This window comes from Elgaria multicarinata, chromosome 4 (assembly GCF_023053635.1).
Source record: "Elgaria multicarinata webbii isolate HBS135686 ecotype San Diego chromosome 4, rElgMul1.1.pri, whole genome shotgun sequence".
In the NCBI taxonomy this organism is placed as follows: domain Eukaryota; kingdom Metazoa; phylum Chordata; class Lepidosauria; order Squamata; family Anguidae; genus Elgaria; species Elgaria multicarinata.
In genome coordinates, this window is record NC_086174.1 from 69,487,799 (window position 1) to 70,064,514 (window position 576,716).

The 576,716-nt window shown below is 40.0% G+C and overlaps 2 protein-coding genes and 1 long non-coding RNA gene across 7 annotated transcripts; all 3 read right to left on the bottom strand.

Annotated features, from left to right (window-relative positions):
• Positions 1-14,008: 14,008 nt before the first annotated feature.
• On the bottom strand, positions 14,009-447,861 carry ARID1B (AT-rich interaction domain 1B). Of its 5 annotated transcripts, none has more exons than XM_063124510.1 (22): positions 447,146-447,861; positions 409,324-409,518; positions 358,362-358,499; positions 326,093-326,203; positions 222,922-222,963; positions 159,734-159,977; positions 137,683-137,772; positions 120,183-120,362; positions 106,994-107,321; positions 78,051-78,202; positions 58,458-58,564; positions 57,533-57,691; positions 47,074-47,283; positions 43,975-44,179; positions 37,135-37,273; positions 35,268-35,440; positions 32,117-32,267; positions 30,072-30,188; positions 24,765-24,861; positions 22,308-23,097; positions 19,375-19,505; positions 14,009-17,109 (listed from the first exon to the last, which is right to left on the bottom strand). In XM_063124510.1, exons 1-22 carry the CDS (start codon positions 447,782-447,784, stop codon positions 15,373-15,375), a joined length of 6,135 nt encoding a protein of 2,044 aa, XP_062980580.1. In that variant the 5' UTR covers positions 447,785-447,861; the 3' UTR covers positions 14,009-15,372. The 5 variants fall into 5 exon arrangements, with proteins under 5 accessions (XP_062980580.1, XP_062980581.1, XP_062980579.1 ...); XM_063124511.1 differs by lacking the exon at positions 57,533-57,691 and adding an exon at positions 105,106-105,234; XM_063124509.1 differs by lacking the exon at positions 30,072-30,188 and adding an exon at positions 105,106-105,234.
• On the bottom strand, positions 447,813-449,393 carry LOC134398186 (AT-rich interactive domain-containing protein 1B-like). Its single transcript, XM_063125435.1, has 2 exons — positions 447,971-449,393; positions 447,813-447,857 (listed from the first exon to the last, which is right to left on the bottom strand). Exons 1-2 carry the CDS (start codon positions 448,883-448,885, stop codon positions 447,813-447,815), a joined length of 960 nt encoding a protein of 319 aa, XP_062981505.1. The 5' UTR covers positions 448,886-449,393.
• Positions 449,394-489,263: 39,870 nt separating this feature from the next.
• LOC134398389 (uncharacterized) lies at positions 489,264-502,468 on the bottom strand. Its single transcript, XR_010025412.1, has 3 exons — positions 502,383-502,468; positions 498,199-498,241; positions 489,264-489,810 (listed from the first exon to the last, which is right to left on the bottom strand). It is a non-coding gene; the product is annotated as an uncharacterized LOC134398389 (long non-coding RNA).
• Positions 502,469-576,716: the final 74,248 nt, after the last annotated feature.

Consider the following 576,716-nt stretch of genomic DNA (forward strand, 5'->3'; position numbering starts at 1 on the left):
ATTCAGTGGGACTTCTGAGTAAGCATGCACATGGCTATAGGGAGGGGAGACCTAAGTAAGTATAAATCTCTCAAATACATAGCCAGATTTATTTATTTATAGGAATATTTATAAATCAATAGGCTTAGGTTTACCTAACTCAGCATGGAGTCAGGTTGTAAGTCTCATAATACAGCATCATCTGGTCCCAGGGGATTCTTATTTGCCAGATTCTTTTTTTTAAAAAGTCCTATTAATTGCTGGTGGGTTGGTGATTGCACTTGTGGAACATAGCCAACCTGCTTCTCAGGAAGCAAACTAGGGTCTGGACGAACCGTAGCTTTTTCCTGGTCAGAGAGGATAAAAGTAACCTCATCCATCATAGGAAGCCTCATCCACACTTGATCACAGGTATTCCCTCACACTACCATCTCTGTGTTGTCTGAATTCTTCTTCACTTGGCTCTCCCTCATGCACTTGATCACAGCTTCCAGACACAGCTTGAGTACAGAGATGGCTGCTACTGAATGCATTGTTTAAGATGTATAGAGCTGGGTGATGACACCCAACTCAGAAGCTATGGATGTTCTCACTCAGCAATTTAATATCGTTAGCAGAAGTGGCTGAATAAGGCCGAATGAATCCAGAAAGTGAAGGGCTTAGCGAACTTTATTGAGTCATAAACTGAGCAGCCAGAAGTATAAAAAGAGAAGAACAAATCAGGCCAGCCTTCTAACAGAATGAAACTGCCGCTGCTGCAGCCTTTTTGTATGGCAGAAACCCAAGCTAAAAGGAAACTGATTTGGCTCCATCTAGTTGCTAGGCAATATTCTCCTATTTGTGACTCTTGTATGTACCTGAGGCTCTCTGATGCACCCAGAGCTATTAGCTCTGCACTCAAAGTGACTCTGACATTGCACCTACTCACTGTTCTAAAAACTCCATAAATTAATCCTTACCCTGTGCCTTTGTTGGAATAGCAATGGCAGAAGGAACACACTAAATAAATATAAATGATAAACCATACTGCTGAGAACCCTGAGCCTTGCAGAGCCCCACATAAGTCCCAGGAGATTTTTTATAGTATCTCCAGTGGTCACACTCACATTCCTATTGGGAAGAAAACAGTGAAGTCACAAACATATTCCCTGAGGTATGTACAAAATGTTCAAAGTGACGTCAAAGTAAAGAGTAGTCTTCTCTATTACAAGCCACTAGGAAGACCAATAAGGTCAGCAATGTATTCCCCTTGCCAATCTCTAGACAAAGATCATCCACTAAGGCTACTAATATTCTAGATATTGGATTGCTCTAGATTTAAACTCCCTTTGTGAAATTGTTGACAATTGTGCCTACTGGGCCCAAATTTCAAATGTAGTGCTATCTAGTCCTAAGATATAGCTTAGGGACCAGGACCAGAGAACTTGGCCCCTGGGTTTTTTAACAACTTCTTGTACACAGACTTGACATCAGAGGCCAGTCCAGTGCTCAGGTTGTTGACTAATGAAGTGGCTCAACTGGAGCCAGATCTACACCATGTGTCAAATCATTACAAAAGCAGGATATAACACGGTATATGGAATGTGGATTGTGCCCCAACAGTTATCAGTGCACTTCCATAGCAGTTGTGTAGATTTAGGTCTCTTAATGATATCCTGAACAGCGTCTGTCACTTCTGTTACATCAGAACTGACAATGGAAAGTATGAGCTGCTTTGGGTAGTATACAGTGAATTGGAAGGGTAGATAGAGGAGAAGAGGAAGCAGGATGCTTCTGCATGTCTTTAAAAGCCAGAACAACACAGCATAGCCATTTGAAGTTTGTTCATTTATTCAAATAATTATATAGTCATTATATGTAACTCTCAGGGGTCAGGGTGAGGGACATTCTGCAGGACTTCTCTTGCCTCAAACCAAAAATAATGGAGGCTGAAATAAACCCTCTACCAGCCAGGATATGTATGTATTTAAAATATTTATATCCCTTCCTTTCTATATAAAACTGTCCAAGGCAACTAACAGTAATAAAACTAAGAACAAAGGATCAAAAACATTAACTTAAAAATAACAGACTTAACAAGAGAACCCCTAATAAAACACAATGGCAGTAAAAGCAGCAGTAGCATTAAATATGAATAACACCAAAGTCAACAGCAGTGAGCATGAAAAGCCCAGTGAAAGGGTATGTGCATGTGCACTTCCCTAGAGACCCAGCATCAATGGCCATGTGCAGTGCTACCTCCAAGAATGCCAAGGGGAGAAAAGTGCATGCCAAGTGCTTGTCAGCTAAAACAGCCCCCCCCCCCTTCACTGTTCACTTTGGGTTCAGAAGATGTGCTGACGGATACTAGTTTAGATGGCTTTCAAAGAGTATTAGACAAATCATGCATGATACAGAGGAAGCTGCTTCATACTGAGTCAGACACTTGGTCCATCTAGCCCAGAGTTTTAAGCAGGGGTCTTTCCAAGGCCTACCTGGAAATGCCAGGCATTAAACTTGGGACCTTTGGCTTGCAAACCGTGTTCTCTACCACTGAGCTGTGGCACTCCCTCATCAACAGGTCTGTCAGTGGAAACTAGTCATGAATCCTATTTGCTGGCAACCAAAGGCAGGGGAAGGATGTTCACTTCATGTCCTTCATGTGGACTTCTGGTCACCATGGACAACCAGGTGATGGACCTTTCATCTGAACAGCAAGGAAGGAATACAGTAGTGCTCAGGCTGGTATATCATGCTGTAGGCTGAAGTGTCCATCTTAAGGCGGCACCATGAGGAGGAATAGTTGAAGGCAGGGTTTGAATGGTTCAGCAAGACTTTTTCAGCTCTGAGAGGGGATAGCATTTGGGCTACATATCAGGCAGTAAAATATCTTGGGCTGGTACTGCCAAACAGTGCTTCGCTCATTTGATCAACTCTGTTCAGCTTATTGCTGAGGCTTGTCAGAGCCCTCTTCTGTGATTCAGCTCTGAATTGAACAATGAAGAACCAAAGGGTAGTATCCAATCGTGGCATTCTGATAGCTCTAATGATGTTGTGCTCAAAGGAACCAATGCTGGCGCAAGTCCTCCTGCTGCCTCCTCCTCCGCTGCCATCTTCCTCCTCTTTTCCTCCCTTAGGTGGTAGCTGCTGCTGCCTGCCTAGTTCTGAGGGGTCCTTCTTCAGAGTGAGGCATTGGCAGGGGAGGTGTCCTCAGAGACTGCCTGTGTTGTGGTCACCCATGGCTACCTCACCCAGAATACGGCACTTTGAAGAAAGACCCTTAGAGCAAGGCATTTGGTCCTGTTGCCTTTGATTTCCACTAGCACCATGCTATTAGAACAGGTGGAATTCCAGTGTTAAATACTACCCAAAGGCTTGGCTGCTAGAAAAGGAGTACTGAGGTACCCTTTTTCTTCTGCTCAGGCCAGCACCACTGTTGCACAAAAGAAAAGAGGGGGAGGATCAGACAAACAAATATCCTCCCTCATGACAATTATTTGCCAGTCCTCACTTGATAATCTTATTTATTCCGTCAAAAGGCTTTTCAGGTTCTGGAAACAGTATAAACAGAAACAAGATCGCAATTTACATTAATCAGAAAAATATATCTCATAGCTGTATGACACTGCTAGCCTTTTAGTTACTTTGGTTTAAAAGTTTTATTGTAAAAAGGAAAAGATTACTAAAATTGCCTATCCCACCCCCACCCACCCCAGAACAGAAAAGTGCTCATAGATAGGACCACATATGTACCTTGACATATTTCAGGTGATGAAGCCTGCATTCCTCAGAAAGGGCCTCCTTGCCTGGCAGTCCAGAGGGGAGGGGGATGATAGGAGCAGAGAAGGCCAGCAGGGTGAATCTACTGGGAGAAAAAGACATACACCCCTGCCATAGAATTCAAAAGCAATCTAAAAAGGAAGTATTGGTCATTCAGAACTGAAGCAGGAGGTGCCAACAGGTTCAAATGGTAAGCAAGGGAATTTCAACTAAACATTAGGAAGAATGTCCTGAAGGTATGAGCTGTTCGACAGTGGTAGAGACTTCCGTCTGAGGGTGAGGGACTCTCCTTCATTAGAGGTTTTAAAGGAGAGCCTGAATGGCCACCTCTCAGGGATGCTGTAGCAGTGGATTTTGGCAGGGGATTGGACACAATGACCATCTCCTTAATCCTATGAGGGAAAGGCAAGAGTGCTATTGCAGTACCTAGGAAAAGAGGTGGGGAAGCAAGCAATGAAGAGAAGAGCCAACAGAACTGCAGAGTGGTGGTACTTGGAAGCAGCAGGGACTGGCACTAGTTGTAAGGAGGGTGCATGAGATCGTACTTGAGGGACTGACAAGCACAGTGGCATGGCAGGAGAGGGGAAAGCAGAGGTAGAACACAAAATGCAACAGGGAAGAGATCTCAGCAAAATGTAATGAGGATGCATGTAAGAAGGCACATATGGGTGGCACAGAGAGAGAGAGAGAGAGAGAGAGAGAGAGAGAGAGAGAGAGATGTCTGTCAGAAACTTTGATAGACTGATGTATGTCCCTACTTGAAAAATGGAAGCGGTTCCCTATGGGCCATTAATTCCACACCTTTTTCGTGAAGAGGAGATATAATTTTCTGTGGCCAGCAAGAAAGTCGCTTTTCCCCACACTCCTGAAGGAGAAGGAGCAGGGTTGTTATGACTGCAAAGTAGAATGTTCTTTTAATAGGGTAGTCCAGCATCTAGAGCAATGCTTCCTGAATTATGTTTTTTTTCTCTAAAAGAAGGAAATTTTAGTAACAGGAGAAACTCCACAAAAATGAGTTTGGAGGAGTAAAGTGATGGTAAAGACCATTATTAAAGGAGCAAGAATGTCATCTATACTATATTATGTTATAGAATCTTAATATGAGCAAATGGATAGTAGGAAATATTTGGGGGAACTGCCTGCTACCCCTCAGATCTATCACTGTTCAGTAACCAACCACCCTAATTCAGCAAGAACAATGCATATGCTGGAGGAGGCTGCTGTATATGCATCCTTTCCTGAACAGGGAAGTATATACAAAAGGTGATGAAGTTCTGTCTGGCTCTCTGTTCAGAGAGCAGGTGGGGGCTTCTCCAAAGAAATAGACAGATAAATAAATAAATATGTAAGTCCCCAATTTTCTGTACCTAAATTTAGATTTACCAATAAGAACTAGGTCACTGTTCCTAGTGTGAAATCTTTGCATCCAGTATGCAGACTTAAATGTACATTAATTTTTTGCATACTGGTTTAGGAACTGTGACATAACACAAAGCAGACTGTCAGCACCATTCATTTTGACAACACTAAATATCTGTTTGGGGGAGGTTACTGAATTTAGCCCCAGGTAATGGGGGTTGGCTTCAGACCTCCATCTCTCCCAAATCAGATGATTGGCAGCACTGCATACCTGAAGTTTCCAGATATGTAGAAGGGCAGCTTACGGCTGTGTCTACATATATCTGGGGGTGTTATTCTTAAAAATTAAATGCCAATTAATTTAAAAGATTACATGTGAATTTAAATAAGAAATATTAGTAATTTGTACTAGCAAAGTTTTTTAGAAAAATAAGAGCCGGTGAAAATGTGCCAAAAACAATACCCTCTTGAAGGAAAGTATCCAACTAAGAGTTAAGTTCAACATTGCACCAGCAAACTTCTGCTCACGAAATTAGATTTCCCGTTCTCTCCCCCCTCCCACAGCTCCCAGTATGACCCCCAAATCTTCTCCAGAGGAACCCCCAACCTTTTGGAGAAGATTTGGGGGGTATACAAGGGGCTATGCTGCTGGTGGGAAATCAGTTCCATCAATACTGTCTATTGCACTGGCAGATGGGTAGCTTTGGACACAATCTTGGCTATTTCAAATCACAATAGTTATGCTCTCTCTCTCTCTACAGAACAAAAATATTACTACTAACTTTTCATAAGAGTTCTAATATTAAGAAATTACAGATATCTGGCATAGCTTCTGACCAGCAAGGACACCATTTCTACTATTAGGGGGGAAAGAAAAAGTTGAAGCAATACATGGAGCTTGGAGTAGAAAATATGGCAAGAAGTTAGAGCCTTGCCTTGGAAAGCTTATGCTACAATATATTTTAGTATATATATTTCTGCAGGACCTTGTTTGTTTTGTTTTTTTGGCTGCAAGAACATGAACATAGTTACCGTTTTGGAGTCTGTACACTTCACAATGCTAGTATGGCTTTTCTCCTCAAAATTCTCAAAATAGCTTTATTATTAGCAGCCTGGCTGGATATAAATTGCTATAATATTGATTACCTTCTTCAAAGTAAGATGTCAATTGATTTAATTCCATTTTGTTTTTCCAATTTTATGTGTTGTGGTTATTTTTTTTAAAAAAAAGTAAATAAAATGTTAAAAACCATATATCATTCATGATTTTTGAGAATATTACCCTGACCCGGAGAAGCCAACTTGTGCATGGAAATGGTTTTCTGCCTATGGATCAGACCTGCAACCAGTTCAATATGCTGTTCTGCAGGGGGAAATGCTAAGGCCAGCAAGTCGGGACATATTCTGCACAGTGTGTGCCTAGTACCTTATCAGTGTTGTCAATGTTAACAGCTTTAATTTTCTTTTAGCAGGCAAAGGAGAAACAGGAAATGGCCTTAGCCCAATGCTCAGCCATTGCCGCCTCCTAGTTTACGGTCATCCTCCTAGTTTATGGTCATTGAATAATGCTGAGCACTTCTTAAATGGGAGGGTTCTGTGAGGCCATCACTGGATTCAACATCTTGAATTTTGCTTAGGATTACCTGGTAAAAAGCATACTTTATTCTTCTAATACCAAACTTGGGTGGTCCTGCAACAATCAGTGTGGAAGCAAAATGGGGCCACTCAAAAATAAGCTGGTGGTTTCTGCATAATAAGGGGATCTCCCCAGGTATGCACAAATACAGCAGTCTCTCCATTGAGAGACAATTTTTTTAAAAAAACATTCCCCACCAATATGCTTCCAGGACCTGTGGAATGTTGAGAGCCGTTAAGCCACATAATGTTGAGAGTGCTGACAGCATGTGTTGAGAGGAAAAATTTATGGCTTGGGTAGTGGCTTGATTTAGGCCTCAGAACTGTCTGGAATGGGGGACTCAGAGTCGGACAGTTGCAGACTGAGATTGAAACCTTAACTCCCTATGTTACATGGGGAGATGAAAGGGAAAAGGATACCTTCCACCTTCTCCATGTTCCAGAACCCTGTGCCCCCTAATAACAATGCCCCAAACAGAACTAGAACATTCATTTTCCAGGATGGCTAGAGAACAGGACTACTGTTAGAGGCTGGGAATACACACTGTAGTGGTTATACTTGTTCCCTTCAATACTAAATTTAGGTGATCCTGCGACTATCAGGTTCGAGGAAAAAGAGTAGGTAGTGGATGCTGCATATTGTTCAGAACACTCTTTCGGTACACAGAAATATATTAGTCTGAAAAGAGAAAGAAAACAACTATAACAAATGACCTGACAGGGATCTGTGAGAATCTTAAGACCCATATAATGTTGAGGGATGGGTGTCAGTTGGGGAGAAAAAAGAGGGAAATGGAGGTGTGGAGAAATGCAGGCCCCTACCAGTTTATAGCAAATAATCTGGATTAGGGTCAGGCAAGATGTGCGTCATGAAACTAAACGCCCCTCCCTGCATTATATGGGTAGGTTTCAGGAGGAATACAAGGAGAAAATGTGACCCCACCCCCCACCCCATATGATCCATTACAATAAAATGAAAGTTCATGGCACTTTATAGCATAATTGGAGAACCTTTTCAGCCCAAGGGCTGCATTCCCTCATGGTCAACCTCCAGGGGTCCACCTGACACACACATACTATTTTCCATGCGCACACCCATCCATGTCAATTAGGCTGGAAAAAACCTTCCACTGGAGCCAGTGGGAGGTCCGTCCCCCTACTGGAGCTAATGGGAGGTTTTCTCCCCTCCCCAGCCTAATTGTTAGGGATGGGGTGATCATTAAGATCCCAGTGCAAGGGGAGAGTTACGCCCTCCCACCCCAGCTGCTATTACCATGGAGAACATGCTCCTTGTGCAGTAATTAAGTTTCAGAAAAAGCTCCCAGTGGCATCAACAAAGGGATGGTGGTGAGGAAGGGAGTCTATAGGCTGAAACTGAAGGCTTTGTGAGCCAGAGCTGGCCTGTAGTTCCCCACTCATATTAAATAGCTGGACAGAGGAAGGTTTGAGGAGCAGCCAACTTGTCTTAGGAGACTCCTGAAGAATGAAACACTACAGGCTATTGAAGAGAATATGGCCACCACAAAGAGGCTGACTTAAATTGCTCCCCAGGATGGCTTGCAAATTATTTGTGTGCGCCATGTTGCCTCATGAAAATGGGGCAATATTCTCCAAGACCCTGCAAATGTTTTAAAAAGTTATCTACTGTTCTCTACTGTTAAAAAAATTATCTACTGACATGGAGAAAATAGCAGCTGTCACTATCATTTTATAGGACTTTCTCATCTGTTCCAGCTGCAGTTAATTTTGCCAAGTCAGGAATTAAGCTGTTGTTGAAGCAAATAAGGAATTGGGTGTGTGTGCTGTGTTTAAAAGACACATAGCTGTAGCTCTGAGGGCAATGGGTGGGCATAGGGCAGCAGCAGCAGTAGCTCCTCCTGCTCCTTTCTGAGAGTGCAAGGGGACGCTGACTATTCATTTGTTAATTCATTCAGTTTATGAGACACCCTATAGCCAAAGCTCTCAGGGCAGCATAAATAATAAAAGAAAATACAATAAAGTTAAGTCAGCCCCTGCAGCCTTCCTGTATTTGTTTGTAATACAGTTACCAATCAATGCCCTCCCTTACTCTGTTTCACCTTTTGTCTTAAGAGACAGTCATTCTTTGGGGCTAGGACATGGGTAGTACAAGCTGCTGGTGTTAGAATTAAGTGGGTTAGAATTAAGCCTACCTTTCTCTTTGCCTCTCTTTTCTGTGCTCCTGCCTTCTCTCTAGATCGTTAGACTTTTTGGCAAAATGACATACAAGGAATGGGGGAATGGTGGGTACTCTGTGTGTGCTGCAGGTTACATATACAGTAGTTGCATTTTCTCTTATTTTAGGTTTAACTTGTTGCACACTTTAAGGTTGAGAATTTTAATGTTTCAGCCCATTGTGGGTAGAATTAAGAATGAGATGGTATGCAGCGTTCATATCACTTAAGATGGCTGCTGTCTGGCTCTGTCACTGCTGTCGGTGGCATTATAGCAGCTACAGGGATGTATCCAGTGTCCTGGAAGCAGTTATCTTGGCCAAAGGCAACCAGGCAAGTGCTAAATTACAAAGATGCCTTGGTAATTATCCATGGATTAATAAATGAACATATTTAGGTAGTTGTATTTGAAATGTCAGGATATTGTGTTTTGCCACAAGATGACTCAGAGGGAACCAAAGCTTTCTGTAACAGGTGTTAGGAAAAACAAAAAGAGACACAAAACTTCCCTTTTAATTTTGGGTTAAGAGGCATGCTAATATGCCAGGACAATGTGCTTAATTATATGTAAAGTGGAGGTGGAACATGAGGTAAGGACACTGATTTTAAAAGTGAGACATCTGGATCATGACTAGGGAGATGCAGACTTTTCTTCCATAATGGGTTATATTAAAAATATCTGCCATGCATTTCAGAGCTAATTTCCAGTAATTATCCAGATTGTATGCAACTATGGAACAAAATGATTTAACTGTATAATGTAGGGTCACAAAAGGGAGTCTCTAACCAGAAAAAATCTTGCTGAAATTAGACTTTTGTTTCCCTCCCCTCACCCCTTTGGCTTTCCTGGTTATTAACTTGTTTTAAGAACATTATTTGGTAGATAATATTTTTTGAGGCTGGTAGATCTGTGGGCCACAACATTACTAAACCTTTATCTTAAAGACAGAAGTACGAAAATGGGTTTTAAATAACCTGCCAGAGCTGCAAGTTCGCTTGCTGGAAAATCAAATGTGAGGCTGATGCACATTTGATTCAGCAGCACTATGGGAACAGCAAGTTGTGTGTTTGTGAGACTCATGTCTGATTTACCAAACATGGCGAAGGCCTGTGTTTGTTGGTCATGTTGTGAGCTCCTATGTTGTGTCAACTGTGGCTCCTCTGATGCAATGGAAAGTGTGTAGGAAATCTGGATTCAAATCCTAACTCAGTAAGGAATTCAGTGGATGTCCTAAGGCTACAACGTCAGATCAGATATAAAATATATTTAGAAATCCAGACTTATATGATTGGCTTTGTAGGTAGATTAATAACTGCAAATCTATACAAGTAAGCATATTGAGTTCAATGGATCTTACTTTTTGGTAAGTGTGTATAAAATGGCAACCCAAATATTGTAAATCTTCCTGTTGCCATTGCTAAACAGGATCCATTGAGAAGCCCAGCTCAGGATGGAAATTGGGGGCAAAATTTTCACTTTTGGTTTTAAAAATTGTCAACTAGTCTAACGGAGCTAGCTCACATAGGGGCTTGTAGGAATTGATTTTTCGGCATTTAGGAACTCTTATATAGAATTCATTGCTTCTTAAGCTAATGGGACCCACAGATGAAAGTCTGTCACTTTTAGGAAGCTAACCAATAGGCCCAGTCTTATTGAAAAATGAAGCTATATGGAAAATGGAGAAACATTATGACAGCAGCTTAGGCAGGTATAATGGCACAAATGGTTAGAGAGCAGGTTAATCTGTAGACACACAGGAAGAGAGGCACCTCGAGTTTAGCTGTTACAGACTAAAAGTTGTTTCTATGATTAACAGACTAATTATGCCCAAAACGATGAGGAAGATTACTAAGTACTTCAACAGAAACCAGAAAACTCTCTACTACAAAACAGCAACACAATGAATGATAGGATAGACGTTCCATAACAGTATGACTTTCATCCCATAAACATTCTGGAGTTCATCTGTAGGTCCTTCTACAAAGCAACATGTAAACGTATCTCTCAGTTCAATAAAATTTGAAGCAGCAGCTAATGCAATGTCTTGGAAAAAAAGAGAATTCAATGGGAGGCTGATGTGCTAATTTTTTACAAGTTGCACTTGCTGCATGGAAGTGCCAACATCAGATTTTTTATTTTTTTTTGGCAGCTGGCTGATATAACTGGTCCAAACATAACTGGTCCAAAAAACTTTTCCTTATCCTGCCTCCTGTTCTACTCCCTCAGCTACTATTCCCCCCTTCCATACAATATGTCTTGATTAGTGTCACTGATACTCCATTTTTTAAATAAAGAAGGAAGTCAGTATATAATAAGAGGTGCATGTTTGCTATTGAAAAACTGTCAAAGTGGCAAAAATGGCCCTCAGGGTACACCCGAAGAAGACTTGTTGTTTGTTGGTATTGCATTATTCCAGAGGCATCTTTCTTTGTTGTCTTCCTCCCTTTTCTCTCTGGGTTCTTAAATAAAAGGACACACGCACAGAGAGATGGATTTCTTTGCTCTTAAGATATGAAAGCCATTGAAAGAGTGTAGGCAGGTTACAATAGCAGTGAATGAGAATCCTTTGCACTGCCTTACTTCCTAGGAAGCTGGTCAGTGATATCTTGGTGTGCAAAAGTATTTATTTATTACATTTTTATACCGCCCAATAGCCGAAGCTCTCTGGGCAGTTCTCTCTCTCTCTCTCACACACACACACACACATATCTTCTTTTCTGTGAATAGGTAGGAAACCAGATCCGGTTCAAAAATAACACAGAAATAATTATTGTAGTTAAAAACTAAACCTGATTTTTCTCTTCTGTTGATTTGTTTACCACATTGTTTGTTTTCCTCTTTTACGATAAATATGAAAGATGCCCCCAATATCAGAAGAATTCCTGACACTCTGTAAGAGAAACTTACCTTAGTTTTTAATTATCCAGCTGGCAGTCCTATACAACATCTTAGGTCCTATATAATAATTTGCTGAATTCAGCTGAAAGAGCAAGTAATAAGGAGAAGCCATCCTACCATTATTTCCAAGGCACTGATGGTAAAATATCAACCAACCAACATATTTTGTTGACTGTAGCATTCCAAAACATAAACCCCTTTATTTAGAGCATACTTTGTACAGCATTTTCTTAACATTTTAAAATAGGTTTACTCATTCATCACTAACTTATAAATGCTGAAAGGTTTACTAGCAAGAGATCATCTGGGACAAACAGTAGCTATACCACTCTACTGATTCTTCCAGATTCACTATTACTATTCAAGGTTATTTTGTTCAATTACTCTCAGATCAGATCCAAACAAGTTAATGGCTGAATGTACTAGTCAATGATAATGTTCCAAATAATTTTGCTTCTCTCTTCATTAACAATATCATACTAATATTTTTTAGCCATGCTGGAGTTAGACATATGTGCTCAAGCTGAGCTGCAAGATTTTTTTTTTTTAATAGTAAGAAGTGCTTAATCATATTATTGCACTAAAAAAAAAAGATCTTAAGGAACTCAGAAACGCGGTCAAGCTAGGGTTCTGAAAACACATTAAAATTACTTTGTATAACATTGCTAAGAAGTTATAAGTGCCTTAGATATGGCTTCTGTTTATTTTCCCAATGTGAAGTTACAAGTGGGCTGTAATTTAACATATGTTTCTGAATGTATTGGTATGAGAGAAACAAAAAGATAGACAAGATGTTTACCATGGGTGATATAAGAGTGAGTAGATTAAAACAGAAGGAAAATTGACTTTTTGTGACACAAGGGAGTCACATATCACTTGGATGATAATAGTATGTACTTTCCCTGTCCATGAAATTATCCAGTATATTAATTTGTTAAAACAAGATATATGAACAAGATTATCATGATACCTATTGGGATAAGGTATTTTCCAGGAGTCCCATAGCGACTAAAAAGGAAGAAAAATGTCAAAATATGCAGCAGCTCCTAACCTTAAAAACCTCAGATTGAAACAGTAAGAATGAGTGCTTGAATACTATTACCGTAATAATACAATACCATCAAATGAAAAGGAAAAATCAGAGTGTCTTTAAAAGAAAGAAATGGAGTAATTCTGAGTTGCGATGCAGTTGCCCCTGTTCTGTTAGGCTCAATAGCTTCAGTGAGAGCTCCAAGTGCCAATTCACATTTTGCTGCACCAGTGTAAGAGCCTCTTCCCTGTGGCTTTTTTCCATGCTGCTCTGTCAACAGTTGAATAAAGGAAACCACTTTGCCAGAACCAATGCCTTGTGTCACTCCAAGAAGAATGTTACTAGCAAGCAGGCCAATACTGGTGTGGGAAGAAACCAGGTCATTGGCTCTAACCCCATGTTTTCTTTCTGGAGCAGTATGAGAATAATGCTTGAAAATCGATTCTTTCACTGTTGTGGTAACATATGGATTCGCCCCAACTTTCAGCAACCATTAGGTTAACAAGTGTGTTACTGCTGCAGTAATTTCTATAGAAATAGGTGCCCCCAATCCACAGCCCTGCAGGTACTCTGACGTACACATGGAGCTCTTGTGTGCATGAGCTGCCCCATTCATTTTCATGAGGGGACCAGATTTGCATTTGTAAAGGAATATGCTTTTGAATCTGCTCCCTCCATTAAGATGGACAGGGGAGCTGTTGTAAGGTATATGACTTATTTTTGAGCATCAGAACTACTGTGACAAAAATAAATAATTGGATCAAGTCTCTGAAAGGCTATAATGGGTACCAAATACAACTCAGGCATTCATCAAAGTGCAAGCTTTGCAGCTATTACTGCCAGATTTTCATTTTACATAGGTTATTGTATTCAAACGCTTATGTCCATCCTTGAATGCAGCAACCGGTGGAAACGATCAATAGCCAATCCTCTTCATCTTCTTCTATGGCCTGCTTTTTTAAAGTAATGATTAGTAGCTATTATTTCTGAGTTTGTTGTATCATTTGACCACTAGATTAAAATAATCCATTATCAACCATCATTGGTAGGAGGAAGAGAATAACCTTCACTATTACTGATTGAATTGGTTTGATTCCATGTTGAAATGAGAACATTATTCAAGAACACCCATCACAGTGCTTAACAAGATTTAATGTACATTTATTCTTAACATGTGGAACATATAAAGTTTTTATACTGAATAAATGATATTCATTAAGCCAGAGGAAAAGGAGGAATTTACATCAAGTTTTTTTGTCTTTTTTTTTAAACTACATTATTTTGAAATACAAATGTGGATTCTTCTCACTGAAAAATCTTTGAAGTTGTGTTTCTTCCTTTTTTCCTGTATATGTATTTTTTTTTTCTGTAGACTGGTAACCATTTTCTTAAATCAATCCATATGTAACCATTTCCACATCTTGATTTGTAAAGCAAGTTGTGAGCAATTGCTCTCCCGAAATAGAGCATGACTTTATACATACAGAAACTTGTACATTACCCTCGTGGTGGTGGTGTTTAGTTTTGTTGTTGCTGTTTTTGGAGACATGGCCAAAACAAAATAATAATAATAATAATAATAATAATAATAATAATAATAATAAAATTAAGTCTACCATCACTTTGTAGTTACCACATCATGAAAGAAAGAAATCCTTGTACTGATTTTATTTTTTTTTAAAAAGATGAGGGTATGTTTAATGTACAACTTCTATATACATCACTGCCCTTAGGCAATAAAAATATTTAAAAAATGATTAAAAGGAATTGTGAAGAACTGTCATTGTGGAAGGTCAAACAATACATACTGATGTGACAGTTCTGGTGAGGAAGCAATTTATGTTGATCATCTTCAGGTTTGTGTTTCAACTTTCCTAAAGAATTTGTTTTGCTCCTAGCCTAATGTATTCATTCTCTTGCAGAGAAACCAAGGTAATTTCAGACGGTGACTATGGACCGACCCCCTTTCTTGATCCGCTACACCTACATCACTAACATTCTTCTATTGCACAGAGCGCTTTGGGCAACGGCATAAAGGGTGGTTGAGTTTTCTTTCGTTCTTGAAAAATAAAACACAGAGTAACTCAGGATATTGTTTCCCATTTTTGCACTTCAGAGTGGTGGGCCTTCTCCCTGTTATCAAATCATGTTTTGCAACATTTTAACCCCCAATATCTCTATTTTGCTTTCTCTCCCAAAATATGTGATACAAACATAGAAAGAAACATTAAAAATAATATCTATGGAAAAGAAGTGTGACCTTTGAATGTACTAGACAGAGACTTTGGTTAAAAAAATAAAATAAAAAGATGTACTTATACACATAGACAGCAAATATTAAATCCATAACTGTTCAAATTAATTTTTTTAAAAAATTCCCAATTGGTAAATAGTGAATGGGGCAGAGGAGCAAAGATTCTTTTTTCCTTCTTCCTACACTGGATAAACAGGTACAGAAAATAGCCAGTTATATGTGACCCTCTAATCTCCACTCACACATGCTTGGCTTCTCACTTATGTCATAACTGCCCAATCTGAAAAAGTACATCACAGATGACCGATGCAACCAGAGAGTTCAGGACAGCAGATATTGAGATATCCAGCAAACGCCCCTCATGTAAAAGGAACTCTGAGCGGTTCTCCTCCACCCGAGCCATGGCTAGCAAAGCCTTGGCTGCCCTGCACATCATGTCTACGCTAGGCGGCTCCAGAGGTGGAGGTTGCATGTGCATGAGGTTATGCTGGCTCTGCTGGTACTGGGCCATAGTGACCCCATCCTCAAGGAAGCTTATCAAGTTTCCGATGCTTCCCTTCTGCACAGCTATTGCCCTTGCTGCTAACGTGTCCCCCTGTGCAAGGTTCGATAAGAGTGCCATGGACATTTCTCGGCAGACTGGATTTTTGCGGTCCCCAACGTACCTAACTAAAGTAGCATAGAGTTTTTCCTGACGACTGAATGGGGGAGTGGCCAAGATAAGGTCCACATTATTGTCTTGGATACTGAGTTTACACAGGGTTTCCAGTACAAGTCTCTGAGGTGAAAGGACTGAGTTGGGCCCCACGGTTGGAAAAGGATCCTGTGCCTCGGCAGATGGGCACACCATCCAGTGCAGTAAGCCATCCAAAATTGGCAAACAGATGCTTTCTGTGTAAGCAGATAAGTCTAGCTGCCCAGAAATGTTGGCTAATGTGACCAATGTGTTATCCCTCAAGATCTCAAGGCAGTCCCACCACCACTCATCCTTGCTGCAGGCCACCCCTTTGTCCGCTTCTTCCTCTTTTTCATATGTTTGTGGTGCACGCTTTCTTTCTGGGTGCTCATGATGGAGAAGGATCAACTTTCCCAAGATCAGCACCAAGCCTGGATGTTTTGACATTTCAGTATCATTGCCAGGCACAAAAGACAAGCTGCGGATGATATTTGACACACAGATGCAACGCTTGGCCAAAGAGTCCTGCCAGTGAGTTATGGTGCATAGAGGAGTCTCATCTCGACTCCGTGGCTCATCTTCTAGCAGCTTGATATTCCGATGACTTTTGGCTTGATGGATCCCAAATGGAAATTTACTGCTATCTGTTTGAGAACTAGAGTCTGAGTCTTCAGACAATGCTCCTGGACGAGCTGACAAGACATCATCAATGGTGGCTGATATGCTTTTGTCTTGGTGTTCCTCAGATTCTCCTTTCCCTTCCACATTCTTCTTTTTACTTGAAGAGTTCAATGGAGGAGGTGGCCTCCTGCGAGGAGGAATCTCCATCTTACTCTCAAAGTGGGTCTGGATGTGTTCAGTTGTATCACCCCCACCAAGCTGCCAGTGGAGAAGTCCACTGTTGAATTCCTGAACATGCCCCAACCTGTCAGATCGGTCGACAACAAATAGGTTATTTTTCTTTACAATTTTAATTGGCAGCTTGTCAAACTTACTGGCTTGTTTTGGCCTCTCACTTGGATCAGCAATGGCACCAGGAGGAGCAAGAACACTGCTCTTCTCTTCTCCTCCTTCAGTGTTCTCATTTTCATCTTCCTCCTCTTCTTCCTCATCCTCAAATTCATCAAAATAATGAATACATTCATCATTGTTTTCTTCCTCTTTTCTGGGATCTTGTGTTGCAAATTGGCCATCCTCTTTCCGAGTTGAATTATGATCTTGTAATTTTGGTCCTGGATGTCCCACTTCATATTCCATAAGGATCCCAAAAATATCAATAAGACATTTTCTAAAATATTCCACCAAAAGCTCAAGAAAACCAGATAACTGAGGAAACAAAGGAGGCAAAACAGAATAAAATGTTTAGAAGAACATTTCAGACCAGTTTAGTAGTAGTAGGCATACTTTTATGCATTCTTTTTATTTAAAATGATTTTTAAGTCTGACTTTAAGGATAGACATTTTTCAGTTTCTTTTCTAGTCTTCCAGGCTCCAAAATGTTCAGCGATAGTCTCTTCTTCCTATCTAAGCTTCTTCCTATCTGCCTATGTGTGTTGGGCAAGCCATCTTTTGCTAGAGCCAACCTTTTGCTGGCTGGTTGAGGGGGTTAGGATGACAGAATAGCATCATTCTGCTGGAGAAGAACTCTGCTCAAGGAGTGCCATGTCCCCCCTGGAGGCACCTGGGATGCTTGCCAAAATTTTCACGGGGGGAGATTTACTATTGGCAGTGTTCCCACCACTGAAAGATGCCAAAACAGGATGTTTTGGGTGGGATGGTTTTGAATCCATTGGATCCAAAGCTCCCATTGCTCCTGTAACATGGCCCCAGATCGAGTATATCACCTATGCCAGTCAGAGGCCCGTAATTTCCCCCTCCATTTATGTCAATGGCAAGGAAAACAAATAGAAAAGAAAAAAAAACCCTTCCTATTCCCAGACTGACTTCAGTGAGCTGGCATAGCTTTGGAAGTGGTAGATTCCACCCACCACCATTTAGGATTGCTCTGTATCCAGCAGTTTCTGAGGAGAACTGCTTCTGGAATACAGGTGTGGAAAGAACGTGTGTTTGACATCTGGGTAACTGGGCGAGGCCACTGAAGTCATGACAACTCAAAGCTTTTCCTCAGGCCCTCTTTGCATTCGGAATCTTCATCAGATTCTATCTTCCTGAAATTGTGAAAAAGTCAAATTCTGCTCCAACTATATTCATTTAAATCAGATTTCTTTCCATGTTACCTCCAAGGTTTCTGGGCAGATCACAATATGTCCTCATTCTAACACACAGAAACCTTGTGAAGAAGCTTAGTCTGAGAGATAGTTACTGAACAGGTATATCAACCTGTAAATAAGTATACAAAAGCTTCTAGCTCGTAAACATTGATAGTAGCCCTTCTATCCATACATATTTATGCTGTTATTTGTAGAACTTCAACAGTCTGAGAGAAAGAAAGCAAAAACAACTCTCTTCTAATTTACAAACATTTTCCTGCCTGGTTGCACGGAAGTGATTATTACTCATTACAGGGGTTCGGGCAAGTGGCTCTTTACAAGTCTGGACTTCTCTATCCAAAATCAATACTCTGTTCACTGCTCCATCTTCCATGCTGTCCAACTCACATGGATTAATGGATAGCACTGGTTGTGAAAAAGGAAGCAAGCTAGGATAACAGTTGGCCTCAGAAACAATTAGAATCTTCACTCTGGAAGCCAGGAATCTAGTAACGCTGGCAGAGTGCAGAGGGGTGTTTGTACTGCTTCTTATTCCCTGTGGTACACATGTCTTCTGCATCAAAGATGTCAATCTTCTGAAGTGACAACTTGTCAGGTTTTGTAAAAAACTAAATTCACCTATAGTTAGTTGAATGTTGAATGTTGAAAAGACAACATTAATTTTGCAAAATAAATAAATAAATAGGGATTTGTTACTGGAGGGGGTGAAGTATTTTGATATGGTGACCACAGACAAGTGATCTTTTGCATCATATGCAAATAGCTATTTAATGTTCTTTAATCCACCACCACCCTTTCCTAATTCTCTGACTCATGTTAGCCTTCCAGCTAAGAAAGAGCTTGGTGGCCATGATGATTTTCATGCCAGTGATAAGCTCTCAAAGGCGTTTATTACTTACTGCCTGATGTACTGAATGCTTTTCATGCTGAGATTTACTCTACCCAAGGCATTCTTGAGTTCCTTCTGTTATTAGTCAAAGCTACATCCACCATGAATGTTGCATCAGGAAATTTTTGGCTTGGATCTAAAGATGCTCTTGCATGAGTGGAACACCCTTCCACTTGTGCAAATTGGCCTCCTTGATTTCTACAACCTACTGCAATCTCCTCATTTCATGCAACTCTAGAGGGTCCTTCCCAATTCTTGAGAGAATCTTTCAGTAGGGGAAGGAGCCCATAAATTCCTGTTGGATGAGAGGAATTCTGTTCCCATGTCTTAAGATCCAAGCTGCTCTAAAAGAACTCTGGCAGAATTACTGATTTAATTTTTAAAAGTCAGTCCTTGGCATGCCCCTTGACCAGGACATTTCTCATTATGAGGTTTGAGAAAAATAGCACTCCTGAAAAATATCACACCTACCTGAGAGAGATTGAAAGTAGCAACAGTACTGTCATCATACAGAAGGATATTAATAGTGTCTAATGCCCAAGTACTTTCAGCAAGAAGGCCCGATTTAAGAGACATCATCACTCGCCAAGCCTCGGGAGTCACTGGAAAATAATAATAATAATAATAATAATAATAATAATAATAATAATAATAATTCTTACCCGCCTCTCCATTTTGATCGAGGTGGGGAACAACAATAAACGGTAAAATACATAAAACTGAATTAAAACATAATATATATTGTTAAAACATACTAAAAATATTCTAAAAACATTCTAAAAACATCTTAAAAGAACATAAAGAATTTTATATAAATGCTGTCTAGAAGAGATTTACAGGCCAAATTTCAAATGGCACATGAAATTTGGATCAATGATATAAATAGATGTTTGTATTCCAGTTTATGGCATGAATTGTCATAATTTCTTCAATGGCCCAATTTGGACATTCAAATCCTGGTATAATAAACTAGGATGTGTACAAGCTTTGAGCACCCATTTGCGTCAACTGTGTGGGGAAACAAACAGGGAGCCACAGTCAGCCATTGCTTCCCATTATGTCTGAACCAGGAAACTATGGATAATGACTTTCAAACTGGCCAGGATGTGAAGCCATGGTTTAATGCTGGCTTCCAAATGCTGGTTTGTTTTTAAGTCCTTGGTTTGGATATAACAGGAGGCTACAGTTACCTATGGCTTCCTGGGTTTTTCGTTTGCTCACATATAGAGAGAAGTATAGCAAGGGAGTTGCATGCCAGTGCATATTCTGGGTTACTAAGCCAGGATGTTACCGTCCAAAAGTGGATATTGTGCTTAGGAATGCCGTTTCCACACCCATTCATGACAGTACCTTCAACTGAGAACTAATTGCATTACGAAAGGTAAAATTGCACATATTTAGATGAAAACTGTTTTGAAAACTAGCTGTGCAGAATGGCAAGAAACTTGCTGTGAATCCTCATACTCTGTTACGCAATGCAATGCAATGTTTTTCTCTCAAGCAGAAGGCATTGAGGGGACAATAGACATTTGGTTTATAACGGTATGGGGTGTCCTTTGTCTCAAAATCAGGAATGGGCTCAAGGGTGTGTATGTGTTTATTACATATTTTATGGTGCAGGTCCCAGGATGTTAGGAATTGAGAAAAATCAATTTTAATATTGCTGTGCTCAGACCTGGGCTGAATGTTTTGTGCTGCCAGAGACATTACTTTTTTCCCTGCCTAGTTTCTTCTCAACCTTCATAATGCCTATTCAATGTGTATATTTGTAAATATGCAAAGTAAGATGAAGACATCATTAACACCTAGTGCCCTTTCCATCGAAGGAAATAAATTCTCCAATGCTGCCTTCAATTTCCATAAAAGAACGAGCTGCCAATTTTACCCCAAATGGCGGCTCGCTGAGGGAACAGGCGACTGAAAATTGGGCTCAGTGACCGGCAGGGATCCAGCAAGTGGAGCATGAGTTGGACTGGGGTGAGTCTGTCCATCCTTCTCTGAAAACTGTGTAATGAGAGCACTTTTCTAGAAAGACTAGAGATTTCAAATGCCTGAAAATAATGAAGCCATGGAGGAAAATGTTTTTTTTATCTTCTCTGTAAGATTCCCAGCATAGTTATTTCTTTCATTCCTTATTAAAATTGTTTATCTAAAGTATATTTTTACTGATAGATATTTATGCACAGTTTCCCAATATGCAAGTAAAGTCACCATTGTACATTCTTGACTGTAAATGTGCATTCTTGACATTTTGGATTTTTTCCCTATAGAGTCCTGTGTTTCTGATGCTGTAGCAGTCATTTAATGCAGTTCTAATCTATTCAGACAATAATTACAAATTTATTAACTGACTTTATTTTTTAAAGTTTTCAAATATAATTATAATTTTATGAACAAACTATGTTATACATAAATAACTTTAGAAAGCTGCTTTATATTCCTAAATCAGCCCTCCCCAACCTGGTGCTCTCTGAATGTTTTCGACTACAGTGCCCAGCATTCCTGACTATTGATCATGCTGATGGGTGTTGAAAGTGAATTTTCATCTCTATGCCTGAGTGATGTTCAGGAATATTTGTGTATTTTTACAAATATCAATTAGATGCTACTCAAAACAGCAAGAACACTCTAGTCAAATGGTGGGGAGCATATATCCATTCAGTAAGATCACCATACCTGCCTCTCCGAAAAGAAGAGGACTGATTAGCACTTCCAGTGTTTACCTATTGGATATTTCATAGATACATCTTCATTTCCTTCCAAATAAGAGTTGTACCGTATTGCCTCTTTGCCCAAAACACCCCCCCTGACATTACATATAACTTATTTGCTTCTTTTGTTATCAAATAATACATGAAATGCTCTTTCCATTCAAATAAGAACTCCGTGCCCAGCTTTTTGATAGAGAGCTATTAAATGTTTTATTTTTGCCATGTAAAATGTTCTAATCCTATGAGCCATTGGACCTAGGAAACAGCTTACAAGGATTCAGTCCCTTGATCTGAGGCTCAACACCAGCAGAGACGTAACTTTCAGCTCTAAAAATACAAGGTAATATTAATTATACTGTAACAATAATGCCACTTTAAAATAATATAATGTATACGCTACTGTGCTTCCTACAGTGAAATCACAATTTTTGTGTGTGTTTCGTGGAGGAACAAAACAACAGAAGCACCTGGAGGACAAGACCTAACATGAGAGCTCCTACTTTGCTGAAATAAAAGACACAGTTATAGAAACTAGTTGCTTAAATATGCAGTATTCATCTTTGTATTAGATTATCTGATGGTGCAAATATGGCCACTCCTGTTAAGAAGCAACTTTGGGCAGCAATTTTAGCAAGTTTATATTAAAGGAACCTTTACAAAATTGTAATTAAAAGCAGACTGTATGATCCTTACCGATATCTTTTGAGGTAATCTTTCGTCTTGGTTTCAAGACTGGTTGGGATGCTTCTACAGAGCCTGGAGGAAAGGTTATTTCCCTCCTAACTGGTGGTGGCTGGGTTGGAGGACCTGTGACCTGTGAGACTGGGACAGTGGGCATAACTTTCGGCATCTTCATAGAGGGCAGGAAAGGGGATTTACTTGGAGACATCCGATTTTCATGGGAGCGAGAGAAAGATGCAGGGCTTGGAGCCCGAGAGATATGGTTTGGCATGGCTGGTGGCGTCTGGTACGATGACTGAGGAGGTCGAGTGATAGGCTGCATAGAGGCGGAAGATGACATGTAAGAAGGCTGACGTTGGTTGACATGAGAAGGCCACTGGCTTTCATGGTTTATCCTCTGGTCTGGTACCATCATATCTTCAGTACGGTTCATCCCTGGATAAGGTGGAGCCTGTGCAGGACCTCCAGGGCCTTGCCTGTTCTGATACGGGTAAGACATATCATTTCTAGTGGGCCACATGTTCTGTTGAGAGCCTTCACTGGAGGCTGAAGACTGCATAGGGCCACCAAGCATCTGAGGAGGTATTCCATGTTGTTGTATTTGTCCTGGACCCTGCATCCTCTCTCTGTTATACGGATATGGATACTGTCCCTGCATGGGCCTCCTGTCTGGTCCAGAGTAAGCGCTGCTATATTGGTTAAACATATCCTGCTGTTGGTTGCCGTACTGCATGTTAAACATATCTCCATCAGGGCGTTTTGCTGGAGGCCCGTACATGCCATCCATATGGCGTTTATAGTTCTGAAAAGGAATACTGCCATGAATAAGGTTTAAAAATACAATGAAAATATTTTTTTTTATTGCCATGCACTGATATGACAGATGAATTTAAGTTCACACACTGCATAGATTGTATTTCCGTTAGTATTTTGATAGGCACATGGTGATTTTTAAATTATTCCAATAAATCTACATGAATTGGCAGAAATTTCATCTTCCACATTTAGTGTACAATAGATAGAAAGAATTATGACCTAAGTGGCAGGCTAGAAATGCTTGTCATTATTGTTGAGGCAGTCCTTTCATTTCTGAAGGTTGTTTTGATGTGCTTATAACTTTACATTTAAAAGAAAATTAGCCTTAGGCTAATATTTCTCATGATAGTTCTCAATCCAAGGATTAAATGTTTAGGGGGAAGTGGGGAGAAGAAGCTTGAATAAAATTTTATTGATTATTTTTGACATTTCCAAGCTTGAAAAAAAAATCTTTATTAGTTAAGTCATTTTTTAGATTGTTCTTTAATATGCAGAAACCCGGAAAGGTCACTCTGTAACTTTAAAGCTCATTTTAACTTGCTACTCAGAAAATGTAAATTTGTGACATAATTTAAAATATTTTAAGCATATGCAATAATATCTATATGAATGTGAAACACAAAAGCATCTGTTTATCTAGGATGCATTATATCTTGAACAAGCATTAAATTAAAATCTGAGAGAACAACTTCTTTATAATGTGTAACACAAATAATTTCTGCTCTTAATTTTTCAGAGGAAGCTCTTTTGAGGGTTCCACCACCATCTTAACTTCAGGGGATGGTGGCCAGTTCCAGGGATTTGATATCCTAATTTATTGAGCATTTTTAGAGGCTTCTACGTCTGGGTGGAGTAAGTGGATTGTTTTGTGTGACATTGATTGCTGCTTTGTATTGAGATGTATTAAAGTAGGAGTGGGAACTTAAATTGGGTGAAATAATAGATGACTCCTCACCCAGGCCTATGCAGGCCGGATGATGTCAGGAGGCAGGGCCATACCTCCTGACATCATCCAGTTTCTGGCCGAAGCTCTTCCAATCAGTGCTTTGGAGAGGATCTGGCTTTGCCTGCCCCATGCCGTACACCATTGTGGAGATTGCAGGACAGGTGAAGCTGCCCCGACTGAGGTGATGAGTAGAGTACTAGTCTACTCACAATCTCATGGGGGCGCCCGCTTTGATGCACATGGGCTTTCCCTGGCTGGGGAAAACCCATGCAGAAAAGCCACCTAAGCTGGGGTGACTTTGCCTGCACCACATAGACAAAAGGGAGGATGTGAGACAGGCGAAGCTCTTAGTTTACCACTGACTGAATTTAGCTGATTGAAGTATAAAGACATTTCAATGCAACATGCATTCCACTAATTGCATTCATTAGGGGATTTATTGTGTAAATTGTTTATGCACTTGCATCAACTCTTTACTAAATAAACTACCTTGTTCTGTATCCTGTATTCAACTTCTATGAAACGTTCCATACAAAAGGATCCAAATGCATGAACTTGCACACATGGTAATGTCCTTGCTGTCCAGCAATGGATTTTATCCTGATTTCTATACAGCCTGATACGTTTTGCTATTTGTCAATGCACAAATGCATAGATTTCTAGAATAAATTTTGAAAAAGGGAATATTAATAACCATAAATGTTTACCTGCTGTTGTGGAAACATTCCAGGTTGGTGACCTCCATAGGGTGGCTGTCCTGAAGGAGGTGCTTGTGCTGGATATTGCTGTCCATATGGTTCATGCCTGCAATGAAAAATATGAGCTACCAATTACTAATGAGGATTTTCCAAGTCAATAGCAATTGTTCATACATATACACACACATCCTTGAAGTTCTACACAAAGTCTCCCTTCTGTTTTATTATATTACATGTTCTCATGGAAGTTGTGTTAATTTTGACAGGTTATGCTCTGCTGTAGTTCAGTTTGGTTCAGTGTCACTACATCAGAGTAAATCAGTGATCACAACCACACCTTAGAATCCACTTTGACCTTTGCTATAGGCCAGTGAAGATCAAATATAATAACTTGGTAGAAGTAGTTCGTGGAGGCTCGTGGTCTCAGGACTGGAAGTAAGGCATGACCTGGATGTATGGATGATTCACATCTTTTCTGCTTTCCTTCCATCTCTTAGGGGAAGTGGAAAGATCATGGCAACTGAGTGAACTGTACATGCATTAGTATGCTGGTACTCCTGGATCACATGTAATTTCCTGCTCAGGGTGATAGGGACTTCACTCATCAAAGCGTGAATGAACCAAAAGCCATGAAGTCAAAATTATGTGTCCAACCTACAGTAAGCGGGAACAAATCCAACTGAGTAGCTGAAGCTGATTCTGTGCTTAAGTCCACTGTACTGATAAATATATGGTTTGCTAGCATTGCCAGAATATTATACTTTCACAATGATTTAGGTAAAGAGGAGAAATGTTTTATCCAGAAGACATTGTAATTTAAAATAGGCAGAGGTTTTAATGGAAATTTATTACTGTAAGGGAACACGAAGTAATAATGAAACATAAGGCAATAGTGACAATTCTGGACCACAAATATAAACAAAAATGTATTTTGAGAGCCACAAATGTAAATAGTTTTGACTACGCCAATTACATATTATGCTGCAAACTGAAGAACTTTAGGTGCAGTTTGAAACTTACCTGTGTAACTTTGTAATAGTATAAAACACTGTACCTAATATTGATAGTAAACCCCAACCGGATAGAACCTTGGAATCTGCTATGATAGCATAACATATCCAAGTCATCCAGTCGCAGATTAAACACATGATCTTAAAATTCATTTATTCAGTAAGTAAACATTTAGGATTGGCTGTAAACAATAACATTGTAAGAAGGCTTATAGCAGCATAATGGCAGTGCAGCAACATTGCTACCAACACCAGATGTGTCATATGGAATTATCATATAGCACAAAAACAGGAGAGAATAGGGCAGAAGAAGATGGAGGGCTTTGATGACACATGGTTATAATGCTCTAGTAACCTCTAGATTAGACTGGGGCTACCTTCAAAGATTTCTCAGACACTGTAGTGAATCTGAAATTGAGCTGCTAGAGCTGGTACTGGCTAATGGATCACATCTCATCACCAGTCCTTATAAAGGCTGTTTGTCCATTTAGGTGCACAATCCAATATACATATGCTTACCTTTAAGCCATAAACAGCTTTGGACCCTGATAGCTGAAGGATTATCATCTCCTGCACAAACCTTCCCAAACACTAAGATGAGCATTAGAAGTCCTTCTCCAAGTCCCCCACCCCTCTCAATTAGGGGAGTTATGACTGGAAAGGAACTTTTCATGTATAGTGCCCTGCCTATTCAATAACCTCTCTGGTACACAGCACAATTTGGTGTTCATTTGGTGTCAGGTCTTCCAGCACATCACCTGAGCTTTATTCTTATAGATGATGATTGTATTGGTCTACTTGTTTAATTATTTTAAACGTTGTTGTCGTTCTTATTTTATTATTTTTACTTCTGTATATTTTGCTATTGTCAATTTGTAAAACAGTTTGGACATTTATTAACTGAGGGATGGGATGGATGGATGACATTCTTTAAGGTATTTCATTTGCCATGGAGCCTCTTACACAGACACACTCAATACTGACATAAATCTAAGAGCTTAATATGAAAAAGTTAGCAACTACAGAGGTATTAATATTCCAGACAAAACAAATTGAACCTTCTTGACTTGATTTGTCCATGATGACATAGTGGTGAAGCTGGAGTATGCCACTCAGTGCGCTGTGACTATGACATATTTATTTATGTTTAAAGTATAAGCTATAACTATGGGAGAAGCAGAGTGGAGTGTGTAGTTCTGTGATAGAACACATATTCTGCATACATGAGGCCCCAGGTTCACTCTCAGCATTTCTAATTAACTTGATCTCAAGCTATGAAAGGCCTTCTCCTGAGAGCCACTGTCAGTCAAGGTTGATGGTACTGTCCTACCTCTCCCCCTTTCTTCAGCTCCCTCAAAACTCACCTATTCTGTATGGCCAACAGCCAAGCTTTAATGTATTTGCCTGCATTCCTCTCTCCCCACCCTTGTCTTTCTTGCTCTCCTTACTTCTATTTTCTCTCCCCACCATCATCTGTCTTAAACTGTAAGCTCCTTAAGGGCAGGGTTCTGTCTATTTTCTCTATGTAACTCTGTAAGGTACCATTTACATTGACAATACAGAATGTATGTATGTATAAAACCATTATCATCACAGAAGGCCCACTGGGTAGACACATATAAGGTGGTTCCATATATCTCTGCAGGGGCTCTTATAGGACCTTAGTAACATACCCTGTGCCTGCTTACCCTACCCTGTGCCTGTTTGCATTCTCTTCCCCTCCTTATTGTTTTACTATGATTTTATTAGATTGTAAGCCTATGCGGCAGAGTCTTGCTATTTACTGTTTTACTCTGTACAGCACCATGTACATTGATGGTGCTATATAAATAAATAAATAATAATAAATAATAATAATAATAACCTGGTAAAAATTAAAGAGTTTAAGAATGAGTTTGGGGGGAAAAGTTAAAGAACTCCAAAAGCCTGCTTTGACCCTAGAGACCAGACATGGTTTAAGTTGACATCTGTAGGTGCATAAATATGGTGAATTATGACTGCATAGCAGTATAAGGAATGCTATTTGCTATAAAGTTCCAGGGAAAACGTCATGCTGTATTTCAGTTCATCTCTACCTATAAAGCAGAAAGTATGTGTGTCTTACATATGTCCTGAAATGTTTACCCACTTCCACATATGGTACTGCATTAATGCTGTTCACCCAGACATGTCATTGTGTACATGGATCACAAAAAAATCTAATAACATGAATTTTGGGGTTTTAAGTATTTTTATAGAATTTAATAAAAAAACCTAGGTTTGCGCCTACAATTCCCAGCATGCCTTGGGCGGAAGGCCAGACCTACTGGCCTTTGGTGGCCGTTATGATTCCTAAGCTCAGTCTCAAGCAGTCAACCCAATTCCACATAAAAGGAAACAACCCACATAAATGGCTGCATCCATTTGCGGTGCCTCCTCCCACCTGCCATGTGTGGTTTTGATTTGATTTGTTTTGATTTATTACATTTATTTACCGCCCCATAGCCGAAGCTCTTTTAAAATCATAACTAGATACAACAGCATGTCTTTGAGAGGCCAAACTCTGGACATAAAGGCACCCTGTCCTGATATTGGTTTTCTCTGAAATTGAGAGAAGCACATGTGCAGCCTTCACCAGAGGGAGAAAAGAAAGGGAAGCACTCTACGCATGCCCAGAAACAGGCTTGATGAAGGGGGCAAGTGCCTGGTCCAGTCTTGACCCTTCAGTACAGGCTCCTGATGGAGCACTTCATGGGTGAGAAGTGTGGGCTGAGGCAGTCCAAGCAGGACTTCGTCGGAGTTGTGCATGTCCACTGACAGCTGCTTACCTCCCCTTCTTGGCGATGCTACTCTTCGATGCTCTGTCAAGGAGCAGCATCAGCCACAAGAGGAGGAAAGTGCCTTTAAGAGGATATGGGCACCTGAGGGCTGCCAAAGGCATGCTGGGAGGCGTAGTACTGGCATCACTATCTCTCAGTACTAACTCGGCCCCCACTGACTTTTCCCAACTGCCACTAACTCCGCCCACCATTCCATTCTAGCCTTAGCTGTCAGTCATTCCTCCATTCACTCTTCTGTTTCAATAGCCTTGGGTGGGAGGGAATATTTATCAGGCTGTGGCAGCCATCATCTGGAAGTGGCTTGCCATCCTGGGCCTGAAGGGAGAACACCTGGGTGGCTGCCTCAGTTACTAGGCCCCATCATGAGCAGAAGGGAAGGAGGTCGCAGCTCTGGGCAAAAGGCATGCTGGGAGTTGTACTTTTTGTATTCTGTGGGGACAAGGGAAATTGTGATGACAACTTCAAGATGGCCCTGGCCAGACGTTGAGAGAGAGAAAGAAAAGAAACTAATTTAATTTGTTTTAAAGTTACCTCACAGGCCTACCTTGCAGGGTCGTTATGACGGTAAGAGAGGTGGGGAAATGAATTTAATTTGTTTAAAGGTTAACTCACAGGCCTAGCACTGGCCTGCTACTTTAAGATGGTGGATCCGCTTTCCTACTATATGTTATTCAGATATCTGGGCAATGCTGGGTATATTTTGAAAATATATTTTTAGGTTTGCATAATTTTTAGCTGGTAGAAAGGGTGTTGTGTGTTCTGATTGCTTTTGAAGTTTAGACAGCTGCTCCGGCCAAGGCATGATGGGAGGTGTAGGCTTTTCAGGTAAAACAAAAAATGTGGTTTATCACGAAGCTCTAATTTAAAATACAGTTCTTATTAACACAATTTCCTATTTATTCTAACAAAACAATTTACTAACTCAACCAAACTAAAAAAACCCAACTAACCTAAAGATGAATAAATTGCATAGAAATTTATTATATATCAAATAAATGTTATAAACATTATTCACGGATCCGAGCAACACCGGGCATATCATCTAGTTTGTCTATAAAAGGTCTACAAAAGAAAGCCATAGGAGCCTCAACGCTTTAATATCTAAATTTACTGTAATCTGCCTTGATATAGGAGTAAAATGGTGGTTTTATAGTGTTGTATCATTCTATGGACGTATACGATTAAAGGCCTATTCCAAACTTAAGTTCTCTACAAGTTGACAATTATTATAACTGAAAAATTAAACAAGCAAAAGTATAACATCAAGATCTCATAAATTCTGAAAGCACTCCACCAAGCACTGCTGCTGTGCAGCTACTACTATTCTCAAAGGAACTCATGCCAGAGACCTGCAGCAGCCCCAATGAAATGAAAAGAGGTTGCACATAGCAGCCATGGTTGATAAACTGCACCTTCTATCCAGTAGGCCTCAAGTTGTAAAATTATCTGGTTAACACATATTTCAAACGGATTAAAGTGTAGTTCACCTTTGCTGCCCAGGGTAACGGTTAGGAGAGTACATGCTTGGGTCACTGTTTGAAGGCACCATGTTGCTTTGACCAGGTGCTCCCATACTGCCTTCAGGACCCAGCCCATGATCCGACCTAAAAATGACAAAGGAAACCTCATGCTGTAAAAAGCACTTATTCTCCAAATTTGCTGAAGAACAAAAAAAGATTTATGGCACAGCCACGTTTGGTTCAAGGCCTTTCTCCGGGACCCAAATGTCATTGTAGTCTGTCTTTTTGAGGAATAACATAGCAGCTTTTTTATGCTGTTCTTTGCTAAATTCAGCCTATGAGATTTCAAGAAACCTTGACACAAGGAAACAACTATACATGACAAAGCTGCACAACTACGTTACTTATATTCTGTGATTGTTTTCCCAACAATCCAGACAGCATTAACCATAGTTTGGCCCTTAAGAGGCACGTATGCATAATACATTTACGTTGTTTTGAAAACTGGCTTAATTTTAGTGGCTTTTGACAAAGAGCACTGGGATTTATAATATTCTGAGAATCATTTGGTAGAGATACTTTCCCAAAGCTTCAATAACTAGTTTTTCCCCCCAGGATCAATAATGGGTTGGTGCAAACTGATTTGAATGAGTTGTTTAGTTATTTAGTAGACATGGGACATAATACTTTTTCCATTGTTCTAGCTGGTAAAACATATTTTAGTGTTCAGTATTCCTCTACATTGCTCCTTTTGCTCCTGTCCAATTCTCAGACTCCATTTTATGATAGCTGTTTTCAAAGTCTTTATTACAATAATTAAGAAAGGAAGCATTCTAGCTATTGAACTAAAATGACAATGGGTTATATTCCTGGTCAAACTGCAGGCACAGTGGTCTTTTAGCATATAAATAATATTGAGCCAAGGAACTCACACTACCAGCTTCGCTGTTATTGAAATATAGAAAGAGAGCTGAGATGTTATGTTTACTAGTGCTGTGCCAGATGTTTTGTGAGGTTTGATATTTATTGCAAAAATTGCTATTTTGAAGAAAGCAAAAGGGTTTGTGAAAAAAAACCAACCTCCCTCTTTTTAATGCATTTTATCATGCTCATATGCAGCCATTGTTCCCCTTCTCATGTGTTTGGGTGCAATTTATTCATTTATTAACTTGAAAGGTGTTGTGATGGCCATTGGCTACAAACAATAAAGAAATGAAATGAAACTTGAAAAGGGTTCTTCCCTGCTTGATCCCAGCCAATCAGCACCATATGATCTGGCTATGCAATGATGTCATTGTGGGCAAATAAAGTTCTCCCACTGCCCTGACACTGAATTGTGGGGCAGGGGGGAAAATAAATCCCTGGTACCCAGGCAAACAGGCTGACATTCTCTGTTTTGCTGTGCTGGTGTTTTATTGCCTGCCAGCACTATAGGACAAGACTTCTACCCTAGTCACATGTAGTCATGCTTGAAGGGCCAGAATGTGGATTCAACTGAAAGTTACGCTGTGTGGATAGATGATATCTATCCACACAGATGCATATCTATGTGCGTATCCACACACACATTTTGTCCCAACTAGTCAACCATGCATGACTTCATTGGGGAAAAGGTATATTACATAGATTATCTAAGCAAAGGGGTTATAACTTCTGATACCACACCCCTGCAAACAGTTTCACACTCTTTTGCAAAGGAGTGTACAAAATCACCAAAAGGAAAGGGGTGAATTTTGCCAGAGGTTAAAATGTTCATAAAAATGTGTGCATGCATGTACCTACACACACACACACACACACACACACTCACACACACACACACACTCTTCAGCTCAGTAATAATGCCAAATCCTGAAAAAGCAGACATCAGATATACCCAACTACAGACCAGCTCTCTACTTTTATCTTTCTTCTTCAATCAGCCCCCTCCTCACCAAGACCTGCAAAAAACAGACTCAATCTTCACTAGTGGTTTCCTAGGTGGCCATGGGGTGGTCGTTAGAAGGAGGAAGAAAAGGAAAGAATTTTGTTCACCAAATCTCTTGCCTTTTCAAGACGATGGAATCACTCACCTCCGGTCATAACCACTTCCATAGGGGAACTGCTGACGCTGGCCTATGCCCATGTTGGACATTGCTCCAGAAGGAGTCTGGTTGTACAGGTCCTGCATTCCACTGTTAGGCATTTGTCCAGGGGTCATGAAGGATTCACTGTTTCCAGGCACTACAAAAAGGTAAAGAAAACAAACACACAACTTAAAGACATCATTTTGCATTTTCTAGACATATTTCAAGACATATTAAATGATATCATTTGACTGATATCCAGAGACATAAACATGTCAAGCAGAATGATCAATTATCAGAAACACTATGGGAGCTAAGGAGGTTATCAACAATGTGATTGGATTCAAACCTACTTGATGTCTGTTCATTTTTAACCTCCAGTTTAATGCTGAAAACGCTGTTCTTTTCATAGCATATAATATTATTGTATCTATAATTACCTTCTGCTTTGTTAATATAAAGATTGACAAATTTCTCTCTATGAACCATTGACAAAAGAAGCCCATGTGCTTTGACCAGAATAGGTCAAAGAATAGCTAAACTATTCTATTCTCAGAATAGCTGGACTTTACATTTCCAAAATGGAGTATCCAACACCTCCCCGCCCCCCATACCCCCCCCCAACCTTCTTCCCAGGATAATCAAGAGCAGCAGAACCTTCCTGAAACTATCATCTGACCTGGAGACCCTTCCTCTTATACTACACCTTGGGACTAGCCTGAACTTGCAGACAATATGACTTCACTATCTAGTCACCCACCTTTTCCCCTTCTTCCCCATTCTGCCCCCATAATCTGGCTTTTTTAGTATCTTGTCTGCAGAGCCCTGGGGATCTCTAAAACTTGCATATATATATTTTTAATAATCTTTTTGTTAGCCTAATAAAGACATTACAGCAATATGGATTTTGGAAAAATGGATGATTTTGGTTTTAGAAACCTTTTTTTTTTGTTCAGCTTCTCATAATTAGTTGGGCCCTATTGAGGAGTCATTTGAATTGGCTTTAGAGTGAAAGAACATTTCAGAGTGCACAATGTTTAGAATAAGATATTTGTGAAGCCTGAATGTTCTAAGGGATTTTTCAGTAGCTAGAGCTAGTGATTCTGTGATTCTTTGCTACCTTCACTGCATCCTCGAGTAGCTGTCCAGCTGAGCTTTTCCAAGAGGTTTGGAGGTTACTTTCATCTAACCCAATACTGGAAACCTCAGAGGCCTGCCGTGCTGAGTTTGCAAGACACTTTGAGGATAAAACTGCTCACCTTCATGCTCATTTGAACACCGCTATTGATGCAGTGTCTTTTGAAGTGCCCAGCGTATTATCTTATCTTGCTTTGTGGGATCAATTTCAGGTTTTGGAACCTGAGGATGTGGACAAGACACTTGCATCTGTACAACACACCACATGCTCTCTTGACCTTTGCCCTTCCTGGCTTATTTGAGCTAGTTGCGGTGAACACATGCCTTGAAGGAGGCAGTGGTGCAACAACTCCTGAAAAACTTCTCCCTGGATGCAGAGATCTAATCTGCTCACAAACACCCCATCCCTGAGCAATGTGCTCCAGAGAGTAGTGGTGATGTCTCAGCTGCAAGCATGGATGAATGAAACTGATTATTTGGATCCATTCCAGTCTGGATTCAGGCCCTGGTTTGGGACGGAATCGACCTTGGTCAACATGATGGATGGCTTTCTTTGGGAGAGGGATGGGAGATATTTAATAGATCACCTTCCTTTATATATACACAGCTGACAGAATATCACCACATAAGACCACGATGGTGGGCCTTCTCAGTAGAGGCATTCTCCCTCTAGAAAACCTTCTCCCATGTAGTTCAGGAGGTAGAAAGTGTGGCATGTTTCAAACACCTTCAGAAAATGCACTCGTTCATCCAAGCTTTCTCTGGCTTGTAACTGATTGTAGTTAATCATGCTGTTCCATCTTTCTGCTCCTCGAATTGCTCTGAACTATTATTGTACTTGGAGTTGTTTTAATAATGTATTTTAAATGTGATTTTAATATTTGTATGTGACCCGTTTATGGATTTCATTATATTAAGCAGTAATAAAAGTATTACAAATCAATAAATAAAGTCTCCACAGCTAGAATAATCTCCAGTTCTATACACTGCACTAAAAGGTGATTAGAAGCTTGAAGAGAATGTATACACAGGTTCTTCTAGGTAAAGAAAAAGCTTAAAAAAAACCAATGCATGACTTCTGCAGGAAATTGAATCCCATTAGAAGTCAGGGGGCATATGATCTAGCCTATTGAGCTCAATCTTTAATTTTTGTGAACCGCCCAGAGAGCTCTGGCTATTGGGCGGTATAGAAATGTAATTAGTAATAAATAAATAAATAAATAAATAAATAATATCTATCCACTTTATTTGAGACGCTTGCCCACATCCATAGATGCCAGGATATGGAACATGAAATTTGCGGTTCTAGTTAAGTTTTCTAACAGTGTGAAACTTTACCTACATTGTAATAGAGGCTGTTTCCAAGAGTGCTCTACAGGGCGTAAGAAAGATCTTAAATAATTGATGACTAAAATGAATAAATAAATTCCTTTGGAGCAAGTCTGTTTACTTTAATGGACTTCCCTGTGACCTATAGCTGTCCTATCTTGTATTACTTAAATAGTTTTAGAAGATCCCATTAAGACTGAAAGACTAAGGGCATAATCCTATGGATGTTTAGACAGAAAAAAGTCACAACTCCCAGCTACAATTCTCTATATACTCCCCTACTTTTTTCTGTCTAAACATGAATAGGATTGCACCCTAAGGAACTACATATCCTTTTCTACATGCAATTTTGCTTACAATGATGTGTGCAATGATCCCTATCAAATAGGGATGCCATTTAAGGAGGCATAAAAAAGCATCCATAACAAATGTTCTCAAAACAAGTTACTGTTTCTTGAAAATTTTTATGGGTTTTTAAACTTTGGTGACAGTCATTCTCCCTGCTATAGAAATCTTTTGGCCTCCCAAAAACTGCTGAAATAGCAACCCTGGTTACCAAAAAAAGAGAGGTGAATATAATAAAGTGGGGATTTGGGGTGGGTTTTTTTTTACATCTCTAGGTAAAGAATTGCCCCCAAACGCATGCACATGCTGGAATAAAGTAACGATGTAAGAAACGCTCAGCAGATACCTTTTCTCATCCCACCGAAAGGGTCCTTATTCGGTTCATAGGGCATCCTCCCCATCATATCTGGCATATTCATAGTCTGCTGATAGGGTGCATTTGGGGTCATGGAGTTGCGCTTTGGGAACGCAGAATCACTTACATCCGAAAAGGGATCGTGCACACTAATGGAACTATTTCTAAAGAGATGGAAGGAAAGAAGGCATTAATGCCACAAAACGTAATTGCACATACTGCAATATCAGATTAGATGGTGATCCATGCAGTGCAGTATGTTAGGCAGCTCTGAAAATCAGTTTTACCTTGGCAGCAAAGGAAAATATTTCCACAGGATATACAGGACATTTGTCAAACTGGAGACAATTAATATGAGTGGTGTCTACTACCTCTTTCCTTTCCTGAGCTCAGAGTGGCATGCCAGCCTCACAAGAGAGAAGAGTTATTTGTCCAAAGCCAACAAGTGAAGTTTAGAACGGACCAGGGATTTGAGCCTTGGTTTCCCAGCTGTTACACCACACTGGTTTTCATTTACATGGATCTTAGGCCAATTATTGGCTTCAGAGCTTCTTAATAAATTATAGCAAGGAGTATAATGCCTGACAAAAACTCACGAATATTTGAGTTTTATTCATTACTACCAACCTAGGAAGTATTATGGAAAAGTAGTAACTTTTCAATGTTTAGTTGCCAAATCACTGTTCTAAAACTGATTGAGATACTCCTTAATTTTATCTCCAAAAAAACTCCCCTTATGTATACTTTTTTGTGTGTGAAAAAATAACAATGGCCACTTTTTGTAACAAGAATTTTTTTTTTGTTACTTCAGAGTAGAGTAAAGTAGAGTAGAATTGTCTGTGTAGAGACAATTACTTCAGGGGAACATCTCAAATAACTTCAGCCTTATTACTACTGTATTATTAACTCTGATCCAGCAATAGTAACCGGATAATGTTATAGATGTAATGGATGAGGAGAAAGGTAGCAAGCCTCACTTTAGGGGAAAAGCACTGTTTGCTTCATTTGCCTCTTTCCTAATTAGAGCCAGTTCCCTTAGTCCCATATAACACAATGGAACAGTGAAATCGACTTGACTGGAATTGATTGCTCCTTCTTCCCTTCCCAGTTCTTTCACATGTGCATGCTTGCATGCATGCACTCTCTCTCTCTCTCTCTCTCTCTCTCTCTCTCTCTCTCTCTCTCTCTCACACACACACACACACACACACACACACACACACACACACACAAATACAGTTCCAGGGCACAAGAGTAGAAAACTCAACCAGAAAAACCCATGTGTGAGCCAAAACTAGCCTTAAGGCAAATCCTGGGGAAATTCTTTGCACTTTTACCTCAGCAGTGAGTGTAACTCTCAAGCCAAAGACTGAATGTTAGAACATAAGAACATTAGAAGAGCAGTGCTGGATCAGATCAAGGGTCCATCTTGGCCAGTATTCTGTTCACACAGTACCCAGCCAGCTGTCTGTGGGGATCCCATAAGCAGGAAATGAGAGATGAACATTATATGCCGCTTCCTCACACTTTTCATTGAGTCTGCAGTTTCAGTTCTGATGAGACTACCTTCATTCGTGGCTGAGCACTAAGGCCAGGATCCAACATGGTGGCAAGGGCAGATGGAGGTAACTGCTTCCCATTACCAAAAATGTCACCAAGAAATGGCAGCAAGAAATGCCTATGACATTCATATTCAAGATACCAATAACATTTTTTCAACAATACCATTTTGAATCACAGGAAAAGCCAACAGAAAAGGAAGGATCTGGATTTGGAGCAGTAGATGTATTTGCAACAGCACAAACCCAAAGGCCATAAAGGCTGTAAGAAAGAGGAAGGAAAAGATACTATATTGTACCTGCTGCCCTGCATAGGTGTCATTTGCCCATGAGGTGTAGATGCTGGTGTTGGAGGCTTGAGGTCGCCTGGCACTTCTGTCATGGAGTTGCTACCAGTAGACTGAGGGGTCTGTGGACCTTGAAGGGAACCCGAGTTAGCTGTCAGATTAAAAATAAATAAAAAGCAGGGGTTGAGCGTGGGGGGGGGGAGAGAGAAAATATTAGTCCTGTATTGTTTTTGATGCTAACACATCATTATTTTGTCTTCTTTATATAAACTGCGTGTTTGAGATACACTTTATGTTATTAATTCCTGTCTTTCCTGTATCTAAGAAATGAGTCCATTGCTTAGACCATAAGAAGAGCCATGCGGGATCAGACCATGTGTCCATCTAGTCTAGCATTCTGTTCACACAGTGGCCAACCAGCTGTTGACCAGGAACCCGCAAGCAGGACCCAAGTGCAACAACACCCTCCCACCCATGTTCCCCAGCAACTGGTGTACATAGGCTTACTACCCTCTGTTGCTGGAGGTAGCTGATACTGCTTAGTTGAAGGTGGTCAAGATTCAGGGTGGTGGTTGAAACAGTAGCTAGCTTGCATCCACATACTCTGAACCTTTAACACCTATGAAACTGACAAAGTCCCTATGTTTAACACACTCACTGGTTCATCAAGAATTACTCATGAAAAATGTTTAAACTCTAAGGAAACTGGTTCTTCCCCAAGCTAATGGTTTGTAGAATGTACCTGTAACATTTACAGGAAACATGAATATACGCTGTATTCAGGGCAAAATAATGATCTCTCCCAGAGTGTCTATTCATATAATATGTCTGACATAAAAAGCAAACAAGATACCCAACTGTGAATTTGTAGACTATGTTTCTACCTGCTGGTTGTTGTTTTTGAAACTACTAGCTAAAAACACCTGCAAAATGTGGTATAGAGTGGAAAGGGACAATTGGCTTTTCTATGTGCCTCAACCATGAAACAGAAAGGTAATTCTAAGGGCCTGAATGTATTCCAACAATCACTGAATTTCAGTCTTTTATTTTAGCCTGATAAAGTGCCTTATCGGTAGTTTTACTGCAAAAGGTAATAAACCTTGGTATGAAGAAATAGCTGTACTCCATTTGCTATTTTAAAAAAATCTCAAAATGAGAAGCCAGAACAGATGTATGCTCCATTGCTGAAGAGGGGACATGGCAAAACTACAAAGAATAAAATTAAACAGTGAGGCATTGTTTGGGGTATGTGTGGCTGGAATAGCTTGGCTAATGTTCACAGGTGGTTTTTTTAAAGACGTTGGCTGTGTTCAGATGTAATGCCATGCCAGTCTTGTGCCTGCTTGTGTCTGAAGGCATTCTAGATGTGTAGGAGTGCTCATGTTCTAGGGTAACTGTAACAAAAATACAGTTTACACATTTCACGAAATCACATGGACACAGGGGGGAAATGTGATAAGCAATAGTGATGTCACAAGCAATATTCAACAAATGATTCTCCCTCTTTTACTGTGTATGCATACCTTTCCATTACTATAAAGCAGTACTATAAAAAATTGTTTTACTATACATATTACTGCTGGTTATTCATAGATTTCTGAAATAAAGATGGGTGAATATGTCATATTCAGATTTATTCTTTCTATCCCCAGTATGAAGAATTTTTGTGAATTTTGGTATCTTATAAAAAACTGAAATGAAATTCTCACTGATTTACACCAAATTCAAATTTACACCAAATTTCACCAAATTCTCATGTGGTGCAGAGTGGTAAGCAGCACTTATTGCAGCCGAAACTCTCCCCACGGCCTGAGTTCGATCCCAGCGGAAGCTGGTTCTCAGGCAGCCGGCTCAGGTCGACTCAGCCTTCCATCCTTTTGAGGTCGGTAAAATGAGTACCCAGCTGGCTGGGGGAAAGGTAACCATGACTGGGAAAGGCAATGGCAAACCACCCTGCTACAAAGTCTGCCAAGAAAACGTCAGCGAAAGCAGGCATCCCTCTAGGAGTCAGTAATGACTCAAGTGCTTTGCACGAGAGGTTCCTTTCCATTTTTCCAATAGGTACAGTTATTCCCAGCATGTGGAGGACCTGTCTCCCATATAGCTGTTAAAGATGAGGAGACTTTCAGAAAAAAAGAGGCAGCAATGCTCATTCAGCTCTGACATGGCGGAATACATAGGGATTCCAAACTTAAGAGCAAAGCACTCAAAGACCTGGGCTTGGATGGACGGATCTCTCAATTTTGGTTTCTTCAACATTCAAATGTTTAAACCTCCAGCTCTTTCTTTTTTTGAATATGAAGAACTTTGTGAGTTTGGGTAAATTCTGAACTGAACTGAAACAAAATTCTCACCCATCCTTAATCTGAAAGTAGGCATCCTGTATATTTATGGATGGATACCCATAATTTTGCACAGGTGGTGAAAAGATGAGGCAAAAAAGACAAAGGTCTATCTGTCCTACATATGTCAAAGATTTTGCTCTGTCTGTCTGTCTGTCTACACACACATATAATGAGAGGGAACACAGCCTGAAATGAAAGTGGCGACTTCATCGAAGTAGTAGGAACAGGCCCCCAAACAAATACAATGAATTCTGTCGGAAGCGCAGAATTGCTCCTTTATGGCTATGGATACAATCCAGAAAGCACTCCCTACTGTGCAATCTCCATTCATTCCAACGAGGCTTGCCCGAAGGGTCCACTGAAATAAATAACGGATGCACAGAAGCATGGCTTGGTGAGTTACTAGATTACATTAGCCTGCAAGTGTGGATATTTTCAAGAGTCCTTTTATTTATCCAGTCCTCAAATATCCAGTTAATAATAAAAAGGAGGGAGGGAGGGAATGAAATCTCTTCTACTTGCCAGCAATTTCCCCCATCAGGCTAAAATAAATAAATAACCTCTTGAAACTCTATTAATAAGAGGCCTAACATGCTCTCTAGGATATCCCTACCTTTTGCCAGAAGCTACAAATGTATACTCTAAAGTAAACAATGGAAAGGTTACTGAAGGTTAAGTACATTCACATACTTCAGTCTTAACAGCCAGACACCACGCTGGGAAGATAATTTACACAGCATGAACTCAGTGCCCTAATTCTGACAAGGGTGGGGGAAGCGGTGGGAGGTTTCGCAGGATGCGTCACATGTCCACAGTGAATGGAGGTCAATCAAAGGGCACCTTTGTTTATAACCCAGACCCGTTTCTCATTTATCTTCCGCTGGGGATTCCCTGGTTGGCTGCATGACAGATTTTGTGACATCACCTGTCAGCTAATAATAGAAATTCAGCCAGCCACCTGCCAGCAAAGATAGATGGGTTTTTGGTTACAGACTTACTAATTAAATGACTAGCTTACACCCTCCTCCCTTCCCCTCTCTCCCCCTCCCCTCCTGTTGTTTCTCAGCTGCCAAGGAAACCCAGGGAGCAAGCGCCTCAGTGTTCTCTGTTACAGCAGAGTCTCCCAAGTTTTGCAGGGTTGCTATAATGAGCCCTCTGCTAACGTGATCGAGACTGAAGACTTTGGAACATTTGGCTCCTTTCTCTCTGACTATCTGCTGAAGTAGAAAAACAACGACTTAATAGGCAGGTTAATTACAGGCATGAGACCATGTGGACCTTACAGAACACAGGGGAAGTTTGCAAAAGCCCACCCCTCATGGCATCGCCTCAGGGTTGTTTTCTCATATGATTTCTGGATGGCATTCTAAGGACCAAACGTTATCATGTTTACACAACAGTACACTCCCAAAATAAGTTAACGTTGTTGAGATAAGATCCTTAAAAATATAATCACTTGGCTGATATATAAGGATGTCTTCCCTCCAATGAATCACTGTCTTGCCCCCTACATTTAACAGGCCAATCCCTCCTTGAACAATAGGAGGCCATGGTCAAAACACACATTATTGGTGCGGTGTGTGTGTCCTTGTACATGCAGTGGAGAAACCTATGTAGCACAGACAAATATACATCTTGCCTGCAAGCACTATGTATACAAGGCAGCATATGTTTTGGGTGGTATTCACATCCACTTTTTTGAGGGGAAGCTTCACATGTATATATGTTCTGGTTGCAACACACCACCTACACAGGGTCATTGATAGTGCAAAACAGCTCAGTGTCACCTTCTTTTGAAACTGGCACAGCAAAGTGAGGCCTTTGGCTTAAACTACCCTGCTTGGCACCCTACTTGTTTGCTTTTAACATGATGACTTTCTCTAACACTGAGATATCTGAATGAAAACAGAGCACAAGGCCACATCAGCGTAGTTCCCCCTACCCTACACACACCTTTTGTAAGTACTTGCCTGATGAAGAGACCTGGAGATCTTGAAAGCTTACACATTTTGAAACTTATCTTTTCATTAGCCAATAAAGGTATTACAATATGGATGTTGGCATTTTTCTTGTAGTTAGCATGGCTACATTTGTTTTTTGTATCAGCTTACATTGAAGATATCAAAATAAAATTTAGGCTGTATGTTTAAGACATAATTATCTGGCTGAAGTTAGAACACCTGCTTGACCCCACAGCCATTTTCAGTAGGAGAAATAAGTTGCAAAATACATTGTAATGGGATATCTAAAGCAAGGCCTCTCAAATACTACCCATTACCACCATGTAAAGAGAAATTCAATTATATATCAAATACAGCCAATGAGTTTGCTAGGAGGAAAATGGAGAGAATAATTTAACCCAACATATAAATCCTTCCCCCCCTTCAGCATATGCTGATGAGAATTCTATTTTATAATTGACTTTACAAGATTAAATCATGGTTCAAAAGACTGAAAGCAGAAACACTGCTTCCTGTCTTTAGTAGCACTGCTTTCTTTTCCAAAACCAAAGCAGCATTATCTAACCTAAGTTGCAATGAGTCCTTTTGCGCAGTTTATGATGTCAATGGGTCCATAAACTGTTCAAATGCTGAAAATTAGGAGACCTGTCCTTGTGTATTGTGCAGAACCTATGTGCCTCAGCAGGTTTCATGTACTCCAGCTCTTACATCCTGGGAGAGTTTTCTTGAGGCAGCCCTCCCATGTTCCCCACAATTCCCAGCAAACTAAACAAACCTTCCTCTTCTGCTCCCTAAACTTTATTATGTTTTTATTTTTTAAAAAAGGAGTGTATATTTGGCCCAAAGACATCTTCTTTGAACTACATACAATGTTGTTGATGGTACATTCTAAACTAGGATGTTCATTTACAACTGCAAGCTCTAACATTTCTCTGCTTCACTAGTTATTTAGAAGTAAAGCTAGATTTTCCACTTGAAATCTGTCTGCGTCAGGCCTCCACGACAGTAGAAAAGTGTAAACAGTGGCAATGAGAAGTAAATATTTGCTCAGTTGCATGGGAAAAAAAATCCTAACACTGATTCTACTTGTTTATGGAATAGTCACCAAACCTAAGCAGTCTAGCACCATTAGTTGAGATATGCGGGGCTTTACAGATATGGGAATTGAGTTGGTTGCTACAACTGAGCAGTTTGTCCACTGCTTCTCTGTATTTCTAGCAGCTTATATACTGCAATAAAAGGTAGCTAAACCACAACAATTACTTTTTTAACATTTCCATGTTTCTGATGGAAAAATAACACCTCATCTTTTGAAAACAATTTTCCTATCAAAGTGTGGACTAAATAAAAACGGATTCAAAGAAAGCTTTCTGACATTTCTGGATAGAAATATGACCTACACTTAGAAAAAAAAAGAGGCAGAATAGTTCTGCTTACTTAGATTATGACAATTTGTTGTCTGAGATTTCATTAATTTTGGGGGGAAATGAACAGCATTAAAAAGAAAAGGTCTTGGGACACCTTAAAGACTACTAGGTTTATTAAGATATAAGTTTTCTTGGACTCAAGCTCACTTCATCAACTGCATAAGGGTAACTGCTTACCCTAAGTTGGCACGCACACACACAGATGGGTAAAGAGAAGAACCAATTTTTAAAGCACTGGCCATGAAATGCAAGGGATAGCAAGCAGTAGTTAAGTGACATTTCTATACAGAGCCCAAAGATATATAAGAACAGTGTGACCCATTCATAAAAGCAATCATTGTGATAATACTGTCTTTTATTGTAACTTAACAACTGTAGAGGGAAAGAAAACCAGGGTACTGATTTAAGTCCAAATTGATTAGATTCTAATTTACGGATAAAATTCTAGTCGAACAATTTTAAACTACAGCCTTATAATTGAAGTCTTTCTGTGTTGAAGTCTTTCTCTGACCTGGGAGATGGAAATGTTCTTCCACTGGTTTTGTTGTCAGATTTGTGTCCATTTACTCTCTTTTGTAGAAACTGAGTTTGCTCCTATGTTGACCACAGAAGGACATTGTGGGCAGGTGCTGGCATATATATCATGTGGAGAATGAGCTGGTGAATGGGCCACCTGATGAAGGTTTTAACTGTAATGGGCCCTATTTGGGCTGAAAAGCGACTCATAAATTTACAAATAAATAAAATAAAAATGGCATGAGCTGCTGTTATTAAAACTATCATCTGAATAGGCATGGGGATAGGTACGGGGACATTTTTGAGAGAGCTAGTCCCTAGCTTTGTATACTTGTTGTAACTGTAAATACTATAATATATATTTAGATATTAGCTCCAGCAGCTCCAACAGAAGCTAGCACTAGTTCTCTCAAACCTTGGACAGAAGGGCTGGTGCTTTTGTGGCCTCTGTTGTGCCCTTCATGTGCTTTCTCCACCCATTTCTTACCTTCTTCTGTATCCTTGTGCAACAGAGGCCGAGACGGTCTAGGTGCACTCAATAACTCCCATTTCCTTTGAACTTTTAGAAAACACTGCCTATGTTCCTGTAGTTCTTCTACTTACCAGGAGATGGCGGCTGAATCTTAGGTTGTTTTTTGGTATCTCCAGTGCTGAAGACTTCAGGAGGGGGCTCCTCCCCTCGCTCAATCTTGCATTCAAAGGCAAACAGGTACTGAATATATTGTTTTTTCAGGGAGCTGGCTGCGCTGCTTGACGTGCCAACATTCAGGTTGGTTGCCAGCTCACGCCACTTCTTATTTTTATTAACCTGGCAAATAAATAAATAAATAAATAAATACAAACAGAAGAATTGCAGCAAAGCGGATTGATTAAAGCCAGGAGACACCAAAAAAAAAAAAAAGCACTTACGGTCCTATTTTTTTTTTTATTTCCCTCTTTTAACTAATGCTCATTACTCCCATACTCAGTAATGCAAAACAGCATTTACACTTATAAAACCATTAAAGAACCTGCTGTTAGCCATGTAAAATGCTTTGCTTGTAGAGAGCCATATTCTGTCTGGCACCACTTCTCATTCTTTACACTTTTGGGGAGCTTGTGATGTGCAGCTAGCTAATTTATCTTCCACCTAATGTGTATTTACTCGCACTGACACACAAACATACATTCAGACTCCAATTTTTCTTTAAAAAACACATTCAGCATCTAGAAACTAATTTAAAATGGCAATAATAAGGCTGTTATTTCACTGTTTAAGTGCTTTGACACTGGTATGAAAGGCAGTTTCTCTTCCAAAACAGCCACTAGCTGAAGGATCATTTACTCAGTAATTCCTGATTCAAGTGCAAGAACTCCGGGGCTTCTTGCGAGAGAGATCAGTGATTTCTTTACAAAACAAGAGCTCCAGTAGGAATTACAACAAATTTTGAACATACTGGGACAACTCAGTGGCATTTTCTTATTGCAGGCTGCTTTGCTGGAATTAATCTTGCTTTGCACTATATGACACTAAAAACTCAGAGCTGTATAAATTACATTTTTGTTGCTCATATGTAGAAAAAAGTATATAATATGTGCCTTTTCACATATATGAAAACTGCAGCATGTAACAGCTTCCAGACATATGCACACATGACAAAATAAGACCCTTCTGCGTTATCACCCATGATGGCCTACCTAGCTGTATGCTTTCCTTTCTACATCTATGCTGGAAAAGAACTGTCTGAAGCAGTCTTTATTTACAAGGACTTGTCATGTTGGCCTACAGTTGGCTTACATCTGGGCATGAATACTGAATGTTTCTGTTCACAGTATAAAGGGCCCCATTTGAAGTATTCAGTCAATGGGCTGAAACTGGCTCAAATCCAAGTATTCTGACTTATCAATAGCAGTAAATTGAATGCAAGTACTTTAACTTATTTGTAAACTGTGCTGTATGTGATACAGAACATATTCCATGCTGTGCTGCTCTGAATAAAATATTGGCTGTCAAATGGAAAGACTGTTCCTAAACATATTTACTTGAAAGTAATTTCCATTGATTTCAGTGGAATTTACATAGAAACAAACTAACTTCAGGATTACCAGCTTCAAGCTAAACTGTCCAAAGTGTTGCATCCCACTATGGGTGTCAAACTGACTTTTTGAGTCATGTACTAATCAACTTTCACTTCAAATAATTAGGTTTTCTTGTTCCATGTAAGTTGTACAAGCAGCAGATAGTCGTTGGTAATGTCTATACGCTGACCAAGAAAATAGCTAAGTGTATGCTTAATAAGCCAGAAGAGCCCTGGCCCTTAGATAAAGGCCTAATCTACATCAAGCAGGATATTGCACTATGAAAGCGGTATGAAAGCAGTATATGAAAGGCAGGAGCCACACTACTGTTTCATAGCAGTATTGAAGTGCACTGACAACTGTTGGGGCCCATTGACACATATCATACACTGCTTTCATACCACTATATCCTGCTTGGTGTGGCTCCTGCCTTTTATATACCGCTTTCATAGTGCAATATACTGCTTGGTGTAGATTAGGCCTAAATGGCAAAAGTGTCAAGAGACACTTGTATCAATCTTCCCTAACCTGGCGCCCTCCAGATGTGTTAAACTGCAACATTAGTCCAACACATCTGGAGGGCAGGAGGTTTAGGGAGGCAGCCCTAGATATACTTGGCATATCCCATGTTTTAGGGGCAAAAAGTGAAAATGTTTTCATAAATTTCCACTTTTGTGGATTATGCCACTTTATTTGCCTGCTCAGAATGTGTACGTGGAGCCCTTAGAGGGGGCACAATGAAGCTGAAGGTGGCGTTGGAGAAGACGGCTGAATTTTTACAATTCCCCCCACCACCCCCAATAACCAGACAAGTCTACAGAGAAGGGAAGCAGGGAAAGCAAATACTTTCATGGACTGGGCTGCTCTGAGCAAGGTCACTCCATGGGATGTGAGAGACCGCGGTGGTTGTTGGCAACCAAAACAACCCAAAAGTTTGTTGCACCTCCTCCTCCTCCCTCTGAGGCATCAGCTCTACCATTCACAAGAAGGCAAGGACTGACTCAGCCACAGACCACATCATGTTTTCCTTTCATTTGGCAGATAATACAGATGGCCTGCAATGGCGGCTCTAGTCATATAGATGAAATCTGACTCGGTATGCAAAATTCTCTGTGATTATACAACTGTCTTTCCATTTAATACACTTTTCTCTTGATCATTTTCACTTGACTTGGTATGGTTAAAACTGAAATTCATTCCCATGTTTACTTTCATGTTTGTGACTAAATGACTCCTTTTTCCTTGTTACAGATTACTGTAATAATTAAAACTGCCAGTTTTTTTTTACAAAACAAACAACAGACTCCGTACTGTCAGAAATCATTTCTACATTTGCTTTCTATAACCATGACAGTGTGTCTTGTGAAATGTTCCTAACCATGGTGGCTAAGTAACCATGGTTTAAACACACTGGTTTTGCGAGTCATCTGAACAAGTCCAATTTTGGGTTGAGCAAGATTGGTAATATGGCAACTTCAACATATTTATTTGGCTTCCAAAGAAAAAGCAAGCATAGTTGGGTTTTTTGCTTTTTGGTAAAAAAGAAAAAAAAAGGAAGGAGTCCTACTATGACACACACACACCTCAATTAAGAGAGTAAAGATAGTGAAATTTAGAGTTTGTTCTTCAGACAAAATCTCTCACCTGGGCTAAACCCCCAATCTCCTTAACACAGACATAAAGCCTGAAAAGATCCAATGGCTTCTTGCCTACAGCAGGTAGACTGGCCACAGGTGTTCCCCTCTCTTCCATGAAGTTGAGATACCGATCCACCCAAATTTTGCGCTCCGGTTCATTTCCCAGCTCATACATTTTTGTGATCTTCTCTCCGGTTGTGGTGGATGAACTTGATTTCTAAAGCAAAGACATTTCAAAAAGAGAGTTGGGGTAGGGACAAGAAGGGAAAAGATAGTAAGAAACTCACAACCGTGACAAAGAGAGGATGTTCAACTAAAGCTATCACACAACATTCAGGAATGAAGGCTACTAGTTCAGGCACAAACAACACATTCTGTCCACATGCTGCAGGTTTATCTAATTTATACAACAAAGGGCCCAAACTCCCCATTTTATTATTGGCAAGTTTTGTCCATTTAGATGAACTTTGGATCTCAGAAGGCAAATATCTGATGATACCGGAGGTCACTCTTAATTTAGCTGCCTTTTACATGTAACATACAAGGAACCACTAAATCAAAACTCCACCTTAAAATGAATGCTACAAGAGAGAGAGCAGCTACAAAACAACCTACACTTAAAGAAATATTCTTAAAATGGAGCAGAATGAAACATTTTTTAAATCTTTTTTTGCCATTGTTGGATAAAAAAAAGGTAAAAGTCAGTTATCACTGGCATTTAAAAATATGTTCTCACTGTATTCAATTGCAGAGCATGAGCTGTCAAAAGTGTACCAAATGACACGATTACCTAATGGAAGTGAGTTGCCAGGAGTAGATTAAACAGTTTCCCTATAGTCCTTGAGTTCAATTCATATATTTATTTATTTTATTTACAATATTTATATACCGCTCCCCATTGAAAATTCTGGAGCAGTGTACAAGATAAAATAAAATAAAAACAGAACACTTTAAAAGATGCATATTTTTGTTTATGAAGCAGCTGCTGATATGAGTCATTCATAGGATGGGTTCAGATTATCAAATCCTAGCTTAATAAAACAGCATATGCATGAGCTCTGCATGTACCCCTAAGTGGTGAAGCAAATCAGGAAGCCGCAGATAACGATAGCTTCCCATTACCATTAACCATAGTTTTTGGTTATTATTATTATTATTATTATTATTTATTTATATAGCACCATCAATGTACATGGTGCTGTACAGATAACACAGTAAATAGCAAGACCCTGCCGCATAGGCTTACAATCTAATAAGTTGTAGTAAACAATAAAGAGGGAAGGAGAATGCAAACAGGCACAGGGAAGTGTAAACAGGCACCGGGTAGGGTGAAGCTAACAGTATAGAGTCAGAACAAACTCAATATTTGAAGGCTATAGGGAAAAGAAAAGTTTTTAGCTGAGTTTTAAAAGCAGTGATTGAGTTTGTAGTTCTCAAGTGTTCTGGAAGAGCGTTCCAGGCGTGAGGGGCAGCAGAAGAAAAAGGACGAAGCCGAGTAAGGGAAGTGGAGGTCCTTGGGCAGGCGAGAAGCATGGCATCAGAGGAGCGGAGAGCCCGAGCGGGGCGATAGTGTGAGATGAGAGAGGAGAGATAGGCAGGAGCTAGACCGTGAAGAGCATTGAAGGTTAGCAGGAGAAGTTTATATTGGATTCTGGAGTGAATTGGAAGCCAATGAAGAGATTTCAGAAGTGGAGTGACATGGTCAGAGCGGCGGGCCAGGAAGATGATCTTAGCGGCAGAGTGGTGGACAGAGACCAGCGGACTGATGTGAGACGAAGGAAGGCCAGAGAGAAGAAGGTTGCAGTAGTCCAGCCGAGAGATAACCAGTGCGTGAACGAGAGTCTTGGCAGAAGAGACAGACAAAAATGGTCGAATCCTGGCAATATTATATAGGAAGAAACGACAGGATTTAGCTACTGCCTCGATGTGAGAAGTAAAGGAGAGCGAGGAGTCAAATATAAAGCCAAGACTACGAGCTTCCTTGACCGGAGTAAGCGTGACATCGTTGACAGTAAGAGAGAATGAGAGGTGAGGAGAAGGTTTAGGAGGAAAAACAAGCAATTCAGTCTTTGCCATGTTAAGTTTCAAACGACGATGAAGCAGCCAGGCTGAGATATCTGAAAGACATGCTGAGATACGATCGTGAACATCTGGAGAAAGTTCTGGAGATGAAAGATATAATTGTGTATCATCGGCATACAGGTGATATTGGAGGCCGTGAGATTGAATAAGCTTGCCCAAGGGCAGCATGTATAGAGAGAACAACAACGGGCCAAGCACCGAGCCTTGAGGAACCCCAACTAAAAGGGGAAAAGAGGAGGACGAGCTGCCGTTAGCAGACACGCTGAAAGAGCGACCCTCTAGATAGGAGGCAAACCAGTTATAGACAGAGCCACAGAGTCCAAGGTCATGGAGGGAATCTAAGAGAAGATCGTGATCGACCGTGTCAAAGGCTGCGGTTAGATCAAGGAGAATAAGAACAGAATAATGGCCTTTAGACTTGGCAGTAAGAAGATCATTGGTGATCTTGGTAAGGGCTGTTTCAGTGGAATGCAAAGGACGGAAGCCAGATTGAAAGGGATCCAGAGCAGAGTTATTAGAGAGAAAGTCAAGACAACGAGAGTAGACCAGACGTTCCAGGATCTTTGAGACAAAGGGCAGGAGGGAGACAGGTCGGTAGTTAGACAGGGATAGTCGATCAAGAGTGGGTTTTTTGAGAATGGGAGAGACTGTAGCATGTTTAAAAGCAGAAGGAAATGAACCAGAGGACAGAGAAGAATTAATGATGTGAAGCAAGGACGGGAGGATAGCGGGGATAAGATTAATAAAGACGCGAGAGGGAATCGGATCACGGGAACAAGTGGAAGGCTTCGATGAGCGCAGTGTTTTAGACAGTTCATCAGCTGAGACCGAAGGGAACGCCGAGAGAGTTGAAGGAGGAACTGACAGGTGAGGGGCAGGAGCTGGAAGCGGAGCAGAGTTGGCATGTAATGGGATGCGACGGTTAACTGCAGCTTCCATGCTCACTTGTGCACAGGGAGAAGCAAAGCAGCAGCAAAGGGAGTGCATGAAGGTGCATGGAACTCGTATATATTCTGGCTTATTAAAACAGGATTTGATAGTCTGAATTGGACATGCAGGACACACTAGCTCTTCTCCGATGTCTCTTTGGACCACCTATGTGTCAAGTCCACATGATGAAGTTGGCAATAGCTGCTTGCCAGTTAGAGGCAGTTGCCACAGTCCAATGCTCTTTCATTGTATGACTTCCCTACTTATGACTAGCCTTTAGCAGCTGGGGTAAACTGTGACTGAGTGATAAGATGGCAGAGAAGGGTTTAGATTTTAGCTTGGTATGAATTTTGTTAGCTATATGAAATCATATATATATATATATATATATATATATATACATATATATATATATATACACATACACACACAGAACTTGTTGATAGCATTTGATTTTAGGTATGTGGCAACCTGCCATGAACAGAACTCTACAAATATAAAATGGACTGTCACAATCATTCTGTATCTTGGAAACCTGACAACTCAATGACTGGGTTCGGCTGACACGATAGTCAACAGTTGAGTAAATAGTCAACCGTTGACTATTGTGTCGTCTGCCGAGCCTTTTCTACACCATGGTTGGTTACTCCCCCAAAATAACTAACGCAAATAATCAATGGAGTTGACCATTTGCACAATCGTTGATTATTGTGTCACGTGGCAGTCTCTGTTGACTATTTCACATACCTACAAAGTCGCAAGGCAAGAGCGGCTGTCGCTCCTGCCCAGCGGGGCTCCCTAGACATGTGTCAGCGCAAGGCAGTCAGTACCTGGTGACATGCCTCCCCAGGCAAGCTGGAGTCCCGCTCTTTCTGCTGCATTGCACGGCTCTGCTTCCCAAGATGTGCATGTCCCATCCCTGGGTGGGGTGCCGCAATCAGCAGCTCCCCACGTGCTTCCTGGGACGTCCACGTCAGGAGTGGGAAGGATTTCTCCCGCGGCTTGACTTTTAAAAATCAAGCTTCGGGAGAAATCCTTTTCCCTTTCTGTTCCAAAGCCCATTTGTGGAAATCAGGGATGGCGGTACAAGGATTTCTCCCACGGCTTGACTTAAATGTCAAGCTGCAGGAGAAATCCTTCCATCCGCCCCAATTTCTCCTACAGCTTGACAATTAAAACTGAAGCCATGGAAGAAATCCTTTCACCGATTGCGGTGCCCCACCCCACTCAGGGCCAGGAGGTGCACGTCCCAGGAAGCACATGGGGAGCTGCTGATCGCCAATATATGAGAGGATCTTTAAATTGCAACCTGTCTTCACCTTATGGAACTGAATATGATTTTGCATCAAGAAAGGTCTCTGTAGCCAGTGATTTAAAAAACTTGGAAAATAGTGTATTTAGCATGGGAAATAGTAAGCGTATGGCATTATACTTATGGAGGAACTGATATCAGTTATGTCAGTTGCAGCCTGATAATCTAATACTGTGTTACAGCATACAAATATACCATATGAGCAATATGTGCAATATCTCTGCAAAGGGAACTAGTGGACAAACACTGGCACTCAATAGATTGTTGTGGCAGTAGTGAGTTTGGGATTGAATACTGGCAATATCACAATATAGGTAGTGGCAGGGTTCCTAGCTCCTAGGTGTTCCAGAAGAATAGGACTGAACCATTCTGTTGTAATATAGGCTGCCATCTATATCTCAAGGTACCACCCTGAGAGGGTTTTATGTGTAAAGTTGTAATAAAAATAATTTAATTTTAAAAAAATATATCCTCAAAGTGGATTTTTCAATTTGTCCTGCACTGAGCAGGGGGTTGGGCTTGATAGCCTTATAGGCCCCTTCCAATTCTACTATTCTATGATTCAACTACTCCATAAGCGTTTATTATAAAACATAGCGTGGATCCAGACTTGTGCTGGGAGGGGTTCTGCTGGAACTAGAGGAAAGAAATGGGGAAGCTCTTTTCTCCAATCCCTCCTTCCACCTGCAGGCCCCAAGGGAAGGGGGAGTCAGAGGAGAACTTTGCGCACTCTCTTCCTCCAGTGGAAAGCCTCTGCTTACATACATTCCATAAATCCTCAAACATCTGTGTATCATCTGGCTGATGGGAGGTTCATTAGATATTACGAGCCAGATTTATTTCCACAGTTATTTTTTTCAATGAACATATTATTAGGTATGATCTAGGCGGAGTTAAAATTTCTTCATCCCATTGAGTCCATAGGAGATTTAATGATCTTTAAATTCTCCCATTGAAATCAACTGGACTTTAAAATGTTTAAGTCTGTCTGGATTGAGTTCATTGATTTTAATTAACTAAATCACCCTGCCACTGATTTTTTTTGCCTTATAATCGAAATTCTAATTTATTCACTACTTGTACGTAATGCAGTCTATCACATTTTGAAGTACTTTTAGCATATTAATTACGAGGGTTGATTAGGGTTTACTAGATGAAAACAGAGGGTTGCAATGGGAGAGTGTATCCTGACACAAGGCATGCCGTGTTGCCTCTTCCATGTCTGTATTTACTAAATTTAGGAGGATGTTATTTCTTTAACAAGTATATGCTGTAAAGAATTATGTAACTGTTTCAGAAAATGATTTTTTAAAAATGCAAAAGGGTCTAGATATTTCACAGATGTTAAAGAATATGTCAATATCAAGTTAGAATCTAGAATTGGCTTTGAATAGCAACTGAGGAGGAAGCAAACAAATTATTTATTGTCCCTGAACAATGTGTTATAGCACCTAATGCCAGTATTGTTAATTAATTTTGTATTTTCTCACTTGTGATGTCACATTCTGCATAATAGCAGCAAATATTATCTATGTTTAATACAGCCCTTAATAATTTTTCACTCTGCTGCCATACCAATTGCCTATTACAAGTAACATTCAGACTTAATGGTCAAACAAAGCTTTTCAATTTTATACAGTGAAACACTTCTTAAAACGCTGTATCATCAAAGAAGGGAAAGTCGTTTACAGTCTTTCCTTAGCTGGGCACTCGTACTGTCTACATAAAGAAAGTCACTTTTCAATGAGATGGCAACAAGCCACAAAGTGACAACATAATCTGAAAACATTGCAATTTACAGAAGGTAAAGAAGGACTTCTCACTGCAGGAGCTTTCAGGCTGTCAAGCTTAGCAAAGTGGGTGCAATTTTCTTCTAAACTGAAATATTAACTTTCAGAAGAAAAAGGAAAAAATCTTCCCATAAAGGGCTTGATTTTCTACTGTCTGCACCCCACAGCTAAAGGCATTCAAAATTTCACATTTTGCACATGCTGCTGCTCAGCCAAGCACAAATTACAGCAGCTATGTGTGGCCAGATTCACACACACGTCCTTTAAAGGGAAGTTTTACACTCTACATATCTAGGATTTATTATACCATAAAATGGATAAATTATGAACTAAAGTTGGTTCAGCAATCAACGCTGGACTAAAAAGTAAAAAATAATAAATGCAACCACAGATTGTTTTGTTGATATACAGTGAGTCCTTTTAAGTAATTTAACTACTTGTGCTGGCATAGAATAACCAAAAGTATTGATAACAAGAGACTTCTGACAGAAGATGAACAACTCATAAAATTTCCATATCTGATTTGTTTATCCAATATTTCGGAAAGCATGTAAAACTGAAAAAGTATGCTGGTAGAGAATACAGCATTTCTATATTTGCATATGTAACACAACTTGTACAACAATTTTGCATTTATTATCCTAATTTTGCCTGCTCATTCAATATGCAATTAATATCTTGCCATTAGATAGTTGCACTGTAATAAACTATTTTTGCATGTGTACATGCAACACATCTCTGCAAGTGAATGCATGTAGAGACAAATACAAACATACCCCCTTCGGAAACAGTGCACCTTTACTGATATAAATATGTTGGATGCCAAAGTGGTCGTCCCTGCCTGTTCCCGGGATCCCCTGTGTGTCATTTGGATGCACAGGGATGATCCCGGGACAATCCCGGGTATAGGCCTGGTCTAGCCATGGCTGTAGTAGGGAAAGTTGCTGGTAACCATTATATGATTTCCCACATTTACTACTCTATCTCTGTACATTTGGACATTTACCAGATACATGAGGAACTGTTAATAATCCTTTGTGATTGTTGAATACCTCAACATCTTTAGACATTGACTGTAACTTATATATTAATAGAAAAATGACCCTCATAGTCACAAGCAGGATGAGCATAGAGGGGAAACCTGTATATAGTAGGGGTAGAATATGATGTAAACTTGGAAGGTGGTTTTTGTATATATTGATTTGATCTATTCATACAGATACAGCGTAAATATAAACTGATTGTAATAACAATATAACTGCATACCCAGTTGGAAAAACTCTCAATAAATAATTATGGAATTCAAGATCTATGGAAGCAATCCTAACCTGCAGTTAAGATGGCTGGAGGGGAGTAGGATGAGACAGATGTGCCCCTGTGGTGGCATATCTGCCCCAGAGGCCTCAGTTAATCTACTGTGGGGGGTAGGCACTCTGGGGGGGGGGAGGTTGGAGGCTGCTTTGGATACAAAGACCCTTCATTCCCCTATGAGGCCCCAGGATTGGCACACTCAACCATGCCAACATGGAGCTGGTATAGTTAATACCACCCCAATAGAAACCAATGGGGACAGAGAGGGAAAAAATAAGAACCACCAGGAGAAAAGAAAGACAAATTGCATGATCCAACAAGGTTTTAGAAGTGGTGGATTTCCTGCCTGCCACAATTAGGATTGATGTACCCATCTTTTTCCTCTCCAAATTGCAACAAAAATCCAAATTAAAAGTCTTAATAATATAGAGATATAATGATGCATCACTGTAACCATGCTAACTACAGAATTTATTTTCTGCTAGAAATTATTTCAGTATTTAAATCTGGCCAGACACTGGATATGATTATTGATATTTGTACGGCGAGTTGATGTAAAAAATAATATGCTGTTATCCTGGTCATCCAAGATCTGAGAATTGCTGTGATCAATAAAACCTGACAATAATTTCATTTGGTAGTCCAAGGATATCTATAGTAGGATAGAGATTATCACTCCAGTCTGAAATTTGTTTCATTTAAATAATTTTCATTGAAAACAAAGGGCAGGGATGAAAGGTAGCCTGGATACCTCACCATTCTGTGAAAGTTTTAGATTAATTTCCAAGAATTATATCTGATCTGAAGAACGTTTGTTCTAAATTGAAAAGAAAAAGTTAATTCTTCCACCTCTTCTATCAATGATGATGATGATGATGATGATAATAATAATAATAATAATAATAGAAGTGGTTCTCTTCAATTTACATGGAAACAAAACATGCATTTCTAACAGGCCCCCTGGGAATGAATAACAGCTTAAAGAATCCATGAATACATATTTTCTACTCAAAAGAAGTGCATTTCCAGAAATCTTTGAAAGAATTGACAGTCTATGCACTTAATGTCTCCCTGGCCCCATTTAAGAAAAAACAAGTAAAATATTAAGAAAAATGCAAAACAAGTTCAGTTTGCAGAATTGTCCATGTAGGCAGGCATTCAGATACATCCAGTTCTGAGCTTAGAGAGCACACCACCAGATGCCTTCTGAGACTCAAAGTCATTGCCCTTTGGGCCTCAAATCTAGGTTAAGAGTTGTAAGTCATTTTCTGCATGTCTATCTTTTTCCAGCTCCTTTCTACACCAAACACAAAGGGATTTGAGTAAGGATCTCAGAAAATCACCTACAACATAATGTGTTTATTTAAAATATTACTTATGGTCGTGTACATTAGCTTTTTGTACTGGTATTAAGTTTGCCCACTGAGCTTCAAAATCTATTCTTAGTGAAACAATTGGACTTAATACTAAATATTTTCAGGACAACTAATTCTGGGATAAACTTGTAATCATGGTAAACATGTGACTGTCAACAAAAACAGCAGCTAGGTGTGGACCACAGTTATGTCCCCTCCCTAATAATATCTAGTGCACGTGCCCTCAAGTCATTAGGTTCCATGTTTCTCTGTCAATGGCAACCAATGATATAGAGTGTGGTGGGTTCACAGTAATCAGGATATGGGTAAGTCATTGTATTGCATAGCATATTAGGTGGGGACTAGACACGAGGCTGCTGTTTTTGGAGCAACCATATGTTTTTCATAATATATAATTTGATTCAAGTGAAATCAGATTTTTCAAAAAAAATCTTACTAGTGGTCATGCTTTATTCCCCTTGTACATTGGTTTCCCTTCCTACCCTTTGAAATATTAAATCTGCAATCCTCTACAGACTTATCTGACGGTAAGCCTCATTGACCCCAGTAGGGCTTACTTCTGAGTAGACATGTTTAGGATTACACTGTAGTGTCCTTGTGAAAATCAGTTTGTCAATACACTGTAGTATATTTCATTTCCATTTTTCATGCTGTTAGCACCATTTCCTTAAAAAGATGGCTATTTCATTTTCTTATGTAACAGTGTAATAGAAGTGGTTAAGTAAACCATTCTTAGATTCTGCATTTAAAATCTAGCTATACTGCTGTCTGAAGACTACATTGGGGTTTTTCAAGAGTGATGAACACTGTCCATTTGAAAAGTACATTTCTGTAGAAATATGCTTTATCCTTCACAATTATTTTTTTTTTACGAAAATCAATGACATTGGCTATTTGGAAAATACAATTGAACTGACCTATGCAATGAACATACACTGAAGGTCCAAACAGAAATTGCTTTAAATCTGTATCTATACAGAAGGCCTTCTTCATTTTTAATCTAGAGCAGGAGCAGGAATCCCAATCTGCCCCATACTAGGGCCCCAATCTGGATCAGGGGCCCTATACCTCTTCTAGGTAAAAATGAAAAAAGAAAGATGTAGCTGCTAGATATGGATTTAAAATAATGTCTGTTTTGGCCCTATAGGATCTCATAATTCTTGAAGTAAGAGAGATTAATTTATCTTTTGGATTGTAATGCTAATTAACACCCAAGTGGGGAAAAAATCAGTTTTGCAAAGAGTTTGGACCCAGTGACTGAAGCAGAATGTCTTTATCAACACAGTTAGCATGCTCTGTAAGCTGATGCATTATGAGAAATATGTTTTCTTCACAACATCTGCTGTATTACAAGAAAAGCAAACGTCTGTGATACACACAAATTTATTCTCTCTTTGAAAATAAATAAAAAGGGTTCAACTAAATTTTGCCCTCAGCCAAGCAAGCTCAGTTCCCAGCTAAAGCTGAGTCAAAAGAATGATGAGCTGGACATGTATATATAACTAAGGGCAGAATTTAGCCTCTTCTGTCATTACAAAGAAAGAAAATCCTTTAGTGGATAAATAATGAGGAAAAGATTCTATAAAACAAACAAGCAAGCATTAAAATATAGTAAGTACAAAAAAACAGAACAAAAAAACAAACACAAAAGCCAGAGCCACTTACAGGGCTTGATGGAGTCTTTGGCCAGCCTGGGCTGCCAATGCTATCACTTTCATCTCCATGAAAGGAGGAGATGCTAGCAGAGCTTGGGGACATTGGGGAAGGGGCTGGCAGGTAGCCTGGGGTTGGGGGCTGAGAAATACCCTGAGAGCTGTAGCTATCCTGTGGTAGAGGAATAAAAAAAAAGGACAAAGGCAGGGCAAACTTCATTAAAAATGAAAAAAAAATACATCCAGTTTAACAGACTGACGAATTTTTTCTTTTAACTATATAAAATATATAAAATGAGAAAGAGAGAGGGAGAGAGAAAGAGAAAGAGAACACACACACAGAAAAACATACACATACAAATATATAATACGTAGAAGTATTAAAACAACATTAAATAGAATTTGGAAAGTTTGCTGGATGCTTGGCTGAAGTCACTATGCCACCATGCTTCCTTCAAGCTAGATGGAGCGTCAAGCATGGGTTTCCCCTTATGAGAGAAAGAGAAAAAAAGATAAACAAAAAGAAAGCTGTTCACCTTATTTTTATCAAATAAGGCAGGAAAGCAAAGTATGCTGCTGCTGCTGCTGAAACGGCCAAAAAAAGGAAGCTATAACTGAAGACAGAGAAAAATGGCTGCAAGTATCACGATCTGTTTCTCCCCACCCAGCAGCTAAGCTGAATTCCCACGTAAGACTTTGCTGAGGTTTCTTCGCCCCACCCCCCACCCCCATGAGTTAAATGCCATAAGAACTAGTAACTTTCAGATCCACACAATGAAGGGAAGGGGGAAAAAATAACATAAAAAAGAGATTGCACATGAATGGAAAAGAGCATGCAGGATAGAACAGAAAAGGGCAAGCTCAAATCAAAGGACAAAGGACAACATAGCAGAGTTCTGCTGCGCCAAACCGACACCACATGCGCCCAAGGGAAGTACCTTTTTGCTCTCAGGCTGAGGAGGCCCTTCTTCTTTTCCATCTGGTTTGAGATGAATGGGCAGCTTGGACTCGCCTGGAGTCATCATATCTGCAAGACCCATAGGTGCTAATCGAAAACAGGAGATGTGGTTTAGCATTAAGGTTGATGTCCTGCTGTCAAAAACTGTTGACACAAGAAACACAGCCTATACCAGTAACCTCCTTTTATGGAGGCCTACAAGTCCTTTATATTCAGCACCTACATTTCAAAAATGTGTTCGATGTGTAATGGGGGAAGCCTTTCTAAAGTAGTGCATTAGTGTAGCCATTTACAAACCTGAAACACATTTCCTTTTGCAAATTATCACATGATTAACTACTTAGAGCAACGTAAGTCCAAACCATGTATGTTTGCCAAGCTAATGCTGAAAAATTATTACCCAATTCATTCATTACCTCTTTTATTTGTGGGCTGGAAAACGTTTACTTCGTAGAACCTTGATCTCAAGTATGAATATTTAAATCGTTACTAGAATTTTCATCATTCATACCGCTTTCAGATGAGGGATTGAGACACATACCATGGAGCACTGATACAATTGAAAAGCTACTGTGATTACTAGCATTTAACAGTTACTATACTGTGTAGGGTGACCATATGAAAAGGAGGACAGAGCTCCTGTATCTTTAACAGTTGGCTAGAGCAGGGAATTTCATCAGGTATCATTTGTATATATGGAGAACCTGGTGAAATTCCCTCTTCATCACAGCAGGAGCTATTCTAGAGTGACCAGATTTAAAAGAGGGCAGGGCACCTGCAGCTTTAACTGCTATGATGAAGAGGGAAAATCCCCAGATTCCCTATATATACAAATGACACCTGCTGAAATTTCCTTTTCAATACAACTGTTAAAGATACAGGAGCCCTGTCCTCCTTTTCATATGGTCACCCTAATACTGTGTATAGGTATAAAATGGCATTCTGTAGTGCCCAGTCAAGGGAGACTTTCTAGCCATCTAGAGCAGCGATATAAGAAAAATGGATTATTTGGTTCTCATGAGGGTGTTTTCCATGAACCCACTAGTGGTGAACAATCAATGGCTAAAATGATTGGGAATGACAAGCACAAGACATAATCCTTCCTCTTCTTAATGCCCCCATCTCTGACATACAGATCTGTCTTACAGCAAATTTGTGTTCTGAATTAAATTATTGCACATATGGATCCCCTTACAGGTCAGATCCATGCGTCAGTAATTCAGATACGACTTTATTACTGGACAAACAGAGGTGTGAATGATTCTCACATCAGCTATTCCAACTAATAAATTAAGGTCTGAAGTGGCCCTTGTGATATGTTATCTGAAGCACAATAAAATCCTTATGATTACAGTATAAAATATCACATAATATTTCTCTGAGCCGCTTAGTTACCAAATCCCAGACCTGCAACATACTCAACTGCAGCTACACTCTTCAACTTGTAAATTATTCTGTAGATCTCCTCTGTGGCTGACATGGGCATTCAGCTCTTTTCCTTCTTAAAGAAGTCTCCTGGGAACACAGCTGAATACTGGTAATTCTTGTTCAGATAACACTTATGCAGACACTTTACAGAGGTGTGCTAAAGAAATGCTCATTTTCCCCAGTGTTTTGAAAGTGTAAGAAGTACAGTAGAGGGTTATTGCTGCACTTCTCCAGGGCAAAAAGAAGCATTCAAATCACAGATGCACACTACATTTCCTCTGTCCAGTGTAGAGTTATATGTGCACATATTCAAATAGTGGAAGCTTTGTGCTCTCTATTCTAAAATTAACTTGTAAAAAACATGCTCATGTTAATTTCTTTCCCAAAGATATGGGTTAGGGCAGCAATACTGCCCTAACCAATATTTGGTTCAAGCAACCTTCCATCACACCTCAGTCCTCTCACCTCTGTTCAAAGCTCCACTGTCAAAAACATTCACCTTTTATATGTTGGTTAGCCTATGTAAGGGGCTCCTCCTCAAATCTCTACAATTGGCTTCCCATCCCCTCTAGTATAGACTTCCGGCCCTGATTTTTAAAACATCCCACAACTTTGCCTCACTGTATTTTGGTCCTTGTCACCTGTTATATTCCTGCCCATGACGTTTGTTCCTCCAGCTCTGCCATCCTCAGCCTCCATCTCTTGCTCTCTAATGTGAGTCCACACATTCTGCTGTGCTCTCTAATGTGAGTCCACCACATCCTGTAGGTGCAACTCCCCCTCTGAACATGTATGTGGTGCACCACTTCTCTTACATTATTAATCTCTTCTCAAAACTTTTTTTTAAAAAAAGGTGATTTGGACTAACCAGTGCAATGCAACCCTGAACAGGTTTACGAAGATGTAAATTTCATTGAGCTCCATGGGATTTAATCCCTAAAGTGGCTTTAGCATTACATCCTAAAGCTGCAGGCGTAAGCCCCATTGAACTCAATGGGACTTACTTCTGAGTAGACATGTATAGGGATTGCACAGTTAGTCCTTGTTCTCAACTGTAACCAAGTTGAAGTTAACTGTTAATATGCCTTCCTTCCTTCCTATCCTTGTTTCTGCTTTTCTATCCTCAGTTATCATTCTTATTGTCTCAGTTTACAAGTTCCTTGGGGACAGGTGCTTTTTGCGTATGCAATACTTTAAAGTGCTATGAACACACTGACCACTGCATGAGTAAAAATTAGTAAGAAATAGTAACTACTTTTATAAATATTTACAGTCTTTTTCAAGGAACAATGACGGAACAAAATGTGAAGTATCATGTTTGGCTTTTGAGATAATAGCAAATATTCAAATTAGTTAAACTTACATTTCTGTGATTCAGCCTTAAAAGCAAAAACACCCTAGACCACAGGCCTCAAGAGTTACAAAAGCATATGGGCAAAAGCGAGTTATACATTCTTTATGGAATAAAACGAACTAAAACAGCATATTTTAGTAACTCTGCAAAATGTGTAAAAAAGAAAGAGTGGAGGGAGAAAGAAAGGCTAAATAAAATCTGACAGCAAAATATGATGGCTATTACAGAATAGTAAAATTCCGGCCGGATTGTTATTGCATGGCTTTGCCCACCCCCCACCCCCCTTGCAAAATGGTAATGCAGCTTTCTACTCAGCAGCCAACATGTGGGAGAACAAGCCAAAGGGGAAGGGGGAGCTTTAAAAACACTTCACAGATTGCCCACTACAAAATGATTATTGCACATATTCATGTATTACTATGTTTTAGAAAATAATTAGTTTTAATTACAGCAGTGAGAGAGCGAGCAAGACTCTGGCGAATAAGCTGGCAAGCTTCATGGTGCTAATTTGCTAATATCTTTAGCATCACTTCACTGCAGGTTGGGAGAATGGCTCTGCCAAAAAACCTACCCAGCCATGTGCCCATGTGAGTTTACAGCTAACTATACATGCGATACTGCCAGAGGTTTTCATGGGCCTATTTTCATGTTACTGTGGTGCATTTCCAGGTTGAACAAGCCTTAAAAGGTATCAGAATGCAGAAATTACTGCATTTTTAAAACATAAAAATAAAAAGTATTTTCGGTTTTAAATACATTAAGAATGGAAGTAAGACGTCCCTTCCCAGAAAAAAAGAAAGGCTACGGGGATCAGATAAACATTCCGGTGTTTTTATGAATGGATGTGAAATCATAAATAAGCAAACTGAGACGGAATACAAAGAGGCCGAAATGCGTGAGACCATCTAAGTAGCAATCCTGAACTCACTTGTTCCATGAACATTTGTGGGACTTAGGGCCAAATCAGATGGCCACTCTACTTGTGGCTGGCACTTTTTTCCTGAATGAGACTGCACTGGTGGCAGACTGAATTGTTTGCCTATTCACCAGCTACAAGTCTGCATGATGATAGACTTTCCCAATGTGGCTTCAGTGGTGATGTGCAGAACATCAGTTTGTGCTAATGATGAATTAATTCAGGCAGACCATTCAACTGCTCACAGGAGAAACAAAATTTGGATGGAAATTTGTAATTACAAACTTGAATTATCAATAATGACCTGAAGAATTATGTGGGATACAGATTGTTTGACTTGCACTTCTTACTACATGCCTTGATCCAGCAGATTCAGAGGCACATCTGGATGCATATCATCACCTGCATCGCAATTCTCAGGACTACAACTGCAGTTGGATCAAGGACATTGTGTCATCTGGAGAAGGAAGTACTAGTGTAGTTTCTAAATGGATAATAACAAAGTCTAGCTTTCTTGTAGCCTCTATAGGTATTTCTCTATTCTTTGCTGAAAAATTGCTTTGTAAGTTCTTTCTTACAAGAATACTCCTGAGTGATTTTCAGCTGCTATTGCTTTGCTTTTTAGTCCAATGACAAACCGAGGGCATCCTTTTGACCCTTTTTCAAACAATGAAAGAACACCATTGTCACAATTCTGGCAAATTACGCGTACATACTCCTGCAATGACACTAACAATCCTACATTCACAATACAGACAAAAGGACGTAAAACATTAAAAAAAAGAACAGTGAAATCTGTAACTGAAAAAGTGTTGCAATGTAGAGTGAATAAGTTCCAACAATTAGCCCCAGGCTTTATTATAAGAAGTTGAAAGTTAGCATAATTAAAAAAAAGAGGGAAATATGGGTCAAGGTCCTAAATTAGCTCTAACATACCAAACTTAGCACACTCAAAGGCAAACCCAATGTGAGTTAAACTGCATCTTTTTATTGTTGTTGTTTTTGTTGCTGCTGCTGCTTCTGCTGCTGCTAATAGCATAGCTGTCAGTATCAGAAGATAGTAAAATACTGTAACAAAGTTCAAACATTGCCTTTCTCTTTACTGCTAGGAAAAACAACATCTCGAACTGCCCTACAGGCAGGGATTTGTATTGCTGTACTATATGCTCAGCCTCTTAAAGTCAGAGTGAGGGGAGTGATCCATTTTAGGAATGATGATGCAGCCTGAGCACAATCCACTATGAACTGTAACAATAGCCAAGTATTATTTCATTCATATCTCCTTTTTTCTCCATATGACGCTGCTTTTTTCTGAGTCAGACCACCAGTCCATCCAGCCCAGCACTGTTCACTCTGATGGAGGCAAGGATCCTCCTAATCTCTCCTACCTGAATCTTAGGGATGTTGGAGAGATTTGGAATGGATTCAAATGAGCTCAGGTTTCTATGAAGCTGATCTGCAGATTCGGCAGCAGACCAGACTTTTCTGACTCACGCAGATTCTGCAGACTTGTGGACTGTTTCTTTTTTTAACTGGGGGGGGGATTTGTGCAAGTGCACATTTACAGTAATACACATTAGTGAAAGTGTGCATTTGCAAACAGGAATGAAATTCTCATACATCCCCAAAAAAAGTTTCATTCTGTGAATGCACAAATAATAGAATGAAAGGCACCTGCCAATATGCGAAACACAGACAGAATAGATTTAACAAGACCCCTACCCAAGATCATTCTACCTGGAGATGCTGGGGGTTTAACCTAGGACATGCAGCATTCAAAGCACATGGGCACCATCCATTAAAGGATCTTACATCACAACAACAACAACCTTTTGAGGTAGGCTTGTCTGAGAGAAACTTCCCCAAAACTACATGGGCTTTGTATAAAGCTGCCTTATAATGAATCAGACTATTGGTTCATATAGCCCAGTATTACAACTAGCAGTGACTCAACTTAAGTCCTGGTCAGAGGTTTTTCTGAGCACTTGCTATCTCCAGTTAACTGGAGTTGCTGGGAGCTCTCACAAACCTCCTAATACATTTTAACTGGGCTTTCTCAGGAAAAGTGTCTTGTGCCCTTCATGATGTTTTGACAAGGTAGTCCAAAGTGTAGGAAGTTTGATAGGGAAAGAAAAGCCCTATCTGGAATAAGAAGAAGACTCCAGATGGCTTTTGCTTTGAGGCAAGGTAAGACTTGCAAAGATATTGAGACCATACTCTGCTCATTGCTTTATTCATCCTTGGAAATGGGGGCTATTTATGTCAGTTTTCTGCTGGACAAACATATGAAAAACAATATTTCTGCACAGTGGTGGCAGACAGTAAAATATATTTGCAACAGAATTTAACAGCAAATGGCATTTGAGCGTCGACTGGGATACAATTGCTGAAGTGAGCAGTAGCAAAACTCCAAAGCCAAATTTAATATTCATGATAAATTTAATTTTAAAAGTAAAAGTAAAAGGCATCCTTTTTTGTGGCTATAACATAAATGATAAAATCCTTATTGCATTAAGGACATAGTCACATAGACCAGGGATGGATAACCCTTTTTGGCCAAAGGATTAGATTCTATTTTGGAGAAGCCCTTAGAGGCATCGCCCTACTCCAGTGGTGGGTGGGGTGAAACACAAAAGCAGATAGGGCCAAAGGCTGAAAAATCCACTCATTCCATTGTTGCCAATTTACAGTAGGAAGCCTTTTTTCCTCAGAGGTAAGCATGAGCAGCATGTCTGCTCACAAACAAACAGAATAAGCCTATCTACTCAGAAGTAAGCAGGAAACACTCACTCAGCCGCATTTTCAGGTAGCATTCCATCCACCAAGGCCCTGCATGTCTACTCAGAAGCAAGCATGAGCTTCATGTCTACTCACAAATAAGCAGAGCAAGCCTCTGCAGGAGGTTTATGTCATAGTCTTACCAATATTATAATATATTGCCATTTTCACTAAAATAAAAATATATAAAAATAGTGTGAGCAACAAAACAAGCCTTCTGTTCATGGAGTAAAATCTCAATATGTGCTTGCTGCCTTTGAAAAAAAAATTCCCATAGTGCCTACCATATTTTTTTCCCTTGGCATTTTAACCAAAGAAACAGTTGTCATATTCATACTCACAGTGACTCTATTAAAATAATTATTTGCTCACTGAAGCATGTAATAATTTGTTCCAACACGAGAGAGATTTTTTTTGAGGGGGGGGCAGTAGATTATCTAAGGGACATTTTCTGTAACTGCCATGTTGGTTAACAGAACTGAGAGTGCTAGTCATCTAAATTGGTGCCTGTAGTACAGTTTAAATTCCATTGGCAGACATTCAACTGTCGTCTTTTGTTTGCCCGTTCCCTGGCCCAGAGCTACAATTGGGGGCAAGGGTGATCTTTCTGAAAACTCTGATATTTTTGCCTGTGCTCACAATCATAATAAGTATGGCCATGGGTGATGATAAATCAGATGCCTATTACAGATTTGGTCATGAATCGAAATATTGCATTGGTACATGTCTATAATGATCTATAGGGAAGGTAGGACTCAGTTAGAATCCAACAAGGTCCAGTGTGATGTAGCAATTAAAGTGTCAGACTAGGACTTGGGGAGTCACAGGTTTAAGTCCCCAGTCAACCATAAAGCTCTCTGGGTTATCTTAGGCCACTCTCCATCTCTAAGGCCTCAGCTAGACCTACCGGTCTAGCACGACGGAGGGGTGAAGATCTTGGGATATTTTTATCATGAGATCTCCCCCTCTGTTTACACGAGGCGTGTGATGACTTCAGAGGGAGAGGACATTGCGCCCGCCATTTTCTTTTTAAAAAGAAAACCGAAGATGCGCACGAGCGCTTGTGCGCTCAAAGGTAGTTTTTTTAAAAAAGTTCCCCACTCCCCCCCACCCCCGATGGGCGTAGAGCTCCTGAGGAGCTCTGCAGCTCGTGTGCGGGTCCTGGCTCCTCGTGAGTAATCACGAGGAGCCAGGACAAACTGCAATGCACGGCCACACGTTCAGCGGTCTCGGGATCAGCCCAGGACCGCAGAAAAACTGGACTCAAAGGGTAAGGCAAGATCCTGGATCGCCCCAGGATAAAGCCCCGTCTAGCTATGGCCTCAGCCTCAAAAGTTTGTTGTGAAGACAAAAGGAGGGGGAGAACACTGAGTTTCTTAAAGGAAAAAAATGGCTAGGGTTCAGGGAGATACAATATCAATTTTTCTTTCAGTGAATGTTGGGAAGCACGGCTGAGGATCTGCTAGGGAATTTGGGATTGTAACCCTTATATCGAAATGTAGCTTCTGAGGATGGAATCAAACAATCAGAAGCCATAACAGTAGCTGCTTTAAAGCAGAGCCAGATCTCATCAGGGGTGCATGCTAGAACCTGCTTTTAATGCTGGAATTCAATCATAGTACCTAAGTAATAATAAAGCTTTCAGTTGGTACAGAGTACTCTTCCTCCAATTAATAAGCACAAAGGTGGCTCACTCAAGATCTGAGATCAGGGAATGAAGTTTCCTGAGGGAAGGACATGGCATCCTAGAAAGTTTGAGAGTTGCCCATTCTGCTTTGTCCAAATCCAGCCTTGCCTAAAAGCTTATCACAAGGTTGAAATATGGAAAGTGGTCAAAGCCAACAGACAGCTGCGACCCCATGTATTTAAAAGATCTACATCTGATATGGTTGTCATGAGGCTCCTGCCTGCCTGAATCCATACTAATTTCTCCTGGGTATATGGTGTTTGCAAAATACTTGTTGAGGTAGTATGGCTGAACATTCTACCTCAAGAAATATTCGTTGTTGTACCAGCATAAGTATTGAGGATGCAATGTGTTATTAACCACTCTAGCACAAGTTCACAACATGATAGCATGACAGTGGTGCATCACAGGGAAATATGCCAATAAAAATATTTAGGTTTGAGGGCAGGATAGCTTTTTTCAGACAGCTAGTGCTATAAGGCATAGTTAGAGAAAACAATAAATCAGATAGTTTTTTGCAACCATGCTGATAGTGACCTGGCTCCTTTTTGAACAGAGAGATGTAAAGTCAGGTTGCTTACCTGTAACTGTAGTTCTTCGAGTGGTCATCTGTGCATTCACACTAATGGGCTCTGCGCCTGCGCGGAGACCAATCGGGAAACTTCCATAGCCTAGAGTTTTGGCGGGAACCCCTCCCCCCCTATATATATATCAGGGGTCCCCGCCCTAATCCCTCAGTTTCTAGGAGACCGTCATTGTGGCCCCCTAACCAAGAGATATGAGATGGTGGCATAATGGTTAATGCCAATAATCTGTCAAGAGAATGAATTTATACATTATGCAGTTGACACAGACTATATCAAATAAAGGGTTACCGAAGTGATATTAGTATGGATAATATAGTAAATGGCCTCCCCTTAGGGGACATACATATGCATATAAACGACACAAGAGGGGTAGGAGGGTGGGTTGTGTGAATGCACAGATGACCACTCGAAGAACTACAGTTACAGGTAAGCAACCTGACTTTCTTCTTCGTGGTCTCTGTGCATCACACTAATGGGCGATTAGCCAGCTATCCTACCTTGGAGGAGGGTTGGTGTCGTCAGTGAAGAATCTCAGACAGGACGGCTCTACCGAAAGCGCAGTCCTCTCTGGCACGAACGTCAAGACGATAGTGTCGTATGAACGTGGATGGCTTGGCCCATGTGGCTGCTTTGCAAAGAGAGGGTAATGAAACGCCTCTTCCAAAAGCAACCGAAGTTGCGACAGCTCTGGTCGAGTGGGCTTTGACCTGTGTCGGTATTGGTAACTGGGCAATCTCATAAGCCAGTTTGATGGTTTGAACAACCCAGGCTGCAATTCTTTGAGATGAAATGGGTGATCCTTTAGACCTTCCAGCATAGGAAATGAAGAGTCTTGGTGATTTTCGAAATACTTCTGTTCTGGATTTGTAGAAGGCTAAAGCCCGGCGAGCATCTAGGGTGTGCATTGTACGTTCTAGAGGTGATGTCGGTGATTGAAAAAATGAAGGTAGAATGATATCCTGTCCTAGGTGGAAATTGGACACTACCTTGGGTAGGAATGTCACATCGGGTCGTAGGGTTGCTTTGTCTTTGTGGAAAGCTAGGTAAGGTGGGTCTATTCTCAGGGCGGCTAGTTCTCCTGCCCTTCGTGCGGAGGTTATCGCGATTAGGAATGCTACTTTGAGAGAAAGAAGTCTTAAGTTAGTCGTTGCCAGGGGTTCAAACGGGGGCTTTGTGAGAGCGTGAAGAACCACTGACAAGCTCCATGTTGGGACTATCGATCGTGATGTACCCACTGTGTTTTTTAGCCCTCTTAGGAAACCTTTGACTAGCGGATGCGTGGTCAAAGGTGGGTTGTTGTGTCGATTGGTGTGAGCTGCGATAGCTGCTAAATAGACTCTTAGGGAGCTAGGTTTTAGTCCATTTTGATATAAGGTAAAGAGGAATTGTAAAATGTCCGTAACAGAGGGATATAGTGCATTGAAATTATTCTCAGCCGCAAATTTTGAGAATCGTTTCCATTTTGCTGCGTATGATTTTCTGGTGTTGGGTTTTCTAGATTGTAGTATGATATTTTGGATGGAAACAGGAAGCGTCTCTGAAGTTACTGCTCGATTTTCCATGCTGTGAGTCTCAAGGTGTTGAGGTTGGGATGTCTGACCTTGCCCTGGTGAATCGTCAACAGGTCTGGTCTTTGGTGGAGTCTGTAGTATTTGTTCCTTGAAAGGAGAAGTAGCCTGGTGAACCATGGTTGGCGTGGCCACCAGGGAGCGATGAAGATGCAGCTCGTGTTGTCGCGTTCTATCTTTACTAAGGCTTTGACTATGAGGGGAAACGGTGGAAAGAGGTAGAATAGTGTTCCGTCCCATTTCATGTTGAAAGCATCTCCGAGGGATCCTGGGCTGGTGCCCGCTCGGCTGCAAAAACTTTCGCAAACAGCATTGTGGTGTGAGGCGAAGAGGTCTATTGTCGGTGTTCCCCATTTTTTGAATATGTCTGACAGAGCGTTGGGGTGAAGTGTCCATTCGTGTGTCGTGGATGGTGAGCGACTTAGTTGATCTGCTAAGGTGTTGTCTCGACCCGCTATGTATACAGACGTGAGGTAGATGCGGTTGTCGATGCACCAATGCCATATATCCATCGTAAGGTGTAAGAGGCGGGAGGAATGAGTTCCTCCTTGTTTGTTTAAATAGAACACTACGGTTGTGTTGTCTGATGCGACTGTAATATATCGGTCTCGAAGTACGGTAACGAAGGCTTTCAATGCTTTTTGTACGGCAAGTAATTCTAGGACATTGATGTGATTGAGCGATTCGGTCCTTGACCATTGTGCTTGAACGCTTAGAGGACCGCAGTGTGCTCCCCAGCCTGATAGAGAGGCATCTGTCACCACTGTTCTGGTGGGTGCTGGTATTTGGAATGGAAGTCCTTGGGTGAGGTTCCGTAGATCTTCCCACCAAGCTAGGGATTGTTTTGTTTTCGTAGGTATGTAAAGGATGAAATGTTGATCGTCTCGTTGATTGTTGTATGCCCTTATCAGCCAATTTTGTAATCGTCTCATGTGGAGTCTTGCAAATTGTACGACAGAAGTCGTCGCTGACATGTGTCCTAATAGTTTTTGGACGGTGTGGACAGTGGTTGACCGACGATGCCGAAGTCTGTTTGCTAAAGTTGCGAGGGTTCGAGCTCTTTGTTCTGGGAGGTATGCCCTGCATGAGATGGAGTCGATGTCTATACCGATGAAGCGGATAGTATGAGCGGGTTGAAGGATGGATTTTTCTGTATTTACACATAATCCGAGCTTGTGCAGAAGTTGTAAGGTTATGCTGAGATGTTGTTGGAGTTGGTGGTAAGTCTTTGCAACCAACAACCAATCGTCTATGTAAGGGTATACTTGTATTCCCTGTAGCCTTAGGTGGGCGCATACCACGGTCATACATTTGGTGAAGACGCGTGGTGCTGTTGCCAATCCAAAGGGAAGGACTAGGAATTGGAAGCACTGATCTCCTATGGCGAATCGTAGATATTGTTGGCTGTGGTGTCTTATGGAGATATGAAAATATGCGTCTTTGAGGTCTATGGTGGCGAACCAGTCTCCTTTGGCCAGGAGGGGAGTTATCTGTGCTAGGGTAACCATTCTGAACTTTTGAGGTGTTATAAATTTGTTGACATTTCGAAGGTCCAAGATCGGTCTGAGGCCTCCATCCTTTTTTGGGACTGTGAAGTATCTTGAATAGAATCCGGTATGTATCTCGTGAGGATGTAGTGGGCGGATGGCGCCCTTTTGCAGTAGGGTTAGTACTTCTTGTGTGAGTGTTGGTGATGGTTTGGTCACCTTTATTCCGGAAAAAGGAGGGAGGTCGTTGAACTCGATCATGTATCCTGATTCTACGATGGTTAGGACCCATTTGTCGGTGGTGATGGATTCCCACGCGTGTAGGTAATTTGATAGGTGGCCATCGAAAGTAATGGAGTGACTGGTTAAGACCTCGATGCATGAGTCAAAGTCGCTGCTTTTTAGAGGGTTCCTGGCGTTTGCGGTAGGACTGATATTTTCCTGCATTATATTGTCTCTTTCCCTGTTGTGGTTGTTGTTGTTGTTGTTGTTGGCGAAAAACGCGGTCGGATCGAAATCGCGTATTTGGGTGGTACTGTTGTCGGTACCAGGGACGTTGTTTGAATGGTTGCGTTGCCTGTGTCAGACCCATTTTTCTGGCAGTGGTACGTGCCTTGTGTACTGAGTCCATGGTGTCATCCGTGGTGGCATGGAATAGTCCTAGACCATCGAATGGGAGGTCTTCTATTCTTGTTCGGGCCTCTTGATTTAGTGAGGTAGATCGGAGCCAGGCATGTCTGCGTAGTGCGATGGCAGCCATCATGGTCCTGGTACCACAGTCTGTCTGGTGCATAGCGGAGTGAATTTGCATTTTGGCAAGTTCAGACGCTTCGTTTTGAAAGACTCTAGCCAGGTCCCTACGATTTTCTGGGAGGTCATCACAAAGAGCTCCTATTTTTTCCCACAAGAACAGCTGATAACGGGCCATGGTGGCCTGGTAATTAGCTACTCTCATGCCCAGTGATGCTGATGTATAAATGCGACGTCCCATAAAGTCTAGTCTCCTGCCCTCCTTATCGACAGGAGAGGAATGGGTTCTATGAGATTTTCCCTGTGCGGACTCTACTATCACAGAGTTTGGTGGTGGGTGTTTTAGTAAGAATGAAGCATCTGTTTCTTGTACTTTGTACATGTTTTCTAATTTCTTTGATGCTGGAGTCAGGGAGGAAGGATTCTTCCACGATTGTTGAGCAGTCTGTAACAAAGTGGGGAGATACGGTATTGTTACCGATGTCGCACTTTCTGTGGTAATTGCATCGAAAACAGGGTCTTTAGGTCTCTCTATTTGTTTTTGTACTTCTAGCCCAAGCGTTTGGGCCATTCGAAGAATGTGGTCGGAGAAGTTTACAACATCTTGTGGAGGAGAAACAGGTTCCTGTAAAGTTACTGCTGCATCGGGAGACGGTGTCGATGGAGCAATGGATACTTCTGAAGGAGAGTCAGATTCATATCCATCAGAGGGAGAGTCAAGAGAGGTAATGTATGGTTGTCGACGCTGGAGGGCGGTATCGGCAACAGCAGGTGAGTTTGTATGTCTTAATCGAGGCGTCGGTATGGGCACATGGTCATCATGTGATCTATGTCTCGACTCCGAGCGAGGTGGTAATTGTGGAGGAGGCATAAACTGTTCGTCTTGTCCCTGTCTAGGTGGCGATCTATCGTGTCGGCGTGGTGGGGAGCGTCGAGGAGGATATTCCCTGGTGTCGTATTCGTAGCGAGGAGGTCGGTAATATTCCCACGGAGGGTAATCCCTTCTGTAATTGTAGGAGGAGTACACCGATGATCTGTCCCACTCTGTATGAGGGGATCTAGATCTGTCGGTACGGTATCGAGGCTGTTGAGATCCTCGTTCTGAGCCTCTCCCCGGCGACTCGGAGATTAGAGGCTGTTGTCTCTGAGGAGACGCAATTGCCATGGCCTGTGTAGTAAGGCTTGCTGGCGCAGATTCAATAAGTTCTCCTTCAGAGATCGAAGCAGTCGGCATAGGGTCCGGTACCGATGTTATCGGTTGTACTGCTGTCGGTGTCGAAGGCATCGGTAGCGTGGTGATTGGTGTCGATGGGTGTATGGGCGTTCTAGGGGCAGATTCGAGAGGCTGCTCCCTTCGCTTTTTCTTTTTCCGTGGGTCCAAATGTTTCGGCTTTTTGGGCTTTTTAGAAAGTTGTTCCAAGGAGAGTGTTGCTTTAGGAGTTGCTGGCTCGTGCGTTAGCATTGGGCCAGAGGTTGATTTTGATGGGGAAACCTGTATAATTCTCAGGCTGTGTTGAGCCGCTGAGGGGTTATCGGGCTTTGTAGCCGTTGAGGTTGAAGCAGGTTTCATTTTAGATGTTGTTTTCGCCTTTTGGGGTTGGGCGTCTACGGCCTGAAGGGCCTTGTCCCAAAGGAGAGAGCGTAGTCGGTCCGCACGGTGTTTTCTCATTTGTCTGGTGAAGGCCATACAGTGGTGGCAGGAATCTACAATGTGGCCTTCACCAAGACATAAAACACATAAAGAGTGTCCGTCCGAGGGTGGAAGTTTGCTTCCACAACGAACACACTTACGGAAAGGCGCCTTGACGGCCATGCGCCAAGGCCGAGCGATCAGAGATCGCAAATAAGTCCGAGAGTAAAGAAAAACGCAAACTGAAAGGGTGAAATATAAGAAGATAGAAGCAGAATAGAAGAAAAATATATAAACTTTTATAATGAACTCTAAGCGCTGCTAAAGCAGAGAAGCCCTAAGTTGGTCTACCACAATGGCGGTCAACGAAGAACTGAGGGATTAGGGCGGGGACCCCTGATATATATATAGGGGGGGAGGGGTTCCCGCCAAAACTCTAGGCTATGGAAGTTTCCCGATTGGTCTCCGCGCAGGCGCAGAGCCCATTAGTGTGATGCACAGAGACCACGAAGAAGAATGTGAATTCACTTGCAAATAGTTAGGCCTGGCACAGGGAAATAGCAGTGATTGTAAGGGTTGCATGAAAGATATCGTTTAATGTTTAGGGTCACTTTGCATGTGGGAGCACACGGATGCACAAGTAGTCTTGTGCTTAAGCTTGCTACCACAAGTTGTAATGTCCACAGATTTAACTCATGCATCATGCAGTGAAATGCCTAGCCTCCAGATGTAGGGAGAGCTCAAGCATCTTCTCACAGAGAACAGGCACAAGTTCCCTTTCTGCACAATTCAACTTGCAGTGCAAAGTGGAATCTCAAGTCCTCTTATATATCAGCTTGCTCCTGCAGGCTGGAACTAGTGAAGCCACCTTTACTGAATGCTATCAACATGATAAATGTTCTAAGATTAAGATAACAGACCCAGTAACAGTGGCAACGCATCAACTTGGAGTACCAAAACAACGGCACGTGATATGCTGTCTGTGATATGCCGTCACAGCTGGCATATGTCCCAGTGCAGTGCAGTGTGTTGGGTTTGGGCCATGATGTATGTCTTTAATCTACTTGTTTGGTGAAGAACAATGTGCAAAACTCACATGTGTTCAGCTACAGCAGCACCATAAGCTCCTTTAGTTCACCTCATATAACGTATCAGTCTTTTAAAACTTATTTAACTTCTGGTTTAAGGTAAACCATATACCAGCAGTTAAACATCCCAAGCTTTGTTTATGTGAACACACACAATTAATTCTGCCACATTAAATATTTGGTATCACAAAATTGCTATATTCATATATCGTCTCTCCTCAAATAAAATGATGCAAGCTACAAAAACATAACCCAGGCCATAGCTAGACCTAAGGTTTATCCCTGGATCGTCCAGGGGTCAAACCTGTTCATCTAGGTGACACACAGGGGATCCAGTGCTCAGGCAGGGGCGAACCCTGGATGATCCCAGGATAAACCTCAGGTCTAGCTATGGCCCCAATTTCTATGAAGTGATCTCTCTTCAATTCAGCACCCTAGGATGTGATTATCAAATTTTACTATGGCCAATTTTTTTTTTAAAAAAATGATCTAAATTAATTAACTGAGTTAAGTTTGAGAAGAACCTTAACCATATTGAGATTCCAACAAATGTCCTCCACAATTCTGGATGAGCACAATTGCAATGTACCTTTTTGCTTATGCCACTGAATATGTGGGGAGGGGACAGATGAAAATATACCCTATTACATGTTTCATAGTGGACAAGGCTTTGCACATAACACTAAACCATGGTGGATGAGTCTGAATGAGCACAAATGAAATTTCAGGCTTGCCAGCTCCCTCTTCCCATCTTCTGCATGGCTGGGATAAGGATTTTTGGCAGAGATTAGTTTTACGTTTTGTTAAATAACCAAAACAACCAAATCTTGTACTAAACCATTATGGGATCATTTCAGTTCATACAAGTAGAGCTAAACCATAGTTTAGAGTTAATATGTGAACAAGCTCATTGTGTCATCTCTGAACACACACACACACACACACACACACACACCAGATTTCTTCAACAGTTACCGAAAGTTCATGAATATTTATGTATTTATTACTTTTCTCTACTGCCCAATAGTTGAAGTTCTCTGTTGAGAGTAAAATGTATTTAGGCAAATGAAAACAGAGAGGCTACTAGAACTGCGGCAACCTTTGCCCTGGTTACTGAAAAACAACATCAAAATAGCTTTGAATCTCTTGTGGTAGGTTGTAGTTTGCAGTTGACTTTGATTTAAAATGAGTCAATTAGTGTACTTTGGGGATTGTTTGCATGTTCTTGATTATGACTGCTGACTGTTTTATTGCTTAAAGCCATTATTTTAATCTTTCAATGCTTGCTTAGAGCCAATGGCCAAACAAATAATCTACCACAGGTGTTACCATTAGCGCACATCATATTAGATTTGTATAGGGCAAACTCTTAATTAATAAATATGTAGGTGAAAACCTCATAAATGCACAAACCAAAAAAGAAAAAACGAAAGAAAGAAAAGAAAAGCTCTGGCACATGGTTACATTATTTTAAAAATCCAATATTTCAGAATGCACAACACAATAAAGAATACTAGGACTACCCCATACAAAAGACTGCTAGGATAAATGGCTTTGCACTGAACAGATTTCCACTGTATGAAATAACGAATGGCTGAATTATCTGAACAAAAAAACCCTCTGTGAATCTTCCTTTAAACTGGTTATTCCTTTGCAATACATAAATCTTCTTAGGCAGGGCACTCTGCCATCTGTTTGTTGTTGGTTATTTTTACAGCTCTGGGGGCCAGAAGAAAAGGGGCAAAAAATTACTGCTGCTAAACAGCAAGCTAGAATTTATAGTGCAGTTTCAATGCTCAAAAGTAATTTTATTTCAGCCAGGCAGACAAAATACATAACTACGTAACCCAAATACAGTATTACCTGGGATAGCTCTGATGGGGATTGGGGTGGCGGTGGAAGGAAAGCAAGCTATTATCTAATGGCCTGTTCAATAGATTTTTCCTTTTCAACTGGAGTAAAAGTGTGCTGCATGGGGCAAACAAATGACCTCCTGCCTAACACTAGAAGAAGCAATTTTATTTTAAGTTTAAAAAAATCTCTTTGATTATTTATTCTTTCCCTTCCCGTTGCTGAAAATACAACGTAAAACCATTATAAATAAGACAAGTTGGAATACTTCTATTAAATTGTTGCCTAGAGGGTAAAAAAGCAGTCTTAATGAGGCTCTAGGACAACAATGTGTATTTTCAACTTCCAGAAAATGAAAGTACACAGGACCAATGTTAAGCACTCAAATACTTTAAAAGGCTGAAGAGAACCAGGAAGGGTGGTAGCGGTGGTGGTGGTGAGAGAGAAGTACAGAGCCTGTTTACATGTGTCCAAAAACCATAGAGTTTGGCTATTATGTAGGTAGTTTTAGTCTACACACACATGCTGCTTGCTTAAGTAAAAGCTAAATCATGGAGAATATGAGGAGCGGAATATCGTATCTAACGACCTGTAGCACATTCATAAAAGTTAAGAGGATCAGTATAAACAGCAAAGAAAGAACCAGCCAGTTCCCACGTTATCCTTTTAAAGAGGGAATGCTTTGCATTCAAGTCCCCCTTTGCCTTGCCGAAAGGCAGCAGACTCCCTTCTTCGAGCAGCCAAGCTCAGTCCAGTGCAGCAGCAATAGGAAAGGCTGGGATGAACAGTTTACCTTTTAGCCTCACCCTGGGCCCCTGGAAATGAGCGCAGGAGCGGGGAGAACTTGTTGCCAGAAACTTACTTGTCTCTGGAAGTCGCGCAGCAGCAGCAACCAGCTTTTTAAAAGGAACAGCACTAAACCCATGCTAGCAGTGGGCTTCTGTCCCAAGCAGGCAATCGACAATTTATTTATTTATTTATTTAAAACATTTATATCCCGCCCTATATCAATAAGTTCTCAGGGCGGCGGACAGATAAAAGCATACAGTATAAAAACAGTAAATATACACAGCTAAAAACAAATTAAACCATAAGCCAAGTTAAAACAATATATAATTTAAAAGCAGTAAAACCTTTGCTAAGATGAAAGAGGCATTGTTACTTTAAAACACACAACAACCACAAAACAAAAGGTGCTGCTGCAGAGAACAGGTCAGTGTCTGTCAACAGTGGTTCCTCTCCTTTCCCGGAGCATGGGGGCAAGGCGAGGGGGTAAGCCATTCCTGCCAGTCGCCTGTGCACTCTGCTCTTCTCAACAGGCAGAATGGAGCACGGGACTTGAATATATTTTTTTTCTTCAGTACAAACGTAATGTGTGAGTTAATCCAAATCCACAAAGTTACTCTTCCATCCCAGGCATTTTGAAGTTTGGCTTTAGGATTATTAGGGCTCAAATCCCACTCTCCATATTCTTCGATAATTTGGACATTATTTCAAAGAACTGCATCAGATCTATTTTTATATATCAGAAATAGAAAGGAGTACTGATATGCTTTTCTGGTTTACATTGTATTTTATTACGTTCTTGACAAGCAGGTACACACATGGTTGATAGATAGGACTAGCAATTTACTACAGATTTATTGTTTCTAGCAGAAATTCTCTTTGGTGACTGGAGGAATATCCTGAATTTGTTCCCAGCATGCCAATTAAAACCAATGGTTTTAGGATGGGATTTTACTACCCCTGCCCTCCCTCACAGAAATACATGGCTGAATAGTCTTTTTGCAATAACTCAAAATATCTAGTTATTTTTGAACTCTGCATTATGATGTATTAACGAATGAAAATTGTTCAGGACAGGGAAGAGAGTAAATCTGTTGATAGGGAAAAATAATTTGAGTATCTACATCAGATGAAAATGTGCATTTGAATAATCCCACAGAGAAATAGATACCCTGCCAAGGTACTTCTGCAAAAGAAAAATAAGTGCAAAATATCTTTTGATTAATTTAATCTGACATGATCATTTTTTGTCTGATCCAATGGACAAATATAATAATTTGAAATAACAAATATAATGCACTTTGTCCTGAATTTCCAAATGCTGTTAAGTGATCTTTGGTAACTTGATCTATGGATTCCCAATCTGAAGCATTGTCAATTATTTTGATATTGTTTAATTGCAGGTACACCAGCCTCAAAAACGTTGCCATGTTTTTAGCAAAAGTTTGTCTCCTTTCAGGCCATCCATCCATCAAAAATGTCACATTCACAATTTCATAAAATGGCAGAAGAGGACGTAAAGATGTAACTGGAAACTCTTGACTTTTTACAGCACTATTTTAAGGCATTCAGAACCAGTTGTACAACTGCTGAGGAGAAACTCTTTGCACCGTTTACGGACTTCTACCTTTGAAAAAGCAGCCACTCCTGAAATATTACCGACCTTTACCTGTGGAACTGTTCACCATGTTAGGTGCCATGCTGTAAGGAGGACCTTGAGGGTTCATCAGGCTTGAGTTGTTGTTCATTGGCTGGGTGTAGGGAGAGCTGGATCCCATAATGCCACTCTGATTGATGACAGGAAAACTGCCTTGCCTAAGTGAAGAGAAAGCACACACACGTGCACAAGCTCTTATTATCTTTCTTACTGCACAGGCACTTTGGTTAGTCACAGAATTCATACTTTAGCATTCATAAACATCTAAGGAAGAGGCATCTGGTTAGTCTTTGCTTGCATGGAAGGGGAGCTATTTGTTGGAGATTATTATTGAATTAGTAATTAACTAATTTTAAGGATCTTTCTACAATCCAAGCCACAATCAAATATCATGCAGATCTTCAAATGGAATATATGTTAATTTAAAATGGACACAATCTAATATTATATAGAGATTGAAGTTGCTGCATGGCCAACATGTACAAAGTGATGGAAGCATAGAAGAAAGAAAGGAGTGCTTGCCCTGGGAATAGTAAGAGAAGCCTGGGTAAACTAGCTCTTTAAAAAAGTTCTTTTGATTCTATTTTGCCTACCGTTATACAAAAGCAAGCCATGAAGACAAAAAATAGAACCGAAAAGAAAAGATACAGATACAAAAATGGAGTAGAGCTACTTTAGGTAAGCAATTAAAAATGTGTGCTTATCAAGTACCCTAGTTAGAGAATACTATAGTCATTAGACATAGATATACCATGAGGATTCTTGGTTGCTCAATAATGGGTTAGTCTGAAATGTCTTCATTGAAGTTTTTGAGTAAAATAAAAGAAATACTGCTCCTTGTCCTTGCCCCTAAAGCTTGCACAGTACATCATAACAGGGCTAATGTAGTGTGTGTGTGTGTGTGTGTGTGCATGTGATTTTCCGTTGTACTCTGAATGTTTTGGTTATGGTAATGGATGTAGCTTCTGGCATCAAGAAACTATGGTAAAATATCAATCCCTCGACAGAAATGTTCACAAAATACAGTATCAATCACAGATGTACCAATTTTCTCTTTCTCTATATATCTATCTATCCTCAGCTTCTCTCAAATGTTTTAAGCAAGCAAATGCTTGGATAGGATATTACTCTTCCACTGTATTTTTTATTTATTATTAACATTTAGATACCACCTTAACTGCTAAAAAGCCATCAGTGCAGTGTTCCAACGATAAAAACATAAAACACTAAAAAAAATTAAAAATATTAAAACTACACATTTTGAAAGGCCAAATTAAGAAGATGAGTCTTTACACACTTTCTAAAGGCCAGTCATAGTTTATGGGGAAGTGTATTTCATAGTTCAGAGGCAATGCAGGAAATGCGGGCCTTTCATATGTGCCTGACAATTGGCCTCTTGCAAGTAAAGGTGCCTTCAAAGGAGCATCTCCTGCAGATCTTAATACTCTGACTGGTTTACAGCAACACCTTGAACTGTGAGCCCAGAAAGCTGTTGGCAATCAGGCAGGTCTTTCAGGATAGGTGTAATGTGGTCCTGATTCAGTGTACCACTTAGCAGTTGAGCTGCAACATTTTGCACTAATTTAAGCTTCTGGGCACTCTTCAGGGGTACTCCCATCTAGAGTGCATTGCAATAGTCTAAATATGATCTAACTACTGTGCCCAGAAAGCAATTGGCAACCATTGCAGGTCTTTCAGGATAGGGGTAATGTGGTCCCGATATTGTGAACCATTTAGCATAACTGTTACCAAGTCAAACCAATTCAGGAAGGGTCACAGCTGACACACCAAGCGTTATTTTGCACATGCACTCCTTGCCTTCACCATATCAAGGGGCAGCGCAGGGTCAAGGAATACTCCCTAGCTATAGACCTGATCCTTCAACACAACCCCTTCTAGAACAGGTTGAATCCTGATCCCTTAATAACCCCCCCTATATGTTTATATTCTAGTAATGCATAACATAGTAAGGGAAAACTATGCAAAACTATGTAAGATGCAAAATACACCTATGAAAAAATCCACATTATCTTTAAATGCTAGTTATCTACATCTGTTGTGTGATTTGATTGTAAATTCTTGTCAAGTAACTCAATGGGACTCTTCAGATGTAATGCCAAACAAGTTTGCTCTCTTGGTCTGTGCGCAAAAGCAAACCATAGCATAGGCATTTGAACAAAATGGCAACATGTGGTTTGCAGAAAGTCAGGACTCGAAGTTACTTATGATTGCATCTGAGTTTGGTGGTTGGTGCTGTATTTGAACAGCCCCTTTGTAAATACCCTTTTGAAGTATATAGTGATTTGCATGCATTTATGCACTTGCATACCTTAACAAGCATTTCTTTTAAGGCTCCAAGTTAATAGAAAGATCTTCTAAACATAATTTAGATTGGCATCATACAAGCAAATTTAAGAGGGTCTTATTAAAATACTAATGTATTTCTACCACTGTTCTTTCTTTGACATCTCTTGCCCTAGATAGCTTCTCTATGTGGGTTCCATGTAGGTACAAAGGTATATCCACCTGGTGTCCTTAATTTGTTATATTATCTATCTGTCAAAGAAACAGGGCAATGCATACCCATAATCTAATTATCTATACATAACAACGTTACAGTTACTTGGAAAAAGAAAGTGAAAAACTAAAGCTTTACACAATATTTCAACAACTATGAAATTGCAGTTTTGGAAGAGACCTTAAAAGATTTTTCTCTCTTGAATACTGTAATAGGCCTGAGAGGCCACCAGTTCAAACTATACCTTAATCCGTTTTAAAATATTTGAAAAATGCAACCTAAATTAAGTTTGTCACAAGCAGAAAACAGGAGAGAGGCTATAGACGCCAATACTACTGGTTCTTTCGAAGTTCAGTTATATCCACATATGCTATGATAGGATTACTGTAGGATTACTATAAAGTGTTATAAGTGGGGCTCTTCCAAGTTGGCTGAGCAGCTCCAGATGGTACAGAATTTTGATTTGTACAGCTTATTTGGATCATCTTGTTAGTTTTAGAATAACTCCATTGGCTACCTGTTTGTTTCTGAGCCCAATTCAAAAATGTTATATTGGCTTTTAAAGCCCTGAAAGGCTCAGGACCAAGGAACTTGATGAAGTGCTTTCTCCCATATCATTGGGAGGGTTGTCATACAGAGGAGGACCAGGATCTCTTCTCCATCACCCCATAGTGCAGGACACAGAATAATGGGCTCAAGTTACAGGAAGCCAGATTCCGTTTGGACTGTTAGAGCAGTATGACAATGGAACAAATTACCTAGGGAGGTAGTGGGCTCTCCCAAACTAGAGGCATTTAAGAAGTAGCTGGACAGCCACTGATCAGGTATGATTTAAGGTGGATTCCTGTATTGAGCACAGGGTTGGATTCAATGGCCTTATAGGCCCCTTCAAACTACTATTCTATGATTCTGTGATCCTGCCTGCACTCTGAGATATCTGTTACCACTCTTCTCTGTTGATGGTCAGATAGATGACAACTTGAGAAGGGGTCTTTTCGGTTGAGTGGCCCCATCTATAGAATACCCTTCCCAGGGAGGCTTGTCTGATACCAGTATTACTTTCTTTAGGTGGAAGGAAACCCATTTTTATTTTACCAAGATTTTAGAATATTTTAGGCATTGTTATTAAGTGCTTTATTGTATTTTTATATTTTTATCTTTGTAAATCACTTTGAAAGCAAATTCAGTGAAATACATATATTTTACATAAATAACAAGAATGTAAATTGCCCAGGGAACCACCATTTTCCAAAAAGCTATTGCAGGAAATTCCATCTGAGAAAACATCTTTGGACTCGACTTCTGCAAGAATAACACAGTGTACAGAAACAGCCTACCTATACATATGTACTTTTGAAACTGCCCTATATGGAGTCAGTGAGAAAAAGAGGTGACTAGCTCTGGTGCTATGAAATGTCAAAAGAGGTTTCTTTATTTTTCTTATCTGAAATATATATATAAAAAATGCAATTTTTTTTTCAACCAAACTTGTACAATGCTCAGAACGTTGTACAAGTTTGGTTAAAAGTTTGGTTTTTTTGAAATATATTTTGGATAAGAAAAATAAAGAAACCTCTTTTGACATTTCATAGCACCAGAGCTAGTCGCCTCTTTTTCTCATAGCCTTTTCGTGGTGCTTTTTCCCTCTTTTTCCACATCTATAGAGCCTCGTGTGGCGCAGAGCTGTAAAGCAGCAGTTTCTGCAGCTGAAACTCTCCCCACGGCCTAAGTTCGATCCCAGCAGAAGCTGGTTTCAGACAGCTGGCTAGGGTCGACTCAGCCTTTCATTCTCCCGAGGTCGGTAAAATGAGTACCCAGTTAGCTGGGGGAAAGGTAATCACGGCCGGGGAAGGCAATGGCAAATCACCCCGCTATAAGGCCTGCCAAGAAAACGTCAGCGAAAGCTGGAGGGGATCTACAAGTCATACTGAAGGCGCTTGCGTGCGCCTCCAGTGCGCCCCGGAAACGATTGTGTAGATCCTGCCTGGTAAGAGATGGAGGAAGAGGCGGAGGAGGAGGAGGCTGGGGAATCCGGCCGCGTCCTTGCTGCTGCCGCCTCCCACCTCCCCGCTGGCCTCCTGCTGCCGGGGAAAGAGCCACCCGGGTCGGAGAGCTCGGCGGAAGAAGCCACCCCGCCTTCTTCCGCCGAGCTCTCCGACCCGGGTGGCTCTTTCGCCGGCAGCAGGAGGCCGGCGGGGAGGTGGGCGGCGGCAAGGACGTGGCTGGATTCCCCAGCCTCCTCCTCCTCCTCCTCCGCCACTTACCAGGCAGGAGCTACACAATCGTTTCCGGGGCGCACTGGAGGCGCAAGCAAGCGCCTTCAGTACGACATGTAGATCTCCCCCTGGTGTCCCTGTAAGAGTCAGTAATGACTCAGTGCTTGCAGGAGAGGTTCCTTTCCTTTTCTTTCCACATCTATACGGAGTCAGACCATTGGTCCATCCACTTCAGTATTGTCTATGACTGGCAGGAGCTCTAAAAACATAAGAACATAAGAAGAGCCATGCTGGATCCAGCACTCTATTCACAATGGCCAACTACTTGTTGACTAGGGACTCCCAAGAAGGAAAAGGTGCAACAGTACTCTCCCCCCCATCTCCATCAGCAACCTACATAGGCTTACTGCCTTGAAGTAAAGACCCCCATCTAAAACCTCTCTGGAGTTTCAGATGGGAATCTTTACAGGTTTTTCCTGGAGTGCCAGGGGTTGACCCTGGGACCTTCTGAATGTAAAGCAGGTGGTTTTCCACTGACTTAAAGCCCCTCTTATATCAGTTATGCCCTCCCTTTGGAGATTAGACTAGTGCAAACATCGGTTAGTTTTCTGTGCCAAGAGAAAACAATGATTTATGCCAGGTGGTTTGATTACCAGCTGGGCCTAAATATTAGAGCAACATAGTCGAAGAGCAGAGTATATTGGATTTGGCATTGATTGACTTCTGTGTATTTTATATCATGATAATGGAATAATGGCTATAAAAATGTTAAATAAATAAAAACATAAATAAGTAGTATGCTTCTTGCCTAACTCATAGGAAAATATCTAGGCAGGGGGCACTATAGAGCAGGCATTAACAATTCCATTCTCCTAACTACTCTCAGCACCCACAATCTTGCCCTCATCATATCTATTTCAACAGACAACATAAAATTCTCAGCCTCACCTGACCAGTATGTATTTTATCTTTTAAATAAACTATAGAAGCTACTCTTTGTATTATATAATATAGTTGAAGGATCCTTTCAAGTGAAATTATGGAGTTCTACAATGTGTTTTATTTAAATATCTGGTGTAGGACGCAACCTAGAGCACTAGATGACTAAACAGCCCTAAACTAGCCTGTGACAGGCAGTTCGTAGGACTGAGGGCGTGGAGGAGTTTTATCTTTTCATTCTGACTCCATGGTGCTCTTGCTTTGAGTAGAATGATAACTGAATGTGACAAACTGCTACATCCATTCTACAGTATGAAGGAGAGTCCATTAAGAACTGAGCTGAGATCACCACACTCATTTTGATTAACCTTCAGGCCACTAAACACCAATAAATATGTTACACAGCAACTGCTAAATATATTTATATATGCTTAAGGTCATAGCATCATTTGCTGGATACTGGAGTTAAGTAAAAATGAAAAAGAAGGGAAGAAAATATGCTTCTGTCAGTGCTGTTTTCACTGAAGAGCTATTTGACCCACTCTTTCTGAAGGGCTTAGCTGGAAAACACACTTTCCTTTTCTCCCCTGCAACCTAAACTCCATTAGTGTGTGAAACTAAATTAAGATTAGTTGTTGAGGTGTTTAAAACCAGTTTCTAAACCTGTTGTGGCATTTACAGATGAACGCCTAAATGCAGGTTGCTTACCTGTAACTGTAGTTCTTCGAGTGGTCATCTATGCATTCACACATATGGGCTTTGCGCCTGCGCAGAGACCAGACCGGAACCTTCTATAGCTAAGTGGAACGTTTTTGGCGGGAACCCCTCCCCCACGCTACTGCGCATGTCCATGGGGTTCCCGCCCTACCCTCAGTTTACAGGAGTCCGACATCGTGCCCCCATAAACCTGAGTGTAATTTTAATAAAGTACATTTCACATATAACTGTGTCATTTGTAAGTCTCACACCACCAAGTGGGGATGGTGGGTGGGTTGTGTGAATGCATAGATGACCACTCGAAGAACTACAGTTACAGGTAAGCAACCTGCATTTCTTCTTCGTGGTCTCTATGCATCACACATATGGGCGAGTAGCAAGCTGACATACCTTTGGAGGTGGGTTGGTGCATCATCTGAAGATCTCTGAAAGCACTGTCCTCCCAAACGAGCAGTCCTGCCTCGCACGGGTGTCCAAACTGTAGTGCTTGACAAACGTGGAGGGAGTGGACCACGTTGCGGCTCTACAGACTTCAGCCAGTGGAACACCTCTGGTGAAGGCCACCGAAGTTGAAACAGCTCTGGTGGAATGAGCTGTCACAGGTTTCACTAACTCTATTTTAGAAATAGAGTAGGCCAATTCAATTGCCTCCACTATCCAACGAGACAGTCGTTGGCAGGAGACAGGGAGTCCCTTAAAAGGCTCCCCATAACAAATAAACAATTGCTTTGTTTTTCTAAAATTGTCTGTTCTGTCTTTGTAAAAAGCAAGAGCCCTTCTTACATCGAGAGTATGCAAAGAAGACTCAAGAGGTGTAGATGGATTAGGAAAGAAAGCAGGCAAAGTAATATGCTGGGACAGATGAAACGATGACACTACCTTAGGCAGGAAGGCTGGATCAGTGCGTAGCACAACTTTATCCTTATGAAAGATAGTGTAAGGGACATCTATCCTAAGAGCTTTAAGCTCACTTGCACGTCTTGCCGATGTAATGGCTACTAAAAAGACAGTCTTTAAAGTTAGAAGCCTAAGGTCTGTCGAAGCCATGGGCTCGAATGGCTTGCGTGTCAGTGCTTGCAGCACAACCGATAGGCTCCATGGCGGCACGATACTTTTCACAGTTGGTATCGTATTCTTCAGACCTTTCAAAAATTTCTTGGTTGTTGGATGGGTAAAAGGTGTAAAACCATCTATGCCCCGATGAAAAGATGTAATCGCAGCTAGGTGAACCCTGATGGATGTAAGTTTAAGTCCTTGCTGGAAAAGTGTCAATAAATAATTGAGGATCAAGGATAAGTGACAAGATTCTGGTGTTTGGTTCTTTTCCAATGCGAAGTTCTGGAATCTCCGCCACTTTGCTGCATAAGATTTCCTTGTTGAAGGCTTTAGAGCTGCCAATATAATGTGGTCCACAGTCAAGACTCTGGCTCTAGAGGAGGAGTGGTTGCTATCCTCCATGCAGTCATCTTGAGGGTCGACAGATCTGCGTGTCGAACCCTGCCCTGGTGTCGAGACAGTAGCTTCGGTGTCGACGGGAGCCTGATGTAATCCCCTCTCGATAGCCGAAGGGCGTGAGAGAACCACGTCTGTCGAGGCCACCACGGAGTGATGAGGATGCAATTGGAGTTGTCTATCTGGATCTTGGCTATCACCCTTGTCAATAGTGGGAAGGGAGGAAACATGTACAGGAGATTTCCTCTCCAAGTCCTGGTGAAGGCGTCTCCTAAAGATTGCTCTCCTCTTCCTGCCCTGCTGCAATACTTGGCGCAGATTGCGTTGTCCTCGGTAGCGAAGACATCGACAACAGGGCGGCCCCAGTACCGAAAAAGGCTTTCCCGCACTTCGACATCGAGCTCCCACTCGTGGTCGACATGGAAGGATCTGCTGAGAGAGTCCGCAACGACGTTTTCCTTGCCGGCTACATGGATCGCAGTCAGGTAAGTCCTTCTCTTTATGCACCAGTTCCATATTCTGAGTGCAGAACGATTCAGGGGGTGTGATCTTGTTCCACCCTGTCTGTTGATGTATGCCACCACGGTAGTATTGTCCGTTGCGATCAAGACATTTCGGCCCTCGATCATCTGTGCAAATGCTTTTACTGCATTTTCTACTGCCAGGAGTTCGAGATGGTTGATGTGATGCTCCCTCTGTGATCGAGGCCAACGACCCTGAGAAGTTAAAGAGCTGCAATGGGCTCCCCATCCTTCTAAGGATGCATCCGTCGTGATCGTTACCGAAGGCGCGTCTTGTTGGAATGGAACGCCTTCGAAAAGAGTCGACATCGAGAACCACCAACTCAGAGATGCCCTCACCTGCCTCGGTATCGAAAGGTAAGTTCGTCGAGCATTGAGCCTGAGATCGAAAGTCCTCAAAAACCAAGCTTGCAATATCCTCATTCTGAGTCTCGCAAATCTGATGACTGCCGTAGTAGCTGCCATCAGACCTAACAGTCTCTGAACTGTCCATGCCGAAACTTTTCGGCGGCTCTCGGTATCGATGGCTAACTGTTGAAGGGTTTTTGCCCTGGTAGAAGGTAAGTATGCCCTCCCGTCTCGAGAGGATAGGGTTACCCCTATGAAGTCCAATCTCTGCTGCGGAGTCAAAATGGACTTTTCGAGGTTGATCCACAGCCCCAACGAGTCCAACAGGTTGAGGGTGGTTAGTATGTCTGACTGGAGCGCCTCGCTGCTGTCCGCTACGAGGAGCCAATCGTCCAGGTATGGATAAATATAAATGCCTTTCTGCCTTAGGTGGGCGCATACCACCGCCATGACCTTCGTGAAAACCCTCGGTGCCGTGGCCAACCCGAACGGAAGAACGGTGAACTGGTACTGGGATGCACCGATCGAAAACCGCAGGTAAGCTTGATGCGACTTCCTGATGGAGATATGGAAGTACGCATCCTTCAGATCCACCACTGCGAACCAAACTCCTTTTTGTAGAAGCTGCAAAATTGAAGTAACCGTTGTCATACGGAACTTCTTCGGGGTGATGAACTTGTTCAGTTGTCTTAAGTCCATAATCGGTCGAAGACCTCCATCTTTCTTCGGGACCGTGAAGTAACGGGAGAAAAAACCTTGGTTGATTTCCTCTGTAGGTACGGGAGAAATGGCTCCTTTCGCCAGCAAGGTCTGTACCTCGAGCAGCAGAGGAGGGGATGGAGTCGTTACTTTCACGCCGGAAAAAGGAGGAAGGGCATCGAGCTCGATGGCATAGCCCGAATTGATGATAGTGAGCACCCAGGAGTCCGATGTTATTGACTCCCATTGATGGTAATGGGGTGCTAGGCGGTTCGCAAAAGGGAGTGGATCTGGGGCCGAAGAGTCAAACCCGCTGCTTCTTAGAGAAGTCGGGTTGCCTCTTGTCCTGCTGGTATCTGCCCTGGTAAGGCCTCTTCCTCTGCAGCTGTTGTTGTTGCTGTCTCTGTTGGCCTTGGTAATGAGGCCGCTGCTGATATTGTTGTTGCATAAGTGGCCTTGACCATCTTTTAGGTCTGTACTGCGCTGGAGGAGCAGAAAAACCCATCTTCTTCGCAGTCGACCGAGCCTTATAGATGTTATCTAGGGTCTCGTCGGTCTTGCTATTAAACAAGCCTTCGCCATCGAAAGGCATGTTTTCGATCCTAGATTTAGTTTCGGTAGCGAGATTGGCAGATCTTAGCCATGCGTGTCTCCTCAAAGATATGGCCCCCATCATGCTCTTTGAGTGACAATCAACTTGATGTCTTGCAGTCGATAGTTGTTGTCTTGCAATCGCTGATGCCTCCGATTGAAAAACTCTCGCCAAGTCTCTTTTATCCTCTGGGAGGTAGTCACATAGTGACCCCACTTTCTCCCAGAGGAAGAGCTGGTATCGCGCCATCGTTGCTTCGTAAGTTGAGGCCTTGATACCGAGAGATGCCGCGGAGTAGATCTTTCTACCTGCCAAATCCAACTTTCTGCCCTCCTTATCTACGGGAGCGGAATGGGCTCTTTGTGACTGACCCTGAGCTGACTCCACCACGATCGAATTTGGTTTTGGGTGCTTGATTAAAAATCCAGCATCCCGCTCTTGAATCCGATAAAGAGTCTCTAATCTTTTCGAGGTGGGTTGTGTCACAGACGGTGTCTCCCATGAGAGTTGCGCTGCTTGTTTGAGAGCCGGCGGAAACGGGATAGCAATTGTTGAGGTCGTTTTTGTTTGAAACACATCGTAGATGGGATCGATTACAGGTTCGTCTGCTTGCTCAAGGTCTAAACCGAGTGCACGGGCCATTCTTAACATGTGATCTGAGAACCTCACCATATCATCCGATGGCGATGAGGGATCCTCTCCATGTACAGCATCATTTGGTGATGGTACCGATGCTACTACGGAATGAACTGAATCGGAATCAGATGGGTAGTTACCCTCTGGAGACGAAACAGTAACCAGCTGCATCTGATGTTGTGCTGGATCAACTAATACCTGCTGCGTCGGTAACGTAGCCGCTGCAGTGATTGGTGTCGACGAACGGCTATGGCGTCGAGCAGGAGATTGGTGGATAGAAGAAGGAGGCAGTGGCAATTGGCAAATTCTGGATGTGGGTGGAGGCTGGGCGAAATATTCCTCCGGTGGATATTGATCATAATATCTCTGAGGTCGGTAGCGATCCCAGTCATAATAACCTTGTCTGGTTTGGGGCTCAGAATATTGAGAGATTCTGTCCCAATCACGCCTCGGTGTTCGTCTAGGCGAAGGTTGTAGTGGAATTATATCTTGAGGTACTTGAGGTCTAATAGGCTCTCTCAATGAGGCTGCTGATGCCGAATCACGTAATTCACCCTCCGATAAACTGGGAGGGTGCGTCGGTACCGTCTTCTTCGGTATCGACTGGGGTCTCGGCGTCGAGACATGCCTCGATACCGAAACAGCCGTTACGGTAGGAGGGGTTGTTTGTCTCCGAGAAGACTCGGATAGTCGAGGAGAACCATGAGAGGTTTTCTCAGTATCCTTTTTCTTCTTTTTCTTTTTCTTCTCCATTTCGGAGGAAGATTTTGGCGTTCTGGCCTTTTTTGAAATTTTCTTGGCTGCAGAACTTGCCAATGACCGGCCAGGCGTCAGGGGTATCTGTGCCCTATCAATTGCTCTGGCTTGCACACTCGTCCCTGTGCCTCGGTCAGAAACGGGCTTATCAGTTGCCGTTTTATCCATTGGAGCCTCCGTAGCTCTGAGGGCTTTCTCCCAAAGTATTGAGCGAAGACGGTCTGCCCTGTTCTTTCTGGTCTGTTTTGTAAAGGACATGCAATGGTGGCACGCCTCTACAATATGACCTTCGCCTAAACAAAGGACACAAAGGGAGTGTCCGTCCGTAGGAGGTAGTTTGGCTCCGCACTTGACACACTTGCGGAACGGGGCCTTTATTGCCATGCGGCAGTCGCGACCGTAGTCGCTAAGATAAACTATGTACAAGAATATAATACTTTTTTTTTTTTTTTTTTTTTTTTATAGATAACAAGAGAAAAAGGACGAAAAAGGACGAAAAAGAAGAAAGCTGAAGAAAAAGGTAGCTAGAAAATATTTTAAACAGATTTAACAGAGAAACGCTAGAGGTTTGGTCTTTCGGTCTAGGCACGATGGCGGACGACGAAGAACTGAGGGTAGGGCGGGAACCCCATGGACATGCGCAGTAGCGTGGGGGAGGGGTTCCCGCCAAAAACGTTCCACTTAGCTATAGAAGGTTCCGGTCTGGTCTCTGCGCAGGCGCAAAGCCCATATGTGTGATGCATAGAGACCACGAAGAAGAACTGTTCAACTGTGGAACAAATTCAATGAGCCACACGCAATACTTGAAAGGTGTAAACATTGAAGATAATATCCTGGTTAAATTTAAGCCACTGGGATTTATTTTTTAATTTTTTTTTGAGAAGGGAAATCAAGTTATTGACCTTCGGTTAGGTAGTGCCAGCTATTAGACTAAATAATGTGGTGGGGGAGGGTATAAAACTTTAGATTAAATAGGATGCACAAACTGCTAGCCCTTCAAAGGAATTAATGAGTTCTTGCTGCTTCAAATATTCAGACATTTGAAATAACTGTGTCAGGCACACTACTGGAGTTACAGGGGGCTACACATTTCTGTCAATTTTTAAACTATTTTGTTTCCACTACTGCTAATTTAAACAAATTCTTTTGCATTGGAAAATGTTCCCTAAATGTCAACCAATAAGAAATCATTGTTGCATTATTAGTATATTGTTATGTGGATTTCTCCAAAAGTAATGGAGCTGAAACAGGAAATAAATTATTCTGTTTTTCCACTTCTTTATTTTGTGTCTTTAAGAGGATTTCATATAACATCACTTAAAATTTGTTTCAACATTATATCCCATCTCAGTTCCTAATCACTTTTGCTGGGGGCTCATTATGATATAAAGTTTGCCTTCATGAACATGCTTTTGGAATTATTCCTTTGGAGAAACAAACCCCAAAAATGTTATTTCAGAACTGCAAATCCATATGGATTTTCCTGACATATTTAGTGTGAAAGGAAGCAGGAGAGGGGCAGAAATGATAAGAGTCTGATATTTTCTCCTACTCTCACTTCCAAGGTGAGAGGAAGTGGCAGCAGGGGGGAGCAGGCCCTTCTTTAAGCAAACTGTACATTCCACATGTATTTGTTAGAACATCGATCTAACAACAGTAGCCCCATTCAGAAGACACCTTAAACCACGGCTTTAACCACCATGGATAAAGCAAAAAGCCTTAGTCACCATGGTTAAAGCCATGGTTTAAGGTGTCTTCTGAACATGGCCTGACTTTCTGGCTTAACCATCCTGGTTAAAGCCATGGTTAATAGGGCTCACTAGCCCTATTAAAACAGGAAAACATACTTCTAATAGGGCTGACTGGCACTGAAAAGACCATGGAAGGAGTTTTTCCACTCTTTCTCCACTTGTCATTTCCCCATCCTGAATGGCTTTGTTTTATCTTTTTTCTTGTGATTGCCTCAACTGGAACCACCAGCTTTTCTTATTTCAAAATAATTGTTGGGTTATCTTTAAATGAATTAGCTCATAATCTTCCCCTTTTCATAGGAGAAACATCTACTCAACGTATCTTCACATCTCTAGTAGGCTACTAAGCCGGTTCTCGTGACTGCCTATGGTATGGCTGCTGCTGTTCACGCAGTTTTCCAGTCTGCAGTGCTGCTCTAGAGCTCTTGGCAAGCACTGCCTCCACGGGGAATGCTGAAAGTCAACGATTCTCTGCTTCACATTACACTGGTAATATTGGCACACCTAGGCCACAGGTGAAGTGGATGTGCTGTGGCTCTTTTCCAGGCCAGTGTTGTCCTCTCCTGAGAACTGGGGGTAATGCTAGAAAGCCAAGTGCTGCCCAGGTTTGCTTGCATTATTCTGGTGGTGTGTGCAGGAGCTGTGTTGCAGTGGCTCCTACACTGCTAGCATGCTAATGGGCACAGAGTTTTGCAGATGCTATTAGTTTGCACATGGCCTTCTTCACATGCTGTCAGAAAATCAGCATGATTAGCAGTTACTATGCTGGAATGGTTTTGAGAATTGAATCCCAGTAAGGTCACTTCACCTCTTGGAGCTAAATTTTTCAGAAGGTAAAAAATTAAAAACTTTACATGGAAGTATGTTCCCTGAATTCGTGCCTTAATTTCCTTCATTTTCTGCAGCCCTTCAGGCTCCATATCTCCACTGTCCTACTCTTCTCATTCTTTAGTTTATGCCAGCTTCACCAAAGAATGGACTGCAGCATCTCAAGAGGGTAATTTGTGTTAACTTTTTAAGCAGGGGTGTTTTTGAAGAACACCGACACACTGCCAGGGTGGCTACTTGATTACAAATCATGAAAATGGCTGCTGGGATACACTCACAAATCAGTGCAATGACCAAATTGCCCTGTGCTTTATCTGCACCAGGTCTGCCACATGACAATGTTTCCTTTCTCTTTTAAATGTCAAAGTATGATTTGAAGGGTTGTTATTTAAACACACTGACCTGTACAATAACCAGAAGTACTTTATTTAAATCTGTCTTGAGCTGGGTCTAGCCATAAAAAGCTTATAATCTGTCATACCCTGACATCAAATGGGTTATTATAATGAGAGTAATTCAGGGGTGAGATCTGCAAACATATTTTCCTGCTGGGATTTTCTTACAGTCTCTCACACATATAATTTCCTCCTTGCCACAATACAAGCTTTCTAGAAACAGATTGCTATCAAGGATAGTAGAGTGGAAGGGTTTATGATTAACGTGTGCGCGCGTGCACACACACACCCAGATAGAACTCTTCCTTTGCTAACTGTAATTAACTAGTTTGTCATAATTCAGATTTCTAAAATTAAAATGATAGTTAGAATAATATCAGAACAGACTTGTATGCAAGCACTGGGATCTTGATCCACAGCTACATGTGCTTTGCAAGGCAGATATGAAGCTCCTGCATGTGCGTACATGTTTCTTCATGATATACTGTGCATATCAAACTGCCTTATAGTCAGATCATTGCTCTATTACATTAATACTGTCTATTTTGACAGCAGCTCTTTGCATGCAGAGTTGTTTTTTCGGCTATGCTACCTGAGATCCTTTAACCGAAGGTGCTGCGGACTGAGTGTGACGCATGCACTCTTCCACTGAGCTGAAGAAGAGACACCCGCAAGTGCACACCTCTTTGCACGCACAGAGCCGTCCACTATATTGAACTGAAATCTCAGAAGGTAGAAGAACTGTGTATGCCCTCTGGAAACTCCTCCCATCTGCAAGGGGTCATGATATTTAGGGCATTCATTTACTTGTTTGCCTGGCAGTGGGTGTAAAGTGTAGATAACGCTACTATGTTATGAAATACTAATGGCTAAAACATTCAAGTCAGAGCTACTCTTGATATCATGTAAACAGAATTAACCTGAAGCAGGTTGCTTAGTGACCGTGCATGAAAGACCACAGTAAAATGTGCACTAATTTGCTGTTATCATAATGAAAAAACAGTGCACAGCAGCTTCTCTCAACCTACTGCTGAGAAGCCAAATACACTAGCTATTAGCTTGTACAGCAGGAAGTGAGCTGTGTGTGTGTGTGTGTGTGTGTGTGTGCGTGCGCGCGCCCTTCAAAACAGACAGCAATCATATATATAATTCCTATTCCTGAAGTGGTCAATGCAGGATGGGTTGGGTGGGCTTCCATAAAAACTCTAGTCCAAGCCATTTAAACTCCAAATAACCTTGAAGGAGCCTTTCCAATCTGGTGCTCTCCAAATGTTTTTGACTACAACTCCTAGGATTTCTGACCAGTGGGCATGCTGACTGAGGATGAAGGGGGCCGATGTCCAAAACATCTGGAGGGCACCAGGTTGGGAAGCCTGACTTAAAGGTTCAAGCAAGAAAAGCCACAGGAGTTATGGATGGTAAAATCACTTCTTTAATGAATAGCCATTTAAGCACCCTTAATTTAAATGAAATTGTCTCCAGTTCAATCATTTTTGCTTGGAAATATTTGGTCAGTCCAGGAATCCCAGTTTAGGCCCAGTTAGTGATGACAAAGTCCCACTGAATGCTATGGGACTTGTTAGTTGCATTGAGATGTGACGTACAAGCCTATGCATGTTTAATCATAAGTCCTACTGTGTTCAGTGGAGCTTACTCCCTAGTAAGTGTGTCTGGAATTGCAGCCTTAACTAGATTGAGGCCAGTAAACTGCAGTGGAATTTTCTCAAACTCTATGAAATAAAATTACCACTCTAATTCTGGGGACATTTATTAATAGACCACAATCACTCAGCATATACATTTTTTTTAAAATAAGAACTAGTTTACGTTAACGGCACAGCGTTTGGTCCATCTGAACTGTTGAGAAAAAAAGGATCCTAATATGTAGCTGATAGCAGAGCAGACTGAAGCAAAAGTATTAACCAGCGTTCTTCACTGCAAGGCCTGAAGGACACTGGTAGCTCTCAGTCACCTCAATGAGTCTCTCGTCTCTCTCTTTCACACAAACTCTTTTTGCAGTAGCTGCTCTCTTTCAGCAGGGGCTCTCTCTAGCTTTGTTTCGTTTGCTTTAGCAGTAGGCCGGCTGCCATGATCTGCACTACTGGGGGAGGCTTTGGGGTGGGGCATCAGGAGACCTGTTGCTTGTCAGCTATAAGGGAGCAGCAAGGGTGGGGAGAGGACAAGGTAGGAGCAAACAGAGATTGTACGGGGGGGGGGGGGAGTCTCCTGCATACAATCTAGCCCTACCCCTCAACTCCTACAACTACAAGAATATTATATAACTAGATAGCAGAGTTATTTTTTTTAATGGAAATTACAAAGCATATATGTAAATGTACATGCAGTGTTCCTTTAGACATTATGCAAATACAACTGAAGCTTAAATATGCCAAAGTAAGAAAAGGTTAATATTTTATGTGAAATTACCATCAATATTGAACTCATTTCATCACTGCAAGGAAGAAAATAAACAAAATGCCTTATATTTGCACTAGCAATCTTTTGTATTTACATTACTACACTGAGAAAACAAACAAAATCTCTTGTGTAATGTGTGACATGTGTATGTGATATGCACACACATCTGATCTGACACAATGATTGCCCTGGTAGCCTTAATTTAGTTTACACCCACAATTTCTACTTATTTTTGCACTTCATGCTATCAGATTCAATATATATCTAAGTGGGAAACTGCCCAGGAAGTCCTACACAGTCACATTTGACTTCAAAAGATGAAAGTTGCCTAAAATGATGGAACTGGAGAAAAGAAGTTAAAAGGGGGAGCCAAGAGAGTTAGAGCCCTTCAAAATGTGTGACGGTTACTCAAAACCACAATAACAGAAGCTTATTGTTACTGGTTAACAAGCAGTATCAAGAAAGCTATTATAGAAAAGAGGGCTTCCTTCAGAAAATGGAAATCTTGCCCAAGTGAAGAAAATAAAAGGGAGCACAAGCTTGCTTAAAGGCAATGCAAGCAGACAATAAGAAATGCAAAAAAGCATTTTGAAGAGCACATCGCTAATAATGTCAAGGCCAACAATAAAGAATTCTTTAAATATATCAGAAGAAGGAAACCAACTAGGGAAGCAGTTGGATCGTTCTGTAATGGAGTTAAAAGAGTACTAAAGGAGGACAGAGAGATTGCAGAGAAGCTGAATGAATTCTTTGCATCAGTGTTCACGGCAGAAGATATATGACAGATGCCTGTGTCTGAACTTATGTTTTTAGGAAAGGAATCTAAGGAACTGAGGCAAATACTAGTGACAAAAGATGAAGTTCTCAACCTTACTGACAAATTGAAAGCAAACAAATCACCTGGCCCAGATTGCATCCATCCTTTCAGTTCTCAAAAAAAATCAAATATGAAATTGCTGATCTTCTAACCAAAATATGCAACATGTCCCTAAGCTCAGCCTCTGTACCAGAGTACTGGAAGATGGCCAATGAAACACCAATGTTTAAAAAGGAATCCATGGGGGATCAGGGAAATTACAGGCCAGTTAGCTTAACGGATCTTTCGGGTAAATTGGTTGAAAGTATTATTAAAGACAAAATTAGTAAGCATATAGAAGGGCAAGTCCTGCTGAAAAATGTGCTGAAAGAGAAACAATGTAGTTTCCATGAAGATAAGTCCTGTCTTACTAATCTTTTAGAGTTCTTTGAGAATGTCAATAAACATGTAGACAAGGGTGATCCGGTGAACGTTGTTTACTTGGACTTCCAAAAGGCTTTTGGACATTGTTTACTTGGACTTCCAAATGTCTCTCAACAAAGATTCCTGAGCAAACTTAGCAGTCATGGAATAAGAGGAGAGGTACTCTTACGGATCACTAACTGGTTAAAGATCAGAAAACAGAGAGTAGCAATAAATAGTAATTTCTCCTAATGGATGGAAGTAAATAGTGGGGTCCCACAGGGATCTGTATTGGGACCAAATCTTTTCAACTTGTTCATAAATGATCTAGAATTAGGAGTGAGCAATGAAGTGCCCAAGTTTACCAATGGCACGAAATTATTTAAGGTGGTTAAAACAAAATGGGATTGTGAGGAGCTCCAAAAAGATCTCTCCAAGTTGGGAGAGTGGGCATCCAAATGGCAGATGCAGTTTAGCGTAAGCAAGTGTAAAGTGATACACACTGGGACAAAAATACCAACTTCAAATATAACCTGATGGGATTTGAGTAGGCGGTGACCAACCAAGAAAGTGATATTAGGGTTATGGTGGACAATTCGCTGAAAATGTCAACCCAATGTGTGGCCACTGTAAAGAAGGCAAACTCATGTTAAGCATTATTAGAAAAGGAATTGAGAATAGAACTGCCAGTATCATACTGCCCTTATACAAATCTATGGTGCGACCATACTTACTGTGTACAGTTCTGGTCACCACAGATATTGTAGAGCTGGAAAAAGTGTAGAAAAGGGCAACTAATGGTCAAGGGGCTAGAGTATTTCCCCTATGAGGGAAGATTACAACTGCTGGGGATTGTTTAGCTTTGAAAAAAGGAGAGTAAGGGGAGACATAATAGAGGTGTACAAAATTATGAATGGTACAGAGAATATGGATAGGGACATTTTTCTCCCCTCTCTCATAATACTAGAACCCAGGGTCATCCCATGAAGCTGATTGATGGGAGATTCAGGACAGATAGAAGGAAGTACTTCTTCACACAGCACATAGTTAAACTATGGAATTCACTACCACAAGATGTAATGACGCCACCAATTTGAATTGCTTTAAAAGGGAGTTGGATAAGTTCCCGGAGGAGAAGGCTATCAATGGCTACTAGTCCTAATGGCTATGTGCTACCTCCAGTATCAGAGGCAGTAAGCCTAAGCACACCAGTTGCTGGGGAACAAGGATGGAAGGGTGCTGTTGCACCATGTTTTGCTTGTAATAATAATGTCTTATTACTTTGTAAAATGTCCTATTGAAATTAGAGGGACATCTGAGTAAACATGTTTAATATCAGACTTCACCATACTCTCCATAAATCGAATTGCACTGAGGCCAAAAAGAATCACTAGTTTTCTATATCTATCATAACTCATGAAGAATTGCACTTCTGTTGAAATAACACATATCTGGTTATGCTTGAATTCATTAACCTCATATCCTCTAATTTAGAAACATATGCCTATATGAAATCTACAAGCTTGGTAGCACACCAGGTCTCCAATAATGCTAGGTTGGTTTTCTTGTCAACAAAAACTCCACAAATACTAGTTTCCATAAAGGCACTTCTACTACTCAATCAACTTTTCTGTGCAAAACCTTTATTACTTTTACATGACCTTCAAGATATTTAATAAAGAGTTTGCATAGTACTTTGAACAAAATGGGGTTCCTTTTTCAATACATGAATATGGAAATAAATATAAAAATGTTGTGATGGTAGGAAAGAAATGGAAATAAATAGAATTAAGCTATCATGTTCCTATCTCTAAATTTCCATTTTTTTAGCTGCCAAAACTGCCTTAAATGGTGTGGTCATGAAATCCTCAATGCATTCTGTAAAAAAAAATCACCAAAGAAAATATTCCTGTTAAAACAGAAAGAAAAAATCCAGCTGGAAGGAAATGACTGAGTATTTTTGGTAAGGGAAATGCGTGGGTCTTAAAAAAATACCCATCAGTCCTGCTTACAGTTCAGCTAAAAAAAAAATAGCAAATATTGCATGGATGCCCAAGCTCTCTCTCTCTCTCTCCCTTGCTCTCTCTCTAATATCTTTAATCTGAAAGCCACTTACCACTACAGAAATCAATTCACCCATTAATGAATTGAAGCCAGCTTCAAGGCAGAGAGCAGCAGCTGTTTAACAGTTCATAGTAACACTATACAATCATTTAGGCCAAGAATCAAACTCCATTTCATCCAACTGAGACTACGAGGGGATTAATTTTGGAAGCAAAAATATAGCTGCCTTGATTGAAAGTTATTGCATGGGCATCCATGCAATACTAATGGGACATATTCAACTTTTATTTAGGTCCCCCAGAACCCCAAATTTGGGAATTACAGGATGGAGGGTTCAGTGCATGGGAAGAACTATAATAATATTACAGAAATTAGGATGCCATGACATCTAAGATGAACTCCCTGTGTTACTTTTTTCATTACCAGCAAAAAAAGTTTCACACTGATGCTGTGAAGGATACTAAATGGTAAATTGAGCACAATTACTGTGTTTTGTTCAAGCTAACAGTAAATAAATAAGTCACCATCTTGTGAGGAATTCACAACAGGCAGCCTTACATTTTCAAATGCATACATATAAAAATGGGAATTTTAACCTTCTTGTTATGCACAGCAGTTGCAAATAGAGAAAACATCATATCTCAGTTCAGAGGGAAGGCTAAAAAGAAAGAGAAACCCCAGATTTCAAACACAGGAGGAGATAAAATTAAAACAAGAATTTATTGTGCTGCTTCAGTTCCTTCTGCTCTATAAAAGTTGTGCATGCCATTGTAATTTCAACCAAGCTTTCAAGATCAAATGGGTTAAACATACAGATAATGCAGCTAAAGTTCAGCATGCTCTGTGTGAATATTTAAATTCTCTATGGGAAAATCTAACCCTACCAAGAATTAAAAAAATAAATACTTAAGCATTTCAACTTTGAAATCCCTTGCCCCATTTTCTTCTCTTTGACACGTTAATGTATTATGCCCGTTAACTATATTTCCTTGCTAGTGGCTCCTAGTCCATCAGCAGTCTTGCATGCTGAAGGCTCTAGAGGAAATATGGGAAAAGTGCTTTGCTGGCACCAGCAATATGAAATATGAATTACAAATACAGAGATAGCCCTGGAAAATGCTGATGGAGGGCTCAGCTGTGTGTAAAAGATTATATATATTCAGACCTGTTGTACAGTTTACAACACTAAAAGAATCTATATTTTGAACTAAGAACAACGCAGTTATTCTGGATTTAAAGTAGTGTAAATCATAAAAGAATGTGGAGCATGGTTTTTTTATCCCTTGAATTGAATTTCACCAATGCGGAAGCTACCACATACTTCACTGCCTGTGCCATCATGCTACCATTTTGGTTACTAGGTTGTATGACAGAGGGAGCAAAATGGGTTCCTTCTGAGGTTCTCTCACGTAGATAAAATATATACCATATACTGGATTCACATGATAAAACAAACGGGTACTTCATCAGATCAATTATATAGACTGAAAGCCTGACATGACAGTCATGCTTATTCAAACATAAATCCCACTAATTTCCATGGCATGGGCCTCAATCCCATGTAAGTATGTACAGATCTGAACCCTGAGAATGCAAATATATTACAGAAACTGAGATACTGTGAAGGATAAAGTACCATGGAAATGACTCTTACCTATCTCAGGTCAAGTTGCAACGAAATACTAAGGCTTGGATCCAGAGAAGTGCAAGATGTTCACCTTCTCCATTCCAGTAGCAGGCCCTACTCTTTTTCAAGGTCAACTCAACCCTTCTGCCCCCAAAGCAGAATTCCATATGATGTGAGGAACTACAGCCAGACAGAAAGATCATCCAAGCCCTTAAGGGTTACCAGTTGAAGATGACAACGCTGGGACCCCCTGTAAAATTCTGTGGGTGAGGCAGGGCAAGGACACCATAAAGGCCTTGTTTGAAAGCACTGTTAATGTTTAAGTGCTACAGCACTCTGTTGTCTAACAGTACCAAGGAACCTGAAATCCACATCAGTTCTCCATCAGAATTACATTTTTAGCAGACATACAGATGGCTCTAAAACAGGGCATGAAAACATAAGAGCCCTGTTGGATCAGACCAATGCCCTATCTAGTTCAGCATACTGTCCCCACAAGCAGGATAAAGTGCAATTGCACCCTCACATTCATTCTCCCCATAATGCACAACCACTTGCTCAAACGTAACTTTAGTTAGATTCTTCTCTTGCACATAGTTCAGAACCTAGTTTCTGTTAGTACAACGTCATTCGTGCTAATGGAACGACACAGTTGGATACTGCCCATTGTATTATTTTACATATTGGTATTGCATTTTATATTTTTAACTGTTTGTATGGCTCTTAACTGTAATCCCCCGAGAGAATGCTCATTATTGGGTGGATTAAAATATAATAAATATGTGAAAATATTTTCTTATGTCCCCATAAATTCTTTGAACTAGATCCAGGGGTAGTATGGCATGTCACTGGTAAGTGTTAAAGGTATGTCATTTCAGTTAATACACTTAGCGATAACATAATATTCAATATAGCCTATGGCTTCTTTTTGGCGGAATGAAATCATTAAGTGTGTTACCAGAAATTACCGAAAAATGACAACTTTGAGATGTACCTTTATGCATGATGGCAGTAAATCACCACATATATGGTGGGTGTACTTCTGGATTCAGCCCTGAGCCTGGATGCTCAGGTTTCGGTGGTGGCCAGGAGTTCATTTGCACAGTTAAAGCTAGTGCGCCAGCTGCGCCCGTTCCTAGAGATGTCGGACCTGGCCACGGTGACACATGCCTTAGTTACATCCCGATTGGATTACTGCAACACGCTCTATGTGGGGCTGCCTTTGAAGAGTGTTCGGAAACTCCAGCTGGTTCAAAGAGCTGCAGCCAGATTGTTGACCGGGGCTGGTTACAGGGAGCACACAACTCCCCTGTTAAAACAGCTCCACTGGCTTCCAGTCTGTTTCCGGGCACAATTCAAAGTGCTGGTTATGACCTATAAAGCTCTATATGGTTCGGGTCCAGGTTATTTGAAAGAACGTATTCTCCCTTATGAGCCTGCCCGTGCTTTGAGATCTTCTGGAGAAGCCCTTCTTTCAGTCCCACCTTCTTCACAGGCACGCTTGGTGGGAACATGGGAGAGGGCCTTCTCGGTGGCTGCTCCGGTGCTCTGGAACTCTCTTCCCAGGGAAGCTAGGCTGGCTCCCTTCTTGATGGGCTTTCGGAAGCAGGCTAAAACTTTTTTTCCCAGCAGGCCTTTGGAGAATAATCTGGCCGTCCATCTATGTCAATGTCTTATAATTTTGCTGTGTATTTTAAATGTTTATGGTTTTGTTCCCCCCCTCCATGTATATTTTAAACTTTGTAAGGCCGCCTTGAGGCATGGGATGATAATAATAATAATAATAATAATAATAATAATAATAATAATAATAGAACAATTCATGATGGCAGTAAGAGTCACCACATATATATGAACAATTCAGATCTTGGCATGGTATCTGAATATGTGAATCTATCCTTAGGTCTCCTGGTAGATCGATACACAAAAGGAAACAAGAACTGCTTTAAGTCTCCTCTTCTCTTTCCTCTCCAGCTGTTTTTTTTAAAGAAAAACTTCCAAAATCCCAAAATAAACATACACAAAGAACTGAGGCTGTTTGTGTGCCTTTGTGCTCACTTATTTGCCATGGAGAAGGCTGTGCCAATCTATGCTAGCAGATTATATCCCCTTTCCTTTTCAGCAAACAGTCCCTCGAAGAAAGGAGTATGTCCCCCCCCCCATTGCTTATAGGCCCTTATTAAATCCATATCACCAAATACAATTCATTTAGGAATGTTAGAAGCTGAGCAATGTGTGTGCTCAGCAGTGTCTATCAGAGCCCGTGTGTCTCAACTTGAGCACCCATCAAGAGACTTTCAAAATTGGAAACCCTTTAAAAATTTAATCCCAAGTTTATTTGTTGCCTTTATTACTTTTTCATATCCAACTAGTTGAGGAAGTCTAAAGCTCACTTGTTGTAGCCATCCTTCATTTTTATAGTGCACTCACTGTATCCTTCCATGGTAATTGCAGAGATTTGTCACATGTGAGCATACTCTCTTTATCCATAATATACAGCTTCTGAAAGTCTTGGCCACGGGGGGAAAAAAAGTAAAGTGATTTTACACTTTACAGCACCCTGCTTTTTCAAGGTTATTTGTAGCTCCCCAAGAATTGAATTATTCTTTCACATTATGTCCAAAGACTTTAAAGAAAAGCAAACTCTTAACTGCTTTACCTGTATAGTAGTTAATATAGAATGTTATTGTAATCTATCTATCTATCTATCTATCTATCTATCTATCTATCTATCTCACCAGATATTAAAACCAAAAAGTAGCTATCATACAAAACATCCCCCCTCCCAATGGAATAATATTAAATGCATAACTATAGTAAGGGAGGCAGTGGTGGTGAAAATGTGAACAAAAGGAACCCAAAAGGCGACCACTTAGAAACAAAATAAACCCAATGAATTAAATCGTCATTCAAAAATTATACACACTTATTTATACTGGAATAACTATTTACAATCCAATACTAATACAAGTCTACAACAATCAACTATCACATCAGTGTAACATATCAATAGCATTCAATTGTACTTAACAAACATTTCAAACCAGATTTAAACAGTCATTTTATCCTGGTTGTGCTTTTTATACTGTATTTTGTATTTGTGCTTTTAACCTGTTGGTTGTTTTATTATGGTTTTAATTTTTGTGAACCGCCCAGAGAGCTTCGGCTATTGGGCGGTATAAAAATGTAATAAATAAATAAAATTGCATGAAAATCCGACCCATAGACATCAAACACTTAAATCTAATCACATCAACAGTATATTAAGACCAAATTTAGTCACCAAGGTTCATGTTATTCCTTGTTTCGAAGTATCTTCTTCAGAAACGTCGGTCTTAGTACTCTGTAAAAAATAACAATTCCAAAGTAAACACATTTGATTAGAGTTACTCCACAAACAATTCGCGGTGTTCTTATCTTGTGAACCAGCCAAAAGAATAAGAAGTAAATGAGAGTTGTTACTGTGGAGTAACTCAAATCAAATGTGTTTACTTTGGAATTGTTATTTTTTACAGAGTACTAAGACCGACGTTTTTGAAGAAGATACTTCGAAACAAGGAATAACATGAACTTTGTTGACTAAATTTGGTCTTAGTATACTGTTGATGTGATTACATGAAATTGTTTGATGTCTATGGGTCGGATTTTCATGCAATGACTGTTTAAATCTGGTTTGAAATGTTTGTTAAGTACAATTGAATACTATTGATATGTAATGAAATGCTACACTGGTGTGATAGTTGATTGTTGTAGACTTGTATTAGTATTGGATTGTAAATAGTTATTCTAGTATAAATAAGTGTGTATAATTTTTGAATGACGATTTAATTCATTGGGTTTATTTTGTTTCTATGGTGGTCGCCTTTTGGGTTCCTTTTGTTCATAATATTAAATGCAAACTGCTAATTTGCATAGTTTGCCTTGATCTAACATATAAATAAAGCTGAAAGATGATAGAAAACATTCATTGCAAACTATAATCCTGAAATTCAGACTGGTGCTTGCCACTCAAAGTGATTTGTAAAGTTGATATGATCATGATGGTTGAAACAACAAATAAACAATAAACACTCAAAGTGTTACAGCGATCTTGGGGGGGGGGCATTGGATTTTCATTTGAAAAACACAGTGCTATGTGTACAAAATAGGAATCAGTAAATCAGAAGCCTCAGTTTTTCAGAAAAATAAGCATTTTATCCAGAAATTTTAATGGTACGCGGCTGAATCAAACATTAGCACATCTTCTGTAGATATGTCTGAATTATGATTTTTTAAAATATGTTAGGGCACAACTCTATGCTTGTTTAGACAGGAAAAAAGTCCCACAACTCCCAGCATGCCCCAGCCAGCATGTTACTTGGATATGGGAGTTGTAGGACTCTTTTCTGTCTAAACATGCACAAGATTGTGGCCTTAATTTCTCTTTTTAATTAGAAGGGTGGCATGCTGCACCAGGAGATAGGATAATATAACTGACTAAATCTCAGATCTTGATGTCCAAGTTCTGGTTAGCTAGCATTGATTTTCTGCCTCAGTAGAAGTGAGTTTGCTCTGACGCATGCCATTTAAATTTATTTTACACAGTTGCTTAATGTGACTTGGCAAGGCAAAGCCAAAGAAGCTTTTTGTGTTAAATACAACTCCTGACTTTCTAAGAGCAGCTTTTATGGATTAGCAAAAGGCAAATCTGGGCTTTCCACACTGATATCTTGTTATATTTGGCTATTTGTCTTTAAAGACATCAAAACCAACTTGTAAAACAAAAGACCTACCCCAACCAAACAACTTGCTTATGCAAATTCACAACTCATTCATTCCAATGCAACTTGTGTAATTATGTCTATTTTGCAACTTGTGCAATTATGTCTATGTCTATTTGAAATCCCACTATTAACTCTTGTCATGGCTTCTGTAATCATTCTCTTGTCAAAAATGTAGTGTTTTACTCCTTGGGAGAGATTTAATGTGATGATTAAAAACAGCACAGTCATGGAAACATCAGTGTCTCATGGTACTGCTCCTAGACATCGATGACAAAATAAAAATAAAAATATTAAAATGGAGGAAGGGGCAAGTGGTGATGCAGAAAAACACAAGATTTAATTCATTTTCAGCCAATTGAGATCTTCATTTCCCTCTCAGGCATGAAGGAAACAGAGCCATGCCACAAGCCATGCAGTACGGGTGACATGCAGATTTTTGAAATCATATTTGACACAGTTAGTTAAAAACAAAAAGAACATTGCTTTTCAGATTCAAGTGTTACACTTGATCTGGAGCACCTTCAGTAGCCAAATGACATGTAACATTTAGAAAAAAACCCTGTCAAGATCCCACAGCAAGTCCAGTTTACTTGGCTACCTACCCGTACTGGTCAGGCTGATGAATCATGGGAGCCTGAGCGTTGCCATAGTTGGGATGCTGTGAAGAAAACATGGGGCGTCCGCCAGCCCCAGACTGGCTGGGATAAGCAGGCGACCTAATGTATGGTGGCCTAAAGCAGAACAAAAGAACAGCTTCTTTGGATTTGTATTGGACCACAAGCATGAACCACCTTGACAGCTACAATCCTTCCATACAGAAAGAAGCATGTAGGATTCTCACTGTTGGGCAAACAGCCATAAAGATTTCTGTTATACTCAGGAACCAAGGAGAAAAATGCTGTGTTTCCAAACCTCTGGGATAAACAGGGAAGCATCCCATATGCTGCTTGTAAATGTTCCTTTTGTAATAAATCTCTAACTATTACACAGTTATCCTACAGGTGCTAAGATTACCAAAGGGGCCTATGTGATGAAAAGGATTTGAAAGGTCGTACTTTGATTATGGAGAGCTAGAAATTGAAAAGTAAGTCTACAATGTGGATTTGAAAGGTAGGTTTCAAGTGGGAAAGCAATCAATTTGTCTTTTCCAATGAAATAGGAAGTATTTTGTCCAAATCCATAATGTGAATCGTAACCATGCACTCTATTTTACTGACAATTATTAACTTTCTAAATTAAAAAAAACCTCTTTACCTTTCCACACCCAATTTCATTTTGTGAAATACTGACTGCTCAAAACAAGAAAATACACAAGCCTGCTGATTTACTTTCAAAGTTGCCTAGTTTATTTTTCTGAAAGATAGTGTATGGTTTTATCCTATTAAGAAGACACATTAAAAATAAATATTTTGTATCTTTCTCTAACAATTTACAGTACAAAGTGTGTATTCCTAGTGTAATAAAATCAAGTTTAAATATTCTAATATCCTTTTCCTTTCTGGTAGGCATGGAATTATCTGTATTTCTAACATCGAAATATCTACCTTAATATGTATATAATCAATGTTATTTTACAAATAACCAATAATACACAACGTGTGTGCTTACCGAAATATATATAAATATGCAAGTTATTGCATATGTATCCACTTAATATACACATGCATATAAGTAGCATCATTTTGCAACATAATCGTCCAGTTTCTTTTTCTCCTAGTGAAATACCCATTTATTTCAACATAGCGAGTTTACAAATAGACCATGACCCCAAAGAAAAGGGCAGCACACGGAAGAAGATAGTTGCATTTCCAAAGCTTCTCAGACTGGTCGCCACAGACTGCAATCCACCAACCACATATTCTGTCTTAAGGTTTTAGAGATATTACTCCAAAGTAAGTAGCTTGTGGATATAAGCCCTGGTGGGTAGATTTATGGTGTTATCGCAAGACTTGAGGAAGAGGATTTCTCTACTGCAGTGGCCACAGGGCTAGAAATTAATAATCCACACTTCAAGCCCTGCCTCGCTGCTCAGGATGGCAGATATAAATTAGATATTCTGGTTAACTTGGAAAAGTTGGTTTATACCACCATGGCTCTCATCCATTAGCTAGTAGATTCTGATAAATGTTCTGAAAACATCAAATGACCAAGAGACAACTATGACTCCAGTAACAGTAATGATGCTTCTTCCCGACCGCCTTTCCTTAAAAATGTATGCGACCACCTGTACCTTTTTAAATTTATCCTTTCAAAATGGCAGGGGTTAATTGCAGTTAATTTCCTTTTCTATGTCTTCTTAAAACAGTGGGATTTTGTGTTCTAAATATTTATATTTATAGAGAGAAAACATGCCTTAAAATGGTCAACACCTGCCGCTGTCATTTTGGTTTCTTTTAAACCCTTATACCATTCTCTCCTTTGCACAAACCGCTTCACTTTATAAGCATGTACATTTTAAATGGTTTCCAATCCTTTCCCTTGGATGCATACCTGCTCTGGGCGGAGTTTGCAGCAGCCTGCATCACTGCTGCAGCCGCCTCCTGTGCCTTACGGTTCACAGTTGGCATGGGTGGTCCCATCCCTGGGCCTCCCTGCTGAGACATGCCTGGAGAACTGGGGGTCATACTGCTCATATTTCCAGGAAACGGTCTGCTCTGCATCCCAGCTGATGGCATTCGTCCCAAGGGTATGGTACCACAAGGCTGGCCCGGCCCCTGTCCATGCATTTGGTTGCTGGCATTTATACCCATACCAGGTCCTGGGCCACTGTAACTTGTGTTGGTCACTCCAGAGTACGTTGGCTGTCTGGAGTAGTTTCCTAAATAAAACAATATAACAGAGGAAAATAATGTTACAACTTTTGATTCAGTGAAACAGCTTGTTGGAAAATCTTGTGCAATGAAATATTTCAAGTAGTGCAAGATACAAAGTGGGGGAATCCTATTATCCAATATCCACTGGATATTGATATTCTCCAGATCTGGACTTCTGAAAGTGGTGTGTTTGCCTCACTAGGGGGATGTGGGAAGGTTGATGGTGCAGCACAAAGACAGGATGTGGTGGTGGTGGGTGGGAGACTGCAGCTGCCTAGTCCTCCTGGCTGAAAGAATGGAAAAAACAGAAGCAGTTTATGGATGAAAGGAGAAAATAATTTATGAAGATCTAGCTGGGGTAGTTACAGTACGTTAGAGGCTGTGGTCGTAAGTCTTCCTTGTTTATATTCTTTGAAAAAAGGGTTCCACTAAGGAAACCTCCCACTTAAATACGACATTTATATCGTTTCACCCTTATCTGACTTGTCTCATGGTAAGCAATTGAGAATAGAACAGTTAGATTGTGTCCCCCATGCCCTTTGTATATTACAGAGAGATCTAATTTGGCATTGTCGGAATGCCTGCAAATAATATTATATTGTGGCTGGATTTCTACTTGCCCCATACACTTTTAACCTAGTCATGCATTACAAACTCCTGTACTTTTAAAGGAAATTAAATAACACTTCTCTTAGGCACCAAGGACATATGGATTTGCACAATGTGGTTAAACCAGTCTAAAGATTCAGCTGGGTGAATTAAGAAGATGTAACATCTTAATCCACACTACCAACCCCACTGATGCTCCAGCACATCAACAAGTACCCAACTATTCCAATGTAAAGGATAAATAATTCCCTAACAGTCTTGCTTGCTTTTATTTTACTCCCACCCAATACTCTTCAACAGAAAACTCTATGGCCACAATAAATAAAATATTGTAATATTCTATTGCATTACTGTTTGCTCTATACATACAAATATCTACAGTTATTAGGACTTATTCTTATGCAACATTGCTTCCTGGAAACAAAAACAAGAATTCCCATTCATATTCTATATATATCAGGAAGTCCTTCAGTGACGTCTGTGCCTGCTGGACCTGACCTGATTTTTTTCCCCTGGAAAAGCTTTCCCAACCATTCCAAGTCACCACATAGCAACAGTAAGGGGGTCTGTGGATTGGAAGAAAAGCTTTGCAGGCTGAATACAATTTACAAGCTTTACACGATCTATTCCTGTTTTACATAATGTTGTTTTCAACAAATATTGCATCCAGAATGATGTAATAAATATAATTTTAGATCTTTGTCATAGGTTTGAATAATATATTCTATATTTGGGATCTTTGATCAAAACTCAGGGAAATTCGCAATAGAAATTTCATCAGGTATTACTACAATTCTTGAAATTGTAAGAATGCCTTTGAAACGTAGTATGAGAAGGTGCTCCTGGTTTCACTATATAAAAAGGGTGATTTCTCTTAGCTGTTAAACGTGATATTACTATTCAAAGTGAAAATGAATCATATAAGATACCAAAAATATTTTCTTTTTTGATCTCTCAAATGTTTTGAAGCTTTGGGGAAGACCGTTTGTCTCAATGGGAGGACACTGGTATCCCATCTTGAACAATGGTATTGCAAGTTATGCATATGTATATACAGATGTCGCAGAGACAGATCACCCTTTGTCTAAAGAAGCTCAGACCCTACTGTACTATTAATCTGCAACAGACAAGCACTAGCAGAACAAAGTATTAAGTTGCTCTCATTTTTTCCTTGTTGGGGCCAAGCACAGGACAACAATTGAACAGATACTACCCACAAGTACTGGAGAATCCTCTTTTTAAAAGTATTTCTGTTAAGTGTAGGCTAGGATGACAGGAACATGATAACCTTTCAGAAGGAAAAAAATGTAGATTTTTCCTCAACACCTGAATAAATAAATACCAGCAACAAATGAGACAGAAAACCAGGAATGAGAAGTACAAACTTATTTCCATGTTTCTCTAATAGATTAGTAATTTTCTGGCAATGGCTTTGACAGCAAACAGATGGATGCACCATTAGATACAATGAATGCAGCAGATGCTGAGCCAGTCCCCATCAGCTGGACATGTCAGGCAGCCAAGTGCAAGAGCCCACACTTTTCAAGTGGGTACCGGTTGGCGCAGGAGTCTTGGAACATTAACAAGCAACCCATTCTCTCTTCAGCCAATGGATTTCAGATTCCAGCTCATTTCAGCAAACTAGAATTGAATCCAGGAGCTTTGAACCTCACGGAGAGGAAAAAGCAAAGTTGCGAATAGACTGGAATTAAAACAGAGAAATGAAGACATGGAAGATAACAGACGTATTAACACCCACCACCAAAGACTTGAGTACTTAAGTCTGAAAGAAAAATCTTTTGAGTCGCCTCAGGTGCTTGTGCCCAGCTGACTCAGCTTCATAAGCTTAGCAGATTTGTGTGCCAAGGGCCAAATCCAAAAAAGCACTTGAACTCATTTAAGCTGTCCTAGTGTCATAATTGGAAACTATTCCAATCTTACAGTTGATTTTTGCATAAATATATTTGACAAGAGATCAAATACACGTGAGATGGAAAATAATATAGATTGACTATATTAGAATGTAAGCCTATTTTCCTATGTGTTTTGTACAACGCTTAGCTTTTTAGGTCCACAAATAATAATTATTAATAAAAACATGAAAAAAGAATTTTAATTCTACAAAGGGCTTCTGTAGGGTTTCTAGCTAATATATCTGTTGCGAAACAACTTTAAGATGGCTAGCTGTGAACACTGTTTGCTAATAAAGAGAATCTTCGTAGAACAGAGGTGGTAACGTTCAGGAAGCCTGAGGGCCAATTTCCAGCCTCCAGACCCTCTGGGGGGGGCCAAACTCCTGCTGTGTGCCACCAAAATTCACCAGCACAGTGGTGGCAAAAAACAAAAACAAACCAGCCATTTGCTGCTTAAAATCAGAGACAAACCACTACCGAAACTGAAGAGGGCCATATTTAACTTGATAACAAGCAAAAGTTGTCATTTTCGAATCTCTGTAATAGTTTGTCTCCAAATTTTGGCAGAAAACTGCTGATTTATTGTTATTGCTGCTCGATCACTACTGCCCCATTTTGGCAGCTTGGTCAGGGGATGGGGTGGGGGTGGCCATGCTCAAAAAATGAGGCCAGAAATGCATGTGGTCTAACCCTACCCTTGGAAGTTACAAATATTCACAAATATTCAGCTATTTTATGTTTAAAATGGATCTGTGCTGAATTCATGAATATAAAAATCTAATTTGTACATGCACCTACTACTGAGATCCATGTCAATTTTTAGGTAAAATTTAGCACTACAAAAAAATGAAAATAAACCTCCACTCTGTCATTTATTTAGTATAAACTTTAGGGTTTTAATCTCTAAAGCATGGGATCAACAGCTCTCTGTATGATCTGGCAGAAGGGTACACTTCAAATGCATTACAATGTTTATCATGTGAGATTAAAAGTTAAAATGATAGTGGTGTTTCAATCATGAACTCACCCTCCAAGTTAACAACTTAATGCTTTCATAGTTTCCATTCTTGACTCAGACCAGAAACTCATTCCACAGACACGGAGTATAAAGAAAGCAGGAGAATCAGGAATTTGAGAACTCATCAGGATAAGGTACGTAACATTTGACATGTTACCTAGAGATGTGATTTGCTTTGGCATTAAAATAAACTCCATACAGTCAGCTAGAATAACTAATACTGAATAAAACTGTAAGTTTTAAGACCAGGAATCTCAAAAATTTCAACTAACAGTCCTCATACTATTGAGGCCATTAGCTGTATAATATTTTCCTACGCAAAGGTTTCCACCATCTGGAAAACTAATCCCTACAACCACTGCCATTCAGCAGTGTACCCAATTCACAGTTCAGAAAACTGAAGTAGATTGCTGGATGGCTCTGTGCAAAGAGGATTCCACAGCAGGATTTTAATTAGAATCCAGCTGTTATTGGTTCCAAGTCTTATGCTTACATCCAGGCACCAAGCAACCATAGAAAATAAATTCACTGTGGATTTTCAGTGAGATAACAGAGTTTCTAAAACAAGGAGAAGAAATAATTTGCATTGGGTATCCTGGTTAGGTCAAAATTCCACAATGGAACAGAACTGTTGTAAAGGTTTGTGTACTAAAATCTGTCCAAAGCAGCAACAGAATTTGCTGAAACGATCATCAAGTTCAAACAATTAAAATATAACTTTTAAATCTAACCCACTGAACACAAAACAATTAAAGTAGATAGTTAAAATATACAAATTCAATAGGAACCAGCAATGTTTTTAAGCTGCTTGAAATGTTTCAAAATGTTTTCTGGACACAAAATCAGAGGATTCCCAGAATCTGAAGATTATTTCAGTGTTCACAAACTCTGTGGATTGGATCCAGATTTCGAATTCCATGAACACAGGGGCTCTTTCCATCCATGGAAAGTGTTTGATCCAGTGGCTGGACCCCTCTGTAATAGAGTGTGGAAGCAACACCTGCCAGTTCCTTCGTCCCCTTTGCTAATTCCTTTCTCACCTCCGAAAATTTGCTCTGGAGTTTCCCCCTGTAACCTCTGGAGCAAACTTTTGGAGGGAGTAAGCAGCTACAGGGGGACAAAAGCTACCTTCACCCCCTTCTATCAAAGAGGAGCAAATTCTGATTTCAGCCCTATATAATTAAAATTATGCTATCTTCTCACAGTGAATATTACAATACAAATTAAAAGTTGTTGAATTCTCAAAGACCCTTCCACATTCTCTACCAATAAAGGTAAGTCTTTGTTTGAGGGTCAGGGATGGACACAAAATCCTTATCTCGTAGAACCCAAACATGCGTTAGGATTTTCAACAGGTGCATGTGTGTATTTTGCGATGTTTGAATGGGGGCCCAAGTATGTTTTCTGCCATGTATATACACAGATCAAGGACTTGATAGGCAAGATATATGTGTTACAATTGAAACAGTGTACTTCATTTTTTTTAAAAAAAGCTCTTATAATGGATGAGGAGCAGTAGGACAACAGATGGGAAAAGGGGCACTGAGGAACTCTTCCCAAAAGAGCAAAAGGTATAAAGTGCAACCGTTGGTATGTGCTCAATAAGGTAAAAACCTGAAAGTAGATCTGAGTAGAATGGGTGATAGAATGAAGTGCCAACTACAAGTGGTATTTATATTCATGTTCAAATTACACACACACACTAGTTTGTACAGACCATATTGTTTTATTCAGTCTGCATCTTAGGTAACTTGTGTGAAGCGCATTTCATGCCTCCTTCTCTAGATTTAAGTACAGAACCTGAGCTTTTTGGATGGCAAACAATACCAACAGCACAGATGTCACAATGTGGTTTGTCTGTCAGGACTGAGCCTTGGGCTAATCTGCTCCCTTCTCCACATCCTTCTTCCCCTCATTTGTAGTTATGTCGAAATTGAGCAAATGATAGTTTCCAATTCTGTTTTGGATGTAAGCTATAGTTTATGGCACTGGTTCCCAACCTTGGGTTATCAGATGTTGTTGACTACAACCTCCACGATCCCTAGTCAGTATGCCAAATGGGCAAACATCTGAGGACCCAAGTAGCAACAACAGTTGTAACAACCAACTATGACTATTACAAACAAAAGGTGAGAAGGAAATAGGAGTGTGTGAAAGCCTGAGGTCATGATGTTGGAACTGTGTTGGAAAGTAGAACGGCAATTGTTTTACCCTAACATTTTTTATTATTATTAAATTTATATACTGCTTTTTTCTCAAAGGAGCCCAACAAAGCTTTTTTTCCTACCAATATAATTAATTTATCAAGAACAGGGTTTATAGTTATATAACTGTGTTCACTCTAGGATTTCCACAGAAGGAATGCCAGTTTTAAATGAGATATACTATAAGAAAATAATGTTGATCTATGCCACCTGGCATGTAAGATACAGACGAATGTTACGAAAAAATAGGATATTTTGAATGAGAATAGATCCACAGCTACATTATGTTCAGAAATACATGAGAGAAGAAAATGGTCTCTTATCCAAATAAATACAATTGTTAGCTTAATTTTTTTATACTAAGGTGTTAGAGAAGAAAACAAATCAAAAAGAGGCCACATGAAAAAGCAATTAAGAAGGAATTCAGACTTTGTCAATGTATCCAATGACAAAAAGCAATTAATAAACTGTTGGAAAAAATACAGAGAGTCTCAATATATGCCAGAGAGATAAGGGATATGGCCAATAAGAACTTACAGGAACTGGAAAGTTTACAGTGCACCTAGGTGAGATTTGGCAAATGTCATGCACTTCTATTGAAAACTGTGTTCATTCAGATATAACATTTCGGACAAACTTGAAAGACACAGAAATCTACAGAGGGTGTGCCAATAAAATTGGAGTATTAAACACTACAAAAATGAAGGTTTCATATCACTGGCTATAGTTCTTCCAGTTTGCCTCCAAGAGCCAATTTAAACATTACAGCCCCCATTACTGCTAAAAAAAGGGGGGGTTCCTTTGGATCACTTAACGTGGCAGACTCAACATTTATTTATTTGTTTTTATCCTACCTATACTCCAGGGTGGTCCGGGGCACTGCTGCTCCTTGACAGCCTCCTACCCCACGTGTTGGCCCAAATAAGTGTATCATTTCTATGCCAGAGCCACACATTCGTGGTGACTGCCAATGCTAATGTGGACATAGTACATGCATTTATTATTTATTTATTTATTTATTTATATAGCACCATCAATGTACATGGTGCTGTACAGAGTAAAACAATAAAATAGCCAATATATGGGGCAAGAAGCTTTTAAATTTTAGAAGTGGAATGCGACCAGTTACATATTTTTGGCAACTTCGCCATATGGCTGTACATTGGACCTGAGCAGTTACATATATTTCTACTGACCATTTGGAGCGTGTTCATCTTTTCCTGCTTAGCACTGAGGACTAGGTTATAAATCAAAACTCTAACACAGGGTGGACAACATGTGGCCTTCCAGATATTATTATTATAGGATGGAACTCCAATTAGTCCTAGCAGCTATTCCATCAGCCTTTCCATCAGGAAGGTAACAAGATGCCCACCTCTGCTCAAATATGAAGTCTGGTCCTTATTCTGCTACAACTCATTTTTATTCCTGCCACCCATCTTCTATAAACAAGTTCTCCATACCATGAGGTAAAGAAATTTGCCTTGCTGTTGAAACTAGATATGTTTGTTCAGTGGCATTATCTCCAAGACATACAGTCGTGTGAAAAAGAAAGTACACCCTCTTGGAATTGTATGATTTTACATATCAGGACATAATAACAATCATCTCTGTTCCTTAGCAGGTCTAAAAATTAGGTAAATACAACCTCAGATGAACAACAACACGTGACATATTACACCGTGTCATGATTTATTTAACAGAAATAAAGCCAAAATGGAGAAGCCATGTGTGAAAAAGTAAGTACACCTTATGATTCAATAGCTTGTAGAACCACCTTTAGCAGCAATAACTTGAAGTAATCGTTTACTGTGTGACTTTATCAGTCTCTCACATCGTTGTGGAGGAATTTTGGCCCACTCTTCTTTACAAAGTTGCTTCAGTTCATTGAGGTTTGAGGGCATTTGTTTATGCACAGCTCTCTTAAGGTCCCGCCACAGCATTTCAATCGGCTTGAGGTCTGGACTTTGACAGGGCCATTGCAACACCTTGATTATTTCTTTTTCAGCCATTCTGTTGTAGATTTGCTGGTGTGCTTGGGATCATTGTCCTGTTGCATGACCCAATTTCGGCCAAGCTTTAGCTGTCAGACAGATGGCCTCACATTTGACTCTAGAATACTTTGGTATACAGAGGAGTTCATGGTCGACTCAATGACTGCAAGGTTCCCAGGTCCTGTGGCTGCAAAACAAGCCCAAATCATCATCCCTCCACCACCGTGCTTGACAGTTGGTATGAGGTGTTTGTGCTGATATGCTGTGTTTGGTTTTCGCCAAACGTGGCACTGTGCATTATGGCCAAACATCTCCACTTTGGTCTCGTCTGTCCAAAGGACATTGTTCCAGAAGTCTTGTGGTTTGTTCAGATGCAACTTTGCAAACCTAAGCTGTGCTGCCACGTTCTTTTTAGAGAGAAGAGGCTTTCTCCTGGCAACCTTTCCAAACAAACCAGTCTTTTTCTAATTGTACTGTCATGAACTTTAACATTTAACATACTCACTGAGGCCTGTAGAGTCTGAGATGTAACTCTTGGGTTTTTTGCAATTTCTCAGCTTAGGTTTGCACGGTCTGACCTTGGGATGATTTTGCTGGGACGTCCTCTCCTGGGAAGATTGGCAAAAGTCTTGAATGTTTTCCACTTTTGAATAATCTTTCTCACTGTAGAATGATGGACTTTAAATTGTTTGGAAATGGCCTTATAACCCTTCCCAGATTCATGGGCAGCAGCAATTGCTTCTCTAAGATCATTGCTGATGTCTTTCCTCCTTGGCATTGTGTTAACACACACCTGGATGCTCCAGACCAGCAAACGGAAAAAACTTTGGCTTTTATAGAGGTGGTCATACTTGCCGATGATCAATTAATCACGGGCATTTGATTAGCAGCACCTGTCTGCTACTTAGCATCTTAATTCCTATGGAAGCAGTAAGGGTGTACTTACTTTTTCACACATGGCTTCTCCATTTTGGCTTTATTTCTGTTAAATAAATCATGACACGGTGTAATATGTCATGTGTTGTTGTTCATCTGAGGTTGTATTTACCTAATTTTTAGACCTGCTAAGGAACAGATGATTGTTATTATGTCCTGATATGTAAAATCATACAATTTATTTTATTTTATTTTATTTAAGGATTTTTATGCCGCCATTCAGCCAAAAAAGGCTCTCACGGCGGCTTACAAAAGTATTTCTTGACAGTCCCTGCCCACAGGCTTACAATCTAAAAGACATGACACAAAAAGGAAAGGGGATTGGGAGGGAGGAGGAGGAGGGGGAAAAGGAAAGCAAATTCAGGCACTACAATCTTAGTTGTATTGTATTCCAAGAGGATGTACTTTATTTTTCACACAACTGTATATATTTATAAAGAAAACCACAATGTGTTATAGCACAGGCCACACCTGTCTAAGAAGCTGTATTACTTTTATGGCCCATGAAGGGAGACATGATAGCACTCTTCAAATACTTGAAAGACTGTCACACAGAGAAGGGCCAGGATTTCTACTTGATCATCCCACAATGCAGGAAACGGAATAATGGGTTCAAGTTACAGGAAGCCAGATTCCGGCTGGACATCAGGAAAAACTTCCTGACTGTTAGAGCAGTGCAACAATGGAACCAATGACTTAGGGAGGTCATGGGCTCTCCCCACACTAGAGGCATTCAAGAGGCAGCTGGACAACCATCTGTCAGGGATGCTTTAAGGTGGATTTATTTATTTATTCCTTTTCTATACCACCCAATAGCTTAAGCTCTCTGGGCAGTTCACAAAAATTAAAAACCATTCAAAGTATAAAACAACAGTATAAAACCATAATATAAAATACTATATAAAAGCACAACCAGGATAAAATCAGCAGCAGTGCAGAAATACAAATTTAAAATACAAATTTAAAATAGCAAAGTTAAAATTAATTTATAGACTGTTAAAATACTGAGAGAATAAAAAGGTCTTCTCCTGTCATCTAAAAGAATATAGTGTAGGTGCCAAGCGAACCTCTTTAGGGAGCTCATTCCACAGCTGGGGTGCCACAGCAGAGAAGGCCATCCTCCTGGTAGCCACCTGCCTCACTTCCTTTGGCAGGGGCTCACGGGGAAGGACCCCCTGAGGATGACCTTAGGGTCTGGGCAGGTACATATGGGAGGAGGCGTTCCTTCAGATAGCCTGGCCCCAAGCCGTTTAGGGCTTTAAATGTTAAGACCAGCACTTGGATTCCTTATAGGCCCCTTCCAACTCTACTATTCTTTGATTCTATGGGTATATGGCTGCTTCACTGTGTAGAAGACTGCTTATGAATTAATTCAATCTGAACTCCTAACATGCTGATTTGGTTGTGTGAGTTGTCGTTATAGTGACTATATACTATTTCCACATTATGCTGGACAAAATGAATTGACATCACCATGACTCATACAAAAAGTAAGAACTAACATATGATATAGAAGTAGCCGAATTACTGCAGAAGCAGTATACTTTTTCAGAATGAAAAGGGTTAATGTCAATGAACAAACAGTGAGCTGAACCATCTGTGCTAGTAATAAAGATGCAACCTTCTTCAAAAGACACTTCCTCTTTCAATTTGCTATTGTTTTATAGTCACATGGATCTAAGCCAGGCATATATCCTAAGTGCATTAGCTGTGCCTATTGCTCTGTAAATTTTTTTTTTATAAAAAATGACACATTTTAGAAAGGTCAGCAGTACCATTACTAATTTCAATTACGAGCGAAGCTAACACTTCTCATCCAGTAGCTCTTGAATCCATGCAGGCTTCTTATTACCTAAGGGTGCAATCCTATACATGTTCAGACAGAAACAGTCCTACAACTCCCATGGCTGGCTGGAGAACGCTGGGAGTTGTAGGATGATTTTTTCTGTCTAAACGTGCATAGGATTTCATCCTTAATTATTAATAATCCCTACCCCAAGGACTGCCAACAAGATGCCCCCCACATATGAATTGAGCATACTTTATGATCAAAGATACTTAAGCAATGGTTTTCTGAATTGAGAAGTGCTGACCAATGGCTACCACAACTGCAAAAGTTGAATGACAGAAAGGCTAGAGTGTTGGACTGGAAATCGGGAGATCTGGGTTCTCACTTGGCCATGGAAGCTCACTGGGTGACTTTGGGCCAGTCACAGACTCTCAGCCCAACCTACCTCACAGGGTTGTCACTGTGAGGAAAAATGGAGAGGAGGGGGATTATGTTTGCTGCCTTGGGTTCCTTGGAGGAAAAAAGGTGGGATATAAATATATATATAAATAAATAAATATGTGCCAAAAGGAAAAAATAAAAGAATACTTGCACCATTTGAATGCTGTTCCTGTTTGTGAAGAACTATAAGAACTGACAAGAAACATACCTGGCATCTTCTATATACAGAGCCAACTACAATGTAACATTTTCTTCCACAATGATACCTTTAGAATAATTTTCTAGGAGGAAGAACTGTATTGGATCTGAAAATCCTCATGAATGTTCGATTCTCATGTTTTTCCATAACCCTCTGTGAAAGTAACACTTATGCTAGAAACAAGGGCTAGTTCCAGGTCTGAGGGCCTCCCTGCAAAGTGTCATCTGGTGGAACCCCACACCCACACCATTGGTTAGCACCCCACTGGGCTTAGCTGCTGGTGCCAGCAGGCAATGGCAGCAGCAGCACTGAAATCTGTTGTGAGCAGCTGCAAGTCAACTGCCATTTTAATTACCCATAACACTTCCAGTGTGGTATCACTCCAGGACATTATGGGTAATTAAAATGTCAAGCAGCATGCAGATCCAGCTTCCCAGTGTGGGGACAAGGCAGGGTGAACATCAGAGTAGTCCTGCTGGGATCTTGGCAGCTGCACAACAATGCTGACATTGATGCCATCCTGCCAGTAACCACACCTTCATCTTAGTTCATAAAAATGAATGCTAAGAATTGTGAAAGTACTTGCTCTTTTACCCCTTGAGTTTGCATGTAGGGGAAAGTTACTTCCAGGGGAATATGAATTCTGCAGGCAATCAGAACTGTGCTCACTTTTCCAGGGGCATGTCTACACAAAGGGTTTGCCCCGGGGTGGCTTCGCAGTAGTGGCACATCATCTACATCATGCAGCTGCCACTGTGAAGCCATCCAAGGGGAAACTCTGGAAACTCTGCTCCAAAAAAGTTGGGCACTTACCCCGACCTTTTTGGCAGCAGAGGCTTGTCACAGCCCATGGCACCCCGATTGGTCGCCATGGGCTGGACAGGGAAGGGGGTGGCCCTGCACCTCTGTAAAAGTAGGGGGGGAACCACGCGGGGGAAGGGGAGGAGAGGAACAGGGCCATTCCTCCCCCCGTTTTAATTTTTTTTTAATTATCTGTATCTGTGGAGATACAAATAATACAAATAAAAATAAATCAAGGGGGGGGGAGGAACAGGCAGCCAGAGGGAGGAGAAGTGGTTCGCACAGAGTCCCTCTCCTCGAGTCCTCCTCTAGCTGCCTCGTTCCTTCCCCCGTGTTTTTTTTAAATTATCTGTATCTGCACAGATACAGACAATAAAATAAAAAAGGGGGAGGAACAGCCCTGTTCCTCTTCTCCTCCTCCCCAAGTTTTTTTTTTTTTTTTTTACTTTTACAGAGCGGGAAAGTTCACACTTGTGTTCCTTCCCGTGCAGATGCTGGGAAGGAACGCAAGTGCAGGAGTGCCGCTGTCAAGATGGGGGCCAGGAAAGAAGAAACGCCCCCTGCCCAAATCCCAGGAAGGCCTAATCAAGATTACACCGTGTGTTATTCCCAAGCAACTTCTAGCAAACAAGGGCTGCATTTTGGACAAGAGGTACATATCAGTACTGGCTTGTGCTAACAGTTATGAATTCTTGTGCTTTGTTCTGAAAAACAACAACAACAACCCATGGAAAGTATATTTCTAGAAGTTTTATCTTAGCAATATTCAAAAAAATAATTGAAATGTTTCAAATAACTACTTCTCGAGACATCCACAAAAGAAGAGATAGACATATTAAAAAGAAATAAAAAGACGTACATGCAGTCTTTTTTGGTTAATACAATTTTCTGCAGCATAAGCAATTGCTTGCGACACAGCTTAAAGACTAAGATTGGGTTATTTTATGTGTTGATTATTTTACCTTGTGGCCCATACTGGCTCATCTGAGTTCCATAAGTACTCGTTGAGTTATTCTGTGGAAAGCTCCCAATTCCAGAATGCATTTGGCCTCCAGGTGAAGGGTGTGGTGACATGGGAGGTCCAGTTTGCTGAGGTGCATACTGAGACAATTGAGGGTTTCTCTGAATGCCTGACATGAAACCTAGTAGGAAACAAATACAATAGAGAGACACATTAACGACTTTCTTATTAATGAGACGATTTATTCACAATACTATATTTAAAATTTGTTTCAAGTTGTTTTTATCATGTGTTGTTATATAAGGAGAGCTGAAACATGAAAGTTACAAAGGTATTCCAACTTTGCAATTCCAAGTGACAGATAAGTGTAACACATTGTGAATACAATAGTAATGATGCGGTTTGCATTTTAACCCACATGTAAAAACCATAAAATTTAATACTAGATTGATTAATTAAATTAAATTGAGTTGAGAAAACAAGGAATTTGCAATTACTCTGCAGACAGATTTCTCAAGGCTGCTTCCTGCGAACTTTGTGCAAATGGCAAAAGAAGCATTCAAACGTTTTTGACTATTGTTAACAGACATGGGCATTTGTACAAATATTCACTCAAATATTGATATCTGGTAATTTCACAAAGAATATTTTTGCCATCTAATTGAATGCTAGGGAGTCAAACCAATTGCTTGTGTTGTAGCAGCTGGCAACAAAGAGAATATTTAAGACAACAACCAGCCTGCATAGCTCAGTTCATTTTAGTGATGGCAATTTATTATCTCATTTTGTGGAGGAGAATCAAGGCAGGTATCATATGATCTCTATTAAATCTAATAAATTTTTAAATGAAGTTGTTTGGATGCTTGTGTTTAATGATTTGACCTTGATGCTGAGGGAGGGTTTTAAAGTGCCAGGAGTGGAGATCCTAGTTGAATTCGTAGGATGACTGTGCCAAGTTGTTCTTTACTACTACAAGCAATAGACAAGGACAGGAAGAATGGCACAGTAAAAAAATGCTTCCCCAAAATAACACACTAGTTAGTACAAGGTACTTTTCATCTACTCTGTTTCTTGCCCTTTCTTAGTATTACAATACTAAGCCTGCCATAAGGAAAACTGTTGTTTAAAAGGCAACTAGCACTGAAAGTATTATACAAAGGTGTACAGCAACTTTTAACAGGGAAGACAATGGAACCATATGTTTAAAAGCAGGATTGTCCTAATAAGGTGGATCCAGACAAGCACTCTTGTTACATTTAATTTTGTTTGATTTTTGTCTTTCACTGGCCCAGAACACATCTCCATGTTGTTTGCACATTCATGTTTGCTTCTCCTAGAGTTGTGCCAAAAATGCTGAATTTGTACAATTGTCCCAGTGGCCAGATGCAATTTTCCCATCATTAATCTTTCTGGGGACTGAAACTTACAGATGCGAGAAAGGATTGTAGAAGGAAACAAAGAGCAAAGAAGACAGAGTAGGAAATCGGGAAAGAAATGGAAAACAGAATCAAGAAAAAGAGAAGGAGGAGGCAATAATGTCTGCAACACAGTACTTGGACATACAAAAGGTGGTTTGTATTCTCAAGAACAGTCACAGTCTTTAACAAATAATGCAAAGTTTAACACTTTTCAGTGACAACTTTAATTTTCTTACTGAACCTGTCAGCATATTATGACTGTCTTTCCTGGACTAGAGTATCAAACATAAGGTTGATGCAGATATTCTAGTTCCTATAATATTAGTTGGTGTGTAGATACATGAATTAAAATTAAAAGTAAACTGTTCAGATCAAAACAACCTGGAGAATGAAATGATGTTGGTAATAGACACTGTTGCTGAAACAGGAATGAAATGGAATATCATGCAAAGGATCCATTAGACTTGCATGTTGAAGGACATTTTTATTATTTAACTTGCAGTTAAAGAACAAAAGGTAATTTTAAATGTAAGAGGAGATGGATAGGCAACTTGTGGAAGGGATTCAAACTTTAAAAGGAGTTTATCTCCTCAGGATACAAGGGGCACGGAATGATATTTATAGTAGATGGAATGGACCATTAACAAAACACTATCTTTAAACATTTGCATTAGCAGAGCACTCGTCTCAGCGGAAGGGTAGAAGCATTACAAAATCAATTGGAACGGAATCAAAGAAGCAGTGGAAAGTGAAGGCAGGGTGCTCTCTTAACTAGCCCCTAATAACACATCATCTTCCACTTCACAAAATGTCAAATACTGCATTTTAAAAGCAAGGGGTGGGTGGGTATGAATGTCTATGAGAAGAAAACCAGGTTAATGCATGTCCTGACTCATCACATTTAATTTTACAAACAATCTCTCTGCTTTCCAGTTGTTCTCCTTTGCTGCCACTATAAAGGAAGTGTGTGTGTGTTGTTGTTGTTGTTGTTGTTGTTGTTGTTGTTGTTGTTGTTGTTGGTTTTGATAAGCAGTTTCATTAGGTAATATAGACTTCAGGCTTTTCTAGCAGGCATTTCTGGGTGATACTAAAGCACTGAATGTTCACTGGGCAACAATACCATGCAAGATACTTTTTGTTTGGCATTGCAACCATTTATTTTCATGTTTGCGTCTGCTGTTATGCGTAGAATGATTGACATGTTTCTTTACACCAGTTCAACAAAAGACGTTTCTCCACTGCTTGGGTGAAATAACACTCATGCAACCCACCACCTTAGCAAATTTGTCTCCCACTGTAAAGGCTGCTAATGCCAATTTACTTCCTCTCAAAGGTGCCAAGTTTTTAGTGACTGGAGAGCTATGTTCCATTTCTTATAGATTTTAAAATCCTCTCTGTTTAAATATTAGATACCATCTTTAGTGTTTATTTGTTTGCGCATTTCTCTTCACAAACTGAATTGCTATGGTGAAGGCAGAAAATAATGACCTAGCTAAAGCTTTAACCCAGACCCCCTAGTGTTTTACCAGCTGTGCTATTAAGTGGCTGAATCTCTCTCCCAATTTTCTCTCTGATACAACAAAAAAGCTCATCTACGTATGGCAGGGAATGATGTTTAAATATATACCCTCCCCTTCTTTTCCCTCTCCCTGTCTAGCCTTGAAATTAATATCATCTATCATTGATAAATTGGAATCGGGGGAAGGATTAGACAGATCACCCAGATGGTAGGCTGGGAAGAAAAACCCAACCTTTCCTTATGCAAATCTTGCCTAATACTGTCTGATCTAGACTCTAAAGTGATGCACAAAGAACCTAGATGCAAAGACATGAGTGGCATTTGTCAATACAATGAAAGAAGCAAAGAAATGGCAGATCATGAAACCTTCGCTCTACTATCTCAGGTGCAATGCAATGCCATGCCGTGCAAACGGAGCCAATAGTAAAATGCTTACTGTATCTTCTTTATCCAACTATCTACTGGGAAGTTACACTTTGGGGAGTATATATATATATATATATATATATATATATATATATACACACACACACATACACAAATATAAGTGTCCAGGCAGGGAGGTTCTAGAGCCCTAACAAGCCACGGTATACCAGCCCCCAGTCTCTTGGGTAATAGTATATGTGAATTGTGAGTAATGCTTAGCTGTTGACTGGTTAGTTGCCACGTTTCAGCTTGCATCAGGCTCATCATCTGCTTTGACTCCTCAGGGAACCTACGTATACTGCCATTTTCCATAGGAAGAATTGGGACGTATTCATAGAGATACAATAATTCAGTAGCCACAGGCGCAAGGACTCTGTGCCGAATGCCTTCTAACTCAGATGCCAACTTTCTGTCATCTATGTCAAAATGAGCTGTGTGGACGCTCTATTTGCCTTCATCTCTTGGCAGAAAATAGCACAAAGGGAGGCTACTGTCCAGTGCTGGTGAGGATGATTCCCGTGGAAGTCCAGAGGAAACATGCCTGGTATGAAGCAGATAGCTGGGGCAAGGTCCTCTTCGGTATTCAAAGGTAAAAATCAGAATCGGAAAGCAAGAGTGGTCAGATACAGGTCCCAGAGAACCAGCAATTTGTTCTGACAAATGCTTTGGACTCATTGAGCCTTTACATAGTGTTTCAGCCTTCAGCCCTGGAGCGTGACACTCTATAGCCTCCCCATTCTCTCTACAGTAGTGAACAGGCTGGTGGCATTTGACGCCTTTTGGGGCAATGATACTGTCTCTCAGCAAGGCCAAGCTTGGTGGCTGTAATTTCTGGGATCTTGGCTCAGGTGGTCCTGGTGGTGCTGGATACATGCTCAGTGTCATGGTCCAGATACAGTGCCTCTGTATGTTGTGCCACCAGCCCTCCTGACTCCTCTGTCCCTTCTCCCTTGGAGTTGGAGTCCAAGTCACTGCTGGTGCTCTATGTCACAGCAGCTATTTCCAAGGAAAGATTTTGCCATTGTATTTATGAAATCCTATAGCACTAGCAACAATCAGCCAGGAAGGGGTGGAGGTCTCTCTAACCCACAGAGAAAATGATGAGGGGGTGGAAGGAGACAGGCTAACAAAAATAAAATACATGGGAAATTGGCCCTTTTAATATGTAGCTTACTGAAGAATGCACACAAACCAAAAAGGAAGGGCTTCTTGTGAAGCAGCCTTCAATGAAAATTGTCTCAGGTCAAAGAACCACCTGTTGCCTTTGTAGCAGTCAGAAAGTAGAAAGATGCTTCTCCCACTTCCCATCACTTGTGCAACATACACCTACCAACTGAGGCGGCAGGGATGATGGCCACCAACTTGAATTGCTTTAAAAGGGGGTTAGACAAATTTCTGGAGGAGAAGACTATCAATGGCTACTAGTTCTAATGCCTCTATGCTACCTCCAGTATCAGAGGCAGTAAGCTTAAGAACACAAGCTGCTGAGAAACATGGGCAGGAGGCTGCTATTGCACTTATGACCTGTTTGTGGACATCTGGATGGCCATGGTATGAATAGAATGCTGGTCTAGATGGACCCTTGGTCTGATCCAGCATGACTCTTCTTATGTTCTTATCGGTGACAAAACCTACAGTGGTTCATGAATTATGGTTGAAATGAACACACAAAAACAGGGAAATCAATTTTACAACTAGAACACCAGCCCCCTTTCAAACACAACACGCTTTGGGAAAAGGGACCAGCACATGGGTGGCAAGTGATGAAAGGCCGAAGAGAGCTTCGGCTATTGGGCGGTATAAAAATGTAATAAATAAATAAATAAATAAATAAATGTAGTGGCTGAAGTGTTGGACTGGGAGTTGGGAGATCTGGGTTCTAGTCCCCACTCAGTCATGGAAACCCACTGGGTGACTTTGGGTCAGTCACAGACTCTCAGCCCAACCTACCTCACAGGGTTATTGTTATGAGGATAAAATGGAGAGGAGGATTATATATTATTATTATTTATTTATATAGCACCATCAATGTACATGTGCCGCCTCGGGTTCCTTGGAGGAAAAAGGCAGGGCATAAATACTACTACTACTACTACTACTACTACTAATAATAATAATAATAATAATAAAGGCAGGAGCCCTTTGGGATGCACATGTAAACCACAAGGCTCTGGGACCTCTCAGTCAACAGCCTGAGTGCTCAGACCTCTGAGATATTATTCATGTCAAGTCAGAGATCCTCCTCATTTAATTTTGATTAAGCATCTCTGAATGTCTACCTCTGTAGCCCTCTCTGTATATGAAGATCAAGTTGCCTATAGTCCTGTAGCAATGAAGGGGTTTGTCAGCCTGAGTGCTGGCTAGCAGAGGAAGTTGGGATATAGAGAGAAATCCAGTGACTAGCAGTACAAATGTTAACCATTTGGCCCCCATTGGGCTGCACCACCACTGCGGGGGTTAACAGCCCCTATAGCCTATACCTCTTGTTGCTCTCCCTGTTTTTCCCAGCTCTCCTAATCTTGTGCCATCAGCAGAAGCTAGCTTGCTGGGGGAACTGCACATTTTGCAGAGGCCCAGGAAAGTGTGATTTGCCTTCCCCTCTCCCTCCAATTGTGGCCTTAATTTAAGACCCTCTTAATCCAAGACGGCCTTTAAGGCCACGATTGGCATGGGGGGAAAAGAATGCCATTTCCCCAAGGCTGGGGAAACTGCATAATTTCTCCTCCCACCAGCTTGGGGAAATTGCATATTTTCCCGCACTGATTTAATGGCGGCTGCCATGAATGCAGTGGGGGAAAGGGACAAAGAGTGTGCAGTGGGGTCAGGGAGGAACTGAGTTCCACCTGGACCTGTGCCTTCTTTGTCCTTTGACAGCAGTGGGGCAAAAATCTGCTTGGTGTGTCCGTAAGTAGAAATGGGGTGGAGGCTATGGGGAGAGGATTTGTCCTTGCCATGCCACTGCAACCCAATGGGGGTCAAACTGTTAACTTTTTGTTGTGCTGGGTGCTGGCTTTCTCTTTCTATCTGGTATGACATCCCAACTTCCACTCTGCTAGCCAGCACTTAAACTGTTATCCCCTTCACTGCTGACAGTGGCACAGGGCAGGGTGTGGTGAAACAAATGGGAAGTGGGATATGGGGTAGAGGCTATGGGTGCCAAACTGTCAATCCCTGTACCGCTAGCTTTTTCCCATTTGGCATGCTTAATACCTCAGACGCCTGAGCACATACACTGCCGATTTATAGGTCCCAGAGCCCTGTGGTTCAACAGTCATGTGTACATCCTAATGTGTACATGTTGCTATTTGTCACTTGTCACACATATGCTGGTCCATTTGCTCCCAGCACATTGTGGTTTGAATGGGTGCTGGCATTATGGTTGAAAAAATGATTCCCCAGTTTTTGTGTGTTTATAGTTCAACCATAACTCATGAACCACTGTAGGTTTTGCCACTGATATCACAGGTTTTGTTAGGAAAGTTTTTAAAACATGTCCCTGGTGCCCCCATCCAGCTTCACTCCTGACTACTACTCCCACGTTCCTGACCATTTGCCATACTAACTAGGGCTGATGGGAGTTTGATGTCCAAAACATCTGGAAGACTGAACTACACTAACTGGTAGTGGCTGTCTGAGGTTCCAGAATTTGTCCCAACCCTACTTGGAGATGGTGGGGATTGATCCTGAGACCCTTTGCATGCAAAGCATCTGCTCTATCATGGATCTTCCCTGGTATGCTAGGTGATGGACATTATGTCCAAAGCTAGTAGCATCTGCTCTAACAAGAAAGGCCCAAGGAAGCTTGATTCTTTCAAGCCTGCTTGTTGAACATCAGGCAAAAGGAACAGCAACAGGAAGACACAGGAGATACTTACCACTCCCATAAAATGGGGATTTCCTCCTCCAACTGTGACATTTTTGGAATGAGATACATTGTGTCATAGAAGGCTGAACTAGGCTGAAAGTCCAATACATTGACAAAAGGCAAAAAGAAACAAAAACGGAATGGGGGATTCCTAGGCTATATGAAACAAAACTAAACTGGAAATACTATTAAAACTCCAAAAAGCTCACATCAGAAAGGTGTTCTCAATTATGCTGCTCAGGTGGCAGTCAGAAAAGACCTGAGCAGAAAAGCATTTGCTTGCCCCTAGAGCTCATGCACATACAACACCGATTTTCCTATTTTTTTTGGAAAACAAAAAAACGCACACACAAGATCCTTTCTTCTTCTTCTAAGTTCTAGAATTTTCCAAGATGTTGTTCTCTACATCCTCAGACCTCCCACATATGTGACTGCACATAAACTACAAAGAGCAAAATATATCTGAAATATCTCATAACACTTTTGTAAATAGATCACCTTTCTCTTTTTCAAAATGTATGTTCTTTCTCATACAATTGTGCTTTAGGCAACTTGTGCCTTTCTCAGCATTAGCACCCCCCCCCCCCAAATGATATGTATTAAAGCTTATAATCATTTGGTATTCTTTTACAATACAGATTGTTTTAAACTGACATCCTGTATGTCAACTTAAAACCAAATCAATGGTTGTAGATCTTAGATAAGCAGCTCACTAGTTTTAAGAAGGCTTTTCTACGTTAAAATGTTCACCAACAATGAGCCTAAAGGAAGCATGGATTTCACAGTTCATCAGGGAAAACTGTCCCAGGGAAAGTGACCACTTTCAGTAAACTTTATTGCAAGCTTGATGGCAGGAACATCTACTGTCGCTTTGTCAAGTCCTTCAGCGATGAATGGCTCTGACCTATTTCTGTATGCAAGGCTAGGGGCTGAAGTTTCAGATGTCTAAAAAAATGTGTAGAAATGTTTCTACTGAGGTATCTTATTGTTAGCAATTGTATAAAGGCAAAAATATAATCCAATCCCTTTTCCCCAGCCTCAGCAACAGTAAAAAAAATCCTGTTTAGCTAAAGTAAATAAAAATTCATTTTCAAGAATATAACTACATTTACCAAAGGAAAAACTCAGTAACCAGCTGCTAGACGACAATATTTGTCTAGAGACGTGATTTTAGGTTTTGATTTCACTGACATGATTATTTAGTCAAAGACTGTCTTCTACCACTGAGCAGCTTATGAGGGTGGCTCCTTCTCTCCTGCCCATTTCATTTCTTTTCGCAAAAAGGCAATGCTGCTGTATATTTAGCACATGCCAAAACTAATCAGCTCAGTCTAAAGATGAAGCTAGCTGGGAAGGATAATATGCCTGATATTCAAATTCAATCTGAAGCTGACATCCATCAGGTGCTGAAACTGGCAGTGAGATTCTCCAAGAATAGAGCTGGTTTGGCACTCTGACATTACTTTTAGAGGCTCCAGATTAGGAAAAGTAGCGCAATGTCCCAAACTCCTTGTTATTCTCAACAGGAAGCTAAATACTTCTTCGCAACACGTCACAGATTAAGAGTTAAATGAGTTTAAATTAGTTCAAAAGATATAGCCAAAATACAACTGCTTTAAGCCCAACCTCCAAACTTTTTCCAGCCAGAGATCAGTAAATATAATTTTGTGAAGAGCTGCATCATTTATTTCTATGATTGCATGGCCCACTTATAAAGATCTAAATAAAATACACCAAATATATTCTCCCCTCCATAAAAATAAGAACTTGCCACTGAGAGATCCTGAAACACTTTTGTCTACATCACGTAAACGTATCGTCCAGCTGTTTTAACTTTAACTGACACCACTGTTAAGACTACCCTTTATAGCCTGGGTCCAGCATATCAAAAACAGCACTATTCCCTTATGAACTCCATTCCTGACAAGACAATCCTGATTAAAGCATCTTCTTTGGAAGAGATGAATAGCTGGAGGACACAGCAAGGCTTTCTTCAATGTTGTTCTAATGCTGCAGAACTAATTACCCCTAAAAGCCTGCCTTAAATTATCCCTGCAGACCTTAAAAAGGCTACAAACACACACACACACACACACATACACCCCCCCTCTATTTAGGTAGACAAACCAGAGATTCATATATTACTGTAGCAGCATGACAGTGACTTCCCAGTGGGTCCTATCCCACACACTTCTGGAAAAAATTGTTTCCATCCCAAACCACTGTTACTGGTCTCCAAGAGAGGGGCAATACTGTTATGGAAGGCTGAAATCAACCTGTCAGCCCTTACAACCTGTCAGCTCTACAAACATTCCTGGAGTAGAATGGGATTGGATCAGGGGAAGTGGCTTCCATGGTCCTCTGATAATGAAAAAATAGGACAGTATCCAACATTCCCCAAGCATCAGTGGAACCAACTGCTTGTCCAATAGGTATTTAGCACATTGGATAAGAATCTGAAATGAGCAAAAATGCTCATTTTTGGAATGAGAGAAATAATAATAGTAATAATAATAATAATTTATTTATTACCCGCCTCTCCCTCCAGATCGATGTAGAGAACATAAAATATAAAACATTATAAAATACATAAAACTGATCAAAACATATAGAAACTAATACATTACTAAAATAACAGCCAGACATCTTAAAATTCAGCTCAGTAGGCCTGCTGGAAGATATCAGTCTTTATTGCTTTTTTATATTCAGAAAGACTATTGAGTTGGGGGATCTCTCCCAGCAGGCCATTCCACAGTCTAGAAGCAGCATCAGAGAAGGTCCTCTCGGTAACAGTTGCTAATCTAGTATTTGCTGGCTGAAGTAAATTGTTCCCAGAGGACCTGAGTGTGCGGGGCAGATTGTATGGGAGAAGGCGATCCCTGGACTCAAACCATGTAGGGCTTTAAAGGTAATAACCAACATTTTATGCTTCGCCTGGAAACTAATTGGCAGCCAGTGAAGAGATTTTAAAACTGGTGTAATGTGGTCACCCCTAGGTGTACTGGAGACCAGCCTCGCTGCCATATTTTGAACTAGTTGAAGTTTCCGGACTAGGCACAAAAAGTAGCCCTATGTAGAGCGCATTGCAGAAGTTGAGCCTCGAAGTTACCACGCGTGCACTACCATCTTTAGGTCTTCTAACTCTAGGAAGGGGTGCAGCTGGCATATCAGCCAAAGCTGATAGTAGGCACTCCTGGCCGTAGCATCTATCTGAGCTGTCAATTGGAGCGACAGATCCAGGATCCCCCAAGCTGTGAACGCAGTCTTTTCAGGGGGAGTGTAACCCCACCCAGAACTGGTTGACACACCTCTAAACTAGGGTGACCATATGAAAAAGAGGACAGGGCTCCTGTATCTTTAACAGTTGCATAGAAAAGGGAATTTCAGCAGGTGTCATTTGTATATATGGAGAACCTGGTGAAATTCCCTGTTCATTACAACAGCTAAAGTGCAGGAGCTATACTAGAGTGACCAGATTTAAAAGAGGGCAGGGCACCTGCAACTTTAACTGTTGTGATGAAGAGGAAATTTCACCAGGTTCTCCATATAAACAAATGACACCTGCTGAAATTTCCTTTTCAATACAACTGTTAAAGATACAGGAGCCCTGTCCTCCTTTTCATATGCTCACCCTAGCTTATTAAAACAGGTTATGGCCATCTGAACGTGGGCATTGTCTCATGGATGAATATAAGAACCAACACCACTGGAAAGAACTATGTTTGTGGTTACACGAAAAGTCTCCTTGAGATGTGTGTGGAAGGTATGTGGGAACCAGACTGAACCATATTTTCTCTACCTGCTATGTGCTTTAAAAAACTGATTCTGTATTTATTAGGTTCAACTTGTGTTTTTAAAGTGAATTTGATATTAAACTGTATTTTTGCTATCTGTTTAGTTTGCATGAAAAAAGGATATATAAAAATACAAAATAATTGCATAAGAAAATAAAAAATGAAAATAATAGCAAGAATATTATTATTCTCTAATGCTGTGGATCAGATTTTAAATCCCGAAGTGTTACAAAAGAAAAAGGACATCTTTTTAAGATCTAGAAACAATCCATGGTGCCTTTTTAGCTGCAATTTGATTAGAATTTTTCTTTTTTTTTACTCTCACTTAAAGATAGAAAATAGATGGCAGGGAAAAGAGACTCTTTATCAAATGTCAATATTAAGCCATAATGGTATCTGAGTAGGAAGTATGAAGGAAAATTCCCTAAGAGGTACATATGACATCTGAAGAGATAAACGTGTTTGTGTTTCATTAAATGAAAATAAATGGATGATGAAGTGACATGATATAGATGATGGAAGTAAAGAACGTTAAAAGGAATAAGTAAATCAAGGGCTTGTAGTTACAGAAATTCAGTTTGCTGTTTAGTATGTATGTGCAGGAAAGCACAAAGAGAACATCAAAATGCCTGATCACATCCCATCTGTTTCTGCTTCTTGCTGGATAACAATCTCCACTGCCAAAAAGCCATTTAAATTTACTACATTGCAGCTACTGATAAACATCACTTCTGTGAAGATCTAATACTAAATAAGAACTTGATTTTGAGATAATGCTTACATGCAGCTGTGTCAAACAGATCAAGGTTTTGCTCAGCTCAACACCTGGATTCTATAAGGCTGCAATTTGTTACCCACTGTGATTCTTTGCAATACATTTTTTCCCCAGAACACACTACTATACCCCCCTCCTTCACACCCACCCCATATAAAAACCAAGAAACAAAGCAAGATGAAACACTATCACAAGATGCAGCACGTAAATGATGGGAAGAAAAAAAAAGACCCTAGAGGAAGAAGGATGAAAAGCAGGATATTGGCAAAGGGTGGCAAAGACAAGGGGTTTTCGGAAGCTCTCATGATGGGTACCTTCCATGCAGATCTGACAAGCACAGAATGGTGCCATGAAACTGCCTCCAGCAACGGAATACATTTTCTAGCACATCACAGCAACTGCAATGGCATCAATTCTACTTGCAATCCATGTCCAAACAGAAAAAAAAAAGTTCTCAATGGTCCTATTTCAGCACATCTCAAGGACTAATTAAATCCTCATTACTTTTTTCTAATTATTCCAGAGCTCTGGGATTTTACCGAGCAAGTCTCTGATGATGCATCAGATGAAAAGGGTTAAATAACCTGTGTTGATTTGAAACTCCAGACCTATTCCAGACCTTTAGCATATCATCAGCATTATCATGAATATTTAACTACATACTGCTGTGAAAATTATAATGGGAGAACAATTAAAAGTTTTTTTAATTAATCCTGACCCATATACATTTGCCTTAATAAATAAAGGCTTTTAAAGCATCCCCTTTGTGATAGTGTGTGCCAGAGTAACAGCACGAGACCATTTAATGTTTCCATTAGATTCTGTGTTTTTAGCTGTTCCCTATCTACTATTTTAATCTGAATATGATAAGCCAGGGCATATTTATTTCAAACCAAGAAAAACACTAAGGATGCCAAACAAGAAGGATTTGAGGGACTTCTCTTGGAATATTGGAAAAATGTCTAAACACTTTTCATTAATCTCTAATAAAGGCATCAGTTTTATATTTTATTCTTAATGAAAGATCGTCTTTTTAACCTGTAAAAATATTGAAAAAAATAATTATTATATTATGATAGTGATGTTTGTGGTGATTTCCTTGAACACATCTGGGCTCCTGCACAGCTTTGATTTATTCCATTGGGACTGAATTTCAAGTGTCCTTGAGCTTTTATTGTTTTGTCTTGGTGTCAAAGTTTCCTGCACTGCTGAAAAGAGCATTTCAACTATAGCTGCCTCCCCCACTGTGCCCAGTTTAAGTCTCAGTTATCTGTGAATAAAAAGAATTGTTTGAACAAAATAGTCCTTCTAAATATATGTTGTGTAATTCCACTGAAATGGTGTGATTGAATTAAGGCAGTGTACATCATGGATCCAAACTAGTGTATATCATAAAAAATATGCTGCTGATTCCTTTATGTATCTTGAGCTGGATTAGAGGCAATACCTCTCCTTGATCCAGCTCATATGCACAGAGCGCAGTGAGAGAACTTCTGCTCTTCCCCGACACCCAACTTGCCTGCCATATCTCCGATATCTATGGATGTCCATGTCCTGGATGGAACCATTGATGTGATCCGGTCAATATGCTGGACTATGTGCACAGGCCTTATTTGAATATTATGTCCTCATGTGAACACCTGGGTGTGTGCAAGGCAGACAGGAACTCCAAGTGGAGCAAGGAGAACAGATTGCATTGGAGACAAGTATCACTAAACCAGGCTATAATAATAAAGCACTAACAAGATAAAAAAATTCTAAAAGATCCCATTGGGTTAACCACTCAGTATAGATATTATAGTAACTATTAGAACTAAGAGTGAAAACAAGTTAAATCAAAATAGAAGATCAGGCAGCTCACAGGGGCTTCAGATTAGTCTACTAAACTAGTTGCCTCAATGACTACTGAGAACCTTGTGGCGTACGTTATAAATAGATAGGTTAAACAAGAAGTTATTAACTTTACAGATGTTCTCAATAAGCAAATTAGAAAACTAAGCCCTCAGCAGGCATTAGCCTTAGTAGAGTTATTCTTAATACTTTGTGATGTATGTTGAATTATCTAGGTTGAGAGTCCGCAAGAGATTTCTTTACTTAGGGCCTTCAGGTGGTGTGTTTTGTTGCTACTGTTTGCTGGTGTGTTTTTATGGCTGCTGTTTTATTGTATTTCAATTTATTTTGTCATTGAATCTTTTAATCTTCATATGTTGCCTTGAATACAGCTAAGGACAGAAAAGCATGATATAAGTATCAAAATAAAATAATAAATAAGAGTGTTGTGTTGACTTGACATGAATGCTTTCTCTATAAAAAGCCCACACCCCGAATCTTGTCTAAATTCTCCAGTCCATGGTATATAGGTTTCGGGAAAGGATAAGATAGCAATAGGATAATTAAACAGATGTCAGAGATTACCTTGAGCAGGAAGAACTTTTGGGATTTGAGGGCTACCTCTTCCTTGAAGGGCATGTCTCGTCTTCCTTGTTTGACAAGACTACCAAATAAGAAGTCATTTTGAGTTAAATGGAAGATATGGATCAGGCACATACAACCTTAAAATGGGGATGTATCAGGCAGATAAACACAAAGTTAAGTTTCTACGTATGGCGAGTACAAGGACTACAGCAGAGGTGGGGAACTGTTTTGGGGTGGGAGGATGGATGGTCCCCCACCTAGCCCTCCATGGCCCTGAAGACATCAGGGTGTGTGGCCCTGCCCTTTACATCAGCGTGGAGAGGGATTGGAAAGATGGATATCCCACCTATAGTTTACTCCCTGAAGATGAATTTTTGTAAAAACTGTACTAGTGTCTTCTTTATCTGGTTGCCAACAATGAAAAACATGAAGGGAGCAGCTTGTCCAAATCTCGAAAAAATTGTATCAAGCATATGCATACATTTCCACCATAGACATGAAAACTACACAATATGAAAATCAGTATCTTTGAAGTCTATTTTATTATGGGAGTTATGTACCCTTAGGCTTGAAAACATGAAAAATCCTAAATGGCTGCTGAGCAACCATTGAAAAGAAGATAAATAAAAACAAACGCTTTCAGAATTAAATAAAAGTAAACTGTGGTTTGCATTCAAGAATGGTGAAGTTTAGATCTTACACAGTCAAGCAAATTCCAGAGAGAATCTGACTAACAATATATTGCCGAGCTTTGAGAGTATTGAGGTCTTTTCAATAAATGCATTAGTGGTCTTTTGTTCATGCATTCATTCATTTCTCTGAACAAGGAGAGAAATGTTACACAAAGTGCTAGAAGGAACAAAAACACTGTCTGAAATTGGGGGGTCACTCGGCGTTTTTAGTTGGAAACATTTAGATCGGTAAGTCAAGTGTTTAAATTACTGTAACAGATGCCTGCGGATCGGGTGTCTTCAGGAGGAACGATTTTCTGCTTGGGTTTTTATCAGTAAATGACAAGCACCTTCCCTTTGAGCCCTTGTGCTCTTGCTTCCCCTTTCTAAGTTCAGTGGAAAACAGTTCAGGCAAGCAAAAGAATCAACTAATGTAACAGCCTTTTAAAAAGGTGAAGTTTTCCATTTCAAAGAAGTCTCTAATCAATGACAGGGCACAAAAGGGAATGCATGCATGTTTATATGCGCAATGCTCAGACCTTACAGAAGCTTTGGGGAAACATGTTCTGCAAAATCAATATGACCTCACTGGTTACAAATTTTGTATCTGCTGCATGAAACAAATGGACATTTTTTTAAAACAAGCTAGGTCACAAAGATTAGCCATAATATGACAAGGGCTTCAATAAATATTCTGAATAAAAAGCCAGGTCTGTTGAAGACAAACATCAGAAGAATTTTTTAGAAATAAAACGGCAGCCAGGCCTGTGCCAGAAGAGCAATTTGAAGATTAGAACCTAAATTCTCAAACTGCAGGTTACAATAAATTATTCATCAAAAATAAACCATTTTTATTTGGCCTTGTGATTCAGAGTTGGATGCCTCTCTCTACTGCACTTCATCAGATTCTTCATCAGGCAATGAAGACACTGATGTTCGGCTCCAATCAATGACCTCAGCTGGAAGCATTCCCAAGGGCGGAGAAATGCATAGTGTGAAGAAATGTAAGTCCTGGAACTTGGAGCTGATCAGCAGCAAAGGATCTACTGCTTAATGTAACATGCCACCACCCCTGCACTAAGCCCTGCAGCTCTGCTATGATTTAGGTAGCCAAAACTCCAGCTGAATCCAACGCCACGATTAACTGGCAGTGGGCATTTGGACTTTCTGCACAGGTATTTGGCTTTTGCAAGATGTGAACTCTAGTTGATGGACATTGTCAAATGTGTCAACTCCGGGTGTAATTTGAAAACTAAACCCACTTTTCAGAATACGTTTGCACCCAGTTCTCTGCCACAGTCTTTAGTACATATCAGTAAAGGTAGATTCCAAGGAGGGACAGATTGTCCACATATTATGAACCACCACAGTACAATGGCTAGTATAAGAAACTCTAAGCCACTATGCTTTCCAATTAAAGAGAAGCCTTAATATGTCTCCAAGACACAGCACAAAACAAGTCTGGAACCAGAAGCCTTACAGCTAACAACTATGTGAAAACAAATATGATCATTGAGAACATGGTATCAATGCACATTGAATGCCTCCCTAAATACCTACTTGTGGAAGTTGCCCCAGATAATAGCAGAGGGCATATGACATCTAGTGCCATATATGGTCAAACTGCTGATAAATGACTTTTAAATATATTGTGGAAAATAGAAATTCACAGAATTCACAGCAACAAAGGAAAATGTGTACTATTTTGTGATGACGACTACTCACTCCACTAATACCTTGGTTAACAGACACACTGATGCCTGTAGCTCACTAGCACTTGCCCTGTTAGATGCACACTAAAATTTCCCTCTCCCTAACATTACACTGCTTCCTGGAAACCATGAGATGTGATGCAGATCTAATTTGAAGGTGCATTTTATTCCGTCGTCCACTTTACACCCCCAAGTTCAGCCCACAGCAACACATGTCCACATTAGTGGCCTGCTCTGACGTATATAGGGAAGAGTTCTCATAGCCTCTCTCCTCTTTCACCCTTTAATAGCTGCTAATGTTGATTAGCAATGCACATTTATATGTCAAGGCATGAAACCTTAGTTCTCACTGTGGGATTAAAAGCTCTATTCAAATAAGTTCATTGCTAGCACATTTGAATCTCAGTATGATAGGACCTTGACATGTCTTGAGAAGAGAAGAGCAGGAAACTTGTCATTTCCAGCCTGTTAACCCCACTCTCATTTCTATAAGAAAAGAGATTTTATGGCCTATACTCCAAAGCATAGAAATTCATCAGTGTTTTGAAAACTGTGGGAAAATTGTTGTTTGCAAAGCAGCTAACATTTCTATTCTACAGAGACCAAATTATAAGTCAGATATTTATAAATAATGTTTCCTGTATCCAGATTTTTTTAAAGACCATTAAGAATCCAGCAAGATCTTCTGATAAAGAATGTTTTTAGAACATTAAAGCTTTCTTTTAAACAAAGTTCTTGTAGATACTCCTTTTTATATACTCCTCCCTCAGGAAATAGTTTCATACAGTATTTTGCTGAGAGATTAAATCAAGTGGAATTTCCTTGCTGTAAAAAGCAGATGAACAAATTTTGCCCCTCTCTTCTCAGCCTTTTATACTCAGTGGCTATTCACCCCCCAACACAAACCTCGATCCTGTGGCATCGGGGACTGGCTCAAGGCAGGATGGGAGCTGGATTCCGATTGGCTACCAGGAGTTTGGGATGGCATCTGGCTACCTGGAACACACACAAGAAAGAAAATAAATAACCTACTCTCAATGAAACAAAATATGCAAAAAATATTCTTATAGCCCAATCCTATGCATGTTTACTTGGATAGAAGTGTCCCCCAAATTGTACTGAAAATTACTAAAATATGGTATGTATTTGAAGAGATAATGCAACAGGTTTACCCTTTTAACTTCATTTATTTTTTATTTTTTGCAACCCAAGGAGAAAGCATGCATAAACATATATAACAACAGGCATGCTGAAATGTTCAATTTTGTACTGAGCCTGTTCTCAACCTCACTGACATGATCCAATTTATAGCTGCAAATCTCCTGACACATATTTTTGAGAGGGAGTTTAACAAAATCTAAGCCTGATGAACAGTGGGACTCATCCTGTTGAGCCTGAACTGGCCTCTAGCCAGGAACACATGGACAGGTGCCAACAATAGTACCAAAGATAAATTCCATCTATTCTGTTTGGGGGGAAAAACAGCAACCATCCATTGAATCAGTGGATTTAATGTTTTCTTGGTGTCAAAGTGTAGCACAGCAATAAGACCAATATGTGTATAAAGCCTGTGGAGTGCACTTTGTTATCCAAATAAGAGCTTAATTCATAATTTACATCTGGTAAAAATACAAAACTAGCAAGTAAATTGGCATGGGAAAGAATCCAAGTGAGTGTTTAATCAAAGGAAAATGTGACTTCATAAATGGCATCACAAACAGTATTTCAGATTTACATCTTGACCCGAATACCTGCATAGCTGTGGGCAATGATGCAGACAGGATTGCTTGTATCAACTTAACTATATCGCTACTTCTGTAAGGTGAAACCTCAAACAATGCTAAATGTGTCTTTGAATCCTGTGATTAGGAATGCTGTGATTAGGATCTCTTTTCTCCCACTAACAGGCACTCAATAAATAAAACTTGCTTACAATAATAATAAAACAATACAAACAGCACCCCACCCAAGAGATATGCTTGCATACAAAAGGGCTTCTTGAATGAAGTGGTCTTTGCTTGCCAGTGGAATGACAGCAGAGAGTGATTGAACTTGGCGTCCCTTACCAAGGAGTTCCACAACCAGGGAGCAGCCATTAATAAGGCTCCCTTTTGTGCCAAACATGCCTCTGGAGGCTGAGGTGTCGAAACAAAGGCTTCTCTTGAAGATCTTAAGGCCTGGGCAAGCTCACAAGGGAGAAACTAGTCTTTCAGGTAGACTGACCCCGGGCAATATAGGGCAATATAGTTCATAACCAGCACTTTGAATTCTGCCTGGAGAAACATTGGAAGCCAGTGAAGCTTTTGTACCAAGGGAGTCACTTGCTTCTTTTAGATGAGATGGAATCACACTTTCCATAAAAGGGTGTTCATCACTATCCTTACCCTCTAAAATAAATATATACCATAAACATAAATCTATAGCAAAGATTCAAGCAGTGCTACAGTGCAGAGGGAGAGAAGAGAAGAGAAGCAGGGCTATTCCAGTTACCTAGGGAGGTTGTGGGCTCTCCCACACTAGAGGCATTCAAGAGGCAGCTGGACAACCATCTGTCAGGGATGCTTTAGGGTGGATTCCTGCATTGAGCAGGGGGTTGGACTCGATGGCCTTGTAGGCCCCTTACAACTCTGCTATTCTATGGTTCTATGATTCTATCACCTCCATCAACTGCTACCTAGTGGCAGCCATTCTAACAAGCTAGCTGAATTGTTTCTACCCCAGCTAGTCATTATAAGAACTGTAACCTGAATTTGGCTTTCCTCTTCTTCTCACTCCCCACCCCCAATAATTTATTCCTTGTGTGTCATGACTTAAATGTAGATTGCAAGCTTGAGGGCAGGGACTGTCATGTTACTTATCTTTGTAAACTGCTCTAGGAGCCTTTTTAGCTTAAAGACAGGATATAACTGCTTTGAATAAATAAATAAATAAATAAGCAAGCACAAAACAATCAAAAGGGGAAAATGCATAACTGAAATGAGTATAATTAAAGTAAGTGTGTAACAAAATGAGGCTGCCTACATATTACAGTTACTCCTCCGTTCTTGAATTTATATCAAACTGGTCAACCTGCCCATTTCAGCTATCTTCAAGGCCCCTTTCTACCATTTTGATCAAAAGTGGTTTAGTTAGATTTCCAGTATTCAGCAATTATAATTTTGTCAATAAGCATGTTAATACACGGTCATTTAAATTCAACTTATGCCTCGCTATCTGGTTAGTATTTTATTTTATTATGAAAATGTATATTGTGCCTTTCTCTGCAAAGAAGACCAAGGTGGTTTACAACAGTTGGAAAAATAAATGCAGCAATAATTAATTTAAAATCAAATACAGAAGTAGTGTAACAAAATAAAACCACAGGGATGGAAAGAAAGCATCTCCAGGGATTTAATGGCCCCTTAAAAGCTAGCAATGAGGTGGCCGAATGCACATGCCTGAGAAGGTCATTCCACAGTCTGCTCACCATAATGGGAAACGACTTCTCCCTCATCCTCACCAGCAGAACATCCATCAGCAGTGGGATAACAATAAGAGCCTCAGAAGATGAGCGAAGTTCCCAAACGGTTTTCTATGTAGCTCTATCTTCCAAAGTTCAAATACTGAGGGCATTCCCACCGCAAATGCATTTTTAATATTTCTAATATTGTTGAGATAAAACTGGTATTACGTAATTAAATATAATTATAATTTTTAAAAAAACCAAAAGAGGAAAAACACCTTTGATCTAAATAGTAATCATAGAGGAAATGAATTGCCAGCAATAATATAGCATTTGTCATGTACACAGCATGACAAATTTAAGATGCTTCCAAAGTGTGATGTTAACAGCAGCCCCACAAGTAGGATAGATGCTTTTACAAGCATAACAGAAACTCACAGTAGCCCAGCTTTACTAGTAGTTTCAGATGGCATGAAATACCCAATAAATGTACATTTCTACCAGGACAGTTCCTGGCAGCTAGAAACATTGGTGAACATATATTGTGCTACACAGTGTGTTGTCAACTGTCTTTTTGCAACTGAGTTTGGAAACTCATGTTTAAAAAATAAGCTTTAAAATCCAAGGTTCTCATGAATGTATCAAATGCTTCAACAAAATATATTTTGACGGTGACCAGACAGCTAGGTTTTCGCAGGCTTATTTTAACATGAAAATGTATTCAACTCAAGAGTGGAAGACCGCTAGCAACTGAAATACACTGAAAAACGCTGAGAGGGACTTGAATCCAAGCACCACCAGCAGCATAAATATCTACTCTTAAAACCTGGAGGTCCTCTGGAAATCTTTTAATGGCTTCATGTTTGGGCTGGTGTTTTGAGGGCTAAAAGTAAAATGGTATTCGCAGATAGTTTCAGTTTTCATTTATGTGGGGTTAAGGATAAATTACTCTGTGTTTATGAATAATGCCTCTATTTCACAAAGACTATGTACTTCATCACAACCATTCATTTAAATGGTGTATATGTGGGGAGTGGGGGCTAGGTTTAGCTTCATTTTAATCCACACTGAGCCTACAAAACTGAGCAGGTTATAAATCCAAATAAGTAATTAAAAGATAGTCTTTAAAAAACAAACAAAATATCCATGCAATCTTTCAGGAATACAAAATACGGACAAGCATTCCAAAGAACTTTATATATTCCAAAAACATTTATACAATCAAACAGTACATATGCATATCTACTCCCAGGAAAGTGAGTATACGAAGTAGCCTAAGAAGTAGCCTATTTATTACAGAAGAATTAACACACGTATCTTACATGTGTACCTTTCCCCCCCTGTGACTAATAATAGCCCATTTTCAAACTCATTAGACTTGAGGCAAAGAAGTTAAAAATAAAACCTACAAAGCCTACTTCTCTATGGCAAACAACTGAACCCTCAACTATAATACAGTTTGGAAACTATGTTAGTGACAATGATATAAATGGCAGATAAACCAAATGAATGCCATGTATTTCCAAAGGCAAACGCAAGATTTCAATGTTTCCCTTTAAAAAACAATAAGATAAAACATTTAATTTGTTTTAGCATATTAAAAATGTTCCCTTTCGCAGAGTTGAGGGGACAATCTCACGTTAAGTTCTATGCAAGAGTACTTTTGTCTGTGGAAGTCAGAGCATGATGATGAGTCTTCTCTCAAAGCTATTCTAAACTGTCACTATGAGTCTGGGGCCAAGTATAAATAGCTGCAAAGGCCTATATCTTTCTTTTGCTCCATCCGTTGCATCATTTTAAAGTAATTAGCCAACTGTTTTTGCAGCTGACTTTCAGGGAAAGATGCTAGAATGATATGCAATATAAGGAAACATAAGCTATAACTGTAAAATTGCTTGAAGTAACTGGCAATTTGCTTGAAGTAACTGGCAATTTGGAGATAAATTATGTGATCCGAAACTCCTGGTGGACAAAATCTATTGGAAAGTATTCAATGGATCATTTAGTCCAAACCCATGCGCTAGGGCAGGATATCCTAGGACCTCTACCTTGGATATCTAAACTTTTATTGAAAACATCCAAGCTAGAGTAATACATTCTCTCTCAAAAACAGCACAATCCTGTGCATGTTTACTCAGAAGTAAGTTCTACTGTGCTCAATGGAGCTCCTGCATAAGATTGCACTCCGTTGCCTGTTCCACTGCAGAACCACAGTCAGATTTTCCTTATTTTTTATCCTACATCTATCTTGCTTATCAGAAGTCAACAACATTCAATACTGTAATATTATGAGAGGTTCCAACAAAATTCTTCACTTCCACAGTTTGGAAACCTTTGACTAGAGGCAATGACTGACTATAAGACAATGACCTAGTTTGCACATAATGCTAACCCACGGTTTATTCAATCCATGGTTAACCCATGGTTTGTTGCCCTCTGGGCAATTGTCTACCAGGGTTTCTCTGGTAGATGATTGAACAATCCATGATTTATTTTCTCAATCCCTGGGTTGTTTACTTCCCACCTCCTTTGCCTGTTCTCTCCCTGTATTCCAAATGCCACTGCGACACTATAGGCATGTAGAGTGGCTTTTTTTTTTAACCCCTCTTGTCTGCTGCCCCTGTAGTCTGACAAAACAACCAATGTACAATCAATAGTTCTGGGTTCACATGTTACAACCCAGAGTTTAAAGAACTCAAAGTCTATGTTTCTGATGGTTTTTTAAATTTTGTATACTTTTTTAATGTTTACTGTTTTTAACTGTTGTAAACTGCCCAGAGGGCTTCGGCTGTGGGGCGGTATATAAATGTAATAAATAAAGTACACAACCCAACAACAAACCCTGGGTTTTACTTTTTGGGTTGTTCATGGTTAACAAAACATGGTTTGTTAGCACAACTGTGTTTGCACAGCACAGCAACCCAGAATTCAATAACCCATACCATGGATTAGCATTATGTGCAACCCCAGCCATATGTTTTGCTGCTATGAAATCTTTCATACCCATGGGCATTTCTCCAAAGCAACTTAAGAACGAGCAAGACACATCAAAACAAAATACTAACTTTATTTTTCAATGAGATGTAGCAATACATTATAATTCTACATCATAATGAATACAGGACAGATTCAGTGATTCCAGACTATAAACAAACAGTAATTTCTGGTTAACAGATGGCACAAAGTTTCATCCTGTGTATGCCTGAAGCACTGCCATCAGACAGTATATTTCAAGGAAACCTGAGAAATGCTTCCCAAAAAGATATCACATACTGTACTAAGATGGGAAAGTACAAATAGCTAGATGAGGGTACCCAGATTCATGATAATTTAGTCCCTTTGACTTTCATTGGACTATGTTGGCTTAAATCCAATTTTTGTGGCTCACGCTACAAAAGAGGCAGGCAGAGAGGCATTGCTGGAAAGACCTTGAATTGAAATTCTCTGACAGGATTCAATAGCACTCTTCCGCAGCACTGAATAACTTCAAAACAAATTTATGTAGCTCCATTTTTACACCACAGATTGCAGATTATAATGTGTACAAATTTACATTGTATTGAGCTTTTTTATCTCCAAAATGTATATAATTTCCTTATAAATTGTCAGCAAAACTTAATCCAATTTCTCCAGACATTAAGAAAATGATAGGTTTTGACTAAAGAACACTTTTATCTGTGTGCAAGGGCTTGCACATGCATACTGGACTTTAAAAAGCATGTTTTGGGGCTTTCTAGTCCCCTAAAAAAAAAAAGCCGACAGAAAGCTCTGGTGTGGGCTGGTCCATGAAGTCACGAAGAGTCGGAAGCGACTGAACGAATAAACAACAAGTCCCCTAAAAACAAATAATGGTTTTGAAAGCTTCACAGACTTTTAAAGTGGTTTTGGGGCAGTGCAGGTGGAAGGTGGAGTTACTTGAAGAAAATGGAGTGATCAAAGCATATAACAACAAATTGGACAACATATAATTTACATTTTTGACTTAGGTAAAAGGAGTCAAATAAGTGAGTACTGGCCATGCACCCAAATTGTACACATATATCTGAGATCTGGGAACTTCCTCTATGGTGCAGAAACCATAACCTATCATACTACACAGAATAATTTGTGATTAACAATAAAGTATTATGTTTACTTTCAAAGAATAGGGACAAAGATAATTTGCTTTGTGTGTGTCTGTGGCATCATAGCACTTCCACAGCGTAAATGTGTGAACAAGTGCCTAGGTAACAAACTGCAATGGAAGGCAGTTGCAATCAGCAAGCACATATTCATCATTATTATTACCATTGTTACATACAATGGAGAAAGCTACTGGCAATCTTTACAGCCCAATGCAACAAAATAGAGCTTTTCACAATACTGATCTTGCTCTGCCATTTTTGTATAGCCATGGTTGTACCATAGTAAGTTATCTACTAAATGAGGTAATCACTACTGTACGTTTTTATGAGTTAAAAATATACCACAAGGAATAAAATATTAGGCAATGATCACAAATATTATACAATAGTTAACATGTAGATCTTGGTAATATGGATGTCAGTCAAATCAACTGCACTGTGTGCAAGCCATAATGTCCTCTATATGTTATGTGAAATGGAAGCCTCATAACATTTTTTTATGAAAAACAGGTTCGTTCTGCTGCTTGTACAATAGAAGGTCCTTAAATTTAACTATCTGTTCATATTTGTTGGGATAATGCCTAAAAGATAAGCTCAACATTAACCATGATTGCATCACAAGTAATATTTTATTACTTTTTTAAAAAAGTTGGTAGCCTTCCAACAGCTATGCCCTCCATCACCATTGTCTGAATTCTCTGCTTACTAGCAAAGACCCTAAAAAATGCTTCTTGCAAGTACCAAATGGTTTTTCTTTTCTCCCAAGAAGCGCCACTAAAATCAATTTTTGCCATTTCACCTTATGGGAGAAAACATCTTTTATCTAGAAGTTGAGATAAATGTTGTAACTAAACTAGAGCTAACAGCCAGTGAAATATTTTGCTTTGTTCATTAAATGGTACTGGTTTTAGTCATTCTAAGTCCAGTAGGCTTTCTGATACAAACTCTTAATATTTGTCCAAACAGTCATCCCCTTTACATGTTCTTCTACTGATAACTGTTGAGGAGGCAGCAAAGGATAGTATCCAATTCAACACTACAGCTAACATAAACTACATTGCACTGAGGTAAGCAATCTCTAGCACAACACCAATGGCACTTGCTCCCATGACAGGTTTTTACAGTAGTGATAGTATCACATTGGATACTGCCCACAGTCTACTGCCCACTGTTGTTTAGTATGCCACTTCTGTTATCTTAGTCAAGAATGCCTCAATTAAGAGATAGATCTCCATGACTGGACATAAAATATCTCTGTGTTCCTCTTCTCAGTCTTTGTAATTAATTACTAAAAAATACTTGATTTTTTTTTTAAAAAATACTTAAATTCCACTGCAGGCCCTTTGTTTTTACAAAATCTGCTCTGGAGGTTTGAGGAATGCTCTGAAACAGCATGGAAGTCAGTGCAGAGGATTGCACAGGGAAGGAGGAATTGGTTTTCCCTCCTTCTGCCTCCCCTTCTCCCCTACTGAATTAAAAGCACTTCAAAGTGAAAGAGGGAAATGCAGGATCCAAGCCTTTGCTAATTTATTTAATAAAAACTTACATTCCAAATTCTACCATAACTGTCCTGCCCTCTCCCAAACAGAGCATCAAAGTTCATTATGTCAACACACCTACGCTTGCATTTGTGTGTGAAAGCATGAAAATAGATGTTATTTTAGGAAATTCAACTCTGTGATTCTGAGAGAATGAATATCATGAGAATGCTGGCCTGGATGTATCCAAATCTGCACAATGAACTGTGTTGCAAGCATTCATTCATGAAGCCACATCTTTTGCCCTTCCTTTAATTCCACTGAAGAGCCAAATGGATAGATTTTCCCTTGACAGTGTTTTACTGCTCACCTGGAACTAAGCCTGGGACCTTGATAATTACAATGCATTACACACAGACTAAACAGCCTTCTAAGGGCCAGATTACACCTTGGCTGATTGGTGTCATAGAGACAATACAATGCGGTCATAAACCCTGTGAAATTGGCCATTTAAGCTGTGTTTATGGTTGCTTTGTGTGCTGATAGATCTGGAATAGAAATGCCACTTGCTGTGTAAAAACAATTGCTATATATCAAAAATATAAGCCTTGAGCAAGTTTTTCCATTGTTTGTCTATCTAGCACAATGTGACCTCAATCTCATTTGGGCTTCTAGATATTTTTAAAATACACCAAATTAAAGCCCATTCCCAAGAGTTTAAAGTATTAATCTATTCCACATTCAACCTACACTTTATTTTAGAGTAGGAGTTGGAGTGGGAAGTAGATGCCTGCATTTTCTTAAGCAGTACGATGTGCATTGTCTGCAATAGCAGCTTGTGCTCTGGCCACAATTACTCAACTGGAGGGAAAAGCAAAGAAAAGTGTAATTTTCTTTTTCCTTCAAGATGCTAGAAGAGATGCAGCTTTTTAATTTCATTCTAGAAATGGTGACAGGGCAGAAATGCTAAGTCTTGCTCTATATTGGGCTGCCTTTGCAAAGTGTTCAGAAATGTCAGCTTGTTCAGAATTGCTAGACCATTGTTTGGGACTGGTTATAGGCAATGTGTGACTCCCGCGTTATAACAGCTTCACTGACTACCACTTTAAAGGCCTGGTTATGACCTACAAAACTCTACACCACTTGGGACCAACCAGGTTATTTGAAAGGCCGTGTTCTCACACACGAGCTTTTCCAGAGGTTTAGGCGCTTTGAAAGAGGCCCTTCTTCCTGTCCTGCCAACACCTACAGTGCCTTGCATAAGTATTTACTCCCCCCCTCCTTTGACTTGTCTACATTTGGTTGTGTTACAGCCTGAAATTAAAATGGAGTTAATTGGCATGTTTATCATTTGTTTTATACAATATAGTTAACACTTTGAAGGTGCAAAATATTTTTATTGTGTCACAAAAGTTAAGTACACAAAAACAAACTGAAATTTGGTGGTTGTGTTAGTATTCACCCAGAGTCAATTTTTGGCAGAAGCACTTTTAGCAGCAATTACAGCAGTGAGTCTTTTGGGGTAAGTCTCTACCAGCTTTGTGCATCTGGAGCCTGCCCATTTTTCTTGGCAAAATTTCTCAAGCTCTGTCAGGTTGGATGGGGACCACTGGTGAACAGAAACTTTTAGGTCTTGCCACGGATTCTCAACTGGATTGAGGTCTAGGCTTCGGCTGGGCCATTCTAAGACATTCAGGTTCTTGTTTTTAAACCACTCCAGTGTAACTTTGGCTGTGTGTTTAGGGTCATTGCCCTGCTGGAAGGTGAACCTCCGTAGCAGTCCAGGTCCCTTGCAGACTGAAACAGGTTTTCCTCTAGAATTGCTCTGTACTTGGCTCCATCCATCTTGCCTTCAATCCTGACCAGCTTCCAAGTCCCTGCCAATGAAAAACATCCCCATACCATGATGCTGCCACTACCACCATGCTTCACCATGGGGATGGTGTTCTCAGGGCAATGAGCAGTATTGGCTTTGTGCCATACATAGCATTTTGTGCTAAGGCCAAAAAGTTCTATTTAGGTCTCCTCAGACCAGAGAACCTTTTCCACATGTTTGCTGTTTCTCCTACATGCCTTTTGGCAAAATCCAAACAGGATTTAATATGAGTTTTATTCAGCAATGGCTTTCTTTTTGCTACTCTTCCAAAAAGTCCAGCTTTGTGGAGCATCTGGATGAGAGTTGTCCAATGGACAATTTCTCCCATCTAAGCTGTGGATCTCTGCAGCTCCTTCAGAATTACCCTTGGCGTCTTTCTTGGTTGCTTCTCTGACTAATGCCCCGTGATTGTGCCATATTCTTTCCATCTTGTAATAATGAATTTAATGGTGCTCCGGGGGATAGTCATAGTTTGGGATATTTATTTTTATATTCCAACCGTGATTGGTGAATCTCCAGAACTTTATTCCAGACCTGTATTGATAGCTCCTTGGTCTTCATGATGCTATTTGTTTAGATATGCTCTATAACAAATTCTGGGGCCTTCCAGAAACAGATGTATTTTATCTGAGATCATGTGACACTTGAATTGCACACAGGTGGACTCCACTCAACTAATTACATGACTTCTGAAAGCAGATGGTTGCACCAGAACTTATTTAGGGGTGTCACAGAACTGGGGTGAATACTTATGTGGCAGAAATGGTTGCATAGGTAAAAGACTTATGGTAGCTAAAACAAAAGCATTCTGATGGTAGTTATGCTAGCTATCTGCCTTTATAGTACTTAAAGTTCATGACCTGTATGTCTTCTGCTATAACTCAATCAATAGGTGTTGCCCTCATGTGAGCAGAAAAACAATGGGAAAACTGGATAAATGAAAAAGCTTTTCTGACTTCCATGTCACCAACCTCTTCCAAGTCACCAACCATGAGGTAATTTATAAATTGGCCAATTTAAAGGCTTGGTGGGAAATACCCTTCATGAAGTGTCCTCAGCTCACGGTAAATCAGTAGGTTAAATATCTGGAGTATCCCTTGTAGTCCCTTTTGTTCTGGAAACCTCTACTGTTTTTTCCCCTAGAAGTCTGGCTTTTGTCATGCTTTATTAACTGTCCCAAACTCAATCAAGAAGCCAGGTAGCTAGAACCAAGAGGAAGAACAATTATTTCCTGGATTAACTGAGGATTGAACTAGAAGCAACGTGTTTACATTCTTAAAAGGTAGATTTAAGGCTACGGATTTGCTAACGTTGCATGCTACTAAGGAGAACTGGGAGTTGCCTTACAATAAGTAGAGTAGTCTGGACAGGAATGCTTTTGGTATCGATGTGTGCTACCTCAGAGCAGGAGTTCCTTCGTATTCTCAAATTCTATGATTCTATAGTTCTATTTCTAAGACATATTAATAAAAACAAGCCTGGCTTTCCTGTAACTGCTGGCCTATTATTCTCCTCCCCACTATTTATTCCTTTAGCAATTTTTTTTTGTTTGAAAAGCTTAATATTTGGCTGCCTTTTGAAGGAAATGGGCATAGTGACAGATGAAAGACTTTATTCATCATATAATTCAGAATAGGGGGGGAAATCAACTGCTGTGCATTTAAGATTCTAACAACCCTGCAATTTTGTATAGTCATTTCCCCCCAACCCCAACCCGTTCTTTCGAAGAAATCTGCTTTTATTCTGCTAATAACTAACCACAGTTAGAGCAGCATGGATCCGATTAGTACTTCTTATGGTACAAAGAGGAGGGGAAAAAAGGCTGTGAACAGGGTTGCCAATTTGTCCACCTGGGTCTCTAGGAGAAAGATTAGATGAAAGCTTGCTCTTTTATTACCCACTTCATCTCTGCTCTATACTTAGGCATTTTCAGAGCTGAGGTACTGCATTTTTAAAGGTCTAATTTGACCACCTCAAAAAAGCTTTCCTTCAATTTCCTTCCATGTCCCTGAGAGCAACTCACAGAACCATGCAGCATTTAAAATGGGGAAAACTAGAGGCAAAAAATAATAATCATATAATGTTCAATATATTCCATCATATATCTACAGTGATTTTAAATTAATGCCATCCTTTAGTACATGAAATACACAACGGCTGTGATTAAGAGACTCAGATGTGCACCTGGTGTTTTTGTTGTCTTTCCGATCCAAGTAGATTCTCTGCCCTCCAGAGTTTTAAGCTCCTCGTGGTTTAAAAAGCAATGTATTGTTCGCTGAGGGGCCACCAAGTTAGAAAGTGAGCAACCCTGGATGCAAGTATGTTTCTTCCTCCCTCCTGCCCCACGTTAAGGGCTTGCTGATATATTGTTTAACATCTATATGAAGCCTGGGAGCAGTCATTAGAAAATTTGGAGCAAAGTGCCATAAGTATGCTGATAACACACAGCTCTGTCTCCCTGTGACATCTGAATCAGGTGAGGCTGTGCAAGTCCTGGAGCAGTGCCTAAATTCAGTGATGGGCTGGATGAGGGCCAATAAACTAAGCTAAATCCTGGCAAGACGGAAGGCCTATGGGTCAGTGGGTCCCAAGTGCAGGAGATAGGCTTATTGGCTGTTCTGGATGGGGTTGCATTTCCTCTGAAAGATCACCTTCGTAGTCTGCGGGTATTCCTTCATTCATCTTTGTTGCTGGAAGCCCAAGTGGACACAGCAACTTGGATTGCCTTCTACCAGCTTCGACAATCACACCAGCTACACCCTCTTCTGCATCAGGTAGCCTGGCCACAGTGGTACAGGTGCTAGTAACTTCAAGACTAGATTATTGTAATGTGATCTATGTGGGGCTCCCCTTAAGGCTAGTCCAAAAGTCAGTGCAGAATGCAACAGCTTGACTATATTCAGGATCTTCACATTTTCATCATGTAACATCTCTACTGAGGGAACTGCACTAGTTGCCTATTTGCTATTGGGCCAGTTTTAAGGTTTTGTTATTGGCATATAAAGCCTTAAAAAACTTGGGACCGGGATATCTGAGAGAATGCCTTCTCCCTTAGCAGCTTGCCGGTCACTGAGATCATCACTAGAAATGTAAAATTTTTGGAAATTTTGAAGCCATGGAAAAGAACTGTTTTCCCCCCTTTTTCCAGAAACCCCCCGCCCCAGAAAATTTCAAAAGCAGCAGCAGCAGCAGCAATATTAGCACTTTTTACAGATTGAAACTCACTTTGTTACTTTAGGAACATAAAATGTAATTATGTACAATTTGGTTTGGCATAAAATTATCAAATTTGGTATATTAAAAGTAGTGTATTCAAGAAATTATTACAAATTGAATTTTATTTTTTCGCTTTTTCTGTAACAAATGGAGCTACAAGCTCCTGAACTGTAAGGAACACCTGAATGGTAAGGAACCTCTTTGGTTTTGCCAGTTTATGAGGAACAGGCAAAAAACAATTTAAAAACAAACCAAAACAGAAGAAACCATCAACATTAGTAACAAAGAAAATTATTTCTGTCTCTGCTAGTCCTCCATGGTTTAAAGCAGACATAAAGCACCCATTCCCCAAAAAAACCTGAGAAAAAGGGAGGGACCAAGACTCAATGAATATGCATGAAATGGAATCAGACTCATTTCCTGAGCTATAGCTATCACTATCAGTTTCAGATTTTGCTTCAATGGCAGTGCCCCCTAGAGGCAGAAATACATCTTGCTCTTGCATTTGAAAGTTGTAGTCTCAGTTTGCAACCTAGGACTTGCTTGTCCTCAGTGCACAGAAATTGTTATAATATGATACTGTACATAGCTTTTAGAAATCATTCGGAGAAGTAAATATCTGAACACCTTGTCTTAAACACTGTATTCATCATGATAAAATAAAACATTCCATAATACATTGTTTCATTTTTTTTCAATTTTTCTGAAACCCCACCAAAAAAAGGCTTCAGGGAAAAAGGGAAAAAATGGTTTCCCCCCAATTTTTTTTTGAGGCCTTCACATCTCTAATCATCACATGAGGCACTATTGGTAGTTCTGCATAGACCTGAAGTCCATCTGTAGTCCACTCGGAGTAAAGCCTTTAGTGTATCAACTCTGTTTCTATGGAACTCCTTGCCTATTGATGTCAGGCAAGCACCAAGATTTTCTATTTGTGGAACCAGCTGAAGATATTTTTTATTTAACAAGCCGTCCCTGACTGACTAACCATGGTTTTATTGGTACAATCTGATTTTAAAGTTTTTAATTCTGCATATACTGCTAGTACTACAAGTATTGCCTCTTCTGGGACTAAATCCAGACTAAAGAGATACTGTTAGTGGGTTGTTTGTCTGCCTGGCTACATGGCGTTCAACCTGTTTCAGAGGGGTTTCACTCCCAAAAAGGAGTATGGAAGTGGTATTGGATTCAGCATTGTTACTAGAGGCACAGGTGGACGGTGGCATGAAGCAACTTTTATCAACTTAGGCTGATATAGCTTTATCTGCACAGACATAGCCTAGCTACAGTTATCCATCTCTGCTAACCTTTCATCTGGATTACTGCAATGCATTATATGTGAGTCTGCTTTTGAAAACAGTCCAGGAACTTCAGCTGATTCAAAATAGGGCAGCGAGTTTTTTAACAAGGACTTGCCAATGTGATCATATAAAGCCAGCAATTTTCCATCTACACTGGTTGCCAGTTCATTTCTGGGGCAGATTTAAAGTGCTAATATTAATATTCAAAGCCCTTGGGGCCAGGTTACCTGAAGAACGTCTCCTCCCATATATAACTACCTGGAGCCTAAGATCATCTTTAGTGGTTGTTCTCCAGAAGCCCCCTCCAAATGAAGAGAGGTGGCTACGAAGAAGAGGGCCTTTTCTGTTGTGGAATGAGGACCCCAGAGAGGCTTGTCTGGCGCCTATGTTGTGGTCTTTTTGATGCCAGGTAAAGACCTTGTTATTTTCAGTTTCTGTTGTGTTAAATCTATTACTGTATTTAAAATATTTGCACTGCTGCTAGGTTTTATTTTGTTTTTTGTTTTTATTTTATACTGTCGTTTTAAACTTTGATATTATATTTTGTCATGTTGTATTTTATGGTTTTAATTGTGAACCACCCAGAGAGCTTCAGCTATTGGGTAATATAGAAATGTAATAAATAAATAAATATTATTTTCTCTCCTTTTTTTAATGTTCACCACTTGGATATTTATTGGATGTAAAGCAGTCTGTCTATCTATCTATCTATCTATCTATCTATCTATCTATCTATCTATCTTGTAAATAAATAAATAATACATCAAAAATGAACTACAACAGCATCAAAACGTGTTAACTAGAAAACAATTACTTGTATACTATGTGATGGTAATGACTGAAAGGGAAGAGGCATTTTATCTCCTTTCTTTAAATTCACCTCTTCCTTTCTACCATGCCGTCCACATAACCTACTCGAGGGGCATCAGCTGCAAGGTGGGGCAAATTCTAAGGAAAGGCACCCCTGCCCATGCAATTGCCTCTTCAAGCTCTACCTTGCAATGCTTGATTCTCAGCTAAATAATGGGCAGAAGTGGTGGGTAAGGGAAGGAGGTACTTTATCCTCGTCCTATTCTAGTCTATGAATAAATTCAAATAGCATACTGCTTCCCACCATGTAAACTTGTTGAAGAGAATATAACTGGAAAATATGGTCATTGTTCTAAAATCAGAAGAGATTCCTTATGACAGGGAAAGGGGAGAACTATAGAAGGTTAAGTAACATAGGAAAAAAGTTTTTTTGAAAGCCCTGAACAAGCATAAGACACACTAGGTCTGGTATTTGAGCACTGCAATTCTTTATGTATCTTTGATCAGCATAAACCCTTCATCAGTTTAGAATCCTCTGCAAGGTCAAACACAACACTTAGCCACATGCCTTTAATGTGGTTTGGAATTACCAACTTGTTATGTCAGTTTCTGTTTGCAAGGGGGAGTAACAGCATTTAACAATTCCTGGTTATATCATTTATAAACATGCAGATGTGGATTATTAAAGATTAATGCATTTCAGGATTGGTGTCGGCATTCCGTTTGTCTCATGCCGAAACCAATTCTGTTCTTCATTAGTCAACGACAACCTACATCACCCTGTTGTGGAAGAGAAATCAAAGGTACAAGTGTGAATTGAGAATAAGCGATGAAACTGATTACTAAGAAACTTCACGGCTGTAATCAATCAACACATCACAATAATTTGAGTCCACCGCTATCTGAAGATAAGAAAGGAACAAATCACAAGGGGTTTTGTCTGTTATTATTTGAATATACTCTTATAAACATGACTATCAATGACCTCTAAAAATGTTTTTAAACCCACTTCTCATCTATACAAATAGAACTAATAAAAGGAAGTTGTATTTCTGGTTTTGAATTTATTTCCAAAAACACCATATAAAATGATGGAGGTTGGGATAGAAGTGAATAGAAGAAACATCCTCTGCATACAAAGATTTTTACAGTGATTTTGTCAAGGTTCCACGATTGACAAATACATTTTCCTTAGCTATGGTACTGTACAATACCATAGTTCTTAAACATTTTCATAGAAAAGGCAGTAACAACATATCAGGAGCCCAGTCTAGTTACATCATGGTCCAACGTCTGCATTTAGGAGTGCCACAGAGCACAAGAGAGCCCTGCTTTCCCCATCTCCTGCCCATGGAAATGCAAAAGCACACTCGTGGCAAGGGAGGGAATGGAAGGTTTGTGTCTACCTCCCATATCCAGACCGTCTGTCTGCACTGTGAAAGTTACCTGTGACCCATGTGCTTGTGTTGGAGGGGAAAGGGTGTACTATTGGGCCATGGGCGGCTCATCCACCTCAACAAATTGGGCCCCTAATCTGTAAAAAAAGCAGTGACAGTCCACTCCAGTTCAGAAAATAAACATTAGTCAGAGCTCAAAGTATAAGAAGTTTTTACCAAGGGACAAAGCCTTACAGCTAACAGCAACAAGACTTAGTTGACAAAGTAGGAGCAGACTAACTGAATTGCCCTGTAAATGCATCCATCATTTCTTAATATTGCCATATATGATGGGGGGGGGGGAGACACCTTTCCATTTATGATACAATCACATCAATATTTTATTATGAAAGCACATGAAATGGAAAGGGGAGAGTTTGAATTGTTTCATCTATAAGACCATAAAACAGACATGTATAAAACTCATATTTTCATAATGCAATAATCAAAAATACAATATTTTTCATGAATGTGACAGTTGTGGATGAGTAATGGGATAAAAAGTATTACAACAATAAAGGAACATATTCTAAGCATTTACAAATTAAAATAAAATTCTAACTGGCAATGCGAATTAAGCAACAAAGATTGCAAGAGAATAACACTTCAGTAACATTTTTTTTGTTATTTACATGCGAATAAGTCCTACTAAACTCAATGGTACTTATATCTTGAGTAGATGGGACTGTTGTATGAATAATATGGGCCAGAATAATCTAATCACATTTCACAGCCACCTCTAATACAAGGAAATATTCACTAGTTTTAGGCATATATTATTCATATAGTTTTGATATGGTATGGTTTGAATAACCTGATTACCTTTGGAAGTTTAAAGGGACTTTAAATGGGTTAAACATATTGCTTACCAACATTTCATGGTAGCCTATGTCTTCTTAGTAAATTAAGGAACTAGAAACTTTAGCACAAGAACATTCATGCTGGATCAGACCAAGAGTCGATCTAGTCCAGCACTCTGTTCACACAGTGACCAACCAGCTGTTGACCAGGAACCCACAAGCAGGACATGGTGCAACAGCACCCTCCCACCCATGTTCCCCAGCCACTGTTGCACACAGGCTTACTGCCTTGGATTCTGGAGGTAGCATATAACCATCAAGGCTAGTAGCCATTGATAGCCTTCACCTCCAGCAATTTATACAACCCCCTTTTAAAGCCATCCAAATTGGTGGCCATCACTACATCTCATGGTAATGAATTCCATAGTTTAACTGCACTGTGTGAAGTACTTCCATCTGTTCTGAATCTCCTGTCAATCAGCTTCATGGGATGACCCCATATTCTAGAATTATGAGAGAGGGAGAAAAATGTCCCTATCCACATTCTCCATACCATTCATAATTTTGAACACATCTATCATGTCTCCCCTTACTCTCCTTTTTTCAAAGCTAAACAATTCCCAGCTGTTGTAACCTTCGCTCATAGGGGAGATACTCTAGCCCATTGAACACTTTAGTTGCCCCTTTCTGCACTTTTTCCAGCTCTACAATATCTTTTTTTTAGGTGTGGTGACCAGAACTGTATGCAGTATTCTAAGTGTGGTCACACCATAGGTTTGTATAAGGGCAGTATGATACTGGCAGTTTTATTCTGAATTCCTTTTCTAATAATGCTTAACATGAGTTTGCCTACTTTACAGTTGCCACACATTAGGTTGTCATTTTCACTGAGCTGTCCACCATAACCACAAGATCTCTTTCTTGGTTGGCCACTGCTAGCTCAGATCCCATCAGCTTATATTTGAAATTGGGATCTTTTACATTTGCTTTCATTGAACCACATTTGCCATTTGGATGCACATTCTTCCAGTTTGGAGAGAACTTTTTCGGCTCCTTACAATAAAATAGAGTAAACCAAAACTATTCTCATTCCCTGATTCTCACATTGTATCTCAAAGTTGAATTCTACTCTGCATGCAGTTTAGTTTGCTACTCATTTAAATCAATTATATTTAAGGAGTTTATCATTGTACAGGATTGAAACTACTGAAATCAACTGGTATTATAATTAATGTTCTTACAAAGGGATCCAAATGGCTAACATAGTACAATGCAGTCTTTCCTCATGGTTCAGCTTGGTGTATACCTGCTATATTTGATCTGTGTGAGGAAAGCTATTATAACTGTTCCTATACTTCAGGAACACAGACTGATAATCCTGCAAACTAAATTTTCTCCCTATCTCCATCAGAACACAATGTGAACTCTAAATCTAGAGACTCATCTTAGTTAACCATCTCACAGGTCTACTCATTCTATAGAATATTCCAATCTATGATATCTGTCGGGTTTGCAATTCTGAACAAGTCAACACTAGAGATGAGAGTTTCCTGAATCTTCAGCTGGGCAGTATGAATATAATTTCAACAGAGGTTAATTAGTCACCACCCATATATAAGCAACATGACCACTAGGGGGATGCCAACATTTGTTCGTTTGTTTTCCTAACAGGGAGTCTGTATCTTTAAATGTTACATCGCAGGCAGAAACTTAGAAAGTGTAGCTTTTCTCCTTATTTTACTTTGGTGCCAGGAAAAAAAGCTCACCTGCTAAATTTCTGCCTCTCATGCAGTTTGTAAAGGCACAAGAGTCTTTTAAAAAAAAACACCACCCTGTCAACAAGATCAACTGACCACATTGTCTTTGCTTTCCCCCTTATTTTAGGAGGAAATTATGCATGGTGTGGAGAATGTGGATAGGGAGACATTTTCCTCCCTCTCTCAAAATACTAGAATCCAGAGTCATCCCATAAAGCTAATTGGTGGGAGATTCAGGACAAATAAAAGGAAGTATTTCTTCACACTGTACATAGTTAAATTATGGAACTCACTACAAGATGTAGTGATGACCACCAATTTGGATGGCTTTAAAAGGGAGTTGCCTAAATTCCTGGAGGAGAAGATGGCTGCTAGCCCTGATGGTTCTGTGCTACCTCCAATATCCGAGGCAGTAAGCCTGTGTGCACCACTTGCTGGGGAACATGGGTGAGAGGGTGCTGTCGCACCATGTCCTGCTTTGTTGGTCCCTCATCGACAGCTGGTTGGCCACTGTGTGAACAGAGTGCTGGACTAGATGGACCCATGGCCTGATCCAGCATAGCACTTCTTATGTTCTTAGGAATAACTTGTTCATTGTTGTTGTTTGTTTGTTGATTTTCAGTTACATATAAATGATTGGAATCTGAAGTAAAAAGATCTCAGATAGGACAGCTGAGAAAAACATGTATCTGAGACCCTGGAGAACAACTTCCAAGAAGACAAGACAGTAGTATACTACAAATCTCTGCTTTCTTTTGCTTCCCTCAAAGAAGTAGTTTGTAACCCTTACAGTTTCTGACTAGACCTTGGTAATTCATGTGCTGTGTCTATTGAAGTATCATGCAGCAAATAAGTTTCACAGACCAACAGCTGGATTTCAGTGCCTTGCAAAATAATGTCCCCCAGTCACATGTTTCATGCCTCTTGCTCTTCAGCTGTATCAAGCCCCAATATCCATGTTCTTGTCTCCCTATCAATAAACTGTCATCAGTTTCTCTGCCTAGAACGCAACTTCTTAGAGTTACCAAGTGTTTGTCCACAATAAGCATTTACAATGTTGTCAGAGTGCATTACATCGTGAAAAGGTCCCCATTAGGGACTGAGAGTTGGCCATACAATCATGTACACCTAATTTCTTGCTTTTGAGCATTTTTTTTTTTTGCTTTATTAGTAAACTAAGATTTTTGGCCCAGCAGGCAAGCCAAGCCAATATTCACTAAATTTTCTAGCAATGAATTTTGGTATTATGCTGTGACAGTTTCAACCCATCAACTATTGTATTATTAGAGAGAGACCAAGCTAACTATACAACAAAGCATCTCCTTGTACTAGTGTTAACATACTGAAAATATAGCATTAGCATAATATAATAGTAAAACTTGAGTCATGAATGAAACAAAACCTATACAATGGAGAAAAAATGTATGTTTGATCTCTGATCCTCTTCTCCCATGTGTTTCTTTACAAAGATTTTTTAAAAACACACACACACACACACATCTTAGATGCAGATTTCTTATTTTCGAAAACACAAATTATGAACTGTAGCACTGTTATAAGAAATATGACGTACATCTGATAAAAGTATTCATTCATGAAGTTCTGGAAGTATTTTTTTTTTATCCTTAATAGTAAATTCTCATAGTATATTTAGTTCCCAAAGTAGAGATGCTACTGGTGGTATTGGAAGGGAATTACAGAGATAGCATGTTATCTACCATCAGAACTGCTGCCCAGTTTTTCACTGTGCATAGAAAAGAAATGCTTGCTGATTTAGGGGATATTCTAATATGAAGGCTGTGCCAATGTAGTCTCATACTCACAATGGGTGGTGATGAACAATATGGGAGAGAACACTTGTAGTGAGGAAGGGAAACATTTAAACATAACATGGGACAGAATCAGCCATTTGGAAGCTGGGTTAGTAGGTTAGTTATGAGTGTCCTTTTGACGTTGCTTTCACTGCCAATTTCATCTCAGCTGAGGAAGGGAAGAGGTAAAGAACGTTTTTATGCCAGCAAACTCTGGGAACACAACACCTTTATTTTAAGAGCCTTCCCAGAAAGGAACCCCCTGCTACATTTTGGCATTGGCATGTCATAGCTATCAGCAACACAACAGCTGCTTGTTTTACAATGACTTGCTAGAGAGAAAATTATTGAGGGAGCCAATCTATGTCACATGGAGAATATAGCAGGAGGTAATACAAGAGGATTGAGGTCAGAACAAACAAGGTACAGTGGGCAGGAAGAGACAATTCACCAAAGATATGAAAATAATATATGACAAGAACATTAATGAAAGTTAAAACCCTTTGTTCAAGGCTATTGGGATATAGTGTGATCCTACGCATGTTTACTCGGAAGCAAGACCCACTACTGTATACAGTGAAGCGTACTCCCAAGAAAGTGTGTATAGGATTGCTGCCTTATTTATTTATGTCATTGTGACAGGAAGTGCCAAGCACAAAGAACAGGTCTATGATCAATGGTGTAGGGGAGTCTGTCTGAACATCTCTTCTTCGTAATAGTACAAAGTGGTAAGTGTTCCAACCTATCCCATGTCTGAATTATTTAGTACGAATGACTGAAAATGTAAAACTTGCCTAAGATGGGAAGTACAAAGCATACACACATGCTGAAGGAAACAATTAAAATACAAAACAGAACACTAGAGGTCAGCTTGAAAGAATTTTTCAAAAGCAGTCCACCATTTACCTGGAATACTCGCAGGAGAAATGGGACCAGATCTTGACTGGTTGCTTCCAACAGGAGAGCCCACAGGGGAAGGGGAGGGCCCCCCAGGGATGCTGGAGAGGTGTGGGGAGGCATGAGGGGAGAAAGGTGACTGTGCTGGGTTGCTCTGCTCCCCTTGACTGCTGGTAGAACCTGATGCACTAACTGCTGAACTCAGAGTTGCTTCAGTTCCTGTAGGCAGGTCATCAATGGAGCCCGATAAATCCTGAGAAGAAAGATGGGGGGAAATTGATAAAGGACCAGTTGGAACCAACATCCAGGTAAAGTACATATGATATTAGAAGGCGGTAGAACAACTTTCAATTTGTGACAGGTATCATGAAAACACAGTTCTGGGCGAATAAATGATTACTATTACAAATGGGTGCGTGTTTTCCTATACATGCATGACAACTGCATAAAGCACTCCTAGATCTACCACATTTTCCAAAAAGTCAGGACAGTTAGAGGGACAATATATGCAGATTTAAATTCAACTCACATTTTTTCTAATTGCAATGTGACTGCAAAGCAGACCATTGCTAAATTCTCTCCCAGTGAATCATTCATGGAGCTCTCCACTTACCCATCCAGATTACTATGACATTTCACATGTCTCCACTTGTGCATATTATTTATGTTCTCAGTATTTAATTTTGCAGGTTTATTAGATGAATATCCTCTGCCATTATTTATCCTATTAAGCCACTGACATAAGGTGAGAGTTTTAAAATATGCTGCTGCAGTACAGTATTTTCATTCACTTTTAAATCAGATAGAAAAAGCAATACCCTAATCCCTTGTCGTATTGGAGGTGGAAATACATCAATGCAGGGTTTTTACACTGAGACCATTTAAAATACCCTCAGGCATCAAGAGTTACAGTTTTATTTAATTATTTTCCATAACTTCAAGTTATAACATTGAAACGCATTGCTAAACAGAACCAAACCTGTACTAAATTCTGCAGTGTCAGCAGAACACAAAGTTATGTAGTGGATTTAGGCTGTTGCAAGTAGCATTACCGTTTCATCAGTAGCACACAAGCACAATGCCAGTGAGACACCATTGGTGCAAGGGGGAAATGGGTAGAGCTGTGGACACAGTGGAAAATCTAATCAGAATCCTATGCTAGCTCAGAGGTTGATCCTACCCACAACAATGTATAAAGTTACACCAACATAACAGGTGGCATAAAACAACAACACTACAATTCAATGGAGAGTTCAAGACAAATGCTATCTGTCTCCCCCTCTGCCCCCAGTCAGATCAAAAGATAGAATTCCAACTAATTCAGGAGCCAATTGCGGAACAGCAACCAAAGTACATAAGCCTTAAAAAGAGAACATGGATTCCATATACTAAATTGTGTGACATGGGGATGTATCACTCTTCTTCCATATCTGGGTACACAAACGAAAATTATAGTGAAAGGAAACTTGGTGAAAGGGAGCGTGCTGCACAAACAAGAAACAGCCAAGGTTAACAAAGTAAAAAAGACAGAAGAATAACACTTGTCTTTCCTCAGTACCTTTTAAGATTCTTTGTTGCTAGACTCTGGATTCAAACCTTTCCCCATTAGGAACCTCTACTCAAGAATAAAGCAGGTAACCGAAGGTGTGTGTGTGTCTTGTTAGGGGTTGAAATCCTGGCCTCAAAGTGTGATGTTTGAATATTCTCTATTCCCTCCCCTCTATGTATCCCATGATATGCAGAGCACTCAAACACCCATAATCACTGACTGTATCAATCTAGGCAAACTCCCATCATGTACAGGGGATGACTATGGGGAATATAGCTTGGAGAACACTGAGCATTTCATTTGTACTGCTGGCTACTCATGACTCATTATTCCCTTCAGATGCAGAAAAAAGAGTAATACAGGAGTTTCAATGAGTAGAGTTTCAATGAAACTCCCTAGGGTTAGTATTGGGTGGGTTAGTATTGTGCAAATTATTACATTATTTCTCCCAATAAATGAAGCCCTAAATGATCTTTCCCCAACTTGATGTCCTTTAGATGCTTTGGACTCCAACTCCTGACCACTGGCCATTTTGGCTGAGGCCTATGGGAGTTACAGTCCAAAACATCTGTTAAGTGGCAGGCTGGGGAAGGCTGCTCTAAACACTGGAATCAGGGGACTACCAATGGAGAGTGGGAAGTGGGGTACCTGTAATGTCACAACATCTAGATGGCAGCATCTTTTCTAAAACAATGCATTTGCAAATGAACACCCACTTACATGGGTTGCCTGCCACAGCTGTTTACCATTTATTTATTTATTACATTTTTATACCACCCAATAACTGAAGCTCTCTGGGCGGTTCACAAAAATTAAAACCATAATAAAACAACCCACAGGTTAAAAGCACAAATACAAAATACAGTATAAAAAGCACAACCAGGATAAAACCACGCAGCAAAATTGATATAAGATTAAAATACAGAGTTAGGACAGTAAAATTTAAGTTAAAATTAAGTGTTACTGAGAGAATAAAAAGGTCTTTAGCTGGTGATGAAAGGAGTACAGTGTAGGTGCCAGGCGGACCTCTCTGGGAAGCTCATTCCACAACTGGGGTGCCACAGTGGAGAAAGCCCTCCTCCTAGTAGCCACCTGCCTCACTTCCTTTGGCAGGGGCTCACGGAGAAGGCCCCCTGTAGATGATCTTAAGGTCCGGGCAGGTACATATGGGAGGAGGCGTTCCTTCAAATAACCTGGCCTCAAATTTTATACACGACTATCCCCATGTCTCTAGGCAACCAGGCAGCCATTCTAACCTCACTGAGCCAAGAATGCTTTCTTCAGTGCCAAACAAATGAGTCTTATAGAAGTAGGAGAAGCCATGATGCTAGAAAAACAGATGCCCCTAAGTGTAGTTACCACATTTTCCCTCTCTGGACTCCTTTGTCTTTTTGAAGAGTGATGTAAGACAGGAATGTAGAAGATGCAGCAGTACCCAGCATGGAGAAGCAATGATGGGGAAAACTGCACCTGTTATTCTGCTCTTTGTCACAAGACTTTCAAAGGTGCATGTATAAAAATACTGGCAATGCCATGTTTCTGAGAAGCTGTCAGAACTCACTCAACCACTGATACTGTTCAATAAAAGCTTGGACTATTTCAACTATGCCTCTGTTCTCCTGGTGGTTGACATCCTGCAATATTGGGATATCACCTTATAATGCACCTATATAACAGTTTATTTTTTATTTAAAACAGAAGTTTTGAGGGGCATCACAATCCTCAACTTCTGATATAACTCAACAGGGGCCCCTTAGCGCATCTAGTAAGTTGGCACCATGCCAGCAGACATAGTCCTGCCTATATCACCTGCTCTCTGCCTATGTTGAAACAGCACACATAACTCTCCATGAGTATGTGGCACAGTAAGCTAAGGTGCCAAGGTTGAGAATAGTTTAACCATTTATAATCTATTGACACAGCTTTTATCAGTTAACTGCTCCTAGACCAAAATAAGTTGAATAAGGCAACAGCACCTGGGTTATAACAGTTCTCTCTCTGCCATAGATGACAGGTGCTGTGAGAAGTTTCATCACATTTTGTTAGGACAAGGATTTACCTGGGGCTTGTAACAGAAAATAATGGTTGTTGAGGAGAAATTGTGGCCACTGGAGGATAAGTGAAAAGCTCTACTCTATATTACGTAATGGGTTTCATGCCCTTGGTTTCAGCTGTGATGTTATTTCATGTCAATGAATTAAGTGGCAATGATGAATACAACTACACATGGAAAGTTTCCTGAATGAGCTTTTATATACCTGTTCTATGACATTTTAAGTTCACAAACACCTAATAGTCACATTTTCATAGGGTTGGATTCAGACTTAGTTAGAAAATAATTTTGCTATATTTATGAAACATAAAGTCCAAGTAATATTCTTCAGGTAACACTTTTGTTTAACAATGCCCCCTGCTCGATTTGCGTGACCATCCCAAAACGTATTTAAAAATTAACAAGCAAGTTTCATTTATAATGAGGAATACAGATTTTTACCTCACACCTACTGAGGACCTTCTGTTCTAATAAAAAAATATATTTTCTAAATAGGAATAATTAATTATCCATAATTAATTAATATTTTTCAATAATTTCACAGTCTATTATATAGAGCTGTAGATTATGTCAGGAGCAATAAAATTCAGTTAAGAAAATAAGATTTTGTGTGTTATTTGAGCCTGGTAATCAAGTACTATGAAGCTAGTAAGTCATGAAAAAATGTTTTCAGTGTATAAGATATGTATTTTGTTTCTATTTTAAAAGTGATTATTATTATGTACAAATCAGGAAGGAAGAGCCTGATAATGCATAAATTCAAAAGCCCTATGAAGAGAGACTGAAAGAACTGGGCATGTTTAGCCTGGAGAAGAGAAGGTTGAGGGGAGACATGATAGCACTCTTCAAATACTTAAAAGGTTGTCACACAGAGGAGGGCCAGGATCTCTTCTCGATCCTCCCAGAGTGCAGGACATGGAATAACGGGCTCAAGTTAAAGGAAGCCAGATTCCAGCTGGACATCAGGAAAAACTTCCTGACTGTTAGAGCAGTACGACAATGGAATCAGTTACCTAGGGAGGTTGTGGGCTCTCCCACACTAGAGGCATTCAAGAGACAGCTGGACAACCATCTGTCAGGGATGCTTTAGGGTGGATTCCTGCATTGAGCAGGGGGTTGGACTCAATGGCCTTGTAGGCCCCTTCCAACTCTGCTATTCTATGATTCTATGATTACAGAAGTAGTTTTAAACAACAACGTATTTGTCATACAAATATACAATTACAGTTATGTGTTCATATAATAAAGTGCATTCTTGTACAAAGTCAAATGTGCAACAATTGAAATGCAGCAGAAATAGCTGATAAAACAAACATTGGCTGCAAGGAATACAATAAAATATGAAAAGAAAACCCCTCAAGATAGGTTCAGTTGTTTAAAATGAATGCCAGTCTTGTGCATTGTAAAAAAGAAAAGATAAAAGAACAGAAAGAAATCATGTGCCCTCAAGGGAAACATGTTACAATAATGCACAATACTGCATTTAGGGTAGCCATTCCATTCAGACAGCAACCAAGAAATTGATAACATTTTTTGAACTGCAGGTAACCTGTTTTATAAGGCCAAGTAATGTTTGAAAATGTTATTAAGTATGTAACATAGTGAAGGATAAAATGATTTGCAGTTCAGGGATCAAGGCAATACCCAAGAGTCCACTGTAATGCAACAATTTATCTTTGGCTCTCTCAGAGAACGTCTATGCGGAGGAAAGCTGAGGGGAGGGGGAAGGTTTTTAGAGTGGTTTATTTTTCCCCCCATCAGGTCAAATTACGACTTTTCATTTTACTAATCCCCCATGGGGGCAGAGTGAGTGACAAGTCCCAGGCATTCCCTCAAGTGCTTGCTTTCAAGGGATTTCCTCACAAATCTTACGCAGCTCATTCATAAAATCAAAAGGGACACACGTGATGCTATTCTGATTAAAGAGCTACACTGTGTCCAAAAAAGAAGGGGGGGGGGAGAAATGCAAGCACAGCTTTCAAATGCCTTGTGCTTTTTCAAATTAACCCTCCTGCCCCTTCCCCCAGTATGTCATTCTCCATTCCTAAAAAATAAACTAAATAATAGAAAACACGCAGTAGGATCTCCTTCTCACAATGAAAAAAAGATAAAAGGGTATCTTGCAACTCATTTAGCTTCTCAAGTTGTAATCCTACACGGACTTACCTAAGAGGAAATCCTATTGAACTCAATGGTGCTTACTTCTAAGTAGTCATGTATAGGTTTACACTATAGTCAGTCAAGCATATTAGTATAGCAACAAAACAGGTGTTGCCAAGGAAGAAAACAGACGATTATGTTGGATTTCTTTACAAGGGTGAATAGATATAACTCTTCTGATCAAATGTACAACAGGCATACATTTAAGTCTACCTTAGACAAGATAAAATGTCCTAGACAGAAGTAATTTTTGAGTGAAGCTCTATGTGGAGTCTGTTGCATATGACAAACATGCAACTCTATCTTGCTGCATGTATATGTGGCAAGAAACCAGTAACAGTCATATTTTCTTGTCTGGGCACATACAGTTACTAGGCAGACATGCATTTGTCACACATGAAGTCCTACACAGCGGACTTACACAATTTCCAACATCGACAGATACTTCTGTATAGGAAATTTCCTCTTGTGTAAAACAATACTAAAAAGTTAAGCAGCATACAGTAACATTGATTACACACTTACACACACACACACACACACACACACACACACACAGAGAGGTTAAAAAAAAGGGGAGAGCGAGCAAGAACGCAAACCAGCCAAACTTGTTTCCTTTTTCTTATTATTCAATCTTCCATAGTCTGCATTTTTACCTTTAATTTTCCCCTACAAGGTTTTAAAACCAAAATTTCTTTTCTTGTTCCTCACAATATCTATGCAGGTAAGATTTAGAAATATGTTCGTATATTTGTATCATTGTATGTATTACTCCTTCGATGTGCACATACATTTCTAAGTCAATAGTATATTTATTTGCCATAAACATATTTAAACATATCTCTGTGCAAAGTTACTACTTAGAAAGATGCTAATAAAATGAGAGAAGTTCCACAGTAGTTTAAACAGGGAGCCTTGTTAAGGAAGAAGCTCTGTAACTAATACTTCTCTAGAGGACAATTTAGTCAGCAGGCACCAACTCTATTCTTTTTTTATAAGTACAATCAGATCTACAATGCCTGTAAAGAACAGAGACCTTACTACATCTCATTCAAACTAAGACACCTTCAAGCTACAATGCTTACATTTATCTTTGTTTTCTTTTCTTTTTTTCTTTGGAAAGTTGACAGATTGGGTAATTGCAGGGATCTGTTTAAGGAAAGGAAGTTCCCATACATACTGAAAGACATGCTTAAAGACTCTGCTTCTTTCTCTGAGGATGAGGCATTGATATTTTGGAAGTAAGTTTGGCTGCATCTACCATTAAGAAATATTGTCTTCTGTATAGGTTTGTTTCATGTACACACTTTATGTCTTTTTGCTCTTTTAATGTCTCATTTAAACTTAGGAATCTGGAGTACAGGAGGGAAGAAAGATACCCCCCATACACATACACACACACACACACACACACACACACACACACACTCATTAGATTTGCTCCAACTTTATGTCAACTTATGCTTTTTGTTAGTCATTATATTTTGACCAGTTCACAAAACCAGTTTCCAGATAAAAGATTGACTGTAACTAAGCCACCCCTGCTCAGGATTTATACTTCTTACTAAGGGTGTTATCTCTGGCCATCTCCTCTTTTTTCTTCTGCTTCCACCCATGCACAACCTTTATTCTTGTCCATGTGACAAGTACAAGGGCTAAAAAGAAGAGGGTCATGTTGTGCTTAGGATTATAATGTTATGCCTTCCTGGTGGTACATGATCTTATCAGACTTCAACAGGAGAGATACTCTTGAAATAATTCACAGATTTGCAATTGTAGCACAGTCAGCAGGGGGAAGTCGTTGGCAGTAAACTGCATAGAGAGAGGCAGGAAACCCAAGGTTACTCACCAGTGAACTGGAGGGAAAAGGAAGTGACAAAGAAACATGCATACTTTGTATGATAAATAAAGCAACACGTTCAAAGAACATTCCTAGAAATCCTCCTTGTTTACATTTCACTCGAAAGACACTTCTGTTGAAGCCAGCCAAATACAACAGCATTCGTTTTGCTACAATGTCTTTTTTTTTAAAAAAAAAAAAAATCTGCTCACTCCACATTAGAAATAATGGAAACAATTCAATGCATTATGTAATGAAATATTTTTTAAAAAAACCACCAGCCTACATCATAAAAAGAAAAAGACTACACCCGCAAGAGATGGAAGATAAGACTGCAGCTATAATTAGCTGGGTAGCATTCGGTCACTAGATGTTGAATACCAATTTGACTTCAGCACTCATAATACTGTTATCAGCCTAACTGTATAGAAATACTTCAGCTCAGACAATAAATTACTGTAGCTCTTTTCATCTAAGAATGTCATGCCACATGATGCTAAGCACATTACTAAAGTCAGTCAGAATTCATATATTACTAAGATTTTAGCCATTCATAAATGCCTTGCATCTCCCATACAAAGATTTTTTATTATAAAATGGAAATGCTTAAAAGCTCTCCTTCTGTTATATATAATAAATATTTCAAATATATGCTGTGGCTGATGTAATTTCAATGGAGCATGTGCACAAACACCAGCAATTTGGCAAATTCTCATGAAGCTGTGAATAATTGCACAAACTGAGAGCATGAACAGGGAATGTGCATATTGACTGGTCAGCATGCATAGGATTAAAATTTCTCATGAGCAAACAACTAATCATACAACAAGATTTACCATTGCTCTCTTCTCCCTGAAGTGCCTCATATCCACTCCAGAGGGTCTTCCAACCCTCCAAAGCATATTTGCGGGCTATGCGAGATGCTGCAGTCGGGGTGGGGGAAAGAGAATCTGAATGTTACCTGAAGTGCCCAACACTGGTGAATGTGCACAAGTGGACAATATTAATTGGGTGGCGTGCACACTGACCAATGTATATACTCTCTGCTTAGGAGCTGTGCATATTTCCTAGGCAGTTTACAAAATTGACACAGATTCTATGTGTATTCGCCAAGCAGTATAAGGAAAAATCTTTGATTAATTCAGATTCTCTGGCATCTCTTAGCGATTATTGACTGGGTAATGTGTAAAATTCACAGTGTCTGTGGGCACTGAATTTGTGTACATTCTCAATTTGAATATTCACAATAGCCAATATTTACGCACATTGTCAACTCTTTTTTTCTTTTTGTATTGTGTCTCTTAAGAGTGCAAGTCATTATTTTAAGTTATTATTTGAGGGGTTTTTTGGGCAGAAAAATATCTCTTTCTCTCCTTCTCCATATAGTGTGTGTGTGTGTGCCTGAAGAGTTGTGTATGTCCTGTAAAGGTAAAAACATATATTCCAATATTGTTTAGAAATTGTATAGAGATGGCAAATAGCACATTCTCACAATAGAGCTGACAAGCTCAGACATCTAGTGAAAAAAGCTACAATAGATCAATTTAAATTCTTCAGTAATTGTAAGTCCACCTTTTTTCCCTTTTTTCTCTTTACTACAAAGCAGCAGCTAATAATGTATGTCAATGAGTCTTCAAAGGCCTACTGGTTTTATTGTCTAGACAGCAAGTGAGCTAACAGTTTTAAATGTCCTGTACAACTAAACAGGAGTACAACAGCACAGGAATTACAAAGGCCTTGAGGGATGTTCTTTCCTATACTTGTTCTATCAAGAACTACCGTCTTTCAAAATTCATAGACATCTTAATCCTCATCCCCATCTGAAAAGGCACAAAGAGAAAATTTGCTCATAATTTATAAAAACCTGCCTTGTTTGCAAATGAGATTAAAATTAATAACTGAAGATGTGCAGAGATCACATGGCTTGTGGTGAAGTGTATTTTTTATGTTTTCATTAAAACATAAAAAACAGACATTTAACTAAGCATACCTAATTTCTGTAATATGTTCCAAGGAGAAAACATGAAGTCAACAGTGGGGTAATAATCAACTTGACAGTTATTTAGGAGTACTCCCCACACAACATGATAATAATCAATCATGGTGTGGATTAGAATCAGTGTGAGTTGACTTTTAGTCCACACTAAGTTGACTCACTCATCCACCACCCTCTCTCCCCCGTTAGTATCCCACCAGCCATTGCTGCCGAAAATCTATCCTGCCAGCTGGACTAGAGCAGCAGGCACCACTTTGAATGCTCTTGCCTTGTGACTCTGTGGCTGACAAAATAACCAACGATGGGCGAGGAAATAACCAACGGTGGTTCGAATAGCCAACTCTGCGCAGCGTTGGTTATTTGCATTGGTTATTTTGCCAAAATAACCACCATTGGTTATTTTGGCAAAATAACCACCTGATAACCGATGGTGGATTAAATAACCAACCATAAACTATTTTAACCACCATTGGTTATCGTGTTGTCTGAACCCGGTCACTCTTTCATAAGAACCTCAGTGGCATCCTGGATCACACTAAGGCCTATATAGTCTAGCACTCTAGTTTCCTCAGTGGCCAAACAGATGTCCATGGGAAGCCCACAAGGAGGACATGAGCACAACAGCCTCCTATATTCATCATACCTACTGAAAAAGCCTAGCTTTTAGCAAAAAACATCCTTTACCATTACAATCTAACAGATATGAACCAGAATTACCCAAATGCTTAGATATGCATGATGGAACCATAGAAGCATTCTTGTGTCAAAAACATTCTTTATGGATGATTCATTTGTAGTGTATCTGAAATGCACAACAGATTTTCTGAAGATATTCTAAAGGTGATCTGTTTTATACTTTTTGAGCAATATTAAATAGAGGAAATAATTTTATCTGCATACAAGAACCCAAATAATTTCCCAAATTCTATATTTCTCTAATGGTGACCACAGCAGATTCAGGACTAAACTAAGGTGAGAACTAACTAGAGATGTATAATTTTCAGAAATTTTGAGGCTATGGGGGAAAAAAACCCTTTTCCCCCTGGCTTCCCCCCACCCCTGGAAAAAAAGAGGTTTGGGGGGAAATTGAAAAATAAACAATACTTATTTATTTTAGTGTTCTTTACAGGTCTTAAGTCACTTTGTTGCATTAAGGCAGCCTTCCCCAACCTGGCTTTATGTATAACTTAGTTTGCTCGTAAAATTATAATTATAATTGAAAACTTTAAAAGTAAATGCAGTAAATTTGTAATCATCACTTTATTACGATCCATAGATCCATCAAGGACAAAACTCAGGCATAAAACATAAAACAAATTAAAACTATTATCAGCTTTTATCTAATACACAAAGAGCTCTGATCCTGGCCACCTCTATAAGAAATATAGCAACAGCCAAAGTCACTTTTGGGGACTTGTCTTCCAGCAGGAACTTAATATAGAATTTTCTGAACTTCTGGGTAGCTTACACAGCAATGGGGTAATTATAGAACAACGAGCCTGATTATAGAAGCTACAAGACAGAAAAATATGCTCCATTGTCTTCACTTCCATATTCCTATAGGGACACAATCTTTCCTGATATGGGGCACCAGCAAATCTGCCCCAAAGTAATTCAATAGAGTAAACATTACATCTGGCCTTAGAGAAAACACTGCGGTATATAGCCATCGACAGGTTCTTTAGGTAATCAGCCAGATGAAAAGGCCCGACATAATGGACATACATTGCACTAGGAGAGCAAGAAACGTATGAGCAGGTGCGCAAATTGCAAAAAGCTATGTCCCGCAATCTTTGTTTGACAGATTTAAGAGCAATATTCAAACCCAGATTGAGGAGGAAAGAGGAAGAGAGACTGATTGAAGCTGCCTTCCTGGCAAGAAGCCTGGACCAGCTGCTCACATAGTTATCCTGGGACAAATATGGAAGCAAATCTGAGCCCCTCCCAAAGAAACTAACTTCCATTTAAAGCATACCACCAGGCCCTAAGCGAAAGAGAGCTTTCCCCAGTTTACAACAGAAGTACAGAATTGGGAACACAATTTGGGAGTTGAAGAAGGGTCCTTAGAAACTTTGTCTGTTGTCTATCTATCTCAGGTGTTAATCCCCCTATCCAGATATTAGAGGCATATAAGAGCTGGGCAGCAGGCTTGGCATTGAACACTTTAATGGCAGACGGTATGTAGATGCCCCCTTTGGTAAAAAAGAAATGTGTTATTGCAGATGAGCTAACTAATGCTTTGTGAAGGGTGGCTGATCTATGGGCACTCCAAGACAGGGTATGATGGAATGACAGCCCCAGGTATGAGAAGTTTTTAACCTGTTCCAGGGTATGCCCATCAAGGGGCCACCGGCGTTGGGAAAATCTATTTTCAAAAAACGTAACTTTGGATTTCCCAAAGTTAATTTTCAAATCGTTAATCGATTTGTAGTTAGAAAATTTCACTAAAAGATGTTTCTTTTTTTTTTTATAATAATTTTTATTCATTTTCAACACTATATAAACATAGATAAACATTTCCAAAATATAACTGAAACAAACACAATAAGAAAAAAAAATACATCAAATATCTGCTGCATACATATTGAATAATTGTTGAGTACAAATATCAAAAACTATTACATATGCCTTATCACACTACAACATCTTCATTCTTAACATAAAAGTGCACCCCCCACCTCGGGATCATTCTTGAGTCCAAAATCTAATCATTTCTTCTGCTGGTGGTTTCCCACTTCCCTTAGTAAACACGAACACTAGGAACTGTTTCCAGATTCCTTCGAACTCATTTATTTTAGTTACGCCTTTTCTCCACTTAATATTGCATGTCAGTTTATCATTAATGGCTATGTCCCATACTACTTTATACCATTCCTCAATAGAATATTCCCCTTGGATCTTCCAGTTCCTAGCTATCATCAATCGTGCCGCAACCAACAAACTCGATATCAGCTCTATAGTTCCTTTTCCACACTTTATATCTTCAAATAGTGACAGCAATGCTATTTTTGGTGTTTGTTCTATTTTCATTCCCACTATTTCTTCAATTTCTGAAAACACCATCTTCCATAATCTTTGTACATATTTGCATTGCCACCACATATGTAAATACGTTCCTTTTTCCCCACATCCTCTCCAACAATTTGCTGAATGTTGATCACTTATCTTATTCAATCTAACCGGGGTTAGGTACCACCTCCATAAAATTTTAAAATAATTCTCCTTTATTCTTACTGATAAACTTCTCAACACTCTTCGTTTCCATAGTCCCTCCCAGCTCTGTCGCCCTATTTGTATCTTCAAATCTGATTCCCAAATCATTTTCTCTGTATTCTCTCTAAACTCCTTCTCTAACAATATTTTATATATTTCACTCATTAATCCTTTTGAAACTATACTACCTCCTTTTCCTTTCTCCTTACTTACTACTAATTCTTCAAACCTCGTCATCTTTCTGCACATTCTATTCTTTAATCCACTTTTTATTCCATTGTTCTAATTGACCATATTCTAGCCAAGATAGCTTCTTCTCCTTTAACAAATTTTCCATATCTTCTCTTGTTTTAATATCTCTTACCCAATCCTTTAATTTTATTTTATTTTTCTCTTTTAATATTTTACATAATCTGCCCTTTAGATCCTCTGGGAAATTCTTTAACATTATTATCGGTGCTAAGGGAGAGTTGCTCGGAAGCAGCTTCCCTTTAAATTTACTCCAAATTTCCCATTGAGTCCTCAGGAGTGGATTATCTATACTTCCAACCCACTTTCTTCCTCCATCCTTAAAAAAAACATTCTCCAGATTCATCTCTACCTTACTTATGATTTTTTCTTCCATCCAATATAAATCTCCTACTCCCATAATTGCTTCTACAACATGTCTTAATCTATTTGCTACGTAGTATAATTTTATGTTTGGGAGACCCATTCCCCCCTTTTTTTGGCTTAGGTACCAATTATTTTTATTCACTCTTGCTCTCTTTTCTCCATTACAATATTTATTAATAATATTTTGCCAACTTTTTATCTCGGTTTCTGATATTTTTATAGGTAGCATCCTAAATACAAAATTAATTTTAGCTAATATCTTCATTTTTATCAAAGCTATTCTCCCAAACCAAGATAAATTTAATCTTTTATATTTTTCCAATTTCTCTAGTACCTCCTTCTTTACCCTCGTTAAATTTTCCCTTTCTAAATTCTCTAGATTTTTTGTAATTTTAATTCCCAAATATTTAATCTCGTTCTTAACTTTCAATTCCATTCCCTTAAATTCCCAATCCTTTTCTTCCTTCTTAGTATAGTTAAACAACATCATCTCTGATTTAGACCAATTTATTTTTAACCCTGTAATTTCCTCAAATTCCCTCAACTGATATTTAATTCTTTCTAATTTTCTTAATGGATTCTTAATGGTCAATAAAGTATCATCCGCAAACATGTTTAGCTTTATTTCCCTTACCTCTCCAATTCCTTCTAATTCTTTATCCTCCCTTAGTGCCTTCGCCAAAACTTCCATAACCATTACAAAAAGGACCGGCGAGAGCGGACATCCTTGTCTTGTTCCTCTGGCTAGTCGTATCTTTTCAGTAAGTCCGTCATTTACCACCACTACCGCCGTATTTTGGGAATATAGCTGTTCTATTACATTTTTAAATTTATTTCCAAATCCCAATTTATCTATAATACTCTTTAGTGCCTGCCAGCTCACACAATCAAAAGCTTTAAAAATATCTAATGCCATAATACCTGCCTTAATATTTGCTTTTTTTAATTACATTTATTACATTTAAAACTCTACCCACTAAATTATGCATATGTCTTCCTACCACAAACCCACATTGATCTGCTCCTATATATTCTGCCAAAAATTTATTTAGTCGTTTGGCCATAATAGATGTAAAAATTTTAGCATCCTGATTTATTAAAGAAATAGGTCTATAAGAATCGGGATTAGTCAAATCTTTATCTGGTTTTGGGATCAGAATTATCACTGAATGTTCCCATGATTCAGGTATCTTCTCTCCTGATAATATCCTATTATAAAGTTCCATTAATTTTGGAACTAAACAATCTTTGAAGACCTTATAATATTCTGGACCCAAACCATCTGCTCCTGGTGATTTACCCACTTTTAACTTATCAATAACCTCTTCAACTTCTCTTTGAGTTATTACTGACTCCATTAACTCCTTATATTCTGATTTTATTTCCTTCTTTATAAACCTTCCAATATACTCCTCCACCTTTTCTTGTTGAATTTCTTTACCCTTGTACAATTCCTGATAAAATTCCTGAAAAATTTTTATTTTAGCTTTCATTGCATGACAATAATTCCCTCGGCTATCTTTCAACGTTTCTATCCCATTCCTCTCTTTTTCTTTTTGTGTGAGCTTGGCAAGCAACCTCGAGTTCTTATCACTGTTTTCAAAATATTCCCTTTTCATATACATTAAATTCTTTTGAATCTCTTCTATATTTAAGTTTTCTAATTGTTTCTTCTTAGCTTGTATTTCCACTAATTTATATTTATCTTTACTTCGCCAATATCTTTCCTCCAAGTTTTTAATTTCTATCTCTAACTTTTCCTGTTCTGCACGTTGTTGTCTTTTTAAACTACATGTTTCTCTAATACAGATTCCTCTTGCTACAGCCTTCATGGTGTCCCAAATGACTGACCCAGCTGTTCCTCCTTTTTCATTAATTTCCCATGACTCCGACAGTTCCTTCCGAATTTTATCTACTATTTTATTGTATTTCAATATCTTTGTGTTCAACTTCCATCTATATGCCTCTTTATAATCTTTCTTAACTGTAAATTCTAAACTTAACAAGGCATGATCAGTTACTTTTATTACCCCCATTTCCATTTTACAAATCCTCGTTGCAAAGTCTTTTGAAACAAATATATGATCTATCCTGGAGTATGTATGATGAACTGGGGAAAAGTATGAGAATCCAGGCCTATTCCCGTTAAGTAAGCGCCACGAATCTAAATAATCATTTTCTTTTACTAATTTATTCAATATAGTCATATTGTTCCTCTTTTCAGCATTAGTGGGATTTGACCTGTCTCTTTTATTATCCATAACCATATTAAAATCCCCAGCTAATATAGCATACCCCTCCTTAAATTCTTCTATTTCTTTAAACAACTTTATAAAAAACTCTCTATGCCTCTCATTTGGGGCATAAACATTAATCAAAGTATAGACCTTTCCATCAATTTTACCTTTTAACATAAGATATCTACCCTTATCATCCTTTTTTACCTCTTCTAATGTAAACCCACTTTTTTTTGAAATCAAAGTGGCCACTCCATTTTTTTTTGAACTAAAAGATGTTTCAAACCAGGTCTAGAGGAGAGAATAACGGCATCATCTGCATAGAGTAGAATAGGAACTTTCCTTGCACCGAGTTTGGGCAAGTGTCCTTCGTGATCAAACAGGGCCTCCTCAATATTGTTTATATACAATTAAACAGCGTAGGTGCGAGGATACAGCCCTGTCTGACTCCTCTGCACATAAGGATTTCAGGGACATAAGGATGTCCCTGTGTGCCACATCTGTCTCGCATCTTGCTGTCACTATATAGAGCCATTATGAGATTAAGAAGACTTTTGTCCACCAAGATCTTATCTAATTTCTCCCATAGTTTGGTTCTGGGGATGGAGTCAAAAGCGGACTTCAAGTCCATAAAAGTGACAAAGAGTTTACTGCGTAGAAATTTAAGATGTTTCTCAGATAAATGAAAGAGGATCAAACAGTGGTTGGAGGTGGAATGGCTCTTTCTAAAGGCAGCTTGGGCCTCCGTAACAACACTGTTGACCTCTGGGAAGTCGATCAATTTATTGGATAGATATCGAGCATAAAGCTTGCCCATTATTGAGAGCAGGCTAATAGGTCTGAAATTCCCTGGGTCATTTAGATGTCCCTTCTTGTAAATCGGAACCACTATTGCGTGTTTCCAGCTGACAGGGATTTTGCCAGATTGATTTATAACAGTAAAAAGGGAGGCTAACAAAGGGGCCCACCAATCCTGGTTAATTTTGATAAATTCAGCAGGAATAAAATCTATGCCGGGTGCCTTGCCCCCTTTAAGATGATGGATTAATTTGATCACTTCCTCCTTAGAAACCGGATTCCAGGAGGGGAGAGAGGAAAGAGTGAAATAAATTTGTAATTATTGTCTGAATAGATTAGAACTACATTAAATGACTGCTACAGCATCAGACACACAGGATTCTATAGAACGAAACCCACATTTACTGCATATTTACTGTCAAGAATGCACAATGGTGATTCTACTCACATGTTGGGAAACTGAGAATAAATATCTAAAATAAACTTTAGATCAATAATTTTAATAAGGAATGAAAGAAATAACTACGTGGGTATCTTAGAGAGAGGATTAAAAAAAACACAACAGTTTCCCCTCTGTTGTCCCTTAGCTCAGCCTGCTGGAGTGGCTGGTGGTAGTGGCAGTTGAGCCTTAGTTGAAACTCTCTTTTGCTGCTCTTTACATCTCATTATATCAATGACGTCTATGGCTTGGCTCATTCTTGATGGGGACCAGGAGGTCTTCATGAAGGTCATGGCAGTTGGCAGTTGGGTTTAGCAGATCTTTCTAAAACATTATCAAGGCATGAGTGAACCCTTTCCGTCTCTTCTCCTAGTCATAGAATCTCTTGGTCCAAAGACTGCAATCAGCCCTGCACTTGTTCAGTGTTATTTCTTCCAGCTCTTAGTCTTCTGAAGCAGCCCACTCAGGAACCACTTTCTGGAAGTCATTCTGTTGAGCAGAAAGAAGCATTTTCCTTGATTCTTTCTGATCCCTCCTATGGAGCAACCAAACACCAGGTTCTGAGAAGCTGCTGAGGAAGAGAGGGCACATCTGCGATCTTCCCTTATAGGCTGTGGTAAAGGTACTGAATCCTGAGAAGGAGGCCTCCTGGCTAGCCCAACGTGTTGCATCTATTGTCATCGTTCAGTAATTATTGTATTTCATGATGGTTGAGGAAAACTGGCAGTGATGCTGGGATAAATGGGGTGTTGGTATCAGTTGATGAGTTAGTGCTTATGGGAGTTTTACAAGCTGTTGGCTTGCTTGAGTCCTCACAAGAGGTATTGTATGAGTCCTGAATATCTGGAAGGGATACATCTTTCTCTGTCAACTCTCCCTGAGCCTCATCAGGTCTTACATCATGCATATTTCCACTGCTGGCTGAAAGGTGTAAATACATCTCCTCCTGATGCATGATTGTGATGTTTTGCCTCTGCACTGCAGGGAAACCATTTCCCTCATTGCCCTGCATCTATGACACATACTTTCTGCCTATATTTCCAGGTCTTCGTCTTCTTCTGCAGTTCAGTTCTCAAGCTCTGAATACTTATGAAGAGTAGGAAATAATCTCTGTGTTGGAGGGTTAAAAACTCCTCCAATACATAGAGGAATATGGGAGTTGTCCAGTTCCTGTGATTGCCCTCTGCAAAGGTCCTCAACTATGTTTCCAATGCAGTCAGTCAGACATTAACAAATCTGATTATAATTTTTTATATATTAATAAAGGTTAGAATTTAAAATGGGAATTTGAAGTGTTATTCAAAATAAAATATTAGCAAGAGTCAGCATAAAGTGAGAAAAACATATTTCTTCAAATGTCCTGTTTTTGAAGAGCTGGAGGACATGCTCACTTGTTTACACAAGCCGTAGCTAGACCTAAGGTTTATCCCAGGATTGTCCTGGGGTCAAACCTGTTCATCTAAGTGCCACACAGGGCATCCAGCGCTCAGGCAGGCACGAACCCGGGATGATCCTGGGACCTTAGGTCTAGCTACAGCCTCAGTGTTGTACCACAACAGAGGTGTTGCCTAAGCATTTCCACTTACCCTAATGTAGGGTGACCATATGAAAAGGAGGACAGGGCTCCTGTCTCTTTAGCAGTAATGTAGAAAAGGGAATTGAAACAGGTGTCAATTGAAGTGGGAGAAATTCCCTCTTCATCACAACAGTTAAAGCTACACTAGCTATAGTAGAGTGGCCAGATACAAAAGAGGGCAGGGCTTCTGCAGCTTTAACTGTGTTGATGAAGAGAGAATTTCACCCTCTTCAATTGACACCTGCTGAAATTCCCTTTTCTACATTACAGTTAAAGATACAGGAGCCCTGTCCTCCTTTTCATATGGTCACCCTACCCTAATGGCTCTTGTTAGGAATCAGGATAAAGAGATTATGTTTGTACAAATGAAGCATAGTTCTTACTGTACTCATGCCCTCTCTTAATGTACCTTGCATGGTGACTTTATAAGATCTGGCTAAGGAAATCACATATATAAATTTGCCAGTTTATTCACTGCTAAGCCTAAAAATACCACAAATTACAAAGGTGGATCCCACCAATTTTTGCCCATCCTCACTATTTTAAATGGTGTTTTTTCAAATTAAGAATGTTGAAATAACAAACAAGACTTCTAAATTAAGCAAAGGAGTAAATAAAAATGAAAATCTATGTAAAATCAGAAACGATTGTGCCAATCTGCTAGGAACTGAACCACTGCCAGTTAGTGGGCCTCAGGGCTCCATAGGATTTCTCAGCATAGTGCCAAACTACAGCAATATTGTTATGGTTAGAGAGGAATTTCTCACAAGAGCTAACAGAGGCAGAAGGTCATAAATAAACACAGCAGGATTGCCTTGTCAGTTCTCATTATTAGCGCTGCAGGCACTTGCTTTTCTATGGGCTGCTTGCAGGTTCATTTAAGTGTAAGTGCTCCTCCTCAGAATTTCACATGCTCATAAATAAAGTATTTCTTAGCCTGGGAAAGGAAAGCGCATGCATATGTGCATGGGTGGAAGGAAGTATTTTTGCACACATAACAAATACACATACTCCAAATGAAGATGGATTTTAGGCAAACTCTAAATCAGATCGTAAAATTCTTCCACTGTGGCTTTCATTAGAACTCACAATCCTCTGACAGACCATAGCCATAATGAACAAGAAGCTGTACTTTCTTACTATAATAATGGTCATCAGAATTACATCTGAGCAGAAAATGAAGCTGAGCTCCCAAACTGATCCTGACATCCATTATAATACCAGGAAAGCACAGCTGTGTGATCATTATTGCAATTATAAAATGACATTTAGTGTTAACTTACTTTTGTTACAAAGAAAGAAGAGAAAGATAATAACATTATTTGGAAGGAGGCGATGGAAGAAAACAGGTCTATAAATATTTGAAACATATATCCATCTATGTCAATGGCATGGGCAAAATGTTCAAGGAAAATAATTTTGTACAATACCCATGGTGTATTAACACTGCTATTAATTATTGACAGGAATGTTAAACTTTACATGGTGAAGTATCACAGCAGCAAGGAATCATGGCATTAATTGCTGTGATGTACAGTAGAGTCAATGGATCAATAGCTCAACCACAAAAGCAACCACAAAAGGTGTTACACAACTGACACTAGCAATTGTATTCTTTGTGTTAATTTCTGTAATGTTAGCATAAACAGCAAGCAACACAATTCTTGCTACCTGATGATATGCATTTGAAGGCTCCTTCTCAGCAAAGAAAAAAGTTTGGAAATCCCCCACCCACTAGTAATAGCATATGGGCAGTATGCTTTACTGATCTCCTGGTGTAATAAAGACAATAGTACTGTTCTCAGAATTTAATTTAGCTCTTATCTAGAGTAGAAATGTAAAGACAAAAATAACACTGAGAAACTTGTTTAAAACTAATCAATTATTTGCAAAAATATTTTGAAAATGTAACTATTTTTTAATATTTCTTATGATGATTTTCCCCCCTGAGTATTAGAAGATTATGAGGTTTAATTAATCCCTAACAGAGGAAAAACAAACAAACACAGAAATACAAAACCAAAGCTGCATGGATTACATTTGTGATTTTGCCACGAGTGAAGAATCTGACATGTTACATAAGTTGTCATCCAGTAAATCTGAGCTTTTATTTTTTTAAAAGAATTTCCCCCAAGCACTGCAGAAAAGCTTGAAAATAAATAAGCAGTGTCTGGTCCAAGCCCACTGACTGCAAGATGTCTAAGGCTGCCGAAACTACTTCTCCCTGTTGTAGCACTCCATGGACTCTCCAAATTTGCTCTGGAGGATTTTGGGATCCTCTAGAGAAGATCTGGGACACTACGTGGGAGGGGGGAACTGCCATTGTGCAAGTGGAAGTCTGTTCACATAATGTTGGTTTTAGACCATATTCTTTTCTTAGGGCACAGTTTTCCCTTGTCCTCAACATGCATATATCAAATCTGTGTGCCCTTTAATTACCTTGATATGAACTTAAAGTGCAAAGACAGTCTTCTTCTTCTTCTTCTTCAAAACATGCAGGACAGTATAGGGGCAGGGTACAAGATTTTGTGACTGCTCGAGCCGTGAAAATTCAGCCTGCCACTGTCTCCAACTCATCCCCACATAGATTCAGTGATTGTTAGAATGTTTATGTGATACCCAACCCTGATAAGGTTTCAGTTTTCACTCAGTAATAAGGCTTAAAAATATCTTATGTGATCTTGGCACCTCATAATTTGAAATACCCTTCTCAGCTCATAAGAAAAACAAACATTCTTTCTCTTTATGATGTGATAACATTCCTATGGATGGATGCCTTAACCCAAAACACACTTTCTTATGTTTTTTTAAAAAACACCTTGATACTCTGTTAGATCTCCTTTTTAGCAGCCAACTTTTCAGAACATGACTTCTGTGGCCTGAAAAGGAAAAAAGACCCCACTAACAAATATAGTTATGTTTCCATATAGAGAGCTTGAGTTAAATCAATTTTTCCCATTTTGCAGCCTTATCTTAACTATCTTCCAGTCAAGAAAGTTATGCTGCTAATACTGATGTGTAACTATGGGAGTAGCATTCAAATAATTGCTTCTCCAGGCTCTGCAGTCTTTCACTACACAGCATTCATCATTTTCAGTGTCACTAGATGGAGCAGCATCTTCCAAGTAAAGATTCTCTGTATTTATTTTAAGGAGTGCCAAATTGGTCTACACAGTTTCAAAATTCAGAACAAGATTGTCCATTAGTAACAACACTTTCACAGGAAGAGAAAATGGGCTCTGTGTAGTAGATGTCCTGAAACAAAGTCTAAGTATTGGATATCGGTTTCTGCCAACATATACACACTCTATTCCATGCAGGCCATTCAATTCACAAGCAGACTGAGGTGTTAGAAGGACATATTTCTTTATCTAGCGGCAGCAGAAACTGTGTTTGTGGGGCGGACGCAAGAAATGAGAGACGACACCACAGATTGGATTTAAACTGGGCCACTTTTATTCAAGATCTGCAAAGGGTTCCTGTCGGGCATCCAGTCAAGCCTGCAAGCAGGCCTTCTATGCGGAGGGGCGAGCTTTCACGGCCCAGCAGGTGGCGCTCTATTCCTCGCCACCCTGCTGTCCATCCCCTGATGGGGTAGGGAGACCTTCCCTTGTCACCCCCAACCCATGCCCCCTTGGCTCAAGGTGGGTGAGAGAGGTCGGCCTCATAGGTGGTCCTTATCCCCCAGCCCGGCCTCAAGGCTCAACACTGGGAGCCCTCAGGAATCACCTATCACTGTAACAGTGCCTATGAATGCCCGCCATTCAGTTCCCTGTGGATGCCCGTCCCTACCTGCCATGAATGAAATGTGACCAAATTAGATCGCAGCCAGATTCGCCTATTTATGCTCCCAGACTGTCTTACAGTGTGGGGTAGGCGAAACAGACTGTGTACAGACTAAAGGCAGCACACAGCACAGCAACAGTAGGCAACTTGTTCTCTACTGCCCAGTACAATGGAATAATAATAAATGCTGGGAGGTTGCAACGAATATCTGTACTTCAACTATATATAATTAATGTAATTAGAATACAATTGATATTAACATTGTGAATACCAAGCCACAGCTGGTGGACATGTCATGCTGATACTGTACTATGGATCTGGTAAGTGTGAATCAGATTTAAAACAAATCAAGAGACTGGCTTGGAAATCAAGACATTTAAACCACACATACACCCTTTTGGTTCTGAAGTTTAGCATACACTGGCATTAATCACCTTTAGAGATCAGTACCAGAAACAGAATAACAGGTAATTGGATCTAGAGAAGTTTTAGTGGGGTTCTACTTGTGCAACTGGGCTTTTCAATCCCTCCTTGCTCTTCTACACCCTGAAAAACTGCTCCTGAGGTTTAGGGAGTTCTCTAGAAAGGCATGGAAGTTAATGCAGGTTGGTTACAGCTAGAAAGGAGAATCAGTAGAAATCAGAGATTTCACCTATAGCATGAACAGATTTTTTTTCCCCTATTGATGTAAGGGGCTCTCTGGATCTTATCTGCTGCGTTTCTTCCTAAAAATTAATGCTGCCTCCTAAATATACAAGTCAATATCATGGAAGTTAGAAGAATATAATAAGCCCCAAATATATAGCTGTTAGCAAAATCAAGGACTGAAATCTCCCATCCCCCACCTGCTTAACTCTTGCTTACTGTGACCTGGGTACTGGGGGTGGGGGGAGATACAGGTAAATAATTATCTCATAAACACAACTGCACAATGTGCCTCAATAATGGCCTGCTATCTATATACTACAATAGTCTTGTTGTTCAGTGTAAAATGTGTTCTTCAAAGTATTGAGTCTGAATTATAATGTTATGATACTATCAGAACTATTGTTAGGGGCTTTCATAATCTCTATGCGGCCATCATTCTTCTGGGTTGCTAACAACTGATGTGCTTGGATTTCATACCAAAATAATATCCACTTCTGATTTCAGAAGTACCTTTGCCCAGTTTCGGCAGAAAGCCAATAGACACAGCAAACAACTAGCTGATTATTTGTTACATGCCAACAGCATCTAATTGTTTAAAAGGCATAATACTTTGTCTTGACCTCAGGAATACATAATGGGGAAACCTAGCAAAGGTTTTTAGGTTGTTCTGGACTAAACCCCTATTTTTTTAACACTTTATTTCTTGCTAATGCACAGGATTCCCAAGAGTGAGATATACATAAGAGAACCAAGTAGTGAAGACAGCTCATTCTGTGAAATCTGAAGCTATGAAGTAGCCCATCTGTCATTTAGCATTGTTTTCATCAAATTATGGGTCCCTATCCAGTTGAATGTGATCAGTAGTTTCTCAAACTATTCTGAGCTCTTGAAGTTTTGATTTGTCTTCTCCAGCAAAAGCATTTAAGAGTGAAATACCACAATCTCAACAGAATACAGAGGTTTCTCCCTTTATTTCACACTTTTAAATTTATAATGCTTTCTAGTACATCAGATGTCAGTTTCACCATGTTCGGACATCACTTTAGTCCACCATGGCTTAATAAGCCATGCAACAGTAACCTATTTTAGAATTATTCCATAATACCACATACTACGATCGAGTTAATAAGCTACTGTGCATACTTATTAGGCGACTGTGCCTAATCTGATTCCTCCCCTTGCCCTCTCTCCTGTGGTAGTTCTCCTGCCCAAACAGTGGTGCTGTTTTGCCCATTTTTGCTGGACTGTCATAAACAAACCCTTGGAAGTTTGCAGGATTGGGAGCAAATTTCACACACAGTCTCCCCCACTTGGGAGGTGCACAATCCAACAAGAAAACCCAACACAACTACTCACCAAGGAGCAAAAATCCCAAGAGCCCCCAGCAATCTGAGCCACTCTTGCTGTGCTACTTACTAGGTGCGCTATTTAACACACGGTGTCTGCCAGATGACACGATAATCTAAAGTTGATTAAAGAAGTGCTACTGCAGACCTTGGGTTGTTTTGGGCAATATCTCTTGCCAGATAACACAATAACCAATGATGGGTGAGTATAAATAGCATTTTTGTTGCTTTAGAATGTTAGTATTCTTAGGATTATTCCAGTCTTCTTCTGAAGTCGAGCTGATGTATCTTTGTCAGACAGCTTCTGAGAGGCTCCAAAATACAGTTGACAGAGTACTCCAAAATAAATGTGGCAAAGTTAGTATTTTCCAATTATGGAGGAGATGTATGCATACATAGCATTACATTCAAATAAGTATATTTACATATATACAAATTAGATCAATAAGGAAGTTGGAATATTAAAGTTTGGAATCTATTTTTGTCAACAAGAAAATATTGGGCAGTCTTCAATGGAGACTGCCTATGAGTGGCCAGCCCCACTGCTTCCCTTCCACAAGCAGCACCCACTGCTTGTGGAATGAAGATCTAGTGCTTCTCAGGGAAATCTGAAACATACGAAAAAGCTCATTTCTGGAATAGGGGAGGCCAGTGGAACTTGCGTAAGGGAGCTCCGCTGACCTGACCTGTTCCAGAAACAAGTGTTTCTGCTCATTTCTGAGCTTACCCCAAGAAGCATTAAATCTCCATTCCGCGAGCAGAAGGGAATTGAGGGGGTTGGCTGGTCACAGAATGGAAGTGGCATTGAGAATTGGGTACAGACCATTGTTTTTCTACATCCAAGATAAACTGTTGGAACACAGCTTACTTATAAAATGTGGTATGTTTGGCAGGTAGAACTGATGAGGAGGGGCTGTATTTAGCCATCCCAGTTTAGACATTACAACAAAATCCTCTCTTAAATCCCCCCAAGTAGCTGAAGTTAAATTCCAGAGTACTGTTTTGCAGATTTACATTTTCTCATTTAAAAATTATTAGCAATACCTTGTTTCTTAATGTTTTCCAATGGGATAGGATAAAAGCAGAAAGATTTGGAAAAATAAAATGAACAGACAACAATTTCAAAGACTGAAAGTTACTTGATCTTGATGTGGCAGCCTACAACCTCTGTACAGAACACACTGACTTGGAAGTTCAGTCCCAAAGGAAATAGAAATTATTCCCATCTAAGTGTGCTTAGGATCAAAGCCTACGTGTCAGAAGGATTTATGCTTGCAGGTTTAAACTAATTTTATTTATCTGAACAAAAACTGAACTGGCTTTGAATAATTTTACACACAAATTAAAGCAATGCATATGACTAGTGACCTTTACAGGCTTCTACCTGTCTATGTCAACTCTCCCTGACACTTGACCTGTTTTTAGAGGGACAGTAAGCTCATTTTAAGAAGAAGGTCCCATGTAGTGACCCTTCAAACTCCCAACACAACTGTTCCAATTCTCTCATGGTTGCCCTGCAGGGTTCACTTGCTAGTTACAGATCAAAAACCAAGACGACAGAGAAATGTAAGCAGAATATGATGCATTTAAAAAACAAGAGTAAAGTCACAACTAAGTTGTATTGGGTGAATAACAACCTATAGACTTGGGCTGTAAGATTCTTTCTCCTGATATAGCCATACATCATTGCCATAAAGCAAATGCCTGTTAACCTTTATTTGTTCAACATGGATCTTTACCAGACCACTTTTCAAAACTGTCTGAGAAATAGCAGGTACCTCCATTTTTGCAGGCACAACTTGGAACACTTTTAAGGATTTCTGGCCCAAGGAAAGCACTACAGTTAGTTCCGCATTTAGATGTTTAGCTCACTTCCCTTAAAGTAAAACTTTAAAACCATAACAATCTCATTAACCCAGAAAAGACTGGATTGTCAACTCGATAAAAAAACCCTTTCATTCTCTTCCATATTCTTCCCCTTCATTCTATGGCAAGGGAAGCTGTATTCTCTTCATGGTTTTTCCTTATGCTGTCTTACTAGATGGAATCCCTCCAAAACCTAGACATTTCCCTAGGATTGCCTCAAATACCCCTTGGTCTCTTTCCTTCTCACATGGGTTCATGGCTTTTCCCAATCTCTCCTATTTCCACAATGTCAGCTCTTACGTGTTTAGAACATCCTCTTCCTACACAGAGAAACAAAGACCCTTGAAACTCTTGAAACAACTTGAAACTCATTGCAAATACTTCCAGATCAACCCAATCAAAAGTGCAGACCTACACAATCCCTTAAAGCCGCCATTCTTTGGCAGGTATCTCAGGTTATCATCTCTGGACTGCAGGTAGGGGAGGCCTGTATTATGGAAGCATGTCACAACATGGAAGTTGGTTATCTAGAACTCTTCTAAAGATTTCCTAATATGCAAGTGCTGTGAACATTCAAATTTTGGAATTTTCCTAAAGTGCAAGAAATGTTCGTATGAATTAAATATACAAATAAGAATATAGGATTTGATCCAGATTTAGGTGTGTGAAATGGTGCTGATGGAAGTGGAATTCTGTTTCATTCAGCAGGGTTCTCTGGAGGTCTGAGGAGCACTTTCAGGAAACTAAAGGGTGAGGAAGCCAGCTTTTGCCAGCCCCATTGCACACACCTAAATCTGGATCTAACCCAATGTATACATGGATTGTAAAGAATACGACAATGCAAAACACAACATTACAGTAGGCACCCAGATCCTAACAACTGTGGTTGTTACTACACTGAAAAGCTTGAGCTCTAACAATTACAGTGACATCCTCTGTAAGACCTGTCCTGCTCCACTAGCCTCTCAAATCCTTTCTTTTTTATTATTATTATTTAATTTTTTTCTTTTTTAATTTTTTAAAAGTAAACAATTTAATAAACATAAATTCTAACTTAATTCTGTTTAACATAATCATAATTATCAAAAGTGTGCTCCCCCAACCACGGAATCTTATTCATATTTCCAAAATTTCATTACTTCCTCTGGAGGTGTTTTCCCTCTCCCCTTTAATAATACAAATTCCAAGAACTGTTTCCATATTCCTTCAAAATCATTCGTTTTTATCATTCCTCTTCTAATTTTCATGTTACATGTTAATTTATCATTAATAGCAATATCCCATATTTCTTTATACCAATCTTTTATATGATAATCCCCTTGAATCTTCCAGTTCCTATATATCATTAGTCTTGCTGCTGTCAACAAATTCGTTAACAATTCTTTTGTCCCTTGATTACATTTCAGTTCTCCATAAACTGGTAATAATGCCAAAATAGGTGTCTCTTCAATCTCCATTCCTAAAATTTCTTTTATCTCTTTAAACACCATTTCCCATAATTTTTTTACATATTCACATTCCCACCACATATGTAAATATTCTCTTGACAACCTCTCCAACATATTGCTGAATTCATCTTATTTATTTTATTTAATTTCACAGGGGTTAGGTACCACCTCCAAACAAGCTTGTAATAATTTTCTTTTATCCTCACAGACAACACTCGTTGTTTCCATATCCCTTCCCAGCTCTGTTGCCCTATTTGTTCCTTCAAGTCAATTTCCCATACCATCTTACCTACACTTTCCGTCTCTCCCTTTTCCACTAATATTCTATATATTTCACTAGTTAAACCTTTTATTGATTTGTTTTCTCTTTTCTCATTTTCTTTTAAAATCAGCTCCTCAAACTTCGTAATTCCTCTACACTCTCCATTATCATTTAACAATTTCTTCGTCCACTGTTCTAATTGAATATAGTTTAACCACGATATATTTCCCTCTTTCAATCTCTCCTTTATTTCTTCCCTAGTTTTCATCCTTTCTAACCAATTTTTTAACTTCATTACCTTTCCTTCTTTTAAACTTTTTCCCAACTCTTTTTTTAAATTTTCCAGAAAGTTCCTCATCATTATCACTGGTGATATTGGGGAAATACTCGGAAGTAAGTCCTTTTTATATAATCGCCATATTTCCCAGTGATTTTTTAAAAGGGGGTTCTCTATTTCTTCCCCCCATTTCTTTGCAAAATCTCTAAAAATATATATTTTCTAATTTCCATTCTATAGAAATCCTTTCTAATGACCTTAGTACTGCAACTATGAGTGGTGCATCTATTGGGAGCACTGCAACCGATCATATGCTCTGCAAGATTACAATTCAACTTTTACAAAAATGGCAGGGAGAAAAGAAAACCACATAAATGCTTGAATATTCAAGCACTGAGGAGTATGTGTGTTACACCAAACAATGTAAATTCCAGCAAAATATTGGATGGTATTTTTATTATGCTTAAGTGTTAAATGTTGTTGCTATTTTAGCAAAACTGAAAAAGCACAACATATTTCATCAGCTAACTATCTTAGCTTGGGTAGCTGCATGCTCACACAATCAAGTCAACTATTTATTACAGCGCCCTTCACATCACAATTTATGTGACACTGAAGACAAAATTAGTCCAATATATGTCAACATTAGGCTGTTCTGGATCCCATTTCAGCTATGTGGAAGTACTTTAGGAGAGCAGCTCAAGTAAAAAAATATCTGTGTATGTGTGTGTGTGCGCGTGCGTGTGTGTGTGTGATGAGCAACGTTTTATGACTAAAAGAAAAATGAATGTACTGGTGAATGCTTTGGAAACCAGCATAATTGAATTCAAAAACAAGAGACTTTTAGCTGTAGCTGCATTTTGCTACATCAGCTTTGCTTTCCGATTCCTCTACCCCTCATTGTTTACAAGCAGTGGGAACAATTTATTACAACGCCCTTCACATCACAACACTTCCATTTTGCCATTACGTGAGCTCGGGGAGCCTATCACTTGGGCACTTTGTTTGAAGTGCTCTTAACTGGATTTTCTAAAGAACAAAGCAGTTTTATACATTTGTCTATAAAACAGAAAGCACTTTTATCTGATAGCTTTTCTTATTTTCAGCCCATCAATAAGAGGCACAAATATTCTGCAGTTCACTGTCACCACGACAAGAAAAGAAGCAATCCACCAAGCACTACTGCTGTGCAGCTGCTATTCATGTTAATAGGAGCCCCATACAAACCCCAATTAAATGAAAAGTTGTGCTGTAGGAGCATTTGGTGGATAGTGCTGAAAGGCTATCAATTCAACATTCCAAGCCTATCGCCACACCAAAAAGGAGTAAGAACTGGGAATTTTGTTCATAAAAATAATACCTTCTGGCATCAAACCACATATTTACTAGGAGCTAAGACTGAAATATTTTTATTTTTCTAGATTAACATCAATGATAATGCAACTAAGTTTCCTTTAAATTAATCTGTGTACTATTTAGCTGGATGAAGCAGTCATCCGTACTACTTCCAAGGCAGAATAATCATCACTTTAACATATAATCTGATATTCTAAGGGCAAAATCCTATGCATGTTTAGACAGAAAAAACTCCTACAATTCCCAGCATACCCTAGCCAACATGCATAGGATTGCACCCTAAATTATCAACTCTATTTTGTGCAATGAGGCTTTCTACTGACTGGGTGACAAACCAATTGAAATGCCTTTTAAAAATACCCCTTCTGTGGAATTCCCCATAGTGCATAGCATAGTTTAGATGCTACCTGAAAGGAAAGGTTAAGAAAGGCTTTACCCAGCATAATTGAATTTCCTGAAAGGAAAGGCTTTACCCTCTTTTCTTAGTTCATCATACTGCAAAAGCTCTAAAATATATGCTTTTACACCATAACTATTGTGAAAAGTAGTGCTCTTTTTCCTCTTAAAAACCTAAACTGTATCAGAGCAGGGATGGTAAAATAAATGAAATGGGAGTTCTGACATCTGTTCTTCAGATGCTATGAAGCTGGTAAGGGTTAAGGTACATCCACTATTTTCTATAGGCCCAGGGACCTTTGGCTGTTGGGAAGTATAGAAATGTAATAAATAAATAGGTCTTCCATATTTTAACGTAACAAATGCTCCCTTGAAATGCAATCAAGCAACCCTGAAGGGAAATGAAACAGTGAGCTTCCTTTGTGCATGCACAATGGTACTGTGTTTACATAACAGCACACACAAACTTTCAACATCTTTCGTATGGACTGATGGGCTATCTTTAGAGATGTGAACTTATCAGTGGTTTGCTTACTGTAAGTATCCAGACAAGCAGTTGGCAGCAACATTTCTTTTGCACTAATTACATTCTTTTCCAAAAGTTCACCCTGCCTGGGTGTCCAGGTAATTGCAATTAAGGCAGGAATCTGGTAATTAGAAATTCAAGTGCCCTGCCAAGAACAATACACTTCCTCTTGACATGCTGCCCAAAGAACTAATTTACTTGGAAAGGACAGAAGCTGATGTGAAGTGGCAGAGTAGATGTTTATTAGGCAACAACCACCGAAATAGATTTCTTCGTTCACCAGCCTCCATACCGCAGTAACGGTGTTTGTTTGTTTTTAAGTAAAGCCATTAATATTCCTTTTTTTTTTTTTACTATACTTTTATTTCAAAAATTCTAATTGGATATCCAATGATTCCTCATGTGTCATTTTTGGACATTACCCAAATCCCCCCATATATATATATATATATATATTCCTTGATTAAAAAGAACTGCAGATAGGAAAGCATATAGTAAAGACCATAACTAACACAGGCTACAAAGATCAATGCATTTAAAGTCTTAGTACAAACAAGGGCACTACCAATAGTCATGATGTGTAGATGCAATTTCTAGTTCAAAGTATCAGCTGTGTTTCCCTCTTAAGTGGTGAATGCATTTACCTTTAGTTTCTGTCTCTGCTTAGTACAGATCTTTTAAAAAGAATATAAAGTTTTAATTATGAATCAGAGAAACTTACAGTGCAATCCTTTACATGTCTACTCAGAAGTAAATCCCATTGAGTTCAATGGGGCTTACTCCTAGGATGTAGGAGTGGAGCTATAGTTATGCTTTACTCCCATTAAAATAACTGCGAGTTAAATTAGTCACAACTAACTTTTTCTGGTTTGGGCAATTAAGTATGTGCTTATTCCACTCTAATCTAGTTTATAAACACACTATGATGCATTCATTGGAGGCTGTTTTTATTAAACGTTTCACACTAATTAATGATCAACTGGTATAATTTGCTCTGTATTATTTGGTGGTTCTTGGTGTGTGTTTTTTTAAAAAAGATCGAAATTATTATTATCTGGCTTATGATGAGGACAGGCAAGTGTACAACATTTGAGGTAACTTAAGTTCATAATTAAGTTGTGGAACTTAATTGCCATAAGATGTGGTACTGACCACTAGCTTTACTAGATATACCGTATTTCTTTACTTCTAAGACACACTTTTTTCCCCCATATAAACATCTCTAAAAACTGGGTGCGTCTTAGAATCGCGGGTGCAATTATTATTCTTAGAATCAAAGCTTTTTTCTGTTGGTGGTACTGAAATTAGTGTGCGTCTTACAATCGATGGCATCTTACAATCGAAGAAATACGTATTTATGAATAACTAAAGTGAATACAAAATGGCAAACAGAACGAGAAATTGCTGTTATTTCACTGTCTGGAGAAGCTGAAGTATATTGTCATGAAAAGTGGAAAAATGAAGTAGTATACTAAATTTTACTAATTCCTTTCTTCTTGCTAAATATATTAAATGAAAAACAAACAGAAATTTCATAGGACAACTTTCACAATAAGCACACAAGCCATGTTATAAATCAGGGTTCATAACTTTACAGGTATTTGTACGCAATATTAGTCCTACTTTGAAATAAATGGGACTTCAGTTAGACTAACAGTGGCCACAACCCATTTGATAATCCACTCAGCCTCAGCTCCTCAAATCCAAACTAGGTTATTCAGACAAGTAACATGATTAAAAACAAAACAATACTGTACAATATTTGAATGTTAAAGCTACAGTATTAAGGTTTATGAATTATATTTAATGCTGTTGACTTTAATAAGTCTATGAATATACCTGGATGCAGGTACAAATAAAGCATCATGGGAAGCAACATTTCCCATTAGAATCCATTACCTTGGATGCACAATAGTATACAGGAACCTGAAGCCTTAAAATGCCAAGTGAGCCCTCTAACTTTTCAGAATATCACACAGGTCATCCAGAGGAGTGGGGATAGTGGTGAATGCTTCAAGCCTGTAGTGCCAATGTGTTCTGATTCTGTCTTTGGGGGCATGCCAGGCCTAAATGTCTGAGTGTCATGCTTGGCCCTGGCCTGACCCAGGACTCCTCTTCAGACAAGGACCCAGATGTCCCAGAAACATGGGACCCCGGGAGTTAGCCTGAGCTCCTCAACTCTGGCACTTACCAAGAAGACCTTACTTGGTATCCACTATTATCCACTATTCAGACCTTACTATACCTGTAGCTGGAAGGATCTTTGGGGCATCCTAGCAAACCTGCACCAGACAAACCCCTTTCCAAGATGTGGAGTGGGTAGGAGGCCAAACTGGGTCCTGGCCACAGAGAGTGAAGACACCAGAAAGTGAAGGCATAGGGAGACAACTGGCAAAGAACAGTGCATTTGAAAGTACAAAGTAACAAAGCTACACATGAATAGGGAGTTCATTGGGCGTAATGGATCCTTTGAGATGAGAAATGTGTTCCCAGATGGATTTGGGGTGGGTGTGTCCAGGAGATTAGACTATGTAAACCCTTAAGGACTGGTATGTGTTGAAACACACTGTTCTTTCAATTCAGACATACTTGCAAACTGGTGTATCTGACTCTTTCTTTCATCATCTTCTACATTTCTATACCGCCCCATAGCTGAAGCTCTCTGGGCAGTTTACATAAGATTAAAACAAGATTGATTTCCTGTGCTGCTGACTCTTGCATCCCTGCTTAAGACCGTGCCTTTCAGACTACACTTGTTTCTGGACTGCTTCACTGTGTTTTGATCCTGGCTTCAGCTGGGGCTGCCCTTGAAGCCAACTCAGAAGTTGCAGCTAATGCAAAATGCAGCAGTTAGATTGCTGACTGGAACATCTTATAGAGACCATATAACACCGGTCTTCAAGGAACTGCACTGGCTGCCAATATGTTTCCAGTTGGAATTCAAGGTGTAGGTAATGACATTTAAAACCCTAAACGGCTTGGGACCTTGATACTTGAGGGAGCGCCTCTCCTTATATCTGCCTGCCCAAGACCTGAGATCTGTCAAAGGAGCCCTTCTCCGTGCCTCACCTATGCAAGATATACACTATGGTGGAAGACGGGAGAGAGCTTTCTCTGTTGTGGCACCCTGGCTGTGGAATGCCCTCCCCCTGGAAGCCCGACTGGCGCTGGCACTGGTTCAATTTCAGTGCCAGGTTAAGTCAAAGGCTTTTTAACAAAGCCTTTGATGGCTAAATCCACCAGCCTGCACACTGTCTCATTTTAATTGCATTTTACTGTTTCAAAATTTCATATTGGTTTTAATGTATTAATGGTTTAATTTGTTTTAGAATTGTATATTTATTGTTCTATTTTATATATTTATTTATTACATTTTTATATCGCCCAATAGCCAGAGCTCTTTGGGCGGTTCACAAAAATTAAAACCATGAAGAACATAATAAAACAACCAACACTCTAAAAACACAAATACAAAATACAGTATAAAAAGCACATTTTAATAATAACATTTTAATAATAAATAAATAAATAAATAAATAAATCCTTATTCTTTGGATTACACCTGTTTCTGAACAGTGCCATTGTGTTATGATTACAGTCATATCTTGTTTTATGGATTTTCCCCACCTTCTGTTCAAGGACTCAATTTTGACTTGGCCTGAGCAGAACACTGAACCATGAAGTCCCAATTTAATATTAATCTGGCTTTCCAGGGTTAATTATGACTCCGGATGGTATTGTATTTGCCCATAATGATAAGTTTAATAAATGCCAAACTGAGTAAATGTTTCTACAAGTGATTTCAATAACTTGAATTTTACACCAATATGTTCCTCATATATAAGCATCAAATCTTATATTAGGGGATGGGCAACCTTTTACAAGTAATGTTGTTCAAATAGCAAAATATGAATTATATTTCATCCAAATGAAAAGTGCCATTTAAGGTGGAAGCTTTACTTAAGTATACTTAAACATATCCTAGTGAAATTAATGGAGGTAGTAGAACAGCATTGCTGGTTGATACTTTGTTATTAATATTAGTACCAAAGAGTTCTATCCAATTGTGGTCATTTAGTTGATCAAACATGTCAGCTGGGGGACCAAGGAGGGAAGAGACTTTTGATTATTCCTCCTCCCTTCTGCAGTTCACCACACAAAATCTCAAATCTGCTCTGGAGGGTTGGAGAACCTTGCATAGCAAATTTAAGATTACACAAAAATACAAACTGACATATATGTTTCAGAAATATCCTTTAAAAATGAATTATCTTATCTGTTCTATATGTACGCGCACACACTTTGCATGTACATATATTATGTGCCTGATGCTACAGAAAAGTAATGATGTTTTGAAACTGTCATTTTTAATAGTTGTATAAAGCACTGTAATATCTTCTGGTGTTTTTTTTGGTGCTTTTCAAGCTTATAAAATTTACTCGTTCTACCACAGAGTCTGTTTCTTATTACCCCAGCGGGCTACAAGGATTCCTCAGATCATACCCAGATATAACTACTGAAGGAACAAGCTGAGATCATCAAAACCTTATGACTGAATCACCGAAAACAAAAATAAAATGTACAGTTTTCACGGCCTACCCCAGAAGTACATCAAGAGCACAGTAAGAAAAGCCTACAATACAAAATTACCTCTCACAAGCTCTAGCAAAGCCTCAGGAGCTAATAATACAAGAAATAAAACCACTGTTATGATTGATAGATCTGTTAACAATTCTTATCACTTATTTCTAACACTGTCAGTCAAATATGTTCCATTTATTCTAAGTGAGTGGAAAAAAAGTTTTGCTTTGCTTTTGTTTCGGTGTGCGTTTTTTGGCTTCAATCTTGGTATTTTTGGCACTTATTTTGTAATTAAAATTAAAATATGTCTGTTCTCCAGGTCAAACAAAGTTTTTAAATTTTTCAGCCGATTTACAAATACATTAACTACAGTATCCAATAAAGAGCAATTACTTTAAAACAGCATTGGTTTTATTTTCATAGGTCACAGGAAGGAATGTTATAAGTTGAATTCTTTCAGTTTAAAAACAACCCCTCACATCTCAAAGCTTTTACAAGTAGCTGCTATAACAGAGATGAACTATCAGGCAAAATGGTGATTCCTAGAACCTAGTAGATTTCAATGAAAGCTGACTCCAATGAAAACATGCAAAACACTTCACAAGCAAAGATAAAACAAACCCCAGCTCCCAGGCTGGGTAATCCTATGGGGCGGGAGAATGTGGGGCAGAGGAACCACCACATCCAAAGCCCTGCTGGGGTCGCACCAGTCAGAGAAGGGTGGCTAGAGCGAAAACAAGTACACCACCTTCAGTGCTGGCATATTTTCACTCATCAGAGCATATCATGGGAATGGTCCACACACATTTCTATCGTAAAACCACTGAAGTATAACCAAAGAAGGAACAGAGATCATTACCATTGCCACAAGAATGCTTCTAGGGTTCTCACCTGATTAAATAAATCCTATCTGATTAAGCACATCAATCACATTTTCATAAATATGCATTGATGGAATGGTTTTAATCTATTAATGTAACTAATTAATATTACAGCCTAATATTGTTCTTTTAGTAGCTATTGGGTTTAAGTACACGAAGTACTTCTTATACCTACTTTACTACTTCTCCCCCCTGCTTTTTTTCTTTCTCACCCTTTCTCAAAGGCTGAAGGTGAGTTACAAATACATCAAGGTTGTATTTTGTCCTCACCACAGCCTGAGACATAATGGGCGACTTTCCCGAAGGTATCCAGTGAACTTCACGGTGGAAAAGACATTTGTGGTAAACCTGGGTTTGCCACAGTGTGAGTGCTTCCAGACAGAGGGCTTTTAGCACTACCAGTCAAAAGATATGTGCATCTATTCTGTCTTTTCCTCCTTAATAGATTTCCTGTGGTAAGAAAAAAGACAGAAGAAGTGGTGGGACAACACAGTGATAATATCAACTTGACCACCCGTAAAATTCTGTAAACAAGGCAGGCCAATTGCACCATAAAAACCTTGTCTTGAAGCAACCCAACAGTATCTTGCATGAGTTGATACGCACTTCTGCTTGTGCAAGATGTCTGAATTCTGCTGATTCTTCCCGTCTGCTACAGTCATCTCAAGCCACATCTACAGCAGTCTGGAGAGTTCCCCAACCTTCAAGAACAGATTTTCATGGATTGCAGAGGGCTGCAATGGGGAGGAGACAATAGGAAAGCCGGGTTGTATGAGTGGAACTTTGCTCACTTCTCTAGAGCCAACCCATTTACTACGCCAGTGGAGCGTAGTGGCTAGAGTGTTGGAACGTGAGTTGGGAGATCCAGGTTCTAGTCTCCACTGTACTCAGCCATGGAAGCTCATTAGGTGACTTTGGGCCAGTCACAGGCTCTCGGTCCAACCTACCTCACAGGGCTGTTGTTGTGAGGATAAAATGGAGAGGAAGAGGATTATGTACGCCGCCTTGGGGGGGGGGAAAGCGGGATATAAATGTAACAAATAAAATAAAATCACACTGGCTCTCATGTCAGTGAGTACAGCTGAGCCCATGTTTTCAATCACAAAAGCCTGAAGAGAGATAAAGTTCTTATTTTCTATTGTTCCTGTTAAGTCAAATCTCTGCTTACTGTTTTTGTGGTCTTCATTTTGTTTCACATGTTCAAACATGTGGTGGAAGAAGCTCAAGTCACATGCACTTCTTTTTCTGCTTCCATTGTAGTGTAGAGAACAGGATTTATGGGATTTCCCTGCCGTGAGTTCTAGGATCCACTGGAGCATACAGATCTCACTTTAGGGGATCCACAAGACTCACTTCTCATCAATACACTGGAAGAAGAAACAACAGTATCACTTGAATTTCTTTTGTCACTGCTGTGTGAGTCTGAAGAGGCTCTAAGACCACAGGGTCAGCAAATACAACTTTTATTTCACTTACTAAACAACCTGAGAGAAAACCAGCTGCAGAGAATTGGCTGATTTCATTTAATTTATTACATTTCTATACTGTCCAATAGCCAAAGCTCTCTGAGCAGTATAAAAGCATCAAAAATATATTACTGTACATTATATAAAAACTTTTTAGATACAAACAGCACGCACACACACATACACCTATAGCTAAACAATGTTAACAATCAAGATTAAGAAATCCCAGGACTCAATTAAAATCCTTACCATATGCTGCCAAATGCCTAAGAGTAGAGGAAGGTCTTAAGCTGGCATTGAAAGGTAATAAAGTTGGCACCAGGTGGGGAGATTGTTCCATAATCAAAAGGCCACCACTGAGAATGTCCTTTCCCTTGTCGCCACCTTCATTCCTTGGAGATCTTAAGTGATGAGTGTAGTATATGATTAGGTTCATGCTGGATGAGGCACTCCATCAGGTACTGTGGTCCCAAGCCATGTACGACTTTATAAGTCAATACCAGCATCATGAATCAGGCTCAGAAACATACAGGCAACCAGTGCAGGTGGACAAGAATTGGTGTTATATTGGTCACCACATTTTGCACAAGCTGCAGCTTCTGAACTGTCTTCAAAGATAGGCCTGTATAAACTGCATTGCAGTAATCAAACGTGGAGGTTACCAGAGCACAGACGACTGAAGCCAGGTTATCCCTATCCAGATAGAGGTGTAGCTGGGCCACCACCTGAAGTTGGTAGAAGAGACTCCATACCACTGAGGTCATGCCACTGTGCCTCAAGTGACAAAGATGGCTCCAGGAGAACCTCGAAGCTATGAACCAAATTCTTCAGGGAGAGTCCATCCAGAACAGGTAGAGCATCCTCCATCCAGTCAGAAGAACCACCCACTAATAGCATCTCAAGCTTCAGTTTATTAGCCCTCATCCAGTCCACTGTCATATCCAGGTACCAATGTAGCACATCCACAGACTCACACGATGAAGATGAAAAGGAGGAATAGAGCTTCATGTCATCAGTATACTGATGAAAACACACTCCAAAACTCCACATAACACACTCAGTGGTTTCATGTAGGTGTTAAATAACATGGGGGACAAAACTAACTCCTGCAGAACCCCATACAGGGAATCCAAGTGGCTGACCACTGCAATACAGTATCTCCCACTCCCAACTCAGACAATCGTTCCAAAAGGATACCATAGTTCATTCTATCAAAAGCTGCTGCAAGATCAAGGAGAATCAACAAGGCCACGCTCCCAATCTTATTCCCAACATAGGTCATCATACAGGGCGACCAAGGCTGTTTCCGTGCTGAATCCTGGCCTGAACCCTAACTGAAATGGATCCAGATAACCAGTCTCATCCAAGAGCATCTGGGATCACGCCCTCTCACAAAGTGGTATTGATCACCTACATGGACTGGCCAGCTGTTCCCTTCCTGCCAGGTTTTATAAGTCAAGAGGGGCAATGTGTCAATATGGGAGCGACTGCATGAACCTGTCTTAAGCACCTTGTCAATGTCCTTGAGCTGTACCAATTGAAACTCATCCAAGAAAACTGAACAAGGCTGTGCTCTGGATATCTGGATACCTCAGCAGATTCACCTGCTGTAACACTGGAAGATGCATGAAATTTTATCTTGGAAGTGCCTAACAAGCATATTACAAGAGGCCTCAGACGAATCCATGACATACTTAGGGTCAGCATGTAATAAGTCATGGACAACCATGTGTGCCACTGGATGGCACATAGAGGATTCAATAGAGGTAGTGAGTTGTTTCTCGGCTGCATTCATAGCCCCTGAATATACTTGACCATAAGCACACACTACTGCTCAACTGAATCCACTAGCAGCTTTTCTCCATCTGCACTCAAACTGTCTCCTATTTTGCTTCATCACTCTGAGTTCTTGGATATACCATACCACGGAGCTGTAAAAGCTCTACTCTAGAGAGGGCACTCAGGAGCAATTGTGTCAACTCCCCAAGTCATTTTGGCATTCCATACATTGACCAGGGTTTTGCTAGGAGAGCCAGGCATATCAGCCAGAACCCTGCCGTCCTCCTCTGAAAGCCATTAGTTGCAGGGATGGACCATCTTAATAGGTATCCTACCCTTGCAGAGGGGAAATGCTTCTTTAAGTCTAAACCTGAAGAGGTGCTGATCATTTGACCATGGCAAAGGGACTGATTCAAAGCCCCCCACTTTCAAATCACCATTTGCATAGTCCAGCTGAAATTGTTTTAGAGAATTGTCATGTAACTTAGTATACTGTTCTTTCTCAGATTTTGGTCCAATAGCAAGAGTATGGACACCGGCTTTCAAGATACAACCAAGGTTGTGGGAAGCCTGTATCTGGAACTGAGTTATACATCAAGATGTATGGAAAGTGCAAGTCCCCCCAAATACTGGCAAACGATACATCTTGGAGTCCTCTTCCAAATATAAAAATGTATGGATTGTCAAAAGAAACTCATGGTTATTGTGGTTCACTGAGCCCCCTCAAATAGTATCCTCTCAAAAGGTAAAACTAGGGCAGCACATCAGGTCTGTTGGGATGGAAGAACTGGATATAATCTTTTGGGGATGAACTGCCTAATGTTTCTTCATGTCTGCGGATGGAGGATAATTCCCAAGTTGCTTTGGACATCATGTTAGACTCAGAAGTGCAAAATTGTAAAAGGACAGCAACTCTCAGCAACTCATTCCAGAGGAGTGTAATTTCTTTGTTTAGAAAGAAAGCAATGAAAGAGCCCCCTCAGCAAAGTGCCTCTTCTCCTGGAAAGCGTAAGAACCCTGAGGACCCAGAAGCAACTGAGTGATACAGCAGCCTCTAAGCACAATTAAATGTGCTAGCTAGAACTCCCATCCTATATCCCAACGCTACACCATGTCCTGATCAGCTTAGGTTGTACATGTGTGTAAGTATGAGTGGATAGTTAAATGTACAGTAACTATCATATTTCCCTTTCTGGTTGTGGGTGGCATTCCCATACCATCTGCTGTCTTGGCAATAAGGGTTTAAATTTGTAACTTTGGTGCATTCTTTTCAATTCTGCCCACAAAGGGTCCCAGGAACCTCAGCCTGATCAGCTGAGATTTCTGATTTGGTAAAAATCCTGTGACACCATCAGGTCCCCCCACTTGGCCCCCTTATCCTCTTTCCCAGGCAGATTACCAGATTTCAAAAAGGGATAAACCCCCACCACAAGAACTACAAAAGCCAACTGACCCAATGTTTGAGGGGGTCCTTGCCCTTGTGTCCCCCTGATGCAGCTCCCTCCAAAGGGGAGACCTTCTCATAATAGTCCACCACAGTTATATTGGGATATTATGGGCTACAGTTTAAAAGGAGTGATTTTGCTGAAATTCTGTAATCAGCTTTGGAAGATTTTTTTAAATTCTGAACAGAGTAAAGTTCTCACCACACCAAAAACAAAACAAAACAAAAAGTCTCTAACACATATTGTAATCTGACCCTATGTACATCCCTCCATTCCTAGCACCTGGGATGTTGGGAAACACAGTTTTCCCAATCAGTTTCACATCAGGCACCCTGGAAACTTGTCCCAAGACTTCTCACATCTGAGCTGTTGCTGAGAATATTGCTGCCACCAGGCCAGGTGGAGGAAGGGTTGGCAGAGCAGGTTACAGGGGCTTGCATTGGGGGATTTGGGAGGCATTGCAGAGTCCCCATGTCAATTGGGAGGATAAATAGTTTCACATTTATTCTGGTTGTGCTTTTTATATTGTATTGTGTATTTGTGCTTTTAACCTGTTGATTGTCTTACTATGATTTTAATTTTTGTGAACCGCCCAGAGAGCTTCGGCTGTTGGGCAGTATAGAAATGTAATAAATAAATAAATAAATAAATAGGTCTGCATTTTGGAATTCAGCTTGGAAGCAATGAACTATTTTTTTTTCATTGAAAAAGGAGTTTGGTTGCCCAAGCTCAATGTTGAATCATGCTGAGAATTTCTCCATCCCTAATTAAATGCTAAACTGGTTATCATAGTAGATAGGATGGATTAGAATTAATGGCATAGAAGCAGCACAGCAAACAGTGGGCAACACTGAAATTGACCTTTTCCCCTAATATTTTGCCAGCCACTGTTTGCTAGACTAGTAAGTGCCCTTTAATCCAGAAGTGACCCCATTTAACTGATGTAAGATAACCATAAGATGGTAAACAGCTGGGGACCTGCAAAACAAAATGTTTCATACACATCTAGCAGTAAAAATCTTAATGACTGCAGCATGAAATAAAAAATAAATTTCTACAAAATATGTGAAACAATAAAATTAGAATTTCATTGCACTGCTTCCTTCAGAAAAGTCCAGGATTCTCTAAATATATTTGGCATACAACCTATATCAAATCAAAGCATGGAAATATGCCAAAGTGTAACTAGAAATACTGGTATTTCACAAAAATTATATTATCCAGTACACAGAGATATAAACCACATTGCAAAAAGAAACAAAATGCCTTACAAATTGCCCTTTGAAAAGTAATCACACCAAAATTAACAAGTTAACAAAGGACCAAACACTGTAAAACATCTGTCAATCACTAAGCGTGGGGATGAAAGGCAAAATATAAAGAAATTTCATTTCATTTTGAAAACAAGGTGTCAATTATATATGGGGCATGTAATTGACCTTAACAGGACTTATTCCAGTGAGTGCTTTTTTCACTGAAACTTGGCGTCCATTTCAACTACCGTTTTCCCTCCAGACTTACCCATTAAATATTTAAAAATGTGTTTGAGAGCTACTGGTTAATAAACTGTACTACTTTGGACAAGTAATAATTTCATAGTAGTTGGGAATACCTAAGAATGGCTAGGGAAGATTAAAGAGTTATTTCTCTCATTTAAACAAAATAGGTCCTTATAGCCAACCAGCTTTTCAAATTCTATAACAGCTGCTATGGTGTACAATTTCAATTTCCTGTAATACTACCAAAACACACAGAAGCTCCTAAAAAGCTCAAAACGTGCATAATGAATCAGGTACATTGGGGGGAGTTTAATCAATATTTTGATGTTGGGACATGGAAAACAAAGTCATAAACTCCCTATCTACTGACAATTCTATAATCCTTGATGTTTTACACTTAAAGAGTAAGCTTTTTGTCATTTGTATACTTTTAAATGTACTTTTAGATTTATTCAGGGTCTATGAATATTCAAATTATCGGTCTTCTTTTCATATGCATTGAACATCTATGCACAAACATTCTGTACATTAGCCTATATATGTGTGTGTGGGTGTGTATCAGATGATGATCTATACACATTAAACGTCAATTGAAAAGGTTCCTAGCCATCAAACTATAATCTGAAGGAACAATTACTTAAAAGATTTTTCCCTTGTATAAATCTACTGAACTTGCATATTAGTATTTACTGAGTACTAAATGGATTTTTTCTTAAATTAATAGAGTAAGCTGCCTAAAAGGTCTAGCCTTGTTCTGCTTCCTTCTATCTGCTGCTTCGGTTTTAAAGAACATTTTCCTTTATTTCACTTTTCCACAACCCATAAAAAAACTCATTTCTAATTCATCCGCTCATTCAGCTTAACCTCTCTTCTCAGCAATTAAAGCACTCTGCGCATCCCTCATCTATCACACAGCCAGCTAAATAATGCATTGCGTCCTCCGCTCATCTTTTATCATCCCAAATGACAGGTATTAGCATATCTCCCCAGTCAATTACAGTGCAGCGGAATAATCACAGCATAATTGGGCGAAAGCCACTCTAATCACCAACCCTGCAAACTCGCAGAATAAAAACTGAGTGGCAGTTCAGACAGGCCTTGCTCTTGTCCATGACTCCAGCCAACAAGCTTGGCAGGTCTCCACTTCCTTTTGCCTTTAAAAACTTACTCTTTGAGGTAAACTTCTCAATAAAAACATAGCAGATACAAAAGAACATTCTGATGCCCAAATTCTGTTTGATATAAAGCTTGATACTTTGTAACTTCTTCAAGGCCTAGTGCAAAGACCATCACATTACACTGATGTTATACATAATTAGCAGTTATTTATCTAAACATAGAGCTAGTAGAAACTTTCAGTTTCATTTTAAGAGCTTTTTGGTTGATACTGATTGAAGGCGACTGGGGAACCTATCCCATACCATTCTTGTATTAGCTACTTGATAGCTGTCCATTATTTCAGTAGAGGAAAATCTACTTTCTTCTGCAGACAATCTCAGAAGTCCCACTGATATTAACTTTGAACTGTACATCATACACACACACCTAGCAACTGCTATTATCATCATCATCATCATCATCGACGTGCAGGATCAGACCGAAAATCATACCAAAATGACCTCCTCCACATAGAGTTCGACATAAAGTTTCCAGGGTCATAAATGACCCTGGAAACTTTCACATCCCTACTGCAGGTTTTAACCAAAGGCTCACAATGCTGTTCATAGTAGGCACACGTAAAAAAGATTATCTTTATTTCTTTTAAAAGTCCATTCAACTTACACAATTTTTAAAGATACCTTTTAGTTGTTTCCCAGTTTTTCTTTTAATTGTGTTGAAGTGCATTGATTTTAATTAACAACTATGAAATTTATTCCTAATGGTTAATATATTTCTTAGACTCTCTTTTGGTCACATTTTATGGCAAAGACAGAGCAGAACTACCCTCCTGCAGTAGGGGCTGATGGGAAGAGGGCCAGGTTGGAGCAGTAAAGGGGTGAATTGTCCCTTTTTTCCAAATGAGTATATACTTTATCATGTAATTTATAGCTGATCAATTCCAAAAACTATGCTACTCTGTAGTAATAAAAAGACAAAACGTTCTTTATAGAGCTTGGATTTGTCTAAGATAATTTAATTTTTGTAATACAAGAACCACTATTTATATACTTAAATGTAAATACTGGGAATGTTCTTGTAATCCCTTTGCCAGATTGCATTCACCATTTAAAATCCACTGCCTAAAAGGAGGAAACAACAACAATTAAAAAAACACCAGGAGGCCAAACACATATTCACACAACTTGCTCTCACTGTCAGCACAAGAGATAGGGAAGAAGAAAGGCATTCACTGGTTCTTAGTTTGTGCTCTGGGATTCCCCAAGGGTTACTGTAGCCTCTGAATTACCAAACACCTTCCTACAGGTGCCACAACACTGTTTCTTTGGTTCTCCCTATTGTGGTTATAATCAGATTATTTTGTACATGTTAATATTATTATATTATTCGGCATTTGGCTTAAACTGATTGAGGTTATAAGTTGCTCTGATGGAATATTTGGGTTGGGTTGTGGTGAATCATGTATTCTTGGGGAATACATTGAGTTTATTGTCCCTAAGATTCTTTTCTTGACATTCTGATTTCTAGGAAATGCAAATTAAATTATCTATTCTTAACTTTCTAAGCATTTTCATATATAGTATTTAAACATATTTTTGTGTGTACAGTGCCTAAGAAGGATATGTTGACCAGGCCCTGAGGCATTAAACACCACCACAAGTAGCAAAGGCCTAGTGCTCCACTGAGGTGGTGGACCTGAATCTGGACTGTCTATCAGATTACAGCAGGCATGGTGACGTGACTGATTTATATATATACATACTGCTTATTCTTTTACGTTGATTGTTAGCCACCTTGAGTGCAATTGGTGGAAAGATGGAATATAAATTGAAATTGTAAATGCTAAAATATTTGTATATGTATTTGTTGTTTATATTCTTTTCCATTAATTCCACCTTAACTATGTCTTTCCATGTCTATTTTCTGATGTCTGACTCTTAGAAACATGTGTACATGTTTAATAGTTTTATGCTCACAGTCCTGTGACATCTTAAAGAGATATTATCGTATTTCTTCAATTCCAATACGCCATCAATTGTAAGACGCACACCAATTTCAGTACCACCAACAGAAAAAAAAGCTTTGATTCTAAGAAATAATAAATGCACCTGCGATTCTAAGACACACCCCATTTTTAGAGATGTTTATATGGGGGGAAAAAGTGCGTCTTAGAATCGAAGAAATATGGTATATTGTACAATGGATATTTTGGCAGATTGTAGCAGCTACTCAATGGACCATTGTATAAATCTGAGTTTAGTAGTTAAACATCTATACTGACATAAGTGGGGGTGTCTGTCTGTCTTTGTCAGTGCCAAGACACCTGAAATTTGATTAAGGAGGCCCTTACGGTGTGCACCTTGGGGTTACTTTGTTTTTAAAACACATTAATTGTCCACATGGACAAACTTCTCTATCAGGGGTATAGGGGTGGACCATGGCAGGGGCTTTGCCTGGGGGGGTGGGCAGTGAGCATGGCTTCATCCAGATGGGGCAGGCACAATGTGTTCAATTCTGACAGCTGTGAAAGTTTGCTTAAAGGCTTCTCTTTATCAAACTAAGGGCTATTCCAATAGTGGTGCCATTTGCAGTTCCATCCCATCTGGCAAAATGTTTTGGGCCATTCCTAGTGGAAAGTTTCTGTACAGTTTTTTAGACACATCTGGTAGTTACTTTTCCACTTGTAAAATATCTCTTCTTCAATTGACTGAGCATGTATTGAGTGCAAAAGTTTATACACTCCAGGAAAAACAGCAGTAGTTTATTTCTCTACTTTTCCATTTCCAACCTGGGTTCAAGGGCACACTAATATGCCTCATGAGTACATGAGAAATCAATCAATTGATTTCCCTCCAGCAGAAGAGGCTGCCTTCAATGTCTCTGCTCAGGTTACAGCTCCAGTCTTGCCTCTTTCCCATAAGCCTTCACTACAAGAGGGTAATACTGCTCTGTGTCTGTCATAAAATGTGATCAGGTCCACAGAACCACTTCTGCTACAGAAACAATGAGTCATGCGGAAACATAGGAATTTATTTCCTCTGAGACTGTGTAATCCTGATGGTTGCACACTATGCAAGAAAAGCTCTGCGGGTAAAAGACTAGTATGTGCTTCTAATTTTAATTCAGAAAAAAGTATCTACAGTATTGTAAGGTATAAACCTCCCAAAGCAAAAAAGTATTAACTTACATGTTTCAAATATAATAGCAAAGATAAAAAGCCATATAGCCCCATCAAGAAATATCATGATTTAAAACACTGCCACCCAGCATATTTTACCACACAGTCTGTATTCTGTGCCTAGCTGCAAGAAACAAAAAAGGCATCCAATGTGTGACAATGGGCACTTGGGACAGTAAGAAACAGCTTCATTTCCTTTTCTTTGATAAAACAGCTGTAATATGCACACCTTCACAGTTGCCCGGACTCTTCCAGACAACACCCATTCTGAAATCTCCTCTTGAGGAAACCTCATTGATCAAAATTCTGTTAGTGTAAGGGGAAAGACTGTGCTGAGCAGAGCCATAGACTTCATTAAACATGCAGAACATAAACTGCTGACACAAAGCGACAGTGAATGTGCAGCACAGCAGAGGAGAAAAAAGAGCAAAGAAATAGTGGGGGAAGGAGAAAACTCTGCCAAGTAGACTCATATTATAGTCTGTTTTCAACTTCCCTATCTGATATATACTGCAGAACAATACTTGCTTTTTACAGCCAGGCACTGAAACAAATACAATCCTTTAAAAAAAAAGAGTAGTCACATGGGGCTCATACAAAAAGAGCACAGGGAACTCTAGTACTAAACCTGCACCAAAGTAGATTCTCCCTTCTAGTATTCAATGCCAATGAAGTGATCACCAAACATGAAGCATTATCTCCTGGGGCTCATCCTTAAAAGCCTCCCCACCCCTGCCAGCAATTTTTGAACTGGAAGTGTGAAGCCAGGGTTATATCCCCTCCTGCCCAAATAGATTTTCCTTACCTATTTTTCCTATGTATTGAATAATTGTTAGAGGCCCAAAATTAGTAACCTCTTGTCACTCTCCAAATGATTATTCAAAGAAAAGGCAGGCAGTTGTCAGAGGACTAGGCAGAAGGGATCTGGAAGTCAGGATCTGAGCTAGACCTGAAGGACCAAGCTGGGGAGCCAGAGCTGAAGAAGGCTCTGGAAGACCTTGTTGCTCAGGAAAGATCTCAGCCTTTTGTAGCTTCAGAAGGGCTCAATGCCCAGCCTGGGTGAGAGGGGCCAGTCCTGAGAAAACTTCACTGCTAGGAAGATATGCCATCCTGTAGTTCTGAGGCTCAGCTATACACAAAGCAGAAGGCTTCCAGTTCTAACACAGGCAATTGCTGAAACTAAGCAGCTCTACTACAGAGGTTCCTGTTCTGCCCTGGACACATGTATATGAGACAGAAACTGGCACCAGAGAAGAGAATTTGACAAATAAAAATGTACACAAAATGATGCATTTCAGAAAAATGATGACAAACTGGCAACACATTTGAATCTGTCCTCATAAAATTAAGTCCAGTCAATTTAATGTATTTTAAGCATAAACCTGGGGTATTTTGCTGGCTTGGAAGAGGATGGTCAAAGTGGCTTAGCTGTTTGTTCTGAGTTGCAGAATCCCAATCTGCTCATGTTCCAACTTGCACAAAACACTGGGGCTGGCTTCAGACACTACACAGAACATACTGAGAGAGCAAGAGGCGAGTACTCATTTACTTTTCCCATGTAGCTCCCAGCTTTAGAAGTTCCACGGGAAGTGCACCTCAGAGTTATTTTATTTTTGAAATACAATTAATTTTAATTTTAATGCATCCATGTGATTGAGACCGGCTGTAACATCCTCAGCCACTAGGGGCAGACTTCGCTAACCGGCACACAGCATTGCAATCCACACAGTTTGAAGCCAGGGAAGATGAATAGGCCAAGGGACGGTGTTGTGCGTGTGCCCCTGCATTACAGGAATAGAGTGGACGGAACCCTCCCTCAAGGAGCTATAGAAGTGCACCATGGCAAGGTGTGTGCCTAGTTGTGCCAATGAGCATGGCTTCACTCAGACAGGGTGCGTGTAATGTGTCCAACTCTGTCAACTGTGGAAGTTTGTTCGAAGGCTTCACTGTATCAAATTAAGGGCGATTCCTATCCCTGCAAAACCAAGTCCCTTCGCTAGTGATATTATGTAATACCTGTAGCCACTAACGGCCTAAACAGGAATTAATTTAAAGGCATAGGTACCAGATATGTGGTTTCCATTTTTACTCTAGAGGAGATGCCGGGTGGCTGATGCACATTAGGATCCTATTGCTGACCCTATTAAGGGCTGTACCCTTTCCACCCTGCTTTGGGCCTGATTCAAGTTCTTCACACACACATATACACACACCCAGCTGGCAGCAATTTCTATTGGAAAGAGTGATCCATATTTTACAATAGAAATTGCAGGTGTGGGAAGGCCCAAACTGGATCAGGCCCATGGTGTGAGGGGAAGGGTTAAGGCCCCACTATTTCCCTTGCTGGGACCTTAATTTCAATCAGGTGCTCTGCACCTAACTCTAAAAGGAAAAGGGGGAAAAGGCATTGCTGTTATCAATGTTTTAAAGGAATATCTGTTTTGACCCTGAAATTGCAGTCCTATACACATCTGTGAGTATGTTCCATTGAAAACAATTAGACTTACTTCAAAGTAGACACACACAGAATTACATTGTAAGTCTGTTCTGTGTATAATTTCTTCCAGAGCTTCAAAGCCCAGGCTCTGGTTTCCCAAGTACATAAGACGATAATTGAAAAAAAGGGGCTGACATCTGAAACAGGCTGTTCAGTTAATGAATTATTTGTCTGAAGAAAGCATCCTTGTGAAACAGGGGTGTTTTTCTTTTTCTTTTCGGGTATTTTCCACGAATGGAGTCGTACTAATGTGTAGAATAATGAATAATATTTTAACATGTTTGAAATGTCATTTCTCCTAAATTAAATTATGCTTTTGCATTCCTCAACACCACATGATGTTACAATTTGGATCCAAGAATGAAGTTTTGCAAAAATCCCAAACTTCAGAAACAAAACCAAAAGAAGTACTAAATAATAATAATAATAATAATAATAATAATAATAATAATCACATCAGATGTTTGCATACATCTTCAGAAACATGGAAAAATAAACTTGTATGTTAAGAAGCATGTATGAAGAAAAGTAATATTTGAAGTGTCCTTCAAATATTATATAATATTATTCTATATAATTCTATATAATATTATTTTAAAATATCTGTGCAATTTAGTAGATGCAGCAATTCTGTGAGAGGCCACCATAATGGGTTCTACAAGAACCCCTGCCCCCCAACAAATGTTTGAAGAGGGCAATCTCTGCTGGAGGAAATTAAAATGTGTGAGGTGAGTTTAAAGGGAGTGGTAAGATGGAACCAAAACATATTTTTAAACTTAATGTAGACCTATAGGGGAGCCAATTGCCTTTTTACATTTGCAGTTCAGCTTCCGAGCTTAAAATGCTTTTTAATTCAAAGATAGCAGCATAAAACTGCCTACAGTAGAAGCTTGAATTTAATAGGCACGAAGCTGAAGGTGTATAGCATTTCCCTCTGATCACAAGGAACAAGCACTTAGCTGTGAGAGAGATCCACAATGAATCACTGCAGGGTAGAATCAAACACATCACAGGAACATAGAAGCCTTTTTTATTATTACTGTAACAGCTAAAAAACACTTTACAACTTAAAGCCCTAGAAAAATGCATTTTCAACCAACCAGCCCCTTTGCACGTATCAAACTACCCATAGAATCATACATAATAGTGTATTCACACTCTATGAGTTGAGAGAGATCAACATTTCCTAAAGAAACTACTTTGAAGTGTTTATAAATAATGTTGAAATATCCTTCCAAGCTGAAACTGGGCATTACTGAGTCATAAAACTGAAATAAAGTATTTTAATAGAATTTTATCATTTTGGAGGTGGATTATATTAATACATTTACCCGACGTTTTTAACAATCCTTTTCTTGGTACAGCAAGTCCAATATCTGGCTTTAAAAGTAAAATGTATTTATGAGCCAAACTGTGCCATTTGTCATATTACTATTGCCTTCATCCCAATAAAAACCACATCATTCTTTTGAGAGTCATCATTATTTTAAATGTTTCATTAACCTACACATGAAACCAGAAAAGACATAAGTATATCTACAATTAATGAGATATCACGTTAACTATTGTAACATAGACCTGTTCAAATGCTACTCCCTACCCCAGAAAATATCCACATGAAAAAATGGGAGTGCATCTTAGGACCATACACATTAATTCCCCTCAAATCTTGTAGAAAGTAACTCTTCTGAACTGGAAGATTCTGGCCCATATGGTTAAATGCAGGGTTTCCACATAATGACAACTGATACTCAAACCGCTCCCATCGTCGTTATGTGAGAACCAGGTCACTGCATTAAGTATCATGGAATCTCCCTGGCACTGTGATTAAGATTATTTTAATTTTGGGGTTGAGGATCCTGGATTGAATTAAAAGTGTTATCTTGAGCCAATTTCCGTGTTTTAGAAGTAGCCATTCCCCATTTTAGTAAGAGCATAGTGCATAAATCCTCTGTGTGTGCACCACAGCTCTAGTTAAAGATCTGCTCAGAATCACATTAGTCATTACATCAGTGAGAAAAGGGATTAATATTTATTTTATTAATATTTATTTTATTTATTTATTTATTTATTTATTTAAAGCATTTCTTAGCCACCTTTCAGGGCATTAAAGATTTCTTAAACTGAAGTTACTCATGTGAACATGGCTGTAGGGAGTTCACTACTGGACACCTAGGTATAGCTTTTATACGACAGCCAAAACAACAACAACAACAACAAGGGGGGGGGGGAAAGAACACCTGCTATTTGAGAAATGTATCACCACTATATTTTCTTTTTGCATATTCTATACCTTTCAAGAAGGGAAAGTAAATCCAGTTTCTCAGCAATTCTAAAAACAACTCGATATGGGATGTTTGCTACAAATAGGAACTGCAGTCTGATCTAATTCAGCCAGGAAAATATGTTGTAGTTCACTTGTCTTTGAAAAAGGAAGTGAGAAATACCTATTATGTAAATATTGTTCCAGATGCCCAATCCCAAAGCAAGAGTACTCTTGCTCCATAAGCATTTATTACAGTGCACTCCAACTGTATACCCAATAGTACATAAAACATATACAATAAAATGTGTCATATGGAACTGTAAATGACTCACAGTATCATAGGTACATAAAACTGATAATATCTTAACAGACTAGTTAGAAATAGAAGCACTACTAGCACACAACCTTGTTTGGTAAAAGGAGAGCATAAAGCTATTATGCCACACAGTAAAAATGTTCCAGAGCAGAATGACACTAGCACAGCAGTGTCTGTGGGAATAAAGATGTATAAGATAGAACAAAGCCAATGATGATGGAAAATCTATATAAAATACCTTGGTGGCTTAATGCCTATTCACAGGAGTCAGATGTCCCCATCAAAGAAAGATGTCAAAAAGACAGTTTTGCACTGTTTACTCGAGTTTCATTTTTGATGCACCATTATAGTCCAGAACTTTTCAGTGGACTCCAAGTTAAAGGGGAGCTTCAGATGTGCTGGCTCTCTGTTATGTGTATTGTGCCCTAAAGATTGAATTGGCATTACTTTGGCTCAGGAATCCATTTTTGATCTGGAAGGCACAGCCTGAGAAGCTGCTAGGAACATAGTTAAGGCTCCGGTACTGCTGCGGAGGCACAGGAGCCTTAGGAAATACCCATTTCCTCCATAATTAGATTAAAGACATCTAATTATGCGGCCAGAAAAACATGATTGCCATGACACTACCCAGCCACCTAACCCATGAAGGTATCTTTGAATTGGCCAGTCAAAAGCCCTAACGTGGAAAATGGTCCATTCTTCAAGTGTGCTCACCTCCCAGATAGATCAGCAAGGTCAAGCATTGCCTGAGCACCCTTAATGACACCTTTAAAAAAATGACGCTATTCTGTATAGCCAGCAAGATGTAAAATTAATCAAGAGGCAAGGAACCTGAGCGTTTTTTCCAGTTGTTAGAACAAAAGTATTTTCTTTGTTTTAACTATCCTGGATACAACCTTTGCCCTTGAGCTCTTGTTGCCTTTGTTTTGAACCATATAACTACCTTAGAGTTCAAGCAGCCAATCTTCATTTTTTCTGCTTGGACATCCTCACACTGGTGTGTCTCAATTCTGAGAATCCTTTGAAGTCCAACTGGTTTTAATGATTTTCCTTGTGACTCCTTCCTAGCATAATTTCTGGGCCCCCGAGTCCCACCTACATTTCTGGGGCCCAAGTCCCCTGCTTTCCTGCCTCACTTGCCCCATATAGATATGTCTGCCTACATCCCATTTAGTCCAGAATCCAACCTGCCACCTCCATCTAACCATTTTGGTGCCTCATAGGTAATAGTGCCTTTGGCATGAGTTGTCAATTCAGTGTATGTAGATGGAACTGGGAGCATAGAGCACTGAGAAATTGCTACTAAAAAATCTTGAACTGAATGTACAATTTTTGAGTATTAATGGAAACTCTAAGGAGAAGTCCCATTAGCAAGGCTCTCCATGTTTCTATCTTCCATCACTGGTCTGAGATAAAAGTTATTTATATATTTAGGACAAATACCAGAGCTTCCTTGGTTGTTTAGCCTCCCAAACCCCTACTCTGCCATTTTCATAGTGCCACCCTCCTCACCTTATTCGGTAAACCCTAATTTCCCCAATCTTCACCTTTCTCTATATCTTTTCTAGTTAGGCCTATTAGAATTGGTATACTGTCTCACATGCTGGTGGGGGTTTGCAACTAAGCCATTTTCCATTTCTATAATTAATGTGCATATGTGCACGTTTTAAGAACATAAAACTTTAAAAATAGTCTATGTTTTTGGATTTGAATGAATACTTGAGCCAATTTCCCTGTTTTAGAAGTAGCCATTCCCCATTTTAGTAAGAGCATAGTGCATAAATCCTCTGTGTATGCACCAGAGCTGTAGTTAAAGGTCTGTTCAGAATCACATTAGTCATTACACATCTATGCAAGTTGTATGCCCCTGTGAATGAGGAGATGTGTCAACGCGAGTGAAGCCAAAATAAGCTCCAATTCGGGACAACTTTCTCTGATGTTACTTATAACTTTGTCGGGATATTGTTTCTGGCAAAAACGTCCTCACTGCGCTGCTGCCTGCAAGATAGTGTATTCTATCCAAGGGTAAGTGAGACCATTTGATCATTCCCACCATGTCCTGTAGTTGAAAGCTGCAGCACAAATTGTGGCTGCATTCAGGCCACAGCTAAAAATCAGCAATATCTGGGCAACACATGGGAAGAACCAAGTCAACAACAGAAGCCTCAACTCCCACAAATCTCTGAGATATGTCTAATTGAAACTTCTTGTATACAACTTGATTAGCCTAAGATCTCTAATTTACAGTTCAAATCACTTTGAACTGTGTAGAAAAGCTGCTCACACCCATTTTAATTCATTTTTTTTTAAAAAAAATCTGCAGCATTCAGCCACTCTAGTGAGAGTCCACAAGATCACCACTCAAGTAGATGAACTACTTAAATTTTTGCCTTTAATTCAACATGGATGAAAGGATTTACACCCTAACTTGAAAATTATGGAACATTAGAGAAATACACTGAAGTGAATTCTTTATTGTTCTTCTTGGGGAGCATTGTATCATAATCAAATTTACTGTTGGATAGGGTGACCATATGAAAAGGAGGAAAGGGCTCCTGTATCTTTAACAGTTGCATAGAAAAGGGAATTTCATCAGGTGTCATTTGTATATATGGAGAGCCTGGTGAAATTCCCTCTTCATCACAACAGTTAAAGTGCATGAGCTATACTAGAGTGACCAGATTTAAAAGAGGGCAGGACACCTGCAGCTTTAACTGTTGTGATGAAGAGGAAATTTCACCAGGTTTTCCATATACACAAATGACACCTGCTGAAATTCCCTTTTCAGTACAACTGTTAAAGATAGAGGAGCCCTGTCCTGCTTTTCATATGGTTACCCTACTGAGACAGTAAATGGGCATATGTGTTACGCCTATTAAAAATATAGGGAAACTATATCTCAAAATGTATATTTTCAAGTCTTGTCTGAGTACTTCAGATAAAACTACTGATTAATAATCAGAAATCTGTTTTCACACCTGTGTAATATTCTTGAAGTCAGCAAAGGTTACATGCAAGGTTACTGCAAAGGCATAATTTAGGAGAGGGTATACATTAAATACACTCATCAACAAATCAACGAAGGCAATACTTAAAACACTCAATCTGATAAAGGTTAATTGGCTTTAATAAAAGTTCTCTATCCTTTCAAGATGTAAATGGTTTTAGTAGCCAGCAGAGGGCAGAAGCAGAGGCTGCTTTGAATACTCCTCTAAGAAAGCTAAGCTAACAGAGTATATTTAAAAATACAATATATAATAGCTGGTTTTTTTAACTCCAACTTGCCTTTCACAAACCTTTGTGAAATATATGATAGATTGTTGATAAATATCTTTTATCCCACTGAGCATCTGCAAGTTTATTACACAGAAGATTATTTGGCAACAGCTGATTTTCATCTCTACTTCTCTCAGGCCTTATCCATTCCATACGGACACAGATATGGGGAGGGGCTGTAATTCAATGGTAGAGCACATGCTTTAATGCAGTAAGTCCCAAATTCAATCCTGGGCATTTCTAAGCAGGGCTGAAAAGACCCTGTCTGAAACCCTGCCAGTCAGTGTAGACAATACTAAGGTATACAGACAGATTCTTATGTTTCCACTGTTAATTCGGTGCTCCAAACTGAGTTTGAATTTGCACCTTTTCAAACAAATGAGTCAGAGCATAAAGACAGTATATGTAGCATTGAGCTGGTTTCCAATCTCATTGCATGGTGGTTTCCAGAAAGTAAACCTGCTTGTTTGACTAGTCCAGACTTAGGTTAATGATAGTGAGGTAATAACTGAAGCTCTGGTAGATGTTCTTAAGAGCCTCCTTCTTATGGATCTAGATTATGAATATGTAATTTGACTTAGAGGAGAGGCAGTTGGGGGGTAGGTGGTGAGGTAGTGTTGTGCCAAGTCAGACATAACTATGTTGTAATACTGTGGAGCCATGCAAATACCCATTTAAAGTACAAGCTGTTCCCAAATCTGAAACAGACATGGGTAGGGACAATTTTTCAAAGCTTAGCACCCAGGTGTGCCACAGCACCATCAAGGACATTTTTGGGGACTTAAAGTTCATCTTTTTGTGGGATGCTGGTGTACCAAGCTTCCATCTATGGCTGCCAGATGGTGTTTCCTGGCAGTTCATCAGTGGACTGTTTCATTAGAAAGTCAGTCTTGGAAAATAATTAGGAGTGTTGGTAGTATAGGGGTATGGATACAGTACACATAAGACAGTTCCGCTGCTTGCAATTCAATTCCCAAGACAGTGGGGGGGCCAGGACTACTTGGTTGTGGATTCTGGATAGCAGAAAGAAGAGACCAGTTAAAACTCCTGGGATGCCTGTATAGATTTGCTCCTGCAGTTCTATAGGACATTTCTTCAGTAGGTCATATGGTCCTTCTGGTATTATATTCTGAATAGGTGAGATTATAAGGGAAAGGATGCTGCTGGTTCACCATCTCAGCTTGAGTATGACAACTGAAGTAGTGTATTTAAAAAGTCCAGCCATCAAGAGACGTCCATGCACAGTTTTTCTTTCTGAAGCCCAAAAAGAAGATAGTTGTTGTGTTGGTGCACCAGTGGTATGGTGCAAGCATTCCTTAGATGGTGAAAATAAGCCTCCAGATCACCGCAAAATTATATTATATATGTAGTAGTAGTGGAGTAGAAAGACTCCCTGAGAGTGAACAGACTCTTCTGGTTGGCTCACTTATGTGGGTGTATATAATAACAATATGACTGGGTAAATTAAGGGTATCAGTATTGTAGCTGTTTTGATAGCTTGGCATCCTTTTTCTAAGGGGAGAAAAGTGTGTGGTGTGGGTAGTTTGCCTTGATTTTGAAAAGATCAGCCAAGTGCAAGTTGTATGGAAGGCTGGCTCTTTATGCGAAACTCCAGAGGTTGTTTTCAATTATTTTGCATTTATAGGTTCTTCGAGAGCATATAACACAATTTCTTACTTACAATACTCTGTGTAGTACATACAAGGTAGTGGATTTTTCACTGTCAGTATATCTGGCATGAAGTTGTTGTTCTCAACCTTTTCTAAAACATGCAATAGATCACCTTCTAAATAGTTTGAATCATTAAGTGTCAGGGATGCTACGCCCTCCCACTGAGTAGTGAGGCAGCAAGGACTGGCTGTGCAATCCACAAACTCTTTATTCAGCTAATAGCACCTCTTCACCTCTGAAACAACTATAAAAGCTGAGAGCTGTCTTCTAATTTGCAAATTAAATCTTTTGGTAAGAGAGCTACTGAAAGCAAGTCAGTTGCCTTTCAACTCCAGAGGGGTTTTCCTGCCATGCTTGACTGGCTTTTGCTGAGCTCCTGCCTTCAGAGAGGATCCTCCTGACCCAACTTCTGATGGACAATCAATCTGGTGTGATGTCTCCAACCTCCTCCTTTCAACTCCGCCTGTTTAACTCAAGCTTTGGGCAATGGTGTCATCTGTCATTGGTCCCTCCCCCTCCCCTCTGACAGAGCCTGGATTCCCATAGGGAGAAGGGAAAATGGTCTCTGAGCTTGACTCTCATCCCCAATAAACCCTTGGGAAGGTTCTTCGCTGACTCCTGGGGAGTCCTGGGGAATCTCCTCCCTCACACTCTGTCTCTTGCTAGGCTTCATCTAGCTCTGTCTCCAAATCTCAATCAAGAGTCCAAAACTAAACCAAACAGAAGGCCTGGGGTCAATCCTGAACAAAAATGATTACAACTATTCACAATCCACAGCCCAGTAATGTCAGTGGAGGATTTGTACAAATGTCATATCTCTGATTTCACTTTCATTTAGAAACTACAGTAAACATTTCTAAGATTTTTAAAGACATCCTGGGAACATTAGGAACTCAGGCAACTAGAAATTGGTTTCCAATGAGCTCCAATGGATTGAATACAAGAGTGGTATATCATGCGGATGGAGGAGTAGCCATAAGAAAAGAAAAAATATGAAGGATTGCTTTGCTACTTGATTTCTTTTTTCGGAACGTTTAAAAAACGCAGAATTGAACTATTAAGGTCTGTCAACATTAAAGTTATTGCATGTGATGATACTATCTTGTTCTTTCTTACCTTTGGTTCCTTTTTTCAATGAAATGTGTATTGATGTTATAATTAAACGTGTGCTGTTGATAATTAAAGTAATACAGACATCTGTAATAAAAATATTTTTAAAGCCCTCTCACATGCCAATTAATTCTAAGGCACCAATTCAACATTTGCATGTTACACTGCACCGATAGAGCTCCACATGAGCACTTTTTTTACTATTTCAAGCAGACTTCAGGGTACATTATACCCACATGGAGGTGCAGTGTATGCAAGAGCTTCTTCATTAACTTCAATATTGGGTTAACTCCATGCACACAACGGGGAAGCACTCTTGACAATGTCATCAACACAGAAAACAATGAAGAACCCTGTGCACATATGGGAGCTTCATGTGGGCATCACAGCTCACTGCACAATAAGAAGTCCTTGGATTAGATTAAAAATATAGAAATGCATAAAACATTTGCTCTGATTAAGTGAGATCATGTTGGGGCATTATGCTTAGTCTGTTTACAGCATGCTTTATACATCAGCCAATCTTCAAATATAAAAATAGTCTGGAGCTATGGTGTCTATTCTAAGAAATACTATTAAGCTGTATCTCCTGAAAATTATTATTATTATTAACATAGTGCCATATATGTACATACTGCTTTACAAAAGAACAAGAGAACATGTCCTTCTCTATGAGTATTACAATCTAGAAATCTAGAAAAAAGATAAAAGGGAGAAAACAGAGCAAGTAGAAAGAAATTAAAGTGGGTAAACAAGGGAAGGATATATTATTACTGGAGTTATATGGATTTAGGCTTAGCTGCAGTAGGGTCTAGGCCCTATAGGGATTAGGGGGGTTGTGCCAAAGTCTTTACAGAAAAGGTGGGATTTGAGAAATGGTAACATATGATTATTCTAACACTAAATTAATTTCTGTTTTAATGTTGTGATAAAGGCTTCTCTCAGAGTTGATCTGCCTAGTACGTTTTACATGAAACACATAAAAAAGCACTTCCAAGGAGGAAGCCATCTTAAAAACTGCCATTTTACTCATGATTAGAATACTGCACATGTTAAATACTTAACAATAATACTGGAGCATATCTGTCATAAATTATTTTAAGTCAGTGTTTTAGGTATCATCACAAGAAAATGTAGGTAACAATGTTCACTTACTATGCTATGCACCATGTATTCATATCACTCCATTGCTCACACTTCTTCATAATAAGGGGACAGGGTTACCAATTAAGAACTATAGGAAACTAGGAGACCACTGATTAAAATATCTTAGGACTAGTTCTAATTCTTGACTACAAAGAATACATCTGCACAAGCAATTTATCATCAGTTCATATTGAATTGTAGGATATTCTGGGTGGAACAAGTTATTGCTCCAAAGGCTGCTTCATTGGCTCTCCAAACAAGATGAACAAGTTGGAAATTCAGGTAAAAGTCATCATGTAAACTGATTAATACCTTCCATCTGAATGTGTCTACACCTGCTGGTTGTGACCATTTGTATAAACTTTAAAAAATATATAATTTAGAAACTACATTTAGCTCCTTTTCATAATCAACACTGGAAATTTAGTAACTGAAATCATTTTTCCTTTCCACACATGGGCTGCATTTGGACAATCATATCTCAGCTTATTATTTACTAGCCTTTTGCCTGTTCAGCCCCTTTATTCCTCCTTTATTTATTTAATTTATATCCCACCTTTTTTCCTACAAGGAACCCAAGGCGGCGTACATAATCCTCCTCCTCTCCATTTTATCCTCACAACAAGAACCCTGTGAGGTGGGTTGGGCTGAGAGTCTGTGACTGGCCCAAAGTCATCCAGTGGGTCTCCATGGCCGAGTGGGGACTAGAACTCGGATCTCCCAACTCCCAGTCCAACACCTTAGCCACTACACCACACTGGCTCCTTTTGATCTCTATTCCTCCTTTTGATCTCTGTAGCCCCATTTTTCTGTTTGCTAGAACAGAGGCCAGAAGGAATCTGACACAAACTGGGGGTGGGGGGAGACTCTTTTTGAGGGCAGCCAATCAGAAAGAAGGATGAACTATAGGAAACTAGGAGACCACTGATTAAAATACCTTAGGACTAGTTCTAATTCTTGACTGCAAAGAATACATCTGCACAGGTCAGCTTTTGGCAGTTGAGGGAGTTGGAAAGAAGGAAGTGTTGTTGAGGGGTTTGATAGTTAGGCAGCTTGCCTGGGCCTAGTAACCTGATCCTGTGGACAGAGAAGCTAAATAGGACAGAGGAGAGTATACAATCAAAAGAAGCTGACAGAAGAGAGCAAAGAAAAAAGATCAATAGGAGAGATGCCAGTGTTTTCCTCTGCATTAGGACTTGATTCCACCTTGGTTTAATTCAAGAGCTCCAACAATTAGCCAAGTAATAGAAGAGGGAGGAGGAAATCCACCAGGATGTATAGCTGGTTATACATCTTAATGTTACATTGAGTTCAAGAGAAGAAGGGGTTCCATCTCTAATAATCAGTTTTTTTGTTACATCCAAATTGGGAAATTATGGTTACCAGCTTTGGAACAATGAATCTGAGACTTCCTGGTGTAATCACTGCTACCACAAAGGGGCTCCATGCATGGGCCAAACACTTCTGCATATCGCATCTTATTAAGCCGAGATACGACTATCTGAACCAGGCAATACATTTATACCCATTCATTATAGGCACAGACATGTTGCTCTTAAAAGTGATGTTCAACAATGATAGTCTGTCTATATGTATCTTTCCTTTTTAGGGAGCAGAAGGAAAAACGATCAATGATGCATTTAATTTTAAGGATTTTTTTTAAAAAAAATTGGATGAAAGATGAATTATATAAATGTGGACCTACTAAATCTAATGTATCTACAGTGTTGTTGTTTTTTTGCTGTGCAATATGTGGTGTGAAAGGCTCAACGCCAGTTCTGGCTGCTTAAGACAGTGGAAGCTAGGAGAATAGATTAAGGTAAGAACAAGTCTGAATAGTCCAGAGAGACTTTTTAAAATCTCAGCCCTAGCATGGGAAGATAGATGTACTGACAGCACCAGGAGGAGTTTAATAACTGGGCAATTGCTTGGCATTGTTGAGAGCTCTGCCAGCAATCTAGAAGATACAGAAAGTCTAGAGCATCATTCTGGGAGCTCAGTTGTAACTTGTGGTTGTGGAAGGTGGAGTGCCACTGAGGGCATAGATAGATGGGGTGATATCCCTGGATCATCCCTGTGCGTCCACGTGACGCACAGGGGATCCCGGGAGCAGGGAGGGATGATCCCTCCCTTTCCCCGGGATATCACCCTACCCTTTTTTCATGTTTTTTCTGTGGTCTCGGGATCATCCCAAGACCACGGAAAGTGTGGCCCACTATCGCAGTTTGTCCTGGCTCCTCGCAAGTAACCATGAGGAGCCTTGAGCTGTGCATGTGGTACAGAGCTCTGTGCCCATTGGGGGTGGGGGAGTGGGGAAATTATTATCATTTTTAAAAAAAACTTACCTTTTTGAAGATCAGCACTTGTGCATTCCGTCTCATTTAAAAGAAAAAAAACAAAATGGCAGCTGCGATGTTACGCGCCGCATGTAGACGAGGGTGACGATCTCGCAATCATAAAATTCTGAGATTGTCTCCCTCTGACCCCATCGTCTAGCTGAGGCCTGAGTCATGCAATTTCCAAGAACCCAGATATTTTGGGGATTTTGCAGTGTTTGGCTTTCTGTGCTAGTACTAAGGAAGAGATGTATCAGTAAGGAACATAGAAAGCTGCCTTAAACTGGGTCAGACCATTGGTCCATCTAGCCCAGTATTGCCAACACTGACTGGCAGCAGCTCTCCAGGATTTCAGGCAGGAATTTTTCCAGCCTTACCTGGAGATCCTGAGGATTGAACCAGGGACTTTCTGCATACCAAGCATGTGCTCGAACAGTGGGCTACAGTCCTAAACCCACTAAACTACAGCAGCTGCAACTGATGTATGGACTGCAATGGGTTCAGATGTGGTGGTGTTGGAATGTCATGATTTCATGAATTTTGAGGAAGCAAGTAGCATATGCAAACAACATTATATAGGATTGAAAAAAGTGCAGAGCTTCTGCTATAAAGTCATTTAAAAATCTCTAGACAGGGTTTCAATACAAAGGGATGGATGCCTTCAGAATTCTTAAATCAAAACAGTAGAAAAACAAAAGCCATTGGTACTTGTATAATTAAAGAAGCATCCAACTGCAATCTGTGCAAAATTAATCCTAAAGCGAATTTATGTGTGACATGGGCCATGGGTAAAGTGCTTATCCATGCAAGCAATCCAAACGTGCTCCTTCCCTTTTAAAAGCACTTACCACATGGACTGGCTCATTCACATGAAGTCTTAGCCTGCCAGCATGTGCCCTCCTGGGTCACTGAATAGCTAATGCTATACATGAATGGGTTGATGCATGTGCTAAGTGCATTTAAATCTGATGGGATGGAAGTGAAACATTTACATGTTAAACATTTTAACCATGGCCTGTGTCACGTATAAATTGGGACTAATACCATTGCCATCTTGCAACTTTAACCATAAAACAATAGCATAGCTTTTTTCAGAATGGGTCAGGCAATGAAAGCTATTGGCTACAATAATCTTCAGTAATACTTCTGTTTACTCAGCTAGCATGAAGGATTATGGAGATGAGTTCACAAGAGCTGACCCTCCAGGTTTATTAAATATTCAGTGAATGTTCTGTATGCATGCTGCGTATTAAATAAAAACTAGAAAATGCTACAGAATACCATATGTTAAATACTTCAAATAACACTAGAGCAGCTCTATTTATTTTTAATAATTTATTTTAAATCAGTTTATCAGGTATCGCAACACAATAACAGAACAATAGTAAATCATGCTGTCATAAATATTTAGTACCTTTTAAAGTGTTAATTTGGATTCCCCACCCCCCACCCCCAGTTACCAGAGTAAATTTTGTGCCTGGTTTTCCTTTAGGAATTTTGAGGTTTGTTCTTTTCTTACTGGTTGTTCTACCTTGGTGATTATACCACAACTATGCTTTTCAGAAATATCATACCATATGGATATTCAACAGCAGGAAACTCATGGTTTAGCCTCATGTTCTCAGATTCCTACACCTCTCCTATTAGCCATTCTCTCTACTCATTAGCTTGCTGTATAGCCTACACACAATCTGGTTTCTTAGGATCATCTGCTACTCCATACGCCTAAGAATGAGATCAATACCATAATGTTCATTAGCCATACTTTCACAAATAGATTAAGTCAACATTTGAGAAAGTATGCCTAGAACCTTCACAAGATTTCTAGAGTAACCTAAAATTCAGTACCATACAAATAAGAACTATAAATTTGGTCCATCCTCCTCCTCACAAACCAGAAATGGCTTTCAGTACAGAAATTGTATGATAAATATTAAGACTCAAGAACAAAATCAAAACTCTATGAAATACCACACTTAAAAGCTGCTAGCCTTCTGCTCCCTATAACTGTCTGAATTTTGCAGTTTGATTCACCCAACAAAACTTTAATTCAGAAAATAAGCGCAACACCAAACTATGTGAAATGCCATCTTCAGAGTATTAAGATCAAGATGTCATTTCGTGGATGTGAATCAAAGATCCATACAAATTCCACGCAAAAAAATATGAATGTCTTATGCAAAATCTTATCAACCATCCTAAATTGATGGCACCTAGAAAAGCAAAACTTCATCAACTACAGACCTTGAGTCCAAATGAAGCATCCTCCGAGGCCAAGACTTCAACCTGAAATTATAAGGAGAAATATCATTTCAAAGGTAGCCACTTAAAAGGATCTCTGAACCACAACACCAGAAGCCATGGAGAAAATATATACTAGAACAAAAGACAGTGTAATCCTGTAACAGAAGATGTCTAGATATAGAATGGACAGTACCAAGCTATGAACTAAATATGCTCTCAACAAAAGTCAATAAGCTTCCTTTTAGGGGGACGGGGTGTATGTGTCAACAATCTGAGTTCAAACCACGATAAATTGTAGGTGGAGAAAATACTGCAATTTTTCATAATACATTTAAAATACATCATTCATGCAATATCCTTACCCTGCAAAAGCAAGCTGTACTGTTCTGCATGGAGAGAGGAACAAGCACATCAGGAAAGTAAGGAGGTTGCAGGTGTGTATGTATTGGTTTTACAAACCTCTGGGTGGCGTTCTTAAAGTATTTTCAATTAAGATGAGGAAAAAATATGCATGCCCTTTTAAATAACTGTGGACTGAGATATCCACAAATTGGAATTAAAATTATGAATTCAAGTTACTAATCCAGCAATGCTACTGCCAGGAGAGCAGAAGTCTGTCATGCTCTTTGCCCCAGCACCATGGCACCTTCCATTTTTTCCTGGGAATGTGAGATAATAAGTGATTTAACTGCACAGGGAGTATCTAGGTGTACTTCAAAGTTTCCTGCTGAAACCTCTCTACTTACATGGGTAAAACAGTGGCCTCCACTGCTATTCACATAGAATGCATCTTCTGAGTATGCTAACACCCAATCTTCTTCTGCTATTAATCTAATCAAGTTTTACTGTACCAATTATTCAGTTTGGCCACTGAGAGCCCTAGGAATTATGAGGTGCTGTATGATAAGTACTGTAAATCCCACTACAGCATACATCCTATTATTTTGTTAAACAAGCAAATGAACTTTATCTTTGAGAATTATCCTTCCAGGACTACTTCACTCTTTTGTAAGGCCTGTAACACCCAAGTCATTAACTGCCCTGCCACACTAGCTTTCGTAGAGTTGGAGTTCCCTTCTTCTTGAAACAGCTGCCGTCTTTCTTGATTCCTTGGTCCCCTGAGTATCCTTTTCTCTTTCCTAAGTTGGTGAGCTCCTGGTTGCTGGTTGCCCTATGCCCTTAAATCATTGCCTGCTCTGCTGGCCACCTGACAAAGCAATAAGGAAGAACTGGTGATCTCTCTATCCTGTCTTTTACTCTCTTCTCCTGCTTTTTCTAAGACCCACTGCAATTCTCTCCCCCTGCCCCTTTTCCTCAGAAGCCAAAAGCCATACTGTGCAGTCATGCTACAATCCCTTCCTCTCTTTCTCTCTCCCTAAGACTCTGAGAAGCCTTATAGTTAATCATTTCATTGCTATTTGTTATATTCTTCACAATAAACTTCATTTTCTGGAAAGGTTCTGACTTGATCTCTCTTGCTTCCCTGTGAATACCTGATGCACTTATAGAATCACAGAATCATAGAATAGCAGAGTTGGAAGGGGTCTACAAGGCCATCGAGTCCAACCCCCTGCTCAATGCAGGAATCCACCCTAAAGCATCTCTGACAGATGGTTGTCCAGCTGCCTCTTGAAGGCCTCTAGTGTGGGAGAGCCCACAACTTCACCAGGCAACTGATTCCATTGTCGTACTGCTCTAATAGTCAGGAAGTTTTTCCTGATGTCCAGCTGGAATCTGGCTTCCTTTAACTTGAGCCCATTATTCCGTGTCCGAGAAGAGATCCTGGCCCTCCTCTGCGTGACAACCTTTTAAGTATTTGAAGAGTGCTATCATGTCTCCCCTAAGTCTTCTCTTCTCCAGGCTAAACATGCCCAGTTCTTTCAGTCTCTTTTCATAGGGCTTTGTTTCCAGACCCCTGATCATCCTGGTTGCCCTCCTCTGAACACGCTCCAGCTTGTCTGCATCCTTCTTGAAATGTGGAGCCCAGAACTGGACGCAATACTCTAGATGAGGCCTAACCAGGGCTGAATAGAGAGGAACCAGTACCTCACATGATTTGGAAGCTATACTTCTATTAATGCAGCCCAAAATAGCATTTGCCTTTCTTGCAGCCATATCGCACTGTTGGCTCATATTCAGCTTGCGATCTACAACAATTCCAAGATCCTTCTCGTTTGTAGTATTGCTGAGCCAAGTATCCCCCATCTTGTAACTGTGCCTTTGGTTTCTATTTCCTAAATGTAGAACTTGGCATTTATCCCTATTAAATTTCATTCTGTTGTTTTCAGCCCAGCACTCCAGCCTAGCAAGATCACTTTGAAGTTTATTTCTGTCTTCCAAGGTATTAGCTATCCCACCCAATTTTGTGTCATCTGCAAATTTGATAAGCGTTCCCTGCACCTCCTCGGCCAAATCATTAATAAAAATGTTGAAGAGCACTTCACTTCCCAGACATAATAATTCTAGTTATGCATGCTTGGAACTCTACGTTTTGGTTAAAAGGTGCTAGTAGTGAATGGAGCCTATCCTTTGGCAGAATAAAGCCAGGGTAGCATCGGGAAACAGTTCCCCTAGTACACACTTGGGCTAAAATTGCCACAGTCTGCGGAAGGGCTTATTCCTCAAACACTGAGAAGTAGCCTGCAGATATGTTTAGAGATACATGTCTTGAACAAGTATGGTAACAATATTTAGAAAAACAGTAAATAACTAAACAAGTACACACACTAAATACAACTACAAACAGCACCTGTCAGTCTGTGACAACCAAGAAACTGGAATCTAGACATATATTGATATTCTTTAATGACTTCCAACTGTGAAAAAAGCTAGATTATTCACTCTTGAAGTAGTCCTAAGGTTCAAGTACACTAAGAAGAAATCCAGGCATAGGAAGCAGCTTAAGTGCTGGTCTACCAGTAGAGGCAACAGTAGGGCAATAGTTATTCCACCAGAGGTCCCCTTGCATGCTGGCAGAAAACTCCATTGGAGTAGATGTTCCACTGGTAGAGCATCAATAAAAATGTCATGGCGAGAATGGGCATGGATACACAATGGCTGTTTCTACACCTGCCTTTTCCCCCAGGATCGTCCTGGGATCCTCCCTGTGCATGCAAATGACACACAGGAGATCCCGGGAGCAAACATTGATGGTGCTATATAAATAAATAAATAATAATAATAATAATAACAGGGATGATCCCTCCATTTTCATGGGATAATCCTTAGGTGTAGGAAGGGCCAATGTCCAAAGCGCCTTCATTTTCCCAATACAACTACAGAAATGGGTACGGTTAACTCTCTCTCATTGACCCTATTCAGATGACATGCTAAGCCATGGTGGTTAAGCATTTTGAGTTTTGAACCACAGTTTAAACACGTTCACTAACCATTTGCTGCAAAGGGTTAGCGGCCTATGAACCATGGCTTAGCGTGTTGTCTCAAGGGGCTCATAGTGGTCAATGAAACGGAAGAAAAAAAAGACTCCCATCACCAATATCTTGCCCATAGCAACAGCAAAACAAAAGGGCAATTGATGTGGCAATGGCTCTGCAAGCAGATCTGCCCTCCCTGCTTTAATTTTATGGTAGGATTGCTCTGTAAATGATTGATCCTTTCTTGCTGGGATTTCTCACAAACACATACATTCACAGTTCTCTCTCTGCCTTTGTTCCCCAAGCCAAGAACTCTTATATACAATATAAATAAATAAATTCATACACATGACAAGAGCAGAAGGGAGAGGGCACCTAGACATTGGAATGTTTAAGGGGGCAACATGGCAGCAGAATATGTGGGAATTACCCTTAGAATCAATAGCCAGGGAAACTAGTTATTTGCCTTGAGCTTTGCATTCACTACTTTCTCCAGCCACAAAGTAATCCACTAGTCTAAATTTAAGAATACAAGATGTTGCCTAGCTTCAATACTCCTGCACCAACATGGTGGAAAAGGAACTAGAGTAATTGGTAACAGGCAGTGTAAAATAACACAAAATCCTGCCCCATCTTGAACGAAGCAGATTCTCCTAACACACCCTGAAATACAGAGTTGCTCTCCTGGGGCAGAGGGTACAGCTGTTTGATTGCAAAAACCCCCAAAACAATCGAAGCTTAGGAGCTCAAAAGAACGCATCCATGTTGTTAAATCTAGCAGGGTGTGGCCAATATGGTATATTTGGTGATCCACTAATCTTAAGACTTGTGTGCATGTGCGTGTCCAATTTTTCATTTTAAAGTATGAACTTATCATAGTTTATAATTAACCTGGTGACATGTGTGTCCTAAACAGGTTTATTCATATTGGAAGTATATCTGATTTCAAGGGGACTTACTTCAAAGTAAATACGTTTAGGGCTACAGCCTTATGTCCACATCTGTGTTCTGGGCTATACTCTGTGGCAGAATTTCAATTTACTGTCACCAATTCTAAGAAAATACACTACCTAAATTCTGAAGTTCTATAATAAAATAAATACATAACTTATACTGTTAGTTTTACCTTACCCTGTGCCTGTTTACTCTACCCTGTGTCTGTTTGCATTCTCTTCCCCTCCTTATTCTTTTACCATGATTTAATTAGAATGTAAGCCTAAGCGGCAGGGCCTTGCTATTTACTGTTTTACTCTGTACAGCACCATGTACATTGATGGTGCTATATAAATAAATAAATAAATAAATAATAATAATACTAATAATAATAATAATAATAATAATAAGAAGAAGAAGAAGAAGAAGAAGTCATTGACAGGCCACAGGCACCTGACAAAAAGGCAGTCGGGAAGGGCAGACAGACACTTGACTAAATGGGTTCACCAATTAAAATAGATCCAACTGAACCATTTACTAGGTTCCAACAGAAAATTCAATGTTCAAAACAATTAGCACAAAACAGAACATTTAATTACAGTGGAAAACCTATACATGAAGAAGTTAAAATCTGAGAAGGAAGGTTTTACAGACAGAGACCTAACTCATAAACTGGGGAGAAAGAGAAGAGAATATGAAAACATGTTTGATGCCATAGTTTCAGAATACTATATAAACTCTTAATTTAAAACCATTAGTTTTTTCTCTTCAGATAACAGAAACAAAAAGAGACAAGGAATTGTAACACCAAACAGCTACCTACTGAACACTTTCTTTCCTAAATAGAAATATTTCCTATATTAGGCTTACAAACTAAGCATCGTGAAGTTATCAGAGTAGATGGAGGTTCTAATTACAAAAAAATGTACTGAATAGTGCTGATAATGTCAATTCTATCTTTCTGGAAGAAATCAAAGAAGAACTGTCAAGTGCTTAGTTTCAATTTTGTGACACAATAATTCATGGCATGCCAACAGTCCAAATGTTCTCTTTGTTAATAGGGAAGTATTTCCCACCTTGGTATGCTGTATCCTACTCAGTTTAATTTCATCCTCTCAAATAAGGATGATTTAGTATGTGTGAAAACACATAGTCACAAAGTCACATAGAATAAGCTCTGCTTGGAACTCAAGCAAGGTTACAGCATCATTCAAGGATTGCAGAAACTGCTTTTCTTAGGAGTTTACAACCTTGCCTGGAAGGAATCCCCCTCTAGTGGGAACAGGAGGGTACTTCAAACAGTTTGCGAATAGGTCTTGTTACCCACCTAAGAAGTAAGCACAAGGGCATCTCTCTGTTATTGTTCATCTGCTTGTCACAGATCAAAGTGGATAATGAGTTTGGCTATCAACTGAAGGTAACCTGCCACTAAATAAAAGCTATTAGTAGCTGTGTTGGTGCCACAAAACTGGAAATATACCTAGCTATTAACAAAACAGTATGCAATGCAAACCTTTGAACCACACATTTCTCTCAGGCATAGGTGTTCGGGGAGTGGGGGTGAATACCTGCTTTTGCATTCTATTATTTCATAGCCCGACTATTATTATGCTGGGTGAGTCTTTTCTTCTTTAGAAAAAAAAAAAGCAGCAGCAGAAAGCCATAGTAAACTGTGGCTGGTACAGCAAAAGGTGCTTTTTGACATGCTCCATATTTCTCAATGTAGATTTCTAATAGCAGAAAACACTTCTGACAATTTTGTATAGATCATTGTGACCTCTAATTACTAAGAAAAGTCAGTAAAATAGTTTTCAAACATACCTCTCAGCAAGACATTACATTTTTTCCGTCAAAATGTGTCTTTTACTATGTAATACACATTTTAAAGTTCAAATTAAGAATTTTACAACTGCTGGAGTCATTCAGCTCACACGACTTTTGCCATATAGAACTGATATTTGTTTATGAGTTAAACTATGGAATTTTCTGCCAAAAGACGTAGTGATAGCCACAATTTTGGAAGGCTTTAAACTGACACCAGCTTTTTCCCTCTGCAAGGGTGAGGGATCTATTAAAATGGTCCGCCCCCCCCAGAGGCTAATGGATCCAGACTGTTTCTAGAGGGGTCATCGGCAGGGTTCCAACTGGTATGGTTGGTGCTCCATTCGAAACTCCAGTTGATCTATGGAATGTAGAAATGATTTGGGCAGTTGACATAATTGCTCCTGCAGTAGAGCTCATTCGATTCCATGGTATAAACCTGAGTTGAGAGCAATGAAAAAAGTAGGAGATGGCTTGAGTGCAGATGGAGAAAAACTCATAGTGGATCTGCATTTGAACACTGAACTATCTGCAATTGAACACTGGTGTGCGCCTATGGTCAGGTATATTCAGGGGAAGTGAGAGTGTCAAAGAAACATCTCACTGCCTCTCTTGAATCCTCTATCTACCACCCAGGGGAGCTTTTCAGGGTCATCCTATTACATGCTGGCCCTAAAGATACTGTGGATTCATCTGAAGCTTGCTGTAACATATCAGCTAGGCATTTCCAGGATAAAATCTCTTCCATCCGCCGAGACTTAGACTGTAGTGACACAGCAAGTGAATTAGGTGAGGCACCCATTGCTCAGCTGGGTCGAGTTTTCTTGGATGAGTTTCGGTTGATACAGCTCAAGGACGTTGACAAGTTGCTTTGCCAGGTTAGTGCAACCACTTCCGTACTGGATCATTGTCCCTCTTGGCTTATAAAAAACAGCAAGGAGGGAACAGCCTGCTAGGCCAAGGAGAGAATTAATGCCTCTTTTTGTCCCCTTTGGATCTGGAAGAACTTAACAACTTTAGGCTGGTTGCACTCTTGGATGAGACTGTTTATCTGGATCCATTTCAGTTGGAGTTCAGATCAGCTTTCAGTGCAGAAACAGCCTTGGTTGCCCTATTCAATGACCTATGTCAGGAGAGACACAGGGGGAATGTGACTCCTGGATCTCTCAGTACCATTGACCATGGCATCCCTCTGGGGTGAGTGTCTGAACTGGTAGTGGGGGGTACTGCATTGCATTGGTTCCGTTCCTACTTGGAGAATAATGCTCAGCCCTGTGGATTCTCCAGTATGGGATTCCTCAGGGGGCGGTTTTGTCCCCATGCTATTCAACATCTACATGAACCTGCTGAGTGGGGTCATCCAGTGTTTTGGAGTGTGTTGTCATGAATACGCTGATGACATGCAGCTTTATTTCTCCATTTCATATTCATCAGATGAGTCTGTGGATGTGCTAAATCAGTGCCTGGCTGCAACAATATATTGGATAAGGGCTAAAAATCTGAAACTCAATCCAGACAAGACTGAGATACTATTAGTGGATGGTTCTTCTGACCGGATGAAGGTGCTCAACCAGTTTTGGATGGAATTGCAATCCCCTTGAAGAAAAAGGTTCATGGCTTTGGGAGCCATCTCTGTCATTTGAGGCTCAGTGGCATGGAATGCCTTCTACCAGCTTCAGCTGGTGGCCCAGCTACGCCCCTATATGGACAGAGATAAACTAGTTTCAGTAATCTATGCTCTGGTAGATTACTGTAATGCACTCTACATGGGGCTACCTTTGAAGACAGTTCAGAAGCTGCAGCTTGTGCAAAATGTGGTGGCCAGATTGATAACGTAGACAAGAAGGCCTGACCCTATAACACTAATTGTGGCCCACTTGCAGTGGCTGCCTGTATGTTTCCGAGTCCGATTCAAGGTGCTGGTTTTAACCTATAAAGTCTTATATGACTTGGGACTGCAATACCTGATGGAGTGCCTATCCTGACCTGAACCTGATCAACATCTGAGGCATTCCTTCACTTGCCTTATTATTATTATTATTATTATTATTATTATTATTATTATTATTTATTTATTTATTTATTTATTTATTTATTTATTTATTTATATAGCACCATCAATGTACATGGTGCTGTACAGAGTAAAACAGTAAATAGCAAGGGAGGCTCGGAAGGTGGCAACAAGGGAGAGGGCCTTCTCAATGGTGGCCCCGATTATGGAATTTTCCCACTAAGGACCGCCTGGCTTCAACACTGTCATCTGTTCTGCACCAAGTTAAGACTTCCCTCTACTCCCAGGCATTTAATGGCATATGATGGGGCATTTATGTCAGATGCCTTTAACAGATGTACTACTTTATTGAAAAAATTAGCTATTCAAATTGTTTACAATTTTGTATATTGAAATTTTATGCTATTTTATTATCTTGTATCTATGATTTTTTGAATTGCTGTGAACTGCACAGAGAGCTTTGGCTGTTGGGCGGTAAAGAAATGTAAATAAATAAATAAAGTGATTAGACCTATTCATGAAGGATAAGGGTTTCAATGGCTAGTAGTCCTCATGGCTTTATGCTACCTCCAGTATCAAAGACAATATGCCTATGTATACCAGTAGCTGGGGAACATGAGTGAGAGGTATACTATTGCACTCATGTCCTACTTCTGGGTTTCCTAAAGGCAGCTGGTTCGCCACTGTGTGATGGATCCTTGGTGTGATCTAACATGACTTTTCTTATATTCTTGTGAAGAGTTTGGGACCTTCAGAGCAGATTTGGGATGCATGTGGGTGTCTAAAGCGGGAGGAGAGGATGGCAAAATCCTATTGCGTGATATTGGATCTGACTCATGATCTACTGTTTCATGTTTACAATCCTTGAACTCAGGATTTTTGCCCATAGTTTGTACTTTTACAAAATAAAATTTTGGCTCTGTGCCAAACCAGAAGCACGTGATCTATGTATCAAAATTGGGTTACGGCTGAAGCTTTTCAAAGCAGGAGGTAGAGGTAATTTAAAGTACATTATGGGTTAACAAGAGGCACCCTTTTCACATTTCCTCCCCAAACTGCTTCTCCCCAGCCATTTTTTTTCCCTTCTGGAGGAGCTCAAAAAAGCAGGAGTAAGCTCAATAGGAGAAAAGTGGCTGGGGAGCAGGGGTCACAGCTTATTTAATAAATTGCGTCTCCAAACCATAATTTTGCAATGTAACATCATCTGGAATGTAAGGAGATCATTCATATTTTGTGTATTGGGAGTGGGGGCTGTCTGTGGGGGCATAAATCCTTAAATCCAAACTTTTTCATTTGTGTTTACTCAGGCCTGCTACTCCAGATTTCCGTGGGAGTCTGCTAGAGAGAAGTCTGCCTGCAAATTAACCCAGAAATATGGGCCGGTGTTAACAACAAGCAAGAATCATTATAATCTACAGTACAGGCAGCTGGTGTGACAAATTAGTATAAATACTTTCAACAAAATATTTAAATGACAAGTCAAAATTATTTACATGAAGAGGGACCCTTCTCTAAAATGGCTGCAATAAGTCTCATTGTGCAAGCTTTGCATGGGGGCCGGGAGAAAGGGGACAATGCTGTATCCTCTAGATGTTTGTTAAAATAGCAGACTAAGGCCCCTACAAAGAGAAGGCAGAGACTTTTAATAGAGACCATTGATGTAATAAATTTGTTCATCTGCTTCCTTGAGGTGATTGTTCAACCAAAACCACCAGAGTAAACAGATTCTCCTTTTGCCCCCTCATAGCACACTTGCATTTGTACATTATATTCTGATACAAAGGGTGGATTGTGAATGTGCACAGTGCTGCTAGTGCAACTCATATGCACGTCTGAGGATTCTGGGGGCTGTATCAAGCTAAAACAAATAAACAAAACAAGTAGTTTTTATGAAGGACTCAGCTTCATTTTCATGTTACACAGAACTTTTCATCATGCAGACAAAAAAGATATAGAAAGCTATTGCATATAGAGCAATGATGGTTACAAATGAGAAGCATATTTTCAATTTCAGGCACTAATTTAGTCACAAAGCATTTAGCATTCAAACTTTTATATGCTCAAACTTTTAACAGCATTGTATTACAGACTATTAAAATGACCCAGAGGAACAGCAAAACCAGAAACCACATCCTGATTTTCCATCTGAAAATACTTTTCTTAACACTAACATATTCTCTTCCCAAATACAAATAAGCACTCAGACCAAATATGCTCAATGTACAACCATGCACAAAAGGTATCTACCAAGTCTCAGCAAGCTTGAGCAGACTTTTGATCTACTGTATTCATGTGGACAGATTTTGTCTGTCACCACAATGCACTGTTTAGATCATGACACTGTATTTTTATAATGATGGTTCTATTATATGCCCCATGTTAGATGCTGAACAACATGTGTTAAAGAACAACTGTAATTTCATTAAATAATACACTGGGGTTGCATTGATTTTTGTTTTAAAAAATTGGAAAGGTTTGTAGAAAACTCTGTAAACTTTGCCTGCAGGTGGATAAACGTAGTAGTAGTAGTAGTAGTAGTAGTAGTAGAAGAAGAAGAAGAAGAAGAAGAAGAAGAAGAAGAAGAAGAAATCGTCAAGTGTGAAAAATAATCTAGGTAAGATCGAAACCAAACAGGATATAAAACTTTGAAAGCGGTTTGAAAACGGTATATGGAATGTTGTCACGGGCCCCAACAGTTGCCAATACTGTTATAAACCATTTTATTTATTTATTTATTTATTTATTTATTTAAAACATTTATATCCCGCCCTATATCATTAAGATCTCAGGGTGGCATACAGATTATTAAGCAGTGGTATAGAATCTGCCCTAGTTTACAATGAAAACTGAATTGAATAGTTAAATTTGGACAATTTGTATCCATAACATTAACCTGGCTCAGACAATCTTTCCCTGCTGAACAACCTTATCCAGTTATCCATGGGTATATCATGACAAAGGAATAGCAGGTTCCCACCACATCTGCTGCTTCCACCCAGGTATTTCACACACTCAAAGGCCAAACTGTAAACATCAACTACAGGTGGAATTGGGGCAGAAGATTATGTTCCAGTCTATCAGTGCCAGCAACATATCCAGATACACTTACCAGTGCTTCAGCAAACATCTCAAACGTGGTAGCAGCTCACCACCACCACCACCCTGCCCAGCAGCAGTAGATCCTCATTCAGTAGCATTATCTGTACACCACATTCTGAAAGTTTAACACCAGATGTATGCTTCCCAAAGAGCTATCCTTAAGGAATAACATCTCAATGCACACCAGCATCTCCGCTCACTAACCTACATTCAGGTAGAAGGCAAGCTCCCTTCTTCATAATCCACATATATTGTAAGAGGTCACAACTGGATGCCTTTTCCGTTGCAGGTGTCTAGGAATGCAGGTCCCATGGTGCATTTGAATTAAGGTTACCCAAACTAAGACCTCAAACATCACCTATACAACCTGTATACTTACCCTTCAAGTGCCTTGATGGCCCAGACAATTCCCAACAAATATGTCCATCGGTAGAAACAGGCATTTGAATAAACAAATGTGGCTGCCACATGTCTAGTTTATTTGTATTATTATCTGTCAAATTCATAGCCCATTTTTCAAGTTCTCAAAGTGGGTTGAACTCAGCACAACTGAAAAAGTGTACTATTCAGACATAGTTCTCAGCTCCTCCAAAGAATTTTTTTGGGGAGGAAATTATACCTTATATATTGTGGTTTATCCAAATATTATCTGTGAGACTATGAGACTAGTTGGGTTCTTTTCACTAACACTATAGAGATTTGTTGAATCTTTTGAAAACAGTTTCTCCTTTTGAAACACCTTTCATTTCTCAGCGTAAGCAATTATCACCTTCTTCACAGTGCTTCGTGCTCTTGATATATGTGTTACCTTTGACAGATCTGCCTGTATTTGCTACTCTAGCCTTATATACCTACAATTTCTGCAGCACAAAATAACTCAGCATCATTGATATTGCCTCAATTAAACAAAATATAATTTTAAAACTTTTAAGCAAAATGACACAATTGAAACTTAAGCTTTGTGTTTTCCCTTAGTCTTCTTTCAAGAACTGCCTTAAGTGTATGTTATTAGGCTGCTTAACAGAGCAATCCTACTGTATGTTTACGGAGAGAAGGGGGAAGAAATCTGCTTGTGGAGCAACTACCACAATCATTGCCCTGCCATTTCACTGTCGGGAGGGTGCAAGGTCAGGGGGGCAGCTTTTTCTTTTTCCCTCCCATTGAAAACAATGGAAGGGAATTAACTACACCAGGATGTGCCACTAATGTGGATGTGTAAAGAAGACAAAGGGGCTTTGGGTGTAGAATTCCATGCCTGTTGCCAATATGCCCCATGAAAAGGGGGGAGCTTCCAATGATGGGAGTGTCGTCCTACTGCATATCTCTACTGGCGGAGCACCATTTATGTCCTTCCTATGGCCCCTCAGTTGACTTTACAGAGGAGTTTGGGTTGCACTGTTAAACAAGCTTTGGCTGAAATATTCTTGTCTTTTATTTTTTTAAATCCACAAAGCAGTAAAGAGGGCAATAAGAGAAGCAAACATATTTGACATGATTCAATTTTATACTTTTGTACTGTAAAAGTAGAGCACAAGTGGGGAATCTCTTTCAGCCAGAGGACCGAATTCAATTTTGGAGAAGCTCTCAGGGTGGACAGGGACAAAGACAAAAGGGGTGGGCCCCAAAATTCCAAAACTACGAGCATATTGTAGCTGAAAGTTCTTTCTGCTAGGATCTAAGCCTCAAGAGACGCATTTCAGTTTTTTTAGAATGGGGAGAAAACTGCACAAAAACCAGGAAACCACCAAACAATCAGGGGTTAGGGGAATAGACCTGGGAGAAAGGAGGCCTTCTGGGGGACTTTCAGGCTTGGGGTTCCCAACCTCTGCGGTAGAGGAAAGGCTGTAGAGGAAAGCCTACCTATCACAGTCTTTTCCTTTTCCTAAAGTATGTAAAGGTAGAATTTGGAAAACAGTTGAATTTTAAAAATATGTTTCACATTCTTTCAGGTTAAATCAACTGTTATGATTGGGATATGACAAAATACAACCTACCTGTCCATGTGTACACAGATATCAAATATTTGCAATTTTTATAATAGTGTTCTTTGTAAACCTATTTTAGAAAAACCTTACTCACAACCTGAAGAAGATTGATGTTGGCAAGTAATTGTTCATTATTGTACTCATAAGAAATGTTGTATGTAAATTTTGCTGAATGGACAGAAATTAAAAAGGGGGAAGGATTATAGTGTAATTTTAACAACTTCAGTGGTGATGTTAGTATATTTGATGGAGATGAATATAATCTTTTAAATTATAGCAAAATGACATAAATAATATCTATGCAATGGTAAATGAACTGCATTGTGCTTTTGGCTGAGAATCTACATCAACAAAAAGGCTCAGTTGACCAAGTGTCATGATACCAGAGTTCAAGAGCAGAATGCAAAAAAGGTCTGGATTCTTAAGTATATTTACTACTAACAGGTTGGAATTGCCTGTAGATTGATACAAAGAAGGCTTCAAGCAAATCTACACAGCTTCACTGTTGGACACATTTTGCCCACCCCACCTGAGTGAAGGCATGCCTGCTAAGCATGTTCCCTCCCTCTAGCCCCGTAAGGGTGGTGTCTGTCCACTCTATCCCCCTTAGATGGAGGTGCCCCAAAGCAGAGCGGAGGGACCAGGCCTATAACTCGGCCTACAAATCTTCCCTGGCTTCAAGTTGTGCTTGTTCTTTTTTAATACTTTAACATATTTTATTTAAAAATAATAATATTTGGGGCTTTTTTAATGTCTAAAAAAATGGATGTTGTATAGTTACAATCTGATCGCTGCTGTGCTGAATCATGATGCGAAGTTTGGTTGAAATCCATCAAATGGTATTGAAGCAGTTTATCTTTAAAAATTTGATTTGCCATCTTTTTGGTTGAAGATGTAGATTGAAATTTTCACTATGCCTAAAAACCATCCCAGATAGAATAGAGCAAATCCTGAAAGTTTCATAACAATTGGATGTACAGTTTTTGAGTCCATAGAGGACATACAGATAAACACTTCCAATATATACAAGATAGATGAAATAAATCACATTTAGTCCAGTAGGGCTTGCTTCTGAGTAAATTTGTTTAGGATCAGGCTGTAAAATAATACGCTAGAGAAGAAATATATAAAAGCCATTGGATACAATCCACTGGGAACATTCCCCCTGCAAGCATTAGTGAAATGCAGGTGTGTAAGGAACCAATAGTATCTTGTGGAACTTTTATTAATCCTATTTGGGGCTGTAAAGTAGAATTTCCAAGGATTGTACTGTCCATTTTACAAAGGAAGGTTAAACTGCAAAATTTCAGGTAATTTATCGTCCTGTTCCTTTGAAATTAAAAATGTGAATGTTGGAATTCAAGCACCTGGACACATAACTTTCAAACAAATGTGCCAGTGATAAGAGGAATAACCCTTTCTCAAGCTCTTTCTTGGCAACAGAACTCTATAAATCCAAACAAATAAATATCACTGCAGCTGTTTAGCAATTTGTGGGCAATAGACTGTAGCTAGAATGTTGAGTTTGTACTTGGGAATCTTGGGGTCTAATCCTTACTCAGCCATGGCATTCTATGAATGGTATTCAGCAAATTATTATTTCACAATTTATTATGATAGCAAATGGAATTTATCTTTTTTCTACTAGATGTAGGCCTTAGCTGCACCTACCTGTTAGCACGCAACGGAGGAGGGAAGATCTCGTGATGTGTTTATTGTGCGATCCCTCCCGTTTACACGTGATGCGCGATAACCTCAGAAGGAGAGGTGCCGCGCCCGCCATTTTTTAATTAAAGGGCCAGCAGCGCACGAATGCTTGTACGCAAAAGGTAAGTAATTTTTTTATTTAAAATATTTTCCCCGCTCCCCCCACCCAACCCCCAATAGGGGCAGCGCTCCTGAGGAGCGCTGCGGCCCATGTGTGGCTCCCAGCTCCTCACGAGGAACCAGGTCAACCCACAGTGTCCGAGACCACAGAAAAACTGGGGCTAAAGGGGAGGGTGAGATCCTGGGGCAAGGGAGGGATCATCCCTCCCTGATCCCGGGATCCCCTGTTCATCATGTAGATGCACAGGGACAATCCTGGTGATCACCCCGGGATTTCGCCCCATCTAGCTATGGCCATAGACTGCTATGGTAATGGTAAATTATCTTATTATCATAACATTATGAAAATTATGTAATTTATTTTTGTGTAAAAACAGTTCGTTATGGCCTCTTTACCATTCGTCCCACTGATTGTGGCTATGGAGCACACTGCCTTTGCTCCATTGCAATTAATTACAGTTATGTAGAGCCCTATAGCATAATGTTACTTGAAAAGTATTTTATAGCAAAGACCTTGTGTATAGAAGTATTTAGTCTGAAGAGAAAACTAATCCAGAAATTTAGTTTAGTCTGATTTGGGGGTGGGGTGTTTGTGTGGAGGCAACACACTAGTCTTTTCTATCTTGAAGGAGAGAAATTGCTGTAACACTTTGTCAGCAAACTGTTTGCTGCCTTCTTAAGTTGTTCCCTATAAAAGCATAGTACTGGAATAAGTAGCATTTTCTACCATACTGATGACAACTCATTTTAGTTATGTAGTACTTCCTTTCCCATTAGGCCTTCCGTTTACTCCTAGTATTTTGCAAAATATTTGAAATAGGAACCCAGAGAATGCATTACATAGAGTCATGTCCAAAACAATAGTGTTAGCTATTAACAATTTAGGTGTATGCGTACTCTCTCTCTCTCTCTCTCTCTCTCTCTCTCTCTCTCTCACACACACACACACACACACACACACACACACACACGTACTTAAATAGTTCCTTACATTTGTGGGCAATGTTTAGATGCTTGCAGATGTCAACCAATAGAGGTTTATGCTACTTAAGCAGCATTTAACAATATGAGGGAGAGTTGTGTCTTCTGTTGTAATAACACAGTCTAAGCTAGTGCAGCAAACTGTGTCCTTGAGCTGCTGTGTTATCTATATATGCTAATAAGGAGAACAAGGAGAATTAACAAGGAAGTGTGGGATACAGGCATGCAGGGAAGGACAGACTGATTTAAATCAAAGTGATTTAAATCACCCAAGAAAAAGACCTGATTTAAATAATTGATTTAAATCAAGTTTCCAATTTTCTAATTAATATATTTCCTGAAGATGCATGCGTACTAATTAGTTGTTATAACAATTAAAACATATTGGTTCTTGCAACCTAGGAGCAGAAAGCAAACCTCTGTTCATGCAGCTAATATGTCTATGGAATTACAGAATTTATATTTGCAGAGACGGGGGAGAAATTGTGAAATTATGATTATTTGTTTCTCTTTTTACACAAGAAAGGACATTAAGCAAAACCATTTACTTGAATTCTTATGGCACAGTCACATACAACTCTACTCAGAAGCAAGACCTATTGAGTTCAATGAGATTTCCAGGTCAGTGTACAGGAATGTTCTTACTTAGAACATTTCAGAAGCAAGGGCTAGTATTTACTGGACAGAACAATATTTTGCCATGAAAGCAAAATAAATGTCCAGATTGTCTGCATGACTAATCTAAATATTCACAGCAAATTATAATTGCATTTTATTTCCAATATTTGACCTCAAAATCAGATGTTCTTAACTTTAGGTTATTCTTTTACCTTGAAAAAAGAGGCTCTGTAGCTCAATTTAGACAGGCCATGCCATGGGTTGACTTTCAGACATAAAGGCAGATAATGATCTAGCTCTCCCTGTGGAGCACTGCCCTCACTCTATGGCCTGCTTTGCATGTAACATTATGAAGCTGAGAATGAGCATTGGGCCACACACTCCTTTCTTGTCTCCGCATGCCGGCTTCAGATTCAGTGAAGCTTAATGTCTGTTTACCAGCCAGGATTAAACTGTGATTTCAGAATCTATTTAGTTAATCAAAATTAAGCCAATTTCCCATTTCAGACATAATGGGACATAGTGAGAAACTGTGGCTTATTTTAACCAGGATCAAAACACCAAGATGGGGTCATTATGTCCCAATTGATCCTATGTCATCTTTCGACTCGCTTGCCTCCTTCCAGAGTCCCTGGATGCTACCCCAAACCATGTGCTTGACTGCTAGCAGAGTGACATCATATGTGCTGCCATGTTATCATTGGGCAGTTACTCATCGTTGGGTGGGCTAACCAAGAGTTTTGAGTACTTCCATTATTTGGATTACTCCCTCTTCAAGTCTGATGAGCTGGATAAGCAAGGGCAAATGACAAAACTGGGTAGTGCTCACAGCTGTGACTTGATTCATTTTTGTCTCCTATCAATTAAATATACCAAATATCTGAAAAATGTAATTCCTTACAAAATGTAGTTGGCCACTGCAGGGAGTGAAGGCCTTGCATAATTAGTCAAACCATCACTGCTTGAAAACATCATCTAATAAGATTTGGTTTTTGCCTCCCAATATAAGCAAAATCCCAAACGCCAGTGATGTGAAAGGGTAAATGAAATATGGAGACCATGTCCTACTAACAACTTATGAATGCTTAACTTGTCCCTTGGACGTGGAGCTACACTAACTATCCCTAACACAGAGCTGTACAACCACCCAAGGTCATTCATATCTTTCATGATTTCCTTAATCATAATCATGGAAGTTGTTTCATGAACAGATGCCCCAGTTTTAAAAAGTGTAATGTGCATGCCTTTCTCTTGTTTGTAAATTCACAGTGGACTGGTTAACACAGCATGTGATATATGTCTTGTCTTGGCTGCTCAATTTCCATCCCTGACTCCTCTGTCAAGCAGAAGAAGCTGAGAAATGCTCTGTTGTCTGTTGGGGGATATTTTACTATAATTTGTTATTTTGTTTTACTTTTGAGAAGTGGAAGTAAGGTTCCAAATCTTGAATGGATACAATGTGGAATTTAAAAACAACTCTGCTTTAAAAGAATTCAGTTCACAGTTGCTGGAAAAGTACAACACCCATAAAAGATGTATTGTGAAGGATTTTGAAGGAACTTAAGAAAGGCAGTAAGGGAGCAAGTGTTGAACATAACATTCCTTTATTAAAAAGTTAGTGACAATGAATCTTGAAAGAAACCTTGAGGCAACGGATGGAATGTTGCACAGAGAGGAACACAGTACTACTTTGAAAAGTAGAGAAAATACTCCACTGTGCTTTTAAAACCCTATCCCAAGCAAAACATCCCCTCCAGTGTAAACTATACTATTTTAAAAACTGTTTTCTAAAACTAGAATCAGCCCCAGCAGGACAAATAGCAAAGCCCTTAAAAAGTCTTCTAATTGTAAGGGAATTTTTAAAAGGATAATTTTAAAGATTTTTAACTTTTTACTTCGCAGATGGTCTTCAATCATATCCCCACATTCACTTTTAGCAATTATCATGTAATTCCACAGATTTTTACACTGAAATGAATTCATCTGCCATATCACCTGTATTGTAATAAAGGTATATGTTTGAATTATACAAGCGTTTGATAATTTCTGCTCTTAATTTTAATAATTGTAAATAACATTTCTAGATGATTTGTAATTTCATGAGATTGTAAAATCAGCATTTATGTTATTAATGACTTTATCATTATATACTACATACATACTTATTATATAGTTAATACATTTATTATGTCAATATTCCAGGTCCTTAAGTATGCTACGTTAGAGGACTCTAAGATCAGAATTTGCCTTGGAGCTCCCAGTTTACCTCTCTGCAGCCCTGTATAAACCGTTTAATGATTCCCCTGTTTTCATTTCTCTAAGAATGTCATGGCCCCTCAAAACAACAAAGAATGTGTAATATAATTGATTAAAGCACCAGTGAGAAGAAAAATAAACAAACTTCCAACCAGAACATGCCTTAATTCTTTTAGATTCCACACACACCTCTTCATCCATAGTCTTATCTTGACAAACTATTGACCCATTAAGGACCACTTCACACATGCAGGCTAGACCAGAGTGCACATCCTGACAGGGAGCTTCAGCCAGTTCACGCTCCCCAAGAAAGGAAAGATTTATCACATTCACACTTCACATTTTTAGATTGAGGGCAGTGCTCCACAGGGAGAGCTAGATCTCTCATGTCATGGGTTCCAAAGGAAATTTGGGAACTAAAAAAGCACCAGTTTTATACTACAGATACATGGAGCCTCAATCTACACTGCCCTTTCACTACCCAATTTAAACCTTATTTGCCCTTCTTTCCACTACCCAGAATGATGCAAAGACAATAAAATTGTATGAAAGCAACACATGTTACACTCCCTAACTGGCAATTAATTGCAGCCTTTTCTCCAATATAAATACTTCATACTGAAAAACCAGTACTTAAGGCTAGTAGGTTTTGTTGTGTGATAGTTACTGGTTGGTCAGAAAGTTTAGGCTTCTTTCTTTCTTTTTGAGAGGAAAATATAGAACAGATAAGATGTAATTTTGAAGGAGGGGGGTGATCAGTCCAGCAGATGCAAATGTGGTAGGCAATTACTAAAGTAGATGATTACAAAATAGAGGGAAATATAATGTACCTTCTGTGTGAGAGGTAGTTGGAGAGAAGATTCAAAAAGGCATGACAAGAACACATCAGATGATCGCACAGAAAGCATTAGGGTTTTCAAGAAATGTCTACCATCTCTTGAACAATTACATACATAGCATTTCCAGCTTTCTCTCAAAAGGAACAATTGTTCCCAACCTAATGTATCAGTGTAGGGCAATATAAAATCAGTATGGCAAGAGAGATTTACATTGCTTTGTCTCTTTACATATATAAAAACCCATTAACACAATATATACATAAAACCTTTACAATACACAATAGATGTCTTTCAAACCTTGTAACTAACTCTGCATGTTTCAGTTATGAAGTCAGAAATCAGTTCTGCATTCTGGGGTGAAAATGGCCATGCATAATATAGAAAGATTTCAGCAGGATAAAAGTTTTTGGTGGTTCAAGATGTGAGCAATGTCATATACCATAGGGGAAGGTTTAAAAACAAAACAATTGTACCTAACAGAAAACTCCTTCCTAATCCCAAAAATTACAATTAAGCTAACCATATCAAACTACTATTTTATTTCAAATGAATGAAGATCCACGAAATGAATAGTTAAGAAACTAATGCTGCATTAAAAAAGCAGCAGCATTCCTAGACAAACATAACACCTTTACATACATTCCCCCAGCAAAAGTCTAATGAGTTTCAAGCAAACAGCTAATAAATGCTAGCACAGATATTAACATACAGCACTAAAAGACAGGCTCAGACATGCACATGAGATTACCCAATGTGAAAAGCAGCAGTTCTGGTGATCTCTATAGAGAGAAATTTTCATTGCTTTGTCTCCCTACATGTATAAAAATCTATAAAGATAATGGAAGTGTAAACACTTCATAATGCACCCTAGACACCTTCCAAACTCCATAACTGAATCTATATTCTCCAATTATGAAGTCTGCATCAGTTCTGTACTCTGGGGTGGAAGCACTGAAGACTGAGCTTAGACCAAGGAGCTCATTTTACATGGGCTTTGAGGAAAGACTCAAAGTGCACCCTCAAAGGTGAAAGGCTAGTGCTTTAATCTCTAAACTATCCAGCCTTGGCAGATCTTTTTCAACACTTTCATGTTTTCTAGAGTCCATTTCATGAATACAAATGTACTGCCTTTTTTTAAAACAAAAAAAAGTAGTTTTTTTCAAATGAAGAGTATGTGGTTCAAAGTAAAAGGAATCTCATCACTGATATGTTTTCCTGTAATTGGACTTCCAAGTAATTTACAAATAGCTGTCTTGTTTTAAGGCTTTTCATGCCAAACATGAACATGTAAATGTTTACTTCATTTGCTTAATTTACAAGACTGCATCTAAGATAAGCATGGAACTAACTAAGCCTGTTTCACAACCAAAATAACCTATCATAGCCTTGGGCTATGGCTATACCTTGAAACCCAGATTTAGTATTTGAGTGGATTTTTTGTAAATTAAATATTATCTCCTACACAGTCAGTAGGTCTTATCTTTATTTCGATTCAACTCAGGTCACTGTCAATGCAAATTTATTACCAAACCTGATAATCAATCCTGTCTTTTCCCATATAGCTTTTATAGTACATCTGGTAAAATATGTTACATATAAAATATACTAGTAAAATAATGTCTAAAAATAACTAGTATGAATATAATTCATTTCCTCATGAAAACAGCAGCCCATGACTGCCCCCAAAACATACACCTATTCAGGAAATATAATGTATTTAATGAGTTGCTTTTTCAGAAGTTATTTTTATTTTATTTTAATATATTCCAGAGGTTTTTAAATCTATGACCAGTAGAAAATGCATTTCTTGCTCAAGAGGCTTACTATGCAACAGTGATCTCAGACCAACTGTTACCAGTGGGTGTCAGCCTAGCAGTACAATAATAGTATGGGGGAGGGGGAAAACAAACTGGAACGTTTAGTTAAAAACAGAAACCCCAAACTACACTTTTCATCAAATGAAGAGGGGCAAATAATATACTATTCCATTATCGTTCAATTATCAGAGATATTCAATCCTAGCCCAATACAAGGGGGGAGAGAGAGGGGTGCACTTCCAAAATGGAGTGTGAGAAGACTGCCTCTTTAATGAAGAACTTGCAAAGCTAAGAGGATCTGTAGACCCCATATTATTAATCTGTGCCAATTTATCTAGTATCACTCAAGATAATATATATATATATATATATATATATATATATATATATATATATATATATGGTACTCATCTGAGCAGACTGACAGCACCTAATCAGTACTTGCCCTGTCACAATATTTGTCCCTCCTACACATTAAGAGTCGGGGGGGGGGGATACCAGAGATGTATGGGTGCTGTTTTGTAATTTGTTTTCGTACTTGTCTATTCCAGCAAAAATAGAGATGTTAAAAGTAGATCTCACTTTAAAATGAAACTCTTGGGTTCCTCATCAGTAGCAAATAGCTTGTGAAAACAAAAACAAAAAATAAACAAATGTCTATCATAGTTTGCTGTCAAAGTGATAACATCCATTTTTTAGTTTTAGTTATGATTTAAAAAATAAACAAGCAAAAAACATATACCCTAGTTTCAGCTTCAAGATTTGATGTGTAATAGATGTTTTTGAAGTTTTATACTTCTGTCTCTGCTCTTTCCAAATTTTATTAGAAGCTATAAAAAACAAGAGAAATAGTCTCACATGGATTCACAACCTCTGCATAAGTAGGTAACAAATAAGAAGCCAGATTTCTTTTCCTTCTTCGGCTGTCTCTAGTCCTCCAGAACGAACTCTAGAATAATAGTGACACTCGTTTTATATATAGAATATATAATTTATACTCCACCATATCACTGAGGCTCAAAGCATAACTGTTTCTCTATCTTATTCTTCTCACACCATCCCTTTGAGGTAGACCACTATTAGTCTCACTTTTATATATGGAATGGAGAAGAGGGAATAGTATCTATCCCAACTAAATGTTGAAATTTGAATCAAGATCTCCTAAATCCAGAATCAACACTCCATCAAACATTCCCACCCCACCCTACACTACCCCACCCCACCATTATTATTAACAACATGAGTTTAATATTTAAATGCCATGAAAAAAGGACCAATTCAAGCAGAGATAAAACATAACACATTAGGAAAGAAGCATTCTACCCAGGGTGACTTACAACAACTTAAGGAGTAAGACTAATGCAATATGTGACATCAATTTATTGCAATCAATGTATATTATTTTCTTAGGTTGAGTCTTGTAGGCTTATTCCTTGTGTGTGTGTATGTGTGCGCGTGCATGAGTGCACATTTATTTAGAGAACAGAGAGAGATCCTCATGGAGATTATACTAAGGAAAATGCTAAAATCCTTGTAAAACTAGAGAGAGCAGAATGAAGTGGACAGCAAATGAGACAGAAAAGAAAGAAAAGTTTGCAGGCATAGACAGAGCTCTGCTTTACAAGACACAAAAATGCCCTGAGTCGGTTTTCCCGCCAGTCAAGGTTGATGAGGCTGCATTTGGCTCAGACGAGCAGCTATTAAACAAATGGAACCAAAGTGCCTAAGCAGTAACTGCCATCCTGCGCTCTGCTCCCACAGCTGCTCTGGAGCCTAGAAAAGAGCCAATGGCAGGAAGCTGTCCCATCCCCCACAGCAGATCAACCAGACCTGTTTTTGTCTGCTTCAGCAGTAGCGCTCCAACGCTCTTATAGCTTCCTCCCCCCATCTTATTTTCCATCCTCTTTCAACCATCATCCACTCATTTTAATTACGCAGAACGAGTTGCAACTCATCCGCCTGGAAGTTATATTAAAAGGGGGATGGGAAGAAGAAGAGAAAGAAAGACTCAAAGAGGGTTGGAACGGAGCAGAGCAGATGAGGGTGGATGTGTGTGCTTAAAGATGGTCTGATAAACAACGCTCCTTGCCTTGCAGTAAATTTTAAAGCAACATTTTATTTTAAGCATCCTCCTATGTCAGCAGAAACTTTCAAAACAAATTCCTCCCTGCCTCTTGCTCCCATCGTCTCTGTTTCTCATGTGCCCTCAGTGAACAGCAGAATTCAAACGTGGTATACACAGTGTGCGTGTGGTGTTCTTAGATATATGTAAAACAAGACGGGGGGGGGGGGAAGTGAAGGAAAACAAACCACATTGCAACTCACTGATGCCTGTGAGGCAAGAACAAAGCTAGGGAATGTGGGTGTGAATTGGCTGCCATAGCTTTTATATGTGTGGCTCCCAGATTTATAGAGGGTTAAACTTAAAACGCAAGAACAAACCCTAATGTAACAAACAACAATTAAAGGGAAAACTGAGAGGAGGGTGGAGGGAGGCTCAGAGGGAGGGATGCCTTTAAGAAAAGAGAAATGGCCTGCCATTTGCATTGGCCCCATCCTCTGAGGGGAGGATATTTGCCCTCAGCACGCAATCCTTCTCAGCATTTATATGGATTTACAAAGGCACATCTGTGCGTGTTGGAGGGCCAGCCTGACGTGTTTTCTGCTAGCAGCAGCTGCGGTTTCTGAGGAAACAAGGCTGATTTTCTAGTCAGGCTGGAGGATTTTTTTGCAAGAGCCTACGTGTGGGGGTGGGGGATAAGGGAGGGAAGGAGGGAGAGAAAGCACAGCAATAAAATCTCCAGAGCTCAGAAGGGGGAGGGGCAGGGCAGAAGAGACTGCTGGGAATTCTCTTGTGCTGGCTTTCTCAGCATAGCTTTTTAGTGTTGCAATCACTATTATTTATTTTGAAGGTTTAAAGCCCAATGACTAACTATTTTTGTATGTGCACGTGTTTGCTTACAAATTGGGGTTCAATTTACAAAGGGATGCATCATGTATCATTGCAGCAATCATCATCATCTTCATCATCATCGTTTTTAAAAAGTTGAATTGCTTATGTTTCCCACGCTTTCTTTCTAGTGTGTCTTCTCACCTTTTCCTGTAGCCCTTATGATACATTTTTCTGAGTTGGATCAGGCACTTGAAAATATATTTCGTCTATAATTTACAATATAGGTCTGTTACATGAAAACATTTGTATCCAGGGAAAAGTGTTTTCAGATAAAAAGATGTGTTCCTTTCTTCTTCGCTTTTCAAAAGTCTCTTCTTTCTCTTTCAAACCCAGATCTTAGCAACCAATAAAAATAGCTAAATTATCATGTTGATGAATGATTAACTATGGAAGTGGCATAGCCAGCATGGAAAGGTAAGGGGGAAGGGAGAGCCCAGGCAAGCAACAGAGCAACATACACATATATACATGGTCACAGAGAGCGAGAGAGAAGGGGCCCTCTTAGGGAGGCTCTTGTATAACAACTGCTATTGCAAATTTCCACTTTCATTAAACACGATTGTTTAGAGTTATAACTACGAATGGGAAGTGTTTACATTTAACTGTGCAATGGTTGTCCAAAGAGGGTTGCCAACATTTCAAATTAAAAACTAACAAAATAAAAATCACCCTGTGAGAACTGGGTTGGTCCTTAAAACGGAATCTAATAAGACTGGAGGTGGACCTTGTGTACACCCAGCAAAGGACCCCTAGGAAAATGTTCTGGTCATCCAACAATGGTACTCAAATTTGGGTTACAGCTCCCATCATATTCCTAGCTAGCATGGCCAATTGGCAGGGAAGCTAGGAGTTATAGTCCAACAACATTTGGGGACCAAAGCTCGGGAACTACTGCTATAAAGTATACAGCTATTACATGTGTTCATAAATGCCTTGTCTCCAAACTATATCATGACATGATATATCGTCACATCATCAATTTAGATTACCAATATACCACAATTAAAAAAACAAACAGGTTATAACAGATAACTCAAGAAAGGGAGCCAGGCCACAGCTTATATCAATCACATAGTTGGAAAACCTAAGGACAGTAGTGCATGCGCTGGTAACTTCTGCAATGCACTCTACATAGGGCTACCTCTGTGCTTAGTCCGGAAACTTCATTTAGTCCTAAGTATGGCAGCCAGGCTGGTCACTGGTACATCTAAAGATGACCACATTACACCAGTTTTAAAATCTCTTCACTGGCTGCCAATTAGTTTCTAGGCGAAGTACAAAGTGTTGGTTATTACCTTTAAAGCCCTACATGGTTTGGGTCCAGGCTACCTGAGGGTTCGCCTTCTCCCATACAATCCGCCTCGCACACTCAGGTCCTCTGGGAAGAATCTACTTCAGCTAATACAAACTAGATTAACAACGGTTACCCAGAGGAGCTTCTCTTCTGCTGCTCCCAGACTGTGGAATGGTCTGCCGGAGGAAATTCGTCAACTTGACGGTCTTTTAGAATTTAAAAAAGCAATAAAGACTGATCTATTCCAGCAGGCCTATCCAGTGAAATTTTAGAATGTTTTAAAGATGTTTTAATCATGTATGGTATGTTTTTAATCAGTTTTTAATGTTATTTTATATCATGTTTTATACTGTTTGTTTTATACTTTGAATGGTTTTAGTTTTTGTGAACCGCCCAGGGAGCTTCGGCTGTTGGGCGGTGTAAAAATGAAATAAATAACAACAACAACAACAACAACAACAACATATATGCACAAGACATTAAGCAAGCAGAAAAATACATATATACATACTTTCTCTCACTTGATTCATGCATACATACCATAGACCCAAAGTGATAAGACATTTCCCAACTCTCTCCCCCCACAGCAGGTCCCAGCCTGGCCAGATTCAGGACTAGTAGTCACTGATAGCCTTGTCCTCCAGGAATTTATCTAATCACTTTTTAAAGCCATCCAAACTGGTGGCCATCAGTACATCTTGTGGAACTGAATTCCATAGTTTATGCGTTGTGTGAAGAAATACTTCCTTTAATCTGTCCTGGACCTCCCACCAACCAGCTTCATAGGATGACCCTGGTTTTAGTATTATGAGAGAGCGAGGAAAAGGTCTCCCTAACCACTTTTTCCAAACCATACAAAAGTTTGGTTATTATTATTATTATTATTATTATTATTATTATTTATTTATATAGCACCATCAGTGTACATTACCTTTATTATCATCTCTCTTTACTTGCATTTTTTTCTAAGCTAAACAATCTCAGCTGCTGGAACTTTTCCGCATAGAGAAGTTGTTCTAGCCCCTTGATCATTTTAGTTGCTCTTTTCTGCACTTTTCCCAATTCTACAATGTCCTTTTTTAGATGTGGTGACCAAAACTGAACACAATATTCTAAGTGTGGTTGCACCATAAGAGTTGAATAAAGGCAATATGATACTGGCAGTTATATTCTGAATTCCTTTTCTGATTATGCCTAAAATACAATTTGCCTTTTTCACTGCATCCGCACACTGTGTTGACATTTTCACTGAGTTATCTACAACCACCCCAGATCTCTTTCTTGGACAGTCATAGCTATCTCAGATCCTACCAGCTTAGGATTTTTTGTTCCAACATTTATCACTTTACACTTGCTTACATTTAATCGCATTTGCGATTTTTATGCCCATTCTTCCTGTTTGAAGAGATACTTCCAAGCTCCCCATAATCCCTTTTAGTTTTAAACATCCTAAACTATTTGGTGTCATCGGCGAACTTGGCCACCTCACTCCTAATTCCAGATCATTTATGAATAAGTTGAAAAGCATTGGACCTAATATAGATCCACGTGAGGCCCCACTGTTTACATGCCTCCACTGTACAGCACCATGTACATTGATGGCGCTATATAAATAAATAATAATAATAATAATGGGAGAATTTACCATTTATTCCTACTCTTTGTTTTCTGTCTTTAACAAGTTACTTATCCATAAAAGGACATCGCCTCTTATTCTATGACTGCTAAGTTTGCTCAGGAGTCTTTGGTGAGGGACTTAGGCCACAGCTAGACCTAAGGTTTATCCCTGGATAATCCAGGGGTCAAACCTGTTCATCTAGGTGACACACAGGGGATCCAGTGCTCAGGCAGGGGTGAACCCTGGATGCTCCCAGGATAAACCTTAGGTCTAGCTGTGGCCTTAGTCAAAAGCTGTTTGAAAGGCTAAGTAAACAATGTCTACCAGATCTCCTGTCCCCATGTTTATTGACACTCTAAAATAGTTCTCAAAAGTTAATGAGACAGGACTTAAATTTGTGGAAGCCACACCGAATCTTTTTCAGCAGGGCTTCTCCTTCCTTATGCTTACTAATTTTACCTTTAATAATGCTTTCAATCAATTTACCTGGAATGGACATTAACCTAACCAGCCTGTAATTTCTCAGATTCCCTCAGATGCCTTTTTAAAAAATGGTGTATCATTGGAGATGTTACATATTTTTGTTAGAAAATCAGCAGTTTAATATTTGCATTAATATTTGAAGGATGCCTACAATCTGATCAGCAAAGTGCATCTTATAGTCTTAGGACAGGCAGAAAAGAAGTGGAGATTACCTGGGAAGAAGCCTTATTAAATTCAATCAGCCTTACTTCTGAGTAGACATGGATAGGATTACCCTGAAACTTAGTTACCACAATATTGGTTTCTTTAAAATATATTAAATAAACTTGTTGAGTAGCTCTTTATCAAGAAATGTAGTCATAGAATGCAATTGTATAATCACATTTTTTAAAGGTGATTAGGTAAACCCATTCATCTCTGTGAACAAGTATCAGTTGTATCATGGGTATGCAAAAATGTGTTTTCCATTTGTCTAAAATGTAGTTGCTGGATCACTTGCCTGCTGTATTCAGCCAGCATAAAAATGTTTTTAGTAAATGAGAAGAGAATTTTATTGTATTTGGTTTTTTGTTCAGAAAATTGGTTAGTAGGGGATGATAAAGGCAATAATTAATTCACTGTTAATAGGAGGTTTAGCATAGTCCCCACCCCCACCCCGGCAATCTTTTGGATTAGTGCGCTACTCATTTTTTTGTGTTTTAAAAAAACTCCTTAGTTTTCCAAATAACATTTTTTTTCTGAAGGGCACAAAATGCTGGCAGTCATTCAAAGTGTTGGTGATGTATTACCTTAGGAGAAGATTTATGTATGTTACAAATAATTCTCTAGACATTTTGTAGCTCAAGTTTGAAATAAAGTAAATTACAACCCACAGCATGTTTGTTTGTGCATGTTTAACCACAGCATTTCTCCCACATCAAGTAAATTAACTGCGTCACTTTTGTAAATGTTAATGATTTTCTTTCTTTTTTGCATAAAACAGAAGGAACCTGCTATGCATAGTGTTTATGTATGTGTTGGTACTCATATGTTATGTGGGTGTAAGTAGTCTGTATAGAATGTGTGTGTCCAAAGCACATGATTGAAACAAAATTGATTACCTTATTGAGTGTCTTTGAATGCTTCTTAACATTAGCTTACAACTCCATCTGATTACTTTGATAAAATTTTGATTTAATATTCATTTATTGCAATAAAAAGTGAATATTATTTCATAATGAAAAACAGGGAGGGAAAAAGGTAATAGTATTGTTTGATTTTTGTTTATTTGCCACTGTAATCCAAAAGCTCAGAGCAGCTTATATTTACAGTATTTAAAAAGCAAAGGACTCTCCCTCCAAAGACATGGAGTTTATTGCTAAGGAGTAAACAACCTTTCCTCTGGTGATAATGGCCCAGGGCTTGCCAGGAAACCGCATGGCACATGATGGCTGGCTTAACTGGGTGGCAATGGGCAGAGCTGCCTCCAGAATTTTGGGACCCTCACCGACACTCCCATGCTGGCTTCACTCCTGACATGCTGAATTATTATTTACATTTATATACTGCCCCATAGCTGAATTAACATGGTGATACCCACTGAGGGCAGCCTAGACAGGGCCCTCCAAAACCTGGAGCTAGGACTTGGCCAGGGTGTCCTTCCCTTCACCTTTGCAACCACAGGTCACCTGATCAACCATTGTAGCAAAGTTCTTTCTGGAATGGAGGGGAAATAGAGTTCCCAGCCACTTTTGGTCTTCTGGCTAATAGCTGGGGCCAAACTGATCTTCTTATTGCTGAAACTCCGGCTTGGAGTAGGGCGAAAATTTTATCCAAAAGGTTCATTTTTTCAGGCTTTTTAGTAGATGTACTAGAGAACTGAAATGTTTAGAAATGTATATGGCTCAATTCAAGCTGAATTAATATTTCGGAACAATAACCATTTAAGCTACCCTTCCTCAATCAGGTGCCCTCCAAATGTGGGATGGAATGATAGAGATGTTGGGGTTCTTTTGCTTGTTTAGACTTGGGTTTGGAGAAAGAGGCAGTTTTAGTAGTAGCTAGGAATAAGGAATCTATGCCTGTAGAATGCAACTTTGTGTGTGTGCATGTGTTTGTACATGTATTTAGATAAAGATTTTTTTTTTAATTTATTGATCATGGCTAGAGTACTTCATGATTAACAGACTAGAATTTCAGGTTTGTTTATTTAAAACAAAACAAGGTTATGATGTAAATATTGGGGTGAAGGGGACTGTATAACTAGCACATTGATGCATGTCTTTGAATAGAATGAATTTCAAACAACAGCAGTGGGAGATTTCAACTGACTCATTCATCTTAATCATGGTCCTGTGGATTCCATAATTCCATGGCTGTATTATTTGGCATCAGGAATTTGGTTTGCTGTATCTTTTGCTGGCTGGGATTTGCCTGCACCTGCCTCTTTTTCTTTTCTTTCTTTTTTCATCTTTTCCCCTTTGGGTAGATAATGTTATTGAAGTTTCATGGAACACAGCACTCAAGAGAATGTTTTCAAAATATTTTCAAATATATTAAAGAAGGAAGCTTTCAACTCGTAAGAAGGCACTTGTGAATTCCAGAGATGCTGCAGAGAAGCCAACTGTCTGATCAAAAGATACTGAAATATCACAGAAGAGGTTTGGAGCAAAAGCATAACCAGTAATACATTGGCAAGATGTAATCCCATTGACTCCCACATGGTCAAAAACAATACATAGAAAATTGTTGGTATGTAAACGTTTCCTCACATCAGTCTCACTAATCCATGAAATTACAGGCCAGACATCAGTTACAGGCAAATTTGTAGAAACAATAGTTAACAGACTGATTGAACACCTGGACAAGGACAATCCATTATTTGCATGTAAATAATACATGCAAACCTTTGCACAAATTTGCTTCCCTCAGAGCATGAACAAATTTTTTCTTTTTACAAAAAGTATTTTTATGCATTGTATTAGAATCCTGCCCTTCCAAAGGTGAAATCACCATGTTTCTCCAACTACTCCCTTCCAACATGGATCCCATTTAAGTGAGTCTCTTAAATAGATTTCTCTGCAGTTTAAGTTGCACATTATCAAGTGATGATATTGGTACAGGCACTCTGCTAATGACAATTTTATTTGGTGATGAGAGAACAAAAATGCCAGGCAGCACTCATCTAATCACAGAGTATTTGCCTAGGTAGCAGGGGGCCATTGCCTTTGCTATGAGAGAGAATGATGTAGAAACCAAGGTCGTCATATCGGTGCCTACCAGGCAACTGAAGGTTCAAGACCATTTATAACAATGGTGTGTGACATTTAGGAGGCAGTACTCAAATTTTCAAATATTAGCACATATGCATGTTTAATTCTTTTCCTACATTGTCCATACTTTCCTCTCACCTCCGTTCTGCCCATCTTATTGAGAATCTGTCACTTATGTGTTGTATACAAAATGCTTAGTATATTGCAGCACTATGAAATGTTAAATAGAAAAGATAATAGTTACTTGTCATACACGATGCCTGTTAAGGAGCAAGGAGAATGCTTAGCACTTTCTGTAAAGTCCATGCAGTGCTTCAATTGGGGGGGGGGGGGGAGGACCAGTTCATGAGATGCTTGAATATATTGTTACTCAAGGGATTAGGGCACCAATGCCATGTCTTTTTTCAACTTCTGGCCTTGCAAATTAGTTTCCTATGCACAGTGAGGCCCGATACATTTAAATAGTAGAGAATACGCACATTTCACAAGTACATTATATTAAAAAGAAAATATGCTGACATTTTGTAGAATTTTAAGGAATATATATATAATTTGTATGTGTATCTTTCAGATTCCTTTCAAAAAGAGGAAAAAGTTCTCACAGTATTAGTCAGTTGCAAAAACATAATATGGTTCAAGCTTTAGAAGCTGCCAGTAAAGATGGATTTTGTTTGATAGTTAATGTTTCAATTCAAAAGATGGCAGAAGGACAGCATGCTTAGCAGTTGCAAAAATGTAATGTTTGTTTTTACTCTTCTGCAGCAATAGATTTTTTCCCAATTGTATATATTATTTTTCTTTCTTATGTTTTTTTTAAACATTTTTATTTTATTTTAAGGGAAGCATCCAAGAGTAGGAAAAGGCAGATTTGTTTTTTTATTATTTTAGAAGTACGTGAAAAGAATTGAGTTCCGGCTTACACCATCTCAATTTTGAATAGTCTTCCCAAAGTATAAAATGAAGTACTTCATACTTTATTATCCCTTTTACCATTTCCATTCCTGCCTTCACCCCCAGTAAAATGTTGGACAGCTAGGATTGTCTTCTACGTGTGTTTGTGTGAGGGAGGGTGGAGAACTGGCCCAGCCTGATTAGGTGAGGCTGGGGTACCAGCTGCCAGCATAAAATGGCAAAAGCTAATTTTATTTTTGTAGGGCGGGCTGGGATGTCACTTTAATCTATGATGGTTTAATCCATGAAGTTGCTTATTTTTAAAATAGTCCACGATGTCCCTCCACAGAAATTGACTAATAAGCTACTGTTGGTAGTTTATTAAGCTACAGTGCGTGATTTGACTTATCCCCCACCTCATCCCCTGACCAGCATCAGTCCTCCCTCCTAAGCACATTGGTATCCCATCTTCCCTTATGGTGCTTTAGCCCATTTAATCCCCCCACCCAAACGCACAGTAGCTGTTTCCAGTACCACAATAGCACTGTTTTGCTCATTCACAAAAGTGCAGCTGTGCATTTTATCGATTGACATTACCATAGCTGTTTTTTCTTCTCCTTTTCTAAGTTCTACAGTACCTTTTTTGAGGTGCAGTGACCAGAAGTGTAGCCAGAATTCCAAGTGTGGTTACACTATACATTTGTATAAGGGCAGCATGATATTGACAATTGTATTTTCAATTCCTTTCCTAATGAATAATAATCTGCCTTTTTCACAGCAGCCACACACTGGGTCAGCACTTTCCATACAACCATAAGATCCCTTTCACTAGCACAGACCCCATCAGCGTATATGTGATGTTACCATTTTCTGCCACAATGTGCATCACTTTACACTTGGTTAAAATGAACAACCTGTCAGTAATAATATGATGGACTGTATTTCTACTTTTTGTCATGGAACCACATATGTGTCATGCTACCAAGATACCTTTGCCATAAGGGTGTATGCCCCAGCTCTCCTACCCTGTTGTTGTTGTTGTGGTTGTTATTATTCTGTTGCCACACATTCAGTGCCCCTACTCTCATCCTCCAACTTTCCATCTCCTTCACCCCAAACTAAATATCCTATGAAGCAAAGCCCAGTTGTTCTCAGCTATCCTATCTGTTCCCTTCACAGGTATCTTCTCAGCTTAACCCCCTTCCTATTGATCCATCACAACCCCTCCTTTTACCTTCCATGTCTTAACCCTTTTGATCTCCTTCATCAAGTCTCAATTCCCACATGATTCATAGCATGAACTAACCCTACTTTCCCTCTTTTCTCCAGTTTCTGTCTACAAACTTTCTCTTATCCTGTCCCCAATATTTAACCCCTCATTATATCTTACTGTTTTTAGGAAGCAACTAAACGGGAATGTGCACCCCCACCATTGATTGAAGCGCCATTCAACCTAAAGCAGGGGTGGGCAATGTGTGGTCCTCCAGATGTTGTTGGACTGCAACTCCCACCAGTCCTAGGCAACATAGCCAACGGTTGAGAATGGTGTGAGTTGCTGTGCAACATCTGGAGAGCCGCATGTTCCCCATCCCTCATCTAATGTGTGCTGTTGAGAACTTTTAACTTTTGCCCAAGCTCCAGAAAATCCCCAAATTTGGGCTTCTGCTTGTTCACTCTTAAATATGGGACTGCACAGAGACACAAACAAGTACTTGCTGCCCTGCCTTTCTTCAGCCATCTTACATTTATGAACAACCAGTCTTGCTGAGAGAATATAGTAGGGTTTATACGTTGCATGTGGACGAAGAAATGTGAACCGCCCAGAGAAATTTGGCAATAGGGTGGAATAGAAATATAGAAATAAATGAATTTAAATGACGCTCATACGCAGTTCAATTTTCAATCTATGTTGTAGTTAGAAATGAGTGAACTTTCAGGATTGTTCTGGACTGACAATTACAAGCAAAAGCAAAGAATGCTCTGGGTGCCAGATGACTACTATAGCAGTGGCTATAGTAGTCCCTACCCATCCTTCTCTATCTATGTCAGCCCATCTCCCATCCCCATGCTGGAAATGTAATTTTCCCAGGGTGCTGGATATTACAGTGTTCTGGGATCCAGGGACAGGAGGAAGAGAGACAGAGAAAGTAGGAGAAGAGAGTCACCCCAACCTTTCTGCCACCAAAGGAATAACCAGGTGAGTAGAAAGCTGCTGCCAAAGGAATAACCAGGTAAGTAGAATGGATGGTTGGTAGACAGAACAGAGAGAAGGAGGTGTCCTGGAGAAAAACTCTGGGGTTGTAATGTTCATCTAATTTTTGAAGTTAGTATTATGACTTATTGAGGTCTGTATTCCAGGCCAAGGAATTACAAAGCTCAGAGACATCTACAGATATAGTTAATGCCAGTACTTTATATGTGTTGATAGAACTGACTGTCTATCCATTACATTTCATTCCTGCGTAATGTTCAATTTGTATTATGATCCACTTTTTCCATCTCCCTTTTCATCTGAATAATCTGATTTTATTACAACAATTTCAGAAGTTACCTTTTGAATTGCAACTGCAGGCCAGGGGAGATCCTGTATCACTACAGAGTCTGAACGTTTAGGCAGATTTCACTCAGCAAGGTCTATAAATGTGTGTGTGTGTGTGTGTGTGTGTGTGTGTGTGTGTGTGTGTGTGTGTGTTTTAGAAGCTTAACTACAGCGTAGTTAGTATATATTGTTTCTGCTGCTAGACTAAAATATACACTACACGTAGGGACCAGTGAGGACTTTGCAGAAGTGGAGAAGAGCACACAGAGAATAGTCTTCCCCCTCTCTCACCCTTCTCCCTCATTAGGCAAAGGGGACCCGCTCTTCAGCCAGAAAGGCTCCCAGTGCAGCTCACACATTAATAAACATGAGACAGTCCCTGCCCTCAGGCTTACAATATAAACAAACACAACACAAGAGGAAAAAGCGATGGGGAGGAAAAAGGAGAGCAAGGAAACTCAGGCACCAATTATCAATGTTAAACAGTTCTTACAATGACCAGATGTAATGCAGCTGCAATGGCTATAATGCAGCAGGACATTACTGTTCTTCTTATCATGTCTCTGAGTTGGCATCTCTGAGAAATTGAATAGTGTGGAGCAAGCATCTTTGACCATTTACTTTGCATGATGCCCATAATTCCCAAGATGTCTCAGACTATGGCATGGACTTTCACCAAAGACTCCAAGGATCCCAGTCAGTGAGGGGGAGGCTGTTGCTATGTCCTGAAAATTCTTGGATGTGGTAGCAAGCCTCAATAGAGCCTTCTCACTTGCAACTCACAACAGATTCAAGGCTGGTGAGTAAGGGTGAATTTGTCTCCCCTCCCGTTCATCTTCAAAGTAATCCAACCGGAACTGTAGCCTGTCTAGATGCTGGAAGGAGTTAACTAATCCCCAGAATGAAAACATCTAGTGCTACCTGGACCTGGTTGCTAGGTACCACACATTTTGGGGCAGGACTATTCTTCTCCCTGGTCATCACAAAACTCTTAAAGAGCATCAGCAATTGCTGATGTCCCACTGAAGAACAGGACTAAGTATTTGAAAACAACCAATAAATTATATATTGAGGTCAAGGTACAAATGAGGCTTGCTGTATGGTTCAAACAATCAAAACAAGCCACTATGGCTAATCTCGAGGATATGTCAGGCACCATTTGATCATGTAAAGTGGCCCTATAAATATAAGGCTGTTCTAGCCACCAGGATTCTGTTCTGAACTGAAGAGAGGTGCTAGAATCTTTTCCCTACAAAGGATTTTTCTGGGCTGAAAGGAGACATGTGGTGGGCCATTCTAGGCTCAGCTGGCCAAGGATTGTGTTTGCATCTTGCTCTCCACTGCCAGGAATTTTGCCCATGTACAATCTTAATTCCACTAGAGTTTTGCAGTAGCAAACATTCTGGCCCTCCCTTATTCCTGAGCAAGAGCCAGTCTCTGCCACAAATAGAGACGTTTATCAATTCTGCAACCCTAATAGTTAACCTTCTACGTCTACATGTATGGAAGTGCAGTTATAATAGATTGTGTTTTATGTAAAACATTTTCCTTACTGACTGAGTAATGCTAGGCATTAATTACCTTTAGCAAAATTATAGATTTCCCCCACATTTTTAGCACACGGTGTATGCAAAGTGGGAATCTGTATTTGTGATTTGGAGTGCAAAACTATTGAGTTGTAGTAAGTTATCTGAGTTTAAATACAAAGTAAAAAAAATGCCAGCTTATGTATAGGTGACTCCCTCCATACCCCATCCTTTCAGTATATATATAACCCTCTTATTTTCAACACAACACTGTCTCCCCACCCACCCCTCTCTCCTTGTGCTCAAGTTTCAATAATAATAATAACAACAACAACAACAACAACAATAATAATGTATTTCTTACTCGCCTCTCCCTCTGGATCGAGGTGGGGAACAACATCAAACACAAAAATACTATAAAATACATAAAACTGATTAAAACAAATAAAACTAATACATTATTAAAGTAATAGCCAGACATCTTAAAATTTAACTGGGTAGGCTCTCACTTCACCTGAAGCATGTCAATTGGCTCACTTTCTTGAGACATCTGGATTCTATTCCTGAAACCTTCCTTTGATACATAAAAGGACTGCCACCTTTTTCTTTGACAGGCCTCTCATGCTTTTAACACCTACATGAAGCTTTCCATCATTCTATCACCATTGCTAAGGAAAAAAAACAGCTTTGAATTTCTGCCTGTCTTGCAGCTGCTTCTCAACTTTACAAGACCTACCTGAGCAAGGCAGATCAGGAAGACGTACCATTACTCCTCTCTATGTAGAAAAAAAGACCTGTATTTTTTGCAACCTAGAGAGATCAGAATTTAAGCCAAAAATGTATGTCTAGGACTGAAGTGTTAATGTGAAACAGAGAAATGTTTCAGTTGAGAAGGTTCTAATAAGTCTTGAAGAATCTCAGCAGTGGGCCTTCTCTGTAGCGGCACCCACCCTCTGGAAAACCCTCCCTCGTGTGGTTTGGGAGGCAGAAAATGTAATATCTTTTAAAAGCCTCCTAAAAACATATCACTTTAAACAAGCCTTCCCTGGACTGTAATTTATTCTGGTTTTATGTGATTTTATAGTTTTAAATTGGATTTTATGGTTTTAGTTGTAAACTGCCCAAAGAGCCTAGGCTGTTGGGCAGTACTGCCACTGGCTCAGAGATTCAATATATTTGGTCTCTGAGGGATGCCACCTCTGAGAACATGGCGGTTGCTGATTCCATAATGGGATGTTGGTTCAGAGAAAAGAACATCACCTACTCTTGCAGACAATGTCACTTATATGTGTCACCTTTAATTCATATAATCACATTTGTACTGCAAAGAAAATGTTTGGTAGCCTTTTCATTCAAAGAAGAAAACATTAGCTTTGTTCACAAGAACACTGATAGTTTTGGAATAACACTTCTACAGATATTTGGAAATGACTAAACAACATAATATAGTACCATATGCTGCTTCATAATGTTCCTAATCAAGAAAACTCACATAGAGAACTGGTTTGCACATAACAGCAGCAAATCATAGATTAAACCTACAATTTGCTACAGCATGTGCTAGGTGTGTTTTGTCGCTATTTTGAATATTCATGGAAGACATAGCGTGCAATTAAAAAGACTGATCAGCTTAAAATATGTATGCAGTACCCATTAACTTTCTAGCAGCCGCTTTATGTACTAGTTGAAGCTTCTGTGGGCCATCTTGGAGAGCAACCCCACGTACTGTACATTACAGTACTCCTATCGGCAGGTTACAACTGCATAGACCACTGTGGCCAAGAGCATTTTACCAGGCAAACCAGCTGAAAAGCTGGTAAAAGATCGTCTGAAGCCACCAATAGGGCCTCCAGTGACAATGCTGGATCCAGGAGCACTCCCAAACTACTCACTTGCTCTTTCAAGGGAAATGTGGCCCTATCTAGAACAGGCTGCATATACAATAATCTTTATTATGAAAATAATGTTTCCATAGTTCTGCTCATGGCAGGATGCCTCTGCCTGATTTTGGACAATTCTCCCCTCCCACTGCAGCCACCACCACAGCCCCACTGCTCAGATATTTGGAGATATCTTTTCTCAGAGTGGGAAATATAATTAAAAAAATACTTAGCATTTATATAGTGCCCTTTGATTGTTCAAATTGCTTCATATGGTTTATACAACATTCCTGTAAGGTATGCAAGCATTATTACCCTATATCACAGATGGGGGAAAGGCGGGGGATAGAAACAATGTCTTGGCTAAAGCCATCCCACTAAGATAAGATTTGACCTCAAATTAAGACTCACACATTGTACATCAATTTTCAAAGTACAAAACGCATTAACAACACAATTAGTATTAACAGATTTTATTCAAAATTGAGCTTGTAGAAAGGTACAATGCAATAAAAGAACTTTAATTTAACTTGTCATTGCTTAACAATTATAAATGTCAGTATGAGTTAAATTATTTTCCCCATTTAACCCACTTTATATTTAAATGCTTAAATTATAAATACAATTAGAAAAAACAACCCTGTACCAAGTTACCCATACAGTGCATGTCCAGTATACCTCTCCTCTCCCTAAGGTTTCAATTAATTCCCATCTTGCCTCCATCAGTGTAATTAACATAATTACTGAGCAGTATTGTACTTCACCTTCTTCTTTAGAAGTGACCAAGTTTATTTAAAGAGCTGCACCTGGACCCCATCAACAGTACAACAAAACAAAGAGGAGATTATATAAAAAATAAAATGCACAGAATGTACCCAACTTTCCAGTGTTTCTAAACTGACATGCTTTATTTGTGACAGGAAAGCAAGCTTTCTCTATTTTTCATACTCATTTTTATTTTATTAATAAACTCCCCTGGATGACCTGGAATAGAAATTTGCTAGTACTATATGTTACTGAACACACACACACACACACACACACACACACACACAAATTACATGCATGCCAGTGTGTGCATTCCAGGAAATACTGATAAGTTTGCAATACGTCCATCTGATCCAACATTTTCTGCCCAATGCTATGAAAAGTATGACCTTACTTAACATTTTGGAGGCTCAAACCTATTACACTCACTAAACACTAAACAAACATATAATTTACTAGCCAACATTCAAGCATTCTCTTGGCATATATTTAATATACTTAGGTGTGACATTTAATTGCAAAATGGGTTTCCTGGAAAGTAGACTAATGCTAATCAATAGATCTGACTCAGTGAAAAACCTTGGACTGATAAAAGAAGGCATCAAACATGGGGGCAGATCATTGCCTCATCTAGCAGCTGTCTATCATTTATAGATAGGTGAAAAACTGTTCCTTTGAAATATCTCTGCTGAAACACTATTTCAAAAATAAGCTCTCTGCGTCTAGTACCATGATTTTACTAAAACTGGTCAGATCCCATTTTGCAATAGCCAGAGACCATTGTTATTAGCACTGTTCAAAGTGGTCCTAGAATGACAGTTTTAAGTCTCATCACTGAGACATTTAACTAACCATTTTTAAGTCAGATGCTTCAATAACAAAATGGATTAAGAAAAGGAGAAGACTATCTCTCTATGTGAAAGACCGCAGTCAAAATTGATCACGTTTTCCCCACTGCTACATTTAATATGGATGTTAATAAAAGGGGTGTTTAAACCTTCCAGCAAAATTCAGCTCCTATTCATTTTACAGATTTTCTGGTATCCAGTATTAATTTGGTCCCCCTGGTGATTTTTAGAATTTCAATAAAAATTAGTAAAAGCAATGGAAATGTTTAAATAAAAATGAAGCAAAGAATCTTAGTACTGAGTCAACATACTGAGATGTAGGTTAAAGTTGTGGTGCCCCCCTCATACCTCTTCAGCTCATATTAAGGCTTGAGATGAAAGATAAGAGGGCCAGCTTCAAACAAATCTGTGAACCGCCCAGAGAGCTTTGGCTATTGGGCAATTTAAAAATGCAATAAATAAATAAATAAATACTACAAATAGCTGTTATTTAAAATTCCAAGGTAATGATCTTAACAAAAATCTTACCTGGAAGCAACTTCAGTGGTGTTCAGGGGAATCACCATGAAAGTTGATGCACTTTAGTTTGATTAGTGTGGCAAAAATGGTACAGAGAATTTCAAACAGAGGGATTAAGGCTTTCAGCTCCAGAGCAGCAGACCAGATTGCTCAACTCCATAACAAGTTTGCCCACTGTAGGTAGAAAATGTGCACATATAGTGCAATCTGAAAACAGGTTTATTTAGGAGTACATCACACTACAGGTCTTACTCATGAGTAACAGTGATTAGGATTGCAACTAAAACCTTCTAGAAACTATATATTTTAATAAGTACCTATATACTTTTTCATCTATCATTTACTACATTTATTAGTGTAGTGCTAGATGCAGTGGTTTATTTTCATACTAAATCTATGTAGCAAGCTTCCCTGTAAGACAGACCTCTTATTCCTGGGGAGAAATAACAACTCAGGAAATGCAAAACAAATGCATACAGGACTCAACAGTCGACTCAAGGGATTATTGTTCTTTTCCAAATGATCTACTGTTTCCAAATAATATTTGATTATGCAATAATGACATAACAACACAGCTTCTTTACTGAATGAAATGAAGGATTTATTATATAAGGGAAATATACAGGTGAAATAATTATACTCAATTTCTGGAGAAGGCCGGATTCAGTTTCACAGGTCATCCTCAGAGAGGGCTTGAAGCACAGATCGGCAAATATATATATATATATATATATATATATATATATATATATATGTATATATATATCATGGGACGCATTCCCTTGGCGGGAAGTGATTAGGGCCTATATATCGGTTATGGGTGGGAGCCAGTGGCAGTTGCGGCAAAAGGCAAAAATGGGAACCCCTCCTCCTCTCTCTTTCTCTCCCTCCCTCTCTCCCACCCCTTCTCTCTTCCTCCTTTCATTATCCATGAATTCTTTCTCAAACAGACAACTCCCACCACCACCACCACCACCCCCCCCATCATTCATTCATTCATCCATCTATTCATTCTTTTACACCCACCCACTTTGTCCATCATCCAGGGCTAATTTTCAAGAGATAACATCCTCATAAATATCAAAGCAATCTCTCCCTATTCTTCACACACTTCTCAGGGAGAGAGAGAAACATAGCTTTGAGCCATGCTCTCAGCTGTCCATTCTCTTGTCCTTTCAGTATTCACCTGCCTGTCAAGTGTTTGAATAATTTATTCTGCCCACCATACTTCCTGCTGTCTCCCTTCTGAGCTCCCTGCTCCCCCTACTCCAAACCCTGGGGCATCTCCTGTTACTTTCTTCCACAAGGAGGAAGAAAAGAGGGAGCCTAGCAGGCAGGTGCATGCACTAGAGCTTTGTTCCAAAGGATGCTGCACTACTCCAACCACCATATTCTTTGGTCAAGGCCTCTGAGCTCACACATGTGCCTACCTACTGGTCTTACCTTCCTCTCTGCAGTGATGCTCGATAGCTGAGGGTGAAAGCAAGAGGTGTTTACTATGAGACCAATAACCATATACTGCTGGCAGGCTGTAGGTTACTCACCTGTGGCTTAATGAATCCGGCCTAATTTAACATTTTTTTCAGCACAAGGCAAACAGGCTATAGTTTTGGACCTAGTTATGAGAGCCTGGTCAGTGCCACTCCTTTCTCAGCCCAACTGTATGGAAATTCACAGGTCATCTACCTATATAAATCTATTATTAATTTATTTAGCATCTAATGTTTTCTAGGAGCTGTACAAATATTAAAAAACAATACCATCCTTGCCCACAGGCTCATAATTTAATAGACCTAATACAAAAAGGGGTCAAGGACAGAGATGGATGACTAGAAAAAGCAAATTCAAGCACTACTTCTTCATATATTTACATGTCTAGGTGGAACTGTTACTGGGAAAAGAGGAGCCAAGTAGTAGCTGGTCCCAGTAGAACTGATGGAGTAGACCACAGCAACTCATGTGAAGAAATGAAAGATGTTATTTATTTCATGACTGATTCATTATTTTAGAATTTCTAACCCCAACCCTTAGGCCCATGACAATTCAACCCATTTTCAAATACTGACAGTTTAGTACACTTTAGTACAGTTAGTACTAAACAGTTAGACAGTTTAGTACACTAAACTGTATGTAGAACTGTTGCATAAAAATAGATTTTCAGACGAAAGTGCATTACTGATTATTCAAGTATGCATGCAACAGTGTCCTGCTTTTAAAACCTCTATGGTTTTATTACCTAAGTGGTAGCTGAAGAGAAAGCCATAGTTTACAATGCTAGCCTTCACTCTCCTTGGTTAAGTAGACCAAAGGAAAGCTGGAAAAGCACCATAAATAACAATCTAAAGCCTAAATCCCAAAAATACTTTTTAAAAAGGCTAGTTTTAGAGTATCTTCCAAATATAAATGTGGTGTCTATTTGCTCCTTTAGCCCACTCAGAACTGAGCCATTCACTACCCACATCTGTTTGATGAACAACTCAACATTCCTGCTGCAGCAGAGTGTGTTTTCCCTTCATTCTCTATCATATCATTCCTTATTCACTCCACATGCCTGAAGAGAGGACTTTGTTGCTTTGAACTTTTCTCTACAACTTTCAAAGAAGGGAGAGGGAAGGGGGGCAGGGACACAAGAAATAGACAGAAAGGACGCATCAAGGTGAATTAAATTTCCACATCATTTATCCTACAGGAAAGCACATACTTTAATCTACCCTGAACCAGACAGAAGCATCGTTAGGGCTGCATTTTGTCTACAAAGTTAAAGGAATAGCAAATGTAATCTTACACCCCTATGTCAATCTAGTTTGACCAGTTCTTCAAGTTCACTTAAAATGGAACCATGAGATTTTCATTTATGGGAGCCTGAACATGGGAGTATGGCCAGTTTTAAACAATAGGACTGGAAGTGGAAAATATGGCATTTTAAACATTATTAATTATACTTTAATAAGTGTGGAAGATTCAATTGAAAACCCTCAGTACAAAACAAAACTTCATTTAGGTAAAGAAAAATAAAGCTGTTTGACACCTGTAATATCTGATGAGTTTAAGAGTCATAGGAAATATGGATACTTTTATTTACATGATTCAAATTCAAATAACATATACATTAATGCTGGGGTCACCAGGCTGATACTAGTGGATTTGCTGCACATCTTTGAAAACACATGAGAAATAAAATATCAGAGTATTGACACATAAGATAATGCTAACATTATTGAATATAGATACTAATTTTCATTTTCAGTTTTATGGTAAAACCAAGAGGGGGTGAATATAATTACTGTTTGAAATGCATATTAGAGTGGAACTGTATGTGTTTTGGGAGAACATGGCATTTCCAACCATGAGAGTTATTTATTTATTTTATTTATTTATTTAAGGATTTTTATGCCACCATTCAGCCAAAAAAGTCTCTCACGGCGGCTTACAAAAGTATTTCTTGACAGTCTCTGCCCACAGGCTTACAATCTAAAAGATATGACACAAAAGGAAAGGGGATTGGGAGGGAGGAGGAGGAGTGGGGAAAGGAAAGCAAATTCAGACACTACAATCTTAGTTGGAAAGTTCAGCAGTTACAGATGACAGCAGGAGTTGCAGGACAAGCATACATACATTTATTTAGCCCAAATTATTCTATACTGTCAGGCCATTTCCAAGGTAGAGTCAATGAGCAGGAGGGGGACCTTCTATGAATACCTTATGTTCCTCCCACTGCAAGACAAATAGCAGCCGGGGGGGGGGGTGTTAGATGAGGAAACAGGCACATGGGAAATGTTTGTTAAAAAAACCACACAACTTCCTACAGCACTATCTCAGTTAGCCTCCTTCCCCACCCTCGGATTCTGCTTTTAATTTCTTTTTAAGCAGGAGATCTCATTGTGGATCTTGGTTAGAGATGTAACATTTCCGGAAATTTTGAAGCCATGGGGAAAAAATCGTCCCCCCCCCGTCCCCCCCCCACCAATTTTTTTCCTGGGGGAAAATGGATTAAAAAAAAAATTGAAATAATGCAATATTAGCACTTTTTACAGATTGAAAGTCATTTTGTTACTTTAGGAACATAAAATGTAATTATGTCCAACTCCTGCACTATAAGGAACACCTAACTGTAAGGACCTCTTTGGTTTTGCCAGTTTATGAAAAGGCAAAAAACTTAAAAAAAAAAAAAACCCAGAAGAAACCATCAACATCTCGCTAGTCCTCAACAGTGTTGAGTGCACCCATTCCCATAAAAAGAACTGAGAAAAAGGCGGGGACCAAGATTCAATGAATATGCAAGAAATTTAATCAGACTCATTTTCTGAGCTATAGCTATAGCTATCAGCTTCAGTCTCTGCTTTAGTGGCAGTGCCCCCTAGAGGCATAAATGCATCTTGCTCTGCATTTAAGAGTTGTAGTCTCAGTTTGCAACCTAGGATTTCTTGTCCTCAGTGCACAGAAATTGTTATAATATGATACTGTTCATAGTTTTTAGAAATCATTTGGAGAAGTAAATATCTGAACACCTTGTCTTAAAGATTTTTTCATCATGCTAAAGTAAAACATTCCATAATCCATTTTTTCTTCATTTCCCCCCCAATTTTTCGGGGAAAAAACATGTTTTCCCCCTGAATTGTTCTGGTTTTATTCTGGGCCTTCATATCTCTAATCTTGGTCTGCTGTCTTCTCATCAAAGGTGACTCGCCCAGTTCTTTGTAACAGATTGACAGCTGGCTCTATCTCACTCTGAAACACTTTAAAAGGCCACATTTGACTGCTGCTACTAACTAGCAGGGTCAGAGGGTGTTTATTTTGTTCTTGAGGATAAAGGAATTTTTGTTTTGATACTGATGTTTATTATGTGTTTGTTACGATTTTTCTGTCTTTTTTATATGAAAAGGAATACATTGGTTTTTTTTTTAATCATTCTTTGTTTTGAATTGCTTTGAACATACTGTATGTGGAAAAGCAGTATACAAATAGTATGACTCATTGATTAATGTTTGCTCCCTACAGGCAGGCATCAGCCCAATCTCTTTTAATTTTGGAAACTAAGTACAGGAGACTTATTATTATTATTATTATTATTATTATTATTATTTATTTATTTATTTATTTATTTATATAGCACCATCAATGTACATGGTGCTGTACAGAGTAAAACAGTAAATAGCAAGACTCTGTCGCATAGGCTTACATTCTAATAAAATCATAATGAAACAATAAGGAGGGGAAGAGAATGCAAACAGGCACAGGGTAGGGTAAGCAGGCACAGGGTAGGGTAAAACTAACAGTATAAAGTCTGCACAACATCAAGTTTTAAAAGCTTTAGGAAAAAGAAAAGTTTTTAGTTGAGCTTTAAAAGCTGCGATTGAACTTGTAGTTCTCAAATGTTCTGGAAGAGCATTCCAGGCGTAAGGGGCAGCAGAAGAAAATGGACGGAGCCGAGCAAGGGAAGTAGAGGCCCTTGGGCAGGCGAGAAACATGGCATCAGAGGAGCGAAGTATTGTCCTCTACTCCATACTAAGTTAACCTGTGGTGAAAGCAAAGACACCCTTGCCCATCACCACCACCAGTTGCAGCCCATTCCATATCTACTACCTTACTTCACAGAAAACAAACCTGGTATGAAAAGAGACTGAGGGCATGTCTAGACCTAGGGAGGGGAGGGGGAGGATATCGCGATATGGTGATTGTGAGATCCTCCCCCTCAGTCCACATGTGGCGCGTGATGTCCCATTTAGGTTTATTTTTAATTGAAGATGGGCACACAAGTGCTCCATCAAAAAGGCAAGTGTTATTTTTTTAAAAAAATATCCCACTCCCACCACCAATGGGCACAAAGCTCCTGAAGAGCTCCGTGCCTCATGCCCGGTTCCCGGCTCCTCATGTTTACTTGCGATGAGCTGGGACAAAAATGGGAAGGTTGCCCACTCGTCCCAATGAACCCGAGACTGTGGGAAAAGTCGATATTAAAACCGTCCCGTTTATCCCGGGGAAAGGGAGGGATCATCCCTCCCTGCCCTGAGGATCCCCTGTGCGTCATGTGGATGTACAGGGATGATTCCGGGGCAATCCCGAGGGTAACCCCTCATCTAGACATGCCCTGAGACATTTGCAGGGAGAAACCATTTGGTGCCAGACTCAATTTTAAAGATGCCAGTTTTAACTAGGTGAGTTAGTTTTTGCATCTCTATTTATGAAACGACTTTTAAATAATACTGTATCATTGTATATAGTGTTACGGCGAATAGCGAGTGCACAGAGCATCAGCTCTGAATATTTAACTCAACTCTGAAGGAGAGCCCAGTCCGGTCAGACATTATTGCTGCATCTACATGGCTGCACCTGCTGTAGTTCCAAGGCAAAATTACACAATATGCAAATTGGCCTTCCATACTTCAGCAGCAGCAGTGGTGGAGGATGCAAGGCCAGCAAATGGTCCTTCCATACAAGATAAGAGACAACATCCATAAATTAACTTAGTCCAAACTATTTTTCCATTGTCAGACCAGATAATCGCTTATTTTGATAATGAAAATGTGCACCCATCTCTACTAAAAATTCATTCATAGAATATTTTGTTCAGGTCTTGTCCTATTGTGTTGCCACCAGTTCCAAGTTAACTTTAGAAATAAGATAACTGACCGTGGAAGACCAATCCCAAAATAGGAAAGCCTTCCAATGGCTTAGGCTTATCAGTCACCCCCATTCACAATTGATGGCAAGGGTACATAGCCAGGCCAGGGTTTCTTTAAAGCTGATTTGAAATATGTCAGAGGACTAACTTGGCACACAGGTGGCCAAAGGACATTTCTGTGAGCATACCAAAGGCTATAATTGCACTTTGGGCCTTGTTCACTGGTTTGAACCAAAGGTCTGCTTCCTTTATTGTAATTTTACTCTGTCCCTAATAATTAGTTGTACGTTTTTCAGCCTTCATTTTTATCTTTGGAGGGCTAAGTGGCAAGGCAGACCAGGAAGATAATTTGATGGCATCTTGAAAATATGTCATTTTTAATAAAACACACACACACACACACACACACAGACACACACACACACACACACACACACACACACACACACACACACACACATATATATATGACTGGAAGTCATTAAAAACTGCACTGTGTAAGAAAGATGTTTTCACTGGCATAGAGACCACCTTTCCATTAGCCTCTATCATCAGTTCTTTATGGCAGATGAGAAAATTAGTGACAATAAACAGTATTTTTGATTCCATTAAATCTGACCCAGGCTCAGCTATATCTATCCTGTTTGAGGCATTACAGAAAACAAACCTTAAATTGGGTAAAAAGAAAGGAATGTCAAGAAAAGTGAGAGAAGAGGTTTACTAAATTTAAGAAACATGCATATGTTTAACAGTACATTTTGTTCAAAGTTAACATATTTTAGAATTATATGTCCCAGAGTGCGCTGTACCCTGCTGAGTGCATGAAATTCAAAATTCTTGGCATAGCAGCCTACCAAAATACACTGCCAAATTTGCTGGTCCTTTTCCAATCTCATCTTCAAAGACAGAAGGACTTGAGAAGGAGGGAATGACAGAATGGGCACAGGGAGACTTGTGTTGATGGCAATTTGTACAAGAGCTGTTGGACATGCTCTGTGAGTACAAAGACCCAGGTGCATGAAATATACTATTCTAATATTTAAAACATTGTAAATGGTAAAACAGTGTCCAATGTTTGCAGCTTATGTGCATATTAAATATGAAGTTATTTTCATTAAACATGTTCAAGGCTGGTGGCTGATGTTTTCCATTCACCTAAAGTGAAATACATTTTAGTAAATCATTTTCTAAAAAAACATCTTCTTCCCACAGGCAAGGCATATGACATATATGCTCCAGTCTGAACTGCAGCATATTGAAATAGTAAATAAACCTCATTAAAAAACTCACATGCAAAACAAGGATAATTTAAGTGGCAGCTCTGTGTTAATCCAAATATAAACTAGGCTAATCATTAAGAAGACTATATAATTTGCTTCAATTATTTCAACATAGGACCAGTAACAAATAGAGTACAGCATGCACATCCAAGCATGTGGACAAACAACCTGTTATTTCTGTTGAAGCAGCACTGCAATGGACATTCTTTTAAGCACACTAGCTTACACTTCAGAAAACGCCTGTTGTTAAGAACAGGCAAAGAACAGTAGCAAGCCTGCAAACCAGCACTGAAAACTTGTGTGAAGTTGCAGAGATGCTCAAACCAGCTCCAATATTTGTAATACTACAACAGCTATCATATAATATTACCTGTCAGTTTGACTTCTTCTTCGTCTTCTTTTTTGCTATTACAGCTCTACATAGAATCATAGAATCATAGAATAGCAGAGTTGGAAGGGGCCTACAAGGCCATCGAGTCCAACCCCCTGCTCAATGCAGGAATCCAGCCTAAAGCATCCCTGACAGATGGTTGTCCAGCTGCCTCTTGAAGGCCTCTAGTGTGGGAGAGGCCACAACCTCACCAGGCAACTGATTCCATTGTCGTACATTTTGAAATTGACCAGAACAGTAACAGTAATGAATGCAGTTTTTGGTCAATTAATATAAAATCCAAAAATCTATTTCTGAACAGAAACAGTGACTGAAACAGAAAGATAATTAAAGCTACATGTTCCATTTTCTTTAACTTTAGATAATTTCTTACAGTATTTGCAAAAAGCATTCAAAGCTTAAAGACAAAATCCTATGGGGATGCCTGTAAGCTTCCGAACTCAGATTCCTGGGTCCGAGGTTGTAGTGTTGACTCTAACCTTGGATCCAGGAATCTGAACTATCCTATGGTCCCCCAGATGCATGCTAGTGGCCACAGGATTGCTCTCACCAATAATAATAATAATAATAATAATAATGATGATGATAATAATAATAATAATAAAAAAATTGCATTTATATTCTGCCTTTTTTCCTCCAAGGAATCCAAGGCAGCATACACAATCCTCCTCTCTATTTTATCCTCACAACAACAACCCCATGAGGTAGGTTGGTCTAAGAGTCTGTGACTGGCCTGAAGTCACGCAGTGGGCTTCCATGGCCGAGTGGGGACTAGAACCCAGATCTTACACCACACTGGCAATTAAAAAAAAACATTTTACAATTCCAAACCTCTTTGGTTAAAAAGGAGTGAAAGTATTATTTTGCTGCTTCACTAATAAAATTATTATGCTCTTTGTTTACTATTGTCACAACAAAAACTGTTTTTCAAGGCCATAAGGTCAGTTTTTTGCATAACCAGCCTGTTTACCTATCCAATTATGTTACAAAAGCTATTTTCCAACATGATGCAGCTACGTTGCTGAAGCTAAGCAGTTCTAGGCCTAATCAGTGCCTGGATGGGAGGCCTCCTGATCTCTATCTATGAAGGAAAAAAGATGGGATATAAGAGTACTAAATAAATAGCCACATAATTTCTATTGTTTGATATCAAAATGGCATCATATCAGAGCTAAATTATACTCTATTTTTATCTCAACATTTTCCTGTTTAAGTACACTTTATCAAGTCCCAAGTAATATGTTCTATTTGTTTCAATATTTCTTAGACATTACTAGACTAGGGCCCTTTCTACACCTAAGGATTATTCTAGAAAAATGGAGGGATCGTCCCTGCCTGCTCCAGGGATCCCCTGTATCATTTGCATGCACAGGGATGATCCCGGGGGGAAAAGGCAGGTGTAGAAACGGCCTAGGTCAATATAAATATTTTACAGCAATAACAAATATAACAATAATTACTAAAAAATTAGGAATGTTTCTCTCTCTCTCTCTCTCTCTCTCTCTCTCTCTCTCATATATATATTCATTATAACATTTAATACTAAAAGTTAAAGTATTTAGCACTCAATAAACCAAGCTAAGCAGACAGCATGATTAAGTAAAATCTAAGCAATGCAACAATTGAATTAACCACCACCCACCACTACCACCACATCCATTAAGGCGGAAAGGCTGGGTAAAAAGGCAAAGCAGCATATGTCATTTGTCATTTGCTTTTTTATCTTTAAATGCTTTAATATTATAGATGCTTTAATTATATTTTCAACCTGCATCTTTTTATTTAATTGTTTTAACTGTATATGTTTTAATTTTGTAAAGCCGCCTTGAGTCCCTTTATTGGAGAAAAGGCGGGATAAATAACAACAACAACAACAACAACAACATTTCTTCTCTAGGAAGGAGTTCCACAGTCATGGTGCAACCACAGAAAATGCCACATCTCTGCTAGCCTACCTAACCAACTCAAGTAACGGCACCTGGACAAGTGTCCCTGATGTCAAGTCTGATTCATATTGCAGAAGTCGGGCCATTCAGTTTCCCTGCTCCTAAACCTTTCAGGCCTTAAAGATCAAAACCAATTTCTGAAGCTGTACCCAGAAACAAAATGGGAGTCAAGGAAGATCCTTAAAGGTAGATTCAATATGTTCAAACCATTGAACCCCTGTAAATAATCAGGATGTTGTATTTCTGAACCAAAAGAAATTTCTGAAGACTTTTCATAGATGGTCCCATGTACAACACATTATAGTAATCAATTTAAGGGATTCTAGTATGCAATCTTTTCATTTATATTTCAATAAAAGGAGCTTTTCCAAAATATGTAATTTGAAGAAAGAACATTTAGGATGAACACTGGAAATAAATATGTTACGCCAAAAACAAAGCACGCAGATGCCATGTAAAATGCTTCCAAGACTGCTCTCTCCTAGCTCTGATTTCAGTGTCAGGCATAAGGTATTTATTTTAACTATAGCCAGTACCTTGTTCGTAAATAAAACATATAAAATACTATGCTTCCAGGATGGGATTACTGAATTGATGTTCCACCCAATTCTTTGCCATTGTCATCCCAAACATGCTCAAGTTACTGGCACTTGTGTCATATAATTATACTTGCTTGTAGACCTATTGGGAATGCTGTGGGGCTCAGTGTAGTCTCTAAGGTCTAGAGGCCTCTGAGAAGAAACAGGCCACCTTCTGATCTGTAAATGGAATGGATGGATTAGCAGAGAGCCAAGCCAGCTGTTGTAAGCTTTATCTGTACACAGGACTAACAGATGGGAATCCATTCTAAAAGCCTCCTGAAACAGTAAGCAAAAGCCCTTGTGCTATCCTTCTGTTTCCTGCCCTGTTTGTTTTTCACAGGGAAGCCAGCAGAAAATGTAGTTAGCAGAACATATACATTTTAGTACATGTTGATACTTTCTTTCTTTTACTGTTAAGTTTGATTGGTCCTATAGCTGGGGATGAGAAATATGGAGTTCAGAGGATAGGAGATACTGAACATCAATATGAGAGCTGGGAGAGATGAAGGCTGCAACAAGTGAGAGGTGGCTGCCAGCCAACCTGTATTTGTAGGCTTAATTGTGGAAAACCCTCGTGTGGAATGGAGACTTACTTATATGTGTTAATATTTCTGTACTGTGCTTTATTTTCTCTTCTGTTTAGTGAGGTTTAGTTAAGTTTATTTGTACTAATTTATTATATATAATTATTTTTCTACTATGTAGTTATCTTCCCACACTATGATTATTGTAGTTTATGAATATTGTTGTATTTATTGCTGTTTGATATCTTGTAAATTGTATTTATTGTTGTTCATTTGTTATGTTGTGAGACACTTTGGGCACAATTTTGTGGAAAGCGGCATACAAATAAAAAAAATAGATAGATAATGTATTTGTCTCCCTTTATAAAAGAACATATGGCAGTGGCTTTTCTATTAATTTCTTCAAATTGTTTCAGGCTCTGAAACTCCCACAAGAACTGCCCTCCCATATGTACAGTAGACATAATAGAACACAATTATGAACATATACTAGAAAGAGTGAGAAGCTCAAACAGAGCTGCATTGGGGGAACCTATGAAATTTAACAAAAGGGTATAGTCTAAGATTGCAAAGTATCTGAGATGAACTGGAAATATTGGGGAAGTAGGATTTTTCAGAGATAGATAACACTTATGCATTGGGAGTAGCTATCTCTGAATCTCAGAGGTAGCTTAAATCCATTTCTCTAGATTTTAGATACTCAAGCATGTGAAAATTTGATAGGGCAATCAGCTGGCAATTAAACCAGTAGCTGTCTAATATGCTTTCAGCCAAAAGCACTGCGTATCTCATGATATGTTAGAAATCAGTCTATCCTAAGCTTTTAACTTATCGTTTGCGGTTGCCTAGCAAACCCATGCAGATCGTTTCTTGTCTTCAGCTCAATAAGGGGATGTCTGCTGAAAGCTTTTGAGTACAGTTGGTTCACTAGAAGAAATTCTGGGAAAGTGCCAACAGGAACAACCTCTTTCTGCTAGAATAGTTAGGGTTTACATCCTACCACTAATCCAAATCTCTTCAAGACTGCAGCCAGTCAGGGCTTGGGGTGGCCAGAGGAAGAGCCAATCATATCCAGTTCATCAATAACACCTGAACAGGTGCAAGACACAGAAACCCAATACCCAGCCTGGCAGCCAGGAGCCCCTGGAACCTGAGACTACTGAACCAACCTCCAGAGGCAGTTTTCTTCTGAGCTCAATGCCCCTAAAGGGTCAAGCCCCACCATGCCAGGCACCTCTCACTCCCCAGTGGCCACCCTCTAGTGGTCATATATATCCAATCATATTCAGAAATCATAAATACCCAACTATTAAAGAGGCACAGGAGTGCCTCTTTAGTTGAGGTGAGTCACACAAAAAGATTCCTCCATTATAAGCCAATTATACTGCTTATAAAAATGATACTGATAATATGAAACTTGTCGGCAAACCTGCAAACAATCCAACAAATATAGGCAGAGATACAGCAAATTCAAAGGTGCTGAAAATTGGTACATTTGTACTTTGTACTACAAGCTGCTGCTTGGCATATTTCTTTTCAAATTTTGGTGAAAATTACTTATGTACTTTATTCAGGTTTGACAATGAATCCTGACAAGATGGAGTCCATGTGGGTGAGTGGTTCCCAAGTCGGGGAAATATTTTATTTATTTATTTATTTATTTCATTTCATTTCATTTCATTTCATTTATTTATTTCATTTATATACCGCCCCACAGCTGAAGCTCTCTGGGCGTTTTACAACAGTTAAAAATAGTAAACATTAAAAAGTATACATGATTTAAAAAAACATCAGAAACATAAAACAACAGTATAAAAACAACAGTTTTCTTGGTCACACTATATTTTCTCAATATAGTGTGAAATCTGTCTTTCATCCTGCAGACACTTTCCCCCTAAGTATTTTCACAACTGACCATGTATCTCCCAGCCCTCTGAAATAGTTTCAAAGCACTAAGCTCCATATTCTTAGGCTAGATGAGGCAGCAACCTCAAGTAGCAGAATCTGTAGGCCATGTAGATATGCCCGCCTGGGTGGCATCTGGAAGAAATGGTTTCATTAGAGACAGTTTGAAGTTTTGGTGTTGGCCTGGAAGAAGCAGACTTCCCTTGGGGGCAATGCATAGGTGCTGCTGCTGCTTTTGATGGTGGATGCTGCTTTGGGACTAACACTGCCCAGCTTTTGTGCCTGCCTACCACGTCCTTCCTTCCTGTTGCAACCTGCATACTGTATGCCTACTCAGTTTGCTGTTGAGGCAGCAACTGTTGATGCGCAGCTCCATGGCCCCTGCTTTCCCTCCTTATGGTTCTTTATCTTTAAAATGGGACGGGACTGTCCTCTGTAAAGTAGGTCACATGAAGTAGGCTTAGTGCTTGTTCTGGATGGTGTTGCACACCCTTTAAAAGATCAGATTCTTAGTCTGGGGGTAGTCCTTGATCAATATTTGTCGCTGACATATAGCAGCTTGTATGTCTTAGAATAATTTAGAATAGAGTAGAATCCTATAGAATTTTAGAATTATATAGAATTTTACCAGTGTTGACTGGTACGCCAGCTATGGACTCTCCTGGACAGGGTAGTTGGCTACAGTGCTACAGGTGCAAGTACCCTCAAGAATGGAGTATTGCAATGCGCTCTATGTGGGACTGCCATTCAGATTGCTCCGGAACCTGGAGCTAGTGCAGAACGCAGCAGCTCAGCTGTTGTCAGGAGCTGCCCCTTTTCAGCGTGTAGCTCTTTTGCTGAGGGAACTGCACTAATTATCTATTCGATACTGGGCCAGGCTTAAGGTTCTGCTACTAGTGTATGAAGCTGTAAACAACTTGGGGCCAGGATACTTGAGAGAGCACCTTCTCCTTTGTCACTGAGGACATCAGATGAGATGCTGCTGGTGGTTCTGCATGGATCTATGGCCTGTTTGGAGTCTACCTGGAGGAGAGCCTTCAATGTGGTGACTCCCTTTCTGTGGAACTCCCTGCCTCTGGAAGTCAGGCAGGCACCAACATTGTGTTGCTTTTGGCACCTGCTGAAAACATCTTTATTTCAACAAGCCTTTCACGATTGACCAGATATAGTTTTTATTGGTATTCTGTTTTTAAAAACATTTAATAAGTTGCTTTCTTCCTTTAATCTTTTATTGTTCACTGCTCAGGAATCTATCTAGATGTGGAGCAGTATATAAAAATGTAAATAAATAAATAAATAAATAAGGAAGATCTCCCTCCCCCATCTAACATAGATTATCTTTAGTTTACCAGAATTTAGTACAGTTTAACATAACTAAAGATTTCAGATCCACACATGGTTGCAGAAAATGGAACATTTTGGTATGTTTCCATTCAAGCTCAGTTGGCAGCTTGTATTTGAATTGTAGAAGTAACTGTCAGTTTTTTAAAAAAAATATAGAGAGATGCAGTTGATTTATTTTACTGACTGCAAGAAAAAAGGGGGCGTCAATCAGTCCTTTTACACTCGCAAATGATTATTTGAACACAACACGCTTCCTTTTCCTTTTTTGTACAGCAGGCCCTCGTACCTCATCTGAGCCTGTTTTCAAAGGCAAAGCTGCAAAAGGGGACTGTGATGGGGAAGGGGGATCCTCACTTCATGCTTCTTGGGAGTTAAATTCAATATGCTAGCAGACAACTGCTATGCAACAGGACTTTCTCCCTCTCTCCTCCTCACTGCAGGCTTCCAAATTATCCAAAAATATTGTCTAGAAGATTTCCCAGCTCTCCTGAGCAGCTTTTGAGGGTGCATCTGGAAGCTCTGCCCCCACAGACCCCGGGCACAGGTCTACTGACATTATTGCTGCCATCAGCAGAATGACCCAACTCTTGGATTATAACATAGAATGACAGAGCAGAGAAGGAACACCAAGTTCAACCCTCTTCTCCAAAGCAGGATCCTCCATGCGTCAGCCACTACCAACCAATATCCCAAAGGCCATACTTAATCCACACTACAATGGATTAAGACTAGATCATTCCAAAAACTATGAAAAATCGTACACTCTAGGGGAGTCAGGACCAAAACAAAATTCCAACAGGGTTTTAAGCACAACAAAAAACAGTCCATCCTTGGCCTGTTGCTCAACGGGTTCGTTGAAGCTGACAACAAAACCCAAATCCAAACTATTAACCATCAGATCCTGAGTGTAGAATCAATAAAAAAGCACAAATTAAACACTGCCCAATATTCCATCTGGGGGATGACAACATCTTAGATGAGAAAAAAAGAGGAAGTAAAGCCCCTTTCTGATCCCAATAAGGAATAAACGTAGAACGAAAATGAAAAAATTAAACATCTTTCATAAAACCATCCACATAACATGCAGGATATGAACTTGCTTTGTAAAATGCAATGAGGCCTTGCTGTTGATTTCTGCCAGCAGTCATCTTACAAATATGTTTCTATTCTATCAACACAGGTCTACCTGCTAGTTCAAGGTTAACTCATGTGACATCTTCCTTTACTGTGAATTGGAAGATACTTATAAAAAGACAAAGCTACAAAACATGTTGTCTGAAGAAAAGTTGGATAATACATACCACACCTAATGTGGTAGACTACATATTCTGCTCTGCCAAATGATCTTATTTACACTTACATAAAGAAAAATATCTTATTTAGAATATTTAAAGGACATATTTCTTACCACATACATTCCAAATGAAAATAAGCCAATCTTTTCAATTACCCTGATTTGATGGAAGTAGTAATAGCATCTGGATTTATTTTTATTTTTCCATTCTGCCCTTCTAGCATGAACTCTAAAAAATGTGCTTGAGTTTCCCAGGTTGTCTTCTTGTCCATATACTTGCTGAGGACTGACCTACCTTGGCACCAAAGATAGGACTATATCAAGTGTCTTTATAATACAGAAGTCTTTAGGCATGGGGGCATTTCTTTAACTCTTGCTGAGATTTCGTTATAGTGTTAATCAAGGCTATACCTTCCATGAAGCAGAATGAAGCGCCTATCTCAGATGGTAGAGCAGAGATAGTAGTGAATTATGCAGCTCCCCTTCCTGCCATACCCCCATAGCAGGTGGGCCCACTGTCATCCCACCACTTCCAATGGGTGCTCTGGAGTGCCCTACCAGCTGCTCTCCTGCTGTGGCATTTGCTGCAGTGGGAGAGAAACCAGTAAGTCTTTCAGGAGCACCTGCTTGCCCTCTGTTTCCTTCATGCCCCCCCCTTCGAGGCATCACATCAGCACTATGAAAAGCTGTGTGGTCAGAGAAAGAGGGAAGTGATTAAAATAAAAGAGGCCAAGAAATGGCTAGCAAAAAGAGCAGTGTGTTCTGGGGCAGGTTATAGATTCAATTAACTTAGAAAAAGGCATGAGGACTGCATACAGGGGTATGAATTTTTATCTATCTATTTGGACACATCATGCAGAGACTGGATTTACCTATTTCAACCATATACAAATTAGAAAGGGAAGAACCTGTTGCTGACTGCATCATTATGAAGTGGTAGGAAGCTATGATAAAAAAATATTAGCCGCCTTACAATGCAAGTTCCTTCCAAACTCACAGCATCATTGGTGGAAGTGTCCCAAACACCATCTGGTCCAGCTTTGTTGGATCGCTTTCAGTTATTGGAGCCTGATGATTTAGACAACCCCCCCCCCCAAATTGGGTAGAGGTACCTACTATGAACTCTAACAGAAGGTGCCTCCATCTGATTTTGGGGGATCCCCCTTTCTCTCACAGCAGAACCTATTCAGCATATCTCCCAACACTCTGTGTAGCATTTGTGGAGGCTGGGGGCGGAGGGGGCTTCCATGAGAAGGAGGGGCAGGAAGTCTGTTTCTACCAGTCCAGTTGCACACATCAAATTTTACATCCATCCAAGTAGTTTAAAGGTTCCACAAGAAGTACAATATTTAACTTCCACATATGGCTTGAAGAATGTTAAATTATTTCAGATTTTGAATTCTCTATATACCAGAATGTACAAAACAATTATTTTTTGCTAATAATATAATGTTTTAAAATAACTAATAAGAGATTAACGAAGTTCAAGAAATAATAAAACGCATATAAGATAATAAATTCTATTTGCATTGGTTGGATCCAGACCTAGATATACTTAGAGGAGATCCATAAAAATCCATGAGACTTAGTATGGATCCAACCCATAGTTTTGGTATAATGAAATTCAGGTATAGATGAAACAGAGATGGAATATACATTTGAGAACTAAAAGTAATATTCTTGATTAAGTCACCCTCCTGCATATGCGCAGTAGAGGGGGGAGGGTTTCCCGCCCAAAATGGCTCATAGCTATAGAAAATTCCCGAAGTGGGGCTTCGCGCATGCACAGAGCCCATGTGTGTGATGCACACAGAGAAGAAGAAATACAGGATTTAGATTTCATATGAGTAATATGGTACAGAAGTTTGAATTTACAATTCGTATAGTTTGCTTTTTCAAGCCATAAAATATATAAGCAATTTTGCCCGAGATGAGTTTAATAAGTTAACTATTAGAAACAAAAGAGCAAATCTAGACATGTCAAATGGACATGCCTCTGAAAAACATATTTTCAACTAAACTCTGATGTGAAAATGTACTAATGCAATAAATAAATATTTTTAAAAGCAGTATGGGTTAACTGAGGTTGATAACGCTCCTGAAACAGCAAACTATCTACTATGGCTAATATTGTAAAGGTGAGACAAAAGACTTTGCAACTAAGTTTTTAAAGATTTACTTTTGCTTCCCCAAATTTTTATATTGATTTTAAGGATGTGTGTGCTTCCAACCAGCTTGGAACAGATGCTCTAAGTCTTTTTTTAAAAACACTTACTACTTCTTCTGACACTTATTTCAATACATTTTAAAAAACACACACCATGTCAATACTTAAATAAAACTCTGTGTAGCAGATGAAGCCCTTTTGTTTGTCTCTTGGGAAAAGTCAGGTCTTCGTTGATGTTCACATCATCTAATCCAACACATCTCTCTCCATAAACAATGAGCCATGCGGCCCCATGTAGATGTAATATTAGGTCCCTTGTGATGTCATAAGCAGATGCTTGAGCGCTCAAAAGGAAACATGATTCATGCAGGTTTGCTTAAAATAATGGAAACATCTTAAAATGCAAACATTCAGTAGTGCATACCCACTGTGGTACAAATGCAAAAGTCCTATGCACTTGGTGCAACTGGAAATTTCCACCTTTCTCTCGTCTCCCTTCCAACAAACTACAGGGCTAATAGGACCTGTCAGGAAACCTCCTCACAATGACAGCTCCAGAACCCCCACCCTTCTTGTTTGTGGAGGGAGGGATGCCTGGAGTGTCTCTGTCTAAGGAGACATTCTAAACATAGTTCCATTAGGTTTAGCAATCTAGATTTCATGAACTCTTAAATAAAATTACAGTTTAAAAGTACATATTTTAAGATACTATCTTCATTGAGTTTACCTGAATTAAGTATGGAAAAATTATCTTTCGTGTTTTTCACAATTGTTCCATTAATTTTCTTTTAATGTTGTAGAATTGTCATACCACCTCAAATCACAGCATGAACACTCTGACCAATTCTGCATTTACTTGTGTTTTCATGGTTTTTTCCCCAGAATTATTTGTTAATTATGTAACTTTAACAGAGCAATCCTATACACATTTATTTATTTATTTATTTATTACATTTTTATACCGCCCAATAGCCGAAGCTCTCTGGGCGGTTCACAAAAAAAATGTCTACTGAGACATAATTTCTATTGAATTCAATGGGACTTAATCCAGGTAAGTGTGTGAAAGATTGCATCGTTAATCAGTCTTTTTGCTACTGATATTCTGAAATTATTTTGAAATTATCAGGTACCAATTAATAGTTTCTCAATCTCATTCCCTTATTTAAATATTTCTTGGCCAATTTTCAGAGCAGAAGCCCTCCCTTCTCATTGCCCATCAATAACTCCTGTTAGAACTGCTCTTTTGGGTGGAATTCACATCAAAGAGCATTTAAAAAAAACAGCACTGAGATTTACAAGAAGATCTAATGAAAGTGACCATAAAGTTCTGGCACTCTACCACCTCTCATTAAGCAGTAGGTTGGTGTTTTTTAAAAAAACTTCAAGAACATAATATTTTTTAAAATTCGTCTTTGCCTGACTTTATCTTACTTAATAGATAATGCTATTCAATATTAAACTCAGATATCTTGATCAAGTGATAATGTAGTTCCATTATTTAGTTCTCCACATGAAGATAAATTCAGATGATCAGGTTATTCTTTATTAGTAAGAGGCAATATAGTCAAGAAGACATCTGGGCATATTTAAATGACATTAAGTGAACAGGTCCTAGTGAAATTAACTGTAGGAATTAAATCAGTTTTGTTCTGAATTGTTAAGATCTATACCCCTTGTATCACATCAGGAAAGAGGGTTTCACATGGGCACAAATCTGCACCCAGAGAGGAAAAAGAAAAGGGCTTAATGGAGCCATGTAACTCCCTTCCTACTCTTCCCAGCTTCCAGCATGCATGCTTTGTAGTGCACTGATTATTTCGCAGAACAAGAAACCTATACATTCTTATTAAGGGTCTTAATACAACTTTTAGGGGGTAACCTAAATGCATGTTTAGCCATGCTGGGAGTTGTAGAACTTTTTTCTGTCTAAACATCTGTAGGAGTGCGCCTTTAATGCATTATCTTCTAGTGACTCGAAGTAAGATTCATACTAAGGACAGTACAATAACAATTCTAAAATAATCATAATAAATATTCAGTGTAAAACACCTGTTAGGAATATACCATCATGAGAACATGGATACCAAATTCTATTCTGTACATTGATTAGGAGTGCTATATAGTATTGGAATGTCATGTTAAGAAGACTGTTGAAGTACAGGGATAGCATGGAATGAAACTGTAAGAATTTTAGCTTACAGAAAATTGAGGCAGACACAATTATGTAAAACTCTGCTATTTGCAAGGCAACAGATAATGGTGTAAAACTGTCAAAAATTGGACACGTTTTACAACAATACAAATATTTGATGTGAGGAACAATTTATTACTGGAGTCTGTGGATTTCCCCCTCCATCCAAAATGCTGACCAAATAGTGTTTACTCTGAGGGGTATCTGTTCCAGAATAAGTGCAGGGGAATGGATTAGGTGGCCTTTAAAATAACATGTTGCTCTAAATTTTCAGATTTTCCTTACTTGCGCAGCCTCCCCCATCCCATGGACTCCAAAAATATGCTCCCCAGAGTTGGGGGACCCTCTAGAGCAGATTGGAGGGGCATACTGACCGCTTCAGGGGAAAAGTGGGGATTGGAAACTCCCATCACATGAGCAGATATCTGCTCGTGTAATGTTGGGTTTAGCCCAGGCTCTTATGAAATAAAACTTTCAGAGCAGTGAAAGAAAACACAGTGTTTTTTTTTTAATGCCATGCTCAGCTGAAATATGTTCACACTAAGTGAAGGGAGATGGTAAAGCAGCTACATTCGCACATGAATACACACACACACACACAGGGCAAGACGCAAAAGAACCATGTTAAAACAAGTCTGTTCTAACTTTTGAATTTCACCCAAAGAGCTTATTTAAAAATAAAACTAATTTAGTTGACACAGCTGATAAAAGTAAAAAAGAGAGAAAAGAAAGAAAAAATGCCACTGAGTTTTAAGAAAAGCCATTCAACTATTGCCTAGAGGTCATGTAGCCCATAAGAAATATCCACTGAGGAAAAGTATGTCATTGTTGAAATGCTGTCAGAAAACGCTCATAGAGAACATCAAGTGGCAACTCTGTACACTTTTAACCAACATTTCTCTCTTTTTCAGCCTGCAAGATGTGCAAAGGATTCTGCTTTTAGCTGTATCTTTATACTGAGAGGATGAGGAAGAGCTATCAATTGGTATACTTCTGGTAATAAGAATTTATTTCAATTTAAAATAACACAAACTTAGGCATTTTTTGTTCGCAAGTAGAATATACAAGATTTCTGATATTGTATGTCAGATTAAGATATTAATATATTTCTAAAGTTATTTGGGGAGAATTAACAAGACCAACTGCATGCTTTGAAGTGCTACAGAAATGAGTGAAAACTATTATTAATTAATTAATTAATTACATTTCTATACTGCCCAATAGCTGGAGCTGTCTGGGCGGTTCACAAAATTGTTGTGGTACCATTAGCTATTTTGTTGTTGTTAAGGTACCATTAGCTATTTTTCTTCTACAGTTACCACGCACAACTTACTAGGTGAATTAACACATTACTACTGCATTCTATATAACCTGCATGTAGTAAAACCTGATAGAAGGCCTTTTGTATTATTTACTACTGTAGAAACAGGAAGTTCAAAGTAAAATATGTTTTTCGTGCCAAAACTGAATTTCTCTTTTGCCTATTCAACACTTCTTTTTACCACTGTGTTGAATGCTATCATAGCTTCTGAGCAAACAGTGTTGAGTGGAGGCGGAAAAATCTATCGCACTATAACGTATTTTGCATATGGTGTGTAACAAGGACAGATTTTCATATATTACACGATGTGCGTCAACTTCTAGTAGATGGTAGCTGTTGGTAACAAGAATAGTAATGGTAAAATAGTTCTAGCAGTAGTCATAGGGCTGGCAAAATTTGGGTAAGTGCGTGGCTTGGATCTAATCCCCCACTTCCATAAGCAGAAACTTCTGTGTCTGTTTGTGGAATTTCTAAATACATTACTTCAAAAAGTAAATTTCTGATAGCATAGCTACTATAGTAGATTAGTATTCCAATGCAAAATAACTTTTCACATAGTGATTAATAAAAATAGCACTGTACTTTATTTAGGAAGGAAAATAAGTTACTTCAATTGCTTATGATAGTCAATCAGTTGAAAAATCTGCTCTGGGTAGAGATTTGGTTATCTTTCAAAGCAACAGTTCTGGTGTACAATAGAACTATAGAGACGTAACTATTGTTTTTAACGGGTTTCCAGTATCCTTATGCTTCTAACCATTATAGGTATCAAATTTAAATAGGACATGCTGAATGTTTACAGCTCTGATGAAACAATATTAACTTGCTGGAACTTTCTCCTAGCCTGGGTTTAAGCCTATGCGGCAGGGTCTTGCTATTTACTGTGTTATCTGTACAGCACCATGTACATTGATGGTGCTATATAAATAAATAATAATAATAATAATATGTGCAATGCTTAAGGCTGAGTCAGTTTGCCATACAGTTTTATTCTGTAAGAGCAACAAAGCACTGCTGGTGTCTGACTTAGGAAGAGTAATAATTTCTGAATAGCACCCTTAAGCAGTGGCTGACAAGTCTCATAAGAAGTTTTTAAAAACTATTTCAGCTGAAAACCATTTTTTAATTTTCTAATACTTACCAGAGTTCTCAAGACATGTGTACTAATATGACTTCAGGGCCATTCTTACACATCTACACCTAAACACATACAAATGCGTTCATTTACATATGAACACCTAACACACACATATTCATATACACTCATGAAGCTGTCCCCAAGGCATGGCAATAAGGTTTGAAAAAAAGGCTTTCAATTGGAGCTAAGTAAGAGGGATTTTTCAAGCCTAACTGCCACGCAGGGGAGGGGCATATTTGTAGAGATTGCAATGTGTGGGGGAACCATGGCAATCAGACTTCAAAAGGGAGCTCTTTTTTCACTATACAGGATATTTAAATCAGCTGATTCCATGATTTCAGGACATGATACAATAAAAGCAAATAAAGAAAGAAAAACCTGGCATACCAAAGATACCCATGCTGGTGTGAGCCATGGTGCCAAATGGCTCTGAAGGGCAGCATGCACAAAGATACTAAGTTCAATTCCTGACATCTCCAGTGGAAAGAATCTCAAATGGAATGGCTAGAAATGACATCTGTCTGAGATCTTGGGAGAGCTGATACCAGCCAAAGGAAACAACAGCAGGCTAGGATCAATATTCTGGGTTGTTATAAAGCAGTGTCATATATTCATATTCTTGCTCTAAATTATTTGTGCTAGAAATGCAGTAAGTAAAACCAGGGCTGACCAAAGACATTTTGCTGCCTGGGGCAGAGCAGCAAATGGCACTCCCACCCCACAAGTCAAGATGCATAATAATAAAGACCAGCCAAGTTATTTTGGCGCCTGACACAGAAAATCCCACAAATGCCTCTCCCTGAGTATAAGAGTGCAATAATAATACATTAAATAATTAGCAATTTGTTGCCTTTTTCTGGAATCCAGAATGAGCAGCCTGAAGCTACACTGCCCTCTACCTAACGGGAGGGGCAGCTTTGAGTAAAACTCAATTGCTGGATGTGTTTTTGCTAGCACTGCCAGAGGTGAAAGGACATACATAACTTTTTAAAAAGCCTCGTCTTTCACTCTGTATATTCACTGATCTCAACTCTTGGTCCACCTGATGCTGACACCAGCTGATGTAATAGCAATCCTAGAATAAAGAAAAATAGTACTATCCTATACATGTCTTCTCAGAAGCAAATCCCATTTGAGTTCAATGGAGCCTTATCCTAGGTAAGTAGGCATAGGATTGAAGTCTAAAAAATTTCTCATGAAATAAAATTTATCAGCAAATAAAAATCTGAATGTTTTAGGGAAATAACAATGATAGAAGAAGTTGTGGTGTGTCCCATAAATAATACAGGCTATGTAGAATAGGTGCTTAAAAAAGGAGAGACAGGGGTGGGGAAAAGGTCTAAGTATACTTCATTGTACTACCTAATGTGGTTCTCTGTTCCTCCAGGGCACACAAAACTGTAGTTGAAAAGGGTCTGGCCAAAATGGAACATGTGTGTGTTGTACAACCAAGTGACCTTGACTTTGGGTATTAAAATATTTATATCTCCTTTCGATGTCAGTTGCATGCAAACTTCCTTTCCTCTTGCTTTGAACCATTAACCTCTGCTCTCCCAGGTGATGTCAACTACGTATAGAATTAAAACAGCCTTTCACTACAAAATAACTCTTTGGCTACAATGCCATTGCAAAGTTTCTCCCCTTGGTATTTGAAGTATCCGTAAAAAACAGAAAAACAAACAAAAACACACCCTTCAAAGGGATGTGTGCTGTGATTATTTTATTTGAGAAAAAGATTCAGTTCTATCTTCTCTCCAGTTTTTTCATAACAGTAACCACTCCCACACTCCACTAGTTCCTGTATCTATTAAAAGGACTATTTACTAGAAATATTATGTGATAGCCTTAACTTCTTGTGCTCTAAAAAAAGGAAAAGAAAAAGAAAAAGACATTCAGTAAAAGGGAAGAGTACATAATGTCTCCCTTGTGGGACACTAAGAAGTATGAATAATAATCTCATATGGCTTTATTATTAGAGGACTTTATAAGATAAAGCTCCCAGAAGATTTTCTAAAAAGCTCCCATAGTCAGTTTGAAAACAATTTGGTTGAAGGTAGTCATTCAGGTTATTTTTTTTAAGGTAAGTGTGGCATTTAAATTATGTAATGTTATATATTTATACAAGTTTGGATTTCCCTCTTCCCACCATAAAGCTACTTACTAAACTAAGAAACAAATAAACAAGCAAACAAACAAACAAACATCTCATATCTGAATGAACAGTACATTTTTCAATATGAGTGTCCTAAGGGAAATCACTTCTAAATTAGCCCTGCAAAATGTGTTAGGAAAATGTTCCAGGAGGATATTCTTTCCTGATTCAGAAAGGAGTTTTGTGTCGGTTATGCCACAATTAATTGCTTCAAGGCAAGCGAAGGACATCCTATCCACAACTTTTTCATGTAAAATGACAGGTAAAGGAAAAAAGGAAAAAAGAAGTGAGAAAAGGCATGATTCCACTAAAGTATTTTTAAGTTGGATCAATTTCAGTGAAAGTGTTAAGCCCTTGCTTGAATCTCTCCTATTGAAAACACTATAACTTACAGGGTGTTTAACTTTGGCTGAACTGTGTCCTGATATTTTGCAAGTAATCAAAAGATCTCCAAATACGTTACAAACACTGGACTGCTGGACTGTAACTTAAGTAGACAATTTATAGCTATGCAAAATGAATACAAATCAGGTGAAAAGCACAAGAAATTCAAATTAGTGTTATTGCCCTAAAGTACACATGGTCTCTCCACACAAGATACAAATGCCTATATTGCCCATCTCTTCTACCTTGATAGTTTTCTAATCAATATCCACCCCCTCAAATACTTATTGTTATACGTCATATATGGAAGAGTCCTTTATTGTTCTGTTTTTGTACAACTGAAAATTAAAAAATCAAATGTTAAAAAAAGATGCGTCAAGTAACACTATCCTACTATCGCTTCCACCTTCCACCTTTTGTTTACAGCATTCTCCTCCAGGTCTACTTCTGACCATTCCTTCCTCCTGTCTCTGTCCTGTGTCACCTTCCCCTCTTCTCATATTCTTTCTTTCTCACATCACTCTTCATCGTTTCCCTCCTCCACTCTGACCAGCCACAACAATGCCTTATCCCCAGGTCTGGCTGAGCCACCATGACTCCCAGACCGAACCTCAGTAGCTATCAGGGCATCAGCGATTGGGGTAGCAACCTCTACAAGCTTCCATTTGAGAATTCTATCATATTACCCTTTTCAAAGGAATACTTGAACGGTATTTTTAGAGGCTTCAGTGTGCTACAATCTTTTCAAGAAGAGTACCTGACTGCCTCCTCATGCCTCCCAAGGAACACAAGTAGATGAGGAAGCACAGCTGGGGTAATATATGCAGGGACAGATCCGCTTGCATCCTCTGCCTAGTAGCATAATCTACTTGTTACATATTGCCAGAGTAACAATTTCCAGAGGGGTAGCCATGTTAGTGGGTTGCAGCAAAAGCAAGGGGTCTTGTGGCACCCTTTATTTTTTTCATTGCCAGAGGTTGGCTCAAAAAAGTACTTTTCTATGTCCCAGTTCAGACACTGTACAGTAACGTTTGTACTACCCAAAACGTATAGAGCATTTTCAAGGCAGCTACTTCCAGGGCTACAAGGCACTGGAGTGCAAATGCTCCATGCTTGAACAAACACAAGGAGTTAAGACTTCCAGTGTTACTCCTCACCACACAGATTGCTCAGGAAGGGCACTAACAGAGAAGGCTTTTGGTAGGTGCTACATAACTATGTTTTTGAATGGAATGATTTTTTAAAAAACCCTAACAAAGAGTTTATTCTAGCTTGAAATGCATTAGTTTTTCCGTTTTCTCCAATATATTTCATTTTGCACCTATTGATTTCATTCTTTTTCATCTCCATTGCTTGCTTGCTCCCCTCATGGGGAAGGGCTTTCAGCAGCAACAAAAAGATGGTAAATGGTCCTCACCCAAAGACACATGGATGAAACAGAAAGTGATGATGTAGAGAAAGAATTTGATCAGACCCTTGCAAGGTAAGTAAGCAAAGAATGGTGGTGGGGTGGAAGGTTGTTTCGTGTCCATACTCTAGTCTCTCTCTCTCTTTGCAAAACCACACAGAGGCAAAGCACCAGTACTCAATTGGGAAGCTGATTGTTGAAGAAAAGGCAGTTGCGACCTCCTAAGAAAAGCTTTTCTCAGCAGCTGGGAGCAGGAGGGAAGATTCATGATCTGATCTCCTCCTCTGCGCTTGTAGCTCTGTCTATGGCCTTAGCTAGACCTAAGGATTATCGCAGGCAAATGGAGGGGTAGTCTCTGCCTGCTCCCAGGAACCCCTGTGTGTCATTTGGATGCACAGGGATGATCCATGGACAATCCCGGGATCTAGGTCTGGTCTAGCCATGGCCTAGGAGTGCAGAGTGGGGAATCCATCCTGTAGTGCCCCAGACATTCTTAGGAGCCATAGGATTTCTCTCTCCATGTGTCTTAATTTCCCCCTCAAACATTTCAGGACAAATACTAGTGATCTATTGGGCAAAAAATCAACACATAGTTCTTTTTAAAGCTTTGTTGTTTACTGAATACATTACATTTTCTGATGTAAACTGAACATTTTCTTATACAAATTAATCAAAGTTGTCTAGGAAAAATCTCTATTCAAAATGTTCTGAAAACCCAGATCATTGTCTGTTGCAGGAAATGGCATGCTTAAATCTCGAGTCGAATTTATACTTCAACAAATGAGAATCAGGAATACTAATTTCTACTAAAATTTTATTACGTTTAATTGTTCCTAGTGCTTCCTCCTTCAGTATCAGCTGGCCACTGTGCATAGGCAACCCATATATTCCAGGTGCAGGGTTTTCTTTATGGAGAAGCAACCCAAACCCATGTGGAGCCAATTCTGGACTCCACAATTCAAGAAGGACGCAGACAAGCTGGAGTGTGTTCAGAGGAGGGCAACCAGGATGATCAGGGGTCTGGAAACAAAGCCCTATGAAGAGAGACTGAAAGAACTGGGCATGTTTAGCCTGGAGAAGAGAAGATTGAGGGGAGACCTGATAGCACTCTTCAAATACTTAAAAGGTTGTCACACAGAGGCAGGCCAGGATTTCTCCTCGATCCTCCCAGAGTGCAGGACACGGAATAACGGGCTCAAATTAAAGGAAGCCAGATTCCAGCTGGACATCAGGAAAAACTTCCTGACTGTTAGAGCAGTACGACAATGGAATCAGTTACCTAGGAAGGTTGTGGGCTCTCCCACACTAGAGGCCTTCAAGAGGCAGCTGGACAACTATCTGTCAGGGATGCTTTAGGATGGATTCCTGCATTGAGCAGAGGGTTGGGCTCAATGGCCTTGTAGGCCCCTTCCAAGTCTGCTATTCTACGATTCTATGATTCTACTCCTGCTCCCAGGTAATCATAGCCTTTTGGGTACCTTGAAGGGGTTCTACTGGGTACCTTGAAAACAGAGTGCAAAGTCTCTGTTTCAGTGCTGCTTCTGTGCTGCTCAGCATACTTGTTGCATGCAGGTATGTGAGTGGAAGAACAATGGAGTAGCTGCTGTGGGACCCTTCCATAAACTGCTCTCTGCATTTGAAGAGCTGGGTTATGGCCAAGTGAAACTTAAGTATCTCTATATTATGCAAACAATGAAATGAAGGCAGAAGGAGTAATTTCCCCCTCAGTTATATAGATAGCCAACAGCAAAACCTGGGAGGTCTACTTCGAAGGCCCTAGTACATAAAATCATTCTGTTTTGTAACTCATTTCATACCTGCTTTAAATAGAAAAGCTCAGCTAAATTTAAAAGCGTAATATTGAGATTTTAATGAATATATGTTTAATGCAAGTTTGTTTCTCACTAGACAAAGTTGCTACTATTCTGATAATATATATGGGCAACTAATATTTCAAGCAAAAAAAGATAAAAATTCAGGCAAGCTGGTACCACATAAGATATTTTAAAACCATTCAAATGGTTTTAAAGTATTTGCCGCATAGATTTCCCCTGAAATTCTGCTTGAAGCTCAACACTATATAACGATGGGTGAAAGTGTCAGAGAAATGAGGAGGGAATCTGATTCTTATATAGGATCAAAGACTATAAAACACAGGAGACAATAAAAAGAAAGCAGGCAAAAAAGAAGAAGTATTAAATAAAGGCATGATGAATGACATATACATTCTTGTGATAATTCCTATCCTGCTTTATTGCTCAGTAATGATCATACAATGCTATACTTCATTGATCACTGCTTGAATCTAAGCTTCATTTCCTCCACATATGTTAAACACCTTTGACTCGAATTCACTTCATGTAACTTTTCAGTAATTTCTTTTTAGTGTGAAAGGAAATGGAATATAAATACTGAAATGAAGAAAAATCATTCACCATTATTGTTCTTCAAGTTCTATAGTGTTAGGAAATTCTTTGAGGTTTAAAAGCTGTCATGACAGAGCAGGGCACTACAGCAAGATTCTCAACATATTAAGGGCACGCCTTGGGCTAAAATCTATTTTGCCCAAGAAAATCAAAGGCTTAATAAAGGGTTCATCATACAAAGAGAACTTTGAACAGGACAACAGACTGCACTTCCCCAGGCCATAGACACCTGCTGAATCAAATTAATCAATGAGGCTGTCCGCATGTAACTGTGGCAAATTGTGGATTAATTAATCCACAATTTGCTGCAACTCATACCAGGCATGTTCCACAGCCTTTCTGAATATTGGAAAGTGGTATTTTTTATTGAGCCAATTAGGGGATGCTACATGATGTCCGAACCAAGACACTATAGGTTAATCGTATTTTAAATAACCCGCAGTTAACCTAACGACTAGATGAGCCTTTCCTAACCTGGCACTGTCCAGAAGTGTTTGACTACAACTACCATCCTCCTCCAAAGCGCAATGAATTACCATGGTGCTGGGGATGATGGAGGTTTAATCCAACACATTTGGAGGACACAAGGTTGGAGAAGTGCAGAGCAATTCACTGGCTATAATAGCTGGAGATTTTAAGCTCTGTGCACTGTATAGAGTCTTGCACACTTGATACTAAATAAATTATTAGCTAGCACCTGCTATGGTACATTTATGTTGGCTCACACTACACCTAGAGCCAAAATTTCACCATTTATCAGTCAAGTGGTGCTCCAGATAGTTTTCAGTCAATTTACTACCTGTGAAGCTTGGTGCAAAAATGCACTGAAAATGGCTTTTAAAAGTTACATCTCTCTTCTTATAGTATAAACCACCCATCAGGAAATATTATGAATATTTTCTAATCCTTCTGAGCTAGAAACAGTGGTGGGAGTGACAGGAAAAAAATTAAATGAATTTAAAGCTGCTGAAAACAGATGTCTACCACACAAGAAATAAAATAAGCATGCAGTTGTATATTCAATGAAAAAATAACTGTTATGAAATATTCATTTGAAAAGTAATTAAGGCTTGCAATTGAAAAGCTAACCTTTCACAACACAAAATAATCATGCAGCTTGAAGATTAACACATTCTGTGTCCTCCAGTGTTCATTACAATTTATTTAAGATTTCAGCCGCACTGGTTCTTGGATTGCTTTTCTGTCTTTCTCAAAGTGTAAATGAAATCTAATCAAGAGTTGAGCTTTACCAGAAACGTCCCTTAATTCTACCACATTTACTGTGGTTTTCACTCTGAGTAATTTACTTAACCAAATACATCTTTACAAGGTCTTGAAGGGCTGAAAATGAGTGACTTCAAGCAGAACTGACAATCCATTCCTCTAAACTATGAGTGATTAACCCATCAAGAAGAGTCATTTAAAAATCCCTTTTATCCTGGGCAATCAATTTATCCAAGGATGTTTACTTTTACATAAATTTTATAAACAAACCACACGAGGTATACTGTACAAATATACATCTATGAACTATTTTAAAATTCTATACTTTTCAGCTCCATTTTTCCTTATACTATGTATCTCATAATTAGATCTTCTGCTGTCTAAACTCATGCAGAAACTGGGGATTATTCATTAGGAGAAGGAATTAGCAGGATTTTAGGCTTCAATGGCCTGAAGATGCTATTAGCCTGCATTTGGCTATTTGGTGGGTAAGCAGAGCAGTCTCTAAAGCACTACCAACAGATAACAATAAATTCTAAAAATGAGACTTAACACCTGCCTTTCTAATCTTGAGGAGGAGAAAAGGCTGATTCAGCAGACGTATGTTACCCATTAGAGTCACACACACGCTCCTGATGTCACACAGAATGCAGGCAACACACAGGGCTGTAGAGTCAAAGGTCACAACATGAGTTAATAAACCATGCAGTTGAGACCATGGCAACACATGGTCATGTAATAAGCAACATTCAACAAATATTCAAGAGAATATGCAGAATCTGTGATGTAGTTTCCCTTTGGTAGAAGATGATATTTTTAAAAACAAAACAAAAGGCTGGCAGATAGAAAGCTGTGATCGGCCCTATTCAAGAGCTCTGTGATCAGCCCTCCAAAATGTACAACCTGTCTTTGAGAAGATTAAAGAGACATTGAAAGACTAATAAATACTCAAGCATGCATACTAGCTCATTTAATGATTCAAATGGAAATGATTGGAAATATGATTGCTGGGGGAAAAAGAACTGCTGTTGTCCTGTTTTGAAGTTATTTAAAAATGACAACGTCGCTCTGAACATTGATCACAGAAGTGGGTATGTCAAAATGCCTTTAAAGAAAATCATTCACAACTTTTTCACTATTTGCTAAGCCAAGAGCACAGGGCACTATTCTAAGGTAAAATCAAGACACTACCCTACTTACCACTTGCAATCTAAAATATAACACGCTGTGAGAGAGACAAAGGAAGAGATACAGAAGGAGAGACAGAGCAATAAGTAAACTGCATGTGCAGCCTTGGCAAAAAGAAGGATTAGCTGGATCAACAGCTGAAATGATAGTGTTGTAAACCGCCCTGGAATCAATTTTGATGAAAGTATATATGTATTTTAAATAAATAAAAATGTGAGGCATGGTGATGGCGTTGTATGATCATGCGTGGCCAAAGATGGGTAAGGAACGAGCAGGGAGGCAAAGAGATTAATTACCCCTAATCACTGTGCCCTATCCAAATATTGGTCCCGGGGGTGGGGTGCCCTCACAAACAGCATAGGAAGTGATACCGGGGGGGGGGGGGGAATTCAGGACAAATGGGGAGTCATCAAAAAGTGCCTCCCCACCATCTTTGCCTTCCCCCACATCTGTCAGCAGACAGAGGCCCTTCAGTTAGTGGATGCAAGCCCCTAGAAGGAGAAGAAAGAATATTTCTTCTTAAAAATTATGCTGTACTTAAATGTTATTCTTGAAAATGTAGAGGATGTGTATTCACACAAACACCAAATGCCGGTTTTTATGCAAGACATCTTATACTACATAATCATAATCTTACAAATGACTACATTAACAAAACTCCCACTGACTTCAAAGAGGCTTTTGGAGTTCATACATTAATAAGGTAAAGTAAATATGAATAAAAGTTCCATTGCAATGAAGCCTTAACGCTATTGCCATCTAGCAAGCTTTTGGGGGGAAACGAAGTATTGGACTAGTATATTTCCCAACTCTCATGTTCAAAATTGAACAGTAAGAACAAAAGAACAAAAAAAAATCTACCTTTTTTTAAAAGAATGGTGAAAAAGAAGCTTAAAAACAAATGTTTGTATCACTATACATTTTATTGCCATCCTTGACATTTAACCTTTAGTGAGATTTCTCGCTTGGTGTAATTCTGTATTAATACTTGTGGTAATAACAAATGCTGAACATCAGTTATAACTGATGTTATAACTGACAAGAACCTACCCGTAGCTCAACATCTAAGGTCCTTCTCTGAGTGCCTACTCTGAGGGAAGCTCGGAGGATGGCAACAAGAGAGAGGGCCTTTTCAGTGGTGGCCCCCCAATTGTGGAATGATCTCCCCAATAAGGCTCACCTGGCGCCAACATTGTTATCTTTTTAGTGCCAGGTCAAGACTTTTCTATTCTCCCAGGCATTTAACAGCATTTAACAACATATGCTAAGTTTGTTTGTTTTTTAATGGACCCCAGAACTGTTGTTGTTTAAATGGATACTGTTGTCATATTTTTTATGGTTTTAAATTTTGTATACTTTTTAATGTTCACTGTTTTTAACTTTTGAAAACCACCCAGAGAGCTTCGGCTATGCGGCGGTATATAAATTTAATAAATAAAGAAATAAACTCAAAAGTTGATAGTCTGCATACAATAATGAACTATAGCATTGATATGTATAAAGGTTACAATAGTTTTTTCTCATCAATTGAACACAGAGAAGGCTAAACACCGGGCAGTTCACATAATCAAACAGCACACCGTGGCTTATTTAAGCCATGGTGGGCTGCAGTGTGTGCATGCATGTGGCCATTTTGAATACTCAAGCTGTGGCTCCGGCTTGTTGAGTCATCCAAATCTGGGTAATAGGGGTTGTGCAAGAGTTAAACAATGTCCTGTTCTTGGGTTATGCAAGGCTTGTTTAACTCTTGCACAACCCCAGCCACCTGGTTTCAGACAACATGACAAGCTGTGGCTGCAGGCTGACTATTCAAAAACCACCCCAGCACATACTGCAACCCATGACTTAAACAAGCCACAGTGGGCTGCAGTGATTGTGCAAATTGGGTCAGTATCTAAAACAACCATACAGCACAATCCTAGCCAGCGTTCCATGGAAGTAACCCCCAGTAATTTCAATGGGACTTACTCTCAAGTAAATGTGCTTAGGGCTGTGTACCTTCTAGACATTTTTAGAAACTCCCTAAGGATCTTGCATTCACACAACATTTCATCAATAGCCATTGACAATTCAACTGCATCAAAAAGGTTCCCTTTGCTATGATCATTAATGATTACAAACATTTCCTTTTCCCTTCCGGTTTCTAAGCCATTTTAAAAATAATTATGTTAAAACAGTACTATATCCTAGTTAGAATTAACATCTTATTCACTTGCATAAAATGTACACATTTGGAACAAAAGCTTATAGCTGGGAAGAGCAACTTGATCAGGACCATGAGCCACATCAGTAATGCATCATAACCCGGACAGCCATAGCCAATCTACATATTTTAACTCCATGTAATTAACAATCTCCATATCATAGTCATAAACCTGGCAACTAAGCCTACAGCTTCATTTCTGTGCAGCTATCCATAGTTCAGTTAATTACTTCTGAAAAATACTCACACTCTGGGCTTGATCCAGTGAGTCGTGTGCCTGTACATACACCCACGCCCACACCCACACCAAGACTTCTTTCTCTATGTCTCTTTTTCAACAGCAGATTCTTCAGCAGCAGCTTCACTTCTAAAACTTCACTGAGTTTCACGGGTAGGTTCTCTGGCATTATAAAGGCTGCTTTCATAAAGAGGGGACTCAAAAGTCTCAAAGCAGGGATGGGCGACTTGTAGCCCTGCAGATGTTTTGGCCTACAAATCCCATGCTTACCATTGGCTATGCTGGCTAGGGCTGATGGCAATTGTAGGCCAAAGCAACTGGAGGGCCATAAGTTGATGCAGAGCTTGCTGAGTGCCCATCTTGACTAGAACCTTAGATTTTGTCAGTCCTTTAAACCAGTGGTGCAAAAACTCTATCCTGCAGGCCCATTTTCTGGTGTCCTAGTAGTATCCTGCATGTGCTACAGCACTTCCTTCCCCTTGCTTATCTCCAACCTCTCAGAGATAAGCAAGGGATTCTCTTGCTAGGGTGGAGCTGATGAAAGATTAGAGATAAGCAGATAGTGTGTTTTAGGAAGCAAGGAGAAGGACTTATGAAACGTACATTTCATACTATTGAAATACTACTGAATAGCACCTTCAGAAGCAGTTTATAAACCTAAATGTGTTCTGAAAGTTGCAAAGACTACTGCCAAGAAAGGAACTGCACCATTTAGACATTTTAATGTTGTGTATTTGAAGTTACACTGTGGTAGAGCAGAATATGGAAGCTATTGAAAATTACAGGCTTATTCATGAATTGTTAGATAAGAAGAGTTTCAGGTGCTTTGAACTGCTAGGGGTAGGGAAAGATTCAAAAGATCAATTTCAATTGTTTAGTTATCCTGTAACACACAGCTGTTTGATGTATTACCCAGCAACAACCCCCCTATGTTTGCCACGAAGTATACACTCAACAGGATTTTTAAAAAAAGGTTTTTTAAAGAAACTTAACAATATGGTTCAAAGGGGGGGGGGAATCTTCTACTATATCTGCAGTGCTATCTTACAATGCCTGTATCTCTTTCAAATCTTTCTGAAAGACTAATCCAGATAACAAAACCTTTTAAAAAGAACCTAAGAGTAAATGCATTTTAGTAATCAAATTATTTAGTGAATCCAGTCATAACTCTTCTGGTTTAAAATTATTATGCACTAGGCTCCCTTTGTATGAAGCTGCTGAATTCTGAACTGCTTACCCACTTCATCCTAATTTGAGGTTTTCTTCTAGAGACAGCTGCTTTTTTGAAACATTAAACCAAGCCAAACATAAAAGGAAGAAAAGTCAATGTTCTAATTCCCTTCACTCTACTAAATAAAGCCTACATAATTTTACTAGAGTCCTGCCATGAAAATTGACACTCAAAAGAAAAATATAGAAGAGACTAGAATGCATTTGCTAAAATGAGCACCAAAATAAAGAACAAAACAAGACTGTTTATACTTTAACAGAGAAATGTTGATTATTATTTTTAAGCCAAATATATATTGTATGCAAATTTATTTATTTATTTTAAAATCAGCATTTAATGAAATGCATTTCCATCTACATCAGAATATGTTAAAAGGACCATTTGATGCCTTTAAAAAACTTCAGAACCATTAAAGCCATGCTGGGAGTTATAGGGCTTTTTTCTTTCTAAACATGCATACAGTAGCACTGTACCCTAAGTAAGTAAAATCACCAGTCATCATATCATTGCATACCCTAAGCAGCAAAAGCCATATTTTTGTCCCTTTCCATTTAAGGATTCTAAAACTGCTCAACACATTTACATCAACAAGAATGCACTTTAAAATCCAGCATTTCTAAGCATTACTGTAACAGAAGAGGGAATGGAGGAATGATTGACAGCATAATCCAGAATGGAATGATCAGAGAAGATGTACAGTGTCAGTTGGACAAAGTAAGTTGGAAGTAAGTGAGAGGCAGTTAGGGAGAGGTCAGAGAGACAGCGTTAGTGGGTTTAGGATGGAGAGAGACAATAACAGGAAGTAGGGGGCAGAGTTAGCTAAGTGAGTGAGTGAGTAAAATCAGGGACAGATTATGGATGAGAAAAGAGGAAGAGAAGTTATGAAAATGAGATATGGTGTTATGTTTTTAGAGCCATCATTTATTACTATTTATCAGTTATTGACCTATTATGTAAATAAACGTATTTATTCTTTGAAATACCATTATTCTAGTCTGGGTGGATTTGAGGGTTGCTGACTTCGGATTACACAGCTAAGGAACTAAAGAAGAGCATCCTAGTGCTCTCTATAAATGTAGGTGGTGGCAGCTGGTATTTTGAGATGTCCTAAAGGAAGTTTGGATTCAGTGACCTCCAGGGCCAGAGCCCTGTAGGGGAACTCTACATACTGCGACTGAGAAGAAGGGGCAGGCACGGAGGACTAACACATCAAGAATGACACTAAGCGCAAGGTCATCAGGAGAGATTCTAAAGGTGACTAAATGTGTGCTTTTCTCAAACTGTTACTGTGAAATTGTCCCCTGCAATCTGTTCATACAGAATTGATTTAAATAAGATAGCTCCTGGGCTCTGAACATGCAACTAGAAATGTGCATATAAATATTTCTGCCATATTTGCACATTGAACGTGTTTTTCTTAGGATTCCTTAAAACAAGGTAAAAAGAAATACCACATCATTCAGAAATAAATAATCTAAACATATGCCTTTTCACATATACTGTATGGAAGTAAATTCACCAACTCCATTTCACTCATGGAAATCAAATTTGCAATGTATAATAAACTGAATTAGGAGTTCTGATTTCTAGTAATATGTTGAAGCCATCAGAGAGACTGGTAGTTTGCATTATAGAAAATGACTACAAATATGATGAGACAAAATCTTAAAGGAAGAACACTTGGGGTTTTGTGACGTAGCAATCCCAATGTTTTTTTCAGTAGAGACTGAATGTTAGAGAGAAAAGAAGTCACGTTCAATGTCATCTTGACAGTGAACTGTTATTCAAAAACTATTATTTTCTCATCTTGAATGAGAGAGAACCGAGTGCTCTTCATAATCACATAAATGACCCACATCTCAGTAAGTGCTCTTTCCTTAAAGTGACAAAGAGCTTTCATAAGCAAAAAGAAAAGGAAATTCTGAATTTACCAGTACATTCTCGTCCTTTCTAGTGAAAGTAGGCCAGTATGTCCTCTGGGTAGCACCTCCTAGTAGGTAACAGGTTCCCTAAGCAATGATGACACCATCCAGGAGGAAGAGCTCCCACTTTCTCCAGACTGTGCTAGAGCAATGGGGGGAAAACTCTCTTACTGGTAATCCTACACAAATTTTGAAAATATATAACTAAAATATCCATCATTGTCACTGAAGGCCCAAGTGGCTGCAGTGGCTCAGAGTGCCTTTTATCAGTTTCAGCTGGCTCGCCAGCTATGGCCTCTTCTGGACGGGGATAGCTTGGCCACAATTAGAAACCTCCAGGCTGCATTACTGCAATGAGCTCTATGTAAGGTTGCCCTAAAGATTTCTCCAGAAGCTGGAGCCAATGCAGAACGTAGCAACTTGGCTGTTGTCAGGAGCTGCCCCTTTACAGCATAAAACTCTTTTACTGATGGAATTGCAGTGGATATTTATTGGCAACCGGGTCAGTTTTAAGGTTTTGGTACTAGGGTACAAAACGCTAAACAACTTGGGACCAGGATACCTCAGAGAGCTCCTTCTCCCTTACCAACATGCCCAATCACTGGGGTCATCAGACGGCATGCTCCTGGTTCCGCATGGCCCTACTGGAATCCACCTGGAGAAGAGCCTTTAGTGTAGTGGCCCCTTCTCTGTTGAACTCCCTGCCCCTGTGGGTCAAGCAGGCGCCAACACTAGGCTGCTTCTGGCACCTCCTGAAAACAACTCTGTTTCAAGAAGCCTTCCTCAACTAACTAGCTGCTGTTTTTCTGGTTCCTTTGTTTTTAAATTGAACAATTTTAATTTGCTTTTTAAATCTCCTTTCTTTTACTGTTTATACCTATGTTCACCATTCTGGAATCTGTGTTATATAATTGAGTGGTAAATAAATATTGTAAATGATAATAACAGGAAACTTTCTTTTCCTGTGTGCACACCAATGAGTAGTATGGGTCAGGTTTCCCTATTTCCACTAGGAAGAACTGGAATGTACTGGTAAATTCAAAATCCCCTTTTCTACCCCTGGGATCAGCATGCTGTCTTCTGGGAGATACACAACCAGTTTCATCTCTGAGTGGGGCCAAAATACTGCTGATCAGAAGACTCATCATTCAGGATTGTTTGTACCAAAAGCACTCTCACTCAAGCACCACTTATCACAGCACTTTGTAAAGGTACAAAGCACCTTACAGAAGGTACAAAGCACCTTACAGAGTCTTCTGTAGTCACCTTACAGAAGACTCATCCAACAATATTGTCCACAGATGACCTAGCCATGTTTCTGACATAATTGTCTCTGGAGAGGCCATCAGTGAGGGAGGAAGCAGCAGCCAGGCACCTCTCCACCGTGCCTGGATCCAGCTCCAGCTGAGAGCCCCCTCCCTCCTGCTACCAACTGTCTCTGGAGAGGCCATCAGTGAGGGAGGAAGCAGCAGCCAGGCACCTCTCCACCGTGCCTGGGTCCAGCTCCAGCTGAGAGCCCCCTCCCTCCTGCTACCAACTGTCTCTGCAGAGACCACCAGTGAGGGAGGAAGCAGCAACCAGGCACCTCTCCACCGTGCCTGGATCCAGCTCCAGCTGAGAGCCCCCTCCCTCCTGCTACCAACTGTCTCTGGAGAGGCCATCAGTGAGGGAGGAAGCAGCAGCCAGGCACCTCTCCACTGTGCCTGGGTCCAGCTCCAGCTGAGAGCCCCCTCCCTCCTGCTGTCATCTGTAACTGCTGAACTTTCCAACTAAGATTGTAGTGCCTGAATTTGCTTTCCTTTTCCCCCTCCTCCTCCTCCCTCCCAGTCCCCTTTCCTTTTGTGTCATGTCTTTTAGATTGTAAGCCTGTGGGCAGGGACTGTCAAGAAATACTTTTGTAAGCCGCCGTGAGAGCCTTTTTTGGCTGAATGGCGGCATAAAAATCCTTAAATAAATAAAATAAATAAATAAATAAATTGGCTGGGATCAACTGAGGATGATCTTTACAAAGTGTCTTGTTCCTCAGGACTACACAATTCTTAATCTACAGTGACAGAGTTGTACAGGAAAACCTGCCAACCCAAGAAAGATTGAAAAGGACTTATTTTACCTAAATAACTTGTCCAAACAACATTTTAAAGTCTGGTGGACATCAAACATAATTGGGAATCTTTTTAACAGAAGCCCTGAGAAACCCTTGTGATAACATAAGAACAGCCATGCTGGATCAGAACATCTAGTTCAGTATTCTGTTCTCACAGTGGTCAACCAGCTGCCCATTGGAAAAACACAAGCAGGGCCTGAGTGCAACTTCATCATCATCCCCTTGTTCCCCAGCAACTGGTGAACATAGGCATATTGCCTCTAATACTGTAGTAGTATAGAATCATCAGTACTAGAAGCCATTGATAGCCTCCTTCCCCAGGAATTTGTCACATCCCCCTTTAAAGCTATCCAAACTGGTGTCTTCTGGTTCTGAGACAGGGCTGATCTGGAAAAGGTATGGATCTGTTCCTCTTGGAGGACATATTCATTGGCCTGAGGCCTGCTACCAGGAGGCACAACCCTAGACTGTCCTACTAATTTTGTGGAGAGGAAGTGTTATTTACCAGCCTCCTTCTGTCTTGCTTCAAGTCTTTTCAGCATTTCAGCCTCTCAAAAAGTACACTTTTAAATACCAGAAAGCTTTGCAAAATGAATTAGTTAACTTATTTTCCTGTTTGTAGCAATCCTTTCAACGTTTAAAATAATTTAAAAAACACAATTTAATATAAAAAGGAGATATGAGAAAATTCAATTTTGCTGGGGAGGGAACAATGCCTTAAAATAGCCATATGCAAGGATCAGAGGACTTCTTGGTAATACAGAAGTTTGATCCAGCAAGGGCCATCTATACATGAAAATGGGAATCCACAAATGCTTTCATGTCCCGGTTGGGGCCACATGCATACAAAAACATACATTAACTTAAAACAAAATCCCAAGCATATACCTAGGCCTATATGCATGATCCCTATTATTTTTTAAACTAGTATTAGTCAATACTTTTTTATCTTAGAGTTGATCTCCTATATGAAGAGATGGAGAGTTGAATCCATCCTCCCCCTTCCTCGTTACAGGTTGCAACAGCTTGGAAACTAACAAATAGTAGTGAGCAATAAACGGCATGATTTCTCTGACAGAAAGGTTTCAGATGGTACATTTGCAAATTGCTGTTCTGCTATCCTTGTAAAGACAGTGTTATGAATGGGAGATACCAAGAACCAATAACTAATTCCTCTGTTTTTAGCTGCACATAATATGATAAATCAGAGTAGAAAACATATCACACTACCACTATATATTTTTCTTCTACTAAAACAGTTGTCTTAGTTCCTTAAGACATACCTGAAGTGCCTCAAATGCTCTATTCAATTCCAAGTCTGGGATGGTAAGACTCAATTTTTACAAAAAATATTAAGATGAATGTACACCTCCACCCCCAAATTCAGTTGTCAGTTATTCCACTGTAGAGTGGTGGTTACAATGCTACTGTACCATGAAGCTCACTCACTGTAATCTACCTTACAAAGGTGTTGTGTGGGTAAAACAAAACAAAACAAAACTGAATTGGTTTGCGGAAAAGTGATTCAGAAATACGTTAGCTCAACTTTATGTTTTGCCCATTGTTTAAACCAAACCACATTCAGATAGGTTGGTTTCAAGAAAAATGAAGTTTATTTGTACAAAAATAAATTGCTAGAAGATTTATGTTGAAACAGAAATCTTTCCATAACCAGGAAAAACAGATAACTGGGGAGAATGTTTGAGCATAGGTGTAACAGCCCAATATGAGACTGGAGTTTGATCATGGGTCTCTGGGCTTGCATGCAATCATTAAAGCAACCCATCTATCTGGGACCCTGTAAGGTGGTTTAAATGTGCAGTAAATACAGCCTTATTGGTTCAGTCTTATTATGCTGTCAGACCAGATGCTTTGCACAAAAAAGGTCTGAGATTCAATTCCTAGCACAGCCATTTGAAAGGATCTCAGGTAGCAAGACTGGGGGGGGGGGGGGGAGAATACTGCCAAGACCTTGGACAGCTGCTGCTAATCACAATACAGAGGGCATATAACTAGTTTAGCATTAGCTGCAATTCCTACAATTTGTGAGTCATAATTGCTGCAAACATAAACAAGCATGGAAAAGATGTGAAGCAGTGCTGAAATTCACATGAACAAAATGTGCCTTTCCTTCATTAAGGTTCTGTAACAGACTGTGGCAAGAAATAACTGCTGGCCACAAGAGCTCAAAACTGGGATTAATCCTCGGTGCAGACAAGATTTTAGTTCTGCCTGTGTGTGGATTATGCATGGTAACACCATCTGGACTCCCATCCTGTTAATGTTTTGACTGTCTACTGGTATTCTATCCATTTTTCTCCAAGAAAATAGATGCACTAAACTAAATTAAATATATATGGTTTTATTTACTACTGTTTATGATGGTTGTGAGCTGCCCTGGTTAAATAGAAGGGCAGCATTGCAATATTTTAAATAAATAAACACATATTATTTATGAAGAACTTTGTCCAGTATGGCAAAATGTCAAGTGATATTACAGAAATAATGTCTTTAAGGAGCATTGCTTTATATATGCTTATTGTACAGACAGTTCTATTCAACCTTGGCCCCTCCTAAAATCTTCCAGCACAACACTATAATCTGGAAGCCATGAGTTATTCCTATCATTGCCAAAATATGTGGAAGGCTTCCCAAGAGTTGTTGGGTGGTTGCTAAATGAAGTATAAGCACAGGGAAAGAAAAAAAAAAGGCAGGCCATAGAGCAAATAAAAGGGATGGAAAAAAGAGAGAAATTTGCTTGAAAAGGGTCATTGTCTAAGAAGTATTCATGGTTTTATATTTTGCTTTAGGAAAGAAATTCTAACAAATTCAACACATCCTTCAATATGTCTATAACGTGTTAATCCGTGGGACGGGTCGGGTGGGGAGACAACCATGAAGAGATATTTGGTAACTCTAGCAGTAAGTGGATATACAAGCTGCTCCCAGCTGTGAAGAGTCTCCTTCCAGCCTTCTTTCAGGTCCCCCACCCACCTACTGCTTCCTTGTTCTTCTCTCCTTCTCCAAATCCATAAAGAGGCCAAGTGTTGTGGAAGGGAGGCAGGAATAGTGAGTGGGAAGTAGTGCTGACAGAGAGGCTGTAATGGAGCTGTTAGCTGTTCAATCCAGGGGCACCTCTGAAAGCCATAATATGTAAGTGATTTATAAATTAAATTTATGAAAATTGTATTGCAATACTCAAACACTGCATGGGATAAAAGAAGGAGAGATGTAACACAGATGTAAAGCCAAGCAACAAAATTCAGTCTGACTTCAATCCCAGGCATCCTCTCTGAAGTCAGAAACAGCATAGGTGTTGGGAACAAGAGTTTGGATTAGCACTAGAGGAGGTCCAAGGCAGAAAAATAGATTCATGCACAGCATTTTGCATGGTTGTTTCAGAATCAAAAGTGTTAAGTCTTAAATACATTTTCAAAAGCATCCTCACACTGCTCAGAGCTGGACTCTTGCATTCCTGAGGGAAAGAATGTGTGCAAAAAGGGTTAAGCTCTGGAAATAAAAGAGCAGCAGAGCAAATCAGACTGCATGTTTGAAAAAGCCTATAAAATGTTACAAGCAAAACAAGAAAGCTTGTGTTAATAATGCATAAACCAAAAGAGAGGAAAAAAGCACCACATTTAATGGAATAATGCTTTTATCCTTGCAGTTAAAATGAAATAAACCATGACTATTAATCTGGTAAGACCGTGTAAAAATGTAATTTTTAAACATTTACTAAAAGGGGATAGTTCAGTAACCACTCTAAAAATCAAGGCCTTGTGTACAGCAGCATTCAAACGCTAAATACCAATCTCCTCTCTGTGGAGGCCATTACCCGCCTTGTCTCTATAGCAACGTTAACAGTGTGCCTGACTTCAAAGACAAAGATGTAATTTCAGACTTCCAGCAGCCAGAGGGAGTGGTAAGAATATTCTATCCAGGCCATGTCAGCTGATGATAAATTATAAAAATATCTAGGAAGGTTATGAGGTGGACTGTACCACAATACTCATAAGCCTGGGGGAGATCTTTTTCCTTGGTCAACTACACTCACACAGATAACTACATTGAGAAATTATCTACAAAGATTCTCAGAGGAAGCAGATTAATGGGGGAATTACAGAAGTAGCTGTGTCTCCTTTTTATTTCATTCCCAGGCCAAAATAAAAATTGCTTGTGCTGGCCTTCATTTCATTCCAATGAGCACAACCACAGGATCTGCTGCATGAATGTTCTAAGAGATGGTTAAACACATCTAACTAGTCCTTACATAATTTCAAAACTCCAGAATTCACTGAAAACTGTTTCTCAAGTACCAGTCATCTAATGAACCAATCATCCAAGAAGAAAGGTCCATATATTTATGGAGCCTAAATCTTCATGTTCTTGGTACATTTTTAAGATCTAAAAGTGATCATTTATCTTATAGTTTCATTACAATCGCTACAGTAGAAAGTACTATAACAAGTAAAGGGAAGAGATTAGGGATGGGAGAGCAGAGATGCTCCCAAAAATAAGCAGGCTACCACCGAGGTGATAAAAAGCCCATCAAGGGGGGAGTTCAATGTTCAAACGTGCCCTGCTTCCATCTCACCACCCACAAGCTTATCCTAGTCCCCAAGGTGGTGGTGGTAGGTCGTCTCGGGGGTGTGGTGGGGTGTAATGTGATATCATGTACTGGTGAGTCAGACAGCAGCAGGAGCTGCTTTTTGGACAGCTCCTTCTACTGTGCTTCTTTGAAAGTGAAGAAGACACTGTACATTGATACTGCAACATACTGGTGCTGTAGTATCTTCTTCCACCTGAGATCATGGGGATTAAAGTATAACTTCATCCCAAGCAAAAAATAAATAAAAAAATGACAAGTGGCAGAAAATCATTTGCCAGGGTTGGTTAGTTGTAGTTCAATTCCTATGACCCCATGTGGAAGTAGGCACTGCAGCATCAATATGCTAACAGTATCTCTTCATTTTTCAAAGAAGCACAGGAAGGCGTACTGCTGCTGGACTGGCTGGAGCCACCTCTGCCTACTACCCTGTCTTGGCCCCAAAGTTTAGCTTTTTCTCCTTTGGGACCAGGATGAGCTGGTGAGGGGTGCAAGCAGAATTAGGGTGGTTAGATCACTCTATGTTGGCTGTGATGTCTACACTGCTTCTACTTATAGACAGTGAGCAACATGTTTGCCTATGTGATCATCCCTACTTAATTCCTCATGGCACCTCTAGAATAGATGATTGCTGACCTTCAGGTTCACCGATCTATAATACAGTAAAATTATACTATACACAGGCTTCCCACTGACATGCAGGCTGACAGCATCTACCAAAATGCCATGTACCCTCCTTCTCAGAGACCATGCTTTTCCATAGAAAGCCTGGAGACCCTTTCTAACAACTCTCCATCAGGCAACAATGGGTGGGAAGCAAGCCATGACAAAACACGAAATGGGTTTCAAATAAAAGTGTTGAACCCTTGAAATAGCTCTCATATAAAACACAGGCCAAGCTCAAAGGTGGGACCAGGACTGCGGTGGAGAACAGACTGTCTTAAGGCAAATCAGGATACATTGTTACTTATGAGTAGCAAGCATACCTTTATGTAGTTCCAGGGCTGGCCATCCCATGCAGCTAGAAACCTCTCGTTTCCAGCTGCACATCCCAGGGAGGCTGTGGAACTCTTGAACCAGAGTCTGGAGGCTGTTTTGGGATGGTGAACAAGGTGAAACTTAATCGAGACAAGATGGAGGTATTGTTGGTGGGGAAACTAACTACTTAGATGGGGTTGCACTCCCCATAAAAGACAAAGTACGAAGTTTGGGAGTCCACCTGGATTCTAAGCTAACTGAGGAAGCCTATATGGCTGCAGTGTCCAGGAGTGCATTCTACCAGCTTAGACTGGTTCACCAGATATGGCCCTATCTGGAGAGGACAGACCTTGCCTCAGTTCTCCATGCACTAGTCATGTCCAGGCTGAACTACTGTAATGCGTTGTACATGGGGCTGCCTTTGAAGACGGTTCGGAAACTTCAGCTGGTGCAGAATGCGGCCACCTGTGTATTGATGGGGGCGAGGTGATTTGATCTCATAATGCCTACACTGCGCCAGCTGCACTGGCTACCTGTGCGTTTCTGAGTTCAATTCAAAATGCTGGTTTTGACCTTTAAAGCCCTAAATGCTACTTGAAGGACCGCCTTCACTTATATCAGCTTGCCTGCACTTCAAGTTCAAAAAGAGAGGCCCTTCTCACCTGCCCACCAGTGAGAGAAATTAGGTGGGTTTTCACACGTGAGAGGGCCTTCTCAGCAGTGGCTCCATACCTGTGGAATTAACTCCCACCGGCAGTCTGCCATGCACTATCCTTATAGGCTTTTAAGAAGGCCTTAAAAATGTTTTATTTTACTATGGTCTTCTTATAAATGAATACTGTTTTGCTGCTACTGCCCTTGTTGTTTTACTGTTAGTTTTTACTGTTAGCTTTTATTGTTTTTAACTGATAATTTACTATCTGTTTTTATTCCTTTCAATGTTTATACTTCTTCTGTCCTGAAAGGCGGCTAAGAAATGTTTTAAATAAAAATAAAGGAATAAACCCCCTCCCTCATGTGGTAGATCTGGAAGGGCAGCAGATTCCGTGCACCCTGTTGCCAATAGGGCTATGAACCCAAATACCACCACTGCAAGAAAGCAGCCAGTGCAGTTCTCTGAACCATCGCTGCCCGGCCTATGCATCACTCCAAGTAAGGCACAGGCAAATGGCCTCCCTGGAGAGCTGCACAGGCCCACAGTAAGACAGTGGCCAGTGCAGATTTCCAGAGTGGTGGGCAGATAGTTCTCTGGGGAGCACAACCAGCTAGTTCCCAAGTGGCCAGCGCAGGTCTCCACAGAGCCCAAATGCCTTGCGCTAATGGATTCTTCTTAAGAACGAGGAATAGGAACATAAGGGGAGCAATTCTGGATCAGACTATGGGTTGATCCAATCCAGCATCCTTTCACACAGTGCCCTATTACCTGTCTGTGGGAAACCCACAAGTAGCACCTGATTGCAATAACATCCTGTTCCCCAGCAACTGGTGTACATAGGCATTCTGCTGCCGAAACCAGAGGTAGCATATAGCCATCATGATGACTGGGAACCACTGACAGCCTTATCCTCCATGAATTTGTCTAATCCCCTTTTAAAGCCATCCAAGTTGGTAGCCATCACTATGTAGTAAATTCCATAGTTTGACTTTTGTGCTGTGTGAAGAAGTACTTCCTTTTATTTGTCCTGTAACTCCCACCAATCAGACCCCGGGTTCTATTATCAGAGAGGGAGACATTGGCAGGAAGGTGGTCCTGGAGATTGCCTGTGCCCCCACCCCAGCTCTCCTGTTCATGCTTTCCCTGTGCTCCCCACACACTCTTCCCAGCAGCGCCACAGCAGAGGCCCACGCTCCCTCCCGGCAGTGGTGGCTTGTCCTCCCATCTCAGGCAGCAAGAGTTCTTGCACCAGCCCTGTGTAGACCAGTGATGAAGTTGGAATCCAACCCCAACAGAGACCTTTGAGAAAGGAAGAATAGGAATAGTCCAGTGCAAAACGCTATCACTATCTTTCATGACCAGTTCTCATGACCGTTGAGAACATAGTGGCAAACTGAAATTGCTGAATGTATTGGTCCTCTGCCACTGGCCAAACAGTTCTATACGTCCACTTTTTTTAGCTGCCACTGAAAACATATTTATTTATTTATTTATTTATTTATTAGATTTTTATACCGCCCAATAGCCAAAGCATTCTGGGCGGTTCACAAAAACATACATTTGAGCTTATTTGTTGTGGGTAATTTTTTTTCTGTGAATGTTTTAAAAATTCTTTACACAAACACGGACGTGTGTTTAAAATCCTCCATATGACAATAACTGCTCATAGCTGGCAGACAGCCAAATCTAGAATGATTTCAGGGAACCACCTCAAGCATGAAAACCAGTCTTCATTGTGTCTAAGATTAGCCAAGTACACCCTCTTTAATTTAACATCCCTGTAAAGTGACATTGCACTACACAAAATCTACAGGTGCAGATTTTTCCATCTAGACACAAGGTACAGTTTCAAATACTTACGCCAACTGCGATATTTTCCTTTGGTTGGAATTTACCATCCTGATGCCAGGTCCAAACAGCAACTGGACACAGAAAGCTACACTGAGGGCACTGTCGTTCTCCATAGGCTCAACTAAGCACAAGCTTGAACACCTTTCTGAAGTTTAGCACAATGTTTCTAGGCTGGATTTGGGAGGAAGAATTTTACTAGTAGAGGAATGAGCTTTTAGTACTATTTATTTATTTATTTATTTATTTAATCTTTTATTTTCATATTTGTATATCATGTCCCATTTCCAACTTTGACAGTTTGGGAGGGAAAGAAAACAAATAGCTAAACACCATTATGTGAATAATGTTTTTTAAAAATTGATTGGCTGAATAATTTGATTACTGCAGTATTAAGAAAAAATACCAGGATGTCACAGGATGCCTAAAGCTGTGGGCCTGGCAAGCTTCTTACCTAGGGTGACCATATTAAAAGGAGGACAGGGCTCTGTATCTTTAACAATTGTATTGAAAAGGGAATTTCAGCAGGTGCCATTTGTATATACTGTATGTGGAACCTGGTGAAATTTCCTCTTCATCACAACAGTTAAAGCTGCAGGTGCCCTGCCCTCTTTTAAATCTGGTCACTCTAGTATAACTCCTGCAGCTTTAACTGTTGTGATGAAGAGGGAATTTCACCAGGTTCTCCATATATACAAATGACACCTGCTGAAATTTCCTTTTCTATGCAACTGTTAAAGATACAGGAGCCCTGTCCTCCTTTTCTTACCTGATAGGAACTGTGGTCTGTTTTGAGCAAATGATCCAGTCTCTAACTGTAAGACAGAGGTTCTGGGATAAGACAGGAAATACTAAGCATGAACATATAGTTAAAATTTTGTCCCTCAAACTGGAAGCACTATGAGTCTAAAATGATTATGCTACAGACTAAAATGCAAATATACCCTGTACTGAGTTATTTTTAGTATCAGAGCATGGGCTCAAGGGCAGTTTTTAGTCACTGAAGAGAACAATGCTTAGCACATTTAAGTGAATTATTAGAAAAAGAAATAGGCAAGAGAGCTTAAATCTGAAAGGTGCAAATTGCTTACATTTTTTTTCCAGCCTGTCATGAATATCTGCTTTCCTGGGAGTGGAGGAGGTGATGGGAGTCCAGGAGCAGCCATCACAGTTGTACAGGGCAGAGGGAGATACAGGGCAGGGAGACAGTTGCACTGTCATAAGAGAGAGTGCAATGACAGGGTGTTGGTTGTCCCCAAACTTCCCCCCAATTCAAATAATTTGGATGGCCCTGGCAACAGACCTCCTAGGTTGAAATTGCTGCTGGTGAACGCCAGGTCGGTTAATGGGAAAACAACTGCTATCCAGGACTTGATCCTGGATGAGCATGCCGACCTGGCCTGTATCACAGAGACCTGGTTGGATGAAGCTGGGGGAGTTAATCTCTCTCAGCTTTGCCCACCAGGGTTCTCTGTCCAGCAGCAAGCAAGGCCTGGAGGGCGGGGAGGTGGAGTGGCAGTGGTCTATCGGGATTCCATCCCCCTGACCAGGTGCCCTGTCCCACAGTCTGCAGGGTTTGAATGTGTGTATCTGAAGGTGGGTGCCCGGGATAGAATAGAGATTCTGTTGGTGTACGGTCCACCCCGCTGTTCAACAGTCTCCCTTCCTGAGCTAGCCGGGATAGTCTCGGATTTGGTGTTGGAGTCCCCACGGCTTGTTGTTCTGGGGGATTTCAATATTATTATTATTATTATTATTATTTATTTATTTATTTATATAGCACCATCAATGTACATGGTGCTGTACAGAGTAAAACAGTAAATAGCAAGACTCTGCCGCATAGGCTTACAATCTAATATCCATGCTGAGGTTGCCCTGTCGGGAGCGGCTCAGGACTTCATGTCCGCCATGACAACTATGGGTCTGTCCCAAGTAGTATCTGGCCCAACCCATGTTGCTGAGCACACTTTGGACCTTGTTTTCTGTGCTGGATGGGGTGACAGGGATCTGACAGTGGAGGAACTTTATATAGTTCCGTTGTCATGGACAGATCACTACCTGGTGGGGTTTAGACTTGCTGGCACTCAGAACCTCTGCAGGGGTGGAGGACCGATTAAGATGGTCCGCCCCAGGAGGCTGATGGATCCGAATAGTTTCCTGATGGCTCTTGGGGATTTTCCTGTTGCCTCGGCAGGTGATTCTGTCGATGCCCTGGTTGATCTCTGGAATACAGAGATGGCCAGGGCAGTGGACACAATTGCTCCTGAGCGTCCTCTCTCATGTTGTGGAGTCACACAGCCCCCTGGTTTTCCAGTGAGCTGGCAGCAATGAAACGAGTGAGACGGCGGCTAGAGCGATGTTGGCGGAAAACTCGGAGTGAATCTGATTGAACACAGGCTAGAGCCTATTTGAAGGCCTACTCTGTGGCAATTTGGGCAGAGAAAAAACTTTTTTTCTCTGCCACTATTGTGTCTGCAAAGAGCCGTCCAGCAGAGCTGTTTCGGGTGGTCAGGGGCCTTCTACACTCTGGCCCCCAAAAAGTGATTTCAGACCTTTCAACAGCCTGTTGTGACCAATTTGCCCAGCACTTTGCAGACAAAATCGCTCGGATCCGCTCTGACTTGGATGCTATTGTTGATGCAGATCCAGTGGATGTAACTTTGGCACCTGCTTGTCCAGTATTATTGGATACCTTTCAATTTGCACAGTCCGATGATGTGGACAGGGTCCTTGGATTGGTGAGAACCACCACGTGTATACTAGATCCTTGCCCTTCCTGGCTTATAAAAGCTGCCAGAGGGGACTGGCTGAGTGGGTAAGCGGAGTGGTCAATGCCTCCCTTCGCCAATGAAGGGTCCCAGCCTGTTTGAAGGAGGCAGTGGTAAGACCCACACTGAAAAAGCCCTCCTTGGCCCCCACTGTATTGGATAACTACCGGCCAGTCTCCAACATCCCATTTTTGGGCAAGGTATTGGAGCGTGTGGTGGCCTCCCAACTCCAGGGATTCCTGGATGAGACGGATTATCTAGATCCATTTCAATCTGGCTTCAGGCCTGGTTATGGGACAGAAAGAGCTTTGGTTGCCTTGGTGGATGATCTTCGCTGGGAACTGGACAGGGGGAGTGTGTCCCTGCTGGTTCTGCTGGACCTCTCAGCGGCGTTCGATACCATCGACCATGGTATCCTTCTGGGCCACCTTCCTGGGATGGGTCTTGGAGGCACTGTTTTACAGTGGCTCCATTTCTTCCTGGATGGACAGACCCAGAAGGTGGTACTGGAGGACTCCTGTTCGACTCCTTGGCCATTGGCCTGTGGAGTCCCTCAGGGTTCTGTTTTGTCCCCCATGCTATTTAACATATACATAAAACCGTTGGGAGAGGTTATCCGGAGTTGTGGGGTGCGGTGCCACCAGTATGCTGATGACACCCAACTCTACTACTCCTTTCCACCCAATTCCAAGGAAGCAGTTTCTGTGCTAAACCGGTGTTTGTTGGCAGTAATGGATTGGATGAGGGCGAACAAATTGAAGCTTAATCCAGATAAGACAGAGGTGCTCCTGGTCAGTCGAAAGGCAGATCAGGGAATAGGGATTCAGCTTGTGTTGGATGGGGTTACACTCCCCCTGAAGATGCAGGTCCGCAGCTTGGGTGTACTTCTGGATTCAGCCCTGAGCTTGGATGCCCAGGTTTCGGTGGTGGCCAGGAGTTCATTTGCACAATTAAAGCTAGTGCGCCAGCTGCGCCCGTTCCTAGAGATGTCGGACCTGGCCACGGTGACACATGCCTTAGTTACATCCCGACTGGATTACTGTAACACGCTCTACGTGGGGCTGCCTTTGAAGAGTGTTCGGAAACTCCAGCTGGTTCAAAGAGCGGCAGCCAGAGTGTTGACCAGGGCTGGTTACAGGGAGCATACAACTCCCCTGTTAAAACAGCTCCACTGGCTTCCAGTCTGTTTCCGGGCACAATTCAAAGTGCTGGTTATGACCTATAAAGCTCTATATGGTTTGGGTCCAGGTTATTTGAAAGAACGTATTCTCCCTTATGAGCCTGCCCATGCTTTGAGATCTTCTGGAGAAGCCCTTCTTTCAGTCCCACCTTCTTCACAGGCACGCTTGGTGGGAACATGAGAGAGGGCCTTCTCGGTGGCTGCTCCGGTGCTCTGGAACTCTCTTCCTGGGGAAGCTAGGCTGGCTCCCTCCTTGATGGGCTTTCAGAAGCAGGCTAAAACTTTTTTGTTCAAGTAGGCCTTTGGAGAATAATCCAGTCTCCATCTATGTTAATGTCTTATAATTTTGTTGTGTATTTTTTAATTGTTTATGGTTTTATTTCCCCCCCTCATGTAAATTTTAAACTTTGTAAGGCTGCCTTGAGGCCCAGCATTAGGCAAAAGGCGGGACAACAACAACAACAACAACAACAACAACAACAACAATAATAATAATACATTTTAACCTGGAAAGGCCTGTAACTGAAAGCGTAAGTCATAAAGAGAACAGGGAAACATACAATAAATATATTCAAACACAAATGTATTCTCTTTTTAAGTTGTAAATATATGTAAGAAAAGAATTTTAACAAGTTTGAAAACCCAATTTGAAAATTGTTTAAGTCAAGAGTTTAAGAAGAGGCATTTTTTTTCCATCCTAAAATCTGTTCGTTTTGGTTTTTTGGTTACATATTTAGTGTTCAGTTAGTGGATGAAAATGAAAAGCTCTTGCTCTGAGATTGACCCTACTATAGACTTTGCAATCTCATTTCCATAGAAATTTGTGGCCAAATAAAGAAATATATTGCACTGGCAGGGATATTTTTTGCTGTATTTCTGTCTTAAAAAGTTATTTTGCCAGCTCATTTATTTCTGAAATGACAGCAGTAAGAACAAGAACAGGGAGTTATCACGAAAGAACTGCAGTTAGGAATATAGGAAGTTGCCTTATTCTGGGTTGGACCCTTGGTCCATCTACCCCAGTATGGTTGACACTGATTTCAATTAGGACTTTTTCCAGCCCTACCTCGAGATGCTAGTGAACAAAACTGATCTTCTACATGCAAAGCATAAACTCTACCATGCAGCAAATTAATTCCTTTTTATCATCTCACTGTAGCAAAATGGAGTTTAGTGTTTTTACACTGGGCAGCATTATGTGCTACAGATGTTCAAAAATGGATGATATCTGAGAGGGTTCAATTCCTAGCAGTCCAAAAATAATTTTAAATAAACATAATATTAATTATGGCTCAGTTTCAGAAAACCTATGAGCAGATTTCTGTTCAAAGGGGATTCCTGTAGAGTTGGAGGTTACTTTTGCCAATTACCCTGTCCCCTTGCAGCCCCCTGAAAAGCTGCACTGAAACATGAAGGAGCAGCCTAGGAGTGCCACCGAAAGACTGCAGGGAAATTAGAAAATTGACTCCCCCCATCTTGCTGCATCTTGGTCTCTTCCAAGAACAGGAGGAGCTCTCAATCCAAACTCCTATCCCTTTTCTTCGTACAGTTTATAGATTTGTCTTACATAGTTATTCATGCAAAAGGTAAAGTGGCAAATCTGTCATGGTCTCTAAATACTTAAAACTTGGTCTCAGACTTCAGAAGAAGATAAATGATGTACTCTAGTCTAGCCAGGTGTCACCAAACCTGAGTTCAGCCGACAGATTAGTTAATACTCATCCTAATGCACTAACAATACAGCTGGAAAATATCTACCAAAATCAGCAGTTAAACTTCATATCAATAGATCAGGGTGGGTAAAAAATGTTATTTTTTAAATACAAAATAGAAATGGATTTAAATGTTTAAAATAAGATAATGTAGTTTTAAAATGGGTTATATTTAATGGTACTTTAAAATAAGCTGAATGATATCTGAATGTAATACAAACATATGAAAGTCAATACTTATAATTTCCTAAAATGGAATCCATGACCCCCTATCAAATACAATGCGTTAGAGCCAGCTTTTCCTTGTAAAAGAATAAGGAAAAGGTATTGGGAAACTTTTATCAAGCATTATAAATGGATCACAGTAGCTCATATATTTTATTAGTGTGGAAATTACTAATACTTAGTCTGTCAATCAAACAGTATAAGCATTTAGTTTCCATTCATGGAGAAACATCATTCTGCCCAATAACTACCAAAATGTGGGGAGGGTAACAAACTACAAGAGGTTAGTGAGGCACAACTCATTTTCCAGAAGCCATGCTGATTTATCTCTCAAGAAGACCTGTTCTTCTCCATGCCTAATTATTTTATCTGTAATAATGCTGTACAATTTGGCCAGCACAGACTTTAGATTGGGTCTCCTCCAGATTTATTTTTTATTTTTTAATCAAAATTATGTTGGCTACTTATTGTAGGATGGGGAAGTATGTTGGCTTTAGTGATAAACTGCAAAAACAAGTGACAAGTTTTTAAAAGATCAATGTTTTACATTAGAATTCTTGAAGAATTCTTAAGTATATGTCATCTAGACACAGCCACTTGGTATCTTTTCATCTGTCAATAGGTCTAGAATATCTGGTGTGTTTATGGATCTTTCAATAGTTTTGCCTGAAAGTTTTTAGAAATAGGCTCCACAGTGTTTTTCACCCTAACATCAAGTTGCATTTGATGATAAGTACCCAAAGTTTGTGTTCATTTGAAAAAGACTTCTACTTCTAAGGGAAATTTCCTTACCTTTTATAGTTTCCTTGACTGTGCTCATAAACTATATTAACAATCTCTTGGACTTATTCATATCTTTCCTAATCTATGGTATACACTCTACCACAGCTTTTATTATTATGGTTTTAAATAAGCTCTATGTGTACCAAAAAGATTTGACCAACATGATCTATTTTCCTTTAGCTGGTTCCATGGCCAACTAAAGGCATAGTCATTTATTGTATGTAGATATCGAAAATTATTGAAATCACCTTGATTTAAACCAATCCACCCTGCAACAGATCCTCTTAATACAGTATCATAATTCTAATACAGTATCAAAAACCAACACACTGACACACAAGCCTTATTTATTAAATAATAGATCAAAATTCAAGTTATAATTCAACTATATTCAAAGAAGAATTAAAAGTTAGAAGTATTCAACTTTCTTCTCAATCTGCAATATAGTAGCTGAGAAAATTGCTTGGGAAAGCTTAGTCACTTTCTTTGGAGCTTAAAGCTTTTCCTCCTCTTTTATTCTGGGCTTAAACAAAGTTCAGTGGGGCATCAAAGTGCCTCAGTCTTAAATTACAGTCTGTACTTTAAAATAGAATGGATGCACAATATGTTCCTGAAGCTAGAGGGTGGGAGTGTTATTCACTAAAATTGAAGGGTTGTTGAGTCAATAATCTTCTTTCACAGAGTAACAATTTTCAGCTAAAATTTCTTGACCCAAACAAAGGAAAACCAGATCATTCAGTTATTTTACAACATTGCTAGAGAAAGCAAAATGAAAGGGGGAAAAACACCATTCATTCCACACTGGGTAAAAACAATGTGAAAATTTCTGTCACAAAAATTACACAATAAAAAGTTTCCTCTTTTTTAATTTACCATATTCCCAAATAGTTATTTTCAGCTCAAGAATGAACAGAAGTAAATAACCAGGGGCTATGATTGGTACCCATGCACTGTTCATGTATCTGTTGCAGGCTACATTTAACTTCTATTATCAAGAACTAGCTTGCTGACCTTTCTACAAATCAGCAATAACATCCCTAAATGGTACTTGAATTTTTATTAGTTTTTTGTTTTGTTTGTTTGTTCATTCACCTGCAAAATATTCATTTGGCTTACAAAATAAATGGATTCAAGATCACTAGTTTTTGCCTGCTGGAGACTTTCCTATGCTCATACTATAGTAGCTTTGTTTACACAATGTTTATCCTGTTTGTATTTAGGATGGAAATCTATGCAGCAGGGCAGATACAGGGTCAATTATCCCATAAGCCTCAGTTGCAGTAGTAGCACACAAACTAATACACTCATGGGATATCCAAATGATTACTATTCACAGAAGTAGGGGCATCAGTTGTACCTTTATGGCCTACTTCTCCACGGACTATCCCCAGATGCATGAAAAAATGAGACTTAAAAAGAAAGCATAGTATAGAGCCCCATTTTTCGTCTCTTGAAATATGCAGTTATTTTAGTACTGGTTTCATGCCTGAGTTCAGTTCTCTTCTGTTGTAAAGACCTGGCTTTCATCTACCATCTCATATTTTGTCCTAGTGCCTAAGAGGTCAAAACTAACATAGTTGCTGAATTTGTTGGAAAATGTATTTACTCAGTCTTCAGAGAGACATTTTGTTATATGATATTGTGACATATAAATACATAACATAAAAATTCAATTTTATATCAGGCTACAAGGGATATAAATGTTGGGAGAAGAGGGAAAAGAAACCCATATCAACATGAAGTAAAGAACAACAAAAATTAGAGATAAATGTAATTTCATTTTACACACACACACACACACACACACATGATAGGACACTTTTTAAATACTTAGCATTAAGCAGTTGATATTATTCGACTGGGGTATAAAGAGAGCAGGATGATTGAGGGAACCAAACATAGAAATTACTAAATCTAGCCACAGAAAAAGGAAAACAATCCTGAACAGCTATGGAATTCTACCAGTTCCTGTTATTCACACTTGTTATTTGCTAGCGAATTTCCAGTGGGATAAAGCTTGAGAATATCACTCCTGACCATTGTGGCTTTTGTCTTTAATCATATTTTATTTTATGAATTATTTATTTATATTTTGAAACTATATGATGCAATGAGTTATAACTATGTCACATATTTTATAACTTAACTGTTTCCAGAGGAACAGATACAGTAGTTGTAGTATATTTAAATTTCTTCACAATGCTATAATGTGGGGCTGCTTGGGAAATTTAAGGCAGAGAAGGCATCATACCAGTTCACAGCTGGACAAAGAATTGACAAAATAAGACCATGTCAGGCACTGAAAGCGTTACGTTTATTTTTTTTATGGAATGTTACTAATGAAATGTTCAGGAACAGATCTGGATCACTTCTTCAATATTTTAACTAATAGAAACATAACTAGAAGTACAGTAATTATGTTTTTTGAATGGAAAAGCAGGAAAGCTCCACTAAAGCAGAAAGACAGAGAATGATACACACAAAACATTAGATGATACTGTAGATTAGAATGTCACAACTATAACTCTGTCTGTATCTAGGAAAATTGCATCATGTCATACAACTACATCTGGTGCCTTTTGTAGTAACAACTTTCACGGCAGTAGCCATGTTAGTCCAGGAGCAATTTCTCTTTAAGAGCATGAGGGCTGTGACACCATTCTCTTGGTAGATTCACGTAGTCCATTGCCATTGGCAGTGGCTGGGGCAGGATGAAGCTGGTTGGCACTTCTGAGCATGCCTGCCTGCTCTCTGTTTCTTTTGGATGCTTCGCAGGATTTCCAGAGATGGTTCTGGTAGGTTCCCCAGAGCAAATCAGGACCCAGATATTTGTTTGTGAACAGGTTGCCCCTTCAGGACACCCACAGCCAAATTGTGTACTTGATTGTTGTTGTTTTCTATCCTTCCTATGCCTGGAAGGCCCTTGAGAAAAACTAGAGGGAAAGAATCACCAACAGCCAGAAAGTAGGTTCCTCTGTGAGTTTAAACTGTGTGTGCGTATAGAGGAGTTGGGGGATGGGTGCTTTGGAGCCCTTTGTTATTCTATAATAATAATAATAATAATAATAATAATAATAATAATAATAATAATAATAATAATAATTTTAAAATAGTGTTTAACTGTAGACTTGAGACATGTGTGTGTTTGTGTGTTTCTGCCTGGCTATGTCTACTGTTAGCTGCCCTACCATCTGCTCCACTACCCACCACTGTATTAGTCTGCTGCAGCCAAAAAACAACAACAACCCACCCCTCCTCCCATCACAAATAATCTTATGGGACATTAAAGACCAAGTTATTAATTTAACACTTGTAGCCTAGGATATAAGCCACCAAGTGATATATTAAACCTAAGAACTTTCCAAGTTTCCAAATATCAATGGAATAGCAGATATTATGGCATGTTTCATATGATGTCATGTGGCAATTGCTCCCTGTAACAATTCATTTTCGGTGTAGTGAGAGAGCTTCGGCTATTGGGCGGTATAAAAATGTAATAAATAAATAATATATAATATAGTGATTTGCATGAACTGATTTTTAACTGCAAATCATGTTACATTGCCAAATATTTCATGTGAAAGCTAATCACATCTCAATGACTGAGTTCAGACAACACAATAACCAACATTGGTTTAAATAGTTGATGGTTGGTTATTTAGCCCACCATGGGTTATTGTGTTGTGTGGAGGGAGCTTTTTAACCAACGGGTGGTTATTTGGCCGAAATAACCAATGCAAATAACCAACGTTATGCAGAGTTGGCTAATTGAACCACTATTCGTTATTTTGTTGTGTTGAGGGCACCACTGGTTATTTCCTCAGCCACAGAGTCGCAAGGCAAGAGCAGTCAAAGCGGTGGCCAGCAGGATAGATTTTTGGCAACAAAAGCTGATGAGATACTAGGAGGAGTACTGAGGGGGGAGAGAGGGCAGGATATGAGTGAGTCAACTCAGCGTGGACTAATACTCAATTCAATGCTGATCTTAAACTACACTGTGGTTGATTATTATCATTTATTTATTTATTTATTTATTTATTTTATTACATTTATATACCGCCCCACAGCCGAAGCTCTCTGGGGGGTTTACAACATTAAAAATAGTAAACTTTAAAAAGTATACATTTTTTAAAAAACAACAACAACATAAAAACAGTATAAAAACAGTATCCATCATGTTGTGTGGGGAGTACCCGTAGATAAACAACTGTCGAGTTGATTATTGCCCCACCATTGACTATCATACTGTCTGAACTATGTGAAAGTTTTGATAACATTTGTTTTAAAATATCTGAATACAAAGAATGTGCATTTCTTTTAGTATAGTAAGCAAAACTTGAGAATCACGCTCTTCTGTGCAGTATTCCCAGAACCTCAGTAAGTTTAATTCTATGCTTTTAAATATCATTCTGGGATACTTGAATATGTCTCTTTCAGTGTTGTTTTACAACAGCTGTATTACAATACTGGTCCTTGGGGACAGTTAGTAATCCTGAATTGGATAATCCATTTTCAATTAATGTCAAAATAATTATAGTTTTGAAAAAGTGATAATCTTGTACATTAGATGGCTGTTTAGTATACTTTAAAAAGAATTTTATTGAGTTTTAATCATGTTTTCAATAAAATATTTCAACTTTTTCAACTAACAAATGTATAAATACTCTCTTACTTTATTTATATTTGGATAATCGGAGGAATATAATTTTATAAAGAACTGTTCAAATTCTTTGCTAATTTCTTTGGTTTTATACTTTATGTTTCCCTTTTCATCTTTAATTTTATGGATTCTTTTTCAGATTCTCTTATTCCTAAGTTTATTTGCCAATAGTTTGGAATGTTTATATTTTTACTTTGTATATTGCATAGTCCTGTAATCTGATCAATATCTAAAGCATCAAATTCCTTTCTTTTTGGCATTAGCGTTCTGTATATTTGTTTTTCCCCTCTCTGTTTGAGCATTTTTCCAGTTGGTCTATTTATATAATAACGTCTCCTTGTTGTTGTTAATTTCTTGGCTCCGATGGGTGGAAGGGTTCTGTTGTACTCATGTGTGAACAGAATGCTGGACTAGAGGACCCTTGGTCTGATCCAACATGGCTCTTCTTATGTATTTATTTAAAAAAGTATTAGCTTATAAATTCTAAGTAACCAATAAGTAACTAATAAAGCAAAGAGACACCAAATACATTTTATGCAGTCCTCCATTGATTCATTAAAAGATACATTTCTGAAAGATTTCAAAAGGGGTGAACCATTAGTGCACTTCAGAAAGATGTCTGCTCTCACCCTTTCGAGAGGTATTCCAAAAGTTTGTGTTGTAAGCAAGCAAAGCTAGACAGTTCACTAGTTGTTCCATTTCCTTCACACATTATATATATAAATCCTGGCACAAATGTTCCTGCTAAATTCAAAGCAGATGAACGTGTAATGTGGGTTGGAAACAAATGGCTACAAACAAACCATACTTTTATTAGCTAATTCTAATGGCCTGTCAAACATTTTACTGAATTATGCTTCCTTTTGCTCTTCAGTTATCTGGACAGTTTGACCCAGACAGATTTGAATATGTGTCAAATCTTTAAATATCCAATTAAAAAACTGCATATTCTAGTGTTCCTAATACTTTTTATTTAGTTCAACATTATGAAGCTTTTATATAACTGAGAGAGCTTTGTTCTCCGGAGAAAGAAATTAAACTGCCCCTGAAGATCAAAGTGAAGTGTTGGAAAAACCAGGAAGTAGCTGGTACTAATGGCTGGTTCACACTATATATTTTTTTCAATACAAGGGCCACAATCCTAGATAACTATATGCAGAGGGTACCAAATAGTATGAACATTCCCAACAGTGCTTTGAAATTTTTTATTCCAAACAATTACTTGGCAGGTCAAGTAAGTCACTTTACTATTTAGAGCAGAGGAGGGCAACATGAAGAGGTGAAAACATCTGGAAGGCCACAACTTCTATCAGCCCTCACTACTGGCTATGTTGGTTAAGGCTAATGGCAGTGGCAGGCCAAAACATCTGATGGGCCACAAGTTGCCCACTCCTGATTAGAAAATTTATTTGCTCAGTCAGGTATCCAACTGGGACAATATTTGCAGAAGACCTCTGGCTGACCCTCTGTGTACCCCACCACCACCTACGATTACATCAGTCAAAGAGTCCAGTCCATAGCTGGGTATGTAATTGCATAGAGAAACATGATGTATGAACTGGTTAGTCAGTAATAAAGTTAGCATCAATTCCCATGATCATAATATCATTTTTTCCTGAAATTGCTGCCATGATAGGGAACTGTTGAATATATCCATGACCTGTCAGGTTAGACAGTATAGCTTAAATCCAAGAACAGCCTGCCGTGTTCTGATTGAGGAAAGGGCCTTTCCTACCACCTTCTCTCATTGCAGAACCAAGTGGGCTCTTAGAAGCTGAACATGAGGATCAGGGGATCCCTAAGAAAGGTTTTGGATATGTCATGGAGGTATCAGGCAGATGGAAGAAGAGGACACAGAAATTCCAAAAACTCTTCTTGTGTGACTGTTAGTACTTTTCCATTCATGCATCCAAACCTACATTTTTCTACACAGATAAATAGGTAGGAAAAGATGGGCTGTTCAGATGGATAAAAAGATTTTATGAATCAGCAAAGTTAACAGATACTTTGGAAATATTGTATGTTTTTCTTCCCATATATACAATTTTATAGACATTGCCTGTTGCTAAAGAGCTAGGGTAAGGTAGAACATGGGGGTTGGACCCAATAGTGCCATTCCACTAGCACAAATGATGTTGCACTATTGGAAACCCAGTCCTGAACTATGCGCAAGGGGAGAATCCAATTAACGTTTCACTTATGCAACTGGATGTACAATTACTTGCAGGTTTTAGAATTACAAGGTGATCTGCTAGCACTTGCACAATTGAGCTCCGTGAGCGCAACAATTTCTTCCACAATGCAACATTGGATTTAACACTTCGGCTTTATATTTACATTTTTATTTTAACCACTTCACAGTTATTTCAACTCTTTTCCAGTATGATTTAACTTTTTGTTGCTCATCTACTTATTGTTGCCAGTTTTAAAACTAGTTGCTAGAAACATTAACTTAAATGGCTTGTTCCAAATTCCACAGTCTATTTTTGTTTCAGCCTGCTCTTGGATATAGACTTTTTTCTAATATTATACTAACAGACATCTTCCATTGCATCAGGGATCTAGGAGGAGGATAACAGCAAAATACTCCTATCCCTTCAAAGAAACTTTTAATACACATTTTTATTCTAGCCCCAAATAATTTCAACATAGCTAAAATTATTCATGACTAAAAGAGCAGTTAGTTTTCTCCCCATTTGCCTGAAAATAAGGCCAACTAATTTGAGTTGGACTTTCTCCCAAGTAAATGGAAACACAGCTAATTGAAAATCTCATTAAAAGAAATATAAAATTTAATAATTAGTAATTTTCCCACTTATTTAAATTGGGGTTACAGCGTGATTATAGGCATATAAGTACCAGCAGAATAAATGATTTATTTATAGTAAGGATTTCTATGCTGCTTTTCCATTTTAACAAGGCATCTAACATTCACAGCATTAAAAAAATAAGGAAAATGTAAAACAAACGAAACAGATCAAAAAGAGGCAAAATGACAGATAAAAAATATTAAAGCAGTTGGTCAGTTCTATTCGAACTCCAATCAGGCTGAAAGTATGCCAGAACGGAAACATCTGTAAAAGTTGTTGAAATGACATCAGGGAAAGAGAAAGGTGATTGATCCAAAGAACAGAGTTCTACAATCTTGGCACTGCTACAGAGAATGTCTTGTCGCACGTCCTTACCACAAGATGTAATGCTGGCCACCAATTTGGATGAATTTAAAAGCGGGTTAGACAAATTCATGGAGGAGAAGGTCATATCAATGGTTACTAGTCCTGATGGCTATATGGTACTTCCAGTATCAAAAGCAGTATACCTATGTACACCAGTTCCTGGGGAACATGAGTCCTACTAATTTGTCCCTTTAAACTTACATATACAAATGCTACTTTTACTCAAAAATGAAATCTTCCAGCAAAATCCACCATAACGCTTAAAAAAATGCTATTCCTAAAAGAATCGTTATGATACATGTAAGCAATGGAGTTGGTTGTTTTTACAGGCAAATAATCCTCTCCTAAACATGTTTACATCAAAGTAAACCCCACTGTATTCAATAAGACGTTCTACTAAATGTTCTTAGGACTGCAGCCAAAGACAAAGCTGTCTTTTTTATTACAACTTAGATTTACTATTATTAGCAAATTATATTTTCAATTTTTTATCATCATCACTGTTCAATATCGTCACTCTTTTATCACTAATTCATAAAATAAGAAGAATTATCCAATTATAATTCAAAAAATGTTTTCCACATTGTCAATCAAGAGCAGATTCACTCAGCTAAGCTAATAAGGTAATTATAATGTGACAAGACTATCACGCAAAAGTTTTCCCTTACCCCCTCCCCCAATGTAATCAGTACTGCTTGAATGTGATAAGTTGACATGATAAAATAGTAAAGGATCAGGCTATCCTATAATACTTGCAGCAGTCCCCTCAAAAACATATTTGAGCATATCCACCATAACAAAATTCATCCGAGATGTGTAAATTGAAAATCTTTTATCTGAAATGTTGAGAGATCACTTACACAAACAATGGTTTGAAATTTTAAAAGGTACTGCAGAAAGGATTAGAATTTATTTCCCGTATAATTTTAAAGAAGCAACAATTAAGAATACTCCAACCTCTTGTAGACACTCATTGGAATATTAATGTTTAGCACAACACCAATAAATATATGAAGGAAGAAATATTATACTGACATAATTAGTTAAACATGTGCCTTTATAAATATATCATATGTAACATGGTAAAATGTGTGGTGAAAAAAATATTGTTATATTTGAGAAAAAAAAAGATTCTCCAAATCAATAGAAACTGGATAATAAAACTCCCCAGATAGGGACAGTTTCATAGTCTAGTTTCTATTGCAGAATCTTGTTTTCAACACAAAACATGGAACTTTTCTATCAGATGACAACTAATTTCTTACTGGTAAGCTTGATGGTCTCTCTTGTTGGATCAGGTTCAAATCTTCATGGTTAGGCTTGCCTTGGGTGATAGGGGGTTGAGACCTGGTTCCATAGCCTTCCTGAGACATTTCCTGTATAAATCAAATATTCATATATTAGTAACATGAAACCATAGTTATGATAAATTTCATAGGCAGAGAGTAAAGGATGGTGATTCAGGAGATTTCCACAAGGACTTAAAACATATCAATAGAGACACTTAAGCAAACTCTGCAGTCATGAAATAAGAGGAGGGTTCTCTTATGGACCAGTAACCGGTTAAAGAACAGAAAGCAGAGAGCAGGAATAAATGGTAAATTCTTTCAATGGAGAGATCCCACAAGGATCTGTACTGGGACCAATGCATTTCAACTTATTCATAAATGATCTGGAATTAGGACTGAGCAGTGAAGTGGCCAAGTTTGCTGATGACGCCAAATGATTAGAATAGCTAAAACAAAAAGGGATTGTGAGAGCTCCAACAGGATCTCTCCAAACTAGGAGACTGGGCATCTAAATGGCAAATGTGGCTCAATGTAAGCAAATATAAAGTGAAGCACGTTGGGACAAAAAAATCCCAAATTCAGGTATAAACTGAGGGGATTTGAGCTAGCGGTGACCAACCCCCCCAAAAAATCTTGGGGTTGTGATGGACAGCTCAATGAAAACGTCAACCTAGTTTGCAGCTGCTGTGAAAAAGACAAATTCCATGTTAGGAAGAATCAGGAAAGGAACTGAAAATAAAAGGACAGGTTGCTTACCTGTAACTGTGGTTCTTCGAGTGGTCATCTGTGCAGTCACACATATGGGCTCTGCGCCTGCGCGAAGCCCCGCTTTGGGAATCTTCTATAGCTAAGAGGCATTTTGGGCGGGAACCCCTCCCCCTCTACTGCGCATATGCAGAGGGGTTCCCGCCCAGATTCCCTCAGTTCTTCTGAGACCAGTAGGCCTCGTCTGAGGAATTTTGACACCTTCAGGTGTATCTGAAAAACTACTTGATAAAGCATTAGTAATACTTAATGGACACCAAGAGGGGAGTATGGTGGGTGGGTTGTGTGACTGCACAGATGACCACTCGAAAAACCACAGTTACAGATAAGCAACCTGTCCTTCTTCTTCGTGGTCTCTGTGCATCACACATATGGGCGATTAGCAAGCTTTTACTCACTGGAGGAGGGTTGGTGTCCTTAGGTGAATACAGATGACAATACTGCTCTGCCAAACGAGCAGTCAGCTCTCGACCTGACATCCAATTTATAATGTGACACGAACGTCATTGGTCGGGCCCATGTTGCTGCCTTGCATATCTCTGGGATGGTGATGCCACGATGGAAGGCAGATGATGTAGAGACAGCTCTGGTGGAATGCCCCTTGATCGATTTTGGGGGTTCCAATTTTTGTAGCTGATAGGCTAGAGTAATGCACTGGACCAGCCAGGAGGAGAGTCTCTGAGATGACACGGGTTGGCCTTTCTTGCTCCCTCCATGACAAACGAATAAACGTTGTGACTTTCGAAATGAGGAAGTACGATCTTTGTAAAAGGCTAAAGCTCTTCTCACATCTAGTGAGTGAAGAGTTCTCTCCAGTGCAGTGGAAGGAGATGGAAAGAATGCTGGTAGGACAATGTCTTGATTGACATAGAAGGATGACACGACCTTAGGTAGGAATTGGATGTCAGGACGGAGTACTACTTTCTCCAGGTGGAAAACTAGGTAAAGCTCATCTATTCTTAATGCAGCTCGCTCGCTCACTCGTCTTGTGGATGTAATTGCTACTAAAAATGCGACCTTCAGTGTCAAAAGACGTAAGTCTGTTGTTGCGAGTGGTTCGAAAGGTGGCCCTGATAAAGCGTGCAGCACTACTGATAAGCTCCACGAAGGTGAAAAAAGTCTAACTGGTGGGTTTAAGTTAGATAAACCCTTTAAGAAACATTTAACTGTTGGGTGTGAAAAAACCCTGAAACCATCAATGCAATCATGGGAATAAGAGATTGCTGCCAGATACACTTTTAAGGACGAAACTTTCAGGCCCCTGTCAACTAGAAACAATAAAAACGACAGGATCTGATTAACTGAACAAATTTTAGGAGGGAAATGTTTTTCCGATGCAAAGGAATTGAATGCAGCCCACTTCTTATCATAGTTCAATCTTGTAGACGGTTTTAGCGCTGCATCTAGGACTGTCTTTATCTTGGTTGCTATGTTGACTTCCGATATTGAGGGATCAGCCTCCATGCTGTCATGTGGAGCGTATGTAAATCTGGGTGATGTACTTGGCCCTGGTGCTGGAAGAGAAGGTCCCTCCTCATAGGCAGCTTTGCATAGAGACCTCGTGCCCTGTTCAGCAGTGTCGCGAACCAATTCTGCCTGGGCCACCAAGGTGTCAGAATTATGCAGTTTGCGTTGTCTTGGATTATTTTGGCTAGTACCCTTGTTATTAGGGGAAACGGAGGGAATATGTATAGGAAGGAGTGGTTCCATTTGTAGAGGAACGCGTCTCCTAGCGATCCGTTTCCTATCCCTGCCCTGCTGCAGAACAGGTTGCAAACTGTGTTCTCTTTCGTTGCGAAAAGGTCTATTCTTGGTTTCCCCCAGATCCGGAAGATTTCTACGATGATCGTGGGGTGGATTCTCCATTCGTGGACTACTGATGCATGCCTGCTGAGGGTGTCTGCTAGTTGGTTGTCCTGTCCGGCTATATGGACTGCCGTGATGAATATCCGACGTCGAGAGCACCATTCCCATATATGGATGGTAAGTTTTATCAGTGGTGGGGATTTTGTTCCCCCCTGCTTGTTGAGATAAAAGACTACTGTTGTGTTGTCTGACGTTATTTGAATATGTTGGTTGGATATTTCTGTCTCGAACGCTCTGAGGGCTTTCTGCACTGCTAGTAGCTCGAGATAGTTGATGTGTCTTGTCCTTTCTTTTGTTGTCCAGGTTCCTTGTACTGTCAGGGAGTCGAGGTGGGCTCCCCAACCGTCGAGGGAAGCATCTGTTGTAATTGACCTGGTTGGAGTGGAGGGTTGGAAGGGCACCCCTCTTGTTAGATTTTGGTTGTTTGTCCACCATTTCAAGGATTTCATGACATTTGGTGGCAAGGTCAGGATAGTACGCCTGGCGTTGTTGATGGGATTGAATCGTTTGTTGAACCACATCTGCAGGGTTCTCATCTTGAGTCTCGCAAACGGCACCACCATGATGGTTGATGCCATCAAACCTAACAGTCTTTGTATTGTATAAGCAGTTATGGTATGCTGTCTCATCACTTGGTCTGTTAGCGTTGTTATGACACCTGATCTCTCCACAGGCAGGTATGCCTTGGTAGTGTTTGAATTTAGGATAGCTCCTATATACTTTATTGCCCTCTTTGGAGAGAACTGATTTTTCTGTATTTATTAGGAGACCTAGTCGAGATAAGAGGTCCTGGACATAGCGAATATGACGTTGGAGGGTTTTCTTTGATTCTGCTACCAACAGCCAGTCGTCTATATAGGGGTGGATCTGAATACCCTGGTTCCTGAGGTGGGCACAGACTGCTGCAATACACTTTGTGAAGACTCTCGGTGCTGTCGATAGACCGAAAGGTAGTACCCGATACTGGAAGGCTTGATTGCCGATGATGAATCGGAGGTAACGCTGACTGTCGTGATGGATAGCTATATGGAAATAGGCGTCCTTTAGGTCGATGGATGCAAACCAAGAGTGCTTTGTGAGCAGTGGTAGTACATTGGGGAGGGAGACCATCCGAAACTTTCTTGGCGTAATGTAAAAATTTATATCCCTTAGATCTAAAATGGGACGAACTCCTCCGTCGCTCTTTGGAACTGTGAAATATCGGGAGTAAAACCCCTGGTTTAGTTGCTGTTTCGGTACTGGCTGAATGGCTCCCTTTTTTAAAAGTGAGTGGACTTCCTCTTGTAGTGGTGATGATGGTGATGTTATTCTTTGGTGCCCTGTTGGTGGTAGGGAGTTGAATTCTATTTTGTAGCCCCCCTCGATTATCGATAGGACCCATTTGTCTGATGTTATCTGGGACCATGCCTCGAATGATGTTGAGAGGTGGTTTCTGAAGGTTTTTTTTTCCTGATGCGGGGAAGGGTTAAGTCAAAGACGATGGTTTTGTTGGTAGTCTGGCTTTCGGCGTTGAAATTTTTGCTTTGATGCAGGAAATTGTCTCTTTCCTTGTTGCAGTGCTGGTAGCTGCCTAGGTTGTTGCCTGTCGGGCTGATATCATGGTACATTGGGTCCAGATCTGTACCACTTCCTCAGCTTGTAGTACTGTCCTTGTTGTCCTGCTCCAATTCCCATTTTCCTGGCAGTCATCCTCGCTTTATGCACAGTATCCATTGCCTCATCGGTAGTCGAATTGAAGAGGCCTACGCCGTCGAACGGGAGACTTTCTATGTGCGTCCTGGCTTCCTGCGAAAGACTTGCAGATCTGAGCCAGGCGTGCCTACGTAAGGCCACTGAGCCGACCATTGTTTTCGCCCCGCAATCTGACTGATGTTTAGCCGTTGCGATTTGTTGGCGTGCCATGCGTGAAGCTTCAGCGTGAAACACTCTAGCCAGCTCTCTGTGGTCCTCTCCTAAGTTCTCACATAGGGACATCATCTTTTCCTAAAGAAAAAGCTGGTACCTTGACATTGTAGCCTGGTAGTTGGCTATCTTTAGACTTAAAGCTGCTGTGGAATAAAGTCTACGTCCCATCAGGTCTAAATGCCTGCCTTCTCTATCAACTGGTGCTGTGTGCACCCTTTGGGAGCGTCCTTGGGCTGACTTGACTATTATTGAGTTTGGTTGGGGGTGCGTGAATAAAAATTCCGTGTCCTTTTCGAAAACTCTATACATATTATCGAGCCGCTTTGAGGAAGGTTGAAGTGTTGCGGGGTCCTTCCAGTGCTCCTTGACAGTTTTAGCCAATGTCGGGAGGAAAGGTATGGCTACCGGCGTTGTAGCTTCTGTGTATATAGCTTCAAATACCGGGTCAGTTAGTTTCTCTAAATTCTGGCTTGTTTCAATGCCTAGGGATTGCGCCATTCTCTGTACAATGTCGGCGAAGTGTCCCAGTCCTTCTGATGGTGAGACGGCTCCTTGCGACTCGACTATTGAGTCGGGTGATGGTAGAGATGGTGCTACTGATGCTATCGATATTGAATCAGAGCAGTAGTCTTCCACCGATTGTGGAGAAGATGGAATTTGAACAGTTTGAATCTCCATTTGCTGAGTTGCTACAGGTTGTGACTGTCTTGCCATATTCTCATGTTGTGTCGTCGCTTGATTTGCGAGTACGGCCACAGTTGGTTCGGGCGCCGATAATGACGCCGAAGGTCGACGTTGAGTCGGAGATCTTCGATAACGGTCATCAAGCTCGCGCCAGTCTGCATAATGGTATGAATGCCTAGGGGGCAATGACCACTGCGAGTCCCTTTCCCAGTCTCTTAACGGAGACCTGGACCGATGTTGTGCTCGATAATAAGGGATAATAATAATAATGCACGATATCGAGAGTCAAATGATCGGACCGATTTTGGAGATTGCTGGCGGCTCGATATACGGTCTCGGTATTCGGGTCCACGCCGGTCTGAGACAGGTAAATCGATCGATGGTGGGGCGATCGTTTGGTCTGTCGGCAGTGGAAGCAGGTCCGTGTTACGGGCCGATGATGAGTCCCTGATTTCTCCCTCCGATAATGAAGTTGTCGTTATGGGGTTGATCATCGGAACAGATTGGGTAGTTAACCGACGGGGTGTCAGCTGTGGTTCCAATATAGATGGCTGCAACGATGTCGACGGTCATCTCTCGATATCGTGGCCCTGAGTTTTAGGCTTCTTCTTATGTTTCGTCTTGTCAGAAGACTTAGGTGTTCTTGCCTTTTTGGACAGCTTTTTGGCTACTGAGGTAGCTAAGGTACGCCCTGGCGTAGCAGGGGTGTCTTGTCGGGGCCGGTCAGCTCGACTCGTTGTTGGCTGGACGGGAGCTGGAGGCACAATCGGCTGCTCTTGTGCCATGGCAGATTTGTCCACTGCTCTAAGTGCCCTTTCCCACAGCTCAGCCCTTAGTTTGTCTGCTCTGTGGCGCCTCGTCAGCTTGGAGAAAGCCTGACAATGGGGGCAGACGTCCACTTTGTGCCCTTCTCCTAGGCAGATCACACAAAAGTTGTGTCCGTCAGAAGGCGGTAGTTTCGTGCCACAGCGGGCACACTTTTTAAATGGGGCCTTGGGGCCCATGCGGACCAGGTTGAGAGGGAAAAATATTTGAGGTAAAGTACGAAAGAAATAACATTTTTTAAATTTTTTTTAGAAGGAAGCAGAGCAAGGAAGATAAAAAGAAGAAGGAGGAGGAGGAAAAACAAAGGTAAGTTCTTAGCTATATATTTTGATTAGATGGAAGCGTTCTCGACGAGGCTGTCGCTAAGACGGTCGAAGAAGAACTGAGAGAATCTGGGCGGGAACCCCTCTGCATATGCGCAGTAGAGGGGGAGGGGTTCCCGCCCAAAATGCCTCTTAGCTATAGAAGATTCCCGAAGCGGGGCTTCGCGCAGGCGCTGAGCCCATATGTGTGATGCACAGAGACCACGAAGAAGAACTGTCAGTATCATACTGCCCTTATACAAATCAATGGTAAGACCATTCTTGGAATACTGTGTACAGTTCTAGTCACCACACCTAGAAAAAGATATTGTAGAGTTGGAAAAAGTGCAGAAAGGGCAACTTAAATGATTGAAGGTCTGGAGCAACTTGCCTATGAAGAAAGCTTACAACGGTTGGGATTGTTTAGCTTAGGGTAAAGGTGAGTAAGGGGTGACATGACAGAGGTGTAAAAAATAATGCATGCTGTGGAGAATGTGGATAGGGGATCATTTTTCTCCCTCTCTCATAATTTTAGAATCTGGGGTCATCCCATGAAGCTGATTGGTGGGAAATTCAGGACAGATAAAGAGAAGTATTTATTTATCACATTTTTATACCGCCCAATAACCGAATCTCTCTGGGTGGTTCACTTCTTCACACAACACATAGTCACTACCACAAGACATAGTGATGGGCACCAATTTCGATGGCTCTAAAAAGGAATTAGACATATTCATGGAGGCCAAGGCTATCAATGACTTCTAGTCTTGATAGCTATATGCTACTTCCAGTATCAGGGGGAGTATGCCTATGTGCCCCATTTGCTAGAGAACATGGGCAGGAGGGTGCTGTTGGACTCATTTCCTGCTTGTGGTTTTCCTGTGGGCAGCTGGTTGGCCACTCTGTGAACAATATGCTGGACTAGATGGGCCCTTGGTCTGATCCAGCATGGCTCTCCTTATGTTCCCTGTCTGCCTTGGAGATCTAGGGAAATATTCCTTTCAGCATTGGAGTTGGATCACACCCTAAAGCAACACAGAGAACTAGTCAGAAGTTCCTTCAATTTAATCTACAACATATTCCAGTTTAATCTACAACATATTGCCCTAGGATTAGAGAACTGAAGGGAGATCTGCTCTGATTGCCACTAGCCAAGAGATCAAGGGCCACTCAGAGGTGGCATCCCCTTCATAGCAAGGGGATGACCAACCTGGCCCCATTCATTGGCCAGAGAAGGACCTGCTACTTCAATGTATGTTTTCCATTTCCCTCCCCATTTCCCCCCTTTTGCATAATGTCTTTTAATTTGTGAGCCTGTGAGAACACACTGACATCTTTCAATATCTGTTGAAAGATACTGAAACAGAGAAAAATAGTCTTTGTTTTTCATCATAATTAATAATTCATAAATAATGTACATTTCAGAAAGCTCTATTGATTCAATCCACCATATGTGCAGAGCCCTCATGAGTACGATCCCAATAAGGTTCAATAGACCCCCTATTGTCCCATGACAGACACAAGCATCAAGGGGTCCTTAGCATAAATGAGAAGTCGGGGCCTACTTTCCATTTCTCTATTCCATCTTTCCCCTCCAGGTGGTCAAGTGGTCATGCTCCAAAACGCATGTATGGGCAACTTGGGTTTTCAGGATAAAACAGGGCTCTCTTTAGTTCTACCTGGAGACTCTGCATGGATGCTCTTCCATGGAGGACTGGATTGACCCCTAAGTGTTTATTTGAGTAAATTTTAATAGCAAACTACTTTGGAAGCTGCGTTAATAAGCTCTCAATAACCCTGGACCTTATTACTCATGCATAAGTGCCATAAGTTCTGGATTTATTTGTGCATAACTGACAGCAAAATTACCACAAGGAGACAACGAGCCCTAGTTTTCAAGCACAGGACATCAAACTGAAAGAAGAACCAAACTGAAAAATGTGCTTCTTCCGCAAAAGCTGTCCTAATAGATCAAGTGTAAGTTAAAACAATTTCCTTTTACACTTCAGCATAAGAAAGCATAAATATAAATAATGGCCCAGTTTTACTTTTTATGTTTACAGCTTTATGTTAACTGCAAGTCACATTTGCTACCCTAGTCAATCCTTACTGATTATCCTTACATATATAGCCAAGATGTAGGACAGAATGTGAAATACTTATTTAGCTTGTGTAACTGGCATGGAAAGTTGAAGAACCAGTTTCCAACTGTAACTAACAGATATCACACCTTAAAATTTAAGGAAGGGGAGAGCAGTTTTGTTGATCCCCCTCCTCCAAATTGCATAACAGATTGCTCCTTTAATTCTCCATCTTTTAGTTTGTTGTTTTGATAAACAACTGAATGGGAACAATTATTTTTACATGCAAAGTAAATGGACATAATTTCTGCATACCACTCCCATAAGTGCGCTCACAGTTGTGAGTGCACTTACAAAAGACTGCCTGGAGTGCCAAAAGGATCTGGTCCAATAGCATCAGCATCCCCTCCAGAAATGCTATGAACTAGTGATCTCTTTGTGGGTGTGTTAATCATGCTGTTGCTGTAAGGTTCCCCAAGTGCGTAAGAAGGAAGAAAAACAAAAAGTAAGAAAAATTATACTGTTTATGGTTTGAAGTGTATAAGCATTTAGGCTTCACAATCGTTGTTTCAGGCAGATTAAGATAAACTATTTATTTTTTGCTCCAGTTTTAATGGAGGTCCAATACAGGTAAATCAGGGAGTTTTCTGCTTAGCCATTTCTTTTTCTCTGAGCTCTATAGCAAAGATGTGAATTACAATTTCAATTATATAAAAAAGTGATTGTTTTTTAAATGCTAATGAAACTGAAGGGTCAGTTTCCTTTTGATGTGCATACGACTTTTAAGTATGTGCCAATAAAAATCTTAGAAGTCCAGCTCTTCCATTTGGTTACCAGCAAAGGGTAACAATTAAGCTTAAGGGTGAGAAAGGCTGATGGCTGAGTGATTATTATCCGCTGTGACACCCCCATTCCTCCTCCCAGATTTTTGCTTGTGACACAGTTCTCCTGCTGTGTAGGCCAGCAGGTTCCTCTGGATTAGCAGCATGATTTAAAATCAACAAATGGCACACAGCCTCTATTCAGCTGCCTTCCCCCTGTTACAAAGCAACATAAAGGTGCAGGACAGCTTCACAATAGGCAGACAAATGAGCAATGCTCTGCTTTTTCTTTGGATTTTAAACTTAACTTTACTATTTGTTATAGAGGTGTCTCTATTAAATCCTCAACAGAAAGCATTATCACTTATATCATTTGTTCAACCAGCTGTCTTTTTCCTCGTTTACTATTCGAGCCAAACAAACAAACAAGCATTAAAATAGGACTGAATTGAAATTTTGCAAACAGGTTGTCAAAGTGGGGAAGAGAACGATAGCTATGAACATAAGGTGCTTGGAGGGGAAAGGGTGCAGGGGGAGCACAGGGGGAGGAGGGATTTAGAGTTGCCTGGTTAAATGTCTTCCATTTTTCTTATCTAGCTCTTAATGCAGGAGGAACAAAAAAGTTTAAATTTTTTAAAGCCTTTGCAGTGGCTTTAATGAAAACATAGAAAATAGATGTTTAGAAAGCTCTAAAAATATATATTAAAATATGATTACATATCTAATTCTATGCAATTTCATATCCATAGTGCAATAATTTGCTGGGTAGAATTACAGTCTCTTAGTGATGTAAAATGTTATTCTGAATCACATTTATGCCTCATAACAAACCCCACGTGAGCTCTGATACACGCGGTGCTCTTGCATGCATAGGTGCCCCATTCATTCCAATTTGACAGAGGATGAGGCAAACGAATGTACATGCAAATCTGCTGCCCCCACTGAAATGGGTAGAGTAGTCCAGTGGGTAAATCAGCTCCACGTGGGAAGAAGTCTGTTTAATTCTGTGTGCTCAAACTGTTTGTTTTTATCTGCAGTTGATCAATCAAATCTTGTAGGCTACTCTAATTCCTAATTATCTCATACATAGCTTTGTATTTTAGAAGAGTGACATGATCAAATATTTGAGAATTAAACTACTGTGTAAATTTGCTGAACTATCACACTCCTGCTTGTTACAAAACATTTTTAATGTTCCGGAAAGCAAGGAATGCTGAAAAGTGTAAAGACATGTTAAGGCCAGACATATTACATCATCCGAAGAACATAAATCAACACAAAGCACTAAGTTTTACTTTCAGTGTTTCTTTACGTTTTCCTGTATTTTTCCTCCTGAAATTGGTAAAAACAGATGTGTTTAGATTTACATTTTTATTCTCCTTTTCAGCCCTAGACCTTCACAACAGGTTACAATGAAAACAGTAAAAATGATATTAAGCAATGTATAAAACCAATACTAACAAAACCATATTAAAACTTTAATCAGAACAATCAATATTTTTGTCAGTTAAATGCAGCAACACATTAAAAACAAGCAGCTCCAGTGCCCACAGAAGACTTTGTAGAATTGAAACATTTTCAATAATTACAATGGGAAATTGAACAGACCTGCCAGTTCTGACAGGGTATTCCAAAGCACAGATTCCTCCAGTGAAAAGTCCTATTCTTAGTAGCTGACTGCCAATAGAGGTGGCACCTGAATAAGCATCGCCTGTCCTTTACCCAGTTTTATAACATTTACATTTACAGTTTTTCTCTTTTTTCTCACTCCCCATCTTTTTCTTATCCTGTCTGGTCTGTCATTATGTGATTACATCATTATGTGATTACATAATATATAAACAAGTATGGATATGTGTTATGACTCTTTATGTTAATTTGAAGACCTGTAATACAGTTTTTAAAAACAAATCTCAGAAGATTTTATTCTTGGTAGGGGGAGACAGACATATAGGGTGAGGGAGCATGCCCTAAGACGTGGCATCACCTTTATGGACAAACAAGTGTCTGTGGAAAATGTGTGTGTGTGTGTGTACAAACACAAGTGTAAGGCTCCGAGGTAGGGAGCATTGATGACCAGTATAGAAACTTACTTTAAATACTTGGCTACAAGTTTCCATTCAGATTTACCCTAATGTAGTAGCTACCAAAAGACACTGAAACATAAGCCATCAATCAAATTCTGAATTAGTTCAATGTGCAATTTCCAGAATAAATTCATTTCCACTCCATTTTGAGGGCCCAGAGCAGATAACAGCAGTTCTGAATGATATGGGTCCATGTTCCTTAATTGCTCTCAGTACAAACAGACCTGATAAATGGGCCTAAGTAACAAGGCAAAACACTATTGTACAACATTTACCTTAATAAAAATACATTCAAATAATATTTCTGCATATGAAGATGCGGTTACGGGGGAAAGAAACTGTCTGAATACCAGCTGTTTCCTATAAATCAGTTATTTATATTGCAAACTGTTATGGTGAAGGTGGGATTACTGCCAGCAGAACCACCAGGAAACAGAAACATAGAATTTAAAACGTGATAGAAGCTATCAAATAATCAGGTATGTACTCCAAGTACTATAAACATTCCAACTGAAACAAATACTCAAGTCAAAAGTTTTCAAACTTTTAAAGTTCAAAGTGGAATATAAAAATGGGAGATAAATTCTTCAAATGCAAGAAGAGGTAAGAATGTTTGCCTATGAATAACCTCATATACACTTCTGAAACAACATTGTGCCTTTAAGTATATGTAGTACAAAATGATCACCCTCACAAACAGGTATATTACTCACCTCCTTCAACATATGTGCACCTGGTACACTAATTACAAAAGTCTTGTTTAAATAAATGATTTACAGCAGCCAAAAAACTGAATAATTTATATTGTTCCAGAAAGATGCACCTTAAAATATATATTTTCTTCAATGCTCACAGTGCATATTGTGTACAATTACATCATTTTCAGAATTTGGAGGTGAAGCGACATGTTAGAAATACATTTGTTACAAGGATCTTACTTCAGAATGTTATAGATGGTATTAAGTATATTTACCATCTATACAGCTGTCATGCCTGACACAGACCATGGTCAGGAAAACCCTTCAGATTAAGAGCCTGAAGGCCACATGGAACCCCCTGATGCCTAGTGCTACCCCAGGCCTCTCCAAAATCTCTCCAAGCTTCACCAGGCCCTTCAACAGTACTGGACCCTGAGGAACCTATGGACAGGGGACCTGAGAAATGTGACCCACCCATGGTGTTAGAAGAGGAGGCTGAGCAACCTTGCCAGCCTGAGAGAGCACTGGTGCCAGATATGCTGGCTGCTACTGGAGAGATGGTGTGTGTGCCTCAAGGCTCCAAACAACTGGGCTCCTCATGAGTAAAACTCTTACCAAAGTGCAAAAGACTTGCAGCTGAGCCTTTGGATGGGGCTCTGGTCATATCAGCTCTAAGCTGGAAACAATGTCTTACTACCAGCTCCAGCATGTTGAACCCTTGTTTCCCTATCCTTGTTCCATGACTGAACCTCCATTCTACTGACCTTTGGACTCTTGCTTGACTCTGTTTCTTAGAACTCTCTCTCTCTTGCCAAATAATAATGTGCCTTTACCATTGCCTATTTATTGACTACTTCTTGGCTTGAATTGCTCTCTTGCTAGACAGATTCAGTTCAGAGCCTTGGTGGGAAATATGGCCTAATTCTGAAATGTTCCCACTCAGTAGGTAGGTCAATAAGTTTAGAAACCACCTGGGCAGCCCTCATGCACTGCTCTTATGAGGTATAGCCAACTAGATTTAGCTCGGTCAAGTAGCATGGAACCTCCCTGAACCTTCCTTTCATTTCCCAGAGGAAAACCTTGTTTCCTTTGTTCAGACCATCCTGAGCAGAGCCTCAGGCCCACTGATTCCTTTGTGCCCTTTATTTTGAAGCCTATAACTGCCCTTGAGCTTGGGCATCAGTTCTCCCCCCACCTTTTTTTTTTTTTTTGCTTGGCTATACCTCAGACTTATTTATTTATTGCATTTTTATACTGCCCAATAGCTGAAGCTTGTGGGTCTCAGCTCAGGTCTAAAACCAACCAGGCGGCCGATTGGCTTCCAAGATCATTCCCCACTCCAGTCTAATGCTTATCCCATGTTTCAGGGCCAGAGTCCCCCATTTCTTGCTTTGAAACACTCCAGAGAAATAGAGTATTTGCCTTGTATGTCCACAGAGAAAGCTTGACCAAAGTTTATTTCCTGAGGTAGGAGGACACATCTCGTCCCATCCTTCCCCCATCATTTTTCCCCTTTTTACCACCACAGCAGCACAAGCTACCATGGTCCCAAACAATGTCTTGCTCAGAGGGGTTCTTCCTGACCCCTCTGAGAACAAGGCATTGGGGATGACATGACCATGAAAACTACTTATGCTGCTGCTGCACAGGCTGCCTTCAGGACCATCTCACCCACAAGGCTCATTCTCAGGAAGAACCTCTCTGAGCGAGACATCTGGGCTCTCAAAATAAGACACTGGGCCCAATTGGTGGCAGTGTAGTAGGCAAGTGGCAGCAGCAACCGCTGCAGACCAAAAAATCAAAATCAAAACAAAAAACAAAACCAGAACCAGAGAGCCACTGCCCTTCTGACAGTGATGGGTGGTGAAATCCATTACCCCTTGCAGTCTGCCACCTGAAGCAAAGATCTCACACTGCCTAATGGGAGGGAAGGCCTTGAACAAGGCTCAATCTGTGGGGCCACACAAGAAGCTTGCAATCTTGGTCTGAGTTGCTGTCTTTGAGTCTAATAGTAATGGTCAAGCAGGGAGCCTAGAGCATTTGGAAGTTGCTACCAAAGGCCTTGAACAGAGCATAACTATTTTTAACCATCTCTTTAAAGCCTAAGGAGAAGCCCTAGAGGCGGATCACTCTAAATTTTATTTTTAAAACTAATTGTGTTGGCGCTAAGCGTCTCCTCAGTTTCCCCATCATCACCAATCCAAAAACCTTTCTTGTAGATTGTTGAACACTGCCTTGAGGATTTTTAGCAGATAACTGAGGATATAAAAGTTAATAATAATAATAATGATGATGATAATAATAATAATAATAATATGACAACAGACATGAAAATGGAAATCGGGATAGGAAAATGCAAGATACTACACATAGAATGAGGAAAATGGAAAGAAGAAGAAACAGAAGAAATACTAAATAATAAAATATTACATAACATGGAAGAAAATGAAACATTCAAAGAGTTAGGATTCCAACACAACATGAAAATCAACCACTCCACAGTAAAAACTCAAGTAAGAATACAATATAAAATCCACCTATCACAAATCCTAAACCCCAAACTCAACTCTAAAAACATTTCCAAAGCCATCAACACCTACACAATACCCATCCTCACATATGCATTCAGAATCATACACTGGTCACACACTGAACTCAAAGAAGTAAGCCGACTCAATTGCACTGAACTTACAAAACACTGCATGCTCCATCCCAATTCATGCATTGAAAGAATACCAATCAGCAGGAAAGGAGGAAGAGGTGTGCTGGACATTGACATAATGCATGCCAAAGAGATAAAATCACTCAGAGAATTCTTTCACACTAACCCGCTCCCCCATTCATAAAGCCATAGTAAAAGCATATAAAAATTACGCACCATTCAACCGAGCACTTCAAAACAAAGACCAAACACAGCCACTCACACTCACAGAGAAAAAAGAAAAATAGGCACAAAAAGCACTACATGGGAAGCACTACAACATAATATAGAACCCACAAATAAACAAAGAACAATTGTACGAATGCCTAAGGAAGGGCGAGTTATTTCCCGAAACAGAAGGATACCTAATGGCCATACAGGATCAAGTCATATCGACCAAGAGAACAGTATAACAAGATTCATGTAGGAAATGTCATCAATTCCAAGAAATAACAGACCATGTAAAAGGAGGATGTAAAATTCTGGCAGGAATTATATGAGCAGACACAATACAGCTGAAAAATAATTCACCAACAACTGGCCATCAAATTCAACCTCATCAAACAACCTACACCATACTATACATATGCACCCAAAACAATCTTGGAAAATGCAGATCATAAAATATATTGGGACAGAACAGTTCATATGGACAAGACAAGACCTTGCAATCAACCAGACATAACGGTTAGTAAACAAAAAAGAAAAATGTATTTACCTCATCAACATAGCAATACCTAAGGACAAAAACATTGTAGAAAAAAGAGAGAAAAATAGACACCACTGGCTATGGAAGTTAAAGAGCTATGATAACAGGAAAAGATCACAATTATTCCGTTGGTCGCATCAGTCACCGTCATCACATCACATTTCATTTTTACAGAACACCTTCAGAAACTGGGCCTACCAAAATACATCCACACCGAAAACATGTTCATAGTCAGGAAATTTCTGAATCAGTAAAAGACAGCATGACTTGGCAGAGCCCATCATGTTCATCTAGAAAAAACACCAAGAGAAAAGAAATGATGATGATGATAGGTAGCTGTGGACAACATAGCACAGCCCAAGGTGGGTTTAGCCCCATTTTGGAATTTGTAACTAAAGGCATTTAATGGTCGTCTGACTTTATTGTTTGATCTAACCTCCCCACTTTAAAACCAGCTTTTTCACACTTCGTTGGAACTTGCTGCATATATCTGTATGCAAAGGTCCCTTCAGTCGCACATTTGTTATTATATGTGTATATGTACAAGATTACATAATTATGTGTACGAGAATGTATGGCAACAGCTCAAAACGTCAGCCTCCTGAGGCTACACTTCATTAACATCCCCCTCCCAAGGATCTCTGTTGGAAGCATCTGCATATAATATGAAGCGTAGCTTGGATCAGGTCACAGTTTGTTCACTGTCCATTATTGAAAGTTAGCAACCGATTTACCTGATCTAGTCTGAATAGATTAAGTATTTGCCTATCGAACAGCCTCCTGTGCCAAGAATTGCTTCCCATGTAACAACTTTTACTCACACATCGCACTCACGCAAAATATCAAAACATGGTACATGTGTCTACTTGCAACTGAGACAAGAATATACCAGCAATCTAAGACTGGGATCAACTCATCATCTAAGTCTGACTCATGAGAATACAAGTCCTTCCCTCATTGCAATTTTTGTTATAGGAATTACTTGTGGGAGTCTTCAGTGAATGAAATTCATAATTTAAAAAGGGCCTTATGTCAATACTGAAAACTGACATGTTTATACACACACAGCCGGGGTGTGTGTGTGTGTGTGAGAAAGAGGGGGGGGGGGGAGAGAGGTTCCCAAACCTCAAACCTCAAGTCTCTTACCAGCTAATTAATATGCCTAATGCCAGCATGCCTGTCATGAGGGAAGAGTACTGGGCCCAGATGCCTCTTCAAACAAAGACTTTCCATAAGGTCTCAAAAGTCCCAACATGGGCCTGCAGTTTTCCCAACATGGTACGTGATCATGCTCCTAACACTCTGTTGCTTGCCTACCCTGTAGGAAAGGAAGGGAAGGGAAGGGAGTTGGGCAGCTGCAGCAGCATTGTCAGCTCTGCCCCTTCAAGATGCTTCTTCCATACCACTTCCTCCAGTCACCAACTGGTACATTTGGCCTGAAGAAGAAAAAATGCTTGGTGATGAGTCATACTAGGGAACTGCCTGGAGGCGGGTTCTCAGACCAAATATATTTCGATCCCATGAATCCCAGCAGTCCTGCAGGGGGAAAGATAAGCTGCCAAAGTCCAACAAAAGAAGCCAATGAAATTATGGGAATTGGGCTCTTAGAAGCACCAACTCAGCCTGGCCATATAGCTTGCAAGGAAGAACCGGCTGGGCTAGGAAGAACAGGGCAGTCCCTCCCCCTGGCCCCATGTACTCCGCACAGGAGCCTCTGGAAAAACATATTATACACTTTCCTCTCTAAAATGCAAGTTAGTAGCAAATAGGAAAGGGATTCAGTCCTATGTGTTTTAAAGAGAAAAAGTGACTTTTCTACATGCATCAAATCTGCCCGCTGTGTGTGCATGTATTTTGTTTGCACTCTGATACCCATGCCCCGATGAAAAATGTAATGCAAGTAGAGTCCCTCAATGTGAATGGCACAGAGCCCCAACAGATACATATTAACACTATGAATATGCATGTGAATAAGAGATTTAAAGCAAAAGGCCTGAAGTGGAACTGCAGGCTGTAGGTAAAATAAGTAGTGATTTAATTTCAAATGGACATTCCAGCAGTGTTTAAATATTCCAAGATTTTCCTCAATCACCATGGGGATGCCAAACAAAATACAAAGTGTAATTTTCAGATGTCCTCCGCCTCCACTCATGTATGGAAATTATAACACACCACTCTCAGTTTCTCCCAGCCCCATAGTTGCTGGACGTCCTTGAGGAAACACTTTTGTCTGATCCATATGAGACAGAGCTGAAGCTGAAGATTCAAAAGTCAGCACTACCAATCAGTTCAGGAGCTAAACAAAATTACAATCTCTTGAGGGCGGCAGGATTAAAAAGATGCTGCTTCTTTAAGCTTTCTTGCTGCGCAAGCAGAGAATTTGTGTCTCAATGCTCCATACAGCAGAATACTCCACCAGACTGCCTGCCACCAGCAGAAGAAAATCTCTGAACCGCAGGGCTTGCTCACGTAAATGAGGTCATAGCAGTGCCCCAAGCTTGAAGAAGAGCCAAAACTCTGAAGACAGCTTACTGAATAAAGAAAAAGCAGCACCAGGAGCAGCTGATTCCTCTAGGCTAATCAAGCTAGTTACCCAAAGATGCTACTTCCTGCGAATCACTTTTACTTTCTTCTGGAGAGTGTCTTTTTTACTAAAATGTATGGGAAAGGTGGTATAGAGAGAGTTCATATAAGCTTACAAAAATGACAGCTGTAGTTAAAATAAGCACAGCTTTTACACTATAGCAATTAGAAAGCTGTTTATGAGTGAAGTTTAAGTATACAAAATCGAGATCACAAATTAACAGACAACATCCAAGTAAACTATTATTCAAGGGAGCTGGGTGGCTTCTATGAAGAGGGCCTTTCCTGTTGTGGCACTCCAGTTGTGGAATGAATTCATCAGATAGGCTCAGCTAGCACCTATGACATGATCTTTTTGGCACCAGGTGAAGACCTTGTTATTTATCAGACATTTTAGTCTTTCAGTTTCTGTTGTTTTCTTTAACTATGTTACTATATTTAAAATCTTTGTACAGCTGCTAGTTATATTTTGTTTTTCATTTTGGTTTTATAGTGTAGTTTTAAGATTATGTTTTATCATGTTGTATTTTATGGTTTTAATTGCTGTGAACCACCCAGGCTACGTAATAATCAAACAAACAAAAATATTAAACAATAAATAATGTGGTTACGTTAAACTAAAAAAGAACAATACTATTTTATTGGCTGCTAAGAATTAAGAAGATCACTAAGGTGATGGATATATCCTGTGTCCTATCTATTATAACACAATTACGAAGATAATGTTGATTTTGTTCGGTCAAATTGCTCCTTCTCCATGACACTTATTCCACCATAAATGAGAACTGTGAGTTGAACTCTTGCTAAGTTTGTAGCAGATAGGAAGAAGAGTTGTACAGCCAAAAACACTGTAGTGACACTGTAGGTTATTCCATAACCATTTTTTTTTTTGGCACAAGTTCAGTATAGTAGTCTTTGCATCACTAAGGATATTGGGATCTATTAATGGAAATTAATGATTTACACAAAAAACATAGTTATATAAGAAGCTACCTAACAAAATTAGGTTTACAATCATGTTATATTTTTGGGTTTGATGTGTTGTTAACCACTCAGAGAGCTTTGGCTGTTGGGCAGTATAGAAATATAGCTAGTACGTAAATAAGTAAATAAAATGAAGAAGGAAGGAAAGTTGAACTTATGCCCCCCTACCTCCCATTAATGCTTTTGAGGATAAAATAAAGCTGGAAATGGTTCACATTTATCAGCTCAGCCCTATAAAAGGAGCAAAATGAGAAAGTCATTGTGCAAGAAAAGAAGCAGAAGCAGGAAAATATAAAGACCCTACTCAGAGTTTCATAATACTTTGACAAAAACACAAATACTAGGAACATACGGTGCCTTCAAACAGTCACTAAGTTACATGATAAGTGATTCTCCATGCTTCTATCACGTGTAGCCGTGGTGTGAGAGTATCACAACCACATGTGGGGGGGCAACTGCCTTTCCCCCCTCTACTGGTGCTCTTACTTTCAGCAGAAGGCTAGTCAGGATCAGCCCCGCCTAACTTCCAGCAGTATTGTCCTAAACTGCAGCTATGTGATACAAAACTATAACAAAGGGGCTCTTGAGGGTCAATTAATATGTAGAAGGGTCACAATCTACTCTGCCCCAGACCTTCTATGGAGCTCTTTTTAAGCAGTTAAAAAGTAATGGACAGGGGCTGTGTGACTTGCACGTCAAACCTTTAACCAGTCAGAGAAATGCTTGTAGAAATTTAGAAAAGACACATTTTCCATAGAGAATCTGGATAAAGGGGGCACATAATTATACCACACTAGGAACGGGACTGGAAATATGATGGCAGACATATTTATATGTCAAAGGCGCTGTAATAATCATCAGAGTAGCATTTAGGTTGGCTCAAATGTCCATGCCTTAAAAATGGTAATGATCTGTTATAATGTGATAGGAACCAATATATGCCACAACTTTGATGGGCTTCTATCACCAGTCCAGCACAGAATGCCCCTGTTGCTACTTTAGTATTATGTACCATTCTGGCTATGCTTTTCTTTAGGACCAATTTGTTATTGGAAATGGGGGCAATGCTGAAATAGAGACCTTAGATCAAGCAGTTGGCACTTTCTTCCACAGAATATAATCTAGATCACAATCCTTACATTAATGAATCATACAATTTCTAGATAAGGCAGAAGAACATGTGCACAACATTCCAGTGCATGTTTACGTGTGTTACAAGAGGCTTAATCCCAGGTAAACTGTAAATTCATGGAACAGAAGAAAAAAAAAGAAGCTGAACAGGTAGTGAATTCAACTCTCCTTTTAAATGTGTGTGTCAAACATACGAAAGAGAGTCAGACGTGTGTAATAAATAAGAGGGGAAAGACCAGAATACAATAAGAAAATAAACATTACAGCAAAAGCATTTTCTAGGAAATTATTGTACAGCAATTCTAGGAAGACAATGAAAATCTTTGGGCAGTATCCGATAATGACATACTGTAGAGCTAGTGTGAATGATGTTACTCTAGGGTAAACCAGCATAATGCAACATTAGAGATTGCTAGTACAAAGGGAAAAACTAACACTTGCACTAGCAATTGCTAATAACATTGCGCTAGCGTTGCTTTATGCTAATGCAATGTCATTTGCACTAGTGCTGCACCACCAATGGATATGTTTAGTGAGGGCTTATCCCACTCACTTCAGTACTGAGTAAAGATCTTTGCATGCATTTCCAATGGGCACGTGTGCTTTGGCTATGTGCCTTTAAAATGAATTAGACACTGAATTGATCAAATTGGTTATTTTCCCAGGATAATTTTGTTTACAAACAAGACCTTATAAATAAAGGGGAAAGTTTAAGATGGGGGGAAAGAAACAGTGCTGCATTCATTCATGGGCGTATCAATGAACTTACATTATATTTGACAGACAATGAATGAGCCATGCTCTTCACATAAAAATCTCAATAACCTCTTCAAGATAAAACAGCAATTTATCACTTTTACACTCTGGTTTTTTGTTTATTATTGTAAAGCAAATGACCCTAAAATCATTAATTAATAAATAAATAAAAAATCTACCAACATTTCTTGAGCTATACTTAGAAAAAGGCATTTCAGTGTTAAAATGCAGTGAAAATACATTCAAGTATAAATTTTTGAAAGGTAAATAAATTAATGTTCCCAGAAATCATGTGTGTGGTTTGGGTTTGATCCAGTAAATGTATCCCTATTGTTGCTGTTGTACTGTTGTTTTAAGTTATCAACCTCTGTTTTCCCGTATTTAAATCAAAGAAGGTTAATTAAAACAGCTCTTTATCCTGTAACTGCTTGAGAATATTAACCTCACAAAGCCTGTGTTAAATCACTGAAGTGATGGAATTACATTTTTTTATAAGATTCTGCTGCAAGAGCATAGACAGGCCATTTATAGTTCAGTGCCATTAATTGCTTAGCATTTACATATTAGCTCAGGAGTAAATTAATTAACTTGATAAGAAAACTATTGGAATGAGAGCTGATAAAACGATTTTGTTTTAAAGAAAACTATGAATGAAGCTTTTATTCAAGTCGTAACAAAATACTTTCATTTTTAGTTATAACTTATAACTACATATTTCTACCCTTTTCTATGCCAATAGATATAAATGATAAGTATTCCCCACCCCCATTTACTTGTGCCATTACTTTGAAGAACCTATTTTAAGTTAATTGTTGAAAGAATTAGAAGGGAGGGATAAATAGCTTTGAGAGTTCCTTTCTCATTAGAGCAATTAATGCCCCCCTTCATGGCTGTGCTAGACCTGCCATAATGGTCCACATTTACCTTACAAAATAAATCTGTAAAAGTATGTCACAGATAATTTTTTATATTCTTTACAATTATAAACAAAAAATAATAAATAACACTGATCTCCCCCAAAACTCTTCTGAGATGTTGGAACCCTCTGGAATAGTATAGGGTTGAATAGCATGAGGGCTGTAATCAGGACGTGAAAATTGGGGACACTTTGCTGGACCAGAAGTATTTACTGCTTGCACAAAAGCACCCTTTTTATTCCTCCCCCAAAAAAGTTTATATTAATTCTAAGTTATTTGAAAGTAATAATACTGAGTTGAAATCTTGTCATAATCCATTCAAAATTAAATGGGATGCTAGCCTTAGTTTTTAAACTCTAGTTTAAAAGCCATGGCTAAAAGCAGGTTTCAAACTCTGGTTTAAAGCAAACTACAGTTGACATTCAAGTTGCTGCCGATTTACAAAAAATACATTTAGTGCTGAAAGCGAAATCCTTGCACGATGAAGGAAGAACAGGAGGAGGAAGAGAAGCATGTGACCTTGACATGTGCTCCTAATCTCTTGGTTACGGTGAAGAGACTGGCAATGTTTTATCTACACCACATGAGGATGGGCCATGCGCCAGGCTCGTTTATGTTGGAGAAAGTTAGAAGAAGGCACTGCTGCATGCACAGATTGCACAGTGTATGGCTTGGAGCCAGTGACCAAAGCTACTGCTTTATTCCAACTATTTTGTATCTGGTCAAGAGGGCAGGGATCCTACAGATTTAACTGTTGGGATGAAGAGGGCATTTCAGCAGGTGCTGCATGCATACTAATGGCACCTGCTGAAATTCCCTTTTCTATACAACTGTTAAAGATACAGGAACCCTGTCCTCCTTTCCATATGGTCACCCTATTCCAACTGGACCTTGTACGGTTAATCCCGGATCCTGGCTTCTCGTGGTTACTGACACCTCACTTAAGGCTGGAGAAGAGGGTTCGGTATGTGTGGGAATTGGTGAATTCAGTAGCAGTGGAGGTGGCAGCAAAGTCGGCCATTTGTCTGGGGGAGCAGAAGAGACAGTTTCAGAGTCTCTCCGTTTCTTTTGCTATGTTTCTCCCTGATTAGGGATTCGTGCTTTTTTTGAGATCTTTTTGGCAGCCACAATTGTGAGAGTCCAGAGGGCTGCAGGTGTGTATGACCTAAAGCTTGATGTTGTCCATCCTGCTTCTGGGGGTCAGAGCCACCCCTATACAAGCTCTTTCGTCCTGCATGATTTAGAGGACGAAGGGTTGTCCATCGCCAGTAAGGTCCTCTCCCATAAGACTGCACGGAGGCGATCGGTGCAATGTTTCCTTGGTAAAGGACATGCAATGATGGCAAGTCTCAGCTATGTGACCCTTGCCCAAGCAAATCAGGCACAGGGAATGGACGTCAGTGGGGGGAAGCTTTTTTTTTTAAAGAAGAAACTAAAGATTAGCTAGAATCTAAGGAGAAGTTCCAAACTACGAGCAGCCACAATGGTGGTCGAAGAAAAACTGAGAGGAAGGGCAGGAACCCAGCAGACATGCGTACTGGTGTGATGGGGGAGGTTTCCTGCCAAAAATCATTATAAGCTAGGAAAGTTCCCGAATTGAGCTCCGCACAGGCGCAGAGCCCATAGGTATGATGCACAGAGACCATGAAGAAGAATATTCTTCTGCTCTTTGCACTTTAAATAGACTCTGGACTTATAGTGGAGTCAAACATTTAAGACTGTGGATTTTTTTGGCGCTACTTAGAATTTGAGGGAGGCATGACAGAAGTGTCAGCCTTAGAATCTCTCTCAACACATGTTATAAATTAAAGCAAATGCACCTCTGTGCAAATGCATCACTGACTCCAAAGCAGAAAACACAAAGTCAATTTAAGTTAGGGACCCCAAAAAGTCTTTGCTTTTTATACATGGGAGCGAAAATAGCTTATTTTCATCTGCTGAGATATACAGCAAATATAGCAACAGTTTTCCAAACAGTTATTGTGAATCAGATAATTCTGCCCTCATTAAATTGCCAATTTACTTTAGCTGGTAAGTGCCCAGAACATGTGGTGTAATTTTCCAACAACCTGGAAATATCCAGAAAAATAATAGGAAATGTTTTGTATATCACTAACCTCAATGAACATTAATATCTTCAGTTAAAACAACAGCAGATAATTATTATTATTACTATTATTATTTATTTATATAGCACCATCAATGTACATGGTGCTGTACAGATAACACAGTAAATGGCAAGACCCTGCCGCATAGGCTTACAATCTAATAAGTTGTAGTAAACAATAAAGAGGGAAGGAGAATGCAAACAGGCACAGGGAAGTGTAAACAGGCACAGGGTAGGGCAAAACCAACAGTGTAGAGTCAGAACAAACTCAATATTTGAAGGCTATAGGGAAAAGAAAAGTTTTGAGCTGAGTCTTAAAAGCAGTGATTGAGTTTGTAGTTCTCAAGTGTTCTGGAAGAGCGTTCCAGGCGTAAGGGGCAGCAGAAGAAAAAGGACGAAGCCGAGTAAGGGAAGTGGAGGTCCTTGGGCAGGCGAGAAGCATGGCATCAGAGGAGCGGAGAGCCCGAGCGGGGCGATATAATAACTTATAAATAAAAACTCAGGGAGCAATCACTCTGCTCCATTTGCCTGAGTGATTCCCCCAACACACACACACACCCTATAGCAGTGTTCTTTACAGCAAAGGCAGAGTGCCACTGGTGGCTCCCAGTCACCTCAAGTACACCTCCCTGCATATCTCTCTCTCGCTCGCTCTCTCGTTCATTTTCTTTTTGCAGTAGCTGCTTGCTCTCACAAGAGTCTATCTAGTGTTGCCTTGTTTGTAGGCTGCAGTGAACTGGAAGAGAAGGCTTCAAGGGTGGGGAGTCAAGACACTTCCTGCTTATCTGCTGAAAGGTGGGGGTGGAGAAAGGCCACAGTGGCACCACTGCAGGCTGGATGCAGTAGTGCCCTGCACAAGCACTGGACATGGAGGGGAAATGGAATGTGGGGACAACAGAGAGAGAGTAACATGAACCTGCAGTGGCAGATTTTACCACACTGAGTAGGAGCAAAGCACTCTCAGTGATAAGAAAAAGATCCATCCCAATCCAAGAACTAAATGAGCCTCTCAGAGGCTGACATAAGGCCTTTCTTGGTTGATGTGGAGGGGGGAATGGGAAGGAGAGGCCCAAAAAAGCTTCCAACTGAGTCTGATGCATAGGCATTTGACCCGGGCTGGCGGGGGAAGAGCTCCCTGCTACAACCCAGGAAAGGTACCCAAGTGGCCTTGGTTGCAGGGCCTAGAGACAAAGTGGCTTCTGCTTAAAAATAATAGTGAGGATCACTAAACTGCAGGCTCTCTCCCTCCCAGATCATTTAGAATCAAAACTGGAAATCCGAATGCCCACCTGAAACCTTATGCCACATTTCCCAAAGTCAAAAACACAGTGGCGCTCGTTGTCAGTTCTTCCCAGGTGTTTTTCCATTTTTCTTTTGCTACTAGCCCTCTCAGGTAAGAGGTCACTGCACTTATCAAGCCTATTAAGTATTGAGAAAAAAGAACGCTGTACGTGATTTAACGAGGTTGTCATTAGGTATTTCTTTAATGCAAAAGACGTTCCAAGTCTTTTTCTAAATATCCAAACAACTTAAGAGAGAGAGAGAGAGTGGGGAGGGTGAAAGAGAGGGAAAAACAGAAGGAAAGAGAGAGGGGTCAGGTTGTCCTAACATTTACTCTTAAAACAGCATTATCTTTGTTATATTTGCTCTTAAATTAGTTTAGAAATGTGGTGCGTAGTCAGCAATTTATACAGGGAAACTTTCACTTTTTCAGGTGTTTGATGGATATCTGCTCGACTGAAAGTTGAGTTCTAGTTACGCAAACCAGTGGTCCTACAGGTAAAAGACTCTGGCCACGTTCAGATATCACATTAAGTCATGATGAGTTAATAAGCTACTCACAATAGATTATTTTAGAAATCAGCTACTGTTATCCCCTACATGACCAGACATATAAGCTACTGTGCAGATTCTGAGTCATCCCCCATGCCCTGTCCTGTAATAGTCCTCCTGCCCCAACAGTGGCACTGTTTCACCCATTGACAACACTGCAGCAGCCTGTTTTAACCTTCCACAGTATCCCAATGTGACCTGGGAAATTAATTCAGCGCTTCCAGCATCAACCTGACAAGGAGGTGGTGGTTCTAAAATGCTGGAAGTATCCAGGATTGGGACCAAACTTCAAATACAGCAAAAGCTGCTTTTGCTCACATGGCTTTGTCAATGTGCAGGGTTTTCAATGGCCCTTGTGTGCATCGCTGCTATAGAAGGCTGTGTATGAAGGTTTGTCCCGATCCTTCAAATTTCCAAAGGTTTATTTGCACACACACCCTTCTGGTGCACCCAGGGTTTTTGCTCCTTTGTGTGTAATCATGCAGGGTTTTGATGGTGCATTGGATGCCACCTCACTAGGAGAGATGATGTATGAAGTTTGGTCATGTTCCTGGGAATTTTCAAGGCTTTATCTGTGCCAACCCCTTTTTGGTGCACCCTGGGTTTTCCCTCCTTTGTGTGCAATCGCGCAGGGTTTTAATGGTGCACCTGATTCCCGTCGAAGACAGTATCTGACAATTGGGGAGGTTACAGAGCACACTGCCAGGGGAAGAGTTAGGGTGGGGTCAGGCTTTGAGCGCATGGAAACAGAGATCTGCCAGTGGTTTTACTGATCTTGCCAAGCAACTCTGTAGGTGACCAAAATAACCCACTGTGACCGCCAAATGACGTGATAACTCATGTTGGGTTAAATAATCCACTCTGCAGACTGTGTGTTATCAAAGTGGGTTATTTTGGCAAGCCATTGTGGGTAAAACAACAACAACAAACGACACAATAAACCCATGATGGTTTAAATTACTCATCGTGGCTTATTTAACTCATCATGGGTTATCATGACATCCAACCCCAGTCTCTGTTTCAGACTTTGAATCAATGCATTGGATGCAAGCTTATACTTAGTGGATGAATGGAAGAAGTCCCTCTGTTCATGATGGGGCAAGTCTGACCCAACCCTACAAGTTTGTAGAATGTTTTCTTTTCCTACTGTTTGGTAATAGAATAAAAGACAGTATTTACTTGGCTCGAGTTTAAACAGAAATTAATGAGGGCGGAAAAGTTGTGATCATAATAGAGAAATGTATTTCATGAGCAATTAAAAGCCATAAAGACTTGGTGTCCCTCTGCAGCACACCAAAAATAGAGCACAACTCTGTTTCCTGTAGCTTACAACTGTATACATGTAAAAAATCAAAAGGGCAGTAGGTTAAACAGTTTTATAATGACTTCAAATTGTAGGCCATTGTGTATATTGCATGCAATGCCCAATGCACTCTGCGACAAGTCTGACCTAATTCCAGTCTGAGCAGCAAACTGAAAACCCTGTTGCTGTTTCAGGAAGATCCAAAACATTGCTGACATTTAAAAATATATTAGTCAAAAATACCTGATAGCATAGAAAATGGGAGCAATTCCTATTTAAAAGAAGCTGCAAATAATTGCAGTAATATGAATATTACTCTATTATGATTACTTCAAATACATTTTTCATGGTATCTGTTTTGACCTGGATACAGACATGGTAATTTTTAAAGTTTACATTATGATCCTGAAATTCAAGATATGTGCCCAATTTCCATAAGCACAGATATAACAGGGGAACCCAATAATTGTTAGGTTTTAATATTATATTGGGGGGAAATTATCGAGTTTTATAAGTTGTGTTTTAAATAAACAAAATGCACAGCTTTCCTTCAAATACCCCATTGTATGCTAGTAATGTTTCCCCTCTGAATTCATTCAAACTATAATTTTTTATATATATATATATACAAAGGTAATCATAGTGGTTACAATTCAGAGATGTTTAAAATTATTTTTTATTTATTTATTTATTTATTTATTGTATTTGTATACTGCCCCATAGCTGAAGCTCTCTGGGCAGTTCACATAGGATAAAACACTTTAAAACAATATACAAAAATTAAAAACCACAAAAACATGCAAAATGCACATACATTTAAAACCACTATAACAACTTTAAAAACGATGAGCCAAAAAAAGCCTAGACTTTCAAAAATCTCCCCATTAAAAAAAACCCATTTTATAAACTTGTAAATTGTAGTATAAGAATAAGAACAATAATTGTTCCTGTTCTACCTAGAAAATTCACATTTCAAATTACCTAGAATTGTTTATGCAAAAGTGATCAACCAAAACAGAGTAATTGCAATTATCTTCACATAAATAAAAATGAGCCCATTATTAATGCAGGGTTGTATTTCACTGTCAAAGCCATCACTTTCTAATGCATATAAACAACACTGTTTACCTCAAAGTACACCCTATAATGTGTAGATCTGCACTAAAATAGGAACACAGATTAAAAAAAACCCACACACCTAGGTTTGTATCCAACTAGGTCACTACAGTGATGGGATGCTGTTTAAACCAGCAAAGGTGTCAGTCAGCAGAATCGGCAGGGAGGAAATTTTTGGCAATTCCCACTCCACCCTGAAACCTCATAAGCACTGGAGGGGTGGGAGATCTCCTGAAACAGTGTGGGAGGTAGTGCTGAGGCTGCTGGCAGGGGAGGGGATGGCAGAAAATCTGCTTCTTCCCCAATTCGGCTGACAGAATCCTTCACTGAACTAAAGAATATTCTGTCAGCAGAATGACACCAACTGGATACAATTTTTAATTTAACTTTTATTTGAAGGATACATTTCATTAACCTAAGAATATATGCCAAGAAGAAAAGGTGCTGTAGATTCCTTTGAAAAAAAGGAAATAAAAACAAAATAGCCATTGACTTATGTCACACAGAAATATATAAAATAAATGAAATTATTGACTACGATAAACCAGGGTAATGCAAAAACATTCCCATACTGATTTTATTCAGCAAACACCTAAAATAATAAGAGTGAACTACTGTTGCTTTGTCCTACTGCTAAGAAGCAAGCCATTCTGGCATAAACATCACACGGTCTTCCATGTCTTACATCTTCCCTCACCCTATGGGCTGGTTCACATGATCAAATGACTCACTGTTGTTTAACCCTCACACAGCCCCAGCCTCTGGGGTTTGCATGACAAGCCACGGCTGGGTGTTGAATAGTCAAATCCTGCCTGGCACATGCGCCACAGCCCACCATGATTCATACTGTATTTTCTGGCAATTAGCTAGTTTCTCTTTCAGATTTTTGTACCTTAAGTTGCACTATACTCTCAATTAAAAAAGAATTACTTAGGTGATTTTACCCAGCTTTTAAATATTTCTTCCATAGCTTTCTCAACCAGAGTCTGCTAGATTCTAAGTGCAGAATCTCAACTGGTATCTGAACTTCTTTCACACAAATCATCCATGTCCTCTAGCACTGCTTTCAGTAGAAGGGAAAATATACCCCTTATTTTATAAGTCTGGGGTCTCCAATGTACCTGCAGATACTCTCTTGGTGTCTGCCAAGCTCTCTGACCCTTCTGATTTTTATTTTATTCTTAATTTGTGGGTTTTTTTTAAACTGGGAGGGTGCTATGCTGCTAAACAAAGTGCTGCCCTCTAGCACCATCTTTATTTGGGTTCAAAAGAGTGGCATTGCAGTTTGGAGCTCAGCTCCCACCTCGGCCTTGTACTTAGGTTCTTGTAAAAGTTACTTTTCTTTTAGCCTCACTAGTTTGCTTTCTGGGAAATGAATGCTTTGTGACCGACCATGTCCATCATGGTAGCAATTTTATGAACTGGAAAGGTCCCAACAATGGAAGCCAATTTCTGAGAGTACCCACAACATTCACTCAAAATTCCACATGTGCTCACTGCCCCAGAGGACCCCTGGTTCTCAGCTTTATGGCAACAAAAATGGATTTGAAAATATGTGAGAAATGCCTTATCAGAAACATTCTTCATATGTTAGTGCTGTTTCTTTACATTAATTGGGAGAAAAGAACAATAAAATATTGTAACATTTTGAAAAACTTTAATAGAATACTGGCATTACTTTTATTAGTTTTAATGCTTTTATCCAAATCAAATACTGTTTCACACACACACACACACACTTGTACAAATCCTTTGCTGGCACCTGATATTTAGGAGTTCAGTTTTGGCTAGAATGCAAAAGGATACTGACCGAATTCATTTTGGTTTCACTCTTCCGGTCTTAACTGCTTCTTTTTCCAGACAGTCCTTAGGCTGCGGTTATTTCTGGGACTATATTGGAACTCAGCCTACCAAAATACTTACCTAAACGAAGGACAACAAACTATCTCCAATATAACATATTTCTTGTTTGCATACCGTAAGTGCTAGCACACTGAGCCACCCTTTTACCTCTTCTGAACCTGGATATTTATAAATAATAACCAGTTTTTGGCTTGTACACATAAATGTTCTCTTATTTATATTAACATTTATTCAAACAAATGCTTGGCCTGGATAGCATAATTAGATATAACTCCAGTGTTAAGTCAGTATTATAGGTACATTTTAATTGCTAAACAAAATTCACTGAAATATCTTGGACTATGCCTACCTCAAGGAACTTCACAGCTAAATTTCAAGGTAATTTCTCAGATGTGGCAAGAATGCCTCTTAAGTATTCTATCCTGTTGCCACATTCAGTCAATAAGTGCACACACACAGAGACGTGTCTTCACTGACTGCCCTACGATTACGCATTCTCTTCTCCTGGAATCTCACCAAAGCTTAAGCCTTTTAGTGCTATCTCAAAACATTTAGTGTCTGTGAAGAAAAGGCCAAATAGCAGTCCCACCCCACAGTGTACACTAGATTCTGTTGTAATATTTATTAGCACATGCTGTACTCCTTCTCCATCACTTTCACTGACAAGTTCTGTAACCCCAAATCATTACACGTCACAAAACGGAATATTGCTACACATGATCACTTTTAAATTCAGTTCAAGAAAGAAAGAAAGAAAGAAAGAAAGAAAGAACCATTTACACATTCCTTTAATAGTGTCCAATAACATGATAGATATGGGGTTGCCATATTCTGAATCCACAAAACCAGGACAATATTTATTTACTTATTTTTGCATTTAAAACACATAAATCATGTTACGTACCTTTCCCCCACCTAAACATATATAGGATTGTGTCCTGAGGGTTGCTGGAGTGGGGAGGAGGTAAATAAAAAAATCTCTCTTTCCCCACTCCCGTCCCTTCTATCTAGCAATTTCTGCTAGACAGTGGAAGGCACATTAAAGCCCATGTTCTTTGCAACTCTCCCCTGTCATCTCACATGCATAAATAAACTGCTCCCACATCCTCAGAGAAAGCAAATGTGCCCCTACAAGGCTGGGTAGTTTCCCTCCATGCCCTCTCCCAAAGAGAAGACTTTTTAAGCACCCTCAGGCAGCGCTGTGTGGAAAAACTTGCTCCAAAGTCTGCTGGGTGTGTGAAGAAGCAAAGTTCGCAGCTGCAGTTTCCCACCAACTCTAGGCAAAGCCCCCACCAAACAGATTGGTGGGGGGGGGGGGCAGTGATAGAAAAAGCAGGACTGAGAGGGCAGGCAGAAGACTTCCACTCACTGGAGCCAGATTGCAATGATGGTGCTGCTGGGTGGAAGAGGCGGACTTTGAACGAGTAGGCAACAAGGAGAAAGTGCTGGTGATGGTGGGGTCTCAGGAGGGGACCCTGCTGCCCACTTGCTAGTCTAGCTGCACTCAACAAACTCACCAAAGCAAATGCAATTCCTCTACCCAGGAAGTCCCCCCTTAGAGTAGCCAAAGCTCCATGCTGGCCTGCACTCTCTTCTCCCCATCTCACACCCGCTTCCCTTTCTAGTCAGTGGGGAGAGAAGGCGGTTGGCAGCACTTCGCTCACTGCTGCAGACTTCTGGTGTTTGGGGATTGGGTGGATGCGCACACGCCTTTTTCTCTGCTACCACCACTCCTCTGCTCAGGCTAAAGTTGCCATTTTTAATTTCGCCGGATGGCCAGACCAGGAATCGGGGATTCCTGACTAACCGACTGGTACATTTCTTAATTTCCTGGAATCCGGGACATTCCCAGTTTTCCAGAAGGTATGGCAAACCTAGACTGATATGAATTATGTATACACAAAAGCAAATATTCAGCAAAAGAATATTTCAGTATTTTTTAGATCACCGGTATGATGGAGGAGTCAGCAACAGAATATATATTGATAATTTTATCTAGGTATAAGGAAGATTAGGAGGCATAATTTTGATTCTGCAATGTCTTACTCCTGCTAAAAATCAAGATAATAAAGTGCCATAATTTAAAATAAAGATAGCTGGAAAAAGCTGGGTAAAGGTGTAGAAATTAGGCCTTCTTTGGTTAATTCTCTTTTACATTCAAAATTTAAACAGCATGGTATTGGTGTAGAGACATTGAGTTGGGCTTACCTGCTGTGTCTGGTATCTCTGCTGGGCCTGTGACAGATACTGGGCCTGGGGTGGCAGATGCTGAGGTTGTGGCTGCTGGTTGTAATATGGCTGTTGGCAGTAACCAGTTACACCTTGTGGACCATACTGAGGCGGTATCTGTTAAGAAAAGAAAATAACCAAGACAGGTGTAAATTGAAGAGAAAAATCAATGCCTGCAATTCTATTCCCATTTATATAGAATCAAAGGATCCTAAGCACACTCATAAATGCCCTGATGCCAATAACAAGTCTCTCTAAAGGAAGGGGAGGAGTTAACTTTAAGCTGAAAATAATTAATATTTTTCAGTGACATGACAGTATTTCAGTCAGATTCTATTAAAGAAAGTAGATAAATTCATTTCTACTGTACTGGTTTCACTGAATCAGATTTCCCCCCCTATCTGGGACATTCAAACAACCAAATATCAACAATGTTTGAGAATGGAACTTATAATCTGAGTTGTTCCTCAAATCTCTATATAGGCTGTGTTCAAACAACACAATAGTCAATGGTGGGTTAATAGTCAACTCCAAGGTTGATTATTGAGGAGGTACTCCCCACACTACATGATTATAATCAACCATGGTGTGGATTAAGGCCAGCGTCGAGTTGACCATTACTCAATGGTGTATTTGATTGACACATATGCCCCGCCCTCTCTACCCCCCCTCAACACTCCTGCTGGTATCCCATCAGCCATTGAGAGTTCTGCTGGCTGGGCTAGAGTGGCAGCCACCACTTTGGTCACTCTTGCCAGGGGACTCCGTAGTTGCCAAAAATAACCAAATGTGTGTGATGAAATAGTCAACAATGCCAGACAGATGACCCAATAACCAATGGTTGTTCAAATAATCAACTCTGCACAGCGTTGGTTACTTGCTTTGGTTATGTCAGCCGAATAACCAACCATGATATGAAAACATCCTGACAGACGACACTATAACCAGCCACTGACTATTTAACCCATCATTGGTTATCGTTTTTTGCCCAAACCCTGTCATAGTAAGGGTCAAGGTGGATTCCATGAGCCTCCAAGGCAGCCTCACATTCAGGCACTGATCAGTTAAACACACTTAACTTTAATGTAATAACATCATCATCTCACCCCAGGCTCCAGAAATCTTTCCTAAGAAGTAATATTTCTCTTTCTCTTCCCTGTGATGAAGCAGACAGGGCAGTGGGGCAGGGGAGCCTAGAGATGATAACTGAGGGGATGTGTGGGGGGCAGGGGCGGGCAGGAATAGTACTAAAAAAAAAGGTTTGGTACATACTATACACACGTTGCTAGCTAGTGAAGCATCTGTGCTAGAAGGAAGTGATCAGGATAAATATATTTATCTCCACAGAGTTTTGGAACTGACACTTTTTCCAGGTTTTATCTCCTACCTTAAATTTCTGCAGTGAATTACATGCTTGCACTCAAATCCTTCAAGGAAGTAGGGCTGTAACATTCGGTCAATTAATCATTTAAATTGATTAACAACTTTCCAATAAAATTTAAGAGATGCCCAAGATTAATTGAGCAACTAAATTCTTTTTAGGTTACTTATTTTTTTAATATAAAGGACAGGTATCACCTTTGAGTAGGCATTCTTCCTTCATAGAATCATAGAATAGCAGAGTTGGAAGGGGCCTACAAGGCCATCGAGTCCAACCCCCTGCTCAATGCAGGAATCCACCCTAAAGCATCCCTGACAGATGGTTGTCCAGCTGCCTTCTTGCTCATTCAGAAGGGAATGCCTGTTCCAAAACTTTTGTGTATAATCTAAAAAGCAGGAATGTTAAGCACCAAATTACGGTGTTATTCATATGCAAGTATAAGCAATTTTAATAATTTAATCAATTAAGAGCATATAATTAAACAACTGTGATCAGTTGAAATCCCTGCAAAGAAGCAAGTCCCACTAAAATCAGTGGGGCATGCATCCATGTAATGTGTTTAGTATCAGATGGAAAAGGATATAAATTTTGGGGAATCCCCAGTTTGGATTCTGTTAATGTTTATAGTGCATACAACTGTTCCTGGAAAATTTCAGATTTTTGAATAAGTCAGTATTCTAATTTGCATACCCTGAAATGTCAATTTCCCCTCTCCAACATGTTCTATAATGAGTGTTGTCTGGATCATGGTTACATCCATCCAATAAATAGGCTGTGCCATCACTGAGATGTGACACAAGGTTTTCCCTGTGCTGACTAATGCCTCACCAATTTAATTACCTTTACACCACCATTGTTTTTCTTTTCTTTTTTCTCCTTCAGAGCCTATGCATTGCCTTATATTGCTAAAGAACATGATTCCCCCAATACGTTAAAAGAAAAATCTGAAACACTCACTCATAGCAAACCGATTCCCCTGCAGCAAGCTACCAAAGCCCCTATTACATAGGTGTAGAGATACATCACTCCACTGGCAGTGGATGAAGGTAGCTCTAAGAGAGACATTGTTATCCCAACATAAACAAAATGCTATCTCAAATGGCACTTGCTGCATCTGTATTGGTGTGCTATGAGCTCTTGTTACAATTGGTTTGTTTTCCCCTCTAGCCTCACAAAAACAAGACAAAAGTAGCTCGGAAGCAAACATTCTTATTTATTACACATTTCCTTCCCTTCACACATGTTCATTTCCAGTATTGTATTTTGAAATTCTGTTATGTCTTTACATACACTCTAAACTCACAATTGTAAGTACTGAGTTGAGTTTCATAGGAAGTCTAAGGAATCTTGCTTGCTATTTAAGTAAAATCTGTAAATGAATTCTCTTGTCCATCAGAGGGCATGAGACGGTGATGCTTATCATCAAATGCATATTAAACAGCATGTAATAAAGTACCTCATTATTATTGTCTGTGTAAAATAAAACAAATTTGGAGGACTGGATCCAAGATTTGCCTTTTGCAGGATGAAGGGCTCTGATCACAAAAGGTACCTCCAACCCATTTTGGGAAATTCCCCACCCCCACCCTATACCACAGTTCAATGCTCACCCAATTGAGCAGGGTCCCCCGATTCTCTGACTGGGTTCTCACAATCGCGTGTGTGTGGCAACAGTGAAAAGGCAAATTCCATGTTAGGGATTATTAAATAAGACATTAAAAACAAACAAGTTCTTCTTATGCATGTCTCTTTACTACAAAGTATGCCATAGCTGTCCGTGTTAATTTTCATTTTCCCACAGGCCACATGAGCTAGTTGGTTGGTTTGTGGAGAATGATAGACTGCCTTCCCTTGAAATAGCAAGACTTGAGCACAAAGATATCTATGGAGGCATCTCATGTATGGCATAACGTCATCATTTTTATTCAGTTTGTAGGTTGTCATCACCTATGTGATTTCGATTATTTAACTAGCTGATCTTCATATCCAACCATTATATGACTGAATTATGAAATGCAATAATAATAATAATAATAATAATAATGTATGCATAACTACATAAATATGTTTTAGACACGTAAAATTTTCAATATATGAAATCTAAATAATGTCAAATGTTGCCAAATCAACCTGACTGCTGTGTTTGTAGATGCAACTCACACAGTATATGAGTATCATTTTTGCAGGTAGCTGTAGTATGGAACAGTACTTCCATTTTTCATGTCAATGCATTTTTGATGTACTGAGATTTTGAATAAGTTTGCTACTCTTCACAGTGAGAGCCAAATAAATAAGTCTACTGCAACAAAACAGTCAATCATTTCTAAGAAAATGTAATCTTTCCTTCCATGAAAACACAACACAATTTCATTGTCATGAATTGATAAAAACTGGTTGCCACAAACACTAGATGTCATTATAAACTGTTTCCTTTTCTGATGGAAAGAAACCTAATACTTGTTCGGGTGTGCAAACACAAATATCTACATGTGATTCCAGTGCTACAAAGTTAAGGACATTTGGCCTTCCTCTTTAGAATGCATTTTGATCAATTAATTCCATCCTGCCTTTTTTTAAACCCCTCAAACTGATATATAAGAAGCAAGAAGTATTTTGATACACAATAATATTTACTCTCTCCTTACCTAATTGTTTGGATAGCTACTGAAATAACTTTGAATTACGACTTTCAAAATAGCTCACTCACATTTATAAAAGAACTGATGTTTTTTTATTTTAACAAATTCTTACCTTACAATTAAAAAGTAAGATATACCACCCAAAAGCCAGCAAATACATAGCACCAAACTAAAGAAGTAGATTTATTGACTATTAAAAATCTGGGCATAGTAAAACCAAGTCTTAGCCTGGTATCTAAAACTCATTAGATTGGGTGCCATGGAACAAGATAGGGAGAATATTCCAAAATATTCCATTTGTCACTACAAAATATTCCATTTGTCACTACAAAACAGAATCTGGTGAAGAGCCTCTGACAATCTTAACAAATAACTAGGGTCATGTGGAAGCAGGTTATCCTTTAGAGACTTTGGTCCCAATATTTATTTATAGTTAGTAAATTTATATCCCACCTTTCTTCAATCATGGAACTCAAGGCAGTGGATATGGAGTTTCTAAGCCATTTAGAGCTTTAAAGTATTTTGAATTGTGTCTGAAAGCGTGTGAAGTTGCTTTAAAATTGGCAGGATGAGTTCCTATTGACAAGTTATTGATTAGGATAATTTTAATCAGTAGCTTGAAAAGGTATCTTTTTTAATTTCAATAGTAAGCACCATCAATAAATGCAAATATTGTCAATAAATACTAATGTCATTAATGCTTACTTATAGAAACCACAAGTCATAAGACTATAATGCATTACCAGAATTAGCAATGTAAGTTCTACCATTCTCTGATATTCTCCTTAAATATAGATCAGCCACTGCCACCAAAATATATAATAAGGAAAAATAAGCCCACTGTTGAGTTTGTTTAGAATTCTAAAGTCCCTAAACCAGCTCCACTCTTCTTTTGAGGCTGCAATCCTATGCCCACTTATTAAGAGTAAGCCCCACTAAACTCAATGGTATGTACTACTGAACAGACATATATTGCTTCACCTACACATATCAAGACATTTTATGTAGTACAGCCAGATCCCAAACCTACACACAACATTCTAATCTGTGGAATTTCTTTCGATTTCCAGTATTTGTCAAGCAATAATCTTGCAACCAAGTGTCAACCGAATGTACTTCACCTTCAACAAACAAATCCTAGGATCTAATGAAAGATTAACCTGTAAAATTTGCTTATTCAAATCAACTTCAGACCATGGTTTATGAAGGTGGCTTATGTCAACAAACCATAGATTATGGCAAGGAAAGGCAACCTGATGCCATCCAGATTATCATTAGCCAGTTGGCTGTGGCTGATGGCAGTTGTAATCTAAAACATTTGGAAGGCACCAGGCTGATTACTGTGATGTTACATGTATGTAAATAGTGAACCTGTGACTATAGAAATGTATTATGTTATATATGACTCCATGTTTATGTTAAATATATCAGGGTTAGATTTGTGACAGGAAGAATAGTGGATCTGCATATGTGAGATGACTGGCTGAGTGTATAAAGTGGGTGAAGTATGTGTGATATAAACAGGATGATTTGTCTATGTGAGGCAAATAGGGTTTGTAAAAGAGATAAGATAGGGATAGGATGAGATAAGTCAAGACAGGGACTAGATGATAGAAGGTTTACATAAAATAGGACTTTAGAACAGGTAGAGAGAGGGAAGTCTTGATGACTGTGACGTGACTTACTGAGAGACTGATTAGGTTTATTGTGTATGAGAGAATATACTTTGATAGGGCTATAAATTATTAATTTTTTATATATATAGCGCCATCAATGTACATGATGCACTGTTCAACAACTTAAGATTCAAGTTAATGACTATTCCTTTGTTTATAAAAAAAATCTGATGCCTTCTGCTCTTAGCCAAATAAGAGGGAAGTAATAAAGTGAACATTACAGGTAACAAAAGTCAGTGTGTCCTCGCAGATAAAGGACTGTGTGTGCCAGAGCCTAAAACAACTAGTGGCAACAGAAACAGTGGGGTGGGGTGGGGTGGGGAATGTGTTTCTTGCTGGGGTGAGACAGGCCTTAGAGAAGGGGAATTCTCACTGGTAATAGGCAGAAATGCCTCAACTACCTCTATTTGAATTTAACACCCATGTGCAGTTAATCAGAAGCTTCCAATCTCTTCCTTGAAAGTGCACCCAGGGAGAGAAGAGTGGAAGTACAGTTCATCCCTGTCAGGTTTATTGTGACGTCTGAATGCAAGCTAATGGATGGTTTGTTATGACCAAAGTAATATTCAAAATGCAAGGAGGCTTGACACATCCTCCATCTACCAAATCAATCTTCTAAAATGTGCCTGATTTGTAGGTATTAAGAAAAACAAAGGGTGGGTGTGTTCTCTTCCACATGCTCTTGTAACTGAGTGTAAGTCTGGACTTCTTCATTATCTATCTGCACCCCATCGTAAACCCAAGATGTGTGATGTGAGAGCACAAGATACAGCTAACTTGCTGAAGCTATCCTATGCAACCAGCCTTGAGTTCCATAACAGACAAAAAGTAGGCTACAAATGTACTAAACACATAGAGGTGAACTTTTAAAAGACTAAAACATCTTATTCAATTTTTCATTAAAGCCGACTAATGGTATATGTAATTTACATGGACTTTCAGCTCTTAGTGTGCAAGGATTTCCAACATTAGGATCCAGTCACAATTGAGTATTCAACAGAAGTTTGCCAAATACTTGCTCCCACCAACTTATGTACAATTTTGAAGCATCATCTTACTCAAATCATTTAACAATTGGCAAGAAAATGTAACCATAAATCCAGATTAACAGAACAAGAAAAAATATGATTAGATATTCATGAATAAATTAAAGAAAAGATATACATTTATTTTGTTTTCTTTTTTTAAAGAAACAACTAACATCTATTTTCTCTTCCTCTCATTCCAGTGTGTTCTCTATGCCTTCTCTCCATCCTCATCCATGTGCTTTGACTGCTACAAGATGCCATGTTCTGACATTTCAGATAGCTGATATAACATAGCATCTAGTAGACTAAGGTGGAGTTACAGATGTTCCCAGCTGGAATCTTGCCTCTGCCATGAAAACACTGATGGCCTTAGGAACATCATTCTCTTTATGCCTCAGCCCCCCATCTCTCATATAAGGATAATAAAATAATACTGAGCTATGTTACAGGATTGTTGTATAGACTGCAGCAAGATAATTTATTTATTGCATTTCTATACTGCCCAATAGCTAAAGTTTTCTGGGCGGTACAGAAATGCAAAATGTGAAACCATTTGAGCATTTGAAAGTTCTGCGTTATTCAGCTATTTGCCTATCTCACTTCAAAAGCTATTTTAATAGATTCTTTTTATCTTATTTAGTAATAAGAATACCCATGCATCGCTCTGTCCTAATTTTCTTAAAATAATTTAAACACAAAAATTATGCATTTAATAAGTCACCTGGCTTATACTTAGTGTTTGTTCTCTATAAAAACTATATTTAGGCCCACAGGTATACAGTATGTCCAATAGAAGTAATCTGTAATTATTCTCAGGTTCTTCAGAAAATAACAATAAGCACCAAATAAAGGACATTTCTTGAAGAATAATGACAAATTGCAATTAGTTACTTATAACTAAGTCACTGGTTATCCATTCCTCCCAGACAGTTGTTAATACCTAGGAATTTAACTCAGGCAGTTATTAATACCTTTACCTTGATCATTATTGCATTAAAAGTACTATCCTTACAAATCCTGATTTTTTTTCTAGCTAAAATAAGATTTGGATACAGATTTAGATCTTTGAAAACCATCTTGGAGAAGTGATCTTATTATCTGTTTTCTGACATATTTAATTTTCTCCTTCAGAACAGGCAACAGAATCCTAAAAACGTACTTCAGACAAACAGCAAATTTTTCACAAGAAGGAGGTTGTTTCCTGGGTGAGAGAAAAGTTATTGATTCATACAGGAATCTAAAGGAAATGAATACTTATTTCCACCCCTCCCTGCTACCAGAAGTAAATTATTAATTCTCCCATGCAGATTTTTGTACTAGGGCCAGACCTGACACTTCCAGAATTCTTCCACATAGCTATAGGTATCAGATACCAACTAGCTGGAAAACAGGAGAAGGACTGTGGCAGTACTGAATTCTACTGCTTCCAGAGATATGGCATCAGTTCAGTTCAGTTAATACTTCATATCAGGATTGAATTAGGCAATGATCCATTTTGCTTGATCCAAACAAACTTGTTTAAATCCACTTGTTTAAACCCATTGCCTGTTATTGGGTTACTTGAGGGTTGTTTTCCCCTCGAACAAGCCATGTCGCCTGGGTTGAGATGACATGACAAGCCATGCCATTGGGTTAATGGCTTCTGGCACAAAGTGGCATGTGCTACTGATTTAAACAAGCCACCACGGCTTGTTTCAGTCACAGTGTCTGGTTTGATCATGTGAACTGCCCCAATATGTTATGGCAGAAATCACTCATAGACATTTCATAATAATTGTGTTGAGGGAATGATATTAAAGGCAAAACTGAAGTACTTTGGCCACATAATGAGAAGACAGGATACCCTGGAGAAGAGGCTGATGCTAGGGAAAGTGGAAGGCAAAAGGAAGAGGGCAAGATGGATGGTTGATATTCTGGAGGTGACAGACTTGACCTTGGGGGAGCTAGTGGTGGCAACGGCCGACAGAAAGCTGTGGCGTGGGCTGGTCCATGAAGTCACAAAGAGTCGGAAGCAACTGAATGAATAAACAACAAAGCAAACATTCCAGAATAGGTATGTCCAAAATACAGCATATGAAAGGTAAGGAACAGGAAAGGTTATCCTTGAAAATGAACTAATATTGTAAGCTGAATAACTTGTAAACCAGAAAGGGGGAGAGAAGAAGGCTGACAGCATACCAATTAAGTTAAATATGTTCTCTTGTCTGATCCCAACTCTCCTTCCTTTCTTCCTTCCATGTCTTTTTCAGGAACCACTTCATTAATCTGCATAGAATGTAAAAGTTGGGACAGAGGAGGCCGCAAACCCATTTCATGCCAAACATCTAAAAAATGATTAGACGTCACATATGCAGGGCTTGGTTCAAATACAATACGAGTGTGTACCTAATTTAAAATAAGCTAGCTTAAACATACTGATCTAACTTTATATATGAAAAAGATCTGTTTTTTAATTATAAAGTGAAAAAGTTGTAAATATTAATTTCCCCCATACATCTATGTGCAGCTGATTTCATCCTCATTCTGCATACAAAATGTTCTTCAACTTTTTTATGGGTTTCCTCTTAGTTCATGAATTGGTTAAGCATTTGGAATATGCACTCACACTCAAAATAAAAGGTTTCATTCTCAATTACAGCCAGTGTTGAACTCACTTGTATGTGTACACAAAAATTAACACACAAGTGTATAATTGTAGTTTTATGCTCAAGTGCCCCAATTATGCACTTTAAAGCAAATTCAAAGGAGCGATTGAGGGAATTCAATACCTCAGATCCATAAAGTCTTCAGAGTACTTTCTAACAAGACAGCTGCATAAATGGGAATATTCCAAGCTACGAAACAAAATTTGAAATTTCATTCAAACAAACATGAAACTGAGGAAAATAGGTTTTTATGACGCTGGCAAATAAAGTCCTGGGTGTACTGGAGCTTGTGCTACACAAGAATTATGGTGAGAAGTTGCCTTCTCCCTTGAACCAAAAAAACTTAAGTCACAGTATGGGATTCCCAAGTATATATTGTTCTTTTCACGTGTAGAATGCATTGCATCAACTCAGCCCACAATCTTTCCAAATATTCATAGAGGCCATCCCCGTTTGGAAACACTTACTGGGTTCAGACAACATGATAACCCATGATGGGTTAAATAACCCATTGTGGATTATTTAACCCCTCATAGGTTATTGTGTCATCTGTTGGGAATTTTTTAACCCATGTTGGGTTTATTTGCCCAAAATAACCCACACTGATAGCCCACTGCCTGCAGTAGGCGTTATTTAACCCACCAAGGGTTATCATGCTGTCTGGTATTATTTATTTATTTACTGCATTTCTATACTGCCCAATAGCCAAAGCTCTCTGGGTAGTTCATAAAAATTAAAACCATTAAAACCATTCAAAGTATAAAACAACAGAATAAAACCATGATATAAAATACAATATAAAAGTCTATAGAGTTGTGCAGCTGGCACAGTTCTATAAATCCTTGAAGGCTGGCCAGATGGGGATCATACTTCATAGGCAGCTTCTCCTAGTAGGGAGGCACCCCAAGTGCCCAAAATAGGGCACGGCACAAATAAAACTTTGGAAAATAAACTGCCAAAAATGTGTGTTTCCCCCTTAGCCTAATGTGCACAACTGCGCTGGTACAAATTCACAGAAATGCAAATTTGCACAAATTCGTGCCTGAAAGCTAGTGCATTGTAATGCACATATTTGGCTGTTTCTTTATTTTTGCTTATTTTCCAAATGTTTATTTATGCCGTTTTTGATGCAACCCAGATTTTCTCTCCCCTAGGTGTAATTGTGCAGGGGTTTGCAGTTGGATCGGGTACCTCCCAACTAGGGGAGGTTGTGTATGAAGTTTCATCCCGATACTGAAAACTTCCAAGGGTTTTAGTGCCAGCCCCCTTTTTTGTGCACTGGGGATTTTTCTCCTCCAGGTAAAACTGTGCAGGGTTTTGTTGTTGGATCAGATGCCTCCTGATGAGAAAGGCTGTGTGTGAAGTGTTGTCCCAATGTTGTCCCAATCCTGCAAAGCCCCAAGGTTTTAAAGCCAACTCCCCTTTTGGGTGCACTCGACCTGAGACCTGATTGAGATCCTTTTAACTGGAGGTGCATCCATACAACATGTTCTACCACTGAGTTATTGTTCTTCTCCAAAGGTGTATCATCCTTTAGCACAGATGTGATGCAAATGTGATGTATGTGTATACTTGACTTTACACCCTTTGGTAGCAGAGTGACAATATAATTTCATGAATTTTAACTATCACAAAATGTGAGATTTTCCCATTAGCATTCTTTTGTCATATTTTATATAATAAACACAATCATTTTACCACACACACATTTAGCTAAGTTAACATTATATCAGATAACACAGGCCGTTTCTACACCTGCCTTTTTTCCAGGGATCGTCCCTGGATCCTCCCTGTGCATGTAAAGGACACACAGGGGATCCTAGGAGCAGGCAGGGACGATCCCTCCATTTTCCTGGGATAATCCTTAGGTGTAGAAAGGGCCAAAGATTAATATTAACAGCTACCGATTAAAACAGAAGCATTTGCTATTTACACAGCACAGCAGAAAACAGAATATCCACCAGTATTCCTAAAAATGTAGGGAAGAGCAAGACAGAGAAAACAGCTCGGTAAGAACTGCTCTCTATTTTGGAGGAAATCACTTGCCCATCAGCACTTCTGTCCAGAGGTTTAAGAGCTTTCTATTTTTATAAAGAACATGAGGGGGAGGGGAGTGACTCCATCACTTTAATATAACCCAAGCTGCCAAATTGGATGTGCCAAAGGGGAATTTTAAAGAGATAACCTCTACTAAGACTGCAGTGTCAGCTTTATAACCCTGTGGCTGGGACATGTGCTGCGAAAGTTGGACTGAACCATCCACACTATTGAGATTAGAAGAACATAGTGAGGAAAGCGTCATTCCTGTCATTCCTTCTTCTGATGACCATTGATCTAGTTTGAAGATACTAGAACCATGAATCCTATGTCTGCTGTCCTTCCTTTTTGGTCAAACATTTCACCTTTCCCTTCAAATAGTATCATGCGCCCTGCTAGAGTCTGAGAAATTAGCAGTTTATTGTTCTGCATAGCTAGAAGATAAAATAGTGAGGAAGTGGAACAGAAACTGTAAAAGTCCTATTGTGGGTAACAGAGCCTCAGAGAAAAAATCTGGATGAGAACAGAGCTCTAATCAAGCCCCACAGAAAGAAATGGAGTACAGCTAGCTAGATGTTCTGAATAAACATGCATGCGATTGTTTTCTAAATTTCTAACGCCAAATAACATAATTTGATATGCTAACTAACTTATAAATGATCCACTTGATGTTGTTAAACATAAAAAAACCTAAGGATGCAATACTACGCATTTTTAGAGAGAAAGAAAGTCCTATAACTCCCAGCATGCCCCAGCCAGTCTATCTAAACATATGCCCTAAATTGGAATATATGGTTGTTGCCTCAAGTAAGGTATTATCTTTGAAAAACAGTCAGAAAGCTTTGGCTATTGGATGGTATAGAAATATAATGAATGAATGAATGATTTCTGTTGGGAAAAATTGAATCTAAATATATAATTAGAAAAATATTTTGCTAGTTTTATTCTACCTGTTATGAACCTTTATCACATATACATTATAAAAATACACTAGTGCAAAGCCAATATATTGTCAATCATGGCTCTACACTCAGTACACTTTTCTCATAGTTCAAAAATTTATCCACAAATTAATCCATATTTAGCATTTTCTCTCTCATAATTTATTAGGAAATCTGTGCAGTTTGGGTAGAGAGAGAGTTGTGAATCCTTTAGAAACATCATTTAACTAACCACCCCTCCCCCTAAAAAAACATACAATTTATAGTTGCATCACTAACAATTTAAGATTTTCAAATCTAAATTATTATTGGGTGGCACTCCCACCACAAGTGGAAAAAGACTTATGTTGGCATTTACATTTATTATTATAGTTGTTTTAATCTATTCCCATTTTTTCTACTGATAAGTTAATTCACAACAATTTTCAGTTTTATACAACATATGAATTAATGACCTATTTTATTTATATAATCTAAAATTGCTACTGTGGTATTCCTGAAAACATTTCCTTTTAAATGGATCATCAATATGCTAGGTTTTCAAAACAGCACCATATAATTTTCTAATATCCATTTTTCTGAATCCTACAATGAAATATATCCTCAAATACTGCTAATTTATGCAACATCGACCTGCCATTTAAGTGATGGAAAATATTTTTTTTGATTTACTGTTAATAGAAAAAGGATGATATAAGCCCATCTCTTTTGGTCTGAACTTGTTCAAAAGAAATTATTTGATTCCAAAATATCCAGTCCTATAATTCATGTTTCTATAGTTTCAGATATTAAAAAATTCCACTGATCCCTCAGGATTAAATATTTTACAAGACAATCCTGTGGCCCATCGAGGATAGCTATCATTATACTGGAGTTTACACCAGTCCAATTCACCAGGTTTCTGTGCTCTCCCAGCAACAAAGTCAAAAACACAATAATAACACATTTTTCTATATAAGTGTAGAAAAAGAAGTCCGTGTAAAACAATGATGTCCACTCCCACAGAGTAGCTAAGTAATTTGGCCACCACCCACCAATCACAATGCCACTCCCGTAGTAGTCATGCATATTAAGGAACCAATCAACACACCATGGCAGCAGGAACACTGAACCCACTCATATACAATGCCAGAGAACACCCACTAGTAAAATGCTTGCCATAACTCTGTGGTCTATGGCTCCCTTGAGACAGGTGTTCAAATCCCATGGCAGCCCAAACATAGGAGCAGAACAACCATTTTGCCAGTGTAACAGCCAGGCCCATACAGAGAGAAAAAAGCTACTGTTCCAATCACAACACTCAGGTTGCTCCATACCCAAATGCCTAGAAGGAAGCCTGTACCTAGGTCTACAGGCAACAGACCCAGAAGGAGGGGTTAAGTAAGTCCTACTTTGGAAACAAGGATTCCATGCAAACAATGTTAACAAAACTGCAAATGTCTGTATTGGTGGGAGTGGAACAGGAAGAGGGAAGGAAGACACTTGAACAAGAAAGAATGGAAACAGCCCTGTGAGCTGTCCAGTAAGTATCTTGAGGAAAAGAACACTGACAATGGGAAAAGAGAATGGTTTTAGTCCCACTCTTGAGAGATAGAAATGCAAATTCCACAAGGTAATCCCTAGCCTACATGTCAAGGGTTTAGCTAGCAACAATAATTTTAGATACAAAAAGGGAATGACTGCAAATTTAGAGCCATGTCTCCTCCAATGTTCACTTGGGTGCTTGCTAGTATATGCTACTTATTCCCCCCATCCCCAAACATGTTAGACACTCCCCTCTCTCCATGACATGCAGCACAATTGCATAGGTATAATACCAGCAATAGCAAGAGAGTCAGGAGGATAGCAACCTGTTCTTCTATGAAGGAGATGCTGACCATCAGAACTGATAGGGTGTAGTAATAGGAAACCTCACCTCTGTTGTGTCTCACAACCTGAAGACAGCTGAGATGAGTTGGGTAACCATCCTGAGGACACAGACATAACAGTAAGGGGTTCTGAGGCTGTTAGACTTGGCTGTTTCTTGTTTTTGCAAAGTGTGCTTCACTGGAGTTCCCTACCGCTAAAGTCCCCATTGGCATATTCAAAGTTCTTTTAGAAACAATAACATATCTCCTTGCTGCGTGCATTGGCATATGAGATTTTGCTGGAGTTTATATACTGCTAGTGGTTTGCACCAACAGGATTCCAACTGACTGCATCAAATACCCCTTTGTGGCTACGGGAGAAGAAGTGAGGAGGGGCAGTCTGGGGCTCTCTATTTACTTCCATTTACTTCAATTGGATTGTTTTTATTAACTTGCACCACCTCTTTTCCAGGCATAACTTTACACCAATATAAGGAACAGGACAGAGTGAACAAAGGATGTCTCCCAGGCATTCTCCAAACTCCATGCATTTTTCTAATTGAAACCCCCAGCATAACATAATACCACTGTGCCAATATAAAATCACTATGCCAATATATCTCAATATATCTTTTCCCACAATGGAATTCAGTTCAGAGTGGATAAAAATCAATGATTTTTTAAAAAAAATAAAAATAAAATCATTTTTTTAATTTAAATTGGATTTTTTTTTATTTAAATCGATTTTTTTAATAAAATGCTTTTTGAGGAAAACTATCTAAAGATACTTTTCTATTTAAGATACATTATAGTCCAAAGGTTATTCATCATGAAATAAGGATTAGTTTTTAATTATTTAGCATGAGGCTGTATATTCATGCAACGTTTAATTTTTTTCTAAATGAATTTCATTAATTCATTCACAATGTCATGCTCTTCCAGAGGTTTCTGTAAGATTATTGGGCATTTTTTCTATCTAGAAGATATTATCACAGTTTTGCAGTTCACAAAACTGTGAATTTGTATCTGCGGAGATAACAATCCCATTGTTCCTTTGCAAATCTATGTGCACAGAATCAACCCCTTACCTCTTAAGTGCTAAGTTTCAAAAAAATCAATGAATAGAGTGCACTTTGGGGGGGGGGGGTCACATGATTAAATCAAGTCTTTCTGAGTAGTGATTTAAATCGTGATTTAAATCAAATTGATTTAAATCAAATCCACCCTGATAGTGATTATGTCCCAATCAACTAAACTTAACTTTACGATAAGGTTCCACTGCTACTGCAGGTAACGTATGAAAGTAGACCAGTATTAGAATGTAACTTGCTAGATTTCAAGAGTAGGACAAAGAAAAGAGGTGATAAAAGAGAGCCAAATACAACTGTTGTAGTTGTGAAATTTTCATTTCTGGACATGAATTAAACCAGCATTTCTAATAAGGTCACCTGATATTTTCAATTTTAAGACTAGTCAATCATTAAAAAACGATTTTACATTGATTTTAAAGTAAACTCATCACTGAAGATGTATGATTTGCAGTTGGTTGGTCATTTTCAATGGATGTTTCCATATTCAAGTATACAGCAAATTAAGGCTATATGTGCAAATAAAATTTATATCCTGTATTTTCTGCAAAGTGTGTGAACAATACTGAACAATCCTCTAACCATTTTCGCAGAAAGGTACTGATTTCAACCACAGTAGAATCATAAGCAGTAACTCCTGTCTGCTGAAAGTTTATGTTACCAAACCTATAGTAGAGCTAATCCTGCAAGGGGTACAACTTAGGCTACTAAGGGAACCCTAAATCAATGGTTGTATAGCAACTCACAACTGTGCAATGTTACCAGTTATAACTGTTGGTACACTTCAACTGTATTGTTATCATGTGAAATTATCAATAATCTTTACTACTCTGAAAGTACAAATAATACAGTCAAAGAGCAAAAATAACACCAGTGTTATTCTCTTAGCACCAGTGGCGTTTGTTGTTGTTTTATTTTGAGGTTTTATATATTTTGTATATACTGTATTTCTTCGATTGTAAGATGCCATCAATTGTAAGAAGCACGCTAATTTCAGTATTATTATTATTTATTTATATAGCACCATCAATGTACACCAACATTGTACATTGTACAACAATGTACACCAACAGTACCACCAACAGGGGAAAAAAAAACCTAAGACACACCCGCGATTCTAAGACGCACCCCATTTTTAGAGATGTTTATATGGGGGGAAAAGTGGGTCTTAGAATCGAAGAAATAGGGTAACTAGTAAGAAATGTAGCTATTTTCATCTGACAGATGTTGAAAAGTACACAATCTGTATATAAGCCTTGTTATTCATCACATCCACTGTAACACAGTGATACAGTACATCGCAAAAGTCACTCTTGTACTTGATTGGTGATAGAAGACTGTCTTAGCAAAATGATATTTCTGTAGCTATCAAATCACTCAAACAACTGAGATTTATACTTTATATGCAGGGAGAAAAAAACATCCCAAAGAAGGTATATACGTAAGGGAAAGTGAGTTGTCGCACTTTGACAAGGCTTAAATCCCAGGAAGCTGCTGTCTGTGAGCCAAGACATGGCAATATAATATTTAGGCACATCTAGGAAAAATGCTTGTAAATTCCACTGGTCCAATGAACAGTGACACGGTTTTCATAATTTTATCATTGTACTCCATGGCTGACTGATTGTCAGACCAATGCCAAAGCACAAGTTCCCATTTGAGTGACATATGGATTCAACCAACCAAAAAGATGTTAGAACATTAAATACCACAAACAGACAGGACAAGAATACCAAATACCAAATTAACACTCACGTAACTGCATACGGTAGTAAAGAGCTAGGGTTGTTCACTAAATTCTTAAGTCCTTTGCAATATTATAAATTCTACCTCCTCTAGGTAAACAGTTTCACACTTCATTAAACTGAAATACATTCTGAGAAACAAAATCTCAGAAGGAATACCAGGAGAAAAGACTTTAAGAAGGTGAAGGTGAAAATGTGATTTCCAGAAAACTGAAATTGTGCATATTTAGGAAGTGGGCAATTCAATATAACTTTCAACTCTAGTACTGAAATATATGACAGGAAGTAATCTTTTACTTTCTCTCATGTATTATATTTGTTATCTTGATGAAAGGAGAGGAAACAACTCTTAAACTTATATTTAACTAGCAACTTCCTAAAAAAGTCTGCAATTTCATCTTTGCACTTTGTGTTCCTGTCCTCAGGGGAAGCGAAGCCCTAAAAATAAATGTTTGGACCTTTGCAGTTCCTCAAACATTATTTTTCCTGAACAAAAGAATCTGGAAGCATCATGTAACAAAATAAAGCCCCCAATTCAGTTGATGAAATTTAAAATCAGTTTGTTGTTAATTTTTAAATGACATAAAAATTAAAACTCAGCTCAATGAATTGTTTAGCAATTTATAAATATCAGTTGCCTCTTTACTCAGTGGCAACAGTCAAATGCACATCCACAAACAGACTCTTTGCTGCCACTTTACTCCTCCAGAAAAACAAACTAGGAAACCACAGCTAACCACAGATTTCCATTATGTGCCAATTGGGAACTTGTGTTAATGGCTTCCAAAAAACCTAGATTCAGAAGCCAACTTTAAACCATGGTTGAAAGCTGGCTTTCGAATGATGGCTTGTTTGGAAACCATTAACTATAGCTCCCTATTTGGTCATAATGGGAAGCTGTAGTTACCTGCAGCTTTCTAGCTCTTTTACTTGTTTGCCCAAATCATCAGCAAAGGAGCTGAATACAGAATTAGATCTTAAGAACAAGCCACTGTGTGATAGAAATACTAGACAAAAATGTCCAATATAAAGGACATCTCAGATTTCACAGAAAATGATACTTAATTAGCCTAATAGTAAAACAACAAAAAATCAGTCAGCGACACCTCAGTGGTATGGAGTCAATACAGCAGGCAGAATGTTTTCTGAAGCAACAAAAAAGCATTAAAAACTAGCAGTGTTCTACATAGCTACTTAGCATACTTGTTTATGCACTGGCAGATTTTTTACTTGAACATATTCAAATAGGTAACCTGGGATGTGCTGCCTTACTGCACTGAATCCTGCATAAACAAACATCTCATAAAAGAAAACATTTCTTGAGTACAAAGGTTATGCATTCAACACACTCCAGTATATTCCTGATGTAATTTTTGTTACTAAATTTTTCTGCTGTAACCTGCAAAAATACTTTAACAATAGCAAATGCACCAAGGATAGTCTTATTTTAGCTGAATTTTAAGAAGGAAGTCTTTCAATTTCTTCTTGTACACACTATTTTCCTACTCTAGATGTCTCTGTTGACACGTTCTTAGCTCTAGTATTCAATGCCATTTTGTTTGCTTTGTCAAAAAATTTCAATGTCTTTCCAAACATGCATTTCCTTTATGTACAATTATAATACAAATACAATATCACATTTTGTTTTAATGTCCTATTGGAAAAACTAGAAAGGTCAGTAAGGGAGCACTGAAACAAAAATCAAAGAAATACATTTCACAATTATGTGCACAAGAGTCCCATTGAAATCAATGCAATTTAAGCACACGTAACACTTGATAGCTTGTGCCATAATATACAAGAATTATCAATTCCTCCTCCTCGTTTGCAACAGACATAGGTGTTATATCATTCCTATTCCCAAAGAAAATACAGATGTTGGGCAGTTAAAGACTGATGCTTTGCTTTATAGCATACCCCACTGCCCTTGGTTTAAAACAAAAATACATTTCTAATATAGTATTTTAAAATTAAATAGGGGTGGGAGTTCGCAGGTTCCAACAGGGCTGTTTTGATTACTGTAATATGTTGAATGTGGGGCTGCCTTTGAAAACAGTCCAGACACTTCAACTGGTCCAAAATAGGGTAACAAGATTGTTAACATGGGCTGGCAGCTGTGATCATTTTGTGCCAGTGCTTTATGATCTGCACTGCCTTCCAGGCCATTAAGCCCAAAGTACTGGAATTAATGTACAAAGTCCTAAATGGCTTGGGATCAGGTTACTTGAAGGATTATCTCCTTCCATATATACCTGCCCAGAACTGCCCTCTGACCATCTTCAGATGCTCTTTTCTGGGTATCCCCACCAAGTGAGGTGAGGTGGGTGGCAACTGAGAAGGCCTTTTCAATAGCTCCCTGACTGTGGAATGCCCTCCCAAAAAAACATAGTGCCATGTGATCTTTGGGGCATCAGGTAATACCTTTTTATTTTCCAAGATAATTTAGATCTTCAGTCTGAAAAACTGTGTTAGCGCAGTTTTGGATCAGCACTGCTGTTGGCTATTATTCTGCTTTTTATTTTGGAATTATTTTGTTTTAAATTAAAGATTTTAATATTATTCTTTCTTAAGTTTTTGTATTTTACGGTTTTAAATTTTGTTTTAAGAACCACGCAGACAGGTTCATCTATTGGACAGTATAGTAATGTAATAAATGGTGTCCACAGTCCAGAAAGATGGGCAAAAATATGGTAGAAGGATTCAGCTATAAAAAGAGAGTGTAAAAATCCCAGAGTGGTGAACTTGGACTAGGGAGATTGGGACTGAAGAAGAGAGATCCATAAATTTTAGCGTAGCTTTCTAATGGTCACCACTAGCCTTTCTCCTCCCCCAAATCCTTGGGCACATGGTGAGTTGACGGAGGTGGGATGAGATTGGTCTAATGGTCTAATTTTGCAGTATGCTTTTCCAAAAGTAGAGGCAGTAGGATTAACTTTCCCTGCTTCTACCTTTTGCAAAAGACCAGCAAAATTAAAGCAAGATTTCTTTCCCCTCTCTGATACTTTGGCATGTCTAGGTGCTTCAGAGGAGACTGTATTGGTAATACTGAAAAATCTGAGACAGAAGAAGTCACCAAGGTAGTGGCCATTGGTGGCTGGATATATGGATCCGTGGCTACAAAGTTCAGTGGATGACCTTGGGCCAGTCACTCTGTCTCAATCTACGTCAAGGGTCATTGTGTGGCTAAAGATGCTCCTGAATGTTTAGGTGCATAGTTGAGCCATCTTTTATTTCTGTCTCAGTTAGCAAATGGACAAAGTTTTTCATGCTAATTCCATGATGCTGACATGGTGATGAAGGAATAACAGAAATCTGGACAATAAGCATGGAATATATACACAACAACCTGACACGAAGAAGACAGTGTCTCTTTCTTTGAAAAGTCAAATTATATTTCATGAAATAAATAGTAAAGTCTCTAATTTGAGAACACTGTATGAGGCTTGTACACAGAAGGAAAGAAGTTATCAGGGAGAAGGATAGGTACTGAAACACAGAATATAGAGGCAGTTAATTGTTTGTTCACTAACACTTGGATAGTCGCTGATTATTACTGCAGGGTCCATTATTACTATTTATTTATATAGCACCAATAATGTACTTGGTGCTGTACAAAATATACAAATAAAACAGCGATACCCTGCCTAGAGGCTTACAATCTAAAATCACATTAAAACATATGAAAAGGGGAAAGGGTTCACAAAACAGAAATAAGAGAATAATCATAGTAATAAGAACAGTAAATCAAGCTAAAATACCAAAAGCTATTGAGAACAAATGAGTTTTCAAATGCGTTTTAAAATCTACAATGGAACTTATGGTACATAGTTGCTCTGGAAGAGCATTCCAAGCAAATGGGGCAGCCAGAGAGAATGGGCGAAGCCGGGCAAGAGAGATAGAAACTCTTGGGCGGGAAAGCAACATAACATTTGAAGAACGGAGGGTACGAGGGGGATGGTAGAGTGAAATGAGAGAGGAAAGATAAGAAGGTGCAAGACCATGACATGCTTTGAATGTCAGCAAAAGAAGCTTATACTGAATTCTATATGGGATCGGAAGCCAATGAAGAGATTTCAACAAATCTGGATTGTTTTTATTTCGGTGGAATGTTCTACATTATTTCTCTGGGTTTTAATTATCAAAATGAATGGAACATTGAAATCAAAGAGGAAGAATGGTCTTCTCTTTGGATGCAATTTCCCTATAAGTCCACATCAGCCATGTTTCGAGAAACATCAATAAAAATAGCTCAAAAATGGTATCTCACCCCTCTGAGGATTTCATACATGTATAAGAACAGTTCTTCTAAATGTTGGCGGGGATGCGATACGGTGGGGTCTTCCACACATATGTGGTGGGACTGTAAAAAGGTCTCAGTTTTTTGGGACCAAGTCTTTCTGGAAATTTCAAAAATAATAGAAACAACTATAATTAAATCTCCAGAACTGGCACTTTTAAACTTATTCCATGGACAGCATAAAGACCTATTATATAAGAAATTGGTGGGATACCTTCTAATAGCAGTGCGAGTGCTTATAGCCAGATATTGGAAAGATCTACAAGGAATCTCAATAACTAAATGGTATAATAAGGTATGGGAAATAGCACTAATAGAAAAATTAACTCAAAAGCTATGTATAGCAAAAGGACAAAAAAAATCAGATACATTTGCCACTGAATGGAGGACTTTTATTACATATATGAATAAAGATAGTAATACACATCCAGTTCCGAAAGCTTTTAGGAATATTTGGTATACATAAAACAAAATCATTCCTTTTAATGTAATGTATTTGTAATAAACCTCAGAGTCTTTAACTTTAACTTATATGACCATGTTCTATACTAAATCTCCATATGTTGTCTGAATTATAGTGGAATATTGTTTTCTTTTTTCCTTTCCCCGTTTTTGTGTGTGTGCTTTTTTTCTTTTTTTGTTTCTCATGTTGTTGTTTTGTTGATTATTATCATTGTATCTCTTGTATATTTTCAATAAAAAAAAAAAAATGAATGGATTTACTTCGAGATTGAAATTTTTCAAAGCAATTATCAGATTCTACTAACTTTCTTTTACTACAAATTGCCATTATACTATTATTAGAAGAGACCAAATATTTAACACAACTAGAGGAAAAGCACTGAGTTTTAGGCTAGAGTTCCCATACTATATATGAACTTCCCGCAACTTTATTGGGCACCTGACAGCTGCATCAACATTTTCTACCTCCACATAATGGCTTGGTTCACACATAATACTAAGCCATGGTAGGGTTTGTTGAAATCTGGCTTGATGTTGTGTCTAAACCTATATCTGCAAACTAACTATGAATTATTAACCAGCTACCACCAACAAATTTAAGGCATGGTTTGTTGTTGGCTTTTGAAGTCTGGCTTGTTTAAAACCACGGCTTGACAAGATTTCAACGAATTACACCATGGCTTAGCATTATGTGCAAACTAGGCCATTATGACTAATGCTTACTTCAGTTTAATTTCCCTTTTAACTAGGATTTCAAGTCAGTTTCAAACTCTAGTATCAGATTCTTAAGTGGGAACCCTGATTAGTCTTAACTGTGATAAATGTTAGTGCCAAAGTAACTCTTAAAGTACAGATAAGGTAGTCCTGGTGAATTCATGCTTTAGAAGCAGAGGGGAAGATACATGAACATGCTCAAACTGTCTGACCAAGACTGAACTCACTCTACTCGTGCAGTAGCGACATTTGGTAAAGGAGTCCCCATCCCTGAGCTGTACAAGGCTACAACTTGGTCTAGGCCAATTGCGTTCATTTGGAACTGTCAGCTGGATGTTTGAGCCAGAGCCGACTGCTCCTTCAGTCGCAATCTTCCCTTCAGTCCTGCAGTAGCACACTGACTCACCTCCATTAAGTCAGCTTGCTACTCCCTCATATGTGTGATGCACAGAGCCCACAAAGAAGAAAGACACTGCTTACCTCTAACTGTAGTTCTTAGAGTGCTCACCTGGTGGGTGAGTTGAGTGGTCAAACAACCCACCCACCATTCCCTCTTCGGTGTCTTACTGGAGTTCAATGTTGGTACCGAAGATCCATCTCAGTTCTGAGGCTACAATGACAGTCTCAAGGAAATGAGGGAATAAGCAGAAATTTGCTAGGGACACCAGGATTGGGGGAGGGGGGTTTCCCACCAAAATTCCTCAACTATAGAAGTTTCATAAAATGGAATTCCAAGCAGGCACAGAACCCATATGTGTGATATACAGATAGCCACTCAAAGAACTATAGAAGAACTATAGTTACAGGTAAGCAACTTGCCTTTTAGCCATGAACTGTCTTGCAGATGAGCAAATAAACTGCACCTTGTTTTCCTTATACTGTCTTTCCCCGAAAGTAAGACATCCCCCGAAAATAAGACCCACTTCCAGTTTTGCCTCTCGCTGTAATATAAGACCTCCCCTGAATGGCCACAGTGCAGCTGGAGCTGTTCAGGCAGTGCGAGGTCTCTTTAAATCAGAGAGCCCGTGCCGCCACCAGGACAAGCTGGCGCCTTCTGCCGCCTGCTGCTCGCTCTGCCCTGACGGAGTCTGGCTGACTCACAATTAGACAGTGAGTGAGTCGCGCGGGGCAGGAGTCGGGCACATTGTGTGGAATCTGGCCGGCACAGACACACAGGGGTGACTGAGGTGGGGGGGGGGAATGTCTGGTGACCGTATTCCGTATACAAGCAATAAATTTCCTTTTTTTTGGTTCAACAATAAATGTGTACCGTATTCTTCTTCATGGAAAAATAAGACATCCCCTGAAAATAAGACCTAGCACATCTTTGGGAGCAAAAATTAATATAAGACACTGTCTTATTTTCGGGGAAACAGGGTATCTGGTTTTTTCTCCCCCACCCATTTTACCAGCCTTCAGAGCAGTTTCATGTTGTTACTGTTCTTGATGGCTGCCTCTTTTTCAGGGTGGACAACAGCACAATCAAACCAGGGATAAGCACAGTTCAACATTTCTACCCCCACAGAGTCTATTTTCCAGTAATCAGAGCAAGTGCTCCTAATAGTTAACCATGTGGGAATCTCCAGTTTCAATACTTTTAGGAAAGGTGCAATAAGCTTTTATTTCAGGAATGTATTCTCAACTGCCAACAAACAAGAGGAGAAAGATAAATAAAAACCATGTTCATGGCTTTAAAAACATGATACAATGGCTCAATTCAGGTATCAGAAATATGCAGTGTGCTTGTGCTTTCTCCTTCTTTCCTATGTTCTGATTCTATTCTCCACATCATAGTTCACAGTAAAATTTGCTGTGATGTCCAAATCAGGCAAACTGGTTATGTCCTAACCATAATTTACTACCAAGCCAGGATCACAAACCTATGGAATGAGCCTATAGCACACTTAACGATGTCATCTGAATCGACCCAATGTGAGTATAATTCAGGAAATTCTTTCAAATGTATCTGGCAGTGCAAAATCCTTTTCTTAAAAGCAAAATGGTTCAGATTTCATCAAATACTGTTTCAATAAAGAATTAATTCTACTGTCCTTGAAGTGCCTTCTAGTCATTTGTATTTGTAGTGTTCCTCTTTGGTTGTGACTAAAGTTAGAAATAATTCATTCAGATTCAAAACAGAATTATTCCATATTTTATGAATAGATGTAATATATCATATTAATTATATCATTTTACTCTACCAAATTGAGATGCTCCATTAAATGTTCTATAATTGCAACTACAGCCAATTAATGGCATGTGCTTTCCCTCCAAGTCATAGAAAGTACTGCACAATAAATAGAAAAACAAAAAGATTAAAACAAATACACCACTTTTAACAGTAGATTTAAAAACATTTGCAGTCTCCATCTGTCTTTTCCAAAGAGAAAGCTTGCTTGCCAATGAGTCATGATTTCATCACTATTTCATGTGATGCCTTGAAACAGAAAAAAAAAAAAACTTGGAAGAAGGTTTGCGCAATACTTTCTAGTACAAGACAAAAAATATTTATCTGGTACTACTATATATATGTCAAAAGTTATTTCCAGAAGACATGCATCCAAAAGATCTCCCAAGTCAGATCGCAGACTTGGTGTACAGCCTAAAACAATTGTTGTGACGATTATTTTACTCTCATAATTCATTGATATTGTAATCAAATTGGTTATCTGTGTGTGCCCCCCACCGCAAAAAGCTATTAAAGGCATAACTCAAGAGGAGTTTCTTGTTTAACAGACTGAACACAGGCTTTACAGAAATCTGTCACATGCTGAAGTTTCAAACAAAACTTATTGTAGTTAATGTATTTATTTGCTTTATTTAAAGCATTTATACTAGGGATAGCCTACAACTCTCAGCATCCTTCACCATTGTCTATGCTAACTAGAGAGCTGATGGGAGTTGTAGGCCAAAAATCTGGAGGGCTACCAGTTGCCCACCCTGACCCTCCTCTTCAACCAGAATGACTCACGGAACAGTCTATATATCATTTTAAAAAAAATACAGTCCTTGCCCTCAGGTTTATAATCCAAAAAGATGTAACACAAAAGGAAAAAGGACTGGGGAAGAAAAACAAAAACAAAAAAACTCACATGTCAGTTCTCAATGTTATATGGTTCTTGTGACTACCTGAAATGCTGTAATGCAACTAGACATTGATGTTGTTCTTAGTTAATGTACGTCTTTTAAAAATGCTTTTAATGCACAGCTAAAAACAGGGTGAAAAATTAACAACATGCCGGAATAATAATAATAATAATAATAATAATAATAATAATAATAATAATAATGATGATGATGTGATTCTTTTCAAGGGTAACTTTAAAGTAATTCATTATTTCTGTAACAATGTCTACAGCAGGTTCTCTCTACCTATGGAATTCCAGTTTATCAGCGAGGTGTTCAGGTATTACACATTATCCATGACTTTCCTTGTGCTTTCACACTGTAAAATTCTTTAAGCAAAGAAATAAAAAGGTATTCAAACCTTGAAATTATGTTGTGAAATTACAATTCAATCAGGTGTTATATAATTTATTCAGAGAGATACCATTTGTTTCTCACTTACTGACCTAAGAAACAGTACAGCTGATAGGTTCCTCCTGCCCTAGCTTGACTATAAATGCTTACAGGTCAGGCTTGGGTCTTTGCCGGCCTAACAGCCAGATTGTTGCATTATCTATGTAGTTCCTTAGTTGCTGTCTAGGTAGCTCTGCTTCTCTAGTCTCCTGTTTGCTGCTGTACACCTGACATGCCAACATCCTCACTGTGAAGTGGAATAGATAGTAATAAACCAGCACTTTCCTATACAGGTGGATGTTTTGAGGTAGGGGTGGCTCAGACAACAGCATCAGGCATGGGCTGGTGAATGAGCAGCAGAGTTCTGTGTAAGCAGATGACATCAGCAGCACACTTGGTGTGCTTTTGCCAACAACGTCCACTGTCAGTGTGGAGGACCCTCTGTTCTGTTCACCACTCATCCACCCCACCCCACCTCATGAGCTATCTCTGGCCTACTTGCCCTTCTGTGTACGCTGTTTCTTTGCATCCTTTTTTGAGTTGCCTCTGGTGAAACTCCTCAACTCAGACACTTGCCTACAATCTACTCTTGTCTTTATGCTGACCTCCATATCACCTTGATGTGAAACAGCTTCATAGGTTTGCTAGTGCATCATGCCATCCCAATCCTTGTTCCTAGTCCTGTAGGGCCTTCACACTTTTTCCTTTACCTATGGCTCCCCACAACCCAGTAGTAACATGGGCTATTTACAAGCCTGTAGTTCTGCTTGTTACAGACCTAACGACAACAATTTCTTGCTAAATCAAACAAAAAATCCATCTATTTCACATTCTCTCTTTAGCAGGGACTAGCAAGATGCCCTTGAGAAACACACAAGATGGGTGCTATGGAGAAAACCACTTCCTGGTATTTCTTCCCACATCTAGTAATCAGAGGGATGCTATTCTTAGCTCTTGTGGTGATTAGCCACCAATGGACCTATCCTCCATGAATTTACTTACCGTAATCCTTTCTAAAAGCCATCTAAGCTAGTGGTCCTCACAACATTGGACAGAATGTTAATAATACATTTGGTGAGGTAATACATTATATGTCTTTCCTGAACCTCCAAGATCTAGTATCGCTTGGGACACAAAAATATCACCCACTGTGATATTTCGTTAATTTAATAAATATATTTTTATATACCTCCCAATAGCTGGAGCTCTCCAGAATAGTTGAGTTAAGTATTGCACAAATATTAAGCTATGCTAAACCCTACCAGACATCGCAATGTCTTTTTCCATCTAATCTTAAAAAAAATCCCACTTTTTTTAGTCTTCAGCCTTTCTTCATAAGGAATATGTTTCAATCCCCTAATAATTTCATTTGCCCCTTGCCAATTTTTCTCTAGTATGATGTCCTTTTTCAGATGGAGTGACCAGAACAACACACAATATGCTAAAGGTGGATATATTATAGTGTTGTTGTTTTAAAAAAGGCATTATGATTCTTGCTGTTTATTCCAATCTCCACTTTTTAATCATGCAGTACACTGAACAAATGCAGTCAGTGACTCATCAAGAATGACTAATACCTCTATTTTCATACTCAGAATCATAAACATGGATTAAAATCCACACCTGTTAGGTGCCATAGGGCTTGAAACAAGCCAGATCCGTAGAACACCAGTTTCCTACTCCCTACGCTACCAGGTCCGCTAGCCAGCGAAGAAAACAACAGGCATTTCAGGCCAGGGAACAGCAATTGCTAAGAATTCTTTTGCACATGGAAATCAGGTGATCAAAAAGATTGAATCCTGCTCAATTTCCTGTTGTATAGGGGGAAAGGTTTTAAAAGTCAGAAATGTTAATATCCAAAAGTGTACTCATTATTACTTCGATACTAATAATTTATACTTCTTCAAAGGGTAAACCCGCAGTACCAGCATTGGGACAAAGAAAATGGAAGAGGAACTGAGCAGCTAGACTCATTTTTACAGCTCAGAAATATAGTCAGACTATCAATTTATCTTACTATCTTTTTATTGGCATAAATCCCACTTTCTAATGGCCGCCTTTTTCCTGCCTGTGAAAAATTATTGGGCAGTTTACACTAACTGCTTTCCGTCATGTTTCATTTCCAAACACCATCTTTTGTCAGTTTATTCCAATCAAATCCAAAATAGACCATTAATGTGAATAAAGAAGATCTGTCTTCCAACATCATTAATAACATGATTCAAAGAGTAATTTCCATCTCTGCTACTCCCTGCCTTAAACACACACACACCTCACATCTTTCAATAGATCCCCCAAACTATATAAACCATCTGCCTGAAAAACGAAATCTATTGTAAGTCATAGACAACTGTTCTTTATCTTTTTGATAGTGAATACCAGCACCACAAAATAAGGCACATGTTTTCACTGGTTTTGTTTTTATACTATACATTAGACTTTACACTGAACTGAGAAGTGGAGGGAATGGTTGGGGCAGCACCAAAATCAGAGAAAAATTGGGGCAGGAAGAAAATTCAGTACAAAATAAAAAGTTTATTATGATGAGCTAAATGCATTTCAAATATGAATTCCTTCTCCAAGGTTGATTCTCCTTACATAATTTTTGAGCAGAGTGAAGCTTTGTGCTATCTCCTAGACCAGCTAGTGCCCTCCAGATGTATTGGACTGCATCTCCCATCATCCCTAGCCAGCAAGCCTATGGCTATTTTAGTACTACACATCTGGAGGACACCAGCTTGGGAAAAACTCTTAGACTAACTGTGCTGGCTCCTACACTAACTATGAATTAAAAGAACTCCCTTCAACCATTTTGCATATAGAACTCTTAAAATTTCCATTCCAAACTTGCAATGTACAGAAATTTCAAAAATAAAGCAAATGATCAGATTTAGATTTTCTCAAAATAACAAATCGTTTATGCAGATGATTTTAGCTAAAATTTGCAAAGTCACAAAACAACGTGATTGCAACATGCAGACTGTGACTGGGTATGGGCGACACAATAGTCAAATGTTGCTTAAATAGTCAACCATTGCTTAGTCAACCGTTGCCTACTGTGTCGTCTGGCAAGTCTTTTCCACACCACGGTTGGTTATTTCCCCATATAATCAATGGTGTGCAGAACTGACTATTTGCACAACCATTTGTTATTGTGTCATGTGGCCATGATTATTTCACATGCCTACAGAGTCGCGAGGCAAGAGCAGCAGAAACCCCTGCTGCTCTTGCGCAGTGGCGTTCTATAGGCATATGTCATCTATCCCAGAAAGCGGGTCAGGTGCTGCCGATCGTGGCACCCCCTGGATGGGGTGCCACAATCGGCACCTCCCCATGTGCTCCCAGGGGAGTGCACATCCCACCCCTAAGTGAGGTGCTGAGAAAGGGGAGGGCGGGGCACAAGCATCTCTCCTATGGCTGTCAAGTGGCAGGAGAGATCCTTGTGCCCCATCCTCCCCAAAGTGGTGGTGAACGGGGATGGGGGACGCAAGGATCTCTCCTGTGGCCTTCAAGCCAGCGATACCCTTGTGCCTCCCCAACTTTGTTCCCCAGCACTTTGGGGAGAACAGGGACAAGGACTCAAGGATCTCTCCTGCGGCTTTCAAGTTGCAGAAGAAGCCAGTGTGGTGTAGTGGCTAAAGTGTCAGACTGGATTCTAGTCCCCACTCGGCCATGGAAACCCACTGGGTGACTTTGGGCCAGTCACAGACTCTCAGCCCAACCTACAGGGTTGTTGTTGTGAGGAGGAGGATTATGTACACCGCCTTGGGTTCCTTGCAGGAAGAAAGGCAGGATATTAATGCAATAATAATAAAAATAAATTGTGGCCCTCTGTCCCCATCCGCCACCATTTTTGGGAGAACGGGGCGCAAGCATCTTGACAGCTGCAGGAGATACTTGCACCCTGCCCTCCCCGTTCTTCGCACCCCACCCAGGGGTGACACGTCCCATGAGAATCCCCCTTCATGCCAGGTTCTGACAATGGGGGGACGTGGCACGAAGCAGGATTCTCATGGAAACTACTGCCGCTATCCAGCAGGGATGACAAAGAGGGGATGGGGTGGGCAATAGACAACCGTGTATTAATAGTCAACTCCATGGATGACTATTATCTGTTGATTATTAACACATGGTTGATTATTGTGTTGTCCAAACGTGGCCTGTGAGTTGCAGTGCAGAGGTTGTTGGATCGCAACTTGTATTATCCCTCACCATTGGCTATGTTGGCTAGGGCTGGTGGAAGTTGTAGTCTACCAATATCTGGTGGGCTACACATTCCCCATTCCTGACCTAGAATTGGAAAGAAGACATTTGGTATCTTGATTTCAGCTAAGCATGCCCTGACACAGGTAATTGGTAAAATCTAATATATACATGTTCACGGAAGGTAGGGGTGGAAAGGTTTATGTGTGGCAGAACTAATGCTGATTGGAATATTCCTAAAATTGCACCCTTCTTCAGAAATGCTCTTTGAATGGCGTCAAAGTGCAGCCCATCATGGACAAGCCCTGTTCCTCCCAAGTTGCGAACAGGAGTTCCTCCCCTGGCAGAAAAACTTCCTAGAGCTTGCATCATGCTTCAGAAGTGCTCCAAGCCCTTTTGCATAGCAGTGTGATACAAATAAAGACTCACCCTCCTCTTGAACTTAAGAGCTAGGAAGGGATCCTCCCGAATTTCACACTGTGCTTTTAAAGCACTCCAAGTCAGTGAAACAGATCAATTGCCTCATCCAAAGATTGGGTGTGTGTGTGTGTGTTACCTTTTTTTTCTTGGAAATCAAGTTTGTTTGTTTGTTTATTTTATTTATTATATTTTTATACCGCCCAATAGCCGAAGCTCTCTGGGCAGTTCACAAAAATTAAAACCACAATAAAACAACCAACAGGTTAAAAGCACAATTAAAAAATACAGTATTAAAAGCACAACCAGGATAAAACCACGCAGCAGAAATTGATATAAGATTAAAATACAGAGTTAGAACAATAAAATTTAAATTTAAGTTAAAATTAAGTGTTAAAATACTGAGAGAATAAAAAGGTCTTCAGCTGGCGACGAAAGCAGTACAGTGTAGGCGCCAGGCAGACCACTCTGGGGAGCTCATTCCACAACCGGGGTGCCACAGCGGAGAAAGTCCTCCTACTAGTAGCCGCCTGCCTCACTTCCTTTGGCAGGGGCTCACGGAGAAGGGCTCTTGTAGATGATCTTAAGGTCCGGGCAGGTACATATGGGAGGAGGCGTTCCTTCAAATAACCTGGCCCCAAACCGTTTAGGGCTTTAAATGTCAATACCAGCACTTTGAATTGGGCCCGGACCTGGACTGGCAGCCAATGAAGCTGGAAAAGGACTGGCGTAATGTGATCTCGCCGGCCAGTCCCTGTTAGTAAACGGGCTGCCCTATTTTGTACCAGCTGAAGCTTCCGGACCATTTTCAAAGGCAGACCCACCTATAACGCATTGCAGTAATCCAAGCGAGAGGTTATCAGAGCATGGATAACTGTAGCTAGGCTATCTCTGTCCAGATAAGGGCGCAGCTGGTATATCAACCTAAGCTGATAAAAGGTGCTCTTTGCCACTGAGTTCACCTGTGCCTCAAGTGACAGTTCTGGATCCAAGAGCACCCCCAAACTACAGACCCGATCCTTTAGGGAGAGTGCAACCCTGTCCAGGACAGGGCAAACATCACCTCGCCGGACAGTTGAACCACCCGCTAACAGTACCTCCGTCTTGTCTAGATTGAGTTTGTTAGCCCTCATCCAGTCCATTACCGTGCCCAGGCACTGGTTCAAAACAGTCAGCCTCACCTGGGTTTGATGAAAAGGAAAGGTAGAGCTGGGTATCATCCGCATATTGATGACACCTCAGTCCACATCTCCAGATAACCTCCCCCAGCGGCTTCATGTATATGTTAAGCAGCATAGGGGATAGGATAGAGCCCTGTGGAACCCCATGGCTTAGGAGCCATGGCACAGAACAATAATCCCCCAGCACCACCTTCTGGAATCGGCCATCCAAGTAGGAGCGGAACCACTGCAACGCAGTACCTCCAACTCCCAGCTCAGACAACCTATCCAGAAGGATACCATGGTCGATGGTATTGAAGGCCGCTGAAAGGTCCAGGAGAACCAACAGGGTCGCACTCCCCCTGTCTCTCTCCCGACAGAGGTCATCCCACAGGGTGACCAAGGCAGTTTCTGTTCCAAAACCAGGCCTGAAACCCGATTGAAATGGATCTAGATAATCCGTTTCATTCAAGAGTGCCTGGAGTTGTCCTGCAACCACCCGCTCAAGCACCTTGCCCAGGAAAGGGATATTAGTCACCGGCCTGTAGTTATTAACATCCTCCGGGTCCAGGTTAGGCTTCTTCAGGAGTGGTCTAATTACCGCCTCTTTTAAAGAGGCCGGCACCACTCCCTCTCCCAAGGAGGCATTTACAACCTCCTGGACCCAGCCTGCGATCCCCTCCTTATTTGATGTAATGAGCCACAAGGGGCAAGGGGCAAGCACACAGGTGGTCGACCGGACTTGGCCAAGCACCTTGTCCACCTCCTCGGGCTTCAATAACTGAAACTCATCCAATAAAACTGAGCCGGACGGCGCTCTGAACGCCTCTACTAGTGGAGCTGCATTAAGTGTGGTGTCCAATTCATGACGAATCTGAGCGACTTTATCTTCAAAGTGCCGTGCAAACTTGTCACAGCGTGCTACCGAGGGTTCAACAATCTCACGCCCTGGCCCAGAGTGTAACAGGCCGCGACAACACTGAGAAGCTCCGCCGGACGACACTGAGAAGATGCAATGCTGGTGGAAAAGAACTGTCTCTTTGCCACCCTCACCGCCACAGAGTAGGCTCGATAGTGAGCTCTAACCCGTGTTCGATCAGACCCAGCACGAGTTTTCCTCCACCTGCGTTCTAGCCGTTGTTGCTTATAACAGGAGATAAAATCCCAGTTCCAGGCTGCCACTGGTGATGGCCTGATCCTGGAGGCCCTCAGGAGTTTTGGATCTTACAGATCCAAGGCTGTTGCCACTCTACCCTCCAGAACACATTTAGGGCCTTCCATCACTACTGTCTCCACCCTACCCTTTCTGGGTCCTCCATAGGCTACTGCCTGCAGGGATACGAACAGCTATATACTACACCCAAGATGTTTTGATGCCTGAGACAAAGGACAAGACAGTGCCCTGCCATTCCACATCCCAAAGTCAACTCGACTCGCCATTTAATTTAATTCCAGCAATGGGATTGCATCCTCCACCTCACCTGCTCCGGGGGGCTCAGGAGGAATGACTTGGAGTTCTGCCACTGCTGCCCCCTCCAGCATCTGCCGCCTGAGGCAGTTGCCTCACTTTGCCTAATGGGAGGGCTGGCCCTGCCTAAACCAATGGAGCTCTCTGCAAGTGTAGTAGAGGCCTCTGTCAGACCAGAGCCACCCCACCTACCCCAGTGGCAGAGGACACATCTACCAAATTCTAATCCCCTCCAGCAAGCTAAAACTGGGGGTTAGGATGCTAATAGGTGAAAAATCTAAACCAAGTTTTATTTATTTATTTATTTATTTATTTATTTATTATATTTATATTCTTGCCCATAACACAAGTCTTTTGGTGGCTAACAAAACAAATACTGCATTATTATATAAATAACAAATATAAAAACTGAAACACTATTAAAACACAAATTTTAAACTAAGAGGCCAGCCAAGACAATGAGACATACATTATTTTTAAAGCCAGGATGAATAAAAAGGTGTTTACCTGGCCCTGAAAAGACTATAAAGTTGGTGCCAGGTGAACCTTTCCAGGAAGGCTGGGATGACACAGAAATGCCTTCTTTCTAGGGGTTATCTGCCTCACTTCATTTGTCAGGGACACTTAGAGCATGGCTTCTGAAAATGTTAAGATTCAAGTAGATACACATGGAAGAGGTGGTCTTTTAAATAAGGAATGCGGGAAATAGAACCCACATATCTGGATTACAGATCAGGCAAATTGCAACTGGTCATTTCATCTGGTTTTCTTCAATTTGGGGTTCACTTTAATAGAGTTTTAAAGAAATCGTAAACAAACATAAAATGGTACATAAACCTTCACTAAATGGGTTTTAGGGTTGTTGTTGTTTTAATATAGTTTCCCCCTAACTACTTAAATATAATAGTGTAAGATCGTAACTGTCGGGAGAAAGCAGAGAATATCTGAAATAATAAGCGGAGTTTACCATAACATGGCTCCTGGGCATTAATAACACATAATGCAAGTCACTGGCTATTAATAGAGCCAAAGTAATTGTTATAATTAAATGTACTGCACAAGTCATTTTTAACATGTTTCTTGTGGTCACCCTTGGAAAGTAAGCTGCTAATCAAAAAACTGTTAAAAGAAATTACTCTGGTTAGTAGGCAGAAAAGGAAGGAGATAGGCAGCAAGAAAATCAAAAAGAAAAAAACCCTTACAATCCAAACCATGTTTTCATGAAATTATATTCCACTGAAATTAATGGGACAACTCAAAGTGGATGTGTTTAGGATGTGGACAGTTTTTACAAGGTTAGTATTTCTTTTTCTCCCAAAAGTTCTCAATCTTAAAAATCTTTTGATATGTTTTCCCCATTAATTTTTTTCCCCTACACTCAGAATATTTACCCATTCCTACAGTGTACTGAGTACTTTTCACACAGACACTCACACCACTAAAGTACAGTGAATAAAAACCCAATCAGTTTGAGGAACTTTTTATAAATACAATTTGATTAATAGTTTTGGTAAGCACAAACCTTTCCTTTCATAAAAGAATGTGTAAAGGATACAAATGAACATCAGAACCTACTTTCTCTAAGAGACAAAAATCTTCTCAGTCTCACTAGAGTTTAGGATGATATCAAAGAAGTATCCATCGTGACCCGGCCAGATGACTTGGGTTGTAACTTGACATAATTATTGGAAGAAGTGGCATGTAAACAATGCTCCCTAGCAGGTCATCTCCACTTACTTGAATGAACTCCAGCTACGCTGGGTTATTTCTAGGTCACACTGAGGTAACACAGCTGCACCAATGTTATCACTGGCAGACCCAGAAATATAACAAGAATTCTCACATAGGCTTCATTTTCTATTTGTGAAGTTGTAAGGAGATTGGATCGGCCACCATATCCTGGTGGTGGAAAAGGATAGCAAATCATAATTGAACCCTGGGGGTGGGGGTTGACATAAGCGCAGTAGTACAACGCATGCTATTTGTGAACTTAGTTTCAATCCCTGTTATCACCAGTTAAAGTAATCTCAAGTATTTGGAAGTGATCTCAAGAACTGGAAAAGATCTTTGACCAAGATACTGAAGGGCCAATGCCAGTCAGAGCAGACAATGCTGGGTTAGATGAACCAATGGTCTGACTCAGTATAAGGCAGCTTCATGTGCCAAATATTCAGTTCTCAAGGCAGACCACTAATTCTGATGATCTGGCAATATCGGTGTATGTGTGTGTTGATTACTGAAAAATTATTATTTTAGCACAGAGTAGGGTGTGTGATAACAACTGATTACTTTAACAGTGGAGCGATATTCAATTACAACAGATTGCGGACACATAGTGAAGTCTAGAAGCAGATTAAAAAAGGCACAGGGGTTCTATGCTGAATCATATTCTAAAGCCCTCTGTGCTTCTGATCCCCTGCCAGCATATCAAACACATAGCCAGGCTTGCACAACAATAATAAACCCCATTTCCCCAAAGCCCCCTTCAATCCTGTCCAATGCAGCCTGCCTTTCCCTTGAAAACTTCTACATAACTGACAGTGTTCCATTGATCATTCTGGCCATGTTGTTGCTATTGTACTTTTTCTTATAGCTTGAACCATGGTAAAGAATCTCCTGTTTTGTAATGAGGGAGCAATCGCTACGGCTGGGATCCAAAGATGTACATTTAGGGCACCAAATGATTTGGACATGCCTAGTGATATTTTTTATTTAACCTTTTTTCTTTCTTTATACGGCAGACACTACCATATAAAAAACTGCAAGGGAATCTATCATCAGACTCCCACTTATAGAAATACAACCTTGGGCTCTACACAGTGAGAAACGAATATGTTTATACTACAGGACAGGACAGGACATCCAAATACATCCACAATTACGGTTGAATTTTGGGGAGATTTATTTGCATCCAGTCATGCAAATGCATCCACAGAACTAACTAGCCCACAAGACTTTTTACTAGTTCACATGCACATGCATAATCTTTCTAAGTAATTTGTGCACTTAAAAAAAAAACTTTTGTTAAGCTTACCTCTTTGATGAGTTGGAGGTGATTCTCACTCACCATAGGCGATCACACAAGTGACTATTTACAAACCTGTCCCTATCTTTATCTTATTTAGTATAATGATTTATCTATCCTGGTGCATACATGGCATTATTCAATGCAGTGCTATAGGCAGCCTCTCTCCTTTATCAATAACACTTATATAGCTTTGAATTATCTATTTTTAAAACTACACTAAATAGTTTTCTGTTAGTGCCACACTCAATTTTAAAGTGGTTTGGTTCTTGGTGAAAATACCAAGCTATCCCTCTCAAAAATAACTTTAAAGATGTGAATCATGTGATCAGCATCCATCCCCTTCCCGTGGCCAAGAATTTGCCAACAGAGGTGAAGGGATGCAGTTCATACTGTGGAGCACCTATTTCAAATAACAACTTCATAATGAAGACAATCTGTAGCGTGACCCACTTTCTTCATTCTCTTTTGGCAAAGTGCTTGTTAAAAGAGGAACAAGAAATGTGGACTGTGCTGCGGATTGCCTCCTTTAAAGAAGTAGTTACCACTTTAAACAATGCAAACATTTTTACCCACGTCACACAAGTCCTGAGAGATCATAGGAATGGGGGGTAGGGATGGGTGGAGGGCATTAAGGACTTGCAGAATGAGGCCTTTTCTTTTGGTTCAGCAGCAATTTCAGCAGTTTTACATAAGTTCAGTATTTATATAAACTTACCAGGTTATATTAGTGATATCAAATGCTCTCCTGTGGTAGAATTCACACCCCATGGAAATAAATAGCACCAGTCCCCTTGTTCTTAGCAGATATACATTCACATCCTTTATCTATTAGGCTTTCACTGAAAGATTTAAGTTATCTGTGTCTGGGATGGAAGTAAGCTTCTTCTTCTCTATACTGGCTCATGTGGTTAGGATAAAAAAAGTTGTATTTCAGTTTATTTATGTATACTGGAGCTATCCACCACACATTTTTTATCTTCAGATTTTTACAACATGGTGGGCAAATGGAAAACTACCATTTTCAGAAATGCTTGCTACCTTCCTGCAAAATTGCACAACATAAACAACATTGCCCACAATGTCATGAGGGTAGGTTTAAGACAGTGTTTGGGAATGGTGAATGAAAAGTGTATAATAGTAACAAGAAGCTTGCATGCAAGCTCAGTTTCTTCATTCGGGATATTTATCATCTCTCAACTAAGTAGGATGAGTAAACAAATGTTCACTTAGAAAAATAAAACTGTACAACACAGGCCCTATTCAACCAATCTCTCCACACCCAAGAGTTCAGGAACCAGACCATTCCCTGCTTGCTCTCCTGCAACCACCATCTTTACACAAGATCAAGTGAATACACTAACTGGATTTTTTTAAAAAAAATATATATCCCAAACTATGTGAGATGTTCCAGTCTATTGTTCACTCCTCACTGGAATGAGTGCAGCGGGAGAGGCAGCAGAGGAACAGTTGAGCTCAATGCTTTTTCTAAATTTCTTCCCTTCCCAGGTACAATCCCAGAGTCAGAATGTGATCTGAGTAGGGCCAGTTTAGATTATTTAGTAGAGGTATGTATCTGATTCAGATGAATTGCAAATCCCAAACCAAATTGTGCAAATTTGGACAGATTCGGGATTCATCTCAAGTGAAGCAAATGTCCTCCAAATCACTCCTAAATAAACCTGGGTCCTGTCGAAGTTTTGTGAGCAATTCAGAGGGACATAGAGACAGCCTCGCTCCAAACACTGATATATTTTCCCCAAGCTCTCCATATAAGGAAAATGCCATGGTGGGGAGAGAGGGAGGGAATGTAGCTTTTTGACTGGCAGCTCTACCTTTTAACCAGGGAATAACTCTCCTTTTTACTTGAAATCACAGTGAAATTGGGAAACATATTGAAGGAAGTTGTCAGAGGCAGTTTTTATTTTCATTGCATTTTGGAAATGCAGCAGCAATGCTCAAGGCTTCTAGTACTGGCTTTACTGGAGAGTCAACACCAACCTGTACTAACTACTGCAGGAGTAAGCAACTCCCATAAGTCCCAGCCAAGATGGCCAAGAATAAGAGATTATGGGAGTTGTAGTCCAAAACTGCACCACAGCCTGTTCAATGGGTGGCTGTTGACATGGCTCCTCTCAGCACACTCCTTCATGTGCCTCTCACTGTCCCCATTGTGTGAAGGAGAATCTTCCTGACTGAGCAGTGTGCCATGACACAGGCTCTTTACAACAGGCCTGTCCGCGGACACTCCCTGCTCAAACTAAGCACCACCACTTTATGAGCCTGAGGTGAGGGACAAACACCACCTTTCTACAAACTATGTGTTAAAAGGGGTTAAACATGAATAATTTCAGAAATAAAATAATGTGCTGTGAATTATATGTGCTAATGGTGAATTAATGTCAGAACGGGTGCTATATGTATATAACTGCAGATGATAAATGCCAAGGAGACATGTGGGATTTTTGTGGTAGTAAAACAAACTGGAAAAAAATTATTTCAATGTTCACAAACTTTGTTTCATAATAAAACTTTTCAAACCCTTGTTAAAACCTCTCATCCAATCCTTTCTCTCTTCTCATACACACTTTCTTTTCTCTCACACCTTCACTCTTGAACTTTCTTTATTATCAGGATTGTTTAATATACACCAACTGACTATCTGCACACTACACTCAAAAGACAACCCTTTTTACCCTGACCCTCTAATTCTCCCTCTAACCAAAGTACTTTAAAAAACCCTCCTATCTCCTCAGTCATTCCCTTATATATCCTCCTCCCCTCTCCTAAGATATTCAATCTCCACCCACTCAGATCAACATTCTAAACACAATAGAGTTACAAATCCTAGACATACATTAAGGAACTGACTTGTGGGGTGTAACACCACAAGTGGCTCCTCCCAACACCAGCTGAGTCCCTTCACTGGCTTTGCATGAGCCTGCATCCAAAGAGGCTCTGCAGCCCAGATGGGGAAACTCCCAACTGAGTCTGTTTGCATATTAACATTCAAAGCCCTAAACGGCTTGGGGCCAGGTTATCTGAAGTAACGCCTCCTCCCATATGTACCTGCCTGGACCCTAAGGTCATCCTCGGGGGTCCTTCTCCGCGAGCCCCTGCCAAAGGAAGTGAGGCAGGTGGCTACTAGGAGGAGGGCTTTCTCTGCTGTGGCACCCCAGCTGTGGAATGAGCTCCCCAGAGAGGTTCGCTTGGCACCTACATTGTTTTCTTTCCATTGCCAGCTGAAGATCTTTTTATTTTCTCAGTATTTTAACACCTAATTTAACTTCCGAGCAGCTCCCCTTTGTCACTGGTAATAATGTTAAAGAATTTCCCGGAGGAATTAAAGAGTAGATTAAGTAAAGTTTTAATAGAAAAAAATAAAATGAAATTAAGGGAATGGTTAAGAGGAATGAATACAAGAGAGGATATGGAAGAGGTCCTTAAAGATAAAAAATTAACTTGGTTAAATTATTGGCAATTAGAACAGTGGACTAAAAAGTGGGTAAGAGATAACGGAGATTGTAGAGAATTGACGAAGTTGAGGAATTAATAGTTAAGAAAGAAAATGATAGGGAGAAAAGAACAGTGTTAAAAGGGTTGATGAGTGAAATATATAGAATATTGGTGGAGAAAGGGTTGATGGATAATTCAGGCAAAATGGTTTGGGAGACAGATTTGAATGTACAAATAGGACAACAGGGCTGGGAGGGACTATGGAAACAAAGAGCGTTGAGAAATATGTCAGTAAGAATAAAAGAGAATTATTTTAAAATTATATGGAGGTGGTACCTAACTCCGGTTAGATTGAATAAGATAAATAATCAGCAGTCAGCAAACTGTTGGAGAGGATGTGGGGGTAAAGGAACGTATTTACATATGTGGTGGGAATGTAACTATGTGCAAAATTTTTGGAAGATGGTGTTTTTGGAGATTGAAGAAATTGTGGAAATGAAGATAGAACGAACACCAAAAGTTGCATTACTGTCACTATTTGAAGATTTTAAATGTAAAAAGGAAATCAAGGAATTGATAACGAATTTGCTGACTGCAGCAAGATTGATTGTAGCTAGGAACTGGAAGATTCAAGGGGAATATTCTATTGAAGAATGGTATAAAGAAGTATGGGATATAGCTATTAATGATAAATTGACAAGTAATATTAAATGGAGTAGAGGTATAGCTAAATCAAATGATTTTGAAGGAATTTGGAAACAGTTCCTAATATTTGTGTTTTCTAAAGGAAGTGGGAAACCACCAGCAGAAGAAAGTATGAGATTCTGGAATCAGGAATGAGATCCCGAGGTGGGGGGTGCACTTCTATGTTAATTTTGATTATGTATTTAGATAAGATATTATGTATTCAACGTTTCAATATTATGTAGCATGTTGTTGTTGTTTCTTTATGAGAGGATGTAATGTGTATGTTTAAGTATTGTAGAAAAATAAAATTATTAAAAAAAACCACCTAATTTAACTTAAATTTAAACTTTGCTGTTTTAATCTCATATTTTAACCTATATTAATTTTTGCTGTTGTGGTTTTATTCTGGTTGTGCTTTTTATATTGTATTTTGTATTTGTGTTTTAAATTTGTTGGTTGTTTTTATGCTCTTCATGGTTTTAATTTTTGTGAACCGCCCAGAGAGCTTCGGCTATTGAGCGGTATAAAAATGTAATAAATAAATAAATAAATAAATAAACAAACAAACAAACTCACAGTCCCCAAGCAGTATGCAAAGTTAGGGATGTGGCCAATGATGTGGAGGAGCCATTTCTCTTGGTACAATCTGGCCTCCTACTTCAAAGTCATTCACCATCTTAAAGTATTCCCATTTAAGACATAGTTACGTTGTGAGTGAGAATGGTTACTAGTGGGCATTGACTCTGAGTCAGTGTGGGGAAGAGGATTGGAATTTTTATACAGTTATCCAACAATATTAAAATGTATGTCACAATATGTATTCCAAAGTGGAAGATAAAGATTTAATTCTTGTATGAATTCTCTAGAGCTCAGCCATTCACATGGGCATTAGATATTTAGTAACTTTCCAATTTTTTTGTTTTGTACATTACCAAATAAAAGACAGAGTTGAACACAACACAGTCCAAGACAGAAGCTAGTGCATAATAACCACATGTAGATTTACCTGAGATTCACTGTAAAAATATCCCCCAGCTAATCATAAATTGTTCTAGCATCCTCAATATTTCCCACTGCTACTACCTTGCTTTATTGTGAGAACAAAAGCAATGATTCAAAATGGAAGCTCAGTAATTATTTACAGCCCAGTATGTAAACTGTAAAATGACTGGCAAACTTCTTAACAGATCAACTTCGATATATGTAAGCAAGACATTCTTTCCCAGTGGTAGGCGGCCGCATGTCAAGTAACTATGTGCTAGAACTTGTCCTGTACTACCTGTTCAAAGGGAACTGCGCAAGAATATTTCAAGCTCTGACACATACCACTTTGTGCAAAAACATCCACAGGAGTATTACAAAAAAGACAGCAGTGATGTTTCAGCAAACCCTGTGTCAAAGGAAAGTGCTCCCCTGCATTTTTATCAGCAAGGAGAAAGTGAATGATCGTACCTTACATAATCAGTATCAGTATCACCAATATTGCTTTTGCAAAGTTCTTCTAGCCCCTAAATTTAAGATTTTGACTACTGCCTCTAGGGATGTGATTTATACTGACAAACTTCTGCTCTTCCAAAAAGTATCCATTAAGACCAGTAACGCCCTCACCTTCTTTGGAAAGAAGTTTCCCCGTCCTCCCAAATCTTTCCAAATGTATTTTTCCCTTTAAAGCTGCTGCAGGTGTAGTGCTGACTCTTAAGCAATGCTTGTCAGAGTTCCCCATAACCCAGGATCTGGAACCAATTTAAACTTTCAGATATTTGTAAGTGTTAACACTGGTTAAGACTGGTGTCAGATATTTCCTTAATTCCATTTAACAATGCAAGTAAAGCTTTACTGGGTCACAGAGAGGCAGCATCCTGATTCTTACCGTGAGCAATGAGATTCCTCTGGGACCCCATCAGATGCCTCTGGGAAGCACGCAAACAAGGCTTGACGGAAATAGTTCTTTCCTACTCTTGCTGCACATCAGCTGGTATTCTGCAGCATTCTGCCTCTGAACATGGGAGCATTTAGCTTTCATGACTAATACTGTAGGTACTGATAGACATATCCTCTATGAATTTGTCTGATAGCCCAGTAAAGCCATCAAAGCTAGCGGACATTACTGCATGGCAGTGATTTAAGCATTCTGTGAAGACGTTCTTTATTTTGACCGTCATGAAACAATTGCCTTGGATGATTTTGAGTTCCATGTATATTGTGAGAGGAAGAAAAATGTCTTTCTTTCAACTTCCTCATGCATAATATTATATCTATTCACCTTATTTCTCAACTAAAACTCCCCAAACACTTAAAACTGTGTTGTTTATTCATTTATTATTGGACTTTCTCATACTACCTTATTAGTAGTGTTGCCTGCAAATATCCCCTCCCTCCACAAGGCAATTTCCCCCTAGCTGGGCTTATTTCTGGAATTGGAGCCCAGCTGGGAAAAAACAGGCTAAACTGGCAATTGGGTTGGCACACTTGCACAAGAGAACTGACAGGTGGGGAAAGAGTTAAGCACGTGTCTGTTGCTCTCCAATTCTTCCCTGAAAAAGTGTTGCCCCCTCCCATCTATGCACTTTAGTGTTTAGTGTTACAAGGTCAAATATCAGGTTGGGACCCCTGTGCTTGCTTTGCAACATGAAGTTATACCCCAACATGAGTATTGTTTTATAAATCGTAAATAGGTTTTCAGCTTTGTGAAGGGGCTGGGCTTTAAAAGTGCGGTGACACTACCAAATTATTTTGAATTTGCTTGATTCAGGCAATAAGCCTGTTTAAAAAAATCTTGCTCTTTATTAATATGATATTTTAGACACCCCCCCCAAAAAAACCCTCTGCTTAGCAGCAGCAGACATATCAACAGTTATGTAACTTGAGAGGCAACTTTGGATTTGATTTGCAAACTGATGCACACAACCACCCTGAGAAGGCATACGTATGGTATGCTCAATATTTTGTTTTACTTTATTCTATTTTACATAGAAGTTGACAAGACTGATCTGTGAAATATAGTGAAAAAGGATACAATTTGTTCCCTTCTCATAAAAATCTCAGATATCATTTTTCCCTAGAGAGCATTGCTTCACTGTTTTCTAATATGGATTATGATGTGTTTGAGCTTGCAAAATATTTAATAGCTAGTCTGACACCTATTTATGATTTAACCCTTAAATCAGTGAGCAATGTTGCAAAAACAAAGTTAGAAGGAAGAGACAATATCAAATCTATGAAAAAAATATTAAAAGATTGATGTCCTTAGGACAGATAAATAAAAACTATAGATTAAACTAATAAAGAGTTCCCCCAGTATGAATATCATGAGAAACTCTGGTTAAATTTAAGTGCTTCCGATTCCCTTGCAGCTGCAGCACAGAAGGGGAAGGGAGAGGCGAGTAAATGAGCCCAAGATTTGCTACTGCTTGTGCACACAGCACTAAATCATGGTCTAGCATTATATCTGAACCAGGTCAGCAAGTGCATTCTGTATACAGGAAAATCATAACAACTGAAGTGCCTCTCACAGTGGACAAACCATTTTAAACCCAATGAGAAAATGCTTCTACAAGCATTCTGAATACAAGAACTCTTGAGGACTACACCCCATCATGACATCACTTACTGCTACTTGGGAATCTATATAGCTGACTACTTGGCCTAGATCTGCAACACGAGTTGAAAAATTCACTCTTTCTCACCTCCACCCCACCTGTTGCTTTCTTTCTCCCTTCCTGAGACAATATAATTCATTTCTGGGAAGCAGAAGAAGGAAGACAAAAAGGTACTTAGTTTAGAAACTGCAGTTCCTAGTGGCATCGATCTTGGTGCCAGATGTAGTAAAACGTGTCCCAATTGTCAGTCCACACTGTATGGCTTTTATTTTTCAATGGACCATCAACCTTTAGATACAAGCATTCTTCCCCAATCTGGTGTCTTCTATTTTTTTTTTTTTGGATTATACTGCACTCACTGTACCTGACCATTGGCCATGGGAGCTGGTGGGAGTTATAGTCCAAAACATCTGGAAGACACAATGCTGGGGGAAGCTGCTTTGGAACAAAGATATTTAACATGATAATCTGAACAACGAAATCATTATTAAATGTATAAGTTTGAAGATGCAGGAATAATGTTAGGTCCCAATGCCTTTGTGTCATCTAACTGGGGGGAAAGCATTGCTCTTCCAAAGAAGCAAGCATGTTCTGTTTAACCTACAATTCTCTACATCATTTTAAAGATAGAAATCATTGTAATGTTTCTATTTTCCATAATAATGCAATTGTGCTACTTTAGGGATTTTCTTCAGTAAACATTGTCGGATGACCACAGTTAAGATGTAGAGCTAAGCTACCATAAAGTTTCTTTCTTGTGTCAAATTTGATTCTGTGATTATCCGTAATCTATGCTCACCTCCCTCTATAGAGTGAATTATACTTAATGGAAGGGATAATTCTAAAAGAGACAATACAACATAAAGCCTTATCCTGCTATGAGCAGCCTTTTTCAATTTAGTCAATGAGGCTTAGCATCAGACAGAAAGGGGAAAACACTAAACATTTCCCAGCAGTACGAACTGCATACAAACATACCCCCACTTAGAGGATCTTACTTACATCCAAGAATGTATAAGACCAAATGAATTCTAGCTTCTATGCAAGCCACAGGGCAACTTGATAGTATAATGGGTTAATCATTACAACTCAAGGAGTTCTTACCCAATCCTCAAGGTGGCCCCCTTAAAAATGGTCTTACATATGTTAATTACAACAGTACTGTTACAGGGCCTTATCCTCTGTTCTAAACCTTTATTGGACAGCCTAAAGTGGTTTAGGATTTCTTTAACATTTGATAAGATAAAACTGATACACAAGAGTTCTAGCAAAGAACTAGAACTTTGCTGTTTTACCAGTACTTATAAAATTATAAGATGGCCATCAGGAGCATGAGATCAGCTTCGTATATGGACCCTAGCAATTTTTTTAAAAGCAACAGTCCTGCTTTGTGGGTGCAATATTATTAACATGGACAAAATAGTGGTTTGCAGTCCCGTATATAGAGCCTTCCAGTACTTGTACTGTGCAGTGCAACATCAAGGGTTTTCTATTTCACCAGTGCAAGACCATGGCCTGTGACACGAACTAGAATACTCCAAGAAGCCTTTGACCAATTCTTTTACTTTATTATTGGGCAAGAATTATCTCCAGGATTGGTGAAATGTTCCTCTCCTCATCTCATTTGGCCGACCATTGTGTGTCAATATAGCACTGCACTGCGTTTTTTCAGCATAACAGCTGCTTCTCCCTCCATCTTTTCTCTCACTGTTGTGGTGTTATTGCTATGGGCCAGGCTTAATAGTCAAACATTGTTTTTAGCACAATAAAAACATCAACAGGCATCACAAAATCAACAGAATCAACAAAACAGGAGCTAGTGAAATAAGACACAAAACAGCAGGGAACAAATACCATTAAAATCCTCAGAAATACCAGATTAAAATCCAGGTGCCTAAAAGTTGGCAATTAAGCACTAGACAATTCCATAATTTGGCTGCCACCACTGCGAAGGCCCTCTCTCTGGTAGCCACCTGTCTAAATAAACAAGGCAAGGGCACCTAGAGAAGGGCAGGTAGAGAAAGGCAATATTTAAGATACCCAGGTCTCCAGCTATTTAGGGTGCAATCCTATTGCATGTCCAAACAGAAAAAAGTCCTACAACCCCCTGAATTCCCCAGCCAGGGAATTCAGGGGATTGTAGAACTTTTTTCTTTCTAAAAATGCATAGGATTGCACCCTTAGGGCTTTTAAAGGCCAAAACTATCACTTTCTCTTCACAGAGGCAAAAAACCTGCTGCATGATAGAGGAAGGTTGTTGTTGTTACAGGGGAGGAATGGTGGGTCGCATGTGCCTTTGTGGCAAACCCTTCCCTCCAGCTTATGAAAGAGTGTTCTGAATGTGTCCCAACACAAGATACAACTTTGCGCCATTTTGAAAGAAACACTCTCTCTCTTCAAATGTTGCCAGCAGCTTTTAAAAAACCTTTTAATACCATGGTAGAATATATTAGAGGTGATTGACGAGCTGATATCCAGAATGAAATTTATGTGGAGCCCTAGGTATTGCCAAAAAAGGGAGGGCTGATGACCAAGCAGCAAGTGAGGTAGTGCAAGGTTCTCTTTCCCCAGCCACTGTTTTTTCCTCAATATTTTCCTAGTCTTAATGACAGAAGGAAGTAGGGATTATTGAAGCAGCTGCCATAGCATAGTGCTGGGTTTTCTGGCTGGAAATCTGCTGCACTGTGCTATGGCGGAGTATGACATGGAAGAGGAAAGAGGCACTGCAAGGGGGCAAGGGGGCAATTCCTCACTACTGGAAACAGTCGCTGCAAACTTACTTAACTCCACACACTTTTACATGGCAGATCACAGGGTCAAGTCAAAAGTCTCAGAAGAGTAAAATTTACTGCTTTACCATACAGAGTATTTTAATATAAAATAGAAGTATCTTTGCCTTCCCAACATTAAGATTTCTTTAAGAATTCCATTTGAGTAAGGAAACTATCTATATATCTGTCGATTTAAAATAATAAATGTATATACATAGGAAAAACAATGAAGAGTTTTTATGCAACGGTTCTGAAACAACTTTTACTATGTATCCCAGTTAGAACTTGCATATACGTACATCAAGTATATAAAGTCTACTGTGTGCAGACCACCAGCTACTCAATAAGAGTAGAAATCAAATTGCCTGACAGTGTCATTTCTTTCAAATTTATTTATTGATTTGTTGCAAGGTGGGCTGCTGGCTTTTTGAGAAAAGTGTACATCCTTACTACTACTACTTATTTTTATATTATTATTATTATTATTATTATTATTATTCCCATTATTAAAACTATTTATAGGTCACTTTTCTGGGCACTAGGGCACTCAAACCAATACAATACAATAAAATCAACAAATCACAACAGAAAAATAATAGCAAAATGAAATCTTCTTTAAAACAGGCAAAAGGGAAACATTAAAATCCATCAAAGTTCTGGTGAAACAGTTCCATTTTTACTGCCCATACACAATTTGGTAAAGATGAAGCCAAGCTGACCTCCATAAGGAAGTTCCAGAGTTGGGGTGCTGCTGCAAAAAAGGCCCTGTCTCATGTACCCACCAATCTAATCAGTCTTGGTGATGGGACATACAAGAGGGATTGTACAGGCCGTACTTTCACATGATTCAGTTGGCCACATTTGGCTGATAACATATTTTTATTACGGGGCATGAAGAGCTAAGGGAGAAAAAGAGGCCTTTCTCCCTGAATGATGTGACCCACACCTTCAGACCTTATTCAAGACACACTGGCCCTGCACACTTTTGTGAGCACGTGCACATGTGAACACACATATGGTGAGAAAGAGTTTAATGAATTTTATATAGCACTATCATACAAACAGGAAAAAGTTGAAAATATTAAGTTATTCTTTCATTTAAAAAAATCTTTAACAATACTTCTATGGCTGCAATTTTGCACATGAACACCATTGGTTTCTAGGCAACCACCCACTGAGCCTACCACATCTCTATTCTAAACTACCTGCCCATCAGCTTTACAGCTGTGAAGCACACCTGCCTTCCCACACATGGTGTACCACTGTCACTAGGACCCAAGTGAGGAAATTAGGGTAGGTGCACCTTTTCAAGTTGCACCTACTACTTATCCTCTTCTACACAACTCTTTTGGGTCTTGTCAGCCTGCACAGGAAAGAAGGGATCAGAAATTAGTGCATCATAAAATTTCAAAAATGCCATATACCTGGAGAAGTACACATTTCATGAATATCATGCACGATCATACACATTCTAATTGGTTTGATTAAACCTTTAGGACAATATCCAGTGCTGCCACTGCACCTCTACTGAGTATCGTGTTCCAGTACAACCCAATGCCAGCACAACAGGAGATTACACTCCCTAGAGAAACCCTGGAAACAAGCCAAAACACTTGTTTCCAGAATAGGACTAATCAGCGGAGCTCCCTTCTGATAGCTCTCCTGACTTGTTCTGTTCTGGAAACAAGCATTTTGACTCATTTCTGGTTGTTTTAAGAAGCACTACCTTCCTGTTGCACCAATGGTGGGTCCTGCTGGCACACAGGCAGCATTGGATACTTCCCTTAATCTTCCTTAAAATCTGGTTTATTTAAATCTTTGCCCTGGGCTATATTTTGAATATAGCTTTGGCTATTGGGCGGTATAAAAATGTAATAAATAAATAAATAAATAGTAAACCAACGTTTTTGGTTTGGTAGTTACTATTACCATTTTGTAGCAATCATTCTAAATTGAAAAGCAGTGTATTTGGATTTCACAGGGAGATGGCTCAAATTCATTGAATAATATTTACTGTTTATTTAATGTTTACTGTTTTTAGCTTTTGTGAACCGCCCAGAGAGCTTCGGCTGTGGGGCGGTATATAAATGTAATAAAATAAAAATAAATAAATATAGAAAGGGGGAAAAAGGGGGGGGAAAGAAAAGAAAACGGTGCATGTGTATACTCACATGGGCAGGGAGAGAAGCAGGGAGAGAACAGAGGCAAAGCCATCTCTCCTCAGGAAGGGAGGCTTTCCCACTCTGGGTAGCCTCTCTGAGAAGAGGAAGCACTGAAGGTGCAGATCAGGCTGGTTGACAGATGACCTGATACACACCATCAAAAAACTTCCCAGGCATTTCCCCTCTTCAATACTCACATCCATAAATACATATTCTACTCAATAAATAGGGCTTCTCTGATTTAATAGTCTTATCGCAGGATAAAATCCATCCCAGAATCAATCCAGCTTACTTCTCAGCCTTAGCCAAAACAACCTTCCATACTAGCAATTTAATTGGCAAACCCATATTCCCATATTTTAATCCTTTATAATAAAAAAGACGATAATGTACAAGCAATATGAAAAGAACTGGATTCAGATCATTAAAGGTTCACAAATAAACACATGAAGCTCTGGAGGCCATCCAAAGCGAAATCATTCCTAGGTGTTGATGTCCATTCAATAAAAATTCAATGTTGTAATTATCTTCTTATTACTTGTCCAAAGTGTATTAGTAGTCATAACCATAATATTTCTCAGCCAAATATATTAATGCTGCAAAAAGACAGATAGGGCCAGCAGCCAATCACTGTGCCAGATCACTGACTTCTGATGGATACTTTACAATTAGCCTATGATTCACAAGTGAAAAAATGCAACACTAATTTTAAAATAACAAACAATAAAATTCCTTTAAAAATAAAGAACACGCTTGGTTAATTATAGTAACTCTAATTAAATCAACATTAAAGACTCTTCTCTTCTTCTAACAGTCAGGTAACAGTCTTTAAAACCTGTCATTTATAATAACTCAATTAAGCTACACCAAAATAAGTTACATGCCTCCATTCAACTAAACTGTCTATCTCTAAAGAGACAAGGTCCAATACTGTAATCTAGCAACCTAAACCCCATAGTGAATGGTCCAATGTGCTCCATAATGACAAGCAACTTTCTGTATATGATAATATAGGCTTATATTTATGCAACACATGTGGTCCATGTTTTCAGAAGATGAAACGCCGTACCTCAGCAAAACTGTGAATGTATAGTTACAAGCTAATTAGCCACTTGTTGAACATTCCATGCCAACATAACAAATATACTTGCCTGGCAGATCATTATTTTCCATCTTTGTTAGATTTAACATCAAATAATAAAGAAAATTAATTCTAGTTAGCCACATGTAGAGACAAAATGCTGTTTTCTCTTCATTATCAATAAAGCCTTGTGGTAGCAACAGAGCACAGGCTTCAATAACAAGCCTGATCAGAGATTTGCCAGCACAGTCTCTAGGTAGCCTTCATCTATTATACCCATTCAAAACACAATGACTGCATCCTTGCTAATGTATGCCAAGCATGTAAGTAATTAACCCTCTGAGATATGGCAAAGAAAAAGTTCCCATCAACAGGAAAACCTAACTAGACAAGAAGAGATCCATGCAATCTACATGTCCTCTGACAGGGGAAAATATATACACTTTACTACACTTTATTATACACATGTATCTGTGTACGTTTCTCTATAAAGGGTACTATTTTGATGAGAGCAAACAGCTTTGTTACAAAAAAAATATTTATCACACTGACCAATAAATTCCCACTTCAGTAAATCTGCTTGGTTCAACCTGCAGCACTACTGCAGATGAGGAAATTATTACTAGCAGAAACCTTATGACAACCAAATAACAAACAAAAGACTCTACAAGAGAACATTTCTCATAAACAAAATGTCTCTTCCCTAAAATGTGTGTGTTGATCACTGACAAAGCAAATAAAATCAGGGAAGCAAAACTTCTTACCTCCACCCTACGAGAAGAATACCTTACTCTGATCCACCTCTTGTCGTCTAGGCATTATTAAATTAAGGTGAATGCAGGCCAAGAACAGAAACAGAAGAAGGGAATGGTACACAAAATCTCTTCACAAACCTGTTGCTGTGGATACTGCATTCCTCCCATGGAACCTGGAGTCCGGGCCTGCATTCCGATTGGAAAACGCTGTGGTCCTGGAGGTCCATAGGACTGCCCTGGATATGGACTGCTTGGCTGTGTCTGGGCGTGAGGGTTGTTGCCCACTGCAAACAACTGAGGTCTTTTCATTACCATTGGATCCATTGGGTTGCCCTATGGATTGGGGGGGGGGGGAATAAAAATAATATTTTAAATATATTGTATGAAGGATTTAAAAAGCCACTTTGGTTGATACATTTTCAAAACGTATTCAATCCGAAATGAAATCCGCTAAAAATGCTTCTATTTAAAAAATGTGCAGTGTAATTTTGGGCTCTATATTTTACAGCCACAATTCCATGAAAAAGAAAAAAAAAAAGCCTGCTCATAAAGTTCCAATGCCAGCTACATAATGGTGAAACTCTTCAAGAGCATACTTGGCAATGGGAAGGACCCATTTCCATGCTTGGTTCCTCCCTACTGGATTATGGCCCATATGTTCTAATTGCCCTCTCTTTCAGACCTTTTACAGTGTTACTATTTTGCCTTCCAAGTCAGTAAGTGAGTCATAAACTGCACTTCAGATGAAAAGACTCTTCCGATTTTTGTGTGTTTGATTTCAGAAAATAATAAACTAGGCTGATTTTTCTTGGCAATACGTATAGTGTATTTATAGCATCTCATTGCTAATGTTACTCATTATACAGTAAGTGACACAAATCCTCTTAAGACCACACATCTGAGAAGCAGTAAACTACAATATCCATTCCTTTCCAGGAAAGTCCACTTATTGCATGTTTAGAGTTTTGGCATGAAAACTGTTAAAAGAGGAACTCAAAATACTCTGTGCGCACTGCTTGCAGTTTCTCTTCAAACAATTCTTGCACCTAACTCTCAACTCCCTTTTAAATTCAGCAAGTTTAAAAAGCAATTTGTCAGTTCAACGTGCAGTGGTATGTGTGGAAAAGAATTACTGAATAAAACTATCACATGCACTCTTGTGGATCATACTGCAATACCCCAACATTTTCATTACTGTAACCGGCCTTCCCCTCAAGTACCTTTCATTCAGCTATGTTTTTAGTAACAAATTGTTCCGAATTGAATGTGGCATTCCAAACAGATCACAGTTTTGACTTATAAACAGTTGTGAAAGCTAAAATGAACAGAACAAACAGTTGTTCAGCCCTTTCAACACACATGAATATTCATTTACCTAGTTTTCTGTGCTTTTTCAAAGCTGTTTTCAACCTAGCAGTTACATTTCACTATTCAATTGTTTCAACCTTTAAGTTACTAATGAATCCAATTTCTCTCATGTGTTATTTTTCTTCAATAAATTTATAAGTGTTGTTCTTATTCATAAGATAGGATCCACACTTGGTCAGATTTAGTTATATTAGAGACTAACTTAAGTCCCATTGATTTCAATAGGTCTATTCTAAAAAAAGAACTGTGTCTGGATCCAGCTCATAACAATTATTTTATGTTCCTATTTTCCTAACCATTTCCTTACTATCTCTAATGGGATTCTGTGGCTGCGTTCAGACAATGAACTCTTAGCTTAATAATGCAAGATATTTATAAACTCCATGCACCAGCATGCAGCCTCTTTGCTGCCACTTCATGCAAGTAGGCGAACAAGCCAGGAAGGAACGGATAACCATAGCTTCCCATTATGTCCAACTGAGAACTATGGCTATGGCTTCCAAACAAGCCAGCATTCTGAAGCCAACTTTAAGTCATGGTTTCATATCCTGGCTTGGTCAGAAGCTACTAATCATTAGGTAGTATCCAAAAGAGGCCATTCGCACCTGGGCAACCCCACCAGTCCCGGCCGACTCGTGCCCAGCCCAGGTCGTTGTGTGACCATAATACAGCGCTTCCGGGGGCAAGCCTTCACACAAATAAAATCGCTGCTTTCTGGTAGGGTTAAAATAAAAACTGCTAGTTTTCTATATCTGATTTCAACCATCAAGAAACCTGTATTCTCCTAATGAAAGAAACTTTTAGAGGTATAGCTGGATTTCATGTTTTCAAACATGGGGATCAACCATTGTTCACTTGTTTTGTTTTCCAAGCAACTTGAAACCATCTCTGTGACTTCACAGTTTGAACATCTGTCTGTTTTTTCCTCCCATCCTTTATTTTTTGGTTTTGTTTACCATCTTGCCTGATGAAGAATCCTGGAGAACTTGAATGGGTATTTTGTGACCCTTGATTGATCTAGTGAAGCTATTTCAGTGATATAAATTGTGGAAATTTTATTTTGGAATATAGGAAAGGCAGGTCGTAACTACAATAGAAAGGAAAAGTGGGGCTGAGTGGAAAGAGAAAGTACTATAGAATGTGTGTGTGTGTGTGTGTGTGTGTGTGTGTGTGTGTGTGTGTGTGTGTCTTAGGCCATGGCTAAACGAGGAGGGTGGAGGGGGATGATCTTGCAATATGATTGCGAGATTGTTCCCCTCAGTCCACATGCGGTGGGCAACATCCAGGGAGGAAGAGGACGTCACGTTCGCCATTTTGTTTGTTTGTTTTCATCGAAGAGCGCATGAGCGCTCCTGCACAAAAGATAGGTCTTTTTAAAATAAGAAAATATTTTCTTACTCCCCACCCCTGATGGGCACGGAGCTCTTGAGGAGCTCTGCGCCCCGTGCCTGGCTCCTCACAGTTACTCATGAGGAGCCAGGACAAACCGGGATGCCCAGCCACACTTCCTGCGGTCTTGGAATTATCCCGAGACAACAGGGAAGAAAGGGTATGGCGATATCCCGGGGCAAGGGAGAGATCATCCCTCCCTGCTCCCGGGATCCCCTTTGCATCATGTGAACGCACAGGGACGATCCCGGGCTGATCCCCAGGATATCGCCCCGTCTAGCCATGGCCATAGTTTTACCATTCTTAATGTACTCTTACTACATCCTACCTCAGAAAAAGTTATTTGGAATCCATCTCAGTTAACTGGTAAAGATTCTGATTTTGAGGGTATGAATTCATTCTGATATATATTTCCTCTATTTTACTTGTATGTGTGTTTTAAACTTATTTTACTAAAACTAAATACAAAATTTTGTGTTATGTGTACTCTTAAATGTATCCCCCCCTTTTGCTGTGGTCAGTGGGCTAAGTCAATAATTTTATTCAATTCTATCTGCAGGTTGACAAAGGAAATTTGTATGACGTACTATTCCCTAAATTAACAAAAATCAAGGTATCTAAAAAATTACACAAACTATACCCAACTTGATGTTGTAAAATACTCTATTGATTTGTAAATTAACATGTTTTAGTGATCAGATTTGCACCATTATTTAAAAGCTATGTGAAGAATTATCAGTGGCAAACCTGATTTAAAACAGTGATTCAAATCACCTTAATCTAAATCAACGCACTCTATCCAAAGTCAGCACCAGCCAGCTGTAGAGTAGGGGAAGGAGCCCCAACAGACAGGGAGAAAGTGGTGATTGGCTGGCTGCTGTTGTAGTGGCACAGTGTGCCTGCGTTCCTGCAAGAGGTCTTTTTGAATGTGCAATTCTGAGCTGAAGCAATCCAGACTTACACACAGTTTTTCCAGCACATTACAAGCAAGCTCTGGGTGGAAAGGCTTCTGTGGCACTGCCACTGCACAGAAAGGAAAACAGAAAAGAGACCACCTGCTTCACCAGACACCAATCCAGAAAAGGCTTTCAGCCCTCCATTTGAGGCCAGGAGAGGGAGGTGAACAGCTGCCAGGAAAGGCCTTCGCCACGTCCCCTCAACTGTCCTGCCCCTTGCTGGGAAAGGGGAACAGGGCAAGCCTTGCTTCACTCAGGGCTGGCATACCAGGGATTAGATACTTCCATGTGGTCTCTGCAGCACTTTCATGCTTAACTCAGTGCAGGGGGGTGGGGAGGAGAGGAGACATGCCTGGTACTTGGAAAAGGCCTCCATGTAGCCTCTGCAGAGCCACCACCACTTGATCAGGATGAGGAACATTTCTGTAAAGTGCATTGCCTATCATTCCCTGGCTTTTCAGCTCAGGGGGAGAGGGGGGAAAGAGAGAGATAACATCACCTCACAGTAGCATGACACCATGGAAAATTATCTGCGTTATTCACTCTTTTCCTCCCCCTCACTATCCTTTTAAAAGGGTCAATGCAATTCATAACAGCAAAAATTGTGATGTGAAAATTGTGTTAACCCCCATGGTATATGTGTGTGCGTGTGTGTATTTATTAAAATCTCTCAGGCTTAAAAAATAATAATCCCAAGCTTGAATGTTATATTCCCCTCATTAAAATGGTCAGATGTTTTCGGAAAGCCTTCTATATGCTTAATAACTGTATTCGATCTGCTCTGCACCTAGGGCATTTTTCTGCTTTCCAGTTGTAGCATAGTTGCAGTTTGGATTGTCCTGACTGTTGTTTTTTGGATATCATCACTTAAGCAGCAGTTCTTTTCAACAGTTTGCAGGTAGGACAGAGGTCTCAATCCACATACAGTGTATTGAATGCAGAATATTCTTTTGGCCCTGAGATGAAGAACTTGCATATACATTTTCATATATACATATATATTAGCATATGCAAATGTGTGGCCTGTGGAACTGAGCCCAGAGTTTTTTTTAGCACCTAGCTACACCTCTGTGGTTTTACAGCAGCCAGCCACCAGAAAGTTGTACCATTATTTTAAGAAGTGTTTCACTGACTGGGTTAATTAACCCATCATGGATTGTCATCTGGTGGGTGTTTTTTAACCCATGATGGCTTATTTGGCCAAAATAACCCACTCCAATAACCCATGGTCTGCAGAGTGAGTTATTTAAGCCATCTGGGCCAGGGAAGTGATTAATGCCTCTTTACGAGAGGGCGTGGTCCCGGGCTGCCTGAAAGTGGCGGTGGTGAGACCACTCCTAAAGAAACCTTCCCTGGACCCGGAAAATCTTAGTAACTATAGGCCAGTGGCAAATGTTCCATTCCTGGGCAAGGTCCTTGAGCGGGTGGTTGCGGGCCAGCTCCAGACACTCTTGGATGAGACTGATTATCTGGATCCATTTCAGCCGGGCTTCAGGCCTGGTTTTGGCACGGAAACAGCCTTGGTCGCCCTGTATGACGACCTATGTCGGGAGAAAGACAGGAGAGGGAGTGTGACTCTGTTGATTCTCCTCGACCTCTCAGCGGCTTTCGATACCATTGACCATGGTATCCTTCTGGGACGAATCGCTGAGCTGGGAGTGGGAGATACTGCTTTGCAGTGGTTCCGCTCCTATTTGGCGGGTCAGATACAAAAGATGTTGCTTGGGGAACATTACTCGGCCCCATGGACTCTCAAGTATGGGGTCCCACAGGGGTTGGTTTTGTCCCCCATGTTGTTTAACATATACATGAAGCTGCTGGGTGCGGTCATCTGGAGCTTTGGAGTGTGTTGTCATCAGTATGCTGATGACATGCAGCTCTATTTCTCCTTTTCATCTTCAGCAGGAGAGGCTGTGGATGTGTTGAACCGGTGCCTGGCTGCGAAAATGGACTGGATAAGAGCTAATAAGCTGAAACTCAATCTAGACAAGACTGAGATGCTGTTAGTAGGTGATTCCACTGACAGGATGGGTGGTGGTGGTGTTCTACCCGTTCTGGATGGGATTGCACTCACCCTGAAGGAGCAGGTTCGTAGCTTGGGGGTTCTTTTAGATCCATCATTGTCACTTGAGGCTCAGGTGACCTCAATGGCATGGAGTGCCCTTTTACAAACTCTGGTTGGTGGCCCAGCTACGCCCCTATCTGGACAGGGATAACCTGGCTTCAGTTGTCCATGCTCTGGTAACCTCCAAGTTAGATTACTGCAATGCACTCTACGTAGGGCTGCCTTTGAAGACGGTTTGGAAGCTGCAGCTCATGCAAAATGCAGCGGCCAGACTGATTTCGGGAACCAGAAGGTTCGACCATATAACACCTGCTCTGGTCCACTTGCACTGGCTGCCTGTATGTTTCCGAGCCCAATTCAAGGTGCTGGTTTTGATCTATAAAGCCTTACATGGCTTGGGACCACAATACCTGATGGAACGCCTCTCCCGATGTGAATATTCCCTGTCACTATGTTCAACATCTAAGGTCCTCCTATGGGTGCCTACTCTAAGAGAGGCTCGGAGTGTGGCAGCGAGGGACAGGGCCTTTTCGGTGGTGGCCCCCAGACTATGGAAAGATTTCCCTGACGAGGCTTGCCTGGTGCCAACGCTGCTATCTTTCCGGTGCCAGGTTAAGACTTTCCTCTTTGCCCAAGCATATGGCAGCACATCTTAATCACCCACATGCTTATTTTTAACAGTTTTTAATGTTTTATGTATGTTCTGCATTTTAGAATTTTAGATTTTGTATACTCATTTTTATCTCACTTTTAGAATTTCTGTAAACCGCTAAGAGAGCTCTAGCTATGGGGGCGGTATATAAATGTAATAAATAAATAAATAAATAAATAAATCATGGTTTATTGTGTTGTGTGGTGGTCACAGAGGGTTATTTTGGCAATAAAGCTGGGCAGCAAGAGCAGTCAAATAGCTGCTGTTCTGCTGTTCACTGGCTTACTGATTAGGAACACATTAAAGGGACCAAGTTAGCAGTGTAGAGGAAGCAGGCTATGAGATTTGGTCCCAATCCTGCAATCCCCCCAAGGTGTCAAAGACATCTCCCCATCTTTGGTGCACTTGGGGTTTTCCCTGCTTTCAGTGTTAGGATGCTGGGTTTTCATAGTGCATTGGGTGTCTCCTTGATAGATGAGACTGGCTATGAGGTTTGTTCCTGATCCTGCAAATCCCAAGATTTTCTATCCACTCCCCCCCCCCTTTGGGGGCACTTGAGATTTCCCCTCCTTGGTGAGTTACTGTACAGACGTTTAATGGTGGATCGGGTGGCTCCTGACTGGGGGAGGCTGTGTATGTAGTTTTATCCTGATCCTGCAAACCACTAGTGCTTCAGAAGTGAAACAGCGCCTCTGCTTCTGTGGGAGGACTGCAGCAGAATGAGTCAAATACGCACAGCAGCTTAATAAGCTACTCACAGTAGCTTATTTGCCTGATTGTGGAAGTGGGAGGATAACAGTAGATTATTTTCAAAATAAGCTACTGTGAGTCCGAATGCAGCCATTCAATACATGAAAGGGCGTTTAACTAGGGTGACCCTATGAAAAGGAGGACAGGGCTCCTGTATCTTTAACAGTTGTATTGAAAAGGGAATTTCAACAGGTGTCATTTGTATATATGGGGAACCTGGTGAAATTTCCTCTTCATCACAACAGTTAAAGCTGCAGGTGCCCTGCCCTCTTTTAAATCTGGTCACTCTAGAATAGCTCCTGCAGCTTTAACTGTTGTGATGAAGAGGAAATTTAACCAGGTTCTCCATATATACAAATGACACCTGCTGAAATTCCCTTTTCTATGCAACTGTTAAAGATACAGGAGCCCTGTCCTCCTTTTCATATGGTCACCCTAGTTTAACAACATAGACAGACAGTACCAATACTTGCTGATAGTTTGAATCGGCCTGGAAGATCAAGAACTTTCTAAAACCATAATGGAAATTATTTTACTGTAATCTTTTTTTTTCTTTTTGTAAGGGGCAATGTGGCTCAATGACGAGGTAATCTTAGAGACTCAGTGTACACATACAGTCTAGGTGAAATACCCACATGCTAGGTCAAGATGGTTGTGTTCAATTGTTAACGGTGGATAATAATCAACTCGACAGTTGTTTATCTATGGGGTACCCCCCACACAACATGGTAATAATCAACCCTGGTGTGGGATTAGGATTAGTGCTGAATTGACTATTAGTCCCTTCTGAATTGACTCACTCATCCCTCACCCTCTCCCCCCTCCTACTAGTATCCCATCAGCCATTGCTGCCAAAAATCTATCCTGCTGGCTGGACTAGAGCAGCAGCTGCTTTGACTGCTCTTGCCTTGCGACTCTATGGCTGATAAAATAACCGACGATGGCTGAGGAAATAACCAACCGTGCTTTCCACATTAAATGATAACCAACGTTGGTTCAAACAGCCAACTCTGCACGGTGTTGGTTATTTGCGCTTGCTATTTCAGCCAAATAACCAACCGTTGGTTAAAAAACCTCCTCCACGCAACACGATACCCCATGATTTCTTAAATAACCTACCATCAACTATTTAAATCACCATGGGTTATCATGTTGTTTGAACCCAGTCATTGTGTCATTTAAGTCTGAGCACTTTGTGAATGGAGTTACCAGCCTATCTATAGTGGATCATGTAAAGCAAGCATTTAGGAAAACGATTGTGCCCATTATTATTAAACATTTGCACACAAATTTGAAGTGGACTAGTATGGTGTTACTCTGGAATATGTTTACCATCATGCAGCCTTTGCTCATCACCAACCTGCTGCCAAAGAGTCTTGCCACTTTATTTAAAGGAACATTTTGCTCTACTTGTAACATACCCTGGAATTCTGAAAAAGAGATAATCAGCTATCAGCTACTAACATAGGTGCCATTAAGTTTCTTCTTCTGATCTATGCAGCAAGGTTTTGAAAAAGGTTCAAGTCATAAGAGGTAATCCCAAGCTTTTTACAAGATAACATAAGGAAGCAGCTGCGACAATCCATTCCTGGACAAGGGTTAAACATACGTGGACATTTCAATTATTGGGTCACATGCAAAGAATGAGAGGTGTGTATGACTACAGAAGTACTGTTTAAAAATTGTTAATTTTGATTACAATCAATCCTTTAAAATGCTACAAACCTACATCCGCTTAGACATAAATATGTCCTAGAGATTTCTGTTGGACAGATTCATACAACAGGATGCAGGATTGCACTGTTAAAATTTGACTTGGCTCTACTGTTGTACGGCAACTCAACACAAAGACACAAATATGATTAGACAAATTCAAACCAAAATATACTGTTATGCATATTAACTGCCATAATATTTTTAAGTAGTCTGTCACTAATTAAAATTCATAAATTATATTTTAAAAGTACAGCTGTTCAGATGCATTTGCACATACAACAACATATACTCTGGGAAAACATGCTGCTCAGAGGAAAGGTGCAATGTCCTTCACTAAGTATGTTCACAGTGACATGACCCATTTTATCAATCCATAGCTTGACTGATATACACCATATGGGCCACATCCAATGTCATACTAGTGGACATCTACGTGCACAACAGGACTTCCCTTTGCTTTACTTTCCCCTGCATGCCTGCCAAATCTGCTCTGGGTGATTCCCCAACCCTCCCAATCAGATTTGGGAAGTGTGAGAGTGGAGGGTGCAAGGGAGAGAGGAGAGTGAAGGGGAGAGAGGGAATCCATCTGCCAGTGGTTTCTTTTCCTTTGGCAGACAGACAGCACTGGATGGAACTGTACATGGTCACAGTATCAGTGAGGGGGCTATACTACAACATTTCTTCTGTTATTGTTAAGAGAAACAGTTGCTGGAAGATGGAAGAATTCATCTTAAAACATTAAATTGAATGTTTTAAAACATAAAAAACCTAAACTCTAACCTAAACTGTTAGTCTACAGAATAGAGAAGCAAATTTCAAACACCACTTTCTTATCTTATTTATTTATTTATTACATTTCTATACCGCCCAATAGCCGAAGCTCTCTGGGCGGTTCACAAAAATTAAAACCATAGTAAGACAACCAACAGGTGAAAAGCACAACATCTTGCACGTTATACACTTATTCTAATATTGCTTTAGAAATGTTGAGTCAGAGAGGATCAGCCATTTGCTAGCTATTTATTATGCTATTGGATAAACCTATGATCCTTATTCAGCAAACAAATCACAACAAAAACAAAGAAGAAAAGAAATCCGTTTTTAATGAAATACATACAAGTTGACTCTTTATAGTGCCACTGAAAGTGCAGGCAGAGGTTAAAACAACAACATTTAAACCCAATTACATACATTTATCGCACCCGACGGCCAAAACAATGCTACAGGCTGAGACAAGCTGACTACAGAGCTTAATACTGTTGCCCTTCCATTATTATTATTATTGAGTAGTAACTGACTTATTTAATGATCACCTTAAATGTCCTCACCTTAAATGTCTATGATTTGAACCTTCTTCAGCTTCTGTGTTCAGTTCTCCGTATGTACCTGATTTTAAATTACTTTGGACCAAACCAAAGTATTCTTTAGATTCATATTGCAAAGGGCCTTCTCCTATAGGGAATTATTAAGATTATTACTTAAGGCCTTATTGTAGGTTCCTTGCCCACAGAAGTTTCAGGAGTATCTCAGAGAGTGTCTTTTCAGTGGTGGCACTGAAGCTGTGGAACTCGCAGACAGAGGCCCCATCTGCACATAGGTGGCAAATCATCATTTGCTGCATGTCACCACCATTCTGATTATACAACTCCTGATCAGCTTGATGGGTTAATCATGGATTAAACAATAGAAAGTTAACCAAACAACTAATTATAGGTTAACTGTGGATTGTTTAACCCACAATTAAATTGCATTGTTTTTCACATCACAAATAAACCTCTGATCAGGCTGATCAGAAGTTGCATATTCAGAATGGCAGTGGCAGGTAACCTCAGCAAATCTTAGGTTAATCAACCGACAATTTGCCACCATTATGTGTGAACTGCCTCAGATTTTTCGTGTAATTTTAGGAGGCTTGTTAAAACACTCCAATTTTCACAGGTTTTTGATGCTTAAGATATTGGGCAGAGGGAAGGATGCGGTTTTATATACACTAGATAGGATCCAGAGACAGAAGAGCGAAACTCTGCTTGCTTGCACAATGAGGCTTTCCTGTCTTTTCGACCCAAGAATACCCCCCTGTGCCCACCGAATGCCATCCCTGAGAATCAAGAGACTCTATAGAACAGTGTGAGATGGTGCATGGGGGCTACAATAGGAGAGGGAAATCCTGAGAATTTCACAAGCAGAACTGTCTATGCATTCATACAAGATATCTCTGGATCTAAGCCTCCTGTTTTGTCTTACAATCCATTGTATTACTGTTGCTTTTATTATTGTATACTTCTTTGTGCATTTCTATGCAACAGTGGTATAAAAGTTTCAAAAATTAAATAAAAAAATAACAAGACAAAACCTACTACAATTGGAAATTCCAATGGAAATTGCATTTATCTCCATCAAGGAGATAAAATGCTACTTACCGATACTCATCTGTGTGTTCATATTAAAAAAAGAACTTATTTGAGGAAAAACAGTCTTTTAAAATTTATTCTACTGTGAACCAATAATATTCACCTACCTGTAGGAATAACTTACATGAGGATCAATTGCCCCAAAGTAGGACATTTTTGTGTTGTTCAGGAGCCCTGCCCTGACCACAGGCAAATTCTGCCAGTTTTACCTATTACAGCTGTAAAGGCTTGAGGTCTGACTATCTGAGGCACTGCCTATCTCAGTATGAACCTGCTCAGCGATTAAGATAATTAGGACAGGCCCTTTTGAAGACCGCCCCCCCCCCCCCCGCTTGCAGAGCACAAAGGAAAGGGCTTTCTCCTGTGTTGCTCCATAGGAGTTGTGACTAGTCACCCACTCTCTCTGCATTCCGAAGGGAATCAAGACACACCTTTTAAACCTGGCCTTTTAAATTGTTATCATAGCTCTTATTGTTGCTTTTATTGTTTTATAAAAATTTTTTCCAGATTTTTTAATTTTTTGTATACCACCCTAAATTTTGGTTTAGGGAAGGTATTATAGAAATACCTCAATTAAAGAGATTTAAAGTTTTGAAAGCTATACTACTGGCACATAGACTAGCCTCCAGAATGCTTCCTTCTGGTGGCACCTGGGTTCAAAACATTTAAGGAAGATGCTGCTCTCAAGTAATGAGAAGCTTCAGTCAATTTGTAAAATATCCTTTACGTCTATAGTCCCAGGCCCACTCGTCCATGATGCAAGTGCATCAAACAATACATTAGTATCAAGCTGGGCTATTGGTGGCCATACCGAATCTAGATTTGGCTTTGGATAATGTGTTCTTCCACATGGCACTGGGCAGGAAGTACTATTTTGCAACAAGATAAGAGCAGAAAGCCAGACCTCCAGTATTTCTACCACACTTAATCATGATGGTTATCAATCACAGGAGCTGACGTTGCACACCCCTTTCTGACCCAGAGTGCTCTCACACCATAGCATTAACAGTCCCACGTTGCTCTCTAAGTTAGATTCTAGCTCTAGGCCAGAATTTCTAGGTCCAACATACTGGGGAGAGCAGTTTCTGCTAAAGAAGTCATAACCTCCTTGCTTTAAGCAGAAACCACATCAACATTGAAAAACACAGCTGTGTCAAGAAGCTTATTGGGCATGGATCTTGCTGCCACACTGGACATTGCTTGGGAACAATCTCCATCCATGGCAACATGAAAATACTGCAGAAAATGATTTGCACTAATAGATTCTGGAGAGTGGGGAATACCTAAGAGGACACAACTATACTGACATTGGCATTCACATTGGGGAAGGACATGTACAAAAATACATCCACTCTATGTTAAATAGTTATATATTAACACAGAGAAAAAATGTATGCTGGTCATATATCCTCTGCATTTATGGTAAATTATTAATCAAGTCCCACCTGAAACAATTTGTTAAATTGATTTTAATCACTGGGCCTCTCATGTGAAGCTTTGTATAATCAGCATTTCATTTACAAAATTAATTGCCTGATTGATTCTCAAGAGGCAGTAGCTGTCATTACACTGCTGTCATAACTTTTGAGAAGGGGTGTCACAGCATGGAATTCTGACAGAATGAAAAGCATTGCTATTTAAAACTGAGGGTGGGGGTGAAAACAAATGCAGTGACTTCATCAAGTAGTTTTTTTCAGACTGAAAGTTTTGTTTTTAAAAAAATTCCTGACAGTTTTAGTCAGACCTGTGACTCCCATCTTCCACTCACTGAATTAATTTACAAATCTACTATTCAGCATTTCTTACTGTGAATCAGTGTCAATTTAAGTCAATTATACCATGGCTTTTCTGGCTGAGTATAATGAGGTTGTTGGTAGATCAGGGGGTCACTTGATCAGAGGTCAGAATTAAGGCTGCTTGTTTTGCAGGGATTTTTTTTTTTTAGAGCTCCAATAACTCCACAACTTTTTATATTGATAAATGACTGACAAGCCGTTTTGTTTTTTAAAATTCAGAATACAAGTATATGTACAATTCTCTCTACTTTTCATAAGGGTTGTACATGGTGTGTGGTGTTTAATTCCAAAGGAACTAAGCTAATTGTTTTGAGGAAGATAGACACAGTAAAAACAGGTTCCTTGAATCACAGTTGTTGGACATTGGTTGTTCAAGAGACAATCCCTGACCAAAAAAAAAAAAAAAAAAAAAAATCTAAGGCAAAGAAGAAATTGATTCTGTTCTGTGACAAGGCCACTGCCCTTCTGTATTAAACTAGGGAAAACAATTCTGGCTCCGTTTTCCATTGCATTGTATCTACTTATATGTTTCCGAGCCCAATTCAAGGTGCTGGTTTTAACCTATAAAGCACTACATGGCTTGGGACCACAATACCTGATGGAACGCCTCTCCCGACATGAACCTACCCGTACACTGCGCTCAACATCTAAGGTCCTCCTCCGAGTGCCTACTCCGAGGGAAGCTCGGAAGATGGCAACAAGGGAGAGGGCCTTTTCGGTGGTGGCTCCCCGACTGTGGCATGATCTCCCCAATGAGGCTCGCCTGGCGCCAACACTGTTATCTTTTAGGAGCCAGGTCAAGACTTCTCTCTTCTCCCAGGCATTTAACACCATTTAACAACGCTAAGTTTGTTTTTTAAGAGACCCCCAGAACTGTTGTTTTTAAATGGATACTGTTGTTTTTATAGTGTTGTTTTTAAATTTTGTATACTTTTAATGTTTACTGTTTTTAACTTTTGTAAACCACCCAGAGAGCTTCGGCTAAGGGGCGGTATATAAATGTAAAAAAAGGAAAGGAAAGGAAAGGAACCTCTCGTGCAAGCACTTGAGTCATTACTGATTCCTAGAGGGACACCTGCTTTCGCTGACGTTTTCTTGGTAGACTTTGTAGCGGGGTGGTTTGCCACTGCCTTCCCCAGTCGTGGTTACCTTTTCCCCAGCTAGCTGGGTACTCATTTACTGACCTCGGAAGGATGGAAGGCTGAGTTGACCTGAGCCGGCTGCCTGAGAACCAGCTTCCGCTGGGATCGAACTCAGGCCATGGGGAGAGTTTCAGCTGCAATAACTGCCGCTTACCACTCTGCGCCAAACGAGGCTCATATATAAATGTGACAAATAAATAAATAAATACTTATATTATGCAACTTTTAAGACATTTACGATAATTATTAAAAAAGAAAAGGGGGTAAAGAAAAGAAAAAACACTTGGCTCTCTTAGATGCTTTCACTGTAATATATGAAAACAACACTAAAGATGCCCCTTAGTATTTACACCTTTCAACCTTTGCCAAGTGTGCCTGACTAATTTCTACATTTCTCAGATGCAGTCTAGCTACTCTACTGAGCAGAAGAAATCTAAACTCCTTGAACATGCACTATTAGACAGCTAATTAATAACTTCCCCTGAAGCATCTAAAGGCTTTCTAAGCTCAATGACCAAGAAGTGATGTTTGCTGGAGGGAATTTACACATTCTGCCAGACTGCTTGCAGAGTTTGTAATCTCTAGCTGAACATAGGACCTCTGGAATCATATTCTGACAGCTATTTTCAATGTACTTCATGTACTTGGTCTTGCATGTGCATTACGTAATATTTATTACAACTAACAGACCTTCTCTGAGAACTGCCCTTCGAATTATCCCATCTTTAAAATGCGGCTGAATTCCACGGGTCTGGAATGTTCTTTTAGGAGATGTGTTTGGTTCCACTCTACAAACCAGTTCCGCCAGAGTACTTATAATTGAACAGCAATGGGATTAAGTTGTTTATGGGTCACAGCTTTTAATAATGCATCTTTGGCTTTTATGCCAGTGAATACAATATGCCAATTCTGCTGTTTGCATCCATAGGACTGTCTTCCACAACTAGTTCTACTTCTGTCTCACTTTTTTCCCCTCAGTCCCCTCACCACAGAGGGACTCACGAATAATGCAAATATGGCTCATGCATAACGAATTCCCTCCCAATACACATGTGGCACGGGTGCATCCCCAGCCCCTCTTCACACATCCTGATTGACCACCTCTGTCCCTTTCCCCTCCCTGCTGGCAGCAACAAGCTATTATTATTATTATTATTTATTTATATTGCACCATCAATGTACATGGTGCTGTACAGAGTAAAACAGTAAATAGCAAGACCCTGCCGCATAGGCTTACATTCTAATAACACAACTGCCCATGGGACCTGCCTTTGCAACTCAATGATGGGCTGAGCAGGGCTGTCCGTCATCCCAATAGCAGAGGGGCTGCCCTGCATGTTTGGAGTGGAGGAAATTAATTCTTTTTAAAGCTTGAGCTTTAAACTTTTTTGAATTTTCAAAATTTTCTGCATATCTACACTGCTCAAGCTTCATTTTAAAACAAAAATGAGCAAAATCAATCTGGTAGATCTTAAGTAATAAACCTTAAATGACTGTACTCCTATACAGAGGGTTCTTGAAAAGTTGATTTTAAGGGGGGTGTATTTAAATATTACAATAAGTAACAAACAAAAACACACAATATTATTTCCATTACAGTCAAAATAAAACGTAAAAAAGGGATGGACTCAAAAGTATTTCTATATCTAAGTAACAGTGTCAAAATGTTAGCTCCTAGACAATTGGGTCTATGAGGATTTTCTAACACTGGATATGTAAACAAACTATTAAATGAAACAATTCCTTTCAGAAAATATGAAGCACTGGTTAAATCTTTTTCACTGCACTTGAAGAAACAACATTAGGAAACTGATTTATGCTTACAGAAAGCTTCATCCACGCCAGATCTTTTGTATAATGTAACTCACTCCCAAGTATCACTTTACAATTCTGATTAGGTCTTACTAAAATCTTGTTTCTTAAATTGCTTTTCTTAGACATGCATAGCTGCTAATTTGTTTCCAAATAAATCATGTATCATCTAGAAAGACTATATTGCAACAGTGAAATAACACTCTGGAGAATACATTTCATCTGGATTTTAGAATTAAAAAGACTAACACTATACAATTGTAAATTTCTCTTTAAACAGAAAAGAGAAGGCTGTTTTCTAGCAATAGAAGTACAGTGAAAAATAACTATGCCTACCAATGTGTTCAATAGGCATTCTGAAGAATGTATCAAAAACTGGAGATAATTTTAAGGATATACACAATCCAGTCACAATTCTGATGTACAATAATTTAAATGACAAAGAATCGTCATAGTTCAATATGTAGATTTTAGAGAGAAATTAAAACAATGCAAACTTAAGAGAGATGTCAACTGTACATTACTCAGTGAAACATCATACCTTGAAAAACCCTTTAAAGGCTTAGAACATCTTCAAAGGTTTGTGAAAACTACAGCTGCAGCTATAGTTTACTTTGAGCAGAAAGGTAAACGTTCTTCTTTATAACTTGAGAAATTTATAATACACTATATTTGTGGAAGTTAAGATGCTGAACGCAGCTTATTGAACTACGTTCACCTCCCAGTTGCTCTGGGAATGAAGGTTTGCAGTCCTACTTCTATGAAAGACAGGGAAATTGCCATATCGGCTGGCATTAAAACCTCACACAGGCCCTAGGGACTGGAGTAGCTTTGTGGGGCAGGCTGAGAAGTTGGAAGAGATCCCAGGAAGTAGGCTAGCTAAGGGTCAGAAAGACAGGGCGCAAAGCAGGAAATGAGAAATTGGAACCTCAGGGAAAGGCAAGTGAGCGAGGCTTCAGGATAAAGGGCAAAAGAGCAGGGATAATATACTAACAAAAGTACACTGCTACATTCTAATCGAAGTTCTACATGCAAACCCCCCCCCCCACTTTTTGCCTTTAGTCATCACCCCCTTTGCTTTTGGTCCTGCCCACTACTGAAATTCAGTACCCGAGAGTTCTTGGAAATTGAATTCAGCCCTTGGGCTGAAAGTGGTTCCCCACCCCTCAACCAGAGAGGGAAGTTACTTCCAAGTAAGTATGACTAGAACTGTGTTGTCATCATGTGAACTTAAGCTATAAGGTGCACCACCATCAATGTTGTGTACCACCATCAATGCACAAACTACAAAAACAAGAGAATGTGCAGTTTTAAGCATTAGTTATGAGGATAATAAGGATAAATTTGACAGACAATATCTCATATACACATTCCTCAGAAGAATCCAATTAGAACAGTGCAGGAAAAGCTAATTATATTTCGGGGGGGGGCAAGAAAATGAAGAATTCGAAGTCTACAAATAACTTTAATTCTGTCCTATACAACTGAAACTGTATGACCCAAAGAAATCACAATTAGTAAGTGAAGTGAAGTCTTCTCATACTTAGTTTTCTTTTATACATAGGTTATTACACTGTTAGAACCTAGAAGGAAGCAACTTTTAATCAGGAATGCAATTACTTATTTAATCTGCAATTACCCCCTTAGCAATAACCCACAGGGTTATATAGAAAGACTAGACTGATCAGAATTGTAATAAAGTATCTGCATACCCAGAGGACCAGAAAAGAGATTGGACACTTGGGGAGTAGGGAAGAAGGCATCCAAACTAAAATAGCTTACGTGATGTAATGACAGAGGCATAGAAAAGGATGCGAAAAACCTCAAGAAGATTTCTCTTTGCAGAAATTGAAGAATTTAAGAACAATTCCTCTAATATCATACTTCTTTTAATGCTGCTCTGGAGAGGCACAGAGGGCTTTAGTCTTAGCATATAGGTTGCATTCAGACCATCCTTAGGTCTAATCAAAACCTCACTTGCTGTTATATCCAAACGAACAAACATGATTTTTAGTAATTCCTTCAAACAAGGATTGCAACCAGGGATCAAACCATGTTTTGCAATCCTTGTTTGGAGCATTTTCGCATATCATAGTTCAGATGTAATGATGAACAGTAGTTTGATTAAACCAAGAAGTAATGTAATAAGTCATGTGAGAGGGGAAGAGGAAGTGTTCAAGCCCATGGCTAGTTTCCAATCTACCAGACCATAGTTTGGAAGATCAGCTCAATGCAGCTTTACTGATACTATGACATCTATAGGACTAAAGAACTTGATTTTTAAAAAATATCTCAACTACACCCAATCTGAAGACAACAACAACAACAAAAATGAAAACTTTCATGGATCATTCAGCAAATATCAGATGTGAGGGCTAAAATTATTCTAAATCCACATGGATAGTATTTTACTAGAATATTGAGATATTAATATTGTGATATTAGTATTAAAAAGAAGTGAGGCTCTAATCCAAACTGTTTTGCCCCTGGGAGCTGGATTCCTTCCTAAAACGCTCCCCTGGATGATGCCACTCCCTCTCAAAGTCCACCCACTGCATTATCAGTTCCCAGCTCAGCACTGCAAAAAGGCAACCCTTTCTGCAAATCAAGGTTGGGGGAAACCCAGTGAGGTGTGGGCTTTGGGGTGAAGGGGGTGGGGCCTGGCAAAGCGGTGGCAGACCAGATGGGGAACTTCTGCAGGGCTGCATTCAGTGCACAGGCCTAAGGAATAAGTCCCTTCAGTGAGACTTATTTCAGTGGGAGTTAATGTTGAATAGATGTGCATATGAGTATAGTGTAAACGACTAGGAATCTAACACAAATGTCTAACAAAACATTTGTTAGAGAGCTTCGGCTATTGGGCGGTATAAAAATGTAATAAATACATAAATAAAATTAATGGATGCCAAACACCAAAATAAATGGATGCCAAGAAGATGAAATTTCATGCAAAATCTCAGTAGTCCCTAAAATGTTTTTTGCTTGAAGTTTTTTTTTTATGTACTAAAACTAGATTTTCTTACAACCATTTTTCTTTGATTATGTCCTACACAATTTTGAACTGCATTTCTGATAGAGCCATCATAAACTAACACTTTGGAAGTAGCTGTGACATCTCCCACATAAATTTAGGTCCTCATAGTATAAAGAAAAGTTGTGAGAAGGCAGATATAATGAAGGAGATAGGTGCTGTTTACACATTTATCTGTTAGGCTCACACCTTTCCCAGTACATTGCCAGCTACTTTAAACAGCAAGTGCTGAAATAATTTGGCATCCATCCATCTGACAATTTGATTCACACCTCATTTTCTACTGAAGTTAAAACATTTCAGACAACCTTGAGAAAGCACCTCTTGTCTCTAGAAAAATGCATATTTTTATAACAATGCCAAAGGTCTCAGCAAAAGCTATAAACACAGATATTTCAGAAATCACTTCTTCCAAATATGTTATCTCAAGTGGCAATTTACTCGTTGTATGTGTGTGTGCGCACATATATGAGCACACACACACATACGGTTTCAGCACTAGTTCCGAGGCTGGTGTTCTAACAGGTAATCAAGCTTTAAAATACTATGATTAATGCTGCCATCAGTTAAAATGGAAATGGTAACATTGAGACTGTTGCCTTTGCCATGCTGGAGCTAAAAATATAAAGTATTTTTATGGCTTTAGGATCCAAGGCTGCAAGTATATGCACATTCAAGTAGGATGGAGTATGTTTTCAAATAAATATGTAAAGTTCTGTTGATTATAGGTTTGCTGAGCACACTTTAAGGAAGCAAGTTCTGTTGAGTTATTTCCATATAATGATTCTCTAAACTGGATTTCAATGTCATGCCACATGTGTCCTTAACCCCTTCTTCAACCAGTTTTCCCTATCCATATGAGGACAAAGTCCATTCCCAATGCACAGGGATGTGTGACAGTGCAACATGTCAACAACAATAATATGCAATTTAAAAACTGTGGCATGCTATCACTAAAGTGTAACACATTCAGACATACACCTGTATACATGGTGAAGATAGATGGAACTCATAGAAAACTGTGGCTAAAGTAGTAAATGTAAATCTAATGTAGGATTCAGTATTTCAAAAGGAAGAGTTACTTGTAAAATAAATTTTAAAATACTGTATCCATTTATTTACTTAATTATTTATCCATATTACATTTTTATACTACCCCACAGCCGAAACTCTCTGGGCGGTTCACAACAATTAAAATCATAAAATGCAAAACAATAAAATACAGATGATAACATACAATATCAAAGTTAAAAAGCTTAAAACTACAATATAAAAATAAAACAATCAAAGAGAAGCTAGCAGCAAGGGATTTAAAATGCAGTATCAGATAAAAACAAACTGAAAAACTAAAATGCCTGGGAGATCTTTGACAGTTCCAGCAGACCCAGGTCAACACACAACACAGAGCAGTGTTTTTTCAGCACTTCAACCCATTCAAACATATAGTCTCTGCCTGGCCAATACTGTCATGGGTCAAATGGAAGCAGCTGGGGTACTTTCACATAATGTAACCAAACGGGCTCAAGTTAAAGGAAGCCAGATTCTAGCTGGACATCAGGAAAAACTTCCTGACTGTTAGAGCAGTATGACAATGGAACCAGTTACCTAGGGAGGTTGTGGGCTCTCCCACACTAGAGGCATTCAGGAGGCAGCTGGACAACCATCTGTCAGGGATGCTTTAGGGTGGATTCCTGCATTGAGCAGGGGGTTGGACTCGATGGCCTTGTTGGCCCCTTCCAACTCTGCTATTCTATGATTCTATGCTGAAAGATGCTCCTTCCTAACTCAAAGAAATACTTTGATGTGTATGGAATTCTTCATGAATGCCAAACCTTATATTAGAGGCACAACCATACAGAACAACAAATGAACATGCAAGCAAAGATTTTCCCATCTTCAGTTATAAAAAGCCAGACCTCCCAACACACTAGATGAGTTTTGCTATTTCATTGCCAACACTAGGAATCCCATAAACCAGGGATAAGGAACTTTTAGCCAGCAATCCTAATCCAGCCCATGCAGCTGTGTGGCCTAAAGCCTCCCATCCTTCTGCCCAGCCCCAACCACCATCTTGCAACTCATCCAAGGCTATCTTCGGCGGCAGCACCACCCACCTTCACCTCATTGCTGCTTTCTCTTTCAGATCCCAAACAGACCTGGAGAACATCTGTATTTGAGCTTCATTCCCCTTTTTTCCAACTCTCCATGTCTTCTTGGATTTTTGTGGGGGCGGGATTTTCTCCCCTTTTCTCCAAATCGTATGAATGGAGGGAGCAGTGTCCAGGTGTGTATATGAATATATACATGTTGATAGTTAGATGTGAGTGGAAGGGAGGCTGTGTGGAATTTGGCTCCATCCTCCTTTGGTTTGGCCTGACTCACCATTAGCATGCAGCACCTGGACTGAATGTGCCCCTTCAGTTAAAATAAAGTGCATTTCCCCTGCCATAAATTAATAGTGTTCTGATACTGTTACAATTCTGGATACTGGAAACGGTATTCTGAGTACTACCAGAGGTAACTTGTTGTCTGTGATAGCTACACAAGAGCATAATGAGGGTTAATTATTGAATTAAGCTATTTTCAAAGGAATTTCATTTTTTTAAAAAATTAATATTTGTGAAATCCAGATTAAGTGTCATTATTCTCATTTAACTTTGCCATGTTTACTTGGACAGACACAAGGAACTGCAGCAAGGTCCAAACAGCAACAAACCAGACTGGTTGAAACACCGTTATAAAATAAAGTAACAGAATAAACTTTCAAATAAAAATACTAAAAATATTTTTAAAATATAATTCTTGCACAACATCTTTACAAATGGGATATACTTTCTCAGCACTAAGCTGTTCACTAACAGGGTTTTACTTTATGCTGGTTGTGGGAGGGTGGCATTCATGTATCTGGCTACTCTCCTGCTGCTCTTCTGGTGCAAGGAACTTTAAATATCACCAGGTTCAATTTCCAGTTCTTAGGAATCAATACATGCTGCCCCTTGTAGAAAAGGTATCTGAAAGGTGTATTGTGCAGAAAAGCTGAATAGTGAGCTAAAAACATACGCAAACATATTTGAGATTCTTAATCCAAGCACAGACTCACAAAGTAACTGCAGACACTTGTGACCAGACTTCTCTATAGGGGGTAGCAGTTTGAGATATCAAAAGGATTTTAAAAGAGGGGAAGGACAGGGACAGAGCTTGGCAGGCAGCAGACGAGGATGAATATCAAAATGTATGGAAATGGAAATGTCTGAATGTCCTTGGCTTAGTGCTTTATTTGGAATCAGCTTTGGCGGTCTGTGGCACTCTTACCTCCAGTTGCATTTTTTACAAAAAAAATGAACTAAACATGTAAAAACACCAAATGATAAAATATAACTTCAACAAGTGCTACAAAAATAACAGCAAGCTCTATTTTAATGTTAGCACGTGTGCTTTTCCTCCTCCCTATGAGAATTCAAGTAGGTTTGGACCTGTATAAATTAAAGAAGGTGGTATGCTTTTAATTAATTCAAGCTACCCCACTGTGTTAAAGACCTAGCGCAGAGCAAGACAACTCTATAGTACAGACAGCAAACGCTGAGATGAAAAACGCACCTTGAGCACCTGATTTCTAAAAAGAAATGACGTCCAAATGCATTTGAAGATCTGAAAGGAACTTACAACGGAGTTTGTGAAGATACACAGCAAGCAGGAATTTCTTCTTTACATGCATTTTAAGAGCTGGTATTCTACAAATAAATGTTATTGAGAAGAATGGGTGTACATAGCTAAAACAGGGAATTCAATTTGACTACTTTGATTTGCTCACAAGACCAGACCCTACAAGCATGGCACTCAGCAAAAAAAGAAATCCCAAAATGGCACTAAAAGTATAATTTTCCCCTGACAGCAATCCAGCTGACCACGCAAGAAACAGAGAGACTGGCTCTATTTTAATCAAGCCTTTTCTGCAAAGGTGGCCAAGGAGAACGAATGTAAGAAAGAGATTGGGGTCAAGACCCAAACTGACCTTCAACAAAGTTAACAATTACTGTAAAGCAGGGATGGGAACTGTTTGGGATCCAAGTGCTGAATTGCACACACATCCCTCAGACCTGCCACAGGCCAGATAACCTCAGGAGGCAGGGGCCCACCTATGACTCCAGGAGTCCCCTGCCATCATTAGCTCCCCAGCAAAAGTGCTGGTTGGAGTTTTGGCTGGGGAGCCCAGCTAAGGAAAGCCCAGACAGAGCAAAGCCCACTAGGCACCAACTTTGTTCTTGTGTTCCATTTTGTGGAACACATCACAAGCCAAGACAGCGCAATCCATTTCTCTCCTCCATCAGAGGTTCCCTCTCTCTGCCTTAAAAGCATATGCTAGAACCATTGTTCAGGCAGTAATTATCATCCAATAGAGAAAATACAGGTGACAGACTTTCAAGTGCCTCAAGAGTTCCACCTATCCTTCAGTATCTCCTGCCAGTAAATCCATCCTCAAACATTTTTCTGTCAATTTACTTTTGCCTCTCCTCCTTAACTGTAAGATGTGCATAGGAACTTTGTCACTTGTTCCTTTAGAACATTGAGCTTTCAAGTTGTGCTAAATTAATAAAGAACCATAAAACTCCTCCTACTTAACCTCTAAGGGTGCAAGGTGGTTATGCATGGGGACACAGTAGGAAATGCATGAAAAACTTATGAACTGGCAATACAAAATTCCAGCCATTACTCCGGCCATATGTAACAGGCCACCAGGACTCACCAAGCCAAGTCATACTCCTTCCATTGCTGAAGACTCCCAGACAGAGAGGCAGCAAGCAGCTGAGCCTTTGCATAAAGTTAAAAGGGAGAACTGTGTGGAAAGGGCTAGAGCTGATAAGGACATCCCAACTCAGCTGTGGGAGAATGAAGCCTCAGCAGCAACAGCTGGGTCTCATCAAGGGGCAGCTAGAAAGTTCAAGGAAGGAGCAGGTAGTGGGAGGAACTGGGGTGAATGAAAGACAGGCTGGTGAGAGGAGCAGTCTGTCACTGCTGTGGTGGATGCTGGAGGGATGCTTTACCTGCAGTCAATCTCCAAGTCTTCCTTTGCAGGGAGACTGGGAAATCTCTGGCTGGCAACCAGAGGAAGGCCTCAGACATATTCAGGCCTGGGGTTAACATTTTTCTCTAAGGCACTGGAAGAAAATCTGCTGCTTGGACAACCTCCTGTAAAGGAAAATGGGGAACAGTTGCCAACTGAAAGGCCAGTACTGAAAAATGGGAGATTTGGACATTTGTGTAATTTGAAGCCAGAAGGGGAAGGACGAAGGCATAATTCCTTGCCATAGTTGGAAGTCTTAATGCTTGCTTTGCCTCAGTGCTGTAACTGGAGGCAAAGACTTACAAATAAAAGCTGTCTGCACTTAGTGATAGACTCTTATGGTTATGGATGAAGGGGGGTTCAATGTACCCTTTCTAGAGAACCTGTGCACACCATGCCAATAGCAATATCGCGGAAAGGACTTTGGAGAGGTGTCCTAAATAAGGATGGGTGAGAAATTCATTGAGGTTGCATTTTTATGTTAAATTACCCATTTTTATGCAAGATCCACACCATTTGCTTCCAAACATGAACCCCAAAACAATTTGGGGGTTGAAATCAGCTTGCAATGCATTCTGCAAAACAAAAATGCATTCGACAACAAATGCACACTTGGAAAAAGCACACAAAATGTACGTTTTTGACATATGCACCCACTAAATGCTTTATTCAATGGGTGCATGTGCTCCAAAATGCGCAGATTTGAAGAAAGTGCAAAAATGCACACATTTTAGAAAATACACAGAAATGTACATACACATTTTTGTGCAATAAATCAAAGCTAGTACAGAACCAAGAATGAAATTGGCAGTAGAAAACCAAGAACCTCAACAAGATTGAGCTTGACAGATTAACTCATTCCTAACTCTAAATGGTGAAGTTGTTATAAGAGTTGGCTATTTGGACTTTTCTGTAATGTACTGATTAGATGGGGTTAACCTACTGTCTCCTTGCCCAATCAAGACATATACTGTGAAGTAGTTACACTACATCTGGTTGCTTCCTAGAGAGGCCCTTCAGTTTCAGAATCACTGAAAACAGTATTTTCCTTAACGAATGTCTTCTACTGAATCCCCCCTGCATGGGCCCCAAATCTGCTAGAGAACTGGGAGTTCTCTCTAGAGCAGATTTGGAGGGGCACAGGAGTGCAAGATGGTGTACTTGGTCACCTCATTTATCCTCATAACAATCACATGAGATAGGTTAGGTTGAAATATAGTAACTGGCCCAAGATCACCAAGTGAGCTTAATGGGTGAATGGGGGTGTGAACTTCAGTCTCTGCCGTCCAACATGCTAACCACTGCACCACAATGCCTCTACAATCTCAAGATTCTGAAAATGTAACATTTTAACTTTATTAGCAAGCGAAAATGTGTAGGTGGCAACACAAAATATAAAAGTTTACTCCAAAACATTTTCTATATATTTGCATACTACACTGTTTTGCTGTAGTCAGCCAAAAATCTAAAAAAAACCAAAAATCAAATCTGCTTTCTAGCAACAGCTACGGCTGATTAACAAGGAATTTCATTTGCACCCAATCACACTGTACAAATTAATGTATCTTTTTTCCCTGAAAAGAATGTTGAATCCCTTTAGTGCTTCTTCAAGTTGTTGCCTTTATCCTTTTTAAAATATACTAAAAAAATCATTTAAAAATTAACGCATTATTATTTTGAATGAATCTACTTCATTTTCTAAAGGGTTTAATGAGATCTATATTCATACAAAATGAAGTAAAGCTTTGCTTCATATTATTACAAAGACACAGACAGAAACAGAGTGCAGTAAAAGCACAATTGAACAACAAGCAGCCAGAAACTATTACTCCAAACAAAATATCCTCTCAAACTTCTCCCTTTACATTCCTTTTTCACAGCATCCAAATCAGCAGCTTATCTTTGTCAGTGAATTATTCTTTCCTCTGCCAGGCAGGAGAGCTACTTGTCTGTGTATACTGCCTGTGTGTTATCTATATATGCATTCCATTTGAATCCAATTTCCTTGCATTACCTCTGCCCAGGTCAGGGATGAATGGCTGTCAAATTCCCTCAGGAATAAAAAGAAAAACCCTTTCTTCCTGAGGCAGCAAGTTTCAATTCACAGAGCACATGGCTAATCTACATATGTGAAGGTCACGGCACTTCAGTCAAGGAGGTTAAGAATGGAACAGCTCACGTAAGGGGCTGTCTTAAACATCTTGGCATGGCGCCCAACAACTGAGATTGTTGAAAAGCAATAGATAGCTTCTGGCAGCACCAAGGGTAAAAATATTTTGATCATGTGATGCCATGCAAGCAAACCACTTTGCTCCATGTGAGAAACGTTTACAGATGCTAATACATACCATATTTTGAATTAACTCCAGGCACCAGCCTTTTTTCTTTCTTTCTCATGCTGTGTAACTGAGCCCAAAGAAAAATAGAAACACTAAAATGACGTTTGTGGAGGCTGGTTATTTCCTAAGTTAAAAAAAATAAAACCTACAGAAAACCCAGGGATATAAATAAGTTAACTATAAACATCATAGCAAATATCACTCTAACGTAATAGGGGGGAACACAAACTGCTTGTGCCACTGAAGTCAATTGCTTATCTTCATTTATTAGAGAAACTTCAAAATAAAATTAACTCTGTCCACCATAATAATTTTTCATTGTGTGAACTCCACTAAAGTTCTCAGCTCTACACCAGATACATTTTATTGTCATATAGTTAAAGCTTGCTAAATGACAATCTTCCATACAAATTAGTGTCCATAAAATACAAGTGGTCACTCTAGGGCTCTGTGCTCTTTTTCCAGGCTGGAAAAATCGATGTGCTTGGTTGTCCAGTGCCTAAACATGTGATGCTGATGCTGTTGCTGCATAGGAATTTGAAATATTTTTACACCCCACCACCCCTTGTGGGAGTTGCCCATGCTGCTGAGTAAGGCAGAATGAGTATGCAACACTGGCCTAAAAAGAAGTGCTAGGATTTATAGGGAGCACATTGAATAAAGAATAACACAAAAGTATTTTCAACTAAAATTTGAACTCATTAAATGTACAAATCTTGGCACACATCAGGATCAAAGCACAGATAACAAATAAAGCCAGTAAATTCAGGAAATGATGAGCACATCAAACCTCCTTTATTTCATTTCAAAATTAAGAGAACCTTAGCCACATCTTCTAACGTGCTGGTTATAGATAAAGAAGTTTAAAAATCTATTCTACTGAAGCAAAATTCTGTTATAAGAGAGAAATAGCAATGGAGTCATTTGTAAGCAAGAATAATTTTTTACTTTTACTGTGCCTGCAAATGTATGCTTAGTATTAAGCACAAACTTCTCACGAACCATATATCATTAAGTAAACATTGTGGGGTCATTATTCCAGTATTTCAAGCACATGTCTAGGACTGGGAATGTGATGCCAATCCAGCCCATCTTCTCACCTCACATAATTTATGCTGGCAGAATATATTATGCTCATGCTATTTCATTGCACTCAGAGGTGCACTTTATTCTAACCAAAACTATTTAACTAATAATAAAAACAAGGAAGAAAATTCACACAATCTTGAAGTAACAGTATCTAATAGCGGTGTGCAAAGTGGGTCTTCTCTGCCTCGAAATTTGATCTGGAGCTCCACTGAGGTGATTTTCTGCCTCGATATCAGAGGGGGGGGGGCGCCTTGTCGAATTACCCGTCGAAGAAGTTTAGTATTCAGGTAACTGGTATTAACAGAAATGCTTACAGCTCCCTCATTTTTAAAGATAAAGAGATAAATCTTGGCACAGTGATAGCATTTGAGGAGAGCTTTAACCCCCCCCCCCAGGTTTGAATCAGATTAGTTCATGCTTTGATTTTTTAAGGAATTTTTAAATGGAAATTAACTAAAATGCTTACATCTGCATAATTTTTATAAAGAGGTGAAATATGGCAAGGTGATAGCTCCTAAGGAGGGTTTTAGCCACGCCAAGTTTGAATCAGAGCCATTCATGCCTTGATTTTTAGGATTCTTTTTTTTTAAAAAAAACTCCAGCCTTCTCCAACCTGGTGCCCTCCAAATCTATTGGATGGACCCCTGCCCCTGCATCCAGCCACTGAAATAAAGAGCCTGCCTGTGCCTGACTCAGATGTAGAAACTTTCTCAACATGCCGGCCAGCCAGCCCAGCAGCACTTTCACACTGTAGAACTGTGGATGATTGACTTCTATGAGTCCAAGCAGAAACATGCTCCCTTTCTCCCTAGCTCCCCCCCAACGGCCAGAATCAGCGGCCAGTTAGTGTTTCCCACTCCCCCCAAACACTGTGTTTGCAGAACACTGTCAGGGACAGCACCGTGGCTATTCCTAATTGGTTAGCCACAGAATTCAATATCAAAGCTACCCCTCACCCCACTCAGTGTCTTCCAAGTATGGAGATATTCAATTTAGACACACACACATCAGGCTAATTCTGGAGACTTTAGAAGCTCCAATCGGGCACGTCTCCACTGATATTAATCTATGGGTTTGGAAGTGGCCAATCTCTGTCTGCTCTGGAAGATGGAATGCTCTGCAGATGTTCGTAGTTACCAGATAATTCCAGGGCGGAGTACACACCCCTAGTATCCAACTCTTGTGATTCAGCCATCATTTTAATCCCACCTTTTCAGGGTTATGTAGCATGTTATGAATAGTGAAGAGCTGAATAACATGTGACCCACCAAGCCAAATGCAACTCAATAGGCATGCCCCCTTTTTTTCAGGAGCAAAGGCAGGGGGAAGGAAAAATAGAAAATTTATTCAGCTACTGACTTTGCACCATCCATGGCTGATGGGCTGCATTTACCTTGTAGAGACTATAAATTAGAACAGATAAAGAAATTTTGGACCCCAGTCACACGAGCCTATTTTCAAATTCAATGATTCATAACTACAATTCATAGGACTCTGATATTTTAATATTTCATCATAGAAGTTAAGCAAATATTATTTAATTCTGGACAAACTTGACAAAAATTGAATTTCAATCAAGTAGATATGGATGTGGGCTACAAACATCATGCTTTGAAATGTTGTTTGTTTGCCAGAGGGTTAGAGCTAACTATCACTCCAAAGATCAGATCTCTTTTTAAAGACTTTGTAATATGCTGTTCCTATTTTACAAGATATTTCAAGGTTGTCGTTAGAAAAACCCAAATTGTGATTTAGATTAAGCATCAAGAATTACAACCTTAGGTGAAATGAGTAATTATTATGAAATCATTGGACTTGTGTGAAAAGGCAAAACTGAATCATGTTTTAACAAGCAAAAACATAGCAGATTTACTTTTGTAAGTAGGGTATTGACAGCAGCATTAAGAGGAGAAATACTAGTCACAACAAGAAGGAAGACTGAGATAGGAACAATCCAGCAATGAATTGGTAGACCAATTTTACAATACAAACATTTTGACTTTTCTTAAGTTTGAACAAACTATTTTTTAAAAAATCGCACAGAAAACACCTGTGTAAAGAGTTTGTGTGTGTCTGTGTGTGTGTTGTTTGGGACATTTATTTATTTATTGTAATGATTTCTATGCCACATTTCAATACTAAACAATTCTCCCAAAGTGGTTTGCAAACCACAAATGGCAACTAATATAATATCATAAAATACATTAAAATCACATTCAGATTCCATAATAGAAGAGCAGCATAATATAACAAAACAATAAATGTCAGACAAAACCAATCATAGAATATATGAAAAAGTAACCAGTGGTGGTAATTAAATGCCACCCAAACAAAAGTCACACCACCCAAACCAATGGCTTAAACACTTTCACTGCTCAGCAAGACATCAGTTGCCATTACAATCAATAAGACTTAGGTTTACCTAATTCTGCAAAATATATTCATTGCTTTCTTCTATAATCAATTAATTTATCTGAACACTAAAAAATAAATAAATCCTGATTTGAGCATCCTGTCATACTATCACAAAAATCAGGCAAATTGAATAGAGAAGGTATAAAACACAGCACCTATAAAGTACAGAATCTAACTCATAACGTTCATAATGTCCCATATTACTGAAAGGGTCTCGAAATTTCTCATGACCTCAATGCAAATTAGAAAAATAATGCTGCAATCCTTCTGAGAGAAGTAACTCACTAAGCTGTATTTTGTTTTTATGTCACTTTTTATCTATTCTTTGCATGTTTTGGTGTTGATTTTGCTGGTCTGCGACCGTAATAAATAACAATAATGTTCCTATAAGGAAGAATTATTGATAGAGGGATTGATATATGGCCATGAGCCTTTCTTATCAGTCCTTATATCTTAATTCTCAAGTGCTCTGCATTCAGTAATTATTAAGGGGAGCAGAAGAAATCAAACAAGCTAAACAAGAAAATATAGTGTACAAGTTCCTCTACAACATATTTACCAGGTCTATTGAGAGCTGAGTAGCAGCCTCAATCCTTCTATATTCTGGCAGTAACAGTGCAATCCTATCTACGTTTACTCAAAGTAAGTCCCATTCTGTTCAATGCAGCTTAAACCCTAATAAATTTATATAGGGCCGCAGTATAAATTATGTACTGAAATAACACTTCCAACAATTAACATGAAAGAAAGGCTTAAAATATATAAAGGAATGAACTTATATAGAACTGATTCATTCAGGGTTTTTCCCCAGCTGAAGCAGGTACAGATCACATAACAGAAGTTCCCAGACATTTAAACTAAAGTTCCAAGCGTTGAGAGCTTAATGAAAGGAAAGGGATAAATGTGCTGCGGTCCTAAAATAAGTAAAGTTGTAATACAAATTAAGATGTAAAACAGGATGTATACATACAGTTGCTAGATTTGATTTTTTTTACTTACTTAACATTTATATTACTGACTTTTTCTCCAAGTCTACAGAGAAGTACCAATTATAAACAATTTCCCATTTTTTATTATTAATTACAGTAGCTAATTATACAAACTGTTAAAATGCCAAATAACATGACAAACAAACAAATGCAGTACCTGCTTTATTGTTTTATTAAGTACTGTAAATATTTTACACAGCATCCATTTGATATTAAATTTATTTATTTTAAACAAACTTTTCAGCAGTTTGTAAATAACTTTAAAAAATTACCAATATATATTCAGAGTTGCAATTCAATAGAATCCAATTCAGGTCGTCCCACCCCCCCAACATTAATAAGGACTGTCTAGAATGAAAATTCTGCTCTGCCAAGACCACTGAAATAAGTGCTGTTGTCTTTACCCAATCCAGAAAACACAAAGCAAACTCAGACATCTTTCTTATTGTTAGCTACAAATAGGATAAAGTTTAATTGTGGTTCTAATACTTGCTTGTTCATTGATTCATGTATACTGCTTGCTAATGCAAAGTTCTAATATGATCTCCATGTAATATGGTTCTGTGGAGCCCAATATCTTTTATAGATTTCCATCTTGTTAACATAATCTGAAGTAATCCATTTTGTAATCTGAATCTGAAATAGTTCTATCAAATTAAACCATCAGATATGCCTGTGGAATCATGTTTTAACAATATTTTGCATTAGCTGACACTTCCACAAATGTCAGTGAAGGTGTAACATGAAAAAAAAAACACCGATACATGTGAATAGACAGCATTATTTCAAATTTCAGATGATTATCCAAACATATAGAACATATACTTAGCTATGTATGGCAAATTTTTTGCCTGTCAAATAAGTAGTCAAGAGTAAATTTATGCCGATAGACATAGAACATTGAAAGGATCCTGTGCGTATTAAATGTCCCTGCATAATCTGTCAATTCTCTTAATAATTACATATGAAGGTCTGATGAAGTTGCATTTGATGAAGTGGACTCTAGTCCATGAAAGCTTATGCCATAATAAATTAGTTAGTCTTTAAAATGCTGAGGACTCTCTGGAAATGCTGAGGACTCTCTGGAAGTTTTACATATGAACAGTATTTCTTCGACTTTGAAATCTATTGAATTGGGCCCCCCAAGTTAAGCTCTAACTTATCTGCCTTGAGATGTTAACATAATGTCATGCTTTATGAAGCTCTGTGTGACACAGCTATTGGAATACGCTATCCTAAGCCCTTTTGTGCCGGCAAATTAAGGCTTCAGGAAGCTGGAAGCATTTTAGCACATCCATGCCTTTCTTGCACAAAATATGTGCATAATCCCTTCCCATGCCATGTTTTCAGTCATAGAAATACTTGACACAGCACTTCTGTGACTTAAAACGATAAGGGAAGCAGAGCTTTGGATCAGATTGTGAACAGAAATAAATTCTACAGATGTATTTCATAAAAATGTCTAATTTTCATAAATAAAACTTATTTTGGTAATCCAAATAAGCAAGTTATTCATAACTATATAGTTAAATGGCTTATATAGATCCTCAGGACTCAAAGTAAGATTTTGTATATGAGGAAAACATTGGGAAACACAGGACAAGAGCCTATTCTTTGGAGGCCAAATTATTTCTATCTCCTTTTTAAAATCAAATTTCAAAACCACTGAGGCATGTTAGCAAAGTAAACCTGAATTAATTCAGATACCATTCCCACACTATTAAAAAAAAGCATTTGGGGGCTATGTAAATAGCCCCAAAATTGAAAAATTCAGATTTATCAGACAACGTAATAATCACAATGCTGAAACTTATTCCGATGGGCTAGCCTACTACAGCTAAACACTACTGGGAACTGAAATTCTAAAGCCTTGAGCAGGAACAGCAAGTGAAGGTACCAATGCTTTACATATCCACAGAGAATCTTTAGTGCCTCCTAATAAATGGCACTTTGAAAACTATGCTGAAATGTAAGGCAGTATTTAACAAGCTTGAGGGCAATTATATGAACCAACATACATATAATACTGCTAAACTTGCAGCTGATTAACATTTCAGGTCACTCATACTGGATTTAATATGCTTAGTAAGCACAATGAATATTGCTAAAAATATCTCAAGTAGCTGGTCAACAAGGTACCTATAAATCTGATAACAGACAGAAACATGATTCCCTCCCCCCGCCACACACACAAATTTAGGGTTGTCCCCTAAAAAATTGTGGGGGTTTTCAGTCTTAGCAAATAGGAACACACATTTGAGACAGCTAGCAAAATCTAATTTGATTTGACACAACTAGCAAATTTTAGGTTTGTCCATATAAAATTCTTCAACGTGAATAAACCCAATCTAGGAAGAGCAACCTATAAGCTTTCATGTTAGATCATCTTTCTTAGTCTAATCCCACATATGTCCAAAAGTGATGCATGAGGGTAAAAACACACACACCTGTATCTGGAACTTGGATATTGAATGTATGCATGCTGCTCCAGCACCATGCATATACACACTAAATAAATGTTTGGAGCAGTCAATTTTTTGAAGGGTGGAAGTTACAAGGCTTCCCCCAACCCCCCAACAACAGTATTAAACACCTACTGGATGGGAATGATGATTGTAAACAGCACTATGCATGCATCCTACTACTGTGCACGAGGATGCCAGGACTTAGGCCTATATTTTAGTGAAGCATTTATGCCTATTATGTATAAATTTACTTACAGCTTTATCCAATCAAAATATGTTATTTTTTTTTATTTTTCAGAAAGAAAATAAGCACAAGATTTAGCCTTACCTCTAACACAATAGACAGCTGAAATCCTTTGCAACAGGAATTAATTTACCACTATTGTTCCATCCAGCACTCTTGCATATGAAATCCTACTAAAAACTCAATATTCCATCATTCTTAATCCCACAGAAACTAGTAATATACACTGATCCCCACAGTGTTAATATAATTACAACAACAGATGCTATTAATTCTTGATATTGCTCATTTACAATGTATTTCTTGATGTAGAATTATGATCAGAAACCTAGTTCTGAGCAAATATATATTGTCAAAGAAGCTATTTTCTCCCATTAGCATACTAACAATCTATAGGCATCCAGTTGATATTTATCAGAAAGTCTCCAGATACTGGTCCTGGTCTTGCAGTCCTTACTCGAGACAAAGCTCAGAGAAACTGGGATGAAGCTGACATGAACAGGGTTGCAGGTGGGGGGGGGAGCTCTTTTAATACTGAAGCAATCTTCATAGAAAGAAGAACCATGCATTTAAAAAAAAATCCCCAAAACCACAGACTGATTGTTCTACTAATTAGTCAGTATTTACTGGAATCAGATATTCAAGAAAAATAATGAGAAAGGTAAATACGTACTATTGCAACTCATTTATCTACAATGTCTATTATATCTACAACGACCTGATTTGCACTATCAAAACAAGCCACTGTGGCTTGTTTGATTGTACGAACTAGCCCAATCTGTATGATATATGTGAACTATAATTTAAAATAAGCTAACTCATGTGACTCCTAGTGTTCATGCTATACAGTCACAAAACTGGTGATAATAAAACAATGATTGTTGTGATTATGCATCTTCCTCCTAATTGTTCTATTATACTATTGTACTATTATAGATCTTATTTGCAACCAAGATTAATGCTGCAAAGATGAAGCATGCACAGTTGCTCTGGACTTTATTTATGTTTTGTCCTTTTTTTCTGCAGTAGAAGATCCCTTTGCAGCTGGCAAGTGCTATGGAAAGAACAGCCAAATTTTATTTAAATTGTTTTATAAAGCAAATGTGTTAAAGTATCTTGCTGATTATGAAATTCAGCTGCCTCATAATAAAAACAAGTATACACCAATAAGCAAGAATGTCATCAAGCTTCCAAGTAGTCTATTGTATTCTATCTTTTGTTTTACGGAGAAGGGTAAAGTGCTTATGAATAGAATCACCAATTACATTATGCACATCTGTACAAATATAGCTACACATTAATATGCACACACACACACACTTATAAATAGATACAACTCACATATATTTGGCTGAGTATTCGACCCAAGATACTTACATGTGATGGTAAATATTCCATTCCATACATTTCAGATGCACAAGGCTAAATAACTACAGGAATACAGTAGCAAAAATGTATACCTGTAGTTTTACCAATTTTATATGTGAGGAAATAACTGGGTGACCAAGCAAAAATACTATTTTCTGCCTCAATAGCGTTCAATTTCTATTTAAAGAAATAATAGTTTAAGTCCATTATCATGAGTGTATCTATCAGTTGTTCAGATGCTAAATTGTAATAAAAAAGAATGAAAACATTACTAATGAATGACATTCATTATTAATATTAGTATCAAAGATTCAAATAATAGTATAAAAGAAAATAACACCAGAATACAGTTTATAAATCGCATCCTATCTACCATGGTACTGAACAGAGATTTGCTACTATAAGCAGGATATGAATCAGTTAAGTGTAAACTGTGTTTCCAAGGGTCATTATGAGGACATAATTATTTTGTTCTCATTCCAATAAAAATTAAATACTTGTAACAATTCCTACCATAAATAGCATACAAAAGTATCTTGTACCTTCAATCCACCTTACTATGTCTTTTCCCTGTTAAAGCTATATGTTTAAACAGTCTATTGTTTAAAACAAAGGAGACAAAGCAAATCTTTTAAAATTAATTAGGAGAGATTATACATACACATCTTCATTACCTAATGGTTTCTACTAACCCTTTTATCCCAGTAAATTCAAAAGCGAAAAAGATTAACTCATTGAATTCTTACTTCAGTAAAGAAAAAAAGGCAAGAAAAACTAACACATTAGAGCAATAGTCTCTAGACAATAGACAAATATGTTTTCAGTCTGTCCAAGGTTCAAATTATTTGTTCCGGTTAGTCCATCACTCACTACCGCAGTCAGTGTCTACTCTAGGGCATGATCATTTTAAAATGTCTTTTACTCAGAAATCAAGCTTTTTGAAGTCTCCAAAGGGTTTACATGGGAATGTATTTATCCTATCCCTGTTCCTAAAAGCATACTCAAAGAATTAGCAGTTCACAATAACGTTGTCTTGTTAAGGAAAAGGCATCCAGGAAAACTGAAATATATTGTTACTCCTTTTTTAACAGAATTCACTTCACTACAAATCAAAGCATAAGCTTGTATTCTTTATATCAACAGAGCTAAATGAAGCATGATGCCTCCTGTTTCTGATCTATGAAATCCAAATGCAAAACAGGATTTTTATATATTTTCTGGATTTATAAAAATAATTTTAAACAAACATAAACAGTGATAACATTGAGCAATAATTATCTAATGCTAAGATGCTATATATTTAAAGATGTGGGAGACACAAAAACAGTGACAAGTACACAAATAAAGCTAACACAACTACAAAAAACCGATACTAAAGTAAACAATAGTAATTCTGTGCAAGTCGAGTATGAAATTAGGATTCAATCACACAATTGCAGATCTTATAAAAGCAGTATACATTTATTTTCAAAAGGTGTTGTAGTACAATTATGCTTGTTAAAAGCTTCAATAATTTCAAACTTAATTATTAAAATATTTATCCATGCCATCCAAATAAAGAAAACCTTCAAAGTTGATTAACAAGTAAGATATGCATACATTTAAAAATCAGTAAAGATACAATGATCACCTAAAATTTTCTTTTTAAAAAAAGATTTAACTTGTTAATGTAATAGTCACTGGTTTGCTGAATCCCTCTGAACCTCAACTATCTAAAGATGACTGCCAATTATTTCAGCTTCTTCTAAGAATGTGTAACCTTGCATCTGTGAGCAAAAGTGCTCAGTTATTATTTGTGGCAAGAATTTTTGTGACTGTACTGCTCAGCAATTCTATTTACATCAGCAATGCTAAATGCCCAATGGTGAGAGAGGAGCCAATCAGATGGCAGATTAGATGTCAACTCAGAGGCAGCTGTCTGGAGACTATTACAGCCAGTTTACCTCCACAATTCAAATTCCAAACCTTGCAAAGGAGATCAAGTCACTCTTTAGGCTCAGCCTGCTGAGCAAGAAACATCAAGAGTACTAAGTTGTTTCCTATGAATTTAAACATGACAAAAGGACAACTTATACAAACATATTCTGATCACAATCCCATATATATTGATCTGGTAATTCACAGGATATAAGTGATCAGAAACTGTGTATAGTCTCCAGAAACACTGACAGTTGATCACTTGCAATACTCAGGCCTTTTTGCTTAGGAAAAAATGTTTACTTGATGAAGCACAAATGTAAAGGGGGAGCAATCACAACTGATTCCTAATTATAACATTTCACACTGCTTTATACTGTTTTTATACTGGAGAAACATGCAAAAAGAGAAAGACATCTGAACAACTAGGATGCAAAGCTGCTTTTATTACTATGGCCCATACATACAAGATACTTACACCCTTTCTTCTGGTTTTCGGTATACAAGCAACACAATTTAATAACAACCTGGCCTCTTTTCTCATTAAGAGAAATAAATCAGGGCATGAAAGGAAAGAGTATTATAACCAGCAGCGCCTGCAAAATGACACTGGTTCCTCCCTTTCCCACTCCAAAGTGGTTTTCCTCCGGGCCTTGTGTGTTCTGATTTCTAATAAGTCTAGAGTAGAAGCACTGGGTGGGGTAGAGTGGGTCTCATGTATTGTTCAACTGTATCACAAAATGGTCCAATTTTCAGTAGGAAAGTGATCCCCCACCCCCCGCGATATCTCTCTAACCCAATCTCAGTCAGATATTGTGAATTATCCAACCCTGTTAGGGAGGCAGCAAGGAGTTGAGATGGAGTAGGAGAAAAGTAAATCAGAAAAAAAGTAAGGCTTGCATAGGACACACACGCGCGCACATACACACACACACACACACGTGAAAGAACACACTACTTGCTCTTTTGAACTGTTATTGTTACCTGGCTCCTGTTGATGGTCTGTCCAGTGTTTCCAGGGCTCATAGCCGGATGATTTCTTTGTTGTGCTGCTGCCCAGGCTGGGTTTGCAGTTCCATACTGGGAGCCCATGTCCTTGCCCATGACCATGCCTGCTGCTGCTTGCTGACTTCCTGGGGCGGCTGCTGCTGCTGCTACTCCCTGAGCCTGCTGTTGCGATGGGGCAGCACCGGGGTTGGTATAATCAGGGTAGCCAGTGCCATAGCTCCTCATCATGGGGCTGGGGGAAGTGAGCAGCTGGTTCAAGGTTGGGGTGGCCCCAGACGGGTGTTGGTTTTGTCCGGAGAACCTTTGGAAGCCCACGGCCCCAGATACCTTGCCAAGGCTGCCCCCTCCGCCAGGGCCCAGCATCATGCCCTGTTGGTGCTGCCTGGGGGAGCTCAGCACCCCGAAGGCAGAAGACGAGCCCCCATAGCCGCCGCCTGCTGCTGCGGCTGCAGCTGCCGCCGCCACGGCTCCTGCTCCTCCTCCTGTGTTGCTGCCGCCGCCAGGCCGACCGTAAGCGCCGGAGTAGTGGTTGTACTGACTGTTGGCGTAGCCTTCATGCGAGTTAGGCAGGGGGTCCATGCTGTTGGGGGCCGCCGCGGGGTGCATTAGCCCCATCCCGGGGCTTTGTTGTCCGCCATGTTGATCAAAGCAAGGCCCGGCCCGGCTCGCTGAGGAGGCGCCTCCGCCGCTGCTGCCAGCGTTGCCGTAATAGCTATTAAACTCCGAGACACCCACCGCTGAGGGGCCGCCGCCGCCGCCACCACCACCTCCTCCTCCTCCAGTGCCGCCGCCGCTGCCCGCTCCCTGAGGTGGTGGCGGCGGCGGCGGCGGCTGTTGCCCGCCCAAAGGTCCCAAGCTGGTGTGGTCGTAGCGACTGCTGAGGTGCTGCTCGCCCATTTTGTCCGCCGGCGGCGGCGTCGCTTCTTCGTCGTCCCCGCCTTTATTCAGCAGGGGCTGAGGCTGCGGCTGGCTCTGGGGCTCGGCCTGTCCCCCCAAGCCACTGTCTTTTCCTCCATGTTGCTGCTGCTGCTGCTCCATGTCTGCGCTGCTGGGCTGAGCAGCGCCGCCACCGCCGTTGTTGTTGCTGCTGCCGCCGCCGTTGTTATTCTGCATCGGATGGTGCTGAGGCGGCGGCTGTTGCTGGAATTGATTTAGCTGTTGGTGTTGTTGAAGTGCATGGAGGTGGTGGTGGTGGTGGTGGTGGTGAACATGGGGGTGCTGGGCATGGAGGTGAGCCGGGTGCTGGTGCTGGGCATGGGGGTGGTGGGAAGGTGCGGCGGCAGGGTGTTCGCCTCCAACGCTTTTCAACTTGTGGTTGGGGAGCAGCCCTGTCTCCATAGTCGGGGTGGAAGAAGAGGAGGAAGAAGATAAGCCCGATGAGCTTCCAGCTTCTTTCAGAACCGATTCCGAGGAAAAACCGCCGCCGCTGCTGCTGGTAACGTTGTTATTACCGGTGGCGGCAGCAGAAGTTGCATTATTGGCCATGTTCAGTTCATTATGGTGGTGGAGGGGAAGGTGATCTACATTATTCAAGCTGGTGTTATTAGTCCCATCTACGACCCCCAAGAGAGAGCCCGATCCAGCGACTCCTACAGTGCCTGCCACAGGACCCCCAGAGTTGAGATCCTGGCTTAAGTTGCCCGGCAAACTCGGGGTTTTGCCCTTGTTCTTGTTCGTACCCGCCGGAGCCGCTGCTACTTGCGCGGCCATGATCATTGCAACATTGCAAGAGGGGGGAGAAATCAACTAACTCCCCCCCCAGCCTAGAAAAATGGGCAAAACAAGGGGTTGGGGAAGAAGAAAGGAGCAAAAATCCAAAAAGCCTCACAATGAGGAAACTAGATGAATTTAGTTAAACAAAAAGCCTGCTGATCATTCCATACGCGCGCGCGCACTCACAACACGATTAAAAAAAAGACCGAAACTCCCCTCCCCAAGTCCTTGATGGAGATTAGAAATTGTAAGAATGCCTTACGGTCTGTGCCTGTTCCTGCTGTGTGATTTCATGTTGAAAGTTTTTTTGTTCAGGTTTAAATGAAACTTTTTTTCTTTTCCTCTCTAACCCGGATATGGGTAAATACACGTCTGGCTGAGCCTATCTGGCCCAGCATGGCATGAGAGAGAGAAGGAGAGAGAAAGCGAGAGCTCTAACAACTATTATCCACTTCTCTCTGATTACTCCGGCGCACATGGAAAACGCGGACTGGAGTTCCCTTCCGTCTTCTCCTGCGGCTCCAGTGGCGATGGTACATACATACAGGAAAAGAGACGCACACTTCACAGGCTCTCTTCAGCAGCCGCGACACAGGGCAGCTGGCACAGAGCTTTGCAAAAGGAGGGACGGATGCTGCCTCCTGTTTCTAATTTTCTATCTTATGTTTTTGAAAGAGGGAAACAGAATATCAAATCAAAGGTAACCTCAAAAACGGCCTATTATTTGTGTATTAACAATTGATAACAGTTTTCCAACCCCACCCTGTCTCACAACAAAAAGCATCAATAAGCTAAAATTATCTCTGATGTAATTTTTTTTAATGGCCTGGATGAAACTATGTAAGGACCATCTATATAAATATGTGTGTATATGATCGAACTTATTAAAATAATACGCTTCACAATCATTTAGGCACAGACATCTTCATATGCATGCAATTTCTACCAACCCTAAATGGGAGTGTACATTCTAATGTGCATCATATCAAAAGACACACCCAGCCTATTTTCATATGTGGGTTTCCCTTGCTGGATCAGAGCAAATATGTATAACTCAATCAGGGAGATACCTGCAAACTATATTTAGACATTAAGAACAGAATGGAAGGGATTATTAATCTATTTTTATTGTAGATTTAAAATACAAATTAGTTGTAGGCACTGTCCCCTGTCATCAGGGCTGATAGGATTGTAATAAACCATGCCCGTACACCTCTTAATATAATAAATGCATTAATAAAAAAACCCACAATTGACTACTTCAGAAATAAATTCACTGATGTAGCAGTTTACTTACAGTAGGTTATCTGCGACTATAATCCTATAACCACTCATTTTGAAATAAACCCCATTGAGCTCAATGGGATTTATTTCTGAGTAGACGAGTATAAGATTGTGCTGTAAGGCCTTGGGGTCAGTACTTTAGTGGGGTAAATTCCACTAAAGTTATTGGGTCTTCTTTCTGAGGAATGGGCTGTAAAATGTTTCTCCATTTGATGATTCCACCCACCAAGTAGGACTGCCATGCTTCAGGGACACAAATGGAATTTGTAACTGCTTAATTGTGCCATTTGCAAAGGGAAACAGCCAAACTATCAAATATCATTTGTACTGAACTACTTAAAATGTACTTTAATCCATTAATTAATAGATGCGCTGATTTAAAAGCAAGTTGGGTAGCGGTCAGACTAAAAAGCATTGGTCAACTGACATCCATTGAAAATATGTTAATCTGGATCTTTCATCCTTTCATATATATAGTTGTGAACCTGCCCAGTTAAGTTATCAATATTGTCTAATTGTTTTAAATACCATGTGAGTATTTATTTCATGGCTGCTGCTACTACTTGTTAATACTCCTATTTTCCCTTACGTAAATATTTACATGTAAAGTAGTATGTGTGTGTGCAGACAGAGAAAAATATCAAAGAATAAGGAGGGGAGAAAAACAACACAGTATTAATAATACATTTTTTAAATGCATTGCTAACATACAAATTATATTTTTATCATTATGTAATTACTTTTTTCAAGTATTAGGATTTTTTATTCTGTCAATAACTCACTATTGCCAAAAAATAACACTGTATAACTTTTTGCTGATTATATCATTTTCAAAGGCTTGATTTGCTAAATTTGTGGCCAGCAGACTGTGGCAGCAACATTTCTGCAGTTGCTACAGTGTCCAGCTGTCTCAAAGTCCTAATAATCATTTGCATTAATGATGCTTTTAATACAATTATTACATATGGGGCTGTTTTCAACATGTTCTATTCATTTGTATGCAGAACAAGGATTTTCTGAAGAGAGTAAAACATTTTCAGCACTATCGTTATGTCCCTAAACAATGAAATTACATCTGCTGTATGTAAAGCATTGTAGATGATCCAAAGAATGATTACTTCCACTTTTGTTAAATTATTAGTCATTGAAATGACTTGCATTTATATAATAGCATGCTGCCACTATTGGCATTAACAAATTAAGATCTATTTTAATGCAATTAATATACATTGTACAGAGATATCCATAAAACACCATAACCTAATCCACCAACTAAGCCATTGAGAGGGATGCCATTAATTTAAAAGCCAGCAACAGATTATAAATCTCTTAAATAAAAAAGTCTATGAAATTATGAGATTTTGCCACTCTGATAAACATATTTTATTTTGATCAAAATAATAGCCATTTGCTTATGTATATGACATACTATTCCTGAATGATTAAACCACAGGTAGGAAGCTTGAATATACCGTATTTCTTCGAATCTAAGACACACTTTTCCCCCCATATAAACATCTCTAAAAACGGGGTGTGTCTTAGAATCATGGGTGTGTTTATTATTATTTAGAATCAAAGCTTTTTTTCTGTTGATGGTACTGAAATTAGTGTGCGTCTTACAATCGATGGTGTCTTAGAATCAAAGAAATACGGTATATATAAATCTAGTCTAAAGGCTTAAACTTGGGTACAATCCAATAAAATTTAATAACTATAGCTGCAAGCCTATAGACATTTACCTGGAATTAATCCCATTGTACACAATGGGGCTTACTTCTGAATAGACATGCATAGGATTTCACTGTAAGTCTAACTGAAATAAATGGAACTTACAGTCATGACTAAATTCCATTGCTTTCAGTGGGGCATTACTGGTGATTCACTTTTGCTGGACTGTGCCCTTAATTTTCAGATGTCTCTAAATTCCTCAACTACATATTCATAATTCTTATATGTCAATTATTTATATATGTTTTTCTATTTTGCAAACTCTAGAATTGTTATATGGTTATAAACTTACAGAGTGGGAAAACTGGTAAGTAATTCTAGCTGGAAAATCAGGTGCATACCCAAGGGTCATTATAGTCTATAACGACAACAAATTGCAATTCTATGCAAACTCTTAGAAAGGGTATATACATCATCTTTGTAGAAGAAAGAATAACAGAACCGTAAGATGAATTCATGCCAAGCCATCCATCAGCTTTTGCCAAGAGAATACTACATCTTTGTTATTGAGCTTTTTTGACATTTTCTCCTAGATTTTCTTCTTTTCTATATTCAAACACTCACTAATTATACACATTAAACCTCATAAGTTGATTTTTGAACTCTTTCATATGCAAATAGAGAGACATGTCTACTTGTATATATTTATGTACATGTATATTCTAAAATAAACTATAAACTCAATTACACATTTATTCTTTCAGATATTTACACTTAAACTGATATGTGTAATTTCAAAATCCTGATAAGACACATTGACCATAACTCACGGGAGGATTACAATATTTTCTCACTTATTTTGCAGTTAGCCATATACAGGATTATAAAATACAGGATACGTATACAATTTTTAACATACATGATTTAAAATATTATTCTGGACAGGGCCAGCGCCAGACTATATTGCGCCCTAGGCAGGCGCGTTCTGAAGCCCCCCCCCCGCTCGCTCACTCACCGCCCCCTCACTCGCCTGCCCACCTGCTCGCTCACTGCTCCCCCCTGCCCACTTGCCCCCCCGCCCCCCCTCGCTCACATGCTCCGGCTCCCCCCATTGCTCGCCCGCCGCTCCCGCTCGCTCGCTCACCGCTACGGCTCCCCCCTTGCTCGCCCACTCACCACCCGCTCCCTCCCGCTCCCGGCTTTGAAGCCAGGATGCTGAGGTTGGGGGGCAGGGCAGAGGCTTTGAAGCGGCGCGCCTGGAAGTGGCTTCCTGGAACGCCGTACTGAAGCCTCTGCCTCCAACCCCAGCATCCTGGCTTCGAAGGAGCCAGGACGCTGGGGTTGGGCGGAGGCTGGGGCGGCGGCTTTGGAACAGCACACCCGGAAGCCGCTCTAGGAGAGCAGCTTCCGGGTACGCTGTTCAGCGCCCTCGTTTGCTTGGCGCTCTAGGCGGCCGCCTGAGTTGCCTCTATGGCAACACCGGGCCTGATTCTGGGAGACATTTGAAATGGAAAGGTACTGTTCCAATTATTTCAGGATCCAAGCAAGACTGAAAATATAATCTTATATAACATGGGTCCTCAGCACAATTAAATCAGCCTGCTGTGAAAGACAACACATGCCAGTTTTCCTCCGCAATGGCAGATGCCACACCCTAAAGCAGACAGAAGGCATTGCAGTCTGTGTAAGTGGCACACCAAACAAAGCAACTATAATTCAGTGTTGTTTCACATTGCAATTCATGCAAAATTTCCTTATATCATATAATCTTCGATTATGAGGCAGTAGCTCAATTTAAAACTTTCAGTTTGGGCATTTACAATTACCATGCACCATCCATATCCATGTGCAACTTATTCCATCAATGCTTAGGGTTTTGTGCTGATTATTTTACTTTTTTTATACTGTTTTAAAGCATTATCTATATTCATTTGTCATTTAACTGGACATATAATTTCTCTACACAATTTTGTTTCATGGGGATTTTTCAGATGTTTTAAATAGAGCAGGCTTTAATTAATTTATCAGTGTGATTAATCAATCCAGTTTTTAGAAGTAAAATAGAGATGCATGAAAGTCACTAGCTATGAGAACCGAATTATTCAGGAAAAGTAAAGCTTGACACAGCCTTTACACAAAGAAAACACCATGTTATATTCATGCCTTGATGAAAAGGCATTAGGTTTGTACCACACCAGTGATGTGGACAAGCTCCGTACAGACTCATATATTTCATCATGGCTGAAGAACAACAGCTGATTAGGAAAATAAACTAGTCCTGCCAGCTTTGTTGTGACACCAGTCAAGAGTGTTTCAGCTTTGTATGATTCACAAATGTGATAATAATTAAGAGGAATTTCTTTTCCCCCAAACAATGAGTGGTAGGTTTTTAAAAATTATGAAGTTTCCTTTTTTAAGAGAAACTGTCATCTTCATTCATTGACCTTTTCAATGAGGTGACACATTATGTGTAAATATATGTATATTTAATTGGTTAATTGATGAATAGTTAAAAGTCTGACAATTATTCAGCTGGTTTTAAAGGCAATAATTGCTTCATTTTTAGAAATCTATCTCATATTCTATAGTTCTCTTTCATACTAAAGCAGCCTTAAGATACATTTGAGCAAAGTATAAACTTATGTTTTCTGCTCACTAAGGCAAGAGGCACATCAGAGTTTCAAATGGGCTTTGGAATTTCAGAAACTATCAGTTTCTGAAATTCTGAATTATGGGATAGTTTCTGGAATATTCAGAAACTATCCCAAAATGCACTTAGGTGTAATCTGATACTGCAACACCTACCACAGACTAAGGCCCTTTCTACACCTAAGGATTATCCTAGGGAAATGGAGGGATCCTCCCTGCCTGCTTCCGGGATCCCCTGTGTGTCATTTGGATGCACAGGGATGATCCCAAGATGATCCTGGGGGAACTGCCACCCCCATCACAACACCTACCACAGACTAGGGGCCTTGCTAGACCATGCCAGATAAGCCGGCATGGAGGCGGGGCGACGGCGCGCTAACTTTAGCGTGCGCCGCCCCGCCTCCTAGACGGCCGACGCGCAGGGACTACGGAAGCCCTGCAGCGTCGGCCATTTTTGTTGTTGTTGTTGTTAAAGGGGCCACGTGCGCCCCGAAGCTGCCGGATAAGGTAAGCGCCTTTTCTTTTAAAATTAAGCCCCCCACCTGCTGTTGATCCCTCCCCATGGCCCCCTGCCTGCTCGCTCGTCCTCTCCCCATCCGCCATCCCCGATCCCGTCCCCGATCTTCTCCCCCCTCCCTTGGCAGCCCCGTCCCCATCTTTGCCCCCCCTCCCTTGGCAGCCCTGTCCCCATCTTTGCCCCCTCCCTTGGCAGCCCCGTCCCCGATCTTCTCCCCCCCTCCCTTGGCAGACCCGTCCCCATCTTTGCCCCCCTCCCTTGGCAGCCCCGTCCCCATCTTTGCCCCCTCCCTTGGCAGCCCCATCCCCATCTTTGCCCCCTCCCTTGGCAGCCCCATCCCCTATCTTCTCCCCCCCTTCCTTGCCATCACCGATGTCCGGCTTCCCCCCCTCTCTCCTAGCGGGTCCGGCCTTCCCCCTGCCCCTCTCTCCCCCCCCCCCCGGGCCGATGGGCACAGTGCTCGTAAGAGCGCTGTGCCCAGTCCATGGCTTTTCCCGGCTACTCGCGAGTAAGCGAGTAGCCGCAAAAAGCCACGGACCCTGCTAGATGTTCCGTCTCAGGCTGGGGCTGCGGAAAAGGCGCAAATTCACTTATGGCGCGTTAGGGGAGGCTTCAGTGCGGCCTGGGCCTGGATTCCCCTGTGCATCATCTGGACGCACAGCAGGGAAACCGGGCCTCACAGCGCGCTAAGGCCTCGTCTAGCAAGGCCCTAGGAGATTCTTTAGATTAAAGAATCAGTGCCTGTTTGCTGATGCCTTTTACTCACGGGGGGTGGAGACCCGGGAGACCGTGCCACACTGCCCACAGTCCTAGGGGTTGTCCCAGGATTGCTGGAAAACCTGGGAAAAATGTGGTTGCAGTTATCCCAGGGAAAGTGAGTGGTCATCCCCGGTTGACCCTGAGATCCCCTTTGTGTCATTTGGACACACAGGGACGACCTTGAGCTGACCCTGGGATAAATGGATGGTGTAGACATGCCCTGTGTCTATCTAAACTTCAGATTTCATGGCCACAATACATGGCCAAGTTTGGGGACTTTTCTGTTTCTTCCTACATCTCCTGCTTTTTGAACCACCTAGCCTGGTGAAGAGTTCTGGAGAACTTGAAAGTTTGCACATTATTTGTGGAATTTTGGTTGCTCCTAATAAGGTTTTGCCCAAATGTGGACGAATGTGCACTTTCCTCCCCTCATGGACCAGCCCAATGATCTTTTGGGGGGGGGGTTGTCACATGATGGGCACAGCATAGACACATGTTGAGCTTCATCAGCTATACAGCTATCATTTTGATCATAGTTTCCTTGTTAAATTTGATCAGAACTTATTTCGGTGCCATGAGACAAACTCAAAAGTATCTGAACTGATACATATTGCACTTGGGCAAAATGTCTTTGCACCCAAGCACAGAAGAAACAAGGTAAAAGACAATTGTTGGGTTTCAAATGAGCAACATTTATTTATTTACAAATCAATATTGGGAGGTGGAAAAGTGTATTAACTTTTAAACATCTCCTTAAAATCTATATTTTTAAACAAGCCTTCCCTGGACTGTAATTTATTCTGGTTTTATGTGATTTTAAAGTTTTTATCTGGATTTTATGGTTTTAGTTGTAAACTGCCCAGAGAGCTTAGGCTGTTGGGCAGTATAAATACGTAGTAAATAATAATTAATAATAATATTCATATATTCAACTTCCTAATAACCCTTCCCACAGTGTGGGTCCCTAAAAGGCTGAGGGATGGAACCATGTTCCTTCTTTCTCAACCTCTTCAGGTGAGCTTCTCTTGCTCAAGACCAATGGCTAGTCTTTCTCCTAGCCATAGCCTTTCACATCCTTTGCATTAATTGCTAAGGAGGGTTACACCCATATCAACAGTGGGACAAGTTAATAATTTTGATGTATCTATTCTTAGTAGAACTAACACTGGATTTAATTCACTGGATTGTAGGGGTTGGGGGAAGTGCTGAGTGAAAATGGAAAGAACTCGCTTCAGGAACAGGGTGAGACTTTGAATGTCTTGCTCCACCTGCTTTGCACACTATCCTCTACAGATAGCTCCCGAGTCTCTCTTCTCTCTGGGCTGGGCGCAAAAGAACTACCCTGCCCACTCACAAGCTGGGGACAAGGAAAGGAAACAGCATTCCCATACCTCCTACATATCTGGGATTAGTATGGAAGAGTTTATTGGTTGCAATTTCCAAGTTAGTGATTTCAGCATTCCATATTAGATACAGATTGGGCTTTCTCTGTTACATACACTAATTAAGCTAAGATCAGTCCAGAATGTGTTCTTGACTGTATATGATGCTGGTAGTTCTTAGAAGCGGCTTAGGGTAAGTTTGCGCATTCCTGTTTATCACTTGAAGGTAATCACATGTGTGAAACTGCTGTCTTAGATCAGATATCATAGGCCCTTTCTACACCTAAGGATTATCCCAGGAAAATGGAGGGATTCTCTCTGCCTGCTCCCGGGATCCCCTGTGTGTCATTTGCATGCACATGGATGATTCTGGGACAATCCCTGGAAAAAAGGCAGGTGTAGAAACGGCCGTAGAATAGCACTTTCCTATCAGCTGACATTACTTCAAAAGCAATTGAAGTGGTTCACGTCCAGCTGTGAGTCATATCATCAAGGTCCCTTGCCAACTGCTCCTGAGTAAACTTTGCAGTCGTGGGATAAGAGGATATGTCCTCTTATGGACTCGTGACTATTTGAAAAATAGAAGGCAGATGATAGGAATAAACCATTCTCTCTAAGCGATTAGGTCCCCAAAGGATCTGTAGTGGGACTGGTCACTGGTGCTATTTAAATGACTTTAAATTATCTGCAGTCAGCGGTAAGTGCCAAAGTGGCCAAGTTTGTAGATGATTAGAAGTTATTCAGGCTGGTGAAATTTCAAGAGGTGTTTACAGATCTCCAAAAGTTTCTCTAGAAAATGTGGGTGAATAGGCAACAAAATACAAAAGGAGTTTTAAGTAAATATAAAATAATGCATATCAGGGCAACCCTCCCCCCCCCCCCCCATTTTCACTTACAGCCTGATTGAGTCTTCAGGGCTAGTGGATGCTTAGGACATTAAAAAAAAAGTTCTTCAGGTTGTGGATATCTCAATTAAAATGTCAATTCAATGTATGGCGGTGGTAAAAAGTCAAGTTCCTTGCTAGATATTATTAGGAAAGGTATTGAAAATCAAATAGTATTGAAATCTGTTTCCCTTTATTGTGCAGCTCTATGGCACAGACACATTTGGAATACTGCAAACAGTTCTGATCACCTCATCTGAAAAAGGATATTGTAGAAAGGTGCAGGAAGAGGTACTCAAAGTGATCAAGGGATTGGAGAGTACCTTCCCAACAACAGTAAAGAATTTTAGGCCTTTCAATTTAGAAAAAGAGATGATTGGGGTAAGGAGAGAAATGACAGAGCTTTATAAAATTATGCATGATGTAAAAAAAGAGTAGATTCTTTTCTCATAATATTAGAGAGCTTTAGCTATTGGGTGTTATAGAAATTTAATTACTTAATATTAGAATTCAAAATTATCCAGTTAAATTGTTTGGCAGTAGATTCAAGATAGGCAAATAAAGTACTTCTTCATACAATGCATAATTTCTGGCTGGCCACACAGAGAGAGAAATTACGACTAGATGGATTTTTGGTCTGAGCCAGGATAGCTCTTCTTATGTCCTGATTGTGATATATACAGGTCAGTGATTCTTTGGCTAAAATCCTATGCATATTAACATGCACATTATGAACTAAACACTATGCAGTCCTATGCACTGAACACAATGGGACTTACTTCTGAGTAATTTTATTTATTTATTTATTTATTTATTTAAGGATTTTTATGCCGCCATTCAGCCAAAAAAGGCTCTCATGGTGGCTTACAAAAGTATTTCTTGACAGTCCCTGCCCACAGGCTTACAATCTAAAAGACATGACACAAAAGGAAAGGGGATTGGGAGGGAGGAGGAGGAGGGGGGAAAGGAAAGCAAATTCAGGCACTACAATCTTAATTGGAAAGTTCAGCAGTTACAGTTGACAGCAGGAGGGAGGGGGCTCTCAGCTGGAGCTGGACCCAGGCACGGTGGAGAGGTGCCTGGCTGCTGCTTCCTCCCTCACTGGTGGCCTCTGCAGAGACAGTTGGTAGCAGGAGGGAGGGGGCTCTCAGCTGGAGCTGGACCCAGGCACGGTGGAGAGGTGCCTGGCTGCTGCTTCCTCCCTCAGTGGTGGCCTCTGCAGAGACAGTTGGTAGCAGGAGGGAGGGGGCTCTCAGCTGGAGCTGGACCCAGGCACGGTGGAGAGGTGCCTGGCTGCTGCTTCCTCCCTCACTGGTGGCCTCTGCAGAGACAGTTCAATCATGCATAGGAGAGTAATCATGCATAGGAACAAGTTGTTGGACACTCTAAACTAGGGTGACCATATGAAAAGAAGGATAGGGCTCCTGTATCTTTAACAGTTGTATTGAAAAGGAAATTTCAGCAGGTGTCAGTTGTATATATGCGGAACCTGGTTAAATTTCCTCTTCATCACAACAGTTAAAGCTGCAGGTGCCCTGCCCTCTTTTAAATCTGGTCACTCTAGAATAGCTCCTGCAGCTTTAACTGTTGTGATGAAGAGGAAATTTCACCAGGTTCTCCATATATACAAATGACACCTGCTGAAATTCCCTTTTCTGTGCAACTGTTAAAGATACAGGAGCCCTGTTCTCCTTTTCTTATGGTCACCCTATCTAAACCACCTAGGGCCAGTTCATCTTAAGGCCTCCACTAATATGAACCTGCCCAAAGCTGGCATATGAACTTGCCTGAGAGTAGCATCAAAGGCTCTGATCTCTTGTCTGTCATTACTAAATATCTGATTGGTTGGTTTCAGGGCAGGACCTTCACAAAGGTGGCACATAAGAACATATGAAGAACTATATTGGATCAGACGAAAGGCCTATCTAGTCCAGCATTCTGTTCCCACAGTGGCCAATCAGATACCTATGGAAAGCCCAAAAGCTGGACATAAGTGCACCATAACTGTGGAGTTCTAGCCCCAAGGAGGTCTGCCGCACCTCTTGTTTTTAGATAGATCATAGAATCATAGAATAGCAGAGTTGGAAGGGGCCTACAAGGCCATCGAGTCCAACCCCCTGCTCAATGCACATTATGAAAATGTGCTGAAAAACTTGCTATATCATTTATTATTTCTACTGTTTTTATGCTATCTTCTTTGCATTTAATGCTGCTGCAATTTATATTTATTTTATCTGATATATTTTTAATCTTGTTTTATTGTAAGCCATTTCAGATTTCTTTTTAAAGTGAGGCATAAATATAAATACATACATACATATTATCTTGTTTAATTTTATACCATCTTTTAGACTAAGCCCTAACAAGGTAGGTTACAATAAAAATGTTAAAAGCAATACAACGGTGGTGTAAATGACATAATAAAATAGAATCATAGAATAGTAGAGTTGGAAGGGGCCTATAAGGCCATCGAGTCCAACCCCCTGTTCAATGCAGGAATCTACTTTAAAGCAATAACATCCAATAACATTAAATTAGGTGACTAGCAACAAAGTAAATTAAAAAGCTTGGTGGAATAATAATAAAAAGGCCTTTAAGAGAGAAATTCCTATGGTCCTTGGGAGAGGATCTTGTTTTGAAGATAGAAATTAGTACTGCCAATTGACGATAGATCATGTGACTCATGTCACTGACTCTTTCCACTTACTGCTTGTGAACAAGTGCAAGGTAAGATACTATAAAGTATCTTAGCTGCTGATAATTTATTCCACGTTCACACATTCCTTGCTCCTCCTGCCCTGCTGGCTTCAGCACCGCAGGGCATAGGGATCTTGGAAGCTTCCAAGCAATGAAGACGCAATTGATAGGACTGCACCTTAAGGCAGCAAGAGAGAGGCTCAAGCAGAGTTCTCGGGATGGAGTTACACAAGTCTGGGGCCACCACAGAAAAGGCCCTGTCCCTGGTATACACTAACTTGATTGACTTTAGTAGTGAGCTTGTAAAGCCACTTTTAGGGTTTCAACAGGTTCATATAGGGGTATGTGGTCCTTCAAATAATCTGTTCCCATAGTAAACTTTAAATGTTCAAAGGTTAATACAAACACTTTAAATTGAGCACAGAACCAAAACTAATGCAGAATTGGTGTAATATAATCAAACCACTTAGTCCCCACAAGCATTGTGGCATTTACGTTTGCACCAGCTAAAGTTTCTGAAATTTCTTTAAAGATAGCATTACAGTAGTCTACTCTGGATATAACCGGTGCATTTGTAACTAAGACCAAATATATTTTATTTATTTATTTAGTTATTACACTTATATACTGCCCCCATAGCCAGGGCTCTCTGGGCAGTTTACAGACTTTTTCAGGTTGGGTTACCAGCATAAGCTGGTAAAAGCTTGTAAAAGAATTGCGGAAGGGCCATAGCTCAATGTGATAGAGCACATGCTTTTTATATAGAAGGTCCCAGGTTCGATCCCTGGATTCTGCCTGAAACCCTGGAGAGCCACTGCCAATCAGTGTCTACAATATTAGGCTAGATGAAATAATGGTCTAATTCAATATAAGGCAGTTTCCTATGTTCCTGTGAGGTCGTAGACACTGAGGACATCTGAACTTCCATAGATAACACTGAATCCAGTAATACCCCTAAGCCTCATATCTGCTTATTCAGGGTGAGTGCAGCTCCATCCAAAACTGGTTGCAAACCTCCAACAAGATCAGCTGTCTTTCTAACCTACAGCACTTCTATCTTATCTCGATTAAGTTGCAGTTTGTTTGCTGCTTATCCATCCTAGAACCACCTCCAGGCACCTATTTAACATCTCTACCACCTTTCTGGGATTAGTAGATGTTATGGAATGTGTTCTTGTGGAGATACATATGCAAGCTTGCACACATTCCCACATGCCTCGCATTCCCTTAAGGAACCTTTTAACGTTGGCAAATAGAGCCTGGTTATTGCCTTCTATGGCTAAGAAAGGCAATTCCCACCCAAAGAGATCCACACTCAGATAAGACTTTGGCAGATTGGTTGAAGTTTATATGGATTCAAATGCATATGCTGATTTTGGAGAAATTAGCTGAGCAAAACATTTGTTAAACATTACACGAACTGGGGATGTTGCACCCTTCACCGAGAATTGTGTTTTGATGGGGAAATTAGCTACATTCTCAGTAAAGCTGGGCTCCAGCCCTTTGTGTTGTTAGGGGAGGGGTAGGTTGGGGTGATAAAGCAAAGTGGAAGGTTTTGAGTAAATGAAAGTATCTAACACTCATGGAAGCAAAGAGCAGGATAGCATGAGGCAGGGGTGAAAGGTTTGGAGTGGGGTGGAAGGACAACTCATACTGGTGACACCACAGCTCAAACCAGATGATCTCTCACAGTGGTTTCATGAAACGTGAGGTACAAGATAGAACACTGTTAATCACAAACGTCAGTCAGCATCTAGAATCATTCAGGCTACACACTTTCTGAGTGCATGAAGAGGGCTAGAGAGCCTCCACGTATCCAGAACTAGTGGAAAGACCTCCTGATCTGGGGGTGTTTCCAGTAAGACACAAAGACCTTGTTTTCTAGTTTTATTTGCGTATGTCAGGAAGGGAAAGTAATGGTTATTTCACCTCTAATTTCATATAGTGAGATTATAAGTAATATACATATCAATCAGTCAATGAATTATAGAATTAGTACTTGATACAAAACAAGAAAAAGAAGTCTGTGCTCTATATGGAGATTTTCATTTTATCTTTAATCATAAGAACAGTGACATTTGACATGTACAAACTTATTATTATTAATTAATTAATTAATAATAATTATTACTATTCCTCTTGAACTTGAGATGACTAGTTCATTTGGAATTCTTTTTTTAATCTCTGAGAAAAAAAGTTGGGTCTCACAAGCCTAATTGAAATACATGAGAGATCTGAACGAGCGCACTGAAATGCTAAATTCCACACTATTCTCCCTAAAATAGTTAATAACATCTCCTGAAACTGTGCTCTACAGCACATGACTGGGAACTCAGAAAAAGGCAGGTATTATTTCCCTAGAACATTTCTGAATGTATTGCTTAATGCACTGTCAAGACTATGTTAGTCCCATACTGATGGTCCATAACTAGCAACTGCACAGATCACCAAAGAGCCTGAACAGACGAACACACACTTTGATTCTGAACTGCAGGTATCAGAAGTACTCAAATAGTATATCTGATCCCCAAATTAGAGCTACTTGGATGTACTCCAAGAGCTGAGTCAATATGCTGCTTTTTTGATGTGGATCAACCCTCTCATGGCTGAACTTTAGAATGTACATGGGGAATCTCCATTAGGCCAAAATGTTCCTGCATGTCGAAACTTTGCATGCCAGAAAGCAGTCCAGCCTTCTCCTCAATGGGTGAGTTTTATTTTATTTTATTTATTTATTTATTTATTTATTTATTTATTTATTACATGTTTATACCACCCAATAGCTGAAGCTCTCTGGGCAGTTCACAAAAATTAAAACCATAATAAAACAACCAACACATTAAAAGCACAAATACAAAATACAGTATAAAAAGCACAACCAGGCTAAAACCACGAAGCAAAATTGATATAAGATTAAAATACAGAGTTAGAACAGTAAAATTTAAATTTAAGTTAAAATTAAGTGTTAAAATACTGAGAGAATAAAAAGGTCTTCAGCTGGCAACGAAAAGAGTACAGTGTAGGCACCAGGCGGACCTCTCTGGGGAGCTTATTCCACAACCGGGGTGCCACAGCGGAGAAAGCCCTCCTCCTAGTAGCCACCTGCCTCACTTCCTTTGGCAGGGGCTCACGGAAAAGGGCCCCTGTAGATGATCTTAAGGTCCGGGCAGGTACATATGGGAGGAGGCGTTCCTTCAAATAACCTGGCCCCAAACCGTTTAGGGCTTTAAATGTCAATACCAATACTTTGATGTTATTTTTTATGCTTGAAAAGGAACTTTAAATTATTATTTTTTATGATCGAGGGGCTGTCTAAATGTACGGAAAGCCCTGGGGTGGGAGTGCGATGCTACTGCTTGAATTATACGACGCAGCAGCCACTGCGCAGCCACCCTGGGCTTTCTGGTGAAGCTGCGAACCTGACTTTTTTCTCCAGAGCAAGGTGAGTATGGTGCATCCGACATTTAGCCTTACTCCAGAGCTGTGGCAGAGGCACGGTTGGGTGGATGGCGAACCCTGATTTGCCACTGTCTGCCCAGGTAAAGGGCAGGGGTGGGCCCAGCATGCCTAATAGCAGCTGGAAAGCTCATGCTGCCTCTTTTCAAGATTATTTGCTGCCATCCCGCAGTAGCGACATCTCAGAGTTTTGTAGAGGAGCAGCACCAACTTGGTACCATGAAGACAGCCCCCAAGAGATTTGTTATGTACATTCTGAGGTGGTACAGTCCCATGACAGCATTCTGTATATGTCCATACATTGCTTGCACATTTGAATTGGCTCTAAGGCCTAGTTCTCACTGAGATAGTAATCAGTGTTTGTTCTTCAGCTGCGGGTTTATATGATGGCATGCTCCTTCAAACAAATAGACCCTCTTCATATAAAATTAGATGTTAGAGATAACTTAGCTTTTTCTGACATACCAGGTGTCTATATGTTGTATGGAAAAGTATTAACTTGTGTGATTGCCTCACCCCAACTTAAACATACAATCTGAAGTGGTACTAGGGTGACTATATGAAAAGGAGGACAGGGCTCCTGTATCTTTAACAGTTGCATAGGAAAGGGAATTTCAGCAGGTGTCATTTGTATATACGGAGAACCTGGTGAAATTCGCTCTTCATCACAACAGTTAAAGCTGCAGGAGCTATACTAGAGTGACCAGATTTAAAAGATGGCAGAGCACCTGCAGCTTTAACTGTTGTGATGAAGGAAATTTAACCAGGTTCTCCATATATAAAAATGACACCTGCTGAAATTTCCTTTTCTATGCAATTGTTAAAGATACAGGAGCCCTGTCCTCCTTTTCATATGGTCACCCTAGTGGTACAGCCCAAACACGGATTTACCACCTCAGAGAGAACTAGACCAAAGGCTTTTCTGCTTCCACAATGTTAATTTACTCCAACATTCTATGATAAACATATTTTATTTCTTACAAAAAGAATATGGTAAAATTTCTTGGTTTCTTTCCTTAACATTCAGGATAGTTCTTACTAAATCAGATGTTAAGCCTAGTTGTATTAGATAACCTTTTTATCTGAGAAAATCTTATTTCTTAATGAATCTCAGAACATTGTAGGGATGACTGTACAAAGCCATTGCCTTTTCTTTATTGCCCACTAAAGAAACATTTATGATTAACCAGAAAAGAGAATTACATCATTCTCTTCAGCTGGAGGCACTGGTCTCAGTAATGTCCTCCCTTCATGTATGGCCTGTTTCAACTAAATTGTTAGAATTGCAATATAAAAATTCTATATCAATAGCACTAACCACTTATGAAGATGAGCAAGATTGCAAGTCATTGCTCAGGTGGGTTTTAGAGAAACTCTTATCAGCAAATGTGTTTTCCACAAGTACCACAGGGCATGCTGTAAAATGATCCCTTCAAAATGTCACTTATGTAGAAAACTGAAAAAATTAGGAATTTCCCAGGATCACATGGTGGAATATTGTCCCTAGCAGGAACACCTGGATTTTGAGGTATATCTGGGTAACTGGAAATAATTTAGGACTGTTTCCCAAATAAAATATTGCAAATGAGTGTAGAAGGCTGAGGGGGGAAATGTAACGTTCCTTAAGGGTAGTTTGTGTCTGAATGCTGAAAGTTAGGGACTTCATGCTCTTGGCCAGTCTGCTACCCCTACATTTTTGATATGAAACATGCAACTGAATACTGTGTTTTAAAAAATACACCCTAAGTAATAATATGGAGTTCCTGGATCGTGGCCACACAATAGGAATTTTACAACAGGAAAACAAACTTAACATGCAAGAAGCTAAATGTCTGGGAATTCAGTGCACCTGAAAATCTTCAGGTAAATTAAATTTAGCACTATACAAATGTATATATTATAGTGTATGTTATAAGCCTAGAACCTTTTACAAGAAGAATAAAGACATCAACAACAATAGTATTTCCAAAACACTGTATAATCATGATGGATAGATAGTACCCTTGAGTTTACAAAGTGCCATCTAGTGGCTAAGTTGTTCACCTTCACATTATATTCTGGTGAGGGAATTACTTGAAGGGCATGTTGGGAGTAGCAGCCATGTCTTGAAGCAAGTATGAAAAAGAAAAAGAAAAGAGAGGCTGCAACTCCTAGTTTGTTCCTTCATCCATTTCCACAGGCAAACTTCACTACAATTAGCATGTTGGTCTAGTTTAAAATAACAGTGACACTGCATTTATTTGCTGTTTGCAGAGGCCTAATCTTTTTCTGACTTTCATAGTTATTGGTTTGTGTTTTCAATACCATTTTATTTTTAAAGAGTACTGTCAGGCAATCCATAAATATTTTACCTCAGAAATGGAGAAATATGACAGATTAGTTACTTATTGTAGAGAAGGATTCCTTCAAATATGAGTCATAACGTTCACACTGGTGGCTACTACTTATATACGGAAACTAGTAAATGGTCTAAAAAAAAGGCCCAATGAAATAGCAAATGTAAGGTTAATTTAGTAAGGCTGTCAAGGGAGAACATAAAAAAGAGGACTAAGGCAAGTCATGGGCCTCGTTCTTACAGTGCTACAGCAGTATGAGAGCCATTGCTACATGGCTGTTTTACACAATGCTCTTCTACCATTGTTAGGTCAAGATTCCTATGTCAGGAATCTTGACTTGACATAGGAGAAGCCTAAGAACCAACTGCTCCCAGTGACAGCATTGGCCCAACTCCAGAAAGGAGCAATGCTAGTGTGAGAAATAGCCATGTCACTGCCCTCTTCTGCAACACCCTATGATTCTTAAATTATTGGAGTAGTATAAAAAGGAGTTATGTCATAGTGGGTCCCAACACCATCAGGATAATGTAGAAAGGAGGTTCCAGTACCAGATTTCAAACATACTATGAACACAGATGCCTTTTGCTAGATTGGGTCTCACATGCACTTGGGAATGCTTCACATGGTGAACTGCACTGGTTCAGATCTATATACATCCCTTCTCAGCACAGTCAGCTTTGGCAACAACACTGTGCGTGCAGGTGTTTGGAGGTCTGCATCCATCTGCCCTGCAAAGTGTCTTTTCCTAACCACAATAAACTGCTTTAATCTGGAATTTATTTATTTTATTTATTTATTTATTGCATTTGTATAGCCAGAGCTCTCTGGGAGGTTCACATAAGATAAAAACTCTTAAAAACAATATACTAAAATTAAATACCACAAAACATGCAAAATGTACATACGTTTAAACCACTATTTTACAAATGATGAGCCAAAAAACAGACCCAGGCTCATTGCATATTGCTAAATGCCTGTGAGAAGAGAAAAGTCTTGACCTGGTGCTGAAAAGATGACAATGTCGGCGCCAGATGGGCCTTGTCAGGGAGATTGTTCCACAGTTGGGGGGCCACCACAGAGAAGGCCCTCTCTCTTGTTGCCACCCTCTGAGATTCCCTCGGAATAGGCATCTGTAGGAGGACCTTAGATGTTGAACGCAGTTTTCGGTAGGTTCATGTCGGGAAAGGCGTTTCGTCAGGTATTGTGGTCCCAAGCCGTGTAAGGCAAGAGCTACCAAGTTTAAAGGCAAGAGCTACCAAGTTTCACAGCAAAGGGCAAGCTTGATCCCATACATCCGAATTTTTTTAAAGTAGCCATTTCCTGATTGATTTCTGAACATTCTTCAGAACTACCTAAATGGATGAAAACATTGAACAAAATCTGGCTAGAGTTAAGGCACTTTTAAGTGCTATTGATTTAATTGAAAGAAAGTAGCTTAAAAGTGCTTAGTTTTGGCTGGATCATGTCCATTCTTGATATGATAACCCAAGGGTTCTTTAAAGTGACATACTGTGAATGCAGGCGGTGAGCACTGTATTATGCAAAATACCTTCCCTTGTGATCATGCAGTGCTGGACCAAGATATTTTGCTGCTTGAAGCAGAGCACATATGGCCTACCCTTCCATCTGACAGAAAAAAATATTTGCTGCATATTTTAAACTCAGTCCTATACAAGTTTACTCAGATGCAATCCTCATTGAGTTCAATGAGGTAAGTGGGTATAAGATCACAGGTAAGTGGGTATAGGATAACAGCCTTAGACACTATCTTAGGCCACAGCTAGACCTAAGGTTTATCCTGGGATCATCCAGGGTTCGCCCCTGCCTTAGCACTGGATCCCCTGTGTGTCACCTAGATGAACAGGTCTGACCCCTGGACGATCCAGGGATAAACCTTAGGTCTAGCTATGGCCCTAATCTATCACCCCACCCAAGGTAAAACAGGTTCCTTCATCCTAGTGCAGCCATCGCCCAATCCAGTGTCCTCCAGGTAAATTGGACTACTACTTTTATCATCCTCAGCCAGCACAGCCAGTCATGCACTAACTGAAGCAAAATCAATTCATATTTTCCTCAGTAATGGTTCTGTTGGAGCAGAAGTGTTAATAGGATTAAGTGGCATGAAGATTCACCCAGTTGTTCATAAAAAGACTAACAATTCCGAAAGTCTAGTACATAGGGAAGCAACTATTTTGGATCATGGGCACATTTGGCAATTTGAGAAACAGTCCTGGGCTCCAACACAAAATGGCTGCTATGTAGGCATGGCAAAGGAGAAGTAAGCTGCCCAAAGCCCTGAATACAAAGCAGAGGTGGAGTCTGAGCCCCAATACAGTGAACTACTTCTTTAAACCCAGTTTTCAGTGCCAACAGATACCAGTTTCATAGCAATCCCAGCTTCTGGTAAGCAAATGCATTAAAAAAATAAAGAAGTGGTAGGAGTAGGGCATCATGGCAGGCACTACGAAAGATGTCCAGAGGCATATTGGTGTCCATGGGCACCACACCGTTTACTTCTGGTCCAGTACAAGTGCATGAAGGCACCCAGGAAACACACACACACTGAAATACAGAGCTATCCAAATGAAAAGTCTGGATGAAAAAATGTACAATCCCCCGACTGAGGGGGAAAAAAGCTCTCCTGCCACCAACACCAATGCAACTAAGCAGGGATGGTGGTGTGGGTATGTGCAAGAGTGGTTCCACAGTGACCATAGCAGACAACAGAAACAATAGCAGTTCCACAGTGACCATACCAGACAACATAGACCAATAGGCAAACAGCCTTAACCCACAGAGAACTGTGCATTGCTTCTGCATCTGTGTCTTGAAGGTAGAAATTAGTACTGCCAACTGACTGTAAATCATGTGGCTCACATGTCACTGACTCTTCCCAATAGCTACTTGTGAACAGGTGCAAGATAAGATACTGTAAGGTATCTTGGTTGACTGATAATTCTTTCCACAATCACACATTCTTTGCTCTTACATCTGAGAAATGCACTGTTACTGCCTTCTGGCTGCAATCCTATACACACTTACCTGGGAGCAAGTCTCATTGAATTGAGTAGGGCTTACTTCTTATTCTAGGACTTACCTGATTCCTTGCTCTGAGTCCGCTCCGGGAGACCAGGCAGGCAGCCTCTCCAAACAGCCCTCTTACCTGATCTCTCACTTTGCGAGAGGGCTCAGAATGAGGGAATGGGTAGTGGTAGGGTTGTTTCTTCAAGGAGCTAGCTTGCCATATGTAATAAAAAATGTAATAAATACAAAATTCTCCCTCTGGGGCATTTGCTTCAGTGGGGGAGCAGGGCTGTTGCAATAGCAGCAGCAGTGCCTGCAGGGCTCTCCCAACAATGGGGAGGGGGGCACAATCCACCACCCCTCCTGATCTGCTGCCTGAACAGGGAATTCACCTTGTCTCATGGGAGGAGCAGCCTTGTTGTTGCCCCATCTGAGAGGACTGTGCTTGTACGATTTCAGAATGATATTTCCAGGGGACTTTATGCAAGAGCAGACTTGACATTTTGAGAATATCCCGAAAAGGACATATGTATCCCCCTATGTTCTTTGTGGACCCTTTTTCTGAAAATGACTGGCAGCCTACAGGTTGTCCTAAGGAGGAAACCTGCAGAGTTTCAGAAGGATAGGTGTAGTGGTTTATGTGGAGGAGGAGTCCTCAAGACTTTCTTGGGGGAGGGGAAATGATTTGCTTCCCTTTCTCTCTCCCTCTGTGGATTTTTGGGCAATTTATATGAAAATCCCCTGGTAAAATGTGCCCTAGGATTATGAGGTGGACCTGTCAATCATTCAATCAACCTCCCCTTCCCCCATTCATAGTCAGCATCTAGAGCAACGAAATCAAAAGATGTTGTTTGGAGATGAGACGGAATATCTGTATCTCCAAAGCCTCAGTCGGTAACTAAGCCTCATCCAGGTTCAGTTTTGGTCAGTTTTGAGGGAAATTGGCTTCACCTCAGGGAGCACCAGAAATAGTCCAAAGGGCCTCAACGCATCTTGAACGTTAGGTGAATCTGATGCACATTCCTAGTAAAAACTAATTAGGTCATTTTTATAACAGAAGTTATGGGCCAAAAGTCAGTCTAAGGAAATATCTCACAGATTTTATTGTACTTTGAAGTCAACACATCTGTAAGATAGAATTAATGGTTTTCCTTGAATGGGCATTGTAGTAGCAACATTGAGTAAAGCCAAAAGCAACAAGGGTTACGATGAAAAATTGACACAGGAAGGTGGTCCTGAGTCGAACATGTTTTGGACAAGTTTACTACCATAACAAGCACTGAATTAGGCAAACTGATGGAGATAAGCCTTAGTAAAAGGAGCCTCCATATTAAGAAGCAATATACCAGATGCTGGAGGTAAATAACAGGAGATGGACATCACATTCATATTTTGCTTATGAACTTCCATAAGAATATTAGAAGAGATGAGTTGGATCAGACCAAAGGCCTATCTAGTCCAGCATTCTGCTTTTATAGTGATCAAACAAATAACTCTGGGGAGCTGAGAAGCAGGACATAAGTTCAATAGCACCCTCCTGCTTGTGATCCCTAGTAACTTGTACTCAGAGCCATCCTGCCTCTGATATTGGAGGGAATACAGCTATCCAAATTGGTGATGATCACTACATCTTGTGGTAGTGTGTTCCATAGTTTATCTGTCCTGTATCTCTCACCATTCCACTTCATTGGATGACCCTGGGTTCTAGTACTGTATTTCTCAGGGTTCTCCAGGGTAACCTCTTGCCCTCTGTTTTGCTCTGAGGACCCCCTGAGAGAGATACAGAGGTCAGGAAAGCTGGCTCTCCGTAAAGCCACCCACTTTCTGGCTCACTCTGAGGGGATTCTCAGAGCAAAACAGACCATGGGCAGCTGCTCTCACCCACCCACCTTCTGACTCACTCCTCAGAGCAAGCATGTTCTCTGGAGAGTTGCGTGGGGTGGAGAAAGTGGCTGGGGCAGCTCTTCACAGAGCTGGACAGATGCAAATGCTTGGCTCCGAGGGGTCCTTCTTCAGAATCATACAGTATGGGAGGATTGGCCTTGAAGATCATGCACAGTATGAGTGATCTCTTGGATAGCCCTCACATCATGCCTGGCTCTGAGAAGCACCCCTCAGTGTCAGGCATTTGTCCTTCGGTCTCTGAAGAGCCACCCCAGCTACTTTCTCTGGCCGATGCGGCTCTCCAGGAGGGCTGCTCCATTCTCTGGCTCACTCTGAGGAGATCGGCAGAGTCAGCTAGAGGACGTTCACTGGTGATGGCAGTGGGTGGACATGGCAGCAGCAGCAGTGGGGGTGGTGTGGGGACAAGGCAGCATGTGTGTTCTGCCTCAGATGGTGGGAGAGGTTGTGCCACTCTCACATTTTTCCACATCATGCATAATTTTATACATCTTTGTCATGTGCTTTCTTACGCACCTTTTTTCTAAGTTACAAACCCTCAAATGTTATCTTTCCTCATAGTGGAATTGCTCCAGCCCCTTGATCATTTGGGTTGATCTTTTCTTTAGCCTTTCTAGCTCTACAGTATCTGTTTTGATGTACAGTGCATCCATCTTCCAGTTGTTGAAAACAATATTGGGTCTCATCAAGCAAGCCAGTTCTTGTCTTGCTCAATAAATAAGGTCTTTCTTAAGGAAGTGGGCCTTCCTCAAAATACCTTGTTTTGATCTTTATGTTATCCCTTAAAACACAGAGAGAGAGAGGGAGAGGGAGAGGGAGAGGGAGAGGGAGAGAGGTTTATTTCTTTAAGTGGAGAGAATTGATTTACCTACAGCTTCTCAACAATTATTACCTTACTGGAGTCTTGGTAGATTTTTTTTTGTATGACACATTAAATGTGTTTGTGTGAGTGGCTTTTTCAGTCACCACTCTGCTTGACACACCAATCTACCAGCTTTGAGGTTATGTTATTATTATGTTCTCCCAAGGGAAAGGAGCTCTACATTTTAAAATCTTTAGTACTCCTTTTAAAACAACAACAACTAGGGGTAAAGTCCACAGCACAATGCAACTAGTTCCCATACCCAGTGGGGCTATATATTTATGTTGCTAGCTACATGCCACACAGCAAATCTCTTGAAACTCAGGGGAGTTTAAAAAGCAGCTTGTAATTTGGCATGATATGGTTTGTGATAAGTCCCCCTGGGCTTATGGAAGCCCTTGAGCATGCTGAAAGTAAGTATCTCGACTGTGGCCAGAGTTTGCAAAATATTAAATGGATACTATATAGTATTATGGAAAATATATTTTCTGCTTTCTTTGCCTTTAAAATATGGATGACTTTCCTTGTTTATAGCAAAAGCAGTGAGTGTCTAGTATCATCATTTCAGTATAGAATGTAACATGCAACTTTTATTTTAAAAAATTAAAACATGTAAAGATGAAAACTTCTCCAGCATTCCTTCCATTTGTGGTTGGGAGGGAAAATGGGGAAGAAGGACATTCCCCTTCTTCCCCTTCCTATTCTCTCCCTTCTCACCCTCCGCCCATTCCTTCTTTGCTGCATCCTTATGTGCAGAGGGTATTGGTGGGGGTATGGAGAGCACAGTGGGCTAGGCAGTAGAAGGACATGTCTGTCCCCTTCTCCCTCTTCTTTAACCCATCCTACATGCTCTCCTTTCCAACCCTTCTATACTTTGCCAAACAGGCAAACATTCATAGAGGCATCTTACACAGGAACCCTTTGGTGTGATGCAGTGTTATTTCCTGCTTTTTATTCCATATTCATAATGATTTGACACTAGGGTCTCCATCACACCTATCCCCCCCCCCCCCCCGGTTTTACCTCAGTTTCATAAGCGCTGCAATCAGGGCCGGGCAAAGCTGGTAATAGGCCCGGGCCAGATAGGAAATGTAGGCCCCATTTCAAACTTCTCATTAAGTATTTTTTATCAGTTCCAAATACATATGAACTAGAACGATTTATTAAAAAGGTAATGGCAAGCATGTTTATTTAAGATGTATATAAGACATCACTTCTTCACATTCAGAAATGCTTTACGTGTTTTTCTTTGGGCAGATTCATTAATAACAGAAAAATCAAGCAACTTTGCCCAGGGGGACTTAGAGTAGGCCCCCTCAAAATCATAGGCCCGCCCCCACTGCCCCCACCCTCTGCCCAGCCCTGGCTGCAAGTGTTCCTCCCTTTCATGATCATCACTATACTGGTGAACAGTCTTTTCACTTTTTTACTCTCCTGCTTCTACTGTGCCATCCTACCCCTCCAGTTCATTGGTTCTTGTCTTTGATGGACATTGTGATCAAGTGGCAGCCTTCCCCCTCGCTCATTGGAGCTCCTATGGGAATTAACCAAAAATCTTACAGCTCCCTCATTTTTAAAGATAAAGAGATGAAACTTGGGACTGTGAGAGCTCTTAAGTAGGGCTTTAGGCATGCCAAGTTTGAATCAGATTGGTTGATTTTTTAAGGAATTTTTAATTCCCTCCCAAGTCATTCCTTCCCATTAACACACCCACACCCACCTCCAATTCTGTGCAGGGGTGGATTAAAGCAGAATCAAAGGGGTGTGTGTTCAATGGAGCTTGCTTATTGCCTGGGCTTGATTCCCTTACTCAAGAGTAAATCCCATTGATTTCAACTGCATTTACATCCAAGTCATACTAAAATCTGATGCATGCTTACCTTTGAGTAAACACTGTTGAACAAAGGGAGATTTACTTCTGAATAAACAGAATTAAGACATCAGAAGTAAGCATAGGGTTGCAGGGCACTTCTTTCCAGTTTGCTGTTTTAGACTTTTTAAAAAAGCTTCTGAGTGACCACACTATTAAAAGTCAGTTCTATACATGTTTACTCAGAAGTAAGTCTCTCTCCATATTTGGAAAGGCTGAGTGGGGTGATGGGTAGCTTTGATATTGACGTCTGTGTAACCAACGTGCTTACATCTGTGTAATTTTTAAAGATAAGGAGATGAAACTTGGCATGGTGATAACTCTTAAGGAGGGCTTTAGTCACTCCAAGTTTAAATTAGATCTGTTCATGCCTTGATTTTAAAGAATTTATAGGTGCTGGTTATTACCTATAAAGCCCTATACGGCTCAGGTTCAGGTTATCTGAAAGACCGTATTCTCCCATATGAGCCTGCCCGTGCTCTGAGATCTTCTGGGGAGGCTTTTCTCTCAGTCCCACCAACATCCCAGGCACACCTGATGGGTACACGGGAGAGGGCCTTCTCAGTGGCTGCTCCAAGGCTCTGGAACTCCGTTCCCAGGGAAGCTAGGCTGGCTCCCTCTGTGCTACAGTTTCGGAGGCAGGCAAAAACATTTTTGTTTCAGCAGGCTTTTGGAACTACTCTGGAGGACCTGTGTTAATGTATTGGATCCCCCCTTTAATCTGTTACTTTAAAAAAAAAACATTTAAAAAAAAAATTCTTGCAGGTTTAATTCTATTTTAACTTTTTAAAATTTATATTGATATGTTTTAATTGTACATGTTTTAATCTTGTAAACCACTTTGAGTCCCAGTACTGGGGAAAAGGTGGGATATAAATAAATAAATAAATAAATAAATAAATAAACAAATATAATAATAATAATAATAATAATAATAATAATAATAATAATAATAATAATACTGTAAATGCTAGCCTCTAATGTGGGGGCAGGCCTTGTGGGCTGAACCTGGCACACATATGCTAGCCTCAGGCCATTCATAGGAAAATTAGTCTGAGAGCCCCATCATCCCTTTCCTCACAGTTTTTTGGGGTGTGTGTGTGGGTTGTGTGGCAAACCCAAAGAGTCTTTACTATTAGTAGCCTCAATATTATGGAACATCTTCCTTAGAAAAGCTTGCAAAAACCTGATATTGCTTAAACAGACAACCAACTGCTAGATTTTCTGCTTGTAATTTTTATAGGTTAATGGTTTTATATTGGAACTTTAAAAAATGTTAGCAGCCATGGTTTAAATTAAATAACAAAGAAAGGAGCAACACATTTTTTAAATTATTTTTTTAGGAAAAAAATAATCAAGTGAAGTGGCCTACTATGAACACAGAGCTCCCAGAGCATGCAAATTCTTCCCCACTCACTTCTGTGTTGAGGACATTGTATGAATGGAGATCTCAAATTTTAAGTGAATGAGGCAATCTCATGCAAGACTGTGGAGTCCTGGAGTGCACTGACTGTGAAGTGTGCACACCAGTGGATTCAAGACTATTTGGCTGCTGGGACAGCTTTCTTGTAACTTGATTTTACCTCTTTTAAGGATAGAACTTTAAGTCAGTGGTTTAGCGTTGTTCTCTTACTCTCCCCTGACAATTAATATTGTAGTTGCTTGACAATTGTATTCATTTAGTAAGTCCTGTAGAAACGCATTGTCTATCAAAGTTACTTCCTTCCTACAGGAATTTTAAACCACAGCCATAAAAAGACCAATGAATTGCTGTCTGTATTTTGGAGTCTTGCAGAGACACTGATGTTTCAGATCTGCATATGTAAGGCATTACTCATTATTGCAAGACATATTCTGCCTGTATATGTGGCCTTTGGAATGATGTCAGCAGGATCTACACTACTGCTTTATAACGGTATTGAAGTGCACTGACAACTGATGTGGCACATGCTTTCATAGTGTTATACCTTCCTAGATGTAGATCTGGCCTTACAGGGTTATTCCATGTCTGCAAAAGTTACATGAGGAGCAGTCTTTGAATACAAGAGATTCTAAATGAGAAATTCATATCTGCAAAGTTTTCACATGCCATAGGACGCTACTCATCAGGGAGCTGCAGCCAATCTTGGTTCCCCGGCAAAAGTACCCCCAAGATACACATCATTGCAATCACGTTGCTTGCATTTAAACAATTCATTTTTAGGTGCACAGTTAAAATCATCATAGTTGTTCACCTAGAAATTGTAGTATGTGAAATGACCCTCAGAAAAGTGACAGAGTCTTCAAACCTCATTCTTCTGTTCTAGATCAGACCAATGGTCCATCTAGTCCAACATTTTGTTGACAGAGCGGCCACCCAGATGCTTGTGGGAAATCCATAAGTAGGACATAAGTGCAAGAGCACCCTCCTACTCTCTTCCATCTTCCATTTCAAAAGGTTACACAGAGCTCCATCACACCTACTCCCCGCCCCCCTGGTTTGAGTCCGTGGTTTCCCATTTCCTTAGCGAGTCTAGTGCTGGGCACTTTCACATTTGTGCATTGTTGCACTATTTCAGCTCATGTATCTTTTCACCTGTATTGCTACTATGCCGGCAAACTCTCCTGCTCTGTACCCTTCATTCGACACCGCATGCTGTAGGAGGAGAACCGCCCCGCCTTTCCCTTTTGTCAGCAAGGCTCCATTGAAAGCACACACCCCCAACAAAGGAAAAAGCGAAAGGACAGCAATACACAGCGGCTTAAGGTCACATTAAATCTGCTTGGGGAAAATAATCCAGACTTTCCTCGCACCAAAATAATATGCAAAATGGACTAAGAGACGAGATGGGTGCAGGATGGGGATGACGTCATGTGAGTCCTGCGCTACAATACCAGATACCAGACATGGCAAGAGTGCGTTAAACCACTGGTGTGATGGAGCTAACAGTATGACCTGCAAACCAGTCATCCTAGGTCTCTCGTCCTATCTCATGCACTTTCACATAACACTCTTTCCAGCCTGTCGACTTTCTTTTGATATTTTTTTTCCTTTAGAGCATGTTGTATTCCTAGTTTTCACTTTAAGTGTAGTACTTCAAGAAAGCAGGCCTAATGTAAATGGTTAATTATGTATAGAAAGCTTGTCCACCTTTGACCTTCCTTTTCTTTGAGCCTCCCTTCTTTGGCCTGTAGGGCACAGCTGTGTAAACAGAGTAAATGCATGAGACATCCTTGACATTGATGTGTCACTGCCAGGCACCGGAGTATTTCAGTGCAGTAGAATCTCAGGTGCATAAACCATAGAAAATGAGTTTGTTTGTCCTTGTGAAGGCTTCTGGGTTATTCCAAGCTTCTCCTGGCAGCTCACAGCACAAGCTTTTCCTTTCTTATCTTGATCTCCACTCAGGAATAGACAATAAGGACTACTTTATGCGTACCTCATAAGATACTAGAATTTTTTTCAGAAAGTGTCCCTCATTTTCATGGCAAGGATTCCCAAGATGTTTTAAATCATGGATGAGCAGCCCTTAGCCGCTGGGGCCCAGATCTCTCTAATGGATGCAATGGTGCTGCTAGCATCTGGCAATAGGCAGTGGTGGTGAGAAAAAAAGGCAGCATTTTAATTTTAATACAAGGACTGTGAAAAGCGCACCTTGTCTTAATGCAAAATGGTGCTCTATGGCCTTCCAGGATTGTGATTTTGCATTAAAACACAATGCCCACTCCACACACACACCTTGTTTTAAAGCAGAAAGGTGTCCCCCCCCCAATTGAATTTGGCAGTGCCAATTTCAGTGGCGATGGTGTAACCCCACTGGAGGGTTCAAGGGGCAGAAATTGTTCCCCACACTCTCTGAAGTTGCCCACCCATTTTAGATGCTTGCAACCTCCAGTCACACTTGAGCCACTGTATGCTTGCGATTAATTTTAAATTCCTTCTTTTTCCAAATACAAATATAATGATCATGGATAAGATCCCGATTGAGGTATGTGCAACCGAGCTGGCAACGCAGACTCGCCCCCCGCCCCATGGCAGTCCCTGCAGCCCCATGAAAATTGTCAGAGGACCCTGCTGAACTGGGTGTGGATCCCCAAAATCATGGGAAGGCAACTTCCATGAGTGTAACCCTTCCATCAACAGAAGGCAGATCCTGGATCCAATCCCATGCACTTCTGTCGGTCTCTCTCTCTCTCTCCACTTAAGTACATGTTACAAACATCACATGAAAGCTGCATGAAATGAATTTTTATTTGGTATTTCATGCTGTGGCTATATAACATGTAGACTGACTCACTCTATGTAAAAACATAATAATTTGGACAGTTTCTTCAAGTATATGTGCAACCATCATGAGGCAGCTACTACATGGCATTTCTAACACATAGTTTGGCTCTATGTATCAGCAAAAAGTGCTTCAAAGATGAAATTGGGTACAATCCTATGCATCTTTAAACAAACAAACAAAACTACAACTCCCGGAATGCCCCAGTTAGCATGGCTGGCTAGAGTATGCTGGGAGCTGTAGGATTTGTTTTTGGTCTGAACATGCATAGGATTGCACCCTTAATTAATGAGGGGGTTTCAGCTTTCAACTTAGCCTCTGATTAGCCGTTTGATTATTTTGACAAATACAAAATGGAAAGAAATTAGACTTTTGGGAGGACTATTAAAATTTACATACAATCTGAAAGGCTGCTCTGATTTTTTTTTTAAAAAAGGTCTTTGTACAACAGTAAACCCTAATAAGTGGTAATCAATTTTCTCCAATGTTAACAAATATTGCTTGGGATGAGCAATCTTGCCTCTAACACTAATTTTATAGTTTGCTAATAAATCCCTTTGGATGCCAATAAATTCATCTCAATAATACTAAACTAAGTCACAGAAGGAATAAAATGTCCTTAGCAGAACATTTCTACTGCAAACCACCCAGCAATTAGGAACAAATCCCTCTCTGGTAATATAGAAAACACTGAAAAGGCAATAAATGAGTGGCTAGAATAGAAAGAAGGATGTTTTACATTGTCTTCTTGTTCCTAAGACATTTCTTATGATTGAATTTTTTTTCCTTAGGAATGACCCATTTTACCCTCTCGTTCTAAAATTGTCAGAAGAAACAAAATCTATGGTTGCATATATTGTACTTATTATAGGCATACCTGAATGCCTTGTATATTTTTAAAATTGCATGTGAGGGATATTTGTTTCACACTCAGTTGTCACAGTCAGCAGAGATTATTTATTTCGCTGCTACTATAGAAAAGCTAGTTTGGGGGAAAGAAAGGTTATAACATAGAAAAATGTAGTCAAAGAAATCCACTTCAACCAATGGACCTCTTTCATTAATATATGCCACTTTGGGGATATTTTTAGGTTTCCTCTCTTTGCTCCAGTCTAGATCCTAAGTGCACTCCAATAGAGAAACAGGTGTTCTTGTGTGCACGGCCTTCCCTCTCAGAAGGAGCAGATCCACATACCTATGTGCATGCAAATCTGCTTCTCCACTGATAAATGGGGATGCTGTTTGAGGCATAGGAGCTCCAAGCCACAATTTCTTTATCCGGAACTTATCACCAGAATGCTTTTGCATCTTTGTTATTTTTCTGCATATACACATTGCAGGCAGTTATAGTGATACTTCTGTCATGATACTGCAGTGGAATGGAAGAACAAGACATTTTTCTCCAGCTTGTTTTATAGCTATTTTTAGGACTTTCTAAAAAAAAAAATGCTACTGATAATGTTTTTAAGTAAGGAATGTATTGCCTTTAAAAAAACAACAACACCCCACATATATACCACTGGCATGCCAACATTGCATGTGTATGCAGCATTTAAATAACATGGTGGCTATGTGGAACACTTACATGGTTTTATACTTTATTGTGGTCAGCATCAATTTTAAACTAGGTCTACAGCTTCATTTGTTCTGCAGACATACTTTCAATATCCTAATATGCATGTGCTCATATGGGTTTTTATCCTTAAAGGCAGTCTACAAATATTATGAAATAATAAATCATAAGTAGCAAATAAGGCACTTGAGAGATTAAAGACATAATCCTATGTATGGTTGCCTGGGAGAAAGCCCCACTGAATACAGTGGGACTTGCTTAATAAGTAAATATGCTTAGAATCACGCTGCACATTTCTTATTCTAATTCTCATTCTAGAGAACTTTAAGAATTGTTAACTTCTGTTTGATCATTTTAGAAAGAGCCAAGTAGGGAATGAGACAAACTATAACCCCCCCCCTGCAAAAAAGTATATAAAGACTGATTTAGTTGGCTGCTTGCACTTTTGTTAACTCAAAACCAGCAAATTTTGCATGGATTAGTGGCTTTGACATGTTTGAATAAATGTTGCTTATTAATAACAATAAATACCAATAATACATATTTATAGAGGTCTTTTAATCTTCAAAGTGTTTTACAAATATTAACTTGTAAATTAATTCTCATGACACCCACGTGAGGTAAGCAATTATTATCAAAGAGTATAATGCATATATTCATGCACAACACTTCATTTCCCAATAACTGTGAAACCTCAGACTTAATCAGGAGTTTGCGGTTGTTCACAGCTCCAAAACGTTTGTTCATTCTAAGCATTCTTTTATCACCTGAGAGTCCCATGCCAGTCATTCATTCCCTTGTCCCAATCTGTTACTTTCCACCTGTACATTCCCTCTCTCCTGACAAATATCTGAAATGAACTGATAAACAACAATCTCTATGAATCTCTAGGTGTGGAAACCCCTTACATCTGTGCAGCACATATTCTATGCTACGCTGGTCTTTCTTTGAAGTATCTATTCAGTTTGTGCTAGAGGCAGGGTTCATTTTCTCTTGATAACATTCTCAGTTACATCCAAGGCAATGTAGCTCTCTGCTAAAAAGAGAGAAAGGATAATAATCAAATTTTGCTCTAAGGAAAGCTGAATAAATTAGGCACATGGAGCAAATTTACATATATTTGCATATTCCACTTCTACTAATAAATGGAAGGGGCAGAGAACCCCATCTCCTAATTATTGTAAATCTTTCTCAGCCTTCTACTGGTTTCTGAAATTTAACCAGGAGTTACCTATATACCTGCAAGTAAATTTTGACAGCCATCAGGGCCAGAAACTTTTTAACACAAGACAAGAAATAAAGAATGCCAAATTCCATGCTTAGTATCAAAACTACACACATACTTTTTCAATGTGGTAGAATTATACACAGCCCTGCTGCTTATATCTAGAGAATAGCCCCTATGCACTGCTTTAAAGGGAGGCTTGCAGCTACCTAGATGTAAATGTAACCATTATCTATTAGTACAGCAAGCATGGGGTAGGTGTGACTTATATACAAGTTCTCCCTCAGGGATGGAAGACTTTACAGCAGTAATGAAGGACAGAAGGATGCTATGAAGTATCATTTGCTGAGCCTGTTAATTTGGTTTTCTTTGTGTCTCTGGAATTCTAACCTTCAAGTTAAACAAAGCATCAAAACAAGGTATATGACTGTACGTATCTTAAGCATAACTAGTTGAGAAAATGCAAAGCTAGCTTATTTTCATGCAAAAGCAGTAAACAAGTTTTCTACTGGTCCTTTGTGCACATTTCTAGTAGTGACTTTCTTGTTCTCAGAACCAGTATTTTTGAATATATCTATATCTATACATCTATCTTAGTGGCACCCAGGAGCCCCAATCTGTGGAACCTTTATTGTTTCAGACATCATTGGCAGATACTTAATAGCATAACAGGCTGATACCTAACAAACAAATGTCTTTCCAAAAATAATCCTGCAGTCTAAATGTACAACGATAGACAATACATGAACTGTACAAATTGACTATGAGTTGAAGGTTATTATGTTATTCAGTACTAAGCACATATCACAACACTAAACAGAAAATATGCCAACTGCACTCTTTGTAGGATGCTTTTTAAGGGTTACAGAATGGGTAAACCTCTAAGGAAAGTACTGAAGAAGAGCTCTGAAGTTGTACAAAGCATGGTAGTAAACCTTTGACCATGGACAGAATTTGGGCCTGTTCATTTATCACATTAGTTTATTTTTCCCTCCTTGCTCCTCCTGTCGTCTGGGCAAGTATTCGAGGTTCCTTTGTGAATTTTCAAGCCTTTGATAGGTCTCCATTCTCTGCCCATGTGCAACAAAAAAGAGGGGCCTTTAACTCCTTGAAAGTTTGCAGAAATGGAATGAAATTAAACTTGCAGACTCCCCTTATGGGGAGCCAATACATGTGATACTGGATAAATGTGTGACTTTGCATTTTCATGGAAAAGTGAGGATTTATCCCAGACCAAGGCAGGTCACCATCTGAAGTGGGAACCCGCTGCTGCCATCCCCTCCCTCCAATTTGCCCACTTGCCCACCACCAGGTAGCTTACTTTTCCTGGCACAGACAGCTGGCAGGACCAAAAAGAAACCATGTGCCTCCCACCCATGCACCTGGCTTGCCAGTGTGCTGCCTGTAAGGTCTTTCCACCTTTGGGAACCACACTGCACCTGCAGGTCCAATGAAGTATCACAACAGACCCCAGAACTTTTGGGATTTCTCACGATTGCCCAACCTTGTGCAGGCGCTGCGTGGTTCCAAAGGGCAGAAAGACCTTACAAGAGTACACTGGCAAAATGGTCAGCTGTGCAAGCAGGAGACAAGGTGGGAGGCACACAGGTGAGTGAGGTACTGCTTCTTGGTCCTGCTGGCTGCCTGCATAGCTGGCCATGCAGGTGGCCAGCAGGACCAAGACACAGCAGACCCTTTGGAATGGGGGAGTGTCACTCTTCCCTTATTGTGCTGCCTGCGGCGCCTGCTTTCCACTGCTTCACAGTAGGGCTGGCCCTGATTTATCCATATGTGAAACAAACAGTTTGCTTCCCTTCCCACTCCAACCACCTCTTCCCCTGCTGAGTTGAGAAGGGGGTGGTCTGAGTGGAACAGAGGGATGCTTACACCTTACCCTAACTCCTTGAAAGTTTACAGGAATGGGACAAAAATTATGGGGAGCCACCACCTGCACTACTGAATAATAAGAATAAGAATAAATTTATTTCTTACCTGCCTCTCCATTTTGATTGAGACAGGAAACAACAATAAACGATAAAATACATAAAACTGAATTAAAACATAATATACATTGTTAAAAACATCCTAAAAAATAAATGGGAAAATGAGGATTTGTTCACATGTGAAACCATTTGGGAGCCAGACCGGGGAAGCTTAGTTGGAGACACAGCTGAATGTGACAGGAAAACAAGTTTGCTCAGAGATAGCTCAAGGGGAGCAGAGCAGCAGTAGCATTTTTGGCCACACTTGCCAAGTGGTTCTGTAACCCAGGCTGGCATGACAGATGACATGCTAACCTACAATAGCTAAAATCACCTTTACTGCAGGTTCCCAGGGTGGCTTATTTGGAGGAAATAATCTACCATGGGCAGGAAAAAAGCCCATCTAAGCCATCATGGGTTAAATAAATGATTGTGGTTTATTTAACCCATCATGTCACTTGAACCCAGTGGGCCCATCATTGTGATGCAGGTGTGGAGGTGTGATTTATTTATTTATTTATTTATAGCAGTTCTATCCTGCTCCTCAACCAAAAAGGCTCTCGGAACACCTTACCAACAATCATTAAAAGCAAGACAGTACAATATAAAAAGTCACAACACATAAGGAAAAACAGATGAGGAGGGAAGAAGAAAAAAGGTAAGTAGTTTTTCAGTAGGGCTGGTACAATGGCCCTGGTTCCCACCTCATCTCCCTCTGCTCCAGCCTGCTGGAGGTGATCATGTGAATCAGACATCCATGCATGGGAGCCTTTGTGTGGAGCATCTTTGTCACACATTATGTTATGTGCATGATAGAGAGGATGCACACACAGTTCTGTCTCCTTAAACAACAATTCGTCATTTGCTCTAGCAACAGCTGATCTCCCTTGTCTAGACAGGTAGATTAGCTGTTGCTGGAATAAATGAGGAAGTGGTGCTTAAGTAGAAGACAGCTGCAACTGTTGAGAAGGATGGATTGGTGTGGGACAGCATTCATCATTGGCACAGCTCCTCCTGTTCTCTTTTGCTTTCCAAGAACATAGGGTAATAAGAAGGTAAGCCAATTTCTGAATGCCCTTCCGTCCTTTCGTATACTGGTGGAGTCCTCCTTTCCCTTCCACAAATTTCCAAACAGCCACAGGAGAAGCGCTCCCATCCACATAGCTCCTCAATTTGTGAACCAGGCTAGAATCAGCTGCTCTTCAGCAATCCCACAAATAATCACCCTTTTCTCTCTTTCTCCAGTGATTTGAAAATACATTTTAGGATTCACGGCCTTGCAAGTAACCTGTAATATGGGTCTTAATTCTAAAAATGGACATTATTTTCAGAAGTCGGACTGTAATTAAAAACGAATGTGACATAACAAAAACGTGCAAATCAAACTGAAAGCTGGAACTTGCCTCAAGGAATAATAAAGCCAACATTTTCAGCATCTCAAGTCTGTAACACTGATTAATCCTATTCTTCTCATTTTATTGGGCAAAAATGCCCTAATATTGAAGTGCAGTAGTAGTTCTGTAACACATTTGCAGAGTGATATATTTGTTCCAGTGCTAAGTAAAAAAGAACAGAAAGCTTCTACTATAGTCTTTAACAGCACAATTCTGTCCTCAGCTAACCGGAGGCCTCAATTATGTTTCACAGAACCCAGTGGGACTTACTTCTCAGTAGACATGCATAGGATTGGACTTTAAAAAAAAAATCCCAGGAAAATTGCTCATGATTGTCAGGGCACTCCTCCAAGTTCAGTTTCAATTCACTAGATGTGACAACTGCTGGCCAGCCAGGGCCCAAACAATGATTCCCTGTCTCTCTGGCTCTGCATGGCTTACACAGTTCACAGGGGCAGAGGTCCCAATCCAGCCTTCCAGAGTTTCCCACATGGCTACACCATCTTCCCTTGATCACTGTTTGTTTTCTCACTTTTGTGCAGTCCACCCCATTCTAAAAGGTTGAAATGCCTCCCCTAAGGCTTAATTACTGGCAGTAAGATTGAAGATTGTGACATCTTTGGCCTCACTCCTTTTGCTGTTTGGCCCTGGACTGCATTCCACATGAACTTGTCTGAAATTGAATTTGGCCCTCAGGCTGAAAGAGGTTCTACACCCCTGACAAGAGGAAAACAATGATGTAGCACAATTTATTTATTTATTTATTTATTGCCTCTGACATCATACCCATTTCTGACAATCCAGATTTGGGGGCTCATATCTATATGCCAAAATTTGCTCCAGAAATAAGGGGAGATTGCTATGCATACATGTCCCAAGGAGATGGAGAATAGCTAGAAACAATTATTAACATCAAACCTGTTTTCTCATGTTTGACTTCTTAGTGCAACAGGCAACTAAAAATGGGTGACATCCATGACTTCCCCTCCCGCTCCTCTTGGCAAATCTCCAGAATAGATTCTGGAGCCAAGGGGAAGGGTAATCTCTCAGCAGATGGACATAACTGGATTTTACCCACTGACTACACAAAAACACCATATTTGTACCACAGAGAGAAAACAATGTCCACATGTCACTAACAACATGTTCAGGAATGTTACATCTGAAAAGCTTTGAGAAAGAGACACACAACTGGAACCATCAAGTAATCACCAAGAATCGCATAGGAAGAAAGGCACAAATCAGAAAGCATAGGCTAAAAACAGTTCTCCTTTGTAGTACCATAATGACATGCTATATTTAATTTTACAATGCTCTTGGACAAGACATCAAATTTTCTAATAACTATACAAACATTAATATTTAAATACAAGATACCCCCTCAGTTACAGAATGAGCATAACTGTGGCTTGAATAAAGTACTAAATGGGAAAATTCACTTTTAAGATCAGACAGGGGAGGGAGATGTTGATGTGATTATCTCTTCTTGTCACAGTAAAATTGGTAGCTGTTGAATGCAATGTGCATCTTTAGTAAAAACAAAAAGTTCAAGAAACTGCAGTGAAATTCAGTAATCCTATGGTAGGAAGAAATAGTATTATCAACAAAATTCAGGCTCAAAGCTTGCACAGCACTCATTTCTTATTTTTTATTATTGCATTTATATCCCAGCTTTTTTCCTCCAAGGAATTCAAGGCAGCATACTTAAACCTCCTCCTCTCCATTTTAGAGCTTCACTACACCAGGGTTATACTGTGCAATCACTGCGATTTGTGTGCAAAGGACTCAGAAGTTTTCCACCTTATAATCTGCTTTGACTTTGAAGTACTCCCATGCACCCTGCTTTTATTGTGCTATAAAGCCTAAAGAAATGCAATATTTAGCTACCAGAAAGCTTCATCCCACGTACCTGCTTCCCTCAGATTATCCCCGTAGCGCTAAGATTTCGTGGTGGTTGTTTTTGCTACCGGGCGACAGCGATCCTTTGCATAGCAGGAAGTGAGTTTAAGGGGGGAAATGTAAAAAATCATAAAAAATCAATGGATGACGAAATTCAATTGAAACTTGGTATGCTTAAAGCTCTCCCTAATATCTATTACTGTGCCAATTTTGGTGTCTTTATCTTTAAAGCTTACGCAGATGTAAGCATTTCTTTAAAATCCTGCTCCTGCGCCCCAGTGGTGGCTTGGAAGATACGCTCAAAATGTAGGGGCTAAATACAGTGAATCTTTTTGCTTTATTGCACAATTAAGGCAGGATGCATGGGAGTACTTCACAATCAAAGCAGATTATAAGGTGGAAAACTTCTGAGTCCTTTACATGCAATTCACAGTGATTGCACAGTATAAGTGATTGCACAGTATAATGCTCATGCGATAAAGCTCAGATTTTGAGCGTATCTCAGATTTTGAACAGGATTTTAAAGAAAAACAAATGCTTACATCTGTATAAGCTTTAAAGATAAAGACATCAAAATTGGCACAGTAATAGATATTAAGGAGAGCTTTAAGCATACCAAATTTGAATCGGATTGGGTCATCTGTTGATTTTTTAATGATTTTTTTTTTACATTCCCCCCCTTTAACCCACTTCCTGGTATACAAAGGTTCGCTGCTGCCCGGTAGCAGCAACAACAACGCCGACAGCTTAGCGCTGTTGGGGATAATTTGAAGGAACAGGTACATGGGCTGAAGCTCATATCCTCAGAACAATAACCCTTTGAAGAGGATTGAGCTGAAGCCTGTGACTGGCCCAAAGTTACCCAGTGGGTTTCAATAGCCGCGTGGAGACTAGAACACGGATCTCCCAATCCACAGTCCAACATTTTAGCCACTGCACCACACTGGCTCTCATAGAAACTGTTTTGAAAAATGCAGAGTTACGTTAGCTGTGACTGTGGTTTTTGCATAAAGAAATGCCTTTTGCAGATATAACACTGCTGTTCTCCTAACCAAGTGGCGCTTCCAGACAAAGGGTTATGCCCAATTCTTACCAGCAGAACAGAGACAGGAGGCACAACAGTTTTCCCCTCCCCCTGGCAAATGCCTCCCCAAATCTGCACTCAAGGGTTGGTGGGCACGCCAGAGCAATTTAGGAGATAAGCAGAGAGATGCAGGGAGAAGTCTCAATGCATGAGTGGATGCCTGCTCATGCAACATTGGATTTAACCCGAGGCTTTTATTGTGCGATTGTACTGCCTCACTGACATAATTTTATGAAGGGTCCAGATGATGTCATCTTCGATTTGTAGCCCTCCAGTGTTTTCCCACCACTTCTTCAGTCTTTTTTTCGTACCAGGAAACAATCAGAGCATCATCAGATGAGTGTTTTATCGCACGCTTGTTACTGGCCACTCATGGTTTTTTGCAGGTCCTTTTGAATTTTGATGATGACGCCACCGCCACCTGCCTCCTGTGCATCTCTCATTCCTTCTGGTCTTCTTTCCGCCACAAATAAGACCTCAGTAAATCCAATTTCTTTTTTTGCGAAGCGAAATGTGCCACTATTTCCTGCTATGTGCAGGAAAAGCAGAGTGATAACCCCCCCCCCCCAAAACCACTGAATGGGCCACGTGGTTATTGTTTACTTTCCCTTTCTTCCCCTGTGTGAAGAAAGAGGAAGAATCATGGGACAGAAGCAGGGGGAAAGCAATGATAAGGAAACACGATTTTCTCCCCATTTGATGAAGCTCTCAGGTAAGAAAGAAAAGGTGGAATAGCTGCACACTGCCTTCCGATTATTAGTGCTGGGAGCCTGCCATCTTGTAAGAACTCTGACAGCACCCCTGGCACACAGCTATTCCCTCTAGGCAATATCTCCATTGACCTGGGCAAGTGGAGAGAAATTGCACCTCCAAAAAATGGCTTGTAGAGGGGACAGCTAATCCCAGTCAAGAGCCCTTGGGACACCTGGTGCTTTGGTAGGAAGTGGGTATTCCCCCCTCACCAGGCCTCTTTCAGGGGCACAGATTTACCCTCCCATACAAGTCAGAGGCTTCACTCCATTGACTTGCCTGGTGGGGTGAAAGAAGGCTGTCCCTGTGTGTTCCCTTTCTCTCTCTCAGTGGTGCCATCGGGGCAGGACTTCAGAGGCAGAAGTCCAGGGCCCCACACAACAGAAGCAGCAGGAGGGCTCCCAAACAGAAAAAGGCTTACTACTTTCTGAGGTAAGGTTGCTTCCAGAATGAACCTTTTAATATTCATCATGCACAGCTCATTACGGTAATTTCTTACTGTAATTTCCATCCACCCAAATTTAACCTCCCTTTTTTATCTCAATGGGGAAAACCTGTTTAGTTGGAAAGACTCAGATACAAAGCACCGTTCTCCAAAGGTATGGATGTTCCCTAGCGCTTCACATCTATAGGTTTAGGTATATGCACCTTTGACAACTGCAGCCAGGCTCATCACTACTTCCTCTGCTCTTTTGCTCCTCCACTGTTCACTACTCTGGACATAGCAGTTGTGAGCAAGGGTGGAGGTATTTCATATGTCTGTATGAGCACCTTAAAAAAATTACACCAGAATTCCAGAAGTTCAAAATATGCTAACATTTTGAAATGTGCTCTGTGGCTTGCCTCTACCTATCTTCCTATATTTTCATCTTTCCCATTCAGAGTAGTTATTTAACACCTTCTAGAAGGTTGGGGGTGAAGTCTAAATAATGCCATTGTATTAGCCTGAGATCTTCTTTTCTGTTCTCCAACTGGACAGAACAATCTTCGCTTCCTGTGTAGCACTGTTGTGCTGCCGCTAAACAGATTGCATGTTGTCCCGCAGAGTTGGTCTCATTTCACTGGTGGATAAAGTGATTCCTGTAAATAGCTTGCAAAATGATTCGGGATCCTTTGGGATGAGAGGCGTGATAAAAATGTGTGAAATTATTATTACCATAAAAAAAGAGTCCTTATATGAAGCGGGGAAGGGGAAGCTGACTGTCTTATGTTAATGAAACGCCTGTTTCATCCTTATTACACGGGAAAAACTGTGGAAGAACAGTTTATCATGTGAAAATAAAACACCAATGTTCCCACTGTAATACACCAGAGGTCAAGGAGATGTGTAGTGATCTGAGGAGTAAGTGTTGATTGTTCAACTTAAAAGATGCTGAGGTGGGTGGGTGGGAGAGATGTGTCTGAAAGCATGTTTCACCATGGGAGCAGCTTCAGTTTGAGTTCTCCAAGTTTCCTGAAAAATATTGCTGCAAGACAAAAGTATTTGTAAGTATGTATATGTATGTATATAATGCTCAATCCTGTTTTCCCATTATCACTTCTTCTGCCACCCCTACTCCCAAGATTTCCTGGGATATGTATTAAAGTCAGCAAGACAACTTAGGCAACAGATGAAATTGTTGCAGTGCAACACATTGGAAGAAGAAAAAAAAATGTAATTAATCCAGAGCAGCTGCTACTCTATCCTTGGAGCAGCTCATAAAGAAAAGTCAAGAAGAGATTAGCTCTACATGGGGCTACCTCTGTGCCTAGTCCGGAAACTTCAATTAGTCCAAAATATGGTAGCCAGGCTGGTCACTGGTACACCTAGGGGTGACCACATTACACCAGTTTTAAATCTCTTCACTGGCTGCCAATTAGTTTCCGGGTGAAGTACAAAGTGTTGGGCCAGATCTACACATCGTAGCGAAGACGCTTCCGTGCGCCTTTTTTAAAGATGTAACCTAAAAGAAGCGCCTCTTTCTTTACTGTGTGTACTGTGAGCTAGGCAGCGCCGCCTGCGGAAGAATCTCTACCCCATTCAAAGACGTTGCTCTGCTCTGGCCGCTTCCCCCTCGCGTGTTCTTCCATTCGAATAATCCCCCCTCCCACCCGGCGGCTCTTCTGGCACGTCCCGGCGGCGGCGGCTCCTCCTGCAAAACACTTTTCTCCCTCGGTGTGTTTGTATTTGCGTTTGCGTGCGCGCGGCAGATGAGTTCAGCTCCTGCCTCTCGCTCTCCCCCGCGGTGTCAACTCCCCGGGACTCTCTTCGGTGTGTGCTCGCACACGCGCACGCAAACGCAAATACAAACACACCGAGGGAGAAAAGTGTTTTGCAGGAGGAGCCACCGCAGCCAGGACGCGCCAGAAGAGCCGCCGGGTGGGAGGGGGGATTATTCGAATGGAAGAACACGCGAGGGGGAAGCGGCCAGAGCAGAGCAGCATCTTTGAATGGGGTAGGGATTCTTCCGCAGGCGGCGTTGCCTAGCTCACAGTACACACAGTAAAGAAAGAGGCGCTTCTTTTAGGTTACATCTTTAAAAAAGGTGCACGGAAGCGCCTTCGCTACGACGTGTAGATCTGGCCCAGGTTATTACCTTTAAAGCTCTACGTGGTTTGGGTCCAGGCTACCTGCGGGATCGCCTTCTCCCGTACAATCCGCCCTGCACACTCAGGTCCTCTGGGAAGAATCTACTTCATCTAGCAAAAACTAGATTAACAACTGTTACCCAGAGGACCTTTTCTTCTGCTGCTCCCAGACTGTGGAATGGCCTGCTGGGAGAGATTCCCCAACTCAATAGTCTTTCTGAATATAAAAAAGCAATAAAGACGGATCTCTTCCAGCAGGCCTATCCAGTGAAATTTTGGAATGTTTTCAGGATGTTTTAAAGATGTTTTAATCATGTATGGTATGTTTTTAATCAGTTTTTAATGTGTATTTTATATCATGTTTTTATACTGTGTTTTATATTTTGAATGGTTTTAGTTTTTGTGAACCACTCAGGGAGCTTCGGCTGTTGGATGGTATAAAAATGCAATAAATAATTATTATTATTGTACTAAGAAAGCCTTCCCCAACCTGGAGCCCTCCAGATGTTTGGACTTCATCTCATTATCTCCAGCCACATCCAGCGTGCACCAGGTTGGGGAAGGATGGACTAAGACCTAATTCTCATTGAGGTGACAAACCTGTATGTGGGCTGTGCCCCTTTAGACAGTGTGGAGGGGCTTACATGATTAAATGTTTTTGAACAGGTGAAAGACCATTTGCTGTCTGTAGTGGTATATATCCCATACTTGCAAGGTTTACCATCTTAGTGAGAACTAAACGAGCTACCTAAAAATGTTCTGCAAAGTAAAGCAAACCAATTTTTACCATTTTTTACTCTTGTATTAAGTTTGGCTGTTGAGATCAGAGCTAAGACCTTGCGCCACAAAGCTCCTATTATTCTTCACACTACAGAAATAAAAGGATTTGCACTTATGCAAATAGTTAGCATAATACTTTGAAAGAGCGTTCTGCTAGCTAAATGTTTTTCCCCTCCCAATGTACTGTTTAATTATGGGTATGCTTGATTTAACACTTAGTACCAGAATGCGAAAAACTCAAAGTACTAAAATCTACAGGAAGTACAATATTGCTATATTGTGTGCAAAAGCATTTTAAGATTCTGATTCTGGAGGAACATTTATTGAAAACATTTCTTACTCATGTCTAGGCCCTAATATTATCTTAGGAGGTGTCTATACGATGCTGCTTTGTAGTTGATTCCCCCCAAACCCCACAGCATCTCTGCTGCGAGGCGGAGATGCTAAATTTAGAGAGCAGGAGGGAACGTGGGCCATCCAGCCAGAAAAACCTCAATGCCAGCAACCATTTGGCTTGATAAGCCCGCCCCCTGCCCTGCATTCCCATGCTTACCCTGCACTTGGATCTGCCCCCAGTAACACCCACTGTCTTAACTCAAACCGAGGCCACCACTGACAGATGGAGAAACAATGTGGTGACCTTAGAGCAACTAAAAAATTGTGGTAAAATGACACCACGGAAAAGCACATTTTGGGGGGTAAAAGCCCGATATGGTTGCAAGTTGGCAGCTGCATCATAGAAACAACGTAGTGCCACTGCACAGCCACAGTGGGGTAAATAGGCCGTATAGACACCTCGTAAGTGTGACACAGGAACAATAATAAAAGAGAGGATGCTTCTGGTGCCTAAGCTGAACATTGGGCATAAGTTAGCTGAAGTTGTATACTTTCAAGTTCCACTGATTTGAAAGGGAGAGTTTGACTCTTGCCCATTAAAATCAATAGGGTCTTAAAGTGCTTCATGTTGGCTAGCTTATGACCATGGTGAATACTATATCTCTACTTAACATTCGCACACCTATATCACACATTTAGTCAGTTTGAAACTAAGTGAATCGTTAAAATTCCTCCGAAAAACCATGGAAATTGTTCCACAGGAGTGTTAAGAATTCGGTATTAGAGATTCCCAGCTCCATTATAAAACTAGAAGGGCCACTTGCTCCCATAAGAATTTGACCAACAGCTTAATGGACCTTCTCTGGGTGCTCTTAACTGCAGAGGTGAGGTGGGTGGCAACTGAAGAGAAGACTTTTTCTGTGCCCTGACTATATGGAAGCACTTCCCAAGGAATATCTGCCCCAGTGTCTTCCTTCTTAGCCTTTATGTGCCAGACTAAATCTATCCTTTATGTGCCAGACTAAATCTATCCTTTAGAGAGTTAAGTGAATTAATTTACTGTGTTGGTTCGCTTTGGTATTATTCTGCAGCTTGCTTAGTTTGGCTTATTGGTTCAGTTTACTCTCTGCTCTTATTATTTAACTGACTCGTATTTTTGCAATTTTGTGTGCTTTTTATTGCACTCATTGTTCTAGGTTTTTTTAAACAAATATTATTTAGATGTTTTAATGAAATATTAAGCCCCCTTAAATGATAGTTATTGCAGAAAGGTGATATACAATCCAAAAAAAGAAACAAACTACAGTTTCTAGGGTCCCTGGGTTGGGATCCATTAGAATTAAATGGGATGAAAATGATGGAATAATAGTTTCAAAGGAAAAAAAATCCTTACACTGTTTCTAAATGCTGCTGCAATTGTTACATCAGGTCCATCTTAGAAGAGGCATTCCGTCATGGGGGCGGGGGGAGGAAGAGGGATATGTCTTCTAAGATGGTTCTTGCTATCCATAGGTTTTGTAAGGTATTTTAAAAAGTTTAATCCTGTTTAATCAATTAAATGATTTAATCACTCAATTGATTAATCTAACAAATCAGTAAACTAAATGTTACACTTCTAAGTCATATCTTCAGCATGGATAGCTAAAGCACAATCCTTTTATGCCTACTCAGAAGTAACACCCACTGACTTCAATGAGACTTATTCCCAGATAAGTGCATATAGCACTGCAGCTTTAATTGTGTCTAAATGACAATAATAATAATTTTATTTATTTCCCGTCTCTCCATTTTGATCGAGGCGGGGAACAACAATAAATGGTAAAATACATAAAACTGAATTAAAACATAATATACATTGTTAAAACATCCTAAAAAAACATTCTAAAAACATCTTAAATTCCTAATAATAATAATAATAATAATAATAATAATAATAATAATTTTAATAATAAATTCCTCTGAAATACTTAAGGCAAACTACTAGACATGTTTTCAAATTTTGCAAGTGCTAGTATTCTGCTTTGAAAATAGCAAGCAAATGAACAAGCACAGTTTAAGGACATTTAATTTGTGTGTGTGCAGATAAGCTTTTAGGTTCACAAGAGGGATATCCTAAACAAAGATGGATACTTTAAAGGTATACAGTGTTCCTTACTATCTCATTTCATTGCTTGTTCAATGTTTTCTAAGTGTCTACCTACCCATCCTTTACAAGCTAAAGTTTAATTCCATGGTTTTTCTTATACCCCAGTCATTGTAATTTATCACCTGCCCCTGATTTATACTGGCACACATTCAAATAACCTAGTAGCATAGCATATAAGTCTATATTGCATTAACAGGAATTAATAGGTGGTATTGCTGGTTTTTCTTGCGCACGTCAGCACACGCATAGACACACAGAGAAAAGTGCTATCACTTCTCTATTTGAAATAGTAGTTTCATTTCATTTTGAGTACTGCACATCTTTCATTCTTAGACTGACAAAGCCAAAGCAACCTGGATAAAAATGAAAGGATTTCAACAACTGTGAAATACTGCGTGACATAACGGCCAACATAAAGCCATCATTCTCAATGTTTACATTGGTACTGATTCTTAACAGCATGACGCTAGCTCAATATAAAGCTATGCTTTTTCTAAAACAGCTCAGGTACAAGGAGAGACTTTTAACAACCAATCATGTTCAAGGCCTATAAAGAATTACACTACCAATCCAAACTGACATGTGTGTTAAAGCTCACCTATGGGCACCTTAAATTTTTATTCAGAGCCAGGGATTTACCCATCCCAAGAATCACAACCCCACAATGATTGCATGTACATACATCATTCCAGGAATCAATGGCTGTTACAGTCCTAGAGTTCTGAATATATCCAATTGTTTTGCAATTAAGCCAATATGACATCTGAAGAGGAAATTTAAATAAGGAAATTCACATAGCACAGTGTAAATCAATATGATGAAAAAGCAAGCACTGACAATGCTTAACAATTTGGCTGCTAGTACAACAGCCTGTTTCTTTGAAGTTATTTATGTCTCTGTAGAGTTGCAGCAAAGGCTGAGATATGCAAAGCCATAGTACTTATGCCAGAACTGACAAGCTGCCAACATATTAAGAAAACAATGATGTGAAGAGGATTGCTTGATGTCCAAGGTAGCCCCGGAGAGGGAAGGAATTGATTGTGGCTTCATCGTGGATATATCATACCCAGCGATAAAATAAAATAGTATGGCTTATAAACATTCGCAGTCCTGCAATCCAGTTGAATATTTAAAATGCGAAGTACCTTATACTGAGATCCAAAGGGCTGTCAAGCCCTCTGAAAAGCTGAATCAACTGGAAAAAGCAGCCATCACAGCTCTTCAGAGAACCAGCCAGGCCCAGTTGGGAGAGGTGTCCCAGGAGAGTGCCTGTATGAACCCTTTTGCCTTACGACCCACCCACCACTTGAGAGGCCTAAGAGCTTCTCCGAAATTGAATTCAGCCCTGGGGCTGAAAGAGGTTCAACACCACTGTTTTGAGATCAGGCCTGGGAAACCGGGCTGCATTCAATTTTGGCTGCATTCCAGTGGTGGGAGGGGCTGAAGATGAAGGGGATGGGTAAGGATACCAAAAATGCCAATATATTTTAGCTTAAAGCTCACTGCCAATAATTATGCCTTAGTAGGGGCATTTCAACCTTTTAGAATGGGGAAACTGCACAAAAGCTGGAAAAAAACCCCAATGATTGGTGGTTGAGGAAAAGGGGCTGGAGCCAGGGGAACGGCACATGACCTTCTGGGGAATCCTGGATCTCTAAGGTTTTCTTTCCCGAGCTCTGCTTCTTGAGATCCTTCAAACTTGAGATGCCTCCTTTGAACCTGGGAACTTCTTCACTGTACATGTATTCTATAATTCAGTAATGGTCTCTCCCTTCAGAGCATGCATTCTGCCTTGTCATTAAAACGAGTGAGAAAGGGTGGGGAGAAGTCTCCTGTCCTTCCTCTTGCCTTTCTCTCTCTAGGATGGTGGTTAGGTCTTCAGTTCGGATACAAAAGAGCTCCCTAAAGGCACCAAATATATGAATAGATAGGACAATGTTATTAACTATCTGAGATCAATGGGAATGTTACAGTTGTTTTCAAACATTGATGCTTAATGTTTGGTCCACAGTGTGCTTTCAGGTACTTAAGACCAAGACATACAGAAAAACATTAAAAACAGTCCCAGTGAATTAAAACTTAATTCCTTTTGGGAGAGAGATGTGGGAACATCAACTATGAATATTTTAGGCAATTTTCACTCTGTATTGCTCTGAAAGAGACATGGGCCTTAGCTAGACGAGGGGTTATCCCGGGCTGATACCTGGGATTGCCCCTGTGCATCCAGATGACGCACAGGGGATCCTGGGCTCAGGCAGGGATCAACTCTCCCTCGCCCCGGGATAATGGGCACCACTTTTGGCCCGATTTTTCCCACAGTCTTGGGCTGAGCCCGAGACTGCGAGCATGTAGCCTGTTCCACCACTTTTCCTGGCTACGTGCAATTACTATTTCAAGTCAATATATTTAGATGCTGGAAAAGTGTGATCCAGATTTGTACCACATATGGTGGTCTTGTCCTAGAGTCCAGCAGTACTGGCAGAATGTGATACAGAGATTCCTTAAAATTACTAGTGTAAATCTCATTATAGAAGTTTTAATAATTATTAATATATTAAATGTACTGCCACCTTCACTGGATGGGACAAGAAAGATGGTAATTCACAATCTTTTGGTAGCAGCAATGATGGCCCATGGTTAGAAATCAGTATCTGTATCACCTATGAAGGAATGGCTTTTGAAAGTTCTTGAAACTGCATCTACGGAAGAACTGACAGAGTAGGCTCATCAAAGAAATGGACTGTTTTAGGAAATGGCAGCTGTTTGTACTTTTTTTGGAATCAGAGTTATACTTCTGAAAACCTGAACCTTTCAGTTTTTTCAGTTAATCAAAAATAACAACCAACACCTCAATTCCTTCTGCATTCATTTAGTTGGACATATATGCTGAAGGGAAAGTGGAAGTATTACTAGATACTGGGTAGGTGTTGCTTGGTTTGTAATTGCTAGGTGAATCAAGTCAATTATTAGAGACTAAATGCTCAATCCTATATATGTCTACCTGAAAGTAATTCCTATTGATTTAGGTGGCTATAGGACTGCAGTGGTACAGTGTACTGTTTAACGTGGAAACGTATCAACTGGTTTCCTGTGTAACAGCAGTAAGTAAGAAAATGTGGTGGTGTTCAAAAAGCAAACAAACCATGATAATGGAATCACTTGATATTATCCCAGAGAAATCACTTGATATTATCCCAGGCATGCAACACTACATATAAATAGCAAGCCCTTAAATTAAAGACACAAGAACTACTGTGGTCCAGTGGATACAATGATTAATTTAAGGCCATTTCACACATTATGGTTTTAGGTACACACCTAAGATGGTTTAGGTATGTATAACAAAATGTAATGTGTGAATGTGACAAATACTGCTATTTACTGTTTTACTCTGTACAGCACCATGTACACTGATGGTGCTATATAAATAAATAATAATAATAATAATAATACATTAAAAAATGAAAGACCCCATCCCATCATTATTTCTGTCACCCTTTACACATGGAGGGAGACTTTCTTAAAAGGAGAGCCTCCCGTGTCTATGGACACAGGAGACTCTTATTTTGAATGCTGATTTTCCATATGATGTGGAGGACTACATTATATCCTACAAAGAAGTACCTGCCATGGAAGGTACCTCTTTGTAAGATATAATGTGGTCCTCCACATCATATGGAAAATCAGCATTCAAAATAAGAGTCTCCTGTGCCCATAGACACAGCTCTGACTTTACCTCAGATTGAGTTTTTAATTTGTATCTCTCAGGAATGTTGTAGAAATAATGAAGATTATATTATTATCTGAAGTATTATATCAAAAGTTAATAGGCACATTCTGTGCAAGAAGGCATAATTGGGGTAGAAGTTTCACCAACATTCATCACAATACAGAAGCATGGATAAGAGGATTGAAATAATTTGTTAGAGACATTAGTTTAAATTGTGCACGACACATTGTGTCTGTTGTATACAAATATAGGCCACATGGACTCTCTGAAATAATTGGCTGTGAACGACCTTACCTGCATTGCTGTTGCTGCTGCTTATGACTCAAGAAGCTCCAGGCTGTTTAGTGGTAAAAAGAGCAGAAAACTGGGTAAGACATTTAATTGTCAGATCATGTAGAAGAAGGACTTTCATGTGAAGATAAGTGTCCATTGCAAAAGAAATATATTTAATAGGCCATAGGCCATTTTAGCTTTAGGATCATTGTAAGTCACATTAACAGGAAACAAATGTTACTATGTACTACTATCACATCTGAAAGCCATATGCTATCACATCTGAACAAATGTAGGTTTTAGTCTGCCCTGAAAAACACACAATCTAATTTTTACACATTGGGGTCTGTGGTGTCCCTCAGGGACCCATCTTATCCCCAATGCTATTTAACATATATATGAAACCTCTGGGAGAGTTTGCCCAGAGTTTTGGGGTTTTGTGCTACCAGCAAGCTGATAACACCCTTCTACTTTCCATCTAAATTGAAGGAAGCTGTTCTGGTTCTAAATTGGTGCCTAATATCACTAATGGACTGGATGAGGGCAAACAAATTGAGGATTAATCCAAACAAGATTAAAATATTTTTTGTCAGCTGAAAGGCAGATCAGGGAATAGGGACCAGGATGGGGTTACTTCCACACACAAAGACACAGGGTCACAATTTGGGTGTACTCTTGGACTCGTCCCTGAACCGGGATGCCCAGGTATCAGTGGTGGCCATGAGTGGGTTTGCAAAGCTGAGGTTAGTGTGCCAACTGTGCCTGTTCCTACAGATGTCTGATTTGGCCATGGTCACACAAGCCTTAGTTACATCCTGTTTGGACTAGGATAACACACTCTATGTGGGGCTACCTTCAAAACCTGTTCAAAAAATTCAGGTACTCCAGAATGCAGCTGCCAGACTGTTGACTTGCATCAAATTCATGGAGCACACAACTCCCTTGTTACAGCAGCTTCACGGGCTACCGATCTGGTTTTGGATAGAATTCAAAGTGCTGTTTATCTCTACCTATAAAGCAGAAATTCGGTGTGTGTGATGTTTGTCTGGAAACGTTTACCCACTTCCAGATGAGTTAGAAACTTGAAATTTGACACGCTGTACGATGTACCAGAAAAATCTAAAAACACAGAATTTGGGGTTTTAAGTATTTTTTAAAGAATTTAATAAAAACCAAGGGTTACACCTACAACTCCCAGCATGCCTTCGGCAGGAGGCCAGATTTATTGGCCTTTGGTGGCCATTGTGAGTGCATGGGCGGGTTTCCGCTGCGTGACTTTCACAACCCTGACTTCTAAGGTTGGTCTCGAGCAGTCAACCCAATTCCACATAAAAAGAAACAACCCACATAAATGGGCCGTGTCCATTTGCGATGCCTCGTCCTGCCTTCTGCGTGGTTTTAAAATCGTAACTAGATACAACAGTGTGACTTTGAGGGGCAGAACATGCTCAAAGGCACTCCGTCCTGATATTGCTGTTTTCTCAGAATCTGGGGTAAGCAAGTGCAAAGCCTTCACCCTTAAGAGAGAGGAAGGGAAGGCACTCTGTGCATGCCCAGAAATAGACCCTATGAAGGGTGGGAAGTGCCCGGCCCTTCAGTACAGGCTTCTGATGAAGCACTTGGTGGGTGAAAAGTGCAGGCCAAGGCAGTCCCAGCAGGATTGGCTGGACCTGGGCGCGTCCTTCCCTCCTTGGCGATGCTACTTGTCAATGCTCTATTGAGGAGCAGCATCGGCAACAAGAGGATGTCTCAGAGGACACGGGCACCTGCAGGCTGCCAAAGCCATGTTGGGTGGTGTAGTACTGGCATACAGAGTAGCTGATTTTAAATAAAGGATGGGTTAGCAAACCAGGCCACTATCTCTCAAACCGAACTCAGTTCCCATTTCTCTGACTTCTTACTAACTGTCTTTGACTTTCTCCAACTGCCACTCACCCTGCCCACCATTCCATTCTAGCCTCAGCTACCAGTCATTCCTCCATTCATTCTTCTGTATCAATGGTGTAATCAGGCTTTTACATAAAAATTATACACTTTATTCAGTAATTCCTGCATCTGTCTTGGAATGTTGTGGTTTAGTCATGACAGGAAAAAAAATGCAGCATAAAAAATCTCAAGTTAAAAGGCCTTGGAAAATAATAACAACAACTCACTTGGCACTTAAAAGCCATTAATGCAGTCACTAGGCAAGCCTGCCTGGGAAAAAGAAATCCACAAGCAGGTTGCCACAAGTAAGAAGGCCCGCTCTCCAGTTATCTCCCACCACACCTCAGATGGTGTTCAAAGATAACATGTTATTCAGAGACCTAGGCTTACACCTACAACCCCTTTGGGCGGGAGGAAAGATTTATCAGGTTTTGGCAGCCATCACCTGGAAGTGGCTCTCCATCGTTGGTGTCTAGGCACCATCAGGAGCAGTAGGGTGCAGTTCCGGGGCTGTCACCATTGACAAGGACCGAGTTAACCATCGGTCATTCAGCCAGCTGGCCCCTTCATGGCCTACCTACAGGCACTGATTGCACACTGCAACATGGACTGGTTTAGCCAGACTTTACTTCTCGTGATCCTCAGTGGCAGGACTCCCGTTGGACAAGTTGGCGCAGTGGTGAAAGGCATGCTGGGAGTTGTAGTTTTTGTTCTCTGTGGGGCCAAGTACTTTAAGATGATTACCTCAGAGCCATATATCTTAGGGGGCTCAAGCAACACTGAGTATATCAGCTAGCGACCTATAAAGCCCTATACTGCTTCGGAGAAGGCAACCCAAAAGACCACCTTCTTCCATACAAGTTTTGCTGGTCCTCAAAATCTTCTGGAAAGGCCTTTCTTTTGAGACTGCTGCTATCAGAGGTGTGTTTGGTGACAATGCGAGAAAGGGCCTTCTTGGTGGCTATTTGCAGGCTGTGGAACTCCTTCTTGAGAGAGGCTAAGTTTGCTCCCTGTCTGCTATCCTTCCAACGGCATGCAAATATCACTTTATTCAAGAAGGCCATTGGCTTCTAAGTGGGTTGGGTGCTGTTTTTATTCTGCAATCGTCATGTTTTTATTGTATTTTAATGTTTTATTGTTCTTATCTATTTTAAATAGCTTTTCGTAAGCCGCCTTGAGTGCCATTTTTGCAAAAAAGGCAGGGTATAAATGAAATTAATAAATAAATCCTGTATCAAGTAGAGCTATGCAGCTAAAGTATTAGATTAACAGGAAACAAAATAAATATTTGCCAAATTAAATTTCACTAGTGTACTTCATATGTAGAATGGATATTTCTTTCTAGCCTATCTTCTAAGTCGAGCATCACCAAAAACAATCAAACAAAAAGGCAGCAGAGGACATGTTTTCATAAAATTTGTTTCTATATGTATATAAATTTCCATATGCACATTTAGAAACAAGTACTATATTTTAAATTAAAAATGCAATACATCTCACCGTAGTAAGGAAGACCGTGACTAGGATTGTGTCTGCTCAGATGCTAACTGCTGATGGGCAGCTTCAAAGCCACTGCTCCCTGTTCTTATGGATCTTTGTCTTTAAATCAGACTTGAACTGGACAGCCCTTCAAATAAAGGACCCCTTGAAAAAAGAGCCTTTCATTTGACAGCCCTTCAACTCCAAGGGCTGCCCTACTGTGAATTAGGACACATAGCTATCCTACTCTGAGGGAGAATTCTACTAGCAGGGAGAATTCTGGCTGCATAACTGCACACCTCAATGTAAAGCCATAGTGATGAACTGGGCTTCTCAGATGTAAATTCTGCTCAGTGGTGCTCCTGCCAGCATAATAATAATGTTAAAACTCTAAGGCAAATGAAAGGTTAAATACTGAGAACCTAAGGGAATGTTGGTAGGCTCAGCCTACTATTTAAAATAACAAGGTAGGCCTTTCCCTATCCCTCTGAATTGCACCTGTTAGCAGTCTAGCAGATATCTTTTGAACGAAATGCAATTTCTGAACAGTTTTCAAAAGCAGTATAACAGATAAAGGTATAACACATAACCTATTTCTTCGATTCTAAGACACACTTCCCCCCCCATATAAACATCTCTAAAAATGAGGTGTGTCTTAGAATTGCGGGTGTGTCTTAGGTTTTTTTCCCTGTTGGTGGTACTGAAATTAGTGTGCGTCTTACAATCGATGGCGTCTTACAATCGAAGAAATACGGTAAGTCTAATCTAAAAGATGACAACTCTGCCCTAGATATATTTACCTGGAAGTAAATCCCATCGATTTCAGTGGATCTTTCTTTTGAAGAAGCGAGTTTAGGACCAAAGTCTATGAGAATTGGAAATGCTGGCTGTAATTGTATGCCCCCCCCCCCTTGTTGGATAAGGTCCTGTCCACAGGAATGAAAATCCTGCCAAGACTTCCATTGGCTGCAGTGATCCCCGCTGGATTGGATCTGCACACAAAACCCCATAATTGTCAATGTTGACACCACCAATTGCCTGTTTGGGAATAATGGGCTATGGAATCTAGTCTCCCCTTCCAATAGTTGATTAGCACTGTCAACGCTAGTAATCTGCTAGGAGGCTAGGTGTGAGCAAGCACATGTGGGCAGATCACACAAGCAGGTTTGTAGATCTGTACCCAGATCTATTTTTAGGACTCTATTTTTGATTAATTGCATCAATAAATCATAGATTAAAGCTGCAAACCTGTACCTACTTCGCTATGAGTACACATGTATAGGTTTACACTGTAAAAATGCCAGATAATCAGGAAAACGCTTCATACAGTTTTCATACCGTTTTAAAAGTGTTATACACTGCTTGGTGTAGATCGGCCCAATAGGATCCTCAACAAGTAGCCGTATTGAAGTTTTATAAATCGCTGAATAAATAAGTGTTTATGTAAATCTAACTGGTTAATTTATCGATCAAACCAGTTAAAAGCCAGACAGATAATCGGCTCAAGTCTTTCCACGACTTGACAGCTCTTCTGTTTGCTCCAGTCCTACAAAAAGAGTCGCACGCAACTTTTGGCAACGCTTCTTGTTATTCGAGGGGAGGGACCGAAAGGACACGGCTGTTAGATAATTTTCATCGACCAGACGGAACGCACCCCCGACAAAACCTGGAAATTGCTGGAAGATCGGTTAAAGGGGGAAAGGTTTGCTCCTCCATTGAACATGTTGTAAATTTATACTACTTCACTGATTTTGATCTAGTTGTAGGCGTGTTTTTTTAAAAACCATTGTTAAACTAAGCCTTTATCTCAAACTCCACCCTTTAATGTGAGAGAGCGGACGAGAGAGTTACCGCAATCTATCCTCTTCTTCTTTTGCCCAGGGAGGGTAAGCCCTCCGTTCCTGATTACGTTCTACGTGCCAGGGATATCCAGTCCGGATTTTACACGCAGCCGTACTGTTCCGCTAGTTCAGTCTATTTTTCTACTGCAGCTCAGAGAGTGACTGAGGCAGAATCACACGCAGTCACAGGATCCGTGGATCCTTGCACCATTAACTTGCATGCGCCAGACTTTTTAGACCAGCTGAAGGATCCACTGTCTGACAACTTTCCATCTCCCGCAGTTCTAAGCTGAGTCTTGCTGCAAAGAGCGTGTCCCTCAAAGGCCCTCTTCTTTTCTTTTGCAGCCCCAAAGGGGCCAGTTTGTGGAAGCTGGGAGGCAGGGACTATTTTCTCTCACTGTGTTCTCTCCTAGGCTGCTGTAATGAACAGCATTCCTAGGTTGAAGCCTCCTCTGCTTTGTGCCTATTAGCTGTTCCCGTCCCCTCCCCCTGCTGCTTGTTTTCCACCCTAATAAAGATCATACAGGAAATAACCATTTCAGGCCCCTTGCAAAGTGACTAGGACTTGTAAGTTAAGTGCTTAAGCCCCAAAGATCTGCAAGGACGAATGTTTTGGACAGTTAACATAATTGTTTCTCCTGCAAGTGCCAGCAGAGGCGGGGGAGGGGAGCTGCTTGCAATTGCTCCACATACATCAATAGTTGCCAGTAAAATCAAACTGACGTCATCCCCGGGTAAAAAGAGCTGTCTCTTTTGTTCTCCTCTCCCCCTTCCCTTCTCGCACTGTATATCAATATAAAATAAAAAAAAATCCGCCTCCCGTATATGCCACATTAATTACAATGCACAGGGAGACCTTCCACGAAAGCATGCCTAGGCTGTGCTACATTTTAATGAATGCAACCCAGCCTTTTGATCTTTCCGAGTCGGTTAGGTTCAGTTGCGCCAGAAGGTTAGTTGCATATCCTGGGCTGATCTGAAATTCGATCAGCAGAGGGGGCAAAGAAAAGAAAAGGCATTTTAATGGGAATCAATAATCAGAGGGTCTTAGAAAGAAATACGTGTTGATTAGAAATGTTATGCAAGGTTGTTGTTTTCTTTCACTTTAATTTACATGACTTTAAAAAAAAATTAGCCAGAAGTAGGCGAACGATAAATATGCCAAGAGACAAAAACCGGGCAGGCGGAGTGTGGGTGGGGGTAGTCCAGCCTCGTCGTGAGCAGGAGCTTCTGCTACGCTTCCAGCCACGAAGAGTACATTTCAAGCCGCATGGCGAGAAAGAGATCGCGGATACTTAATGCAAAAGGGTTGCAATAAATTAATCTGTTGACTCACATTATTAAAACAACAACACGCGAGTGACTTTCATCCCCCGCCCTCAGCGTCGCTGAAAGAAATTCCTAGGAGTTTGCATTCTTCCGAGGTTTTTTTCTTTTTTCTTTACTTTCCCAAAAGGCACTTTGGAATGAGCTTGGGAGATGCGAAAGGAAATGCAAATTTCACTTACTTTGAAAAGAAAACAAATATGATTTATGGCGCATTTTTAAAATCCCTTCGATTTTTTTTTTAAAAAAAACCAAAGGTATCACTCAGATACTTCACAAACGCAGAGACCGGATTGGCATAAACATGAGCCCTTGTTTTCTTTTCACAGTAGTCCTAAAACGCACGTTGCCCCGCGCGCGTGTTTTAAAGGGCGGAGGGAGCAGGGAAGGGAATAGTTACCCCCCAAAGATTGTGTGGCCAGGAATGAGATCTGATGTCGGAAGTCACGGAGAAAGCGTTGTTTTTACATGAAAGCCACTTTTAATTTAAGGGAATGTTTTTCTCTCTCGCTAAATAAGCTACATGAAAGATCACCAGGATTACGTTTGTCAATTGGTATCATAAGAGGCATTAATGGGGGGGGGAAAATCAGATTAAAATGAAATTTACAAGATCAATAATTGCCTTCATTAGGGGCGATTTACATTCACAATGCAGTATGCACATTTTTGAGTTACTCAGAACGCTTCATCAGTTTAAGATGTTCAAGAGAGAGAGAGAAGTTAAAACTGAACATCGATGTGTGAGAGGAGGTAAAATATTATTATGGCTTTGTATGAAATAATTTCTTCAAAATGCACAGCCAAGAATATTCATGTTTACTTAGGAATAAGTCTCACTGAGTTCAATGGTCTTACTCCCTGGTAAAGCATAAAACTGCTGCTTTTAGTTGAGATAACACAGTTGTAATCTGTTAAAGTCTAAAGTTACACAGATAAATGTCTGTCTAGCTTTGCAAACATATTCATGTCTACTCAGAAGTAACCCATTGGGTTGTTTATTTGTTTGATTTTTATACTGGCCAGCTGACAAATGCCCTTGGGTTGGTTCAATGGGTCTTACTCTCAGGATAATGTATATAGGTTTGCAGCCTCAAGCTCCAATTGGAAACCATTGGTTTTGGTCCCTCATAAATCAACAAACAGAAGTAAGGAAAAATATTGATGCAGCAAAGCTGATGATATATTTTAGAAAGGAGACCAGATAGACAGTCAATAGAAGGGAAATTAAATGGTGTTACCCATTGGTTGGGAGCCATGATGCTCTCATCCTTAGATACAGTCTGTTTTCTAATGCAAAGGTGAGTAAGTTATGGCCCTCAAGATGTTTTTGTTTCAAAGATAGGTTTGTTGCAAATGAGGAATGCAGTATTATATAAAAATAAAACTTTTATTGCCTCAAACAAACATAGCTTCTAACTAACTTCTCTCCAGCCCTGACTGACTCTGTCACCTCCTGATTGGGCGAGTATTCCTTCAATCAAGTCTGTGTCCCTGACTTCCTCTTCCATCTAACTTCCTGTGTGTCTCACTTAGTTCTACCTATTGATACATCTTTCCTTTTTTTATTTTAACCAACAATACATTACAACTCCCATTTACCCTCCCCCAAAGTTAAACATAGTCTTGTAGATGGTGTGGCTTCTGTACCAGGCGACCTGCTCGAGTTCTTACTTGTTTTGCTATAGGAGATGTAGTTTCTCTGGGGTGATAAGCGGTATCATGGGTATCCCTAGGATGTGAGGACATTTCAACTATCTCCTCAGTCTCTCTGGTAGGGGATTCTGAATGACCTCTTGCCTGGAGGCCAGACTGTGAAGTGGGTGCTCTCTCCTCCTGGAATTGCTGTTCTTGGTTGTGGTTCTGCACACCTGCATTTGATACTAGTTGGCTGCTCCTCCGCAGATGTCTACGGTTTCTTCTGAAGACTTGACCCTCTGGTGTCACCACCTCAAATGACCGTGTGTTCACTTGCCTTTGTACTTCTGCCTTTCGCCATTCCTTGTTCTCTTGCCCTGCTGGCTGAATCCAGACCTGCTCACCATTGTGTAGATAAGGTAGATCTTTGGCTGACTTATTATAATAATGGGCCTGTCTAGATTTTTGTTCTGCTATAGAGTCAGCTCGTCTGTTATGGATTTCTGGCTGCAGCAAATTTCCTCGCATTGGAAGTAAGGTCTTAGTTCTTCGACCCATGAGACTCTGAGCTGGACTCGCATCCAAGCCTTGTGATGGGGTGTTCCTGTGGTCTAAGACAGCTAGATATGGATCTGTCTCAGCTTTCTTGGCTTTGACCAAAATACGCTTTGCTGTCTTGACAGCTGACTCAGCTTTCCCATTGCTCTGGGGATAGGCCGGTGACGATGTCTGATGATCAAATTCCCACTGTGCTCTGAAGGCCCTAAATTCTTCAGACACAAACTGAGGGCCATTGTCTGAAAATAAAACATCGGGTATTCCATAATGGGCAAAGTGTCCTTTAAGCTTTCTGATAATTGTTCGAGATCGGGTATCTAGCAAGGAGTCTATCTCCCAGAAATTGGAATAGTAGTCCACCGTTATGAGGTAGTCTTTGTCTTGCAACTTGAATAAGTCTACTCCTACCTTTTCCCAAGGCCTCCTTGGAATCTCATGTGGGTGGAGTGTTTCTTTTTTGCTGTCTGTCACCTAGAGAATTGCAGATCTCACATTGTGCCATGTTAATTTTCAGCTGATCATTCATGCCAGGCCAATATACGCATTCTCGCGCTCTCCTCAGACAGCTCTCAATTCCCATATGTGAGGAGTCTATCCTTTTCATTATGTCCAAGCTTGAGCCAGATTAGGCCCAGTGAAATCCAGTGATGAGGGGGCTTTCAAACCTCGCTCCATAATCCAAAATCTCAAGCTGTTTTTTTTTTTGTTGTTGTAAATGGGTCCTGTTAGACTTCTGACACCATGTTTCAAAGATAGGTTTGTTGCAAATGAGGAATGCAGTATTATATAAAAATAAAACTTTTATTGCCTCAAACAAACATAGCTTCTAACTAACTTCTCTCCAGCCCTGACTGACTCCTGAGAGTGCTGAGTCACTGACTGCTGTGTCACCTCCTGATTGGGCGAGTATTCCTTCAATCAAGTCTGTGTCCCTGACTTCCTCTTCCATCTAACTTCCTGTGTGTCCAACTTAGTTCTACCTATTGATACAGTTTTGGCCTACAACTCCCATCATCTCTCACCAGTGGCTGTTGGAAGTTGTAGGTCAAAACATCTGGCAGGCCACAGTTTGCCCACCCTTGCTGTCTAGTGGAAAGTCTGGGTGACTTATTTTTGTCCATATTTTCTTTCCAATTCAGAAACAGCCAAGGGAACAATTTTATTTGAAAGCTTGTATATGGTGTTGTGAACACTTCCTGATCCTAATCAAGATAGTTTTACTGACACAGTAGATATTGTTATAATTGACCAACCTAGCTGGCATACTTTGGAGACAACTCAGTTTGGCTGCCCAAGAAGGGGAGTCTAAGCAAGAACAGGCTGAATACCAAACTCAACTGAGAAATACCTTTCCCCCCATAAAAATACTTAAAATTATCCTAGGGGCTGTCTATATGACATCTAAGCCCCACAGTGGCTGCACAGTGGCACTGGGTCAGTTATACGGTGCAGCCGCTGACTCGCAGCCACCACAGGGCTTTTCATTGATGCTGCGCAGTAAAAAAGTTGGGAACTTAACTTGGGATTTTTGCTTCCTCTCAGAATAGGGGGCATAACGGGGGAGGGGGTGGGAGCTATTACTCCCCCCCCCCAGGAAGTATGTTTTCCTGGCACTGAATATCTGGGTTTTAGGGACAACTAGCTCTGCTATATAACATTGATGGAGCGGAGCCGATTTCATCATACTGTGGAGAATAAGAGCAATGTGCTTTCTTCCCGTGCTCATTAAGATGAAGCCCTAGACTCACAGAGTTGGAAGGGGTCATTTAGGCCATTGAGTCAACCCCCCTGCCTAATGTAGGCAACTAGTTTAAAGCATCTGTGGCAGATGTCCATTCTCTCTCGAACACCTCTAGGGATGGAGAGCCCACCTCCTCCCTATTCAGTTGGTTTTCACATGTACTGTCTACATATTTCACATGTCCTTTTCACATGTACTATTGCCATGGCAGTTATCCCCCATTCTATACATGTGCTTTTGATTTCTCTTTTCTAAGTTAAGAACTTTGCACTTGTCTTTGTTAAATTGCATTCTGTTACTTTTTGGCCAGACTTTTAACATATCAAGATAATTTTGAATATCATTTCTGTCTTCTAAGGTATTAGCTATTCTACCCAATCTGCATTCCCTCCACCTCTCCCTCCAAGTCATTAATAAAAATGCTGATGAGTACAGGGCCCAGGAGTCAATACCTCCTTCCAGTTTGATGAAAAACCATTGATAAGCAGACTTTAAGTACACCTCTCCAGCCAGCTGTGGGTCCACCTAGGGCTTGTCTTGATGAGGGGTTTGCCCCGGGGTGGATCCACAGTGGTGGCAGGTCATCTATATGATGCAGCCGCCATTGTGGAGCTCTCCTGAGGCATTTCCCAAAGCCCCTTTTAAAAAAGTTCGGGCACTTACCTCGACTTTTTCAAGCCAGCGAGGGGCAGACCCGCATCTTCCATTTATCCCCCTCCTCCGGCTTTGTGCTGGAGGTGTGTCCTCAGCCACTTGCGAACCCTGATTGGGTCACCATCAGCAGCAACGGGGAGGGGATGGTGCAGCGAGCCAAAGTCCCCTGGGCCAGATACAGGCCTCGCTGGACCCCCCCGCCTCCCACAAAAAAAACCACAAAGTGAAGCCAAGTGCAGTGGACCCGGACAGGTGGGAAGGGACAGCCAAACCATTAAAAAAGTAAATGGACTGGGTGCTGGGTGCTCCTCCTCCTCCTTCCCCCCGCCGTCACAAACCCCTCATTCTCTGCTTCGGATGCTGGGCTGCTTCCTCGCCTCCTCCAGGGACAGCCAAGGAGAGCAAGGTAAAGGGGGCGGGTGAGGAGGGACATGCCAAGGTGCAGTGGCGCACATCCGGTGGCGTGGCAGAGCGGCTCCTCCCTCCTCTCCTGTCACAACCTTGCATTCTCTTCTTTGCATGAGGACAATGTGAAGGAGCATAAACGTGGGGATTTGAGGGTATTTCGCCTTTCAGCGCCCTAGGATGCAATTCTTCTGGATTTGCGGACTTGAACTCATTTAAGGTGCTTAAATTTATGATGCTTAAAGTAAAATTCTGTGTAGCTTGAAAGCTCGCATCCTAGGTAATAGCTCGTGACGTGACAAACAAGTTCATGACGCCATTGCACGTCCACTGAATCCATGAACAGGCACACTATGGGCCAAACTAGTGGGACATACCTTAATGTCTGGATTGGGGATACGGTGCAGGGGGAGGAGGAGGAGTGTTAATTCTTTCCCCCATGCCAATACCCCAGTGCTAATCACCCTTGCCCCCCAACTGCAATTAACTGCAGAGAAGAAAACATACAGGCAAATATTGTTTCCACTTTGTTTTGCCATGTGCTGCTCCAGAGGGGTGCAGGTAGTTTGCATTGAGGAATCCGTGCTAAACTCCTCTCTCCTGTGCCGTGGCCCCAATCCAAATAATCTCCTCCATGATTGTTTTAGCCCCTCAAAAGCCATTGAGGATGTGTTCATATACCTCTGATATAAAGTTTAGTTTGGCCTTAACTAAAGGAGGGCAACTAGGTGGATTAGTGCATTTGAGCCAAGCAAAAAGAGGAAACACCTTGGAGGTGGAGGACTTCTGAAACCAAAGCTTTTGTTTTGTGGCAGAATGGAGAAGAATGGATTGGCTAATCAATCAATTGAAATATAAGGTAACAATACTAAAACAGCAAATGCAATATTTAAGTGCAGCATTAGAAATGTCAACAATTTAAAATGCCTGAGTAAATAAACAATGTTTTTGCTTGGCACTGAAGAGATTGCAATGTAGGTGCCGGGAGAGCCTTTTTAGGGAGGGGCATTCCATAATTGGGGTGTCACTGCTGATGAAGCCTTTTTCCTTGTGATTGAATATTGTACCCTGAGAAGGGCCTAAACTGAAGTTCTTAATGCAAGCGTATTTGGGTTCCATGCTTTGAAGGTAAGTTACCAGCACCTTGAATTGGGCCTGGAGGTGAACAGGCAGTCAAACAAATTCTTTAAAACAGACATGGTATGCATAAACCTTGCTATGCCAGTCCAAAGTCTGGCTACTGTATTCTAAACCAGCTGAAACTTCTGAGTCATCTTCAAGGGCAGCAGCAGATATAATTCATTGCAGCAATCCAACTGGGAGGTTAACAGGACATGGATCACTATGATCAGACATATACCATTTATCCCATACCAACCCAAGAGGAAACATGGGATAAATGGAGTCCACACTTTGGCTTGGGAGGTGGTCCAATGAAAAAAATATGAATGACTTCTAGCAAATGTATACCCTGGGAAAACATGATGATAATGAGTAAGAGGTATGTTTTCTGGTGGTACCATTTTCTGTGTTTGCCATAAAATCGTGGAAGTCTTGACTGATATGAAATAAGATATTATTGTAGCTTGTGGCATGGGCTATGACAACTTTGTGCTACAGTTGTGGCACATACAGTGACAACAGTCAGGAAAGACGATTGGCTGAAATCACCTTTTAAAACATGACTCAGTTCCTTTTTGCTAAGAGTCCCCCTTAGAGAATGCTTCCCTCTATGCTCATTACTAAGGCAGTGGAGTATCAGGCCCCAATCTGTACCATTTCAGAGGCCCTCTGAGGCTAGAGCTGATGATGTCACTGGTTCCTGCAAAAGTTCTGTGCAGTAACTGCAGTCACTGATGTCATTGCAGGGACTAATGATGTCATGAGTTTGTGCTAAAGGCATTTGTGTAGCTGCCTCATCAGCTGCTGCAGAGAAAACAGCAGCTTCAGGAGTGGAGAGATTCCTGAGTGTAGCCCATAGCCATATGACACCGGTGCAAGAGCTTGTAGGTGGCAGTGCAGGCTGTTTATGTCATTGGCATGCACCAGTGTGCCTGGACGCCTCTGAGCAGGATCAGGTTGCAGTTGAGTAAGGTTGATGTTTTACACATATTTCTGTGTAAAAATGTTATACTGTTTATGTTTTTGATGGTTTTAAATTTTGTATACTTTTTAATGTTGACTGTTTTTAACTTTTGTAAACCGCCCAGAGACCTTTGGCTATGGGGCGGAATATAAATGTAATAAATCAAATCAAATCAAAACATTTGCAAGTTCAAGCGAATTACCCAGGTGTTTGGGGCTGCTTCTAACTTTGTCTAACTGCAAATTCTGGACCAAATTCTTCTCCTCATAAGTGATAGCACCTCTACTGCAAATACACAAAGAGCAGCCCAGGAAAGAAAAGTGACATAGGAACAACTAATCAGAAAAAAATAAAATGAAACAAAATTGAGGAAGGTGTAATTGTATGGACAAAGACTAAGGATATTGTTTTCTGGTCCCCTGAGCCCAATGTTGGGGAAAGTAATTGGCAGACATTAAAAATGATTAAATATATTATCTTGGACATAAACAACTGTCACACTCCGGGTGTTCATAAAAGCTAGGATTCTCTGTATGAAACAAGGTTCCTTCCTTCCTTCCTTCCTTCCTTGGCACTGATGAGACATCAAAGTATCTGAGGAATCTGGGAGACAGGAGGGTGTCTGATGTTTGATTGTATCTGGGTAAGATTAAATAACTGGAAGTCAGAGATTATCGTGTGTAGATCTCTATTCTGGGGGATTTGCATAGGGAAAATTCCTGGTGGAGGGTGCCCATTTATTTGGAAGTAAATTCTATTAATTTCAAGGAATGTATTGTCCAAATAAATACCTGAGATGTGCAGTGTTTAAGTGTCCAGATGCTGCAGTATACATTGCCGTAAAAGGCCATAGCATTCTGTGGGACTACAGGCTTAAATACCTGAAACCCACACGGGTGAACAAAGAGCCCTATGGCAAGTTTTAACAGAAAATGTTTTTATTTTCATTGATTTATGTCTCAATTTCCATTAATCCTCTGTAGCCTAAGGAACTGCATATATTCATTCAGCTGACTGTTTGAAAATGCCAGCCTTCTAAAGGTTAATTATATTTTTACATATTTGTTTTGTGTATCATTTATTTTACAAAATGGAACTATTTTAATAGTCTTTCCTATATAAATCCTGTGTCAAATTACTTCAATGGGCTCCGTGTATGAGATTATAGGGAAATACTTGGTACTATACACATTACAGGTAAAGACAACTCTATGGTAATCGGTGGATTAAAGAGCGCAAATGTGATGTTCATAGACCACCTCACTGTTCCAAAATAAAGCAGATCAGCATCTATTTGGTCCTCCAGTGACCTCCCCATTGAATCATAGAAGGAATTCCACATTATCTGCTGTGAGTGGTGGCCTTTCCCAGAGGCTGGTTATATTCATGCGTGTAGAGCTTTTGATTAGATCTGCTGTTTTGCCTATGGCAGTCTCTGCAAAACACCATTTCTCTATACATCATTTGAGCATTAGACGCGGTAAGATTGCCACTCTTTATTATATAGTATAAAACAGGGGCTCTCTTCTAAATAATCTTTACTCCTGTCTCAGATCTGCTCTCATCCTACAGGGAGGGGAGAAAGAAAGGGAAACTTACAGAGGAAAAGAAAAGCCTTTTCACCTCTTAGAAGCCTCAAGGAATTGTTTCCATTTAGAAAGGTCTAAACAGACTTTCAGGCTATTGCATCTCATCTTGTCCCAGGTGAGAGAAAGATGATAAAACAATAAGATGTTAAGGATGCTTTACTTCACCTAAATGAAAACAGTCTTGGTCCCAGAGAATGGTTTGAGGGCTTCCTGGTCTCTGTTTATTTTGCAAAAGCCTCTTTTCTGCATATTTTAGGTGCCCCAAGTATTTGGCAGAAAGGTTAAGGAAGAAACACATTTATAATGGAACTTGTTATTTGTGGGAACTATGGAACCATGTGACTCTAGGCCAGCCTTCTCCAACCTTGTGCCCCCCAGATGTGTTGGACTACAACACCTATCATTTCCAGCCAACATAGCCAATGGGATGGTGGGAGTTAGTTTATTCTCCCCCCTTCCCCCCTTTATTTATTTAATGAGTTGTGATCCAATACATCTGGAGGGCACCAGGTTGCATAAGACTACACCAGGCCCTGCATAAATTCGCTTCTTTGCACTCCAGCTAGTTTCCACGAACTGTTTGAGAGTGTACCAATGTGGATGGGCAAAAGCTGCTGCCCTTGCATCTTAGTTGACTCCGATTAGTTATTTCAGACAATCTGGGCAATGGCTATGCTGGCTGGGGATGATGAGAGTTAAAGTCCAACATATCTGGAGGGCAAGCTGAGGAAAGCTGAATTGTTTGATAGAACATGTTTGGTTGAACAATAGTCAAGGATTTGTGTAGAATATTAACTTGGATTTAAACAAAATTTGGTTGTTCATCTTCTTTCATCTACCAGCAAGGAACTCCATAAAGTTATCTGTTTATCTGCCAGTACTTTCTTCACATCAATGGGAAGACCAAGATCAACCTGATACAAGACAGAATTGTCACAGACTGTACTCTATTTTTGCATTTCATGGCTCCCAATTCCTACTTGTCCGGAAGCTGCAGTGGAGCTGAGTTCTGACCAGCAGTTCCTGTTGCTGGCAAATGGCCACAGTTGTGCAGGGAATAAGGTCCCTGTGCCCTATAGAAAATCTCCCTGCTTTGAGATCCATGGCACCTCCCAGAAATGTAGGAGAATGAGGTTCTGATAATCTTAAAATCTCTCTCTCTCTCTCTCTCTCTCTCTCTCTCTGTGTGTGTGTGTGTGTGTGTGTGTGTGTGTGTGTGTGCTGCAGGTACAGTCATTCTTTGAAGCAGCCCAACCTGGTGCCCTCCATGTGTTTTGGACTTCAACTCCCATCAGCCCCAGCCATTGTGGCCAGTGGTCAGGAATTCTTGGAGCTGTAATCCAGAACATTTGGGGGGCAGCAGATTAGGGAAGGCTGCTTAGAAGGTATGCAAGTTGCAGGCCACAAAGCTCTTTCAAGGTTAACATCAGCACTATACTGGTTAAATCCAACTGGCAACTGGTGCAATTGCCACAAAAATGGTTGAATATATTTCTTCCTATATACACTTGCCAGATTTATCCATATACTAAAATTGGTTTTTTCAAAGTTCATGCTCCTTCATAGAGAATTAAACTGATTTAAAAATAATGTCCTCACAGCCTACCTTGCCTTTAATGCTGAAGGTGAGCAAAACCTTTTTCTGATCTCCTTTATTATCACTACTGTCCTGTATCGCTGTCATTCCAATTGTATTAACAGAGCACTGAGACAGAGAGGTTGTGGCTTTCCTGAGGCCACCTACTGAATTCATGATTGAGCAGGCATTTGAATGCCCCTCCAAGACCACATTGGTTCTTATATGAGGGAGTTGCACAAAGATAGGGAGAAAGAGGAGAACATGACACATGGGGTTTGTAATGAAAATGCTTTCCTAATGTTAACATGACGCTTGCACTAGGTCCATCAGGAAGTGGTGAAGGGCTGAGTAATCAGCACATCACAAGGTACTTCAGGATTTCAAAAATTGTATCACGAGCTTAAAATACCAGTACCCATCATAATATTGCACGGTGTGTTTGTTAGAGTATTGTTCCTACAGATGTTGTGGATTGCAACTCCCAGCATTCTTGACTATTGGCCATTGGGAGTTGAAGTTAAAATATCTGGAGGACACCAGGTTGGGGAAGGCTGATCAATAAGAGCACAGAGGTTCTTCACTTCATTCAATTCTTTTATTACTCAATTAGCAATTCAGGGGCCCTTATGCAATCTGAAGGAATGCAGGCAGTTGCAAATGCTTAGAAAGGGGAGCATGAGAAGTCAATCTGGTAGTGGGAATCAACCTGCCTTAAAGTCCACTATCGCATCTCTGCTTGGCACACAAACCAGAGCTGGGTCCCACTTCTTGAGCTGCTGCAACTTGGCAAAAGAAGGCGGTTCAGTTCATTGTTGCTGTTTTGATCATCCCAGAGGCTGTACAGCTACTGGCTATGCTCAGGCTGAAGCCGCCACAGATCTTCCTTAGCCCCAGGTGACTGTGGCAGAGGAAGGAGGAGTCAGAAAAGGCGCTTCATGGAGCCGCTTTGGCTCCAGTTTCTTTATGCTCCTCCTTAGACAGATCACAGCTAAAGGGAATTTACAGCAGTCCCACCCACTAAGCAACTGTCTTGTCCATTTGCTGATGAGGAAAGAAGCAGGACCCGCCCCCCAATGCAGCTCTTTGTGTAGATTTAAGTGGATGACAGCCATTGGCAAAGTTGGCCACCCATAACCCTAAGTAAGCCCTGCAAATGCAAGAGAAGCTATCATGCCCATATAAGGGAGGGAGGCAGAGTGGTCTTCTCAGTGGCCCCTCCCTGCCTCCTCTCCTGATAGTGAATAAGGGAAACAATCTGTGTGTGCACACTCATCCACACATGCACAATCTGCAGCCTAGCCAGTCCAGCTTGTGGACGGCTGGGGAAAACATGTGAGATGAAGGCAGGGAAATCAATTTAGTAGGCAGAAGGTGCTGGGGGTGATGTAGGTGGGTGTGTCTCACTGATTGGACAGGCAGGAGAGGGGCACAGCCCTGTCTGTACATAATGATGGGCTGTCCTTGGCACCTATATTGGGAAAACAATTGCTTAATAGCTTTGGAGATCAGGCCAAATGAATTTTTGTTGTTGTTGCCAATGGAACTTCCTGAACACCCTTCGAGCTAAACAGAGGCAGAATCCCACTATCCAAATGGTCACTTGTCTTTGGCCCCCTGCCAGGTCACCTGCCTTCCTTGTAATTCCCTCTGCCCAGCCAATCAACATGCCAGTTTTTGTTGCTAAATACACCCACATTCTGCCTTCATCCCTCAAGTTGCTCAGGCATTCATACTACTCTGAGAGAAGATGGTACCCTGCTTTAGACAACCTGCCTTGAACAATGCAATATAGACTACATTTAGGTGATCCCCTCCTGCCCATATACGCATAGTCTGTACAATTCTTTAATTATTCATTCTACAAATCTTAGGCTATAAATATAAACTCTGTACCAATTACTGAGAATGTTTGCGTTAAATCTCTCTGGTTTTGGTGTAAGATTAGGTGAGTGGCCTTGGAGAGAGGAAGTGGTCAGGCCACTTATCAAAGGCTACATCTCCGCTAATCTGAAAGCAAGACACAAAACAGAATTTTCCTTTTATTTCTCTACAAACCAAGGCCCATTGTATTTCCATCCTTGGCTGTGTCAGCAGTGATAGCCCCTTTCCCCCCAGCATTGATTGTTGACTTCCCCTGACACCATATCACAACCCATTAGTGCTGAAAACTGACAAGCCCGGCCACAACAGCAAAATGGCAAGTTTAAAAGAAATTGTACAAGGGACAGACATAGAACAATATTAATATAAAAAGTTGTTTTGCAATGCTTAACTCTTAATGGTTAAAAAAGGACATTTATCTTTTAAAAATATATAGATACTACCATTTTTTTTGTAGATGGTTTTATGTTTTTGCCATGTATTAGGATTCATGTATTTTCCCTGTTTAGAATTTATGTTTTTGCCATGTATTAAGAGGATCTCTTAAGACGGTTTTGGGAAAGATTTTGCTGATGTTGTTATACCACCACCACCACCACCACGCTGCCGCCACTTCTTCTTCTTCTTCTTCTTCTTCTTCTTCTTCTTCTTCTTCTTCTTCTTCTTCAGATAAAATTGTTCTTCAGATAAAATTCTTCATCTGCTTTAGATACATTTGCAGTTCCAAATGTCTCAGAAGATATCTTTTTCCTTTGCTGCTGTTTGTTAACTTCGGTGGATTTTTGTTGTTGTTGATATATCTATCTATCCATGGAGTTATATAGTGACTGTCTGTATCGTGGAAGTTACAATAATGGGAACAGCAAGCGTTCCTAGTGATTGCCCAAGGGAAGGTGGTGACAGCCTCCATCGTTCCAATAGGACTTGTACATGCAGAGATACAGGGCTTGAGCAAGGGCAGGCAACTTGTCAAAATCTTAGAGCCAAGGTCCCTGCTTGATATTGCTCCAAGGGTTGCATGCATGCTTTGCTGTATGAAAGCCCAAGGGATGCTGAAAGCAAACAAATGGATCCTATTAACCAGCCACCGACTGTTGTTAGCTGCAAATGGTTAAGGGGCAACAGCAGCAGGAACAATGGCAGCAGCAATAGAAAACGAGTGCAATGCATAGGGAAGGCTGAAACAAAGACACGGTGTGTTCATTTCTAAACCAAGACGTGGTGGAAGGGCTTGAACGTGCGTACTTTTCCACCTATTCAGGCCCTGATCAGAGTTACTCAGTGGTGAGTCAGAAGCACTTTGCCCATGCTTAATGACACAGTCTTCTTTTCTACTATTTCCCATGGTCCAGGCCTGATTCCTGACATTGACAAGAAAATAACTAGATTGAGATTAGAGGGTGACCTGCTTTAGGTCTTTGTATTGGGATACAAAGGGGTATTAAAGCTCATGTAATATAGCTACTCAAATAAGGCAGTAAGGCTATATACATCAGTTGCTGGGGGACATGGGTGAGGAAGGGTGCTGTTGCACCGTGTCCTGCTTGTGGGTTCCTGGTCAACAGCTGGTTTGCTGCTGTGTGAACAGAGTGCTGGACTAGATGGACCCTTGGTCTAATTCCAGCAGGGCTCTTCTTGTGTTCTTAAGGTGAAACTGTGATTTCTTTCTTTTCCGTTTTGGGAAGAAAAAAAGAGACTTGTTTTTAAGAGGGCAAATGAGAAGGCAGCTTTCTGAGAAGCTTAATAAGAACAGCAGGGCTCACAGAGTTAGACTGTGGTGATCCTGGCCTGTTTGATAGGGCTACCGCTGCTATTTTTAACAGCTTCAACCTCTACCGTGGGAGACTCCCAGCTTGCAAAGTAGTCAATCTTTGGCTTGGATTCAACGGAGCACTTGTGCAGACAGAAGACTTGTGCAAAAGAGAATATCAGATTTTTTCCAATTCACCTCTGAAACTACAGTGCCCTGGATTACATCTGATACAGTTTCAGGCAGTCCCCTGACCTTAAGGAGTTGATTTTTAAGGGGCTGCAATGGAAAAGAGATGGGAAAGGGCCATTCTGGGAGCAGAATGCTGCTTGTGGTTCTTAGGATCCAAACCCATAGGATCCAAACCTGGCTCTCCCCAATTTCCTAATACACCAAATATTTAATTGTTGTCCCACCACCCTTAAATATTTATGGATATTCCAGAAGGTATATTAGGATACAGACTTAAGAGTTAAAGATTAGTTTTTGCAAAATCCCTGATTGTCCATAAATTAGAATGATGGATTCTAATCTTCCTTAGTATGGGAAATGGTAGTCTTTCCCAACTCAGTGCACTACCAGCCATTGGCCATGCTAGCTGGGAATTACAGTCCAACACAGCTGGAGGGCACCATGTTGGGAAAGATTGGCAAACACAATTTGGCATGTCCTTTATTTTAAGGCCTTCTTCAGGGGGTAGAAAGTAGTGCCTGCAGAATATCTTCCAGCAAAAAGATGGTCTCCTGTATTAGTCTATTGTCACCAAGTAAACTTTCATGAGCCTGGCCTCTTGCAGGGTCTGTAACTTGTAGGGCATGGATTAGTCTGTGTCACCAGGAGTGGGTGCTCCCCCTCAATCCTGAAGGGTTTGAGCGTGTTACGGAAGTTGCCTGAGAGGTTCTTTTGGCACAGACAATTCTTTGGCTTGGGGTGGATTCCTGTTCTCTCAGATAATCTCCTCTGGGGCAATGGAGGATGATGGCAACTTTCTGTGAGAGAAAACTGCCTCTCTTTCAAGGCCTTTAATCTTGCCAGAGACATTGAAAAGAGAGGCAGAGCATTCTAATTTCTCCTAATTTCTCTCTTTCGTCATTTTTTCAAATATCTGTGGAATGGAGAGAAGAAAAATCTTCTCTCTCAAGTCCTCTAATGGAGTCGTTGCAATTTACAGATGGGAAGAAACAGCAGGACAAACACCTCCTACTGCTCTCCTCCACAGTATAACACAAAGGCCAGGTTTGGACATGGGTTAATAAGCTTCTCACAGTAGCTTATTTTTTCAGTAGCCCACAAACTTCCACCACACAAGTGGGCTAAGAAGCGACTGTTAGTAGCTTATTTAGCGACTGTGTGTAAACTGACTCACCCCCCCCATGCCCCCTGTCTTGCTGCAGTCATTCCACCTGAGCAGTGGTGTTGTTTCACCTCTGAAATGCTGGAAATTTGCAGGATCAGGACAAAACTTCATACATAGACAGCTTCCTCTAATCATCGAACCCCTGCACAATCACTCACTAAGGAGGGAAAATACATTTTTAGCTGTGTATATTATTTATGTTTACATTGTTCTGATTTTATCTGTATGCCACCCTGAGATCCTAGTGATATAGCGCGGGATACAAATGTTTTAATAAAATAAGTAATAAATATTATCCTGAGTACACCAAAAAAGGGGAAGTGGCTAGAAAACCTTGGCGGTTTGCTGGATTGGGAACAAACTCCACACACACCTCCTAGTTGGGATTCACCCCTGTGCATTTACTCCTGAGGAGCAAAAATCCCCAGTGCATCAAAAAGGGGGAAGTGGCTAGAAAACCTTTGGGGGTTTGCAGGATTGGGACAAAACTTCATACACAGCCTCCTCTACTCAGGAGGCACCCGATGCATCACTAACACCCTGACACTGATAGCCAGCAAGGAGCAGGGTGGCAGCGGTTTTGACCACTCTTGCCGTTCAACCCTCTAGCCAGCCAAAATAAGCCACAATGACTGCCAGATGACATGATAACCCACAACGGTTTAAATAACCCACTCTGCAGACCGTGGGTTATCAGAGTGGGTTATTTTGACCAAATAAGCCATTATGGGTTAAAAAAACTCCCATCAGATGACATGATAACCCATGATGGGTTAATTAGGTCACTGTGGCTTAATTAACCCATCGTGGGTTATCGTGACATCTGAACCCATTTATTGAGAGTCTTTGGAGGGTGCTGGGAGCCCTCCTTGCCAGATGACCAGAGATGTATGCCCCTGGTGACAAGCTGGTGAGGAGAATGCCTGATCATAGGCAAATTGAAAATGTCTGATGATAGGTAAATAAGGAAGCGGGACTTACTGGCTGCCTTTCTCGTTCCATTGTTTATCTCTGTTTCTGTTTAGCAGCTAATTTTCCCTAGTTGTTGGGGAGGAGTGGGAGCAGGACAGTTCTTTTGAATTTAATTGACTAATTGTGGCATTGGGCATTGAAAATAGGTTTTGGAGCTACGCCTGGTGAGCTTTGGCTCAATGTGTATACAGTGTGCCTAGAGGATCAGTTGTTCTTGTGTCCTCCTACCTGGCTTTGTTGCATGGTGTTTTTTTACTGCTCTTGTTTTTATGTTGTTGTTTTGTGATGCTTTCATCCTGTTCTTTTATATTGTCATTAAGCTGCCTTGTGGATTTTAATGGATGGAAATGTAGGACATAGGTCTTTTAAATAAATAAAGATAAGTACATATAATTGCCATGTGGAAACTCAGACATGAAACTGGATTGGGACAGCTCTGACATGTAAAATTGACTACCCTGAGTGCCACCTTTTGGTAGAAAAGTGGGGTACAAATCAAAACAAAATAAATATCAGAAAAGGCAAACTAAAATATTTCTAAATTTTACTTTTATTGTAGAAAGTGTTTGGAAATTGCTGGTTGGGATCTTGAATGTCTTACAGTTGTACAACATACTCTACGGCACAGCTGCTATTTCTTTGGATGGCAATGCTGTTTCATTGTTCAGTTTTAACTGGGATTGTTTTTTATTAACACACTGATAGTTTTGTTAATTGCTCGTTTCAATTTGGGAACCACTGTGGAATGTTCAGTAGTGCATAGTTTCAATCAAACAAAACTAATTTTAAGTTGCAAGTTTACCAATGTGTTGACATTGACAATGCAACATGCGTATACATAGGACAGAGCTCTAAATGTTCTACAAGCACATCTACAAAAGTGGTGGACTTGTGACAAGCAAATCTCCATTAGCAGTTCATTAGAATAGTTTTCTATGGACAGACAGGAGAGTTGGTTTTTTATGGACTGAGTCACTGTTTTCCTCAAACACACATTTAGTTGGATCTGCAGGAATATAGTCATTCTTATTGTGGTTATAGTAATTAATAATATGTAATGATAATGATATGCCATTTACACAACACATAATTACGACAATTCAACTTAGCATGAATATTTTTCATACAAAGTCCTTATAGCTTTTTTAGCCAAATCTTTTTCATTACAAATGGAAGAAACCAAGCAAGTGATATAACATTTCTCATTTTTTCAAGAGACTTGCTATATTTAAGTGATCAGGTCACCAAGGAGCAAAGACTAGAGATGTGAAGGCCCTCCCTGAAGCTGGAAACATTTGGAAAAAAACACACATAATTTTCCAGGGTGATTTTTCTTTTCCCCCCCAAAATTTGGAAAAATTAAATAGCTTTGGATTATGACATATTTCCTTTTAGAATGATGAATAAAATATTTAATACAAGGCGTTTATGTATTGCTCTAAAGCCTTTGCTCCCCTCAAATGATTTCTAAAACCTATGCAATAAAACATTTATAGGAAGAGTCTAGTGATGTAAATTTTTTAGAAATAATAAAGCCATGGGGGGGGGGATTTTTTTTAATCCTCTCTGTAAGATTTCCAGCATAGTTATTTCTTCCATTCCATATTAAAATTATTGATGAAATGTATCTTTTACTGATAGACATTTAGGGATGCCCCAAGTCATGTTCAGTTTCCTAACATGTGGGTAGAGTCACCATATCATAATATGGAAGAAAATGTACATTCTTAATAGTTTGGCTTTTGTTCAACCAAGTCCTGTGTTTCTGTGTTTGTTCTGGTTCACTACCACAAGATGTAGTGATGGCCACCAATTGGATGGCTTTAAAAGCAGGTTGGATAAATTCCTGGAGGAGAAGGCTAGCAATGGCTATAAGCCCTGATGATTATGTGCTACCTCCAGTATCCGAGGCAGTAAGCCTATGTGCACTATTGCTGGAGAACATGGGTGGGAGGGTGCTGTTGCACTGTGTCCTGCTTTGTGGGTCTCTGGTTGACAGCTGGTTGGCCACTCTGTAAACCGAGTGCTGGACTAGATGAATGTTTGGTCTGATCCAGCATGGCTTGTCTTATGTTCTTATAAATTAATTTATGTTCCTGAAGTAGCCCTCCCCATCCTGGTGACCTGCAGATGCTTTGGACTACAACACCCAGCATTCTTGACCATTGACCATGCTGGTTGGGGCTGATGAGCTGAAGTCCAAAACATCTGAATGGCACCAGGTTGGCGAAAGGTATCCTAAGTGACAAAGTGACTTTATTTCTATTATTATTATTATTATTGTTGTTGTTGTTGTTATTATTGTTATTGTTATTATTATATTTATTTGTATCCTGCCTTTTGCCCAATATTGGACCTCAAGGCGGCCTTACAAAATTTAAAACATATACATTTTAAAACCTAGGAAAAGAAATATACAAAAATTATATATATATATAAATAAATATTAAAACATTAAACATTTAAAATACACGACAATTTTACAAGTCCTTAACATAGATGGAGGCCCAGATTATTTGCCAAAGGCATGCCAGAACAAAGAAGTTTTTGCCTGCTTCCCAAAGCATATCAAAGAGGGAACCAGTCTAGCTTCCCCAGGAAGAAAGTTCCAGAGCACTGGAGCAGCCACCGAGAAGGCCCTCTCCCATGTTCTCACCAGGTATGCTTGTGAAAATGGTGGGACTGAAAGAAGGGCTTCCCCAGAAGATCTCAAAACATAGGCAGGCTCATAAGGGAGAAAAACAAATATTTCCCAAAAAAACAAATATTGCGTATTTTCACTCAAAATTTCCTTTTTTCTTCCTCCCCCTCAGAAAAACAAACCCTTTTTTCTTTCAGTTTTACATCTCTAGCAGTGACACAAGCATAATCATAAAACACTGCCTTTAGGCAATCTGTTCTATCAGAAATAAGTGGCACTAAAATGCCTTCAGATAGAAGAAAAATTCACTAAACACAGGCGAACTGCTATAATTCTTGTAATATTCAGAGAGTATTTGTCAGGAATTTGAGCCATTGCATTTTTTTTAATACCAGCACATAGCTACAGGGATCTAACCTTTATCACCATTCTTTAGGTATGGATCTTAGACATCAAGACCCCGTTGGGCAAAGCTACAGAGATAATAACTTCATCTTTTTCTCCTCTTTATGCATCTATTCATTTTCTTCTCTGATGCAATCTCTTGCAGAAATTGACCTATTGGGCTAGTCACTGCACCCAACCCCGGCAAGGAAAAAGCCGAGAGAATTGTTCTTTTATTGAGAACCCATGCTGGTAAAAGTCCACATTTCACCCAGTAGCGATGGCTTCAGAAGAGATGCTGGCTGTGCTGTCTTCTCCCATAGAGATGTGTTTTTCATTCCCATGACACGCACAGCAGATCCCCATGGCCTAGCGCCTTTGCAGCCCTGGGTTCCTGTCTGAACTCGGCTCCTCCGAGTTCAGAAGTCTAATCAGTCTGTTCTTCTGTTCGTCAGAAGTCTAATGTACTTCTGCCCTCCTGCCACTAAGATGTCTTGCCTTCTTCATGTCTGGGCAATGACCTTTTAAAAGCTTGTTTGCAGCTTCACTTGCTGAGTTTAGACAAAACGTCTCATTGCTATTGACCCCTTTAACAAGTTATTTCTTTCTATTAAGAAATGTTGTGTGTAGCAAAATAAATAGTATAGCCATGGATGTGGCTGTTTTGAATACATCTGAATGAGAGTCATGAAGAAAGGCTTTCTTTCCCCGTGTAAAGATTCTGTTTTTCCCCTCCAAAGACTCGTGTGGCTCTCTCTGACTCCATGCAGGCAGACAAGCCTAATTCAACTGTCTATTGCATAGTATCATTAAGTGGTTTGGCGAATCAGATGTCCCTCAAAAGTGTCAGTTTAATAGATTGTCATCAGAACCATGTCACTTTTGCTGGAGCCTACCTAGACCCTAACAAACGTTTACTTCCCTGCCATCAGAGCCTGAGGAGTCAGGAACAATATAGCTTAGTGGGAAAGGGCATATTTTGTATCTACATAAGGTCCAAGGGTCAGTCTATGGAGTTTTTCATTTAAAACACCAGAGGCAACAGGACAGAAACAGAGCTTTGCTCGAGATGATGAAGAGCATCATTTGAAAGTGTTGGACTGGCCTGTTCATTATTTTGTTTTCAAGATCCAGGAGGGATTATTTTTGGCAAGAGTTTAGGAAAAGGGATGAGGAGGAGGGGATATGGAGATTTGGAATGCAGGGCTTGTAGGGGCAGAGGATGAACCATAAGCCATACCAAAAAAAAGGTGCAGGGAAAAAAGTCCAAGTGCAAGCAAAATCCCCACAAAATATTACTTCTATACAGTATCTGACGGGTACACGTTTAAAGCGGTGCTGCTGCTTTCAGAAATGGCCCTTTAGGGGGGAAACCCTGTTAAAATTCAGATATTAGTTTGTTGCTTACATCCTATAAAAAGGAAAAACTTCTTGGAGGCTGCTTGTAGGGGCATGAACCGTGGCATAATAGCCAGGGGGGAACTGAGATGGAGCTGTCCAGGGTGCTGGACCCCCTCACATTGGGAAATCCTGCCTGGCTGCTTTCTGATTGCTGAGAGTTTACGAAATATTGCCAAAAAGTTTTCAAGCATTTTTCAGGATAACAATTTGCTTCCTGTCTTCCACCTGAGGGTGGTAAATATTGAGGTGTCAGATGTCAAAGTCTGGACTTGGACTGCAGATATGTAAAACAAACACACCTCTGGCACTATTGTGTGATGGTTCAGAGTGAAGGATTAGTAAATATTTAGGTTACTTTTCAGTGACTTTGGAAACCAAGGTATCCATGATTATTAATGCTACAGTTAAGAGAGTGTATCACAACTTAATGGACATTCAGTTTAAAATTTCCCCAAGCAATATAGTACACCAGGGATGAGGAACATGTGACCTTCCAGATGTTGCTGGACTGCAACTCCCATCATTCCTCGCCACTAGTTAAGCTGTCTGGGGCTTTGGGGATTGTAGTCCAACATTATCTGGAAGACCACATGCTATACACACACACACACACACACGGGATTGGAACTTATTTCTTAGTAAACATGTGCTGTTAATAAATAAATGTTGATATCTCCTGCTAACTTTAAGCAGATAAGACTATTTTGTTCTTTCATTTTAATTCTTAATATTTTTCATTTCTAGCAATATTAAGAAATGTTGAATGTTTATGTAATGTTTCACAACATTTAAAATATAAATTATACACAGTTCTTCACATGTGAAATCAATTGACAAGTTCTTTAAAGAAAAGCAGTAAGATAATAGAAATCAGCACATGCGTATGGATAATTGTATTACAGAATGCAGTTCTTAATTTTGGACTTTAACCTATAGTACATGCATTCATCACTTTGTTGCTCAATAACAAGTTGATTATTCATAAGGCTGACCCATCCATTCAGCAAAATTGTAGCATTTGTTTGGAATTTGTATCTGCAGATAAAGGATCACTTTCTTGACTGGTTTTTCATATATATATATATATATATATATATATATATATATATATATATATATATATATATATATATGCCTTCACATGAAAACTAGCACATCAGACAGGGAGAAAGTTAGGTGTGCCTTTCTCTCTGATCTGCTCGTTTTCTAAATGTAAAGTTTTCTTTTTTAAACATGGCAGAACATGAAAAAAAATATGATCCTTCAACTGCATTGTAATTCTATCTTGTGATTTTGTTGGAAGTGTTACTCAGCTCTTAACAGCAGAATCCCATACTTGGATGGAAATCCCATACATATCAACTTGGAAGCAAACGGTCCAGAAACTTTAGCTGGTACAAAACAGGGCAGCCCGTTTACTAACAGGGACTGGCTGGCGAGACCACAATAAGCCAGTCCTTTTACAACTTCATTGGCTGCCAGTCCAGATCTGGGCCCGATTCAAAGTAGTGGTATTGACATTCAAAGCCCTAAACGGTTTGGGGCCAGGTTATTTGAAGGAATGCCTCCTCCCTGCCCGGACCTTAAGATCATCCACAGGGGCCCTTCTCTGTGAGCCCCTGCCAAAGGAAGTGAGGCAGGTGGCTACTAGGAGGAGGGCTTTCTCCGCTGTGGCACCTCAGCTGTGGAATGAGCTCCCCAGAGAGGTCCTCCTGGTGCCTACACTGTACTCCTTTCATCGCCAGCTGAAGACCTTTTTATTCTCTCAGTATTTTAACACTTAATATTAACTTAAATTTAAATTTTACTGTTTAACTCTAACTCTGTATTTTAATCTTATATTAATTTTTGCTCTGTGGTTTTATCCTGGTTGTGCTTTTTATACTGTATTTTGTACTAGTGTTTTTAGACTGTTGGTTGTTTTATTATGGTTTTAATTTTTGTGAACCGCCCAAAGAGCTTTGGCTATTGGGCGGTATAAAAATGTAATAAATAAAATAAAATAAATAAATAGAGTCCAATGGGGTGTATTCCCTGGCAAGTATAGGCTTACAGTCTTATTCGGACACCAGAGACTCTCCCCTCTAGATTTATAGCTATATATTGGTGAAATGGGCTTCCCCAAAGAGAACTGAACCATTGCTAAGGGAAATGTTAGTCCTTTGCCCCTTGCAAATCTGCTCTTTTCTGATGCTAGGAGACACCTGTGCCAAAGCCAGCACTGTAACCCCCAAAGGGCAAAAAGAACCCTCATTATGTGAAAGAAAGAGAAGGGGCCTCTTTTCTTCTCTAGAGCTCCCGATGCTTAAAGCCTTCTTTCCTCACTTTAGAGCACAATCCTGGTGTGCTGTGCAGTCTAAGCATATCTACTCAGAAGGAAGTCCCTTTAAGTTCAATGGGACTTCGTTCTCAGGAAGTGGGTTTAGGATTGCAGACCCAGTGTAGCTTGCCTTGCCATTCAATCGTAATCTTGCTCTCCTGTTCTACCACAGTCTGACCTCTGTGGTTATGTTCATCGTTTTCTGACCATTTTTGTGTAGCAAGGCCTGAAAATATATAATTTAGTTTACTGGATTTTCTTCTAGCAATGGTTAAAAAGTGTGAGGGAGGGGTTTACAATGTCAAGTCAAGCAGAAGGGGAAAAAATACTCAATGAGATACATATGCAGGTCTTTCATACTCCAGTAGAGGTCAGATACCTACAAGAAAGCTAATTTATTACAGCATGATAGATTATAACAGCTCATTTGGAGTTCCATTATATAAATCACTTAAATGTGTATTTACATAACATTCCTATTAATTACCGCAAAATCTGTAATGATTCTGTCTGAACAGTTCCAGTTTATCTTGCAAATTTGTATTTAAGCAATTCTGTAACAGGTAATATTTAATCGATAGACCATAACTGCTCATTTATCTTGCCAAGGCTGTGTATAAACAGTGAAGTTTGGACTGGATGGAGCTTAATGGACCAGCTTAATATATTGCACTGATTGTGTGTGTGTGTGTGTGTGTGTGTGTGTGTGTGTGTGTGTGGTTTTTTCTACTGTTACTAAGAATATGCTTTTCAAAATCTAATGTGGTATGTTTAGAAGTAGTAGATCTTTGCACAGTTTTGATGAAGCACTGCTACTACTCAGCAAAAACCTTGTGACCAGTCGAAGAGCTGAAAAGAGGCTCTATATTCTGTCCACCTCGAGTTCTCCCCTTTTTCTTCTGTTAACAGGTAGGAACCCTTATACACATCATGATGCACCCTGCAACACATTTCTGGATCTCCAGCCAGCAATAGCCAATGAGAGTAGGAAGAAGAGGAAAATGCACAGCTGGATGAAGTCAATCAGGACATGGCTAAGTTAGCCTGCACACTGCAAAGGCAGAAAGTGACATTTTTAGCAGCGGCCTGATGTTTCATATTCCATCGTTAGACTTTCTTAGATGAACACATATTAAATAAAGTGAAGATTTTAATTTTAGTAGAATTGTGGTTTCAGAGAAACATGGAGAGCATCCAGGAAAACAGTGAAATAAATATCTAGTACTTAATTTCAAGGCATTATTAGGATCCTGGTTTTGTAATATAACTAAAAATAGAAGCTAATCACCAGGAAAAAACAAGAGTGGAAAATGCTGTAATATCTGTAACTCAAATATTTCATCAGAACCTAGAAAATGTATATTACTGGTTTGAGCAAACATAGGTAGCATAACAGTCACTTTAAAAAACAATATCTCTATTGGCTCTTGTATTTTCAATACAAGCTTTACTTTTTCATTTCTGTGCTTATATTCTTAAGGGTGCAATCCTATGCATGAGGACTCCTTTCAGTGGTATTTACAGCAGAGTCCCAAACATGTCTACTCAACGGTAGGTCCGATTAAGTTCAATGGGGCCTGCTCCGAGGTATGTGGGCATAGGACTGCAGCCTAAATCTTTAATCAGTAGATTTGCATGTGTAACCCCCCCACACACCTATAACTGTTTCTTGCAAGTGAGTAAAATATCATTAGGAGCTGGCATGCAAATGTGTAAATTACAAGCCTGTAGAAAATGTTGGAGAGTTATTCCCCAACTATAGCTGCAGTTGTACTGATGTGGTTATGTTTTACGGTAAAAAAGTCTTTCATGTATGATTGTTTTCCCTAAGGGCTTAAGGGACATTAACCACATCTAAAACACTGGTAATTTTATACACCCCAGAAAACATATAAACCCTGTGTTCTTAATGCAAACACACACACACCCTCATTGCTGTCACTTGGTAATGTAATGTTACCTATATGCACCTTAAGGCTTGTAAAAGAAAAATGAAGGCAGAAATTGCCCCTTTGAGAGCTGTTCATAAATGATCTTTGGCTGTCTTTCAGAACATTAGTCTCACTCTTTGTGAACTGCACTTGACACCTTGTAAGGTCTAGAGAATTTTCTCTATCTCAGACTATTCTACATGGTTATTTGCCAGTAATTTGTATTTAGAAGATAGAGTGTGAAAAAGGAATAGTCAATTTTAGTTCTCAAGAACGGTGCGGACGGACCTCGTCCTTGCAACCTTTCCCCATCAGCAGAACAGTTCTTATTCTGAAAAAGCTCTTCCGCTAAAATCAGCAGAGCTACTTATGTTGAGTAAAGGTCTCAGGATGGAGTTGTTCTCATCAAGTAAAATGCTCATTGATGGTAATATCTATAGAGTATTCCATTTGCCAAATATCGGGTGATTTCATTTGTCAGTGAGGGTTTGGAACAGAACAAATGGAACTTTCAAAGTACAGGACCATCGGGTTAGTAAGTAGTAGATCACAGACATCAGTAAAAAGCAATAAAAGTGGTAAAATTCTAAGAAGCCCCTCTGTCAATTTCCTTAGAAATAGGAATGTTTTCTTAATAAAGGCAAATAATCTAGTATTAGGTGTTTTTTAAAAAATATTTTTTGTCAGACTTGACATGGTAGGAGATAGTGGGCTTGATCCTGCAGTCCAGAGCATTCTGTTTGTGGGAGGCTTTTGATCCAGTGGAGCTGTTCCAGTGACTGAGTGGGGAAGGAAGCAATTTTTGCCAATTTCCCTCTCCTCTGCATTCCCCTTTGCCCCACCCCCCAATTCTGTGGGGAATCAGCAAAGAGCATCTGCTTCCCTTTCCGCCAGCAGGCATCTCGTAAGTGGAACTTTGCTCAGGGATACTCCAGCTGACAGAATAAAAATGCTGGATCCAACCCAATCTCTCTTCCCCTTCGCCCCCACAAACCTCACTACGAAGACAAAATGGGGAAATGTCTCACATGCTCAGACTAGTCAGTTCTTCAAGTCTAAGGGTGATTCCCACAAGACACTGTCACATTTGAATACAGATTGCTGAATTTGTCAGATGAGCTGGCATTGTTGCACATCAGGATGTACATTCCGAAGAAGGAATGATACCTATTGTTGTCTAAACCAGCTCCCTATGAGTAGCCACACGCCTGTCGACAAAAGAAACACTCCAGTAGTGGTTTAAGAGAAAGCTTTACTTCAGGGTCAAGTAACTTTCCATCCTAAGGTAGGATGGCTGAGGTTCCATGCAGGCAGGGAACAAGAAGAAGGAAGTAGAGGGAGGAGACAGGAAAGGACAGAGCAAGCATCCTAGTAATTCCATTTCACCTTGTTCAGGTACACATTAACCTTTAGCTTCAGGTTCAGTGACCTGTAGCCCGAGTTCTCCTAACACCCCTTATCGAGGGCCATAGGTCACCATACTAGTCCAAATGGGTCATTGCATTAGTTCTATGCCCATCAGGTGCTGCTGGTGCAGTTCCCTGGGTAAGGGCTTGGTCAGCACATCTGCCACCATCTCTTTGGTTGGACAGTATCTCAGGCCAATCACCTCCACGTCTCTATCAGGTGATGCTTCATGACAAAGTGCTTTGTCCATGGCCTCAGCTTCTCACTCATTGTCAGCTTTATGCACCCCTGATTATCCTCATGCAGCACAGTGGCTTGAGTGATCTCCAGCCCCATGTCAGTAAGTAATTGCCAGAGCCAAATCACTTCCTGACATGCACTGGCTGCCGCCACGTATTCCAGGGCGGCTTGACTGGAACCAGCTGTGATGTCATTCTGACACTAGCTAAAAACATTTCTGTCTCCCCTGGGTTTTATATAAAGGTTTTATCTGCCTTGCTGAAATTTTATGTTGTCCTGCTCTGATGCTTCTGTAAGTGTGATTTTTGTATCTTATAGCGATATTGTACGCCATCCTGGTAGCTTTGCTGAAGAACAGCCCTAAAAATACTTGCAAGAAAAATACTTCTTTGGCTATTACTAATAATCAGATACTAATACTAAGAGGGGTATGTGCTTCATTACAGTGAGGGAGAGGTGTTAAAACTAGATAAAGTAGTTTAACCGGAAGATTGAATTTAAGTTAATGCTTGAACCCCGCTTCAATTATTATGTGTTCAAATCATTTCAGCTTATACTATAGTGAATCAAAGTAATCCTGGTCCAGGTTTCCTTATCATTCACCCGACTTCAGATTTGCTTATTCTATGCACAGCAGTAACATACTTATTTCAGATATATATATATATATATATTCCACTGCCTAAAATAATGACTCATGGGCCACAGCCTTTTCTTCAAATTCTCATTTGAAAAACTCATTACCTCTAGATATACCCATTATTTGCATCATATCAGATTTAAAAGACATTTTGCTGTGGGTTGTGCAAGCTTATAAGAAAGCATGATTCTTGCAATAAATAACTTACAGCATGTAAAGGAGTTAATATCTTTTCTCTCCCACAAAAAGAGAGCTTTTTTTAAAAAGAAGGTTTTCAAGATTTTTGTTTCTGGCATTTAATCTTTACTGTAAATGTAAAACTCATTCGGGCATTTGTTCTGAATGTTGTGGCATATGTCCCTAATCCAGAATCTTAGGGCTGGTTTGTATGTTCTACAGACAGGGAGGATGTAGAATTGTGAGTCACCCACATCCTTCTGCTTTCCCTGCTATAATGGGTGGAGTTGGACTTGCACATCTTACTTGAAGGAGTACCCATGTGACTTGTGCACATCTCACTTGTGCCTTCACATTTCTTTATTCCAGTTTTAACTCTGGGTTGATCTATGCTTAACACAGAATCATGATCTTTTTGGTTTTTGCTATGAAAGTGCAATCAAGTCTTTAGGGACACTACCTGTAGTTTGAAATGGTACAATCCAGACACTGGTTTACAATCTTACCTACTGTTTCTGAGACATGTCATAGAAGATAGGCATGAATCTCAAGCTGCACTCCTGGCCACTGATTCTCCCTCAGATCCCCTGCTAGAGTCCCTGCACCTCATCTCATGCCCTTCTGTGTGTGTGTGTGTGTGTCCCAATCCTCAGGAATGTGGTTTGGAGGCTGTGGGGGTTTACTGTGGTGAGGAGAAGGTGGTGGAACCTTTATTGTGCAGACAGAGTTCCAGTCACAATTCTCTAGATCCATGCCAAAATGTCCACTTTCAGGAATGAACATATTTATTTCCTGAATGTGTTTATTAATGAATTAGTAGTTAATGAATTCATTAACTCCTGGTCAAACTGGGATATTTAACACTCCTCCACCATTTATTTCAACGGTATCCATCTGCTATTAAGGTTCACTTTACAGTCCTAGCAGAAAATAAAGATGTGATTTGTAAATGTCTCCAGTTCAGCTTTCCCCAACCAGGTGCCCTCTACAACTCCCATCATCCCCAGCCAGTAATGCCATTATAACAATCAGTTATGAACTATCAGTGTGTTTCCTTCTAGCCCTATTCAGACATGTATTATGCACATGACAATGGCATGGCAGGGTATGAAAGCAGGTCTGGGTCTTGCCAGCCCCATGTTGCCACACCAAGCCTGCTCCTCCCCAGCAACCACATATTGAACAAGGGTGTGTGAAAGGAGAAGTCCACATGCTCATGCTGAACACATGGTGGCATTGTGACACCAGGAGTGGCATGGAGCTGGAGGAGCGCAGACCTGCCTCCCCTTCACATGCTTCTTGTTCGTAAGATGCACACCTGAAGGGAGATTTGGAGTTCCTTCTAAAATGATTTTTCAAATCTCAGAGGGTTTGTGTATGTTCATTAGTAAAGAGAAAAGGTTGTCATCATTAAATATCATAAATAGCCTTCCACAACCTGGTGCCCTCCAGATGTTTTGGACTTCAATTCCCACCGGCCCCAGCCAGCAAAGTCAAGGGTCAAAAATTGTGGGATTTAAGCTGTCCAGGTTAAGAAAAGCTGTCCTAAAATAGTATGTGTTGGACTGCACTGTTACTTAATATTCTATTTGTTAGGCAGTATCCTACAATGCTGTTGCATGCCTACCGTTTGTGTTGCGCCAGTGGAAACCATCGTTAGTGCTACAGGAAGGTAGTGCTTTCAGAGAAAACCTGGAAACATGCAGAAATGTCAGGTCAGCAGAGCTCCTTTCTGTAAGCAACGCTGACCTGAGCAATTCTGGAATTGAGTATTTCTGCTCATTTCCATTTGCTTAAGGATCCATTAGCTTCTTGTTGCGCTAGAGGTGGGTCCCACTCGCATATGGACAGCGTTCAGTTCTGTCCAATATATTAAAATTAAACTTTAAACATTGGTTATTGAAAAATGTATCCCATTGATTTGTGAATTAGATAAGACCTGGTTGTTTTAGCCTTCGAATCACCCAAGGCTACATCTCTGAATGCGCGTGTGCACTACTTTTCTATAAAGACACAGAAATAAGAACTCAGCTTGCATTTTCTACGCAGATATTGCAAACCAATTAAAGAATCACTGTTGGTAAGAGAGGCTACAAAGTGCCTGCCCTTTAAAACAGTGTTGGGAAGTTGCTAATTGCTCTAAAGCAGCTTCCACTGAAGTGTGGAGCAAAGGAACAGATAACAATGAAACGTATTAGTTGCTTTTGTTGCAATGTAAAGGGCTGTGGTGAGGGATTAGATTTTTCTCCGCAGCCAAAGAACTAACTTGCTTCTCCCCCTCTCCCCTTCCGACTCCTTCTCTATAGTTCAAGAATCTCAAGATACGCAAAACAATTTGGCAGCTTTAGCAGCAGCACAGTTTGACAACATGTAGAGTGGCAGAGCGTTGCCCTGAAGAATGGTTTCCTAGTGCCCTTTTAAAGATTACAATTTAGGAGATGTACTGTATGCTGAGAACATTTTTGATGGGAACATGCAGAAAACAAACACAGATGGCTGCAATTGCATTATTTCCCCCCCTAGAGAATAATCAGCACTTGTAAATAACACAGTGTTGGTGACAATGGGCCAACCATCTCTACAAGTCTATTTTTAGAGACCTTGCTTTTTTTAAAAAAGGAAAAAGTGAGGCATAAATAACAAGCAAATGCATATCACTTAGTGATAGATCATACAAAAACCCTCCTGTTTTGTTGTTCTCAAGGAGAAAGAAAAATATCAAGTCCCTCACCGAAATAGAGAGATCTCACAGTTTATGCAGCAAGAGTGTTTGCCACACATGCACGCAAGGGAAGCAGTGATGGAGTTTAAGACATAATTATTGGTAATGTAGATTTATTACAAGAAATTATATCTGGTAACCTAAGACATTTTGAGCAACATAGAGCTCTCCATCAGAAAGAAATAGTGAAAATGGAGGTAAACATAGAGATATCAGTCCTACAGGTGAATGACTGAATCAGCTATCTTGATATAACTTAATAAAGTCCATTATCTTTACAGTGGAGATCAAGACTGAGAAGTCTAGATCAGCACAATTTCATGCCACACTCAGTTCCCTCCACACGAAAGTGGATGCACACATTTGTAAACGTTTAGGTTCAGTGAGTGCTGATTGGCTGTATCCGTCTGTCACATGGCCACTTCCTATTTACACCAAGCCTTCAAGCCACTCTTAGTTGTAATATCCAGTTTATGGAATTCTCTCATCAGGAAGACCTGCCTGGTATCATCTACCTATATCGATGTCTTCTTTTTACATGCCAGGTAAAGACCATTTTATTCTCCCAGGTTATTAATTTTTAGTTGGTGATGAAATTTTACAGCTAGTTTTTAACTCCTTGTTTTAATTTGCACAGAGGTTTGGGTGGGCAGGACCCAAGGAGATGGTGACATTGTGGTGAATGGACTTTTAGATACAAAGAAAAACCTTGATTAAGCTGCAGTCCTGTGCCCACTTATCTGGGAGTAAGCCCATCAGAATTATATTATATACCTGAACAATAAATACCTGTACTTTCTATCTGTACATTTTGTTTCGCGGGTTTGTTTGGATGAAACCTTTACATTTGGAATGGCTCAACAAATAGCCAGCTTGTAGTTGCAATTCACAGCTGTTCTGCATGCTAACTCATTTCTGTGGAAGGCTGTTTATGCATGGAGATCTTGCTCACCATGGCTGTAATGGTCAGCATGGCTTCCCACTTGGATCCTCAGGACTCCATGGATAGTTTTCATTCCAGTAATGGAGTTATCCAGGAACATCTGGCACTTGTGGTGAAACTCTCCACCTGCCACACTAAATGTTACATCTATGGCCAAGGGAGCAATGACACAATAGCCTTCTGCTGTGGGGATAAGGAAACACTGGCTACAAATCTCAATTTATAGAATATCCACACCATTAAAAAAGGTTGGATTATAGGCTGGATTGAGTTATAGCCTGGATTTCATAACTTGCTTTACCTGTCTACAACTCTTCAGATATCACTTGGACATGATTGCAGATTCATCAGTAAACAAAATTGTCTTTACTTGTTAGATGTTTTTAGTTACTGCAAATTTATTTATTTGATTTATATTGCACCTTTCCACCAAGCAATGGGGCTCAAGGCAGCTAACAATGATGTGACTAAAACAACACTTAATTAAAACAATAACAAAAATACATAAATTAAAAGACAATTCAAAACACAACAAAAGAAGAAATAAAGACCACCCAATCAATTAACACTCCCAGCCCTTCATCAACAGGCCAGCTGACATGCCAAAGGCTGCCTGATTAACAATGTCTTTTTCTGCCAGCAGAAGGACAATACAGAGGGAGCCAACCAACCCTCCTTTGGCAAGGAGTTCCAGTTGAGATACAATGCAACATTTGGCTTCAAGCAATGTCCTCTAGTTGTTTTTTGCTTCTTTTTTTACACCCAAGAAACTCTATTAGTTTACTTTGTCAAGTACCTGTTACTAGTAGGAGTCCCTTGTCTGTTGCAGGAGAATAGGGAATTTGCCATGAGAAGGAAAGAAGGATGGAAGCAAGGATGGAAGGGCCAGTTCATATGACCAAAACTTGGACTTACCTCCAGTTTAGGACATTGTGTCACATTTTTCTAGCTTAATACATGTCTGGTGAAACTGATTAGTTCACCATGAGCCCATGATGAAATAGGGATATATGGAATCTTCCAGAGTGATTTACTCTTCCAGAGTAATCAACACAACTCTGTTTTACTTCTCTCAAAATTCCTGGGATTTCTCCTCTAAATTCACCTTGAAATGTTGCATTAGGTCAAAATCTTATATATTAACAGTAGCAATAACAGAAATTTGTATTTTCCTTCTAAATTAGGCTGCTGAAATCAGGAAAGTTTGGGGAGAAGCAGGAGCAGATTTGTGTGCGAAAGGATTTATATGCAAGCTCAGGTTCTGGTACTGAAAACAAATTCCTGGGCTGGCTGAACATGTACTCAAAGACATTTCCCCCCACAATTTTATGTCCATCTTTCAGAGCCACTATTTTGTACCTGGCTCCAGTTGGTGGAACCTCAGAATTCTAGTGAAAGAAAAAGAAAGCACAAAAGAGAGCTTGCAAGCCTATTTGTCCATCAGATGAGCGTTTTATCACATGCGCACTACTGCCCAATTACGTATGTTTGTGCATCCTTTAAATAATGATGTCTGCCTCCCGCATGCCTCCTGCTCCTCCTGCTTGTTTTTCCGTTGCAAAATATAACCCTTTTAATCAGTTTTTTTTAAAAAATGGAATGTGCCGCCATTTCCTGCTGTGTGCAGGAAAAGCAGTGTAATACATATAGCCCCTGAATGAGCCATGTGGTTGTTGCTGCTTCCTCTTTCTCTCCCCATGTAAAGAGACCATCGCTATTGTGAGACAGCAGCAGGAAGCCATAGCGATGGTAGGGAAATGCGAAAATCCACCCATCTGATGATGCTCCCTGTATTACAGCAGTGAAAATGCTTTTGACTTTTGTAGCTGTCCCCCTTGCAGAAATGACACTTGCTGGTGATACCAAAGAGGTCAACGGCGCGCTTTCTCTAGAATAAACGAAGTCACAAAGCCATCAAGAACTCCTACAGATCTTATCTCTTGAAGGGCAAAAAGTTATCACCTCCCCCTGAATGAGGTCTTCCTCCTTCAAACAAGATCCTATGGGATTCCCTGCCTTTGGCTGTCAGGTAGGTGCTTCCTGAAAATGTTGTTTCAGGAAGCTTTCCCTGAATGACCGGCTGCAGAACTTTATTTTTTTTTAAAAAATGTTATGTTTAATATGATTTTATTCTATTTTATTCTTTTTTTCTATTTCTCGTTCACCGCTCTGAAATCTTTGGATGGGGAGCAGTATATAAATATTGTAAATTAATAAGTAATAAATAAATAAATAAATAAATCCTATGCCTCAGTGCTCACATTAATTGGCACTAATGCAAGTGTTCACAACTGTGCAGGGGATGTTGTTGAGAGCATAATGTTTGCTGGCATGCAGCTAACCCTATTTGGTTGCATGTGGTTAACCTCACTTCAGCCATATAATTTGTTGCCCCATAGAGTGCTTTACAATGCACTACAATTCAGAAAGCTAATCATACACTGCTTCAGATAACACAGCCAAATCTTAAACTTCTTAGGGCTTTCTTTGGGCAAACACTCTTTGGAATAAACAGAGCCAACATAACTAACCAGTAAGGAATAGATTTGATGCGCTCCTAGATATATTTTTTAATTTAAAAACAACAACATGTATTTCCCAGGAGAACCTCAAATAAGTCCTCCACTAATCTTGAAAAGTATGGGGAGGGAAAACAAATAGACACAGGCCCTGTTCAGAAAATGTCTTAAACCATGGCCACAGCTAGACCTAAGGTTTATCCTGGGATCATCCAGGGTTCGCCCCTGCCTGAGCACTGGACCCCCTGTGTGTCACCTAGATGAACAGGTTTGACCCCTGGACGATCCAGGGATAAACCTTAGGTCTAGCTATGGCCCATGGCTTTAACCACTGTGGTTAAGCCAGAAAGCTAGGCTGTGTTCAGAAGACACCTTAAACCACAGCTTTAACTACAATGAATAAAGCAAAAAGCTTTATTCACCATGGTTAAAGCCATGGCTTTAAGATGTCTTCTGAACATGGCCTGGCTTTCTGGCTTATCCACCGTGGTTAAAGCCGTGGTGGTTAAGCCAGAAAGCCAGGCTGTGTTCAGAAGACACCTTAAACCTTAACTTTAACTATGATGAATAAAGCAAAAAACCTATTTACCATGGTTAAAGCCATGGTTTAAGGTGTCTTCTGAACATGACCTGGCTTTCTGGCTTAACCACCATGGTTAAAGCTGTGGTTTAAGGTGTCTTCTAAATGGACCCACACTGTCATAATTTAGAATTCAATTCTATTTTCTTTTATCTTTTGGAATATTTTCTTTGCACTGTAGGTAGAACACATAGCAACTATAGGCAGAGCATAGTGCTGATACATGTTAGAAAGTAGAGCAAAATCTTTTGAATTGCAGCTTTTATTTTTTTAAAAAATCTTGCTAGCTCTCATGTTTATAATTGCTGGCAAAGTGCTAAGCGTCAGAAATCAGAGGAGACACAGGGGGCAGCTTCCTGGCATGTCTAGTTCCATACCATCACAAGATACAGAAATGTGCATTCTGCAATGTATGCACATTTGCTTAAGATGAATGGTAACCTGACTGCCATAGAATCTGAAATAGATGAAAATTATCATGTTATGTGTATGACAATAATTTTTTTTATTCTTTCTTACTTGTTATGATATGACTATTGAGGGCATCTGAACACTGTCCGCTCTAACTGATGCATAATGTGCTACACATGGATACTCCTGGTAATTTAGCCCACACAATTCAGAGTTTGGGATTCTACAGTCAGAGAGAGGGAGTAAAGAAGGTGCACTGTGCCAGAAGTGGCAAAACAAATATAGGAAAACTTAATTTGTGTTAATTTTAATAATTATTTTGCTAAGAAGTGTAAACACATTATATATCCCGAAGGTTTCCAATTTATTTATTTATTAGTTATATTGCAACCAATTCAATAAAATGTCAGAGCAATTTACAACAAAAATAGTAAGCCATTTGACAGTAAAGATGGATTGTTTCAAACACATGCTTATTAAAAGCTATAAAACCACCTTTAAAACTTCAAATAACAATCATATTTTAACTCAGAGACCGTGCTCTGTTTCCTAAAATCAAATAGGATTATATTTAGATAGGCAGTAAGCCTATATACACCAGATGATGGGGAACATGGGTGGGAGGGTGCTGTTTTACAGTATCCTGCTTGTGGGTCGCTGGTTGACCACTGTGTGAACGGCGTGCTGGACTAGATGGACCCTTGGTCTGATCCAGCACGGCTCTTCTGGTGATCTTGGATAGACTTTTCTCCGTAAGAAGTTACATTTGTCAGGGCAACTACCAAGAACTTCATGCTTTATGTTTTCCATGACTTTAACTTAGCCACATATCTCCTAGAGGTACTCCATGGATCTTAAAGGCTACGGAGCAGAGGGGGAATGAGGAGAACGGCACTTTTAAAGTATGGCCTCTAAAAATTACAATGTTTGCAGATCAAAGATTTCCACATTTATTGTGGCAAAATGAGAGCTCCTATCTTGACACATAGGAAAAGTTCGTGCTTTTCCCTGTGCATTTAGTAAAGTAAGTTCAGTCCATGAAGCTTATGCCTTAATCAGCTTGCTAGTTTTAAAGTACCACAAAATTAGTTGTTTTTGGCACTAGAAGATAAAACAAGATTTGAAAATTAGTCCTGAAATATTTGGCCCGGGATGCAAATACCTACTTTAGGTGTTCTGAAATGCTTGGGGCCTAGTGAGATTTTTGGCTTTCTCCACTTTGAACATAAGACCCCAATATTATATCACATCATAAACTCTTTTCCCAATTCTCCTCTGTTTCAAAATATGTCTTGCTGTATAGCATGCAATGTGACTATTTGAAAAGCTGCTTGATTGTGTAGAACTAGTTGCATAGATCTGGCTGCTCATGCAGGGATTTTTGCTTGGCAGCAGAATATAAGCTCTGAATTATTATTATTATTATTATTATTATTATTATTATTATTATTAACATTTATATACCACCCTAAAGCCGAAGCTCTCTGAGCAGTTTACAAAGTGACAGCCTACTCTTAGAATCATAGAATCATAGAATAGCAGAGTTGGAAGGGGCCTACAAGGCCATCGAGTCCAACCCCCTGCTCAATGCAGGAATCCACCCTAAAGCATCCCTGACAGATGGTTGTCCAGCTGCCTCTTGAATGCCTCTAGTGTGGGAGAGCCCACAACCTCCCTAGGTAACTGATTCCATTGTCGTACTGCTCTAACAGTCAGGAAGTTTTTCTTGATGTCCAGCTGGAATCTGGCTTCCTTTAACTTGAGCCCGTAATTCCATGTCCTGCACTCTGGGAGGATCGAGAAGAGATCCTGGCCCTCCTCTGTGTGACAACCTTTTAAGAATTTGAAGAGTGCTATCATGTCTCCCCTCAATCTTCTCTAGGCTAAACATGAATGTAACTCTGCCTTCACTAGATGTGTTGAATCACAGTTCCCATCATTCCCAGCCAATGGCCAGACTGACTGGGATTGATGGGAGTTCCAGCTCAATGCATCTGGAGGGAACCATTTTAGGCAAGGCTGACTTAGATAATCATCAGTGGCCCTGTTCCATGTGTCCCTGCCTTCAGAGCCTAGGCTGGCTGACAACTGAGGATAGGGTCTTTTCTACAGTGGCACCCTATCTATGGAATACCCTCTCCAGAAATGTCCATATGGTGCCTATACTTTTATAATGTAGGTGTCAGGTGAATGTCATTTCATTTCCCTGGGCTTTTGCTTAAACAATTTGATGATCTTTTGCTGCTGTTGCTTTTGGCACTTTACAGTTGGATTATTCATTTCTGTTGCGTTGCCAATGTTGTTGATTGGTGTGTGTGTGTGTGTGTGTGTGTTTTAAATGATCTGTTTACAATTTTGTTGCGTATGTTGCCTTGAGCACAAACTGTAAAAAGCTGTATAAAAATATTTAATACAAACAACTAAAAAAATATTTTGCATGCAGAAGCTTCTAGGATTAATCCTGGATCTCAACAGTTAAAAGGGTACCATGTATCAGTACTAGACCCTGCAGTTTGCTATAGGAGAGAGCTGATCATTCAGAACATGTGCTCCGTACTAGAAAAGGCAAAACTGAACTAGATGGTTCAGAAGTGTGATAGTGAAATATAAGGTAGTTTCATATATTGTTTTTATAAATGGCTCTTTGGATCCAGGCCTTGATTAGTAAAGAAAGAAGTTGTTTTGCTAAGGTGGGAATGGACAAAGTGTGGCCTCCAGATATTGTTTTAGTACAACTCCCATCACGCCCAGCCAGCATGGCCAGTGGTGTGTAATGATGGGAGTTGCAGTCCAACAATGTCTGGAGAGCCTCATGTTCCCCACCTGTGAGCTCAGGGATAATGGATATTCTCATGAATTGGTGAGTATGTTGAATCAAGACATGCTTATTTTAAATAAAGGGTGTTAACTTAAAATAAGATATAACTGCTAGTTCTTGGATTTAAAACAAGAAAAGACAAGCCTCAAATTAACTGTTTCTGCTGTTGATTTTGCCACTCCGAAGGGATGATGGGAACATAGAAGTCATCAAATGCTGCTTGCTTGTCCATGTATTCCGTTGCTAAATTGCTCCCCTCAAATGTTATTGGGGAAATCTGCTTTGCCGTAGTAAAAATGAAAGCACAGGAAAGCTAAGGCCAAAACCTTTAAGTTTGTTTCTGAATGCAGAATACACTCATTTGTTCATATCTGCTCCAGTCTTGCAACGAATAGCACCAGTCAACAGGTTTTGCAAACACTCAGTAACTCTGGAAAATCTCAGACAGAAGCAACTTGTAATATGGTAAAGTTTCTAAGGGTGCCTGAACCTATGCAGACACTCTACTTCTAGACAGTTCTGCTGAACATGTGCATTTGTTAGAAATTAAGCTTTCGATTCTGCCAAATTATTTGATGTAAATACTGATCTGTCTGTGGTAGAACATCTAATTGCTGCACTTTTCCTTTAATAATGAATGACTTGCCATGTTGTAATCCAGTTAAGTGTGCTGTTCTTTTATAAATCTATTTGTGGTGATGCATGTTTATGTGTTAAGGCCACTGTGTATCAGGTCTATGAGTCTCCTCCAAAAAACTGCTTCTTCAATGCATTCAGTTGGCAAAGGTTCTCTCTGGGCATTTCTTTCCTGGTTTTTTTTTTTTAGCGTTTTCTTAATTTTATCAAAATTAAGGGTTTCTTTCCTTTTTATGGGGTTATATTATCATTTAAGTCCAACTGAGTCAAGTTTTTCAATTAAATTAAGAGTTTTATTACAGACATTAATAATTGAATGCTGAAATTGTAAAATTCCTTTTGCTTGATTCACGAAGTCTGAACAACTGTTAGCAGGTGATGTACTTGAGGAACATAGTTTGTAGAGACTAATATTTTTATTATTTAAACAAATAAAGGACAATCCTGTTCTTTTCTTTTCTGAGGCACATTAAAATCCACATCTTTGTGGAAACAAGACACCAGACTCAATTTTTGTACATTGCACCCTAATCCTAAAATCTTTGGCTTGATCCAGCATACTAACTCATTGACACCAGTATTTTATATCCAATTTCTAGTTCAAGCAGCTTCTGTGCCAGATTCTCAAGCACATTTGAAAGTTAGGAAGAGTTTGAAAAGCAGGGTTGCAGGGATAGCTGTTAGGCGGGAAGCTGGATTTCAAAAATCCAGTGCCTTCCTTCATACCTTGGATTGTGCTGGAGTTCTAGGAAAATCAAGGATGGTGACATAAGTCCACACAAAATTTTTATGGATAGTGCATACTTTGCATGCAGAAGGTCCTATATTCAGTTCTGGGCATCTCCAGTGTAAAGGATCAGGGGAGAAGGTGTTATGAAAGACACTCCCCCTGCCTAAACTCCTGGAGAGGTGCTGCCAATTAGAGTAGAGAAATAATCTGACCTGGAATAAGACAGCTCCCTATGTCCTTACTTGTATCAATGGTTGGGAGCAATGTGGAGAGATGGAGACCAAGGGAAGAGATGGAGAGTGAAGCAGCCTTGACTGCTGGACATAAATAAAGTGTGTTTGTAGTATGACAACTGGAAACTCCTAATTTACTCTTAGAAGAGGCATCGTATTCACCTTTATATTGAAGTTGAGTATTATGAATCACCAAAGTCCACATTCTGAACCAAGGGATATGAACTTTGGTAACATCGCTAAACCCTACATGCTTTAGATTTCAAATCATATTAAATAAAATATTAAAGAGAAGAAGTAGGAATACTTCTCATTTAAAAAATAGTGTAACTAAGGTTTACTCTGGCTGATGTGTTTCTTTACTGCTTTGCTAATATGGAATTCCTAACCTGGTCTTTAAGTCTTATATGCTACAAATATTCTTTGTTTGGGCCATTTCAGATGGTTCAAAATTAAGATGGCAGCAGATACAGGCTTCCACTTTGCTTTGAAGAAATCCCAGATGCCAGGAAGAATATATATATGTTTGTATATATGTGTGTGTGTGTGTGTGTGTGTGTGTGTGTGTGTGTGTAAAAATTGTGAGGTGATCAGCAAAAAAGGTGTCTGGGGCAACATTGTTGCTCACGAGGACAACCACAATGCCCACCTCTGGTGAAGACCAAGTGGTCACTAAGCTCCCTATATCCTCATGAATCTCTGTTGTGGATATTAAGAGAATTAAAGAAAAAATATACTCCCCAAGCCATCAAGACAGGAGAAGCACTGACCATTACTAGTCACAGCAGCTGTCTTTGTGGCACTGAGTTAGTGCTGCTCTGCCATCAAACCCTGCAGTATCACTGGTGTGGAGTGGTGGCGAGTAGTTCAGATGAAGGTAGGCAGTGTGGGCTTTCTGACGGTCATTAGGCTTGCTGGCCCACCCCCTTCCCTCTGCCCAGTTGGACGGCAACCAATCAGAGGTCACCATCCGCCCAGTCACACCTCCATCGAAACTCCAGAGTGAGGCTAGATGGTGGGTACGCTGTACCCGGCTCGCTCCAGAGAAAGAAGTCAGGGTAAGTCCACAACTTTTTCTTCTGCAGCTTCACTGAAAGCCCCATGGTGGGTGTGCAGTGGCTGCTGCATCATTTAATTGATGCAGCACCACCACCCACCCACCCTGGGGCTTTCTGTGTGTTTAGACAGCCTCTGTGTAAGAGGCAGGTTGTTTGAAAAGCCAATGAAAGAAGCATATTCTAACTCTTCCATGCTAATTCAAATTAATGAATTCACTTCTCTTGGGATTAGTTTGGTCAGGAAGTAGGAAATACTTAAAGAGAAACCATCAACAATTTGATGTGAAGACTGGAAAGCAGAGAGTGAGAAACCTTGGGAGAGTTTTGTTTTACTCTCTACAAATCAAATAATAGAGGTATCAAATAAAATAGACTAGCTTTGCTGGTTCTCATAATGGAATTTGTGCTTTTAAAATGGCAGGAACTGACATCAAGCAAGCCAGGATCATTACAATCTGCCTCACAAACCTAAATGAACCAATTGCCATGGTTTTCCACCAAAGAATACTGAGGGCCTTGCTAGACGAGGCCTTAGCGTGCTTTGAGGCCCGGTTTCCCTGCTGTGCGTCCAGATGACGCACAGGGGAATCCGGGGTCAAGCCGTGCTCAGACCTCCCTTAACGCGCCAAAAGCGAATTCACTTATGGTGTGCCTTTTCCGCAGTCCTGGCCTGAGGCTGGGGCTGTGGAACGTCTAGCAAGGTCCGTGGCTTTTTGCGGCTACTCGCTTACTCACGAGTAGCTGGGGAAAGCCACAGACTGGGCACAGCGCTCATATGAGCGCTGTGCCCATCGGGCCGGGGGGGGAGATGGGGGGGAAGGCCGGACTGGCAGGAGAGGGGGAGGGTGGAGGGTGGCACAGATCGGGGACGGGAAGGAGGGCTGAGGGCGGAACAGATCGGGGACGGGACGGAGAAAGAGTGGGCAGGAGGCATGGGAGGGGATCAGGAGCGGATGGGGGGGCTTAAGTAAAAAAAACCTGCTTACCTTGTCTGGAGTCTTCGGGGTGCACGTGGCCCCTTTAACAACAACAACAAAAAAAAATGGCCGACGCTGCAGGGCTTCCGTAGTCCCTGCGCGTTGTGCGTCTAGGAGGCGGGGCGGCGCGCGCTAAAGTTAGCACGCCGTCGCCCCGCCTCCCTGCCGGCTTATCCGGCATCATCTAGCAAGGCCCTGGGAATTGCAATGAGGGCTTGATAGAATTTGTACATAATTTACTTTCCCAAGGTATTTGCACAGAATTTACTTTCCCATCTCAGTGGAAAGTTACAATGGCTAAATAGTTGAAAACTTGTTGATGTTGTGGTGTAGATATGTCTTTGGATAGATCACTTCTGGCCTTGGCTTGACTGCTCAGTTTCATCCCAGTGCATTCTGTATTTTGGATTAGTTTGGTGTGAGAATATTTGTGTTATCAGCAACACAAAGGAGCAGCACTGTGGTAAACAGCTGTGGCACACCAATGTTAGAACATACATAACATGGCAGCATGATGGCTGAGCAAAAAGATTTTTCTGAATTCTTTTAAATCCCTTTGCAAAAGGTTCACATGACCCAGATAAAGTGCTCAACAACAATGGCATTTGTATGCTATTACCTATTATTTCCCCCCTCACTTTAGCTGATCCTGCCCTAGCAATTAATGTATAAATTAATTTTCTAGTAATTCAGAAACTCACCAGTTCTTTATTCTCTAGTGTGCACATTAGTTGCTCATATTATGGATAGTTAGATGTTTTTTATGTTAGGAGAGAAATGGAAAGTGAGTTCCATGACCCATGGCTATAGGGGGGGGGGGGGGGAGATCAACTCGATCAGATTATAATGCAATCTAGCTATTTTCACCGTAGTGTCTTCACTAGAAATGTGAACTCTTCCCAATAATAACCTGTGAAATACTAACCAGTTGCTAGTTTGTAGCAAAACTGAAAAGAGTAATATATTTGAGTCCTTATTAGTAATATTTTCAGATGTTTAAATCATGCTCCTACTATAAAATACAAAAATAAATGGGGAAAATGTGGCTTGCAAACAGCAGTCCTATCTTCTTCTTTTTACATCTTTTTAGTTGGAAGCAGAGAGACAAGGCAAAGAAGAGGACATTATCCTTCCATTTACTCTCCTTCTTCCCTCCCACATTTCTTTGCTGCATTCCAACTAAGTAGATCTGCATGAGGTGGCAGCCTTCTGTATTTGTATCATGGCTAAAATAAAGATGACAAGGTGGCCATGTGCATTTTACTCATGTGTCTAACTGCAGGATTAAAATGCTTCAAGCCATGCTTAGTTCATCTTTAAAGATTTACAGCACAATGCTATATATATCTGTCTATACAGATGTAAGTCCTGCTGTGTTCAATGGGGGCTTACTCCCACATAAGTGTGTATAGGACTGGAGCCTTAATTATTTTTTAAAATCTCCATTCACAGTGGCTTGCTACTTCACTACTGAGGAGTATAGTTTATAAGAATTTGAGGCACCATTGGTTGGAGGCTAAAACTGTCTCTGGTGACCCAGCTATTAAGAATTAAGTCTGTTTCTGTTTTTAGAGTCTCACCTTGGGGTCGGTTTCTTGGTCACACTTACTGATTGGCGAATGTCCACAGGAAGCCCAAGTCAGAATCTGACCATATAATACAAGTTAATTTGGTCTCAAGTCAGGCTGGGTTGAATTAGTTTAATTTTTTGCTCCAAGACTTGTCATGTTCCCAGTGATGTCCTTTGACATATCAGATTAGACACTGAGATGCTCTCAGGCATATAACTGTTGAATATTAAAACTTATACATCACACTTGAGATATAAATATGTAAAGAACTACATGCGATGAAGGATATTGTATAAACTGAATAAGGAAAATGCTACTACTGTCAACGTGACTGTCACAAGTTGGCTGAAAATTGCCATGGCAAGAGAGAACCACACAAATGAACATAAGAACGTAAGAAGTGCCATGCTGGATCAGACCAAAGGTCCATCCAGCACTCTGTTCACACAGTGGCCAATCGTCCAGGGACCAACAAGGCAGGGCATGGTGCAAAAGCACCCTGCCACCCATGTTCCCCAGCAACTGGTGCACACAGGCACACATGTCTTCCCTTCCGCCCATACTTACAAATGGAATCAAGAGTAGTGAATTGTGGGTGCAGGCAAGTTGAGAGGCAAAGGATCTAGACAGGAAGAGAGGTGGTGACTCAGCTGCAGAATCAGCTGGCTTCTGCCAAAAGGGAGTCCTATGGATTGTATAATCTGTACGGGACTAAAGCAGGGGACGGTAACCCTTTTCACCTTGTTTTCCATTTTCTTTTTTCAACTGACATTCATTCCATGGCTACTGAATTTGCTCAGACCTTGTTGGACTGTTTGTTTTTGTTGTGGTGGTGGTGGTGTGGGGTTGCCCCCTCGTTTTCTTTTCTTAAGATTGTACTTTTGAAAACATTGGCATTCCCCAGAGCATGTTAATACCTCCATCTTGTTTCTCAATGTGCCCGTTTTGGTTCCATTTATGTCGGCACTCAACACTTAAGCTCACTATTAGATATTGATAAATTCTATTGGTCCCCTTAGTTTGATACTGGCCATTTATTTGCCTAAGGTTATTTCCCTATTATTCCTTGACCATATTGGATTGCTGTTGTGAATTGCCCCTTCGTTGTCCTTACAACAATTGGCAATCAAGAGAAAATTATTCTTTGATGTTCAGTTTCCTTATGCTGACAATTCCAACATCTGAGCAAATGCATTTAGTACCAGCTGTAAATGTAACACATTAAAATTAAAAGCTATGCTCTGTGGAACATTGACTTTGAGCCATCTTCATAGTTAGGCATGAATGAAAATAAATTATTCAAAAGCGTGCCCACTTAGGAGCTTCTCGTGCAAGTGTGTCACACCAGCAGACATGTTAATAAAGACATGCTTTCCTGAAATCAGTAGGCAGCACAAATTTCAACGTTCTTCTTAAAATTTTAGAAATACAAAGGAGGTTGTTGCTGTGCAATACCACCCATGAAATGCTGACTGATTCAATCATTTTCTGTGTTTCTAATCATTTTTAATACATAATGAATGAAGTAATAAACTTGGCTTCCTTTCCATTCTTTTATAAGCATGTTGCCTAGTTAAACTTGCATCTATCTGCAAGTTCTCTCTCTTTTAAGTGTCTTTCCATTAGAGGATGACAGGATACATTGCCATGCATATATGGAGAAAGGAATAAGCTTGATGGCTTCCTTAATTTTCTGCCCCCAAATGTCATATCTTGTAATAAAACCTTATCCTAAATAACAGTTCAGGTCTAGGATTTTATTTTCTATTCCTTCCCATCTATCCTTCCCCCCAGGAGTACTTCTGGTTTCTCAACATTTTCTTCCAATTCCATTTCTGTCATGTATGGTTAATTTTTTTCTACATATAGTAAGTGAATAGTAAAAACGAGTTGGACTGGAAAAAAATTTGTATCATGTAAATACAGAAATAGCCCACCTAAGTTTATAAAGGAGAGGGGTAGTCATAGAAAATATTGTGCATAGGACTTCAGTATTAACAGATGTGAGCACTGAGATGGAATTGGAAAGTCCAAATTATTATCAAGCAAAGAAAGCTCTGTAGAAAGATTTCTTTATCTTGATGCAAAAGAATCTGATTTATGGCCTCTTTCAAATTCCTGTGAATTTTGCTTGCACATTATATCCTATATAATATATTCTTATTGTCCACATGTGGAGTTCACGGTGACAGGATTACAATCTGTGTTTCTGTGAACATCAGAGCTGTTGGATGGACTCATTAATGTTCCCTTGACTGCTCTGTTGTTGATGGTGGTGGTGGTGGAGGAAAACGGAGAAACTAATTTTTATAGAGTCATATGTTTTCAATGTGTCTGATTGTGCAGAAGAGTCCTCTCCCTAACCAGCAGACTAGGTGGGGCTGTTCCATTAAAAAAAAAGTATACACATTTTTCATTTATTTATTTACCACATTTATATACTCTTCCATATCTAAACAGATTCCAGAGTGGTGAGCAATAAAATGTAAAAGAAATAAAACACAATATTAAAACTTAAAAACACAGAATACCAGTAAAAACCACTGGAGGTTTATTGCTTATATATGCCCTATATATTTATTATTATTACATTTATATCCCACCTTTCCCCCCCTCTTGCAACGATCCAAGGCAGCTTACATGGTCCTCTTCCTTTCCATATTGTCCTCAAAATAACCCTGTGAAGTAGGTTAGGCTGAGAGTCAGTGACTGACCCAAAGTCATTCGGTCAGCTTCATGGCCAAGTGGGGACTAGAACCTAGATCTCCAGAGTCCCAGTCCAGCACTCTTAACTTCTAGACCACACTGGCTCTCATTTCAAGTTAGCCCGAACTGACTCATGACCAGGATGCCTAGCTGATGTCCTTCCCCTATGTACACCCCAGTTGACCCTTGAGATCTTCTGAGGAAAACTCACTGGTTGTTCTGTGACCAATGGAATGCCATCAGGTAATGGCACGTAAGCAGGCCTTCTCGGTGGGGGCAGCTGCCCTATGGATTGCTTTCCCATAAGTGGTTTGAGAGGCAGAAACAGTAGCAAGTTTTGAACGTCTCTTAAAAGCATATCTGTTCACACAGACTTTCCCTGACTTGTAATGAATTGTGTTACTGCATCATTTTATTGTAAATCTGTTGTAATGTTTTAATAGGTTGGATCCAGAGTTAGTAATATATAGAGTAGACCCACTGAATTCAGTGGGATTCAAAATGATTGATTTTAATAAGCCTACGCTTTGTTGTTTATTCGTTCAGTTGCTTCCGACTCTTCGTGACTTCATGGACCAGCCCACGCCAGAGCTTTCTGTCGGCTGTCGCCATCCCTAGCTCCCCCAAGATCAAGTCTGTCAACTCCAGAATATCATCCATCCATCTTGCCCTTGGTCGGCCCCTCTTCCTTTTGCCTTCCACTTTCCCTAGCATCAGCCTCTTCTTCAGGGTATCCTGTCTTCTCATTATGTGGCCAAAGTACTTCAGTTTTGCCTTTAATACCATTCCCCCAAGTGAGCAGTCTGGCTTTATTTCCTGGAGTATGGACTGGTTTGATCTTCTTGCAGTCCAAGGCACTCTCAGAATTTTCCTCCAACACCACAGTTCAAAAGCATCTATCTTCCTTCACTCAGCTTTCCTTATGGTCCAGCTCTCGCTCTAAGCATGAGTAAATATAGATCCAACCCAGTTTTTTTAAAAAACATTTTATATTGTTTTGTGAACCACTTGTTTTTTTTAAAGTATATTAAGCAGTATAAAAGTATAATGAATAAATGAATAAATAAATAAATAAATAAATTGCTGCCTTTTGTACCTCACTGGCTGAAAAAGATCCATGTGATCAGTCCCACTTAAATGGCTGCACTATTCATACAGTTACCACAGCTATCATCTGAGTAAACCTGACAGACACATAGATCCCATATGTGGCTCAGTGTGTGTGTGTGTGTAAGAAAGAAAGAGAGAGAGAGAGCAGTGGGGGTGGGTGGGTGTTGTTTTTCTCTCTCAATCACCAGGCCCATAGCTTCCACTTTGTTTTGCATATGACAGGAAGGAAGAGTGGTTAGGGAGCTGAGTATCTTTCCTCAGGCCTAACATTTCTCCCCTAAGATCTGCCTGCTACAATATTTGGTATTTTGGTAATATGTCAGGGCTCATGAGTTTCTTGCTTAATGTTCAGACCAGGAATTCTGGTAATGTTTTTGGCCTGTAGCGCAGAGAGATTTCCAGCTCTTAAACAAGAGCTCACTTATAGCCACGCTTATTCTGTCTTGTGTATTCATAAACACTTAAGCTTCTCTGGCTTTCATGGGATATGCCTTAGGATGTGTGGAATGACGGGGTGCTGAAATAAAGGATCGTCCTGATTTAATTTGCTTTGATTTATGGTTTGATAAAAAAGGCCCGCTATGTAACTACAAGTGGAAGTAAAATTATTCTAGCTTGTTCCTGCTGCTTGCAAATCTACTTCTGTTCCCACTTGCATCACTGGGGATTTCCTCGACACATTTGCACTCCCTTAACTTTATACTGCAGCCCAAGCCTTCTCTTGCACTCTGTGGTGGTATTCTCAGTGGGGTGTGTGAGTCTGTATCTATGATGGTGTATATTCAAACACATAAACATATTTTTATAGAAGTTCAGTTACTAAACTGGATTCTATGACCACAACAGACTGCAAATTGGAGCTCATGTAATTGAATAATCCTTCATACAAATATTTTTTTTTAAAAAAAACTGCACATAGAAAACCATCACACATAAGAGAAAAGGCTAAACTGGAACGTGTCCCCTTAACATGTGGAAGGTTTCTATTTGAATGAGTTTGGTTTTTTAAACAATAACAATAACAACAACAACAATTTATTTAAAGTATTTTCTAGTTGCTTTTAAGCAGCATACAAACAGGAGCAGGGGAAGATTCAAAGAGAGAACAGCTACACTAACAAGAATACAGACTATTTTAAGAAGTTGCTTTGTAACACTATCTAATTACAGGCACAGTTAAAGGCATCATTGAAGAGGACAGATTTCAAAGCTCGCCTAGAGGCCTGTGCAGATGGAGTGAGGTGGGAATGGCACAGTTTTGGGGCCACCACCAAGAAGGCCATCTCTCTTGTGCATCTTAATAGCAGGTATTTTAGAAGGACCCTTGAACCAAGTAATACCTCATGTACAGGGTTGAATAGGTGAAGCATGTAAAACGAAGGAGCATTTAATCATGGGAAGAACCCCATCTGCATTCTGAAGTGGTACAGCCCATATACCTTAGTGGAGAAATATACCTATATGTCAGTGTTACTAAAAATCAAATTAAAATCAAGTTAGTCTCCTACAAAATGCAGATGTATTTTCCTCTCATTGTCGTCATTCAGAGGTTTTTTGTTTTTGTTTTACTGCTAGAAACTTAGGACTTTGCTAGACCTACAAGATATCCCAGAATGGAGGAGGGGTGATCTCGTGTTGTCAATAACACGAGAACCCGCCCTCGTTTACATGTAAGGTGAGGCGACTCAAGAAGAGAGCCGTTGTGCCCGCTGTGCGCGAAGGCAAGTGTTTTTTATTTTTAAAAAAGAATTGATTTTCCCGTTCCCCCCACCTTGCCCCCGAAAATGGGCCACACGCTTGCAGTCTCGGGCCCAGCTCGAGACCGCGGGAAAAAGCAGGCTTGAAGGGGTAGGGAGGGTTGATCCCTGCCTGATCCCTGGATCCTCTGTGCATCATCTGGATGCACAGGGACGATCCTGGGTATCACCCCAGGATATAGCATGGTCTAGCAAAGGCCTTGTTTGAAGTTTCCCCACCCAGCAATAGAGGAAGGCCACATACTGGGTGATCATACAAAAAGGAGGGCAGGGCTCCTGCAGATTTAACTGTTGTGACGAAGAGGGAATTTCACCAGGTGTTGCATGCATACAAATGAGACCTACTGAAATTGCCTTTTTTATACCACTGTTAAAGATACTATGGAATTCCCTGCCTCTGGAGGTCAGGCAGGAGCCAACTTTGTATTCCTTTTGGCGCTTCCTGAAAACAGCATTATTCCAGGAAGCATTTCCTTAATGACTAGCCACGGTGCACTATACATTTTGATTCTTTTAAAATCTATTTTAAAGTGTTTTATTCTGTTTTTATTTTATTTTATCTTGTACACCACTCCAAAATTTTGAATGGGGAGTGGTATATAAACATTATAAACAAACAAATAAATAAATACAGGAGCCCTATCCTCCTTTTTGTATGGTCACCCTAAGGTGTCCTAAATATCTGCCTGCAGGAAAGTTTAGCATGCATGAATGCTGTTTGATAAGAGTAATACATATTGCAATCTTAAGGCCTGCAGGCCAAATCTGAAGCACTTAGAGTCCCAGTCTGGCCCTCATGATTCTCCAGAAGGCTCTGCCCCAATTTCTTTCGCCCTGCCTGCCAATCAGTTGGTAGTTTCCCAGCTTTTGTATGTCCCCTCACCCCTCATTCTAAAAGGTTGAAATGCCTCTTCTAAGGCTTAGTATCTGGCAGGAAAAGTTTTAAGCTCAAATGCTGGTATTTTGCCCCTACTCCTTTTGTCAACGCAACACTGGAAACTTCTTTGAAATTGAATTCAGTTCATGGCTCAAAAGAGGGTTGACAGCCTTGCTGTACACATTTACCTGTAAGTCCCATTGAACTCACAGGACTTACTTCTGAGTAGACATGCCTAGGATTGTGTTGTTAGTTGTTTCTTTGTGTGTGTGTGTGTGAGTGTGAGCAAAACAAAAACAGCTTCATGATACAGCCAAGGCAGAAACTTTGGAGAAACCACCAGTCATATAGGCTTTGATTTTATCCCAGGGGAAAAAGTCTTATGTACTTTCTTTTCATCTCAGAGGAGGAAAGGCACAAAAACGAAGGTGAGCAAAACATCCCCTTTGCTTTGCATATTATAAAAGATGCAGGGAAGGTGCAGGAAAGACGGAGAGATATGAGGATGATAAAGAGCTCTCATTTTACCCCTTCAGGGTGCCAGCTTGCCAGTGGTAACCTCGTGATGTGCTGATGTCATCCTCACAAAGCCGCTACTTCTGAAGAGATAGGGTTCCTCAGATTTTTCGCCATCTGAGGGAAAAGATAGAAGGGGGAAAGTGTTTGAAATGAAAAAAAAAATGTTAAGGTGTCTGTGTTTTACCAAAAGCCTTTGTAGAAGGTTATTAACTTCAAAAGAAACTCAATTTATCATAATGTCTTTCCCACCCTGTGATGCTGAAGAGAGCCCTTGCTGGGATTGTCTGAGCCATCAAGGGCTTCCGTAGGGGTGTCCAAATTCTGGGCTCCCATGGCTGCGGGCCTACTGATTTCTAAGACTCGGTAGGAAGAAGGTGAAATATACCCTTTGGTTGCTGATGGGATTCAAAAGCCAAAATGTAATTATACAGGTACTTCTCTATACATAGGAAACAGGGCGATAATTTCACTTTTTGTAACCACACTAAGAAAATCTTTTTTCAACAGTAGCAACAGTCTTTCATTTGGAAGTTGAAAGTTACATTGTACAAGTGGGCACAGAGGAAAAGCTATTTAGCAAGTTATATAGGATATTTAGCATGGTCCTGTGGCTAATAGATACTACCAACAGTCCTTAGAGAGGCTCCTGAATATCCATTCTCTGTGTTGAAGGCCTTTTTCTGGGTTGCAGCCCCCTAGTGTTAACAAAACAGAAAGTGATAACAAGGGGATTAAAGCAGGCAGTGGATACTAGTGGCTTCACAAAGCACCTTGGACAGCTCCTTTAGAGTTCTGACTGAAACCCGGAGTGGATTCACCACTCCACTAATGTCGGAGCCACCAGCCTCCACTGCTTCTATGGTTGGAAGGTTGGATGTGATAGTATGGGCACCAATGCATGTATTTCACTGGTTGGATCCTAGCTCCTAATAGCAGTGTTAACTATTTTGTATATTACTGATTCATTTCTTTTAAATATTAATGTGTGGTCTATTAGTGTGTGTATAGGTGTATGTGTATGCATTTCTTGAACAAGTGCCTATATTGAATAAAGTTATTTATTTGGGATTTGCATGCATGTATGTATAGATGGATGTATATTTCATTAGCAAAAGCAGTGAAAATTGTCCTGCAAAGTGAAATAGCATGTTACTATACATTAATTCAGAAGTACTGGTTGAGAATCACTGTTCATTCATATCTTGAAAAAAGCCAGCTGTCCTGTATTCTCTCTTCTGTTTTGTACTCTCCTTTCTCACCTACGTTCAGCAGGGCTGTAGGATCAGGTCCATAGTTTGGGGGTGCTCTTGGATCCAGAACTGTCACTTGAGCCACAGGTGAACTCAGTGGCAAAGAGCACCTTTTATCAGCTTAGGTTGATATACCAACTACACCCTTATCTGGACAGAGATAGCCTAGCTACAGTTATCCATGCTCTGATAACCTCTCGTTTGGATTACTGCAATGCGTTATATGTGGGGCTGCCTTTGAAAACGGTCCGGAAACTTCAGCTGGTACAAAACAGGGCAGCCCGTTTACTAACAGGGATTGGCCGGCGAGACCACATCATGCCAGTCCTTTTCCAACTTCACTGGCTGCCAGTCCAGGCCCGGGACTGATTCAAAGTGCTGGAATAATAATAATAATAATAATAATAATAATAATAATAATAATAATAATAATAATTTATTGCATTTTTATACTGCCCAATAGCTGAAGCTCCCTGGATGGTTCACAAATACTAATACCATTCAAAGTATAAAACAAACAGTATAAAAACATGATATAAAATACACATTAAAAACTGATTCAAAACGTCCGTCACCAGCTGAAGACCTTTTTATTTTCTCAGTATTTTAACACCTAATTTAACTTAAATTTAAACTTTGCTGTTTGTAATTCCGTATTTTAATTATCAATTTCTGCTGTGTGTTTTGATCCTGGTTGTGCTTTTCATATTGTATTTTGTATTTGTGTTTTTAGACTTTTTTTTTTATGCTTTTCATGGTTTTAATTTTTGTGAACCACACAGAGAGCTTCAGCTTTTGGGCGGTTTTAAAATGAAATAAATAAATAAATAAATAAATTGTGTGGTTGGTGTGGTGCATGTGTGTATGATTAACAGTGGTATCCTATTCGTGTCTACAAGGAAAAAAGTCTCACTTTGTTCAATGAGGCTTACTCCCAGGTAAGTGGGTAGAGGACTGCACCCTTTGGCTACATTTCTTGGGCAATTTACTTGGGAGTATGTTCCATTGAATGCAATGGGACCTACTTATGAGTAGACATATACAGGCGTGCAGTGCATAATCTTGTGTGCCTGCAGAAGCGGGGTGCGTGGAATGAAAATGCTGAAATGGTATAAGAGCTGTTTATGCAGTGTACGAAATCTAGTCATTCCGATGGATAATTCCAGGCTCATATTAGCATAACGGGAACTGTCTTTGGCCTGCACCATACAAGTCATGTGTGCGTACAGAGCGCATAAGCCTGACTCTTGTTTTCCAGGTGGAAAAATAAGTCAAGTTAATTAGCATATAGTAGATACTTATTGTTAAGCAAGAGTGCTTGTCCCCTCCTGCCGGGATTCGAGTTAAACAGGATGATTGAAAAATTGTTATATTCACACAGTGTCATTCAGTGATATAATCATGGCTTTTGTAAATATTTAGTCAAGAGAGCCATCCAGCTGTTCCCAGCTAGGTTTCATCTTCTGTCAGCCAGTGCTGATTTATTTCTTGTGCTTCTTAAGCCTTGAATAAGATCACATTTTTATGAACCTCTAAATAGCTACAATAATAAGTAGCAAGAGAGATTGCTCGAGTAGAGGCAGGCTGCAGAAGTAATTGTTTGGGCAGAGTTCCAGGATAGTAGGGTCCAAAAATGTGAAAATGCATCGGAATATCTTAACGTTTTTACAGTACAAGTGGCTAATAAGTTTGAGAATATCAACAGTGCAGACACAAATGCACATTGCTGTATTTGTCACCCAAAAGAAATTGTCAGGTAAGAGAACTGAGATGCATGGCTGTCTAGCTTATTTTCACATCTCATATTGCACAAGCAGGTGAGCTGAATCATCCATCACAAGCCATAAAGCATGAACTTGCACATCACCAGTCAACCTGCATTAACAAGGTCTGCCCATCATAGAGTGGCTTTGTTTGCGCTCTTGACGAGAAGACACAGGGCAAAGCGGTATACGGTATGTATCAATGGGTATACAGTATGTGTCAATGGGCCCCAGTAGTTGTCAGTTCACTTCAATTTTGCTATTAAGCAGTAGTGTGGCTCCTGCCTTTTATATACCGCTTTCATACCACTTTCGTAGTGAAATATCCTACTTGGTGTAGATGAGTCCACAGTTGCTGCATGCATGGCCAAGGCCAGGATGAAAAGAAGCGCCTGAAAATACAGACTTGCTTGTGTGAATTGGCTGCTGTGATGACATACATTGCTTTGTGCCCTGGAGGAGGTTAAGAAAAAGAGTCAAGACTTGATTTGCATTGTGTATTATGGGTAGCCTCCCTTAGAGAGAGTCGACAGCTCTTTGCAAAGTCTTACTCATTTGCAGCAAGGGGTCACCACTGTGACCTAAGCACACAGCTCTTATTAGATACAGAAGCAAATCTATCATTTTTGCTACAACTTAATTTCTAGCCTTTCTCTGCACTCTAGACATTTTTTTACATTTCTTGAACTTCTAGTAAGCATCATCATCTAATAAATTATATGTTTTATATAATTCATAAAACATAAATTGTGTTTTTATTTTCCCAGAAACATCAATATTTTACTGAAGAAAAATATTGGACACTGTGAAATTGCATTAGAAATAGTTGAACAATTTTTCCTAGACTGATTCACACTGACAATGTCTTCACATTAATTAGTCCAGAGAGTACTTACTGAGAGAGAGTTTAATGTGAGCTACTGACCCTGTCCCTTTGTAAGTGTCTTCAGATTCATACCTTTAAGAAAGAAGTATGAAGATTCCACTCATTTTTTGTTACCATACAATTGACTTAAAGGCACCTGGCTTAGTAGTACCAATAACGTGTTAGGAATGAGAACTATTAGGAAATGGATTGAAGCACCAAGCAGGATATAAGACTTTGAAAGTGGTTTGAAAATGGTGGGCAACTTCAGACATGAGACAACAACTGCGAGGGAACAGCATCACGTAAAGCTCGTGGGAAAACCAGTGATCAAACCATGATGATCGCATGAAAAAAACACCCCCTGAAGACACTCGTAGGGTGACCAACTGTCCTGTTGTGCCCGGACAGCTCCGGAGATCCCCCCAACCAGGGTCCGGAGGGAGATTTTGATTCCCCCTAAAATGTCTGGGAAAGTTGCGTGCTCTGCTCCTCCCCCCACAATGCATTACCAGGCATACAGAAATTTATCAGATCAGTCACACCATTAGTGTGGATGAGAAGATATCTGAGTGTGCAGATATCGTCCCAGCCACGTTAATGGTGTGGCTGATCTGCACACTTTCTGGAGACCCAGAAGTCGCACACTCTCCTCCCCCACATGGGAAGGGGGAAGGAGGACATGGCACTTGGTATATGGAATATGAAGTGTCATGGACCCCAACAGTTGTCAACACCATTATAAAGCAGTAGTGTAGATCCTGCCCAGGTTTCAAAAGGCCTCCATACACCTCTATGGTGTGTCCACATTTACAACACCAAATCTATTTCTAGACACCCAATCTCAGAAAGGCTACCATAGAGCTGGGAAAGTTAGAGGGAAGTGCAACTAACACAGCCAAGGCATTGGAGCGGATTACAAGGCTGCAAGCTGAGAGCAGTAGCCTGAAGACTTAGGAATCAGGACATAAGTTTTGTCCAAGCTTGTGACATGGGGAGCAACTTTTATTTATTTATTTATTTATTTATTGTTACCATATGTGTCCATTATTCTTCCTTTTAAAGTTTTCCATTTCCTCTTCCCCACCCCATTTTCTTCTTCTCACTGTCTCTCTTTCCCCTCTTCTTATGTACAGATGGTAGAGTTTTGTAAAATTAAGGTATAGAGAGAATGACTAGAAATAAGTTTTTCTCTTGCACATAATAATAAAACTCAAGTCATCCAATAAAACAGATTGGCAAAAGATTCAGAACAGTCAAAAGGAACTTCATATACCATATAAATAACCTTTAGAATTCATGATGGTTTGTCATTGCTGGTGAACCAGGTTATAATTAATAATTGGTCTGTTAGGGTTGGCAAGCAGGAGAAGGAGGAATGATGGCAGTGAAAGTGCCATTTTCATTAGGTGAACATAATAGGATAGAAGGGGCAAATGACTGTCATAATCTGGTGGTAATTTGTATTTAGGGTGGCCATACGAAAAGGAGGATAGGGCCCCTGTATCTTTACCATTTATATCAGTGGTTCTTAACCTTTTTGGTGTCACACCTCCCTTGTGAAAAATCTTATGACCCACACCTCCCATGTGTTAACGGCCCAAAATTTAGACTTAGGAAGGACGAGTATGCATTTTTTAGTTCCGTCTCTGGACTAAAAAACACATATTCAATTAAATAAACACAAGCAATGAACAGTTTTGTGGAAATAAAGCCTGTATTTAAGGGAAGTATTTCTAATAGCTACACACATAAAAGAAGGATAATTTCAAAATAACTTCAATGTGATCGCTGTTGCTGTTTGTGCTCAGCAAGTGTAGTTATTCAAGGGACAATGTTACGGTGACCAAATGACCGGATTTGCCTGGACACGTCAGGAAATCCCGCCCCCAAGCGGGATCCGGAGGGAGATTTCAAAATCCCCCCAAAAGTCCAGGAAAATCACGGTCTCGTGGTTTATCCAGGCCTTCTCTTGGCCGGCGCAATCGCCGTGCTGGGAGGGGCAGGGGCCCAGAAAAAAACCCAGATGGCTGAGTGGGCAGACCTGGAGGATGTGTCTCCAGCTCTTTCCAGCACCATCCGGGGCTTGTTCGCTCCCCGGTGAACACCAAGCCCCTCCCCTTCCCTCTCATCATGTTGCGACGAGGGCAAGGGGCGGGGCTCACTTTACTCTTCCTCCCGCCTGGATAAGGCCTGGTGCAGCTAGGAGAAGGGGAACGAACACTAAGCCCCTCACCTTCCCACTTGTCATGCTGCGATGAGGGGCAAGGGATGGAGCTCACTTCGTTCCCCGTCCGGGCCTGGCACAGCCGCTGGAAATGGGGATTGAACAAGGAGCCCAGCCCCTTTCCCTTGGCGCGCTGCAATGAGGACAAGGGGCGGGGCCTCACTTCGTTCCCCATCCCACGTGGCTAAGGCCTGTTGCAGCTGCTGGAAATGTGGATTGGACAAGGAGCCCCGCCCCTTGCCCTCATTTCAGCGTCCTGTATCCTCAACGAGGTGGCCATTCGTTCTCTTTCTAAAATCCCTTCGGGGGAAAACGTCATTCTACTGGGTGAGTGGTCCCTCTCCTCTTCCGTTCCTGTTTGTTTTGCTTATTTGTTTGTTTTCCCTTTGCTCCCAGCCTTTACTTATTAATTAAGTAAAACGGCTGGACCGCTTTTCAGTGTTGTTGCGTTTAGGGTTTGGGGCGTGTGAGGAATGCTTGCAAGGGACTATGTTGTGATTGTAGGTTGTGCAGAACGGAGGCAGGGCGCAGACCTCAGAGGGGCGCAGTACGGCCCTTTAAGGGTTACAGTTTTATACTGTATGTGGGATGAGAGTGGAGCACATGGCAGAGGAAGAACTGAGGAAGACACTTTGCTTCCTTCTTTTTTCCCTTCACCCTTCCCAAGTTTGTTGCTGCCTCCGCTGCCGCCCCCGTCATGCAGGAGCTTATCGCCACGTGGATCACATCAACAAGATCACGGTGGAGCAACAGCTCAGAGCGCGGCTGCTGCCCTTCCCAGGCATGGACGAGGGAAGGAGGGACGGAAGGGAGAGCCCAGGCATAGCAGACCCGTGCACTGATCCACCACCGTACCAGGCTTGGGAAACACTTTTCTTTCCTTTTAATTATTAATTCTATGATTCTCTTCCTTTCGTTAGTTTAGGGCGTGATCCTATGTCGGTTTAGACAGGAAAGAAAGTCCTACAGCTCCCAGCATGTTACAGCCAGCATGTTTACTTCTGAGTAGACATGCATGGGGTTGCACAGGGCTCTTTTTAGGGTTAAGGTTAGAACTAGGTCCAAGAGAAATCAGCTTGAGTTAGGGTGCAATCCTATAGACAGAAAAAGTCCTACAGCTCCCAGCATGTCCTAGCCAGCATGTTTACTTCTGAGTAGACATGCATGGGGTTGCACAGGGCTCTTTTTAGGGTTAAGGTTAGAACTAGGTCCAAGAGCTTGTGCTTTTGCGAAGTTAGCTTGAGTTAGGGTGCAATCCTATAGACAGAAAAAGTCCTACAGCTCCCAGCATGTCCCAGCCAGCATAGATGGCTTGGGCATTCTGGAAGTTGTAGGACTTTTTTTCTGTCTGAACAGGCAGAGGATTGAGCCCAAGGATGGTAACAATATATCATAGAATCATAGAATAGCAGAGTTGGAAGGGGCCTACAAGGCCATCGAGTCCAACCCCCTGCTCAGTGCAGGAATCCACCCTAAATCCACCCCCAGTTTATACTGTATTTTGTATTTGTGCTTTTAACCTGTTGATTGTTTTATGATGGTTTTAATTTTTGTGAACCGCCCAAAGAGCTTAGGCTATTGGGCGGTATAGAAATGTAATAAATAAATAAATAAATAAATGGAAGTGTGCATGAGTGTGTTTTTGGAGTCGGTGATCTGAGTGTGTGTGTGGGAGTGCACGTGTGGGGGTGCTGGCAGTGCGTGTATTGATATCTGAATGGGGTGCATGGGGTGTTTGAATGCATGTGCATGTTTGCAGTGTGTGGTGGGGGAGGGCTGTAGTTTTCTGTGTGTGAGTTGCGGGGGATGAGCTGGAGGTGATATTCCTATTAAATAATGCATTTTGACTCATAGACCTTCCTCTCCAATTTGTTTGCTATAATTGGCATGACGTACATTTTGTAACAATGGCTGTTAATTGTTCATCCTTCTTTAAAATCTTTTTAAAAAAGTTACAGGGTAACCATTACTATTATCATCATCATCATCTATCTCTCTTTTCTTGCTCGTGGTAGTTTTTCTAGATGAGCATGATGGGCTTCGCCAAGTCATGCTGTCTTTTACTGATTCAGAAATTTCCTGACTATTGAACATGTTTCAAGATTGCTTTCTGGATGTTGGTGTGCATGTAGGTTTTCTCTAAGAAAAAATAATAATGAAGTGATGCTGGTGAGTGATGTGATTAATGGAATAATTGTAATTTTTTTCTCTTGCCAAAGTTCTTTAAGTTCCATAGCCAATGGTGTATATTTTCCTCTCTTTTCCTCTTCCCTTTCTGCAACATTTTTGTCATTAGGTATTGCTATGTCAATGAGGTAGGTGTGTTTTTCTTGGTTGTTTTTGACTGTTATGTCTGGTTGAAGCTGAAACAAGCTAAGAGATGCTAGCCTTTAGTCCATTTTGTTCCATGGCTAATGTTTGCAGGGTAATAGTAGTTTATACTATTTCTGAATGCTTCGTTGCTTGTTCGTTGTACTAGATTTTTCTGTACTTGTCAACGACTTCATTTGTCCAGTGGTAGCAGTATGCTGAATTTGTGATAATGGTTATGAGAAAGATGATGGGGAAAGAGTGTTAAACGTTAGGAAAGGTTAGACTATGGTCATCCAGTGAAGGACTTGCACTCAGAAAAGATATTTGAGGGAAGAGGAGACTGTATCACACAGAGTATAGCAAAAGCTTCAAAGTACAGCAAAAGCTACAAAAGTAGAAATGAGTGAAGTTAATTTCAGATATGTTGAATGTCTCACTTGTTCTTTATTCCAGTGATTTTAGCATTAAGATGTTGTGTAGAACAGGTTTGTTTTAATTGTGTGATGTGAAATCAGACCTGTGACCAAGGCCATGTTTGGGTGGGCACGCCCCCTTGGAGGCTGGGCATGTTGGTGGGCACGCCCCTTTGGGGGCTGGACATGTTGGTGGGCACGCCCCCTTGGGGCAGCCATGTTGTCCTCCTTTTTGTTTTCCAAAATATGGTCACCCTAGACAATGTTAGACAATGCTAGGCGCATATCATCTCTGGCATCCAACTGATTTCTAGCTTTGGTTTTTATGCTGACAAGAGTTGAAAAGCATTTAAGAGTTAACAGCATTTAACAACGCTAAGTTTGTTTTCTAATGAATCCCAGAACTGTTGTTTTTAAATGGATAATGATGTTTTTATACTGTTGTTTTTTATGTCTCTGATGGTTTTTAAATTTTGTATACTTGTTAACGTTTACTGTTTTAACTTTTGTGAACCGCCCAGAGAGCTTCGGCTGTGGGGCAGTATATAAATGTAATAAATAAATAAATAAATAAATAAAAATCCAGATTCACACAGATAGGTGGTTGGAAATGGAATTAATGATGAAATAGCTTTCTTTGCCAGAACAGGATATGCAGCCATTTGAGAGCACCAAAATTCATCAAGATTTCGATTGAAGAAATCAAATCAAGTTTAGGGAGAAAAGGCCTATGCTGGGAGTTGTAGGCCTTTTCTCCTGTACTCCTAGGTGAGCCGTTGGAGACCAAGTGACCTCTCCAAACAGCATTCAGATAGAAGTCTTGGGCTGCTGCATTTTCAAGGGGTGCTTTTAAAAATATAAAAAAATTGAAAGAAGAAAGGAACAAATGCCTAAACTTCAAAAGGTGGAAACCCTGTCCCTTTCCCCAAGTAGAAATTCTCCAAAAATGTCTCCTTTCCCCAGCCTTTTCCCCAGAGTTTTTGTTTTCCTCCCACCCCCCCACAAAACGCCCAAAAATGGAACAATTGAAACTTTCGGGCTGGCTCTACGTTTTGCAATAAACCAGAAAAAAAGTGACTTAGAACAAAGCAGTCACTTACCTTGAAAGATTTATTGTTCTTCACGAACGCTAACGCACGTGTAGCAGGTAACGATAACTACGATAACGCACATGGTGTACAAATGAGCTACATCGTAGCTCCCAAGATTAGTAGAAAGAAATAAAGTTGGGCCAAGCTGCTCTGCTATGTACTTGTAAAATAAACAATTTATAGTTGAGAGGCTACTCAAACCTCCCCTCGGGAGGCGTACCCCACCGGTTAAGAACCCCTGATTTATATAGAAAAGGGAATTTCAGCAGGTGTCATTTGTATCCATGCAGCACCTGGTGAAATTCCCTCTTCATCACAACAGTTGAAGCTGCAGGAGCCCTGTCCTCTTTTGTATCTTGTAACCTAGCCTCCCTCAGCAGGGAGTTCCACAACCACCAAACATGACTCTGAAGGCCACAGTCTCAAAAGAAGGGCCTCTTCTGAGGATCTTAAGACTAGGGATGTGCTCCGCTCCGATTAGGAGCGTAGAAGCAGTAGCGGATTGGCCTGCTCCGCCTTACCCAGAGGCGGAGTAGGAGCGGACCGCGGACCCCCTAGAAGCAAGGCGAAGAGAAGCGCCCATTTTTCGGAGCTCCAAGTTCAGGCGGAGCGCTCCGGTCGCCATCTTGAAAACATTTCGCCATAGGATTGCATTGCGGCAAATAATCGCCCATAACTACGTTGTTTTTGAAGCTATCATTCTGAAAATTCTTGTGCACAGAGAGTCGTGGATGGGGGTCATTTTGAGACCACTCTCACCTCTCTGCGTTGTCTGGGTCGCGTGCTATATTTTTGTGAAAATCGGGTCAACCGCGCGGCTCAAACGGCGTTTTCGGCTTTTCGCCCATAGGATTGCATTGAGGGAAAGAATCGGGGATAACTGGGGGGGGGGGTTAAGCTATCATTCTGAAAATTCTTGTGCACAGAGAGTCGTGGATGGGGGTCATTTTGAGACCACTCTCAACTTTCTGCATCGTACGGGTCGCGTGCTATATTTTTGTGAAAATCGGGTCAACCGCGCGGCTCAAACAGCGTTTTCGGCTTTTCGCCCATAGGATTGCATTGAGGGAAAGAATCGGGGATAACTGGGGGGGGGTTAAGCTATCATTCTGAAAATTCTTGTGCACAGAGAGTCGTGGATGGGGGTCATTTTGAGACCACTCTCAACTTTCTGCATCGTACGGGTCGCGGGCTAGAAGTTTTTAAAAAATCGGCGGGAAAAATACCTTTTTCAAAGGGCTGAGGGGCAGAGTCAGCTCCCGGTCATGATGATCCCAAAGTTGGAGGAGGGCATAGGCAAAACAGGTAACTTGGGATTCTGGGAAACTTCTCTTTCTTCATCTGAACGGGCTTTTCCCCGTGTTTTTTAACACAGTAGCCCCACCAAATGCACAAACACAACCTGAAATCATATACTAAGCCAAGAATAAGAGATAGAAACACAGCACTGCTCCCCACCCTAACCTTGGTGAACAACTGAATAGATGTGGTGCAAGGGGATGAGCTCCCCTAGGGCATCTCATCGTGGACGTGCCCCCACTCTCTCCTGCACTGGAAGGCCATTAGAGCCTTCCAAAGAGAGTAAAACGGTGGAGCAATGCCTATCATGAGTTGAAGTGAATGGTCACTTTTCAGTGGTGGAGCAATGCCTGTTATGAGTCGAAGTGAGCGTTTTACTTCTTCTCAGAGCTGTTGGTGGCTGTCAGTGTCTTGAACTGGCAGCTACTTCCCCCTCCCCCGGGCACGTCCCCCTATTGCTGGTAAAAGACAGATATAGCCTTTTTAAAAAAATTCTTCTTGCTGTTTATTGAGCAACACTGCTGCTTTTAATTCCACCCCTCCTTTGTTTATTGATTGATTTATTCCATTTTATATGCATTACTGGCTTATCCTTGGCTCACTTCCTTATGCCCCCAGAAATGCCAGCTGCATGCCTGCCTGCCTTCCCTCCCTCCTCCCCTGCCCACCTCGCAGGGATGTTGTGTGTGGGGTGCCCAATTTTCAAAAATTCGCCAAAAATCAGGGGATGATGGGATTGCTTTGAAACTTGGCGTGCGTGTGTATATCCCCATGAGGTGTCATGGTGCCAAACATGAGGTTTCTAACTTGAACAGAAAAAAAGTTGTATAATTTTTTAGCTTTCAATGCAAGCCTATGGGGGGGGGGAAACGGAGCTCCGGATCCGGATCCGGAGCTCCGGGCGGAGCGGAGCGGAAGTGGGCGGAGCGGGGGCGGGGCGGAGCGGCCCGATCCGGAAAATGGCGGATCTGCAAGTGAAGCGGAGCGGGGGGTCCGTGCACACCCCTACTTAAGACCAAGGCAGGCTCTTTTCAGACTGGAGATAAGCAGGGATTTCCTTGCGCACAGTCGTACCAGCAAGGGAATTCCCAGTGTTACCTCCGATCAGTAATAGCAGGGGGATGTAGGCAGTGTGTGATTCTGCCAGCCTCAGGAAGAGTGTCCCACTCTTCCTGGTGCCAGCAGAGTACCTTCACATGGTGCGCATGATGCAAGGGACTTAGTCGGCGTTAGGAATCCCTCCAGGGACAGAGAGAAAAAAAGAGAAGGGTGGGTGGGTAGGGCGTTGACATCCGTGGGTATGACCACAGCCACTGACACCATCCAGCCCACTGATGTCCAGCGTTGCAATTCAGGCCCCCACCTGAAAAATGTTCTGCACTCCTGTTTTAAGGATTGATCTTGGAACCTTCTGCATGAAAGGCATGTGCTTTACCACTGTACTGGAAGCCAATACCAAGTAAAATACTTGATAGTTGGCAAGTCTACCTATGTTTTCTGTGCCCATAGAAGGCAACCTGGGTCTGAGTGACGGTTGGTGCTCCTCCTTGCCCCTCTCTTCTTTTCCTCTTCCCTACCTACCTTTTAAATGGTACTTGGACCCTGATGCCAGATCTTCTGAACTGCTGCTTTTATTTCAGAAGAGCAATGGATAAAAGTGAAGAGTGGTCATTTTATACCCCTCTTTGATACTTTGCATGGTGATACTTTGCATGGAGATACTTTGCATGGTGAGAATCATAGCAATTGCCGCTGATTCAGTAGATACCAGTCTTTCCTACAAAATAATGTCCCCAAATGGTGTTTTCAGCTGATGTTGGAAATTAAAATTAATATAATATCCCCTTAGTCTTCATTAGAAGTCCCTGAGAACGATTGGCAAGAAGGTAGTGGTGGCTATAACCCAGTGTTCTGGCAACATTTCAACCTAGTTCTCTGCATTCTGCAGATTAAAAATCCCCTTGCTTCTGATTTTGGATAAGAGATTCATTTCTTAACTCAGTGGTGTAGCTCTGGTTGATAAGGTTTAGCAGCTGCTACATTCCACTCCAGAAATAGCTGCATCTTGGCAGTAAGAGATCCTCAGATGCACATCATATCTAGTTCTTTGGAAACATTAAATCTTTTTTAAAAAAACAACAACACAGAAATCAAGTAGTTTTCACTTGCTATTTCTATTATGTTTATGAACCTTGTTTTTATATTTTATAATAAATAACGAACACTCCATAATACCACCCTCCAGGCTAATAATGCAACAATTGCACAGAAAAGTGGTAATTTACAAGGATGTACATATGCATCAAACCTGATAGGAGGTTCAAGCACCAATAAACACGTAAACTCTCTCTCTCTCTCTGTGTTGCTGTTTCAGTTATATGGTTAGAAGTTCTTAATTATTATGTAAATGATGTATTTTTTTATTGTACTGTGTATCATCTTGGGCTTCCTTAAGAGGAACGGAATAATAATAATAATAATAATAATAATAATAATAATAATAATAATAATAATAATTTTAGCCTTCCCCAACCTAGCACCCTCCAGATGTGTTGGGAAGCCTTGTGGTATACCATACAACAGTTTTTTCTTTGAGGAGCAGCTATCCCAAAGCATCACCATCTGGAACCTACTAGAAGGTAGGATGGCACCACTGGAGCACAGTGCCCCCGATTCTCAATCCCCTCAGGCATTCCAGAAGGATATCATGGTTGGAAGGTAACTACCCTCTTGATCACCTTGTCCAAAAATGGAAGATTTGATACTGGACTGCAATTATTAAGATCCAGGGGGTTGATGGAGGGCTTTTTTTTAGAAGCGGCCATACCGCTCCCCTCCCTGAGAGATGCATTAATAATATGCTGTAGTTGTAGTCTAATTGCATCTCCTCCCTGGGTGACCAGCCAAGAAGGATGGGGATTGAGAGGGCACGTTGTCTTCCTCACTAATCTGAGCAGCTTGTCCACACCCTTGGTACTCACTGACTGAAACGGATCCAGTGTAATCCTACTCGTGGAGTTGCTGGACACTCCATTGTCAGCTCCTACTATAACAATGGCATCTAAGTTGGCTCTTCCCCGAGAGATTTTATCTGTGAAATGATCGTTAAAGACATCGCAGCAAAATACCGAAGGCTCTAAAATTGGGTTCAGGGGGGGAAGTGTCCTGAGTTAGACCCTCTGAACAGTTTTGCTGGATGCGAATTCGCAGACACAATGCATGCAGAGAAGAAAGCTTTCTTTGCTGCACGTGTTGCCACCCCATAGGAACGAAGATGTTTTCTAAGTCATGTCTTGTTGGATATAAGTTGAGTTTTCTGCCATTGGAGCTCTAGTCGTCAGCCTTCCCACTTCAACTCCCTGAGATCTTCTGTGTACCAAGGTGCCCGATTGGAAGTGGGTTGGAGAGGACGTCTGGGGGCAATCATGTCAATAGCCCTAGTTAGGTTTTGATTCCATCTATTGACCAGGGCTTCAACAGGATCATCGATGATACCAGCCATAGAACCCTCTAAGGCTATCTGGAATCCAAGAGGATACATCAAAGGCGGACCATTTTAATAGGTTCATCACCCCTGCAGGGGCGGATAGTAACCATGATACTAATACTGACCAGAAAATGATCTGTCCACGACAACGCAGAGGTATTTATCACCTCCGCCCACAGATCCATCTGTTCGGAACTGAAAACAACATCAAGGGTGTGACCTGTTGAATGTGGGAGTCGAGAGACCTGTTAGGATAGGCCCATGTTTGTCATGGATGCAACCTTGCCAGCTACATCTTTCAGCCAAGCAAGGTGAGACTCAGAAGCATCTTCTTATGTACGTGACTAGAACCTGATTGGTGTGCCAAGCTGGGCAGCCCCCTTGCCCTCTTCACTCTGGCCAGACCTAATAAAATGGGATAAGGTTCTTTGTGCCCTTGGTGGGATCTACATTACAGTTTTATAATGGTTTCTAATGGTACTGACAACTGTTCAGGCCCAGGACACATTCCATATACTGTTTTGAAAGTATTATATCTTGCTTGGAGTAGATCTGGCCCTTGTCCTTGGGGTCCTCCTTCACCTGGATATGCTGTTGCTCTGAACCTCGTAGTCTTTTCCAGTCAAGGATGAGGTGTGTGCCATCCTCTCCATTGTCTCATACATGTGAATAAGTTACTCCCAAGAGTCCAGTGTAAATCATCTAGATTCTTATTATGGTTTTAGCTTCTTATAAGTATCTTTTGCCTTGCCATCTTGCCTCTTTGATATTGTCTTTAATAAACTTTCTCTCTTACTTTGGACTTAGGATGCAAATAACCCATTCCCATATCAAGCTGCCGATGTTTTAAGAAGTTATACTAAGCTCATGATTTGAGGTTCTCCTCTAAGTGCCTTCAGAGGATGGCAACAAGGGAGAAGGCCTTCTCCGTGGTTGCTCCCTCCCCCTGCATCCTATTGTAGAACTCTCTCCCCACTGAAACCGCCTGGCATCAACATTGTTATCTTTTGGGGACCTTTTTAAGATTATCCTCTACTCCCAGGCATTTGACAGCAATTTTTTTTTAAAAAAACAGTTGCATTATGAGGTCTCAGTATCTTATTGTATCTGTTATTTAACTGTTTTTAAATTTTGTATGTTAAAATTTTAATACTATATTTTTATTATGTTATATTTTGGGGTTGTAATTTTTGTGAACCACCCAGAGAGCTTAGGCTATTGGGCAGTTTAGAAAATAAATAAATAAAATGAAAATGAAATCTGCTGAGGCTCCTCTTCATGTATCTCTTCTGAGCTGAGATGAACATCAACAATGGAGAGGACTTTTTTTGGGCAGTGCTGTCTTAGTTATGAAGGGCCCCCCAATAGAGTTTCATCATTTTGGTGCCCAGCAAAGCACTTTTATTTATCTAGACTCCATCAGGCTGGTCCTAATAATGATATTGCTTGACTGTGCATTTTGGAATTTTTCTTATGGCCCAACATGGTATACTTGGCTTTTATTCATTTAAGCATTTTCATTATGGTTATTAGTCTGTCTTAAGGTTTGATCTTCTGATTTTTCCACTTGTTTTTTGTGTTGTATAATATTATTCTTTTATGGTTGTACACTGACCTGATGAAGGGCAATATGTATGTTTTGAATAAACACTTAAAGTAAATGCCCAAGTAGATTGTTCTTGCCCTGTTCAGACAACATGCTCAGCCATTGTTAGACTGCTATCCCTTTTGTAGCAAATGGTTAGTGAACGTATTTAAACAATGGTTATGTAGCCACCATGTTTAGAAATGGTTCACACAACATGCTAAGCCATAATGTTTAGCTAAAAATGCTTAGCATGTCATCTGAACAGGGTCACTGTCTCTTTCTAACACCACTGTAAACTAAGTCACCAAGTCACCTACTCACTAAGGTGACTAAGTCACTAAGGTGACTCACTAGGTCACTAAGTCACCTACTCACAAAGGTTGAGCCTCTGTCCATCATTGATGCAGCAGTAGATTCTGTCAAAGGCAGCAGATTAATTGGGTTATGGTCGAGATGAGACCATTTCTTGTTTGACTTGATTAAGAATCCTAAGACCAACAGAGCCCCACTATTACACTTCCTCAGTCAGCACCGAAGGCTGAAATCCTATACATACTTCCCTGCGAGTAAGTTCCACTGAACATAGTGGTGTTTACATCTGATAAATGTACATAGGGTTGTCCTGAGAGTACAGATGTTAACCACTGTTTCGGTAAATTCCCTTTCTCCCGTTCCATTTTATCTCTCTCTCTATAAACCTATAAAACAACATTGTGATTTGACTTAGCTTGCTTTTTTAGAATTCATTGTTTTATTTTAAAATAGTGTTTAAATTTTATCCACTTTTGTAGAGACAAATCTGTTGAAGAATTAAACACTAAGAGTTTGCTCCAATCCATAAACACGACAGGAAGACTATTTCCTCTCATTTGCTAAATATACAGCTCCTCACCGCCTGAGACATAAATAAGAATGTTGCCTAAGTAGGTCAGATTTGAGCTCGGGCTTTTCAAAAGACATGAAAGCACCCACCATGAATATATACTTCAAAGCCGGAGCCCATTTTGTGTGCACATTTTGTTCCTGAGAAGTTTTTCCATCTGTTTTAATGTCATGGCTGTGCCACAGTGGCATGTCCTCATACTCTGGCTTTCTGACAACTCCGAGACTGTACTTTTTCATCTGGCAGGTAAAGGAGATAATTGGGAGACCTTTAGTGCAGGGTTGGAGGAGGGGCAAATTCTCAGAACTAAATAAAGATGAAGGACGTACTTCCTTGGCACTTTGTTGTTAGATCTAATTTGATTGGACGCTAGGGGTTGAAAGGCAGGCATGTATGCTTTTGAAAGGTTCTTTCAATAGGCAACCTGAAATTAAAGGACTAATAGTATTTGGAAAAGTTGGAAAAGTCCTGTTCACCTTATCATCCATGGCAGTGCAGTTCTGAATTCAGGGTTTTGACAGCTTTAGTTCCCCTCTTTCATCAGAAATAGTGCAACATGATCTGTCTGTCACTTTTCCAAACGATGCATTTCTGACTTCTTCATGTCTCTCTGAAAGAAGGGGAAGGTTTTCCACTTAATGTGTCACTCAAGCCACCCACCCACCCTCCTACATCTTGCAGCTAGTGTAACTTATTTTTTTTTTTAAAAAAAGTGCAAACCAAAGACTGTGCTCATTTTAAATTTGTTATAACTGATATTTTGTCCCAGGCAAAAGGAATCAAATAAAAATGTTGCATGTTGAAAAATCGTAATACTACTTCCCCACTGAAAGATTCTAACTTCTGTTGATGAGCAACAATGGTACATTTGAGTAAATTATGTTTAAGGTTTAAAGTCTGTGCAGCTAGAGCCTAAGGTACACACCACTTTGATGGCTTTTTAGCAGACAAGACGGTATATAAATTAGGGATGTGCGGAGAATCAGAAGCGAATTGGCCTGCTCCGCCTTGCCCAGAGGCGGAGTAGAAGCGGACTGGGGACCTGTAGAAGCACGGCAAAGAGAAGCGCCCATACGCAGAGCACTTCTCTTTTCGCGGCGCGATCCGATTGCCATTTTGAAAAATTTCACCCATAGGATTGCATTGCGGAAAAGAATAGGGGATAACTGTGTTGTTTTTTAAGCTATCTTTCTGAAACTTCTTGTGCTTAGAGAGTCGTGGCTGGGAGTCATTTTGAGCCTACTCTCAGCTCTCTGCGTGCTGCGGTTCGCTTGCTAGATTTTTTTGAAAAATCGGGTAAAAAACAGCGGGAAAAGGTACCTTTTCGAAGGGCTGAGGGGCAGAGTCAGCTCCCGGTCATGATCACATGATCCCAAAGTTGGAGGAGGGGATAGGCAAAACGGGTAACTTGGGATTCTGGGAAACTTCTCTTTCTACTCTGAACGGACTTTTCCCAGTGTTTTTTAAAACAGTAGCTCCACCAAATGCACAAACACAACCTGAAATCATATACTAAGCAAATAATCAGATAGGAAACACAGCACTGCTACCCACCATAACCTTGGGGAACAACTGAATAGATGTGGTGCAAGGGGATGAGCTCCCCTAGGGCATGTGGACGTGCCCAGTGCACCCTCCTGCCCTTGAAGGGTCATCAGAACCCTCCAAAGATTAACCAGTGGAGAGAATGCCTATCATGAGTTGAAGTGAAAGTTTGCTTCTTAAAGACTAGTCCCTAGACAGGGACAGTCAAAATTGGCGCAATTATCCCCCTCCCCCTGGGCACGTCCACTCCCCTCTTACTGGTAAAAGACAGATATAGCCTTTTTTAAAAAAATTCTTCTTGTTGTTTATGCAGCAACACTGCTGCTTTTAATTCCACCCCTCCTTTGTTTATTTGTTTATTTATTTATTCCATTTTATATGCATTACTGGCTTTGAAATTATCCTTGGCTCACTTCCTTATGCCCCCAGAAATGTCTGCTACCTGCCTGCCTTCCCTCCCTCCTCCCCTGCCTGCCTCGCAGGGATGGTTTGTGTGTGTCTTGCTTTGACTCAGGGGAGAAGTCCTTCCTGCGCTCACTTAGACTTTTGGAAGTTCCAAATCAATTTTTCAAGTGTGGAAGAAGATTCATATAGGTTTATCTCTACTCCCCAATTCATGGCATATTGGGATTTCCTTTGAAATGGGCCCATTGAGCTGTCTGGAGCTTTAAATCCCTGAGATACTGGGGTGTCCGATTTTCATAAATTCCCCAAAAATCAGGGGATGATGGGATTGGCTTGAGTCTCGGCATGCATGTGTATCCCTGGATAATCTATCATGGTGGCGAGTTTGAGGTTTCTAAATGTGAAAATTGACAGAGATATCGAAAGGGGTGTGAATTGGGGTTATGGGTGGTGCGTTAGAGGTTAGAGCCCCGCCAAAAATCAGAGGATGATGGGATTTGCTTGAGTCTTGCCATGAATGTGGCTCTAGATGGCAGCTGTGAGGGTGCCCACTTCAATTTTTTTTATCTGTCGAAATGTCGGAGAACAGTCCATGTCTGCAAATGGGGTGTCCGATTTTCATAAATTCCCCAAAAATCAGGGGATGATGGGATTGGCTTGAAACTTGGCGTCCCTATGGACACATGGATAAGCTGTCATGGGATCGAACGTGAGGTTCCTGACGTGCAAATTGACGTTGTTGTAGCGTGGGACTTGATTTGGGGTGAGTTAAAAGGTTAGAGCCCCGCCAAAAATCAGGTGATGATGGGATTTGCTTGAGTCTTGCCATGAATGTGGCTCTAGATGGCATCTGTGGGGGTGCCCACTTCAATTTTTTATATCTGTCAAAACGTTGGAGAACAGTCCATGTCTGCAAATGGGGTGTCCGATTTTCATACATTCCCCCCAAATCAGGGGATGATGGGATTGGCTTGAGTCTTGGCATGCATGTGTATCCCTGGATAATCTATCATGGTGGCGAGTTTGAGGTTTCTAACATGCAAATTGACGGAGCTATCAAAAGGGGTGTGAATGGGGTGCCCAATTTTCAAAAATTCCCCAAAAATCTAACGTGAAAATTGACGGAGATATCGAAAGGTGTGTGAATTGAGGTTATGGGTGGTGCGTTAGTGTTAGAGCCCCACCAAAAATCAGGGGATGATGGGATTTGCTTGAGTCTTGCCATGAATGTGGCTCTAGATGGCATCTGTGGGGGTGCCCACTTCAATTTTTTTTATCTGTCAAAATGTCGGAGAAAAGCCCATGTCTGCAAATGGGGTGTCCGATTTTCATAAATTCCCAAAAAAACCAGGGGATGATGGGATTGGCTTGAGTCTCGGCATGCGTGTGTATACGTCCATGAGGTGTCATGGTGCCAAACGTGAGGTTTCTAACTTTAACAGAAAAAAAGTTGTATACTTTTTTGTATTTCAATACAAGCCTATGGGGGGGGGAAAGCGGAGCTCCGATCCGGATCCCCACAGCGGAGCGGAGCGGAGCGAAGCGGCCCGATCCGCAAATTGCGGATCTGGAAGAGAAGCGGATTGGGGGTCCATGCACACCCCTAATATAAATGTTAATAATGAATGAATGAATACATGGATAAGTTCACAGTGAGTGAAGGCATTGAGGAATAACCATAGGGAATAATGACCCCTGTTTCCCCCCCCCCCTTGTGTGTGCATGTGGGTCTTTGCGCAAACACTGCACCAGGCCTTTATGGGGAATGGGAGGCTTATGCAGTGATCCCATATGGCCATCTAGCCCAACCTCTCTGTAATCCTGAAGAGGGACATGACCCTAAAGTTCACATTCCTTGACCAACTAGAGGGAAAAGCCAGAAAGAGACATGGGAGGTGCGCACAAGTCTCCCATTAATGACCTCTTGGAGTGCCTATGCAAACGCCCAACTATGGATGGATGGGAAGGCTGGATGGGGTGGTGCCCAGGTGGACCGAATCAAACCATATAAAACCCTTGCATTACTAGGGTAATGTCACATATTGTGATGCTGACCTGTTTGTGTTTATGCCCCATGCTAAGCATTTATAGCTGATGGCCACCAGGAATAAAGTCTTTTAAGTGGTGGCCCTTAGATTATGGAATTTCGTCCCCAGAGAGGTCCATCTGGCAAACCTCTCCTCCTTCAGGAAACTGGTAAAAATGTTTCCGTTCCAGAGAGCTTTTGACAGAGGCAGGAGTTAAACACTTGTGCTATGTTGTTGTTGTTGTTGTTGTTGTTGTTTTAAAAACCATATTTCTCTATATTATGATTTTGTTCATTTTATATTGGGTTGGGTTTCATTGACTGTGTTTTGTGTTTTTTTATTATTTTACTAGTGAACAGACCTGGCTTTGTACAAGTTGGAATAGCCCTTGGTTTGACACAGTGAAGCCTTTAAACAAACTTATATAGCTGTCAGAGTTGGACACATTGTCCCCACCCCATCTGAGTGAAGTCATGCTTCCTGACATCTCTAGGCACAGCCCTTGCTGTGATGCACCCTTGTAGACCTCTGAAGAAGGGTCTGTCCACTCCATACCCTGACGGGGGGCGGTTGTCCCACAGCAGAAGGGAGGGCAGTTGTATAATTCTGGCCCCCGGTCTATAAATCTTCTGTGTCAATTGCAGAGCTATGTGCTGGTAAGGGAGGTCTATCCCTAGTGGCCAAAGATGTTACTGCATGTCTCAACCACATGGACACATTAAAATTAATTAATGTGTTTCAAAAACAAAATAATTCTGAGGTGCACATCCCTAGGGTCCCCTTAGTATGCATGCCAAGTTTCAGATGTCTAGATTTCACCGTAATAGTGCTATGGTGCTGATGGACAGACACACATACACCATCTTTTATGATTATAGAAGAAATGTAAGTGCCTTAGCTATTGTTTGTTGAGCCTCGTGTGGCGCAGAGCGGTAAAGCAGCAGTTTCTACAGCTGAAACTCTCCCCACGGCCTGAGTTCGATCCCAGCGGAAGCTGGTTTCAGACAGCCGGCTCGGGTCGACTCAGCCTTCCATCCTTCCGAGGTCGGTAATATGAGTACCCAGTTAGCTGGGGGAAAGGTAATCACGGCCGGGCAAGGCAACGGCAAACCACCCCACTATAAGGCCTGCCAAGAAAACGTCAGCGAAAGCTGGCATCCCTCCAAGAGTCAGTAATGACTCAGTGCTTGCACGAGAGGTTCCTTTCCTTTTTCCTAGCTATTGTTTAGAGGTAGAATACATATGTTTTTAATATATGAATACTAATAAATAAAATGCCAGCAACGTTAATGG

Bases quoted from the DNA above. Each gene is read 5' to 3' on its own strand.
- ARID1B (XM_063124509.1), bottom strand. From the start codon at position 447,784: ATGGGGCTAATGCACCCCGCGGCGGCCCCCAACAGCATGGACCCCCTG. The intron at 222,964-326,092 runs GTAAGAAATTAG...TTATAATTTCAG, and splicing joins AGAGACCATCAAGCTTACCA to GTTGAAGTCTTGGCCTCGGA. The intron at 35,441-37,134 runs GTACAATATAGT...CCATCTCTTTAG, and splicing joins ACACCTATGCAGGGCAGCAG to AAATAGTTCCATTAGTGTGC.
- LOC134398186 (XM_063125435.1), bottom strand. From the start codon at position 448,885: ATGATCATGGCCGCGCAAGTAGCAGCGGCTCCGGCGGGTACGAACAAG. The intron at 447,858-447,970 runs GCGGGCAGCGGC...CGCTGGCAGCAG, and splicing joins CGCCGCCACCACCTCAGGGA to CGGCGGAGGCGCCTCCTCAG.